This window comes from Prinia subflava, chromosome 4, assembly GCF_021018805.1.
Source record: "Prinia subflava isolate CZ2003 ecotype Zambia chromosome 4, Cam_Psub_1.2, whole genome shotgun sequence".
NCBI lineage: Eukaryota > Metazoa > Chordata > Aves > Passeriformes > Cisticolidae > Prinia > Prinia subflava.
In genome coordinates, this window is record NC_086250.1 from 40521966 (window position 1) to 41098681 (window position 576716).

The following is a 576716-nucleotide window of genomic DNA, read 5'->3' on the forward strand; positions in this document are numbered from 1 at the left end:
ACCTGGAGGTGTTTAAACAGAGTGCCACATCCAGTCTTAGTGCTGTGTTCTAGTTGCCGTGGTGTTATTCAGTTATAGGTTGAACTTGATGGTCTGGGGTCTTTTCCAGCTTAATAAATTCTCTGTGATTTTGCATGTGAAAAATTTTGGAATTACCTGGATGTGTTTGGCTTCTTTCTTTTGGAAAATATAGCTCTTCATATGTATTGCAGTTGAAATTGTCAAACTGTATGCAGAAACGTGCTGTGTACTTGTCAAATGGTTGTGCCAATATGAAGACATGTCGTCCTGGCATTTCTCAGAGCATATGGTGTGTGCTGACCCTTCTGGATTGGCCTTTTGGCCACAGAACCTCATACGAAGGCTTCAGAATCTCCTGGCCTGCCTGTCTCTACCTATCCACACTGGATAACAAAACTCTGGGCTCAGCTTCTGCATACCACGTCAAAAACACAGGAGGCTGGGTTCAAGTTTTGACCTAGCTCTGACTGGCCTTGCACTACCATTGGCAAAAGTGGTCCAGGAGCAAGATCCAACTGCATGAACAACTGTGTGTGTTTCCCCTCACAGTCTGCTCCAGTGAGGATATTGTGGATGTGGCCTGCTAATGTCAAAACTGAAGCTGCTAATTTTGTTATTGAGGAACATTTGCAGAAAAGGAGTTGAGGTAGCTGTGAGGCAGCTATGTGTGAAGATCAAGCCAAGTTTGCTGAGCTAGAGGAGTGGCCAAGGGTCTGTTTGACTGTTGTACTTTATGTGGCACCATTGTGCACAGCCTCTTGTTTCCCTGACAGGAGCTGTTTCACATACTGCAGTATAGTGCATTGGAGGAATGCACAGAACTCCAGCAGTAAGGATGATTACACTCAACATGAGCTCTATCACACTTTAACCCAGTAATGTAAATGTACCTATTCTGTCCTATTTCCCAATGTATACTAGCCAACTGCTATCATAAATAGCATGAAAAATGCTTCTGACATTCCATTCCTCCTCATCAGTGAGAAGCAACCCACAATTTCCTCCAACTAGTTGGGATACGTGTTTGAACATGCCCTGCCACATTCAGTGTCTGCCTCCAGCTGCCTGTGACACCGGCCAAACTTACAGCAGTCAGTCCCAGCCCAGGCACTGTTCTGGCAAGCACCTGCTCGGACACTTTCCTTCTATGAGCAGAAGGTATGCTGTCCAGCAAGAAAGTGAGGATCCTGTCATCCTACTAAGACAATTCATATCTTCTCTCTGTTATAGCAAGGGCATGAGTTACTTTATAAAACTGTTTACTCAGCAGCAGGACTGCAGTAAATACCATAAATTGTTAACAATTAAATAATCTCCTGCAAAACTATAGCATGTAGATACATGGAATAGCTAATTGAGAAGTCTACATACTCCAAATCATTATATAAAATCTGTGTGCCAAAATATTTTGAAATGTTTAAAAAGTATGTCTTCTGGTTGTATTGAAGTAAGGATACTTCCATTACCAATCCAAAATCACCACATTTCTTTCATAGAATATATTAGTATAAATCCTTTATTTTTACCCGTCTCTCCACATAGTCAATTTTTAAGTCAATACTGAAAGTGATTACTTTTCTAAAGGTAAATTTTGACTGCAGGGAGTGTGGAGACTGTTATTCATCAGGAAAAAAGTGGTGGTTGTTCTTTGAAGAGGATGTTTTGGGTTATATTTTCCCTCTCGCCCTTAAAGGACTGGTATTCTAAAGAAACTGTCAGTTCTTCCATTGGGTGAAAAACTGTTCTGGAAGTTAGCAACCATACTTATGCTGATGTCATTAGACTGCTACTTGAAGTTGTATCTTAACATCTCTCATATTTTTCTTTCCTGATTCCAGATTTGTGTAATATTTGTGCTTTTTTTAAAGTTCTTAGAATGTGTGAATGACAGCTGCCTTTCAAATGTTAGCAAGTCTCTCACTGCAACTTCCTCTTCAATTCATGCAGCCCACTCACTATACAAATCACTGTTGCATACCTGAAGCATGTAGAAATCATGAGTCACATCCAAATGAAATATTATCCTCTTGTAAAATTCCCAATATTGTAAATGCTGCTGTATTTCTATTTACCTTTTTCATTTTTGAGCTTTAAGGTATGATGAGATCACATTTTCGTAGGAATGTGATGGTAACGAATGTGAATGTTAATGAAAAGTAGGAATGTGCCTTTCCTGTCTTTTTAAGAAAAGTGGAGATAGTCACACAGTCACAGATCTCCAGAAACTAGTGGAGTTACAGCAGTATGCCTTGGAAGAAATCACTCCACTCTGAAAACAAACTGTTCTGATCTATTTTTAGTCATTTATCCAGTTGTTTCAAATACTACATGATGAAAATTAAATAACCTTTTGCTTATAAAATTGAATTAATTTTTTCCAAGAAAACTTATTTTAAATAATACTGTTGCTGCCACATTTCTAAGTGAAGAGACCCCCCTTGCACATCCTTCTTATAATTTATTGTTTCTCCTCCTTACAACTCCCATGTGAGTTTTTTTTAATGAGAGCAGATCCATCTTTGTTAAAGTTAACAGTGGTGTTATAGTACTAATATGTACTATTTGTTTATGTACTGACCATGCCATTCAGCATGTGAGCCTGTGTATGTTTTTTTCTTTTTCTGTGGGCATCCTATTAATGTTCAAAAGGCTTATGCTGTCTCCTGCTTTTGCATTGCTGCTTTTTTGTGGCTAAGATGTGAGCACGTGCAAAGTATCCTTGCCCACACCTCCCACATGGTGCTGGACCACGCACATATTGCAGCAGCATGAACACAGTGTACTGGATTCCCCACCACTGCAAAGAGGCCGTGTGCTGGCAGATCACAGATCCTTCCTAAATGTCCCACACCAGTTCCACTCCCACAAAGTGTGTGATGACCTGCTGTGACTCTGCACTTCTTGTTGCTAACAGTGAACCATCCTAGTTCACGACTCTGAGACTTCAAAAAGGCAGCAGAATCCCCCTATTCAGTTAATACATCAATATAACTTAAACTGATCCATAGCATATCCTCAATTGGGTGGTCATCCCTGATCAGGTCATAAAATTCCTGCTCACTTTATGATGTCTGTATTCCTGGGCATTGGCCATTTTGATGAAACTGTTGGAGGCATTACTGCTGACTCTGTAAGTTGGAAAAAATAATCCACAAAGCAGAAGTCTAAATCCTAAAGACTGGCTTGAAAACCTGTATTTATTTTTGAAAGGCCAGTTTATTTACATATGAGCTTTTCACTTAAATTCACTTTCTGTATTCAGTTCTCTTCTCAGGAACCGGATAGCTAGGTATATTTATTTTAAAACCTAAACCTGAGCCATTCAATTCCCCCGTAACTGAGCTTAAAGAAGAATGTCAGCTATCAGAAAATGAGAGATTTCATGACAAATTGTGACAAAGAAATAGTAGAATTTAAGAAAATGCCAACAACAGAGACAAGGGCTTTAGGGACAAAACAAAGAAATAATAGTGACTAAAAGCTGATGTTTATTATGATAGTCAATTTTTGCCTTCCAACCTCTTCTTTTCAGAAAGCAAAAATGTGGTTACAGAGGGGCAGATGGATGAAATCATGAATGCAGATGAATTGCTGAGGGGATCATCCTGAAGCTATTCAAAGAGAATTGAATATTCTCATTAGTAGAACAGTATCAAAATTCTCAATCACCTATTGGTCCCTAAAACCTTCTTGCCCTGCTATTTTATGTCTCAGAATAATTGCTAAATTATTAAAGACTAATTGCTAAATTGCTAAAGAATACTACATATTGTAATCAACACTCTAAGAAGGTGGAAATCTATTTCGTTCTCTAAAGTATTGTACAGTTACATGCAGAGCTCCTTGTTTAAATTCGAAAAGGAAGAAGTGAAGCTGATCTTGGTAGTCCGGCAGAGTACTTTATTATTGGTTCACTACTCTTAACATACAGAAACTCTGGCTTTGTGAAGCACATATTTGCCACGTGGAATTGGCAGAAGTACTTCTACATATATAATGATGTCCCAGCACAGTTGTGGCCAAAAGTTGTGGCGATATACTACTCTGGCTTTTGAGCATCTACTTTCCTGTGATTAGGTGTCCCTTGCAAGTGTTTCCAAGATCTAAGGAATGATAAGAACTAGAGTTGCATGCCTAACCACAGAAGAATACTGAGAAGGGATCCTGCCTTTCTGAAATCAACAGAACCCTGAAAACTTGCAGATGCCTGATTCCCTACATTCTTGTACCTTTCTCACGTAAGGAAACACCTGTTAACACCATACAGGATGTAGACATATTAACTACACTTTGTGAGATTTTTTTTCTTGCAATGACCTAAACAACCCTTGATATGGCTGTAAGTGTGGCACTGTAGCCTGAAACCTTGATAGTGTTTGGCAACACAGTGATGAGCAGCATAGATGGAGCCATGAAGAGCTCACCGTTTATAATTACATCCTTGACTTTGATTCAAGGCTAATGTCTTAAAAACTTAGGATTGTTTAATTCATTTAATAATGCTTAAAAGCAGAGCCATCATGCACAGAAAGAAAAAACATTTTACGTTTTCATACAAGGGTAATGGTGTAACGCATTTTCCTGTGCCACAAAATTCTAATTTCAGTTTGTTCAATATCTAAACAGAATATAAATTCACAGAGTTGACAAAAATAACCAAATCCAGAAGTCAGAATACAGCCACCATTCTGTTTTCTGTCCATGTCATTGGACTGCAGCAAAGCACTACATTCAATGTGTTCCAAACAATTACTGGTACCATCTACACCTCTTGAGGACTTGGAGATCTCACTCTTTTGTACCTGGCTCTGTGCAGACACAAGAGAAGACACTCCCTTCCCCTTGCATGCCCACTTGCCTCCATAACCTCTGACCTGAAGTGCAGGCAAGGTACATGAGCAGGAAGCCAGTAGCCCTGAGAAAATTCTGTTTCTAGAGAAAGCACTCCTACATCTCAGCAGTGCAGACTGCCACAAGTCTCTCCATCTCTCTTACTCTCAGCTTCTTACTGAGTATTGAATCAATCCTTTTGTTGTTAGCAAGCAGTGGTGTCATCCTGGCACATTTTAGATTTCCTCAGGCTATGTTATTTCCACTGTTGATAGCTCCACTCACATAGAAAATATCTCACAAAGAGGAAGGAAGAACTTCCATAAGAACTACTCACAGACTGCGGGGAAAAAGTACCGCTGGCTCTAGGACTACCATTTCCTTCTCAAAGTACATGCTGCATTTCTAGAACTTTGTTTTCTCCTGTAAAAATCAAGTACATCTGGGGAACATTAACAACAACCAATGTTTGGCCCAAACAAGTATCTCCATCTAAAACCAGCTTGATCCTGTCCAAACGGAATCTTCTGTATCACACATCGTGGGAGTCTCTAGCACACCCCACACTCTCTGGTTTTCTTAACACATGTGAGTGTCATGATTGCATTGTTTCCTTCCTGTGCTTAGTTCTTTATGGTCCTTACAGGCCAGAAATCTCTCTCTTCTCTTTGATGTCAGACTTCATATGCAGGCTGGATTCTTCATCTCCACAGCATACTGTGTAGCATCCTGTACAAAGGTTTTATTTCTCAGACCAGACACACATCTGACACAATTTGTTATTGTACCAGAAAAAAAAGATGGACTTCACCTTGCTGAACTTGCATTTGAACTGCAGTCCTTTTACTGTAAACTGTTGGAACAGCTCCAATATCACTTCTGAAAAATCCTTACAGCAGCAAAAACCTAGTCCTCTCCCTGCATAGCCAGACATGAGAAATTATTTCTGCCAGTTCTTTCCATGCCTCTAGGATGAGTTGGCCTAGAGTGGAACACCTCCCTTTTCTCATGGAAAAGAAGCATAAAAAGGGAAAAAACCCAAATAGAAAGGAAACAGAGAGACACAGTAGACATAGCAGAAAGGGTATCAAAAAGAAGAAAGTTAAAGGGAACAGAAGAAACAAGAGGGAACAGTGAAAGTACTGAACAAATACTGAACAAATTAAAAGCCAAATACTGAAATGCCTGCTTTGCACCCCATGAGACTTTGTAGGACAGTGAAGAGGTATTTTTACAAGCAAACCTGGAGGAAATATTTGGAGGAGCTCTATGTGCAAATGGGTAGAGCAAGGGAAGAAGTGGTTTTTTCCATTTGTACACACCGTGTAGGGAGCAGTAGGTGGAGGAGTGCGTTCTCCACTCATCCATACCCTGAGTTCGTTGAGAGTGCAACAGTTGTTCTCCAGATGTCTATGAAAAAAGAAAATAGTATTTCCAAATCTGGGGAACTGGGGGCCCATAACACCCAGGTATTGTACCCTTTGAGCAACAGAACAGAGGCTCCTCTAACTCACCATTTTCTATCATCTACTGACACTGGTTTCCCCTGACTAGAATTAGTCTTTGTGAAAACTTTCTGGGCAAAAATAAACACAGCATGCAAAACAAAATATTACCTAATTTAACAGTATGCTGAACAAAAAATTCTCCCTTTCAAAGTACCTGAGAGAAAGGATGAACCATCCCTGTAATAAGTCTGATGTATTAGTGGAAGGTTTTCATCCAACTGTGATCATTGAAAAAACAAGCTTAAATTAAGCATGCACTTCAGTAGTAGGAGAATGAAGGACCCGAAAGGTCTTACCTAAGGTCATAAAGAAGACTGTGGCAGAGCTGTAAACTGAGTTAATGTCATGAGGGCACCAGGCAGGAAATGAAGAGCCTTGTTCTTTGCCCTTGGCTCTGCCACTGACTTGCTGCATGGCAAATTACTTCCTCTTCAGGTGACTCAGTTTCTCCCATAGGCAAACTGAAATAATGATTCATCTTTGTAGAAGTACTTCAAGAATGATGATGGAAAATGTTATAGAAAATCAAAGTAGGAATTCCATTCCAGTGTACTCCCCAGGCTATTGTTTGTCCTCTTGCTGGATTTTTTGAAGAGTGATGTCTTTGTTACTAGGAATGGTATTTGTTAGAGATAATGAAAGTGCAAAATTATATGGTAAAAGCAGAATTAAATGCTGGGTGACTTCTATTGTGTGCTATAAACAAACAGAAGATGTGCTAAAAGGAAGTTATCTGTGTCAGAGTTAGCCAAGCAAAAAATGAAATGCCAATTCAATACTCAGTCTGGAGGAAAAAGCAGTATGTGACTAAGGAATTTTAAAATTTGTCATAACAGAAACAAGGTGGGCTTGTATTATTAGACCATTAAATGTGTCCTGAAACAGACACAGATATAGAAAATTAATGAAAATATGTTAGACCATAAAAGGAAGGTTATAATTTTAAAGTTAACAGCCTTATTTACAGCAAAAAAGGAAAACACGTAGCAGTTAAGGCACAAGAGGAGTACAGGTCTTACCTTGTGGCTGGTACCCAGGAAAACTGAATTAACCTTGCAACAAGCTTCAAGAAGTAAAATGGGAAAGACAGGTAAACCAAAGTTTTCAAATGAGCCTTTTGTAACATGTTCCTTATCATCCAAGTGTCCAAACTGTGTTGTACATAAGACCAGCTTTTAGAAAAGTTAATTATTTACAAATTTAAATGAAATTATTTGGAAAAACTAGAAAAATATAGGAGGGAAATTTTGCCAGCTAAGATTTTTAATAGCTATTGTTATTTACTTGAATGAGAGTTGTCAATATCATACATTTGCACATTTGCAACCAAGTGTACAGCTACCATTTCTTATAAACCATATGATGAAGCCAGCAGTGTCTTCTATTGACAAAGATGGTACCTTTAAATTAATGTTTAAATCTACATTTTACATATGCAACTGAATGTATATAATATAGAAATTGTGGTTTTATTTTATTTGTAAAATATTTTAAACCTTTTGACATCAAGAATATTGTTCAATCTCAGTAAAACCAATATCCAGTAAGTCTTAAACCACAATTTTTATGCTCTTACCAAGGCAAGTTTTTCATGCTCCTTTATCCTGAGCTCTAGGACAACACCATGTCCATTCCTAGATAAGTCTGTACCTATTTTTATCATATGAAAGAATAAAAAGATATGTATGAAGCTGAATTGTTCCATGAAAACACTAACTGCTTTAATGGTTTCCATATATTTTGCGTGATACTATGACATTTATTTTATATCACTGCCTTGTAATTTCATTTTAGCTTTCTTTAATAATATTTATTTGCTTTCCATGGCTTTTTTACTAACTCTTTGGACCATTTCCTACTTAAATTATCATTTACTGAAGCCATGCTTTAGAACCTATTACTCCTTGTTCCTTCCCTGAGGAAACATTTTACTATGCACAGTTCAGCAATTTTTATATCACTTTACATCATTCATCTTGACATTGTGTTGGCTGTACAAGTTCCCTCATTCATTCTGTGAACTGTGGAAGTCAGGACTCTTCTAAATCTATCTGCAGTTGTCATTAGGATTTTCTGAAGGACTTATGCCAGGCAAAATTTTCCAAATACATCTTGTAGATAATATATACATTTTAGCACTCTCATTATCCATCTGTTGCTCTCAGATTTAATGTTTTACTTTCAGCTTTCCCATAAGCTCACATTATTTCTTCTCTTTTTGACAACTGGTAATGCTGTAGTGCTGTAACTTACATAATGAATGGATTGCTGAGGATACATAGAAATTCAGCTACTGCATCACTCCCTCCATTGAATCTCTTCCTTGTATGGGTTTCTGTATTGAATTTGTTTTTATTAGCATACCCACTATGCTTTGCCTGTTTTGTATTCATTGTGGAGTACTCAGTAGTACATGAACTATGCAATTCTGAAATCCAAGTTTCCAGCATTCCAACATTCAAGAATATGCTGTGTTTAAAGGAGTACTTTAACCTATTAATAAAAATGCTACAAGGTGGCTATTCTCACTCTGTTTCAGGTGCTGCCTGTGCAGTTTGGACCTAAAAAGGCTTTTCCTGGTTCTCTCCAATCTACCACTTGTGTGAAAATATTTCTGGTCCTGGCTATTGAGAAAACTCTAATCTCCAGCAATTAATATGATAAAGAGAAATCCCAGTGGTGAGCTCTCTAAGCAGTATATTCCATTTGTATGTCACTATTTGCCATAGACACAATCTCAGAAGTCCTCTGGAATGCCTACTGTTTTCAGTTAAAAAGCAGCCACAAACTTCTGCAGAGATGCAGAAGTCTTATTTTCTCAGAATATCCTATTTTAATTAGATGATTTTCAAACATGTCATTACATAAATATGAAAGTTGTTTATTGCAATTACAAAGGCTCCTAATTATTGTGTTTAATGCCAGACATGTCATATGTCCTTGTTGATTTGATCTTTTCATAGTTTTTGACTTTGCCAGCACCCCATCCTTCTGCATCTGTTACTGCATTTCTTCTCTTAGGTTTCTTCCCTGAGTGCTGGGATTACATCCCTTGGCATTCAGTTCCCCAGTTCCTTTACCTGTCATTAAAAAAGGACTGCCCTCAGTCCAGATGTTTTGATTCTCTGTATCCAGAGTGCCACATGAAGCCTACCTCTCAGTCTGTCTGCCCCATACCAAGACAGCAAAAGATTTTATTGAAAGCTGAAAATCGGCAAATGATTTTATTCCCTAATACTCACATATTCCCTAGGCTTAGAAAGTGTAATAAACACTAACAGAAAGCAAGAAGTACCACTTGAATGACCAGGAAGCAGAGAAATCAAAACTTATGTGGTAAAAAGTAATTTGCTGGGGAAGGAGTATTTCACAATTTGAGACTGTAAAAGACCCTAACTATAAGTTCTTTATTTTCATGGTGTAGTCTTCTGGTGTTTCAGATCACCTCAGTGTGTAAAGTTTCTCCTTTTTTTAGACTTATCACTCAATATACTGCACTTATTTCTAAAGGATGTTATATTACACAGCTCTCTTTGTATTGGGATGTATGTTTATTCCTTTGTGTGCTTTCTGTGTAAGCAGAACTGCCACGTGTCCTATCTTCTGCTAACACATGGATTTTGAATGAAGCCCTTCTTCCAGATTTCCCACGTTTCTCTGGGTGCATTGCAAAGAAAGCAGCAAAACTAAGGAATTCAAGGGGTTTTGCTGCAAGGGGAAAAGTAACTATTACTTTTGCTGTAAAAAAAATGGCCAATAGGCTGTATGTTTGGGAAAAAAAAATGGACAGGAAAAGAAGGGCTGACAAATGATTGGATCCCCACAGTGCCATACTTGCCATATTTCGGACACCATCTAAAATACACATACACAAAATGTGGGGTACAGGTGGTCCAACTCCAGATATGACCCACTCAAGGTCCTATCATATCCCCAGATGCTGTCACAAAAGCTGTGGGGTACAGTGGCAGCAGCAGCCCAGGGTGACACTTCAGCAGCAGCTGCACAGTTGTTCCAGGAAGATGGGGGACTTCAGGATCCATAATGAGACAGGAATTCTGGCTCTGTTAGGTCGATGGCAGTTTTTTCACTGCCTTTATTTAGGTTAGGATGGCATCCTCCTTGCCTGACTCATGTTCTCCCAAAACTGTAGGAACTGAGTATCAGGGTCTGTGCCCTGCCCATCCTTGCTTTTTTGTTTCCTTGCCTGCTCCAGCACAGGGAATGTTTGAAGCCCTTTCTTTAGCACAGTTCAAAGTATTTTATAACTTCTCATACCTGCTCTAGCTAGTGTACAAAGGCAGACGGAGAACATAGTTGAATGGCTGTGCTTCAAAAATTCCATTATTTTTGGATTATTTTGTTCTCCCATGCAGTTTAATGCCAGAGAGGAGCATATGGCTCAAAGTGATTATTTTTCACTTTACAGTTCACATATTCTTTACCATATGTGAGGCATTATTTCATGCTATGGCATGTACAATCACTCCCATGTCTATTCTTCCTTAGGATAGAATGGACAATATACATTTCATCTTTCTGCTCCTGAGGCACTGTCACTCTGATTGTCTTTTTGGACATTGACTATGGTTTTGAAGAATGTTCTTAAAAGATTTTGAGGTGCTTTTTTGTTGCTATTTATGTGATAAAATGCAATGATTTCTTTAGTTTTAACCCCGATTCTGGAAGTGCCTGAGGTTTTCTTGCTAGGCAAGTCACAGACCACTTGCTCAGTTATCAAAGAAGCGTGCATGATCCCATAGTCGCAGAATTTGAGCTTTTAATCTCCAGTGTATGACAAAAGCACCAAAGGCTTTGTGGGCCGCCACATTCAGCAACAAATCATACTGCTGTCATACGTTTCATTCCTTTTCAGTGAGTAATATTTGTACAATCTGTCCAGTATCTCCTCCAATAGATGTCGACATTAAACCCACTGGAGCTGATGCTGCAGGTAAGTAAACTTGATAAAAGAGATTGCTTCATTTGGTATAATATAAAAAAAATGTGAAGGATTAATTGCTTAGATCTGTTACTCATGTTCTCTGTAACTTCTAAGGCAGAAACTTAATTGCATCCACTTTTCTCTCCTTCTATTTTATTTTTTACTTTGCTAAAATCTTCTTTCTCACAACCAGATGCTGGACCCACTGCCTAAGCTAAGGCTGCCTTTTCTGGGTAATGCTACATCCTCACTCAAACAACTCAGGACAAAATAACTTACAGTGTTCTCTTAATTCACTAAAAAGTAATAAAGAAATTCCATGAAGGCAAATAATAAAAGGAAACTTGTAGAAATGGTTTTATATATACACACTTCAATATAAAATTTTCATTTTAATTATTCCTGAGACTATTTCACAACTAAATGCCACAATGAAATCTTGACTAATTAAGGTTTAAATTCCATTGTGAATCTTATGAATAGGAAAGGTAAAATGAATTGTGTTAATACTAACATAATTATTTAATTTAGTATGCTTTTTAGTGTTTTGAAGACATATAATTTACATTGCAAATATCTTTTTCAATGAAAAATTCAACAGTCAGGATTCAAGAGAATGGAAACAAAAATATACATGCATGGAAATTATTTACAGAAAAGCAATAAACAAAACAAGTCTACTTTTCTTTCTTTAAAATTGCTTTAGTCTGATAGTTTAGAAATAAGTATTCACATCTCCCAGTCATACACAAAATCAGATTCAGAAATGGAACTTGCAACCTGAAGCAAAGTTAGAAGTCATGTTACCCGGACAAAGAGAATTACCAGGTGAGAGAGCTGGGAACTGATGCCTTCAGGATAATATCAACTATTAGTTTGGGGATTAAGGAATAAAAATAGTGTGCACTGTTCCTTTTAAAAATCAAATAATTAAGGCCTGACTTGACTACAGTCTACTAAAGTAATGGAAATTACAATAAAATTAATTAAATTAAAGCAGCGCTATTTACTAGTGAAGTTTAAAAGGTTAGATCTACTTTTTCAGAAGCAGGGAAATCTCACAAGATTTATATTAAACAAAAAACCCAAACCACTGAAAATTTAATTATTCAAAAACTTTAAAAAGTTATCCTCTGGGATAACCTATCCAGATTTTGGGATTCTGCAGACAAGACCAAAGATCTGATGTCAGGCATGCTGAAATGAACAACAAAATTGGTGACCAGCTGGGAAAATGAATGAAATAACTTGCCTATTGCCACTCGAGAATATGACAGAAGCAAGAACAAGGACATCGTTCTCTAACTTCTCTAGCAATCAGATAATTGATATTTCTGCAAGCTTTCATTTGCTACACTTTTCAGCTTCAGTAAAGAATGGAGCAATGGCTGTAAAAATAAATGTCTTCTTCAGTACCCAGCTGGGTTTGAAGCCAGACCAACTCCATGTTCTCCAGTGGGTGACCCAGGACTATTGCAGGAAAAAGAAATGAAAGAGATAATGAACTGTATCATAAGTGATAAAAAATAGAAGACTTCTGCCTCTAGAGTGTGTGTTGTTACAACCTTCAGTATTGCTTTGATGTAGTTTTAAAAGCTACAATAAAGAATATGTTCTAAAATAAATAATTGGAAAGTTATAGTCAGAATAATTGAAGGTGGAGCCTTTAGTTTTCCATTTGAAATTTCAGAAACTTCAATTTATTCCAATTTCAGTAAAACTCATTTTTCTAATAAAAACTGATATTTCTAATAGAATTAGTTCTATGGGGTTTTCTCCTGCCAGCTCTTAATAACAGTTGTTTTGGCTTAAGCAGGAAGAATTGAAAGGGATCTAATTCTCAATGCACAAGCTTTGTGTCTGCAGAGACTGGCAGGAATGTTATGATTCACTTCAGTGAATACACCCAGTGAAGGCTGAGCACTTCTGAAAATTCTGCTGCAATTTGGCATCTTCTTGTTTATTTAAATTGTGCAGATGTTAGTTATTATCTACCAGTGTTCACCACATAGAAACAAGCCAATAAATATGTATTAGCTATTTCTCTACACCTGAGGTGAAGCAGCATCTACAACCTTTGGAATGAAAATTGTTGCCTCGGGCCATATTTATGTCCAGTACTGTTATTATTTATGTCTTTTCCTCCCTCTTTTCATATTATTCATAGCTGATGATCAAAGGGCATCAGGCTCTGACTTCCATATCCTTCCCTGGATATGTCATCATTCAAACCATCCATTCATTAATTCATTCCAAGGCTGTCATCAGGGGGATGCTGTCAGTTGCAATGAATGTCAGAGCAGGCCACAAATGCACCATATATGCATTCTTATGAAAGTTAGTGGAACTTGAAGCCATGTTCACAACACAGTTCTGCTTTCATATACGTTTGCCGTTTCATTAAACAAAGAACCACAAAATATTTGCTTTCCCGAACATGTTCCAATCCTCTCTCCATAATGCTCTCAACTCACTTAAAAATAAACTATTCTTCCCAAAAATATGTCATGTAATTTAGGAGAGACATTAAAAGAAAGGATCAAGAACTCTACCAAGCTTATACCTAGATCTCTACACTGAATGCAAGCAGGTAGTATGAGCACAAGTTTAGCAAACCTTACCCTCAGCGAATCTCATTGTGCTACAATACTACAGCAGAGAGCATGTGGAGAACAGGCCCTGCAGCACGACAGGCCAGTCTCAGCATTAGCACAGGACTCACCTAAGCCTTGGCAGGTGCTGGAGGAGAGACACCTGGTTAAAACACCTCCACAGCTGTCTCTGGCCTTGGACAGGCTGTTGGTACAAACACACACCCATCAAACTGTACTTCAGTCACCAGGTACCAGCTAATTTCTGCAGAAAGTAAGCTGATTGTTATTGCATTTTTTACTCAGGAGTGTTTAAATTGTACCAGCACAGTTTCAGAAATTATGTTCCAGTGTTATTACTTGGCAATTAAATTATCTTCCTTTGTTGGATCCTAAGAAAGCCCCTTTACATGATAAATAACAATGTGAATCATTGCACTAGAGTATTAAATATTCTTACCTATCCTGAGGTTCCATTTCAACCTCTTCCTAAAATTTTCGTTTCAAATATTATTTTTTCCCAACTCTATTTCTCTTTTGTCGTACAATTAAAATTTCCTGTGCATTTTCAAGCTAAGGAGATTCATCTGCATTTGAAAGTGAATCTCTGGAACAGAGCCCCAGTGTTCGGGAGCTCCCTGCCAGCCCATGCTGCTGGAGCGGGGCAGAGCAGGGTGGGGCAGGGCTGGGCAGGGCGGGGCAGGGCGGGGCAGGGCAGGGCAGGGCAGGGCGGGGCAGGGCGGGGCAGGGCAGGGCGGGGCAGGGCGGGGCAGGGTGGGGCAGGGCGGGGCGGGGCAGGGTGGGGCAGGGTGGGGCAGGGCGGGGCAGGGCGGGGCAGGGCGGGGCAGGGCGGGGCAGGGCGGGGCAGGGCGGGGCAGGGCGGGGCGGGGCAGGGCAGGGCGGGGCAGGGTGGGGCTGGGCGGGGCAGGGCAGGGCAGGGCAGGGCTGGGCGGGGCAGGGCGGGGCGGGGCAGGGCAGGGCGGGGCAGGGTGGGGCTGGGCGGGGCAGGGCAGGGCAGGGCTGGGCGGGGCGGGGCAGGGCAGGGCGGAGCTGCGGCTGCGACCGGGGCCTGCAGTGGCGGCAGCGGCCGGCAGAGGGCGCGCCCCGCCCTCGAAAGCTCCGCTTGGCGGGAGAGCCGCGGCCGGGCCACCGGGAGGGAACGGGGGGACACCCCGGGCCACCGGGAGGGAACGGGGGACCGGGACACTCTCGGACACCTCATCCACAGCCCTCCTTCCAACCGCACGCAGCCGGAGGGCGGGAGCACCGCAGAATGTGCGAGACTAAAAATTAAAAATTAAAAAAAAAAAAAAAAAAAAAAAAAAAAAAAAAAAAAAAAAAAGTTTTACGCAAAATAAAAGTGCAAAGTCCCATCCATCCTGGTCTCTAACAATTCCAGGAATGGGATATTCACTACTTCTCTGGGTAACCTGTGCCAGTGCCTCAACACCCTCATAGTAAAGAATTTCCTTCTGATCTAAACTGACTCTGATTTTGAAGCTATTCCCCTTTGTCATATCACTATAGGCCCCTGTAGGAATTTCCCCTCCAGCTCTTTTCTAGGCTCCCTATAGGTACTGGAAAGATTCTCTAAGGTCTCTCTGGAGCCTTGACCATGGCGAACAACATCAGCTCTCTCAGCCTGTCTTCATGAGAGGTGCTCCAGCCACCTCATCATCTTCATGGCCCTACTCTGGGCGTGATCCAACAGGTCTGCATCCTTCCTTTGTTGGGGACCTCAGAACTGGAAGCAGTGCTACAAATGGGGTCTCACAAGAGCAGAGTAAATGGTAGAATCACCTCCTTTGACCTGTCACACTACTAAATAACAACAACAACAACAACAAAACAAAACAAAAAAAAAAACCAAAAAAAAAAGCGCAAATAATCATCCCTATCTAACAAGCATATAAAGATGAGGCATTTCTGTTAGAGTACATACACTGACTCCAGTTTTTGGAGCCTAAGATATTTCATCTGGGCAAATTACTAAGGAACACCACTCAATTACATCTACCCGGAAAAGAAAGATGAACTTCATGTTGCTGTCCATTGCATAGAGAATTCCTGTCCCAGCAGATAGTACAGAGCAACTTTAGCAGTCACACCGATGGGATGAGATGGAGGGCCAGCAGAATCCAAAGCAGTAATCACAGGGAGAAAACACCCTCCAACTCCTTCCAGAGCATTACAGACAAACTTGGGGGTTTTACTCAAACTTTATCTGCCATACTAAGTGGATTTTTTTGGTTTCGTTTTTGGGTTTTTTTTTTAATGGGCTTTTCTTTCTTTAATGGAAGAATCCAGAAAATTTGGAAACAATACTTTTTTATATTCCTTTAGAAAGTGTTACTCTGTTTAAATATTTTTTTTAATAGAAAATTCTTTCAAGCTTTACTAAGTTTCTATACTGAGCCAGTTGCAGTTTCTGTGTAAATGGCAGCATGTCGCTGTTTTTCACTCTCCACTGCTCTCGAGACCTTCGGGCAGGAGAAAGCCTTTTCTTCCTTTAGCACATTGCCTCATGCTCTACATCATTCCCTGGTGCTGGGAAGCGTGTCCCCGTGCCACTGATGGCTCGCTTTAGGCCCTGGCCTGTGCAGCTTCGCGGGTCCCCGCTGAAGCCACGGCCGCACAGCAGCCACCTGCTCCCCCCGTCTCTGACTCAGCCCCGCGTGTGCCAGGGGGACGGGCCGCACAAGCTTCTTTTCTTCCCGCAGACACGAGTATCTCCAGGGTCTCATCTGTGACCGTGGGGGTGCCACCTTGACGGCCGGAGCGCCGGGGTGCCCCTGCGGGGAGGGTGAACACAGGGAGGGGCCCGGGGCTCTGGACGGGGCAGTATCCCTGCCGTGTCACGGGTCCCCGGTGACAGAGCGGGTGCGGGTCACGGTCCCGGCTCTCGGCTGCGCTCTTGCGGGAGCGGGCGGCCACCCGCAGCCCCGGAGGGGGAAGGACCGTGCGAGCGCTCCCGGCCGCCCGCGGCGCCGCCCGCCGCCCACCCGTGCCCGCCCCGCCGGGGCCGCCCCGCGGCAGAGGGAGGGAGGGAGGGACGGACGGAGCAGGGCGGGCGCGGCCCGAGCGGCGGCGGAGCGGGGAGCCCCGGCGGGCGGTGAGGGAGCATGGCCCCGGCGGGGCGGCTGTGCTGTGCCGCGCTGCTCTGCTGCGCCCTCAGCCTCTGCAGCCTGCGCGCCGCGCCGCGCCAGCCCGACACCCTGTACCTGTGGATCGACGCGCAGCAGGCGCGGGTGCTCATCGGTAAGTGCGGCCGCTGCCCCGGGACGCGGGCGGGAGCCCGGAGCCCAGCCCGGCCCGGCGGGGCGGCCGCACACTGCCCCCTTTGCCTTCCGCAGGCTTCGAGGAGGATATTCTGATCGTGTCCGAGGGGAAGATGGCCCCGTTCACCCACGACTTTCGGAAAGCCCAGCAGAGGATGCCCGCCATCCCCGTCGGCATCCACGCCATGAACTTCACTTGGCAGGCAACGGGACGGGTGGGTGCCGAGATGGGGCCGCGACGAGGGGCAGGGGAGGCTCTGTAAACCCGGGCAGGTGGTTCGGCCTTGGAATGGTTGAGGAAATCCTCTCTGAAGCGTGCTGGGACAGCCCTGGGTGCGGGAGTCCGAGGCGCGGGCGGGGGTGGGGGGCTCGGGGAGCAGCGAGAAACGCGGTGGGATGGCCGGGAACGCGCGGTGGGATGGATGGCCGGGAACGCGCGGTGGGATGGATGGCCGGGGAAGCGCGGTGGGATGGTGGGGAAAACGCGGTGGGATGGGGCTGAAGGTGGGTGGGAGCGGGGGGCGGCTCGGACGCCAGAGAACCCGCAGGCTGGTGAGGCGTGAGCTCACCAGGAGCACTCCTGTCGCCTGTACTTGCTGTAAAATTTTGTACCGGACCGTAGTTACATGTGTGCAATTTTCTTTCGACTTTCTTTAGCTTGTGGACGTACAGTACAGGCTCTTAACTGATGTCTATGTACTAAACGTGCAGGCTTAATTTGTAGTTGTAGTAAATAACAATTCTCTTTTGTAGACTTAATTTTAGCAAGTTAAATTGTAAAACCACATAAATCTGCAGTTTACTGGATCCTGTTGGATTCTTTTGTTGAAAATGTAAGAATCTGTGACATATTTTTGTGAAGAAACATATGCATGATTTGACACACTGACAACATATGCTGACTTTGCATAAAGCTGGAACTTGTTAGTGTACATTTTCATGGATACAGAAAAAAACATGGTGGCATAAAATCCTGGATAAAATTATTTCATTTTTACAATGCTGAACATTGACTTTATACAATAGAGAACTTGCTAGAGATGAAGCAATATTTACATTTAAATAGTGAGCATTGATTGTATAATTCAGCTAATTGCAGCTTCACAGATTTGGTTGTGGTTTTGGTCATTTGAAAGTACCCTATCTACAGGACTTGCTTGGCTTCAAGGTGTTGTCTGACGCCCTTGCAATTTTTGCTGTCCTCACAAAGCCTTTGGGTCTGGGAAGTGCTTCACTCCCTCCTCCAGAGAGGAAGGTGAATGTGTAGAGACAAAACTTACCCACAAAGGCTAAATGACTTGCTCTAGGTCTTTGGCGTTCCCATCAAGCTTTACAGAGAACACAATTTTGTACACCAAGGGTTGGCATTTAAATACCTAGAAATAATTAGTGTCTTTTGGGGCTGTGTTTCCTGCTCTGTTTCTCTGCCAGCTTTAGTTGCTGTTGATGATAAAGCTAGCTCTTTTTTGAATGGGCGATCAAGATTTTAGACTGAACACTGTCCTTCTTTTGTACTTTCTTCTTGTGCTCTCCTCCCCCTCCTTTGCTGCCGACAGGTAGGTCATTAGGAAAAGGTGATTCCAACACTGCTTTCAGTGAGAAAAGTCACAGGCTTAAAGACAGTATAGAAAAATATTCTGCTTGATGCCACTTGTAAGAAGAAATCCTTTCTGAGCAGCTGCAAAGGTGTTTAACCCATCAGTCCTCCTATTTTCTGGATGACTGAATACTTCTTGGACAAAGCATTCACTTTTAGTAAGTTAAATACCTAAATGGTTAAAAAAATTCTGCATTTCTCCAGAACTTCCAATATTTTGTAAGGGGAAGAAGTGAGTACATTTTTACTTTTTTCCAGTGTTCTATTTTGGGTTTAAGTATACACATTCTGAGAAGTTTCCATTAACACATCCAGGGGAGTGCTAAAAACTTGCTACCTTTATTCTGTAGTTTACTGGGAATTTCCTAATTCAGGGAAGGGAAAATGAGAAGTGGAAGGGAGGAGAAGAGGAAGAGAGAAGAAAAAGGGGAAAGAGAAGCAAGAAGGAAAGACAGGCAAAAAAAAGGAAACTAGTACTTTTTGAAAGAAGAAAGGCATTTGAAAGGCTGAAGTACTAGACTGCTTTCTGCAAAACAGCTGTTAACTAGCACACTGTTGCCTCCCATTTGGTAAAACTGAAATAATTCTTCAGTGAGTCTTGTGCCTTATAGAACTCTTCAGCCTGTATCCCACTCAAAATGTGAAGACATTTTCCGGGACTCCGAGGCTTGGGGGGCTCTCAGTAGTATATGCCTCATCTCCAGGAGTAGCTAGACCCTTTTGGGGTGTACAGATAGAGGCTTCTCCTGAGTAGATGCAGGAGATGCTGTCCATGGCGTGACGTGGTTCCTAGTCCTGATATCAACAAGATGGGGGGTGAGAGAGCAGCTGGGGGGTGTCTGGCAGCCAGACAAGGTCAACCCACCACCCCTGGGATCCCCGACAGGGCACCTTAGCAGGTATAAAGATCCTGTGGGTAGATCCCATCTACCTGCTCCTGGGATAAATGATCGTACAAGTTTGAGGGGAGTATATAATCCAACCCAGGGAGTGGCAATGCTTCTCAGTCCTGCATGGCTGAATAGTCTAACTCAAAAATACCTTGTTGAAAGGCGCATTTTAAGGGCTGGATAATGTCTGTATTCTGTGTGAATAGAAGTGCTCGAAACTCACTACATTTAGGTATTATGCTTCTGATGCAGTGGCCTTTGTGTCCTGAATACACTTTATGTGAAAATGATTTTGTTTGATAAGCAAACAATTAAAATAGTTTTCACTAGAAAGCATTAACCAAAGAAAAATGGTATTTGGTTTTAATTCCTAGTTCATTACTTCTAGTTAATTATTAGGAAATATAAGGGGAAACACCAAATTTAAAGGTCTGAGGGTGCTGAATATATAGGTTTTTGCTAGTGAAATTGAGATGAGCCAAGGGTGACAAGAATGTTAAAGTACTGCAAAACGGGGTTGTTATGTTTTTATCCACTTTATGCTTCTACCTGTAAATTAAAGCATACCGTTACAGATACTATGTTCTCTTTAGAAGAGAAATGTAATCTGTTTAAATTGACAGTTACAAAGGTTGTTCTTTGAATAGAATGGTTTAAAAAAGCAAAAGTCAGTGATACTATGTAGCATGTAGCATGTACATGTAACCACTAGAGCTCACTGGTGTGCTTCTTGGCCTTCATTGCAAAAGAAAATGCAATGGCTTTTAATAGTCTTGTTCTCTGTGGAAGACTGAGCTAAAAACTTCACAGTGAGACCCTATCACACTGATTAATGCTGCAACATGTTTTACTGTGTCCACTAGTGGAAGGTACCAAAGATTTCAGTGATAACAGCATCTCTACAGCATTTAGGAATTTATGACAAGTATTTAATCTCTAAATCTACAAAACTCAGCATGTATTTTTAACTTTCAGTGGGAATTCTGACAGTTGTAAAATTAAGTTCATATCTGGGAGAGTATTGGTGGGAGAGAACCATTAAAAAAAAAAAAAAAAAAAAAAAAAAAAAGTTGATTATTGCCTAGACAGTAAGTGCTCAGTGGCAGAGCAGCAGCTCGGTTGATTTAATAGACAGGAGGTGAAAAAAAGAAACTTAAAAGCAAGTTGGAATTTTTGTTGTGTAGCATTCTCTGGTCTGATCCACAGAGGAATAGTCATTCTGAGCCACAACCTGCCCAGGCTGCTTTCTTCCTTTGAGGTGTGGGAGAAGTATTTGTGGTCAGATGAATTATTGCAGGAGCCCACTTCCCCCACCCCATTGTTATGGGTACCCCATAGCTCCTCTCCTGGTGCATGTCCAGGATGTGACATCTGAAATAAGTCTCAAAGAGTTATTGATAACCTTAAGTAAATCAAAAAGATGCCCACCTCTGAGAAAGAGGGAATGTATATCTTCAGTGCATTTTCTAGCATCATTTCTATACTGTAAAGTGAAGGTCAGGAGGGCTGTATAGTTAACAGCTCCTGGAGCTAGTTCTGATCTCAGCAATGACCATCAGCCCTGAATACCTCAGCTGAGTTCTCTGAAATTGTCTTATATTGCTGAGATGTAGCCTGACCATAAAGATAAAATGGAATATCCAGGTATGCTAGGAGAACATTTGTTTACTTGCTCAGAGGGAAGCCAAAGACCACCAGTTTTAAGGCATTAGTGGTGTAATAAAGTGGTCCAGTCAAACATGGTTATTTCCCTGAATAACTGAAAGAAACCAAAAAGTATTGAATTTCAAAACCTAATTCTTCAAAGGAAATTTTTCTTCAAAGAAACTGCTGATTTTTTGGTAAATATCTTATATATAACCAGTCATTACAGTGATGCTTTTCAGCTTAAAAAATGTCTAGTATGCAAAATTAGGAGATTTTTTTCCCAATAAAAGTATGGTTCTTCTCGAAGTTTGGTCAATATAATTGTTTAAACTCACACTCTTGTGATTTTCAGTGGTACCTCCACTGCACTTTCATGTCACCAAATCGGGGAAATACTTTCTTTTCTGACCTCTGTACCAAAATTTCCATGTGGAATGTGAAGATGTTTACATACTGTGAGCATGGCTTTTAGACAGGGGGTTCTCATATCAAGAGCACAGCTCCAAACCTTTAATATTTAGATTCTGCTCAGCTGTGGTATTTTGCATCTCAGTGTTGTAGACATGCCACCAGGGATCAAAGTAATACTGCAGAGATCCCACTTCTTAGTAAAGCAGGCATGTGCCAGCCATCTGTTCCATCTGCTGATAGAAAACAGCAGTAAAGTTTCTCAAAGTTTTGCCAAGAAGAAAAGGGGGATTTATTGCTCAGCAGAGATGAGTTACAAGGCACCTTGTAGTGTAAGCTGCATCTGGTTTCCATAGTAATTTACATGGCATGTGTGTAAATTACACAATTATTCTTTTTTACACAGCAGTGTAAATCTGTGTTAAGTAAACAGTTCTTCAAGATTTTCATTGTTTATAATTTCTATAAATAATCAATTTTTAACAAAAAAAGCTAAAGTCATAAAATATTTTCACTACTTTTACAGTAGTGAAATGTACAACATTTCTGCAATGGTGCAATGTGCAGCATAACTGTTGAAAAGCACTGGAACTAACAAGGACACCCCAAGCTTCAAGACTATATTTTGTGAAAATGTACAGATTTCACTCCCTGTGTTACTAACAATTTTTCTGAAATAGAAAATCCAGGCTTTTCTCTTGTATGGCTTTCCTCTGTGTTGTTTTCCTGTTTGTGGAAGTGAAAATGTTTTTTGGCAACATCACCTCTTTTAACAGTTTCACAGGTGTGTTCTTAGTGGTCTAAAGTTAATGCCATTAGCAAGTAATGCTATAGAGAAAGAACTAACAAAAATGAGAGATAACTGAACTAATTGGAAGAATTTTTCATATATTTAATATCTTCTCTTGCTTTCACACTTTCCAAAAAGGTTATTTTGGGGTAGCTGCAGCTATCATATACTTGATTCTAGCCAAGTGGAATATGTACATACAAAACAAATGCAAGAAACCACACTCTTCCTAGGGCATGCTGATATGTGAGGAATATGGTGTACCCCAGAGTTTTCAAAACTGATATGTAGTAGATATTTGCATCACGTTGAACAGAATTTTAAGAGCTGAATACCTTAGCTCAGAACAATGATTATTATTTTTAAAGCTTTCAACAAAATACATCTTAAAACCTCTTCTGTTTTGCCTTCCTGTGGGTTTACACTTGCCTTGTTAGGGTTTGTTCTTCTTTTATTTGCCTTTTTCTGTACAAATTCCACCATCTGAAATATTCTACTTTACTTGCACTAGTCTCTTTTACCACGTTGGATTTTTTGTTTTGCTGGGGGGGTTTTGTTTGCTTTTTGATGGTTTATTTGTGGCCAAGCTCTTCACTGCATCAAACTGCAGCCCAGACATGGTGGGCATATCATCCCACCTGGACTGGCTGGCAGGGCTGTGCAGCCCAGGCTTCAGCACTGCCTCCCACCACACTCCAGTGAAGAAGTGAGGAATTGGCATTTGCATAATAAGCAGGGTGCCTTGCTCCAGCTGGAGACATGTTGCTGGTGGTCCACCTCAGAGGCCAGTCCGAGGTCTCATGCTGACAGTGAAGCAGCAGCCCAAAATCTGCCTTAATGAAAGTGATATAAATAAAGCAAAGACACTGATACTGATGTACAGAGGCTCTGGGAGGCTTCACCCAGCTATGATATTTGAAGTCTACCATAGTATGGGGAATCTCAGTCTGTTCCTAGAGCACCTCAGCAATGGCTTGCAAAGGTTTAGCAAGGTTTTTAGGTTTTTTTTCCCAGCCACACAACAAGAAAACCCCTGGAGTTTTTTGCATTTAGAAGGAAAGTTTCCTTTGTTTTCCAACCAGCTGGTGGAGTCCATCTTTTTTGGCCATACAAGGAAAAATGGGCAATTACCTTTGAGCTGCTTCAGCGCTTGCTGTCATCAGCGCTAAATACTTCAATAAATAACTTGAAGACCAAACACCGCTGTCAGAGCTGGTCCCACAAATCCTCTGAAGTTTCCCCTTTGCCTGGATAAAAAGCTGGCTAAACCCAGCTGATCCTAAAGGAAATAAATATGCCTGACATCAAACCTGGCAATCTCCCAGCCTCAGGTTTTGGCCCATCACCAGGCAAAATAAACTCCCCAAACAGCAGCTCACTAATGAGCAGATCTATCAGTGGCTCTGAACACTGAAGCACAGAAACCAGCAGCAAGAGCCAGAGAGCCAGCCCTTGCAATGACAGCTGTCCAGAGAAGCAGAGGGCAGGCTCTTGGACCATCCTGACCATCAGAGAACAGGGCTTTCAGGACTGTGATTATGAACCTATTTTTTCTCAGAACACACAGAAGACATGGACAAATTAGAACTTGTTGATGAACAGAAGTTAAGATCTCCCTGTAACGTTTTCTACTTGCCCTCAGCTTGTAAATGTGTGAATATGAGATGGCCATTAGGAATCTGAGGCTTAAAACCTCATAGGCAAATAATCAAGTCCACTGAACACCTTCAGTAAGGAGAACAAGTACCAACTTCAACCTGTTGCTTTTGAACTGCAGCAAACACTGGTCTCATTTTGCCAAGTTTGAGCCTTAGCCAGTTCTCTTTCTTGCAGAGGCTTTTGGAAATAAATTGAGCTGTTGAAACAGAATCTATTTGAGTAACCAGATTGAAACAAATTTATTTTATATTATTATATTATAGTTATATTAATTAAGAAATACTTTAAAGGACAAGGAATCAGAGAGTTTCCAGGCAGGGGGAAGAGTGACCTAGGGGTAAAAAGCTCACCATCCCTGCAAATTCTCGTAGAATCTCTTGCTTTTCCACCTCTTCTCAAACCCAACAACTCGAACAGAAACTAGGTTTATATATGTATTCCTTCCCCTGACTGCAGAGACTGAAGTAAGTGCAGTGAGGTCTATCCCCGGTCCTGATTTGGAGTGGGTGATGGATCATACCGAGGTTCTTCAGCCAATTCTGTGCCCTGTAGTGATGCAGAGAGCAGACCTGGCTGCTCAACAAGGTTTGTGGTGTGGGACATTGTTTCCCTCTAGTGTTTCTTTTCTTCTGAAAGTACTGTTGGCTCCACTCAGCCCAGTACTGCTAACTTCATTTGTCAATAAAGGCTGCTGTGGGGTATTTGGGGAATCTCCAGCAGCCTATGACTCCAGCAGAAATTAGGGATTGTCAACATATGTGGAATGTATTCAGTGGCAAAAAGGACAATTTGATCCCAGTCTGCAAAGGCAGACCAGATTTACTATAGATATTAATCAAGGAATAAATTAAATCTCTCATCTCAGCAAAACTCTTGGATCTAAAGTGGGACAGTTGTCTTATAGCAGAGTGCAGACTTCTGCTGTCATTAGACTCCTGCTTGTTTTTCACCACAAGTAAATTTGGGCTTGGAGACGCCCACACATTCACACCTGAGGCTGCTGTCCCTCTTGCATTTTCTCTGTTAGGGCCTCTGCAAAAGATTCTTCTGGGGAGCTTTCATCTGCTGGTCCTCCCTGTCAGGATTTAGGCTGACACAGGATAGGTCATGTTATCCAGAAAAAAAAAAAAAAAAAAAAAAAAAAAAAAAAAAAAAAAAAAAAAAACAAACCAAAAAAAAAAAAACCAACACAACAGAAGGATGTATCTTTCCCAAAAGAAACTTCCTGCCTTTCTTAATAGGACTTATTCCTACAAGTGTGTTTAAAAGTTTTATCTGGAATCTCAGCTTGACCCGGTGTCAAGTCAGCAGAGTCCAGGCCTTGTGAAGATGCCTGTGCTGCAGATAGAGTCCACCTGCACCCAGGGAGGGAAAGAAAGGTGGTTCAAGACAGCAGGTAAATCCAATTCTAGCTTGGCTGAACTTCCATCTGTTCTCTAGTCACCAGCAAGTACTGGTCTCTGTCCTTTGGGTGTACAGGAAGTCAAGGATGAGCTGTTTTTAAACAAGATACTTCATTTAAATGCTGGGAAATACACTGGACCTTAGCTCAAAAGACTGGACCTGTGAGGCTGGTACTGTAACCCAGGGATGAAGCTGTGCTGACCCTGCCTATGGAAAACAGTCCAAAAGACACAAAAGCTGTTTGTACAACCTGTTCAGTTTCCCATAAGAAACTGGGGATAGGATTATACTTCCTTGCTTTACTCTGAAGAGAAGTTCATCTTGTTTCGAATAATTCAGGGTATAGTTATGGAGGACAGAACTATGTGGGGGCCTCTATAGTACATGGAAATATGACAGCAATATATGCTCACTTAGCAGAGTCTTCACTCAGTAGAAAAATCAATGTGATTTCAGGTACAACAGCAAACACACAAGTTCCTTTTCAGATACACTTTGCAAACTCTTAGTGGTGAATTTAGATCTTCATTCATGGTAGTATCTAGAATTTGCTTTGATCAATGACACCCTGTGAAACAAGAAAAAAATTACTCTGAATTTTCACAAAAGAAGGAATTTGAAAATTCATGCACTAAGTGTTAAAATAGAACAGTGTTAAGGAAGTTTCTCTTAATGACTAGTCAGAATGGAGTTGAATTTTTGCAACTTTTTGAATTTTAAACACTCGTCTTCCTGTAAAATAAGGCTGAAGACCAGTAACTGCTGAGCAATAAAAAAACTCAGTCAGAGGTGCTGCAAACTTTCTGTCACATGGGTACACAAAAGTGGAGGCATCCCTCTTTGAAGTCCTTGAAGGACTCCAATCTGACAGAAGCTGCTGTGAGATTTTGTAAGTTTTGAGAAAGTTCACTGCTTACATTTTGAAGAGAAATATTCATATTTATTAGACAGGAGTGCCAGTTAAAGCCAAGATTGAAACACATGGACTTAATAAAGGCCAATTATGTGACCTTTGCTGTTTGCCACGCTTTTAACTTGTGTAAGTAATTGATTACGCTTTCATGAGATCATAATCAGAAGGTTGTTCTTTGGTAATGGTGTGCTAGAGAAGCTTTATCCTCAACTTCAAAGCTATTCTGTGAGGCTTAAGAACAAAGGATTGGAAGTTTGAAGCACGGCCAAAATGAATCTGTATGCATTATCCATGTTTACCACCATTCAAGAGGTGGATTAGCTTATTCTTCATCTGTGAGCTTTTCCTCATCACATCAGATGAGCCACCATCTCTAAGGTTTACATTTGTGCTTTTAAAACAATTCTGTTTAACTAAATATAGTGTCTGTTCAGATCACCATCATAACTAACCTAAATACTTGTTAGTGCAATCACTTTCTGAATTGTAAAGGTTTTATTGAAATTATTTTATGTTCTCTGTGAAGTATTCCCAGGGTAATTATTAATTATCAATAAATCTATCCAAAGCCTGAAACTGTAAGCAGATTAAGATGCCCTCCCAGGATCAACTAACCAAGAAACTCACTCACTTTTCAAGCTATGAAGGGTAGAAAATAACCCTGTGGGTTTTTCTCAGTGTAGATAGAGCCACACAGAATTGTTGCAGGTGGCAGTGGCAGACCTACAAACACTTGTTTTCTTAGGAAGAAACCTGATGAGACATTATTTTGTTGGGGTTTTTTTGTCTCTAAGAGCAGTAATCATTTTCTCCTTTTTTATTAGCTTTGGGAAAGGGGTATTTTGAATGTCCATGGTCATGAAATGTCCACCAGAGAGAGCACTAATCTTTTCCTGGGTGAACAAAGAATGAATTAGCCCTTGCTGTGCCAGAACAAGAATTAACTTTTCAGGAGAATAGCCTTTATCAATTTTCAGGATAGCAGAGCAAAATATTGTATTGAAGACTTGAAGATAGCAAAGGTTTGTATGTCTTTTACTTGCTTTAAATCTGAACTCTTTATGATATTTCTCTTTCTGGTATTCTGTTTGCTTCTCTCCCCTTCCCCAAAGCAGAATTATCTAATTTTCATCTGAAAGACGTAAGAGAAAACAATGTAAAGGAAGCTCATGCACCAGGCCTGGTTCAGATTGAGAAATACCATTCCTTGCTAGAAATTTTCAAGATGTAATTAATTGTGCATATTTGTCAAAACCTTTGTGACCTTGTCTTCTTTCAGCTTGATTTTTTTTCAGAAGTGCCACTAATGAGGCTGTTCTAAAATGCATTACAGAAAATGTGTTAAACAAACAAAACAGGCTCAAAATATGGGATGTTGGGCTATTTTGCTTTCTTTGGTTCCAAATAAAGCAAAATAGAGGAGTGAGAAACTCCCGGACTTTCATCATGGAGGAGCTGCAAATTTGTTGTGACTCTTTCAAAAAGAGCGTGCATGCCACTTGCCTTTGTCTCCTGTGCTTGTACTTAACCTGGAGGTTTCTGTGCCTTGTTTGCACATCTGCTGCTTTCCAAGGCTCCAGCCTGCTGGAACAGCCCCACTGTCCCCAGTGCAGGTATCTGCTGCATCAAGGGGTTGTTTCTGATCTAAAGTAAAACCATATTGTCATCAGCAGGCGAGTGATGGAGAGGGATGTGACTCTGCTTTTATTTGTCCCTCTGTCTCAGGAGCCTGCTTTTTTGGTATGAGGATGACTTTCAGAGTTAATGCTCTGCTGGTATACTTGGATTTTTCTTTTTCACCTCTGTTCCTGTCAAACCCCAGTCTTCCTAGCAAGCCCTTCAGCTTTCAGTCTGAGACTGGTTTCAAACGACTGCTTCAAATGCTAGAGTGCCTCCAGAGCCCAGGATCTGGTGAGAGAAAATATTTGCCCAAAATGACTGAGCAGCTGCCCTGTCTCGCATGTCCCCAAAGAACAACTGCCACAAACAAGGCTAAGTATAATCTAAACCTATTATGTTGTGACCCCACCAAGCTTCTTGACAGTGATTTTTTCATATTACTTATCTTACAGAAATTATTTTGTCATTTTGGAGGAAAAGCTGGTATATTCTGTAAAGATTTCAGTCCATCTCCCCGGTACAAAGCATTCTTGGAAGCCTGTAATATCACCTTTCAAAATCTGAGGCTTCTTTTAAAAGCAAACAATAAAATTCACTTTACCAATTTCATAAATCATTCTGTTGGAGGACCTGATCTGCCATCCACAGCTGAATGCCACAGGAGACATTAAGCACCAGTTAGTCATCTTCTGTTGGCAAAATCAGAGAGTTTTATACCATTCTTCTAAAACCATTGAAACCACAAGTAGTTATTGTTGAAAGTTTCATGCAGGGATGCACTCTGTTGTTAAAAGTCTTCCTTCTTGTGCACGGATTTTCTTCAGTCTGCCATGGTTTCCTTAATGTGAGGAAAGCAGGCATAGAAAAGGCTCTACAGATTTGTGAGCATTTCACCACAGCATTGTCTCATTACTACTGTCACATTATGTATTTTTCTTTGAGATTGCCCATTTCTCTGAGTCTTCGTTTGTGTCTTTTTTTTATTTTTTTGAAACACCAAAGATCTCTATTCCTCTTGTGTGTGCATCTCTGTTTTTTTTAACCCTGCTGCTTCAGTCCCTTCCCATACCCTTAGCAGCTGATACTGGAGGACAGTCAGGTCATCCCTTCATCTGTGTAAACTGATTTTCCCAGAGCTGGTTTCAGTATTGCTTCCTGTTGCTGAGCATGGTCCCATTTTAGGTCTACCTATGGGGCTGACAGCAAGTTTCTTAGCGCTACACTGAGGTGTGAAAAATGGTTTACCCACTCTGTGACAGGACCAATTAATGAGTTCTGTCCCTAGCACAAAAATAGGCAGTCTCTAGCAGACACTTTATTATCTGCTTGTCTGAGGAAGCCTCATTAGGTTGCTCATTACAGCAGTGTCTAGACTGCACTGCAGTAACAAAATGTTCACATATATGTACATATTCCTACTCTGGCCAGCCTCCTTCGATAGCCTGAAATGCACAGTACAGATAATCTTTGTTGGAATTCATCTCACTTTGCTTCATGCTTTGTCTTGGAACACAGACCAATTTCTCTGACCTAATGCAGTTAATATCTTGGAGAAGCATTGGTCCATGCTGTAAACACCTAACACATACATTGTCTCACTTTGTGACTTTATTTATGGCATATGCAGCTGTGAGCATCTGCTATGGATAATGCAGGGTAGAATCTTCTAGTATGTGCACAGACAGAAATATTCTGGGATAAAAGAAACTCCTTTGATGTATTTATTTCTTTAAACACAGAATATTGGCATTAAGATATATTTGTCATTTAATTGATAACAGAGCATTCAGCACTGATGTCTTTAAAATAATGAGAATAAAATATAGTTAATTTCCTACATCTACTTCCAAAGCTAACACACATTTTCTTCTTAATTAGAAAGGGTGCAGATTTCATTAGGTTATTGAACTGTGACGTACAACAGTTCAAACTACTCTGCTTTGCTTAAAGTACTACAATTCTATCACGTAAAATGAAGAAAACATAAAGCATATTATCATTAATTCTTTGACTAAATATGAAAGAAAAAACAGGCAGCAACAACATGGCATCTGAATGATAAGAGAATTCAATGCAGTAGATCTTGAATCAAGGAAGGGAGATACGTAGGAATTTTAACGGTGTATCATTTAAAACCAAACTGCTGACAGATGTTTGCTACGATACTGGTTAGAGGGCTTCATTATTTTTATAACCTTTTAAATTCCTCTGATTTATAGAAAACAGCCATTCAAAGTCCATAAAAGTTTATCCTGACCAAGGAATTATTTGCCTAAGGTGAAATTTCCTCTCTCTGCTGAGGGTTTTACCCACATGGGGAACAGTTAAAGGGCAGCTGCTTGGGGTTACCTGCTGCCTGAAAACACCAGCTCTCCAGAGTGTTCACACAAGGTCTGCAGGGGTCCTTCCCTCAGTTTCTGAGGATCTCGAACAAAGATTTTCCACAGAAGTAAAGCATACTCTTCCTCAGGTTCTTCCTGAAGTCACACTGAAAGTCCTTTGTCCATGCAAAGTGTGCAATTGTCAATATCAGCAATTCAATGCAAACCTCATTTTCTTCATCACTTTTGACAACACTGTTCCTCTAAGATTTAGCTTCATTACCAAATTTAGACCTTCACATACCAGAGAGTTCATAGGCTGGTTTAAAAAAAAAATAAAACACAACATGAGAGTGTCTTTATAATAGAAAAGGGATTACAGATTATAGATTTTTTCCATTTTTTCATCTGCCAACAATATCCAAGCAAATTTCATTCTCAGTGTCAGGTGACTCACAATGACCACTTACAGCATAAATTAAAGTAGACACTAGACAATATTTTAATTGCACAGACCTATATCTTCAATTAACCATCATCACTAAATTTCATGGTAGGCCGGAGCATGATAAATATTTGCTGAGAACATGTTGTTTGTTTTTCAGTCATGATGATTAATGCAAGTTAATTTGCAATCAACTCCAATTACAGCGGGACAATACTGGAGATTCCATGTAGGGTTTGTGTCAAGACAGATTTTCTCCAAATAGGTAGGATTTATGGTAGTCAAATCACATTTTAGATTCACAGATTTGAGGAGTTAAACTACTCTGCTTCACTGTGCAACCTCTCTAGACTGGGATTTTTGTACATAAATTTTATGTCAACATTTAACCAACTCAATCCAGCATGCGTGATTTGCAAACATACTCTGCAGCAAGTGACTTTGAAGTTATGCTAGCTGGATCTGCCTGAGGTGTTTGAGCCCTTAGATACTATCATTTCAAGAAGTTCAGTTTCTGTCAAGTCAGCAGACGTACAAACCTTTGCAGAGAAGTGGAGAGAGCAGTTCTCCCTCCCCAGTGCAGCATGTGGCTTTCCTTCTGGGCAGCCTGTTGCTTGTGCAATGTCTCTTCCCATGTTTTTAACGTGCCATCAGAACACACTCCTGCCTCAGGCACTGACCGCTGCTACGCCTCTGCCCTGCTTAGAGGAGTTACTGCCTTGAGCAGCAGTGAGTATTGTGGCTCATGCAGCAATGGTCCCTTTTTCCACAGGGAACTTTCTTTTGTCTTTACCCTTAGGCTCTAGAAAATTAGCTCTGGAAAATGAGATTCCAGTCCTTTTCCTACAAACTGGGAATCTGGCTCACAAGCTGACCTTCTACAACAGTGTGTCTGGAATGGAAATATGGGAGTGGAGGTATTTGGTCTAGTTACCAGTTGTTTACTAGAATAGTAAGAACATGATGTTTTAATATCCCAGGTCATAACTCATTATGACCTGGTTTAGATACAACCAAACATCAAAGGTAACCAATGAGAAACAGACAGTGGAGCCTTGACTCACTCACTGCGCTATTCTATAGATGTGTGGAGACATATAATTATTTTTCTGAATCAAAGTTTTATTTGAAAACAAAAATGTTCACAATCTGACTTTATGGCCTTGTTTTCATATTTTGGCATGGTATATTGTGTTGGAAAAAGAAGTCTTTAATTAAAGGCAGCATTTTGAACATTACCCCAGACTTCATTTTTCATCTCTGGTTTTACTGCTTCTCTCCATGTCCTCTCTCCCTCACACATTTACTCCATGTGTTTAACCCCCACTTAAAACCTTTCATTGTTTCCCTATTGTTTTGCAAGTCCTCCTCTGAGGCCTCTGTGCCTACACAACACCCTCTGAAGATTGTCCATATAGAGTGTAGCCCCTCATGTTACCTCCTCTCTGTTATGGGGTCTCCTTACTGTTCCTACAGAGCAAGCAGATGTGCTGCCAGGGCTGATTAGGAATTTCATAACAAATTTTCCACCCAGGGCATGAGTGCTCTTCTGGTGGCATCAGCAGCTAAAGGGAGATGGTCTCTCACACCCTACCAGGGCTTCTGCTCAAGTTAGCAGAGCATAGAATCACAGAAGGGCGGAGACTGATCTGAGACCACACAGTCTGACCTCAAGATTATCTAGTCCATCGCTCTGTTCAAGCAGTGTCATCTAGAGCCACTTGTTCAGGCCTGCGTTGAGTTGGGGTTTGAACATTTTCACAAAGGGAGGCTCTACTTACTTTGGACAACCTGTGCCAGTGCTCAGTCACCTGCACATTATAAAGTGTTTTCTCAGTTTCCAGCAGAATTTTCGGTGTTGTGCCTATTGTCTCCTGTCCTATCACTGGTTGCCACTGAGCAGAGCCTGGGTACATCTTCTTTGCACCCCCCCATCAGCTGTGTATATACCATGATTAGACCCCCATAAGCCTTCTCCAGACTGAATACCACTCGCTCTCTCAGCCTCCCCATGTGCATCAGACATCCAGTCCCTTGATCATCTTTGTGGTCCTTCACTGGCCTCACTCCACTAAGTGCATGTCCTTCTTGTACTAGGGAGCCAGAATATTGCAGGAGAAAAAGGACCTTGTTCTGACCAAGGACATGCACACACTTCTCATAGACATAGATTAGCTATCATTTATCAGCTCAAATTTTGGCTTTAATCTTTCTTTGCTGCACTGTTTTATCTATAAGGTAGACAGAACAGTACTCTCTACTGTCAGTGAGTAGAGGGAAACAGATTGTTACTAGTGCCCATGCTAAGATCTCAAGCACTTACCTGAGACCAGCAGATAGAATTACCTGTAATCCCTTGTATACCTCATGGTAAGTGAGACACCACAATTTAACATACAAGTTTCATTTCCACTTGCTCTGCACACCAGCAGTTGTGCTATTGATGGCAGTGGAAGCCTCTAGTGACTGGCAAAGGTGCATAAGTCTCAGGTGTACGTGGTGTGTACAGCCACACTGCAGACACGTGATGGCACTTTGCATCGAATGTGAAGAAATCTTGAACAGATGACTCAACAGAGAGGCCAGGCTCCTAAACAAAAGTACCAGAGCCTACAATCTGTGCCAAAATGCAGGTGCTTATCAGGGGTAGGATTAAGGTAATGGAAAGCAGTTTTTAAATCCAGCAGACACTTTCTAGGGATCACCAAAACAAATCATTGTTGTTGCATCTAATGAATGACATTGTTGTTGCATCTAATGAAGCCAGATTGGTAGGAGAGCTCTCGGCTCCATCCTTGGAACAGTGTAATGGACTGGAGTTGAACAAGGCAGTGTCAGAGCTGTAAACAAGATATGTGTCCTGGCATGGTGCTCCAGCAGGGTGGCTATCACTGCCTGGCACTGTTTGCCCAATGCACTGTGCAGATCAACCGAGAGCAAGCCTGGATAATCTCGTGCCACTCTTGTATGTGCCTATGCCCTTTAAACTGCACCCGTGGTACAGGCAGGTCTTCCAGGCTCACCAGTCAGTTCCAGGAGGATTCTGCCCAAAAAACAGCTTTAAGAATGAGCTTAGCATTCAGATATTTTTGTTGTCTGCTAGATGAATGGTGTGGGTTGTAAAAAATGTCTTCTCTGTGTAGCATTGTCCCCTGTATGTATGTCATTTTCCTTGCTGCATCCTGATTACTGTATGGTCACTTGCAATCTATGAAATAGGAGGAAATGATCTGAAAATTTTGTTTAGATGAAGAAGCACTCAGGGAAATTAAAGAAGCTAATCCAGTGAATGGCATCATGAGAAGTGTAGTATTTTTCTGTTGTAGCTTCTATGCTCAATAGTTTGCTTCTGTGAATAGAATTAAAGTGAATATAGATTTTTCATTTGTTTTGTCATAGGCCGAGTACTACTATGAATTCCTGTCTTTGCACTCTTTGGATAAAGGCATAATGGCTGATCCAACTATAAATATCCCCCTGCTTGGAACAGTTCCTCATAAAGCATCAGGTTTGTACTGTTGATGTTATAAATTTTGTTTCTGTAAAAAATATTCTACAGCCAGTAAAGTCTAAATATTTCATTATGAATTGTAGTTCTGAAGTTTATTGCCTATAGCAATGCTTGCCGCAGCTCTTGGCACTGAACAGTTTGTAATTGCCTTGCCTAAGTACAGCAGCATATTTTGTCTGAGCCAAGACACATGAAGCTTTTATGTGTAGATAAATCAGCAGAAACTTGTGCAAAATTGTTGCATAAAATTCATGAATGCTATTACTTAAGTTGTACAACTTTTGGAAAACAAATTCTTTGATCACTATCGGAAAAGTTATCAAATTATTCAGTTTCTCAGAGGTTTCAGTTTGTGGATGTTTTGCTTTCATTTGGGGTCATTAGGCATTCAGCTCAAAGACACAAGTTCTAGTTCAGGATATTATCATTAATCATTTATCCCTTAGTTGTGCATTCTTAATCCTCCACTGGCATTTACACCTCCACAGCAGAGGCTGAGCCCAAGCCAATGCAAGTGCTTCAGAAATACCATGATGCATAGTGAACTGATTGAGTAAAAAAGTTTTCCATGAAAAATTATTGAATCCAGTTAGGTCTGAAGTGCATGAATACCAGCTTATGTGATCTCTTTCAGGGTTCAAACATGATAGCCTCTGGTAGGAGGGCAGAAATGCATATCCTGATTACAGTAGTGTCTTAGTGATCATGGTTTCCTAAATTGCCTTAGCCAACCTGTGGGATAAATGTGGGAAAGAAATGAGTAATAAAACAGGAGGACTGGACTGCAAATGAAGCATTGATATACAACTTTTCATCTTTGATGAGTCTTTATTCCTTCTCTCTTTTTCTGTGGACAAATTCTGAAAGTTTGAGTATAATATTCTCCCTTTTCAGCTTGCAGTAGATTGGCATTGGAGTAAAGTTTAAACACAGCGTTTTGCCTTTACACCTGGAATTTAGCATGAATGATCAGTTTCTCTGTTCAGTGAGGACTGAAGGAGTGGTCTTGAAAATAGATTTGGGTGAAAGATGCTATGATATTTGTACCACGGCTGCTGCAATTGAATTGGTTCCAAGCCAAATTAGAAATAAAGATACTTAAAAGCAACTTAAAACTCATAAAGGCCAAGTTCTTGTTAAGCATTATTTCCATCTCCATATAAAGCAGGTGAGATATATGAAAAGCATTCTCTGCTGCATTCAGCACTTTCTAATATAAGCTAGTTTCTCCTTTAATTTTTAACTAGAAAGGCTAGACCAAAATTACCCCTTTCTGACTGTGTTTAGGAAAACTTAATCTACAAGTGCAGGGGTGCCGCAGATGAGAGCTCACAGTTGCAGCAGAAAGCCTGTTAGTGTCCTCATGATGGGAGAGCTTATTAAAGCCAAAAAGGACTTACTCTGTTGGCAGCACTGATAGCTTAGTTCCAGGACTAATAGGGGCATATCTATGGTGTTCCCTTACATGGATGTTGTTAGGGCACTGCTCTGGATATGTACATAAGCAGTATTTAAGTCCTGTTTGGTGTTCCAGTGCTCAGTACCCACACAGTGTTTGAAGCAGGTACACTGTTAATGGTGTGCACTGCTATGACGGTGGGTTTTTTACACTGCCTGTTAGCTGGCCACAATTAACAAAGTAGTCCTAAGTAAACACATGCTATAAAGGTAGTAGGTTGTTTGTTACTTTGTAGTTAGTGCTATAATTTAATATCATTTATAATTTATAATTAATATAACTTAAATGTTGGCAAAACAGAGTTGACAAATCTAGTCTAGTTTGCCTGGATATACTGCATTACCAAAGCATTTTTCTATGCATACAGATGTCAGAAGAAATTCAACCACAAGCTTGTATTTAGTATCAAAACAACAGCTGGTATTTTTTGAAAAAGTGTTTTAACCCAAAGACAGTTAATTGCCCTTAAAGACAGTTAAGGAGATGTAAGGGGGGAAAGACAACTGTAGTAAACCTGAGCATGGGAAACAAGAATGAGGGTTAACAGCTACCTTATTCAGAGGTAATTGAACCACAGTGGTTTTGTAAGAATCAGTGGACTCTTGACAATTTTTTGAGGATATTTGTATTCAAACAAGGCATATGAATGGCTTTAGTGCTGTAGAGACTCTCTAGCCTGCATTTGCCTTGTGGCCAATGGTGGCCGTAAGAAGACCTGTGGAAGAGCAAAAGGAGGACAAGCATGTGTGATACTTCTGTTTACCCTCTCAGTTTTTACAGTCATCAGCTTGGAGGATTTCCTGTGTCTTAAGTGATTTGTCTACTTTACAAGCCCAGGTGGGTTATAGATCTCTCTTTCAAGTACTTCTCCAGGCTCTCCTTGAGTCCCTATCATCTTCTGTTTTCTCCAATCATCTTGACAAGGAGTTTGCTGCACCCGTTGCATGAAGGTCTCCCTACTGTTGTTCCAAGTCTGGCTGCAACAGCTTCATCAGATGGGCATTAGTCCTTGCACTGGCAGAGACAGTAGTCAATCTATATTGTTCATCCTAGCCATGATTTTGTACACGTCTATTATGTATCCCCTGATTTTTTTTCTCTTTGTCAGACGGAAGAGTTGCAACCTACCTGATTGCTCTTCATTGTCCTTCTCTTAGCTTTCCCTAATTCAGGATATCCTGAGATGAGGTAGCATATTCTTCTTGGATTTAAGTGAGATTTAGATCACCTAGGTTCCTTGGACTTATTTGAAAACCCATTCCCAGAACTGGTACCAGAATCAGTGCTTACAACATGGATATTGTTACACCTAAATGCATGGTAAGATGTTAAGGCTGTGGAAAATGCTTTTCAGTGGGAACTTGAAGAGCTAAGTCTGCTCAGCTTGTCCAGAAGATATTTGGGGAGAGTGTGGATATCTGCCCAATGAGAAGCAGCTGCCTGCTCATTTCTGACTTCAGGAGAAAGCCTATGAAGGTCCAGTGGTTCAATCTGAGGTTAGCAAGTTCAAAACAAAGTGAGTCATTTTTGTGGCAGTGATTAACATCTTGAACACCACACTCAGGGAGGCAAACACAGCTATGGGTCTGTGCCCAGAGGCAATGCAGTGGCCTGTGGCTGAGAAAGAGCTGGTGCCCTAAGTGACCCAAGCTGGCCCCTCCTGTCCCTGTCTGACCCGGGCAGTGCAGAGCCAGGGCAGGCTGGTGTGACCAGGCTGCTGGCACAGCACTGATTCCTGCATTCCATGCAGCCCCCACAGCCCACCAGCCAGGCTTAGGAGACCTCTCCCTGCCCACTGCTGGTGTTGAGACATTAAAATACAGGTGCTGAGCATCCAAGGATGCTGAAAATCTCTCCAAGCTCAGTGGCAGAAATCAGTGTCTTCTCTGAGGGCAGCACTATCTCTGCTCTGTCTGCCATGCTGGTAGAGATTGCCAGTGGGCTGCAGGGCTGTGTATGGGTTCCCACTCCTCTCCAGTCCTTTCATGCTTGCTTCTGTTGAGATTGATCATTCAGAGACGTCCCTGAAGCAGTCCCACCTGACACTAAAGGTGTTTTCTGTTGTTGGCCTTGGCATATTTGATCAGTGGGTAAGGCAATTGCTTGCAAACTTGGAGGGCTTGCAGACATACAAGACTTACTCTCAGCCTGCTTCTACTGAAGACAATTTAAAGAACGTCAGTTTCCTGAGCAGAGGGAAAAGACAAAAGGTATTAAATCGGCACCCTCTGCATCCTAGGAGAGCATTCTAATTACTACTTAAAAATAAATCAGGTTCAAGTCACTACATTTCCGTAGGTTCCTTTTCAAATTAGTTAAACTTTTCTTGTTCCTGTTAGAGCCATCTGCTCTACAGCCCTGATACAGGAGTTCCAGAGGATACAGAAATGTTTATGTGCAGGAGGTTGTTTTCTGGCCTGATGATGGGAAGATGATTAAGAGAAAGAAGTTCATATCTGTGATTCCCTCTCTTTGTTTTTAGCCAGTGATGGACAGATGTGAACTGCATCCTGAATTTGGGAAGCAGGGACCAGAGCTGAGGTTTGCCCTACCGTGCCCAGGTCAGCACTGTGATAGGCCATGGGAGCTCAAGGGACTTCTCTCTGTGCTTTGGTTTGACTGTAGTGTTGTTGGTGGACACTGAGCATTATTTAAACAGGCATAAAAATGCAAAGATTCAGGAATAGCTTAGGGGCTTTATTTCAACTCTGAACCACCACAGAGTTCAGCCAGGATTCAGGTGGGTTTTGCTCACAGGAGGGTCCTTTACTGCACAGCTGTGTGCCTAGCTGTTCAGACACATGGTAAGTCCAAAATTTGGATGCTTCCAGAGTGGGAAGTGCTGGAACAAAAGGTTTATGATCTGTGGCCTTGGAGTCTAGGAATGCCTTGCTGGGCTTTTCCCTAGGCATTTAAACCACAGCCAAATCTCAGGGGAGTTCAGGAGTTTCTACCAACTCAATCCAGATACTGTCTAGTGCTGTCATTACCAGTCTGCCACAGTTCCTCCCCATGGCAATTTGTTCAACTAAATCACATCCCCATCCACACACTGATTTCCTGCACTTATGCTATAAGAAGGTCACAATGTTACTGCTACTAAGATGTTCACAGCACTTAAAATGTATTGTTAAATAAGCAACAGTAAGAGTTTCCTTCTTGCCACGACATTACATGATTTTGGTCTTTTGGTCTTTGGTTGGTGCAAAAGCCCTTTGATTATGTAATTGCTTTTGAATGAGAACTGCAAGGGACCTTTCAGTTTGTAGGGCTTGCCAGAGGCAGAATGTTTCAGCAATAAAATAATCTGTATTTTACCAAGGCACCAAATAACAAAAATGGCCAAATTATGGTTTGCAAAATTTTTATAACAAGCATTCTAAAACAACTCAAATGTAGGATTTTAGCTCTGTATTTCATTCTGAAATCTCAGGCCAGCTTCAGAAGACAGGAATAAACAGTTTCTATTAGTTGGACTTGACTTATAAAGCAGCTAAGAGCCAATGTTGAAGAAAAGAGATAATTTCATCTGAAGATTATTTAAGATCACTTGTGACAATCACAGCAGAGAATTCCATAGTTCTGAGGTACTGGGCTTACTTCATCATTAAAATACTCCAGATTTACTGGCCTTAATTAGTTGCTTAAACCCTTTGTATTTCAAAAGTGTTTAAATACTTTTCCTGGAAAGGCAATGTCCAAATGTCACTACAACTAACTAGTTCTGTCAGTGAGGTGTCTATGTCTTCTCTTTAAAAACTGCACCCATGATCAAACTTATCAAGTGTATATTTTGTCAGCACTTTATGGGGTAAACTTTGGTTAGATCAATATCTTATTTAGATATTAATTTCAATATCCAAACCAGAAAAACTTATTTAAAGTAACTTTTTTCAAAAATATGTATTTTTACAGAAGTCACATGACAGTATAGACTATTTAGACTCAGAAGTGAGCAGTTCAACTCAGAAAATTAAAAGTAGGCTTCCAACTTGTTTTGATATATCCTTAGATACCTCCACATAAGTGATTTCCTCATCTGTAAGAAAAGTATGATTGTGTTAAGATCATTGTCTGTGCTATAGACTCTTGGGGTTATTTCAGCAAATGAGCACAAGCCCTTCTCCTGTGCTGCTGTACTTCTAACCCTGGAGCCACCCATAAATAAAGGGATTTCTGTGTGTCTGTGTTACAAGTTTTCATCAATAACATTCGTCCAAAGCTTAAATACATCCACAATATTTATTTTTTAATATTTCAGCATATGCTTGTATACATATATGTGCATGTCAATGTAAGTATTATTGGTAATATTATCCTTTTAGTTGTTCAGGTTGGATTTCCTTGCCTTGGAAAACAAGATGGTGTTGCTGCATTTGAAGTGAACGTGATCATAATGAATTCAGAAGGCAATATTATTCTCCAGACGCCTCAGAATGCCATCTTCTTTAAAACCTGTCAGCAAGGTAACACTGAAGGAAACCTGCTGGAATGCTGTTATACCAGGTCACCTAACTGTCTTATGTTTCACTTAGGATAAGAGCTGGAGAGGATGGAAATACAGCAGTCACACCAGTGTAGCAATCAGGGTGAATTCCAGGCTTTCTGGCTCTGTGTACATTTGCTGATCATTTACTACATGTTTACTGAGCCTTTTCTTACTGAACGCCCTTAGCAGACTGGGTTGGAGAGGTTTCTCCCCGCTCCTGCTCACTGCTCATCACATGAAGGACATTGATAGAGATGTATCATATGAAAAGCCCCTGCTAGCAAACGATTCAAGGTGCTTGGAGGAGAGCTAGGTGTGTGAAAGCAGGCTGAGGTTAACATTCCAGAAATGGCTCATCATCTGGGGAACTGACCTTCTGGGAACTCTAGTGGGGACACTGGTATCTATTAATGCTGTCAGTGCCCTAGCTCCAGTTTGGTGTCTTGAGTTCTCTAAATCTCAAACCTGCACATCCAAACTAAACACAAAAATCTTAAATCAAAAAAAAAATCCTGCACAACTTGGCTTTACCTTCTCTGTAGCTCAGGTGCAACCTCTTGGTTTTTGATACAGGTAAAATGGTGGAAGTTGGTGTCCAGTACTTCCAGTAATCTGGCAGTAAGCACACAGAGGACATCTTAATAGAAGAGCACCATGAAGTTATTGCAGTGTTTGCTTGGAAAGGAGAGCACTTGTTCAATCAACTGATCTATGGACCATAAGCACTATGTAATAAGACTTTCTGAATTAATTTGATACACCACAAACAACTGTCATTATCACTTTAATCTGAGGCTATGGAAATTGAAAAATCAGTGTCTAAGATGAGATAATTATCCCACATCATGTGCAATTGTATCAAATTAACCCATGACAGGGCTGATGCACAAAGAACAAGACTTTTATTCTTCCATTAAATCTTTGTTCACAGTCCTACATTTTCTTTTCTGCACTGTTTTCTCTGAGATAATTGGCTGTAGTGTGGCTTCAAAGAATGAGCAGTGGGAGCAAGAGCTGTTTAATCTTTGGAACCTCACTATGCCCAAATAGCAAAGCTGCTTGTCTCCTTTGACGCCTTGCTGCTGCCAGTTAGCTCAAGGAAAGTGGAGGAGGGGGAGAAAAAGTGGGCAGAGAAACAGGGAGAAAAATGAAGGCTTAAAGGACACAAAATCAATCAGATCTCATGTATGAATTTGTGTATCTGGTGTAAATACAACACACAACTTTTTCTATCTTTTTATTTTCAGTTCAGCTCAAAGATACTTAATAAAACTTTGAAAATAGCCTTGGGGCATTCTAATAGGGACAGCAGAGTTACAAGTCTGTATTTTGGAAAATAGTGGCTTAAAGAGGAAGGGCTCCAAACTCAGTTTAGTAGTAGCATTCATCCAAGTTATCATTTCTGTGTTATTATTTGTTGTTGCCATTTTTATACAAGTTCTAATAGCTAACAATTTAGTGAAGTACTGCACCATAAGACCTCTCAAGAAACCTGGGGTTCATTATTGTCCTAGCCCTTTGTTCCTGGAGCCAGCTCAGAGACACAAGGAAGACTTTCCAAACTCTAGAGACATGCAGAGGAGGAGCTTTCTCACATCATCTCTTCCAGCCCATACTGAAATAACTCCCATTCCTGCCCTGTGTCTAGTAAGATGGACACAGCAGTGTTTTGGGACAGATGCTGAGAAGGATAAGAATGTCTTTAGAGGTTGGTGTTAGGGTAAATGTGAGTTTCCTTCCTCCTAAAGATACCATGCATGGTGAAGAGCTCCTGTCAGGGCCCTAGTCACTGTTCCCAGTTATTCTTGGCCATGCAGAAAGGCCCCAGCAGAGGAAGTGAGGGGAGAAAGGGAGCAATTTTGTGGATAAGAGAGGATTTGTTGTGGCTAAGAGGTGGTCACAAAGAAAAAATGTATGTTTTCCTATTTTTCTGCTTGAAATGGTATGTATTTAAGCATGCATTTTTTGGTAATGAGTAGCAGCTCTGCATTTGAGTACAAAGAGAGAAGCGTTTCCAGAAAGAGTCCTAGAATACAGTGTTAGAACACAGTAAGATCAAAACCTTTATTACAATTACTATGGCTGCAAACAGCTTTACTTTTAAGGCATATCATTTTACCTCAGAGGTTTTGAACCTTCTCACTTGGAATGTCACACAACAGAGCATCAAGACGAGGAGGTTGTGCCTACCACTGATCCCTACTGATGTTAAGTTTTTCTAATGGGAATAGACAGTCTCTCCTGCCTGCCTTATCCTCTGTGAGGGATCTGGGAAGGTATTTTTGAGTAATTGTTTTTCTAGCCACCAGACCTTTTCATGATGTTCCATAGGGCTTGTTTTAGTTTGCCTTCTTGTTTGATGGTGTTTTGAGGATGGTGATGGCACCCAGAAGTATCTCTTATCCTGTTGCCAAATGCTTTTACGTATTTGATCAATAATTGAGATAAAATGAGAGTTGATGATACAGAACTGTTGTGCAGGAGTGCTTTCATCTCCCTTTCTGGCCTTCTTCCATTTAGCCTTGATGCTCACTCTTTCATATGAGCACAGATTTCATCATTGTCACCTCAGTAGTAATAGATGTGGTCATTAATGCAGTGCAAGTTGCAGCGACGTCTACTTCAGGCTGCAGAAATCGAAACTGGTCCTGCACACTAAGGGTGGGTCTAACCAGCCATGCAAGTTCTGCACTAAGTTGTCTGCTCATTTCCACACAGAAAAGAAGGTACTGGATTGAGCAGAGCACTCACATTGCTCATGCACTTGCAGAGCAGTAGAACAGTGAAAATGCAGAGTCCGTCAACAGGTGCATCACCCATGTGAATATGTGATGGAACATCTGTTTGTAGACTACTAAAAGAGAAACTCATTTATCTTGAAGAAATCTTAGCTGAATTTCCATTTCTTCGGTGTTTGTCTGCCAGCAAATACTTTAACAGTTGTGTCAAAGAAATATATTGATCCTACTAAGATTTGGCTGGCAGCTGAAGTAAACAATATTTTAACTAAGATTGTTGTTGTATTTGTATTTTATAAAGCGGAATGTCCAGGAGGATGCAGAAATGGAGGGGTTTGCAACGAAAGACATGTCTGTGAATGTCCTGATGGATTTTATGGGCCTCACTGTGAGAAAGGTAATTTAATAAAAAATCTCAACTGTCTTTTTACCACAATCTCAAGAAAACTGTAACTCCTGCACTGTAGGCACTCCTAAAGTTAAGAATGGCCTGTTCTGAAGATTTTGTATATTTTGAGTTCAAACATGTAAGAGAATTGTTATTATCATCCATGGTCAAGTAGAAATACAAATTGATTACATGAAAAATATTTTCTCTTTCACAAATTGCTTTTAACAAAAGTTGATGCAATAGTTAAGTGATCCCTAATCACAGGGAATCCATCTGGCAAGAAGACGAGATAAAATTCTTCTGCTAATGAGAACTAGCTGGGAAACAAAGCACAGTGCTTTAGTTGCTCTGCATTTGTTTATTTGCTGACAAGATCAGATTTGCAAGCAGGCTGAAAACAAAAATGGGAAGAGAAGATTCTCTTTCTCTTCCATGAGTGGATAATAGCTCAAACCAGCATTTCCAGGAGCAAAGAACTGGGAAATTGTTGTGACTTGGCAAGGAAACTAGATCTTCCTATCCCTCTCTTCCTTTTCCCAGTGGCAGTCCCTCCTAGGGTGACTGGAGATGCCCATCCCCATGGGCATCCTACTCCAATACAATCATTCACTCCCAGATACTCTGGCAGCATCAAAAATATTAACCACAAAGGATCAAGGACTGTTCCCTGGCATGGAGAGCGACTGGCACAGCTTGCGCTCATATGTTTAATAAACTCTTACCTTCCAACAAACCCATTACAAACTCACTCCTGGGAGGAGCCCGTGGTTACTACTCATCCCAGGACCATGGCCAGGAGGATTTGCTGGTCAGCCAGGACAAAAGCAGAGACACCAACAATTTCACAAGATGATTTCACAAGGCCATTTGGCCCCATGCCTGGGTGCTGTTTAACTCACTAGCATGGACCCAACCTTGCTGCATGTAGCAATTGTGGGCAACCACAAAATGAAGCATTGCCCCCTAACATGCCTCCCTGAAGAGTTTCCTGGGGTGACCACAGAGAGGTCTTGGAAGAGCACAGTGGCTCCAGAGAAGGTTCACTGGGAGCATGCAGGACATTTTGGCTGCACAGCAGGCTTCCCTAGCCAAAATTCCGTAGCCGTGCTTACGCTCAGGTATGCAGGAGTAGGGAAGTTCATTGTAAAGCCTGCCTGGGAACCCCACTGAATTACTGACCCCTCTGAGATAGTCCTGCCTGCACAGCTGAGGAACCAGAATACAGTCATAGAGAGGACTTGTGTGGGGGGATTTTAAATATCCAGAGTATGTAGGTGTATGTGGGTACTTTGCTCTCCCCTGCCTGGTATTAAACTATACAAGAGGCAATTTGTGCTTACACATGGAATCAGATTTAAACTTGAGTTAGGCTATAGTTTTTAGTAGCACTATACAGAAATTGCCAGATACAAACCAAAGATATAATAGATGTAACCCCCTATCAGAGGCACTTTGCAAAGGTGACTTAAAACAATGAACAGAAAGAAAAGTAGCTTAAGGAGTCTATGTGTCATGTATTTAAACACCAGTTTCTATCCTACCAGCAATGCTTTTTCTGTCCTTCCCACTCTTCAGCACTGTGTGTTCCTCGCTGCATGAACGGCGGGCTCTGCATCACACCCGGCCTCTGCATCTGCCCGCCGGGCTTCTACGGCATCAACTGCGACAAAGGTAAAGGCAGCTGAACCCCGGGTGACAAAGGTACAGGCAGCTGAACCCCTGGGTGACAAAGGTAAAGCCACCTGAACCCCCGGGTGACAAAGGTAAAGCCACCTGAACCCCTGGGCTCTGCACGCAGCATGATCTCTTCATCCACTTGCAGCAGTTTCCCTCTAAGAGTGCATTTTGGAAAGTCAGGCAAGCAATAAGTGAGTAAGTTTTAAAGATATTGTGATTCTTAAAATAGATGCTGTAGCACAGCCTGGCAGCTGTTGGAAGAATATAGGGACTGGCAGTATCCATACACCCCAGCTCTGTGAAGGGTGATTTGGATAATCACTTCAGTTGATCCACTGAAAACTGTGGATCTTACCACAAAAATTGCTTATATTTCTGAGGGGAGAAAAAAACCCCCAAAAAACAAACAAACACCCCTGCCCCCGCCCCCCATTTGAGCTCTATTTTACTGTAGTAAAATTAATTTTTACTAATTTTTAGTACATTAATGTGCTGCATCTGGACACATGAAAAAACATACAAGCTGTTCATTTTCTGTTGCTGCATCGGGTCTCATGAAGGGTAAAAACCAACAATCAGTTGTTCAGCACAGTAGTTTGGAATAGTCTAAGCTACCATGTAGAAAAAACCCAAGTAATTTCCTGCAGAAATATAGCTGACCTGCTCATGGCAGAGCAGAACGTCCTGCTGCATTTGTTGTTGCAGGTCTATATGAAGTAAAGACTGAATGCAACGGGTCCTAGAAGACTTTTCAACAATATTGTGGGAACCTCCCTGTTATTTTGCACAAACTGTTGGTGTCAATGCCCTCATGTCTTGTGGGTAGTCTTTGAACAGACTTTTACCACATTTAGAAAATGCTTCAAATGTGTGCGTTAATTAAATGCTCCCCATGTCTTGAAGGATTAATGTAAATCCCAGCTGTTTGGTGAAAAGTCACATCTAACACAATGCAAGTCACTTGGCAGCTGAAAGTCAGAGCATTTGCATCTATGTCACCACACAGAAAAACTCACAGAGGTTTCTTTTTAGTCAAAGGATTACTCAAGAACTGCAGTGAAGTATCCTCTTGTAGAAGTAGCTTCCAGTCCTAGGCTGTGCTCCTTTTATCAGATGCTGGCAGTTTCAATAGCAGTAGTGCCTTAATCCTTCAATGAGCTTTATGTGTGGGGTTGATAAAGATGTAGCTGTCTGTCCTCAGAGAGCTCACTGCTGTGTTGTTCGCTTGTCTCGTTCTACATTGCCTTGTGTGTGTGCCCGTGTAAAGCATTATGTAGGAGTAACTGCATTTCAGGAGTACTTTGTAAATCAGATGAAAAGATGTTAATCCTGCTTTTACAACCTACTCAATGTTTATTTATGATGAACAGCAGAGAACATTAAGTCCCAGTTAGTCCTAGCTCATATTAATGACAGTTCATTCCTCTTTTATTCGTTTCAGCAAACTGTACAACAACATGTTTCAATGGAGGGACGTGTTTCTATCTGGGAAAATGCATTTGTCCTTCAGGCTATGAAGGAGACCAATGTGAAATTAGTGAGTAACATCTCTGTGTGCTTGCTTTCATATACATCAGCTTCTCCAAGTGTCAATGCCTAATGGTAACATGTGACCTGCCTGTGCTGGGCACAGAGCAAGGGTCACACGCAGCAGTTTGGAACCCTCACAGTCAGACACCACACGCCTCCAAACAAGTTTCCTACTTAGAAGTTTGATTCATTGCTGGACCATCTCACACCCTGCCCTGTTCTGTTTTCACTAGTAACCAGGCTTGGTAACAATCCTCAAGCCATAAGTACGCAAGCAGACAGATGTGCTGCCATGCCAAGCCTGGGGTGCATCTATTTTCAAACCTTATGGCAAATCACACTTGGGCACAGCAGATTAAATTTGACCTGACACTTCTGAAAGGGCTACTATAATTTGGGAATGAAAAGGCTTGGGGCAAAAGGAGGACTGACTCTAAGGGCTGAGAGCTTTCGTGTAACATTGTTACATTCACAAGGTAACTTGAGGATGTACAACCAGACTTCATTCTTCCTGGACTTACTTTGAACAGGACAGTGTGCAGGAAAGCTTTCCCTGCTGTAAATAATTCCACTGATATTCCCCAGCACCTTCATAGGAGCATGGAGAGCACTATTTGGCCTAGGATATGTAAATGCTGATTTTTTTAATATACATCAGTAGAAACAAGCTCTTCTCACAATTAGGAAATTTTTATCACTTTGGAAACACATGGAAATAAACTCTTAACTTGCTGTCAGCCAATGTACAACAATAAGTGAATTGCTGTGCAGAGAAAGCACACAGATACAGTAAGATTTTCCTTTTTCCTCAGCCTTTATGTAGATTAACAATAGGTGTATGAAAATGTTTCACCGTGTCTCTATGCATTGCAAGGCATTTTGCAACTCCTTTTTATATCATTAAAAATTTAGTGGAAAAGAAGTAGCAAAGCTTTATTGTTTTGAAGTTAATAAAGATTGCCCATTGATATAAATTCAGATCATATGCCATAAGAACAACAGTGTGGGTTTTCACTGGATTTACCTTTGCTTACATCAAGTTCAAATTTGACTATTTGGCAGAACCCCATTTCTTTCTTCAGTCCCCAAAAAGTCAACATTGTTGACATTTTTCAGATGAAGATTGAAAGTGATTCAAAGAGAGAAGCATGTATTTTATGTTTGGTGGTGGTTTTTTGAGGGTAATTCTTAGAACTGTTATTACAGCATGTATAATTAAGGGCAGTCCATTTAATTGATCTGTCTGAAGAGCTGAAGTGCATATTTGTCTACTGCTGCTTGGGATAAGTGCAACTGGTTTGACTTCCTGGAAAGGTTTATCTGTGAAACTCAAATTAAATTAATTAAAATACGGGCAGTAAATAAGTTTGTGTACAAAAGAAAAAAAAAAACCAACACACAAATTCAGGATCATGGTATGCTAGGACCCAAACTGAGGCAATATCAGTGAGAGCAAGGATAGCTTTGCACTTTCTCTGGCTCTTGTAAAGCCAGGACTGCAATAGTTAGATTGTGAATGACAGCTGTCATCACCTCTGGACACTGCAGCAGCACTAGCACAGCAGTAGAAGATTGCAAGAAATCTGCTCAAGGCTTAGAAACACCAGAGCAGAAACACAACTCAGTCCATTTTCTCAGATCTAGGGACAGCTACATTCAGTCATGGGATTCTTAAAATAACAAGGGGGGAAAACTTTTCAACAGGCAGGAAGCCATCTTCTGAAAATTGCAAGGTTTCATTGTTGGTTTTGTTTTAATATTGGGTATAGGCTTTCAGTGCTTGTGTAATAATTGAATCCCTGTGTAAGGCTCCTGGGAAGTGTACTGAACCCAGTCAACACTAACAAGCATTCAGAGTCTTCCAGATCTTTTTTTCTAGTTATAGGTATGCATTGTCTCTAATTAGTGTTTCACTTTGAATCCAGAGAACTTTATTTTGCTTTGGATTCCTCCCCTACTTATCACCAGCTGTTTTGTTGCTTTTTCCATTTCTCAGTCAACAACAGACAGAGTTATTACTCTTTTCTTCATTCTGTGACAGTATCTTAGGCCAAAGTCAATTGAGCCGTGCTGAGCCAAATGCTTGCCTGTTGCAACTTGGTGGAAGTCGGTGTCACGTCTCTTGACCCATATCGTCTAGATTTACTTAAAGAACTTAAACTTCTTAAAAGAACTTAAAAGGAAAATTCATTGATTTCTTTAGCATTGCTCTTTCCAGTTGTTAATTACTTGGGATGCAAATGTTTGCAGATTACAATGCCTAAAGTTTCCCTCTCCAGAGGCTCCTGCAGAGAAACTGTGCTTTTACCAAAACTCTCCTTAGCAGAGTTTGTTCCATCAGCTGCTTATGGAACTTGTTTCAGGGTTATTAAAATAATAATGTACAATAGGAATGAGTGTTTTCTTTATATTGACAACACACACAATTTCCTTTATATTGACAATACGTTTTGTATCACAAAGGTCTGCAGGGGTTGAAGGCTAAGCAGGTGCTGCCTGTGATGTCAAGCTCCCAAGAGGGCAGTCTGTGATCATGAAATGAGGTTTTCAGCACAGCAAGCCAGTGTTGATGCTTAAATTATGACATGCAGGTCTCAGTTAATACCTTTCTTAAAAAAAAAAAAAGGGAAAGGGAAAGGGAAAGGGAAAGGGAAAGGGAAAGGGAAAGGGAAAGGGAAAGGGAAAGGGAAAGGGAAAGGGAAAGGGAAAGGGAAAGGGAAAGGGAAAGGGAAAGGGAAAGGGAAAGGGAAAGGGAAAGGGAAAGGGAAAGGGAAAGGGAAAGGGAAAGGGAAAGGGAAAGGGAAAGGGAAAGGGAAAGGGAAAGGAAGCCGTTTACTGGCCCAGGTTCCAGTTTTTGTTTGGTCACAGATTCAGGTAGATATTAGTGTTATATCTAGGAAGGATGCCAGTTTTTTTCCTCTTTTCTGAAGAATCTAGGAAGTGTAGTGGCATTAGAAAAGGTAAAAAATGGGTTTGGACAACCATGAGAAAAGCTGCACTGGTACCTATGGGCACCAAGTGGCAGGAAAGTGAGGGTGTGATTCCTGGTGGCCCAAGAGTGCCCAGGGAGGTGACAGTGAGCCTCCCCCAGCCTGGGAGTCACTGAGCTCACTAGGAAGGCACTGTGCTTCCCTTCCTAGAGATGAGTGAAGATTTAATTAGTTCAGTAAGGTGGACAAATTCTAACAAGGTATAGGCATGCATGTTAAGTTTGAGGAAGGTTTCTGGTGTGTCATGGCCAGAATGAAAGAAAGAAATTGAGTGTGGCTCTCCTCCACCAGCATGGGCCTTCTCAGTCCCAGGCAATCAGGGCCAAACAAGACTTCCTACAGACCCAGCCTATGCCTTTGGCAAAGTCTGTAACTGAAAGTAATTTCCAGACCAAGAGCCTGGAAAAATGTCTGCCAGTTCCAATTACTGTTAGCAAAGTTGCTCTGTTCTTTGCAAACAGGAAAGAAGGGCATGTATTTTTAATGAGCCCTTAGTTTCTGAGCTGCCGTGTGGAATATCCCTCACTACACCATCCACAGCACCACGGTGCTCCCCAACTGAGGGGCCCAGCCAATATATTTACTGTCTGCAAGTGGGACCTGTCATTCCCTGAGTGTCTTACTGGTCTCAGATGTCACTTGACCTTTTCTGATGGGGCCCCTCAGGTTTGGATCCTGCTCTTTGGAACTGAATCACCTGGGCAGTGCTGCCTCCCCTGTGAAGGGTGAGGAGAGCAGGAGTCAATGCTGACCAGTCATGTGAGGGATTCTGCAGAGTCAGAGTGGCACAAACCTGGCCAAAAGCTGCATGGTCACACAGGCTTTGGCCATGCCAAACTATTGTCATATTTTCAAAGGAGAAGAACGCTTATAAACTGGAAGCACAGGCTTGCCACAGTCTTTCCTGATGAATCCATAGTGCACACTCTAACATCTGATGAGTTTTTCAGGTACAAGGCAAGCTTGTCAGACATTTGTCCCCAGCAGGCACAGGGACTAAGACCATTGTTTCTGTGTTTTCAATTTCTAGGTAAATGCCATCAACCCTGTCGAAATGGAGGCAAATGCACTGGTAAGAATAAATGCAAGTGCTCCAAAGGCTACCAGGGGGACCTGTGTTCAAAGCGTAAGTACCAAAGCCAGTCTGTCAGGCCTTGTGGGAACATCGAGCTCACTGTGCCATATCTTCCTTCCATAATGTCAGTACTAATTGTTTGTTGTCAAAGTAATTCAAGTTATTTTATTTTCTGGACATACATCATATACCAGACTTAAAGTGAATTACAAAACCAGAAACATTTTTTTACAGAAGTGTCCTCACAGTCTCTTCTGTACTCCTGAGTTTCTATAAAACACCAGTGTGATAGCTCAGCAATAGCAGATTAGTAATAGAGAAATGCTTAATAAAATGTCAATACTTTGCCATGTTGAAATACAATGAGCACACTGTGAGTGGAGTGCTGGGAGCTACTCTCCTCCCGCTGGTTCTGGTGGATGCTCAGCTCTGCTCTACAACCTGATTCTCTGGCAGAGGCTGAGACAGACCTTGCAGGTAAAGAAATGAGTGTAGACTGCTTCAGGGCTCTGCCTGCACTCAGTGCAAAGGCACAGATTTACTTTGAGAGCCCCAGGAGCAACCCATCATGTGAAACAGCAGGGAAAGCAAACATGTGGCTGTCTCTGGATGAAATGCCAGATGTATGTGTTCACTTTTTTACAGCTGTCTGTGAACCCAGCTGTGGCCCGTACGGCACCTGTGTGGAGCCCAACAAATGCCAGTGCAAAGAGGGCTGGCACGGGAGACACTGCAATAAAAGTAAGTGAGAAACAAACCCTGAGATTTGTGTCTGAGCTGTTACACACCCAGTGCTATACAGAAATGACTGCCTCAAAAGCCTTTTCAGCATCATTAATTGCACTGCACTCCTTTTTCTCTAATCTTTAATCCAAGCAGTAAAACAAAGGTTTTCAATACTCCATAATTTTACCTCCTTTAAAAAAAATCATAATAATTTGAAAGTGTTTTCTCTAGATCGTTTTTATATTAGAAATTCCAGAATCTGGTATCCATCAGAGGGGGACCTTACGTGTCTTCCAACCATAGTGTGAAAGGGATCCAATTCCCTCAATACACCTCAGTAATATCAGCTAGTTTTTAAATGCTGAGTAGGTATTTTTAAAAGTAAAACTCTGACAGGTTTTAAAGCTGATTGAAACTTAGAAAAAATAAAATGTCCTTGGGAAATTTGGGGGAAAACTTGAATAGTTATCCAAGATCTGTTCTTAGCAACTTCACAGTTTTCTTCTCCTCTTCCCACCTGTGCACCACAGCATACAAAATACATTGTCCCTAAGCAAAGTTCTCAAAATTAATTTCTGTTACGCTTTTTGATCCATTTACCATCTATTATAGCAACTGTTCATTTCACTGGGCAATGGTACTCTATAATTGTTTGAAATACAATTGGATATCCAGTAAGATCTTCAGATTTAATTTTATGTTTCGTGTGCAACAGTACTATAACAGCAGATCTTCAATATACAATCTTTATACACTCCCAAAAGATACTAATGTTTATCATTGTTGGCTACCAATTTACATGTGTTTTTTGTGTCAATAATAAAAAAAGTTGAAAAATTTTGCAGCTACAAAACCAGTCAGCCATAAGGAATGTGAACCTTACATTGCAGCATCAACTGAACGTTCACTTTTATTAAAACCTGTTGATGCGTATGATTTTTGTCACATCAAAATATATTAGAATAAATATAGTATTTTCATTAAAACCTGAGCATTATCCAACTAAGATGGATTTTGCTGTGAAAATTAGGAGTCCACTTTTTTGTTGTTACCTAATGGATTTGTGTTTAAGTATTCAGGCTATTGTCTGAAGGAGCAATACCATTAATATGTTATGGTTAGAAAAAAGATACAAGGAAATGGACCCATATGAACTACAGTTCATAAGTTCAGTATGAACTTTTTCTTCCTGTCATACTCTTCCTACAAAGAACTCAGATGGCAAATGTAAACAAATACATGCTTCAGGTGACCATCACCAAAGAAGTAATTACCTGTACAACAAAACCAAAATTCATACCTGCCTTGTGATGAGAAGTCAATAGTCCTACATTATTGTAAACTCCAAGGTTTTGTATCCTTCATTACTTGGAGTTTGGGTACAGTTCTGCTGTATTTGGTACTGCAAAACTCTCTTTGTATTCAACAAAGAAACTGTGAAATGGACATTTGGGCAAAATTCACGCCCATTTTAAGTGTCCATTAGTGTGCATGCACTGCAAATCTCTCTTTTCAACTGAAACCAAACATCACTGGATCTTGAGAGGAGATTTATAGCTAACTTGAGAGACTTGTTTCATATTCCATCAAATGAATGTCTCTCTGGTGGAGCTGTTTTCTTAAAAAAGAAGTGGTCAAAAAATTGAACAGAGGACTAGCAGTTCAAAGTCATTTCCATGAGCTTTAAGTAACAAATGGGTAAATGAACCTATAAAGAATTACAACATAATACTTTGGATTCCATTTTTATTGTTCACTTTCATTTTCCACAACAAAGCAGCTCTAGTAAGCCTGCTTCAGACGGCTTTCCCCCCCCAGGTGTTTATGGTCACTGGTGTTCTTTTTCTTTGCCTTCAGCCATAAACCAAAGTCTAACTGAGGTAACTGGTGCAGATTCTCTCCAGGGGAGGGCTTATGCCCCATTCTAGAGCCTTTTGCTGGCAGATCATCATGACTGTAACCCACCCGGTGTGGGGGTACACATGTGAACCCCAGGCTGAGTGACAGCCTGGCTGTGCTGACGTCCCTGGGCTCATCTTTCTGTCCGGCAGGACTTCATTCATCCTGAGGGGTAACAGGGGCATGAGCACTTCTGTAAGGCAAAGCAAAATCCTTTGTTCAAATGGGCAAGACAGTTTCCACTTGAAATATTAGCTGTGGATCGGGAGCCCACTTCTGTGGCTTCTTTTTTCTTGACCTGGCTGATTTTGCAGGGTATGGAGCCAGCGGTGTGAGCGCCCTGAGGCCAGCAGGCAGCAAGCACAGGCAGCACACGCCTTCGCCAAAAAGGGCCGAGGAGAAGCCTGTGCCACCCGAATCCAATTATATCTGGTGAGCTCCAGCATCTGAAATGGTTTGTGTTTCACAAAGTTCACAGCCTTCATTAACCTCTCGTGGATTGAATGTTAAAGTGCTCTTCATTACAGTTAACATTACCGGCTGGAATTTTATTAGCTTCATTATAAACCACCAAGCTGACACTTACTATTCCTTTCAAGTTTTATAAATACTTCTGTTGCATGGTTATATAGGCTTCTTCTCTCAGTGCTTTGGATGGTGTTTTGTACTATACTTCAGTTACATTTAAACTTCTTTTTTTGGGTTATATAGCTGCAAATATTTTCCAAAAAAAAAGTAACAAAATTCAAACAGAAAACCCTGTAGGTGCTAATCCTGAATTATTTCAGTGACTACAGCTGTAATTTGCCTAAGACAAAAGAAAGGTGCATTTTGCAAACTTTTACAAATTGTGTACTTAGACTTTTCCTTAAGAAAAACAAACAAACAAACAAATAAGTTACCTAATTTAAAAACTGAATAACTCAATTCAGTATTATTTTTGGCTTTACAGTTTTGTGTATTACAAAACAAAGGAACTGCAGTGATGCCATTTAACCAACATAATATATTGCAAACAAAGTAGAGCTATAATGTATGAAGTTTCTGCATCAGCTTGAAGCAATATAATATATTGTAAACAGAACAGCTCTTATGTAATAAACCTTTTATACTGACTGTTATGTATAAAATAAAGATGCTGCTTTAGTTTTTTGAGTACTGCTCTGTGTGGCCTCTTGCGGTCTCATCAGTACTGCGTTGGGACGATGGCTTTTCTAGAGCCCCCTCATAAAACAGTGGCACTGTGGGGTTGGTTCTCTCTGCGTCTGCTTTTAGCCCCACAGTTCTTAAAAATATTTCAGAAGAGCAATTTCTTCTTGTGCCTTTGCCAAGGAGGGGATAACACGGAAGGCCGCGTGTTTCACTCGCTGCACTTGTGCTCCACCACGTCCTCCTTTCCCCCAGCACTGCCACTCAGCCAGGTGGGGGTCCAGTTCATGGCACCTCAGGGACTCAGAACATCCTTCTCACAGCTTCTGTCTGAGCAGGTGATGGTCCAGCCCTGGCCATGTTTCCTGTTCAAGGGTGATGGTCCTGTGTTGTGTTGTGGTCAGACTGTAGAAGGTTTGGGTGCTGCTTCTTGCAACAGTTGAGGGTACATGAGTTGCACTTTGGTGTGGCTTGGAAGCAGGAAACGTGGTTTCTGTATGCACTGAAGAACAGAAAATATCCAATGAATATACCCACCCTTGCTGGACTGTATTTCTGGCAATCTTACTATCTGGGAGACAAATAAAAAAGTAAATAACATATAGTTGGAAACATTAGAGCTGGGCTTTTCCCTTTACTGAGGCCAGAAAGAGGAAGTGTGGGCCGGAAAGGTGCTCAGCCTCTGCCCACAGTCAGTGCTGTCCCAAAAGTACGTATTCAGATTTGGAAAAGGTGGAAAAGGGGCAGCCTGAGGCAAAGGATAAAACACTTAGGTGATGAAAACCCAGGGGAAACTGTTCATGAACAAAACGTTTTTTGATATTTTTCTTAAAAGTGATGAAAGGAAGAGATTAATATTAGGTTCAGATTAGATGTGTAGCTGCTCCGTATGTCCAGGGATGCCTCAGGAGCTGTGTGCAAACGCAAATATCACATTTGCCTGCTTTTTGTTCTTTCTGTAGCAAAGATTAAGTGGTTTGTCACACAATACAGTAAAAATCACAGAAAATTATTACTTAAAATTCCTCAGATATTTTGGCTGAGCTTTTTCTGCTCCTGTGAATTTCTTAGAAAGTGCTTCCTTAAAAATAGCAAATGTATTCTTTTATGCAGACCAAATCTTTTGCTGTTTGCTCTAAAGACACTTAATGCTGTTTTGTTTTCAGAGTTTCACCACTGATTTTTGTAAATATCATTAATCCTGAGAAGAATATCAGCAGAAATATTACAAAAGGAAAAAATAGTCCTCGAAGTGCACACTGTACCGCAACTCTCTTTCTTAGAAAACACCAATTGTCTACCCAAAATTTCCATGGCTTTGCCAGTCTGAGCACAAAGTTTCCTATGTAAGAGACAGTCTTTGACATCAGAATTTTAAGTTAAAAGTCTGTGATAACTGAGAATGCTCAAAGAAGACATGAATTTACCAGAAAAAGTCCGGTTGGATGTTGGAAGCAATTTTGCCATTTGAAAATAAAAAACAGAACTTATCACACTCTGTCACTGGACAGGACACACGTGAGGGAAAAAAAAAATGCCAGAGATGAAAATTATTTAAAAATAGGAAAAAAAAAAGAGTCAAAATACCAATCCACTACAATAGGTCAGACAGACACTGCCTTTTCAATATTTGGAAAATTTGTAGTTAGCCAGAGCAAGATGCCCAACATTGCACTTGTGAGCAGCAGCTGTAAGATGATGAAAATGAGTAGAAGAACATAAAATGTTAAATCACTATAGCTCTACCGAATAAATCTCAATTTCAGCAACTGGCAAAATTATAGCTTTACAAAGGGCTTCTAATGGTACTTGATAATTTAGGTATCTAATACTGGCATCCTGCTAAGTCCAGGTGTGCACAACAGTTCAAAGGACAAATACACAAGGCACACAAAGAAAGCAGAAACAGACATCCTAAGGGCAAACTGCCTTTTTTGTACTGCTGCCATTACTGAGCTGATGCATGCGCTTTTGGGGGTTGATTTTTGGGGTTTTTTTTTTTGAATTTGCATTTTAGGTTGGCTCTATGTTGCTGGATTTCAAACATATCCCTTTCAGTGCCTCCTCACATTTCCACCTGATTGTTGAGGAGCTGGAGATAATTGTGGTCTTTTCTTGTTCATGCTGTGCCTGACCTGGCAGCCTGTGCTGGTACACATGCACTGGGTGCTGCTCACGGGCTCTTCCTGACCAGGAGGCAGCTCTGGCTGCTGGGACTCAGCACACCTTCTCCATCTGGTGTGACTGAATGGTCCAGTTGTTCTTCTTCCAGCTTCAGCTGCATTTCAAAGAATATTAAGGAAAAAAAGTTATAAAGAAAAAAAAAAATTAAAATTGTTCCAGATGACTCGCTGCCTGTAGGATTCAAACTCCAAAAGCCAGACTCAAAGCTTTGGCCAGACTTACTGCTATTAATTCAAAAATGTCAGCTTTGTTTCTGCTGGACAGATTTGTTACCTTTCCTTTCCTCTCACTTCTCTACATGACCTGCTCTACTGGGATTGCCTACTGCAGAAAAAATTCCTACTTGCAGTTAGTGAGGGGAAACCTGGCAGCAGCAGAGAGGGAGCTGCCCAAAAAGGCTGAAGTTATGCCAGGCTTGCCCGAGTGCCTGCACTGCCCACAGCATGGCATTGGGGCAGGGGGAATGTGATGGGTGTCGAGGCATCAGTCAGAGGCATGGTTTCATGGAACTCCAGGTCCTGCAGTCATTTCAGGTCTAGCCCAGAGAGGAATTGCTCAGTCAAAAGTGCTCTCATCTATTACAGGGATTAAATCCTATTAAATGCCACAAATCTCCAGTGTGAATACAACTTTGTGTTCAGTGAGGTGGTGAGGTGCTATGATTAGCCAGGACATGGCCAAACCTTAAGACCCTGATTAAACAGTGACACCCTCTCCAGCTCTAAAATGTGCCAGCAAGATTTGCTCATATGACGCTTTAAACAGAAAAGCACCTAGTTAAAAAATCTTAAGGGAAATGTGTCCCAGTTGCTGTTTATTTTTTCTTGCCTCTCTCTGGCAGGATGGCTGCTGAGCCACAGAGCAGTCCCTCAGGGGCTCCCAGCACCCATGGCTGCCTGCACATCCCTTGGTGCTGGCATGGCAGCACACCAGTCCAGCCACGCAAGTTCCCCCACACTCAACAGCAGTGCAAAGCTGAACTGGGCTCAGAACAAACAGGTTAGGAGAACAGCAAGGGAAAGACATGCATGCAAATCTGAGAAGATTTATTTCTTTTCTTTGTGGCTTTCTGACGTTCAATTTAAATGAACCTTCACAATTTTAAGTTAAAAAAAGCCCCACTCTATATTTTCTACTTAGTACACCATATTCTACCATTCATATTACTTATAGAGATTGCATTTTAATCCCTTTCCACACAGCCCATCAGAAGACAGAGCAGCCTCGCTGCAGAAATCTTTCCACGGAAATGTGAATTTTTTCAGAGGATTTAACACACATACCCTGTCTGGCCAAACCACAGCTCAAAAGTAGTTCAGATGCTTAGGAGGGACATCCCCACAAGTGCTTTCTAACACTTTGTTTTCTGGCATATGCTCGAGGGATTTTACGGCTGAGGAGCTGGCACTGGGGCACTGTGCAGGGCTCACAGAGCTAACTGGCTCTGGCTGCTCTGAGTGTTTGACTTTACAACCCTTAATTATACATATCCCTTAATCAGTGTGCTGCATTTGTACTGCATCCCTCCTGCCCAGACATCCCAGTGAGCCTCACTCCCAGGCAGGGACCAGTGGGACTCTACAAATTCTCCAGCAGGCAGTATTTGAAAAGGATGCCCCACAGTGTTAACACCTAGTGCATCAAGTTTCTGTGCTATCCATCATCTCTAACTTGCAGGAGCCTTGCCCAAATGGAGCCTGCTATGACCCTAGGTTGGAATTTTCCCCAGTCCTCTTACTACAAATTGCCAGACTTTGTTGGACAAATTTGGCTACTATAGGAGCTGCTTGTGTGCTGGACTCTGGCTTTCTTCAAATTAGGGTAATCCAGATGAAAGTCTGAGGATTTGATTAAGGTCATGGTTGTTCTCAACATTCAGTTCCAACCTTCAGTGGCCACTGTGGGTATCACCTCTCCCTTGGTCTATCTGGAGAGTGATTGCCAAACAGATACATCTCCCAGATGGTGTCATTGTTAAAAGAGTAAAATGAATGTTCAGCACAATCTACTCAGTGTTTTTAAATCACTTTTTTTGTGTAAAAACATAAAAATTTCTCCCTTTTTATAGTTACAGCAGTAATAAAGGAATTGATTGTACTGCTTCACTGTATTTATCCTGTGTAAGACTGACTCAGTAGTGATAGTTCCACCTCCAAGGCTTATACCTGAAAGGAATCAACTGTGTTTGAAACACAGCTGAAATGTCAACCTAGTTTGACAGTTGAGGGGTCCTGAGTGGTTTAGATGTCACAACTTACAGCAATCCACTTAAAAATGAGACACAAGGGGTTTCTAGGGAGGGGTGAGTTTGGAGTTTCCATTCCTTTCCATGTGCCTTTGTGATCAGTGAGAGTAGGAGCTTCTCCAACACCAGAAGATCCCACTAGCTGGTGTTTGAAAATGGGCAGCAACATCAGGTGAGGTGTGCATCGTCGCCCCTTGGAAGTGCCTCTTCGTTGCCACCAGGGAGCTGAAACAGGGATCACTGAAGGTTTTGGTAGCTGTTCCTGAACCTCTTTACAACATGTGAATTAGTAATGTAGAACCACAGAATGGTTTGGGCTGGAAAGGACCTTAAATATCATCCAGTTCCAGCTCCTCCCTTTCACTAGACATGGTTGTTCAGAGCCCCATCCAGCCTGACCTGGAGCACTTTCAGGGACGGGGCATCTAGAACTTTCTGAGCAACCTGTTCCAGTGTCTCACCACCCTCACAGTCGAAAATTTCTTCCTTATGTCCCCTCTAAACCTACCCTCTTTAATTTTAAAACCACTGTCCCTGTCACTACAGGACCTGGTAAAAAGAATTTCTGTCTTTCTGAGAAGCCCCCTTTATATATGGAAAGGTTTCAATAAGGTCTTCTTGGAATCTTCTCCAAGCTGAATAACGCCAGCTCTCCCAGTCTTTCATTAAATATGTGATTTTGGTTTTTCTTCTCTACTACGCTTCCTTTTTTTTGGTTTGTCTTAAAACAGAGTAACATCAAATAATCAAATGAACAAAAAAATAAATAGACCCCCAGTATCTGAAATCCCCAAGAATTTCATTTGTTTAGGATACACTACTTCTAGTCTTTTTAGAGGAATTTGATGTTGCAGTAACACCACTTTTAACTCTGCACTTGTCCATGGAAGTATGATAGTACTACAATGTTTTTGAGCACCTTGTGGACCATCCACAAGGAAGAGGAGCTGCAACAATATGGCCAGCAGAACGCCTTGGATGTGATATTTTCTTGGGTTTTTAGAGGACAATAAGAAAGAAGTTTGGTGGTTAGTATTTTGACTGAAATAATCACTCAGATGAGTCTATTCTGCTTGAGACACAGCAGTCTTCTCTGAAGCAAATGAGTGACATGAACACTTAGGTTAAAAGTGAGCTGTTTAGTACAGAAAGTACCCAAAAAGTGCCATGAAGGTAGTTAGCTATTTAGGCTCCTGTTCATTTTTTAAGTTTATTATCTGACATTTCATCATGCAACAGCTCTGACTGCACTGCAATGCTCTATTGTCCATAGCAAAGGTTGTTCTGGAAGAGTTTAAGACAGAAGATCTGCTGAACACATCTTGATCAAAAGAGGAATGAAGAATCCTGTGTTTCTTTCTATCTCTGCTTCCTCTCCTAGCAAAACACATTCCTTTTTTATGTGACCCCTTCTGCATTCCAGAAAACAGAGAGGGAATAATTACATGGAAAAAGTGGCTAATTGGGAGGTATTCTTTTTCTGTCATATGCAGCATAACAATTAAGATCTCCAAAAGACAAGACAGTGAGCGTCCCTTTGAAATGGGCAGGGGTGTGGGGGGGAGACTCTTTTAAAAACTTGGCAAGCAATTAACAGTAATTATAACTTCTTTATTACTGCCACCTTCCTATTTATTGTGTAACACTCCACTCAGGTTTCCTCATCTTGTGAACAGATAGTGATACAACACTGCTGTTTCATATCTGTGAGGTTACTAGAAATAAATTATTTTGCTGTGAAACTGGAGTGCAGCTCTGAAGTTGCTGCCCCACTGCTTTGGCTCTGAAAACATGGCTCCATGGCACAAACGTTGCTTGGCTCTTTTATAGGGTGTATTTGGAGCCCAGATATAACTGCTGCTGAATGTGTGGAGGTTTATTTGACTTTCAGGCTGTTCAAGGCCAGTGGTGTTAGCCAAGCCCTGGAAACTGTCCCAGAGTCAGAGCCATGTCAAGCAGTTGGATCCTGCCTGCTTTTCCCAGTTTAGCAGAGCTCTCCCAGCTGAGTTACCCATCTAAGTACAGAGGGGAGCAACAATCAGAAGCTGACAGTGGCTCTCTTGCTTTTCAAACAGTACTGAATCATAGCTCACAGGAAAGGGCAAGAGAGGACCTCACAGTGAAGCTGATGTCATTTTCTGTGACAGAATTAAAGATCTTTTTATTAGAGGTGTGTAGCACTAGTTCCAAGAAAAAAAACAGTCTGTTTCCAGTACCCATATTTCAAGAGATCACAGAAAATTTATGAGAATTCAGAAGTTGCAAGAGCTATTCAGAATCATAAAAAAGTGTGTGACACAGTAAGAGACTTCAAACATGTTTCAGGAGGACTGGTTGGGCTGCCCAAAACACTCACTCTTGCTAGAAGAGTGGTCTTTTCTTCACCCCATACACTATCCTCAACAGAAAACACAAGCAATTTTCTGCTGAATAAGTGAGCTGGACCAGCTGGTAGATCAGCAGAAGGGATGAGATCTTCAAAAGGTATCCCAGCCATTTCAGCTACTTGCAAAACCAACTCCCTTTCGCAAATATGCCTCCTGGACCTAAAAAAAACAATCTAGAGAATTTTCAGACTGGAACCAGGGTACATGCTATTAACAGCGGATTAAGTAAATGTGAGGTTTTACCTGGGACTGCAGCAGATTATTCATCATCTGGTCTTAAAAGCAGGACCTTCTAAAAGATACATTAGTAACTAAGTCGGGCTTCATATAGAAATTACATGTCACGGGTTGGCCCCGGCCAAATGCCAGTGTACCCATGAATATATGTTTTTCTTAACAACTACTATGGGATGTGATCAGGAACAGAGCAAAGCAGGCCTAAAACTTGGAAATAGAAAGAAAATTTTATTAAACTACATAAGAACAGAAATGAAAACTTCCCAGAACATTTCTTCTCCTCCCCCAGTTTCCACCCTTCCACGCTCAGACCTTTAGACTTACACATTTTCTTCCATTTTACTTGCTTAAACAAAACCCTGGGTTCTTAATCAAATTATCACCACTCAAAAAGCCCTAATCTTCAATTCATCCAGGAAGAGAGAGGAGTCTCTCTCGCACCACAGACTCCCCACAGGAAACACAGGTCCACCCTCCCGTGTTCCCATGTCACCCATGGCACCACCCGGAGAATTCTACCAGCGTGACACTCTCCTTTCCATGTCCAGTGCTCTCACCACCATCCATGGACCAAAGATGCATATAGGGCTCTTTTAAGGGCGCTTGGCCAAGTACCAAAAACCAACCATTTTCTCATTTTTGGGACAGCAATCGCCCTCCCATTTTTCCCTGGGGCTGAGTGTTCCAAGAACAGAGATCTTCATCCCTGAAGGCAGAGGGCACCACCACACCCTCTTCCTCTCTTCTCTGTTCGCTCCACTCCTGCACTGGAGAGTCCTTGGCTCAAGCCAACTGCAGCCACCCAAACACAGTCCTTGTATTCAGGAGGATTCAGGTTCAACCTATGGCTAACATTATGTAAGAAAAGTCCAGCCCAAAAGCCACTTCTCTTCATCTCTGCCCACCTGGAATTCCTTTCATCTTCCTTTGACATCTCAGTCCCAGGCTGTCTCTCTCTCTCCTCTCAAACCACCAGCCAAGAGAATCAATGTCTGGAAAAAGTTTTCTTCTGCCAAGAAAGAGTTAAAAGTCTCTGGCTCCTGGCAGGGCCGCAGGCTCAGCAGTCCCCCACACAGCCGGGCACCTTTCACCCCCTCACTCCTTCTCCACTGCTGGCTGCTGCCAATATCAATTCCAAAGCCACAATCTCTCCCTGGGGGGGAAAGGGTGGGGGGAACAGGGACGGAAGGCACCTCCACAGTTCTCCACCCTTCCATCTTGGACGGGTCTATCCCAGCTCCAGTCCCTTTCACTCTCTACTCCCTCCGGGGCACTGGCCTACTTCAGCCCAGCCACATGGTTTCTCCCCCTGCCTGCCCCACCCAGCCCTGAGAGCTGGACAGGGGAGGATGTGTGCTCCTCTGCAACTGGAAACAAAGAGAGCAACACTCTGGAAGTCCTTGCTTTTAAGCCCCTGTGTACTCAGAGGGGTGTCCAACCTCTCAGTGGTCACTCCAGGTGCCAGCATTCAAACCTGACTACTGATTGGTTTGACCACAACTTCCTGGAAAACCCACTTCCCCCTCAAACCAGGACATGACAAAACAAGGTTTTGGTTCCTTCCACTCTGTGGTCACATTAGATTTGGTCTAATAGCTTGGTCTGGTCTTAAACATGTAAAGTGGTGAATAACCCTGAAACTGAAGCCAAATCCTAATGCAGGTATTTCATTTCTGAGTGCAGCTACAATTTCACTCCAGACGTGAAGGAAGCTGAATAATAACTGAAGTCACAGCACATTGCTGTTCACACCCTGATATTTGGTCATATGCCATGACTTCAGCTTGTCAAGGACAAGGCAAGGAACTCAAGACCATGTCAAACCCTAAAATGTATAATTAGAAAAGCGTAGTGGCTTTTTTGTTTCCTTCCTTGCTCCTGAAGTGTATTTTTCACTGTCCCATGGCAACTGTTTCTCCTCAGCCTGTTGCTATGTGAGAATTCGAGTTTTGAGAAATACTTGAAGAATTCACACCTTTTAAAGCACAGGAACAGAGAAGAGTTCATCAGGGCACAGAACTACAGCATGATTGTGATACAAGCCCTCATACAGGCAACTACTCACAAAAGCCCAGCAGCAGAATGAATGTCTCAGTATATTTCAAATGATGAGTTTTCACAGATACAGCCACAGCTGTTATGCCTTCTCTTTTCTGAGTACCAAGTGTGGGTCACAGGGGATTACGTGATTGCTCGTGCATATTTTAGCACACTGGGTTTTGTAGTCCTGGCCCAACTCCACCTTGGACAAGCGTTGCCTTTATTTGCTGGCTGATCATTCAGGGGATCGTTTTGTGCAAGTGACAGCTGAAAGGCATTAAACAGTACAGTAAATCATTTAACTGGAGCCTAGAATGTGTGAACACAGAACCACAAGCTCTGACAGAAGAAAATTTATTTTGTGTTTTGAACAGTCTTAATATTAGTGGCCCAGTTTAACCACATATAAGAGGCATAATCTGTTCAGTTTTCAGCAAGGTCTTTAACCAGATATTGTGTACCCTTGGGGTGGTTTCCTCTAATTATTTGAGGTTTCTTACTTGGGAATTTTGTTGTTTAAATGAACTTTTTCATTTGCCCAACCATCAGAGAGAAAGCCTTGGTTTGAGGGAATATTGGTGTGCTGCAGCCAACCTAGGTCTTGGAAAAATGTGATGGATTGAGGCTGGAGCATCCAGCCACCTATTTACCCTGCAGGCTGGACTTCCCAGGACTTCCTGCAGCAGGGGCAGATGCTGCTCTCAAATGACCTGCGCTACGCACAGGTATCACTTTCTCATGATTACCAGGCTGCCTTTCCTCTGGCCTTTCCCACTTCAATCCTACAATTCTTGGCTGCAGTTTCTGATTAGACAGAGCCCATTCACAGCCACCAGGCTACCGAACCACTGGGCTCAGTGACATTTGGAACCAGCTCCCAACAGCAAACCCCACTGGAACCATGCATCCCCAAGACACCCCCTGAGGAAAGAGTCTCATGGACACAACAGTGACAAGATGACCCTGCTCACTGAATCTTGGCTGTCACCTTCTCCTTCTGCACTTATCACCGCTCATTATCCCAGCGTGGCGAGCAGGGACCGCGGCGCCACACAAACACTCATTCCAGCAGAGCCAGGGCACATGTGTGGCTGTCATTCCTCCCAGCAGCTACCCCCCAACAAGCAGAGAGCCTGTGCCATTGCACTCCCAATGCTCACTGCACCTGCCACCACCCTGCTGGCCTCTCCAGCAGCCCCCACCCCTAGGAAAGATGCTCCAAGGGTGTTGGAGAGCAGGAGAGCAGAAGGATTCTCTGTGTGTGCATCTTTGGTACGACAAGGCACTGCCAAGCTGCCCCACTGCCACTCTGGACTCCCACGATGGTGGAGTTTCAGCCTTTTCAACTTCCAGCAGTTTGGATGCCTCCTGTGTTTGAAGCTGCTGGAACCACATCAAACAATCCCGAGCAAAGAATGCCGTTAAAGGATTTATTCAGCCTGGATATGAGTGCTGCTGATGGGAGAAAAGGGAACAACAAAGATTTCTCAGCCATCATTGTAATCTACCCATTTAAAAATATATTAAAAAGAAAAAAAATAAAAATAAAGATTCCATTTACTATCAACACAATTTGGCTGAGCATTTTACTGCAGACCCTGAGCTACTTCCAAGTCTCTTGGCTTACATAAATACCTCTAGCAACAATGGACCTTTGCAGAAGGAAAATGTTTATAATTGAGTAGTAATTTACAACCATGAGATACATTTTTCAAAAGAGAAGTGTCAGATTTTTGAATTAAAACCCTTTAACTAGAAATATAAATCCCAAAACAATAAGTAGATTAAAACTACTGTAATTAACACTGTAAGAGTAATGCATCTGTGTAGAAAAGATAATAAATTCTAACTTTTTCTGCTCAAGGAAGCTGATTTTGGTAACAATCGTTTTCCTTAGTTCCTCTTCTTTCCATATTTTATTCCAAATGCAGGGAGGAACATCAGTGCAATGTATTTTCTTCTTTATGTTATGTTTAGTGCATTCAAAGGAGAGCAGAAGTCCAGCCCACAAGCATATCTACGTTAACCAAATCCACTGATTTTAAAAATTAGTTTGCAGCAAAGTTTTCCCTTCCCTCTTCCTATCTAACCCCAGATATATCTCTTTAAACTGGGCATTTCCATTGCCTTCTCATGCTGGTCTTTTAGGAGAGGAGCCATCCAGGTGATCTGAGCCCCTCTGTAGGGCTTTCCAGAGTCATTGGTACTGTCCCTGCTTCAGTCGTGTCCATTACCAGGTTTAAGTAACACTCAGATTTTTCCCTTCCTTGCTTTTATTCTTCCTTCTTTGCTGCCATTACGATGGAGGCACCTAAACGGAAGGTATAGGGGAGGGACCATACTCTTCCAGCAATACACAATACAAAAGGAACAGCAGCAATACAAAAAGAAGCAGCAGACATAAACCACAACAGGAGATATTCCAATACAGTCAGAAAGGGGAAAAAGGGATTATCATGGGCACAGTGGAACACTGGATCAAATGTTGGAGGAAGGTATGGAGTCTTGATCCTTGCAGGTATTCACACTTGCTCAGACACAACATCTGTAGCCTGATGCAATTCCCAGTTGGCTCTGCTCTGAGCAGGGGTTTGGACCAGGTCATCTGAGGTGTCTCCCAGCCTGAATTATGATTCTGTAATGACCATTATTGAAGACCACAAAGAGATACATTTGTCTGGGATCTGTAATAAGATCACAGATAGTACCGACTCTGTGATAGTTCCACGTACCACATGGGGATGAGTTTGAGACAACTGAAAAAAACCCCATGTCAGACAAGTCCAACAAGAACAATTCCCTTAGATTCATTTTGTTTTTTTAGAGATACATCTCACTTGAACTCAATCCTTGGGATGCACAAGTATCACCCACAGTGCTCAACCCAAAATGCTTTTTTCTGTAGTTGAGTATGAGGATGTCTAGAGTTTGGAACAATGTAGGCCCTTGAATGTGCATCTCCAGAAGCCATGTTTTATTGGATATCTCTGCATTGATGAAGAGTATTGCAAGTTTAAGGCACAATTGACTGTAATCGTCACACTCTGTAGTACTCTCACTTTTAGTGACCTCATTAATGACCTTCCTCACACACAGCCACACTTCACAAGGCTGTAACCATTGGATCTGCAGTTTCCTCAGGGTCTGTTACCATCTTCCCTACTGTACACTGGGTCAGAGCAGGAAGGAATTACAGTGGATGGAGACCAGACCAAGATGACAGAGTAGAGCCAAAACAATCGCTTATCAAAATGTGTAACATTTAAACTTTTTTTAAAGGACAGGTGAAATGAAAGGTTGCTGTCTTGGCTTTTTTCTCTCCTCAGCTTCAAAACCAATGTCTAAGACTGTCCTTGGAAGGGGAAAAGCAGCAACAAATTAGTGAGAAAACAGACAGGAACCTGAAATACAACCCAAGCCCTCCTGCCTCTTTCTGTGACTCGTTACCACTTATCTCTTATGTCCCCATGTAAGACACAAAGCAAATGTCCTCTCTTAGCCATGCTTTCTATCCTCCTGGTGAGAGGCACAGCTCTGAAGTACCTAAAGTTTCAGTTAGATTTCATGTTAGTTTGGAAATACATCAGGAGATTTTGGGTGTATATCATAAACACTTCCCACTGCAATTAGTCTCTGCTACTGGTAGAGAAACAGACTGCATCAACATTGCTTTTTTTGCTGAAGTGCTGCTGTAGTTTCAGTTCATCCCACAAATGTGGCATTGTCTCCTAAAATTACACTACTAATTGCAGCTAATACACCCAAGCCCAGATGAATGCAACTTTGATCTGAGTAGCACCCCTACGCAATCCCTCTGGCATGCACATGGCAATTACAAAACACAGCTCAAATACAGCTTGAAAGCAAAGATGTAAGGCCAGTTTATTTAGTACCCCTAGACTAAACAAGGTCCTTATTACAGTGCCAGATTATGATTGACTGAGATTTACTCACAAAACATTTCCCACTGAGAGTGTGCGACAAACTGCAATTATTACTAGTGCAGCTGGTTAGAAAAAAGAAAAAAAGAAAAGAAAAGAAAAGAAAAGAAAAGAAAAGAAAAGAAAAGAAAAGAAAAGAAAAGAAAAGAAAAGAAAAGAAAAGAAAAGAAAAGAAAAGAAAAGAAAAGAAAAGAAAAGAAAAGAAAAGAAAAGAAAAGAAAAGAAAAGAAAAGAAAAGAAAAGAAAAGAAAAGAAAAGAAAAGAAAAGAAAAGAGGAAAAGAAAAAAAGAGAGAAAAAAGAGAGAATAAAAAGAAAAAAGAAAAAAGAAAACACACAACCAAAAAAATCCATCCTAACTTCAGTTTTGGCTGAGCTACCTGACAGAAATCAGCTGCCAACTACAGCAGCAGAGCTGGCTGAAGGGAGTAGGTGTGGGGGTACAAAATCCGGAATAATATGGGGGTGTGGCAAGGAACAAGGAAGGAAAGAATGAGAGAGAAGAGAGAGAAGGCAATTGAATGGGACAAAGGAAAAGGAGAAAATAAGAGAGGCTAAAGGAATATGAGGACATACAAAGCATGGAAAAGTAAAAAACAGATGTGGGAAAATTAAGGAAGTTGAGAAAGAAAGAAGAGTAGACGAGTAAAAAAAAAATAAAATAGAAGGACTACCCAAAGATAGTTCACTTGAAAACTTGCCACAGACTAGTTCACTAGGGCAAGAGCTAGACCACATGCTTTCAGCTTTTGGAAGGACTCAGTTTAGACTTCTTGTGCTGCAGTCAAGCACGTGAAATCTTCATTTCTCATATTAAATTGCTACAGGCATGAATTCAAGTGCAGAGCTCTCCTCAGCACAGCTAGAGGAGAAAGTGCTGGCCACGTGGCACCTAGTCCTAGATGCTTTGTGTGTAAGCTCTGACACGAAAATCTGACTGAAAAAAGACTTTGAGGAAAAAAAGAAATGCAAGGCCAGTAATTTAGCAGTACCCTGTGACAACACTAGAGAGCAAGACAGACATACAGATGTGATTAGCAGGTATGTAGCAGACAAAGTCTGTGAAAGGTAAAAAAATACCAAAGGAACTCCTTCATGGCACAAAACCAGAGATAAGCTTTTCTACACACTACAGAGTTACAAGGGAATCACAAGGCAAAACAAAAGGTTCCTTTTTATTGTCAGTGAGGAAAATAAGTCATACCAGAACTTTGGTTGACATATCAAAATAGAATTGAGCTGGATTAGAAAAACTGATATTTAATTGCAAAAAAAGCAGAGGCATCTGAAGCCGTTTAAAAAGTTTAAAAAGTTTGCTCATTTGAAGAGACACCAGAAACAGATTTAGAAGATGAAAAGTGGTCTTGCTTTTTAAAAAGAAAAAAAAAAGGAAAAAAACAAACAAAAAGCCCCCAAAGAAACAAAAAAAACCAACAAAACAAAACAAAACAAAAACCCCAAAAAAACCAAAACCAAAAAAAACCCCCACAAAACAAAACAAAAAAAAACCCCCCAAAACCCCCACCAAACCACAGCAAAATAAATAGTGACTATGTCAGAAAGCTGAAGTGAACAAAATAGACAAATAAATTATTTTTTCTTAGCATAGAGAGTGTTGCAGTGGCAGCAACTTACTATTAACTCTGATTTACTCTCTCTTTTATTTCAAATCTCATTTCTATGACTTAACACCCACATTTAGACACACAAAGATAAAGTCTGCAACTTTCAAACAAAACGCAGCTTTAACCCATGCAAATAGATAGGTTAGTCAAACATTAATTAAAAGGCACCCAAAATTCTCATTTGCAGTAAGAAAAATACTGCTGGTGGCACAAAAATCTTGATTAAATTCAAGGCAAGCAGAAACCATTTCAGTAGCAACTAAATGACATTTTTAAGCAGAAGGCAGGACATAACTTCACAGGAGCATAAAATCCTTCTGATGACTCATCCAAAGCCTACCTATTGAAAGCTTGCATAAATATCTGTGATAATTACTACATAATCACTAAGTCATGCTGGCATGTGGGACTAATTTGTTTTAAGAGAGATGAAAAATGTGAATTGTCTCTTCAAGCAAAAGACCAGGGCAGGAAACCCTAAGGGAAGGAGTTCAGATTCTTGTTTGTGTGCATTATTGTTTTCAAGTTAAATCAAGTCAAGCTCCCAGAGCAGGTCTGACTTGACAATAATCTGTCTCCTCTGAGTGCTTTGGAGGAGTAAGGAAGTTTTCCAGCTATTTCAATCCTCACTCAAAACATCCTTTTCTTATAACTGTGAAAAAAACCACCCCACAAACAAACCAAAACAACAAGCAGGAAACAATACGAATACCTTAATAACAGAATTCCTGCAGTCAAAGTTGTTCTTACATAAACTTACGTCAAATTTCCAAGATCAAAGAAGTTTCTACCTTTAAGCTATAACCTCATAGGACACTTCATAAGCACAATTTGTGCTTTTATTAACTAGTTTTAAAGTATCCTTCACAGACAGAAGGTGGGTACATCAAACTTTGCCAGATGGGTCTAACCTATATAACTGAAATTCCTTCCACTTCCCTTGCTGTTCTAAAAAACTTGCTAAAAAGAAGCAGCATAGGCTTTAAGTTTACTTTTTCCCTTAAATAAGAGAAGATTCACCATTGGAGGTAATGCACTGAACTGAGACCTTTAGAGCAAAATAGAGCAATGTTGTCATAAACGTGTTGACTTTGCCACACACTGAAATTTTGATAAGAACAGGATGACTGTGGTGATGGCACTGAACTGAAGACCACTGGGTTGAGCTCTCTGCTGTCATCAAAACTGGACTAGTGAGCTTGGGCAAGGAAATTGATAAATCTCCATCTGTAAAATGAAGGTAACTATTGACTTAGATTTGTCCTTTCAGTTCTTGAAAGAGCGAATCTCCAAGGACTATGATATCCTATGTGCAGACAGTGACAATGACACTAGGTAGCTGGAAGGTCAGGGTTTGACTGGAAACTGTTTTGAGAAGCATCTCTCTCCTGAAATAAGGCACCCAAGACAGTGGGAATGTAATCTCAGTAATGAGCACTGCATTCTGTGGTTGCATTTCCCTGAGCCAAAAGCAAATGTTTCTCCAAAATATGCAATTAACAAGATGCTAAAATTGTTCTGTGGCTATGAAAGTGCTCAGAAACCTTCATTTTTAGCTCTCAAATTATTTGGGTAGGCTTTTTAAGTGACTGCACAAACACAGTCATTGTCAGCTCCAGATTGGTGTGCCACTTGATTTCTATGCCTAAAAAGCTCCTGGAGCATTCAGGTTCCTTCTCAGCAGCATTGGCAGAGCAGTCAAGCTCTGGTGATCAGCTGCAGCTTTGCAGCTGCCCAGAGCACTCGGATCCAGCCAAAGCACAGGAGTTCTGAAAGGGGCAGAGGAGGGTGGTGGGTGCCCAGGCAGTGCAGGGGTGCTGCAGCACATGGAGCAGGTGCTGGGGGCTGCTCAGTGCCATACAAACAGCCCTGGGACCAGAGATTACAGGACAAGGCTCTCCACTTCAGCTGCTTAGGAGGGACTTCACCAAGCCCCTAAATTCGGCATTAGAAGCGAGATGCATCACAGAATTGGAGCATCGTCTGTGAGGTGAATATGGTGCTTGGCATTCAAGAGTGACAAGGAGCTTGGCCTAATCCTAACTGAGGGGACCCATGAAACTTTATGTATTCCTTCCTAAGCCTAAAACTGATTACCTCACAACATCCAAAAGATGAATGAGATGCTTTACTGAACCCTATGTAAATTATTGGATTGTTTCAATGGACTTTGGCTGCATGCAGCGAGCTCTGAGGCTTGCAGCCACCCCGGCTGCAGAGTTCAGCAGGCAGCACGGGGTGTTCACGCTTTCTGTGGGGCAGCTGGTCTCCAGCTCAATGCTTAACACAGACACCTGGGGATGCTTTCTCCTGTGTCTTTTCTGAGGACTCCTATCCAATAAATGTTTCACATAAAATATGGAATTTGGATTAGAAAAGGTAAGCAAGGCCTAGGACTGTCTCCGCCCAGTGAAGGCCTGGGTCATCAGCCCACACACATTTTTGCTATATCATTTTTTCATGGTATTACTGAAATTACCTCTCTTTGCAGATCTCTAACCATCACATTTTACAATAACAAGGAAAGACAGCAGTAACCATTTATTTGGAAACCACGGGGTTAAGCAGATCTGACATCTCATCTGAAAGAAATGGATTTTTACCCTGTAAGAGTGAAATTACATCTCCAAACCCTAACTAATGAGGAGCCTCATGTTTGCTAGCCAGTATCCTAACTTCTGTAGCTCTTATTCTGAGAGTCCTGGACTTGTTCTTAGATGTTCAGATCAAAGCTTAGCTTTGTTCATGGCTGCAGTCACACCCCCAGAGCTGCCTGGTGCCAGACTGTAACACCCAGCAGGTTCTCAGGGAATGATCTAATGCAAAGTCCTGCTGAGCCACACATAAACTCCCTTTTTTTAAGGAGTTAAAAAACTCAGCTATTTTTCCAGCACATAATTCATCTTTTACCACCCCTTTTTGTGTCTGTCTGGGGACTCCTGAGAATAACGCTTAAGAAAGAGCAGAAGCTCCAAATTTCCCCCAGGTCCCTGGGAATTTCTCCTGTAATTTAGTTCTTCCTCTAGGGTGAGAATTCTCCTCTGCTCATAAGTACATATGATAAACATATGTTTATCCCATCCTCTTAAATCACTTTTTCAGTGATCTTGTAATATAACATAAAGAAAATTATTTTTATCTCCCCTTTTTAAACTCAAATCCAGTAGAACATCATGCAAACTGCAGCTTTGCTAAAAAAACTGGGTGAAAAGGATATCTCTGTGAAGAAAGCTTTGCACATGATGTTTTTATTCCATATCTCCCCTACCCCTTCTAATCTATACCAATTATTCAGCCACAGAAAATACTAGAACTTTTGATTGTCCCTGACTCCTACTTGGTATGGGCTCTGCTTGCTGACAATTGCCTTGCAAAGGGCCACCTGGCCCAGCTGTGGCTAATGCACAACTAACAACCAACCAAAGGAGCCACTGCAGCTTGATGAAAGTTGTTTGTGGCTGCTTTACCCTACAACAGACCCCGTTACAAATGGTAGGGCTGTGCTTCCACCCTGGGCCAGTCAATTCCAGGTGTGCTCGATACCCCTACAGCTGAAAGCAACTGCACTCTGCTGCCAGAGGGATCAAGAAGAGCTCTGTACAACTGGCAGTATAAATGCTTGTGTGTCATTTAGCAGCCTTTGGCTCCAGCTCATTTTGGATTTCCAGCATGTCTGGTGCAGCAGTGCTCACCAGAGTGTGACTTCATTCAGGCCACAATTGTCCACTGTCAGTCTCCACTGTCAGTCTCCGCTGTCTGAGACTTTTGCACTGGCTGTATGGTGAGAAGGCCAAGGGGTGAGCAGGTCCTGCTGATCACTCCTGGGCTCTCCAGTCCCCAGATCAACGTGTGGATGGAAACCAGGGAGTCTCAGCTGGTGCAATGTTGTCGCTGGTGCATTGTCATGGTAGCAATAAGAATCTGCTCTTCTTTCGACATAGCAACCAAACCACAGACAGGTTATCTGGAGACCAGACAAGCTAGACAGCTGTTTAATCTTATCTGTACTCAAGGCATCATACTGTGCAACCACCAGTACCCTCCTGGGCCTTTGAAGTACTCTCTCCTGGAGCAGTCTATGCCAATGATGCACAGAGGCTCCAGACCAGTCAGAGTAGGATGCTCTTACCACTCTTTCCCAGTTAAACTTACCTCAGCCTACAAGCCAGGCAGTTTTTGGGATCTTCCTGTCACTTGAGAACTGCAGATGGATTCTGCCCCTTTATGGTCTGATGGCACTAGGGTACACTGTGTGCAGATGTCCCCTAGAGCTTTATGTTCCTGTGGGGATCATGAGGCCACATGAACCCCACAGTCCAGTAAACCCAATTGTCCCTTTCCTCCACCTGGCCAAAGGCAGGGCCCCTCTACTCCTGGTTGGAGTCTTCATTACTCAATATTTGTAACTGCAAAACAAAGAAGCCTCCTTGTCAGGGTCAAAGGTAGGATCAGCTCTTTTACTCCACTCAACAGACACTGGAGCAGTAATTTTCCTGGATGGATGCTTTTGGACTGTTATTTTCCTTTCAGTTCCTGTATCCAAGTTTCTAGCCTTCAGGTAGGTTTACCATTCCACTTCCTGTGGAAGAACCACAGGATCATACTCAGTGTGCAGCACTGGTGCCCTTTCTCTTGAATAGACCAAGGCTGACTCTTCATAGCTGAGGCCTTGGTAGAAGTGTGAGAGAATGATCCAGCTGTTCCTCAGCTTGCTCAGACATTTTTTTGGTCAGTGTGTCCACGGCTGAGACACAGCCCCATGTGGGAAGCGAGATAATCTTCACACTCTCAGAGCTGTCTGGCCAGTTCTTCTGCAGCTGGTGCCACCATGCCTGTGCAGAGGTTATCACCAGAGTGTGGGTGATGCCACTGGTGCATTTTGTACAACCTTCACCACGTGGGCCACATGCTCCAGATTTCATCAGGGTCTTTGGATGCTGGTCATCATGCAGATTAATATAGATCACCTTCAGCATGGCTAATTCCCTCAGATACTGGATACTTCTCTCAATGCTGGTCCATTTGCTTCAGGAATATGTGAATTCTTCCTTAAAGGGACACCTATCCTTCACACTTGTTTAACCTTTTTGACAGCAATTGTGAGGGGGTTGTCCACCTTAGCAAACCTAACATAGCTTTTTATAGCTGCAACTGCTGATTGAGCACAGTAGCTAAGCATTAGTATCTGGCACAGAGGCACTGGGAAAAGAAAGATGCACCCATTTGGTCTGTTTATTTTTGAAAGCTTCCTCATTATCATTGTTTTTGTGGGTTCAAGCTCTGTAGGCCTGTCAGGAGATAGAGATGCCTTTCCTGGCTGCTCAAGCCAGCCTCCAACATCTGCCCTGTCCAGAGGGAGAGAAAGCTATGTTAAAAGAAGGAAAAAAAGCCACCACAATTGTTAGCTATTTGCTAGTATGTTTAGGCAATGAGATCAGAGCGGTCAAGACGAAGAAAAGTTTGCTCAGTTCTGATTAAGAGAACCAAAAACTTCTGGCACATAGGTTTTCTTCTTACAGTAAATCAAAGGAGCCTCTTATGAACAAAGCCCTTTTCATATTTTACAAACTATAAAACACGCCAGTGGGTGTTTACTTGCAAATGACAAAAGGAATGACATGCAGATTTCACAGTACATTGAAAAACACTGGTCAGAAGTTAGTTTATATTTAAAAGCAGTTATTGTAAACTCGATTGTATAACATGCTGATCTTTAACAGCAAACATCTGCTTATTCCTCCCAGACATTTGTTTTCCCACTTTTCTTCTAACAAAATGCTTTGAATACTGGGGAACAAAAATGTCACCATGTCGTGTTCAATCTACATGCACATGAAGTCAATGTGTGAGCATTTTCCAGGGACATTGCATGAAAATTCGTGTGGTTTTACTACCAACAATCTGCCCCAGAGATGAGAGAGATGTCTGCCACACAGCATAGGTAAACAGAGCTTCATTTTCATGTCTGTGTTTCAAAAGGCTTTTCTTCAAACTATTCCAAGTTGTCTATAACCTTTGGAATATTGTCTAGAAAAATTATGAGAAACATTTGCTCCTAGACCTGTCAATCAACATTGATTTCCAGGAAATGACCAGCCAGGATGTGCACAGGAAGGATTGTCACTGAGCTGCATATCTGAAGACCAAAGGTTTAAATGTCCATATTAACAAATGCTCACGTCACCTTCTATGATGGTGATGGTAGGTTCAAAACTGTAATTAATCTGACAAGCTCCACTGAAACCTGGAAAATAGAGCAAAGCCCAAGTAGGGCTCTTCCTTCCCATAATTAGGTCAAGAACCTGGAGCTATCTATCTGGTGGGTGTAATTGTGGTACCTTTAAATTAGAATCAATCAAGCAAACAAAATACAAACTGTAGGGAAATTGCCCTTTGCAAATTTTACTCAACCCCTTCATTGACCATTCATGATTTCAGTGGGATGTATTAAGACTGGATTAGGATTGATACAATAATTGGGATACAATAATTAGGACACTGTGCAATGCAGAAGAGAAACCTGTAACAGTGAGAGCTGGGAACGTAGGAAAAGGAGCGTGTAGTCATCGAGGGAGGAGAAGGTACCCCGTGTTACTCCAAGGCCATGTGAATGGATGAGTAGATGCCACAGCCAGAGGAGGCCCTTCCAGCCTCCAGCCACAGGAACAGCTGCAGACAGGGCTCTCTGCACCTTGGTGTTCTCTTCCAGGTTGGTTTGGGTACCTCACTGTAACAAGAAAGTAGCTGCATCCCTACTGACTTTTTCCTGGGGAAAGGAAAGGAACAAATGTGGCTGCCATCAGGAGACAGTAGGTCTCATCTCCCTTGTTAGGCAATGAGTTAAATTTGTGCTGGCTGCAACTCTTCCTCTGTCATCAGTGGAGCCTGCAATTGGAGTGACTGCTCTGTTTGGTTGTTGTTTTCCTGTTTAGTATGGGGAGAATCACGCTGTGGAAGTGCCTGTTTCTCTTCTGTAGTTAGAGATAGTGTCTAGCTGACATTCTGTCAGCTACAACCATCTGCACGGGTCAGATGAGATCCTTTTGAAGCAAGTGGTCAGGAAGGACAAGCTCAGAGCATTTGGCTGACTTGGCTGGGAAGCTAACCAGATCTTTCCAGCAGGTATGAATCATGGGGCTGGGGAGGGCTTAAATGTTTCTGGGAAACAACATGGTTTGTTGTCTACTTAACAGAAGAGTCACTAAGCAATGTTGATTCTCTGGTCTGCATCATCAGTGGTGTGTGTTATGTCATTCACCCTGACAATGCCATTTCTAATGGAGTCCAGTGCACTGATGCTGGCTGGATGCCAGGTGCCCCCCAAAGCCACTCTATAACTCCCCTTCCTCAGCTGAGCAAGGGAGAGAAAATATAAGGAAAAGTGGTGGGCTAAGACAAGGACAGGGAGAGATCACTCACCTGTTACCCTCACAGGCAACACAGATTTGACTTCAGTCAAATCAGTTTATTTTATTATCAACCAGATCAGAGCAGGATAATGAGAAATAAAACCAAAGCTTAAAATCACCTTCCCCACATCCTTCTCTTCTTACTGGCCTTGACTTCACTCCCCAATTTTCTACCTCCTCCCAGACAGCACAAGGAGATGGGGAATGGGAGACTGTGGTCTGCTCCTCACATGTTGTCCCTGCCACTCCTTCCACCTCAGGGCCAAGACTCCTCACATCCCTCCCCTGCTCCAGTGCAGGGTGCCTCCCACATGAGTCCTCCATGGGCTCCTCCAAGGTGAGTCCTTCCTACGGGCTGCAGTTCTTTGCAAACTGTTACAGCATGTATCCCTTCCAGAGACTCCAGTCCTTCAGGAACAGACTGTTCCAGCACAGTTCCCCCACAGGGTCACAATTTCTGCCAGGAAACCAGTTCCAGTGTGGGCTCCTGTCTCCACAGCTCCAAAAGTACTGTAAGAGCCCTGCTTCAGCATGAGCTTCTCTTGGGGTCACAGCCTCCTTTAGGAGTCCACCTGCTCTGACCTGGGGTGTTCCACAGCTGCTAGTGGATCTCTGCTTCACCATGGCCTTCCACGGGCTGCAGTGGCACAGCCTGTGTCACCCTGGCTCAGTGGCACAGCCTGTCTCACCCTGGCTGCAGTGGGACAGCCTGTGTCACCCTGGCTCACTGGCACAGCCTGTCTCACCCTGGCTGCAGTGGGACAGCCTGTGTCACCCTGGCTCACTGGCACAGCCTGTGTCACCCTGGCTCAGTGGCACAGCCTGTCTCACCCTGGCTCAGTGGGACAGCCTGTGTCACCATGGCTCAGTGGGACAGCCTGTGTCACCCTGTCTCAGTGGGACAGCCTGTGTCACCATGGCTGCAGTGGCACAGCCTGTGTCACCATGGCTGCAGTGGCACAGCCTGTTTCACCCTGGCTGCAGTGGGACAGCCTGTGTCACCATGGCTCAGTGGCACAGCCTGTGTCACCATGGCTGCAGTGGGACAGCCTGTGTCACCCTGGCTCACTGGCACAGCCTGTGTCACCCTGGCTCAGTGGCACAGCCTGTCTCACCCTGGCTCAGTGGCACAGCCTGTGTCACCATGGCTGCAGTGGGACAGCCTGTGTCACCCTGGCTGCAGTGGGACAGCCTGTGTCACCATGGCTCAGTGGCACAGCCTGTCTCACCCTGGCTGCAGGGGAAGCTCAGCTCCAGAACCAGGAACACCTCCTCCCCCCACCCCACTGGCCTTGCTGTCTGCAGAGCTCTGGCTGCCACATATTCTCACTCTGCTCTTCCCTGTGTGCTCCTGAGCAGAGACTTTCCCCTCTTCCTCAATCTGTTATCCCAGAGATTGTTTCACTATCACTGATGGGCTCAGCCTTGGCCAGTGGCTGAGCAGGCTGGCATTGCCTCTGTGCTTCTGGCAGCTTCTCTCAGAAGCCACCTGTAGTCCCCTGTCTTCCAAATCTTGCCATGCAGACGCAGTACACAGAAATATGGAATGGCACAAATAATGGAAGAAGTGCAAAATTCAGGCAAAGGGACTGATGGGAGGTCAGGCCTGGGGGCTGCTGGTGTGTGTGCTGGCTGAGAAGGCAGAGTGCCTGGAGCAGGGGGCTTCCACTTGATCCCAGCCATTTCTGCTTTCTAGAGAGAACCTCACCCAGAACAATATATAAATTGTCAGTGTTCACTAAAGCTGCACAGGATGAAAACCCTGACATTTCCAGAGCTGTTTCTCAGGGAATTCAATTTCTCCTAGCTCTAACATTGCATCAGAGAGAAATCTACTATCCCAGGGTCTCAGGAGATGCAAACCTCATCTGTATAGATTTTTCAGATATATTTTCTCTGAATAATGTCAGCTGTGGTCTTGCAACTCCAACTCTTATCGACCCACAAGTATTTTTTAAGGCTAAGTGATAATGAAATGTATACAAACTTGAACACTGAAGGGATATTCTTGTTCTAATGGCAGTGCCCACTCGTATCAGTGAAAGTCAGTGCCTGTTAGTCTGAAATGTCACTCTGACCCTGCCATTCACACTGGTGTACTTGTGCCCAAATCCTGTGCAGTCTTGACAGACCAGTATCTGGGCCCACCCAAGGGGATCATTGAGGATGATTTTAAAACACTGGCTGAGACTGAGATTGTGTTAAGTATGTTCAAGCACATAGTCAAAAAAATTGCCATCTGAAGTCCATGGCAGCAAACCTAGTAGAACGTGAAACAGATTTCTTCTAACTCATGCACCCCACAGAAACCACACTATGGAGAAAATTTTACAGCCGAGTCTCATCTTGACACAGCCAGAGGGAGTACCTACCTAAACTGGAGTTAAGAAGGGGTCTACATTCAGCGGTTTACATGGACTAAGAGGATCCCTTCTCAGATGAAGAGATGCTAATCCAAGCAGCCAAGTCGTGTGTCTCTGCAGACCAACCCATTACATGTCCTCCTCCATGAGAATCCAGCTCATCAATCTTATTTTTCTGCTGCATTCTGATGTCGTCTTCTGTCAGCACTCTACTAGTGTGTGATCCTGACTCTCTCCCTCTTTCCACAGCATGCAGGTTCAGGTACAATGTTAAATGTAATTAGATTTCTGTCTTTGTTAAATTATTTTTGCTACTTGTTATGGAAATATGCGATAGCTAAACATAGCTTGAAAGGTTGACAAACAACTTGGTTGTGAATAAAGAGATCTACAAGTATGTAAACAAAGAATGGGAAAAAACATGATCAAAAAAGTTAATTCTAAAAACATTTCTTGCCTGACTTCCTAGATGACCACTAGATTGAGGAGTACATGTTGTAACATTTAGAAAACACACGCTGGGGACAGACAAGGTTTTCCATTTGTTTGTTCTGTCTGTTAAAATTATACTGTGGTTTCTGAATCATAAATCATGAAGCGGAGCTGGAGCTGCATTAGCTGTACTACACAACCTCCCTCCTGCACACAAAGTCAAAATGCAGTCCATTTGTATCCTATGGTGAAGTTAATATGTCCACCTGCGTATCCTTCAGTCGGTAAACACAGAGCAGGTGAAATCAGGAGGAAACTTAAATGAGATCAAAAGATACATTCAAAAGAAGGGCTGAAGCCATCTGGAATCCCTCAGAGCTGCCAGCTACACAATCGAGACCTGCTGGCATCCTAAGTGTAATTTCTTGCTTCTCTTTCTTCTAAAGCTGGAGGAAGTTCAAATGAACTCTGGGAGAGCAGTTGGCACTGTCTTTGTAAGGAGGCTCGTTGTTCAGAGAGGTGAGATCAGACACATGTTTCAAGGACACCCAGATTTGGACCCTGAAACGTTGCTGCTTTTGTTTAGGGAGCTCTTCTACATAGGGGAAAAAAAAAAAAAAAAAAAAAAAAAAAAAAAAAAAAAAAAAAAAAAAAAAAGAGAGAAAAGAAAAACCAAGCCCAGTGTATTAATCTCTGTTTTTCCATTGTTCCATAATACACTTTGATTTGTCCTACATGTTTCTTTAACTGAAGCAGAACAAATCTAGGAAGCCCACAGGAAAATTTGTTTGGCTCTTTGTTTGGAAAGTCTTTTATTTAAAATAAGCAAAATAAACAAAATAAGTCCCAGGACTTTGATTTCAGAGAAACTAGTCTGGCTGCATAGTAAGAAAGCTATGGATTGCCCTGCCATGATTGGAATAGTATGTGTAAATCCATGAGAGAATGAACAGGATTAGAAATCTAAAGTAAATAAATATGCAGCTTTAGTCCTAAAGTCAAAACTACAACTACAGGGAGCCATGTACTTCAAACAGACATCCAACAAAATTTACATATCATGAAGGAATGCTGTGCTCCTCCTCCCCTCAGCCTTCAAAATAGAGTTGGAAAAGGGATGATTAATGCAACATATTTAACACAATTCTGAAGTGGCTTCAGCTTTAAACTTTAGGTGAACGGAGGATCTCAAACTGTATCTTGAACACTCAAGCATTCAGAAAGATGCACCCCTTGGGAACAGGGCTATTCCCCTTGGAAACAGAATGTATCCCAGGGGGCATTTTTTGTTTTGATTAAGGAGCAGGACAGTTCACAGAAATCTTGGGTGGAAGGGTCTTTGGCTGTTCCTGATGGTTTGCCAAAGGATTGAAGTGTGTTTGTCTTTCCATCTAGCTACTGAGACACCCCAAATCTAAGAGAGATCTCAGGTACTTCTATACCTAATTTTGACTGTATGTGAATACGTCTATGTTTGCCCTAAAATTTGCCCCTCTTTCGTTCTGCCTGGATGTGAGACAAACACTCTAACCTACAATATGCATCTTTTAGAGAAAATCCAGACTGACAAATTTCTAGATTATGACCCAAAATGGCATAGCAGGGTCTGTATTTGTTCAGCCTGTGCCTACAAGATCTACCACAGTGCTTGCTGATGGTGGTACATGGCTGACACTGAATCCAAAACTGTGCTCCAAAAGGCACCACAGAACACGGAAGTATCATGAAAGTGTGGGCAGCAGAATAGATCCAAACATATAGGCCTCCAGCCTGTTCCTGTGGAGAGTGTAAATGTAGTCTTCAGTCTGTATTTGCCTTGGTCTCAGGATATATAGGCTGATATTTGGGATATTAGAAAATATTTTATTGTAACAGTGTCTTGAAGTGGAAACCACATTTTGAAAGAATTCATAAAGAAAAGCAACATAAAAAAAAATCTTTCATGTCTTCTTTAGGAGAAGCTAAAGTACATATATTTCTATCAAAACTGAAGCCCACAATAACCTCTGTATGCTGACCAGTGTTTCATAGCCTAGGAAGAAAACAATTTAGAAAGCCAGGAAGACAGTATCAACCCCACAACATCCTAGAAAATGGATGTCTTTCTCTTCAGAAATCATACTATAAATCTGCCGCAGTGTCTCTCAGAGCCACTGGCTCTCACCCCGAGCTAGCCCAGACACCAAGGCAAGGCGCAGTCCAGGGTCAGTCTGCAGGCAGTGCAGGCAGGACTGACTCCTGTGGGCTCTGTGTCCCTGAAGGGGCTTGAGAGGGGATGTCAGTGCAGCGAGGCAGAGGAAAGAAAGGAGGATCCAGCAATGGTGCAGCACAGAAGGTTTATTAGCCTAACTCTGAGCCCAGTTCTGGACCCAGATTCTGGTCTGACACAGGGTTTTAAGGGGAGCTAAAGGGGAGGAGAAGGGGGTGGGGTTGGCCGCCTCCAGCCAATGGTTCACAGTCTCTGGGGAGAACAGGGGAGGGGAAAGGCACTTCGGACCAATTAAAGAGAACTGGGAGGGGAAAACTAAAGGCGGGAAAGATGATTGACAATTAACTGTGCAGTCTAAAAATACCCCTTGTGAGGGAGAAGGAGAGGAACAAAGGAATATTAATTAGGGGGGGTGGGGGTACACAGAACTGAATTTTTACAGATAACCAAACCTTACATAAAACAGCAAATTTAAAAACATACATACACCACCACATAAATCCACATAGACTTTCACAGAGATCTCAAACATGCTTCAGCAGCAGACTTAATTTTAGAAAAACCTTCTCACTGCTTTTAAGTGCCTCCAGTAGTGCAGGAATCTTTCTGGTTTTAAATATGCACCAGTGGCATTCATTTGACTGCTCAGAAATTGTCTTGCTGAAAACAAAGAAATTTCCAGAAAACCAAGTCCTTCATCAAGTTCTCTAGTTCCCACTACTAGAAACATGGATGGTAAAAAGAAGGGACCACATCCTTTGATGTTCTGTAACAGACAAAATAGTAAAAACTCAGAATTAAGGGGGTAATAAGTGGTGTTTGGGTTAATGAGGCAGGATCCCAGGAAGCAGTGGAGTGCCTGCAGCAGGAGCAATCAGCCATACCTGCATGGAAACTGTAGCAGGCAAAATGCACTTGAGCATGGCTGAAGCAAGATGCTGTAGATGAAACCCAAACTGGCATCAGTGGCACATCAATTCTTTAGTGCTCTCTTGCCCACTGAGATGTAACAGTCCTTTCTTTTTGGGATTTTAATGTTTGTAACTTCCATGTTTAATGGTAAGAAGGTTATAAATTTTTTGTTCTCTACATTTTGCTGTGAGAGGAGGAGGTCCACAGGTTGCAGTTCAGATTTCACCTCCAGGAAAAGGATCCTCCCTTCCTGTATTTAGATACATGGCTGTGAGCCCATTAGCCTTGTCCTCTTTGTTGGAATGCTGGAAACTTGTATTTTAGGATTTTTAATGTATAGTAAAGCATATGAGTTAAGATGGAGGATTTTGGGTGTTGTTTTTGTTCTTCTTCACCTTCTTCTTCCTTCTTCTCCACGGGTTTAGGTGGTTTTCTGTAATTGGGTGAAAAAAGTCTGCACTGCGGGCCTTGGGTAGTCATTATTGAGTCAAAAATATAAATAGTATAGGTGTCACCTTGGTGCTGGGTACTTATCACTTAAATAACCTTGGAAAGAGTTAGAAGCTTGCCATTTTACCTCATTTCTCTAACTTACTAGTTGAAGGTCACATCTTGTGAGCCGGTAAATACTCTGAATAGATAAGAAATAATACTCATCCAAGTCTATACTCAAGCTTGAGCTTCCCATGTCTTTCATCCTGACCTTGGCAGAGGAAAAAAGAAACCAGAACCTTTACGTTCTTTAGGCTGGGTTGACTCCAGCCAGTAGCCAAATACCCACATAGCCACTTGCTCACACCCCTCGCCAAGGGATGGGGAGAAAAATCAGAGGCAGACAAGAAGACTCATGGATGGAGAAAAAGACAGTCTAGTAAGTGAAGGACAGGCTGCACGTGCCAGCACAGCAGTAACCTACAGAGTTCAAGCATTACATCCAGGATTTAAGTTTAACCCTCCTGTTTACACAAAGACCATTAGCAGAAGTAGAAGGCAGTGATAGCTTAGGAGCCAGCAGTCATAATTTCATTACCTTTGTTCTATGTGAGCAGACTCCAAGCTGTACACATCCTTGGGGCTTAAAAAGGGCCAGCTTTTGACCAAGCTGAAAACAATTGACCAAAGTCAGCTGGGAGATGACTCTAAAAAGAAAAATGTTAATTAGGAGATATTTAAGAATATTTCACTGGATGCTAAGAAAGACACAGTACCACAATTGGAAAAGAAGGCTGTGATGGTTACAAAATAACATGACTTAGTAGGAGTGCAAAAGAAGCTAAAAGCATAAGCTAAAAAGAGAAAGAAAGAAGACATGAATGAAATGATGAATTGATAACAATTAGTACAGTTTGAGAATAAAAAGCTAATAAGAGAAACAAAAACATAGCTAGAATTTTATGGGTGGCATGTGTAAGAACAAAAAAAAGGACTTTTTTTCAAAAAACAAAGAAGCCCTGATGGTGGTGCTTGTTTATTACTGAAGGAAAGAAATTTTTTCCACAAACACTTGAGCTTGAAAACTTAGACCCTCCCATATCTAGACTTTAATCTTCCTGTATCTTTTCTTGTCTCTTTTTTCCCTTTCTACACTTAACTAATCATGCTTGGCTCTTTTCCACCTGCTACCTCAGCCTCATGTCATAGGTTGCTAAACCTATGGCTTTCCTATAGGAAAGCCAAACACAAGGGTAATTCCTTGCCCTATTCATGCAGCCTCCATGTAACTTTCCTGCCTTTGGAAGGCTCAGCTGAGTTCAGCCAGCACTCTTTTGATAGAAAACTAGCCTTGGCAAGTGTCTTCTAACACCATTTCTTGCTCAGCTTCAACTTGTGCCAGGAGAGCCACTAGAGCTCCACATTTGTGATTTCCCTGAGGGTGTATACCCTGTGCTTTGGAGAAGGTACTGGAACTAATACTGACCCAGACAGGCTAGCAGAAAACAGACCCTGACACCAATTTTTAGATCCCAAGGCTGCAAGACCACTGTGTTGCTCTTGTATTGCAGTTGGTTAAGGTGTCATACCAGTGCCAAGAGAACATGGAGGTGCATAAATGAACTGGAAACTGAATAAATTAGGTAGAAATTAAGGTGGAAACCACTCTCAAATGACTGTCCAGTACTGCAAGGTCCTGTATGCAACCCTGCTCTAATTAAAGGTTTTCAGTGATGACCAAAAGAAGGAAAATGGGAGATGGAGAACCTCAGAAACCACATTGACCAAGGGGCCCCATCTGAGTCCCATGGGCAGTAGCTGGATGTTATCTCCTGTGCAAGTCAGTGTTGTGGGTACTGTTCCTTCCCACAGCACCCCGTAGGAATCTTCCAAATCTCCTAAACCCCAAGTGTCTAATTTCTGTGGCACAACACAATTCACAGAGCAGAGGAGGGGAGAAAAGCCTATTTGGGTGATGAGGCAGGACCTCCCCAGGGCACATTTACAGCCTGGACCTCACACAGAGGCCAGCCACAGAATTTTTCATGCTCCCTTGGCAGAAAGCACAGGTTTGAGAGCAGATCCTTGCACCTCATAAGGTTTTCAGGCTCTCCTGCTGAAACAGTTTCTATTTGCTTACATTATCTAAGTACTTTTCTGGACAGGACTAGAAAAGTGGAGATTCAGAGATGACCTGTGAGAATATAACTAAAGGCTGGTTGCAGTTAGATTAAGGCAGAGAAAGCTGAAATTGTATGTGCATACCTACCTAGGCACTTCTGCTATTGGAAGATGTTTCTCCTCCGAGATACTATCAGGAATTTCCATTTAAATAAATTCAGAAAATAAGGCCTACAATCCTATTAAACATGACAGACATCATCTGAAGGGACTGACCGTGCCTGGAGACCAGGCTTTGCAGAATAACAGGTTTGGGTTTATCTCCCCCTGTGTTCTGCTGTGGTAGGAGGCCTTGTAAGGATGTTAAACAGAGGACCAGACAGGAATATCACATTGGTCTATTCTAGTCTTATCACGTATGGTGGAAAATAACAAGCAATTCACCTAGTGGTACCTTTCACTCAGGTAACCCCCACGGGCTTTTTGACATTTTGTAGATTTTTAGGTTTGCAGGATCCTACCTAGCTTACACTCAGAAATATTCCCAGCTATTTCCAGCTTCTCCAGGCAGGCTCCCTTCCCTCCTCTCTCCAGCTTCTTCACTTGTTGTTCCAAGGAAAATGCATTTCTTTACTAAGGCTTTGAAATTTGGAACAGGCAGATAAAAGAAAAAAATATCCTTGGGTTTGGACTAAACTGAAGAGAAAACTGAGCAGAGCCTTGCCAGGAGTATTGGACAATTTAAACAGATTACCTAGCTGGAGGCTCAGGGTGCCAAAGAAGATAAATAACACGGCTGGCTGTCTCCTTTTCAATTGTCTGAGTTGGACTTATAAATCACCACATGCTAAAGAAAGCGTTTCTGAAATTTTGGAGAAGATGGAAAAGAGAACTATAAAAACTAGCCAATTTTTTACACTTTCACAACAGCAAAGGTGTTCAAAGCAATTAATCTGAATTAAACACCCAAGAGGAATATTGCTTTAAACTCACAAGAACACAGCCCATGGGTGAAGTCCAAATCAGCTGTGCTGTGAATGGGGTGGCAAAACCTCAGGGAATGGTAGTACCATCCCAGAAACAGATGGACTTCATAAACCCTGCTGACATAGAGCAGGGTCCAGGTAAAGACCCTTCTTTGAAAAGGGTCCTCTTGGACTGACAGTCACTAGAGGGTTTTTGGTGGGGGGGGAATGGTTTTTAATGGCATCCCACACTTTTGGCACCTTCACAGCCATTGTTCACTCTAGAGGAAGTTTGCTGTCCTCTGAAATGAAAACTTGGTCTGTTGTTTAAAACCTCAGAGACGGTGTGTAACAGAAATTGGTCAAAAAAACCACATAACTAGGCCTAACTTCCCCTTTTCAGTGACAGATGGACTTACTAATGTGGAAATGCCATGACTGAGTAATGGCCCCAATGTTCACTAACATTCACCAATGAGTAAAGAATACTTTATACCACTGGCATAATTCCATACTCTCAAGGACACTGAAAGCATGAAGCAAAATTCTCTTATAGATTTCATATGGCAGTGAACCCTCCTCATTTCGTATGGCAGTGTACCCTACCCTCAAGTACCCTCCTTTTCTACTGTGCCTGCAACTCTCCTTGAGATCAACAGAGAATACTTACCTCATAAAAGGCCTAATAAAGATCTCAAACCAAAATCTATATCCTCTGTTGGATAATTCACCAGAGATAATGTTGCCCTTAAGTCTTCAAATATCCTGGCTTACTATGTCTACAACAGTTTTATGAGAAGGATCTTCATTTCCTCCAAAGAAAGACCTTCAACTGAATTTTAAAGAAAATGGGGAAAGATTATGAGAAAAAGCACCATGGGGATGAGAAACTGACTAGGGTGAGGGAAATTAGTTAAAGCTAGAAAAGAAATAAACCTGAAACTTTTAATTTTCAGGCCATTCCACAACATGTAGATGTCAAAGGGCAGGGGTTTGAACACCAGATTTGTGCTGGGACATGCTCAGGAGAAGTTTATTCACATAAGATATGGGATCATCCAGATACTGTGGAACGGGAAGATTACAACCAACATGCCAGAAGCATGACTGAATGCAGAACTCTCAGAGGTATGGCACATAATACAATAAAATAACTATGGGTTTCTCAAAAGTAAATAAATATATATAAAATTGATAGTTTCAGCTTTAGTACCCAAGCAATAAAATGTGTAGTTAATCAAATACTGGAAGGAACAAAATCCCACAGCTATTACAAAATTGTAAAAGCATCTGAAAGACAGTGCTGTTTATGGACACTAGAGGTTACTAGCTTGTGACCCAAGAGGAATCTTCTTTTTGTTTTGAATTAGTTGATTTTGAGGAAAATAAGCAATTTTTATGGTTGTGTTTGAGCCTGAAGATGACAGTGAAGGGATTCAACTCTTTGTTTGCTTTGGTTCACTGAGCTGTACTGAGCAAATTATTTAACTTTACTCTGCCAGTGTCTTTTAAATGATGATCATCAGTAACTTCTATCTGTGCAAACATCAGACTGTACTGCAAATCATTTGGTTGCCATTTAAGATCAGTATCAGTCTGGCCATAATGAAATGTCCCCTTTTTTATCCTTCTTGATGCCATACTACTTGTAGCTAAAGAAATAACAGGAAGGATAGCAATCATGGTATACAGAGGTCTGTAGACTCTCCATCTGCCCAATTCATTCTTTCACAAAACAGACAGAAAAATGACCAGTTAATTTTTTTGTCAGTGTTGTTGTTTACCTTCAGAGTAGCTGAGGTGATGCACTGGTGTAGCCATCTCTGAGGCAAGGTGCCGGACAGGGCTCAATAGGCAAAAAAAACAGAAATGTGTTTTTAAAAGATGGAATAATTTGATTTTGGTCTTGCCTTTTTTCTGTTAGTATTCAAGTTTATTTTCTTTCCTTTCTATTCCTTCTTCTGCCACTTTGCAGCAATCTTTCCTCACCTCCCCTACTCCCATGCCAGCCAAGCCTGGGGGTGGTCTTTCTCCTCTCCTGTCCAGGGGAGTGACTGACAGCCTGTTCATTAAGTGGGAACCCTGTGCTGACAAATTCCCTGTTGGTGCCATTGTGAAATACTGAATAACATCAGAAGCTTCTGATGAACTGAGCAAATATCTGGACAAAGTCAGAAAGCTTTCTGTTAAATCCAAGATTCCTGTGAGTGACAAAATTTAAAAAAGAAAAAGGAGACAATGTTTTTTGCTCAAGTCACAGCAAACTGTTAATTGACCTGAGGATTTCCTGCAGAAAGGAAGGGTAAAATCTAATGCAAAGTGAGAGGTATATCCCTATTCTTCTATAACAAAAAGCCACTCCTCCATCTCTTCAGGCCTTCTCTATCCCTTAATGACTTTCTTGTTTACTTAATCTGTGCATTGTAATCTCATTTTACACTCCTCAGAGTATCCTAACCTGGGAGATCATTCCAATTCTTTGTTAGAAAAGCAGCAAACACAAAAAAAGCACTAGTATTTTCTAAAAAGACCAGTATTTGCCTTAGGTTTCAGGTAAATCTGAGTAGCTATTCTGCAAACAACTCAAGTCTCGTTGCATTGAGCCCTTTTCCTCCGGTTAGCAAATGCCAGGAGCCTGCCTGTTCTGTGGGCAGCTTAGTGCTCAGACAAACACATATTGTGTGCCAAAAGGAGGGAAGGACAAACTCCTCTTCCCTTCTTTAACAGTCCAGTTCAGGGTGAAAAGAAAACACTCTCACACTTCTCTCAAAAGTAAAATGCCAGAGGATTGGGGTGTTCCAAGCCAATTGAGGAGGGCTTTTTCAATGATATAGAACATATGATTTGAGTTAGATCTTGTAATGTAAACATTGCAAAAGTAGAAACTGGAAATTACTATGTTTCATTAAAAATGTGAGTATGAAGTATTGTCAACACTGTGATTTTTTTCTTTTTTGCTTTATTTTACTTTCATTAAATCTAGGACATTTAGGACACCCTCTCTCCACAGGCTTTCTTACTGATGGTGGCAGCTCCTGGCTGGACAGATGCCAGTGGGATGCTCCTTCCCCACAAACCCTCCTGCTTTCCCTGTGGTCCTGTTCAGCCCCCTGCAGCCACTGCTGTGCTGTCGAGGTGATGGGTCTAAACCACTGCAGCCAGGGCGGCAGATTTCCTGTAGTTCAGTCTTAAAATCATACTCCCTTGTGAGAATATACAGAAAATGCAGGGAAAGGAAGTGTTTGCCTGCAAGGGCAGCATTACCAGCCTCAAGAGCAGCTCCCCGTTTCCTCCAAAGAAAACAGCAGCAGTGTAGATGGAAGCATCCCACAGACCAGTGCTGGAAACTCAGCTGGATTTAGAGAGACACTATGCCCTGGGAGGATGGGCAAGGGGCGCCTTACTGACATCTCTGCTTCTTTCAGTAGGCCCAAGGACCTTACAAACACTAAGGCAAGGTGGAGTCCATCCTTGCTCAGCTGAGACCACCATTTGAAGGCAGCGAAGGACCTAAGCTGACAACCTCCTCCCATCCTGAGCTGCCTTAACTTCAAGCAAGATCCCATGGTGCAAGCAAACTAAAACTCTGCATCACGGCAACATTGCAAACTTATGACAAGAGCCAAAAAGAGAGCCTGGCAATGCCACCCTGACAAGAGAGTTATATCACAGCACTTTCTCTGAGAGCAGTAACTTCAGGATCAGTGCATACGAGGCATTCTCCACCCCAGCCCTTCTCTGCATGGGAGCAGTGAGCAAAACATGACGAAAAATACATCTCATCTCTAATGATCTGCATGTGTGAATGGCAGAGCTTGAAAATCGCCTGGGCACGTTCTGCCTGACAGAAAAGCAAGCAGGACTCACTCTCTGCTCTGGATAGAGTTCAAAAGATGGTGAATAATCAAGATGCAACTTATCAATCCTTTTTCCAAATAGTCAGTCCATTGTGCAAGAAAAGCAGAAGATAAAACAAGGAGATCCTTTTTGTTTGCTACACATACGTCATGGCTCTTATCATCATCATCATCATCATCATCATCATCAAAGAACCTTCATCAAAGCTTTCCACACTCTCCAACAGAACCTCAGAGTAAAACACACCTCTGAGTGAAAAAATAACTATTTCACTCACCATCCACTGTCAGTTTTGACTGCAGCAAACTCCCAGTGCTTCCATCTTCTCTGAGCAGGAGTGAAACATGCAGACAGTGAGAAATCTTAACCTGCAGCTGGCTCTGTAGTAGTGTCAGCTGTGGAGTAATTCCCTCATAAGACTTATATTTTACTGTAGCGATTCCAGTAAGGCCAAAATATAGTCTCAGATACATTCTTCAGCTGTGTTCTAAGACAGGAAACCAGAGCACAGGTCACTGTACTGGAAAGGAAGGGAAAAGTCATGCCTACCCCAATCCTCTCCAAGTTGGAGCACTGGTTCACTTTGCTTCAAGCTTTTGCTGTTTCTTGTTCATCTCTTACTCTGAGAATGATTGCCTTCTAGACATAGGTCATTTATTTGCTGCTGTTAACCTGAATGGCAACTACTTTCTCAATTTTGAAAGGCAGTAACTTTTTTTGTGTCAGAAGGCTAAGAAATCACACATTACACCTCCAAAATCACCCAGAATCAAAATAGAAATAACAGCTTTGGGACAACTTTTTTCCTTCTGATGTTCAAACTTTGGCAAAAAACCTTCTCAAACACAAGAGAGCTAGAAACAATGTCCTCTTCTGGTTTGGGATTTGGAATGTCCTCTTCTGGTTTGAGGTTTGGGGCGGGGGGTGTTTTTGTTGGTATAGTCTGATGTTAGCAGCTAAGCCTCAAAAAAATTCCACCAACAGAGAAAAACTCCAGTGTTGATATCTAATGGGCAGGGCTTGTAACAGAGAGGAAAGACAAAAAACAAACAAGACAAAACAAAAAAACCACAACAACAACAACAAAAGAAAAACCCCACCCTACAAAACTTTGTGAGGAGAAAACTAGACATGATAAAAATGAAATTTGCAGGTGGTTCATAATTGAACCAAAAATGGCCTTGTTGATCATTAGATACTGCAGTGTACTGGAACAGAGATAAATCATTCCGTTCTTTTTGCCTGGAATTCTAGAGACATATCACAGGTCTTGTGTAAGGAGAAATAAAAGTGAAATGAAAAACTGGATAAATGAAATATTACATGCAGGTCAGGTACCATTGTGGGTATTTTCTGCCTTTTTTTAAATCTGGTCTAGAAAATGCTTTTGATCTTTTCAGGGATAAAAGAGGGATGGAAAAAGGCAGGCAGGGAGACTAGATGAGGCAGGCAGGCAGACATGAGGAAAGAGGGAAGGAGGGAAGGAGGGAAGGAGGGAAGGAAGGGCAGAAGGAAGGGCAGAAGGAAGGGCAGAAGGAAGGGAAGGAAGGGCAGAAGGAAGGGAAGGAAGGAAGGAAGGAAGGAAGGGCAGAAGGAAGGAAGGAAGGGCAGAAGGAAGGGCAGAAGGAAGGGCAGAAGGAAGGGCAGAAGGAAGGAAGGAAGGGCAGAAGGAAGGAAGGAAGGGCAGAAGGAAGGAAGGAAGGAAGGGCAGAAGGAAGGAAGGGCAGAAGGAAGGAAGGGCAGAAGGAAGGGCAGAAGGAAGGGCAGAAGGAAGGAAGGGCAGAAGGAAGGGCAGAAGGAAGGGCAGAAGGAAGGGCAGAAGGAAGGGCAGAAGGAAGGGCAGAAGGAAGGAAGGAAGGGCAGAAGGAAGGAAGGGCAGAAGGAAGGAAGGAAGGAAGGAAGGGCAGAAGGAAGGAAGGAAGGGCAGAAGGAAGGAAGGAAGGAAGGAAGGGCAGAAGGAAGGAAGGGCAGAAGGAAGGGCAGAAGGAAGGAAGGGCAGAAGGAAGGGCAGAAGGAAGGGCAGAAGGAAGGAAGGAAGGGCAGAAGGAAGGAAGGAAGGAAGGAAGGAAGGAAGGAAGGAAGGAAGGAAGGAAGGAAGGAAGGAAGGAAGGAAGGAAGGAAGGAAGGAAGGAAGGAAGGAAGGAAGGAAGGAAGGAAGGAAGGAAGGAAGGAAGGAAGGAAGGAAGGAAGGAAGGAAGGAAGGAAGGAAGGAAGGAAGGAAGGAAGGAAGGAAGGAAGGAAGGAAGGAAGGAAGGAAGGAAGGAAGGAAGGAAGGAAGGAAGGAAGGAAGGAAGGAAGGAAGGAAGGAAGGAAGGAAGGAAGGAAGGAAGGAAGGAAGGAAGGAAGGAAGGAAGGAAGGAAGGAAGGAAGGAAGGAAGGAAGGAAGGAAGGAAGGAAGGAAGGAAGGAAGGAAGGAAGGAAGGAAGGAAGGAAGGAAGGAAGGAAGGAAGGAAGGAAGGAAGGAAGGAAGGAAGGAAGGAAGGAAGGGAGGAAGGAAGGAAGGAAGAGAGGGAGGGAGGGAGGGAGGGAGGGAGGGAGGGAGGGAGGGAGGGAGGGAGGGAGGGAGGGAGGGAGGGAGGGAGGGAGGGAGGGAGGGAGGGAGGGAGGGAGGGAGGGAGGGAGGGAGGGAAATTCTTCAGTCTGCCAGCTTTGACAGTGGTGGCACCAACCTGTGCCATGGAGACACTGCAGGAAGGCATAAGCCAAACCTGGAATGTTTGTTTATGACATAAGTCCTTCCCTGGAGACCAGCAACAGCTTCTGGGACCCATAGTCAGTACCAGCAGCAGTGGCACTGCGGGGTAACCTGCTGGCAGATGAACGTGGTAAAAACCTGCCTGCACAAACTGTGCAGCTGCAGCTTCATTACAGTGAGGATGCTTCCAGCTCACTTTTTCCTGATACTGAACTCCAGCAAATACCAACCTTGCACGTCTTTGTAGTGCTCTGGCCACTCTAACACACCATCAAGGTCTGCGTGTGGCTTCAGAGACCAGAGACCATCATCTTCTCTGCAAGCTGCTGCCTGAGGTGTTGTCACTTTCTAACAGAGAGGGGAATGGTTAGAGCAGGCTTACCATTATTTTAATTTAAAATAGTGCTCACTATGCAGACTGGTAATTTCTGTAACTTAACAATGTAACAGCCTAATGCCTAATGCACTGCGTGTCCTTGACGGAAAAGCAAAACCTGTATATTCGAAATACAGAGCCACTTCAGCTCAAACTACAGGTGATACCTGAGCCAGAGGTGCTCAGGTCTTATTTCTGTACTCACTGGCAAATAGAAGCATGAAAGCAAGTGGAGAATTGACACAGGATATTTATTATGGGTTACCTCTAATATAGATTTTATATTTAAATTACATCATTGGTATATTTCATCATTTTTTTCATTAATCTAAAGAAATAAGCCTCAGGTTGAGGCAATTCCCTGCACTGGGCTCAATCTTCTTTTTACATAATTATTGTATGATGAAAAATCTAACCACACACAGATGGTAGGGTCCAGGTCTCCCTCATCCATATGAGAGGTCAGAACTCTAGGACAGAGCTTTCATACACTTCATGATTTGCAGCCTTTCCAGTGGTTGCACAGACCCATCTACAGCTATTTTTTAAACAAGGCTATTGTCTGCAACTTTAGAAAGGTCAATGCCTTCCTCCCCTTTCACCCTTGTCAAGCCACAGCCCACAGGATTAAACCCATCCATCCTGTGTAGATGGCACAGAGCCATGTTCTTGCATCTGGAACTCAACTTTGCATGAATGGTGTTGCCACTTCAACAGGAGCCACAGAACATGCCCCCAGGTACTCCAAAACGTGGTATACTCAACAGTAAAGACACCTGTTCATCAGGAGGGGAACCACTGGTTAGAAGTGTCCAGACTCAAGGATTCTGGTCATGGGCATCACTGGACATCACACATGGGCTGTACAAGAGAAAAACAAATTCTGAGATAAAAGTAATACCTTTCTTTGAAGTATATCTTGAAATGGAGATTTAAGCAAGTAATTGCTGAACTTCTCCAGACATTGCTGAACTAATCAAATTTGTTCTGATGTAGAAATGACCACAATCTCTTTAGACACATCCTGATTTAATGCCCCAAATCAGTCTGTTTCTGGCTCTGTCCAGACACATCAAGATCTGCTCTGTGCTGAATTTCATTATCAAAAGGCAAGGAGGAGCTCTAGCTGTACCAGACCAATCTCAGAGTTAATCAGAGTCTGTTTTTCAGCTTCATTGGACTGCTGTCATGTGAATTAGCCAAGAGACACAGAGGTGACATAAGCAAAGGCAGAAATCTAGGTGCTCTGGAAGTGCTGAAGCCAAATGGAAATTTCACAGAGCACCAAAGGCCACTGTTGCTGTGCAGTAGCAAGGCAAGGGCTGTGTTTCCTTTTTAAGCATTTCAATAACCTCTTGGTCCTGCTTTAAGAGCCTAAGACCTTTGATGGATATAGGATGCTTGTTTTTCAAGTGATCTTCATTCAGCTGGTGCTTTTTCCTGGCAGTAAATTGTCTGGTGCACATTCAGTGAGGCTGTGTCAAGCCTGTGTGTCGCTGCATGTGTCTGGTCACAATAATTTTCAGAGCAAGCTGCTGAAAAGTTGAATTGCAAATCTAAGGCTCCTCTCATTTTGCACGACATGGGATGCTGACAGTGACTGTGTCTAGATCATGCAGGTACCTGAAAAGCCACCATGTAATCATACAGTGATTTGGGTTGGAAGGGACTGTTAAAGGCCATCTAGTCCAACCCCCTGCAATGAGCAGGGACAACTCCAAATAGGCCAGGTTGCTCAGGGCCCCATCCAGCCTAATCTTGAATATTTCCAGGGCTGGCCATCCACACCTCTCTGGGCAACGTGTGCAGTGTTTTACCATCCTTTTCTAGATTAAATCCATCCCCCTTTTCCTATCACAACAGGCTCTGCTAAAAATGTTGTCCCCATTTTTCTTACAAAGTCCCTTTAGGTACAAGGAGGCTTCTATAAGGCCACCCCACATCTTTCTCCAGGCTGAACAACCCCAAGTCTCTCAGGCTGTTTTCAGAGGAGGATGCTCCAGTCTATCTTTGGGGCCCTGCTCTGGACTTGCTCCAGCAGGTCTTCATCTTTCCTGGAGACCCCAGAGCTGGGTGCAGCCCTGCAGGTGGGGTGTCACCAGAGCAGAGCAGAGGGGCAGAACCACCTCCCTCCCCTGCTGCCCACGCTGCTCTGGATGCAGCCCAGGACACGTTTGGCTCTCTGTGCTGTGAGTGCCCATGGCTGGGTCATGTCCAGCCTCTCCTCCCCGGCACCCCCGAGTCCTTCCCAGCAGGGCTGCTCTCCATCTGTTCATCCCAGCCTGGGCTGATTCCAGGGTTTGCCCCGATCCAGGTGCAGCACCAGCACTTGGCATTGTCAAACCTCATGAGATTGCCATGGGCCCACTTGGAGTCAGTACTGACTGCTGATGACTGGCACGTGAACTTCAAATTCCCATTCTCAGCAAAGGCAAGCAATTCTGCAAGGTGCAAGATCCACATCTGGAGACCTGAATGTGTTTTTTTTCCAAGCTTTGGAAGTTTAAAACATTCATGGGTTGAACAATAAGCTCTCCAAGGCAGGGCAGCAAGCTGGTAAGTATCTGAGAGGAGTTTATCAGTTCAGCTATATTTTTTGGGGATATTTTTTACAAAAGTTTGACCAAAAGATGGGTTTTTTTTCTTTCAGCCTTTGGAACAGCTCAGCTCCAGTATTTATGATAAAATACTTCCACTGTTTTGTGACTGGCAGGAACTGGTTGTCATTGCTGGTGCACTCATAAAACAAGTTTCAACAAGGCTCTCATTGCATCCAGCAAGCTTCCTTCATCTGCCTGCAGCTGGAATTCTGCTTGATGGCTCATTCACCAAAGAGAAAATTTATTATACCTCTGACTGGGAAAGAGCCTTTAGAGCATTTTGGAGTCTTGCTATGGGCACTGTTTCCAAAGACACGCTGTTAGGATGTCTCTGCTTTGGGATCACTGTGCAAGGTTAGCAAGCTTACTAAGAGGAGCCAAATAGAGCAGAGGGGTTGCAATGTGAAATCGAAGGTGAACAGACTGGAAACTGCTTCACATCTGATCGAAAATGAATAAAATTTGGAAACACTGAGCTATGGCTGTATTTCCTTCCCCAGGAATTGCAGCAGCTGTGTTTGCATGGAGCACCAGTGGCATCTAGTGACCATACCTGGATGATCACCTCGAATGGATGAGAACACAGCAAGCCACGGTGCAGACTGAGCCAGAGCACACATCACTGACCTGTGGTGGTGACGGCTGCAAACCTGGCTAACCTCTAGCAGCAGTATTGCATCTCCGTGGCCAGATCCTTTTACAGAAGATGCTATCGTGTCTTGCCAGCGGCAACAGTGAAATCCTCCCCAGCCCTGTCTGACACAGCAGCCTGGAGGTTCAGCAGCAGTGTGGCACGACTGGCCTCTCACACCACGGCAGAAGAAGCGCCCGTTCAGCAACAAGCACTTAGTGGAACAAACACTTCCCAGTCTGGACAGAAACCAGTGACTCAGCCCTGGCTCGTGGGGATAGAGAACGTGTCCAGCAGCACCAAGTCACCTGGCCCTCTGCCAAGCAGACAATAGTCCTTTTGTTCCCTCTGGAAAAGGGCCTCTTCTCCAAGAGCACTGGAGGCCAGACACTGAACAGTATTGTTGCAACTGGGTGAAAAGTTTACTAGTGCAGGGGAAACAGTATAAAAATTATCATACACAGTAATCTGGCGTTCAAAAGGGCACTACGTATGCCTGATGTAAGTGACTAATAGTGTGGGAACAAGCAGAAGATCAGGTCTGTACTTTAGTGCAGATAAAACAGAGCAACAGACCTACATTTATTTAAAAAAAAAAAAAGAAAAAGAAAAGTTAAAAAAAGGACCCCAGTTTCATTAAGAGGTGTCATTAGAAGAGTAAGAGAAGCTGCAATTGTAAGTCACAACTGGGGGGAAAAAAATGTACAATTTCTGACATTCTTTTTGGTGCCTGGAACTACAAGTTCATAGCTTGTAAGGTTCCACTCAGCTCTCCTCTCTGTGAGCACCTGACTGGTTGCTGGTGAGCTGTAAATCTCTGGCTTCTCAAGACTTAACATTGGACTCCTATGCCTGTGCTGGGTGGTTGCTTGAGACGTTTCCTATTTTCCCAGGAATAAAATTACTTCCTTCTTGCTGGCCATACACCTTCCTTCCACAGCTGCCCTCGTGTGCCTGCACAGACTGGCACCTGCCCTTCACTCTGGATCTGTACCCATGTGTCATCTAGAGAAGCCACTGGAGCTGCTGGAAAGGAAAGGAAAGCAAAGTGGAGGAGCCATCATGGACAGTGAGCAGGAGCAGAGCCCCACCACTCTTTGTGCCCAAAAGGGGCTGAAAAACTGGCTGCGAGCTACTGCCCACGAGCCCTTCATCACTGCACAGGCTGTGTGACACGCTGGGTCTGGGGTTTTCAGCCATGTCTGACCCTCTGAGAGCCTGGGAGGCTTTTCAGTCTGTTCCCACCTTTTGCCCCTTTGGAAGATCACTCCAGCTAAGTTCCCTGGCATCTCCCCTGGAAGGGGAGGCCAGTCAGCCTTGAAGGGAGGAATCACCATGAGGCTGGAAGCTCAAGTGAAGCCCACAGAGGCAATCTGGCACCCAGCAGGAACCACCACAACAGCTGCTGCTTGAGGCTCACATTTTGTGTTGTTTATTATTCTTTTCTTTCTTGGCCATCTCTCCATTATTATTATTATTCTTTCCATGTGAAGGAGGACATTTTTCTCATGAGCCTCTGTTTGTGGTCCCTGCTGTGCAGCAGCTGCCCAGATCAGCACACCACTGTGGGCGAGCCACTGGCCCGGCCATCCAGATCACCTCTGCATCGTGTGCTCAGCCCAGACACAATCAGGTGACTGCCCCAGGGGAAGGCAGTCTCTGGATGTGCTGTGTTTCCACAGGACTCAACTCCTGGCCATTTCCATTCATCAGTTGTCAGAGAAAAGACGCTGGGCTAAGCCAACCAGCATGGTTATCCTTATCTTCCTGAAAACTCTCATCAAACACCCAGACAATGAATATGAGCAAGGGTTGGGAGTTCACAGAGGCAAAATACAAGTCAGACAGAGAGGAATAGTTGCAGAACTATTGAGTCCTGAGATGCAGAAAACACCTGTCTTTCCTGATGTACTGTTCAAAAAATGAGGAAAGGATCAAAAAATTGCCCCATGACACCAACAAATACAAAACATCAGAAAACCAACTAGTGAGAACAAAAAGCTATACACATCCATGAGAGAAGGCCCTTTCAGATGGCTCAGTGTGAAGTGAGCACGGTGAACCTCATCAGAGGGCTCTCCACTGGCATCTCCCTTCTGCCAGGGCTGGCTTCTGCCAGGGCAGGAGCAACCACCGGGTTACTGAGAGGGCGGCCAACACCACTGCAGGATGTGCACCCTGCTGCATCAGGCAAGTCCATGTTCAAACACAGGGAGGATGGGCAGGAGGCAGCTCATCATGGATTTATTGTTTACAACTAGAAAACCTAAAAAGTCACACAGGCACCAAGGAGTTTGCTTTCCCTCAAAACTTCTTGTACTTTTTGCCTGGATGAGTTGTCCGTCCTCCCAACCTCTCCATCCACATGTATCACCTCCGGTGCCACCACCATGACTGCCTGCCTATTTGTGGTAAACCAGTGTGGTTTGATACAGTTTTATCAGCAAAAGGCTTGGAAACATCTGTGGTTCCTCTTAAACCTGCGGTGAGCCAGTAAGTGCTGTGGGCTGCTTGTAGGACCAAGCACAGCTGAAATGGCATCCTGCAGGCTGGGGAAGGCTGGGCCTGAGCAGGCTCTGACACTGCAAACAACTTCCAGGCCCTAAACTGTGTCAAATATCTTGTATCACCTGTCAGCTGGTGCAAGCCCTGAGGGCTCCTCAGTGGGAAACGCTGTGCAGAAGCCATCCTTCACACGAGCATTTTCCTGCAGTGTGCTGGATTCACCCCTCTCACAAAGGAGCACACCTTCCCAAGGACTCTGTTAACACAGAGGTGTTCAAAGGTGTCCCAGCAGCCCCTGGCTTCCTGAGAAACCAGTGAGCTCAGCAGCTCCTGCTGGGAATGGCACACAGCCTGAGGCTGCGTGTCTGGCATGACTGCGCATCCCAAATCACTGGCAGGCCTCTATGACAACCCCCTGCCTTGAATCAATCTTTCACCAATAAAAAGCAAGGAAAACCGGAGCAAACAACGTGTTGACTAGGACAAGGATGCATTTGGATGAGTTTTCTATCTCTTCATACTTCAGTGGAGCTGGTGTCAGATGACACTGGCTCCCTGCCACTCCGCCAGATGCTACTGCTGCCCGTGGACGGGCACAAGATAACTCCTTGCAAAGAAGGTCAAGGAAAACCACAGCACAGTGAAACTGTTCACCTTATTTCTCTATGAAAAATTCCACAGGGTTTAAAATAGATGTTGTGAAAGTTTGATACAGATTTTAAATCTTGAATTTTGAAAATGAGCTTTTACCTGAATTGGAAATACCAGTGTAAAGGGCTGCATTTTACTTTTGCATGAAATAATGTTTTGCTGCCTTTCTAGTAACCACTTAGGTTGTTTTGAATGGAGGTATGATTTTTGTGAGGTACACAAACTGAATTTGCACTATATCTGCAGTTGTGGATGAAATCCATTTATGCTGACATCAATTCTGAAAAACTTATCTCTACCATCTGCTATTTTTACCCCCAAAACATAGAGAATTTCAGATAATGTTTGAATAGCTGTGGACCTGTTTCCACTTGCAGAACTGCAAGTGTCCACAAAATGGAATCAAATGCCTGTCCTTTGAGAGTTTTCATTTGATGATGGTGAAACACATGCTCAGAAGTCAACACGATCCTATTAAAATCCTTTCTCAAAAAAGAAAAAAACATAGGAAAAAAAAAAGAAAAACAAAAAAAAAAAAAAAAAGAAAAACAAAGATTCAAGGACTTTTTAAAAACCCCAACAAATAGAAATGCCGTTTGGTCACATGGAAGACAGCATTAGAATAAGAAGGCTGAAGGAGAACAAAATGTTTACAGAGCAGATTGCCACCGTTATACTTCCCAGCACCCTCAGAGCTGCAATGCCACTTTTCCAAGCACAAGAGGAACTGCTTCATCAGTAGACCTCATTTGCTCAAGGGATTCTCTAAGCAAAAATAATGGGAAACTTCTCTGGACCTCATCTTAATGTTCTGTTTAGGTACTCAGCAATTAAGTTGCTTTTGCTGTATGTTCCAACAGTATTTCAGGTAAAGAGTGAATATCCTTTGAGGTTCAGAAATGTACCTTTGAGGTAGCTAACATGACACTCTATTTTTTCATCAAGTACTTTAAGGAAATTTCCTGCAGCAAGCATCAGCAAACTAATGCATTGAGTAGCTGCAGTTCCTTCACCTCAATCCTAACAGTCCAAGACCTGAGTGCACACTTGTAAATTATTATTTGTTCTGAATCATTAGAATGTGTTGTTCTCTTCCTAGACCTATATCCATGCATAATTTACTGATTTCCCACTACTTACTTCATAAAATGTTGAAAATTCATGCACATACTTGAACCATTTTAGCAGGTTTTGCAGACTGACAGTCCTTTTATTTGTATGGGTTCAGCATACAGCCGTGTGATACACTGAAGCTAAGAAAAATTGGGGAAGATGATTCAGAAGAAAATTTTTGAGAAGTCCATTTCTTCTAATTCAGTGCAAAACCAATTCACATACAGTCCATAATCAGTGACTAACTTCTACATTATTTTAAATTTACTTAGTGCTGTAAGTAATCATTAGTGACAATATTACCATCGCCTGGAAATAAGGCAGGGCAAGATCTGATCTACATCTGTTTTATATTTATAGTGTTCATACTTGTATACTATTTTATATTTTATATATACTCATATGAAACAACAGCAAAATAAAACTGTTCCCACAACAATGAACAGAGTATATTGTACAGCTTATAAGTTATGGTATACAGAGAAACTGGTGTCACATATACAGGTTATGGAATACATTCATAAACAATGATATATTAATTTGCAAATTTAACAAAGAATTTTTAAAAGCAAGTAAGATATTACATACAATGGTGCTGATTCATCATTACTGCAGTTTAAAACATTGGCCCTTTCATGCCACAGGAAATTGGAATCAAGGTAAAGAATCACAGTCAGTATATACCATTTGACAGAGCTGCAATCATTTAAGAGCAACCTGAATTTCTCAGTTTGAGTACTTGATTTTGCAATCCTGAAGTTGAGTGATCTATGTTTAGTTTCTCTGTCTGACTGTTATATATATATATAAATACTGTCTTGTGATATTTATCAGCTCTGCTTTTTGATTTGGAAATAAATACTCAGTTTATCATTTTCTTTCACACCAAAGAAGAATCAAGACATGGAAGCCCAGGGGCACATCCCACTAACATAGTGGCTGATGTGTTGGTTTTTAATGGGAAGTGGCACTCTTAAGTATCTAATCACTCTATTTATAGAATTTAAACCCCTAAACTACTTTGGAACATTCATATATTTTACCTACTGCTAAGCTGGCAAATATTATTTAACTACAATTCTAATCTAGATAACAGCTTTTTAAATCCATTGAAGCCAAGATGCATCAGAATAATAATCTTACAACTATACAAATAGTTGTACCTAATTCCTAATTTTACAGTGCTGCAACTCTCCAGCAGTAAATAACAGAAATGTATGTATGTACACATGTAACAGAGAAGGAGCAAACCTGTGTTGTGGATGGAATTATACCTATTGTTCTCATGCTTAATGTTTAGGTTTTATCAAAAATAGTATCAGCAGAGAATTGCTGTGGGAAGAGAAGCAGAAAATGTTGTTCAAGAATATCTGAAGCCAGATGTCACAAACTGACACTTTTGATTGCTAGGGCTGCTTGTGCTTCTGTAAGTCGTGGCTTCTCCAGCTACTCCCAGAGTGTGATGAGGAAGGTTGGATGGGGAAGCTGCTTAACAGTCACAAAAACTGTTCCACCTGTCTGCTGCACTGGGCAATTTGTCCTTCAAGCTCAGAAAGACAGGAGGCAGCCATGGGGGGCTGAGGGGTTAAAGGCAGCTGGTGATTTAATGTCCGAGTTAGACTTTAGGAAACAGTTTGCTTCACATTGCAAATTAATTTTTATTTTACACAGAACCATCGGAATTAACAACAGGGTGCCAGAGTGCATCTTCACTAATCTATCCCATAAGAACACATAAGTACAGTTTTCAAAGACACATATTTATATATCTGGTAACCACTTTTGTCCTTGTTACTTAATTAGCAATTAGAAATGCTTTGGGACACACATACACATGCACACATTAAAAAAAAGGCAATACAAATTCTTTTGTTGCTGTCAGAAACAGTAAGTACCAGGTAGCACATCATCGTTTCCTGGTCCCGCTGTTGCCACTGGCAGATTTATTGAAACTTCTGCTCATTTGTGGGAAGTGTACAGTGGGTGTTCTTTCTGTGGGGCCATACAGCCCTAAATTCCTGGCTGTAGCTGACTTTCGAAGAGGCTTGACGCTGGGAAAAGGATTGAAGACTTGTGGCTTTGGGTTCCCAGGCTGGGGCGATTTAGCCAGGTTTCCACTGTCTCTGGATGAAGTGGAAGACTCTGATAACTGTGGCTGGTTGGACTGATGGGATGCTGGTTCCACATCGGTTTGGGTGTCTGAGGTGAGTTCCAGTGCTTCCAGTTTGAGCTGAACCACGGACACGTTTGTACCGCTGTCCGCAGAGTCCGGCTCAGATGACTGCTGGTCAGCTTTCCGAGTAGTCCTGTCATCCAAGCCGCCTCCTTCTCTTTCTCCAAAGTCAGAGTGTTTGGAGGCCTCCTCCTTTGCACCAGGGCTATTTGTTTTACAGCTCTCACTCTGCTCATCTATGAGTCCTACGGTATCCCCGTAGCCCAGCTGGCCTTTGGCCCTAGCAATGTTCTTCCTGTGAACTCGTATGTGGGTGCGCCACGGAGAGTTCAGCTTTGTTTTAAGATCTTCTTGGGGAATGGGAGACATCTTCCCTGTAGCATGGCTTGGGATGTGGATAACAGCATTTTTGAGAGACTTGTTATTCAATTTCATCTTCTTTCCTAAAAGGAGGTGGTTTATCACCGGGGAATGGTTTACCTGAGAGGGGAGGAGGCTGGTAACTGGCCCCTTGTCTGAAAGAAAGCATTTAAAAGAAACACAGTGTTGTTAAAGAACAAAACAAATTAATGTTCTAAGGATCTACCACCAAATTTGATACCTTTCTTGAGGTATCTACAAAGGTATACAAACAAAGGTTTGTAGGACAGAATATACTTTAAAAAGCCAATCCAAACTTAAAAATCATCACTGAATTTCACTTATGTCTTTGAACACAAAGCAGCACCTTCTACATAAGCATTTTCTGCCCTTCCTCACTGCTTTGCACCTTTGGATAAGTCCTGAGCCAGGAATACCATGAAAATAAATAATTTTTAAAAAATAGCTTCTTGATTTTTGGAATTGTAAAACTGATAGTTTAAAATTAATATTGGTTTCTGATACTTCCCCTCTCCTTCATTTCTCTTCCAACAGCAAGAGGCTATTCAATCTCCATTTGAGGTCAGTCACACAAGCCTCTCCACGAGGCTTATGTGACTGGAAAAAGGAAAATGAATTAAAGTACTTTTAATGCATAAAACTGTGTCTTATTAAGCCCAAGGAGTAGACTCAGAATTAGTGATTAGATGACAGTTTGATTAAATGACAAATCAAGCCCTGTATCATGATTAGTAAGATTAGAAAGATTTGTGTTTGCAAGGTAGGGGTTGGCATCCTTGGGAATCAACATTTTTGCTGTTTGCACTGTTTCTGCTGGCTATAGCCTTTTTTCAAAGCAAACACTTCACTAATATTAAAAAAATCCTTCTAAAATCATGTAAATGAAAAATTGCAGCTCCATGTATTCCAATGCTCCTGCTAGCCCAGCTTTAGACAATCTAGAAGAGAAATAAAAATTCTTCACAGTGTCCCATTTGCATGGTCCAATGGTGAACTTGGAAAGATGAACCTAAGCAGGGAGGAATGAATGGGGTGGGCTGTGCTCAGCTTGTACACCCAGTAAAAGCTTGAGCTGTGCATTTCATGCCAAGCCCTGCACTGCTGAGTTTGACAATTAGGGACACAGACTCCATAACATGGGTTGTTAAATAAGGGACCGATGTCCAGCTCAGGCCTCACAACAGTATCATTATGGCTAGGGAAACTGCCAGCCACAATGGAATATCTAAGCCCGTTCCTTCAGCTGCATAATTTGCCATGCCCAGATAAATTCAGAGGAGTTTGGATAACACAGACCAGCTAGCAATCTACCTGACACATGATCTGAAGCACCCTCATCTCTGCATTCACTTTTTCCAGTGCATCAATATGTCAATCCCAAGAATGCCAAAGACTTAAAGTTTTCAGTCAGAGAGATCAACACAATGCACCCAGACAGCAAAGCCACTTTTAAATACCATTGTTTAGTTGGTCCCTGGGACCTAAGAAAACCCCAGGGTCATCATCTTCAGATCCTGACAAAAGAAGAAAAAATATCACCTTCTTGTTTTCTGTCTGCATGAAGTGGTACACACTTTACTACTAATTTTATATATTTCATCATTCTTTCTTATTTTGTCTATTTGGTTAAATGCCTGACAAAGTTAGTTTGTAATAAATCAGGAAATTAAGCATGTTTTGATGTGTTACCTGCTCTGATATACACATGGTGAACCTGCTGTTGCTGCTTCTTCTTTATCCTGGAATATTGCTTCTTCAGTGCATTAATATCAGTGGTCATACGCTCCATCATCATGCTGTTAAAAGCAGTGTGATAGTCACTTCTGCAGGAGTCTATTGCTCCTGGACTTAATTCTGCAATGTTACTGGAACCAAGACTTTGTTCTTCATTCTGATCTGTAGAAGGAGGGAACAGAGTGGAGGTGAGGGTAAACTGGCAAACTCAAGAGATATACCTGTACTTCTATAGATTATTTCCAAGGAAAGTCTGTGTCTGATTCCTACCATCTTATTTAACTGAAGTCTTTAATTAAAAGTTTATTACAATATGTATATTTAACTAAGCTGTGCTATTTACTGTAAGAAGTATTATAAATAGCACTATTGCTTAAGAATATCAAGGGTTTGAGGGGAGGTTAAAGAGTACAAAAGTCAATTAATATGGCAATGCAAAGTTACAAGCACAGCTCCTCCAATATCCAAAAGTACATCAAGCCACCACAGATCATTAAAGATACTCGGTTGTTGTAGAGGCCAACAATGCAAGTTATAAAATGAATTACAGTTAAGCAGGCATGAGATAAAACAACCAACCTAGTGCTACCAGCAAGAAGCATCGAGAAACAGAACACCACAGGGAGAAAGCTGCTAGTAGCAACAAAAGGGACAGGCACAGAGCAGCTGAGGATCAGACAACTTGAGAGTGTCTCTGATCAACAGCTGCACAGCAACAGCAGCAGGGCAATTTATTTTCACAGCTGTTTCTGATGCACCAACCTGGCACTCTGGGGTCAGGGGGATAATTCTTTTTCAAGGAATGTTTATTTGTCTTTGGCTTAGTGTGCAACAGCAGTTTGATGTTCTGACTAAGTGTTAGTTTGAAGCAGCAGGTAGAGAGTCCCTCAGGAAAGGAAAAACAAAACACCACAGCAATCAAGAGGAAAACTGCAGCTTACAGGTCTCAGCAAAACCCAGACACAAGAATGATGAAGCATGAACAGCAACTGTTACATCAGTCTGGGGTTTTTTTGGGGGTAAGGTGGCAGTGAATTGCGAATAACTAAAAATGGCCTCTCCCAAGATGCTGTGAAATCACTGTTGATCCAGTAACATTTCATAAAGGCTGCTGCAAGTTAACAAATGTTCTTTGCTTTTCCTGTATGGATCAACATTTTATACTGCTTCTAGAGAATTTGCAGTGGTATACACACAATTCTGCCAAGAAATTTTATTTCAGTGCAGAACGATTTGAAAAACAGTGACATTTTGTCAGAACACCCTAAACCATAACCATTTTAAAAAAAAAATGTGAATATATCCAAAACATACAACAATCTGAAGGTTTGGCCAAAAGGGCAGTGAAATCACTTGCAGAATTTACTCACTGCTGACAGGTTCCAGTATTAGCCATGCATATGTTAATAAAGATCAATATCATTTATTGAAGGTACACCTTTCAGAAAATACTGACTACCTAACAGCTGTCTCAGAAATATGCATGGATTTAGGGTGGATTTTGTTTCACATATGCTTCTGCTTTTTGTGTATGGGCAACACTATGGGGTTGTTTTGTTAACCATTACTGTAGCTTAACCCTTAACTCACACCATCATTTACTGAACACCTACAGCCTTCCAACCTGGCCTTGACGACATCTTCATGGAGCACAGAGCAAGTTTTTTGGTACCTGCTGTAACACCTATGTGCATAGAAAACACATTTTCCATAGCAGCTTTCACAGACAGAGCAGCAGACAACTTCTGAAGGTCATTTGGATTTAACTGTGTTTTCCAAAATTGAAAAAGTCACTTTACCTTTCATCTGTTTTTGGTATTTTTGGAGCTCTGGTGCCAAAAATCCACTTAATGGTCCAAGACAACCAATTGCATTAGCAATTGAGTCTTCATCATCTAAGTCATTCTCCTCATCACTGTCTCTGGTTCTGCCTAACCTTCTGTCAAAAGAGAACATAAGAGAAGTAAGGAAGATACATTCTTAAATGTGAGCATTACTGAGCATTTTAATCTTTTTACAAGCATACAAGGGAGGATCCACCTGCCTTTTCATCATCTGCAGAGGGTAAACCATAACTCTATACACCATAAGGAGTGCATTTCAAACTTACCCTGAAAATGAAGTTGATTTTACTGCTGCAGGGAAAGGAGTAATATTGTATGTGTATTTCTCCCTTAATTCTGCCAGTTGTGGGAAAGGAAACTGAGCCATGGTGTAAACAGTCTAGGGGAAAAAAAAAGACAACTTTAAACATCTTGCTTTAATTAACAGTCTCACAAAAGATTTTTGCATGGACAGACTTCCACAGTCTTGCAGGTTTAAAAACTGTACATTCTTGCACATGCACACGCTGTAAGAAAATGGTCTAGTTTTATGATTCAGTCAGTATTTCCTGTACAAAAAATAAAGACTGACTCACTAGAAAAATACACAGTTGAGTTAAAAAAAAAAAAAGAACTGATAATATGAGCTGTAGGATCCTTTACAACTCCTATACTCATTTAATATTTATTGTCAACCCCTTCTTGCCAGCACACTGGAAATCCTCCTCCAATTATGATTTCACTTACATGAATGCATCATTTAGGAATCTTTCCAGAAGACCTAAGCTTTTGCTCAAGAATTCAACGAAGTATTAGCACTAGCACAGATAGGAAGAGGCAGATCCTCATTGATGTGGACTGTTAGCTGATTCATTATTTTACCTGAGAAGCTCAAGAGCTTGTGTGAAGGAAATCATGCCAGCACAAAAATAATAGCTATGAGGATGGATAAAACATTATCCCAGTTTTCTTCCCTCAGTTTCTAGTTTTGATTGCTGGTTGGTTTTGAGGCTAAAGGCAGGGTTTGGCAGGGTAAAGATAGTTGTTTTTCTAAAAGCAGGCCATCCAAAAGCTAATAGATTTTGTTTAGGTCAATACTCAAGAGTTAGAAAAGATACATAGTTGCAAGTACATTTCCTTTCAGCATTATTTTTGCTGTAAGTCACCAGCCAACTTGGCATAAAGATACATCATATTCATTGCAATATCACTGCTGATTTCTTCCTACATACTTCAGTTGCTTTTTTCCTCCCTGCTTTTGTTCACTATTCAGAACTTTCAATAACTGCCAAATAGTTCATTTTGAGTCTCAATGTCAGAAGAATAAAACAAAACCAAATACATAATTTCCCATAGTTTCTCTAAAGTAGGAAAGCTTTTCCACGTCTTGAAAATTAAATATCTTTTGAAAGACAGCAGCACAAAATTTTCTCATTATCTATGACAGTAAATCTTCACTTACATATTTTTTTCCTGTGCTATTAAGTCAGTGACATTTTCATCTGAAGGCAAATGACCTCAATTAAGAAGAAAGGAAATTCTGAACAGTTTCTACATAATCCATTCTTGAACCATGCCTTGTCTATGCTAAATACATTAAGGAAAACTGCAAACATTAATTCAGCATTAGACATTTCCTGACATAAGGAGGGAAAAAAGTTTTGTTAATGGCAATGATGTAAGACTGAGGAGCAGGAAGGACACTCCTGTCTGAGTCAGAGACAGGGCAATAGTGCACCTCAACAGTCTTCTGTGAGGGAATGCTTTTACAGTTCGAGCCATGCACAGACTCTAAGGAAAGGAAGATGCCTTCAAAAATCCAGAGCATGAACTGAAGTTTTGCCACTCCATTGAACTACAATGCTACTGTGAAAGAAAGATATTCTCTAAGGCCTGAACAGTGGTTTCCCATCAGTCTACCAGACAAAGGAATTTTATGATCTGGAGAATGACCTACCTCCAGCCCAACATGTCTGCCTGCTTGTTTGATCTCCACCATACTTTCCTGTTAGGTTTTTTTCCCCATATGTTTCAACTGTCTCCGGAGTTTTGTCTGGAATTTACTCTTTATGTCAATGCCCTTTTCAGGTAACTTGTTCCATATGCTAGTTACCCTTTAAGTGAAACAGTTGACTTCAATTCCTCCATTTACTCCTTACACCTACTGTTTCAGATTATGCTTTTAGCTTTTGCCTGTCTCCAATCTGTGTCTCTCCCACATCTACAATTTCTTTCATTTAGTATACATATTTGTAGCTTAACTATTGTTTTCAGGTTAGAACTGCAGGCCTTGCTCACCATCTGGCCAAGAGATCCACAAAACAAATTTTATGCCAGTGCAAGTTCCACTGGAAATTAAAAAAAAATATTGTCAACCAACACCTCTGATACTCTCCCAGTGACAATTCAGAGTCAAAGCATTCTTTTCTAGTTTTTACACAGCTTTGGATGCCATTTGGTTAATTCTGAGGAACTATCCCAGAGGGAAATATCCTACAAACAAAAGTGTGATGCAGCCAAACTTAGCATCTTATTTACATAAGGGACAGATCCTGGGAACAAGAAAAGAGACAAGGACAAAACCCCTCTATTCTCTCCTTAAATTATTTGACAATCCTTTACTTTACTCTAAAAATGCAAAGCTGTCTACACTCTCAGCAGAACACCATATGGGAGGTGATGAGCTGTGGCTTCCAAAGAGGGCAAGCCATTTTGCAGTCAACTTATCAAACACACTTATCTCCATAGCTTCCCCTCACTGGTTTAATGCTCTTCTTTCTTTTCACTTTGACTAAGAAAATGGAACAAAAAAGCAAAAGCAAAAACAAACCCAAAAGAAGACAGAAAAAGTTCTACTCAAGTAGCTCATTCAACTAACAGTGGATACCATCAAATCAGGGTAACTGCCTAGGGAGATAGTCCAAAATGCTAGAGCAGCACAGAAAGATTAATCCCTGTTCCCCTCTGTTCTAGTAAATACAAATGGATGCCTCTCCTCCAGCTGGCTTCTCATCTCCTCTGTGCTGCAATGTTTCTGGGTATACAAACTGAATTAGTTTCGCTGCATGTAAAAATGCTCACTTTCTGACAAGGCATGAAAGCAGACTCAGTCTAGCACACTCTGTTTAGAATATCTGCAGACACCTGGTGTACAGCCTTCTGTCTCCATACTGGAATCAATACACACCCAGTCTAGAATCTGATGTGAACAGCACTTACCCTTTATTCAACCAAACTGTTCAATCTGAAAAAGGAAGAAACTGTAGGCTGGCTTGCTCCTCCAGTGCCTCCATGGTCTCCTCAGCAAAACATTAAGAACTTTTGCCACACAAAGATCAAATCTGCAAAAGCTTTAAGGCTCCCATCTAAACTATAGGTCTATCTGCATGGGAGGGATAAAACTGCAGCAGCTATATGTGCTGGTGGAGAGAATGAGGACATGAGTCCCCTGTTCTACTTTAGACATCTGCTCTGTCAACACTTCCCTTGAAGGATCAGTTGTATGTCCCTCCTATGACTCCCAAAAGAAACAAGGCTCTTCGAGCACAATTTGTTTCCCAGTGGTTGAGAAGTGTCTGTTACTCTGGTTGAAGTGAGCCTGGACAAGTAGTTTAGATGCAAATACAAATGTTACACGAGTCTAAAGAGAAGTGAGATGATTGCCACCAGTGAGCTCTACTGAAACGTGTAGGGAAGGCAGAGTGGGATATTAATCCTTTCCCCACAGGAGGATACTAATCCTTGAGCAATCTTGTAAAATGTATTAGATGTAAATTCATCATTCTGATTTTTCTTAGGGGAAAAGAAAAAAAAATTGAAAACAAAGCATCTCTGGATGACTCCTCTGAAAAAGCTTAAGGCAGTTTAAAAACCAGCACGTTCAAGCAGCCTGGATCTTTTAATTAACACAATGGTTCGTATTTCTTAATTTTCTTTCTCCAACCAGATACATGGTAGCACTTGTATATCCTGATGGTAAACTCTTGTGATTCCTTATTTTTTCCACATGGGGTAAAGAGTGGAGACCTCAGAGATGGCTACACTGCCAGTGCCTTCCTTTGACTTGAAGAAAGCTAAGCAAACTAGACTGTGGTTTCTTCAACTGAGAGGATACACATAAACCAGATACACTGCTCCTCCATACACAGAACTTTAACCTGCCACATTCTCCATATCAGTGGCAATCCATCCCACCTTAACACTCTTGTCAGTGCCACAAAATACACACACACACTGTGAACACACATATGTATTGTGCCAAATGCCCATTTCTTGCTGAAGCACAAAAGATTGCTAATTTGCTAGTATTTGTAATTGCCAGAGTTAAAAACAAAAAAAATCCTTCCATCCCTCCAACCAGTAAGTTACCCATCCCTTATCTTCTATTATACACAGCAGCAAAGAAAGAAATCCACAGAGTCACAAAAGACCACTCCAGATTTCCCAAAATTATTCTTATTCACAAATGCCACATCTTGATTTTGTACCATAGTGGAGACCAGGAATGAAACACAATGAGAAGATGTTGGCTTGTACTGCCCTCCTTACACATCCTCACTATCTGAACTGTCTTGTGAGGAACTTTAATACATTCCTAAAAAGCATATGAATCCCTCTGATCAGCTGCGTTTACATTTTTGAAGCAAAACAAAGCCCCAGCACTCACTTCTCCCATTTCTAGAGCTTCCTCATCAGACAAAGTACCAATGACCAAAACAGTAAAACTGAAAATAGTGTATTTTAACACAGTCTGCAAACAATAGGTAATAGAAGTCACCTGATAACAACTGTTACTAAACTTGTATAGCTTCATGGACTGCCTTTTTTTCTTTCCCTAAGTCAGGTACAAAGTTTCAGGTGAATTATGGTCTCTGTACTCGCACTGATTTAATCTTGTCTGCTCCAACTCATCAAAAGGAAAGTTCCAGAACTGTAGTACAAAGTCCTTATAAATCATCTAAGTAGAAACCTTAAAAATATCACAAGAATAAGTGTAACAGTAAATAAATAAATTGTATCTGCTATACTATGCCTTCTCCTTTCCCAGAACAATGTGGGTCTTTGTTCTCATACAATGACATATGCTTTAAGAATTCAGAGACTGCAATCATCTTCAAATGTCTTTGTTTACAGTACACTTCTGACTGTTCATGGTGGGGTTTTTTTTAAATCATGAAGGACTTTTATTCCCTTCTCACTTCATAAACTCTTATTTTCCCCAGTGTCTGCAGAATGGAAAGGACACAGTGCAATAAAAAACTGACCAAAACATAAAAATAAGGCAAAAGAAAACCCTAAAAATGGTGACTTCTAAAAGATTCTACATTTGTGTAAATTCCACATTGTCTAAATGCAATTGAACATTATATCACAAAAGACCTACAGCTGTGAACATAGAATCAATTTTTATTAAATGAAGCCTAGTGGTTCTCTATATTTAATAAATAAGATTCTAGCTCTAACAGCATGTCATCTATTTCTTACATTGACACGCTAGCTCAACCCAGTTATCTGAAACTTTTATTTTGGGTAGAATTTAGGTTTCTGCAGTATCTGAACAAAACTGTAATTTGTTAGAAATCAACACCTGAAGAAATCAAACAGAAAACACAAAAAAATGATGTCTCAATTACTCACCTGCATAAGTTCATTGCTGTCAATCAGACTGTCTTCAAGCATCTCCTGGGTCAGCCTGCCCATAGTACTGTAAAACTCATCTGCTGTTTCACAACACTCGATCTGCCTACATCAAAATACATTTTTTATTTTACTTTTACATATAATTCTACATGTTCAAAACAAAACTGATTTTCTTGTCATCATAAAATATGCATTTCTGTTAGACAGCTTAACTTTTACATTTATTTGCAATTCTGACTAGACTTCCAAATAATAAAACTGTGCACAAAACATTAGAAAAGCTACAGCAGTAAAAAGATGCACTGACTCCAGCTTATTGTCCTGAGTCCTCATGACAACAGATTAATGTATCTCCAGACAGGTTATTATCTCTGCCCCTTTAACTTCTACAGCACAAGAATGAACACATTTTGCCTCCTACTAGCACAAGGGAGTTCTCTCATCAGCTCAAAACAGGAGCATAAAGACTTCTAGACTACCTCATCACCCATTCTTCACCATGCACCAAGCAGCTAAATTCACTGTCTAAACTTTCTTTTTGTCAGACAGGAAGATATTCACTGGCCAGAAACCATTCCTCTGGAATAAATTAAGTATAGGTCATTCATACATGTCATTGTGTTAAAAAGGAACTAAGCTAATATAATGCAAAATGAAGGAAAATCCACTCATCAAATTTGTGAATGCTATTTCCAAATTAGGGATGGGAACTCTGTTGGTTTTGGTTGTTTGTTTGCTTTGGTAATATGCTTTTCTTTGTCTTGTTTTGGGGAGGGAGGTTCAATTAGATATTTGTTCTGCACTTGTCTTTAAATTTTTAAAACCGACTCACTCTAAATACAGAGTGTTATCTAGAGGAAGAGAAATATGAGTAATATGCTTTTGTGAGTTTGTGTTCTACATACATTACGGTCAGCTGCTAAACACCTCTCCTGTTGAGCGAAAAGTTTATTTTACTTATATCTCAAGGAACTGTATTGATGGCTACATATTGTAGCCTCTCCTCTAAAACACAGATGCTGGAATGATGAAAAAAAAATACGCTGCCTTTTTTCTTCAGCAATAGAAGCAGCAACCTCCCTCAGTCTTCAGCACCTGTACATAACAACCACTGAGCTACAAAACTCCTACTGAAATCTTAACATAGTTTGGGTAAAATAATGATATATAGCTAAAAAAAAAATTAAATCAGTAGAAACAATGGGCATGTAGCCAATTATCACAAACTTATGGCTTACCTGCCCTGAAACCTTCAGTCTCTCATGACTGCCACATGAGAGACTTTCTCCACTGCACCTATATTTAATTCCCCTGTTCCTTCAGCCTCCCTCAAAGCACAAGTAACGATTGAGCCACCCACATTTTAAAAATGCACTTCTCACCCTATTTTCATTTTGAGAATGAATCTTGAGAAGTATGAAGATCATGAGACTACAAACACTATTTCAGGCCCCACCTCTTTAAATCCCCCCTGTTCTAGTTCTAATGGTGGACAGAGAGAAACAAAAATATCACAGTATTCTCCCAGCCCAATAATAAAGAGAGCCCAATCTTTTACCAGACCTTCTCCCATTCTCCACAAACAACAGATACATGATGTGCAGTATGATCAGCTTATTCTTAAACACATTCTTATATACTTCTTGATTCTGTTCCTTTCAATTTTTAAAAACATTTAATTTTTCTTTAAGCTTTATGGTAAATCTTCAAGGTAGTAACCTTTTTATCATGTTAGGAGTTGTAACATTCACAATTACAACTTTTAAGTGCAGAGAGATCCACTGGAAGAACTTTTTCTCTAAAACACTATGTGACTACATATAGCTTAATCCTATTGCAAATAATTCATGCAAGTTTCATTCATGAACTGAATATAAAAAAAGCTCTCAGGAAATTATTATTCTAATTATTATCCTTCATATTAAATGTACTAAGCAAATCCTCTTACAATGCTGCTGGCCTGCCATGCTGATTTATTCAGAAAGAAAAAGGGAAATCAAACCTCCAAGGACAGAACTGAACATAAATCCCAGAGGCTGAGTTTGAGAGAAAAAAGGAAGATGAGTTTTAATAAGCAACACAAGAAAAAAAATCGATGCAGCTGCTGATGCCAGCTGAAAAATGTCTCCAGCTGAACTAACATCTGCTTGACCTGTCAGAACTCACACCTCCCACTGAAGCCAGTGACAAAACTCATTTCTCTGCGAGCACTGCAAACTCTTTGGAAGGTAAATATTTGCTTTGACAACAGAGGAGTTTAAAGAACTAACCACCTCTTGTGTTCTGGCCATGTGGTGAGTTTGCAAGGCCATAAAGGATTATATTAGAAACTTGGCTCAAATGTGCTTAAAAGCAGAGAATGTCAGGAAAATTAATTTTCAGGCCTTAACAGAAGAGACTTGCATACCACAAGGTCATTCCCTTAGTAACACTGAACTCTTGTACTGGGCAAAGTCAATGGGCTCAAATCCTTAAGTTTCCTTAAGCAAAACTAAGGGAATTAACATCCCCACTTTCATGTACCCAACTAAATTAGTTGGTCACCCTCAAGTCTCTGTGTGTCTTTACAGAGAGTATTTACCAGTTCCTTCAGAGGTTTATGTTCAGGAAAGTCCAACCTTTTAGCACAGCACAAAGACAATAACACAGACAACTCCCACAGCTGGAGACATTTTCTGCAAAAAGGATCAATTAATTATCATGCCCATTCTGACATGATGCCAAAATGACGCGTTTTTAAGAAATCATAAAGGTCCTTTTTGCAGCTTTTTCAAAACAATCATTCTCCTGGAAGACTGCATCTTGTTTAGAATCAAGAAATATTTTCTTAAGGAAAACAAAAGTTAAACAAGGCTCATAGTGAAAAGAAAAATCAGATAAAAATGACCACTTACTCTCCTAGCTTTGCCCAGATAGCCAAAGCTACTCTCAGTATAATTTCAGAGCCTTCAAAGAATACTGAATCCCAGATCTTCAGAACTGTATGGTTAGGCAGACAGGTGGCAAAGAGTGTCAGAAACCACTGCATTGTGAAGACATTTGTAAGTGGGGGTTCATAGCCTCCTGAAGTTAAAAAAACAAACAAGCAAAAACAAGTTATTTGAAGTAACTGCAACTTACTATAATTTTAAAAGGAGTATAAACTACTTAAAATCCACCAGATGTTCTAGCACCTCTTTTATTGCTCAAAACTTACTTAGCCTGCAGCTGTCCAAAGATAAGCTGAGAAGAACAATGGAAAAATTGCATAGTCACCTTCCATTCTGCCGCATTGCAAAAAGCTAAGCAGCATCATTGACTTTGGACTATAAACCCTGGAATACACCACCACACTTTTTCCCCTTATATCAGAAAGACTGTTTCTCCTTCCCTAAAACCATATGAAATAAAAACTTCTGTTAAAAAAAGAGAAAAAACAAACCCACCACCAACTTGCCCACAAAATGCTGTATTTTTTCACAAACTGAAGGTAAAAGTCTTTATCTACATGGTGATAAGGTGAAGATGACTGTCTCTGTAAAGTCATATCTATTATTTTAATATCCTGATGTACTTTTTAAGTTTCAAACAAAATGTATTTTAGCCTGAAACTGCAAAGTTTTACTTTTTTTGTTATGCTCAGAGAACACTTTGTGCATCCCAATATCAACTGATGCACTGAAGGCCATGACTAGAGAGGCCAGCCTGTGAAAACACTTTCAAACAGCAAATATTTCCTTGATACCATTTCTTCACTTTTTATACAGTTTGGGCATAGACACATGGAACATAGTAGCAGATCTTTTCTAAGGTGGAACTCAGTGTGCACTTAGCTTTCCAACTGAAAAAGAAACCAAATCAACTAACAAAAAACCTCCTGCCCTCCCCAGAACATTTCCAAAAAAAAGAGCTGTAAGTCTGGATGGAATGCTATTCCAAAAAAAAAAAAATTCACAGTGCAAAGCCAGTTTTCAAGTAGCAACTCAAGATGTACTTCTGAGTTTTGCACCTGTGTACAGGCAAGGATCCAAGTGAAGAAATACTAAGCAGCCCCCACTGGTTCTCACATGGGAACTCTTTCCAGAATGGCTGTATGAGCCAGCAACTTCAAGTAGGAGGACACCTATCTTGAGCTAAGGTGCTCAAGAAATTACCTTTCCAAGGTAGCCCTTGTACTAAGCTATGTGTTAGTGTTGTCACTCCATGCTTTGTATATTCTTGTCAACACAATTCTGTTTGCAGCTAGTGGTGGGACCAAATTATTTCCCTTTGTTTTTTCCTGGAAGTGGCACCTATTTATGTTGTGAATAGGTTGTGAATAATGGAAACCATCATATTTCATCTTAACAATTTAAAATACATATTCTGAGCAATAAACTCATGTAAACACTTAAACCACTGTCTTTTTAAGTCAGTGCTCAGATGAAACAACAGCAAGACAGAGTTTAATAGCACTTTCTATTGAACATACCTCCACTTTCTCTGTTAGCAGCTCTTTGCAGGGTGTCTAAGTGCTGGGACAGTTCAGGAAGCTTCATTCGTAAAAGATCTCGGAAAACAGCCATATCCACAGAGAGAGCACGGAGATTATTGACAAAGTAGCTATCAGGAAGCACTTTATCAATTAGGTAAATCATGATCTGTGAGAAAAATGAAAGACTATCATGTAGGACTTACAGAACAGTTATTTCCTAGGAATAACAGAAAAAAAAATTCTCTCTTCACTAAAGAATGAATTTGAGCCAGTGGCAACACATGCTTATGGCACCTCCACTTATATGGGCACAAAATATAATCACTTCGAGCATCCTCAGATGCCCTAGGTATCCACAACTATTCAAGATGCAAAGGCCTCTTGAAACTGTCCAGAATTTATGAACCACGAAATTACTGAAATCAATGACTGAATTCAATGTCACAGTAAGCTATGCCCAAGCTGGCAGCATTACCCACATCAAAAGCAATTTTTGACACTTCTGATGTTGGAACTGTTTATGAGATTCTCCACTGCTGGAGAGTCTCAATGTCCCTTCTCTGGTTAATGCCACAACTAGAAGACTGATCTTGCAAATCCCCTATTTTCCCTCTCCAAAAATAAAGGTACTGTTCTTCAAAAAGAGATTCTCCATACATCTTACTGTGATGTGTTACCATGGGCTGCACTCCATCCTGTCACTTTAAAAGGTGCTAAATAAAGCAGTGTGAGACATTTTAAGCTGACATCTGTTTCAAGTGAGACAGCTCAACTACATGGATGGTAATGGATTAAATGGATCCTGTCAAACTTTTGACAATGAACAAATGCAACAAAAAAAAAAAGCAGAAGCTGATGTTTATCATCAGCCTAACCATAGACACTGACCTTCACTTCAGGATTTTTATGATCTCTATGGCCACTCTGCTAACCACATCCAGAGAGCCTGCATGCAGTCATCCCTTCTGCATCTCATCTCCATTTCTCTCATATGAGCATCCTTACTATATTTCATAAAGACCTTAATTCTCAAGAGAAGCACTGCACCTTCATATACAGGAGACAATCCTCCTTCCAATCCCTCTCTGTTCATCAGATGCCCACAGAAATGGCTTCTCAGACACAGGACTACCAAGAGCACCACCTGACATAGTCTTACTGCTTTCTTTTCTTTCCCAGCTGCTTGTGACCACGTACTGCCACTTGTCCTTGCAAGACTTCTTCAGCAATAGCAGTCTTATGTTCTGTGTTTTAAAGCATGTGGATCAGTAGTCAACACAGGCAAATCAACAGCTTCTACATGACAGCCTCGTAATTTTAGATAAGATTTAAATTAAGATGCCTTATCTTACCTTTGCTGAATAGTGGGTTACTTCACTGTCTTGTAAAAATGTTTTATTTTGTTCAGATACATTTCAACCAATGGAAGAGTAGTTTGATATAGCAATATTAACTTACAGCTATTTGTGTTTTCATTAATTCCTTATGACATAAGCTATAAACTCCCATGTTAAATACACCCTTCTACAAAGGCCTTTGCTCCCTTCCCACTGATTAGTATTACTTCATTGATCTCTGATATATGAGAGCACAGAAAACACGAATCTTTTTCAACATTGAAGTTCATTCTGTTTCTCCAACATGTGAATTGCTTTGAGAAGACTTTTTCTAAAAAGCACTTCATGCATTTACCAGTTTGCAGTAGTTACTTTCTTCGTAACACATCTCTACATATTTATATTTAATATTTGATTCTATAGCATTTCCACACAACAATATGCAAGAAAAATTTTTTTGAGTTTCAGTATCCATGAGACTTTATAGTTTCTACCCATGCAACCTGGGATTTTCTTGCTTACCATAATTTCTGTAGGCTAAATTTGAGGCAACTCCAGAGATTTAACTCAACTAGTGAACACTCAAGTATCACTAGCTGGGCGTTCACTGAAGCTACCACATTGGATCCTGTGCTGTTAAAGCCCCTTGGCATCAGTAATACCTGCTGTTTCCTAGCCCCTGGGAGATGCCTCCCAGACACAGAGCTTTTGTTTATAATGTCCTCCCCAGAAATGGGACCTCACTGGCAAGACCTGAGAATGCCTTTGCTCCCTTAACTCCCAGACTCTGCAATAACTCAAACACATCTACCCCATAGCTACAATCCTGAGGGCACCTTTACAGGCCTCTGTAGTTGTTCACTCATGCTAGCTTTAGGTGGCAGTGACTGCAACAAAGCCATCACATGCTAATACCATATTCTTATTTCCTCCCACCCACCCTGTTCCTTTCCTTGCCCTTCCCCTCTTCCCTCACTCTTCTCGGAAAATTCCAACCCTGCAAAGCCCACACACTGAGCTTGGAAAAGAAATTATGTTATTTTCCATTCTTATTTTTGCCAGGTAAGATCAGTTTTGGTGCAAACAGGCTTTTACTTCTCTGGGGCAGTCTGGCTCCATTCCATTGTGTCCTCCACACAAGGAGCCCAACACAACTCACAATAACAAACAACACCTAAGGATGTCCACAGTCCTCATCGTCAGCTTGGACTTCATAACCTTCAAACCTTGGGCAATCATATTTCCACAATGTGTTTGGGGAGCTTCTGGGCAGTATAAGATTGCAATAAAATGTGATAAATTACAGTTGAAAATATTGAGGGAATGTTAAGCAAGAATTATTGAAAGGAAATTTTTCTTTCTGATAGAAAGTTTGTATATTATGATATTTTCTTCCTATTACAGGCAGCTGTCTAGAATGAAGGATTAAATAACAGCTAACTGGACTCTACTGCCACAAGCTTTATATGCTAGGAACTCTGAGTGAATTTAAATATTTACCATATTTAAATCATTGCCTAAGGCAAAACAAATAGCTCAGTATCTTAGGAGTCAGTCATCTTTTACTAATTTGACCCCCAACTCACACATATGAGCAAGTTTATTTAAGGAAATTCCACATGATCTTGCCAAACCTTAAGCCATGTCCTGTAGTAAACTGCATTTCTGTTTTCTGATGTATTATAAATTTCATGAAACTTTCTTTTATTTACAATAAAAATCATCTAAGAAAACAAAACACGGTAAGACTAATACAGCCCAGAAATTAGCTTCAAAGTGACTTACTTTCATTTTGAATATTGAGTGTTCTCCTAGGATTTGCTTTGAAATGTAGCCAATTAATTAACTGCTTCACATGGAGCTGCTACATAAAATGCTGATAATGAAATTTTCACATTTCAGCTACCTTTGGTGTTTGCAAGCAGATTTGGGATTATGGGATACAATATCCTACTGTAAGACGCAGTGTTCTCATTTTTTTCAAAAAAAAAGTTAACAAACATTTAAACTATTCATTTAAGCTCAGTTAGAATAACAAAATAAAAAATCCACCAATATAAATCAGCTAACTCTTCTGAGTCCTGCTTTTTTAGGTTATCTCCAAAATTCACACATTGGTTTATTCTAAAGTTCACTAACTAAAAGAGATCTTTGACACTGAAAAAAAATATTTTACTCACTTTCAGAGCATCCCCTTCATTGCCCTCCATTACTTCCAGAATAAGTGCAGCTAGTATGTTAAATCCTTGACAATAGCCAACAGATTTATTCCACCTGGCATAAGCCAGCAAGACACGTTTTAACACCACTCGATCTTGCTCTGCCTCCTGGCCACAGTAAGAACTGCAGCCAGTTCGGTGAAGGTCCTTTAAAGGAAAAAGAAATAAAAATAAAAATGACAAGACAAGTAGAGAAAAGATGTGTATTTTCTGATCCCAGTTAGGTCTCTTGCCTGTCCCAGTTTTCCTTCCACCTCCACCCTCTGAGTACATACTCCCAAAGTTGATGACATTTCTTTTTTAATCTGTTAAACCTTTAACTTACCCAAAAGAAATAGTTTCTTAAGTAAACAAGTCCCCTAAATGATGTTCATAAGGCATTGCCAAAGAATCTATTAACAGATCTCTGGGTTTCAAACAGGCAAGACACAACAGCTGCTTAATTGAACAAAAAAGAGCAATTGTTTTTATCAAAGTATGAAAAAACTACTAGATAACTGACTTTTCAAAACATACAAGCCAGAAACTGCCCTCGAAATTTATGTGATTTATAAGTGAAAGGAAAAATGTACAAAACAGCTGACTGCTTTAAATATTAAACATTAATCAGCTAAGAAATACAAATATGCAAATGTGTTTCACTCCTGTAAAACAACTGAAAAATGCTCATTTGCTGTATTTTACAGACATGCTTTTACTTGCAGAAAACATTTGTGTTTATTTACAGAGAAGGAAAAAACCCAATCATGTTCCCTTTTTCTTCATTAAACTCCAGTACTTTTTCAAAATAAAAAAAGTAAAACTGAAGGGAAAAAACCCCAGAAATAGCATTTTTCCCAGCTAACACTAACCAAACTAGTGCAAAAGGCCCAAAGCAGCCAAAACAAAACCCCAAACCCCTTAATTCCAAAGGGAATTAATATACAATTTTTGCCAAAGCAGTTCAGAGATGAAAATAGATCCGAATTCAAATGTCAACTCTTCATTAAAAATTAGAAAAGAAATAACAAATTAGCTGGCTACCTTTACTATCTGGATACCCATGGAGTCATCATCAGGATTACTTCTTTCATTGAACGTGAAACGCATGGTTTTGTCCCAGTCAATGGCTATACTGTGTAAGTACTGATCAGCCAGGGTCAACCAAACCTAGAAATACATACGGCAAATTTAATTATTTCTCTGATAAAACATAAAGTTTTCATATATATTGTTAGATGAACCTTATCAGCTTCACCCATATGTGATCTGCTATTAGACCTAAAATGCACAGAAGAGGATTTTAGCTACAACAATTTTTGCACAATTAAATAATACCTTGGTCCCTAAAGGAAGGAAGGAAATGGTCAGCATTAAGCATCCAGATCTGTGGACTGCTTACAAAGATGCAAGTCAGCTGTCAGTGAATTCACAGGGGTCCTTCAAGTTGGAAACACAAGGCAAGGACCCTTTGCCAGTTCAGACCTTGTATTTTGATAACCAACAAAGAGTTTTATAAAAGGATAACACTGCTGCCAGCTTTCCTCAAAATTAACCATGGATACATCTCCTGGAAGCTCACAAAAGAAATCTAGCAGTGCTGGTGCTTCTCTTTATCAGAAGTCTTTTCTGATGACTGCAGAACACATAGCATCTAGTATTCACCATTTGGGACTGATCTGAAAGCATGATTTGGATCAGAACAGCTAACTCTTACAAGAGGGCCTTCTAAAATATTGGTGCTAGAGAGAGTTCTGAAACAAACATTTTCACTACTTTTAAAGCCTAATTGCCAGAACAGATCTATGCATGTGTATCCAAGACAAAGGCTGGAGCTTTATTAAAGATTTGAAAACTTCCTGAACCATGAAAGGCACATGACAGATCACACAATGACAACAAGTAACAATAAAGGACCTTTTTTTTCAGGAAACTGAAAGAAATCATGAAAGCAAACTGGTCAAGTTTTTTATCAGCCATTAATTCACTCAAGTGAGAAAAGCAATTTAGACACTTCCCACAGATTTAAACACTTAGATAGCTGCACGATGAAGGAATTTATAGCCAGGTCCCAGAATCTCATGTTTTCTGCATTTAAATGTCCCCTCCCACACTTTTGCAAAGCCACCCATGTGGAGGAATGCCACTGTTCTGCCTCCCAACAGCCTCAGCACCGCTGACATCCTACTGATGTTATTTGACTGGATTCTTTCTCTCTGCCAGCCCCAGAAACCAAATGTCACATGCCACAACAATAATGTAGATGTCAACCTGCTCCTTTTGTTGACAGCAAAGGAGGCAATCAGCATGCTGCCACAACAAAATACTTCCTCTATTTTGGTGTCTATCTTAAAATCATTGTGAACCCGGGGAATGGCAGTAAAAAGAAACATCTCTTTTCTTACTACTACTTCTTTGGTTAGCATCATGTGGTCACATATGAGCAAACACAGAGATGGGCAGAGTGAAAAGGAAAGACAGATCTGAGTTGGATGACGTGGCAGAGCATTTGCAAGTCTGCTGATTACACAGAACTGGGAGGAGTGGCTGATAAACCCAAGGACACCTTGGCAGGATGGAAAAATGGTCTGACAAGAACCTCATAATGTTCAAGTGCAAAATCCTGCCTCTGGGGAGAAACAAAACCAAGCACCAGTATATGCTGGGGACACCCAGCTGCAAAGCATCTCTCCTAAGCAGGAAGGCTGAGAGAGCTGGGACCATTCAGAATGGAGAAAAGGCAGCTTGGGGGAATCCTACCCATGTGTATAAACACCTGAAAGGAGGGTGCAGGGAGGATGAAGCCAGGCTCTTCTCATCCGTGCCCAGTGACTGCACTGGAGATAACAGGCACAAACTGAAACACAGGAGGTTCTCCTCAAACATCAAGGAACAGATTTTCACTGTGAGGTTGACTGAGCACCGACACAGATTCCCCAGAGAGGATGTGGAATCTCCATCCTTGGAGATATTCAAAAGTCACCAGGACACAGTCCTTGGCAACCAGCTGGGGGTGCCCCTGCTTGGGCAGAGGGGTTGGACCAGATGACCTCCAGAGGTCCCATCCAAACTCAGCCCTTCTGTGATTCTGTGACCTCTGCCACTCACGTACCACAGAAAAGTGGCTGAGACACTTTCTGGAGTGTGGAAAAAGAATATTTCAGGAAAGAAAAAAGGCTGTTAGATGGGTATAATGATTCACTGAAGTTGTAGATTAAAAATAAATTCATCGTGGTGTGAGGAAAACAATGCTACTAAGACTTCTCTTCCTTCTCTCCTGATTTGTAAAGAGGTACTGTTCAGTTTGGAAAGATAGCAAAAACAGGAAAAGGAAATTAAGCCTAGGCATCAGAAATATGTAGAACTACATATATTTTATTAATCTTCAAAAATACTATTTTTATTAAAACTGTGTTTTTAAAGCTGAGATTGTGTGACTCAGTTATAAAGAAAAAAAATAGACATGCCTCCTTTTCTACTAGGGGACTTCAAACATTGAAGAATGCAATAAAATAAAAATAGCAAAATCCCGATGGACCCTTTCCTACAACACTAACTCAGTGCAGTTTCCCGTTAATTGTGTACTCTGCCATTCTACATCACTCCTGACTCTGAACTCCCCTAATTTTGGCAAGCCAAGAACTATTTCTATGAGCATTCTTGTCAGCATTAAGCATCTATCAACTTCACCTTCGTAAGTGTGACAGCCTACACTACAGATATATTCTCCTTTTAGTTATCTTCAGCTGTGGGGACAATTTCACCAGTGCAATTTCTTGAAACTGACAGAATGAAGCAATAACATCTGCACCAGAATAAGTTACCCAAGTCTCAAGCAGAAAGAACCCAACTCCTGAAAACACCATCTTCACCTGTCTCCTCAGCCTTTCCAGCTGCCCTGTGAGGTTGTCACTGAACAATGTAAACAAGGAAAAATCCCCCAGTACAACTTTAAAGATTCAAATATTTGTTATAAACCCCACCAACAGATAATATAGATGTAATTCACCTCTCCTGAGAAACCCACAGACAATATGGCCCACAAGGCACAGAAGTCCTACCTACCTTTCTCCGCCATTCCTTTGGGATGCCTGTCGGCAGCCTGGCCACTGCTTTGAGTGCATCATGCCACTAAAAGCAAAAGCATCCAAAAATGTAAAATATCTAGTATATGTAAAACATCTAAATAATAAAATAATCTAATAATAAAATAATCTATCTAATAATAAAATGTAAAATATCTATCATTAGTTTAATGCTACAGTACAGCAACATTTACTACCTTGCACATTCATTGCATTTTACTGCACACATTTCAGAGTTTAACTGCTTAATCCACTCACAAGGAAGACACAGATGAATTACTTGATGATGTGACAAAAGTGTAATATCCTAGGACACAAGGATTCAGGAAATATCTGAGTAAACAATGAAAGCCTATTCCATTTTCTGGCTATGAATGAAACAGCTCTTGATGCAATTGCAAATAATATGCTGATATTATGATGACAAATGCACTCCTGAACTAGGGCAAGCATTTGACTGCAGAGAACCCGCTCCTACATAAAATCAAGAGAAAAAGAAATCAAATTACCTGCTGAAAACCGTTTTGACCTAAAGATGGCTCAAGAGTGAATTTCAATTTTGTATCAACCCCTAGAAAGAAAAATGGGGAAAAAAATGGTCATTATTTTATTTAGCTCAGAAGACAAAAAGAAGCCACAAAACCCCAAACACAAAGATCCCACAGTTGAAACAAGAACACAAAATTTTATCTTCCTGTTTTAACAACTACATTTGAAAACCAGTTTTGGTGAATTTTGTCTTCACAGTGGATTCCTTCACAAGGAACATATTAAGAAGTACATGGACAAGATGTTTTTAAAATGCAGTAACATGCTCTTTAATGATGTAGTTTGGCACAACTCATTTCACTAATATTCATATAGTTCACTGTTCTACAAACTATATTAGTACACTGCAAACTGTCATATACATCCACAGAAAAACACATGTACAGAGATAATTTCTTTTCATCTATGCCAGCTCCTTGACATTAAGTCAGTCAAAACTCATTTATAACTTTGGTGTGCTAAAATTATTTTACTGTTAAGAATTTTTTTTTAATAATTCCTCAGATCATAAAGCACATTTGGTTAGTATTTTTATTTAAGCTTAGATTTTATTTTGGCATGTGAGCAAACTATTTTACTTGTTACAAAGCAGGCCTACTAATTGTTCATACCATATTACACAAAATACCAGAATCTCAAGTAGATCTCAAAGTGGCACTGGAGTATGCCAGAACATGACCAATAGTAAAATGTTTCATTTGCTTTCCATCCCACAGTTTGAATGTACAAGCCTTTGGTCCTTCAAATGCTGCTGTCCACAACCCCGGTGCTGAACACGGCACCAGATCACATCTCCTCCCTCCCATCTGCTGGCACAAAGAATGAAGCCCTCTTTTATTTTCCCTCCATAATTTAATACAATGGTATTGTTCCATATTTAGTTATGTTATGCATAGCCTCTCACCTTTCCAGAATATGAAGCCAAACATTTTTAATATAGAAATACATATACACACAAACACAGAAAACCCAAACAGATTATAATCCTGCAAGGTTTTCAGTATGTAATATCCATGCTAATCAACTCACCAATAACACCCAGTTTTTGGAGGTCTAAACCTAAAAATCTGACAGAAAACTCAACTGTAGTGGCATTTGCTATTTATGGAATGTAAAATGCCTTTGAGCACTTGTATACTGAAGTGGTGGTAAGTAATTTTTAAGCCTTACTACCTGATAAATATGTATTTAGAGACAAAACCTTATTCTCCATGGCTTTTTTTTTTTTCTTTTTTTGGGGGTAAGTAAATAGAAACCAAGAAAAAAAATCACACAGACTCCAGCACTTTTTTAGAATTTTAGCATTTTAGACTTGCATCACTGAGACATGGGGATTAGTGCTTTTGTTTCCCTGCCTCAGATCTAAAAGACATGCTTGTCAGATCTAGAAAAATAAAAGCTTCAAACCATAATAGATATGTCTTGAAAAAACATTGAAGGATTAACATCTATTCCTGGAAGTAACTGTTTATTAGTATTCCTTCCCACAGCACAGTGGCACTCTGCAGGGACTCCTAATAGATAAATCTTTTCATAATAATTCAAAGCAATGTAACAATGCCAGTAACCTACTAAGATTAAATTGTATCACATTTGCTGAAATTGGAAAATGTGAACTTCAATCTCAATCAAAAAAAGTAAGTACTGTAAAACCCTAATACATACTAAAATACATGACCAAGAACTCCTTTTGTTAAAGTAACAGATGCTGTCACATTACCTAGCACTACCTCGTAGCAAAGAACCAACAGCCTTCCAAAATAACCATGTATTCATTTCCAACCCAGCAGTCAAATATTAATTACTTCACAGTTTTCTAAGACTTAAAAGATCCCAGAAACAACTTTTCTCTCATAGAAGCTTCCTAAGAAAGACACAAGCAGATACTTTCCAGATCTTCAAAAGATCAAGTACAGCAAGATAAAACCTCAGAGCAAGGCAAAATCTATCTATAGTTACATGAACATCATGACCAGGGAGCTTACACTACAGTCAAGGTACATGTCCCTCCTGAGACTGAAATGGGACCCTTCAAACAAGACCCTTGATTAAATGAGACTGAAATTAGATCATCCATCTACAAAAGTTAATTAAATCACAGCAAACAGTTAAGACAGGTGTGAAAATTACTGTAAATGAGAATTACATCACACAGTAACACCAGACTACACAGCACATTCTCTTCAGTATGGTGAGGAACTGCTTGGTCAGGCCATGCATGACAACTTCTTGTACAAGCCATGGAATCTGTGTCCCTTTATTTGTTCTCCATTAGAAGTATTTTCTAAATCAAATGATGTAACAGCTTTGTGGGAGGAGAGGGAAAGGACAATGGGGAATGGACCCCAGGACATATATGAATTGTTCCTCATTCCCATCCATTTTAAAGAATTTATATTTCCTAAGATCAAAAAACTACAACATTGTTTTATAAAAAACCAGCAAGTAAGCATGTAAAAAAAGCTGCAACCATACAGAGAGAGCAAGGAAGGCAACCAGCAAATTAGGAGCAGCCACTCATTGCCTGTTACTTATTTCTCACACAAGAATCATCTTGCTACATGCAGCTTCTACTGAGCTCTGCTCAAGGAATTTGTCCCTGAGCTTTAGAGCTTAAAGGAAATTAATGTCTATCCCTAATTCAACCTCTCTTGGTTTCCTAAACCTTCCTTCCTCCATAATTTCCCATTTTTATTCAGATGTCTTCTTGCCATAAACTAACTTAGATTCCCCAATAGTTTCTTCTCCCCTCAGTACCCCAGTTCCATACAATCCTTCTACATGTCTGCACCATTTTCACTGGATTTTCCCATTTATGACAGTCCTCCATTTTTGGGTCACATTCCTCTCCATTTTATAAACACATGTCTTTTGCAAAGAAGACCCCTTCAGGCCTTAAGAGAACTTTTCTTCCCAGTTCCTCTGCAGGGACAGCCTGGCATAAATGCACCACACACAGAGCAATAGTTCCTACTGTAAGTGTTGTCAGTACAGCTCAGCCCTTTCACATCAAATCAGCCAGGCTATAGTGTCATTTGACATATTAAATATCACCTCCAGTTCATACACTTTCAACTGATTCTTCAGAGCTGAGAAGCACATTAACTCATATCAGCAGGAATATGCTGGGAAAACCCTGGAATTATTAGCTCCACAAATACAAGGACACACAAAGGTACATGCTTGACAACAAATTCCTGAAGGGTAGGGGAATGCCAAAATAAGCTCTGTTCAATGCCCTTCCAAGCCTGTCACTAGAAACCAGCAGGAAAGTTATACCAACAACAACAAAAAACAGGAAACGATACCATCCTCCAAACCACAGTCCTGTCAACTTTCCTATGTAAAACACACAACTCCTGACAAGAAAAGGGTATAAGAGGGAATATTATATCCCTAGGATTCCCAAACCCTAACAGTCCTCCTCTGCATAACCAAAATGTAGCACAGACCCACACAAAGAGTCACAAGAGGGGAGAAAAATACTGTCAGCCAAGTAGCTGGGTGACAGAATCAAATTCCCAGTCCACCCTTAGCAACATTAAACAAAAGGATAGGGCAAAATCTGGGATTTTTTCAGAAATATCAAACCAGAAGAAAGCATAGGAAGATGATGTGTTTTGATGCGCATTTGTGAGCTATAAAGACATAGCTTTAAACTTGCAAATTAGCACTACAGGTTCTTGGCTGTACTTCACAGCTATTGAAACCTCTCCCACAGAATGCAATAAATATTTTATCAAAAATAAACAAGAAAAAAGGCCTAAAGCAGCTTTGTGTGCAGTGGGACTCCATGCTTGAGGAAAGAGAAGTGTCAGTGTAAACTATCACCTTATGTTGCTTGTTGTTTCAAGAAGATTCTTAGCCTTGCAATTTATCTCTAAAAGTAACATTCTGAGTAACTCTGTATGAAACCGCTTCTATCAGGAGCCAAAGCTGGGGATGTATCAAAGCACACCTAAAATCCTTCTCAAAAGAAGTCTTCTCAAAAAACTTCTCAATACAGACAGCTAATAGAGATACTAAGTAAATCTGAAGAATATTTCATCCAGCGTATTTTTTAAGGGCTCATTAAGGGTCCCACACCTACCACTCTACAAAAACATGTATCCTGAACAGGGCTATTGTCTTTACATGTGAACAATATGGAACACCCAAACCAGTGAGATTTTTAGGACTATGGCGTTCACAGTTACACCTCCAATCACATCCCCGGGTCTTTGTGTGAATGTAAATACAAGAATATAATTATCCAGATAACGTCATTACCTGGGATAATGGCAGACTGCTGTTGGAGTAGGAGTCTTTGAGAATTACAAGTCAAGAAATCTCCTTGAAACCCAGTAAATCTGTACCAAAAAGTACCTGAGACCTTATTAATAACAGCTTCTGAAACTCATCTCAAACACAGAGGCAGTGAGCATTGTGTGCTTGATGCACACACAGCTAGTACAATGGGAAACTGATCCTTATTCCCATGTATTGCTCTATGTTTCAGTGGATCTCCAGCTTGCATGCTTTGGAAATGCCTAAAATTAGGTAACAGATCAACAACGTTTTAGCTACAAGTGACAGTTCTAACTGGTAAATTGAATTTAAATTTCTTGACATTTCATTTTTAAAAAATCCAAAATTCTGATGGCAAGCAACTAGAATCTAGCACCTTCTGTTGAGAGCCCACTTCCCTGGAGTAAACACACGCTGTTTGCTGACCATTCAATTCTTAAAAGATTTTGATACTGAAGCAGGATCTAGAAAACATAGCTGCAGAGCTGATGCCTTCCCCTGGGAATAGGCATGGTTGCAAATTTAGACAACACCCTAGCGAAGACAAAGGCTGGGCGGGAGGAGGGGTCTCCGGCACGTCAAGAGTTAGCAGGTTTATCAGGAAAGGGAGGCTGCAAGGAGACTTCGGGGAGAGACTGGCAGAAAGCTGAGTCGCCGAGCCCGGCGGAGAGGAGACGGAGGGAGAAAGGCAGTAGGGACAGACAACACAAAAGCGCTGCGAGGCGGCGACGCCGGGCGGGAGGAGCAAGGAAAGGACCGGGAGATCGGGAGAGCGAGGCCGGGACCCGCGGGCCGGGGGGACACGAGCAGGAGTCCCCCGGGCAGGGGCAGCGCGCTGCCTCCCCACCCGGCCCGGCCGCCCCCGCTCCCGCCTGGGCCCGGCCCCGCTCCCCGCCGGGGCCGCCTCGCACCCGCCGCGGTGCCTCCGCCGCTCCCCAGCCCGGGGCCGGCTCGCAGGCCCCGCTCCCCGCGCCAGGCCGGCGCAGCCCGGGCGGGAGCCCCGCGCTCCGGACACGCCGCCGGCCCCAGGCCGCGGCCGCGGCGCCCCACGCCGGCCGGGCCCCGCCGGGGCTGCCGCAGCGGCGGCCGGAGAGGCGCATCTGCTCCGGGCCGGGGCGCCCCCGGGCGCTGCCCACCGCCCCGCCGCGCCTACCCGCGGCCCTCATCGCCCGCCGGCCGCCTCCTCCTCTCCGGGCCGACCCCGAGGCCCCGACCGCTCCTCCCGCCCCGCTAAGCCGCTTACGGGGCGGCAGCCGCCGCCTCGCCCGGCCGGCGCGGGTACCTGGCTCCAAGGTGCACAGCAGGCGCGGCGCGGTCCGGGAGATGCAGCTGCGCTTCTTGAGCACATTGCTGAGGATGGTGCCCACGCCGCCGCCCGAGCTCTGCCGCTTCAGGCATCGCCCCCCGCGCCGCAGCGAGCCCGTGAGCCTGTCCTGCCGCATGGTGCCCGGGGCTCGCCCTAGGGCGGCGGGGTGCGGGGCATGGCGTGCGGGGACCCGCACTGCAGACAGCCAACTCCGAGTGCCGGAGAGAAGAGGGAGGACAAGGAGAGGAGAAAGACAAAAAGGGGAAAAAAAAAAAAAAAGCTGTTCCCGCCCACAATCCTAGCATCACTGCCTGAATAAACCAGCAGCCTCTCCTCCTCCTCCTCCTCCTCCAGCACCACCTGGAATGCAGCGGGTGAGGGGAGCAGCAGCTCCGGTTAGAAATAAAGGGCGTCCCGGCGGCAGTGGCGGGGCTCAGCTGTGCCCAAGGGCTTCAGGACAGCTGCACACCCCCGGCCCCACGGGACCGCCGGCACGGGCAATGCGGCCACGGCTCGCCTGGTAACAGGCGGCAATACCGACACCTCTGCCGAGAGTGAACCGAGCTGAATATCCGCTAAAGAGGCTTCTCACCTGGTACTGAGCCTACAGCTAGACATATATAGATAGTCCTGCTGCCCTTTCCAAAAAGCTGCCCTGGGAAGGAGTCCGACTAGCATTATGAGACCATGGAGCAGAGGGACAGCAAAGAGTCTTGACAGCATGTGAGTGCCAGGGCAGCCTGGGGTCCCGCTCGGCGACAGCCCCAGCAGCAGCAGCTGTGCAAGCGCTGCTCTTGCAGTTTCTGTTTCTCACTCTCCAGCAAAGAGACCCTGAACATCCTCAGCTAAAATAACAGCCTTCTCTATGAATCTACATTGCAACTGCACTTACAAGTAATACACCATGCACTAAATAGTTAAAAGAAGCTATTCAAAAGCACTTTATTAGATGCATTTTCCAGTGCTATCTGGCCTAAGAGCATGTTAAAAGGGTTTCATAGAGATTCACAAACTAGTGGTTAGATTGACAAGAAGAAAAGCATTTGAAATAATGATAGCTTTTATAACCTAAACCACTCAGCATTTGTGTGATATGAGAGAAAATTTATCACACCACATTAGTCAGGCTCAAAGGCCAAACTACCAGAAGTCTCAGTCTACTTGCCAGCAGCTGTAGCTTTGAAACATTTTGCTCCTTTATTAAAAAGATATGTTTCTCAGTCACACTATGAAGAGAGAAAACTGGCAACAGATAAGCAGTAAAGCTAATTATATAAAAGATACACAATATAAAACACAAAATCAAACCTTTTTTAAAAATGAGTTATAACTATCTTTAGAAGTCACTGTTAAGCTTTCAGAGAAGTGTGATTTTGATCATGCCTCTTTAAATATCTGCTTGGGTTTTGGAGAAAAGTCACTACATTTGAGCTGTTAGCTTGCACTCTGAATAGATAATTAAGTCTGTGTGTTGGTGGTTCTTTTTTTAACAAAGGTGACACTTCCCTGCTGATGTAGATGATGCAAATCACTTTATTTCAGTGCCAGCTGGAGATGATGATTTAGTGGTTAAAGCATCAAATTTGAAATCAATTAGTCTCCCTAGGTGTACAGATTGTACCAATGGGACTATAAGAGCAACATTTAAATACAGAAATAGCCATATTATCTCCGTAATATTATTCTCCTCTTGCCTGAGCACCTTTTGCAAATAGCACTGCATCATTCTTGGATCATTTCAAGACTGACTAATCCAACACCACATTCTGTTGCCCAAAGTCTCGGAAGCCATAACCAAAGTTTCAGAAACCACTCATTATCCAGACAGTGAGAATCAGTCATCCCTCTAAACTGTGTTACCTACAATTTTTAAACAATTAGAGATCGGGTCTAAGAAAGATATCAATATTTAACTGATGAAGATAACCAGCTCTCAAAATGAGAATTCAATATCCCCATTATTGCTATTTCTCCTACTTGTCATCTTGCCTCTACAAGAAAACTGGAAACAGTCAGGACAATCATACTGTAACTGGGCACACAGATCCTTCCAAACATACCATTAAGGAGCTCTCCTGCATGCCAGCCAATTAATACAATGTTATTCTGAAGGAAAAACTGCAAGATCCAACTTCAGGAGAGAAAATTAAGAAGCCAAGCCATACATACCAGTTTGATGACTCACTGGATCATTAGTATAAATGGATTTTGGATGCAAGGATGAGCCTCCCATTAAGCATACATATGCATATCTTAAGGGCTAAGAACCTAGCTTCTAGAAAAGTGGATGGCACTGGGTTTTAATCACTGATCAGGCAAAGCCTCTAATCTGCCTGTGGCAAGACATGTAGACTGTCATGAATCTAGTTGGATCCACCAGTGCATGAAAGTCTGGTCATGTCCACAAGCCCTCATCTGCATTTACTGACAAGACAGATGACATTCAGAAAGGATTCTGAGGAGAAAAAAAATCAAAATGTTTGGCTAGGCAAGCTATTTCAGCTCCAGTATTTTGTAATAATCACCACGAGACTTGGCTTTTTTTCCTCCCTTTGTAGATCATGTATTCCCTCCCACATAACAGAGTCACTTTCTAAAAAACCTTACCTCTTGGTACCCTATTTGGTACCTCTTTACAATATTATCACCATCTGCTACACATGCCATTTTAAGGCCAGAGAACTTCTTAAGAATACTATGCGTATTCTTGGTCCTTTGTTACAATCAGCCTTGGGATGGTCAATCTCAAGATTAACACCAGGTTTTAACCAACTCCATTTACCTTAAAGCTCTCCATTCTTTAGCCCACTTCTGTCTGCACTGGGACAATGAGGTAAAACACTGGCTGCCAGAAAGGGACAATGAGTACAAACAGATGGGGTAGAGGGGAATAGCAGCAGAAATGGGGCCACAGAGCAATCTCACCTTTAGAAAACCTGTTTGTTTGCACAGAGTCCCAAGCCCAGGATTACTAGAAGGCACAATCATCACAGTATTACCACATCTCTTCTGATGTGTGCTAAGAAGACTGAATGTAATTAAAATATTAAGAATGGTAAGATATCTTCAGCTGGTTCACTGTATTTCATGAATTCCACATTCTCCCCTTTATTTCACAGAAAATTGTAGAGACCTCCCTTAATTCTGATTCGCATCACAATATCCCAGTTAAAACAATGTCTGGGAAGAAAGCTTATTTGCCACAATTCTCAACACCAGTGTCAGCAAAAATACTTAGTGACATACCCATGAAAAAATATAGTAAATACATTGTATGATAATACTGTAATATGATTTGGCCATGAGGATTTTGGAAATTACACTTAAACAGCAGCACTACAACAGCTGATGATACAGCAAATATCAGAATGAAATAGATATCAATAGGATGAGGGAGAACATGTATTGCAACCACAAGGGCAAACGTGTTGTATTGACCAAATCATAGGGTCACTGTCTGCTAAGCCCCAGAGCTCCATGTACTACTTTAAAGACCCAAAAAAATGTATTCAGAAAATGTAACCCTATTACCACAGGGTTTCAAGTAGCTCTACAGAAGTTACCAAATAAATCAACGTATGTTTTGACATGGACAGTAGTTCACCATGAGGCTCAAAAGAAAAAAAAAAAACAATCACTTTCAAATGACAGTATACAAGAGAAAAAAAAAGAATGAAATATGTCCACATTAGAGACAAGAAAAGGTATGCCAGTTTGAGATTCTCCCAGAAGGCAAAACTATTGTAAATACATTTAGCCCATTAAACCATCTCTACCACAGGAGCACAAAATTCCTATCCTACCCAGTTGTATGTGTGTTCTATTATTAAACATCCCCTCTGAAAAAACAATCATGCTTCCTTCTGCTTCATCCTAAAAGCCTAAAAACAAGCACATCCCACCTGGAGTTTCACACTCATCCAACGCACAAGATAGAGCCACCTCTGACAGCTTGAAAAGAGGTCTCTGGCTTGTTGGGCAGAGCATGAACACAAAAGTTCCCTTGGACACAAAAGCCTGGGAGGTGGCACAGCCCAGCACTCCTCCACCTCAGGCTGCAAGGGGAGCATCCCCTCCTGCACCGCCCGTGCTGCTCTGCCCACAGCCCCGGTACTGCAGTGCTCCCCCGGGCAGTGCAGGAGCACACCTGAGATCCACCCGCTCCCTGCAGCTGCTGTGTGGAGCAAGCACAGAGCCTGCGGCACTGCTCTGGGTATCTGTTTGCATCACCGCTGCAGGAGCACCTAACAGGGAGCCTAGGGAGAGATTTGTTATGCAGAAGGAGAAACATGATTATGGACTAAGATTCAGTTCTGCCATCAAGCTGGTTTCTGTTGCTGGACAAGTAATCCAGAGTTGTCTTTACTGCACAAAGGACGGCTCCAGAAAAAATAAAAAAACAAATTTTGCTAGTGTATTTGTGCCTAGAGACGCTTAATTCTATGCACTTGTTGAAAGCAGGGCTCAGGAAAATGGTATAGTGTGTTCACACACCAGTCTCATCAACACAGCTGTAATATTTTTCACCTTTTCATTGCATTAGTCATCATTTGTATCACTTTGTACACAAATGTCACAAAAGAGGTCAAGACCTTGCTGTGTCCTATATCGGATATCACAGGCAAAAGCTGCAGAGCCAATCCTTGTCTACAAAGTTATTCAGCACAAATATAACCTACACAATGGACAGGAAACAACATCTATGATTTCCAGGAACAGAGAACAAAATTTACATGATTTAGTCCAAGGAAGCATGCAGCTAGTCAAGTGTTTCCTCTTCCTTTAGATGTCAGGCACATAACCTTATTATTTATTTCCCCCTTGAAAAACTGCAAGCATGGTAATTATACTTTAATACAGCCTTCTTTTTAAGGAAGCCCTAAAACAGCACACTTGCTCTTGGTGAGCTTATGACAGAGGAGCTGGGGAATTCTCTTGTTTACAGGTATGATATCTGAAAAATAATATTGCTTGCATGTTGTTTAGCCATATCTAATGAGGACTAATCTAGAGGCAATCATTAAAATAGTACTGCTTAATATGGTATATATTTTTCAACAGGAAATTAATCTACAAGTCTGTAACTCATGTAAGATGCTCACAACTGTAGATGCACTACATGATCCTTCAGCTATCACAATCAGGATTCAGCCATGAGAACTTCACACTCAAGATTCTTTGTTAGGATCTTTAGTTGAGGGGTTTTGGTTTTGTTTACCAAACTCTTTCCTTTTCCTTCCACGCACATTATCCACTCCTGCCTTCTGTACTACACACTTGCATGCACTAGGACAGGATTGATGAGATTAGAGAAGAAGGTCCCCGCAATAGAGCAAGCATCCCCTGCCCACAAGGGTATGTTGTAATTTATTCTTTTGGAGTGATGGACAGTTACATCTAGTGAGTGCACTTTCAAGTTGAATGATGTTCATAGTCATATTGCTTCTTGAAATTTTTGGCACATACCCCCTGAGAAGTATACCAAAGTTTTCCAGCATTAGTGGAAGCACTTGAAAATATAATACATCTGCAAATCAATTGTGAAAGCAGTTTACAGCACAATGGGATGGAGCTGCAATGACCAGCTTCCCATCTAGGGAGGCACCACATTCCCAGGCAGTGAATCAGTGCAGGTAAGGCTGACTGCATCCCTCAATCCCTTGGTTTTTCATGGAGTAGCACAAGGTGCTTATGCAATTGGATCATGTAGGTGAGCATATGAAAGCCTTCAAAAGCATGGCAGGTTGCTAAAACAGACACAGATGTGCCTGTAATCCCCCTGAACCTACTCATAACCACTTTCCATTTGTAGATATGTAAGTTCAAGTGAATGAGGGATGTCCAGAAAGACTTAACATCTGTATAGTACCAGTACCAAGTAAGAAATTATAAGGATGGGACAACAGAGGAAAAAGTAGGTTGTGAAGAGTTTTGGATATGAAAGCAACAAGAGGAAGACAGACTAGATCTACAATGACCATAAGGAAAGCACACACACTAGCATTCACAAAAACATATGTACTAACACTAAAACAAGTGATTAATCCAACACTGAGGTCCACTGTATGCTTAATTCCTTGTTCATATATATGTTGTCTCCCAAAAGGAGGAAAGTACACCCAACAAAAGGAGCTTGCAAAAGCTTCCAATTGCTGTTTCACAAGCTTCTAATAAGCTTTTAATCGGAGAGAAATACAGATAAGTGGATAGATATCTCCATGTTGTAAAATTGGCTGTGTGTCTGTAATTCAACAACAGCATCTAGGTTTCTTATTGCATTCTTTAAAATTTGGTTCAAATGCATAAATAAACTCTGAAGTTACAATTTCCACTTGAGGAACAGTGATGAAGAAAATAAAAGGAGGAGGGGAATCAATTGATTTTACTCATTGCCTTCATGTACCAACTATAGAAGTAAAGCTATAGCAGATAGCTGCATCTCATGAGCAAGCTAAAAGATGTGTCATGCAAGCACTGTTAAAATGACAATATATTTTAACTGCTGTAGTAACCAGTAGCATAAAGTCTAGAATTAACAACTGGAATAAAAGTCATAGCAGTGCTTACATGGTCGATAAAATATAAAGAGAACACCTCTTACATTAAATACAAAGTAATGAACTGAAATGAGAACAAATGACCTTCTTTTTGTCAAAGAAATTATTTGTGTCTACAAAAGAAATTCAAACCATTGTTTTGGTAAGTCATATATTAAGAAGAAAAATTGTTGAAGAGGCCTATGCAGTAAAAAAAAATAGCTGAAAAGTATGATTATGAAAGTTAAGAAATGTTTCCTAACCTTGCTAAACAATATGAAGTAAATGCATATCTTGGCCAGTACTCACACTCCAGAATCCTGCTTAAATGCTACATGGTAATTTAAAAAACAAGTCACCAACTCAGCAGAAAAACTAATGCAATACATGAAAAAAAGAATTCTGACAGGTATGATTTGTTGTTATACTTAAGATAACATCGCAGAAAAATGGAGGTCATAGCAGGTTCCAGATCTAAAACTGAACTTCTCTTCCTTTATTAGAATCTGATTATTTGCTTAGCACCTAGCATACAAATTGAATTTTATAGTGTGAATCACCAGCTTCATTGATCTGAACTCTATTTCAGAAACAGCAAGATTTTTATCTACCCAACATAATAAAAAAAAGCAAAATGATCCTATATCCCCAAGACAAGATTTATCCACAAATAGAATACTTGGAAAGATTTTAGATTAAAAATTAATTGCCAAAGTTAGAAAAAATATTAATGACGAAAACTCTTAGCTTTGGGCCAGGAATTATGGAAACGGACCATATTTATACTTAGAAGTATTTATACATTGATTCTTACTTATTTGCAGTAATGCTAAGGACATCAGCAAAGACTAGGCTCAGCCCATGGAAGGCTTCCCTTAGCCATGTAGCAAAGAGCCAGTCTGTCCTGCACTGCCCAAGGACAAGAGTCCAGCTTCCAGCAGGATCCTCTCTGCCAGTACACATGGGCTCCACAGGAACAGAAGCATGGCCCTTTCTGGGGCTGGGGAGGGGAATGGTGCTGGCTCCTGGAGAAGCTCATATACACACCACAGAGCTCCTGGAACCACAAACCTTGATCAGTCAAGGCCTGCACCATCACTCCAGTTTTTTGCTCATGTATGCATTGGTTCCCATTTGTAGATGCCACTAGTTTCATAAAGAAAGTTTTGCATGTACATGAAGCTATTGCAGCACCAAGTCCTCCAGACCACCTAATTCTTTTCATCTCCCAAGTGGGCCACAGCTTCACAGAGCATACTCTCCAAGTGATGGAAACAGAAGCAGCTAGCAAAGCAAAAGAACCTCAAACCACCACCTCCACTTCCTGAAAAAATACACACATTAGTCATTTAAGCAAATTTGATGCAGACAGTTTTTTTAATTGAGTTTGTGAGATGAAGAGGAGAAAATATTTTTCAGTTCCAACAACATTACTACTCAAAGATTTTAGACTCAGCAGCTAAATGACAAAACTTCAGTTCATGATCTCCTCTTACAGGGCAAGTTTATTGAACTGGTCGTGTTTAGGATTAATCAAAGGCTCATTTAGTACTGAAGCCTAGAGCCATTAAAATTGATTTTGAGCATATACAACACCACACAAGCACGAGTTTACCTAATAGCAAAGCTCTGACCATTAACTTACTACCACATAGCTTGGGACAACTCACTTTATTTCTTTAAATATGTGCTTCTTCTGCCAGCCTTCAAGTAATCTTGTCTCATTAAGTTTGTTTTTCAAAGTCTCTCATACCATCTATTTGTCCAGTGATGTCTAGTTTGTCCAGATCAGCAGGTACCTGACTTCTAGACCTCTCTAGATATTACTAGAAATATCAGTAATATTTAGCTCTTCACATTAGTATACATTTTTTAAAATATCAGCTCTGTACATTGATTACCTCCCCAGTCTGACTTCCTTTAGTTTCACTGTATAATTATGTTTCCTTCAGGACCTAAGGTCCAATAGCTATTTCTGCCAATGAGCAATGGATAAGACAAAGAATTAGGAATAACACATAGAGGAAAAAAAACCCCGAAACCAACCAAACAACGAAAACCACGCAAACACACACACAAAAGTAAAATGTTAGCTATTAATGATACCTAATCCAGCCCAAGAACCAAAAACTGTTCATGGTCTGTACTTGGCTATATGTATTGTACAGATGGCAAGAAAAACACATTGATCAGGACCAGGTTCTGTGATTTTAGGAAGTTCCTAACAATTTATAGAGAATTAAATTTAGAAGCTGTTTCACTGCTGACAAAACATAGCAAGAAGGTTCCATTTTTTACTAAGAAAAAGATAAATGATAGGCTTGTAAGTAAGATGATCTAATGTGGAGATGGAACACAGACTTGACTTCTCTGGCAAATTTCAAGGGTATGTGAGGAGCACTCATTTACTGCTCAGTAAATCAAATTCAGGTTATTAACAGCTTCAAGGAGAAAAACAGTTTAAAAATCTGAGATTCACATTTAACTCTTCCTTCAGAGCTGCTCCAGTGCAGAATTATAAGCAGGACTATTGATCCAAACAGACTAAGTTCCACAGCCCACTTTTCTAGCATCTTGTTTTTAAACACCAAGCTCTCTCAAAGCTGCAGAAACATAGCTGCTGGCACTGCCTGATGCTCCATAAATCAGTCTATTCCTAGCACTAATTATCCCAAGCAGCTGTTACCCTCCATTTGATCTTCAGTATCCAGGAAATCTTTTCTTCAAAGGCTAATGAGACCAAAGAATGTTTAGCGTGTACCACTTGGAGATAAAACGCATCTGTGTTACTTAAAGGCCATATACCCTGTTGGGTATTTTCACTGAAACACCATTAACCCTCCTACAAGTTCACAATGTTTGGGATTATTTTTTATGGTTTGTTTGTTTGTTTGTGGGGTTTTTTGTTTGTTTGGGATTTTTTGGGGTTTTTTGTTGGTTTTGGGGGGGGGGTTGGGTTTTGGGGTTTTTTTTGTAGGGTTTTTGGTTGTTTGTTTGTTTGGTTGGTTGGTTGGTTTGGTTTGGTTTTTTGGGTGTTTTTTTAGAAAGGAACAATTTTTTCAGTAGGAAAATGAACAGCATTGTGTCTTGTAGAGAAGTGTAACCCCCAGCAGAATAAAAGAGGAAGCAGTGCTCAGCTAGACAAGTGTAAAAGACTATGCATACAATCTAAGAGTACCTTTTCTCTCGGGCTGTTTCCACATCCAAAAGCTTGTCAGAAAAAGATTACAGACTGAAATGACATTATATTACAGTTACACAGCTCACACAGCCACCCCTGCTGTGAGCTTATACATACAAACCTTTACATGTTGATTGTCCAACATTTGCCACAGATGCTGTGGCTCTCACTACTTGCAGGTATCGGGGCAGATCTACCATCAGTTCAGAATTGAAAAGATTTGTGAAATATGAATGCACTCAGGTGCATTTCTTACACATCACTGCTTCCCTTGTGGCCTTTGGCAGCACTGGTTTTAGAGCCAGCCTCCTTGCAAATTGCCAGTTAGTGCAATGGACTCCCAGGTTCCAGCCTGGCTGCTGCTGCCGCCTCGCAGCGAGGCACACGGACACTGCTGCACACAGACTGCAGCTGAGCCCTGTGCTCAGCTGGGCCCTGCACCCACTCCTGCCCCATGGCTAACACTGGCCCTGCCCCAGGGCAGACATGCAGCTGCTGGGCTGCAGCAGGACCAGCTGTTTCACACTCTCCCTGAACCTACATGGAAATTGGCACTTCATCCCATTTAATCACAATAACCCTTGGGTGACTGAATAAAAGCTCTTCCAATTTTTCAGGGAACTATTAGACTAACAAAACTTTACCATTGATCAGGTATCCATCCATCTGAGTAGCTGCAAATGAGCAGAGGGAACAGCAGTGCCTGCCAGTTATTTGTACTGTCAGGACTGACTGACAAGGCCTGTAGACAGAGAACAGGCTGTTCTGACTTCGCTGTCTCCAAACAGCAGCATCCTTCCTCCAGCATGCCTCCTCAGTTGGAGCTCATGAAATCCCACCTTCCAAAGTTACTGCAGCACCAGAGAAATAAGAGACCACTGGTTTGAGAACCACTTTTTGCAGGCAAATTAGTACAGAAATACAACAAATATTGCTTGATAAATAATCCAAAAGACTCCACACACAATAATCTGCTGCATTAATCCCCCTTTCTAATACTAAGGAAGCATTTTATATAACAAGCACTCTCCAATACATCAACTTCTCATAGCACAGCTGTTATGAAAAGTGTAATTCAGTGGAGTCAAAATTCTACATGCATCACAAAGCTAATCCTGTGATGCTAGCTATGACTCTGCAACAGCAACAGGATTACTGTTACACAGAAAAATATAGAGAAGCGGCTAAGCAGTCAGCCTCCCAGATGTATGCACACCCAAAATAAACACAACCTCCAGTGCAGCACTAACTCAACCAATTTCATTGTTGTCACAGCTGCTAGCACACTGACAAAGGATAGTTACAGCATCCTACACCAAATGCTGCAGGACAAGAATTTGATCGTGACTCTGTGATCTGTACATCCCTACACTGAACAATCTGTATTTTCTGTCACAAACCAGGCCTAGATTGAGCAGCCAGATTATTGCTTAAAGGATGATTTACTGAATTTACTGTTCAGTTCCATGATAAACAATGAAATATTTATTCTGCAAAGTATTTTTATGTTGTAACCACATTCAGCTGTTACTATCCCACCAAGTTTCCACATCATTAAAAATACTGCAGAACTATTAATTAGAGAGGAAGGGAGGGAGAAAGGGAAGGAGGAAAGAACTAATTTGTAGTTTAGAAAATCAGTGGCTGATTCTCTCACCACCTCAGGTGGTCATTGCAAGATGCACCTTTCATTTTAGAGGCTGAGGCCAACTACAGAACACACCTACACAACACACTTCAGACAGGCCAATTTAGCCCCCTACATCCTCACCCCAGATGTCTGCCATCTCCCAGGGCCAGCATTCAAAGTGGGGTGAGATGGAAGGCTGCAGGAGCATGGCTCTCCATTTAACAGGGCCCACAGCTTTACAGAAGTGGGACACCACAGCTGGCTGAGCAGGGTCTGTCTCCCAGGTCTCACCACACTGCTGTGGGTGAAGGGCTGGTGTGCCTCAGAGCACCACCTGTTTCTGTGTGAGGCACATTGGGGCCAAGTTTGAAGCTCAACAGGCAGAAGTGAACAGGCAACCGAAGGCACTCTCTTCTCAGAGGCAAGTGTCCTGAGGTCAGCTGCTTCTTTTGCTCAGCTTCCACCTAGCCCTGAACCCCTGGCATCTCCCTTTCGGAGGAAAATCCCACCCCTCCAGACACACAGCAGCTCACTGAAGTGGAAAATCAGTGCCAGCAGTAAGCCAGAAGGCAACACCTTCCTCAAGGACATAGTATCTCTTGGTCAGCAGGCTCTACACTGTCCCCAGGAATTTACCAGCAGCAGTGACCCCAGCTCTGAAAGCAGCCAATTCCCTACTAACAGTAGCAGTAGAATATCACTTTAAAAAGTGCCAGTCAGGTGTAGTCTTACACCCTGTGCTAGTACTGAGCACAGCCCAGAGTCACTTGAAACAGGGCTTTTCACAAAGGCAATCTTCCCTCTGGCTCCTGACGCTAGTCAAAGCAGCCACCAAGAGAGTTTGCTTTGTTAAATCCTGAAGAATACAGCTGAGGGAGCCCCATGATAAAAACCATTTTCAAGAATTGCTCAAATTTTAGTCAATTATGAGATGGTATTTGTTCTGAGGAGGTTGGGAGGTACTTTTGGCAGACATAAGACACTTCAGTGGTGAGTTAGGGACAAAGTAGCTAGGAAAGGATGTGACGCAGAAAAGTAAGGATTCATATAACCCCTACAGACTCAGAAGGGAAACATATGGCTTAGGAATGCATGTGGGCTCCTCAGCTCCCTAACCAGCCTGGCAATCCCAGTGCTGAGCAGCCAGGGAGTGAGCTGCAGAGATGGCTTGCTGAATGTTCCCAGGAAGATCCCAGGAAGTGATATACTTGGTTGAAACCACTGTAATGGAAAGGTCTGACATAAAATATCCATCTGTGGAAAGCACAGTCCTTCACAACAAAATGTCATCTTTGATGAAAACAGATTTCTAAATGCTAAAAGCATGATCTTGACTCTTTTTAGCATTAAACATTTTATCATCTTACTTGAAAATAGCTCGTTACATAATATGAAATGAAAAAGGCATCTGAACAAAGCATTTTAGTTTGAAATGCAAGCTTTCAGAATTTTGCTTCATAAGCAATTGACTTTTGTGAGTGGGTGTTTCATTTCATGCTGAAACAAGATATTTTAGTTGCTGTATCCTTAAAGAAGAATTTTCCTCAAAAGTGAGAATTCCAGGTTCTGCAATGCTCCAAGCACTTAGTTCTTGCCACCTTCTGAATCTGATATTCTGCATATTCTGCAGTGACACAGACCACAAGTTCTCAGTTGATATATGACCAAATTAGACAGCAAATACAGCCTCTTTCTTTCAAGGAAAAAAGAAAGAAAAAAATTATCTTTTCAACACTAGAAAAGTAAAGAAACTGTACTTCACTTTAGGAGTTAAGAAACTGAAATTAGCCTCAAAGTGGCCTCTGAGAGGTACCAAATCTGCACAATTTACCAAGTTTGTAAGGAAATTGACTGCACAGTTTGCCAATTAAGAATTTACATTACAGCTTTGCTTTTACAGCAAGAGAAGATGGCAGTCAGTTTAAATATTTTTAATTAGCCTGACAAGGGCTTCTATTGCCCCACACACCAGTCAGCGTTGTGGGGCTAGCACAGATTATCCTGAAGAGGTGGCTGGAGGCAGCGGGGGCAGTGGGGTGGTCTCTGCCCCTAGGGCTCACCAATGCTATTGCTCATCAAGTGACAAAAGATGTCAAAATCCATTATTTGCAAGATCATACTCTGTGTTCACATCCCATCAGCAGCACAATTCCACTTTAAATCTGGGTACTACATTGACAGTTCTCTAGAATGATATCCTATGACAGGGATGGGACACTGCTACACCAGAACTTTGCTGACCTGCTGCTCTGTTAAACTCCTCCCCAAGTCCCAGCATCTTGGCTGTGCTGCTTAAAGACCAAGACGATATTCTCATCAAAAGAGAGTAACTATGGAATTCACTACCTAAAACTCCTCGGGATTATTCTGTTAGTGATTACTTGTCTGTCTGCTTTCCACACAGCTGTTATTATGTGTGACAACACTCAAACTCTCTCATAGTCTAACAAATACTCAGAATACATAATCTAATTTATATTAGCAAATAGTAAACATGAGACACACCTACTTTTTGAAACATTTCTTCATGCCCTGATGCACAGAAATGAAGGTTGCTGTTTGCAGTCCTTCTCCTCCAAGCCTAATGTTAAAAGAAAAGTAATCCTTCTCAGCCCAGGCTCCACTGCAGTTGAATAAGCATTCAGGTTTTCCAGAATCTTTGCTGGCTGAAGCTGAATGAAGTATGTTAGTCAAATTACATTTAATTTTATATTTATCACTATAGGTGGCTCTTTTGAAGGGCTCTTCAGCAATATTTTCAAAAATTACATGATTTATTAATAATGCTGGGCAACAGTGAACAAGTCAGTTAAGATCACACTTAGATCTAAAGCCATTTTGCCTTGTGCATGCCCATCCCAAGAGACCAGGAGGTGGGCTTCACCTTCCAAAAGAACTGCTGCCCAGTGGCTCAGTGCAGCTGACAGACCAGGCACATAACTACCATCCCCACTGAGCCAAGCTTCAGCATCACTAAATACAGGTTCTCTCCTTTTCTAACTGCTCCACTGTCTCACTCTTAGCAAAACAGCACAGGACACAGAATAAATCAGAAAATCCTTGCTAACCAGAGCCCAGCCCACCTCCACTAAACTGCCTTGGCAGCAATATTCACTGAGTAACTCAAGTCTTCACGAAGAAATTAAAAATTTAAACCAGAGCAATTGGGGTGTTCCAGGTTAAAGCATACTTACACAACTGCAACAGTACATCAACTACTGGGAAGTGAATGAGAAAAGACAGAAAAGCCACTGGCAAAATTTGATATGCATGAATTACTACACATATACATAAGTGCTTGCCCCATGTTGCAAGACAACTGATCCAGAGTGAAATCAATCACCAAATCACAGTCAGGCTGGAAGGGACCTCAAGGATCATCAGCTTTTCTCAGCAAAAGCATGAACTAGACAAGATGGCCCCGCATCCTGTCCAGCAAAATCTTAAAAGCATCCAACACTGAGGAATCCACCACCTTCCTGGGGAAATTATTTCAGTGGCAGATTGTTTTCATTGTGAAAAATTTTCCTTTCTTCCAAGAATCTTCTCAAGTTCAATCACATCAATATTGGCTGTGTCCATACTATATTGTGGTAAAGTTGTTCTTATACCTTTAACCAAACTTTTACTCTATGAACTAAAAATTGTGAATTTCTGGCCTGGTCTTGTAACCATGTTGAGGGAAGAGGAGGGATGGAGAAAATGGACAAGTAGATAATTAGTACATGCAGGAAAAACACAAGGAAGAACATCTGAAGGGAATCAAGGAATAACGTGAAGAAAGCTCAAGGACAGGGAGTAATCTGGGTAGACACTGCAAGATAGACAAGATGCAGGGATGAGGAAAATGGAACAGAGCTGAGAAGTCCAATATTTAAAGACTGGGTCATGTAAGAAAAGCTAACAAAGCATTTGGCAGGAAAAAAAATGATGAGATAGGACACAGAGATGCAGTAGGACTGATGGAAGAAGGGAATAAGGAGACAGAATTTATTAGAAAATAGAAATTTAATCTAGATGTACAAGCACTTTTGCATGTCTAAGCTGCACTTTTCTGGGTACACATGGTAATGCGATCTTGCTCAGTTCTTTCCTAATCAATTTGTGCAAATAATATCAGCCAATGCTTTCCCAGTTTCCTCTGAGTTCCATGCCCTGTAAGAGAAGTTGCTGCTATAGAGACATTCTCATTCTCAGGAATTGAGGAGATTTCATAGCCCAGCCTTCTACCAAGAAACTGTCCATGCTCTGGGGACACGCAGGGGACAAATCTATGCCCAGATGATGCCAGTTCACACTGCCTTTCTGTCCAGTTAAGATACACTCCAAGAGATTGCAAACACCACTAATAAATACAGGCATAACCCTCTGAATTTCTGTACTTGGATTCCAAAACATTCCTTTAGGTTCTGAATAACTTTGACAACCATGTGGGAATTAATGATCTCAGTTATAATTAAAATGCCATTTGTCACTGTTTATCATCTATTTCACATATGGAAACGAATATTTCCTTTGTGAATAACATTTGTTTGACAACTTGATACTAAATCTTTTCATCCAATTCTTGTCTGACCACATTTGCAAAGAACTTCCCTTCATGTTTAAGGAAGGCTGATGGCTTTTGTATCCTTATCAAAACCAGAGATACACCTCTGCACAAAATAAAATATTCTGTCTCCCTCTACTGGCTCTGCATTACATCAAACCAGAAAAAGGAAAATAAAAATGAGAAAGCAAATGTTTATTGTTATCTTAGAGAATTCTGTAAGAAGCAATGCTCACATAACAGAAGATGAATACTTTAACCATAGCTTCTAAACAAGTATTACAAGAAAGAATACTAAGGATCTTTCTGAACATAGCATGAGGCCCATTTAAAGTTATTACAGGTACACAGCACCACCATAGTAACACAGCTATGACTGAGAAATTACTTATATATTTGGGAAATTTTCTACTAAAATTATTTCTTCATTAAAAGTACAAGAGAATATTAATGAACCCTTTGTTTCTGTAATTTCAGCTTATTTTATATTGAATCAGATGTAAGCATTCCTGTTTGTTTCCAGTCAGACTGACTTACAATTAAGTTGGATGCTTTTACTTCTAAATAAATTATAGAGAATACATGGTTTTGGTTTGGGTTCTTTGTTGGTTGTCTTTGGGTTTGTTTTAATTAAAACAAATCAAAATTCGTAATTCAAGGAACTTCTGGTTTGCAATTTGATCAGTCAAAATATATTTAGTAATGAAAGCAAGCTGTCCCTATACAAAATGCAAGAGATGTCTTTCACATACTCTTTAGAGGACAGCTGCAAAAATTCATTGTTTTTTTACTGCATTGATTTTTTTTTTACTGAATTCTGCTTTTCTGAAATGATATAATTAAGTGCATAAAGCACTCTGCTTGTTTCTAATTGGACTTGAAATAGTTCATAGTGCTCCTGAACAAACATATATCTTTTCTTACCCCAAATAAGTCAAAATCACAAAAGTAAGAGAAACAAGTGTCATGTTTGCCATGAGGCTATCACTGTGACTTTTCTCTTACTAATTTTCTTCATTGAAGAATTTTATTTACATTTGGGTAAAAAAAGGCATTATTAAAATGAAGCTCTTCATTCATATATCTTACAAACTAGAAGTACAGCACAGTGTACTGATTTTATCATATATTCTACAGAACAATTTATTACTCCTTTAACAGAGACATGACCATTCATGTGTCCAACCAAAACACATTTCACTCTGCAGTGAATTTTATTTTCTAAGGTCAAGGGTCAGCAGTATAATGAGAAAGACAGTAAGTTATGAAGTTGTCCCTGGCAACTGTTCCTCCACATTTACTCTACCCACTCTGGGGTTCAAGTGCTGCAGGTGCTGTGCTGGCTATCGGTGGCCCTGAAGCACAAGCAAGTCAGATGTGGGCTCCCAAAGCTGCCAGGGGCCAAGAGGAGTGGATGGTTCCCTGTGTGAGCTGCAAAACTCACAGATCCTGAACTTTCAGACACTGAACACAGCTTTGAGCACAGAGTCTTTTAAACAGTACTTGTCATTTTCTCTCTGTAGAAACAGATTAAAGCATGATAGACATTCTGTCAGAAAGTAAGAGATCAAATTTATCAGCCCTGTAATTTCTGAACTAACTGAAATTGCCACTAGGAGTTAATTTGTCAAGCAGTAATCAAAAAGGGTCAGACAGAATTTCCATCCTTTCATGAAACAGTATTGGTTTGCAATTGGTCTGTATAGATTGCTTAAAGGTAGCATTCAAACAGCTGAACTTAAGGTTAATTGAAAACTACAGTTCTATCTCTACACAGAGATGCTACTATGTGGGGAAAAAAGCATTTGGAATTTACAGTCAAATCCTCTAAATATGTAGAAAATTCAAATAGTCTCATTTAAAAGGAGACTATTGCATATGCTTTCACACTAATGGCATGGAGGCCTTGGTTATCAAGCTGAGGTTAAGAAAAGAGTTTTTGAGAAGAAATATGCCTACACAGTAGATGACAGCCAAGAACTTTCATGCCATGTTTAAGTAAAACAAAGGAACACTTTTAAATGCTTAAAAATTAAGTTTCACATTAATAGACAAGTTCTTACCTTGACTACATTAGCACATGCCACTACAGTAAAATTCTTTTAGTAAAGTCTTTACATGCACCTCAAAGCTCCTACAGACATTTTTATGAAAAGACCATGCTTTATTTACTGTACCTGAACATTTCTGTACCTGTCACGCTGCATGTTAATGAAAAAAATAAGACGGAACATTAGGTTATTTTCACAGGTCCTTTCCAAAGGCATAATTTCTATTTATTCTTACGTATGATGTTACATGCAGTTTTACTTTAAAAGAACTATCAAAAAGCACTTCAGTCTATCTTAAGATGACAGCTTTGCCAAGTCAAATAAAAAGGTTTTACTGTGCAGGAAGAAAAGGCTAAACAATTAAAGAACAACATTTCTTCTCTTTCCCACACAGTCTCTCAGAAACCCCCAAAACACTGATGCTGATAAAGGGCTTTGAGGGAAGTAGGTTTGTTTTTACTAATACTCTTCACCTTGGATCAACTTGGTAGAGTTACACAGAACTAACAGCTGAGGCTACAGCAGCTTACCCAGCTGAGCTAGTTGAACTTTGCCTGTTTCCAGGTACTACTGACATCATTAGGAGTCAGTCATATCTAAGGAATAGCATAGCCTGGCCTCTTGACTTTAAATTAAGTGTGAGAGCTTAAATGAAACATTGCCCACATTAATGAAACAAACTATTTACACTAGTACACAGAAAGTACTTACAACGTTTCTGGGAAACTGCCTGTAAACAAGCTGTGACAATGTCGCAGTTCTTCTGGACTTTTTGTACAAGCCTGTCTTTCTGCTTCAGAAGACGGAGCAACTTTGCTGATTGAATGGAAATTCTGTAATTCAGTTCTCGTTTTATGGTTGTTAATTCATCAACATCTGCCAACACGTAGAGAAAACAACTTCAGTACAGGCCAAAACATTCACAAACAGATTATTGTAGTTGACATGCAAAGGTACTTGCCCCACAGACATTTACAAATACAAGCTTTTTATAAATAGCAAGTTCTATTGACTGGGGTAATTCCCAGTTATAAACACTTTCAGAATCTGAGCCAAAGTCTTTAACTTTCTTTTAAACAAAAGTACTTCAATTTATTGCACATAGGATGACTCTTAACAATTATGCTGTTATAAACTCCTAGGAAGGTGACAGATATAGACAGATTACAGCGATAATAGTGCAACCAGGGGATACATTTTAAATACAGTACCTTCCAGAAGCTGCCCATGCATGGACAAGATATACATTTGTAACACACAAGGGAACATGTTCAAGAAGCTGCCTGCAAAGCTATGAATGCAGCTCCAGAATAAGCTCCAAATGGGAAACTCTTTCCACTAAGATGCAACTAGGTGGCTTCAGTCATGGCCTCACTTATCTCCACCGGTTGATTACAGTGCCACCAGACCCCTTCAGTTCATCAAAATATCTCAGCTTACTTCTAATATTCCTGTTATCCCCCCACGAAGTGAGCTTCAAGACCAGAAAAGGGAGTTGTTGGGGAGATGTCTAAAGTCCATTCATTTTTCTGAGTCCTCTGCTCTGTTCTCAGAGGCTCCCCCCACCAGTGAAATCCTAGATCTTGCCTATCACATGTTGACCTCTTCAGCTCCTCTCTGTAACAGCCTGGTACAGCTTGCCACCAGCATCCACACAGCTGCCTGCTCCCTGCAGCTAAGTTTTCAAACTATCACTTTCAATGCAAACCCTGTCCCCTGATGCTGGAAAGAAAATCAATCCAAAAGATCCATTCTCCAGTAACCTGAACTAATGAGAAAAATATGTATGCATCCAGAAAAAGCTGCTATCAATGGGATGGTAAATAGCTGATGTGGCAAAACTTTTGTAGTAATTCTGGAGAGCTTAAAGAAAAGGACACATTAGGCTGAACTGACCATCAGCCAGTGAAAAGTGTAACTGCAAGGACGGGGGAGCCACTGATAAAATAATACTGTAGGTTATAGCCACTACCCTGTTTCAGCACCTGCTGCTCAGATGAAATTCCCAATCACTTGTAACAGGCAAACTAATTTAAAACTAGATCTATGGATATGAAAGAAGGAAGAAAAAAGTTGCATTCATACTAATTTATACAGTCACCCACTGGTGGGTTTTATTCTTTCCGGCTCATGCCAGTTAGTTGTGCCTGTAAAAAACAGTAAGTCAGCAGCAAAACTAATGAGTTGAAATACCACAAAATGTACTTCTGAACAAGAAAATATTCTGTAGAGCCCCAGGTTGCCCAAGGACACACAAAAGAACTTGAGCCACATCCTAGTAACATCAGATGGCGTGTCATCTCATTAAGAAGCCAAACATGGAAGAAGATAGCTGTTTGTACAGCTCTGAAAAACAGGCATATTTAGTCACCTCCTGGGTTTTTCCTCATCAAAAGCAAAAGTGATTAAACATCAGGAGACAAGAGGCCTTTGTTCTCTTTCCCTCTTCATTGGATCAACTTGGAGTTGCAAGTCTGTCTTTCACAAACATGCACTGTTGAGGCTACCTAAATTTAGTAAGAATTCTTTGAAAATTTAATTTAGGTTCTGACTGACTCCAGCATTTACACTTTTCTGACCTCCAATAAGCTTTACAGTTGTGCAGTTTAGCTTATGTCCAGTAGAACCAAAAGGCCCTGAGAAAAACTCTCTCTTATGATACTGTATGTGTAGCATCTCTTCTAGATTCAGCAAATAAGGAGTGAGTGAAACAAAAAAAGGCAAAAGGAAAAAGGAAAGGAAAAAGGAAAGGAAAAAGGAAAGGAAAAAGGAAAGGAAAAAGGAAAGGAAAAAGGAAAGGAAAAAGGGAAAAGGGAAAAGGGAAAGGAAAAGGAAAACTGGACATTTATTCATTGCTGTGAGTGAGGAACAGCAGCAACCTCGCAGAAAGACAAAAGCTTAGGCAGTCTGTCACAGAAACTAGTAGCAGATGACTCTAATTCGGCTCCCGAATGAAACAAAAGAGGGGAGAACAGCACAGGAGGCCCTAGTCTGAAGGAGCTCTCAGCTAACACCACTTGGGAGGCTTCAGGGAGCCACGGCCGTGCAGAACGCTTGGACACGGACACATCTGCACACACGGACACGTGCGCGCAGGCACGGAGGGCTCCTGGGGCAGGGCTCCCTTGCGCGCAAAGAGGCAAAGCGAGGCTGCAGGGCAGGGCAGGCAGGCGGGGCGGGCTGTACCTTTCAGCCGCAGGTACTTGACCTGGCTCGGCCGCTGCTGCAGCTCCCCGAGGGCGCGGGAGCGGGCACTGCCCGAGGGGGCGGCCGCCTCGGCGGCGCTGTACAGCTCGGTGAGCAGCCCGCTCACCAGCGACGAGGTGCGGCTGGACCGGCCGCTGCCGGGACCCGCCTCGTCCTCGTCCTCCTCTTCCTCGGCCAGGCTGTCGGCGCTGCTGCCCGCCCTGCCTGCCGCGCCGGCCTCCGCCGCATCCATCTTCCGCGGCGCCGCCGGGTTCCGGGCTCGGCCCGTTCCACGGTCACACGCCGGGGTGGGGCGGGCAGGGGAAAGGGAAGCGGGCGGGAGAGCCGGGCGGGAGAGCCCAGATAGGAGTGCGCGGCCGGCTCCGCTCCCTCCCCGCGCACCGTGGTAGAGGCCGGGGCGGGGTCGCTGCACCTGCCGAGGGGCGGGGACCTGGCTCCGCCTCGGGGCGGTGACACCGGGCGCGGCGCCCGTGCGCTGTCCGGCTGCCACGGAGGTCACCACCGTCCTGCCGGCCGTCCCGCTCCTGCTCCCCCGCTGGAGGGGCGGCCCGGTTTTGCCAGCAATTCGGTACCTGTGCTGTGGCCGGTCCCCGTGACACCGCCTGCAACCCGGAGCGGACGGCGGGGACCGCACGGCCGCCAGAGCTGGGCGCGCCTGGGCTCTGGCTGCGGCACCGATGGCGGTGCAGGGGGGCCCGGCCACACACGTAACAGCCGCGAGTAATTCAGGTCAGGAATCGACAGAATCACACAATGGGGAAAGCTGAGTGGTCCAACCTCCCTCCTGCTCAGGGGGAGTCATCCCATTGCGCAAGACTGCATCTAGACAGTTCTTGAATATCTGCTGTGAGGGAGACTCCACAGCCTCTCTGGGCAACCTGTTCCAGTGCACAGTCACCAGCACAGTAAAGAAGTCCTTCCTCATGTTCATGTTGCCCTACTGCTTGTTTGAGATGACCATTCTTCTGCCGAGCAGAGCTGGCTCCGTCCTCTCGGCACGCCTCCCGCGGATGCGTACCCACCCCTCGGCAGCCGAGCGCGCAACTCACGCCTGGGGAGCGCCTCCGCGGGCGGCCCGGGGCGTGGGCGGGGCCCGGGGCGTGGGCGGGGCCCGGGGCGTGGGCGGGGCCCGGGGCGTGGGCGGGGCCCGGGGCGTGGGCGGGGCCCGGGGCGTGGGCGGGGCCCGGGGCGGGGGCGGGGCCCGGGGCGGGGGCGGGGCCCGGGGCGGGGGCGGGGCCCGGGGCGGGGGCGGGGCCCGGGGCGGGGGCGGGGCCCGGGGCGGGCCCGCGGCTGCTACCCGGGCCACGTGACTCCTCCCCCCGCGCGCCCGGGTCATATGCCGGGGGCGGGGCCGGCCCGCGCTGCTGCTGCTCCGGCTCCGCGGCCGCTCCGCGCCTGTGGCGGCCCCGACCCGCCCGGCCCCGCCATGTCCCCCGCCGCGCTGCTCCGGGCGCTGCTGCTGGCCGTGCTGCTGCTGCTCGGCCCGGCGCGGGCAGGCCGGCAGGCGCGGAGGCCCAACGTGGTGCTTATCCTCACCGATGACCAGGACGTCTGCCTGGGCGGCATGGTAACCCTGCGGCGGGGGGCGCGGGCTGGCGGCAGCAGGGCGAGGGGGGCTCGTACCTGGCTGTCGGAGGGCGAGCCCGAGCCCGCGGGCGCGGTGTGGGGCGAGGGTCGCTCCGGCCGCGGGGGTGGGCGCGCTGGGCCCAGCCCGCAGCCGGGCAGGGGCTCACTGCGGCCTCAGGCCGGGCAGCCCCGCGAGGGGAGCGGCACGGTGCGGCTTCCGCGGGGGCATGAGCCGCTCTGCGGAGCCGCCGGGGCTCGGCTGGGCCGGCGCTGGGCCCTCTTCAGAGCAGCCTCTGCCGCTGCAGGTACCCCTGGAAAGTCCCCGCACTTGTGCTCGCTTGGGCCGGCTTGTGCAATCGCTGTGGCCACGCCAGGCCCTAGCGAGAAGAAAAGGGCACTCATAATGCCTTGCCGGCGTGGTGCCTAAAAACTGGGGTGTTGTGCCTTTTTCCAGGCAGCCCGCTTCAAGTCCCTGGCTTTACCTGGCATCCTTGCATTTTTAGCTGATACCCTTTTGGTGCTTTCCTTTCAGACCCCCCTAAAGAAGACTAACGCTCTTATTGCCCAGATGGGAATAACCTTCGTAAATGCAGTAAGTGTTTGCATTAACGCTCTGAACTTCTGAGGTGTGTGCAATTATGTATTTTGTATCTTAGGTCATCTGAGGTCTCAAAAAATGGTATCGGTTTTGTGAAACCTGTAGATATGGATGTGGGGTTTTTAAAATTCAATCGCTACCTACTTTCATGTCTTAAAATGAATATAACTTAAAGTCATGTTCAAAATCTGTAAAGTTTCACTTTTTGAAAGCACTTGTGCTCACTTCCTTAATCTGTAAGTAAAACTGCGTAGTCTGAATATTCCTATTGCAAACTGAGAAGCATTAAAAGAAGCTGCTCAAAACTTTTATCAGCTTCATGCACAATGAAAAGTCACTTCACTCTTTTCATATTCTAGTGTATCTCCGTGGCTAGAATAATGGAGTGAGTCAATGATCAAACAGTATTTTAAATATACTAAAACCCATGTCCAATCTGGTGGTGAGAAGTTGAAGGGCATGCGCTGCAGAGGCCTGAAACTGGCTTCATGTGCAGTTTTTGCTAGTGAAAATACTTGGTATATAAATCTGGGTGTCCAGAAAGAAGTAGGTTTTACTGTTGGTGAACATATTAATCAACCTGTTAGCTGATATTTAAAAACTATAAATTTTGACATAAAATTGTTTTACTATCCCTGTCTTAAATCACCTCATTCTGTTTTTCCAGTATGTCCCCAGTGCACTTTGCTGTCCCAGTCGAGCTAGCATTTTAACAGGAAAATATCCACATAATCATCACGTTGTCAATAACACCCTGGAAGGGAACTGTAGCAGCAAGTTATGGCAGAAGATTCAAGAACCATACACCTTCCCAGCGCTGCTCAAAGCTATGTGTGGTTACCAAACGTTCTTTGCTGGAAAATATTTAAATGAGGTATTTGGTGTGCTTTATTTTTTGGGGAGCATGGGGTTGTTTTAAGAGTTAAATAAGAGGCAAATTCCTCAGGAGAACAGATATTTTCAGAGCTCTTTTACAGTGGTTACCCAACACTTCACTATTGAGTCACTTGTATGTGTGTGCTTTAGGGTTTTTGTCTTTTTAACTAGATTATAGTTTCTAGTAGTTCACAGTGAGGTGTAAAATTCAGCACTGAAAGCTGTAAGGCTTTCCTTGTCTCCTTGTGTGATGGAATTGGATTAGGGGTTAGATGAGCTACAGGGTTCTTAACAGCAGGTTTTCTTTGTGTCTCATGGTGGAGAACATTGGTGGTACAATAAAACAATGGAACGTGAATTTTTATAGGCACAAATTTGTGTCTGCTGATGTTTCTGAGGCAGCAAGGGGAAGGGAGACTTAGCTGGCTTCCTCTGAGCATCCCTTGACTCAGCAGAGTCTCTCATGCCTGCAGTTGGGCAGGCCATGTAGATGGGAGAGGGCTGAGAAAACCCGTTGTGTTGCTCTAAGGCACCCTCTGTTTTGAGTTTGGCACTGACTCAGCAGCTGCTTTCCCTATTTGTGTTAAAGGCTAGTTGTTGCAGAGTGTTTGGCAGTGAGATGACAAGAGGCTAGCATCACTCGAAGTTCCTACCCTTGCTGGGGGAGGATGAGGGAAGCTGTTGGTCTGTGTGGAATTCTCTGCAGTATCTTGTGAACTGTTATCACGAAGCCTGCAAGTGTCTTGTCACATGGATGTTTTGATCACCACTCATTATTTGATGATGTACACTTTGTTCTCCAGGATGTCTGCATATTTTCACATGCAGAATGGAGCAGGGAATAATATTTAAATTTTACTGGTGATTGCTAAGCTTTCAGTTACTGTCTAGTTATTGAACCCTGGTTTCTTTAACAGGCCCTACATTTGTTTTTATATGCATATATATGTGGTTTTTCCCCATTCTGAAATTGAATTTGGCTTAACATGGTTTCTGAGTAGTGTTGAATAAGCACATGCATATGAAGCATAATGTCTAGCTTTGATTCATCATAATTGAAACTGTGAGTCATGATGTCTTTTTTTCAGTATGGAGCAGAGGATGCAGGGGGAGTAGGTCACGTCCCTCCTGGATGGAGTTTTTGGTATGCTTTGGTACGTGAATTTTCTTTTTTTTTTTTTAACAACTTAATTTTGGTTGCTGTATAATCCAACTTATGTGCTAACTTTGCTGGTCATGAAAGAGCAGGAAAAGAACATCTAATGATTTAATGCAAATTCCCCCCCCCCCTTTTTCTTAACTGTACATCAGATCTGTGGCTTTTACAAGGGGTACTCCTACTGAGTGCCTGGAGAAAAAAAAAAAACAATTTGTAAAGCCAGAGCAGTGTGAGATAGCAATAAAACCAGTTTTGTTGATGGAGACCACTTCTGAGAATTTTTGCAGTATCCTTATGGCAAATTCTCATAACCTATTTGACAAGTGCTCACAGGCAATTAATTTGGATTATTTCAAGTAATCAAGGTACATGTTGCTTTGCATAAGTATCTGTGTCTCTTTTCTTTTTCACAGGAGAAAAATTCAAAGTACTACAACTATACTCTCTCAGTAAATGGCAAAGCACGACGGCATGGCGAGAACTACAGCGTAGATTATCTGACAGATGTACTGGTAAGAAATTTTTCAATGTGGGGTACAGAAGCTGCTTATGACCAGATAACGCCTCGTGCTGGGGACTTGGGGAAGGGTGAGATAATTTGTTAGGCTCCGTTATTCACAAATGGACAGTTGTACTGTTGTGAGGGTAGGTGGGTGTTTGTCAGCAAAGCAACACTCTGAGTATATTTAGAAATGACAGGTTTATGTTTGAGCTGTGGAAAGGGATTCCAGCTGGGCAGTTGCTAGCCAGGAGCCTCACTGAGGAGTTAATACTGACTGCTGTGCTGCATGAGGAACAGGTAGACAGCAATTTAAATTATTTCATACGAGGATATGTTTCATTATAATATGCAACTTCTGTAACAGATTAACTGGGCCAAGATTTCGGTAGGAAGCACGTAAAAATAAACTTTGCACTATATTTTGTTTCTTAGGTATTATGATGTGTTAGTATCTTGTAGTCTCCAACTCCATTAGTATGATAACTTGTAAATATTAAAGCCTAATCAATCCTTCATAGTATATGAGGACAATGTGTAGCTGATCAGGGGAGGTTTTGACTTCTTTATCCACATGAAATAAAGAAAGGTAACAAAGATGTCAGATTCTTTAAGGAAGGTCGGAAAAGTTACTTCAGCTCTCTTAGGGCTGTGTTTGGCAAGCCGCAGGGGCTATGGGTGAGGGGGAGTGTCCCCATCTGCCAAGCTGGAGTCATAATTTAACATGCTGCTACAGTGTATAGGTTGGTACTGTGTTACAGTATATAGGTTAGCACTCAAAAATTCTTCTCTAGAAATGTCTCCTTGTGTAGTCTTGTAGTGCTTCATTGAGACCCTGAGGAGTTTAATTCCACTGGGAACTCAGAGACAGCTGCTCACTAGCAACAGCACTGATTGATGTTTCTTAGGGTACTGAACAGCTGTCTGATTAAATTTAGATTTACATTGTCTAAAGCTAGATTGGAATTGATAAGCTAGAAGTGAGACTATCCTATTACTGGCACTGTTTTTTGATCCTTCAGCAGCTCGTAAGCATTTTGTCCAGCAGGTCATTGTTGCATAAACTGCTTATTTGTGGTATGTTACCTATTGATACAGCACTGTATCACGATTTTCAGTGTATTGCATTCTACTTTCTTCCTGTAGTTACTAAACATGTATTCAGCATTTCAGAGACAGTGTTTAATTCACTTGCTGGGCAGTGCACAAATAAGCAATTTATTCCTTATGCAAAGTTTCTGTGTTGCTTGATGTGATCGTCAAGCTTTCTTGTCTAAGGACAACTGGCTACTTGAGTCTGGTATTAAGCATCCAAACATGTGAATCTTTGTACTGCGCTTCTCACATGCTGCAGTTTAAGCTCCTAATGAAATCAAAGTTGGCTACCACAATGAGTTTCTGAATGGTTCTTATCTTCCTTGACTCTGCTGTCATATAATTAAAGTTGAGCCCTATTTGCTTAGATACTAAATTTAGAAGGAAGGGGGAATTCCTGGTGTATTGTGGGGTTTTTTTTTCCTAGAGATATCCAAAATGGGGTATACTAATCAGGCAGGAAAAAAATGTTGCAAGATTTGAATACGGAAGAACTCATCTACAAGTAATATCTTTGAAGCTTTAATTCGGAAGGCTGACCTAGGGGAAGTGAAAATGGAACTTGCAATTTCTTCTAGCTTGCTACTTGAAATTGTGTGTAGGCTGCAATGAAAATGAAAGTGCAGTGGTGTGAGTGAGTTCATTTTGGCACTGTTCTTCACCAGACCTTCTGTCTTCACCCTTGTAGTCCTGCAGTTTGCTGTAGAAGGAGCATAGGCTATAAACAGTGGGGCTGAATTTATTTTTTTTCAGAACTATTGCCATTTCTGAAGAAAGTTGTAGTTCTTAAACTGGGGTCTGTCAGATAGGAGATGGCATCTTTAAGTTTCTTGGATTATGTTGACGAAAGCTCTGATTTTACTTGATTAAACCAGAGTAGAGGTGGATTTTGTTGTACTTGGAACAGGCACAAACTTCTAAAGAGTTTTCCAGGTCTAATTAATGCAAGGGTCTGAAGTAGAAAATTGTTTGAAGATGTGGGAAAAATGATTTGTTTAAGATGAGCACTTGGGATTATTTTCATCATGAGCTGCTGCTCTAGACATTTAGATGAGCAAGTAAGTTTTTGAAATAGTTTAAATGTTTGCAGTATTATATACTGAGCTCTAAATAAGTTATGAATGTCTAGTTTGGATTTGTCAAATAGTTGCTGTTTTCCTTTGAGGCATGACTTTTCTTCTCCACCAACACTGCTCACAGGCCAACATGTCATTGGACTTCTTGGAGTACAAATCTAATTTTGAACCCTTCTTTATGATGATTGCAACGCCAGCACCGCACTCCCCTTGGACACCTGCTCCACAGTATACAAAGAGCTTTCAGAATGTCAGTGCACCAAGAAACAGCAATTTTAATATTCATGGCAAGGTAAGCTAACTAGCAAGAACCTGTGTAGGTTATTCTAGTTTGTGAGAGCAGAAGGCTCTGACTTGCATGTTAGATTGGAATAGGCAAGTACTGTGACTACTGATTGTTTAATCATGTTAAACTGGTGTGTGTCAGGGTCAGATAAGTTTATTGTGACTTTGAGATACTTGCACACTAATGGCTTGCAAAGAAAAACAACATAGTGGCAAAAGTGATATGGTAGTACAATGGAATTATGATTGATAAAGATAAAAAGTGAATTCTGTGTCCCATTTCTAGACTCTTCTGAAGCTCTTAAAAATTTCTTATGATTGCTCTCAGTATGTCCAGGGGAACACACAGGTAATGTGCTACTCAAAGACTTGGGTGAAGAGTGGCAAGAGCCCTGTCTTCTTTCACACATCTGCTCATGGATGGGGGCAGTCCATTCCTTGAGCTTGTGGCAAAGTTTCCCCAAGGTGAAAGCATGTCAGACTAATCAGGGGACTCTGGAATCATAAACCATAAGGCCCAGAGTTACTAAGTGGTTCGAGAACTTGCCTTGCATTTGCTAAAATAACCTAATGTTACAAATTCAGACATCCTTGTGACAGGGCAGTACTTTCCACTGCCACCAAATATGGTCAGATTTGGTCTAACTCAGACCAGCAAATCTGCTGCAATTTACTCTGCCAGTAAGTGAGTTTCACAAGCAGTTAATTTGGTGAAAACTTACGGAAGTTTTGTATTTTTGATTCAAGTAATCTAAAATATAGAACCCATCGCTGTTCAGTGTTCAATTATTTCACTTCAAGATTTGCTTCAAATTTGAAGACTGAGATAACATTGCCTAAATGCCTATCAGGAGCCCAGTCATGCTTCAGGTCACTGTGTCTGCTGCAGTCAGAATGAAACTTGTTTTTAGCCAAGGACTGTAGCTTGCAAAATGACCATGTGCCCATCAGTATGATAGCAAAACATGAATAAAAGGACAGAAAAGGGCTGCAGGCAGTAACAAATACTTTAGCCCAATATTTTTAGGTTTCAAACTAGGGAGTAGGAATCAGAATGAGGTTTTTCCTTCCATAAAGGGATTCTACATTTTGTCTTAAGACTCTGTTACTGTAATAGAGCGCTTTTAAAATAGCGATTTAACTTGACCAGTGAAGTCAGCAGCTAGCAAAATATGCACTGTGGAGTTTCCTTATGTGGTGTAAAAGCTCTGCATGTGTCTGTATAACACAGAGCAAAATGCTGGACTTAATATTTGGCAAATAAAATCTGTGGATACAGCAGTTTTACTGGAGGAACAGACTAGAAGGAAGATTGCCTTCCTCCTAGACACAGCTAATGTGCATTTCTGCAGCTGGCAGTGCTTTGGTCTTGAAGCTTAAGCCTTCTTGGAGCTTCAGTGTTTTCTAGAGCTTCTTTACTCTCTATGGCAAGCATGATTCCTGCAACAGCAGTAAACACATGAATAGGCTAAGACCCTCACTGATGTTGTAATACTTGCATGACAGTCTTGGATTGTACAGTCTTGACTCCTAAATAAATGTTGCCTCACTTCCTTATACTGGATGTGGGCAAGGGCTACCAAGAGGAACTATTTAGACAGAATCTCTGCATGAAAAATAGGAATCAAGCTCTTGTGTACGTCACTGGTCAGTCTGAGTTTACCTTCTGCTTTGGATCCTCAGCTATGAATTGTGTGAAATGATCAGCAGCTGTCTGGATTCCCAAGCAGAATTATTAATAGTCCAGATGAGTTTTATCTAAGCTGTTCTAAAAGAGAAGTTGATTAAGGTATCTGTTTGGTATCTCCCTTGCATGCCTTGTTTTTCCTGCAAAATCAGAGCTCAGCTGTGTTCTGATTCTGCTGGCAGTACATTGGATATTGTCTCGATCTCCTAAAATTTCTCCAAGAATGGGGCTTAGGGAGGCAGCAGGATTGGTGGTCTGCTTTGTATGTAAGTGCTGAAAGAGACATGACAGGGAAGCAGATTTGAGAACTCTGAGTCAATGGGGACTTTGTTGAAATCCACAAAGGTGTTTGAGTGCCCTGTGAAGTTTTTGAAACTTCAGAGAAAGGTAAGAAGAAAATACTCAAAGAGGTGGATTCTGCTGCACTAGGTTGCTTACCTGCCTGAGTTGCCCAGTGTGGTTGTGCCTTACAAGGCTCCTCTCCTAAGCACAGCCCTTGTGAAAGGTGGCTGGTGCACTGGTGATGTTGCCAGCTCCTTTGTTCTCTGAAGAACTTCTGCTGAGCTGAAGATAGGATTTGTGCTGTATTTCCTGACTTTTTCCTCTCTGAGCTGAGATAGATTGTGTCTCTACAGAGAATTGTTTTACAACTACTATAAAAGAAACAGCTGAATACAACTGAATTAAAGTAAACTGGACTTAGTATTATGTCTCCATGCCAAAAATCTTTCCTTCAGTAGTCAAGAGCAGAAAACAGGGAAACTGAGTAATTGCAGATGTGAGTCATTTTGTAGTGAGTCCCTAAAACCTGAGTGCTTCAGTCATTTGCTTGTGATAGGAGGAAATTGCCTAGCAAGAGGCTCTACACAGAGGAGTGACCAGCTAAATACAGGCTCAAGCTGAGGGTGACGAGTGGGTCATCTCTGACCTACTAAATGAGAAAACATAAAGCTGCAGTGACATGACCATATTCTTTGTTCTGATTCCCACTAATACTAACCTTCAGGTTGTTCACAGCAGACCTTCCCATGTATTTGTACAGCAGGTGACCCAGCTCACACTGGTCCTTCAGTGTGGGAGTATCACTTTTTCTATGAATACATCATCTCCATTACTTTGGTGATGTAGGTGAGGAAAGAAAGAAAGGGGCTGTTTCTGAAAATTTGGGATGCATCTAGAAGAATCCATGATGCTGCAGCTAAAGAAATGCTCTTGTTTGGAGTCAAAATCTAAACAAAACTGTAATGTTCTGTTCCATTCAGTTGTCACCAGCCCTGATTTCACCTGCCAAGAATCTGATAGTGGCACTGTTACAGATATTTGAATTCACCTGTTTATAACTTAAGTAATTCTAATTGCTTTGTGTGCAGGAGCTTTTGCCTACCTTGCTACCTGTTGGGATACTCACCAATATTAGTCCCAAAAGTACCTCACCAAGTCCAGTCTTACAATGATGCTCAATGCTTTGCATTGTTTTCCTCACATCTGTCTTATGCTATCACACATTTCACCTCTGAGAGAGCCTTCCCTAGATCCTTTCACAGTTTTCTTCCTTGAACTGCTTTGGAAAGATCCACATCTGTTTTCTTCTCATCAAGGGCTGAGCATAATGGAGCTGTTATGTATCCTGCCCTTGAAACTTAGACTTTACATGAACCAGCAGGGAAAACTGAGGTCAGGTCAGTTTGATAGCATTGCCTCACTTTGTCACAGGAATCGTTTTTGTAATTGTTTTTTTTTTTCTTTAGAACAAGCATTGGTTAATTCGACAAGCAAAGACTCCAATGAGCAACTCTTCAATACAGTTTCTTGATGACGCTTATAGAAAACGGTAAGAACTTTTTTGTTGCTTAAGGTTTCTAATCAGAATTTGTAAGGTGTAGATTTTTTTAAAAAGTTGTAGTAAGTCTGACAATCGATGTCAGATTGTTCTCTGGCTCCTCTCTCAGAAAACCTCCTGACTTTGTTTATATTTTGCAAATAAACTTTGGCTTCAGAAGTACCATATTCACAAATGTTGCCATTGTTTGTCACAAAAGAGACCAATCACACTTGGTCTCTCTATTGCTTTTCTTTCAGTGCACAACAGGTTTTCATTTAAGAAAATGGCCTGACTTTCTACTTCACTTAATTCCAGTTTCTTACATGATGTACATCAAATGTAGTTGATCTGTCTGCCAGCTAATCTGATTTATTCATCTTGTCTTTCAGTCTGTACATGGGAATACCTGACTGGCCAGGGAAGGTGCTAGATTCCTTTTTATAAAGGGGATGTGGGGAATAATGTGCAGACATGACTTGTTCCCTTTATTAATAGAGAGCAAGGGTATTTGTTTACACTACAGGTGTGTTTTCTTTAAAAGTTTTCAAACAAACATTACCTTAGGTGTTGATCTTAATTTTGGGCAGTTACCAGACATTATCTTGTCACTTTGGAGGTGGACACCCAAGATTTTTCAGACTTTTGCTTTCTAAAACATAAGGATAAAATTATGCAACAAAATTTTAGGCCAAGGGACAACAGATTCCAAGAATTGAATAGCTGTAATTAATTTGGCATGGTACTGGTCAATAGAGAGAAGTAGAAGCAGTCACTCTTCTCAACAGCAAACTCCATGACAAAGAAAAGAACTTGTAGCTGTTGAAGGCTTTAGATACTCTGAAATAATGCACCCTGACATTACATGAGTGATACAAAACAGCTGGTACAGTTTTCAAACAGAAAGGATCCCAATAAGACAACTAAATTCATGGTTGTTTTGCATTTTAATATTAAACTCCATATAAAGAACTAATAACAAGTGACCTTGCAGGAGATAACTGACTCTGTCACCGTGACGCTTCAAGGTTGATCTTCGCTGTGCCCGGATAAGAAGTAATCAGCATTTTGATGTCTTTCACAGACACTACAGAAATCAACAAGAACTGAGGACAAACAGTCTCTTTCTATCTTTAATTGCAGCCTTAAAAAACCAGTGTGGTAGTCTATGAAGCTTGTTTTTGGAATCTGTAATTCATTTACAGAGCATATACTGCTGCCTGGAATCAGGATATAAATGCCCTACTTGCAGTCAGGGTTATTTTGATTTTTTCCCACTCGAATGCAAAGTACTTTGTTTCTGTATAGGTGGCAAACTCTGCTGTCAGTAGATGACCTGGTAGAGAAACTGGTGAAGAAATTGGAAGTGAATGGAGAGTTAGACAACACTTACATCTTCTACACGTCAGACAATGGCTTCCACACTGGTAAAAATTCCACTGCTTATTTGTAGAAGATCCAGGAATTGCATAACCTTTCACCCTCATGACCACTCCAGAAAATGGGAACAGCAGCTGTGGAAAACTATAGATGTTAGAAGTACTTGTTTGAATTGCAAAACAATCTGGAGTTGCAGTGTGGGGTGTTTGGGATTTTACTGTTGTTTTTTTTTGTTTGGTTAGTTGTGGTTTTCAGCATTAATTTCTACCAGTGTACCCTGTATGCAAAAAATCAGGACAGAAATAAAGGAAGAGTCTCTGTGTTCTATAGGAAGAGTTTGTGTAAGAGGGTTAACCAGTGAAAACCTGTCAAAGACCTGTCTGTATCACATTGTACAACTAAAAGTGCAGTATTTAAGCTGTTAAATTTTGTAAGATACAGCTTATATTTTGAAGTTCTTTCTTCTGTCCTCCAATTGTTAATATGGTTAAGAACCTCCCTTCTTTAAAAATGGAGTGGTGGCAATTATGTGCCCATAGCAGAGGGGGTGGAACCTCGATGATCTTTGTAAGGTCCCTTCCAACCCAAACCACTCTATGGTAGCACAAGGCAGATAATGTAAACAAGGAGCCATTTAACTTTTCCATCTTCTCTCATTTAGGCCAGTTTTCTTTGCCAATAGACAAGCGGCAGCTCTATGAGTTTGATATCAAAGTTCCATTGCTAGTTCGAGGACCAGGGATAAAACCAAATCAGACAAACAAGGTAAGAAAGAAGGGAGATCCCAGTACAAGATTTATTTTTAATGTTGTTTCAGTTACAACTCTAGCTATTAATTTGTTGCCCTGCATATATACGTATCCATTAAATGAAAAAGAGTGGTAGAAAGTGCAGAGACCTCATTATAAAAAGCTGTCTGTTCCTGCTTGAATCAAATTAAGCCATTGCAGGCCACAAAAGCAAATGAATTTTGAACTCACTTTCCAAATTCCCCTACCATTGCTTTTCAATGTTACAGGGTCCATTAGCCCATAAAAATGAAATTAAGTAGTGTTTAGATGCACCTACAAATATGAGTATTCGAAATAGGTTCTGAACTTCTGAAGTTAAGCTCTTCTCATCCTGCAGATGCTTGTTGCAAATATTGATTTGGGTCCCACTATTCTGGATATTGCGGGATATGACTTGAATAAGACCCAGATGGACGGGATGTCACTGTTGCCACTGTTGGTAAGTAGGGACAGGGATAGTAACCACTGATTCTTGCAGGGGTAATTCTTCAAAGTCAATGTTACTTCCTTTGATAGAGTAGGTTGACTCATAACCCAGATTCTTCCTTTGATGTTGTTTCCACATGGGATGCTCATAGCTGAGTGAAAAAGTAGGTATGTTTAAATGCAGTTGTATTTTCATAAGCACTACAACTTCGTGGTCATATCATAATAGAAAGTTATGTCATCCTTTGGATAATTCTCAGATTTGTATTAATTCTTATTTTGAAGCCTGTATTTTGTTTCCACCTTGCATTTTCCTTCCCTTTTTCCTTAACATTTCTCAGCATAGGAATAGGAGAAAAGCAGACTGTTCTTATTAAATCTTTGGTTTGACTCCATTTTCAGTAGAACTAGTGTTTCCTGCCAAACTCTAGAAGACTGCATGTGGTTTTATAAAATAAACTTGACCTTTCTAATAGGTGAGCAGAAGCCTATTTAAATAAAGCTGCTTGCAGGTGATCTGTTTAGTTTTAATTAAATTTAGTCTAAAAATTGAAGGCAGCTTACTTGGAAAGCAAGATTTGGAAGGATCATCCAGACTTAAAATGGTGCTTTGCTCTTAAAACCTTGTATCCAAACTGTAAGCTGTTCTTTAGACAGGTAAAAGGCACGCATTTTAAACTCTGGTGAAATCAAATTTGAAACTCATTGTTTTGCTGTGTATGCCTGTGGTGGTGCTGTATATTAACTGTAAACTTCCATCCTCCTCTGTCCTTTAAAATGCAGCTACAAATAGACCACCTTAAAACCTAATTATTTCTTAAAGCTATTTCTTTTTTTTCTTGGTTGTTTTTTTGCCAAGAGTGTCTTTTTCCAGCTGTTGTGGTAATGTGATACAAATGAAAGGGAAACAGCCTTGTTACAGGGATCTTGTCTGTAGGCTAGTAGTATCTGGCCATGTGGCTCCTACTTGGTATTACTTATATCTTTTATAAACTGAAGATAGTATTTTAAACCCTCACAGGAAGATGTACTAATATTTTTGGAGTTTAATCCTTGTCTTCCAGTTACACAAGACCTTCTAGCCTAAAGCTAATTATTTAAGACTGATATTGCCTAGTAAGCAGTGAGCAGTGTTAGTGTTATTCGAAGCACAGAGAATTTTTTCTGTTTCACAGTACAGTAGATACTAAGTTGTGTTAAATTCTTGTAGAGAGGAGACAAAAATGTCACATGGAGATCAGACTTCTTGGTGGAGTACCAAGGAGAAGGATACAATGGCAGTGATCCCACCTGTCCTGGTCTAGGACCTGGAGTCACAGTAAGTAAGACAAGATCTGTTAATTTTAGGAAATAGCTGCTCAATTAAACCTGTTTGCTGTGTGGGTTAACCTGGTCCTGTATGTAAACTCCCAGTGTGTTGGTAAGTAGGAGCCAGCTCTGTAGGTCCTGTGCAGCATTTGACCATCCAGCCATGTGGAACTGACATGTCCGTATGGCCAGAGAGATCACAAAAACCCTTTTAGAGGGAATCTGTGGAGCCTCAGGGCTGGAGACTGATGCAGGAAGGTGTGGGCTTAAGCCAAGTGTGTGGCAGTGACATAATGTTCTTTCTAAACTTGCAGGAGCCTTATTGCACAATTCTTGTCTGTGGTGATTATTTAAGTCACTAGCTACTCTCAAAATCAAAGCAGGTTTGCATTGCTTTGCTAAAGTAAAGCATCCCATTGGTGCTGCCTTCAGTAGTGCATTGTGCTATTCTCGTTAGTGCACGTACCTTCCCTTCCCAGACAAAATGCACTTAATCATGGTGAGTTAAATAACAACACAGAGCTTTTGCTTAAAATCCCCAGTGGAAATTTGTACGTGTTAACTTAAGATCTGGGTGTTCATCTGTTAGCTGCAGTAAGCATGAGTTGGTACAGACTCTAGGAAAAGTTCATCTTCTGCCCTGAAGTTTGTTTGCTGCTTGCTTCACAGCACTGCTTCCCAGACTGTGTCTGTGAAGATTCCTATAACAACACATATGCTTGTGTAAGGACCCTGTCAGCCTCCTGGGATCTGCAGTACTGTGAATTTGATGACCGGGAGGTAAGTCTGTCTGACTAGCAGATGTCAGCTGTGCACAACTGTGTGCCTGTCTGCACTCTTATCAGCTCTCAAGGTTTCCATGAAGCACTCTGGAGAGCAGACTGGCATTGCTTGCAGGATAAACAGTGAAGTACTTATCGCCTGTTGAGAATGTTTGACCAAAACTGCAGCGAGGTTCTGGGAAGAATGAGGAAAAAAGGGTGTGGGAGGAGAGTGAGGCCTAAACTATGATTATTACCTTCTGGTATCACCTAACAGCCTCACAGGGATCTGTGCTGGACTGGTTTCAGTTCTGTCTCTCAGCCTAATTCCATGTGGCAGTCTCTTTTGAACGAGTATTTTCTGATAACGTAAACAGCGATGGTCCAGTATTCAACTCTTTTACTTGGGAAGTCCTGAAATTCCAGGCTAATAAATGCTCATCTATTATTTGCTTGTTTGTCTGGCAAAAATAGCAGTAAAGTTACAGCTATGAGAAAGGTCTCTGACCTTAGCTTGAGTTGCTTGGGTGTGAGGGACATAATGTCCCTTGTTCAGAGGCTGCTCAGTCTCACCTGGGGAGCACGTGCTGTATGTACAAAAGGTGGTGTGTCATGGGGCTGATCTTTAGTTGTGCTTGTTTGCACACAGCTGCTCCAACAAGGCTCTGAGGCTGTTGGGTCACAGATCCAACAAACTGTGCTGTGAGCAGCTGTGCAGGCACTGCATCAACAGCAGGTATGCCCAGTAATGTGCACCACACAGCATGGTGTATGGTAGTCTACAATGAGCAGCTTAAGCCAGGGGAGGAAATCCCACAAGATGTTTTTGCAGTTAGTGTGAAAAGCTGTACAGGAAACTGAAATACCAATTAGCAGACCGTGCACTTCGGTTTTCCCCTTTCTGAAAAATTATGATCAAATTAAACAAGTCCTGTGAATTTCTCTGTAAAAGCAGATTCCAAAGTTGACTCAATAATACTCTTCACGTCACTTTGGGATTTTTCTACTTAGAAAGTATGGCTGTGGCATTTTTGGGTCACTCTGCGTACCTGAGCTAGCTGAAGTTAAATCAACAACGTGGGGAAGGTGCAACAATGTGGCTTCTATAACCTTGCAGTGACCCTTGTAAGAAAAAGGCCAAAGTCTGTCCAGATATGTCTTTATCAAAGTTAGACACAACTCAGCCAGTTTTTATCAGTATCATCTGCAGTTAGGCCTCCTACTCTGACACAGACAAAACCACAGCTAAATTCTTGAGATACTGTTGACCAGTATTTGTCCCACAGAAGTGTCTAGAGATTTAATGTACCAAAAAAACCAAATTGCCCTTAAATCCTCCAGACAAACCTCAAAGTACATGCACACAGAATTAGCTTTTTCTGTTTGTGGCTGTAGCATACTTGTATTCAGCATATTTTCTACATGAAGTCAAGACACCTGCCTGGGTCTGACAGCCCTTAAGTGTCTGAGTATAGAATGTTGATGTGATGGTCATGAAATTGTTATTTTGAGACCCATTAGTAAAAAGACTGCCAGCTTAGGCAAGGCCTCTTACTGTGGTCTTACAGTCATAAGACAAGTGTTGGAAAAGAATCTGCAGTAGCAGGTGAGTACTTTAGGTGAAAGTAAAAACTTTTCCAACAAAATTGTGCTACTGCAAAACTTTGCTTTGCTTGCACACTGTCCTGTCTTTAACCATGTAGCTGCATGGCTGGACACAGTTTATGTGTGAGGCTGCTGCAGTGGAGTTCAAAATAATATCCTGACTGTGTGCTGTCATAAGGTGTTCTTCTCAAATAATATGACTGTTAATTCGCATTCAGGACGTAATACAGTGCAGGAACTTTCTTCTGCAGGTGTTTGTGGAGGTGTATAACTTGACTGCAGATCCACACCAGATCAATAACATTGCTAAAACAATTGATCAAGAAATTCTAGAAAAGATGAACTATCGACTGATGATGCTGCAGTCCTGCTCAGGGGCAACGTGCCGTACACCAGGCGTCTTTGATCCCGGGTAAACTCAACCACTCATTATTGTAACACTTTCAAATATAACTGTATTTTTAAAATTTGCCTTTTACAGAGTGTATTTGTGATGGAATATATTATTGTCATACATACTGGTTTTTTAATAGATATATTTTCTTGATGCTTTATTTTTTAATGGTTAATCTGTATTTTAACTTACCATGTATAACTTTGATGATATGAATACTGGTACTTCAATGTTGTCAGACACTGTTGACTTAGCACAGCTCTACACTTCAGCTGTTCTGAGTAGTCAAGAGACTGACCTCAGGTTTGCCTGCAAACCAGGAAAAGCTCTGTTAGTTTCTATCAGCAGGCATTTTCCAAGTATGTATGTCCAAGTATCTCTGATTGTTCCTGGAGATGCTGTTCACAAGTGTGTTTCCTGCAGCCTCTGAGTTGTCTGTATTAGCTGTTGGAAGTAAATAGCACTTTGTGCCTCAAAACTCAGTCACTAATAATTTTTACCAAAGCTTTTTAAAGCTATATTTAAAATATCCTTACAGTGTCCTTAAAGTGCTACATAAGTCTGTCATTTTGGACAGCAAAGCTTTGTTAGAATATAGCTCCTGAATGCTTGATGTTACACATGCCCCTATGCTGCCTGTACATTGTAGCTAGGATTTATTTCTTTGGAGACTCAGCTTTCTGGTTGTGTGTTGTTATAGTTTATCTGCTGTAATAGAAATTGTCAGTGCTGTGTACTGCTGAGAAAGCAGCTTCTCACATGGCCTTGCACCAGGGCTCTCCTAGCACCAAGCTCTGTCTGGAAGTGCAGATGGCTGCCAGCCGAGCAGCTCACACTGCCTGTGTTCTCTCTGCAGGTACAGGTTTGACCCGCGGCTCATGTTCAGCAATCACGGCCTGCGGGCTCGGAGGTTTTCTGCACAGTTCTTGTGAGACCCTCAAGGGCCTCTTGCCGTGGGCTCCTAGTGACCAGTTCCTCCAGTGACTGCAGCAGGTCTGTCTCTGTTAACTTTCGCTGATTACAGCTGGAAGACTTTAAATGGGCTTTTCAAACCCTGTTTGGAAGGAAACCCCTTGTCTTTAGCTGGTTGCCTTGTGCAATATATATATTTTACAGCTGAACTCTAACTGTAAATTGTTAGACACAGCTAATCTGTCTTGCTCAGATCATTGATTACCACCTTTGTCTTTCAAGTACCATTTCATATCACAGGCACAGAGGTGAACCTATGCCTATGAAGCTGAACAGTTTATTTTGTTCTAAAAAATAAATAAATGTGTATTTGAGTCAGGTTAGATAGGCAGGTGCTATTGCACAGTAATGCTCACCCATATTCAGTGTCACAGACCTTCTTAAAAGGTATGCTTAATTATAGGTTTCCTGTACTGAGCTCCAGGCTGTTAAGGACAATAGCAAACTAGCCCAAAAGAGAGTAGGAGGGCATTAGTCAAAAGCTAGGATCTGACTAGCAAGTGTCTTGTGCAGAATTAAAACCCACCTGCTAAATAGTCTCTTTCAATGAGACTGCTTTAGATGAGACCAATGAATTTTGTAGGACAGCTTTGGTAGCTTGCAAACAAGAATGTAATTTCAGCCTCCTTCTGTTTTGAAATGCTGGGCTGGGTTACTGTGTACTACTGAAAAACCTCTTAGGGTTTTAGACTGACTTCCTAGTGAGTTAAGAGTCTGTTGAGACTAACAAGTACTCAAGCAAATGTGCCTGTGCTTTGAGCTAAGTCTTCAGTCTGTTTTTAATACACAAACAGAAGTAATACTACAATAAACAAAATCCAACAACCAGGGCACCACAGTAGAGGTGATCTGTCTCTAACCTTCAAATGTCTTGATTTGTCTAACTTCTTATGTTGATTAGATTCTTGAAGATAAATTATTTTGGAAGCAAACTAGGTAAAAATAAATCATAGAATCATTGCTCACTAGACATTAGGCTAAGAGCTATTTTAGGCAGTTTAAATGCTTCATAAAGTGTTGCTTTTTGGTTGAGATCTAACTACTTGGAACCTGCAAAAAGTGGCCTTCACACCAAAGGTCTGCATGTCAGAAGTCATTTGGTTTCCCTCCAAAAGGGTGGTGTCTTTTCAACGTTCTGATTAGGCTTATCTGAAATGCAGCTGTCATGTGCACCCAAACCTAAGTATCTTTCTAAATCTTGAAAAACACACAAACTTGCATTACCATGTAACTTCTGTATAGATTCACTGGCAAAACACCACCTGGAAACACTGCATTGTGGATCTTCTGCAAGACAAGTTTTGTATTGCTTGTGGGTAAATCAACTCTGTTTTCACGCATGATAATCATTCCCTTGTCAAAAAAACCGTAGCAAACTATTTCATATTCAGTTATTTCACATCTCTTACCCCAGCAGAGAGCATGATTATTTCAGCTAATCATTAAGTAGGCAACAAAGTATGACTCAAAACTGTGAAGATGCATACCCCAGTGTGCAGATCCACAAACTGGATACAAGCAGTGCTACAACAAATAAGTTGAACTTTCTTGGCTTTTAATTCTGAGGTACAGAAGTTATCCTTCATGTAGCTTAGAGTTGCAAACTTCTGTGGTGGTCTACAGGTTAGGTTTTTATAGAACTTTCGTTTCAAATCTCTCAGGAGTGACCAAATATTTGGAAGAAAAGAATTAGCTTGAAAGGTAGCTTTTCAGCTGAGGCATCTGTATAAATGCAGAGGGGTTTGGATATTCAGACTCCTTACATGCTTTCAGAAACTCAGGACTTTTTTTTTTCCTCAACTACAACTGTAGCTTTATCCTGCTTTTTGTTTCTCAAGCTTTCGTATTGGCCACCAGTATTGTTTATACACTGTTTTGTCTCTAGAACCCAAACCAAAGTTGTCTTCATGCTCTCAAGGGTTTTCTTACACACTGAGCTCATATAGGTAGTGTTTTGCTTGGAGAATTCTAGCAATTTAGACTTGTTCTTTGTTTAAACTTCATTTTGGTAGCTGTGTGGAGGCTAGTGTGAAATACACTGACTGCTGCACATTAAACCCTCATCAGTCCTATCTGGGTCGGACATCAAGTTTCTGCTTAAGTTTCAGTGCAAGTAGTGTGTATTCTGTTGCTCCTTATTGGAAAAAAAACTTTGTTATGGGTACAGAAATGTAACTCTATTACATTTCTTAATTTCTTAAAGTGATTTTAAGCCCTAACAAGGACACTTTCTTTTGAATGATTTATTTTTTACCTAATTAGTAATATGAAAGTTGACAGAACTGATGCAGATTATTCAGTATGAGTGACCAGATGTTTTACCCAAATTAATACTCTTGCTGTCTGCACATACCTGTAAAGCATTCTGTAACAAGGCTCAGTAATTTAACACACTCACTGTCAGAGAACCACACTATACCTGAAATCTGGCAGAGGTAGTAAATGTGGTATTAAATTGAAATTCAGAATTAATCAGTCCTCACTTCGTGGTTCAGGAGAATATTTGATTCACTCCCACTTTTGATATTAAGAATTGTTAAGCATGTAGTTGAAGGAAGAACAGGAACCAAGAGCTGCCTGCCTTCCATTGCATTTAGAGCAGTTTATCACTTGTGTCTGTTGCCATAAAGCAGTTAATTCTGAGTATTTTTACAGCCTCAAATGAACAGTGTTAGTTCTTATCCTTGATAACTAAGAAAACCACTATGAAGGATCTTTGACTCTTAACCAGATCTAATTCCCAATTAAGTTATTTTAAAATTAAATGGTCTTTCTGGATATTCATTTCATGTGTTATTTGACCATGGCTGCATCTATACCTTGTTACGGAAGGCATTCATGTTAAATGCACAGAGTTTTAAATAAAGGGCCTTACTGGTACAGAGTTGAGTTTAGATAAAATGTGATCATGTTTTTTACTTTTTTAAAATCATTATTATCAAAAGCAGAGCTATGATTTTTTTAATGTTCTGATCTGGTAAAGTAGATACTATACAGGGAGAAATACAACTAATAACTTTGTTATGCTACCCTAAAGCAAACCAACATTCATTATCATCACTTCAGCATGAGTGAATACAGCCAGCCCCTGCTTACCCAGCATGGGCCCAGAAAACTGGGCTTCTTCATTTTGGGGAATGAAGCTGTAGCAGGGACATGTACATGGAAACACACACCCAAAGCGGGTATAATACCTTCTCAATCAAGTGAAATTTGAGACTGATTCATCAAGCTGAATATACTATTTGAACATAATGAAACAGCTGTCATGTGATTCAATTAAAATGGATTTTCATTGTATGACTCTCTCTGTATGTGAGCAGACTTTGCTGTAGCATGTTGTGAGTATATTTCTGCTGTTTTGAACATCTGTTTAGAAAGTGCCCTTCCAGAGGACCCTGTTCACTGCTGCACTTTTGAAGAAAGAAAAAATAAACTGCCTATCAAACTTCCTATGGTTGTTACCGAGCTTGAGTTAAACCTTCCCACAGGAATAAGCTATGGCACATGTCTAACAGCTGAATTCCTATTCTATAAACCTTTAAAAGCCTCTCATTTACTGCCCTCCTGCCTAAGAAGGGCTACTTCCTATGGCCACAGGGAGCCTTAACACCATGTCTAGCAGGACACACCACCTGACCACTTTGCAGCAGGAAGAGGGAACAAACTGAAATGCAGCCTGGACTTGCTTGCATTTCTGTGGAAACTGGTGTAGTTGAACAGATGGAAAACAGCACAATGGAGAAACTGCTGCTCATAATTAAGACCAATATGTGCTGTCTGAGGAAAGAGGAAGAATAAAATCCTATGTGAGGCTTTTTCCAAACTGAGAACTGTGACCAACAATAAACATGACCAACATGTTACTTATTCACCTCAATATCCGAATTTCTTGGACAATTCTGTTTAAAAATACTACATAAATTTCCTGAACTACAGCAGGAGGTGACTTGATGCACCTTTAACCTATTTAAGTCTGAGGCTTTCACAAGCTATTAAAATACGTATTTCTGCATTTTATTTGCATTTCTGCCTAACCACATGGTATCAGTTTCATTTCTCCTTCAGCAAGCAGTGTTCCATGAAGTAGACAAAAGTATTTAATGGCTGCCTGCAACATTGCTTGCTTTCTTTTGATGTTCAGGCTTATGAAAACTATGAAGTTTACTGTAGCACCACAAGAAAGAGCAGCTCTTTATTCCTTATATTAGACATTCCCATCACTGACAGCCCAAGTGACACTCGCATCAGGGTCTTGGAAGCCTGCCACATCTTCTTGTCATTAATTTTTAAGAACAAGCCAGGTTTGTGAAGAAAATTGCTGGTACAAGGCTAAAGCAATCACCTGTTTTAGAAAAAGAAATACACAGCCTTAATAATTCATTCAAGGGATGGGGCAGGGGTATTCTGTGATTAGAAAGAAAGGGCAGTGCTAATATATTGCTTTCCAGATGCTTGTCTAGTCAGATTATGCTGTCAGTATTTTGATAATATTCACCAGACTGTGTTTAAAGCTGTGGACCAGTAATTGCTCACAAATTTCAAAGTAATCTGCTTTCTCAAGGTGTTGAAGTTGTTTGAACTTATTCCAGCTGCCAATAATCCACCTGAAAACAGGAATAAGAGGGACGTGATTGAACTCAACTGAATCACCCACTTCTTCATTTTTCCTGTGCAAGTTCTAGGGAAAAGCCAACTGCATGACTCCAGCTTGGCAAGAATGACTTTGTGGATTCCCGTGGGTTGGCAGCAAAGGCATCAAGGATGAGACTAAAGATTCATGGGAATATTCTCATGCTGTTGATAAGAGTCATGGAAGGCTTCTGCCATGTTATCAGCTAACTAAAACAGGCAGCAGATGAAAGGAAAATATTACAATGATCCAAACCAAGAACATAACCCTTCTCCTACAACATGAAATCCTAAGAAAAAAACCCAGAAAACAAAAAACACGTGTTGGAGCTGTGGTGTTTTAAAATAATACCAAAACCATGTTAAGTCTACAGGACTAACCATGTTTTTTACGGAATACCTGCTTAGTGGTTTTTCTCCTCTGCTTTTGAAGTGTTCAAATTAACAAGGCAAAAACCTCACAAAAGTATTTCAAGTTTCTTTTGAAATTGTACAGTAACTTCAAAAGCTTCTCTGCAGAGTACTGAAGAAAAAACACCAGCAGCAATTAAGCCCCACCTTTAGAAAACAGCATCCTCCTGCCTTTGGGCTGCTCCAGGCTCTGAAGCACCACTATGCACCAATCCTAGACCTACTGTTCAACAAAACACCCCTGTAGTGTAAAGTCTGTTAACTTCCTGAAATGCTCCTCTGATATATCTTTTATTTACATCCATTGAACTGAGGTAGATACTGTGTTCTTTCCATGCAACCTGCATTTTCAAAACTCAGCCTGGTTCACATTTAAAAATGTCACTTGGTAACAGGTGTTAAAAGATACTCTGTACAAGTTATGCTGCCCTCCTGTGCCAGTATTACTAAAAACCCACAAGTTCTGACTCATGAGCACTCACAGACAAACCAGAGCAGATAAAAATACAGAAGTGTCTAACATCTGCTCACTCACATCTATGGAAAAATGTTAGGAGCAAAGAGGGCAGATTCTGAAAGTATCAGCTGCCAAGTCTCGATTAAAAGAACTGTCTAGGATTACTGGCACACAGAAAGCACCTGTCTGTCTGAAGGGAGGGCTTCAGAGCCAGTGTCCTAATACAACTTTGCCTGGGAAAAAAACCAGGAGGCTGAACCTCACTGTCATCAAATATCCTGGCATTCTAATTCCTCCCAAGACATGCTGGAAACAGCTGAAATATCTGCTCACATTCCAGATTCTGTATTTAAAGAGAGAAATCTTAGATTTGTATTGCTATTTTCTCTCCTGCTGTGTGTGAGGCCACAGTGCTATATTTAGGTTTACAGAGTTAGTGAAGGGGGTTTTGCACTCCTCTCATGAGTGTTCACGGTAAAGTGAAGGCAAAACAGAACTACTTTATCTGTAATGTCCTTATTCCTCTGGAGAATGCACTCAAGAAAGACAGAACCAAGTTAGTACCTTATACAGCATGATAAAAAGTTAGATTTGGCAATTGCGGGATTAATCCTTGGATTTAAAAAAAACCTTCAAAATTCCAGTTGTGAACACTGCCCTTTCCAAAAGCTGAAGAGGGAGAGGCAGAGAAGAGAAAGTGCAATAAAACTACAGATTTCAAAAACCGCCTTTGAGGAAAGCAGGAAGGATACAGCTTGGGAAGCCATTTGCTAGTACTGGGTGCCTCAGTGCAGGGTGTTGGGCTGGGTTCCTTTCAGGCCTACGCTGCTACAGCTGAAACCACTTCTAATTTCAGCTTGCACAAGGGCAAACAAGAACACTCCAGAATTACCTCTCACCTTGCTAGCACATAACACAAGAAGGTGCTTTTCAGACAAACATGTCCTGGCCTTTGCAGCAGTTCCTTGAAAAATACCACAAAACGAGTGCCAGCAGCCAGGCTTGGTGTCTGAAGTGCTTGGCTCAAACTGCTCTGAACTGGGCATTGCCTGCTTCTCCACACTGGCTACTGCAGCAATCTCTCATACCCACACATGCATCAAGAGGGAAATAATTCCTCCAGAACAGGTAAGTCCTCAGTTCACAGCACTAAACCTGTGTTCTGAACAGCAGATCCCAGTGTGTCTCCTCTTATCTGCTTGAATTTTCACCACAGTCTCTGCTTCTTGACCAAGCACGTGTAGCAGATGCATAACTTCACACATTCGGAAGTCATCCACTTGCCTTCATCATCAACAGTAAGAGGCTCTGAACCTTTCAGTTGTCCTGTAAGGATCAACTGCAGCTTTTTATTCACCTGATCCAACCAAGGCAGGAGGTGAAATCCCCAAATGGCACCAAATTAATTATAAAGAAGATGTAAGATACAAGACAACATTGGACTGGAAAGTTAGTTGACTTAATACGACCTTATTCCAGAGATACTAGTAACAAGTTATCATCTTTTTTCTTTCCTAAACAACTTGTTAAAACTAGTATTTCAGACTAAATTAAGGATTCTGTGGAGGTTTGAGGCCCAAGGTAAAAGTATACACACTTTTATGAGTTTTTATTTTCTGAAATGAATATAAATACAAAATTGCCATAATCCTAGACAGTTTTATTCCTTATCATTAGCCTGATGTATACTAGCAAATCTCCCTCTATAAATGTATAAATACTGCACTAGTCAGCATTGCTTTGCTCAAAACTCACTTATTTACAAAAAGTGCTTCTATTTTCCAACTTTATAGGAGAAACTATTTCTCCTGCATATGAACTTAAATAGTGTAATTTATATGCTCCTGCAAGATGAAAGGTGTAGAAGTTGAGAAAGCACAGTTACTTCCCAACAAACACAAGCATGCTATTGAACATTAAAATGAAGGAGGAAAACGCACCTGAATGGTTCTACATCAATGGGAGATGGTAAAAAGGGAATGCTAATGAAACTTGCAAGGCCTGCAGCTGGAAATCCCCATGCTGGGAACCTGGAAAGGAGGAGGGCAGGAAGGGAATGGAGTCTGGTGGGTTTTCACAAATGTTCAAAAATTTCAGTGCTGACAATTCGGCCTGCAGGAAGACAAAGCAGACTGACAATCTGTCCATCCCTGCCATGGAGAGGAGGGGCCCAGCTGCTTCCACAGACAGTGCTGCTGTCCTGCTCTGCCTCCACACTGAACTCGTCAGTCTCCAGATGGATGATTCTGCCCCTGATCCAGCCAAAACACACGAGATTTCTTTTGCTGAGTTGTATTTCTGGTAGTACCTAACTGCCACAGGCAGAGCCCTGTGACTTGTGTGGGCAGCAGCTTTGCTGACTCCAGTACCTTTAAGGGTTTTATCCATCCAGCCTGGCTGAGTGCTGAAGTATTTGCAGGCCTTACCAAGTGCACACACAGTTGTAATGGGGTTGTTGCACACACCAAACTGTGAGGTCTCACATAAACCAGCTTCAAGGCACTGGCTGAGCCACTGCCATCTCCTCTGCTGCGGGGCCACGGGGCCCAGGGAAGAGCCACAGAGACAGCAAACAGCTCAGCAGCTCCCTTCTACCAATTCAATCAGGGAGGAATAAACATCTGTGGAACACAGAACAGAATAAACTTCTATGAAACACAGAACAAGGAAATTAAACAGGCATGTTCCTGAAGAAAACCACTAAAAAGCCATTAAAGGTAAGAAGGAGTAAAAAGCATTTCCCAGGGAGGCAGGGCTGGGGTGTCACCTCCAGCCTTGGTGTATTGGCTTCGTTTCTGCAGGTGTTTTTTAACAGAAAGGAAACCACGCCCATGGGCTGTCCCACCCAGCACCACTGCGCTCCCCCTATGGAGGGGTCAGCTCCGTGAGCCCCCCAACCCTCACCCCCTCCCTCTCTCCCAGGCAAACCCTAATTTATGCTGAAGGCAGCTGTGTCTGCCCACAGCACTCGTTGCTGCTTTACAGGGAAATCCATTTGGCCTCAAAGTGATCACAACACCCATCGCCAGGTAAAGGAAAACCCAAACACGTCACGTAACCAAGTATTGCCAACTTCAACTTTAATAATGGAACCATCACTTTTTTGCCATTTCAGTAATAACTTTAAGGGGAATAAAAACTTCCCTACAAAAATAAAACTAAGCTTGTTAAAATTATAAATAGTTTAAATGTTTGTATTTAAAGACATACATTTTAATGTTTCCCTGCATTCCCCCCTCCCTCATCATTTAGTCATTCTGGTACCATCATATAATGACAAGAAAACAGTTTTGCAACAAAAGCTTTGACAGTTCAATTTGATGCTAAAATTAAAAAAGATAAAAACTGACCAGGCAAGACCATTTCTTTTAAATTAAAGCTGCTGTAACTGCCAGTGTGTAGAACAAAAAAGACAAAAATTAACTCCACACATGACATCTTACAATAATTAACTGTGAACTAAGACAAAATTAAAATAAAAGTTTATTTTGGTCCCCCACCCCCTTCCCCTTCATCCCAAATCAAGACTCGTAGTGCATACAACACTGATTGAGGTTTTTGGCTAAAGTAAATGCAGATGTGCCTACTTAAAAAGTCTGATAGTTTAGTTCAAGTAAAACCAAAATTCACATATTTTTATACTCAACTTTAAAACTCAAACAGTGTTTAAATCTGAGCAACAAATGGTTCAATATTGACAGCGATTATGCAATGGTTACATAGCTATGAGCAGAAACATAAATTAAGGTGTTAACAGAATACCCACCAACATGCTGCTGCATTCCGAGAAAAACAAATTGTAACAAAACACAAAAGCATTCCCTGAACCATTATAAAGTGTCTCACTTGAGGATAATGTTACTAACTCACACATGCACTACAATGTTACATGTGATATTAAAAAACCAAACAAGATATGTCTCAGATATATTTTATAGTTAGTCCTACTCTTAATTTCTCTTAACTCTTTAAAACATTATGATTGTCTCATAAGCTTGCAAGTTCTTTTCACCTAAAAAACTTGTGAAGAGTTTTTAAAAGAATCTTATTAAGGAAAGGAAACAAAGGCACAATTACATAAAATTAAGGGGAAGAACAGAAGCATCTTGGAGTTTCACACAGTATCCATTAGATGTCACCAAAGTTTTAACAATTCCTTGAGAATTTAAAATGAACACATTAGGAACAGAGGGGGGGGAAAAAACCCACCACGACTTCTGCTGCTCTTCAATCTTTAGCACTCCTCCACTCCCTCAGCCCCAGTACATAACTCATTTCCTCTCTGGCATGATAATGACTACAGTATCAGTCACTCAAATATGCCTCGTGCTTCCATGCTTCTATTGCACACCCACTTCTTTGGTTTCTTTTGAACATGCTTTTTTTTTTTTTTTTTAGATAAATAACTCTGAAAGAACAACCATATTTACACTAAAGTAAAAAGTTTTCTTGCTACATTTTTCCCACTTTTAAATCAAGTAAATCAGCAGTCTGCAGAATTTTGTAATCAGTTTTTCAATTAAGAGTTTAAAAACTATAAGGAAAAAACCTTTTGAATTATTAAAAGCAAGAGTTACTAAGCTCAGTCACCAACACAGACAATAAATGTTAACGTTCTGCTGGGCTGGAAATGTGAATAAGAAATTCTACTTTCTTTGCTGGACTGAGCCTTTAACAAAGAAAGAAGCAGAAGAAGCTATTTCTGTCTTTCAGATATGGTGATTCAAGATTATCCAGCCTAAAAATGGATCACTGAGCCAGAGGAAAGACCTTACTTACAATAAAGACCAAATGCATCTACAGTTGTCTGCACCCTCGCTAGACAGGTATTTCTCACAGAGTTATCTGAGACATGGACCACTTTTCAGAATTCAAGTAAGCAGCTTTTTAGGTTTGCCACACTTTTCAAACCCTGACTACGCCTTTATGCAATCAGCTTCTCCTAAAGGGACCTGTATGTGCAGCTCCATTTCCATTCTTATTTAGCTTTTGCTTCTCATTCCTTCCCACTAGTTATCTTTATTTCTTTTCCAGTGTGGATTTACGCAGTTAAAAACCATAAAACTTATTCACAATATTATAACATACTAAAACTTTAACCTTGTAGAATTAGTATTACAACTTTCCTCTGTGTAAATACTATTTTCATTTAAAACCTCATCTGTCAGCTATTAGAGTTCTTCTCCCTCAACTCTTACCTTCTTTTCAACTTTCTCTTTACCTTCTACACAAGGACCACTTCAAAGCCTTTCACAAATTTCACAGTACAAACCACAATATCTCCTAAGTCTTCCACCTATAACAGTTCTCTCACAAATTATACAGTAACTATTTGAAAACAGAAAGGTAGTGCAAATCAATTTCATCTCTAAGATAGTGCTCCAACTAATTCTCATCCAAATGGCTTTAATAATATTTTTTAACCCATCAATTTGCACATCCTTACTTGTAAAGATACCATTAACCAAAGAAGAAAAAAAAGGTATTATTTCATAGCATCCTAGGAAATTGTTTACAGTTTCACAGCTTGCTCCAAGATAACTTGGGGAAACTCTCTAGGCACACAGAGGGTTGCAAACTGATGTACAAACATGCAGAATCCCTTACTTGTGGGTGCAAGATGCTAAGTGACCTGGCTTATGGAACTAGAGTCTACCCTGGCATCACAAACAGTCTTCTGAATTAAGAAAACTACTCTCTGCTGCTCTTTGTACGTTGGGTTTGGCATGCTCTATGGACGTTTGGTGGTGCGTTTTCCTGAGTGTCCTTTGGCCCCCTTTTAACCAGGTTTCAGCACCCCCCGAAGGGCTTCTTCAAGTTTGCCCCTGTAAGCGGCGTAGCGGTTCTTCAGGAGCTGCAGTTGGTCGTTTTCCTCTTTGTCCAGTATGCGCAAGAAGTTCTGCAGTTCAGGAATACTAAAAGCTTCCCACTGGAACGACAAAGAGAGCAAAGAATGGGTGAGATGAACAGAAAATTCATAAATACTTTATAGACACAGTATTTCCAAACAAAACCCCAGACACTGTAGGCAAGTTCCAACTGAACCCGTATCAGGCACCTTCCTTGCAAATCTTAGGGCATCTGAAAATATTTTGCTCTTTTGGTCTTCTCTTCTGTAAGTAACAACAGCTCTGTCTAAGCACAAATGAAATGTTTACAATAGGTCCAAAGGAAATCAACAGGGGAGAAGAGCCTGCTTCCAAAAAACGAACTGTCTGGTCAGCACAGCTCCAAGAGAAGCCTACTCATCCATGAAGTTACCCAAACAGGACCCAGAAGATGTGACATACCATGACTTCTCCAGTTTCATGCTCACGTAGAACAAAACTGAGCATTTCTGTTTTGGGGCCTGCCACCAAGCGCAGGTAGAGGGGATGTTCTCTGTCTGACAGCTTGCATGTATAAACTGCAGGAGAAGGAAACCACAGTAATTATCACCTTTACAAACAATGTTTCAGACACTTGGAATGACTAACAATAGCCAATGCTAAAAAACTTCAGAAAGATGCACGTGTAGCCAAAATTTACACACTCTTTATCTATCAGTCTACATACTGGTTTTGAGCAGGGAGAAGCTGAGGAGGTGACTGATGGCAACAATGCAACACTGCATTTGCACAGAAATGAAATAGCCTCCAGCCAACACAGTACATGCAGGGCTGGGGGGGAAAAATAACCCACAAGGACAAAATACAACATACTGTTGCTCTAAGCAGTTATAACATCAGAGCTGTGTATCACTGTTCTGATACCTTCTTCACTTAAAATTTCACACATGAAGTCTAAAAGACAACTCTGCCTGCCTGATAGCCAGAAACGTCTGAACTACTGAAACTGCTCTCAATGTCCGTGGAAGGAAGGTGGGTTTTAAATGCAAGAACACAACATCGGCAAAATGCACCTGTCCCTAAAAAGCCCTTTTCCATCTTCTGATACTTCCATCACAACTTACAACGAACTCCTACCAGCAGCCAGTGCCCAGGGACAGCCACGTGCACTGACACACGTGAGCACAACACGTGTGCCGATGGTTGTCACCTCGAGAGAGGTCTGCCAGTGCCAGCACCTCTTGCATCACAGACACCATGGCTTATCTTTTTAAAAACCTGTCCTGTAACTTAATCTCGCAACTCTGCAGTGTATCAGGCCAGCTGAAATTTAGGGCCTGATAAGGGCATAAAATAAAATAAAAGGGACTGCAAAGCACAGGAGATCTGTGTAATGTTTCAGCAGGTGACTGATTTGGATGAATTATCCTGAAATATCCCAGTCTTTTACTGTCTTACATGCTACTTTAGATAAGGTAAAAAAGACAAGGTAGGAAGATTGTCACTCCCATTTATCTGAGTTCTTCCACCAGGCTTATTTCAAGTATTACTATAGCACAACTCCCTCCCCAACCCCTTCCACTACCAAAATGCCACAAGCTCAGCTTATACCTTGATCTTCCTTGTGACAGCGTTTATAAAGTGCAAACTTTGCAGGGTTGTCAGCCACGAAGAACTTCTTGAGCAAGGCCTCGATGACTTCCCGCACGGTGTTGGTGCTGCTGATGTGCAGGGTGTTCACGCAGCCGTCGGGCAGGTAAAACGCCGTCTCCTGACTGCTGGGAGCACACCTGCCCTGGCTCCGGGAGCACTGCACAGTGATGGGTCTGCAGAGCTCCATCTGCACCTTGATGAAGCCAGTGTAAATCCCGTTCGCGTTCTGCAACCAAGGAAAGGCCTGGACTGTTCAAACGGCCAGCAAGGACCGGCTGTGACACAGCCATGGAGCAGGCACATGAACATGCTCACAGTGAGCACTATTTAAATACCACTGCAACACATGACATCTCACAGGAAAGGCAGTGCTTTGGTAATTCACACAGTTATTACTTCTGGTATATCTTATGAATAATCATTTTTGTTATTAGTAACTACTGTGTATTAATTTTTTCTTAAGAATAATAATTGTTGAATTCTAAGTATATTAGGACCTCATTGAGCAAAAGGTACAACATACCAGAGACATTTTCACTTTAAGAGAGAACTAGGAAGTGAAAAAGACAACTAACACCCACGTTTAGCAACAGATTTAATGCAGAAATACAGAAATTATCTCCCACATTTTAGCTGTCTTATCAACTTAGTCTGACGTATTTAGATGGTCAAACTACGTTGAAAAAAAACACAAAAAAAAAACCCCACAAAAACCCCAAAAAACTCCAGACAAAACCCCAGAATAAATGGCAATCCAATTAACATCTGAAATTGTTTATTTCAGTTGCTTCTGAAAGATAAAATAGCAAAACCAGTCAAACCTTACTGAACTAGAAAACTTTTGACAATCTGGTTTTAGGTATAAGTCTTGAACCACATGCAAACACAAAGATCTTTTTCGTACACAGTCATACTTATATGGTTTAGGATATAATGGAATTTCAAAATCCATATACACTCACAGGAATATGTAATGTATTAGAAATTCTGGACAGCATAACAACTGAATAACAGCTTGCTAAGCAGGTAGATGTCAATTTTCTTAGTATGGTCCTGAGTAGATTGAACTGAATATGAGACCTGGTTCACAATCCTTGGAAATGAGAAATCTTATGTATTTCAGTTTGTATTGTCTATGTTTTTTGGGGGAAGAAAGTCTCTTCATGCTGAAAACCTGTATGACTACTCTGAAAGTAAAGTCTCCTATAATAAATATTGTGTGTTTTAACTTTTATCATTGCTTGAGCATCCTTATCAAAGAAATCTGACAAAAAATTATCTGCAGAAACAAGAAAAATATACCTTCATTTTTACCATCTGAGTGTTTTCAGAATTTGTCCAAAAATTCTGACAAATATACACCTTAGTGTCAGCTGACAGTTTACCTTAAACACATTTCAAATTACATCAGTTTGTTTTTACAACACTTTGTTTTGATCCATGTAGAAGGGTAAAGGGATAGAAAGCATTTCAGACATGAGATTCAATTTGCCAATTTAAGGAAAAGTCTCTTAAAAATCATTAAAACAGAGACAGTTTCATATGTAAGATGCTGAGAATAAAACAATTCACAATGCACTACAAAGTTACAACTCAACTGCTCACATTAAAAATTACAGGAATTTTATGCAAAACTCACCAACGTCATCTTTAATTTATCAGTGACAGATGAATTATAGCTTTGTATCTTCTCTTTAATTTCTTCTTTACTGAGATAAACATGAGGTTCTCTCTCCTTCTGAACATCCTTCAAAAACAAGACAGCAGTTTTAAAATACAAAATAAAATCAATTATTTTATGATTCTGGATACCAACATTCTTGGTCCAAATGGTAATTATTCCACAGAGGCTGAACATCACAGTAATTTGCTGTGCAGCTACACAAAGGATTAACACATTGGGCAAATCAAACAGACCACTGTGGCTGAAGGGAGATGGTTTCATCAACACGCCCAAAGACACCTGCGCCCTTTGGCTCCCAACTGTTTTCCTTCAAATATTTTGCATCAGTATGCAAAACAGCTCAGCTCATTTCATGGCTTGATTTCCTCATGTCAATGCCATGCCATCCTATTAAGAACACTTAAAATTTCCGTTAACTATTACTTGGGACACAATGAGGTATTTCTGAACAAACGAGGAGTACATCTGAAAACAGCAGCATGTCCTAACAAGTAACCCCAACAATCCCAGCGTGTGCCAACAACACGACAGCATCCCTGCATTCCAGTGTGACAGACAGGACGTTACATACAGGGTCACTGCCTACTACATAAACCATCAGAAGTAACTCTCCACATACATAATGTTAGCCCAACTGCATGTTTTTTCCATGGGGAAGGCCCTATTAAGATTTTTCAACTATTGCTTTCACAAGGTTGCTATGGATTTCACGTGCGGCAGTAAAAGAAGACCCTGGAATTGGATTTTTTCCAAACAAACATTTGTTCCCAATCTGTATTCCTGCAGCAAACCAGTGTTATAAATACACTCCAGTTTCTACCACTAGCACAAATGCCATATATAGTATAAAAGAGTTTCAGCTCTCAGCTTTGATGATTAAGGCTTCAATTATAAAAGGGAGACGCTTTGAAGAACCTCGGTGCTTTCAGAGAACACCTGAACACATTCACCCTACAGACAAACCAAGTCACAGTTCCATCTGTCCTCACAAATACATTCCAGTGTAGTGTATCCTGAGAAAGGTCTTCCCTAACTTCAGTGGCCTGTCCTCTATCCCACTCTATTAGACATCACTCAGCACAACTCAGCACACATCTCTGCAGGCACTTCAGTTGGCCAGACATAACCCCAAAGATGAGCACATCTGCTGTGGCACTGTAAGGTTCCACTTGCCAGAAAGAATTTGCTGAACTTTTTCCATCTCCTAATTTAAAATCAAATATTTTTAGCTCTTTTAGGCTTAGTTTTACTTTGCCTATATGGCATTTCACTAAATGACATGCTGGAGCAGACTTTTTTTCCCATAGCTATAAAAAGAAAGGTGTGGTTTGAATGGAGAACTTGAAGGCAGAAACCTTGAATTCTGATCTGGGCTCAGATACTGATTTCCTGCATAACACCGAGAACATACCTTTATTTCAAGATCAGGGAACTGAGGCAAAAAAGAACACCAGTGAAAGACAGCTCTGTCATTAGTTCCTTAAGCACAATTTTAAGACTGTGTAGCATTTTGCAGTCGCCAGACCCCACCTGATGTATTACAAATAACAAATTACTGAATGTTTCCAGAATTCAAGTCTCTATTCTCCCTAGAGAAATGAAGCCTTCTTGCCCTTCTGTATGTCATCTTCCCTCTCCCCCAAACTGCCTAGCTTCATTTAGACTGCCCACTTCATCTCCCCAAAGGCTCTTTCAGCTTTGTAGTGTTCTATCTGGGGGCAAACAAAAACAGGCACAAAGGGAAAAAAAGTGGATACTAAAGGGACAGGAAACAATCTGCAGGCCCATGACATCTATATGACACATATCAAGAGCCCAAGGTTTAACTTGCAGTGTTCCCAGTTAGTGTAAGTGCAGACAAACTCCTTCACATGGATACCAGCCCAGACTCACCACAGAGACAAGCACATTGTGGAATTCATCACTCTCCAATCTACTAACAATATTGATACTGAAATTCCAATACTGGACACCTCAGCTTTAATGCTTATTATTAATTCATTTCTGATAGTTCAAGCAGGTACCTACCCTGTTAGAGCTGTCTATCATCAGGATTACTGAAGTCACCCACAATATCCACTACTATTAAGCAAAAACACTAACTAGGAAAGAGGGAAAAACCTCAACTTTCCTATGTTGAAATACCCACTTTCGTTTAATAAAAAACAATAAAAAGGCAAACAACCACTCCACATTAACTTCCGTGCACCTCAATGTTTAATTCCACTTTAAAAATTACTTTTAATGACTGTGGATGACAAAAAGAACATATAGCCTTTAATGGAAATGGCACAGGGTAAAGTTCACAAGGCTGACAGCTAGGAAATGAACTGTAGGCATTATTAAGTAGAAAAAAAAAGTACAGGGAAAAAAACCTCAGTGTAGTAGGTAGGAACAGATAGCGAGACATTTTCTCCTATTTTCACCTAGGAGAGTTTTCATACACATTTCTGTTCTCCTAAAATGACAGAAATTTGATCTGGTTAGAAAAGACACCACTCCACAAGATCACTAATGCTGGGTATTGCCATGGAAGCAGGCATGACAAGCAAATCCCAGCACCCAGGGCAGCTGATTCCCCACAGACCTGCCCTGGCGAGGCGCTTGCAGCCGGCGTTCCCGGGCAGCTCCGCTATGGGCCACAAGGCATCACTGGGGCAGCTGTCATCCCTCAAATGAGTTAGACATGGTCCCATCCTTGAACACATCTCAGGAATTTCTGCCTTCTTGCACTAGCACTAGAGGCCGGACAATTTTGGCAAAGTTTAATTAAGCCCACAAAAAACAGATCTGTGTGGTTACGCAAAAGCAGGGATTACCTCCTTCTGTAGTGAGCGTTCTGCCAACAAATGGACCTCTAACTCATTTTCTAAACAACCAAAGCCTGTGCCTCAATTAATTCCAACAGCATGTAGTTCATAGCAATTCTCTGAGCTGAATACAACGAGGACTACTGGGATTAAAACAAACAAATGGACCCAAAATCATTCAATAAAAATACTGTACATAATAGGCAGAAATGCTGTTTACTCCAGTCATCATCTTCACCCTACTCCTCCATCTTTCACCATCAAGACCACAGGCAGTGAAAAGTGAAGATGTGTCCCAGAAGAGGAAATAACTTGATGCCACTGAAAACCTAAGACCAAGATCTCCATGAATTAATATGGTGATACCATCCTCCACCCAAACAAAAAGCTCAGAACACTAACTACTCATTCATCAGGGCACAACTCCAACCAAGCAAACAAAACCTCCTCACTAGCTACACACCAGAACTTACAGAAAATCACATTGCTGTCACACAGACTGCAGAGACAGTAAATCCCACATGACTGCTGCCAACAGAAAGCCAACAAAGGAACAACTCACTGCATTTACTATGAAAAAGAAAGCCTCAGCCCACCATGATTCACTGGATCAGCTGCTCACAGATTTGAGGCACCTGTGTCTTTTAATTTTCCTAATTATATTTAGCCAACATGCAAAGAGAAGCTAACAAGACGTCATACAGGGAGTTTTTTCCTGTTTATTTTCCCCAACTTTCCTGGGGCTGAATTGCACTTAGTATACACTGGCACTTAAATTTTGCCATAAAGCTTTGCTAGCCATATTAGAAGTTAAAATAAGTGAGTCTTTTCTGACCAGCATACTTAGGTGGGTTGAGGAAGACTTGAACAACTAATTTCCCACAGGAAACAGCAGGTCCTTCATAACAGGACCCACTAAAAGAAAAGCTGTCCCCTGCTAACTCTGCTTCTGTCTAGCAGATCAAATTCCACTCTGCTATCTCAGCAGGTAAATGTATTATCTGGGAAGACCTTGAGTCATCCAATACAGCAGCAGAACTTCATTCATTTCTACCATGCTTTACAACGTGCTTCTGATATTTTGCTCTTGAAATGGCCACCAAGTGGTTGAAGCCACACCTGCTCAGAGAAAGCAACTGCTCCAAGGTCAGCTGTTTTAAACAAAGGAGCAAGAGGGTTTTGGAGGTGAGATTGGGCTAGGATTCTCAAAGTCAGTCACTGCTGAGGCACAAGGGGAGCACCATTCATCTCCAGGCTGATTCAGGTGCAGCTGATTCATCTCTGACTCCCTACAAGACACCCAGCACACACCTCACAAAGTTTGTATGTGGGGAATTGGGAAACTGCCTTTCTTCAAAAGTCAGGCCTGGTGATGGGTTTCCTAACCACAGATCCTTGCATATGTCACAGCAGCAGAGTAAAATATGGGCAAACCAGCAGAGCAGTTCACACTGTCTTCTTCAATCAGGCAAGACCTAGATGCTGCCAGGCTTAACAATATCACTTCTGGGTGCTAGTGTTCAAAAAATGAACTTTATAAAACAACCAACAAACATTTCCATGCCATGTTTTGTAAAAATTAAATAAAATATATACAATAGAACCTGAGCTAGGTTCTCTTCCATCACTTAGCCAAATGATATTCTCAGTAATGTCTGCCACATCAGCATCCCTTTCTCCTCCTAGCCCAATTAAGTGTGTTCCTCACCAGAGCACCTCGTTTCCTTCCATTCCCTGATGCTAACGTGATGTGCTACTTCCTCAGACCAACACAGAGGGGAAACACAAAAAGTAATCTCAAGGAAACAGTTGAATACGTCAGAACTCATGCTGATGATATATTTGGGTCTAAATCACTAACTTTCTAGTCTGAGCTATTAATTTTTAAGAAAATCATTCTGTCCTTAAGAACGCTTACAGCGCACACTATTGGCAGTCATTTGTATTAAAGCCATTTCTCAGGTCAGCCAAAGCAGCATTTCATTCTCAAACAAAATTCCCAAGCAACAGCTGCCAATAAGAGGGAAATGAGGCAAGTGCTTTCATTTTCCCAAGGGGAATAGCTGGTCTTTCATTAGAGCTCATGATGCAATTCCTCTTCACAGTTGAGCTTCCTCACAAGAAAAAGAGCAGAAAATATTTTTCTTTATCGCCCTCACCCCCCGTGCTCATCTCATTTATTGTAGCACAGATGTTTAGAGAAACAGCACTCTCTGTAACATTTATGCTGAGTGCAAAGTCCTGGCTGATACTAGCTCAGCATGAATCCTCAAGAAACACAACTAAAACTGCACAAATTACAATTAAAGTTAACTGCAAAAATCAAGTTGCAGTCCCGAAGAAGAAGAATCACATCACATCAGGGGCTTTGTGGAAGTCTAAGTCTCACGGTTGCTGCCAAAGTCCTGCATGCAGTAAGAAAGCACTAAAAAACTTAACAGCTGCAGGCTGCTATGGCATGAGGCTGAGAAAAAGTTTCACAAAGAAAACTCCAAAACCATGAAGACTGCATCCTCAGGATCCTTGCCTTGAGTCAAATGCCTGGCTTACCCAAACTGCTACTGTAGCCTTCTATACATGGAGAGACACAAGAAGGTGGCTCTCTTACATCCAACCTGCTATTTTCACAAAACTTCAAGAAATTACCATCTCTTGAAGAATGAGGAACCTAGCTCTTCTTAATATTTCAGCTTGAAAGACAGAGGAAAATATAATGCACAAAAGGTTAAACCTATCCCAGGAACATATATAAAGCACTTTTATGAGAAATCTGAAGAATCAAAGACCTGTGGGAACTCAAGCAATCTAAAACACATCAGTTCCTATCTCAGCTCTCACGTTTCACATTAATCCCGCACATACAGTGACCACGATTCAGTGAGATGAATAAAGATGCCATGATCTTGCTGTAAATTGTGGCTAGAAATAATTTTTGAAGTAAAACACTGAGGGTTTGAAAATGAGAAACCCAGCCTAATCTATGTTAAAAAAAAAAAGTCTTGCTTAGTCATAAAAATTACAGCTAGTGCATCCTACTTACATCACATTTGCATTAAAGAAAGGATTTAACTAATAGTGGTATCATACAACAAAAAAAGCCCAATAGAGCATACAGGAAACAAAATAAAGGGAATTCTAATCTCAGTTGTTACTCCTTCTACAAGCAGGAACACTTTCCTACAGCCTGCCAGCACTCCTACAGGAAAGAAAGAAACTGAAACCTTGCAATTAAACTATTTTGAAACAAGTATCTTACTTCTCCTTCATCCTAACTCTCCTGAGAGCAGAGCAGCTTTCCCAGTGACAGTAATTCCTCCTTCTATCCTGGGGCAAGCCTGAACTCCAGATATGTGCTCGTCCTTCCTATGAAACCCTGAGACTCACCAAGCAGAGACACTGGTCACAGCCAGTCAGAGACACCAGTAGCCAAAAAGGCATGAAGAACCCTGGGGGCAGGGTGGCCAAGAAGAAACATTAACATCCAGGTATCTCCAAGCATTGACCTGACCACATAACTGAGTTTTGAAATGTTTGCATCCTCCTGTACAAGGTAGGTTGTTCTCTGGGTCAGGGAAAGAGGAATTTTTCTGACAGGGTGGATGTAGGCAGAAAAATCTCTGTATCTTCCTGCAATACCTTTTTCTTTCTGCAGTCAGGGAGATCCAATTCTCACAGTGGTACACAGGGCAAAGAAGCAGTCTCATTTTTAGGAAAAGATTTTTTTTTTTAAGCAGGTTTGGCTGACCTGAGTCGTGAACAATTATCCTGACAGTAAGAGAGAGTTTCGAGAACAGCCCACAACTCTGTCCTCCTGACAGAGCAAGAGAAGTGGCACCCTCCCAGGTCAGGTGTACAGGGCATGCAGTCTGATACTCTGCCTTCCACAGCAGCAAAAACAAAGGCTATTTCGAGCAAGCACGTGAGCCTTTTCTGCAGCCTCTCTGCTGGCATCCACAAGTGTGGACGCAGGAATTCAGAGGGCACCTCCCTTCTGACTCTGTTCGGTGTCCATTTATGGGCCTGGAGCCTCTGCAGGCCCATGGGCCCTTTTTGAACCTGCCAACACTGCCTGTCTCTACCCCTCCTGTGGCAGCACGACTGCAGTGTGAAGGGCTACTGCCATCCACTTTGGGCTGATCTTCTATTAATACAGAAGAGAACTTCTGTTAAAAACATTGCAGCCCTTTAATCCTAATATGCAGGACCTGGTAAACTCAAGTTTCACATTCAGTTTATCACCTTTGTGATTTTGTAAATCACAATCACACATACCTTCTTTTTTCCTTCTCCAAAGTGAGGAGCCTTGAACTCCTTTGTCTTTCTAAGGTAGTTGGCTCCATCCTCTCAATCATTTTACAGCAGGGTGACTAACCATAAAAATGGGATGTGGGCACCAGACCTGCATCAGAACGTGTGACATAGGTGCACCAAAATCTTTACTTTTATCCATGATGCAATATGGTCTCTCTTCCAGAGTGGTTAAAGAAATCCCTATGCAACACCACAGTTTATAATTTTATCATAATTTTACAAGGTATGGGCATTACAGTTAATAAATACTTGCTACTTTCTGACTATTTTCAGTTTTTACCAAGTATTGCCATGTGCTTTGGCATGCTAATGAAAGCAGTGAATGACAAAGTAAAACATTATGGCTCCGTCTGCCCCCTCTGATGTAAACACTCAAATGTTTATATGGTGAATATTTATTTTTAAGTAGCAGAGAAACAAAACAAAAGTAACTTCCCTTTATTCCTTTTAACAAATTATTTGCCTTCAAACAGAGGCAATATAAACACAGTTCATATTCAGTTCATTCCTCATATGAAAGGCTAGAAAACTGAACGTATTTGTTAGTGGCATTAACATTGCTGCTTAAGTTTCATTTAAGTTCATCATGACCTCACCTCTGAAAACCCCTAGTTACAAACCCTGTCATACCCTACATGGTTGTACTTTAACTACTGGCATGCAACCCAGTTTCAAAAAAGCAGTCATCTGTTTAAAGTGAAAACCAACTGTACAAATAATAGCAAGTCAGGCTTAACATTAGATTTTGTCCCTAAGGACACAACAGATTTTACAAAGATTTGTACATTTTTCCCTCTCCATACAGGACATGTTTTTAAAGAAATACATTACACGATTTAAATGACATTTAACAGCTGTTTCAGTTTTGCAAATTTCAGTAAAACTAGATGTAAGAATTATCACAGACAGTAAATCATTTCCTTCAGGTGTCCTCTACAGAAAGTATGAGTTTTAACTGCTGGCTATTTAAGCACATAAGGTGTTTAATGAACTAAAATGGATTATGAGCCTCTGCGACCTGTACAACAAAATGAAGCTTTTAAAAGAGCATTAGGAAACAAGCTTATACAGGATATTGTATTGGAAACTACTTAGTGTATCTTGAAGGTTAAGTATGGTCTGAAGCTCAGGGTACTCATACAAGTAGAGATCAAACAACTAAGCAACAATAGGGCTCTGGGTTATTACACCACAGTGTTTGCATATGACCCTACAATGCAAGAATTCAACACGGTCCATCCAACACAAGGAAGGAAGAGGTTGTTTACAATCAAAACCTCCCAGGTCTTCAAATGCAACTATCTGACACTTTACTTTAAAACTGACACTGGAAACCAACCAGCCATTCCTGGGCAAGGGAGCCCCATGCCAGGCCAAGGCACAGTCTCCTCCCTGTGCTTACTGCCAGCACTTCCCAGTCTGAAGCAAGCTCAGCTGTGGGCCTTGCCTCAGCAGAAGTTGGGTCATGTGCCAGCTTTTGCAAAGTGTGTCAAACACCATGGTATCTTTAGAGCAACATTCCCTTCCTGGGTTTGGTTGGGTAGTTCTAAGATTGTGTCACCAAACTACTTTTAAAACCTTCTCACAAAACCTGCCTGTACCAAGAAAAGACAACTTCATAACCAGGTCAAGCCTTAGAAATGGTGAGCCTGCACATGATCACAACAGCCCCACCAACCAAGTAATTTTTGTTTGGATTTATTCCACTTAAAAGAAAAAACACAAACTTGAAAAACACAGACTAACAATTCTGATCTAGGAAACATCACACATTGGCTCTTTGGATATAGAACAGCCCTGAGAGTTTTCCCTTATCATAGATGCTACAGTGAAAAATGTTCCAGAAATAAGAACGGTCTTTTCAAAGAAATGCCAGGGTCATGGGGAGGATGAAGAACATACAGTTCTTCAAATTCAAGAAGTTACTGTTACTGTCTTTATCAACCTGGTGCTGATCTTACATTTGAAACTTTGCTGAAGAGAAAATGCCCTCCTTTAGCACACATGCATCTCAACCCCCCCCCAACCTCCCCCCCAAATTAAGGAAGTACAACTATCTATTTTTCAAATGAAGTCTACTTTTGAAAGGCCTCAAAAGCTTGTAACAATAACCTTGGCTGGGTAGGAGAATGCTCAAACTTTTAAGCAATATAATATAATTCACAGTAATATACACAACCTCTAAGCCAAAGTAGCAGATGTACGTTCTTAGTATGATCTTAAATATGATTACAATAAAACCATCACTTGCATTTACAGCCAACTTATGTAACAGCTGCTTTATATATAAAACAAACAAAGCTAAATATCAGCTCCATCCAAAAACTAATGAAGTTGACACCGACTGTAGATTTACTTCACAACATGTTAGGTTTTCATGAAATAAGTCCCTAGGAAATATTTTTACACCAACACTACCTCTGCCACTGCAATTTGTGCAATTACATCTCTACACAGCTTCCACAGAAATATTAAAAACCAGTCTCTTCAAAGAGATGTCCAAATTAGATACTTCACAGTGCAGACAAAAGGATGCACACCTGCAGCCTGGCCTGCATGAAAAATTTCCTCCTTCTTTCACGCTCCAGAAAATGTGTATCACCTGGCACATTTCATTAACAATTAAAACTTTAATGACTGTAGCCTTCTGTACAGTCTTTATATTACCACATTTTATTAAAAATCAGATAGTATCCAAAAGACATTTCTCAACCAGCATACTATAATCATCAGCTTTATCTACTACTGCCTGAACTGGTCTGACAAAAATTCAAGAAAGAAAAATGGATGGGGGCAAACTAGGTGACCACATACTAGTGTAGAGTAAATTTACATTGACCTTAATGATAGGATTTTACCTCTATTTTGTATCCTCAGCCCTAAGAGGTCAAATGCTGGAAAATAAAAACCAGAACTCCGTAGGCAACTATCTCTAGGCTGCAGCAAACAGTTCTTTTCAGTTCTTTCTCCATCCTCATTCAATTTGAGTGCAATTCCAGTTTGAACTTATCAAGACTTCAGAGCTCAGATTTGATTGCTGTTCCAGTAAGAAGCAAAGTAAAAGGCTTGAACCACTCTTGGACTCTTTGCTCCAGCTCCCCAGTGTAAATTATTCCTCTCATCCTGTGAGATGGATGACGGATGCAGTAGAGCATTCATGGCCTAGCTGAGAACAAACTGGGAAAGGCAGTTGGCTGCTGGACCTGAGCCACCCTCCTGCCCCATGCCACCACCCACTAAAGCCCACGTCCTAGTGACCTCAAGATCACCCTGGTAAGGTGGTGCTCAATCCTCAGATCTCTGCACCGTGAGGAAACCAACCGAGTCACCAAGATTATGCCTTGAATAAACTCATCAGCATGGTAATGATAATCTGCATCTGAGGGGTTTCAAGCTCTTGTTTTTCTACCACCTGGATTTTATCTATCACACACATATTTAAGGCTACCAAGAATTCAGTTGCAAGCAGAGTGAGACTGACAAAAAGACAAGTTTCTTCTTCAAAACTCCTACATTCCCTAAAAAAAAGACAAAACATACTATTACCATTACAAAAACTGAAAACTGCCATCAACTTGTTTCAATCTTTTTGCAAAAATACATTTGTTGCCTAGTTTCAGTATGAATTTGTTTTCCAGAATACACACACACACCACAGTAATTTCTTACAAATTCAACTGCCTCCAATGCTGAGACAATTTAAAAGATGCCACTTTCTCTGCTAGATGCTACCACTGTCTGAGACACCACTGTCAGCTGTGACAGTCCTCATCCAGTAACAGAATCACTACCAGGCTGCAGATGACTTCCACAAATCCAGGAGGCTCCTTTCTTAACTAGGATGAATAAGGTATTTTGTTTCTTTTTACAGGTGAAAAAGAACAGAATAAACAAACTGAAAACAGAAGAACTAGTACGGGAAAGCCAGAGTTTTCTTTTTGTACAGGTTAAAAAGAAGACCACAGATAATATAAACAAGCATTAACCAAGTTTGCAGCACGAGAGAGCTCCAGTGCAATAAACACCTCATGGCACAAGTCCCATGTTACCCAAACACTGTGCTAGCCTGGTGCCGTGTATCAGCAGACAGTTTACACCACTAGCATCTCCAGTGCTTACGTGAGCATGCTGCTCCCTTCTCATCAGCTCACAATTTCTCTGTCTGGGCAGACCATTCTGTAGTAGTGAATCACTTCAGAATTACAGGACAGTTGTTACACTCAGACTTTTTTTTTAATAACATCAACAGAAGAGTAGGGTGATACCAATGCTACTTAGATCAATACTGGCAGGACACAGTGGAGAGAGAACAGAGTAGGAGGCCACAACCAGTAGGCATTCAAGGGAGGTGTGAACAGAAGACTGTAGAACATGGTTAATGAATATCCCACAGGAAAAGCTGGATAAACAAACTCTCCATCTGAGGAAAGGTCAGGAGAACAGCAATTAGGCTGCCCTGGAGAACGGGGCTTGCTTGCTTATAACCTGATGCTATGGCCCGACTCCAAACACAAGTTACTTTGCCATGCTGGAAGATGGCCACCAGGAAACCAGAGAAGGGGGAAAATGATTACATGCTTTGTTCTTAAATGGCAGATGGGGGAATGTGTTGATTTTACAACAGAAAGTTCAAAAAGTTGTTCTTTTTTCCTTTCCAAACAGCTATTTCCCTCCTTTTATGGGCAGGATGTTACAGGCACAAGGAAGCGCTGCTGCTGCTCCACCTTTCCTTAAGCCTGACTTCTGCTTCAGGAAATGTAATTATGAAGCTTACGAAGGTATGAGATCTGCTAGAGCTGATAGGCATTTCAGGTGGAAGCAAAAGAATTTAGCAGAATTTTTCATTTTAAAAAAAAATCCCTGTCAGAGGTAACAAGGATAATCAGTACCATCATACCCTCTGAGAAAACACTCAGAAGACAGAACACATTTGAAAGGACAGGGCACCTTATGGGCAAGCATCAGATAAGCTGATACCAGTACAATCAAAATTTCCACAAAGAAACAATAAATTCTGCAAAGCAAAATCACAATTGCCTTTTAATAAAAGTATCTGAAACATTTTGTTAATATTTCCTGTACTTCAACAGAAAATACTAAGAAGTCATGGGTTTAGCCAATAAAATGAAGCATGCAACTAGATATGAACACCATTTTAAAAGGAGTCAAAATAAAAGTATTAAAAAAGAAATCACCCAACTGGAACACATTTGCCTATGTCTTTAAACATACAGTTCTTAAGTTACATCACTATCTTATCTTACTAGAAGTTTATAGATCATAGGAGCAATTCTTGGCTTACAAATATACACATGCACACTTAAAACTGTACAGTAAAGGGGAGTCTTTTTGAGAACTGGAAAAATTAAGGATACATCTGGAACCTCTGACACAGACAAAAGCTTTAGCCTGTAATCAGACCAGTCAGTTCACATCCACTCTTCCACTGAGCATATGTAACACAGGTCTGCTAACAAGACCTCTCTAATAGCCACATGTGAAGGGTCTCAGCTTTCACACCTCAATCAAACCTTGTAATTAATTAAAGTATTGGTATTTCTTCTGTTCCAAACCTGTACAGGCAATTTTGCCAGAACACTGCAATTCAGCCAAATTTCTACCAGTATATCCTTTGCATGATGTGATAGCAAAAACTTTTCAAATCAATGAACGTTGTGGGTTCACATAAGAAGTTATTCTGTAATGCCTGGTTGCAAAGGGTAGGGAATGGGGAGAGGAACACATGGGTGTTCCCCCTATGCAGTACCCTACAAGCACTACATATTATAAGACAAGGAGCAGAACTGGGAGCTACAGACAACAGAACAATGCAGAGGGTTTTTAAGAGGCATTAATTTAGCATCCAATCACTTCTGTCCCACATTATGAATGTTGAAAGTTACGGCAGCAGAGTAGTAAGTATCACTTTTACACAAAAACTACATAGCACACGGAGTATAAGAAAGTTCTCTCAAAATGGCAGAGCATAATCCTTGATTAGGAAAATTCATCAGGAAATCCTAATGAAATCAGCAGGAGTCTTCATTTATTAATTAGTAAAAATTAACAAAAATCAAAGAAGTTACTTACATAAGTTGACTAAGGTGACACACACTGATGCCAACATATGCACACATGCAGGAATGATAACGTTTCAGAAAAAATGGCACAGCAAGATCAAAGTGTAGAAACAGAAGGAACAAGGAACAAAGGAAGCTTACTACATGCCTTTAACCAAATAGTTTTTATGATGCAAAGTGGGAAGAAGCCAGCCACAGCTTTTCAGCAGTTCAGAAAAACAGCACAGGCGATCTAAACAAGCAAACGACAAAGGAGGTACACGACCCTAAGAAAAGATAAAGCTGTGGGGGTACACAGCTTGAGGCACAACCACACCCTCCAGTTTTGCTTCAGTAAAGCTTCATTTTGTTAGCAGTATCTCAATCTCATGTATCTAACCAATTTATTACATTATTGAAAAATTAACAAGACTCTAAACATCTTATAGGTTTAACCAGACTAGGAAATACCACATTTCTAGTGAGTCAGAAGTCTAGTTGTATCCTAGGAAAGACTGAACAAAACCTGCAACACCTTAATGTTACTGGTAACATAAAGAGAGTGCTCTCCCCTGTCTGTACTCCTAAGCAGTTTCACATGGCCACATAATTATATTAGAAATGAAGCACACCTGCTTCCAGCCCTCCCACACGGACATATGGCAGTAACACAGCCCATACACAGGATAGCCAAAAAGCCTGCTCTGCAATGAGGCTTTCCAAAGCATCCTCGGCACCTGACAGGGGGGCAGACACTGTGCAGACTCTGCACTGTGTTCTCCTGCCACCACAGTCCCAACTCCATGCTCCAAGACATAAAGGATGAAGGTGGGCAGGAAATAATCTACTTTTTCCAACAGAAATAACTCCACTGCTCCTCCTCTCCCGCTTAGCACACCTCAGGAGACCACCAGTCACCACAACTTGTTTTTTCTGCCTACCAGAACACCTGTGGCCAACCTGATCTCAAAATGCTTTGAAGGGAATTTATGTGCATGTAAACTGGCAGATGTCGTGTCACCGGGGGTCAGGCTCATGCTTTAGCTAGTTCAGGTGTAGCCAATGAACAATGTAACAGAATATGTTTCAGCGGAGAAGCAGACTCTTCTATAAATTAATAATAGATGATAGGGAGATGACCAAGTGACTGCTATAGCTGGTGGTGGAGAGAGGCTCCCTGCCGGTATTCACGGGGAATGCCAGCCCTGTGCAGTGCCTTGCCCATTAACGAGGAGTATCAGACATGCTCCTGTGTACTAGGACTGGTCATAACCACACTCCTATTCCCTCTGGGATCTCTTTGCAAACTACTACTGGTTAAAAGAATAATTTGCCAGCACAACTGTACGTTCCTGGGAATATTTTGCAAATGAGCTGTAAACAGTAGGCTTAGCAAACCTTTTCTAAATATTACGCAGAACTAAGCAAACATTATCCTTGCACCCACAACCTCAGCACTCTCATGTTTCAGTTTACACCAAGTCCCACACATCCATTTAACAGGATGTTTTGAAATACAAAGTTATCAGGAATGCTGGCACTAGAGTACTGATTCTCATATTAACTTTTCTAACATTACAAGGTCTTCCAGATCTGACTGCTGCAGTTCACAGAGTTCTCCCACTGAAAGGGCTACTGCCACTCTCCACGACAGCTGTTTGCAGAACATGATCTTAGTTTCTGTCCAAACCCTCACTGATATTTGCTGTCTTGACTCAAGCTGTTTAAGTGACTGCATAGTTTTGAAGAAAAAAAGCAGTGAACAAATCCAGCTGAACAAGATTAAAAACTAAGGATTAACATAAGAAAGAGCAGCCAAAGGAGTACAGCAATGCTTATTTGGATTTATAAATAACAGAACGCAACTCTCCCCATACCCAGACCAACTTAGAAACGCCCAGTATCCAGTCTGCTTATTAGAAACCAGAGATATCAAAATGCTGCCAAGGGACACCTGGCCCCTTAAGAGGCCTCTAATTTACTGTCTCTGCAGCTGGATAATGAGGAAAGTCCATATTTTTCACTCCAGCACTGAAACCAGGAATGAAGAGCCAGTTCAGATTTTGCCATTAATACAAATGTAGTTTTAGGATGAGATTGAATCTATGAGTTTTTAATTGTGTGGCCTTTGGAAGTGAAGTACTGAGCAACTGCAGGCTATAAGCTTTACTATGAACTTGAACACAACCACTAAGTAATGGATTTAAGTATATTTCACTGAAAATAAAGCTAGGGAAAGGTACTAAAAATGCTTTTAGAAGATAAATATAGCAAACATCCAAGTGTGAAATTTGCAACAATAATTTGCAAACAGACTATTTTAAAAGAACACAATCCATTACCTCTGTGGCACACAAGCATGTATTGACTGAAATTGCACAGATGGCAACAACCATTTTTTAGTTGATCACAACTGCAACTAATGTTAAAAAGGTTGAGCCAAGGTTCACATTACGTATGAAGAAGGCATTTTCCCCCCTCTCAAAACCCCAGCCAAACAGCTCCATTGCAGCAGAGGGAGAAGCTACAAGGAAATGGTGGCTTTGACCGTGACAGAAATTCCTTGGAGTGCCCTGGAGCAGCTGCAACTGCAAAGGGAAAGCTGTGGAGTGTAGTAGGATGACAGGGAACCAGTGGGGAAAACAGTAGGTCAAGGACCACGTGCTTAAAGAGATGTATTTAGTAGTTTCAGAACTGTTGCTCAATTCAAGGTCCACCTACTCTTTAAATAAATGCATCCATCTTTTTGAACAGCACCGTTAGACTTGTTGTCATCAACAACTCAACAGAACTATAGAACAAATTAATTCATTTATGGATTACTATATTATTCTCCACGCTACATGTAGCACTATTTTCCTCGTACACCTGCAAACACGAGCTTTTGTAGGTGTTCTGTGGCAATATTTTCATCAATCAACCGTAACTGTGAGATAGGGTCTGTAAGATCCCTTGCTGCAGAAACTGGGAGAAGCCCAGCAAATAAGGAAGGAGCAGCGGGAGGAACCTCTCAAGTGGATTTGGTTTGGCAGGAACAGGTTCTATCCCTGCCCTGAAAAGGAGTTTAAAGTACAAAAATACCCACAGTTGATCGCTATGGCAGGTTCTCTCCTTTTAGGGGAGCTGACTTGAGATAGTTGCTATGATTTGCTGAATCATCAACATTCACATCTGCAAGCAAAGCAAGCATAAGCTGGACGAGTTCTCTGCAATGTGAGATACATGCAGAAGTCTGTCACAGCTGTAGATCTAACCAGATCAGAAGCAGAGGGCAATTCTTACTACACAGAGGAGGAAGCAAAGCGGGGGACAGGACAGGACATGAGACACTGATCTGATCAAAACACCTGAACAATTTAATTCCCATGCCAGGTGATGCAGTAAGACAGAGGAGCCAATTCTACCAGATAAACACAAGTGAGATAGAGTTTATCTACCAGATAAACACAAAAACAATGTGAGAAATGTCCCAGATGCCTGCACTGAGCTGGTAGATATGTCAGAGGTTTAGCTGGATGTCTGCAACCTACCAAGTGGCAACAGGAGACTGAGCAGGATACACATCCAGCAGTACCCAAGACAGTATAAGATACCTCTGGTTTAAGCTGTCCCAAGTCCCAACCTACAGGCTGACTTGGTGTTGAGCTGAATGGCTCTCAGCTGTGCTACCAACATCATCAGTGAGACACTTGCATTCACAGTCCAGAGCTGAATCCTACTCCAGTGACACCAACAAGAGGCAGACTTCAAAAACATAGAAAGACAGAGTGGTTTTTGCAAGTGGATCTGTGGAATTTCCATCACATCACTCTGGGGATGCTACAAGTTTTCATGGGTGCAAAAGCAACCAGTTAACTCCCAGGAAAAAGCAACCCAGCCTACAAATTGAAGAGGTTGGAAGAATGTTCTGTCAGGACATTACTGCGTAACTGCCCCATTTCTCTTACATTTCCCCAGCACATACCAGTAATTAGTAATTGCCAGACATGGCTCTAAGACAGATCTTGCTTTTGACTTCATATGGCTATCCACACATCTCTTATGCTTCAGCTTCCATATGAAACGGGAGAATCACCAGCAATGCGCAAGAGAAGCAGCAGGTCCCAAAGTGAGGCTGGCCAGCCGAGATGACGATCAGATGAGGCACGCACAGAGCCTGGGGTGAAGCAGCTAGGGATCACCCAATTCAACCACAACACAGAACACACTTTGACTTAAAGCCAGAAATATGAGCAGTAGTGTACTTGCAAAAGGGAAGAAGCTGTTGGCAGTATGTTATTATTGGAAGGCATCTCAACAAACATTTGTGAGATATCATAGGAAAAAAAAATCCCTGCTGAGATTATTAATTCTTCTTTTAAAGCAAGCTTTGAGTACCATGCAGGGAATTTATGGCTTTATGCCACATACTCTAAGGAGAAGAAGAGAGACTCATCAAGATTAGCAGCATATATTCTGTGTGCTGGATGAGGCAAAGAGTCTGTGGGAGGGATGCTGGCAAATGATAATGTAATTAAAAGTTGTAGCTTAACCCAGAGAGAGACAAGGGGGAATAACAACACTGGCTTTTCCAAACTTAGTAATCAAGAGTTTTCAAAAATAAACACAGAAACACTTTAATGTGGTCATTTATAAAATAATTATTTTATTACCTAGAAAGCACAATACAGAATTGGAGTACCACAGAGCTAGGATTCATCTTCATCTATGAAAACTATGACAAGACTTTACACTTCAGGACAGTGAGGTGTTTTCAGATGAAACAGTTACACTTAACTTTACAATATTAAGCCTTGACATGCACACACACACACATATATATATATATATATATATATACACGCACATACAGATATACACATACACACTCATACCTCAACAAGAATTCTGCTAAACAACTATTTCTTTCTACAAGATTTATGATAAACTAAAAGATGTGGAAGTTGAACCTGAATGGAAAAAATAAGCTCATGAACATCTGAAATATTTCAAAAAGGAACCATGTTTTCTTGTTTACTTTCTTATTAAAATAGATGGCAGCATAGGTTACTCTTAGACTCTTTTCAAGAGCTCTTCTCATGGGGGAAGAATTTATTTCACTTTTTGTACAAATGGTCTTTGAAACATCTTGCTTTAGATGTTTTAGTCATCACTTACACTGCTGCTTCCAAATGAAACACAGTAATTGCTTTCTCCTTGTTACTAATGCTCTCCTCTGTTCTATCTCAGCACCATGTTAGTGCATTGTCCATCCTGACAACATGAGAGCTACCTCAAGTTCAGCAAGACCATAGCACTCGTCTCTCCCTTGCTCAAGTCGCAGCTTTCGAGCACAAGTCTTGAATATGAAGTTGGTGTTTTAGTATTAAAAACAGCCTCAGCTTACCTTAGAGCTCCATTAGCAGCCCACAGAAAAAGCAGTAGTACAAGTTTCCTGCTGCCATGGAGAAAGTATGGTCAGCCCACCAAATACAGGAGACACAGCAGAAAGTAGCTGTTCAGGTTCTGTACTGAGGGAAAAAAACCTGCCAAAGAAACTTCCACTCTCTCAGAGAAAGCCTGGCATTTTGAACAGCAGGCCAAGCTTTAGGAAACACAGCTCTTGTTTCAACCCACAAGACAGGTATCAGATTGTTACAGATGGCTTTCATTTTGACAGGTCAGAAGTGACCTGCAAATTCTACACACTTAAGGCACATGAGAACTAATCTATCTGGCTAGCACAAAACAAAAAGCAAGAATCACCCCCTCTGCTTACAACCTTTGAGGACAGACAGACATATTTTGTACTATCTGCCTTTCAATTGCAGCAAGAATTAACAGCCTGTTATAAAGGATAAAATTTTTATAAAAAACCAAACTAAAAAAAAGGGCACCATTTCTGCCTGAATATAAGCAAAGAAATAGAAGAAATGGGAAATGAAGTCCATAAAATATATGGCCTAATCTAAGTAGGAATATCAAGTAAAGAGTAACTCAAAAAAAAAAATCATTGAACTACCATCCATCCTGCTGCAAAGAATATTATATGAAACTAAAATTAAAAAACAACCCTCAACAACAACAACAAAACCACTCAAAAGGATAATAAAGAAAAGTTTGAGTAGATAGGGTATCTGGTCAAGAGCTCAACACCACACTCACATTTCACGGAGTAATCAGATACAGTGTGGAAGCCAACGTAACAGGATGCCCTCCCTGAGCAAATGAAAAATTATCAGCTGGAAACTAATAGACCAGCTTCTGTGTTCCTGGGTACTGGGGGGACCAAACCCGGTGTGCCAGGCAACCCTTCAACAAATATGGCATGCACTAAAAATACAGAGAGACACTGTCAAACCCCACCTACACACTTGTTTACATTTCCCTAATCTGAGTAACAGGCAGTGGCACTGGTAGAGGCCAAAGAGCTATGTCTGGCACCACACAAAAAGGAAACTACAGGTCCTACAGTGCAGCTGCAAAACAAAAACCAAAGTCAACCTTCACTTGCTCATTTTCACACCTTTTCCAAAACCTTACACTGATAAGGGATGGGAGGGGGTGGTGGGGAGGGGGGTGGGACAGCTGTTTGAAAGTCATGTTTGAATAGAAGTCCACCTCAAAGAATCCCACCACCATCTGTTGCCGTTTATAGCAGGGGTGTATTTTAAACCATACAATCCCCTGAGGCAATGCTGCTCCTCACACTGGCCTCTTGTACAATTCAGGGAATTCTGCCCTGAGTACCACCAACACACAGCTACAGTATGGGCAATTAGAAGATAAACACAAGTATGTTCTATTTTATCTAAAGTATCTATTTTATCAGGGAGTTTTTCCTCAATACTTTGTAAATTCCACTACTGCCCTGATGTTACAACTTTCTGTCAGAACACCCCTGGGCTGAGGCACGCATGGAGAGGTAACAGAACTTCAAGATTTTGCGAAGTAAAAACCAGACTACATATCAAGGTAGGACTGCTGCAAGCAGCTGCCAGCAGATCAGAACGACAATATATACTACCTGGTGTAAACTGAGAAACCACCCCAGTGAGGGCAGCTAGAGAAGGAAAAGGATGAGGAATTCTGAACACCCCTCCACTCCCAGGGCAGGATGGGAGTGGAAGTCTCTTTGACAGTCTCTCTGCATTAAAGACTTCTCATGCCCCACCTTGTTTTTACCAGCAGACCTCTGAAGGAAAGCTCGCAGCCACCCAGAGTGCAACTGGCTCAGCGCCCACCTGCTCTGAGCACATCTGGGGAAGCCCAAGTGTGGGTGTCTCAGCCTGTGATGTGGCTGCACTGACACAGGGGCTGCAGGCTCCTGCAAATTCATCTGGTTGAAAAAACACAGTGGCCTCCTACACAGAGCTTCTGAAAAGCACAGTCTTGAGGAATGTAAATTAGCTGGTTGTACCAAACACTACAGGGAGTCAGGAAGAAAGTACTGATGATGACCTGACCTGTCTCACAGGGATTAAAACAAACACTGGCATTTGGGGAAGGAAACAGCTAGAGAGAGTAAATACTGAGGGCTGCAAGTACCTGCATGGAGAGCAGGTTAGTAACTTCGGTGTCTGACAAAGCAAAGAAATGGCTCTAGGAGGTACCAGAGATCAAAGGAAAATAAGTAGTAGAGCAGGGAGGAGATTAAAGGCTCGAGTGGCAGACACCAAACCCAGGCTGAGTCAGTGTGACACCTTGGAAAAGAATTGGGACTGAGTACTGAAACTACGATGGAAAAGGGAATCCTGCTGCACCCAGATGTGCAAATAGAAGTCATCACAAGAAGCAAAAAACCCACCTAAGGTAGAGTTGGGGAAGAGGAATCAAAAATAGATAGATGCAGGCCACTAGTGGAAGGCAAACACAGTCACTGTTCCTACATCATGAGCACTTCTCTGCACCCAATGCCTCGGAACCAGGGTGCTCTTTGGACATGGCAATGGTTCACCATGACAAAACTGTCTTCTAGTAAAGTCACACAACCACAGCCTCCATGTCCAGGGAGGAAACACTTGGGAGAAGCAGTTGGGAAGCCATTTATATTGTACCCCAGTATAAATGTCCATTGGTCCAGGACATACAGCTAGTTCTCAGTTCTGGTTAAGGATTTGCTTTAGAAGGCCAGGAAACAGACTGCTACACTTCTGACTTCAGATTTGTGAGTTAAATAGTTCAGCTTCCTTGGTCATACAATAGAGTAAGAAAAAGCAATGGAAGCAGTCTAGATCACAATTTGGTGATCTAGAGGTAACAAAAAGAGGAGCTATGTTGGTTGCTGCTAACTAATAACCAAGATCTCGACCTACTGTGAAAGCCAAGGAAAAAGGAAGGAGCACTTCACATTTCAACAGTTAAAAAAGCTAAAGGGATTTAAAATACACGTTAAAAAGGAAAGGAAAAGACAGCTCTCTTCCTACAGAGGTGCACTTTAATGTACCAAATGTCCTCATGTATCTGGGGGCAGCCATCACTGCACCCACTCCATGTCTCAGAGGAAGCTGCAGGGTGCCACTGACTAACTTCAAATTAAAGCCTAAGCAGAAGGCAAGATTGCTCCTATTGATACAAGTAAAACAAACTTCTAAGAACGCACTGCTGTCAAGTCCTGTTTTTGGGTTTTTTTTCTGTAGAAGTACCTGTCACAACAGCTAAGCCATTTTAGGAAGTGTTTATAAAGAGTAAGCTAAACATAATGCTAAATTTGAGGCTTACAGACCTCCAGGTTTTTTTCAAATTACCTTTCATTTCAATATCACATTTAACAGGTCAGGAAATTGAAAGGCTTTTCTAAACCTCAAGAGTTTGAAGTCTGATTTTCACATGTGTCAAGTGCTTACAGTTGTCATCAACTATTCTGAAGGTGTAGGGTAAAGAGCTGTCAGCTGCATTAAAGAAAAAATCCTTTAATTCTTTCCATATCAAACTTGTAACAACAAAACTTATTTGCACATTAAAGTCCAAAAGAACTATGAACTTAAAGCTTAATGTTTATTATTCTCTTTACATTTAATACCATGGTATTCCTGCAATAACAAAGAAAACAAAACATCCCTCATCACTTGTTGCAAGCTTGATATCACTGCACATTTGGTCTTTCTAAAAAGGCATTTAAGCTAACTTTGGCAGACAGATTCAGTATGTTTACAAATTACTTCTGAATAGAGCAGATTACCTGCCTAAGTATTTTCAAAGTACTAAGCAATAAATGGTTAGACTTCAACAAAAATTAGCTTCCATTTGCAGCAACAAAAGTGAAATATGAATATATGGAAAAAGATTATGTAGTAGTTTCACCTCAGATTTTTTTGCTTTAAAATAAAAGAAAATTTTCTGCCATTTTTGACAGGATGGAGAGCACTTACAAGAGTTGTTTATGAGACGACAAAATACTTCAAAGAACCTATTGTGCACTATAATATCAATTCAGACTAACAATGAAAGGTACTTCTGGAAAAAATGACACTCTTCATTAGATCTCTCCAAAAGACAGAGAACGTCTTCAGACTTGAAGCCAGTGCATCCAATTTTAGTTTTTCCAATAGCAAGCAAGTTAGAATTGTAGCTACCATGTGTTTTCTTAATGCTTAAGACTTATGAGTAGGTAACACTGCATGGTGTTGTGTGTCACTTTAAATCACTATTAAAGAAAGGCATTTATTTAAAAAAAACCACCAACATTATCCAGTCAATCATGTACTGTGGGGAGCTGGGAAAATAATTAGAAGAGAGGCAAGCACAAGCAGTGAATGGTACGATGCAGAAAACCCCCACACAAGCTCTGTGTTCTGTCATGGCTTGTACCAAGCTACTGCCCATAAACTCTGCTGAACCTCAAGCAGCTCCCCCTTAAACACCAAGGCACCCCTGCAGCACACGTCACTGCCAAGAGCTACAGTGCAGGATCCAGTGCATGCATTGCAAAACTCTCCACACCCCAATCAGCCTCCTCGAGTCCCAGGCATCTTGACTGGCAAGGTCAGAGCTCCAGAGAGAGATTCTTTCCTGCTGGCACATGTACTCAAACACCCCCACTCCCTCTTTTTCCCTAGATGAGTCATGGCTGCCTGATCTCACACACTACAGCCCCACCAAAGGCTGTATCAGCTTAAGCAAGGAATAGATGGAACCAATGTTACACTGGGCAACACAGCCATCAGTTCATGTCACACAAGGGTCCTAATAGCTTTCATTTGCTCTAGGGAGCAAACACCACAGCATTATCAGTCAGACTTGGTCAAACATGAGTGTTAGGTTTTCTTAGGCGTGACAAAACCCAGCAAATTGCTGCTCTCAAGGACAAATGGAATATTTCACTTGCCTGTTACTGTGAGGTCTCACCTGTTCCCTGGCTCTCAGCATTTCATCCCACCCTTGGTGAGTGCAAGTCAGCTCACTAATGTGTTGGCAAACTAACTCCAGAAGGGAAACTAAGCTAGCAAAACAAGGTGCACAGGAGGCAATACACGGAGTACCTTAAGATCCTTCTACAGCAGCTTCAAGCTGCTCCACTCAGTCAACAACTTCCTGACCCACTCCCATCATGCATGCCAAATGCTCTACCAATAGGTTTTCTAAGGTTTGGGTTGGTTCCTTTGTAAATGCAAGAAATTAAAGGCATTTCTATGCAAACCTACAGATAACATACCTTAGCCTTTACTGAATTCCTTGTCATTGCTTTACCCTTAAAAGACTCTTCCCTCCTCCACTGGAGAAGCGTTCAAAATGCTCCCTGAGTAAACAGGATAGGCAAAAACTCAGTATGTACAAGCTCCAATCTAAGGTTCTGGACACATCAGATCTAGAAGAAATACAGACTTCAGGAGGATTAACATGGGTTTTGAAAGAAGCTTCACCACTAGTGAAGCTATTTGAAAAAGTGCATCAAAGTAACTACACATGCAAATTTTTTTCCTTCCTATTTTTATTGTATTCTTGATTTTGGAGAGACTGAAGGCCTTAAAGAGCAGATTTAGTATGAAAGTATGCCAGCAAGACTGCAGATGCTTGCCTCAGGAAAACAGCCCAAGAGTCCAAATAATAATGGAAGAGTACATCAACTGCAATAGTCCCTGTGCATGGACAATTCTTGCCCAGAATTTTAAGTGCAAAACTGTAGAAAAAACTTGTAATACTGATGGCTAGAACCATCAGGCACACCTAAGCAGACAACTAACAGTCAGTCTTAGAAATTCACCATGTGCCTTTAAACTTGGCAAGCCCCACATGCCCAGCTGAATTTTTTCACTGGGATCTAATGGACAACCTCACAATTTACCTCTTGTGCCAGAGCAGAGTCAAGCCTGTGTGGATTTGCCCACTCTAGACCGTAATACTGTAATACTTCTTCAGTCAGATGATGCATTTCCTCTGCACCCTGAATGAACTGTCAGCTCTAAAGCAAAGGACAGCTGTGAGGTTTACTAAATAAAGCACCATTCAAATTTTGACTTAGGGCCTGTAGTGAAGAGAATTAGTATGGGAAAATGCTACTTGAAATGACGCAAATCACCACGTGCCCTTTATTATCGATCTTACAGGGTCATCAAGATAAGTTTCATGAATGCCAAAATTTTCACACGCTCACTTAGAAGGATATACATTTAATTAACTTAAATATGAATCTCGTATGCCCAGTAGTTGACTACTAACAACAAAAACAATGGCTACTGCAAACAAATACTGGGAAAAGTTTATCCAGAGACTATTTTAAAATTACAGAACTGCAAATGTCACACTCTCCTGCTCTAGGCATCACTTCCGCATTCAGAAAAAGTGTTTCCTTTATTAATATAGTTCTAATCAGACTTAATGTTGAAAAAGTTTCCTACTGTGCTTCATGATTTCCTTATAAATCACTTGCTTATAATCCATCCTGCAGAAGGAGCCATTCTTCTTCAAAGCATCAAAGTCATGTTATGCAGTTACTGAGATGGGGCAAGGAAGCAAGATATCCTCAGTAGGAAAAGAAGCATCTCTATAAAGGGCAGGCATGGAAAAGATACTGAAATGTAGCACAAACTTGAATATTCTGTTATTTTAGTCAAAACTATTTTCCTGATTTAAGATATTTTTACTGACACTACAAATACTCCAGCTTTCCTCTACAGCCTTTCAGTTTACTGACATCCCAGAGTACAATTTAGAGTAAGGTAAGAATTTAACATGCTTCCGATCAACTTGCTGCTAGGGAAAGGGTCATTTGTGTGTTCTGGCTAAGATATATAATCAGCTGCTTACAATAACGAAGAACTGCAAAGGAATCCCATTTTCCAAAGATGGAAGTGGTAAAAAGCAGGAAAGAGATTAAGAAAACAGCTTCTTCTCCTCTGACACATAATGCCTATCATATATAACTAAATCCTATGTCCTCCATGAACTCCAAAATGAAAACATTTTTTCCCTGTCAAAATACAAAAGATTGTATTAAATGGAAGGACATTTTATTTAGAAACCAGGAAGTTCTCAGCCCTGTCCCTTCTTATATAAACAGTTGGTTAAGGAAAAAAACAAACCCAAAACATCACAAAGTTATTCAGGTCAGAGAATTGCAAAGACTAAAACATGTCCTTCCCTTTGCTTAGTTCTAAAAAACACAGATATGATTAGTATGAAGGCATATTCAATCTGATTTTCCTAATAAAAGATTTTCCATTGTCTGCCTCATCTGGAGGGAACTAGACTGTTGAACAGCCCTTCAGTCTCTGCAATACAACACAGAATAGATCTAGAAGCAGGTTTTTCACACAAGGTATTAAGGTTGTTTAGAGTACCAATGACAAGGTATTAAGGTTGTTTAGAGTACCAATGACAGATTTAAGCTGTTCCAGAAAATTAGCTCTGCAGAAATAAGACACATCACTTCTAAAAATCATTCCTAAATCCCACTCATCATTGGAAATCATCTCCAGTCAATATCTGCAAAAGGTGAGTGTTAGGGTGGACCACATGGGGATTTTCAATTAACCAAGGGAAAACAAAGTACAAAATGCAAAGCCAGATGCCTGCTTTAAAAGAAAGCCAAATCCTTTGTGGTTTATAAATGCATTAAAGATGTATCTGTCCATTTTTATCTGTGTTTCAAGATAAGAATGGTTAGGGGAAAGCACGCATTCATAATCCTGCCAGAATCCAGAACAGGCCTGCTGCTGAGCACGGCTACCTCAGGAGCCTCCCAGCTAACAAAGCCCTCTGAAGGAAGTCTTGCAGCACTTTATTCCAGAAGAGGAAGCACTGAGAGGCAGAACTGGGGGATGGGAAGGATCCTTGAGCATCCACAACTCCAAAGGGAAAGGGAATTATGGGATAACCTCTGTACTGCAACAAATAGACTAAAGTCCAAGGAAAACGTAACACCAAGCCTTCTTCACTGGGAGCGTTCACAGCTCTCCACAGTTTAGAGACAAAAGCAGATTGCCTTCTCTATCTAGGCAACCCCTGGTGCCTTCTCTAGGCAGGCAGCCCCTGGACTGTGTAGGGCACAAGTGAACTATGCCAAATACCATGTAAGAGAATAAACACACTTAAGAGGCTGACGCTTCTCTAGATAAACACATAGAGCTGACAACACAGCCACAGTCAGCAGCAGCAGACACAACCCATTTCCCTTCCCTACACTGAGCACTCACAGAGTTCCAATGCCAGAGGGAGAGCCAGGACAGAAATGGGGAACAAAGCTCCTGCTATACTCCCTGCCATAAAGAGTACAGGCTGCTACAGGCCATACAAACACATTGTTATTTATCAAACTTTTCAAAACGTCCCAGTCACTCCTTTGTTTTAAAAAAGCAAGGCTGTTCTGAAAACATTTTCTGATTCAAATGACCCAAGGTCAGGGGCAGCATCAGTTCCACTCAATACTGAAAATTCTTCCAGTAGTCTCTGAAAAGGCAACAAGAAACCCCCAAGTGGTTTGAATGGAGAGGAACCAAATAAAGCCCCATTTGCCTTGATCTTGCATACAGCTTACTTGAGAACTAAACTACGTGACACTTCCACATAAATGCCTCCAAAGCGGCAAGCTGTGATTCAAGTTGTTCTCTCAACTGTACAGCTTGGCTTTCGAGCTGTTGCCCTGATACTTCAGACGGCATTTGCTGACATTCTGGCTGGAGCACCAGCAGGGTTTGTTCCTCTGCAAATCCTTCATATAGGTTAGCTAAAGATCTGTAGAACCTTCAATACCTGAGTGTTTCCAGACCTTTGTGAGTTCTAGTCAACACATTTCTAAGCTTAGGAGTGGGGATGGAAGTGTCACTCCTGCAGGAAACAGTGCTCAAAACAGATAGCCAGGACAGTTTTGAGATCCTACCACAACCAGCAAGTCAGGAAAGGTTTTGTGTTAAGCTACACCTCTGCCACAGCAACAACTGATTTTGAAACAGCTACGTACTATGTTAAGAGACAGCATAAACCCACTCATATTTCTGCCACTCATGTTTCTACTTGTGCCATGCACAAAGAGCTTTCAGCCTCCCCAGGCACCAGACAGGGGCTCTGCATGAACACCACAGATCTTTTATGCCAACATGACTCTTGAAGCAATGAAAAGGGAGTTCAAGAGTTTCAGAAACACCACTCTCATGGCAGCTTCTTGCAAGAGGCTATTCTTACAACAGTAACATGGATGCAAAAGCATAAATTCTTCATGCATTTATGTTAATTGTGCAACTGTTCAAATAAAAACAGAAAACAACTTGTTTCGCTCAGTAAATTAATTTTTCCTTCAGAGATGAATGTAAGATGACAGGTCACCTTGAAAATAAGCCGTAAGATGAACTAAGAACATTTTCAAACTCAGAGAACAAAAGAGACATCATCAAGGTTCAAGGGAAAAGAACAAAGTGGAACTGAAGAGACCTTTAAAAGCATAGCCTTGGCAGGGCAGGAGGAGAATTTGAAATGGGACATGGAACTATAATTGCATGGGCATTTGCTAAGTAGGTCTGTGTATTCTGTTGTGCAAAAGAAAAGAAAACACTCAAGAGATAAGCACTTCAGCCTGCATAGGGCTTGGATACCTTCCCAGAATTCAGGTCATAAGCAAAGACTCACAAGCAATGAAGGGTGCCAGAGCAAACACTTCCATGCAACTGGTCTGCATTGGCCTGTCTAGCCAAAAATTAAATGATGCAGTTTTTTCTTTTAACTCGCAAACATGTGATACAGAAGTGCAATTAGTGGACAGCAGCTTTACAAATTTCAGTCTCTCACCCACTTTTACTGTCAACACCCAAATTTTAAATATTGTTGTATTTACTATGTACTTCATTTATCTGTTGTGTTAACTCATGAGAAAAAAATTATACTTTCTACATTTACTTCCAAACAAGTTCTCTGAAGAACAGCCAAAGCATCCTGAAGGCTGTTGGAGAAAGTCAGTTCAATTTCCAGCACAGTCATACTCTGACAAAAAGGACTTTCACTTTCAAACTACATCTGAACTGTTAAGGATATCCACCTAATACTGCAAAAGAAATCAATGGACTAATATTAGGCTGTGGTTTCTGGACTTCTGCATGGACATTTAACTACCTGCCTACCATCAGCAACTATACTCAAGCCTCCAAGTAGCAAACAGGAGGAATTTACAGTTAATAATTACCCAGCATACCAATGCTTAGAAACAGGCTTGCTTAAGAGATGTCTGGTAAATGGTAGCGATAAAAATCATCTGAAAAAGCATTTGCATCCAGCCAGGTATTGTTTTATGACCTCTTCAGGCATCACAGCCACCAAGGAAGAGGTTTAAAAGAACACACAAAAGTTAAGGTGATGGTATCAGCATAAAGCTAGTCCAGCCAGTTCTGGCACACAACAAAACAGTCACTGAAAGAAAAGATGACAAAAACACCCTGCACATCTTTCCTCATACATAAGCTGCTCTCATAAACATCACTGTTTGTATAGCACAGACTAGACTCATCATTCCTTTCAGATCAGGTCAGCATCTTCAGAGCTTCCACCAACCCAGCCCCTGTACTGCTGCAACACAGACACCACTTCCACGTGGCCATCTGAAGTCACCCACAGCACCCAGCATGTGTGCAAACCTCCACTCCAGTTGCCAGCAGGTGCTCCCTGAGACATCCTCCTTCCTGTTCAGCTCTCTGGACTTCTCTCTCTTGGGATAAGAGATGCTGGCTCTCCAGCTTCCTGCACTGCTAACTGGAATGAACTGAACACTCAAACTACAGGGCTCACAGTCTCCTCCCAACTCCAGCATCCCTCACCTGCACAGAAGCTCTCCCTTTTCTTCCCCACAGCTTGGTCACCCAGATGCCTCATCCTGTACCCAGGTCATGGCAGAGCTCTCTGGAGAGCAGAAGGGCCTATTCTCCAAGGCCATGGCAAGAACCTCCCATCAAAACCAGCACATTGCACTGATAGGAGGGAAGTGCCCACTGGGAGTGGAGACTCAGCCACAGCCACACTGGTGAGCTGGGGCACTCACAGGGATTCGTACACCTGCTCACATCAGCCCTTTGCCCAGAGGAGATCTAATTCTCCACACAGGCACTACACACAGAGAACCTTTGAGTCAGGGAAGAAGGGACAGAGGCCATGCACTGTCACCTGCTCTCCTCACCCTGACTAGGACACTCCATTCCTCCTGAGGGCTAAACACACACATGCTCTTTGAGTCCAACGGCTCCTTTCTTCAGCTCCCAATAAAATAAAACAGACTTTGCAATTACTTCCTAAAAATAGTATTAACTGGCAGAACCAAAACTGATTATGCACAAATTTCAGTATTTACACAGATTTCTCAATGCTCCAGTGCACTGTATACATCTAAGGGCCGAGTTCAGAGACTATTACAAAATGAGATTGCCTTCAAAAAAACATCAAATGCTTTCAGGTCTTGGCAATGTCAGCCTGGTTTTGGTCCTTCTGCTCCTGCTGGTGCTCTCCAGTCTGCTGGTAGTCATCCATACCTGCTCCTTGTTTGTTTTAACAAAGAACCTGAAGCAGATTCACACATTTGTAAGAGAAAGATCCAAGAGAACAAGGAAGGGAGGGAACATCTTGTGTCTCATACAATAAAAACAACCAAGGTAAAAAAAATAGATCTAATCTGTCATGTAATGAGGTATCATTTTATGTATTTTTTAAACTTCATACTTTTCTTACATTAACCGCATACACAGCTCTGCTATTTACCACGATCCTCACAATACTAGTGCATTATTCATCTGTCCTATTTGTTATCATCAGTCTTGTGGGGAAGAAGAAAAAAAGAAGAAAAAAAAAAAGAGGAAAAAAAAGAACCATGATGTGGCCTTCCAGTTTGCCCAGAAGCTAATCGGGTGATGTTCTTCCTTCTTAAAACACCAAATTAAATTATTAAAGAGTCAGAAGTCAAGATGCTCAAATGTCCCCATTCTGTGATTAAAGAAAGGCAGGTGGGCACAGGACTACCTTTTCTTCCAGTGGTCCACCAGCAGTGCCAGATCTCCTTCTGAGAGCAGCTGCCTCCTCCCCTGCTGTAGCTTCTTCACCTACATTTTTCTGTCTTCCATCCAGCAAAAGAAACTTTCTTCCTCTCAAGCAGTTACATCCAAAAAGCTGCCTATATTTACACTTGTGAAAACAGCACTAAGTGCAGTTCATACCATAACCAGTAAAGTTCAAAACAACAAAACAAAATCATGGCAAAAGGTTGATTACAGCAATCATTACCACAGGCAGACAATTTCAGCTGTGAAACTTTCTATGGAGTGGCATGAATATAGATATTGATGATACATTTGTCAAACATTAATAAATCCCTTCCAGCCCTCCCTCAAAACTGGCAAGCAAGGTAACAAGCAAAAGACTAACACCCAATTTCCATCAATGGGCTCACACTTGCAGTGGAAAAATCTTGTAATAGCTGGAGACTGAAGTTGGTCAAGGCACAGGAAAGAGTGCAGTTACCTTTTGGTATGGCATAACATTTAAAATACATTTCAATATGTTTAAAATAGTACCTTTAACTTTATTCTCTAAATGGATGACAGGCTTGTTAAACCTGTTACAGGGAACAATTAAGGGAGGATTCAAAAGCCATGGAAAATACAAAAAGCTAGAAATACACAAATGGATGTATTTTGAAAAATCAAGAACCTGCAAGTAAATCCAGGGTTTACACTGCAATCCTTTTTGCTGTACTTTTTCCTGACAGATACCAAAGCATAAACCATATTTTGCATTGAAGAAGTTCTAGTGATTTCTTCCTTTCAGAACCATTATTCATTAAAAGAATAAAAACAAACACAGAAAAAAACCAAAAAACAAACAAAAAAAAAAACACCAAAAAACAAAACAAACAAACAAACAAACAAAAAAAACCACAAAAAAAACACCACCACACCACACAAAACCAAAATGCCCAGACTTCTCCACCTACCTGACCTACCTGTATCATGTCTATCCAGTTAAGAAATCTGTGCAAACACTCTATGGCACATCTTCACTGCCCCATCGGCTGGGGCTTTCCCTCCCAAAGCGCAGCTCCACCAGCTAAACCCAGCCTCTTGTGGTCCCACCCTCTCACTCAGTTTCCCCAGCTGCACATTCCCCCATCTGCTCTAGCACCGGGTGTTCCTCTGCAACCACAGAGAGATCTGATTCAAGGCAGGCATCTGAACAAAAACCTGCCTTAATTAAACTGAAGCTTCAGTGGAACCACACCCTCTGCCCAAGCAATGGAGCCACACAGACAGCCTTCAACCTGCAGCATCCACCTTGTAGGCGTGTGGCTGAGATGTGACAGGGCACGAACAACAGAGGTAGGATTAACTGCTCTGTGATGATCCTTTTGTGTTCTACCTTGTGAGACATCACTTGTTCCCCATGGTTCATATGACAAATCTAGGAGAATGGAAACCTAGCAGTAGTTGGCACCCTCCTACTTCAAAATACCCAAAAAACCCAAGTGCTGTGAGTTTCACCAGGCCTGTGTTTTAACCTTTTACATCTTGAAACGATTTACGTTTAACATTTAGTATATCGTGTTTTCACCAAGATGTTTTGCTTCACCAAAAGTGAAGTATGGTGAAGTTATGAACCCAAAACCCCACCCCTACCTAACTATTTATAGACACACTGTGCAGATTAACAATCCAATTACTATTGCAGGTTAGATCTCCTTGTGAGCATGCAGCCATGGAAGTGCACTGAAACCACGAGAACAACAAAGAGGGAACAGAGCAAGCTTTGACCAGGAAAGTTATGTTTGGTGTTACACATCTGAAACAGAACGGGATCCAATTCCAGTTCAGTTTCAGCATGGCATCCCCATCATCTTTCAGACTTTTTCACTTGTCTGGTGGGAACAGCCAGAACAAAGTTTGGATTTCTCTGGAAGGGCAGTATTGAGGTTCGTTTGGAAGCACACAGCAAGGAGATGGGGAAGAATCACAGAATGGGTAATGTTGGAAGGGATCACGGGAGATTATCTAGTCCAACCTCCCCACTCAACCAGGGTCTCCCAGAGCACATTACTCAGGAGTGTGTCCAGAATGAGAAAGGATCTCTGCAAGTACCTAAACAACACAGTTCCTTCCCATAACCAGGGAATGGCACATTTCTAATGACTGCCTGTCTCGGGGTGACAAGACCAAGACACTGTCCTTAGCACACCATAATGCCCATACCTACAACATAAACACCAATGCTAGTTTTAATAATCCTTATAATAAAAAATACTTCTCTCCACTGCCTTTTGTTTTTGACGCAATTGCTACCAAATGTGAAATGCCTTCTGAAAGGTTGGGTTTTTTCCCCTCTATCTTCCAGATAGATCTCTGAAGATGAAAATGTATAGGTTACTACTTGTTAAATCCAGACAAGCAGCATGGAGTTCCCATCCTATATCCTCCACATAACATCTTCACAACCACTTAGTGCAGTAAATCTGTATTACATAATACATGATTTTTTCCAGCATGGGCTATAATGGCTGATTTAAAAATCAAACTCATTTTAAAACAGGATCCTTCATTAGAATTCAAGGAGAAGGAGACAAAGGAAGAAAAAAGTGAAAAAACAAGGGTGGCATGCTAGCATTCCATACCATGCACTTCACCCAGCTGCTTCAGGAGCTAGTTTAAGCTATAAATCACTAAAAAAGAAGTGTATCATGAACTTAAGAGTGCTAGAGGAAAAATCTAGGTTTATGAATTTATCTTTTTTAATACGAGGCTATTTCCACAGTACATGTAATTTTACTGTCTTAGGAGGCAAATACCTACTGCACTAGTAGTCTCTTACCATTGCAACTCAAAGCTTCATCTTTATACGACAGTGGCAAATTAAAAAAAGCCTCAGGGAGGAAATCACCAAATCATTAAATTCAAATATGCTTTGAAGAATATTTGGGGTCTACATTCAAGGGTGGAGAAAGATGTGCCTTTAATTATTTTTTAATTAAATTAACTGCGAGTTTTAAAGTTCAGAGCATTAGAAACCGCTTTGATGTTTCACTTCACATATCAACCTTTTAGCACAATATAAACAGTCGTGTTCCCCCATCCTGAGATAAGCTTCCCACCATGTGAACACATTCACATGAATTCAAAAGCAGCTGTCAGCATAGACAAACCTACAAACTCTAGTCATAAAACAAAACCTGTGATACAACTCTATTAATCACTCTTGTCCGTGACTGGGCAACACAGAAGATCTTTAGAAAGATACTTCTAAATATGTAACTTGTGTTCTATTGGAATAACCTGTAAGTTATTTAAATCCTCCAAGATTTCTATTAAGACATATCAGACCTCAGTCACAGGAACATGTGGAACAATGGGATAACAGTTTGGATACTCAAATTGCCAAATGTTGTGACCACCAAAGCAGAGATTTCTACTGTAAGAGTACGTCGAGCTCTCCTTGCAAGTGGGATGACCCCTCCCAGGGGAGCACAGTAAGAGATGAAAATTCATTCTTCCATAGGATTCAGTTCAGCAGATATAAGACTCCTCCTCTGGATTTAACAAGCTCCCATGCCCACTGCTGCCAGGGGAGGACAGCATAACAGCAACTGGAAAAGCAAGGACACCCAACAGGAGTGAGCCAAACCAAGGAGGTGCTGCCAGTAACTCTGCCACCTGAGAACACACTTCCCAAGTTCATCTCAGGCACAGGGGAGCACAAAGTGGCTTTTTGGTGACAAAACACAGAGTTAAACTCCCAGGAAACTCACTATGATTTGGTGATCATAAAGAAGTCAAATTTGCATTACACAGCCTGCCATGTTTCAAACCAACTTACTTGATCTTCTGATAGCTGGACACTTCTTTGGGGTTACTGTTTTACAGACAGTTCCATTCTTATTCAGAACTTGAGAAAGGTACATATCAGGAATTATTTCTGTATTTTATAACAACCTTCTATCCAACCTTTATAATAACCTTCTATTACAGTATCAAGGCAATTGCAAGTGCCCTATGGTTTAACAAACCAAAAGAGAAACCCTGTTGGAATATGCCTGTTAGCAACAGAGCCACTTTGATTTACAAACCATCACTGGTTCTCCACCTTGCCTAAATACTTGGCACTTTTTTGGGATAGTATTATATAGGCTGGGATCAGGTCAAAGATACAGGAACTGTCTACGCTGTGAAGGGTAGACAGTGGCTGACTAATTGGCATCCAGCCTAATCCAGAATACAAAAATCTCACCGTACTAAGCACAGGAACTGTCTGCTTCATTTTACAGATCAAGAATTCTGACCAGAGCAACAAAAAGCCAGAACCGCAGTTCAATCTACTTCATGAAGTCCTATTGCTCACAGGTTTGAGTTAGCAACAAGAACATTCTCCCAGTTATTATATATACCCTTTGACAACACAATCTACTGAATATTCACTCAAGAAAAAAGTTGTAATTTAGAGCACAGAATTAAAATTCTTACAGAAAATATTTTAACATACTTTTATTAAAACATGGTGGTTTTAGTTAAGCTGAATTTTATTTTCCTAACATTATACTATTTTTAAAGCAGTAAAAATACCTCCTAGGCAAGCAAGGGACCAACGAAAGTTCAGAGTAGTAGATCACATGGTCAGCTGAACACTAATACCATTTTTCAATTTCTATGAAAACAAACTTGTTCCCATGAAGCCTGAATCAGACCCCAAAGCAATACTGTGCAGTTGATATAGAGAATGTTTAGAGAAAGTATTTAGATTTATCAGCAATTCTTGTTATAATTGTTATAAGCAACAGCAGTGAAAATCAGTCTCAGACTTAAAGAAGAAGGGAAAGTAATTAGCACCTAAAGAATAAAACAAGCTCTTACTTGGCTAGGACCTTGAAAAAAAAAAGGGGGGGGGTGCATATAGGAAATTGTTCAGGAACAATTTTTGCTATAGTCATAGAGCCCAAAGAAAAAACTTTAAAAAGACAACTAATCACATAAACTAATTCAATTTTATATTCAATGAGAATAGAAAAATGAAACTTAAAATAATGTTATTATCTGATTCAGAGGTTTATCTGACTGATGTCCAGAAGCTTTGCTGTCTCCTCTGACATTCATATGCATATGCAGTAGTCTCTTACCACTAGTGAATAAAAAGGTAACTAAAGGAATTCAGTATTTTAAGAGTCACTTCTCCAGGGACATAACTAAATTATATTACCAAATACAACAAAAGATATTCCAGTCTTTGAACTCTACAACAGCCACACTCCATAAGACTATCTTAACTAGTTGCTGTGAATCCATTTACCTAGATCCTGAGATCCACTTACTAGGCTGTCTAAAAGCAGCTAAATTATTTTAATTACAGAAGGAATTGATTAAGACTCCTGACATTAGTTATCACCCTGTATCCTATATTCTCGGAAGGCAAAAAAGGCATTCCCTGAATTCAATGAATAAAGCATCCCTGAATATCATGTTAAATACTCCCAGTTCATCTTAAGTTGAGCTGCTAACTCATGTAAAAACTGCAAACTCTCCCTAAGATTAATTTTACATGAGAATTAACCCAAAGATCTGGATAAACTTCTAAATACAGAAACCAGACTTGAGAGTTACAAATTTATGTAGACAGTGCAGTAGGAAAGTAACACTGTGCTAAGTTAGGCTCCATGAAAGCTGTGAGTATCATGACTTTAATTTCTTTCATTAAAGATCAAGTTCCCCTTAATAAAGCAGATTCCTCTTGCACAGATTACAAGGGAGTCTGGTTACTGCTTGCATCAGGTTGCCTGCACAACTGATATTCCCCTGACTCTGCTGTTCCTACACTGCCAGCACTTCTGTGTGGGTACCTAATGGAGCAGCTGCCTCAAGCATGAACTTCTGGTTGTGCAGTTTTCCCCAAACATCGATCCCATGTGCAGAAATATGAACAGGCAATTTTTCAGCCTGCACTTACAACAGGACAGATAGAATAGTTTCTCTTCCTTCTTTCCATCAGAGCTCCTAAAAGACAAGTCACAAATCAACTTCCCATCTCAAATTACTTTTACCATGCCTCACATACATGCAGGATAATTTACTTTTGTTTGCTCTCAGCAGTTGCTAAGTGCTTATATTATCCTTCAAGAGATGGAGCAGGTCTTGCACACAAAGATTCCTTCCTTCTCCTCCCCCTTCACTATCAAATACAAAAGTTATACCTATTTCTAGCTTTCAGCTGCCAAGTCCATGCCACATAGAGAATTAGGGATTTATTTTAGCAGTTTTCAGAAGCACCCCCTTATTGCAGCATTTACTCCAGGCTATATTATAGTCATCACATAGGTCTAATTTTTGTACTCTTGGTGATGGAAATGGGGAGCCTGTATGTGTGACAGGATTAAAAATAACCTTCCTGCTGCTCATATTTCTGTTCCTTGGTCTTCAACTCTTAGGTTCAACTGTCTAACCTGACAGATCTAGAAATGCTTCTTAAGGAACTCTCTCTCTCCACTGCTTTTTGAAGTTAAGGTCACATGCATGGTAACAGAAAGAGCCTGACCTTTAAGTCACCAGTCTGGAAAGCTGAGGGATTAGTTCCTGTAACTGGCTACAGCATATACCTGCTGTGCACTTTAGGCACAGCCTCAGTCACTTGCCACACATCAACTTTTCTACTACTCGCAAGCAAATCAAAGACACAAAAAAAATGGGGTTGGGTTTTTTTTACATGTTTTATCATAAAGGTAACATAAGACACTTTTCTATGCCTATACTACATAATTTTTCCACACATCAATAATATAATAAAAAATTGTAATACAGTAGCTCAAATTACACCTGTTTTGAAAAGCTGCACTAATGCCTATGCTAATCTCAGTAACACTGACACTTGAACTTACTCATTTAAAATATGAGGAGAAACAATGCAGACCAATTCTCTCATTATGCAATACACAACCTTCAAATTCTTAATCTTTCAGGCAGTGCCAAAGAATATGCCAGTTTCTGTACACACAATCACAATGGGTCATGCTGAAATCCCTAGTGCAGTTGCTGGAGTTCATATGGCTTTAGCAGATTCTTCTCATATGAACTATGAGAATATTTTACAATTAAATGAGCAGCTCTGAACAAAAAGACTTCAACAATCTCAGCTTATGTATCGAAGTGAACACATTAAATCAAGGTGCTGGTGGACTGAACAGCAAGATTAGCAGGCTTTGATCTTGAGGAGCCCATTTCTTCAAAAGAGAGGAACCCCCTAAGAGAAAAATAATGCTCTAAATGAAACATCCAAACTAAACTCTTTTAATTTTACAGGCTAGTGTGACCTAGGCACAACTGTACATAAGAAGCTACTGAGAGGAAGTCCTCTACAACAGAGGTTATTAACCATCAGTAAAGGTGTTCAGCTACTTGGGAAGTACTAACAAATTTGTTCTATTACAAACTTTACTTCAAGGCAGACAAGTAAAATCATGGGATTCCTACTTCAGCAGAAATAAAATTAAGCACTTAAATATTTGGCAAACTATCACATTCAGTCAGAGAAGAACTTGATAGTTTTTATTATCACCAATCAGGCTTTAAAGAGACTGTAAACTGTGAGGAAGAGTATAGCATGGTTAGAGGTTAGACTGGGCATCCATGCACTTGACCACACCTTGGATCAGTGAGGAAACAGATCACAATATAGGCAGTCCTAATTATGGACAACAGGGATATCTATAAAAGATTAGAGACAACTGCCTTTGTAATTTGCCCCCAGTACATTATTTAGTATAATTTATAAAAAAAACCACGTGCAAACAGTATTTTCCACAATTACTTAGTGGGTAAAGAGCGAGACAGAGAAGCTGACAACTGACACACCAAGTACTCCTACACACCCAACATCAACATTTGATGCACCCTCAGAGGCAGATGAAACACTGCTGCTTTTACTATTATTTTCAGCACAGCACAGATTCCTCTGCATACAGGAACACAAATTCCTCTCCAGCACACACACGGATGAGTAACTAGAAAGCATTCTTAATTGCTACATAAATCACATGTGGCTACTTAGCATAGCCAAATACATGTCTGCATGGGAAGCACTCTCCTCAAAACTGTCTGCAGTATTTCAGCAACCTCACAGAACAGCAAGCATGCCAAAAGTAAAGCAGCAATTACTCACCCCAAGTCAATTCATACCTGTCTACAGAAACGTGTGGGCTTTGATACAGGCACCTGAACCCATCAAAAGCCTGACAATACAGTAGTCAGGTAAGAGCTGCACTGAAACTGAGGGGATGACAGCATGCTGGGCTGGCTTCTGCCCCATCAAGGCACACCTCTATCATCTGTGGGACTGTGGATCTGATGCTTTTAAGACCTTTCCTGAATGTTGGTCTCAAAAGGCACAAATCCATATGTGTGCATGTCAGATTTATATATATAAATCTAAATATGTTGTGTGTGTATATATAGCTACCATACTATTTTTTTTAAATGTGAGCATGCATTCATAACAGCCCTACTATTTCTACCTAAGAACAATGTGCAGGATATACTGAATAGCCTGGCCCAATGTGCTGCCTGCACATTGCCCTTATCTGCCTATCCATGAGGAGAGCTGACCAAGAGACCTGTCATTCTCACGTCTCTCTTCACGAAGCTCACATTGCTTGTCTTGACTCACCGGTATAGTGTCACAGGGAAATGCTGCATTACATACTGAGCACTTAATCCAAAATTCTCTGTTAATCAGTTTATTTAGAATCATAGAATATTCCGAGTTGAAAGGGACCCACAAGGATCACCAAAGTCCAACTCTTGACCCTACATAAGACACCCTAAGAATCACACCATGTGCCAGAGAGCATTGTCCAAACATTTCTTGAACTCGGTCAAGCTGGTGATGTGACCACTTCCCTGGGGAGCCTGCTACTGGGCCTGTCCACCCTCTGGGTGAAGAACCTTTTACTGACATGTAGCCTCCTCCTGACACACTTTCAGGCCATACCCTTGAGTTCTGTCACTGGTGACAAGAGTGATCAGTACCTGCCCCTCCATTTTCCCTCATGAGGAAGTTCCAGATGGCAATGAGCTCTCCCCTCAATCTCCTGTTCTCCAGGTTGAACAGACCAAGTGACCTCAGGCACTCCTCATACAGCTTCCCCTCAAGACCTTTCAACACCTTCATTGCCCCCCTTCAGACACTCTCCAATAGCTTAACATCTTCCTACACTATGGCCATTCCTTACATTTTCAGGCAATATCTTCCTTACATTGCCCAGAACTGCCCCCAGCACTCAAGGTGAGGCCAGCCCAGGGCAGAGCAGAGCAGGACAATCCCCTCCCTTGCCCAGCTGTGATGCTGTGCCTGCCCAGGACAGGGCTGGCCCTCCTGGCTGCCAGAGCACTGCTGGCTCAGATTCAACTTTCCCTTGAGCAGGACCCCCAGGTCCCTTTCCACAGTGCTGCTGTCCAGCCTCTCATTCCCCAGTCTGTCCATATATCCAGCGTTGCCCCATCCCAGGAGCAAAATCTGTCACTTGCCCTTGGTAAACTTCATACAGTTGGTGACTGCCCATCTCTCTAATTTATCAGTGTTTCTCTGCCTTTGAGAGACTCAACAGTTCCTCTCAATTTAGTGTTATTGGCAAATTTACTTTGTATTCCTTCCAGTCCTGCATCCAAGCCATTAATGAAGACATGGATAAGCTCTGGGCCAAGGATGGAGCCCTGCAGAACTCCATGAGGGCCCAGCTGCCAGCCTGTGACGTTACCCCCTTCACTCTGACCCTTTGTGCCCAACCCATGAGCCAGCAGTGTTTGCAACTGTTAATTCAGTACTGGTGCCAATGACTTTTTACACAAGAGACAAACTGTAGCATCAGTTTCTACTTCAGTTTTTCTTCATAATTTTGCTCTTGCAGTAGCTAGATGTTAATCAGCAAAATCCTCTTCCAAAATGGTCATTCTGATACTATTCTTACACACTGATCTACAGCTGAAATAACAGATCATGAAAACGAGGTATCAAATTTTCTCACTAAGCAACTTCTTATTGTTTTGGTTTTTTTGTTTGTTGTTTTTTTAATCTCTTTGGTGTATTCAGATGACCTTGAGCTCTGTTGCTCTGCAGAGCACTTTCCTGGATTCACTACCCTTCAGTTAAAAGAAAACTCCTTGTGTCTGCATGTCTTTTCACATGCGTCTAAGCCTAAGCCTAAACATTTTGGACTATAAAGCTATAGGTGCCCAATACTTTCTGACTTAGCAAAACTCCACAACTCTGCCCTTCTGCTTTGCACTTAAACCTTCACAATTATCCCAAATCAACTACATCACTTAATTCCCAAAATACCCACACTTTCTACGTGCTCCTGATCTAACTGTGAAGCCTAGCTATTGCACCCCAAGACTCCGGTAAGTGAATCAGTCTTTTTTTATCCAACTAAAGGAAAAGATAAATAATCAGTGTTTCTCTGGTGATATTTAAATAAATGTCAGTAAAAAAGGAAATAACACATTGTTTGTGCTCTCAAAATTTATAGAGAAGTAACTGCCCGAGATGCACTTAATATAGTATTAATTTAATAGACTAAAGAAAACAGTGGAAAGGTTGAGTTACTCAGCTAGTTTCAATACTGCCTGCCCCTGGTGCTGCACTCATGACATTTAAATTGCTGAATCTAACAGCACTCATCACATGGTGTACTGATGAGTTATTTGAACTCTGATTAGGACAGTATGTTAATCCATCTCTCCTAAACCTGCTTCTTAAATTTTTGTGTGTGCTAGTAGTTACCATTTCATATAGTTAAGTCCTCAAAATTTAAACTGACAATTCCCAGAACCAACTGTGACGATAAACCAGCGTACAGCAATCAGCATCCTCTGCATAAATCTCATCTCACCTCCAGAGGCTGTCAGACACCAGCAGGGGACTTAAGAGTTCACCACAAAATGGCCCCTCCAAGTTACTGACGCACATATGCCTCATCAAGGGCTCCAAGAGCGAGGAAAAACACAAAATAAGGACCACTGGTTTACTGTCACAGTGACGTGGGCTTAAAATAGACACAGTCTCTACCCTACTCATTCCTTCAGCTCTTAACTTTCAAGGATTTCACTTGTGACAATGTTTATCCCATAATATTCACTGACTGCCAAATGGATTAAAAAAAAAAGAACAAAACATTACTGGATATTTTTAGTTGCCTTTTTAAAAAAGTTTCACGACTACATGTCAAACACAAATCTAAACTTTTTGGCTCCAAAGCAAGCCTATAATTAGAAACCTCATTTTTTCTGCTAGTCAGGAGAGGCGTTTTCCCTAGGGAATGTTACTAAAAGGAAACCCAGGAAGAGTCGTAATGGCCAAAAAACGTGAGACATTAATAACGGACACTGGTAACACAAAGACATCCTAACCAAGCTTGAGCTGCTACAGATTGCATTTTACTGCTAGAAACTGTTTTCTTCCCAAATCAAATGCTTTTTTTTATGGTCTCTCTTCCTCTCAATTATATGCCTCAACCTACTGTGCAAATTCATGTGGAAGAAACCTAAAAAAAAAAGGTGTCTGTGCCCAGAAGCTTGTCATACTTCTTCCCATTTTCACCAGCTCACCCACTAAAAAAACCTGCTGTATTCTTCCGTTCAAACCTCTTTCTCCAACACGAAATGAGAGATTGCTGATTAACTTGGCAGGACTAGTTAGGGATGAGACTCAGCCTCTGCCTTTTGCCTTTCCTCTTTACACCTCCTCCGCTCTTACCTATGCTTTCCATTTCCAGGTTTTTTATGAATTTCCTTTCCCATCACCATTACCACAGTTGCAAATCCCACTGACAGGCAGAAAAGACAGTCACAAAGTCAATGTCACGGCAGGGGGCAGCGGGTGAAGGTGCAGGGGAAGGAACTTAGTGGGTCTGGAAGCCATGAAGACCAAGACCAGCAAGGGGAAGAGAGAGGGAGAAATCAGACCTCAGACAGGGAAGGACCAGTGCTGACAGTGAGGCAATAAGGACATTCTTGGGTGCAGAAGGAACACGTGCATTTTTGGAAACTGCCAACAGAAGAGATTACATTTTTCTTGCAAACACTTTTACAGGGGCCTGTACAAAATGGTAGAAAAGCAGAGTGCACAGCAGCCTTTTGGTGTTTTTTTCCAAAGAACAGAGCAGCATCCAAGTGTCAGACTTACTATATCAAGCCATTTTGCATGAGACATCAACCAGAATTCTCTCACATTTTGTGTGCAAACTATTCACAATTCTGATGCTGAACAGAACCTGCAGGACTGGCCCTCTTCTAGCTGGCATCCATGACCTTCATGGCACTGCCAGCTTCCCAAGCAAGGTTTCCCAAAGCACAGTAATGTCCTGTCTCACAGATTCCTCACACTAAGGGCAGAGAGAAAGCTTGACTACAGCCTCTTCTCACCTTTCAAACCTTTACAGTTACAGGGAAAGGGGCCCTCAAACACAGAGCAGGCAGAACCAAGTACAGGGATGTCCTCAGGCTTTTGCAGCCATCCTGGTAGACGACATGAGCTCAGCATGGCTTGGAACTAACCACCTACGATGCTTGAAAGGCCACTGTCCATTGAGACCCCTGAGAAAGGAAAAGTATTGCAAGGGTTTACATCGACCCTGCTCAGAGTGGGATAACTCAGGGAAGCAGCACGTGGAAGGAAAGTGCAGAAAACACACACAGGAAGATGCGCATCCCTCCAGCATATGGTGGGGCTTGCTGCAGCAGGCATGACTGTTTTCAGTTTTCCTGAAGGATGGGGGTGGGTGGGAGGAAATGGGGAGAGAAAGGGGTCAGTTTTGAAAAGTTTGCCAAACATCTTATTTTGGTATTTTCTCTACAGGGAATGGACAATTTCCAAAGGTTTGATCATACAGAAGCACCAGACTGATCTTGCAAAAGCCTATGCACATGGATAACTTTACCTCACATGAGTAGTCAGACTGGCAGGACAAAAATATTTACAGTTCTGCCTTTTTCATTTATTAGATGACTCATTGCAGACATGAAGCAGGGCCACACTGAGCTTAATCTAGTCTCTGACACTCAAATTTTACAAGAGACACAGATGTTAAGAATCCTTAAATAAAGCTAAACTTTCAGGAGCAATAGAACAGCAAAAAGCAACCTGTACTTTTATTCACACTGCCCTCAGACTGAAGTATTTCCTGCTTAAGAAATAACTTTGGGGCTACTGCTGAACCCTAAAACACCCTACGGCCTATTATATGCTGCAATGGGTTTATGCTGCAATTTTCTTTTATTAGTAGTAGAGAGAGAGGAAGAGGTGTCTAAATCTTTAACCATTCTAGAGATTAGGAATCCTAAGCAAAGACCAAAAGTACTATCACAAAATTTTTACCCCAGAACTGCAGTCATTTCATTAAAACAAAGCTAAACACTAGTACTAAGTTGTTCTGCAGGCACAGCTGCAAAACAAATGCTCTAAACCATTTCATCCCTGCAAGAAAAGGGGCAGAGTGAGCTAAGAAAGAGAAACGTAACTGCCAGCACTTAAGTCTTCTGCAAGAAGAGAAAGCCACACTGTAAAACTTAATATTTGTGTAGTTGAGAAAGACACAGAAACAATAACTATCAGCTCCCCTCTTTTCTCTTCGCTCAAGGGGACATAGTATGCATTTTTTAACTAAACCTCAAATACAAACCAAAAGTAACATCCTCATCCCTACAAAGAGGCTTATTATGACTGTTATTGCTGGAAGGGGAAACTCACTGGCCACATGACTGTTGAAATCTACATTCAGCATTGTTTGGAGATTTTTTTTTCCTCTTCTCTATAAATCATCAATTGAGAGCAACTGGTAGTAACTTTATGACTAGAAATACTAGCTGAGTATTTCTGATGCTGCAGAGTCAGCAATAGAGATGAATTTGTTCCAGTCCAGTAAATTCATACTTAAATATGTACCCTGCAACACCTCACTGCAGTATTCTTTTGGGAAGCATTACTAGAGCAGAATATAGAATTTTAGTTATAAGGGGGGGGTTTGGTTTTTTTCCAGTCCCTCTTGCTTGGGAAAGTTAACACTACACATAACAATTTACACATCTGCAGAATTTACTACTTATACAGCTATATTTAGCTCATACACAACTAATACAATAGCATTAGAAAGATGTATGTTTTTAGGATCTGAATTAAGACATGGGCCCTCTGACACGTCACGATACAGTAGCTACACAGAGACAGACTGCAGTTAGGTATCTATCCACACAATACTGTCACACCAGGATCCTCCTCTCTAAGGACCAGGTCGCAGCCAGTGCTGGACAAATGGGTTACAGATGAAGTTCAAGGACACTCCACAGCACTCAGCAGCTTCCAGAGCACCCGAGGTTAGTGAGAGGCTGAAACTCAAAACTGATGAGACAAAAACAAACGCTGAGGAGAGGTGTCAAGAGAAGAATCCTGGAGAAGGAGGGAGAAGCAGCCATGACCTGATACACAGCTGGTCCCAACCTATTTGCTCCAAGTGCCCAAGCTCAGGTGTAGGAAAAGGGTGTGTCCAGGCTCCCTGCCAGACTTTGCAAAGGAAATTAAAGCTCAGGAGAGCTCTTGCACTTCCTCAAAGGGGAGCAGGAGTTTCCTGAGGGGCAGCTAGAGGGTTTCAGTTTTAAACAAATCACAAATGGAACGTAACCTCGGAGAAACAGAAACCAAGATTGGCTTTCTGCAGCAGAATACAGCCTACAGGAATAGCTGTGGGCAACAAATTATGTTTTTTGACAAGTCCCACAGGTGGACCAGAGGGCAGCTGACATATCCAGGCTTTCAAAAGCAAGTTTATAACCAGGTCCCCACAGCAGCATTAATACTAACACTGAAATCCAGTGGGGAAAACTACAAAGAGTGTGTAGAAGAAACAGACACTGAAGAGAAAGAAAGCACTGATGCGGGTGGAGCAGATGAAGTAGCATAAACAAAACCAGCTTACTAGCCTATAGTTTCCAAAGACACCAGCCATTTCTACAATGAGATCCTGTGCTTTGAAGAGAGAGAAATGAGGGAGGGAAAAAAAAGTGTGACGTTTACCCTGTATGGTTTAATGACTGCTGTGGGTCGGACAGGTCCTCCACTGAATTTCAACGTTGCCCACACAAGGGGTTGGTTCGGAGTTTTTGCTTTGTATTTAATCAGTTCTTCACCTCAAAGCCCCACTTACCTGAGCCTGAATGCGTAAACCAAGCCACTTAAACACTTCAGAGGCCCTTTCCCTGCCAACAAACCAGCTGAAGAGGCTGTCATTCACGTCGGAATGAGCTCCGAAAGAGCGAGGAGACAGACCCCGCCGTGCCCCGCAGAGGCGGAGCGGGGCCGACAGCGCGGTCACTCAGCGCACACACAAGCGCCTTCTGCTCACATCCCTGCCCCGGGCAGTGAGGGGCAGGGAGCGGCGCTCGGCCCGGCCGCCGAGAGGGGCACGCCGGCGGGGCCCTCCAGTGACCGCCGGCCGCACGGCAGCCCCGCTGGAAGCCCGCCGAGGGAAGCCCTTCCCGGCCGCCTCCTCCCCGCTCCGTCCCGGCGTCCGGGCGGCTCCGCGGGTCCTTCCCCGTGGGGGAGGGGGCGGCGGACACGTGGAGGCCGAGCCGGAGGGAGGGGAGCCGGAGGGAGCCGGCCTGGCCCGGCGGCAGCCGCCCCGCTTGCCCGGCGCCCGGCACTTACTTGTGGGGCGGCGCGGCTCTTGCCCGGCGGCCTCCTGAAGAAGGAGGTGCGAGCGGTGAAGAAGAACTCCTCGGACTCTTCCTCCTCCAGGCTGCTGTACCCGCTGCTCATGCTGCTGGTCCAGGTCATCGGCGGCGGCGGGGGCTGCTGGTGGTGCTGGGGCCGGGCGGCGGAGAGCGCCGTCCCGGCCGCCGCATGGGGCCCCGCCGCTGCCGCTCCTCGCCCAGCCCGCGGGGTCCGGGCACAGGAGGAGGAGGAGCCGCGGCTGTGGCGGCCCCGCTCCCGCCCTCGCTCCGCTCCCTTCCTGCCGCGAGTTCCCGGGCGGCACCGCCCCCGCCCGCCCGGGCAGCAGGTGAGGGCTGGGGGCGGCTTCTTCGCGGCCCCGCTCCCGGCGGTGTCCGGCCCGGCCGAGTGCTGGTCCCTGCCAGTCTGGTGCCGGCGCCTCCGCACCTCCATGCTCATTTCCAGCAACGAGGCAGCTGAGCGGGGCCTTGCTGAAGTAAGTAGTTCCCAAACTTTTCCCTAGCAATTGCCCAATTTCACTCTTCTATGCACTGTAAGAATAGTCATTAAAAAGAATGTCCGACGGCAGAATAATGGGGAGAGCTTTTCCCTAACAGTTCTCCCAGAGATCCATGAATTCCGGCTTCGCGACCGCGCTGAGCAGTCACAGCCTCCGGTTCCGCCACCGCGGCGGTGCCCGGACTGTCGAGTCCATGGAATTCATCGCCCCGGGATGCAGCGAGGAGGGAGGCTTGCGAAGACTCACCAGGGATTAGATATGCGTGCAGATAGCAAGAATATCCAGCTCTGCAACTGGAAAACATATTTAAAGCGCAAAAGTCCTGATAAGACACAGGGGAAACATCAGACTCATCACTAACTGGAGGAAATGACAGGCAATGCTTGAAGGCCAGATCACTCCGTAATTACCTGCCTGGGAGTCTCTTGTCTTCCCTTGATTTATCTAAGGCTGGTCACTGTCACCGACAGGATACTGGGTTTAAGGTACGGCTTCCTAAAGCTGTGCAGCTGCCCGTAAAAGCAGATTTGCCTTTCCTGCACTCCCTTAGCCCGGTGTTCCTGCTGTCCTCTGTCCCATGGGGGGAAGTGAGTCACACCAGCCACTCGCTGCCGGAGCAAAGCCCCGAGACACGGGGATCAGAAAGACCGTACATTTCAGCAACCCCACAGCCTCAGATCAAATGTATTTGAAGTTGCACGTTCACACATGAGTTCCCGTGGTCTCAGTACTCAGATACAGATGTAATCTGGGACGCTATTAACTAACATCTCCTGTCCCCCTTCCTGATGCCCATTTCGCTGGTCCCTCACACACTCATCTGCTGTGCGTGGCTGTTCCTATCCCGAGCAGTGACTGGGTCTGTTTCTGCCAGTAGGTGCTCTTCCTGGACCGGGTGCGTCTTACATATCGATAAAGTCACCTCAAAACCGGCCGAACAACTCACACTGAGAACTAAAACCGGTCAGTCAGTTTGGGAAGTGTTAATCCTTACTTCCCCATCAACTCTGATTCTTCCAGATTTTTGTATGGAGTTTGGCATCTGGGAGATTAAAAGGTTGCACAGCTTTTAAAAACAAATAATTGAGTCTAACAGTGTAGATGCAGATGTGTCAGCTCTTGAGCCTACTTGTGGGCACTGTAAAGCCTGTGGTATGCAAGATAGCTTTAAGTTGAATGCCAAGTTACTTGAATGCGACTAAAACATATTAAAATGCTTGCTGTAGACAAACAAGCTTTGTGTTACCTGGCTTGCTGAGCCCAGACTCATGCCAAAAGGAAGTCACACCAGACATCTGCTGGGCATGCCTCTGAACCTGTCCAAGACCCAGAAACTCCAGTTTACAAAATTTTTGGGAAAAAAACCCCTGTCTGTGATCACAGATAAGGTGAAGGATTTTAAGTGGCTCTGGTGTCATTAAAAATGGCATTTATGTTTTCAAACTACAAGGTATTTTTTATATTATCTGCTGGCACACTTGATGGACTCCCCAGCAACAAGAGGCACTGTGTGTGTAGCTTGTTTGCCTGGCTGCAGTCTCAAACCCGATAGTGTGTGGGTGGAACCTTAAGCTGGCAAAGAGGATCATCCAGACAATAAGCGGCTGCAACAGAGCTCAAGTTCATCCGTGCAAGATCAGTTGCAAGTCCTGGGCTCAAGTTTATATATTCCCTGGCAGCAAGGCATGGCATTCACCTCATCTGTAAAGCATCATTTATTTTGATAACACCAAATTCCCAGTATCATTTCCCTGCATTACTCCTGCAACAAAGAATGATGAGGAAAACGTCTAAGTTTACTGTGATATATCTTCCTATTATGAGTTCACTCCTCCATCCACTATAGCTCAGTTTTTAAGTCTACTAATTTTGACAAGAGATTTTTCACTTTAATTTTTTTCAGACATGGCACTGAACCAAACAATTCATATGAAGGTACAAACAGATGTGATGCCTTTCAGTGTTGATTTGTTTGGTGCTTGCAAGTAACATACCCCAAACCATTTTTCAAGGCTGATACTTAAAGATTAATTCATTGTTTCCTGGGTACTCTCTGCCCATATTTTTAAGGTCTCTATCCCCTGACAAATACTCTTCCACGTTCTCAAATTGATTTTTTAATCTTCCCTAGGTAAGATTTGTTAGGTGCTTCACTGAAGCCTCCACACTAAATACTTGCACTACTTTTGATTTATTCTGGCAGGCCTCTTCAAGAGTCAACAAAGAAAGCCCAAACAGCACGTCATAATGAAAATAAAAATAGCCACATCTCAAGATAAAGGTAGTAATAATCTTTCTGAAAGCATACTTGTTCTTAAGGAGAATTATGGAAGAATGATTAGGTAAAAAAAAAAAAAAAAACAAAAAAAAAAAAAAAAAAAAAAAAAACAAAAAACACCACCACAACCAAAAAAAAACACCCCACACCTTAAAAGCCAAGGAATATGGCACAGGAGTGAGATCCGAAACATAGAGCATTACGAGGCTCTCAATCAGTCCTCCTGAGAAATAATTCAATCCCATTAGAAATTAAGCTGTCAATCAGTTATCATAGGATCACACAGGCAGTTAGCAAGAAGAGAAGAGATGCTTTTTTTAGACGAGTCATTAAGTTCAAGTAGCAAGTAGTGCTACAGATGCACCTATGAAGAAAAGGAGAATGAATTTTTTAATTAAAGCTTGATGACATAGAATTTCACATTATTTTTAAACTGTAGCCACAGTTAAAAGTGGTGGCTCAAGTAACACAACCTAAAATAGTAGTAGACACTTTATTTCAAAGCAAGAATCTCATGAATAAAATATGAATAAAAAGTAATGTGTGGCATAGAGTTATTTGTTGTGTAGGGGGAAAACAAAAATTTAAATCACTGTTACTTTCTGGGAAAGAAATTCAGTTTTAAGTCAGTGGTTTTGGAGAGTCAGCTGAGAGAAATGAAATATCAAGCATAGCTTCCAGAGAAGTGAAAGCTGACTTCCTAAATGGCAAAACAGGTGTGAATAGTTTAATGAATCGGGCAAGAATTAGGGCTTTGAACTGCCATAACTGAAATAACCCTTAGAATCAGACATCAAATTGCATAGAGGTGGATTGCTTTACAAGGTTCTGCAGCTTCATTGTTTTATTTGCATCAAAATATCATTTTGTTGAAGTGATCACAATACCACAGGAAAGTATGGTTGAATAGGATTACATGGATTATTAGTTCAGTCAATTCATCTCCTGCTCTGAAGAAGAACCAAATACTTTACACCATCCCTAACAGTCCTGTAGCTAAACCAGTTCTTAAAAATGCAGTGTGGTGCTATAGCACCTCCCCTGTAGGCCATCCCTTCCAGTGTTTATTTATTGAGGTAGAAAGTTTTTATTAACATCTCATTTTGAATCTTTAACTTTGCCCATTTGTTTCTGAACAGAAGAAACAGAGGTAGAACAGTTCATTGCTGCTTTTTTAGAGAAGCCTTTTGGGTATTTGAGTACTCTTTTTGTTCCTCCCATTCTTCTGCTTCCCAGACTAAACAAAAGGACAACTGATAAAATATCCTATAGAGTTTACATTAACTCCATTACCAACTGCATGATGTTTACATGTTTCTAAAACATCCCCTCAGCCCTCTGACAGAGAAACTGGGAAGACTCATTGAAATGGGAAAGCCACAAAACATTCACTTGGCCAGTAATTCTGCTTTGAGGCTCGGATCAAGATGCTCACTTCTGCACATGAGCCTTGGTCTTCTCTGCAGGCTTGTGCCAGACTACATCAAAAGGCATTGGGTTGAAGGAGCAGGAGAGGAAAAAGCAAGCTAGGGCACGGGTTGGAGGGTCCTGTAGCATTTAAGGCTAAATTTCTATTATAATTTAAAAAGTAATGTGGAGATCTCAAGAGAGGAATTCCTCCTTTTCTACTTTCCCTTTTCAGTCTCCCCTGGCTGAAGTCCTGTGAGGGTGCTTGCATGCTCTGCCAAGCAGGACCTGTGGTGGCCTTGCAGCTGTGGGCAGCAGCTCCTGTGGGGTGGGAGCAGTGAAGGGAAGCAGGACACGGGCTGGAGGAAGGACAGATCATCACAGGGACTAAACTTCCTTATGCCCTCTAAATCTGCTTTAGTACCCCTCCAGTTTCACCAGTGCTTTGCAGGAAGAGTCTCATTAGTGACCCTAGCAGTATTTCATTCTAGCTGCTATGAATTTGCCAGATGTCCCTAGCCCCTGGCTGTTTCAGAAACCCTTTTGGTCATTTCTGGAGTGCTGTGAGTCTCTCTCTCCCCCCCTCTCATTTTCTGCCCTCACATGTCTTTGCAAACCCTGTCCCTACACCAATAGTTTATTAATGATTAGTCCCTATCGGACATATTAAATCTTAAGATATGCTTAGGATTGAAATCCAAGGGGGTTACTGCCAAATAGCACAGTGGATTTGGCTTCTTTGTAAAACACATTTAACTGGCAAATTATTCCATTATGTTAGTTATTTAAATTATGCCCATATAACAAAAACATGTCCTAAAAACGAGTTGCAGAGGAAGAAAGTTTGTAACAGACTGTGCCTTTAAAATCTGAATAAATAGTTAATTGTGTGGGCTTAGCCTTTTCTACATTCCAGCTGAAAACAGTAGTAATTTCAAATGATCAAAGGAAAACAATAAAATTGAAATACAACCAACATAGAACATCCACTCAGGCCTGTAGTTCCCTTACACCAGTAAACTTTCTGTTTACTCATTTCTGCCATTTGTCTTGAATTAATAGCTAAGGTCTGTTTAGTACCACTGGCAGCAGTGACAATTATCCTTTGATTCATACCCCAGCAACTTGTTAATTCAAACAAGGTCATTCCAGCCACACAGACACATGAGTGCAGACTGAAAACAAACAGGAGCCAGGTAAACATCTCCTGCTAAAGAAATGCTATGGGGACAGGTACTTATTATGGCAGTCACAACCTTAGACAGCATCATCAGCAATCCTTTTCTGGCTCTTAAAATTCTTGATTCTGCCCAAAGCTTAAGCCCCTTAGGTGCAACTTTTCATTCAAAATCCTCAAAAAGAAAGGGTAACTGGAAATTCAGAATAACGCGTGTAATCGCTTTCTTGCATGTTTGCACATTGTCACTCACCAGATCTCTGTTCTTCATCTGCCATACTTGGACTGGTCAGAAGATAACAGAAGTCAGAGTAAGTTCACCTTTCCCACCCCAAGGGTTGTGCTCAGACCTACACTGTTTTGAAGAGGGAGAGAAAGTGGATGGAGCAAGAAGATTCTGCTTGTCTCCTTCCTCGGGATCCTGCAAACAGATGGCCACCCACCTAAATGCACAGTTTGACTGAAATCAGTGCAGCTACTCATCATTTCAAACATGCACACAGTTTGGAAGATTCTACATCTTGTTGCTACCTAAAGCTGTAAAAATAAAATTGTAGCTTTCTGACAGTTTTGGAATTAACAACATCCTTGTCACAGAATCACAGAATCACAGAATAATAAGGTTGGAAGAGACCTCTAAGATCATCAAGTCCAACCTATGCCTTAACACCTCAACTAGACTATAGCACTAAGTGCCATGTCCAGTCTTTTTTTAAACACTTTTTTGTGTTAGACTCTGACAGCTTTCCAGAATATTCTATCCTCTTTTCTCTCGAACAGATATGTCATCAATTCCACTTAGCAAGATGACTCAAGGTTGGCTGGGAGGAGACTACAAGTCCAACCCTCTCCAAGGGAGTATTTCTGCAGTTCAAAGGCTCTGACGTGGAGCCTGACTTCATCATGTGCTATCAGCAGTCACCTCCCCACATCCTGCCCTGCCCTAAAATCCACTGGGACCAACTGAAAGATTCCCATTGCCTTGGAAAGGATCTTGATAAAGCTGATAAAGCAGTCCTTTGCTGTACTGGTGTGCATTTTCCTATCAGTGTTTTTGCATCCCAGTTAGGCAGAAGTGCTCTCCAAAACAGACAGGTTTGTTAGCAGTTTTCCTTTCTTCCTCTTCTGTTGATTATAGACTGCATGATTAAACAGGTACTTTCTTGTCAAAGATCAAAAAAGGTAGATTTTATGATACAAATTATGAAAAAATATTTCATATGTCTGACCTATGTTTAATCAGAAGGCTTCAGAGAGCTGTGCAAATGTATTGAAGTGAGACTTGCCCAGCTTTTCACTCTCATTTCCAAGGCTGGGTCAGGGATATGTCAGTACTAGTAAGAATTCAAAGGTGAAATGTTCCATCTGGCAATCCATTCTCTGCAGCAATAGCCTTTTTAGCTTATGCTGTAGCCAGCCCCAACAATGAAAGATAAAGAGTGTCAGGATTCAGATGTAGCCCAGAAACTCCAACTCAATAAAGAGGTAAATAAACATCCTTACTCACACAGTCCCATTGATGTGAATAGTCAGACATAAGGATAAGCAAAGGTTGGCATAAGGGAGGCTCACAGACCTGGGAGTGCTGTCATGCAATTCTCTGCAAGCACCCACGCCTTGCCAGAATAAGCAGTAGAACTACTGCACAAGAGAATATAATCTTAAGGAAATATTCTATAACAAAGTGTACAGAAAACAGACATTCTCCTACTTTTAATTCAGTTCCTAATTGCTAACAGTGTATAAAAATACTCGCAGCAGTAAAATTAACTAGGACCTTCTGTTTTAAGTATAGAAACCACAACTGTGGAAGCTCAGCATGCTTTGTGGATACCATGAAAATGTGAGCCCTAATGTGCTGTAGCTGCAATCTGATTCCCAGCATCTGTCCTCAAACTGGTGGACTGGTGGGGGAAGGGGCCTTCTGGTCTGGGAATCACATCTCAATTGTCATTTCCTAGAAAAAGAATGAGAAATTGTCTTGTCATACTGTGTATGAGATGACATTTAGCTCTGTTTAATAAGTCTGACTGCAACAGATCATAGAAACTCCCTAGAAGCTGCCCGCACAAGTTTAGGACTTTCTAGTAAACATCTCAACAGCAGTCCGTGGAGACAACCATCCCAGAAAAACAGTGCTGTTTGACAGGACAACAGATCGGCACCTTGTTGGCTGAAGTGCCTGCCTAGTCTATCCAGTCCACCCTTAGCTGGAAATATCTGAAATAAACCACCTTGAAGAGCAGTGCCCTGTGCCTTGCGGAGCCAGCCTGGCCCGCTGCAAGGCTGGGGCTGCAGCAGGGCAGCCCCCTGCCTGCTCTGCCTGCCCGCTCCCTCCGCAGCTGGAAAGCCCAGCGGGCAATGCAGGGAGCTGCCAGCTGCTAGTGCAAGGTAATTGGGGTTTGGCCTCTGCGCTTCTGCAGCGCTCTGCAAGATCAACTTTTTGCACATTTTCAGCAGGATGTGACCACCTTTGAAAATTTTGCCCTGAATCAAGCTTTCTCTTAGCTAAATCTCACTAACTCCTTTCATATTTGGTCTGTGTCCCATTCACTGGCCTAAGACCTTCTTGATTCCCATCTTTGCTATCATGCTCTTCCTCCCTCACTTAGAGAGCACTGCTGCAGGGGGAGAAAAAAGTAAGACAGTTTGAAGAGACAGGAGAGCAGGAAGTGGAAAAAGTCCGAAGTGAGAAATAGGCAAGTCAGCAAAGTAAAATCCAAATTAAAAAGGTAATACTTTAGAATAGAAATAAGTTTTCCTCCCCAGAATTCCATAAAATTCCAAAACAAATGTCTATGGAGATTTCTGGGTGGAAGAAGAGCACATGTTCAGGAAAGCTGAGATATACATTTCTAATTTTGAAAGAAGATTTAGAGGAAAAAAACATACTGAAAAAATTAGAAATTAAAATAATGAAAAAAGTAATCTGTGTGAAAAGGCAGCTAAGGAAAGATATGTATCAGGGCTGAGAAGATACTGGAGAACTAGCAAAGAGAAAACAGAACAGGAAAATATGGTGTTTCTATTTTTCTTTCAAAATTATGGAATGATGTGCACACAGCATTGGAAATCCTCAGTTTAGGAGATTTAACATATGGAGGGAAGAGAAAGGGAGCGAGTGGATGCTTTACATCAGTGAGAAGTGCAGCAGAGCTGCAGATCACACGGAGCTGTAGCCTTGCCGGATGCGCCCTGGTTCAGTACAGTGCTTGCTCTCCTCTGCCTACCTTGTTATCAATCAGACAGAACTCTGGGGGAAAAAAAGAGGTGACCAGAGGGAAAAAACCCAGCATATGCACTTAAATGCAGTAAGAGCATCATTCCCACCCTGAGGGAAAGAAGCCATTTCTGCTCCCAGAGACTGCCACGTCTGGTCCTGCAGTGGGTGAGGAGGTCAGAACCTGAGCCCTGGGCTGATGCAGGGAAGCTCACTTGCTTATTTTTATCTGTTTCATTAACAGAACTCCCATGATGTTATAAAAAATAAACACAGAGGGGATATATTTGGGTCTCAAAGGCATATACTTGTAGGGTGGGAAATGCCTCTTTCATGGCTGACTGCCTCAGCTAAACATATTGCTGCAAACCCTTCATGCAGGGCATGACCAAGGCCCTCATTACTTCTCTGGCCGTCAGCAGAGGTCAGACATGGGTCAGTACTCAGGTCACAAAGGAAACTATAAATCTAGCAATTGATATACTTTTGTCTATTTGTTATAGGTAGTCTCTTACACATAACATGTACATGACCTAGAATTTAGAGGACTTCAACCAACACTGCCAATAATTCCCCTTCCCAGCTCAGTCCCATGGACTGGTGTTCTGAAAATCTTACTTCATGTATTAATTCATTTGTGGGCCCTCTTTTACAGCAAATCAATACATTTCCTTGAAAACAAACCCCAGAGATTCTTCCAAGGGTAGTCAGCACCCGAAATCACATCATCATGGCAGTGTGGAGTCCCCCAGTCTTTTTCTGCATTTCACCATCCTCTTACATTGTCCCAGCCAGTGCCTCCCCACTCAGCCCCCCTCACGTTTTCCAGGCACTTTGAACTGATCAAACATGCATGCATATCCAGAGTCTACACATACAGACGTGGAAGACACAGCCTGCCCTGAGAAATCTGGACCTGAGGTACTTTATGGGACCTGGCCAGATGCCAGAGGTCACTAGGCTGGGAGTCTTTGGCCACAGAGACAAATAATCATGGCTGGCTCAGAAGCAGTGCTGCATCTACTCATTATTTTTCAGACTTAAATTTAAAAGCAAAATATTTAATTATTTTAATTTTACAGTCTTATGTTTACATGGCTTATGTTTACATTGTCTAGAATGTTAATCTAAATGAATGTTTTCTAAAATTGAGTGTCTTTTTTCCAGAAAAAACCCTATTCGTACAAAATAAAATTGTTTTCTTATTTTACTGAGCTTACATGGTTACTCTTTCCTGTGATCTGAAGAAGGAAGATCTCAGGTTTTAGTGTTGTTGTCATGGCTTATGTCTGGATGGACATAAATGGTGGAAGAATGTGTTAAAAAGAGGTTTTATAGTGCAGAGATTTGAATATGAAACTTTGCCAGTTGTGGAACACAGTAAATTGTACAGCAATCCTACAGAAGCAACATCTCTGGTATTTTCCCACCACAGCAACATCCAAACTCTGATGCCATGGCTGTAGATTGATTTTTTATGGCTTTGAAGACTGTAAACTCTGAACTTCTGGAAACTAAAGTAGTTGAAAAATGAATAAAATTTTTATAAAATCATGTGTAATTGCTATCCAAGGCTTTCACTTCAGACACAGCCCAGACTCAGCACACTGAGGTACTGCTCTTGCAGAAGCAGGGGTTTCAGTTTAGCACATGCAGAGGAGCAGTCTGTATTTAACCACTGCCTCTCCAGCATGAGCTGTGCTTCATGACAGCTTGGTACATCTGAAGAAGCTGGGGGAAGGGAAGCAAAGCAGCAAAGCAGATGTGTCTAACTCAGGCTGTCTTACAAGCTATGACTCCAGCATTTGGTACCAAGCATATGCTGTATTTTCTACTTGAAAGCTGCCTGGCACTTCAAATGAAAATGGTTTTGTATGTGCCACACCATAAAATTACACAGACACAGAGGGCCACTCTAACTAGTTGTTTACCTCTGTGCTTCTACCACAGCACAAAAGTTATAATTGGAGGAAGGAAACTCCTAGGAGATGTGAAGGCTTTAATTGTTTCAGCATGCAGATGGTTTGCATTACAGCGAATCGACACAGCTCAAGGTCAATTCATAGTTCAGCAATAGCTGTTTCAGCAAGTGAGCTTAGTTTATTTTCACCTCTTCTGGGAAAGTTTTAACTGCTATGTTACTTATTTCATAGATATTTCTATCTAGGAACCCTTGCAACAGGTGAAACTGGAGGAGTGTAGGTTGCCACAGCCATTTCCTTCATGTCTGATGCCTAGCAATTTTTAGAGCAGCTAAATATAGCCTTTTTTCCTACAACATTTGAACAGCATGTTTCATCATGTTCTCTTGTCTGTCACAGACATAGAAATGCTCTGTTACAGGCTCACAAAGACATCTCCCACAGCTCCAATTTCCTTTGCTGTATTGAGATGTGCCACACAACCTGTGCACCTAGAGACTGATGTATGACACAAGTAGTTGCTCCTGCCCTTAACTATCAATCTGAGCTGCCTCTGTCGGAGAAGTTTCTGTTCCTTCTGCACAGCCAGCTCAGCTGTTCCTGAGGCAGCTGCTGAACCACCTCAATTTAGGGCTTAAATGATTAGGATAAACTGGAACCAATTTTTTTTTTCTTTCTTTCTTTTTTTTTTTTTTCTTAATAGCACCAGGCTGAACTCTGCCACAGCAGAACAGCTGCCTCATCAGCTGGGCCATCCCTCCAGGCAAAATGGAGCTTTCCAAGAGGAAAACAAGCTGGGGACTGGGCAGTGGGGGACTACCACAGCAATACCAAGGTAAGATGTCACTGGAAAGCTCCATGTAAGAGAGGAACACAAAGTACCCTGGGGCACAAAGCACCACGCTGCACGAGCCACAAGCTCTTCCTTTTATGACATTTACAAACTGGATCCCAGATCTGTCTGGGTAGCTGCCATTACAAAGGCAATGCCACCGATGCCAGCTGTGAAAGGAGTGCATCTGGCATGAACAGTGCACGACTCTTGTTTGAAAAAAGATGGTCTTTGTTCCTCACACCTCAAGTTCGGCTGGTCAGTGCTTATTCTCCTCAGCCATACGCTGTCTTCATCATTCACCCTCTACCCCTTGTCCCACAGGAGCAGTGCCAGACCCCACATAATCACGGGGCACCGCCACATCTTCATGCCTACAGTGTCGGGAGTGCCAGACCTGGAGAGCAAAGCACAGCAACGCATTGTGCAGAGAGGTTATAGTCCTGTGGCTCGACAGATGTACAGATGTGTGTCCATATGTGCAGGAAACTTAACACTGTGGGGGCTCCTCCCCTCCTCTGACATGTGACCACATTAGCAGAGTCACAGGATAATTGAGAGGTGGGCTGTACTTCAAAGTTAGTGAGTGGTAAATGAGCTTGCAGTCTTACACGCAGACCTCAAAACATGTCAGAAACATCACTTATGATAGCAGCAGAACAATGCTAAAAATCTCATGGTCTTTGCTGGCTATCTGCCTTCATTTTCTTTCGGTCTGAAAGTCTTCCCAAAACCTCTTTGTTTCAAGGATCTGTTTTTAAATTAACTTACAAGCAGTCTGCAAAACTTAAAAAAATATTTTTGTGGCAGAGGTGTGAGGATTTGAAACAGAGAGACAAACCAACCCTGCAAGCCATACCTAAGAATTTCACATCTGGTCCTGGAAGCAATCTCCTGCCACAACCCCACCACGCTGCACTCAGTGGTCCTTGGTGTGGCCTTAACATCAGCTTCAGCATCTGCTCTTTCAGAGGACCTGCCCCTGTGTGCTTCTGCTCTCAAAGGCCTCCTGTGATTGCTCAGGGTGGCTGGCAGCCCTCACCACTGCTCTGTGGCTGTGCAGATACCCTTACAAGGCAAGGCTCGGCAGGGCTCCGGCAGCCACATCCACCACTGTGCATCCCTGATCCAGCTTCACTGGGTCCATTTAAAACAACTTTGGGAGGCAAAAGGCAGCCCAAGCTTTAGGTCTAATTCTTCACATAGATGATAAGCTGAGGTGTGCTTACAGGACAGTGAACAGAGTCTGTCTAGCTCCTAACTTGGACAAGAGACTGCAGGCATCTGGGCCAGAAAGCATGCAGCTGCCAAAATTCAGCAGGCAGCTGGAATCAGAGCAAACTGCTCTAGCAGCCCTGCCAACAGATTCTGCAGGTCAGCTATTGAAATTATTTGCACATCAGCATATTTCAAATTTTGAATGCAGCCTTTTGTGAAAGATCACAGTGAGAGCATTTGTAAAGAAGGGGTTGTTTTCAGACAAAAACAATTTCCTAAAGAATTCATTTCCTTGACCGGACATCAAAAAGGTGGAAGGTTTTCTTAAAACTGGCACCAAGAGCATATCTGTGACATGGAGATAATTACTGGAAGTAACCAGTGAGACTGCCAAATCTGACTACAGTAAAACTGCCAGGTTTTTTTTCCTTCTTAACTGAAGCCAAAACACACAGGTGACTTAAAAGAAATGAAAGTGTGGAGAAGAGTGTAAAATAAGACTGCTCTTATGCACAGTGCTTTAGCACAGTCTAGAGGACTTGTCTATGAAATGCTGCCAGCTGTTGGACCATGGCCAACTCATCTTAAAATTCAGATAGCGTGAGGGTGGGTGGGATGGAGGCACACATACTTGCCTCATATCAGAGGCCCCATGGCTCAGGGACATGTACTGACTCCCCATCAGGCAATCTCAGTTCAAATAAGGCTCAAAACTGCAAGCTGAGGATACTTTAAAGAAAAAAAGACAAGGGATGTTTGCAAACTGTTAGTGAAACTGGATCTGTTGCAGCAAAACTGCTTTTACTGACTCTGCTAGACCCTACATCTCCTTTTACGCTGTCTAACCTAATGCCATGATTCTCAAGAATCCCCAAGAGTGGGGCTGCTCTGGGAGGTCCAGACAGCTTGATGGGACACAGCGGGAATCAAGAATGAAAGATCCAGATGGCTCATGTCAGCCCCTCTTGTCCCTCTTCTGACTCTCTCCTTCCCTGGCAGTGGGTCCTCTCTCTGGCCCCACATGGGGGTGTACACATCTGCCAGGCTGCACTGTGTGGAAGGACCTGGCAGCAAAGGGGTGAGCCCAGCAGCCTGGGCTGTGGGTTGAGGCAGGGGAAGTTGTGGGAGCTGTGCAGCATAGCTAGAAGGTTCCTGCTGGGAGATGGAGCATGGGATCTCAGAAAGATGGTTCAGCCAAAGGAGAGGACTCCTGACCTATCCACAAAGGGTAATGTTAAGGACACTTCTCAGACAGACAGCAGCTGCCAAATGACAACTGAAAATATGGATCCTAGGTATTTTCAAAACACTTTTTTCTTGTACTCATTCACTCCAATATATTATTCCTGTCTTTAGTTATGTCTGCTGATTGTGGGGAAAGTAATATAAAGAACTCAGTAAAATCATAGTTCACAATCACAAATGCCAAGGATTTTATTCCTTCCACTCCCTCATACTGAGTTAACTCTGAATTTACCTTCATCTGTAAACCTCAGCTTCAAGAAATCAACCTTGCTTTCCTTCCCCAAATAATGGATTATTTAACAAATTCAGGAATATTCATAGAATTTACAAGTAAAGCATAAAAGAAGAAACAATCATGTTCTCAGAACTCATAACTTTGTGCCACCTAGTGCATTCATTCACCCATAATATTTTGCAGGAAAGAGTTCACCCTCATTGTGGTGATAGGCAAGGAACAGTACTCACAACCATTTCTAAAACCAAGTTCTACTTCTGACTGCCCAGACTGAGACATATTCTGAGGTAAAACTAAATAGCAGGTTTGCATGCTGTGGGCAACTCCCTCCCCACAAAACAATCAAGAAAAAAAAGCTGGAGGTGAAAGGCTAAGAATTAAATCATCACATCTGAAAACCGAGGCCAAATTGACTTGCTGAAGGCCATATCTAATCAGTCATTAGTAGAGTGAGGACTGCATATCTGGTTTCCTCGGCCCCTGTTTCATGCTCTAATTCCCACCTCCAACAAACTGCTTTATAATAATCATAAGACCTAAGTGATTAGTCATATATGCAGATAAGGAAATCTCTCTTCAAGGTTACTGTAAAGGGAAATATTACTCAGGATGGCAAAAGGAAGGTCGGGGGAAGAGAACAATGCAAATGGAAAATAGTGGAATGTATACCAAGCAGTGTTCCTCTGAACCAAAGTTCAGGAGTACTGGGAAATACAAAAGTAGTGTTCAGCCTTGTGATACACTGTCTTCCTTCCCTGGAGAATAATATTGCAGAATTTTGTGATAAGAAATTGTGACAGAAAAGCCTAGTGAAATTAAGACAATGTAATTAATTAAGACAATGTAATTTTATCCTGAAATCAACTAAGTGAGGTCAGCCCTGGGCAGGATGCGTGGTACTGACCTCATCCTGCTGCCCCATGAAAACCATCATCATTGCTTTGTTCTCACCTAGGATTGTAAAGAAAAATAATCAATGATGGTATTTATCTTCCTGTAAACAAACACTCTGTCAGAAAAAAATCTTAAAAGGGGATTTACCATGGGTACAATACACACTTGCAAGCATCAGCAGAGAAAGAGATAGAGAAGTATAGGATATGATTTAGGCAAATCAAGTAATCATATCCAGTTGTCCATCTTACTGCAACACATCAGCTGGCAAAATACCTGAAACAGGCATCTGCAGCTTTCCATGGGTTCACAAGACAAGTTGTAATACACGTGTCTGAAGATCTCTTGGGATCCCATGATGAAAGTTTTCTTCTCAAATGTAAAGGGGAGGTAATTTTTCCATTTTTCTCTAGGGGTTATCCCAACAAAAAACGAAAACAAACGAACAAAAACCAAACCAACAAACCAACCCAACAAAAAAACAATGACAACTGATCATCAGTATATTATTTGTAGAACAAACCAGATCTGAAACATATGTAGGAGTATACATTTTGTATCTGTGCCTCTGTGTTCCCAAGAAACTATACAACAGCCTTTTGTGTGCAGGCAGATTTTTTCACTTGGCAGTAAAGTATCATAAGGTCTTGGGAAGCAGAGGTGTGGAATCCCCAGTGGACCTGTGCTGCAGGAACAGAGGTTTACAATAGCTCAAATAAAAAGGCAGGAGGGAACACAACAAACTGGCTATTGCTTGAGATCTCCTGCAAGTGCTAAGAGAACCCAGCATGTTTGATCTGGGGAAGCCAGCTACTTCTTCATGCTTTGGGTAGAAACAAGAAGACTACTCCCCAGAAGGTTAACTAGTAGGACTTCATTGTTGTTGCATTTAAATGGCGTGTAACTGGTCACAGTTTCCCCTTTCCCAGTAAGGGTACTGAAGCATTAACACTACATCACTGATTTTTTACACACTTATACAAACAAATTGCAGAGTAAATGGCAAAGGTTTAAGTTCTTATCCCCAGTTCCTGTGGAGCACACTGATATGAGACAACACATACAAGAATGGAGCTTCACTGTAGAATGAGATCCCTTGGAGAAGGGGAACACAGAGTGTAGCACATGCACATAGCTGGGGAGAAACTGAACTCCCATGAACAAGCGGGCTCTTCTGCACTGAGGAAGGCTTTTAGGGCAGCTTTTAGGCAGTGTCACCAGTTAGAGGAAGCCATGAATCACTATGAAAAAATGCTACCTGCTGTCATTTGATTTCTGCTCTCTGAGAAACAAGACTTTTTGTTTCTGTAAGAAAAACAAACAGAACAACATTGTCTACCTGTTTTCTGACAGCTGTCTTTGTTACTGCTGGTTGGCATGCTACTTGGATCAAAGACTGGGAACAAATATTTTCCTATCTTCACCCAGCAATGTTATCATTAAAAATAATCAAAAACCACTCCCCACCTTCCTTCCCCACCAGGGAAGGTTTTGCATCATGCCCTTCCTGCACTGAGTCAAAAGGCAGCAGTAATCTCTTCTGTGTATATTTCCAACAGCTGCTAATGCCATAAGTCAAACAAAAAGGCTGAAACTCTATTAAAAAAACTCCAGATAACGTGAAGCTGGAAGAGTATTTGAGAATATGAGATGTGAGTTTCCCAACAGTTTTGACTTTCTTTTGTAATTGATTCTCACTGCCATCTCATTATTTGCTCAGAGAAGGTCTGCGTGGGATGAATTAAGTAGTCTGCATCATATCACAAGCCCAGCTACCTTCCTGAATAGTCAAACTCAAAATAAAATCAGTCTCTTCAGTAGGTGCCCTAGAAAGTGTCTGATATTAAATATCTCTTCAACCCTTGTCACACTTGAAAACCAGTCATCCCTGTACCCGTGTGGATTAATAGATTAGGACAAACCTGACATGGCTGCTAGTAATTCTAGTTAGACTGAGGTGTTTAATGGATATGATAAATATAATCAGGCCATGAAGGATAGAATAAAAGCCACTGTCACTCTGTTTGCCAGCCTGTCTCTAACTGAAAGGCAAAGTTCAGTACTCCATCTGTCATCTACAGCATATGGACTTTTGAGAAAAATCAGTGTTAGTACTTCACTGAGACAGAGATTTGCAGGCCCCAGCATTTACACCCCATTTAACAATTTCCCTACCGTGCTCATTTTCTTGGCATGTTTTGAGCGTTCAGTAAGGCACTCAGGACACTATCAGGGTCAGTGATCTATCACCCAGCAACTGTGCAGCTTCCATGCACAATCTAATCAGCAACATAAAACGGCAAAATACACATCTTCAAGCACACAAGTTTTGATGCAACACCTTTTGCCTTCATATGCTGCACCAAAACCAACTGTCCTAGTGGTTGCTGTCCTGATCTACATGTCGAAACATCTACCCTGGAGATAAGACAGAAATGTTCTCTGATCCCTCTGCTGCAAACAAACCATCACAAGCCCAACCCTCAGGCTCCACATAGAACTTAACGTTTTAGAGGATCAGTTCTCCTTGAACTTCTTCTCCAACATGATTAAGAAATGCTATTTGAATGTTGGAGAACCACCTGGAACATACAGGACCTGCAAGCATGTATTACCTGTATTAAACTAGCAATGTGATCATCTGTGCTCTGCTGAGCCTGCTGAGATACTGGGAAGATATTAATAACTTTGAATTAGGAAGAAAACTGGCACAATAAAAAAATACGGTAGTTATTTTACATCCTACACCTGGCACTACACTGACAGCAGTGGAGAAGATTGTGAAAAAATGTCTGTGTTAGAAATAAATAGGGGGAAAAGAACATTGATCTTACAGTGACACCTGACAAAGTGGTAGGTTGAGGCTGGGTACATTTTTCAGGAAACATATTTTCTAGGAAGACAATGCAAACCTCTTGAATATGAAAACACCTAACTGTGCAAAAAAATCAAAAGTGCATTTTAAATGTTCCTCTTGTCTATTAGGAGAATTTTTGTGTAGTTTGAAGCCTTGTCTGCTTCTTCAATGGAACTAGAAAACCAGAGCTGTTTTGCTATATTGATCTGGTTGCTAAGCAACTGATAATTGATCTTCCTAGGTTTCAGTAATGTGTGCTTTAAGCAGTGAGCTTGTTACCTTTCTGTTTGAACTGAATATTAACCAAGTGCTTAAAATGGAATTAAAAAAACAACAAGCCCAAGTTAAGAAAAAAGTTTAAAGAAATATTTACTGATCAAAATGTGTGAGTTTTTTTTTTTTTAAGTTTAAAAACATAATGGCATACAAACACAATCCAGATTGCTTCTGTGGGCTGAAAATTTCCACCTGAAGCTGAAGTTCATTCTGTTAAAAATATCAGTTCTAGTATTAACTCTATTTGATGGGATGATTTACAAGTCCCCTCACCACATGCCTCATCCAATCTTTACTTACCGGGCTCTGAGTCTACTCTGAGTTCTAAAACCGTCTCCTTGTTTAAATGTGTTAAATGTTAACTACTGCCTCCGTCACCATCAACCCGAGCGTTTGTTCAGAGTGCTCAGGAGAATCCATTAGATTATTCCATGATGTCTGTGCCAGAGAGTACTGAAGAAGTCCAAATATCTGATAGTGTAAATTCAACTTTATAAAATGTTACAATTTATGATTTAAAGAGTTGAAGTTAGTATTGTGCAAAGTCTATTTCCCTAATATTCCTGTGAGGGAGGGTTGCAAAGGCCAGTGCCCCAGGAACTTTTGCAGATACTCTCAAATTATTTTTTGAAAGTTTGGAACTAATTTCTAGTTTATAATTGACCAAGCTTCTTATTTTTGCCAAATATATTTTCCTAAGAGTAACCTGAGCAATACACACAATTAGAACTGAAATCAGCTTCAGTTTTGGTTTAAAACCTTTCACAGTTACTGTAAAAATTTAAATCTCGCTTTGTCTGCCAAAACAAACATAATTCAGCTTTCATCTTTTCCTTTCAACTCCTACCAAGCAGAACCAGGTTTAACACAGATTTGAAATATGTGAGCTGTAAACTCCATGCCCATTGTACAGAGCACACACCACTACCAGGAGTTAGTAGAGGAAAGCAATCAATAGCTCAAAGGTAGCTTTCATTATTAATCAAGAACTGCACACACCTACATTAGGCTATTCTCCTCTGTGTTGTCAGTTTTTTCTCCATGGGTTATTTTTGAAGAAACATTCAACTACCATAACTTTTAAGGGGAGGAACTAAAACCCCTTTCAGTTTCAGATACATTTACCTGACAACCTCAGTGCCCTTCCATGTCCATAAGTTTTTGTATCAGCACTGTGAGATCCTCTCATTCTTCTCCATTCATACAGTTTGAACCAATCTGGGGGATGTTTATGTTATACAAGTCATTTGCAACATCCTGTATCTCTTTCTATACTTTACCAAGTGCCTTAGGTCTTGTACAAACTTCAACTCTGAGGGCCTTCTGTCTTTGAGAAAATTTGAGCGTAGTGAGACCTCTTTGGGAAGGCTTGTCAACTTGAAGAAGAAAAGAAATTCTATCTCTGACTTATGCATAAAAATTGTAACTTTTTGATTCATCTAGGATGATAGAAAACCAGGAAAATATTAAAATCCACATAATGGCTTTGGTATTCCTTAGACTTTTGAGAAGGCCTTGGCATGTCAGCCAGGGGTGTTGTGCCTGTTAATTGGCAATGTGGTAGCACAGGAGAGAATTGCTGGAAAGGAGATTTATTCATCCTCCTCTGCTTGTTCATGGAAGAAATTGGCAACTCTTTCCCCAGCTTTTTCTGAGTGCTCTGTTACAAGACCACAGAGAACCTAGATACATCATTTCCTCTTTAATCTCTGTCTGTTCAGGACAGAAACATCTAGGGTCACACAGTTTTCATCTGAGCCATATATTTCTGCCATCGGGTACTTTTAATATGTTTGACATTTTGAGTTTTCACCTGAGCCTTAGTGTTCTATAAGAACAGCTTCATCATGGAATTTCCTAGAACTTTTTATAATGAAATATTTGTGTGTGTATAGATACACACTCAGAGAAAGAAGCTCAAAAATTAGGCCTTTTGAGCTCAAACGACTTGTTAAAAAAGTCAAGCTGTGTGACCATGTTCCAGGTTCTGAGACTGTTTGACCACTCACATGTGCACCCAAGTGCTCTGGTTTCTGGCAGAATTGCACAGGAGGGAAATCCCCTGGAAATCTGTTGACTCTCTTTGCAAAATCAGCAGTTGAGAGCCTGTAAGGAATTTCTCTTTCCCGTAATGGAAATCTTAGGCCTAGATTCTCAAACGGTGGCTCAGCAAGACATTTGTTCGGGGTTATTTGGAGTTTAGGCTGTTCCAGGCACATCATAACACCCACCCCTGTTGTGCTGACAGCACTGTTCACAAGCTGTGTTGAGAACCAAAGAGCTGATTGGGCTTTGCAAGGACAAACATTAGAAGTTACAATATTTTCTTGATCCTTTGTAAAAGAGCATTGTCCAAAACCAGCAGTCCTGGTGACACTGGGAGCTGAAGAGCAAGGGGAACACGGAAAAGTGTATGGGCATGAGCAAGCATTCAGGACCAGAACTGCAGCTGGGCACCAAGCTCTGCTGCACTCAGGGCACCATCAGGGCACTGCAGCAGAATGAGGTGCAGTTTGTATCACCTGTATCAAGCAGGAGATATATTCACATTGAATGACCAATCTGAAATGGTGTTAGGTCACAGAGAGTTAGAGTTCAAAGCATTGTCTGCCATCATCACAAAGTGATAATCTCCCTGTGTGAAGGAACTTATGCAAATACCAGAGGTGACTCTACAAGAAAAGATCTAACCTGTACCAGCATGAGAGTGCCAATATAATGACTTCAAAATAGTGCTTTAGCGTTTAAAAAAATGCACTTCAAAACCAAACAGTTATCCCAGGAGGAAGATAAGACAGAAAGCCCAGGACTATGGTCTGTTACCAAGTCATCCTTCTCCATAAATACCAAAAAGTTTGAGCATTCCTGCAAAATCCTTTCACAGTTTAAACTGATGTTCACTGTATGGGTGAGACACTCCCAAATACATGTGTGATCTTTGCAACTCTTCATTTGACTAGCATAGCTCATGCAAAATTGACTGGTTTTGCATGCCATGTGATTTTCAAAGTCATGATATAGATAAAGCAAAAGCAGGCATCACTGGGGAAAATTCTGTGCCAAGAATCTAATGCCTATTTTAGCAAATAATGTAGGGCAACACACAGCTCTGTAAAAGACAGCAAGTGGTGCTGAGAATCCAAAGTCCTCAATATAAACCCTTCATACTATCTGCTTAAGGAAATCTCTGCTTTGATCCAGTGGACTGAGTGTGTTTGGTTGGCTCTTGGAGTGCCTCTTCTCAAAGGCTCCAGGAAGCAGCTTAGTTTCCACCTGAAGTGGAATTGATTTTATGTGTCCTATGACTACTCCCTGATATCAACCAAAACAAGGGAAGTGAAGACAATTGGAAGATTTGCTTCAAAAGCACAGTCTCGCATCTAAGTAAAACCCTGCAGACTAGACACCACCCACAGAATATGAATGTGAGGGTAATTTTGTAAAGTAGATAGGTTCAGTCTTTTTCCCATCCTCTGACCCCTTCATGATCTTATACTAAACACCTGTTCAGTTTTATACATGAGATGCAGGTTCAAACTTTAAAGAGAAAGTTAAAAATCACCTTAAGGTTGATAAGGTCCAGAAAGTTTTAGCATGGAAGGAAATAGTAATTTTGATAAGGCAGCTGAGCTGGGAGTTGTGTTTAATTACATAGTAACCTTATGCCAGCTTTTGCAACAGTGTTCCTATTCAGAGATATTAAAATAATTTTTTAAAATTCTAATTCCTTTTTTATCTACAAGAGAAGTAGACAAGTCCTAGAAAGACAAAGTGGTTTGAGCAGGTGAGTAGCAGAAGAAGGAGTGATTTCAAACCTTGCAGATTCCCGTGGTAGCTCCGTCCGCACTGTGCATGCAGCACAGCTGTGCATAAAGAAAATGACCCAACAGGAAACATTCCAGGTTTTCTGCATGTAAATGATTGCTGCCTCAAAACCAGTGGATGATGAACGCTGAAAATAGCATTTGAATCCTCATCTTTCGTGTATCAGTTATCAGGCACACACGACCCAAACAGCTAGTGAGGAAAGAGATTAGCAACAACTGTCACCCACTGCGAGCAGCCAAAGTGTGACTTCTTCCAAAGGAAGGAAATCTCTAGGAAAAAACAGTACCTCTTTGATGTGATCTTGTTGCACACAAACAAATGCACATGAAATTTGGCTGCCCTAAGTACTGTAAGGCTCAAAGAGCAAGAAACAGTTTCCTTGCTCAGTATTCATACCCAGGACAGCACTAGCTCTTTTTAGATCTCTCACAGGTAAACTGTACATGTCTTTTTTAGTAAAAATTATTTTTAATGCCCTTCTCTCTCTGCTCTGTCATATTTTCTTGCTGACAGTCACCCACACTTCCAAAACCTGTGTTGCCATGTACTTCCTCCCCTCCAGCCCTGCATACCTGCCTTTTAGTATCTGAGTTATTCCCTTTCACTCTTCCCAAGCCAGATACACAGAGCTCACAAGAGACACTATGTCCTCAGTCACAGTTTGGGTGGCTGGAGCAGCATCTCTTCTACAAAGTAAAATGTTGTACTTGCAGGGAAAATTTAGTGATGATCTGGAGGACACACAGCAAGCTCAGCAAGGGTACTCAGAAATTTTAGACTCATAGAATCATTAAGGTTGGAAAAGCCCTCCAAGATCATCAAGCTCAACCTTCAACCAAATACCACTAAAGCCACAAACCCATATTGTGAGGAGTCACATCTACTCATTTTTGAACACTTCCACGGATGGTGACTTCACCCCTTCCCTGGGCAGCCTGTTCCAGGACTATGCAGAACAATCACTCTGGTCATTAGAAGTCATTACACATCTTTGTGTAACCAAATATTGGTTTTACTTATCTGGATTGCTTTTCTTTTTAGTAGAATTATTATTTCATAAAAATTTGTTTTGACATAAGCCTGTAGCAAGTTTCATTTTTTTTCCTGCTAAAAATATAAAATTATAAAAATGCTCCCTGGAATCTGTCTGACATGTCTATGGCAAGGACTGAGGATAAAGTCTAGCTCTGTCCATCACAAATATTTCCCAGCTAGATTTTAGGCCTTCTGTATATTCTGTAAGAATTTTGCTTAACAGAAATCTGGAAAGGAAAAGTGCTGCACTATTTTTTTATTCAGAATCCTATGAGAAAATACTTCTTTTGGTTGATTCACTGGTGAGTAAGGGATGATCACAGAGAAATGTAAGCATGGGGTTTTATCTCAACTATATTTTAATATTTCTTACTGCTTTTTCCACCAAGTTAAGCCTGCTTTGCTTTGTGTATCCTCAGACTATTTCACTGAAATGACAGTGCATCATCTTTAGTTAATGATTGTGTTGCTGGACTTCAGAGCTGACTCAGAATGAATTTTTGCAATCCTCAATGAGGAGTCCCTTGCCCTCCTCAGTATTGTTTAGTATCTGCCTTTAAATAGGACTATGGCTACAATCACCTGTGACTGCATATCCCACAATTGGTAAATAAAAGTAGGAAAATATGACTTTGAAGACAGGTGGCATCTGTTTGATTCCTTAGACCAGACTGATTTCAGGAAAGAGAAATTAAAAGCAGAAGTTGCAGTCGAAAAGAGGTATCTGCTGTAGTGTGTTAAAATATTTGTGGAGCAATCTTTCAGGTACATAATTGGGCAGCTTCTGAGGGCAGTTACAGGGCCTCCACTATATATAATGGACAATACCACATGAAAAAATACCCAAGAATTCTAGTTTCTTGCCATATAAAATAGTCTTTTAAGACCTTAGCATAACTATTTTAAGATACCAAAATATGCTTAACCTAAATTAAAGATGTTTATTCTGTACAACATTATTGAAAAAAACCCAACCCAACTCAGACCCAAACAACCTATCCCATAAATCTGCTACCATGATATCCCTTGGGTAGGAAAAGTGACACAGGGTGTACAACTGTGTGTGTCAGAACATTAGTTTTATGCATTTATGCATCTTATGGTGGGGCAGAAGGAAGGGAAGATGAGACCTCAGAGAGAGAAGTATTTTGGGTGGGCACAAATTTAACAGCTGGTAGCTTGTAGCATGGTGCAGCCTGTGCTTGGCAGTTCTGGGGATAATGAAAGCCAGGGTAGGTCTGACTGTTCCATGACTCTCTCTTGAGTCTTACAGTGAAAAACATAAATTCTTACAGTGAATAAAATGAGCATGACCAATGATAGCTACGTCTGGGATTGTTTGGGTTTTATCCCTGTCCCCCAATAAGGATATTTCTTCAGTATGAGTTCTAAAGATCGTAAAAGGGTTAAACAGACCACTGTGGATATGCATATACCAATTTGTTTTCACTAATTATGTTTTGAATAACACTTTTCAGGTAAACAAGTAACACTTCAAGTTTAGACCAGACCTGCATTAATGAAGGGTGTTTCTGGTACTTAAATAAAAGGCTTGAAAAAAGGAACTTACACACAAACAACTTGCCACAATTCTTCATCCTCCCTCCCCCCTAAAAATAAAACCAAGAGTGTCTGTATGTTGTCACAGCTGACATCTCAGAGGTTTCTACTGATGAGATATAAATGACCCCACAGTGGCCAAAACCAACAGGAAAAACAGTTTTGTGGGATTACTTTTCAGTCAGTTTAGCTGAATGCTAACTGGGGCAGGAGTGACCCAGCTGGCAGCCGCCCGTCGCACCTCGACCTGGCTGTGCCGTAAAATCGCAGCACTGGGTGGGAAATCCAGCTGTGCTGGCCATGCCTGAGTGAGACATCCTTCCCCAGCAGCCAGACAAGGCAGGCAGACCACACTTCATGACAGAGCTGACAGGAGAAGGCATCAGTTACCTGAGCACGAGGACCCTTACCTGGATGGCTCTGTAAGATGACTCTAAGGTGTCATGCGGAGCGAGGCAGTCCATTAATTTTCCATTCCGCCGGCAGCCCAGGTGCACCAGGTCTCGGCAGTGAGCATGGCAGGTGTACCTGCAATCTTCAAACCCACACACAGACACCAGGAAAAGAAAAGGAAAAAAATTTAAAAAAAAATTAAAAAAAAAAAAATTGAAAAAAAGAAAAAAAAAAGAAGGGAAAAAAATTAAAATTATATTTAGAAATTAGGTTTCTGTAGGCAGAACATAGGAGTGAGAAACATCCTCATTTGCTACATGACCTCAGAGAAATAACCACCTCTCAAGCGAATTTCCCCACTCGTACCAAAGATAATAATAGCTCCACAGTGCTGGAGATGTAAATTCACTGGAGTGAAGGTGACAGTGCAGCACACCTCCCAGTGTCACTGACAGGCCTGCACTCCAGCAGGGCTTCAGTTCCATCAGGGCTGCCTCAGTGACACCGCCTTGCAAAAGGTCCGTGCCACAAATGAGGTATTAGCTGTGGCAATGTAAGCACAAAAGGGGCAGTTCTCAGAAAAGACACATTTTTGACTTACAGACAAAAAATTCTGCCCACATAGAATTACTGCTACATGGTGTTTCATGTTTTAAGCTCTAGTTAGTCATAAGAATATGCACATGAATATTGAAAGCAGTATAAGTGGCTTATCTGAAGCTTAATTATGCTGATAAATCACATAGTTGCTTTCAGTAACAATTCAGAAATTTCACTTGCTGGCTATCAAAGTCAACTAAGGTGGCTATTAGAAATGTAAATTCATTGTAACAGGCAGATGGCCCTATCTCTAGTAAGAAATAGATGAGTCATGCTCCCTCTATCTCAAAGGAAGAATCACTTTAAGAGTATTTGCAAAAACAACTTGTATTTGCTTTGAAGCCCTGTTGTGTTTGCTGGTTTTCTGTGTAAGCTGGGCAGAGTTCACGATGCCACCTTTGTCTAGTACTGAATGTCACTCTCTATTTTTAGGTTTTAAATTACTTATAATTTTGCCAAAGAGCAACCACTTGTACTTCAAGTTTCCATGCCGGGGAACATCATGCTGTTTGTTTTAGAATGTTTCAGCTAAAACAATTCACCCTTTTCCAAGAATGACTTTTGGAGGAAATGCTTTCATTTTCTCTAACTAAACTACACTTACTTCTTTTTTTTCATTGTTGTTACAAAGCTTTACTCTTTCAAGATTTATAGCAAAAGATGAATTCTGGATGGGCTCTTTTCTTCTCTTATCAGCCTCTCAAAAATTTCAGTTTCCCTTATGTTTAATCAGATGTCCATTGCAAAAAATAAGTTCTTGAGCTTTCCCACTGCAAATCCATACTCATCATGGTGTTACGGGGCAGGACAGCAGAGTGTTCCCTGAAATCACGTTCCTCTTGGCTAGGGACAGGATCTTTAATGTAAGACCCCTGTACCATCAGGCCATTCAAAAGTAAAACTTATAATGTGGATAAAGTGTAAACCTGCAACTACATCCCTGTGCCTGATGCAGAATTTGTTACACTTGCATTAAGGCAAGATTAATTGTATTTCTTTGGCACCAAGTCAGTCTGTCAAAACTTTTTCAACACCAGCACCCCAGCACAGTGAGTCCATCCTGGATCAGCACTCCGAGGCAGATAATTGGGATGCTTCTGATCATAAAGCAGCATCATGAGCCTGACTACGTCACAACAACTATATCACAATAATATCACTGTATCTCAAGTCACACTCCTCTTGAGACACCAGCAAATAGCTTCCAGCTAATTATAGGTTACAAAGGACCCTGTTGCAGTATAAATCAAAGCACTGAAAAGGACTCAAACTCTCTAAAACAGTCACTGTATTTAATGCAGAATTTGAAAAAGGTGAAGCAAAACAGGCAGAAGAGACAAATAAAAAGAATGGTTAAAGCATCTGTAGGGTGACCAGGAGAAATGATAGCTGTCCCTACATCCTTGTGTGATGCTGGCAAGCCATGTCAGGCTTGCTGCAGTTGCTGCCTAATTTCTCCTGGGTTCTGCATTTGAGTTCCTTTATCCAATTTTTAGTGAACATGGAGTATTCCCAACTGCAGCTGAAGTCGGGGAGAACTGTGCTTTTGACCTAAATGAGTTTTTTCCAGGACTCTGTTTTATGCTTATGGAGCTGGGATTATTTTTGATGATTCATGCACCTCATGAAATTCTGGAGGAGACAGAACATTCATTTTCGTGGATGCCTTGAGAAGAGAAGGATTTTGTCTTTGGGAAAGGAATGGAAATGGAAAAGTCAACAGGAATAAATAAAATTTGGAGCCATTGTTCATCAGGTAAGGGAACAGGGCGTCTCCATGAGAAAAACCAGGATGGGAGAACTTAAGTAGAAATTACTTTACACTGCATAAGCAAAAGAAGATCAAATGAAAGTAGTATTTGAATTTCTTCCTTTTTTCTTTAATTTCTATGTTTTTTACTTTGCAAGTTCAGTTATCTTTTTAGAAAAAATGCTTAGAGATTGCACTGATTGCACCTTTCAATTCTCCCCCTGTAGTTCTGACTGAGCTGACCATTTCAACTGCAAATCATCTAAAAGCTAATTAAGTTTTATGAAAATTATCTCTTGGCTGAAGGAGGGAGACCCAAACTAACACCCACACTCAGGGCAAAGCTGGCAAAATTCAGCCATTATGCCATTGCCTGACAATGTCTGGACAACCAGCTACTGCACATCACCTGTGTGGTGAGGAGGTGATGGGGAATGTCCTACAAATCTGTAGGACCCCAGGGTTCACTGATTTCCCAACTTCCCATGGCTGCGCAAATGTATGCACTGAGCATGCACCAATTCACAAATAATATCAGGGAAAAATCTGTTCTCTCAACAGTGTTCTGAAACAGGATTACTTATTCAGTTAGGAAACATTAACTCTCAATGCTATTTTGTTTGTCATTTATATTCATTTTAATTTGGGAGTCCGTAATGTCATTTGCAAGACAAGCCCATAATTTCCAACTGGCTGTTATAGGCATAATTACAAAAAATGTAAAAGCTTCATCTCTAAAAAAAGCTCCATCTCTAGAATTGTTTCAGTCTTAAGATAGATTTTAACATACTGTTTTTAAGTTTAATAAGCAAGATTACAAAAAGGATTTTTTTCCCTAAAACAGTGGATCTATGTATGATCTTTTTTTCACATGTGTTTTAGCTTTAAATATATATTATTTCGTTCCAATTGTGGCGTACAATGTTCCACAAAGGTTCAGACAGCATCAAATTTTAAAAATACCTTTTTCTGGTAAGCCTTTACTGGAGCACTCCCAAAATTTCCATGAGTTCAAAAGGTAGCTATAATTCTGGCAAGACTGTTTTGGTCATCAGATCATGGATTGCCATATCATTTGTGCTTGGAAAGCAATCAGAATCAGGTGCTTTCCTGATGTGGTCTGAAGTGAATCCTGTTCTTTGAAATCAGAGCTCTGGGGACTTTAACTTAGCACATTTGACAAAAGCATTCACTGACAACTAGAAAAGCTAATAGTTTTATTTTACTGATGTTCAGACTGTCATGTATACTGAATTTACTTATGAAAATGATGCATCAATGCATATTAATTACAAAAATTGTCCTGAATTATTAGGAAATGCAAAGTAAGTATCTATTTATTAAACATATAAGCATTATGCTTTAAAAGTTTCATTGTCAACTACTGAGACATAATGAAGCACCTTATGATTTATTATTCTATCACAACAATAGCTTGACTAGAGTCATAGAAAAAAAATCTTATTGTTAGAAATGAACACCACTCCTATTCTGCCCTAGGTAGGGGTGAACTGTAAGGCTTCAATATGTTGATTTTACATGAATGGACCCTACCTGATGTTCAGGTTTTCTTCGCCCAAAACTTGATTTTGCCTGATAGCTTGTAAATAGCTGTTCCCATAACCAATTTGCTCCAGGGCAGTGCAGCAGAAAGCAAGCAAAGGAACAGGCAGGAACCCAACAGATGCTCCAGCATCAGACCCTAGTATCTAAGTATTACTAAATCAGGCAGAGGCAGGCAGAGGCTCAATAGCAAAGTCTCTCTATCCTGCTCTGGTCTCCCCCAGCTAGGAAATGTGTGATTTCATTTTTGTGATGGCCCAGACAAATTTAACTTCCAAATGGACATGCAAAATATATGTTGTGCCTAAACAACTGAAGCACATGGAAAGTTCAATTTGAATTCCCTTGGCATTATTTATCAACCACAGAAAAATGCCTTTATTAGAAAGTGAGAGGAGGATATACAACTTGCTGCTACTGTGTTGGGAAGTTAGCAAGCAAAATCATGAGAACCTGTGGCTTACTTCCCAGCAGTCAGAAGAGAGTTTTATTGGTGTGCTTGCTCTACAGAAAGTATGCCTGTAAAGTTTCTTGGAAAAATTATTCAAACTGTGTGAGGTGTTTAGTGCTTTAATTTTTAGTCCATTTCCAGCCAGCAGGTAACAAAAGGAAGGAAAATGAAGTTCAGCTATACTTCTCCTGCAAGATAGAATTGAACTGTGTTATTCCTACAATACATTGGTATCAGCATGTTACATTTCAGTTTATGCTTAATATATGTTGTGTTGGTCTCTTTTTCGCTGATGCTCAAATGTCTACATTCTAGTTTGATGCTAAAGTTGCTACAAAAGTCTTTTTTAACAGTTTCACTCAAATCTGTAATGGAATGAGAAATCTATTGGCAATAAACAGCCTCCAGAAAGCTCTAAGCACAGCTACTAGGAGGTGGAGATCTGCTGTAACATCATTTTTATCTCTATGAAATACTCTTTATTTCTGCTTGTTTGTTAGTCACACAGCATCAGTCTGAGATTAAAATAAAGTTCTAACCATATTTCCCAGTTAGTGATTTTTAAGGGATCACTATTATTACAGATAAGAAAGGATTCCTGCAGTTCTTATCGCCATCCTTTCCCTCGAGGGATATTTCTGTGTATTTTGTGCTCCTTCCCCATTGTGGAGCTACACAAGGCTTAGATCAGATTGAAGTCCAGCAAAGCCCACATCTTCCAAACTCCTGTAAAGCTGTGACTATCCACAAGGACCACTTAAGGTCTTCTGCTGTGTCTCTGTAGGCTCTGCTCTCAACAGGCACAGTGGCCGTTCATGGCCACAAGTCCTAAGGCCCTTTTTGGGATACACTCTTCCCATAGGGAGGATCCTCTGTCATTCTCCCAAGAACAGAAAGACCAGAGAACTGGCTTAACTTGCTGTCTAGGGAAATCCTCCAAGAAGCACTTGAACTGCAGCCCTATCTGTAAGTGCCACAGCTCCATTCAGGGTCAGGAACCCTGCCCTGGAAACAGGATAAGCTTCTCTAACAGTCTCTATTAAGAGCTACTCGTGGTGATTGAGATAAAATTAACCAGAGTGCCTATGGCACTGCAAAATCTGCAAAATCATGAGTTGCATATATTTGGACCTCAGAGGAAGACAAGTGCTTTGTCAAACACTCCAGGTTCCAACAGAAATGCTTGAGGTGTTTTTGTTTGCCAAGTGTCTTACCCAGCTGGAGTTTGGTACTGCACAAAAAAATTTGCCATATTACTCAGTTTCAGATTCAGAGTTTTTAGATAACAGATTATCTGTCATCTAGGCAGGCAACAACCTGACTCTGCCACATGCAAAGGACATTACATCTGTAAAGCAGGAGGGACTGATCAGCCTTTTGGTAAGAAGAGAAGAAAACACTTCCCTGAGTGAATCACTGAGAACTCCAAGGGAGGCCCAAAGGAGACAAGGAGGTATAAAAATCAACAACCTGCATGAACCTGGGAGTGTTTGATGTCCTTGCTGCCTGGGAACTCAGGGATCATATTTATGATTTCATGCACCGCATAGCAATAATCAGTTAATACATAAATTCAGCTTCCCAACTGCAAAGCAGGAAAGAACAACAGGCATTTTAGAGTAAACAACCTAAACTGGATTTTTTTTCAGTTTCTGCTGCTGGTCCCTCTGTAAACCTCATTTTAGAGCCTTTAAATACTTTTTTTTTTTTGTATGATCAAATGTTAACCTCGTTTGTGCCAGATGGTTTGCTAGATAACCGGTAAACACCAGGACACATGTCCTGTGTCATGGTCATCCTTGGCTGAGGGGAGGTGATGAGGCAGGCTAGCCAGGACTGGCATCCCAGGGCAGCTCACCAGCCTGTCTGAGAAGTGGAAGGTGGCATTGCCATCTAGCTGTGCATTGAAAAATTGGGAGGTAGGTGTTATCATGGATGAATCGTCTCCAAGAGACCACTGTTAGCCAGGTAAGGTTGCTGGCAGCTGCCACAGGGAAGGCCCCAGACTGAGGGAGGATTCTTCACTCTTGGTGCCAGTGACTGTAAAAACCACGAGAAGGGTCAACGATCCAGCTCCTGAAATCTACACTGGTTCTCAGATGATCAAATGTCTCTGAGCACCTGGCCCTAAGTGATGTAAGAGTATAAATCCCATTGATTTGCTCTGGAGTATTAAAAAATTAAAATCAATATAGTTGGTTGATAAAGCTTGTTTGTATATTTATCAATGTGACAACAATCAAGTCGTCTCCCTCCTTCCAACAGGATCCAGTGAAGACTTGTCACAGGAGACTCTTGCACAAACGTGGGATCCTACATAACCAGCCTATAAAGAGGCTTCTGCTCCTGAAAACTATTACACTTCTTTTGGCCAGATACTGCTCTGCCTACAGGCCTGTTTACAGTCACCACTCCCACAGAAACAGAACACCCAGTGTTTGTCAGGCCACCCTAAAATAATCACAAAATCTGTTTACAAACAAGGCTGAGAATATTCACTTTGTTCAGTCGAGGTATGGGTTAAAACCTAAATTTGCAATAGTGGAACTACTTTAAAAGCAAAAACTCAAAGAAGAAAAATCAAGTTTAGGTTATGTTTACTTCTCACAATCTCCTTTATCTGTTTCAGCATCACACCTAGCTGGAGTGCTGGACCACATCCCTGCCTTCAGGCTATACCATAGCTATTATGATTTTGGGAGCTCTGAGTATGCCAGTTTGTGGGAGGCAGACTGAGAGGTGTGCACGGCTGATCTCTCCCTCCCCAGGAAGCCTGAAATGCTTCCTCCCTGTGAGGGCTCCCCTGGAGGTACTGGGGCACAGAAACACGGTGCAATAATGCCAGGGTGTGAAGGAAAGGAGAGGCCTCGTTTCTCCTTTAGTTCTCTTCATATACACACATCTATGGCATTCTTCAGTTTTTTTAACTTCCAGACTACAGGCTAAGAAACAACTTCCTTGGGCTGATGATTGCATTGCTTTTGCCCTGAGCTTTGAGACTCCTCTTTCTCCATACCAGACAGGGACTGGGAGGCCAAGTTCCTCTGTGCAGTGACTCCAAATGATGAATTAGAGACAAAACTTGACAGATACCTTGATGAGTCACCATGTCTATCCTTTCATGACAAACTTCAGAGAGTGCTTGTTGTACACTTGACCCAGTGAACCACACATCCCTCCCACATAGGCTCACAGGCTCCAGAGAATCTGATGGACCTGGATAGTGCCAGGCTTTACTGACCACAGGTGCCAGTGACAAAACCAGGGTAGCACATAGGAACTGTATCTCTTCTTGAGCTCAGCAACAAAGAGATTTCATTTCTGGAACAGAAAACCAATCTTGTTCTTCATTTCTGAACTGCAGTGAAGTTATGCTGCACCCAAAAAAAAATGCCCTGTAGGTAAAATCCTAGATTTGACCTGCCCTAGAAATCAGCTTACAGTAATTCACTTACATTTTATTTCCTGAAGAACTATTGATTTTAAGCTTACTTGTGCAAGAGTGCAGTAGCTGTTAGGTGTCTCTACACATCATTAAGCAGCACGGGGGAAAAGCAGAGGGCTGAGCTCGCAGCCTTGTGCTGTGCCACACGCAGCCAGCCCCGAGTCAGGCTGGAGGGACAGATACCAGCAGCCCAAGGAGTTCTGGCTGCTCCACCCTTTCCCACCTGCTCCACAAGGCCAAGCAGCAGAGGGGTGTCTTGGCATTGCCCTGAGCTACGCTTGCAGCAGCAACGTGGCAGCAGAGGGGCTAGGGCAGTAACATGGCAGCTGTGGCCTCTCTCCTCTGACAAACCTGTCTGAATCCCAGCTACCAACCTAACCCACCAGATCCAGTAAATTCTACCAGTAGTCTAAAAGCAGGTTGTCTTTAAATTAAACTGAGCTTTCATATGGAAACCACAAAATGCAGCAGCCCAGAGCACACGCTGAATTCCTAACTTGTGAGGGAACAGAGCCTGAACAAGAATGGGGATGTGGGGATCTCATATTTTCCTTTTGTAGTGGCTTTGTAAAACGCATTTGAAATCCACCTTTGACAGAAACAAAGGCTTCAAATATTACATTTAATACACACCTGGCTCAGGAACATATTGCTGCATACACTTCTGAACTGCAAATGTGATGGAAAGAAATAGCAGAATTTCTGTTTAAAAAGTCAAAAATTGGTCCAAAGTATTTATGCAGTTCCACTACATATCATGCTGGTATCTTGGGATTTCCACTTGCTTTGACTGTTATCCTCTTTCCAACACTGAGAACCTAAACAAATGGGTAGAATATCCCTTCCACATAAAAAATCAAAAACTTTCACCTTTGTATGCAAATCCTACAATAAAAATACTGCTTTTTGAAAGCTTTTACTCTAGTGCCCTCTATTGCTGTATACCCAAAATAGCCCGTATTACAGATACTCACAAAGTAGCACTTCATTTTGATTGCCCTTTAGGAGAAACACAATGAAAACACAACAGGAAAGAAAAGTATAGTTAAGGTCTCTCTATCTGTAGACTTCCAGAACTGTGGGTTCCTTACCAGATCTGAGCTAACAAACTCCCTCTTCTTGCTAGAATTAGTCACAAACAAGAATTCCAAATTCACAGAGGAGATGGATCATAGAAAAACAGTCCTGAGAGCTCAGAAGAGCTCCCTGCTCTACCTGGCCACAACACCCAGCTTGGGAGTTCATTCTGAGCAGCTGCTGAAGGATCAATGCTCACTCCATTAGAGGAGTTAAACAGCAGCTATGTCCTAGCAGGACAGAAGCCAGACCTTTAACTGACAGATCACATGAAGTTTAAATCTTGGACTTTCTGCCAAACAAACCTGCAGTCTCTTCTGTTTAAATGTGAGATGAGAAAAATATTGACATAAACCCATCAAATTAAATGAAGTTTAGTATAAAAATAGCTGCACTTGTGCAGATCACGTCTCATGCTGGGTGCAGCTCAATTCTAAACCTGCTCTTGCATGCATGCAAGCTTGGTTTACCTATCAAGTTCTAATATTACACTTTCTCTTTAAAACAGGTAATTCCACACTACTAATTTATTAATGTTACTCTTCATAAATGACCAATTCACAGCTTTTATTTCAGATGTTATGGGTCATCGTGCCAGCCCTGACAGTGAATCTTGAAGCAGCTGTACTGGAGAGGTGCTTAGTTTAATGCACAACAGTTGGTCATTGTCTTTTCTTCTGCTCGTCTTCCTACCAGAGCTGAGGGCAGCAGAGAGGTGCAGTGCAGATAAACAGCATGTTCCAACTGCTTTTGCTTGACACTGGCAAAAGAAACAAGAACGTAGCAGAAGTAAAATGAAATCTTCTGAAATACTTCAGAAGAAGAAGCCTGCAATGGACACAGAGGGTATTAGCAACTAACTCCAGGTGATACTGACATTCTGCATGTGTTATGTTCATTTTGGTAACCTTCATCCATGCAGCAATTGAGTCCATGAGATGTAATTCACTCTCTGAACAGACTTTTTTCCTTATATTTATCAGAGATTTGTGAAAATTCTTAATAACTTTACAGGTGCAAATCAGGATTTTCCTTTGGATGGAAGGCAGATTAGACAAAGAGATGTCTTGTCTAATTTAAAACTGGTAAAGCCAAGAAAAATGAAATTTACTGGGATGATGTGGCATTCATCTCATCTAATTATCTGAGAAATGGGATAAAACAACACATGATGTAATTTTCAAAAGCCACATGACTGGCTATGAATGGAAACCACTATAAAGAAAAACATGCTGTGAACTATTGGACACAAACAGAATGCACCTCCCCTGGAAAAATTCAGACTCACAAATAACAGAAAAACTAAACAGTTATTTAATGGGTGGAAAATTACACAGCAATTAACAACAGCAAGAGAGGCATTCATATTCCCTAGGTTTCATTGATATTGCACTTGAAGAATGCAAGAACAGATGGACTGAGTTAGATCAAAGATCTGCCTAGGCCTGTAGCCTGTCTTGGGAAAAACCTGTCAGATGATGATTAGAGAACACGTATGCAAGAAAAAAGCGTGAGTTGGGAGCGACATTTCCCTCTTATGCCTTTTCTATTATCTGTAATCTGCAATTTAAAACAAATAAACAAACCAGGGGCTGTATTTGCACCTTTTTATTTAATATCCCTTGATGGCTCTTTCTTCCATGAATTTATCTAATCTTTTCTTTAACAAATATATAAGTCTTCTAGTTTCCTAAACATCCTGTGCCAGTCACTTCCACTACTGAGTTACATACTTGCATGTGTACATGAAAGAGTCACTCCTTTGGCCGTTTCATGATGTGGCCTTGACTTTTACACTATGAGAAACAGTAAATAACTCCTCTATTTGCAATTATCCACACTTCTTTTACTAGTACAAAAATATATTCTATTAAAGCTGCCTCTTACCAAGGGAAGAAGGCCTGTGGGAGTTTACTAGCCTCTTTGATAATTCAAAATGTTTGCTTTTATCTTCAAATAGTATTATACCCATTTTAAGAGGCAGGATGACCAGACTGCTTTATATGATGTGCAAGAACAGCACTGTTTTCTGGGGTTTTATTTTAGTTTTTGAACAAAGAGATGAGTCTCTTCAGAGAGCTGTCCACTTGATTAACTCTGTTTTCTGGGTGATAAGAACTAAACTAGAAGCCACTGCTCTACATGTGCAATAAGCATTTTCCCCAAATGGTTTAGTTCATATTCATCCACACTGAGCTATGTTTTACTGCCCAGTCACTCAGTATGATTTCTTCTATTGCATTTTACAATTAACTTTAAGTCATCTTGATGACCTGGCAACATTGACATCCCACGTGTTTCTTCTTAATTTTGTTAAAAGATGTTTTTATATTACCGATGCCAGCACAGCTTATTTTGTAACTATGTAAGAGGCCTTTGAAGCAAATCGTACAAGGAAAATTACATATATATAATTAAAATGAAAAGAGATAGGAAAAGCACATAGATGCATGTAAGATGCTCTTAAAAAGGAGACTAGAAACTAAAATCATACTTTCACAACACAGAGGATCTCTATATAGCATACTTTCATCAATAATCTACATATTCTTAAATGAACATTGGGCATAGGTTCTTAAATGATAATGAAGAACACTGAAATTAAATGGGCTGAAATGTCTGAAGTAGATGAACAAACATGAACTGAAAGGTCTGCACCCTGATGGTATGATGGTAAAATACCATCATCTCCTGTCTGCTTCCAGCAATCTGCAGTATCCTACCCATCTCCAGCACGATGTAAATTATGAAATAGATGTTTGGGGACCAAACAGGTACAGCAGTCTGAAGAAGTTAGATCTGAAGTCCTGGTTACCCACCCCAGAAGGTCTCAGCAAGATGAGACTTTCCATTGCTGGGTCCATGCTCCAGAGGAGCCAGCTGCAGTCATAACCTCACTCTGTCTGCTACTGCATTAAGTTTAAACATAGCTGATTTATATCCAAGCTGGCTTCCACTGAGTGTCCTTCTGCTCCCTCTTCCAAACACAGCTAATTAAGCCTTCAAATTATATTCCCTTGGGGGCAACCATCTTGTCTGCACATCTGAGCTTGAATGCTTCAGAGCTACAGTTCCCAAATGTCTCTGCACTCTATTTATCATCTGTGTTAGGACAAAACTCTCCCCATCATTGCCAGAGATGGCCACTCTCCTTCTGAGTACTCTGCAAGCCTGGCCTGCAAGGGCTGCACCAAACCCAGACACTGCCAGGCTTCAGTGAACTGCGGGGATGACCAGGTGAATCACTTCTTCAGCTAAGCAAGAAACATGACACAGAAACACCCACCTCAGACCAAATTGATTTCTGTAGTCACTTATGTATTGTAGTGGCTGCAGAACAAGTAGAGTTTGCCACTGGTGCAGATTTGCAAAGTAAAAACCAAAAAAAAGTCAGCAAGCATTGTGCTTTTTATGTTTTCCACAGGATGTTATGGGATTCTTTTCTGAGCAGGTCTAAAATCTGGTTTTACTATATAAGCTTGAAAAATATCATAAGGGTTCAAATCAGTGCAGATCATAAAATAATCTCTTCTGGGGGGTGCATTAATTCCTTAAGGAGAAACTACAGGAAACAGTAACATTTGTGAGATCTGAGCCACAAAAGTATCTCAGACTAATACTTAATTGTTAAAAACTATCTTCAACGCTGAAGCAAGAAGATTTATGTGTATTTCAAAGCTTTTATTGTAGCTTCAATTATCATAATATTGAATATTCTTATTTTTCCAGACCCTCTTTAAATCTTGTTACATTCCTGACCTCAGCAGCATCCTCTGGTAATGAGATCTACAATTTAATTACATGCTGAATTAAAAATAATTTTGAAAAATCCTTTTATCTGCTCTATATTTGTCACCCCTCACCTTATTCCTGGGCTATAAGACAGGGAAAACAGGAGTTACTTCTCTATTTTGAATTTCTGCATCATTCTATAGTCTTATCATGGCCCTCCATGATATTTTTTCTAATTCCTTTGTCTTTCAATTTCTCTCCCTGCACATATGTACTTTATCATGATAAAACTTCTAGTCACATGATGTGCCAACATAAATACTCCTAAGATGTTGTAGGAAAATATTCAAACAAATTTCAAAGAAATGAAGCTTTCAGAACCCTAAACACTATATCCGTCAGTTTAAGCCTCTTATAAAACGTTATATATGATTGATTAAACTAAATGCAGTTAAAAGATTATCAGCTACATTTCGTATATTCTGAACCATGTCTAAAATATTTTTTTAATCCTTCGAGTAAGTATTTTATTCAAAATCAGCTACTGAAGAGCACCCGCAAATTTTCTTCCTTCTTTTAGAGCCTTGCAAGGAGTATATTAGCTGTAGGCAAAAGTCTGTGGTCAACAATCCCAAAGTATCCATCCAAGGACAGGCTGAAAAGGTAAGAATTTTTAGGAACAGCAACCTCATTATGCTTTGACAGCTCTTTCTAAAATTGTGTCAAATGCACCTTTCTGAACACAGTGACCTACAACAGTACAAAATTCATTGTTATACTTAAAAACTAATTCTGTGCTTTGGCAGGGTTGTATCTGGGTCAAGCAGAGAGGACAAGGCATCCTGAGACATGGAGTGATAGAAGCATGACAAAGGCAATGAGTGTGGGGGTGCTGTGCAGAGGCACAATGCCCATCTCATGGTTAACATGATGAATGACATCACACAAAATCTATGACAAAGCATAATGGAGAACATGATCTCTGATCTTCCTAACATGTCCAAATCATGAAATTTTCTCTTTTGCTGTTGTTAAAATGTTAATTTATCTATTAAAGCACGAGTGGCTTAAAACTATCAGTAAGTATTACTGAAAGCTTTAATTGCCAGCTGGGTTATTCATCTGTGGAACAAGCCAAGTGACACAGAATTGTTCTGCTGGGTCATCCTGGGTCCTAGTTAATCCTGAATAAAAAAATTCTGTTAGTGCCAGTCCTGGAGTAGAAGCCATCAGAAAGACAGCAAAAAGATGGATTCTAGTATGCTGGAAGCAAAGGTAAATCTCCATCTACCAAAGGATAGTAGTCAATACTGCTCAGGGTAAATTGTCAATACTGCTCAGGGTAGGCTTTTGTGTTGAACAACTCTCTCAGAAGGACAGAAGAGCATCTTGGTAAAGAATTACCAAAACCTGGTGTTCCAGAATTGAGAAAGTTCAGGAAGTGGGTAATTTTGTAATTCATCAAAACTAAAGGGAAATTCTGGACACTGAAGAAGAAGGCAGAAATATTTGTGGACTTCAAGGGTAGCTAAGCTTTTGTGTAGCTAAGCTTGTTGTCTTTGTACACACTAAAGAGCAATCAGGAGCTGTCTCTCCTCCCCTGTGAGAGGAGCACCAGGACTTCAGCTTCCAGTTTATGATACTGGCTTCTGTAAACTTACAAGAAATTTGAGCTGAATTGTCACACTGAGATTTTCTGCTTGGACTCAACCTTCTGCTAAAATGACACATTTCCATCAAATCCACAATTTCGTGACAAATATCTCAATATACATGTAGCAAAGGAATTAGAGGGCACTTCAGACACTATTTACAAATTCAGTTTGAAAGAGATGCTACAACATACACTAAAATTAAAGTAAAAAGGCAAGTCTTATTCAAACCCCTTGATGTAGAGGGCAAATGAAGGCAACAAAATCATTCTTTTTAAAGCACTCAGAGTTCACATAGTTTCTTGTTACAGGTCATGGTTGGAATTATTTTTTTGCAATACCGGGGGAAAAGATAACTGGCATGCAAATGTTTTCACAGGGGTGTAACCCAGCTAGCAATTAAAGCTCTCAATAACATTTATTGATAGTTTTTACAGTAATAAAAGAGATACAGGAGTGAGCTGATGTGTTATGAGGACTCAGGATGATTTGATGTATTAGGAGGACTTGAGATTACCTGTATTCAAAGAGAAGTTAATCAAAACTCTAGGTTCATCAAGAAAAATTTCATAGACTTCAGTGTGCTGGGATTTTCTTCTGAATATTTGAAATCTGAGGACTCCTTCAGGAAGAAGTCATGTGTCATTTAGACATGGGGCCTAACAACGTTTCTGTGACGGATTTCAGATGGCACATCCCCTTTCAAGAGGCACAGATCTGTTATCTCAAGTACAACACTAAACTGCTCAGCTGTGGAAATGACCCAAATTCTACTCCATGCAAATACAAACTTGCTATTAATGTTGCAGGATGGACAAGTTCACCATTCTGTTCCAAAGGGTCCTTGCACCATTGGTCCCTTAAGAAGAACAGAAGGAACTTGGCTTCCCACGCTGTGGCAGTGCACGTTCTTCCAAGCTCCTGAGAACACCCTCAGCCCCAGCCTTCACAGACCACGCCTAAGGGACAAAACTGTACTTGGGCTTTAAGGGTGTTTATGAGAATGTTAATCTGGGAGATGCAAACAGTGCATCTGCCAGGCCTGGACAAGGATCAGAGCACTGAGTGGTTGTGAGGAGCAGCGCCTTTTACTAACTGGTGAGCTGAGCTGCACTGCATTTCAGCAGATAAAATGGAAGAGAAGGCAATTACTGCTGAACACAAGCCTCTCTAAGCTGCCCATCACTTTGTGTGAACACTGCTACAATGAGTTAAAGTCTTTAGTCAGTTCAGTCTTTGCGCAGCCTTCTAGATCAATTAACAGCTAAAGGCAATTCCAAACAATTTTCAGGCAATTATTTGAGTCAAACTAGAGCTCCTAAATACATACCTAAGGGAGAAACACGGCACAAACAAGATACCAAATATCAGTAACGCAAATAAATTATGCAGCTGCAAGGGAACTCTTTGTCTGAACAAGCCTGATGAACCTTCTATTGCATTTCTAGAATATTTTTACAGTTTTGCCTAATGAGCTTCCAAGAAAAAAAATGCAAACTATTCTGGCCTGGAAAATTAACCAGTTCAATGGAAACAGATTTTTTTAAAAAAAATTAAATTTGTTTATTTAGCAGGAAAAAAAGTCTGGGGAAACATAGCAGCAGACTTACCAGGAGATTTCCAGAGAAGTTTTACTGTCCTTCTCCTCGAACTGCTCAGTGATTTAGGAAACCAGTAAAAAAACCGCGCTATCCTCCTGATGGTTTTGCTGAGATCGTTTCTCACTGCCATGGCTGGAAGGGCTCCACAGCTACACCAGGAGCAAGAGGCACATGTACAGAGGGGAGAGGAGAGCCCCCCACACCCGCAGCGAGCGCGCTGCTCTGCGCTCAGCGGCAGCCAGCGCGGCTCAGGACCACCTGTTAGCCCTAAATCCCCTCCCTCTCCGCCGCTGCGCTCACAGCCCTCCAGACCTCCCTCTTCATTACCAGAAGCAGCTATATTAATAGATGCTTCAGCTAAAGAAAGACCAATGCTTCGCAGTCTTAACCTGTTACTGTGTTTCCAATGATGTTAAGACATGTTTTCTGCAGAAAGGCTTTGAAAGGCTACTTTGTTCATCTCGAGCTACCTTCTCCGGGCTGAAAACAAATAAACACCAAAACTGATAGTGACAAGTCCGCTTTCAGAATCCCTTAATGTAAATCAACAGAATTTTCTCTAGAGAGTGTCTCTCAAAGACTTTCTTCTGAAAGTTCTGAGCAGCAAATTTAACAGAGATTTCTGTGGATACACATGTTCAAATGAACTTTCCTCTTAATGCATTTTAAGGCAAATGTAAGAGTCAAATCATTCACTGCCAGAATTTACTTAAGAATTGAGCATCTATCAACATATCACTATCCAAAGAAGCTAACAGCATCTCAGTACATAGCCTACACATGCTCCACTCATGGTACAGATTAAATTGTAAATCCAGAGATGCTATTTACTAATGCCTGCTGCAACACTTATCACTTTTAAACAGCAAGTCTACATAACCATTTCCCAAGGATAGTATGATTTCCTTGACTATGTGTCCAGCTTCTCACATTTGATTTGATATTTTTTCTTCTGCTACATCTGAGTGGCAGAAATCCCTGGAAAATCAAGACTAATGTCATTACAAAACAAAGGTCCTTTTGTATGAACATTTAAACTACAGAAAGTAAGGGCTTTGTTACACCAGCTATGTTCACAGCATACAGTTAATAAATCTTCCAGAATTCACAATGTATTTTTCTACACTAAAATATGTGAAGTATTTAACCCCACTTTATACTTCTGACTTTTTAAACATACTGCTGCTTCTCAGAACTGAGCTACTGGTTTCTGATTGCATTTCCTGTTGTCAGTATGTCTCTAAAAACAAACATTTCCATTTATATGTACCTCTCATAATTCTTTAGCCAGTGTCAATGAAAAGAGCAGAAGGCAGGACACAGACCACTGGATTCTGTCTCTTGTTTGAGCTCCACCCTGTCATACCAGAAGGAATTTAGCAGCAAAGTGACGGGTTTAGCACAAGCAGGAGTTCTGTCACCCAATTCAGAACAGGCAAGGAGCAGAGTTAAAGGCCCAGCAGACAACTTGCCTCTCTCAGGAAATAGCAGGGGTCTCAATGTGTGTTGGCATCTGCCAAATATAAGATCAAACAATTACTTCTTTTTTTTCTGAAATTTATATATATAAAATTTAATGAAAATCAAAGTGGCATAAAAAACCCTTTACTCTTTCACACCATAAGTAAATATGTGATGAATTGACTAGTTTTGCAATTTGTCAAAGAATTCATGTAGATATGTATGTCCTTTAGCAGGATATAAAGGGCACAGGATTTTTTTTTCACTTTACAGAAAATGCTGATACAGTATCTTTATAGTGGTATTTTATGAGGCTTAAAAATACTCAGTAAAACATATCCAGCTGGAACAATATAAGGGGATAAACTGACTTTGCTAATGAGAATGACAAGCCTGTGGTTTGTACCTTACAATGTTTAGCAAAACAAAAATAGTCAAGAGCATAAAATGCTGTGTATTATTCCAAAGCAAACAGAACTTACTCTATACAAAGAAAAGTCATTGGCATGAAACTGACAGTTATACTAAACAATAAACCAGGTAATACAGATGAGAACACAGATCTGAATTCAAGCTAAACTAAACAGCAGTGCTAGTTAAAATCCAATAATTTCACAGCTTCTCCATTGCTTTACATTTTTAGGCCATAGTTAGGCCAAAATGTAAAGCTCATGAACAACAGCCTGTCTCCCACAGCTTAGGGATCAGGGATGTGTGATGATGACTGGTGTTCCTTCCAACCTGAACTGCGAGCTTTAGAGTATGAGCCACTGTGCTCTGCACAGGAATGCACTGCTCTAAGCTGGACTTAGGAAAGTCCACAGAGCTCCTCCTAAGACAACTCTGATTCCTCACATTACACCCATGCATTACTAAAGAATTCACTGTATCAGAAAGGTACTACACAGGGCTGCATATGTACTTTTCAATCTATTCTGACAGAGAGACTGCACAGAGATACTTTCCAAGGAGGACAAAAGGATCTGAAATGTGAGCAGACTCAGGCTCTTGATCCCTGCCTCCCTTTAGGGAAAAAAGCCATGTAAGGCTTTTTCCTGCAACAGACTTCAACCCCCAGGTCATACTCTGCTCCTCTAAGCAGTGTGTGAAGGAGGGGAGGGAATGACTGCTGCCTTCCTTGCTGTCCCACCTGCCTGGGCAGGGAGGTGAGCAGCTGTCCCCTCTGCTCTGCAGGCAGCCTCTGACCTCCCACCTCCCCACAACAGCGCAGAGGTCAGAGCCCAGCAGGCCCTGGGCAGGGCAGAAATGCCCCCAGATCCTGCATGTGTGTGGTGCCTGGGGTGCATGGCAATTCACCACCTTGGCAGGGGAGCTGGGCCCACCACTCTGCTCTCAACATCTGCCTCCCAACCCCTTTCTGCATGGCAACCCGGGCACACCAGCTGGAAAGCAAAGGGGTGCTCATGCAACATCCAGCAGTTTCGACATGTCCCTGTCTACCCTGACTTGAGAGCTCAACAGAGGAGTTCTGAACAGAGGGGGATACACAGTGACCTGGTGGCTGCCTTACTGCAGCCCTCCCATGCCCACTGACAGAGCTGGAAGAACTAAAAATACCCCAAACAAACCTTCATTGCTACAATAAAATACTCTAAAATGAACTATAAACAACCAGCAGTACTTGACTGGAAATATTCTCTTGGGGTGTGCTGAGTTTATATATTTTAAAAGCAAAATCTTTGCTAACAAGCATTTTTTAGAGAAATGCAGCAGTGCTGAGATACCATAAAAATGAAGTCTAATGATCAGGAGGAGCACACACAGTGGTGCCAGATGTGAGGCAGATGCAGAACTCTCTGCTCTGGAGCAGAAAAACACTTTTCCTCAGTGAGAACTTACTGCCATTTCCACTACCCCGAGTTCTTAGGTAGCAAATGGCTGGGATAAGTAAAGGATTTCATTTGCTTTGACTTCAACTGGAACTTCTCCATTTAATCTGGTTTTACGAACAAAGATCCTCACACACCTGTTCACAGTAAGATCTGTGTGTAGGAAAAGCTGAGTGTATTAAGGAACATCTGCTTGTCTGCACTGGCAAATTTCCCTTTTAACTAGGCTCAAAATGAGGTTTTGCTTTCTTTGTAGACAATAATATATTTGTAAAACGAGGTGGTGTCTTTCCAACTTCTCCCAATGTGGATGTATGTCACTATGCTATATGTCACACACAGCCACAGTTCAGTACAGAGAAGTACTCACAAGCCAGCCCTCACAAGGATATATTCCATATTGATGGACCTTGAACTTCCAGAGAAGAAAGAAGAGACTTCCAGACCTCCATAAACTCTTTCCTTTTTTTATTCTTCTTTTTATTTTTTTCCCCCTGAGATCCGAAACAGACTACAAGATTTTTGCAATCAAGAACTGGGTTATGCGGAGAAACTGTGTACCCATGCACTGAAACGATGGAATGTGGGAAACACATTTACCTAGAAATTATAAACAAAAGCTGGAACCTTCCTTACATTCTGTTCAACTATATGCCAGAGTAAATTTTAACCAACTATCAAAAAAAGAGCCCTGCCTAACTAGTCCCTGGGCTTCAGCATTAGTGCATTACCATGACACTGTCAAGACACAGCATCATTGATTTCATATCAAAACATAATTTGTAACACCATGGTGTGTGACAAGGCTGTGCAGTTGCTAGGAAGTTTGTAAAGAACACAAATACTGAAAGAAAAGAAACAAAAACCTGCTGCATTTGACTTTAAATCAGCACAACTAGCACAATCCTTCCAATTTCCAGCTCAGCTGTTCATAACTCTCTAATCCAAATAAGTGGCTATATTTGTGAGCTTTCTAAAAAAACTTTTGATTCTCAGCAGCTGCACGTACACAAAAAGAAAGGACTAAAAAATAAACAGTGATTGGCAATCTGCAGCTTCCAAAACCTTGCCTCCTTTTGAAAGGTAGTAATTGAAGAACTGTAGTATTCAAACTGATGCGAAACACATCTGTTATCAGATTTAATGATCTATTAATGACCTTTTTTGGAGAATAATTTGATTTCTCCCCTTAAAATGTAAGGAGTAGGAAGGTTTCTTCTTAGCAATGGCTCCAATGAAACATATCTTGGGTTTTGAGGAGGAAAATCACCGTTCCAAGGCACATTAGTTCATATCTGGTTAGTTCTTGTTTAACGCTACGTGTTACACAGTAAATAAATGTCTTACTGCATTGTTACATGGAAAAGAATGTATCTTGGTGTATTTGAGCAATATTTCTTCTTGGTCCTTTTCACTGCCATCCATTGTACTGTACAATGCCATTCCCTGTTTTATTTCAAATACTTCAATCAGTAAATCAGTTGGAGTTCTCTTTCTGTTCTTTCGCAGTGCTGGGATGTGCAGAGGCAGGCAGGAGCAGCAGTGCTGTGTGCAGGTGTGTGAGGGAGGGCGCTGCTGCACTGGTGCAGCTGGGCAGTGGGAAGGTCATGCAGGATTTCCTGCACACTGCTGCTGGTACCGCGCGCTGCACGCGTTCCTTTTTAACACCGCTGGTTACAGGTTTACTGTATGTCTGTGGGTTTGTGCTTCAAAACTAAAGCTGAATGTAAGATTAAAAAGCCAGACAAAGAGAACAGAAGTGTAATGTGAAAATAACAGATTCATGTTGATTTTAGCTTTGCAGTAGGTATTATATTAGTAGTGGCAAATTCAGGGAAATTATTGAACAGTCTTTAGGAAAACCTGTCTTTTGCATATAAACAGCTACATTGTATAGTAGAGGAAAAATAGAACTCAAGGCTAAAACTGGAGAGAAGATACTGAGTTGCCTTGCAACATCGTTTGACACTTAGGATTTGACTCATCATGACAGACCAACCTGCCTGTGGGCTTCGGGTGACTTTGTGCCAAAATTAGTAGAGTTCTCCGTGAGAGCTTGCAGGGAGCCATCATTAAGAGAAAACTGATTGGAGCAGAAAAACAGAAACGTGTTAAACTTTTCTAAAACAGTAAGTTTGTTAATCCTACTCTGGTCTGCTTAAAACCTGATCATTTTTAGGGTGCAAGCAAGCTGTGACCATCTTCTTTTAGATATCTGCATTGCAGTAGGAGTGATTACATGCTGTTTGTACTTGAGATTAACAGGGTGCACCTTGTACATTTCTCCTCTCTTAGAATAGTAGAATGTTCCTTACTTTAGCCATAGCAGCTACTAGATAATAAGTGAATGCTTAGAACAGGAGTATAAGCAAAAAATACAATACAGGAGGACTTTCACAGTAGCTCTTCGTACTTCCTTCCAAGCTCCTACACTCACTGTCACCTATGGCACCCAAGCCTCTGCACACAAAGCACTCTTCCTTTACTGTGCAAAATAAAAAAGGCATTCCTCAATACTCAGTACAGTGTGGAGAGACCAAGCATGTCCAGCAGCTCCTAAAGCCACCCCGCCAGCACACTGCTGACCTGCATTTCACTGTCTGGATAAAGAAATCCTTCCAAGAAGGCTGGAGATTTCTAGTCAATACCACTTAACAGCAGAAGGAGATGACCACAGCCCCTGGACAAGATCTGAACTCTAGTGGTGGTTTCACCAGTGACCTCACGGGTAACCTTGAAAATGTTACTTAATATATCAGTGCTTCCATCTCTGCTTGGCTCATAGCAATTCAGTGTGGGGACTGCTTCTTCCTGTCCAAGCATACTCTCTATTAAGGACTTGCAGTGGCCAAACAGCTCCTATTGCTAGCCCTAAACACAAAAAACCCCAAACCATAATATGACTTTTTATTAGTCATTTAACAAAAACACATATTATCCAATAAAACCTTCTGTTTCCCCTTTTTCTCCAGTGTGTTAAAATCACAGATACTAGCAATATGTACATAGCATACAGGCACAATATAATTTAAAAGGCACCTGTATCATTGCATCCCACAGTGACCCAAACTCCTGCCCAAGTAGTGCTAATCCACTGAACTTTGAATATGGTATAAATGTATAAAACTGGCATCGAGTCACAGGAAGCTCTTCAAAGCTTTCCCATGACAAAATCAAGTTTCTCCTTGGTTCCCCAAGACTTTTGCCAAGCAGACAATCAGGAGTTATCACAATTACAAGAAATGCCAATATTTTTATTACTAAGGTCTTTGCTTTTCTAAACACATCATTGCTTCGGTGTTTTATTACACATCTTGAATACATCCAAGGTTAGGAACACTGCCTACAGATAAAACACCTGTTTTATCACATTTTTATTAGCAGACCCCTTTCTACTCCTGTATCATCTCTCAAATATTGCTGTGTTTGAAACTAAGCCTGTGGGATCCTTTCCCCTGTGTATGAAACACAGAGTACCTCACATCAAGATGCCCTGGGCAGAGGAGGCTCCAGCCCATGTAAAAATCCTCTGCAGGAGCTCCCAGAGCAGCTCCAAACCTTGTGAGGAAGACAAGTGGGAAAACCACAGAGCATTTTCAGAGCATTTCATTTCAGTGATGGCATATCAGTGTAACAGGGTGATTTCAAAAATTTTTCTCTTCACTGCTATGCAGCCTCAGAACAACTTCTTGTATTCTCTCTAGTCTCTTAGTTTGCATCTAAGACACCCAGACTCTGAAGAGCACCTTAATTAATAATTAACCATTTATTCACGAGATGGTGAAAACAAGAACAAAGAAAGGTGCTCAGAAATAGGTGAAAGTTTCTACCTGGGACAGGGTATGGCTCAGGAGTGGAAGATGGGGCTCACAGAAGAAAGGAAATGTCAGAGCCTGAGAAAACAGGATCCACCGTAACCAAGGAACTCGGTGAGGAGTTACCACTCCCTGCAAACAGCAGGGGAAAGAACTCAGCTTTGAACAGTGAGAATCTTGTGGCTATGAGACCGCAGAAATGTCCCAGGAGGCAGGGAGGCACTGGGGAAGACAGCAAGCATTACTCCTGAAGAGCAAGCTCCACCAAAGCTGCTTCCTCTTTCCATCCCCACGCCTCTGCCTTTCACCCTGTGCCAGGCACAGCCCCAGTGCAGGACACAGTGCCTCCTGCACTGCACAGGGACTCACCTTTCCTCCTGCTCTACCAGCCCTGCAAGCTCTGGCAAACACCCCGTTGGGGGCAGCAGCAGACCACCTACACTCCTTCAAATCCAACAAGGAAGAAAAGAGGGCTCTCACTGAGCTGAGATCCAGCAGGAACCCCAAACCCTGTCACCTCCTGCTGCTCCAGCCTCTAGAGATTCTGAGAACATGTGGTAATTTTGGATTTAAAAGAAAGTATAAAGCACTGGGGGAACTGTGCATCATTAAACTACTCATTCCCAGAAAGAATGAGAATGGGAAGCAGACTCCCATCATCATTATTTCTAATCTGATGCCCAGTGCTCACTCTAAAGATAAAGCTTTCAGAGACTCCTTCAACTCAGAACAGCTTTGGTAATTCAAGTAGTAACTCTTGTCCTTTTAGCAACTTAACCCTCTCATTACATGCAATTAAATATGAATGTAGTCCTACTGAAGAGATAATGGACAATGTCTATTCTCTCACTCAAAAACAATAAAACATGTTACACAAATTCGTGGTCAAAGAAGTATCTTTCTGAAGGAAAAACCCCACTAATCTCTGTGTTTGCTCCTTTCCTCTGTATTTCACTGTCTACAGGGGAATCTATTTCTTTGCTACTCCTGACAATTAGTAGTATTTAGATAATCTACCCTATTTTTTTCTAAGGTTTTTGTTTCGTTGTTTGCTTTTACAGATATTTAAAAATTCTTTTAGTAGGAGAGCTATACCACATATTAAAACATAACACCTCATGTCTTCAACTGCACTAAAGCAGGAGTCTGCTACTGAATATTCAGAGCCGGTATAAAAACATGTTAGAAATTGAACAAGGCTCCCACCAAAATACCCATTTCAACAGACTAAAACCAAAGAGAAGGCCCCAACAGAATATTTGCTATACACTTCACAGGGAATGCTTGGTCAAAAAACAAAGTCTGAAAATTTGGTTAAAAAAAGGACATAGAGAAGAGATTGTGTCCCATCACTAAATTCAGGAAAGAGCAACCTGGTTTTCATAGTACCTTGAAAGCATCTGCTTAAATATCTTTAGAAAGTTTGAAGTGAAAGTCATGTAGGACCTGTAATTTCTCCATATTCTTTTAAGTGAAGAATAAAACTTATTAAAAGGTTTCACATGGTTTCATCTGGTTCAGTGGAAAAGTGTAAAATGCAAGGAAAAAGAAAAGTTACAGAAATTAACTATGAAGTCCAGAGCAAGAGGTCCACAAAGTAATTCCTTTCACACTCCCACCACCAATGTACACCTAAGTCTGTTCTCCAGACTATGAGGAAAGTAAAACTGCTCAGAAATTGTATTTCATAGCCTGGCAGTAGAGACTTTCATCCAAAACCATGATAAATGCCTCATTTTTTAAATGCCAAAAGACATGTTGATAAAATGCAACTTCTTACACCACATAATGTTACACACTCTCAGTAAGATATAAGAAACTGAGAATTTTCACTGCAGACTACTTTTCAGATTGAGAGAAAAACCAAATGCTAGAAAACAAACCCCACTCTTTACTGTACACCATTCCATGATATGAACTGGAATAATCCCAACCACTTCTGTTCCAAACAACTTTGTGCAGGGAAGTCAGGCCAGGCAATGGAAATCTGCATCTGCACCAGGTTTTTACTCCAAATAATAGAGGTGAAAAGGTGGATAGCAGAGCAAACCTGCACTGCTAAACCAATTAAGCCCGTCTTGAAAAGGAATCCAAAACAACAGGAAGAAGTGGGATCCTACAATGTATCCTTTTCAGAGGTAGTTCATTACACTTGGCTTTCTTCCTGGGCTGGGGTCCAGGAATATCAGAACTGCCTTATTCTTTTCAAAAAATAAGTTGCTTGAATAACGTGTACCTTGTGCACTGCATTGAAATAGACAATCATTAATCTTGACTTTTTTGTTCTGTTCTGATCTCTCTTCCCTGAATAAAATGAAAATACTTTTTCAATTTTTATAAGAAGTGTGAAAACTTGTGGATTCCAGACAAAAATCTCACAAAAGGCAGAAAGACATTTTCTTGGGAGTTCAGGGATTCCACCCCATTTTATGAGGTATGCCAAAGAGTGTACAAAAACCCTAAGACAACCACAGACCCACTGGAAAATGATAAGAGTAAAGCCTAACCGCTACTGAAGCTCAGCTGGGGATTTTTTCATATACGCTGTAGGGAAGGCAGGACAGAGATACTCAAAGAAATCCCCATTCCAGCAGAGTTTCTTTCAGAAAAAAATTCTGTATCTGAATACTTTAAAATTACTCCTTTGATGTGCCCTTTGACTGCTTCCCTATCCCAGAGAAAATTTCTCATGCCTTTTTATCCTTGTCACTACATTGACTTTGATCATGTCTAATGGCAATGATTTGGTGAGAACTGACTTCAACCAATACAGAGAGAGGATAATTTAAATAAATACAGTATTTATGTCTTTGTGACTCAGAATCATGAGAATTTAGTAGGTAGATCCCTCTGTATTAGCAGAGGCCCATCTGGAAGATGCTGTTTTATTTGGCTTTTTAGACAGCATTAAGTGGCTTCTGGAAAACACAGATTTATCTGGGAAACTTTCAGCACTGTCACACCTTGCTAGGCAGACAAAAATCTTTGAAAGGTGCTTCTAACCTCTGCTGCAATCTCTGCTTTGCAAGGGAACCTAAAGCAGACCATGGCATTTTCAAGAGACCACCACAGAGGCCACAAATTTGGCTGTAGCCCTGGGTGCATCCAATTCAGCTTTCAAGGCCAGTCCAGACAGACTTTAGCTGTTGAGCACAGCCTGTCTGCTGCCTTCCCAAAGCAGGGGACATCTCTCTCTCCTGCCTTCACTTGCTCCCAGAAGAGCCTGTGGCTCCGAGTGTAGACTGATGCCTGGCCAGAGTGGATTTAGTGGCTCTGAGCCAGGAGGGCAGCTGGTCACACACTCCTTCGGGTTCTCTGAGCTGTCCTGACCCCGTTTTGTTGCCCTCAGCCACTTTCTCAGCCAGATCTGTTCAGCAGCCTGGCTCACTGAGTGTTCCTGCCAAGTGGGCAAGAACAGAGGTTCTCACAGCAACCCTTGTGCGCTGCAGCCGGTGCCTCCTTTCATCTCCATAGCACTTTACAGCTTCTAAATATTATATTCATGCTAGATCATAAAAGTTGAATGTTTCCTCTGCTACTTAAACAGCAATTTAAGAGAGCAGTTTGAAGTACTATGCCTCACAAAAATTGAGCTTGTCACAGAGGAGAAGGAGAAACATTGTAAGCTGTAATCCTTCTGAGAAAATGTTGCTGGAAGATACATAATCCAATGCGACATTTGAAGTTCTTGTCATGGAGCATTTGATCATTAAAAAAAAAATATTTCCAAGGTCTATTTTTCACATCAGTGCACTACACATCCTGTCAGTACAAACAGTGCACTAATGCAAATGATAAATAAAAGGTATTTTATTTTCACAGCCAAAGTATTTCCATTCCAAGAATAACTGTAAAAATAGAGCTACTGAAAGTGAGTGTTACTGTGAGAACAGTGTGTCATAACATAAATTACATTTATCAGCAGAGGACAGTATGAGGTTTTTTCATCCCCTTAAGACAGAAAAAAAGACAGAAAATATTGACCTGTGTTTCTCACCTTGTGTTTCAAATATCAGCTGTTAAACAAAGGCTCAGTGATGTAAATCAAAAGCAAACCACACCCCTGAACATGTCACACCACTGGGGATAGAAGTAGATTGTCCTACAGAGTGCAGCAGCACCGCAGCCCTGGGCGAGGAGCAGCCTAGTGAACAAGCCCAGAGAGCTCTATGCTGAAATCACCCTCGAGGTTACCACGAAGCCCAACAATGTGCCATCCCATCAATCAAGGGATGGCAAAAGAGGACTCTTCACCAGCACTAGATTATGTATGTTGTTCTACTGTAAAGGACGGTAGCTAGAAGGTGAATGAAATGGGGTGCAAAGGAGGAAAGTTGTTTTCTATGCAGGAAAAGGAAAACACGCCTCTGCCTACTAAGCACCGGAGCCCAGAGAGCGAAAGGACCTGTATGTAGGTGCTGCGTCCATGGGACACGCGGCACACTAACACAGCCTGGCCTCGGGCTTGGCCCTGCGGCCAGGGAGCGGAGCACACGGCTTTTGGCAGGGCTGGGAGCACACCCCAACCCCCGGGGCAGCGCTCCCCGCACCCTGTGACACGCGTTACCTTCCTGTGGGTGGGGACGGGGCACTTTTACCCGGATCGCACCGCATCCACCCCCGTGCCAGGCCCTCGTCCCGGCAATCCAGCTCCCGCTCGGCAGCCGTCGTGCTCCAGCGCTTCACATGGCGAAAGCCTGGCTGCCGCCGGGGCTGGGCCAGGAGCGCGTTTCGCTTCCCTGCGCGGACCGGAGATGCCTGACCTGGCCCCGCGCCCCTCGGTTCTGAGGATCTCCCGTGCCCCGGCCCCGCCGCTCCCGGCCGCGCTCCCTCCGGAGCCGCTCACCCGCGCAGCGCAGGCCCTGCGAGAGCACGAAGCGGCAGCACAGGTCGCACCACGCTCCCGCCGCCGCCGGCCCGAAGCGGTGCGGGGGCTCCGGCGGCGGCGGCGCCTCGAAGATGGTGCGGACGTGGCGGGGCCGCGGCGGCGCCGGGCGGCAGCGGCCGCCGAGCGCGGGGCCCGGGACGGCGGCGGGCGCGTCCGGCTGCGGGAGCGGCGGGGGCCCCGCCCGGCCCCGCCGAGGCTTCTCCCGCCGGTGCCGCGCCGCCGCCGCCATGCGGAGCGGGGAGCGCCGGCCGCCGCCGCCCGCCTCACGCACACGGCACCCGCGGCCAGGGGAGCGCGGGGGCGGCGGGGGCGAAGGAGGCGCTGCGCCGCGTCCGCGTCCTCCCCACGACCTCCGAGTCCTGGCGCCGGTCTGCCGGCCCGGCAGGCGCAAACTCCGCATCTTTGGGCACAAACGTACTCCGGGATGCCGCAGCAGCCCCGGGCACGGGGGGAGCTGACCAGAGCTGGTGCCGCGCTTCAGTAGGCTCCCGTTAAAATGATCTGCCTCAGCTCCTTAAAGCAGCTACTGAGGGAAGTATTTCCCAGGGCCGGGTAGAACTGCTATAACCCACAGCTGGACGGGGAGGCTGTGGCGGCCGGAGCCGTCAGGGCGCTCATTCAACACTTTGTGAGTGTCCAGGAGCACAACTTCGAAGAACCGCTTCGAAGAGCCTTGTAGCACGGCAGCAGCTCAACCTGCCGCTGCCGGCCGTGCATGCAGCGGAGAAAAGTTCTCCAAAAGATGTGCACTACAACTACTGCTGCCTGACCAGCAAATTCCACTGAGGAATACTACCCCACCATAATTATTTGGTGACAGGTGAAGAAATAAAGCTGTTTAGGGCACAGAAAAATAGAAGGTCGTGAAGCCTTGCCAATGGCAGAATCAGTCACAAGAGTTCCTGCCAGTTAACCTGTTCCTATAAACCCTCTTCAAACGGTATTGCTATTCCCAGGACAATCTGTCCTGGCATCTGCCTCTCTTTACCATTAGAAAGGTTTCTTCAAAGTTGTAGGCTGGTTTTTTTTTTTTGTTTCAACTATAGTTTATATTAATAATCTATAACCCTTTCACCACAGACACAGTGAATGCTGATCTTCTGGACCAGCCTGGAGACTATCAGGGACTTTTACTTCCCCCTTCTTCCGATACTCCTTTCTTTCACCCAACATCTCCTTTTTTCCCCAATTCTGCTCAGGACCAACCAGAACTGTTCTACAATCACTGCTTCTATAGTGACATTAGAACTGATTGAGTTCTACCAGTGGACAATTTCATACTGAGCAGAGATTAGGAATTTTACCACCATTAAAAAGACTAGCGTAGTTCAGAACACGTCAAGCAAGTAGAAAAAACCTGGAAGGATTAGTGGCTCTCTCATATTGCCTATGCTAGTGATTCAGTTGTTCAGGGCACATTTTCTGAACAGCTGGATAATGCAAACTGAGCTGCAATTTGTAACTTCATGTTTCAGGCTTTCTATTGTGTTACAAGGAAATAAACCTTGTAAGGAAATCCTGAAATTAACAGAAAATTAAATTATCAAAAGGCAGAAGTACACACTGTACAATAAGTGGTTGATGATGTATTTATGCCATTACGCTGTTCACTCATGCATTTTCACAATTCATATGAAGACAGGCTCGTTTAAGTAACAGATAATTAATATATTCAGCTAAACCCCCCAAACCAGTAAACCAGCTTCAGGAAGAAGAACCATATATTACTTTCTATTACTTATTTTGGCAAATTAATAGCACAATTCATAGCATCAGGACACTTAGTTTGAGCAAAAAGTTGATGGTAACGTATACTATGCTTTGACTTGAAAAATTATTTGCTTCATAATAACATAATCAGATTATGAACTGATTACTTCAAGTTCCTTAGCTACTGCTTTGTTAAAATTGCTTTAGAAAAAGAAATTTTAACATCATTAAGATTACTGATGTACTGAGCAAGACTAAAGCCAGCAATGTTTAAAACTAACATAAAATATAACAAAAGATTTCAAACATGTAAAAGAATGCTGCACATATGTCAACATACAGACTAGTACTACAATTAACTTTCTTTTTCAGACTGCTTCAGTATAAGGAAGATGAAAATTATATATTCCACCTAGCATTTGACTTCTTTCAAGATTAAGAGCTTTGAAACAATGATGTGTTATAATGTTGGAAACAAAATACAGTATATGCACATCTAGAAAGCCCAATTCTTTTAACATTTATTTTTGTGTTTTACTGATACTCAGTGAGACTGTGGATGTGAATGAACAAATGTACAAGCAGGCATTAAAACATTCCAGTTAGACATAATTCCAGTATTTTAAAACTGTTAAGAATGCCAAGGAAAGATGTGTGACAAACTATTGCACTCCTTTTGCATAGCTAGATTTCTTGGGTGACAAAGACAGAAGCTGCTCACATGAGTGTAAAAATGTTTGAATTCCCTTTTTTGATTCTCACCAAGAACACTGGAATGCAGGTTTTGGACAACAAGGCAAGTGAATTTCCTTTTCTTTTAAAATTAAATACTAATTTATACTTTTATTTAAGTTTCTCTCCAAATATTTTCTAAAAAGGAAATGAAAATGCTTTGTGTTCTGACCTGGACAGATAAGCAGGGAATAAGCATCACAAAACTACCAGAAGCTATCACTGGTCAATGTTGCTTAGTTTACACCTAAATGTTCCACCAGTAATTATGGAAAATTCTGAATATGGTTGGTCCAGCTCTTACAGGTGTAATGCCACAATGAGAAGTGCTATAGGACACCTTTGAACATCCATGGCCAGGTTTCCACAAGGAAGGAACGAGTCCTGTAATATCTGCATGCTCATCTGAAACAAGTATGTACATCAGTAGTATCCAAAGGGATGTTTCCAGAATTTTTGTTTTCCTCTTCTCTTTCTCCTATGTATTTTCGAGCAGAATGTTTCACTCTGCATCCCAATCATGCAGAACTGAATGTAGTAACTATTGATGCTGGAAAATAAATATACAGTCTTCCTAAATTTTCCATCACAGTTTGGTATGTCAGTTGTAAGGCAGCAGTGGGAGTGACCCCTTTTCAAGATCTAGACTGGTACCTTATTTTCCAGTATTCAGTTACTACTGAGTCATGATACTATCCAGTCTGCTGACCCACAAATTCTTCTCATACCAAATTTTTAACCTTTTTTAAAAAATTAGACCTGCAAATATGATTAAGAAGAAGCTGTTTTAAGCACCCACTGTTGTGGTGAGCAACAAGATTTCAGGGAAAGTCTGAAAATGCTGTACTCCAAAAAATGAATTTTTACATTCATTCTGACAAGCTGGAGTGCAAAACAAAACTTCCATATACTAAGCAGTCAAATGATTACAGACAACATAATATTTGGCACCAAATACTTAGAGAACTTAAAAAAATATTGTGAATTTGCTTTCTCAAGTACAAGTGAACTAACAGTTTGGATGTGAAGGAAAGAGAAATGCATTTCTGTTCTGTCCTATATCTGCACTCTTAGTCCCTATTCACACTCATTTAAAAACATCTCATTTAAAACATTCATCATGTTCTGTGATGATCAAAGTCATTCAGCTAGACTCCTACATAATAGTGGTTATTGAAGGAAATCCAAAATACCCTTTATACAAGGGTGCTTTGGAGTACTGCAAGTCCTCTCACAATGAAGACTTCATTGCATTCTGAAAAAAATAAGGGCAATATTCAAAGTAGACAAATGTCAATTTCATCAACAATACTTCTCCCTTTAGGACTCCTCAGAGATCCTCCAAGGGGCTCAATTCCCTGCCAGAAGTTATTCTATCCTAAAAGTGACCAAGAAAAGATATATATTTCTTTCCTATTTACATATTATACATATTTACATTTTCGTTAATATTACAGTTGTTGAAGAAAAAAAAATCCTGGATACAGATTTATTATCTGTTTTTAACTGTCCCAACAGCATTTTTTTCCCTTTGGAAAAATGTACAAGTCCTCTTCAGGTCTTTTGGAAGCTAGATGCAGTCCACGTTCCGCAGGCCACCATCCATGGTCAAAGCACCAAATCTAAACCAAACAAACAGTATATTTTTAGGTGGTTAAGTAGATAATAGAATCGATCTTAAATTTATTTATGGGGTTTTCCTTTCCCTTGCCATGTGCCAACAGAGGCAATTGTATCTAGCTCTTGTATCTGCAAAGAAGATGGAAGAGTGGAAGCTTTGCTGCAAGTATGGGACTGGGAGTGGGGAACAAAGCAAAACTAATTTAGCTTGAAGCTAAACTCCACTCTACCGGCAATTTACCCTGGAACTTTCAGGAGATATTTATTTTTATATATTTTCTTATCTTCATAGGAAAAAAAATCAAAATCAGTCTGTATGTGATAATAACAATACCCTCTCAGGATTGTAAGACACATGATTGCCTCTTCACTTTATTTAAGCAATTTGAAAACTGCAAAATCATTAATTCAGATTGGTGTAGTTCCACAGTTGTCAAAAATAACATCTAAAAAGGAGGAATTAAAAGACATTTCATTGCTGCAACAGTATTGTGTTTAAATTCAGAATTGATCTCTGTGTGCAACAGGAATTTTTATTAGCTAAACCAAAGTAACATGAAACAAAAATGCCACAAAAATGGCTGTGTCAGAATGATTTTACAGTAATGTTCAAAAGTTTTGAGTAATTATTTTTCTGTTATACTTCATTTGAACAGCTCAAAATATATTTACAGTTAAAGACACTATAGAATTGTTCCCTTAGTTTAAATTCTGGATCTATAAAACGTACCAAATTAAGCCTGCCCCTAGTTTCAGCCCCAAAAGGGAAAACAATTGCTTGCCTTTCCAAAATGTGATTGTTTTCAGCCAGCTCTTTAACAACACCTTCCATTTCCTCCTTTAGCTTCTTCATCCTGTAGTAATCAGAAGCAAAAGATAGATTAGAGTTTTGATTCAGATAGTTACCTGCTCTGATCACTCACCACCACAGGTTCCAGCAACTTGCCATTACATACAAAATAAGGGACAGGTAAGTTGTTTATTTACAAAGGGACAGATGATACATTAGTGCTGTCCCCCACTCACTTCCAAATCTGTGCCACCACTACAGCAATGTAAAATTCTTGATGTGAATACAGCACTCACTAGGTCAATTAATTGTTTTTCAGTTTCACTGTATAGCAAGCAGACAGTATTACATCAATCCCATTACAAAATTCTCACCCTAGAGTCATTTCTACTAATGTGTTTGAGCTTGGATAGACAGTGTTCATTGTATGTTTCATCCCACTGGAGGCTGCAAACATTTTCTGTGGCAGGGTATCTTGTAACTGTAACAGACAAAAAGAAAATTTAAGTTACAACAGAAATTGTCCTGTATATCTTGATGGCCACCTGAAAATCCTTTTTTAAATTGACCATTGCTGTGATATCTCAAATTCATTACAGTACTAAGGTGGCTGATATGCTCCAAGATGAGATCATCACAGCAAGTTTTGTATTGACATGACCTATAATTCCCTGATTGCTCCATCTTCTTATCTAATACTTTCATAATAAACTCTGGAAAGGAAGAATTATCTATTTGTAATGTCTGTAGACATCCTAGGGCAACAGGATCCTAATCAATGGATTGGTGGTGCTACTAAAATACAAATAACAAGTCAAATGCTGCTGTCCACCATTCCTAAATCAATTTTACAGTTAGCAAGGGCTTTTCGTTCATTTATCTTTCTTTGCTAAAAAATAATTTTACTACATGAAAATGCTCTTATTCTCTCAATCTTGAGGTAATTCTGATCAGTTTGCATGCTGCAGTCACTGTCCAAATGATTAGTTTAACATCCTTAAGTATGTATTCCATAATGTTGACTATGGAAGTCACATTTTATACTTCATAAGAGAATTAAGATAATCCTCTAGGTCCTCTGAAAATATTATTGTAACAGTTGCACAGAACATTTCTCAATGAACCCACATCCATCTACACTGATTTTTTTGAGAGGGAAATGCTAATGTTACAAAAAAAAAAAAAACAAAACCAAAAAAACAAAACAACAAACCCAAATCCACAACCTCCAAAACATTCAAACCCAAAAACCCCACCCAAAACCCCACCCAAAAAAAAAACCACACCACCCCAAACCAAATTAACCCCACCAAATTCCAAATTCAAGTCACAATTCACAAAATCACATTATTCCATTATTCAAGAAGTAACACCATTCTGTAGTCCACACTGACAAAGCAATGACGCTACTGTAGACCACATCCTGCACCCACAATGCAAGTGTATTTTAATCCAATTGCACTAATGTAAGACTCACTATAAACAACACTATTGATATGAAAATATCAATATGATATGCCAGTCTTTTAACTATGCAAATGCTTCACATAATTTTGAAGGATTCTACCTCATTTATATAATCCTGGTATTTGGACACCTCTTCTTCAATACCAAAACACTGGTTGGTGAGAGCCAGCAATTGCTTCCTTGTGTGAAGCATTTTCCTAAAAGAAAAAGAGTTTTCTTTTTAGAGTTGCTTATATAAAAGTGGTGCAATGAAAATTACCAAATACTAAAGAAATCAATAGCTTGCCTTGTCCAGTCCTCAGCTTTGTCCAAAAACGTATCATACTTGCTGACACATTCATCTTTGAAAAGAGCTATGGCTTTCGTAGCATGCAAATACAGCTTCTGCCTGCAACACAGAAACAACCAGAACAGTGTCATACTGCTTTCAAAATCCCATTCCTCTAACTTTCTGAAATTTGGAGAAAGGTTTGCGGACTGAAAATCTGTGCAGCCACCTTTATTCAAGCTGTTGTAATACACAAGAACTCAACATTCTACAGGAATTGACAATTTATGTCTCAAAAAAATTCCCTAGCAGAGAGGAAAAAAATTATTTGAAGCATTTAGTTTGTATTTGTATTATTCATATGTATATATGAATAAATGGTCAAATGTCTTCTTTGAGTCAGCTGGTATATTTAAGGATTCTAAATGGAAAGGACAAAAGTCCTAATTATTTAGTGTTTGCCTACTGCAGATACTTGGAACTTCCAGCATAGATGAATAATCCTTTGCACTGAGTAACATACATGCAAGAAAAAGAACAGGAGTTTTGTGTCAGCCTAGTTTTATGACAAGAGGAAAAAGAAACAAGCAGAAAAGGAGAAGAGAGGAAAACAAAACCCAGTTCTTGTTAGTGTGGCAGACAATAGTTCCAGTGCAATTGCCTCGTCAGGCTATGCACCAGTAAGCGTAAGGGATACTGGAACACTACAGACCAACACCTACTTCTGGTATTTCATTAAGTCTTGCATAATACATACTGTTTAATTAAATTATAGCTAGAGTGTAGCTGGACTGTCATCAGGAATGTATACCTATCATTCAGCCAGAAAAATAAAATTCAAATTGAGTGCTGCTCCCTTCTCTGCCTAGAGATAAATATTAAAAAGGCCAGCCTCTGCTGATAATAGCACAGAGCCCTTAACAAAAGCCACTGCCATTTCCCTGCGGGGTGAATCAAGCATAAAAAAGATGGACTTAGGATCTCAAACCTGTACAGTCCCAGGGAGATACTTGTGGTAGAAAATATATTCGTTTTCAAACCATGAAAATGAAGCATACGTATTTGAAGTTTATCATATACTAATGCAAGGACATGGTTTTAGTAGTAGAAAACCCTCTCTGCTTGGCAGTTACCCAGTTTAGCTTTCATTATGGGAAAATCAACTGGCAAGGTTGTGCCCTCTGCATGACAGCTTTCTATTTGCAACTGTCAGTAAAGCCACACTCATGGTAGCAGGACGAAGACTTTTTAAAAAAATATGTAAGTGGTGTCTAAATTCATGCAGCATTTAGCAAACGTCTAGGGAACCAGGCAACTGAGCAGCCACTACAAGAATAATTTATTAACTTAAACATAAGCATCTAGCATCACTTGAGATAGAATCTTATAATGGTTTGGGTTGGAAGGGACTATAAAAATTATCTCGTTTCAACCCCTCCTGTTGCAAACCACTGCCAGGGATGGGGTAGCTGCAACTTCTCTGGGCAACCTGTTCCAGCATCTCATGGCCTTCACAAAGGAGAACTTCTTCAATATATCCAACCTAAATTTCCCCTCTTTCAGTCTGAAGCCATTACTCCTTGTCCTGTCACTGCAGTTCCTGATGAAGAGTCGCTCTCTGGCTTCCTTGCAGGCCCCCCCATTCAGCTCCTGGATGTCTGCTGGGAGCACTCCATGCAGCCTTCTCTTCTCCAGCAAAGACATCCTGCCCTGCTTCTGACCACCTGTCCACAAAGGTGTAGGTCTCCCATTTGACTGGTGTCCTACCTCCCAGTCTCAGAGCATGTCTCAGATACCTCAGGATAAATTAAATGGCATTAGCTGTCTGCACATGAGGAATTGAATAAAACCTGTACCTGTAGTAAAGCAAGTATAGAATCCACTCCCAGTGGAGACTCTGGGAGTTTGGAGATCCAAGTTACACCCAGATACTTAATGTGGACACCTTGCATGAGTGACAATTTTAAACAAGCATGGGAAATGGCATTAAAATTAACTCTGTGTGCTATATTTCCTGTAAAACAGTTACTATAGTATATACTTCCTATAAAACAGTTATGCCCAGATAAGAAACAGGTATTTTGCCTTTAGAACGCCTACCAGTGAAAGAACTCTACAGCCAGAAAGAACCTCATTATCATACCCTAGTATCCCTATGTACTTAAGATATTTAGAAGATATTTTTTACAAAGCAATCCTAAAGAGGTTATGATTTACAATAAAATTAACAGAACGGGTTATTGGCAAAAGCACCTGGAGGACCTGAAAGCAATCATGGTAGTTCCCAAAGCTAACTTCAAAACTTACTTGTCAAACTTGTGTATTTGTTCTTCGTTATAAGGAAGCCCTAGGATCAGAGCAGATAACAAACATTAACAATCTAACTCTGTTAGTTGTATTCATGCAAAACTCTACTAAGTTTACCCATTTCCTACAGTTTTCTTCTTTTTACAGGTCAGAATGCTTTTTTCCTCCTCTCCAGTCTCGCAATTCAAATTTCTGCTATTAACAGTGGTGTTTCAGTTATATGGGCTTTAGCATGGTATCACACTAAAGACCCACAGACATATGCACTGTGGCTAACTCTCCATACCTACCACTAATACCCTAGTCAAACTAAGACTGACCTGTCCCTTGCATTACATTTTATGTTAAAAGTGAATCAAATCAATTACTTACTTCGTTCTGCTTTGTCTTTTTTGAACTGATAGTAGATGTCTGTGATGGAAGACAGCAGTGCCTGCAGCCTCTCTGGACTAGAGTGACAAATGGAAGAAAATGAGATGTTTTATACATAAACTCAAGTACCTATTAATGAGCTTTATGAACTACAACTCGATGCAGAATTCAATACATATTAGAACAGTAAGTACAGTTATTTACTCACTTTCTGTCTTTTGGATGCATGCCCTCTTGATTTGCCCACGTGTCAGCCAGTAAGCCACCAGGAGAAAGTTTGGTTTTGATGTCTTGCAGACTAGTTTCTATGGTGCCCTGAGAGCTGGAGAGCTACATAAGAGCAAGAAAGTTCAATCTTATCACTAGATAAAGTGAAAAATTACTTGATTGTTACTTGAGCACGTTAATACCACAAACCTGTTTGTTTCACTGATCTCCATAAAGAAAAATGTCCAATTATCTGCCTAGGCTTTGCTAGAAGCAAGTAAAGCAAGGTATTATTAAAGAAAGAATCACATTTGACACTGGTATTTCTGTTAGTTAAAACTGTTTTTCTTTCAGTAATAATTTCCAACCCTTCAGAAATCCCTTACTTCTACCCTTATTCTTTTGGTTTATTAAGAATTCATATAATAACTATCCACATAATTCATACTTTCCTTTCTCTGCAGTTCATACAACCCTCAAAATAAAACTGCACTAGTAATTTTTTGCTTTTAGAATGGAGAATTTTATATCTGCTCCCAGTGTATCAAGTTATTTTCAATTTTTCCTTACATGTCTGGAAACATGATGCATATTTCAAAGCAGATCACTCTGAAATGTATTTGTGAATGTAACATTTTAGAATGACAACAAAGTAGTCAATAATTCCTTAAAGAAAGGAAAAAATGGAAAAGGAAAAATAGCAAAGTAAAATATATTTCAGGGTTATAATTCTTGAGTATTTTAGAAAATAGGAATGTATTTTCAGGAACTTATTTGCACTACACTGAGCTAATATAAAAGGATCTGCTCTGTTTTCAGAAAGATATTCACATTAGCATGGACATTTTAACAACTGGCAATCTAGAAACTACACTGAAAATTCAGAGTTGTTATACCCAGAAGCTTGTGTTATGGTATATTTGGCCTTTTCTGTAGAAACACCGTTTTCAGAATGACAGGGTTTGCCAGACACTTACGCGCAAGAGTTTTGTGTGTATCTCTGAAATTTCATCCACTTCTGATGCTTCCAAGTTGATCTGCATCAAATTCTCATATCTGACCAGCAAAAATAAGCAGTTTAAAAAAATAAACAAGCAGTGAATACACTCAAAGTATTTCTTGAATCCAGATCATAACAGTAACTGCCATTTCTTGGATATGAAATGCAGTCTCTATCAAGCAACAACCATGAAACTGGCAAATTTAATTGGCCATTAACAATGGAAACATTTTAGATTTAAAAAAACATTCCTTGATTTTTTCCTACATTGGAACTGTTAAAGTAAAGTTTGAAACTTCCATTCCTGAATTCTTTATTCTAGTCTTATTACTTGTACTTGACAGGCAGTGGAAGACTATTTCCTTTCATCAAATGATTTTTAAAATCTTACCAAACTAAAGGTACTTAAAGTAGTCATTAACAAACTAATACTTCAGTGCACCAAAATGCTTTTCTGAGAAAACTCACTGGATTACATGTTTGAAGGCTGGGACAGTAACACCATCTGTTCATACTGATACTTTCCATATGACCACAGCTCAAGTGCCAAATAAATTATTCAGGACAATATTTTTCCTGTTGAGTCGTTTGTACGTTTGTACGTTTTAGTTTTAAAAACACCATCACAAACAGCTCAACCACTTTTAAAGAAGACATGCTTTGCTCAAGTTCAATGCTTTATTTACCTTTTCAAATAAGACTTTGCTAATTGTCGTGCTTTGAAGCACAGCCTTGAAAAGGAAGGACAAACAAGAGGTCGTGTCCTTCAGAAGACTTTTATGGAGTTAGCAAAGTCAACCTGAAAATCCTGCCCCTTTGTAAGAGGCTAAAAGACCATGTGCAAACACATAGAAAATTTCTGTTGGCACGAGAACTACTCCAGTTACCAAATGAATAATTTTTTTTCAATGAGTAATTTTTTTTCAAACTGCTGCTGAGACACTCCTGCGCACACCAGAGTCACAAACCAGAACTGGCAGTGGTTTCTTCTGAGTGGCATCCTTCTGGCAGAATGCAGGGAGAAACTATCTGAACCAAACACATGGCTAAAGTGAGTAATTACCATTTTTGTTCATTTACGACTGAACAAGACCTAGTCCCACCAACTGGTGCAAATGGGCTTGAACAGGAGTTTGGGTTCCTGCCCTGATGATTTGTATCTAGGCTGCACAGGTATAGCGTTATCTTGCAAGTTACCAACTTCACTGTTTCACTGTTGTGGTCTTGCAGTGTTTTTGAAGCCAATACAAACAGACACACCTGGGTTTTAAGGTAGGATTGGCACACACACAGCAAATCTATGAAACTCTTGGGTATCCACAATTACTGCATACAAGGTGTTCAATTTGCACAGGCACAGCAGCTCCCACAGGTTTAAGTCTAATTCTTAAGTCTACTCTGCAAACCCAGAGGTTTGGTTCTATGTGTGTGTATTAATCCTCCTGTGGGTATCTGCATTTCCAGAGCAGCCTGGTGAGAAGTTCAGAGAATGCCACGACTAAGACAGCATTTGGGGAAGACTCCCAGCAGGCTGAACAGGACAACTACCACCCACAGGAGAATGCTAAGAAGAGATGCTATTTGAAGTTCCTATCACACTGCACAAGAATAACACCTTTCTGGGACAGGAGTGAGGGGAGCTGGGCTTGGTTGTTTGGGGTTTTTTTTGCAGCTGCTCTATGTTATATTTGAACAATAAAATTCCTTCCACACAGAAAATGCTAGTGTGTAAGGGGCTGTATTTGAAGTCAAATGCAACCAAATGCAGTGGCAAAAGCACTAATGAAAGCAAAGCTACTTGATCCTTTGTCCAAACTTTACTACAGCTTCTAGAGTCAGTAAGAGCAAGTGAGCTGAGTCAGAGAAGAAAGGAGAAAAAGAACACACACAGTTACTACTAAGTAGCAATTACTTGTTCTTATGACATTAAGCAGCAAAACTAACGCTCTAATTTCAGTAACATATATGACTAAATCTGTTTAAGTCAGTGCCATCAGAAAAATCCATGCTGACTCAAATTCCAATTTTTATATGCAAAAACACTGCAAATAATCATAACTTAAAATACTATTGTCACCAAAAACGATAATGAAGAATTAACGTGTATGGTGTAGTGTTTCTACTCACATTTTCTCAGCTTTCTCAATGTTTCTGCTGCAGAAATCCAGCCTGATGACAATCTCTGCCTTTTTATGAACGATTTCATTGTAATCATCCTTGATTATTTCACTAAAAAAGTGAAGCATTAGTCTATAACAAAAGTATTCAACTGCCAGCCTACCAGCAATCAGTAACACAGTAATATAGCTGGAGCAATAATTGCCAGGAGGAATTGTTTTCAGTTAGAGATGCATTAGCATAATCCTCATATAAAAATACCTTGTGCAAGCAGTTCAATTGCATCTGCATGTTACCAGAGGTTAGACTTAAATTATATACAGAAGAAAATAAATTTGCAAACACGTTAACTTTTAGTATTTAAAAAAAAAAAAAGAAGAAAAAAGTTTAGTTAATGACAGGAAAAAGGGAAAAATTCAGCCTGTCCTTACTCAAGCGTAAACAAAACCTCCCAAGATATCAAGTAATTTTAGAATTATGTATTGATAATCAAGGCATGTCTCAATTACTGAAGAAGAAAAGCATAATGAAATGCAATCAATTGCTTACATTAGCCAGCGAATTCCTTTTCGCATCAGCTCCTGGTAAAGCAGCAAAGAACTGGCAACTCTACAGGCATAACATACAATACCTGTCACTGCCTGAAGGGAAAAAACAGCGTAAGTACTGGCCTGGCATTCTCTTGACAATTACTTCAAGACAATAAATCACAATAAAGCAATACATTAATAAAAGAAAGCAATGGGAAGATGGTAGTTTAAAATGCATAACTTGGCCTCAGCTTTACTCAAGCAACAGCCAAACAGCCATTATGAAGGCAGAGCTAAACATGGATTTTCCAGTTCTGCTGAAGCACCTGTTAGGGATGAAAACAAATCTCACAAACAAAAATGACACAACTTACTATTTCTGTCAAAGTCACAAGTACATTTCTTCAATATTTTAGGCATCAAGCACATACATTAAAAAGGAATTTGTAAAAACTGACCCTTTTTCAAATTCTAAGGCTAGAGATTCTCTTCATTTACACAATTCCACTTACAAGACTGCTGTATTATTTAGAATTGAGAATAAAGTTTCAGATATTGTAATTTACAAAACTTTAAATAATTTGTCTCAACTGATGCTTTTCTATTTACTAATTTTCCAGATTACTGGTATTTGAAGGGGCATACATTTCCAGGACTACTATGTCTGAATAAAAGGCTCCTCAGCAGTATTTCACATGTATAAGTGGTTGTCACAACGTCAAGCACGGCTCTGCATACATTCAGTGGTTTTAGAAAAACAACAAAAAGAATTCAGCATCCTTTACTTGTCTCCCACAGAATCTGAAAGTTTTTAACAGGCAACAGAAATTCCACCCTTCTGCAGAGTCCTAGAGACTCCTCTCTGTTGAGCGAGAGTTATTTTTCTAATGTTAAATTTTTCACCATTAGAAGTTCTGAAGCTTCTAACTAACTTCAGGACTACACATGTCAGGCTCCATTCCCCCCCAGCAGATCCTTTGTTAATAAATATATTTCTATCAATCAGAATCCTCATTAGCATACTAAAATAGTTTTATTAACATTATTAATTTGAAAATTAAGTAGCTTTCATTTCAGTATCATTATCAAAGACAGGTACATAATCAAAAAATGGTAATTACTCACTTTAGCCATACTGGCATCCCCATCCAAATCGTAACGTTGATGTACTTTAGGAAGTAAAACTGAAACATAAAACAAGTATCTGTATTTTATTATTTTTGAGAAGAGACTTCAAAAGTTCAGATTGTTTTCCCTTCCCACCCTGTATACCGCTTTTATGCCTTTTAATATCATGTGGTTCTCATGCACACCTTTAAAACCAGCCTTTGCCTTAATTGTTTGAAATAACTTGGTACCTTCAAAAAATTGTCCTTCCTTTTCCAGATTCATTTCTGAACATGCTGCACAACACAGAATTCATGCAGATCTCCACTTGCAATCTCTCTCTGTTGAGTGACCCAACTGTTTCTCTCTTTTTAGCCCCATGTTTGCTCACACAGGAAACTGTTCCCTTTTTATCACATGGCTGCTTATTTTCATTGAGGCTCTTAAGGGTAGCACTTCACCAAAGAGCTTTTCTAAACCTCAGGTAGCCCCTGTCACCAGAGTTCTCTTTGTTCCCATGCTCACTGGCTCTTTCAGAAAGCTCTGTGACACAATATAAAGGCCCTGCTGATCCTTCTACAAACAGCTCACCTACCACACTGTGTGACTGCCAGCTGCCACAGCAGTCAGCATTTAGGCCATACTGACAAAAGCAACACTGACCTCTTAACTGCAGCCATGTCCTCAGCTCATCATTTCTTATAAAAGGGCTCTGGCATAGGCCCCTCTAAAAGACTCTCAGTGATAAATGGAAATTCAAAACCTTCATTTCTTTTTTCTTTTCCCCTGTTATGGTATTACCTTATCATCTGAGCAAATGTACATTGTAAAGACCTCCTCTGTTAACTGAAAGGCTAACCACATTAATGACAATTAAAAAAACCCTTGACTTTCCACTTGGTGAATAATGGAACAAAGAACCATTTTTTCTTTGAGTTACTTTCTATAACGTTTCTTTCTACTTGTTTAAAATGTCATGCTTCAAAGAAGTTCGTAACTTCATAAGCACCACTAGATCTTAGCACACAAATGTTCAGGTTCAAGGGACTTGGAACATTACAAGCACCTACTGTTCCTGTAAAAGTGTTCCAGATACTCAGCAGTTTTGAAAAACATTGGGCTGCATATTTAGAACTTCAGATATCATCAAAAGGAAATTTCCAACACTATTTCTAAGATGTAACAGACATAAAACAATTACATTAAGTAACCCAAAGCTGTGAGAAAAGGGAAACTACTTTTGTATACCTTCTTCATAGATTAATCCAACAATGTTCACAGCCTCCCTGCTTACTACAAAGATAGGATTCTCCTCAGTCGTTCTGGGGAAGAGCTGTGCCACTCTGCCAGGCTCTAGTATTAAGCGCCGACCTTCATATATCAGTTCTTGATTTTGAGATGGTATTTTTGTCTGTTTGTAGACCAACTCATGAAATACAGCAGCTCTATAATACAAACAATATAATCAGTAGCATTTAGACTAACTAGAATAGTTCAACATTCAGATTTTGTATTATTTATATAAAAATTGCTTTTATTTCTGATTAATTAAGAACTGGGTTTACACATGAGGTACTTGACTTTTACTTAAAAAAGAAATAGCATGCTCTCTGAGACTCCAGGTTGCTGTGCTACAAAAATAAATGCTATTTCCTGCAAAATATCAAACTTCCTTTCTACCTCTGATTATCTGCCAAAGCATGTCTGTAGAAACAAAATTGCTCTGATCTGAAAGTCAGTAAAAACAGGCAACACCAGATGAGGGGAAGAAAGCATACTTAAGTTTTCTAAGGTACACCCTTTTCTTCAAAGGAGATGGGTGGTTTCTCCAAAAGAAAAGTCTGGTGTTTTACACTTCAAAAAATTGAATTCAGCCTGTAAGCTAACAGATAGCCAGATTATTCCCTAAAACAGCAGTGATAAAGAAGAGCAAAGACAGTTTGGATTTTTTTTACAGCAATCAACAGATACAAGGATAAGAACTTACAATACCACCATACCTATCCTCCAAGAAAACCCCTCGACAAAAACCTACTACCACAACAGCAACCAAAATCTAAACCAAGCAAAACTAGCAAAACCTCCCACAAAGAAGAAAAACCTTCAGCACACTAACAGGAAGGACTGGTTTGCCTCCTGTGTGACACTAATACACTACTGCTTCTTAATACTACAGCTGGTTCATAAATAATCATACATATAAATAATAATAAAAAATAGAAGCAAGATTTCTCTGCAAAAATAGTATTTGGGCTCTCTCAAAATAAAAGTGATGGAATAGAAAATTGAAGTGGACACGACTGGATTTACACATTTGATGAAATAACAGTTATGTATCCCTGTATTAGAAATTAACACATGCTCTGTATTATCTGTAATGCATGTAATGAGAAAATGCATTTATGTTTGTACATCTTACAGTTTTTAACATGAGCACTTTATCGTCACCAAGTGAACCCCATATAAATCAGAATCCTGAACTGTACCAATTACCACTTCAGAACTCCTGTGAGAGTGTTATATCAGAGACAATGTGTGCATTTTGTATGCTTGAAGACAAGATGAGCAAGAGACAAATACAGTCTCTAAAAAACTACTCTGTAATTAAGGAACGTACATAAATGTGCGATGAGTTGGCCTCTGTTGTAAAAACAGACATTGTTAACACATCACAGATTAAGTCTGTGTTCTGTCACTAAAAAAGACTAAAATCAGTTGATTTGACCTTCAATGGCTGTATTTTTATTTTTGGTCAACATGTTTCTATACGCGCTACGACTATGCAGGAGAATTGCACCCTTTCACTTCCTCAGATAAACTGCCAAGAAAAGGTTGCTGAATTTGTAACACTGGTGACATGAGGTCACAGTGCTGTTAGCCTGAACAAGCACAAAGTAATGAAAATAGAGAGAGAGAACACTTACGTATTACAGTTGTGAATATAAACTTTGTGCAAGGTCATCTGCTGTAATGAAAAGATGTGGATTATTATTCGGTGCAGCATGTCACTCGTCTCTGCAAAAAACTGGTCAAATCCCCAGCATTTTTCCTGGTCTGCTTCAAGAATATTCGCAAGGACAGGTGTGAGCAGTACTTGCAGACCCCTAGAGGACACCAGGAAGAGATGAGACAACTTGGTTCTACTTGGAACGTTTTACCTTGCAATCAATTGCAATAATTATTTGACTTGTCTCGCATATACACACCTATTATCCCTTAAAGAATATGTCAGTGCCTTTTTTCCTACACTGCGCGACAAAATGGTCAGTGGCAACATCCATTGATTTTTTGTTAATACATGTACTTTAAATCTTCCATTTTTAGGCTTAACTGTCAAGGGATTTTTTGGTATTTGAGAAATTTCACTCACACTGCTTAGTAAATAAAATTTACTAAGTTGCAGAGCTGAGGCCACTTTCTACCACCCTAGTAGAATTTGACCCAGTTCATCCCACACATCACAGTGTATCACTTTGAAGGAAGCTACTGCCATTTAGGATTTGCTGGTGGTGATGCTTGTGTGAGCACACTATGTTGCTTTCAATCACAATCAGCTGCATTAGCAAAGACTTATTATTTAAATTGCCAACACTAAGAATTCATCCTGATTGAGATGGGGCTAAATAAGTACTCTGCACGTGCAGCCTGAATGCCGCAAAAAACCCTGTGCTACCCATTGCCTTACAGTTGTTATTACTCTAGGAGAAAGGTCAGCTTAAATTCCTTGCATTTCTACCTTGCCATCTGAATGGCAAGGAAGTTTATGGATTCCACTTGTGCATTACCATGAACAACTTCTCCAAAATTTTAACATTATGTACACATCAAGCCAGAATCCAGCAGAACTGGTAACATTCTGAAGCAAGCTGCAGTGGCTTGCAAGCACACTGCTGACCCCATCAGAGATCAGCAGATGCTGTGTTCAAACTCACTTTAGTACTAAACTTATAACACTACACTCCGAATGCTACTTAAAAGTATTACTGTGAACAGATGTTTAATGAGAAGAAAATCTGGTTCCTTTATAACTTCAAGCAGTTCAATGGTATAATAAATTAAAAACCAGACTTTGACTCTACACCCCTTAAGGATGTACATATTTGGCTTTCAGAAAAGTTTGCTTCTACAGTCTCTTTGTAGAACAATTCATTTCCTCCTTTACCATGAAAGATTAGTAACTTTAAAGTATGGAAGAAGTCTCAGGAAGAAAAATGGGTAAATGGGTTATAGGAGGTGTTTTCAAACTCATACCAAAATTAGGTCTTCCATGGCTCCTCCTACTGAATATTATGGACATATGAAGCAAAAATATTATGATAAAACTGAAAGGATATGAGTATGTGTTAAAATGTGCTGATGTGACCTTTTTCCTAGCAAAAAGGAAGCCTCTGAATTGTCTTTGCTTATAATTTCCTTCCTACTGCTAATTCTTATCATGTCTGAAGTCACATTCTTGCAAGAAATGAGGGCCATCAAAGTTATTGATTCTTCATTCCTGAGGGTGGAAAAAATGCAGTAATAGTATTTCTGCTCCAACCACATCAGATGTGCTCATTTGTAAGTTAGCAATCATGAAACTATTTGGACAGATGGGAAGAAAAAAACCACTTGATAACCAAATATCAGACTGTACTGATGTATGGAAGAGTTAAAAAAGACAACCGTGTCAGATCTTTGCTCCAAAGACACAATCTCAGAAATAAACTGGAAAAGCTCAATCAAGTGGCACTGAAACATTTTGTGAACATTTGTAAGTTCAAACTTACTTTGATAGGCTACAGGAAATAGGCATCTCCCAACTCCATTCAATAGGTCCGTTTTCTGCTTTCTGTATTCCAGAAATAGCACCAGAAGGCTTTCCAGTGATTATTTTATACCTGCAATACATTATAAAATAATGGAAACATCAACTACTACCTCTTATACATACATAGGTCTAGTAACTAATCCTCAAAGGGGCAGCAAAAATGCAAATTTAAATGATAGGTTGTAGATGGTGCAATATTTAGAAAGCCTCACTTACAAGCTGACAGAGCAGTGCTAAAAGAATAAAGAACAAAAAGCTATGCTGCAGAAGCATAGTTCAACTTCTACCTGAACCTTGGGGAAAAGTTCAGGAGATATTTCCAGCATACTGAAGGAAACCAAAGGTTTTGCCAAGAGTTAATTAATCAATTTAGTTCAATTTACACATTAACATGCTAACTTCTAGCATGTTCCACAGCAACAGACAACATATAGCCACCACAAAGTGGCTTGGGCCCACCACAAAGTGGCTTGGGCCCACCACAAAGTGGCTTGGGCATAGAGAAGGAACATCCAGAAATCTGGACACAATTCAGCATTGTTTAACTTCGTATTGCACAGGCACGTATTTCTCAAATTTTTCATGACACAAATGAGGATCAACAGACTTTGTGCAATAGAATATTTCAGTTATGCTTTCTCTTTCTGGAGGACAAGGTGCATACAAAACATCTCTCAAGCAGCTACAACAAGAATTCTTATGGGAAAAAAATCACAAGATGGACAATTTCTTCAGCTAAGAAAACTGGAGTCAGTTCCTTACAGGGTACCAAAACAGACATGTTATTGATGTGTTACAGGTCCCAAGTACCACCTTGCTTTATTCTTAAAATGCAGCACACAAAAAACCAAAATAGACCCAGACTAGGATGAAACAGGAATCGAATACAATCACCACATCATAGACATATCTTCTGTTTTCCATTCAGGAGCCACCCTGCTATTTTCAGCTGCAGTCCACAACTATACTACTCAAACGTCAGTCTCATTGGTAGTGCACCCATTTCAAAACTGCTGGGTAAGACCACCATTTAAAGGACAACAGAAATTTCCAGCACTGAAACCCCATTTCAGAATACGATATTTTTGCCTGAGTATCCAAGTTATATAAACAGCACTGCAACAGACCAGCCTAGAGCCATGCTGAAAGAAAGATGAGTGGAAAAACATCAGTACTTTGGGGGAGCTCAATAGATCTTTCTCAGTTTAAATGCTTAATTCAGATCCACACAGTACAGTCCTTGCTGAAGCAGAGTGTTTCTACTGATTTTGGCTAGAATAGAGTTAAGTTCCTCCATAGAAGTGTATGGTACCATATTTTGGATTTGTGACCAGAACGGTGTTACTAACCCAGGCGCATTTAACCATTGCTGAGCAGCGCTTACACAGCATCACGGCCTCTTCTACTTTTCCACTGCCACATCAGCAAGTAGGCTGGGGGCAGGCAAGAAGCTGGAAGGGGATAGAGGAGGACAGCTGACCCAAGGGATATTCCATACCATGTTGCTCAGCAACAGAAGAAGCTAAGGAGGAGGTGGGGAAGAGTGTGCCAGGTGGCATTTGGTCAGGGACTGACAGCGCATCAGTTGGCTGCTCATCAGCAACTAGAGATTCTTCTGCATAAATTGTTTCACTTGGTTTAGTTTTCCATTGGGTTTAAGTGGCAAAAGCTGCTGTTTGCTGTGTTTTTGTTGGTTTTTTTTTTTACTTATTAAACTGTCTTCAACTCAACCTATGACTTTTTGCACTTTCACCCTTACAATTCTCTTCCCCATCCTACTACAGAGGAATGAGTGAAGAGCTGTGTGATGTTCAGCAGCCTGCTAGGGCTATATCACAACAAAAGAGCATTTTTCCTTAAATATTTTCATTGTTTCAAAGTTTACTATATGTGTGTAAGATTCCTTGGTAAAAAATCATTTCAAGGGCTGATTTAATTTACCAACAGATAAAATTTTCCTTCTAAATTACCTACATCACTTCCTTGTTTCTACGAGGTCCTTCAAAAGGTCGGAAAGGCAAACTCCCTGTTGCAGCATGGTAAAAGGTCACCCCTATGCTCCACAGATCAACTGTTGCTCCGTATTTTTTCTGATGCTCTTTTCTCAAAACTGCTCGCTCATACATGTCAGGATGCTAAAGAGAAAAAAAAAAAGTTAGAATTGCTTCATGAAGGTTTATGAAGAAAAAAAACTAATCTGTTCACAGCAAGGTAATTTGTCAGTCTAAACATTCAGTTCTTTAAAAAAAGAAAAGCTTGCTTGTATCATAGAAGTTGCTTAAGCTATTCTGACAAACATCACTAAATTCCTTGGTATGACTGTCACTTCTAAATAAAAGTTTGCAAAAAAAAATTTAAAATTCAGCTGAAGAGTGACTACTACTATAAAAGACCACTAAAAAAGAGAAGAAATTCAGTATTCCTCCAGATGATTTTGAAACAACAGAAATCAAATGGAAAAAAGATCCACAGCAGAGGAGAGCTGTCAGTTATAATGCACATGTGGGAAAACATGGCAGGAAGAAAATCATACTAAGGTGCTTGTCTTGATACTTCTCTACCTGCCTCTTTTTGGTTAGCCAAGGTTTCACGTGAATCTTAACTATACCCAATGCCATCCAAGTAGCTCAAACACAAACTAAAACACATCTACAGAGATAAAGGCAAATATATTCGTAACTAAAATATTGTTGTTCCTCCTTTCACACAAGGCAACAATTGAAGCTGGACCTGGAAATTATTTCAAGGCTGATGTATTTACATCAGCAGAAGATGGCATGACCCAAAGTGGAAAAGTCCAGTAGAAAGTTATAAAAACAATTGTAATACAAAGGTTTAAATACTAATTCCCAACAACCTGACCTTCACCTATTCAACTATAATCAAGAACGGCCTCAGGCTTCAAACATTTCTTCAACAGAAAATTAAATCATATAAGCTTACTAAATACTCTTCTGTGCCATAGAGCGAAACGAATTGTTCATCATCTTCAAGTTCTCTTGCTGCACCAAAATCTGTCAGTTTGTACACAGACTGCCCATCTTCACCAATAACACGCATTATGTTGCCTGGCTTGATGTCACGGTGCACTATTCCATTCTCACGGAGGTGATTCATTCCAGCCACTTCAATTGAAAAAATACACAGAGTTCATGCACACACTGTGACCCCGACTGTGCAAACAGTGAATTGTAACTGATGCTAGAAGACATGCTTATGTTCTCATTGGGAAATGGGAACGAGAAGGGACACTCAATTAACAAAAAGACCATGACCACAGATTGCTTTTCTTTTCTTCCAAACAGCTGAATTACAGCATTTCTTGCTCTCAGTAACATCTTTCTCATAAAGTAATTTTTGTAGCAGGTAAATTAGGAGGGGAATTTTATAGCAAGTAAACACAGGTAAACCATATTACTTTTCTAATTAACTCTTCTGTTATCACTAGAAGTCTATTCAATATGTGAAAAGTCATCTTGAAATAAAGAAAAACAATTACATCAATACTTTACAGAGAAATGGCTTCTTAGTGCGGCTACTTATACCAACAGACATAAATGTGTGATTCCATAGGACCATATTAATTTATTCAGTCAGTTGACAGTCATTTCAATTCGTCTCTTGCTGTTTCAAGATAAACAAAACAAGTGTGAGTTTGTTTCAGTCAAGAAATTAGACCAAAGAGCAAAGTCTACATACCCACATCTCTTAAGACAATTAAGAACTCAGACTCGGGCAAACCAAAGGCATTAGACGGCTCCTCTAGAACTGTGTACAAACTTCCACATGGACAAAATTCCATAACTAGCACTTTGTGTCTAGTGGTTGTCTGAAAAAAAGTCAAAAAGAGATTAAGAATCTGACTATTGTGACACCAATGTCAGAAATTACCTATAACCACAAGATCTTACTTTCAAAAAAGAAATGAAAAGTAAAACCTATAGTTATATCATAAACTTCATTCTGGTGATCCTCAAAACAAGTGCAGGTGATTGTTTCATATATTCCAGCTTGGAGAGGGGAAAATAACTAAGAAAGCCTCAAGTTCTAGGCACTAGCAGGTTGACAGCAATATTGACAGGTGGACAAGTGAGAAACTACACATCATAAGTGCTGAGAACACCAACTGTCCTTCTGTACTCTTTACTCATCTCATCATCTGGGTCACTTCAACTGATTTGTCTCAGTTTCAGTTCAGCTGCTCCAATTTATAGTATTATACTACTGTATAATAGTATCCTATGTCATCATTTTAGTTGGTTGCAAAGGAAAAACATAAAATTGTCAGGATTACCAAAGCAGCTTCAATAATAAACAGTTCCCTTATTCAACTATTAAATATTAATACATGCAGATACCTCAAAAATTGTAATTCAAGACAAAATTTAGGACAGTGGCTTCTCAAGATGAAGAATCGTAATCTGAGCCTACACACTGAAGGTGTTTCACCTACTGAAAGTCTCAGGGTTGTTGTTTCCCTGAGATCCTCCTTGGGGTTGCTGGCCTCCAAGGTAATAAGGGTTCCCCCAAGGTTGCTGTTCCCTGGGAGTTTCCCCTGGGTTGCTGTTCCCAGGGGTAATAAGGTTTTCAGTCTTCTCTTCGCCCTGGGTGTTTCACACCGAAGCCAGAGACGACAAGTTGAGTCCAGTAGTTTGTGTTATCAAGCTGTTTATTCTTAATTATCTATCAGTTCTTGTCCAGCTTTGCAAGGCGTCCCCAGCAAAGCAAGACACGCGGCTGGACTGGGGCGGATCAGAGAGCCCCGCACCTTAAGTACGGTATCTTTGACCCAACCACTGTCCGAGATGTATTTTTTATTTACAAAATTTTACCAATACCTATTACCTATACTAACATGTCAGTTCTACTCTAAGCCAATCTCTAAAACCCAACTCAGCACAAGATGGGGGACGAGAGCAAGAACAAGGAGGACAAGGGCCACTCCTCATTCCTCCATCTTGCCTCTTCAGCCCCATATACTAAGAATCCTAATTTCTATATTTATATTCTATAATAAACCATCCACTACTTATTCTAAATTCTTAGGATTCGTGATTCTTCCTGCATGTGAGTGTTCACTCCCAGGGACAGGAATCAGAGTCAGTGTCCTCCTGGGATGTGTGTGGGTCTAACTGACCCCCATGTTCAGATCTCAGACCCTCCTGTACAGTCTTCAAATCCTCCAGGGCGGCCAGAGGAATATCCTGGACTCCAACATGAAAGCAAGCATATTCCTTCAACAGCAACAACAAGGAAGAACGAAAACTAATATATGGTGGTGGTTGGTGGGAGTATTTGTATTATCATATATGTTACTATTCTTTAAAAATGTAACTATATACTCTATAGTTATGGATAAAACAAAAAACCAGTTACTGCAGTTACTTCCATGCATCTCAGATCACAACAACAACAACAATTCATTACCTCTTCCTCAATGGCAAACAATTTGACGATGTTCTTATGATTCAGTTTTTTTAATACTTCAAACTCTCGCATCTGAACATCCACAGGACGAAGGAAACTTATACTGTTAAATACTTTGACAGCATATAAATCCCCAGTTTTCTGTTGAAAACAAACAAACTACTCATCAAACAGAAGCAAAAGATTGTAAATGTACACACGGACATTATCCAAGCATTTTGAGATTTTCTACTCTACACATTAGTATAACCAGACTAGAAATATTTCAAAATACTACTCTGTGCTAAGGTGGAAATAAAGATTCTGCTAAAAAAATTAAATTGCATTAGTTCAATATAGATTAGAAGCAAATGGACTAGCAGAATGGAAACTCATTAGGTCACAAAACCTAAGTGTTTTTTAAAAAGAACAGTTAGTATAAGAAATGCTACACATTTAAGAATTAATAATTTAGCTGAAAAATATTATTCCAGCAAGAGTTACTTGGACTAATCAATGAGGGGCATGCACATACTTGGTTTGCTTAAGTTAAAAGACAATTTCTGGTAGCTGAATCCTGGCCCCTCTTTCTTTGCTGCTCTGTTTATACTGATAAACCAGTATTTTGTTTATTCAAAGGCAGTTTCGAGCACTACATGACGCTCATGTAAAATTTTGAAGCAGTTCAAACCCACATAGTAAGTGTCAGGAGCCCAATCATGAACTTCATCCGACTTGAGTTCTCCAGTGGGAGTAAGCCCCAGCAGGCAACAACAGCACCAGCTGGAAGCACAACTCCGGTCCCTGCCAGGGCAAAGCATCTTCCTCTAGGACTAAGCTTGCACTAGCAGTTTGTGACACATTTTATTTCTAGGAACACAGCCTTCCTGTGCTTTAACAAGGTGTACTTTGCAGCACACTCACATGAACTACTGGTGCGCAGGTAAAAGCTTTCTCCCACTGACAGTGAGCTGCAGGTCACTGGCTCAACTAGTGAGGGTGATGACAGGTGTAACCATGGTTTAATTGTGCTGAAATTCACTTACTCACAAAAGCACATTAAGTGCTAAATTATTGCTTAATGCTGTTGCACACCTAAATGTGGAACACAGGAACACTGTATCTTAAAAACCGCTTTGTACTGATTTCACACAGACTATTATTACTGTAAGGGAACTTTCACAACCACACTTATCTTCACTTTGTGAGACACACTGTGAAATTCACAGGAACAGAATGACCTACACAAGTAAGGTCATCGTAGCCCCTCACTCAGGCTTCAACACACACATCAGTGTATCATTTACATGACAAAAAAATCACTATTTTGCACTGATTACCCAAAGCGTGTCACCAAGAAGACATTTAAAAAGCATTGACTTATAGACAACCGCTAACAACACCTTCATCCATTACAATAGGAATATTTTATGTACAAAAATCATAGAAATCATCAAAACAGGTTTTAAAAGAACAGATAAAAAACAATGAAATGACAGTTTAACAAAGACATAAACTATAGGATCATGTGATAAAAACTGGTAGGTCATTTGTTTCTATTCAAATTCTTAATTAAGGTTTACTTTTTTCCGTAAAACTGAAGAAAAAGGAATGAAGAACTACTAGCAGTTAATATTTTACAAGGAAAAACAATACAACATTAAGAACAAATCCTTAGACATCTAACTACGTAACTCTAATTCAATGGACAAATATTAAAAATTAAAATTTTAATTAAAAATTAAATTTATTAAAATATTAATGATTAACTCGTTATTATTAAATTAATTAATTAATTAAAAATAAGCATGAATAATTACACAGACATATTTGCTTTAGGCCTAAATCTTGAACTTTTTTTGTTGATTTCAAGAAGCTACTTGCATACGAAAATTTCTCACCAACCTTCTGTCGCCCCCGGAAAACATTCGCAGTTGCTCCCTGTCCTAGAATGTCAGACAACAGCCAGAGGTAATTTGAAGTGCTCTGCATCTTTGCTCTTTGATCAGACAGCTTTCTTTTTCACCTTAAAAACAGAAAGTTCAATACACTGAATTATAATTTAGCAAAATACATGAAAGGGACTTACTTATATTAGAAGGAAATATCCAAATCCCAACCATAACTCCAAAGACATGGAGAATTAAGAACGACCAAGCAGGGGAATAAGAGGTGAAACATGGAAACAAAAATAACCCAAACAATCAAAACTAATGCCATTGACACAACTCTCTATATTTAAGGTCTGTATTCCCCAAAATTTGTTTGAAAAAATCAACTGGAAAGGTGAAAATCTTATACTCTCTTTAATGTTGTACATGGTGTTGAAATAATCAAGTAACAAAATGTTTAGAAAAGAGTCAAAAAACATGTGCACAACATCTTCTAAAGAAAACCAAGACCTGTAATTGAATTCCATTGTTCTGTACATATGCCAAAGAACAAACATTAGAGATGGTGGCAGATATGTATACAGATATTTTCTATCCCTTTTATTGAGTATGTCACATCTACAGAGGCAGCCTGCCTTCCCCACCCTTCCTGAAATATGAACTGTCAAATATTCGGGTCTTCGCAGATTCAAAAGAAAGAGGAAAAAAAGTTTGATTAAATTAGCGTTATTAACATAAAATAAAACATTAGAACTGCCAGATTTTCCTGTTTGCCAAAACAGCAGGAGCTGCAGGTGAATACCCTTAACTTTTTGGTTTAATTAACACACTGATTTTGCCATTAAACCTAGCAAAAAGCTCTAAAATCAAAGATGGAGCTTCTTAACCCTAAAGAATCTCAAGAGCCAAATGGCAACTGGACCAGGGAAGCTCCTACAGCAGAGGCCTTTGCTCAGTTTGGCAGGGGACACTGCACGTTCCTTGCATGTGATGCTTGACAGGAAACTGCTGACTGAAACACAAAGAAAGAAGCCTTTCCTATAACTACTGAAGAAGAGGCACGACAGAACTTCCTGTATCTGTTAGCAGAAGGTGGCTGGCACTTTCTGAGAGCTCCCTGGTGCACAGGTGACACGGGAGCCTCAGTGTGTGCGCCGCAGGAGAATGGGGAAAGCCGCACGGCAGCCACCACTCGCTGGAGCACATGCGAATGCAGTGCTCCTCACCCTATGCTGCAGACACACACACGCTTCTCTGTCTGTAGTGCCTGCAGACTGCACACCTCCGTTTAGCTGTTCGCTCATGTGAGATGTGAAGCTTCTTGCAAACCTCTCCCAAACATCCGAGCAATGACATGCAGCACACAGAATGCAAAGACACAATGCAAAGACCTGACACTACTCTTCAGTTAATTTAGAGTCATGCAGCAGTGCTATTTGCAAAATCTAGATAAAGTTCTAGTCCCTGCCTCTGGAAGAGACAAAAGGTTTTATGTCAAATCTAGAAAACAAAATAAAAACCCCTGACACCACATCCCCAACCCTTACAACTCTTGGTTGACTCTGACAAGACAATTTGCAACACTCCAGTAAGATGACTTCTCCCATAGGGCAATAATTACTGTAGATGCCAACGAGCTATCTACAATGCAGACACAGAGGGGATGGAAGAGAGGATGAAATAATGCACAGCCTGATCTGTAAACCATCTGTACAATCTTCAAGTTAAAACATTCCTCTCCTAATTAAACCCCTGCTTGTAACAGGCCAGCTGGCACATTACCAGTAAGCATATATTTTGTGATTTACTTCAAAACAACATTCACTGGACTCATACCAAGACACAGAAACACAACGAATCCTTTCCAATCAGACAGAAAATGCACAGAAATTCTTCACTGAAGTAAATTCAAACAGAAACAAAAATCAACAGTCCATTAAGAGATTGAATTATTACATTTCCCAAAGTAATAAAGATGAGGTAGCTTGTGTACAAGATCAGCTCTTTTTCTTTACCTTCTTATTTGATAATTAAATATGCACAAAGGTCAATGGATGAAAAAACAAAAGGACATTACTGCAACAAATGATCTTCAGTATCACTCAGGATATTAAGAAAAAACCGAGAAGAGAAAGTCATTTAATGGATTCTCAAGGTCTGGGTTTTTTCCACTCTTAAAACTAAATATAGATATAAATAGATCAATATTAATCCCAGGGATATTAAGTGGCAGAATAAAGTCAGTATTGCACAATTACCCTTTTTTTGTTAAAAGAGTACAGTCTTTTTGGCAGCCTTCGCTCTTAAGGTATAAAGTCTCATTTAGCTTTAACCTTCAAATTATAATTAGACTGAATAACATGTTAGGCCTCCTTCAATACTTTGAGTTCTCTGACAAAGTCATAACTGATCCTTGCTAAATATTCAGCATCTCAAGTTTTCATTTAATTTCTTCCACAATATTCCTAAATTAAGTTACTAAGTGTTTCCCATTAAAATTAAATTACATTTTAAAAAAAGCTCTAACTGTATGATTGATCCTGTCACTAGACTTGATGCTGAACTTGCTGAACTTTCTATTTCTTCACATCTCACTTATGGTCATTAAGCCTGCTATTAGATGAATCAAAAGCTCCTCACATACACCTAAAGAAATCTCTCCAGCTAGCAGTTTGATTTATTGGCCCCCATGACTCATTAGCATTTCAGGGACTTGGGGACTGCTTTTTAGGTGGCTTTTATTGAAGATTTTTCTGCTTCTGGTCATGCTACTACGCTTTTAATTTATCCGCAGAAAGGTTTGTAATAAAAAAAAGACTGCATTGCTAATGCAAGTTTTTTTTAAACTCCCGATGCTTTGAAGCAGGAATACTGACTGCTTCTAATGAATAGGAAGGGATTTTCTGCTACCTCAGGCACACGGGATAAGCACACAAAGCAGGTATGGCTCCCCTGTTGGCAGCTGCAGGATACAACTTCACCAGACAAGCACGGACAAGAGATGAAGTTAAAGCGATGGCTCTTTCTGTTTACAGGCGAGATCCTCTGCACTACCAAAGCAAATAGGCAAGGTGCTGAGCTTCCAAATAAATGTTATTTACAATCTGGTAACTATCAACGTTTTATAATTCCCTGTATGCCCACTCTCAAGCTTTAGAAAATAAAGCTGCTCCCCCTAAAGCGCCTGCTTCCTACCCTTGCTTTCTTCAGCTATAACCTCCTCACGGGAGTTTCCAGTCCAACAGTTGGCATCCGAGTCATGGAAATACCCTGCCCTTGGCCACACAAGCTGCTGCCTGACCCCTAAGATTCTTCCGAAGCCACACAAAACGAGCGGCAAGCCCGGCTCCAGTGCTGCTCATCACCCCTGCTCCAGGCACATCCAGTCCGTACAGCAGGTGGAGGACCCGGCCTGGCTGGGACTGCAGCTCCTGGAAACCAAGGCAGGGGGGGGCCACAGCACCGGGGCTCAGCCCCACAGCAGGAAGAGACTCCCGAGGTAAAACTTTAACAACTACAGCCACGAAGGCGACGCCACTTCCTGAGGCACATTGACGGGGATAGAAGTCACCGACACGGGAGAAGGGCCGGGCCCCGGGCACGCCGCAGAGGCCACGGAGGCGCCTCGCCCCTCCAGACTGCACGGCCCGGCCCGCCGCTACCTCGGGGCGCGCCGCCGCCGCCCGCAGCTCCCGGGAAGGCCCCGCCGCCGCCCCGGGACACTGAAACCATCGCGCCCGCCGGCAGCCGCCTCCCCGCGGCACCAGCGCGGTGGCGGCGAGGACACGCGGCCGGCGCAGCCCTCCGCGGCCACCCGAGCCCGCCCCGCCCGGCAGCCCCACGCACCAGCCGCCCGCCGCCGGCCTGCGCAGCGCCCCGGCCGCTTCCGGCTTCCTGCCGCGGCGCGGGGGGCGGGCCCGGCACCGCCCGGGCGGCGCAGCCGCCGCGCCCGCCCCGCCCGGCGGGGCCGTGCGGGCGCCCCGCGCGGCGGGGCCGAGGCTGCGGTGCCTGCTGCCGGGGCGGTGGGCCGCCAGGCAGGGAGATAGCTGGGAAACACGGGAGAGTGGGAGTCGGGTGATGGGTAAAAGTGGCCATTCCGGTGCTTTCGCTGGCGCGATGTTCCCAAGGGGCTCGGAGCGGTTCCGGGGAGGGCTCCGCGGTGATTTTTTTGCTGCGTAATCGGTCCCGCGGAGGTTTCGCTTCCTCGGCTCTCCAGACAGCGCTGCCTCTGCCCCCGCCCCGGCCACTGAGCCAGCGCTGTGGGACCCCCGCCTCCCCACGGCGGCCTCAAGGGATGTGTTTGCCTGGGAGAAATGTTTTCCCGCCCCGTGTAATTTCTGTTTCACTTTGTTAAAAGCTCACGAAATCGTGGCAGTTTTCACATCCCTGCTCCCGCTCAGTTGTTCCTGTTCCGTTTTAAACCAAAGTTCCCGGCTGATTTATGCTTTGCTATGTGTTTTTTGTCTGTCCAGTAATGTTGCTGTTCCAGTAGGTGTTCTGTATAATGAAAAATATTGATAACTTTATAATTTATGCATAATGTAATCTGATCATAATTATAGTGGGAAAATAGTGAAAAGATTTTTTTCCTTCCAAGGCAGTCCCTCTTTTGCTGCTCTGTATTTCCTGTTTGGAGTTGCCATCTTCCCAAATCTTGGAAGCCTATTCTCTTGAGGAACTGACAGCAGCCTCTTGCTCACACGCTTTGTTTATTATTACCTTACCTTTCATAAGTTTTATCACAAGTTCAGACTTTCTCTGTGTCACTTGTTACAGTGCACCAAGGTTTTTCCCAAGTTCCTCATGGTGAAACTGATAAATTCACTTTGATGCATTTACGGTCTTAATATGTATGTTGAATTCGTGTTCCCCATTTGTTGGCATCTGAACTTTGCTTTATAATGCTATATTGTAGAGGGGATAGTTCCCGATTATATTTGCATTCTGTCCTTGCATCTTTCAAAACACTGCAGAGGTCCTCAGAAGTTACATGGTTTATTTCTGTTACCCCTTACCCATCTTTGCAAGCCCTATTTTTTTTTTTTTTGTCAGGTGGATACCCATGAGCCAGCTTTGTCTTCTTCAGAAATGTTAATCAGATTGTTAATATGGATTTTAGTGAGGGCCCCCACAAAATCAGGAAAACACCTGTGAACTTTGTGAATATATATTTGCTTCCACTTTTGAATAAAATGAAACTGTTCGTTAAGGATGATGATGCTTTATAGAACTGGATGTCTTAAATCAGTCTCATTCAGGATGGATGAGGTCTCTGGTCCAGTCACCTGCTCAAAGCAGTGTCAGTGCTGACTTCAGACCAGTTTCCTCAGGACTTTGTTTATTTGAGATCTAGAATATCTCAGATGCAGTGTCACCCAGCCCCTGGGTCACCCACTGAGTGCTCTCACTGCAGTTACCATCCATGTGCTTTCCCCTCTTCCTGAAGCAATTGAAAAAGATTCATGGGGTTTGCATGATCCAAATGGTTCATTTTTTTGGGTATGTCTGCAACATATTCAGTGATCCTTATTGCACAGAAGATCTCTAACCTTTAAATGTTTCACAGCATGAATCAGAGGAAAACATTATGCCTAATTTAAGAACAGGAGAAAATACACAAAAAAGGAAAGTGCCATTGCAGTTTCATTCTAGATTTTTTTTTACTTTGCTTGCTTCCATTTCTTTTTAACATATAAGTAAAACTTTTCGTATTCCTTGCCTCTCTTGTATTTAGATTCTCATTCACGTTCACAAATTCAGCAGTCTGTAGCTGTATACTGTTGGAACTCTACATCCTAACAATATGGCTATGGGAACTGCAGCTAAAGCTGGCATGTTGCACACAGTCTTCATTCACACTTGTAGCTGTGAATGCCAGAACTCAGAAAAAATGCTAGGAAAACAAATAAAACAAACAAACAAAAGTCAAGCTGAACATAGTCAATCAGAGCTGAAGGCACTGAAACAGGCAAAACATATGTTCTTCTAATCTTTTTCTTGGGACCCTCTGGGTAACCTAGCAAAAATACGGTAGCAAGAGAAGAGTGGAAATCACACTAGATATTTGCCAAGAAAGAATGAACATCAAATTGAATTAGTTAACTTTTAAAAATTTTGAGTGAGAAATTGCACTTTACCAACCTTACCAAAATGAAAACCACTAACTTTACCATTAAGTTGTGAGAACAATAACACTTGAAATTCATAAGTTGTTTTTCCTGTATCACAAACAAATTCTCTAAAAAAAATCACAGCTTTTGAGCTATTTACTCTTGTAATTTATTTGCTTTCTATATTTAACTACTTAAAGATTCATCACAACTGAAGCAGAATAGGCAAAGCTGTTCAGCAGCCAGCTTCACTTCTGCTGGAACTGCCTTTCATAGTTCCATGTTACTTAAGCCATTTTCTTCTGTAGTTTTGCAGAGGGAAGAGATACAATCCCATGACGTAAGGCAGCTCTTTCCAACTTGCCACCAGAGAATATATTCCAAAGTTGTTTACAACATGTTCCCAGCAAATCTCATACTAATTATACTCTTCCTCTTGTTGCATGGATACAAAGCCATCTAGGAGAATTCAGTGGAATAGTCACTTCTATTGACAGTAAAAAAAACATTCTTAGATAAAAAAAACCCTCTTGCTCTAGAGCCTGGTATCTCCTGCTTTTCTGAAAAGCCTGGGATATTGAACAACCATCATATGCAGGATGAAACAGAAAGTGAGCGGTAAAAGCCTTCATGCTTGAACAACAATTGCAAAATGTATCCACCAACAGTCTTCACAATCACCAGGACAAGAGGAAATGGCCTGAAGTTGCTCCAGGGGAGATTTAGATTGGATATGAGGAAAATTCTCTTTGCCAAAAGGGTGGTCAAGCAGTGGGACAGGCTGCCCAGGAAAGTGGTCGTGTCTCCATCCCTAGAAGAAAGTATTTAACATGTTTGTTGGATGTGGCACTTGGGGTCACAGTTGCATGGTGGGCTTGGCAGTGCTGGGTGAGTGGTTGGACTTGATGGTCTTAGAAGTCTTTTCCAATCTAAATGGGTCTGTGATTATCATACTGTATGTCTGTATAACTGGTGTAACTCACATCCCCCACAGGTCATAGTAAGTCAGAAGCACTGTGTACGACACCCCAAGACAAATTACAGACAAATACAAGTGCCGATGCATTGTCACATGAATGTGAGCAACCAGAGCAACTGGAGAACAGGAAGACCCACTAGACTAAGAAAACATTTCTCAACAAACCATCACTGTGCCTCTAACTTCCCACTTCTGCTGTTACCAGGGACCACATGACTCTTGACCTAGGCAGAAATACATTTTTTGGCATGTTCCAATTTTTCCTATGTGCCACCTTTTGCCACCACCATGTTTCACAGAGAGATAACTGCCCTTCCTGTTTCTGGCCGCCCCGTCCAATTTTTGTCACTTATTGTCACCTCTTCCACCAATTCCTGTTGTTTCACTTGTGCTCATCCTTCCCAGCAGTCCTAGTGTACTTAACTGGTTAAAACTTGTTTACTATTTTCCTTCACTCTCTTTTCTTTGGTTTCTTGTTGGCTTAACAATACTGAAATGTCACAAATCCAGTGACCATATGGCTACAGAGTGACACTACAGCCTAAAAGGTGCAATGGCCAACTGCTGCTAAAAGGGGCTTGCTCCCTCCCCACCTACCCTTTAGTGGCACCTGCTGTAGCACTTATTTCACCCCACAGTGAGAAAATTCCAGCCAAAAACCTGTCTCCAGGACAGGATGGGGAACTTTCTACATAGCAATGACTTTATTTCTTAAGAGCAGAGATTTTGAAAAAGCTGAAAATTATTTTGCAATACTAAGGCTTACCACCATAAATCATCTTGATTTGGAATCAGACAACTGGCTGTGCTGACAAGAGGAGGGAAAAGGGCAGATTGCCTCTTTGGACAGCAATTAGTTGCTAAAATGTCTTCTCTGCATTGGGTAAGCTATTTGCCTCAAACCTGTCCCCCCATCAGCTTGCATGAAACTCATTGCACTTCACACCAGGAAAAGTGTTTGAAGGCCTGAAAGCTTATCAGTCTTCAGCCATTATGGTAGCTTGTAAATAAAAGGTACCATCTCTCTAGAGAAGGTGACTTATCTTTAATTATAAGTTGCAGTTGTGTTTCCCATTTAAACACTCTTTACAAGAAATTTGCCTTATTCACTAGAGGTGTTACCACCATGATCATGATTTTAAACATCTTCAGTCTAGATACAGGGCATTTTTACCACAACAGCGTTAGGTCATACAGGAAAGCTCCAGGTGGTTGTGTTTGGTGCAACCTTTAAATGAGATCATTAACATTTGCCTGGAAAAGGATAAATTGTGATTGTCAATCTAATCTCTCTGTGGAATACTTTCATTTATCTCTTATCTTCCATTTCTACCCCACAGGAAATATCACAAGCATCAGAGAATATGCTGAGTTGGAAGGGACCTACCAAGGATCACTGAGTTGCAGCTTCTGGCTCTGCACCAGACCATCCCTGAGAGTCACACCCTGTGCTTAAGTAGTTTCCATATTATGTTCAAAGTATCTAAACACTGCCTGAAGAATCTAGTTCACACTCTTGGTTTTGAGGCACATCACTAGATTTCTCTTTGGGGGTAGGTAGTGAACTTCTCGGTCCAGATGTTAAAAAAACCCATGCACAGCAGGAATCCACTTCTTCAAAGTAAAGATGTAGAAAGCCAGCAATTGCCTTTCTAAACCTTGATTCTTTGCAAAGAATGTTACTAGGCCCTGCATACCCACCACAAACCCAACTGTGAAACAGCACCTGCAGACCTGCTGACTGCACCACTGAAGGATATTATAAAAATGGCTTGTAGCCAGAACCAGCAATTACATGTTAAGCTTAAGATACAGAAACCACCCCACAGGTGCTGCTTTACAGCTGACATTGCATAAGCCCCAACAGGACAGCATGCTGATTGAGAGTCACAGCATACAAAAGTAAACAATCCTTTTTTAATTCTTCAGACTGAACCAACTTACATTCCCTGAAGATCCAGACTACTCATGCTACAGGATACTCGTTCAGTGATGGATGGGAGGGCAGGGTACAAGTTTAGAATAGAGGCACACCCACATAAGGGTGCCACACGCAGCTCACTCCTACGCTCAGCTTTATATCCGTTCTCACCTGCCACCACCAGAGCGGGCAACACACTGTGAGGGGGAAGTGTTTCTGCTGCTTCAGCTTCCTGGATAGCTCATTACGGGCACAGATGAGCTCCAGATTTGGCACAAAGGGAGCTGTAGGAGGGGTGAAGGATGGTGGGGTTGAGGAAGGAAGAGTCTCTTTTGGCAGAGGCCAGTTTGAAGACTTTCCTCATGAGGGTCTAATTTGATAGCAGCTAAATCATCCTCTTAGCAGTACTGCCCTTACTTGAGAAGGCAAAACCCTAATTCATATATAAAAACTTGCATGAAACTCATTGCTAAAGATGGAAGCTTTACTGTTTACTTCATAAATCTGCCTAGTGAAAGCTCTCACCTCAGTGTGGTAAAGTTTCTGTAACTGTGGGGAAGGAGGCCAAGACAGAAGACTGACAGCAAATGCTCAGCCATAACTGCAGCCCTCATGCTGCGGAGGTGCAGGACAACAGCAACACCTGGAAACTCCATGGCAGAGAGGGAAGGCTTCTAGTGCTATGGGAGAAAATGAAATGGAGCATTCGTGTTGCAGCAAAGGCAGGGAAACAGTACTGTGAAACTAGGAAATGTGAAAAGTACCACAAGCACTCATTCTGTGATAGATCAAATCAATTAACAAGAAACTTCTGATTAAACACATATCAATCAGGAACAAAATCTGACAGGAGTGATATACTGTCCTATTGAAGGTAGCAAAGGTACTTTATTTCATAAGTGAAAAAGGAAAATGGCAGTATGCTCAAAACATCACCACACTTGGATCCTGGATGCTGCTTCTGACCCACCTTCCCATTTATTTTTCAGTTAAAGTGAATGAAGAACACAGTCTAGGAAAAATGCTCATCTGATCATACTAGAGGTAAGTCAGCTTTTTACTGGACATTAGTTCATGAGGCAAGTATTATAAATCCCATGCATGGCAAGACTTGAACTTTCCCCTGCCCCTGTCATGTTACAGAATTACAAAAATAAAAGTAGTAGCATTCTACTAAAAATCACTGTATAGACCATCGATCCTACTGAAATATTGCAGTGAACAAAATTCTTTCTTTCTGGCAGCATCTTCCACACACAAGGCAGCAATTTATTTATTAATAAGTAGTAATACCATTTATTACCTAAGCACCAGAAAAATTGCCAGGTTCCACTCAGATGTAACAGCCAGAAGACTCAAGAATGCTGTAGCTTCTAAAGATTCAGCTAAAATGATTCACAGAGACTTAGACATTTCAATGGATCAAATTTTATTGTTTTCATAAAAAAAAGATAGAACCAGATGCTACTTTTAAGTGAAATCATTTATTACACCAATCTGTTTTATAGGAGGTATATATATATTTTATCATTAAGACAACTTCAATAAAATGACTATCTACAAGAAGGACTTTGATTGTTTTATTTTCATGTCACCATACATGAACAAATGAATTTTATGTCTTATTAAAACATTTTACTCCGTATCAAAAATGTACACATTTTAATAACCATTGCTATGGTCTGAAGGTATTTTACATTTAATTCATTTAATTTAAAAAATATTCATTGCTGTATGTGTTACAGTGTAAGCTTAAATCATCCTATACATAATAAAAGTTTGTGTATACAGAATTTTTCATGTTGTCACATACCTTCATGTCTGAGACACAGGTGAGGAATTCGCATTTCTTTTTTGCAGAAGGTTAAAGTACATACTGATGTGAGCACAAAGCAACATTTTTTAAAAACAAAACCAGTTTGAATGGCACAAGAGTTAGCATTTTTATAAATTAACAATGCAGAGTTCTGCATTATGGAAACAGGTACATGAGATTCCAGTACTTTCCTTACGGCTTGGCTCGCTGGAAGAAAACCTGTGAAAATTTATTTTAAAAAATTAAAACAAAGGCAATGTAAGACATGGAATGCTTGAGGTATAAGGGAATTTGTTTGACAGAGCTCATTTTTGTGTTCAACATACTGGTTAACACATTAAGGGTGTGACTTGTGCTATTTGATTACACTCACCCTCTCAAAAATGATGCGTTCTGACATTCTCTGCAATTATAGCATCACATTTTTGCTTTTTCAGCTATTAAACGAAAGCCAAATACGAAACTACTGAGATGGAAGGTGCTAAGAATGAGCGACAATTTTATAGATGTAGGTTTGTTGTTTGCTCTGTCTTTCCAATTAACTGCTTTACTACTTGGAGATTCCCTACAGCTAAAAACCACTGAATAATTCAGTATTTTACTTCAAGTCACTACTATGACTGAATTTTATGGTAAAGTTCAAATAGAACTAAAAGCTATTGAAAGAAACATCTTTATACCTTTAAGTAGTTTTTAAAAACTTTAGCATCAGGCTGCTGAAGTGCTTGACAGAATTCCTGTAAGAGAGAACAAAGAAATAACTAAGTAGTAACTAAATGAAGCAACAAAACAACCTGAGATACATTAATATGTAAACCCACTGATATCCACTTGTATTTTCCCTAATGTACAACTAAAGAAAAACACGTTATGGATAAAAACTTGGAAAAGATGATAGTCCAAATGCATTTGAGGGTGAAAAACTATTTGTTTGGTTGGTTTTTTTTTTCCAAATACAGGATATTTGATTCACTTTTGGATGAGGAAACAGAAACGGGACTATCTACAAGGATATCTTCAAGTTAAAATTTGAATTAAAGTAGGAAGATTGTTTAGACAGTTACATGCACAGGACTTTGTTTGTTTGTTTTGCAAGGTACCTTTGCAGTATCTTTACTCCTTATGATTAAATTAATCCTATTCTCATACGCAATAACTGAGTAAATTTTACTGTGGGATGAAAGAAGGTTAGCTTTGCAAATAACCATTTCTCCCCATTTAATATTTATGCTTGTAAAGAGTTTTCCAAATATTCTTTTAGGAACTCCTACCTGGATTATCTCAGGAGCTACTTGCAAAGAAGGCAAATACTCTTGCTGAAGATACTGAATGCACTCAGGACCCTAAAGAAAAGCAGTATACTTTTTTTCATGCATATTTTTTTACACATGGAAAATCATAGCCCTATACTATATGGTGGTCTACCTCACCACCACTACTCTATTTTACAGAAAAGGAATGCTTTTCAAATGTTTAAGTTATTCACAGGTGTTATAAAAAAAGATTTCTCAATCTCAGCATTACAGGTTCTACTGCAATTTGATATCTTTTGTTACACAGAAGAAAAATGCTCTAAAAATTGCACTGAAGTAAGAACTACAATAGAGCCAAACAGTGTTACATGTCAACTGTAAGAGACAGGTAATTATGGAGGCAGCTCTATCTGACATTTGGAAGAAATAAAATTATTTGTTATTGGCATCTGCCTACTGCTTTACCATACTGCTCCTATTGCAAAATTCAGTAGCCAAGTGCAGATGAACACAGTATTTCACCTCTTTTAACATTAACTATGTAATCTGCAGTGAACTAAGCAGTGATAAAATGGAATGACTAAACACCTTTGAGCAAAACAAACCTTTTAATTAACACTTCAGTTTTTGTTTTCTTTACCTATTATTTATTTACTTTCAGCACAGGAGGGATTACTGCACAAGATGACAGAATACAAACATAACCCAGTAGATCTACCAAGGGAAAGTTATCAGCTTTACTAATTCACATAAGTTACCCTTGAACTAAAACAGCAACAAAGTGAGCAGATTTTTCTCCTTAATGAAGAGTCAGTATTTTGCATTAATTAATCAAGAGGTAGAACTACTGGATCCTGTATCCATGCACAGCATTATGACCATCCTGTTATTTTATATAACAGTACAGTAGGAATTCATCTTAGTACCTTTTAGAAATTGATAAAACCACTAGCAAGAAACCTGTGACAGTTATTCCCTGTGAAGTATGATGAAGCTTACCCTTTTGAGATGAATTGTTTTTAACGTCACTGCACATTCTGATAAAGCCTGAAATGTAATACAGAGCATTAGACTGTTGCATTGGTCTACTGGTTCACTATTCAAAGCTACAGAATCTAATGAGGCCAAAACAAGGGCTAGTTCATGCCATTATCCCTTCATTTTCCCCTCGCACAATGCCAAGTCTTGACCTTCCAGGTTTTGTTCTACTCTAATCAGAAGAACTTCTGCACAGCTGAATCCAAAATGAGCTAGAGAACAGCCAACTCTATGTGTTCATTTCACTGAACATTAGTTAATAAGTAATGCAGGTCAATGTTGAATACTTGGATCTCCAGCTGATTTTGAGCCTAAGTAAACTACAGGATACACTACCATAATATTCAATAATTAATCATACAGATACCTAAATGTGGAAAAAATCCTACAAATACTAGGGGATTTTATTTCTGAGATGACAATCTTTAATACCCCATGGCTATTGTAGGTTTGTTAGCTTCCATCTGCCCCACAGGCATGAATGCAAAAAACCCATCCATAATACACACCAGTACTGTCTGGGCATCTGCTAAGTCAAACGTTTGCTTCAAAGGTGCTAAGAAACATGCAGGAACAATGTGCTTGTAGACAAAGTCTGCAAAACCTACTGGTCCATCTTTACCTCCTAAAAAGAAAAATAATATTTCAAGTTCTATTATTGCTTCATGGGTAGTAGCAGACGGAAAGGAATTCTGGAAAAAGATTCTTACCCCAGAGCTCTACCAACTTAGAAAGAATAATAAAACAAGTCTTCTGTGCAATAGGATCTGGGTAATCCACTGCTCCTTGAATGACAGTGAACAACACGCGTTCCACATTCTCTGCACCTTAAACACATTAAAATGAACTTGTCACTTCAAATTGCAGCCTAAAATGTTTTGGTACTCATACACTATTTTATATAAATACTGACCTGGAAGACATGCTTCAACTTCAAAATAGCTCTTTTTTGCACAAATATTTTTGGGAAGTTTCCCCTACGATGCAAGATAACTCTTATTTAGGTTATAAATTTTTTTTTTTAAGTCTGGCCTTTAACACGCACAAAGGTGAGGACAGTACTTTGACCTGTTTACAAATAGAAATTTTGTCCTCTCTACTTAAACTTGGAAGAGTTAATTAAAACTCAGCAACGCTAAAGTAGTTAGCTTATCTTGCAATAAGATAAGACAAGATATTTTTCACACATTTAAAATTTCTGTGCTGCATCTATGCTTATTTGTTTGATTCCTTTCAAAATTTCTTGGCCCATTGCAACTACCAAGTGCCTCTTTCAAGAAAGCTCTCACTACTTAATGCTACTTTTCCCTTTCCCAGCAGTATTACCACCATTTTAGGACAGGGGAAAGGAATTCTGAGCTTCACTTACTAGATGAGTCACTTAAAACTTTCTGAAGCCCCTAGCCATTTTGATGGAATTCAAATAGAAAGAATCACTTAAAATATTCAAGCAACTAGATGTCTGACTTCAAATTCCCACCATGAAAAAGAACTCATTTGCATCTGGCCAGTAAAGGTGAGGAAAATCTGGTAACTACATATATACTAGTCACATGATGCCTTCTATCATAGATAAAAAGATCAGGCAACAGTAATAAAAGTTTACAGGATTTACTGAAGTGTCCTTCCATAAACAGACACAATGAATAGTGGCAGCTGTGAGTGGCCTTGCCCAGCAGTCTGAACACTGCTATACTTTGGTATATATGTATGATCTCCGATTCACCAGACAAGTACAATGTTACATAAAGATGGATACACTGTTCTTGTCCTAACAGGCACAGTGATCACATTAAACTGAAAAGATAAGTAGGAAGAATATGCCTATAATAGCTGGATTTCACAACCCCAAATTCCTGTACAACAGGTAATTTGAATTAGGCAAGTTGAACACAGTATTTCCATTAATCCATTCTACTGTAAGATAGTTAATAGTACTTGCCAGGAACTAGGCTAATAATTTACCTAGATCAAATGTAAGTGAGAAAAACCATAGTACTATCCTTTGAGAAACTGAATTCCTTACCTTGATTAGCTATGACTTCGCTCATTCCACTGCCAGTTACTGTCTGCAGAAAAGCAAAGTAACTCCTCCTTAACATTTGTTTTTCTAGAGCAGCAGACTGGTCATTTTCTTCTGCTGGAAGGAGCAACACCTCAAAAATAGCACGAAGTAGTGGCATAAACATCTGTTGCAGAAAAGGTGAAACCTGTGTCTGAAGATCAAAAGAGACTGTCAGCTCAAAAAAAACCCTGAACATTTAGAAGTTAAAACTTGAAGGCTCATTAGAGGTCTTAGCTTAGATCCACTTCTAATATAATTACAACACAGCAAGTTGCACCAGGGTCACCAGGAACATTACTGCACCTTTACTTACACACCACCTATTTTAAGCCTTTTGCACAAAAATAACTAGTCCTGTCTAGCCTCACTTTGTGCAGGAAAAGATTTTTCAGGATTTTTCATCCTTCTCTTCAGACAGACCATTTCAAATTTCCTGAAATTTGAATCTGTAAGACTGGCAACAGGCAAGCCTTTATAGAACTTTTCTTTAAGGATTACTAAAGCAAGTTTTCTTACTGACATTACAGAATAAACTCGCCACTTAAAACACTTCTAGTGAAATACATATAAGGGCACTAATTATGAACTGAAAAACTGAAAGTGTGTGCTATTCAGTCACATTAGAATTCCACAAAGAGGCAGCTCATATTCATACAACTCATATAAGTTCATTTCTTAATGCTTAAGCAAGATTTTATCTTTTATCTTCTCTTTACTATGCCTTTTAAGTATTCACAGTGAAGACTATAGAAGCTAGGATCTTTATTTTACCATGTTATAATAAGAATAGAACTGTATCATACAAACTTAAACATTACACCTGAACATGGTATTTGTCCCATCTTGTTCCTGTGACTTTTTTCTTTTATGTTCCTCAACTTTCACAGTCATCCCGAATAGAAATCTATATTCTTCCTTATACACTTATTTGATATTTCTGTAGCCCTATCTTCTGGAAATCTAATTATGAAAGATGAGAAATCACTTCAAAGCTTGTGTATTTGGAAGCTAATTTCTAACATTAGCTTAAAACTTCAGTGGAGGGCATGAAGTTAATTGTGTCAATAAAAAAATTTGTGCTGCCAGTAGTATTTTAAAATATGAAATCCAAAAAATTAAACATGTTATAAACATTTAGGACTAATCAAAGAAAAAAATCAGTCATTTAATCACTGTGAGTCCAGCAATGTATGACTGTGATCAATGACAATGTTTCCCAATAGCAGCCTACAAAACACATTTATTAATTTTTAGGGAGAGTTCTAACGCATAACTGTTTTTCTGGAACTAGAAAAGATGATCTCTCAGCAACACTTCGACCCTGAAAGGCTTATGCAGTATCATACCTTAAACTTAGCTGTTATTTGGTTTATAAGAGGAATGAATTCTTGAAGATCTTTTGCTTCACAATCTTTAAGCATGTGTTCAGAGGCAGAAGGAATAAATGGAAGAACTTCCTCCTCTAGGCAAATAATCATGCGGTGAAGGAAGGTGCGGACACCACCTCTCAGAACTTCCTTTTGTAAGGGACAACTGAGAGCTGGCAGAAACGTCTGTAAGCAGTCCAGATAAACCTCTGAGCATCCACACTGTTTTACAGTTTGCTTATTGCTGAAAGCCTTGCTGGTTCGGCTGTAAAGGCACACATCAAGCATTACATAAGCTCACGTTCCAGTACACTGAAGAAGCAGTAACACTGAACAAATGCTTTCCAATCCAGGCGCTAAACTACCATACTGCATTTCATGAAACAGGAGCCACACAGTGAAGTAATGAACACAGTATTTTCATATGAAGTAGCATCACTTTGGCAGTTTATGAGAATGAAATTCTAACCATTTACCAAGAACATATGATTAGGTTAGCTCCATACAATTCTTTGAGCAAAGAAAGAGAGCCGATTCATTATGAACTTGCTCAACATTCTCTGTATATACATCCAAAGCAGATTCTTCTAAGGGGACTCATTCTCTCAGCTATCAAAAGAAATTTTACAACCACTGATGATTTTCTAGGTCAATAAAGTAGAAAAGTCATTCCCTCCTCCCAGTCAATCCTTTGTATTTCCCTTTTGCTCAAACCAGAGACATACAGTGTTACTGTGCTGTATGTACCTACCTAGCAAACCCAACAGCATGATTGAGGCAGTCAGCCAGGGCCATCTGTCTGTCCTCATCTTGTGCCATCATCAGTTTTTCTAACAATACTTTGAACTTCTCCATCAGCGGAGTCAACAAATTCCTCATCAGAACCTGTTTTCTTTCTGCAGAGTATTCGCTGTTAACTATTAACACTCCAGCTGTTTCATAAATGAAAAGTTGGTCATCACTGCTTAACAGAGCTTGGTAGCCATTTTCCTAAAATGGAAGATAACAGGCATAATTCACCAAGTGTCCTCTATCAAGGTTGTCTTCTCAAAGTTTATAGTCTTCTATATATACACCCATCTCTACCCTACACTCCCAGAAACCCACATAAGCAGGAATATTACAATTAGGTACAAAAGTAAGGTGTGCAAGTGATCTCACACAAAAAAAGCAGGATAATTATTTGTGCTTAAATGTCTGCATGCTAAGCTTACAACTCAGCAAGTACTCAGGAACACTGATAAGTGCAAGCCTCCCTCATTACAAAAATCTACTGCAAATACTCACAGGAGGAGAAAGTTCCATGAGATCTTGTATTCTGTTCAGAACATCTTCAATAAAGGGATTCATTTGCTTACTGAAGTAAAACAAGTACATAACACTACTTAGAAGCATATTCATTTTTACAGGTTTCAAAATATTTTTTAAACTGAGAAGTTAGATGCTAAACTGCCTTATCCTTATAGGAATCCTCTTTAAATATCAAAGCACTGCTGCAGAAAAATCTGGCTTATGGGTATGATAGTAGTGGTAGGCCAAACAAATACATGGCATAGTGAGAAATAACCATTTCTTCCTTTCTCTAATTTTTAAAAATATGTATCATTTAAGTGAAATATTTTGAACAGCTGAAAAAAAAAGCATGCTGAAATCTGAGCCATCTCTGAGCTTCTTCTGCCTCTAAATAAATACATACCTGTGAAATAAGACCAACAGGACAGGACTGTTCAAAGGACTCATACACTGAGTAAACTTCATCAGTATAAATTCTAAAAATATTCATAATTTAGTTAGGGACAGGGAAGAGTTACTCTTGAAAGTCTCCACATCCACTCACACTCAGCTCTGCTTACTGAGCAAAAGTAGAAAAGGAATTTATACTGTTGATCAGCTTTAATGTCTGATCAAAATAAACTGGGCATGTGTGTTCCACTTCTCAGTTCTGTGACAAATATTTCCACTGCTCCCTTAGTAATACACAGTAGAACAATCCTGCTAGAGCACGGTTTTGGTGTTTTACTTCACTGCAGTCTATCTGAAGCCCAGCCTGTTCCGATGACAACTGGGACACACAGAAGTGTTGTGTGTAGTAAACTCTGTGCCATTTGTACACATCCATTTACTCACTTAAGAGACTTGACGAATCTGGAAAAGAGGTAAGCTGTCCGGCTCCGTACTTTGGGACTTGTATGACGAAGACCACGGTGATCTAAAAATGCCATCTGCAATCAATAAAGCATCTCAGTCTTAGAATGCCTAAACAAGGCAAGGGGGGAAATCTAATGATCCAACAAGTTAAGAAACCCAGCCTCCTTAGGGACCTTCAGAGAATAAGAAAATTTCCTAAGTCTAAAAGAACTTATCTAGTCTCACCTAGTTAAAAATGTAAATGAGATGAAACTTACTAGTACAGTTGGAATGTGCTGAGGTTCAACAGCAAAGAATTTTTCATATCTAACCACTGTTTCAAAAAATTCCAGGGTCACTGATGTGTGTTGATAGGCACTAACACCAGAAGTCACCAACTACAAATAAAAAAGCATTAGCAAGTTAGTATTTTAGCTGTTTATAAAACCCAACTGCAACATAAGTGACATGCTGGCAACTGAGATGAGCCATTCGAACTGGCACATTCCAGTCTTCAGTGGTACTTTCAAACAGCTCCCAAGACATCCTTACCGTTCTCATCATGTCTTGTAAAGCTGTAGCTTTAGTAACATCACCAGAGAAGTGAGCACCATGAGATACAGGAAGAGCCTCGGCCAACATATACAGCAGCCTTATTGCCACTTCTACTTCCATAAATCGTGTAGTCTGCCAGTTCCTAGAGAAAGAGTGTGTAGATCATGTTAGTCTTTAGCACCTAATGAAATAATCACAATTATACCATGTTAATGTTTTCTTTTGAGCCTTCTTCGGATGCACAGCATAAAAGGAACAGATTTAAACTAAGGAAAACACTGGAATGCCCAGGCAGTTAATTCAGGATGGTTCTGGGAGACTGTACCCTCTAAAATACCACCTCCTCATCAGATCACCACGGACTGCTTTTGCCAGTTTCAGCTTGAAAGTGAAAGATTTCTATTGAGTTTATTTAGATACAAACCCACCTAACTATGACACAGGACAAGCCATTCACCTTCCCATAAGAAGAGGATCCTTTAAGGTTCAAGGTAGCCACAAACAATACTGAATTTCTGTTTGTATACACATAACTCTCCTCCCAACCAGGGCACTAGTAATGTTTCTTTACTTGTGTGTAGGATTAGATCTACTATTTTTTTTTTTTTACAAAAACACTTCACTTAGATTTCTTCCCCCCATCCAACCTTGTTTTTCAGATAAAAGTAATGCATAATATTTACACCTCAAGGAAACTCTTATGAGATGTGGCAAAGTGAACACCTCTCAAAACAGCTGGTGCTGTGTAGATAAGTGACAAAGATCAAGAAACATCTATAGGAAAGAAAAGCTGCCATTTAAGGTTACAAAAAGAAAGCTTTTCCTTTCTAAGGAGCTGAGTAACAGACTATACAAAGTCATATTTGTCATGAAGTTGTAATGAGCTCATTCTACCAACTGACTTCACCTTGCTGCATCACACATTTCATTACAAAATGATGGTTTACAAAAGGAAAATAAAAACCAAACCCCAAAAAGACACCATACAAAACAAGTTATAATCCTCAACTTACTGAAGTGTAGTGTTAAAAACTCTGCGGACAGATGCCAACAGTAATTCTGGTGAAACCTGAGCAAGTCTGTCCAGCAGCAATTTCAACTGTTTTCTGTACTCCACAAACATTGCTTCATCTTCACCCTACCAAAAAAAAATTCACATCAGTAAAGTCCTTATTTTTATGTTTAAATTAATTCACAACCATTTTAGACAATTACACTTAAAGCAAAAAAAAAAAAAAAAAAAAAGTACAAACAAAACCAGTACAGCACACTCGTAAGTTTCTTCCAGTGCTCTTGCAACATAACAGCAGGCTCCTTTTATGGCTGGATATAATATGTTGAGATCCACTGCATTCAGTCCAGAAACACACTAAAAAGGCTTTCCAAAATGAAAACCAGCCAAAAGTACAGGAAAGAAAATGCTCTTGGCAAAGCCTTATTGACCCAATTCTTAAAAACTGACTCACTCCTCACAGACATTCCTTCTTAGCTTCTAACTTAGTTTTAAAATTGGATTGACAATATTTTTGATGGACTGAATACAGTTTAAGTTAACCCTTTCAAGACTATAGCTCCTAAACAGCCTGGAACAAAGTAAGTCTGTCTCACATACTCAATCATTACTGTTGGCTGACAGATGTTAAGCATGGAACAAAAATGCTATCAAAGACCTTATCCCCATCTTTAGCTCATTTTTGCAGAGGTTTGACCATCTCCAGTAGCTCAGGCAGCGTGTCTTTTGAGAGTTTCATTATGCAATATTTCTCAAGTATTTTTGCAAGACAGAAGTGACATGAAGAAGCATGCAAATTTGCACTAAACAAGCCACCTCAACAGCTATGTTTAGTTATCAGCACAGCTGTATTTGACTAGGAAGAGCTCTGTACAAACACAGCCACAAATATTGTCAACTCAGCTGCCTTGGATATACCTCTATTATGTTATTTTGTCCTATGCAGACATGCCTAGAAGCTTCCCATATAGGAAAAAACCTCAGCCTACAGACCCTTGCTTCCTACATTTAAATCTTTAGTCTATAAAAAACACAGATTTTAAGTGTGAGCAAGTTTTACTACATATAATTAAGTTGCATGTGTTTGTTTATTCCTACAACACAGTACCTCATTTTCAAAATTATATTCTTCATCATATGTCAACTTCTTCATAACAGCCAACATGATTCCCTAGGATAAAAACAGAACAGTAAGTAAAGAAGCAGACAAGTTATAAGAAACAACCATTAAAAATACTACAGTAAAGAAAACATTGAAGCTAGTGTTATGTGTTTACAAATATTTTTAATCCCTTTTGAACCATTATTTTCAGAGGTTTAGCAGAAGTTAACAGTCCAAATTAAAACAGATGGATTATATCTAAAGAATACACAGATGCTCTTCCAGACAGACAACACAGACGTTATGGAGCTCTCAGTCTCTGACAGTACAATTTAACTTTATTTCCTGCTTGTAATTTGTGCTGTTCAGTTCACATTGAAAACAATCAACATGACTGAACTAGACAGAGGAGACTGGAAAGAGGAAACCAACAGAGGTTGTCCAAGATACTATTTTAAAGGGATAAGTGGGCTTAGCTATAACATCAACTTCTCTGAGTTCATAGTAATTGGTGTGCATAACATCAGTCTCTATTCAATAATTGTTTTGCCATCTTTAATACTGCTGTTTCAACACTGCTTCAAGAAACAACGTGCTATACTGTAGTACACGTAACTACTATCCATTGCATGTAAGAAATACTTCTGATTCAAATATTTTAGTCTAATCATTATCATCATCAATTAGATAATTTATATATTTGATTTGCCATCCTAAATCCTGCAGAACAAAGTTGAAAAAGCTTCAATTACACCTACACAATCCTTTATACATAAACCACTAAGTCTGGGAGAAAGACTGGATCCAGCTGCACCTAGACTCCTCTCTGAGAAGTTTAGAAAGCAAGGGGCCCTTTCTGCACCTTGCCACTCAAAGGGAGGGTCTGTCTACACCTTGCAGCAGCAAGTTGTCGGATCAATTAGAGCAATGAAGTGCAATATAGTCTTAGTAGAGACTGTTGGTACATCCTAAGGCAGCTATAAAGGCTTGACCTTAGCTCTACTTAAGTCTGAATGAAACCAAATGAAACAAAACAAATTTTGACAAATAAACCATGATTACTGTTCTTCATTTTAACTGCAAAACCTGAAATTCATCAACACCAAAACGGACCAAAAAATTAAACCTAGATTACTGAGGTGAAATTCTTGGTCATCTTGCAGAAATAGATACTTTGACACCAAGTGTCACCATGACCTGTGAGAAGTGTCTGCTTCCCTGTAAGTGATAATCAAGAATTACAACAATTGCAAAATATTAATGCAATACACTTGTAGCCAAAAATGTTTAGAAAGACCTGTCATTCTAAGAATTAAAAATGTGATCCTGCTGATAAGAAAAAACTTTGGAACTTCAGAGGCACAAGAAACAAGCCCCCTTCTTTTCCTATTCAAATAACGAACAAGTTAAAAGTGTAAGCTTTGAAATGCAAAACTTTAAAGGAATGCTGCTAAGCACAAAATTTAAAGTTTAAGACAAACAACAATAAGATTTAGACTATTTCCCATTACTTTCTTATTATGAGTTGGATGAAAGAAAAAAAAAACCTGTTTCTCAGTTTAACACAAATTCTCAAGAACTGCTCAGTAAAATTAAGAAATATTTGCAGCATGAAAATCTCCAGTATGAAAGCAACTTAAACCAACATATTTCAGGACAGTAACATATTCCAACTTTTAGTGTTAAGTGTACTGCAGTAGTAACATCATTCGATCTAGCTGTAACAACAAAAGACAGTAACAAAAATAAAAAGATTCAGTGTTATAATCAAAGTTCTCATTTTGTGTTACCTAATCCAATGTAAACAGACATTAGACAAAAGCAGATCAAGATACTCTACACCACAGTTATCTAAATTCAAGTTTTCATGTTAGAACAGGACCAGAATTCAGTTTTCTTTGTAAAGAAAAGGAATCACACCTGTTAATTGTGTGAACTTACGAAATAACTGCACCAATCTAACCAGTTCAACATCTAAATCAGTACACCTACATTGGTGCAGACTGGGCTGAAAAATCCATGTATGTTTACTACTTCCAAAACTGGACAAACTTTATGTTAGATATATAAACTTATGATTATTTACTTGAGCTTAATGTGTATTTGATGAAATGTTTAACACATAACTGCTTATGATTACAACTTATCTCTTAATTGTGCCTTCTTTCTTAAGTTTAACTTATTAAGAGTTACATTTACGACAATCCTTCATAGATTTCTTCCAGTCCTTTGCAATTAGGGAAGGTTCTAATAAAATATAAAAACTTCAAGGAAATAACTCTTCCATATTGATTTAAGAATATTCTTTGAACAGTACAGTCTGCAGACAAGTATGCCAGTGTATGCTTAAGGGTTATTTGGGAAGACCAGCTCTAAAATAGCTTTCATCTTCATACACAATTCAATTTAAGTTTACTATTTAAAGAAGCAACTGTAGTTACTAAGCAAAAGATGAAACTGTCCTTACTTTTAAGTCAGGACAGGACACTGTCTTCCTTTTAAGTCCTCACTCTTAATTACTGCCACATACACATTGAGGCATAAAAATGAAATATGATTTGTTTCAGCAAAATGAAATATTCTGAACTCATGTCATTGAAGCATAGAATCTAGTAAAAAAACCTACCTCTACATTGGCTTTCTGTTGGTCTGAAAGTGCAGAAAGCTGGAAAATAAAATTCAAGTGTTATTCTTTTGTATTCCAACTCCTTCATTACTATCTAAGAGAAAGACTTGCTTTTTTAACAGCCATATGATCTGCCTTTCCCCTTATCACAAGATTTAACTCAACTCCTTCAGATTTCTAAACACTACAGAAACAGCATGATCACAGGCATTAAAGAAACTGAATGCTAATCAAAAAACCTATTTTGCAAGTCAGTTTGCACAAAGTATGAGACATTCACACAAAAAACTAATGAAATCATGTCAGAATTGGTGTTATATTGAAGCCAGACATATTTACTTGTTTCAGGATGTGAAGGTAGTCGTAACAAAAGCCAATGATGTTAGAAGAGATGTCATCATCTTCATGAATTAGAAGTTGCAACATCAGGGCCACTTTTGCTTCAATAGCTTGTAGAGTGTCTTGAGCACTCTTCATATCACCATTTTTTATCAGTTTAGTCCAACTAGCTATTAATGCTTGCCCCATCCCATTGACCAGCTTAGAAAATCTGGCCAGAAAATCCACATCATCCTCCTGCAAGAAAAGACACCTAATTAAAAATACTAACAGAGCTTATGTTTAAATTATGTGAGACTACAGACTGTACTAGCCCTGTCTAGTATGTAGAATTAAACCAACACTTGTCTCCTAGCTGGAAACTACCAGTTGCCTACAATTGGTTCTTTTCCCCCTGGGAATGGAGAGAGAAAAAAGTTAAAGCAATGCCAGATTTGGCTGTTCTCCATTACACAACAGTAGCTTGCTTCATCTCTTCAGATTTGTTTGTTTCTCTCTTTACAGCAATAAGCAGGTTCAAAATAAAAGCAGCAGCACATGCCCACCATAAATTTAAGGCTGTGTAAGGGGAAAATCTTTTAATGGAAAATCTTCAAAGAATTACCAGCTGCAGCTCACTTCTGAAATACTGGTAACAAGTACCTTTCAGTATTGCCTGTAAGGGTGAGTTAATATTAAATACTTCTGGCTTGCTTTGCAGAAAAATATTGATCAGAGAATACCCCTAAAGCAGCCACCTCAAAGAAGCATTTTGGTCTCTACCATAACCATACAAAAGTGAAAGAACAACAACTCTACCTAAGAGAGATTGAGGTAAGATTTTTATTAGTAGGAATACAAATTTGACAAAGGTTTCAAAAATAAGAGGCCAAAGCCTTGCAATCTAAGAACTACAGCTTCATAAGGACTGGTTGCTCTTTCTCCACAGCAGGTAGTGAACAGCTGTTCCTTTAACACAGCCACTGCCAGGCAATGTGTGTTTAGTTAGGTGGAATACTTTCCCAGCTTACAGATAAGCATTTTAAGCCTCACGTTTGATGGTGCACACACATGCAAAACAGCACACATGGCTTTAAGAAAGCTCTTTCCCCTACCTAATTGTGCATAGAATTTTTTAGGGTGAGACATTAAATCAGCTCTCTTGGCCACAATACCTATTACAGAATCATTCAGGAGGGAAGATTCAAGGAAACACAGAGGCAGTGTTAATAGTAAGTACAACGTGCTTTAAGAGACAAACGGAGGAGTTACATAATACCTTGCTTCTAGAATGAAACCCTGTGTGTTCAAATAATGAACATCAAAAACAAGCTCTTGAATTCAAGTATGAGAAAACAGTAAGAAGTGTTCAGCTTCGATGCAGAAGCAAAAGTACTTCCCTCTAATCTATGGACTGTTTTATAATTTGCTGTGCATCTGCTTATTTAAGAACTGTCAGAAACCTATGACTTATTGTTAAAAATCAACACACAAACCTGATCAATACTGAAGAGGCCAGCAGACTGCAATACTTGACATAAAGACTCAACCAGTTTTGTTTTATCAATTGGGTCCATTCCCTTATTTACAATTTCAAACAAACAATCACAGGCTTCTTCTCGGAGAACTTCCACAGACATGTGACCTAGCAGCATATTTATAAACCTTCAGAGAAAAAAAAGTTTAGCTTTATATGTGCAAAGTAACATTGTATAGAAGCTTAATCTTATTTGTGTGCGTATTTACAATGATTTCTTTTTACAATTCTTTTTTATTGTACTGACAAAACTCAATGTTTAATACATTTTAAAGAGAACACACCAAACTGAGTAGTGTTTAATTTGGCCATTATATCAGCTTGGCTTGCAAAAACAATCACTTTCCTAAAATTACCAAAACCCCAAAGATAGAATTAAAAATCATCTTTAAAGGACCTATGTTTTGTTCTATACAGTCAACACACTACCAAGGTGATTTCTGCAAACCCTTTCCATCAAAATCTTACCTTTCATTGGCTATCAGGCTCAAATCTATCCAGGATACATAAGCTCCAACTACTTCAAGGCACTGGCATGTCAACTCTGAGTTATTGTATTGATAATTTTGTAAGATTTGGTACCACGATTCCACCAAACTTGGAATGCACTGTTCCCTCATAGTATCTTTTAATAAAGTGTTCCTACGAGCCTCCTGTTGATACAGAAAAAGGATAAAATCAGTCTTATCACAGCTAGCATCTTGTCAAATTAGTAGCATTTTTGTATCCACTGCCAGACATCATCTGTCAGAGCAAGATAAATCAGAAACCCCAAGAGAAAGTTTTTTCCTTTCCAACAAATAAAAGCAAAACATCCTAAGTTTTGCCTTTTATTATCCTCAATGGCCAAACACTGAAAAAAAGGCAGAAAAATAAGAGCAGTTCACTAAATCATTAAATAGACTTTTGATGTTAGGACCCCTTAAAACATGCACTAGAAAAAACTAACATTTTAAAATGAGTCAGTCTAGCAGTACATTGGCAAACTTGGTTGATTAATTTTTGTTTGCAAGCTTTCAAGCAAAAAAAAAATAGCTGAAAAGCATAAAATCATAAGAAGCATTAAACAACAAAGCTAAACATAGTACTTTGAATTTAAACACCTCGTGTCTAAAGCAGAGCTGCCACAGGAAAAAAGCATATCTAAAAACCTTCTGCTCTAATTAAAGTAAGAAAACTTCTTAAAATTTTAAAACAAGTGTTAATGCAAAATAATAACTTGCCTCTGATGTATGAACAACATCCCGGTCCACCAGCTCAGCATCGACAGCCATCAGGATCCTGAGGTACATATCCACACCTCGTGGATTAAGGTCAACTACTGACAGGATGTCAAAAAAAAACTTGGGCCATTTTGTGAGATATTCAGTAACAAAAAGCAATGCGAAGACTTGTGCTGCTTTGTTGCGAATAAAAGTCTTCTCCGGCTGGGGATTCAGCATCTGGCAGAAACAAGACATGTCATCTGTATATTCTTAATAAATTAGAGAAAAATCGGATGGGTTTGTTGATCTCTCTGGAGTAGTTGATATACTACCTCTCTTCCTGCCTGAGACCAACAAATAAACCCTTACATTTCCAAGGAATTTGAAGACAAACTGCCTAAATTGTCATATAATAGAGAAAATGTTCTCTATGGGTGATACAGTCCTAAGCTTTTCAGTCAGTACCAAGGCATTAAGTGTCTCAAAGACTAAAAGGTCATTTGTCAGTTTGCGGAAAGTTACAGTTGTCCTGTAGTTAGCTTGTGCCTGGGTTAGATGTTAGTGCTAAGAATAGTACGGGAAGTTCCTAAATCTAAGGGGAAAAAAATCAAAAAATCTGTCACTACCAATCTCTCCTCTTCTCTCCTTTCCCTTTTATAAACTCCTAAATGGAACAGTTTGCCACAAAGAGAAAAGCAATTTAATCCACTTTATAATGATCTGTTCTTTTAGAAGTTGTGTTCTATTCCACTTCCTACTGTTAATTTTTGACACAGTAACTGTTACTCCTCAGAGCAGAAGTGGAGTGACAGCCATGCAATGGCAGGTATGGGCAGGCCGGTGATGTTCTGCTGACTGCACACTCCTGGGTGGGGCTCACACTACAAGTTCGGCTACAGTAACTCATTCCACAAGGAAGAATCGCCCATACTGGCGGTGGTACCAACAGAGGAGTGAGAAACCTCTGCCAGCATTCTAAGCAGCCAGGATTTCACTAAGTAGGGTCTTAGAAAAAGAATTAGCATGCCTGCTCCCCCTCCAGACACCCAGGACCATCAGGAATCTGTATTATACCTCTCTAAAGGGGAACTTTTAATACACCTTATGTCACACATAATTGATTAAATCACAATCATTATCTGATGCAAGAGTTATATATTCAGTAATAAGTTCAGGCATGGACTTCTTTACAACACTTGATTTAAAAAATTTCTCACAAACCTTTAACAATCAGATACCAAATATCTTCAGGAAGCCATCTTTAAACTCCAACACCAGATTAAACATTTAGTCCACACTCAATGTCCTCTGTTAGGCCCTAAAAGTCTAAAATGTAAGACTGCTGTAAGGACATACGTACCTGTGCTTGCAGCCATGTTATGAGTGTTTCCCTAATTAGCTGCTGCTGGACTTCAGTAAGTTCAGAGTATCTGAAATGAAAAATATTGAGGTCAAAACACAACTGTGCTTCATGATAAGCACCAATACTCCTAGCAAAACTCCTTTATATGGTATATAATGCTCCACATTAAAGTAAATTAAAAGTTTCTAGGACAGCATTTTACAAAGCCATTTGCATGTTAAAATTTTGACTCAAAGGCAAAAATAATAAATATTTTACCCATAGCAATGAATCACACTTTGAGGCATTACTGCCTCCTAGAAGTAGAAGCTTGAAATTTTGCAGGAAGGCTGCTCTATCAGGGACTTATGACCCTGATAAAAATACACATTTGACCATAGGCCAAGGGGAGAAGGAAGAGACATTGGTATATACTTGGACGTTTCCTACATATGAAGATTATCACCGTTGAGTACAAGCCCTTCACTGATCTGACCTAGGCTACCTTTACTATCAGACTTACGCCAGATGTCACACATGCAGTCCTGGCAAACTGTGACATTATATCCAGTCCAGGTCAAACACTAGCCATACTTCTGCCAGGACCAGTGAAGCTGAGAATACTCTGTTGCAAAGAGAGTTAGCTATAGGCTTGTAGAGTCCTTAATAGAAATGACTGCTGCATGGGACTCCAGTGATCCTGTCACAGCCAACCATTCATTGAAGAGATAAAAAAAAACCATCCCACTGAAAATGTTTAAAGAAAAAAGGCAGCAGGAAACAAGAGAAAACATACTGCAGGAAGCAGGTAACAGGAATTAAAACAAGCAGAGAAAAGTGGACAGTGAGGTAAAACTGGGCAAATAAAAAAAAATCTTTAACAATTGCACTCATACCAAACTGTAAAGACCAATCACAAAATATATCTCATTACTATACAAAGTCCTGACCTGTTCAGTGACAAGCAGTCACAATGATATTCAAAGATTCCATAATGCTCAATTCCAGAGCAGGGGAGCCCAAAGTGAGAAAAAAATATAGTTCTCTGCAATGACATTCATATAATTAAAAAGCATTTTGCCCTAGAATTACGGTTCTATGAAACCACTAGTGAGTGAAAAGACTGCTTTCTCAACATCTCTGCCATGGTTATTGAATGAATGGGGCTCTGTCTGAAGCCCAGGACTCTGTACAGAGCACGGCTGCAAAAATCAGTGAGCACAGAGTAAGGCCTGAATCTCCAGACAGGAACAACTAAGCTTTAAGCAGTCCTTGCTAACTGGGTCTGTGCTGGGCCATCCACAGCTGCTAGACTAGCTGAGAGCAGAGCATGCTGCCCAAAACCTCTCCAAGGAAAAGGTAAAGAAACACAAGACTATCTGCACCAGACTACAGACACCTCATCAACCACAACCAGGCAACAGATACCATCTTAAGTTTATTTGCAAGCAGAATTAAAAGGGAAAATTAAATGGATGTATATGGATAGTGTCAACAAAAATGACTCACTTGAACTTAACTTGATGTTCCAGAACTTGAAAGCAGAAGAACTTGATGTGATCATCACTGGAAAAGAAAATTCTGTTACTGGAAGCAATATGGTACACATTTCTGTGAAGAAAAAAATGCCTCAAATATTACAATCAGATTGCCCCTTTGGAACCAGAAAAAAACAAATCTGCTGCTACTGTTACTTCAAAGCAAAAATGACAAATAATTGAGCAGTTAATCTGGTAGAAATGAGCAACTGTTAAACTAATATTTATGTTTGATATTAGCCTTTTTTTCTATAGCCACCTATGTGCTATGGTTTGATTTCAGTATCAAACAAACCAAACTAGAGTACCTACTGTATCCTGCGTACCTACTGTATCCTGCCCTTACAAAAACATGTCAGGCTTCAATAGTATGCTTGAGGCCCACTACTACACTAAGCGCAAGTTGTACTCTGCATCTTAAAAATCAAAGGTAAAGACAAACTGAACTATAGATTAAGCACAGACATTCCATACGCTCTTATCCACACCGCTTTTTCATCTTATTATCTACAACTTGCAACAACCATAATGTATTTTTTAAAGATTGTAATTTCTAATCTGAAGTGGTTTTAATTACTGCACATTCTGACAGAGTCAGTAGTCTTGATAAATCATTTACAAAATAGCATTCACCCTAAATTACTGGTGTTCTTCAGGAGATATGCACTCCTCAACTTCCTTCCAAATGGAATTATTCTGTAAAACAGTGACAACCTAGTATTTTTGATGTAAATACACAACTATGTGCAAAAATAGTGGTGATTACACACTCTGCACTTGAACAATGGGATGGCCTATTCCATAGAACAGGGGCAAGGAACTACCTATGAGATCACTGCATATAAAATCTATAGTCTCACAATGGGCAATTCTCTGCCACTTCTTTTCCCCTGGATTTCAAAAACCAGCAGTCTTTAGGCTACTAAATTAATACGGAGTTTAATTTATACATTGCTTTTCCTTGAAAGGCATTATACAAAGGCCACAGATCAACTATGGTACTAAAAATAGTATGAAGACCGCATTAACTTTAAACAATTTAGTTTGCCTATTATGCTGCACAGCAGAATTAGATCCACACATTACTAATGAAAATAAGAAATTAGTAGTTATATTACCTGTATATACTCTGAGCTAATGCTTCTGCACAGACTTGCCAAGCATCCTGAGATATCTTGAGCTGCTCAAAGTAGGACAGTGCCTGCAAAAATCAAGGTAGGTTTCACTTTAAAAAGAAAAACGCAGGTAGCAACATACCTCATTCACATCTGCCTTTGTATTTAAACAGCTCTTCTTCAAAAACCCAACACTATTTGGATACATTCCAGCAGCTCCCTAATCACCTTAACACTGAGTGGGTTTTTTTTCTAAATGCTAATATCGCAGGAACCCATTTCCACTTCATAGTCAATACAAAGATTTTTGTCACTTGAACACACAAGTCATAGAATCAGAAGTGTTGAGGTTAGATGGAGCCTCCAGAGACACAGCTGATTAGAGCAGCATGCTCAAGGCCTTTCCATATCAGTGGTAGTTCACATCCAAGTTAAAATTCCTTCCATAAGTTCTAAAGACGTGGTAATTTAGATTTTTCACTTGAAACAACCCATTATTTTTGTTGCACCACTTTACTTGTATTCAACACTCCAAGCTCAAAAAACATTCAAACACTGACCATCTGGACAACTGTCAGTTTATTAATCTTCTACAGAAATCAAGAAAACACCTACCAAATTTTAAATAATCCTATTACTTATCAGGAGTTCTAAACAGCTTTTGACAACAGTTAATTTGATTTAATTGCTTTAAGGCTCAGTATGGCCTGTAATACAAAACAGTAAAGCAAGTTTTGAAGCAGAGATTAGATTAACAACATTATTTCAATTCTATGAATGCATGTATTTCAAGGGGGAGGTTTTGCTGTTGGATATTTTTAGGGGCTGCTTTTTGCATTAGTTCATAAAGGTTTCCATTTACCAAAGTCATCTCCCGAAGTAATTATTCAGAACTAAGTTCTAAAATAAGAATTCACTTCCTGTAGTTAGTCCTAGTGATACTTAGTGATACTTTTCTTATACTTAATATATCATCTTACTAGAAATGGTTTGATACTTCCCTTATGTTACATCTTACATGATAGTGGAAAAGGTACATCCCCTTCTGCTATGACATATTTCAAAACTAGGCAGACTGCATAGTTCAAAGGTCAAATCTAAAAGCATCCGATTTTATTGATATTCTATTGACAGATCACTAAAGATTAACTATATCTATCCTTTTAAAAAGGACAATTACTCAGAACCAACATATTTAACAGGCTACTTAGGAAATTAAACCACATTTGTAACTGTTTTAAACATTCCAGGATTTGTTTTACAAACATAAAACCATGTTATTAACATCCTCACTCCTGAAAGATTTTACTAGAAGTTATCTTGCAGACAGTTAAATCAACATAGTAGTCAGTTAGCAGAGATAGTTACTCAATAAACTAGTTATATAAAACTGAATGAACTTAAACAGTCAGAGCCCAGAAAAATAAATTCTATGCTTGTTAAGTGCAATTGAACTGAAGTGTAACAGAATTGATAATACACACTCCTCAGCTTACATGTTTGCAACATGACTCTGTTTTGTACTTGCCACCACAAACCCCATGCACTGGCTCACAAAACAAACTCAGCAAATCCCCCCAGCCCATAAAAATATGATATTTTTGCACTGCAATACTACCTCCAGTTATTAGAGAGAAGAGGAAATTAATTACATACTCTTTGTCTGAAGTCTGCATCAGCATTTGGGTTGAGCCCTAAAAGGGCTTGCTCATCCATCTCTATTGCTATATTCGTTGTTTCCTGTTCCTATCTGCTTTGCCCACTTCTTCTAGAGGAGAAAATACGATCATCTGCAAATAGAGAAAGAGAAATTTTATTTGCTCAGTAGAACAAGAAAAATTAAACCCAGGACAGCAACAATGACACAAGTTGGCCCACAAATCCCAAAAAACATACTCCAACTAAACACGAATGCACACACTTCCAATACAGATACCGGAATTCTAAGTCCTTTAATCAACTTTTCACAGTACTGTATTTGTACTGAATAAGGAAACTTTAAAGTCTCCATATATTTCAGTTCTCTTGAAAGGAGAACTTAGTTAACAGAAAGAGAGCATTATGTATAGCATTCAGCTGAAAGGCTTAAATTCCAATTTCAAGCAAGCAGAAGTTTCAGCAAGATATGACAAAAGCATAAATCTACCCCTTAAAATGAAAGGCAATTTTTTTTTTGGCACCACAAACTTAACTACCAAAAAAAAAAAAAAAAAAAAAAAAAAAAAAAAAAAAAAAAAAAAAAAAAAAAAAAAAAAATCTCTACTCAGCTCCAAAGTAGATAAGATGCTTCATGTACTCACTTATGAACTATGGTGGGGGTAAAGTCATTTAGGAGGTCTTTCTTCTGAAGCAAGCACAAACAAGTGTCTTCAAAATTAACCACAAAATATACCACACTGAGTTGTTAACAAAAGTTTTCCACCGATGGGTGCTGATTTACTAGCAGCTATTTTTATTTAGAAAATTCATTGTAAAATCAACAAGTGAGCTAGACAAATGTTCTAAAGATGGCTTGCCGCTACAGGTTGTTCGACAATGCTCCAGCAAAACACACAAAATTAAAAAAAAAAAACCCAAAAAAACCAACCAACCAAAAAAAACACTTCTCTGTCAAATATTAGGATGCTGTTAAATAACAAGAAGGGACAAAAATCCATCTATCCTTCAGATCTCTGCCCTGCCTCCCCCCCCCCGCATAGTAACATAGTTAATTAGGCCTGAAATCAGGCCTTGTTATGTAAGTATGTAGGAGGTAGGGGAAAGGAAGAGACAAGAGGAAGCAATGAAATACAAAGGAGCTGTGGTTTGAAGCTGCCTACATACCCATAGGTAGAACTTCTAATTTCTTAGTATTGTGTCTTGTGCATGCTCTACTGTTCACCCTCTCCCACAGGAGGAAAGGTAGCACAGTGACAAGCAACAGCAAGCAGAACTGAAAAGGAGAGCCCAAAATTTAACGTGGTAACAGACTTCTATTGAAAAGTCAAGACAGAATACACTATGCCAAAGTGCATAATGAAAAGCAATTTAATAAGTAAAATTGAGTTCATTGAAAAAAAATTGCAGGTTTCGGCAGTATAGAAACCAGAAAGTCTGGAACAAAGTGATGACTCCTGGCAAAAGAAGCCTCACAGACTGCCTTAGTCACAATGATTCCCCTCGGGGGCAGAATCTTTAGGGATTAAAATTGCCGTGCTGAGTCTTCTCCCTCTGCATCCCCAGCCCCCAATCTGCTTTCCCCATAATCAACATCCAGAAGAGCCAGATTAAAAATGGTAAAATGGTCCACAGAAAATGATTTTTTTTTAATTGCATCTTTTGATGAAGGGTCTGGTCCAGAGTTAAACAACTCTTGGGAGGGTTTTATTGTATTTAATACACAGAGGCTTTTTTTCTCTGCATATTTACCTGCTGACATCAGTACAGTATCTTTTGGGCAGATGATTTATACCTATGTGACAAATTTTGCTAATAAAAATAACATGACTCAAACATGTATTCTCTTTACTTATTGCTAACAGCAATGCCTATCACATCTACTAATTTTCTAAATGCCGCATGAGTGCATTTAAAATTTTAACTTCTATCATGTAGTCTTTTCTCAGTTTCATCTTGACTAGCCAACTCTAAAAGACAATTAATGAGATCAAATATTTGAATGAGCCTCTTGAGAAAACTAACAAAATAGCTTTTCATGCCTCATGGATTTACTTAAGCAGGTAGCTTTTCTACTACAAATCTATTTAACCAGCCAGTTACACTTCAAAAGCAAAACTGAATGGTGAATAGTACAAATAATTCACAAAATCCACTGCAAAATGCACTTGGCTATAACATCAAGTATGTCATTAAAGCAAGTTATATTTATAAAAACAATTGATAACGTTAATAGTTAATATGCAGCTGTGCAGAAAATATTGTCTTATTTACTTAGAGATTATTTTTTTGTTAAGCAGTACACGATGTCAGGTGTCAAAGTCATCTTATAGTAATTAGAAAGATACAGTTCCTTACCAGTGAAGTCATGCACGTATGTCTCATCAAAATAATTTACTCCCTTTCCTCTACTAAATACTTAAAAATGCGTTCAATAATAAAGATTATTTTCATAGTGGAAAGGAGGAAGGAAAAAAGTCAACCCACTTCAAGTGGAGAAGACTACCCAATTAACAATACAAACGTGGTCGAAGTGTGTTAACTTCGATCCAGATATACCCCAATAATGAAAACATTCAGGGCATTTTAACTACAGATGCTAACCACCGGAACAATCAGCATTTATAAAAAGCGTCATGTTCAGCAGTCATTTTAAAAATTTACTAGATGTGTTAACACAGGGGGAGCCAGTGGTGTGCCTCATTTGAATTTCCTCAAGTTTTCTCTCTAATAAAACAAAGACATTAAAATTAATCTTTTACAGTCTTTTTTGCGGTTTTGCTTGCTGCAAATCTTGGGCTTATTTAGAGCCTCTTTGGGCTCTAGACCCTTAACACTAACCTAACACGCGGTTCCAGCCAACAGCTGTGTAATACCGCTACTTCGACAACTTTTCAACCGGACTAGAAAAGTTTTTCTTTCTGGAAGTGACATCAGGTCTTAGTTTCAGGCACAATTTTACTGGCAGGAATTGCCGATAAGGAGTAAGGCCTCCTTGCCCCTACCCCAGGCTCGCTCAGAGCCCGGTCTCCTGTGGCTCCGAAGAGCCAACACGGCCCGGCAGCGCAGGCGGCCCGGGCGCTCGGGAGCTCACAGGGGCCGTGCCCAGCCCCGCGGCACAGCCGCCGCTTGCTCCTGAAACCTCCGCAGCGCCGGCCCGGGCCGCTGGGAGCCACCCAGCCCCACCATCCGCGGCGGGAACCATCGCTCCCACCACGCCGCGACCGCCGGAACATGGAGGTGCGGGGAGGTCCCTCCCTCCCCCGTGGCTGCCGTCCTACGATTTCTTCCTCCCCCCACCGGAACCATAGCGGATGGACAGCCACCCAGGCGGCAGCTCCCGCGAACACAACCGCACCGCAGACTACAGCGTGTATTGGCAGAGAAACACACAGATATTTTTCGTGGCACCCGCAGGGCGGGACCGGTGGGGCCCGGCTGGCTGCAGCCCTCGCTGTTCCCCAGCAGCGGGGCCAGGCGAACGCGGCGGTGCCTCCCCCCCTTCCCGGAGCCTCTCGGCTGCTGGGGAGGCGGCCCCGGGTTGAGGAAACCGGCCGGGGGACTCGCGGGAGCCCACAGGCGCCGCCAGCTCAGCCCACACAGCCCCTACCCCCCCGGGCTGAGTCACCCGCCCCGCGTGTCGCGTCCTGCCCGCCACCCCCCCTCCACCGCCGGTACCTTCCCGGTCAGTGCTCCATCGCCGCCGGCTCCCGCCCACCCCCACGGCTTCGCAGCCGCCACGAGCACAGGCAGCGGGCTGGGCCGGGCCGCCTCGGCTGGCGGCGGGAGGAGGAGGAGGAGGAGAAGCAGCACCGCCCCTCTCTGCCAAGCCGGCCAGCCGCGGGGCACGCCGGGATACGCCCCGGCCGCGGGGCAGCCTGGGAGCCGTAGTCCCGACCCCGCCTCGGTACCGCTGGCACCGCTGTGAAACCCACCGCGCCGCGGAAAAACCAGGGCTGTCCCGGCCCGCCCCTGAACTGCCTCCAGCGTTTGGAAATCGTGCTGTGTCAGTGGCGGCGGGGCGGGGCTGGGCCGCCCCTGCGAGATCTGCAGTAGCGGCCGGAGCGACCTGCTTGGGGACGTGCACAGGGCAGGGCCCAGGTTTGCGAGGGCTTGTCCGTGAGGAGTGATCCAGCTCTGTCTGCACATGTGACACGAGGCAGAGGGCTCTGCAACGCAGCGCCGTGTACGGGGATTGGCGTCACCACACGCCCGCGTGGCCTTCGGACCAGACTTAAAACCCACCTAAATGCGAGCAACTGTCTTGCAAACCCGTCCCAGCCGCGCTGCTGTTACAGTATCTTTCAAGGCAAAACCCACTCCCGTGCCTACGACAGCGCAGCTCTCAAAAGACGTGAGGCGCCCAAAGCTCCAGAGAGACTTGCTTGTCCTGCCAGCAGAGCTGTGCCCGCTCACGGTGCACGGGGGAACAAGCGCCCGGTGGGACGTGCCGCAAAAGAGAGGCATCCCACGGAACTGAGTGCGTGCGGGGATCCACAGGGGCTGTAGCCAGTGGCCTCGCTCTCCTAGAGGACAACGAGTGAGACAGGTTCCCCCCACAGCCCTCCGCTCCCGGCTACCGCCATGAGGGGATTGCGGTGCCAACGCCTCGAGCCTCCCTGCCACGTCCTTCGTGCCGACGCCAGCAGGGCGGGCGGGGGACGGAGTCACGCACAGCGAGGTCTCCTTCTGTCGGGACCACGCAGGTGCACGGCCTCGCTGATGGGAACAGGGTCCCGGGCTGCCTGCGGGGCACGGGGCACCACGGGCGCCGCTCGGGCCGGGCCACGCGGCGCCGCCAGCCCGGAAGCCAGGGCCGCGCGCGGAGACTGACAGCTGCGTGCTCCAATCGCGCTCCGCTCGCAGCCAATCGCCGCGCGCGCCGCCGGGGGCGGGGCTGGGTGATGACGTCAGGCTGCGGCGCACGCGGCCGTCCCTTTCCTTTCCTGCGGGCCGCGGCGGAGGAGCGCCATGAAGGCGTCGGGCACCGTGAGTAGGGCCGGGGCCCGGCGGGCGCAGCCGGGGCCGGCAGTGCGGCCGAGGCGGCCGTCGGGAGGGAGGCGGTGGCGGGTTGTAGCGCTCCGGAGTGGCCCGTGCGTGCCCGAACGGCGCCGCCTGGCCCGTGAGGCGGCGAGCGGCCAATATGGCGGCGGCGCCGCTCCCGCCCGGTGCGGGCCCAGATCTGGGAGTGGTACCGCGGGGAGATGGACCCGCGCGGCGCAAGGGGCTCTTTCTGCGTCCGGATTGAGCTCCGCTCGTGGCATTGTTCCTTTGAGGAGCCGCGGGTTCGGCGCGGGGCGGGCGCGCCGGTGGCTCCGCGGCTCACTCGGTCTGCGGGCCGCCTCTTTTTCCTGTCCCTTCAGCTGCGGGAGTACAAGGTGGTCGGGCGCTGCCTGCCCACGCCGAAATGCACGACCCCTCCTCTGTACCGCATGCGGATCTTCGCTCCGAACCATGTCGTCGCCAAGTCCCGATTCTGGTATTTCGTTTCTCAGCTGAAGAAGATGAAGAAGTCTTCTGGAGAGATCGTGTATTGTGGCCAGGTGAAGGATTAAAAACCTAAAAACGTGGGAGTTTCTTACGGAATTCCTGCAGGTGTATGTGGAAGGATTGTATAGGAATCGCAGTTAAGGGGTGTGAGGTTGAAATCCATTAATCTTTCAGTTGCTGTGAAAAGGAGTGACAAGTTTGGTATATGTCTTGTAAAGTAAGTTAAAAGTTACTGCTTTATAGTTATGAGCCATGTGTTGCTCAGAGTTGCTCTGTCATTCTTAGACATAGTGCAGTATACCTTTTAAGAGGCATCTGGACATTTATATCCCTGGGAAAGTGGATGTTTGTATGCTTACACTCCTCTACTGTGATAACATCAAATACATTCTTCAGAGCTGAGATCTTGTGTTTTTCTTTAAATTACTAAAGCTTTCTACTCTTAATTAAGAGATAAATCCAGCTACGTTGGTAAGGGGAAAGAGAGCAAACAGTTGTTTTTTGACAGCAAGACTTGAAACAGTGGTTTCATTAGAAGTCCGAAATATTTATTCGTAACATCCTCAAATGGTGATAGTACATCATCTCTAACTGCTCCATGTTCTTGTGTAATTGCAGGTGTATGAGAAGTCTCCTCTGCGGGTAAAAAACTTTGGTATCTGGTTGCGCTATGATTCTCGTAGTGGGACCCACAACATGTACAGGGAGTACAGAGACTTGACCACTGCGGGTGCTGTCACCCAGTGCTGTAAGTATAGGAAACTGTTGTAAGTGTAGGACAGTGGGATCAGTGCGCAAGCAGAAGATTAAATCTGAAACTGGACATAAAGCATGCTGACTTAATCCATGGTAAAGTAAGTGGAACACTGGAAAATTAAAGGAAGGGGTTACGAGATATTCCATAGATGTTTACCTGTTATACGTGTTGTATCTGACTTGTTACCTTTCTTTAAACAGTTTCTCTTCTCACTTCTTTTTGGTGTGTCTTTCTACAATTTTAGTAATGAGTTTTGCTATACAAACTGAGAATTTAATGACTTTTCAGGTGCTGTGTGTATATCCTGCACTGTGCTATTTTAAGCTAATACCTTCCCATGTCTTGTGAAGAGAATATTTCAGAGATCATGTGGAATATACTGGCATCTGTCCTTCATTGAGCAAGGGGAAAAAAAAAAGAAAAAAAAAATCACAGGGAGAAAACCCCCTATTGTTACTCCAAGAGCTCATTGCCTCGTGTTAGGGACAATTAATGGTTGTCCTGCTTTCAGTCTGTTTTGTGAAGTACTTAAGGGATGAACCATTTGTATAGCTGATGCTGTTGATGCTTGACCCCAAGTGTTACAAGCACTACGGATTGCACATAAAAACCCAAAGAATATTGTTCTTAATAATGATATTCTTGTCATGTGTGCAAATATTAAATGTATCTTGTCGCCTTTCAAAAGCTGAAGTGCTGTTGAAAGTGAAATTTAAGGTTCTACATTAATGTACGATAATCCCTGTTAATGAACATTCCGAGGGATTGCCTAAGAGACCCAGGAATCTCATTTTATTTTTCATATACAGTGCCATGACTGGTACTTTTATGTCCAAGAATAGTTGGGACAGGTAAGTTTTTAATAGATGTGTTGGATCTTCATGGGAAACACAGTAGTATTTCAGCAGGCATACCTTGTGGAACTAGCTATGGATGTGATTGAAGCCAGTGGTTTGCACTGCTGATTAGAGGAATTTTCAGGTAGGCAAAGTACGGATGCTTCCTTCTATTCAGAAAGCCTGTTTCTCTGGGATGAACATCAATTCATGGTTCTATTGCTGGTCAGTTTCAGTAAAAGTAAAGCTATCCTCAGGTCCTACTTTTACTTGCACCTTCCTTTCAGAAGGGAAAGTGTTTTGAAGTTCGCGTGTCTTTCCAGTAATGATATTTCAGTGTTGATTCTGAATCAGGATTTTTTTTCTCTTGCAAGAGAATAAGTAGTCTATTATTAGTCTATTATAGTAGGTATATTATTTGTGCCCATGTGTACTTTCTTGAAGTAGGACAAGAAGAGTAAGATGGCTCTTCCTGTTGAGGAGCTTACTTAAAACTTACAGGAAGAATTTACTGCTGCTTGTTGGTTTTGTGATATTTGTGCCATCACTTTACGTAATAGAAACAGTGATTTTAATGACAACTGATCAGAAGTTTTAAAAGTTGTAGATGGCACTGTGACTATTTCTTGAACAAAAGGCTGTAAGATTCTTGAACTGAAAATGTCAAAAAATGTATTTTTAATGAGTTCTGTTGTTGCAGACCGTGATATGGGAGCCCGTCACCGTGCCCGTGCTCACTCCATCCAGATCATGAAGGTTGAGGAGATTGCTGCCAGCAAGTGCCGCAGACCCGCGGTCAAGCAGTTCCATGTGAGTGAGCCAGCCCTGCAGTGCCAGTGGTCCTGGTCTAAGGTTGGGCTGGAAGAGAGGGTCTCTCTTTTGTGGTGCAAGTTTGCTTTGCAGCCAGAAATAGGGCAGGAACCAAACTTGGGTGCATATGTTCACGATTGTGCTATATTATGATCAAGATTTCTACTGCTACAAGTATTTGGAAGAAAGTCAGAATAAAGCAGATACATGTTATGGTGCAGAAAACATGCCTCTGACTGGCATTACTTCGAAAAAAGTAGTGCAAAATTAAATAATTTGTTAAATCCTGTGAAGTGTATCTTCACAGGATAGATCACTTTTCTAAGCATAGGTTAGTCACTGAGTACAGCTTGGCTGTTTATTCCAAACTATTTTCTGAACTGAAATAGATGAACTATTGTTCATCTGGTACCTCAATTAACATAGAAACATTTTTTCTTGCAGGATTCTAAAATCAAGTTCCCACTGCCACACAGGGTTCTGCGTCGCCAGCACAAACCACGTTTCACCACCAAGAGACCAAATACTTTCTATTAAATTCAAAAACATGTTGTCAACTCTGTGTTGCAATAAAGGTCTTATTGGAATCTTTCACTCCCAGTTGTGTTTTCGACACTGTTAGCTAGGAGTCCCCCATCTTTTATTTTCCGTAAACCGTTGGCAGCCTACTACTCACAGCTGTGATTGCATTGAACAGGTGAGTGTTTCAGGTGCTGACTTAAATTACTGAAATATCCCATCAATAAATCAAGTTTTAATAAATCAACTTTCCAGGTCAGAGAAGTGTTGTTGAGCAGCTGTAAAATTCTACGTCTGTTTTGTCCCTTTGGCATATTAAGTGAACAGTTGAGTCCAGGAAGAAGGCAGCTTCTGGTGCATGCAGAGCTCAGACATGTCAGCTGTGAGAATAAAGACCTCATAACTGCAGTTAAGCTGCTTCACATTTTAAGCATTTGAAGCCAAAAGTTTAGTTCTAACCAGAACCTTTTCAGGGATGTTACCACTCTGAATAAGCTGAAGGATGTGTACGGAGGTGTCTCTGCTTAGAAAAGTGATGAAGGGCTTGGCAGATTTATTCTTTTATATTAGACCGATGAATTAAAATTACAACAATTTTTATATCCAAACTCAAATCCTTAGGCTACTTTGTTTACAGTAAGAAGCTTGCAGGCAGTGTGTAGTTGAGGTTTATTTAAAAGGCTGCTTCATCCCTAAAGGTGGTGTTTGTGGAACTGGGATCAGTCTGCAGCCACAGCCAGATCCCCTGCAGCCCGGGCCAGTGGCTCAGCCTTGTGTTCCTCATCGCCTGCACGGAGAATTCGTTCAGGCACCTCCTCTGAAACGTGAACAGAAGAAGATGGGATTGATGTGGGCAATCCACAATCTCCCCACTCACAAGGGACGAGAAACTATAGACCTCAAGTAGCTGTAAGGGCCTGTGGAGTGGAAGAGGTGGGAATAAGGGCGTCAGAAAGACCGTGAGGTTTAGAACTTTTTTAACTGAAAGAAAATTTGGCAGGAAAGAGCGCAGGGCGGGCCCGGGGCCCGGCACGGGAATGCGCGGGCGGGCGGACCCGGGGCCCGGCGCTGCCGCGCGCCTCCGCTGCCCCTCCCGCCAGCGGCGCGAGCCCCGGCCCGTCACGTGACCCGGGCCGGCCGCTCCCCGCCCGCAGTCACGTGCTCCCTCGCGCGGGCGGGCGGGCGCCGGACCCGGAAGTCGCGGCGTCTGCGGAGGCGCCGGGCGGGATGGGGGAGTCGATCCCGCTGGGAGCGCCCGTGCCGGTGGAGCAGGCCGTGCTGGAGACCTTCTTCTCCCACCTGGGCATCTTCTCCTACGACAAGGCCAAGGACAATGTGGAGAAGGAGCGGGAGGCCAACAAGAGCGCGGGGTCCAGCTGGCTGGCGCTGCTGGCCGGGCTGGCGCACCTGGCGGCGGCCGAGAAGGCCTATCACAGCATGACCTTCCTGGGACAGAAGCTAGGTACCGCTCCGGGGACAGGGGGAGCGGCTCTCCCAGCCGCGCTGCGCCGCCTCAGCCGGGGCCCTGCCCCGCGTTGGGCTCCGCGGGCGCGGAGCGGGCGGCGGGGCGGTCACCTGGCCGCCGGTGTCCGCACAGAGCCCCGCAGCCCAGCTCCGGGCCCGGCCTCGGCGGTGCATGTGCCTGAAGGACGGGTGCTGGGTTAGTGAGTGTCCGTGCGCCCGCTGGGAGAGCGGCTGTGCGCTGGTGCTGCCCCTAAAGAATGAACGAGAGGACAGGCGCTGTGCGGGTGGCACGCTGGCTGCTGTGCCAATCCATGTATCTGCACTTACACCGGCAGGGTACATACCCGTCCTTCCCAAAATTAGCTAGAGGTGTTTCTGTGTTGAGATGCTCCAGCTGAGATATAGGCAAACATGGAGGGGCGACCAAAGCGTTAAAGCTTTTCCACCTTGTGTTAGAGGTGTATATGTGTAAGTACTCGGAGCTGGAGATAGCATCTAGAAGTTGTTACCCATGCAGATACTGCAGGATCTCAGGAAGCTTTGGCCATCATCTCAGCTGCCTCGTGTTTTATCAGTACTTGAATAGAGAAATCCCAAACTGGCACAGGACGAGCTTTCATGATGCTACCCTCTGGGCAAAGCTGTTTATTTTCTTTTTGAACTGCAGATGGGTATGGGAAATGGATCAAAGGATAGGAGTCTGATGTATAGTGCATTAAACCATCAAGAAAATTCAGCTGTGTTGTTTTAAGTGATGACTTGAAAGTATTTATAAGATCTTTACAGCCAAAACTGTCTATAAGCTGACTTTTAAAAAGAGTGAATTTGGTGCTTGCAGAAAGGGTAAAGGTGACAACAGGAGGGGCAAAGTTTTGTTTATTTATTTACTTAATGAACAACTGCAATAGATGATTCTTCCTCCTGCATGTGTCTGGGGGGCTGCTCACGTGTTACAATAGCAGCTGTTTCACTAAGATAGATAGCAAATTCTCTACCTTTCTACCTCAAATGTCAGTGGTCACCCTTGAACATTGTATGTGTAAAAGGAATGTGGAAAGATTGTAATGCTGTCCAGCATTACAAGATTTATAAGCAGTTCCAAAGTGGCACCTAAGTTTGGAATCTTTAAAAGATTCAGACTCAATCCCCGTGGCCTTTGCTCTGCTGCAACTGTTGACTGCCAGAATGGCACATTAGGTCTTCTGTAAATACAAACTGTGAAATAAGGTTACTACATTTGTACAGTCCTTTTGTAATGTCAGAGTTAAGTATCTTTTACTTTGACCCCTTACTCCTGTCTTATTTTCTTTTTAAAATTCCTTATAGTGTTGAGCAGGTAGAAAGGAGCACAGGTGACCTCTTTTTCTCCCTCCCGCCCTCCAAGTTTTAGTTATGGATTAACCTGCACTATGATTTCACTGGGATAAAGTGTGGTTGTTTTCCCTGTGAATTCTGGTTTATACTGAGACTGTATAGGGACTGGAAACATTTGATTGGTACACACAGATGTTCCCATTTAAAGATCACTACGTGAATTTGAGTGCTTCATGATTGAAGAGGGATTGTTAAGGGAATTCTCTGGAAAACATTTAGAATTATTAATAGAAGTGAAGACTATTAAAATTTGATCAGTCAAGTTATGATGACTTAATTCTTCTGACTTCTATAGATAACAGTATTTCCAGGTCATGTGTCATAGTAGCAAATTTACCTGAACCCTGGGTTTCTTAAAAGTCATGTCATAACCGAGGCAGCTGTGAGGGAGTTACTGTTTTGCAGCAGCCATTGGCTGCTGAGACATGAAACAAGTGTAGCTTGCATGTAATCACATGAAGTGCTACTGAGCATGTGCTCTGTAATTCAATTACTTGCAGAATGAAACACTGAATTTTGTTTCTTTTTTAAAAGAAGTACTGTAATCAAACAATACTTACAAACAACTAGATATATAATTACAAGAACTGTCCAGTGTTGCTGTCTGTCTTTGCTGTCCCTGGATTTTGGTAATACCTCCATATTTATCTGAACAGGTGGTCAGTCATTCTTCAGCCGAAAGGACTCCATCCGGACCATCTACACATCCCTGCACAATGAGCTGAAGAAGGTGGTGGCGACGGGTCACAATGCACTAGGAGGAACAGCTCCTCACTTGGAAGAGCTGCTTTCTCACCTGTCTGAACAGCTCTGTTTTTTTGTTCAGGCTCGGATGGAAATTGCTGACTTCTATGAAAAAATGTACACGCTCAGCACCCAAAAGTTCATTAACTCTGAGGAACTGGTAAACATTTTGGAATCCATCTTAAAGAAATACAGTTCAAGGTCAGTGCTTCTTTGCTGGCAGTATGTACTCAGACACAGGATCTGTAATAGCTGGTGTTGAAGTTCAAAGCAAACCTAAAGACTTTGCTGTTCTTTGACTGCTGAACAGCACAGTCTCTTCACAAATTCATGTGTGAAGTCTGTGTTGGCCAGCAGCATCAGATGCATGAAGTGTCTTCAAAAGAAGAAAAATGACAAAGGGAGTCTGCTCATGGTGCACTAGGAGCCTTCTTCCCTATGCCTTAATTAATGCTCATCATGTTCATTTTCAGGAGAAAGGAAGGGTGATTTTCTTTTATAAGGCTTCTTGAACTTTTTCTTTGGCAGGGGAGAGGAAACAAGCCTTAATTTCATGTGGATGGCAGTAAAGGGGACATAAATAAAGCAAATACTTTGACTGTGACAATCTTACTCTTTAGGCTAGAATATATGTCTGCTTGGATCTAAAAGCTACAGCACAACTATCTGGCCTAGATGGGAGGGCTTTATGGTCCTCTGTTACCACTTTTCTCCAGAGGTCATGGAGCCAGTAGGAGGAACACCTCTGAAACTTTGGTCCTTGCCAATAGGGTTTCTTGAAGTTAAAATTTAATAGTTCCTGTTACAAAAATCCTGGGTTGTTTCTGAATGAGGGTAGGATGGGTATTTCACATCTAACTTATGTGCCTTGAAAGTGATGGCAGTTTAAAAGAATTTTTGAATGCTTGTCAACACACTCGATTCTGTCTCTTCATTTTAAACCAAAAAAGGTAGCCATTGTAGGAAGTTAACTGTCAGATGTGGTTGAATCTCTTTAAATCGTTGTTAGTGAAGTAGTGTCTAAGAAGACTTTGGAGAGAATATTCATGGCTCTTACTTTTTTCAGTTATGATTCTTACAGTGTTCACCTAGGAAAAATGAAAATAATTCTGTGCTGCTTTCTGATATTCCAAATTGAAGCACTGCAGCTGATTCTCTTATTTTTTTAGGGACATCTTTGGCAAATTGCTAGGTAATTTTGCAATTTGAAAATCAAAACTAGTGTATATGATCTTAGTAGTGACATTTTGCAATTCTTGGCTTGTGATCACTTAAAATATCAGGGCTGTTAGTCCAATAAAATCCTGAAACTTAGATATATTTTCCTTGGTGTGATAAACTTTAGGGAGAAAAGGGAAGTAAGTTTAAGGGTTTGGGTATTTTTGTTGTTGGCATTTTTTTGGGGTTTTTTAAAGCAAATTTCTCTTGTACATTAAAACTGCCATCTGTTCTGAGCATGTGCTGAATCAACAGCACTGCTAAAAATCTGAGAACCGAAATTCTTACTTTGATGAAGTGATTGGAGGCTATACCTGCATGCAAAATGTTTTACTGTGCTGATTAAATACATTTCAAGGATACATTGTAAGGCATTATATGTTATATAATATGTTTGTATAATATATATTATATAACTATATGTATATATTATTGCATCTTAATTAAAAAAATAAGTAATATCTCCCTGGAAAAAATACTGATGATCTTGCTTTGGGTTAACAAGCAGTTTTTAAGATGGAGACAATCTAAGATGCTGTCAGAGCTATGTCAGTAGCTGCAGTGTGCTCCTATCCAGTGATATACAGAATTATTTCTGAAAAAAGTGGGTATAATGATATATTCCTTTAGTCCTTCCTTTTAGTTTCCTCGTATCTCACATCAGTTTCTGTGGTGTGTTCTGTTGATATGCGCTGGCTGCAAGGCATTTCTGCTTTATAGGTGAAAGATCAGATAAAACTCATCATTACCCAGCCTCTTCCCTCTGTCAGTGTATTCGTCACATGTAGTTGAGGATGTGTGCCATTATTCCAGCCAGCTGTGCTAGGGCTAGACAGGATGTGTGTTTTTTAGATAGGTTCTGGCCTTGGCTTCTTTCCTTTATGTGTGAAAATAGCTGGTCAGATAATGTAGAGGAAATACCCGGTTGAACAGCAGAACTGACGGTTAACAAGACATTGTTTGTATCTGAAATATCATTAATTCTTCAACAGTTTAGAGCTATTTTGATACTATTTTATTACTACTTATTGCTGACTTGTGCTTGACTAGTAAGTCAACATTTTCTTTTTCATTTTTCTCTGGAATACATCTGGAGAAGTAACTTCTGAAATTTTTAACTGTTGGTTTGGGTGGGATCTTAAATAATTAAAGCAGCATCAGAAGCAGGATCCTTTAAAAGCTTAGTATAAAATGCATAAGTAAGTATAACACCTATTTTGATGTAATCATTTTTAAATGTTTAATGTTTTTTGTCTAGTCAGCATTGTGTAATATGTGCTTGAATGTGTGAATTCTGGAAGTAAATAAAAAGAAAATGTGGCTTCTTCACAGTCTGCAAAACAAAACTACCATCCCTCTGCTTTCAGGAATGATTAGGATAAAAAAATCAATTTTCCAATGTGTCTTTAAGTTTTTGACACTCTGACTTATGAAATATTGTAAAATGTAATAACTTGTCTGTTTTACATGAGGTCAGTTGGATGCTTCTATGTTATAAAACTCAATTCAGCAGATATACTTAATATGTAACTCATCAGTTTATTCTGCAACCATATCAAGCTTCTCAGCTGTGGCTGAGGTGTGTATTTTTGGATTAAAACAGTTTAGCAAATCCTGCTGTACAGTGAAACATTAAGAAAGCAAAGTAGAAGTGGGAAGCTGTACATCAGAATGTTAATCCAGGAGACTTTGGCAGTGCTGCCTTAATAAGGATTTTTAAATTGATTTTAAGATTGAAGAAAACTTTCTTGATCTGACTGCAGATATGTTTAAACCACTGCTGTGTGTCATTTGATGGGACTGCAACAAATAATAATAACCCTCTTAAAATACACAGCAACAAAACTGTTTTTCAGGTGAATACCAAAACAATTGGATATATTGAATGTTGACTGTTAGAAATTATTTTTTGTTGATTCTTGTTTGTACTCTTGTTTGTTCAAAGAAATGTAAATACGCTCTGGACTTCTCAGCCCACCAGAGTGGCCAGTAAATACTGGATCTCTGCTGTGGCAGGTCAGCCTGAGGATTGCTGGCATGTGCTGTGTGCAGAAGGTCCCTGGTCACCCAGCCAGGCTGTTTTGCCCAATGCTGTGCATCTGCTGGTTTATGATATTCTTAATTTCATTTTCTTCAAATAAATTTGGACTTGCATCTTAGTAACAAATCCTTGCAAGATAGAAATTGTGGCTTCCAAAGGAAAAAAGAGATCAGTAATAAAATAGCCAGACGTTTTTCACAAGCAAAGGAAAAGTAGTGGAGAGGGGATGAAAAGCCTGACATGATCATTCTCTCTTCTGGTCTACAGCAAAGTGAAGTGTTTTGGTCTCAAACCAACTATTTCCAAAACGAGTTGTATTTGTTGTGTCCTAGAAGCTGAGAGGAATAATGACATTGCTTTACTTTTAAAAGTTGGGAAAATTCTGTATAAACTTTACTGTTTTAAACCAATAACAAGACCCAAGATACTTTTCTGATGTGAGAAGATAAATCCGTCTTTACTTAAATGGAAACCTTATCAAGTCTTGCCTTTGAATGGTTCATTGTTCTTTATTAGACACTTCTTTGAATCCTAAATGCCAATGAGAGAACATATTTACTAAAAAGGCCACTTCTTTCTCAAGTTATATATTTCACATTACAGTTTTTCACTGTTTCAATTAAGTGTTATTGATGATGTTATAAATTTGCAAATAATTAGAGTATGATTGGAAGAGAGGTAGACTACATCTCTATTTTTTCCAAATGTCAGGAAAAAAAAGTGAGAAGAGAATGAGTTAATTGGAGTTCCAAAAAGCAAAACCAAGCTCAGGTTGGCTTCCTCATAGCTCCCCTGTGTGAACTACAGGAATTAGAACATAATTCCTTTGATTTAACATAATGTCTTACTGCTATTCCAGAACCATCAAGACATATATTACTGCAATTTAAAAAGGAACGGTGTTATAGTAGTTCATGGATTAAGATAAACTGTGATTGTTCTTGAACTGATGAAATATAACTCCCTTGCTTTGGCAGAGAAATGTCTGACAGGTGTTTTTTTTGTCACATGTCAGATGTGAAGTGCTGTTTGTTCATTTGCCCTAATTATGTAAAAAGAACTGTTCTTTAAATTAAGAATAATGTTTTTTGTTTGCACTTTGTTCTGTTTTGATGTTTGATCTTTTGTCTGTTAACTGGCAAATACTGCCTGATTATTTTACCCTTGTGTACAGCAGTTCTCATGTCTTGACTACTGTTATGTTTTCTAGATTTCATCATCCAATCCTCAGTCCTCTTGAAAGCAGTTTCCAGCTGGAGGTGGATGTGCTTGCACACCTCTTAAAGGCTCAGGCTCAGATCTCAGAGTGGAAGTTCCTTCCATCCCTGGTCAACTTGCACAGTGCTCACACAAAGCTGCAGACTTGGGGCCAAATTTTTGAGAAACAGCGGGAGACCAAGAAGCACCTGTTTGGAGGGCAGTCTCAGAAGGCTGTGCAACCTCCACACCTCTTCCTCTGGCTGATGAAGCTCAAAAACATTCTCCTTGCCAAGTTTAGCTTTTACTTTCATGAGGCCCTTAGTCGACAGACAACAGCATCTGAAATGAAAACTTTGACTGCTAAAACAAATCCTGATTACTTTGGGAAAATTTCCAGCTTCATCCGGAAGTACGATGCTGTCAACGTTTCCTTAATTTTTGACAATCGTGGATCAGAGAGCTTTCAGGGACATGGTTATCATCATCCCCATTCCTACAGAGAAGCCCCCAAAGGAGTGGATCAGTATCCTGCAGTGGTGTCTCTGCCCAGTGACAGGCCTGTTATGCACTGGCCCAACGTGATCATGATTATGACTGATAGAACCTCTGACCTCAACAGTTTGGAGAAGGTTGTTCACTTCTACGATGACAAAGTCCAAAGCACCTACTTTCTGACTCGGCCCGAACCTCACTTTACCATTGTAGTTATTTTTGAGTCCAAGAAGTCAGAAAGGGACTACCATTTTATTTCTTTTCTCAATGAAATTTCACATTCCCTTAAGAATTCCAAAGCTTTTGCAAGCTTGAAGCCTGGATCCAAAGGGTGAAGTACAAACTACTTAAAAGTTGTCAAGGCACTATGCCAGCCTTGAGGGAGCTGTAGCTTTCAAAGTTACATAAATTTGTGTCTCTCAGAGTCCAATTGAAAAGGAACCATTTTTAAAAATAAGGTTGGGGTTTTTTTTCTAAGCTAACAGACACTTGAAGAAAAGTATTTTTGGGCAGTACTCAGTGGGGCAACTTAATTGTGGGGTGGTAAAGGGCCACTGTGGGGGGTTTTTTGGTGTGGTTTTCAATTTCCAGTATGATTTATTTTTTTAGTCCATGGTTTTGTTGCCTGTATCAGAAAGGAATATATGCACTTTATCATAGTCTGATCATTGACTGTCTTCTACAGAGTTTATTGAAAATGTGATGAGGATTGAAGATACTATCTTTTCAGAAAACTGCATTGCCTGACAGGAATGATTTCTGGGAACTAAATACTGATGCAAGGGAATATTAAAAAAAGTGAACCTGCAAAGACACATTTTAAATAAAAAAGATGAGAATCAGAAAAGTCACTTTTGTTAATTATAATTTAGTTTCCAAATAGTTTAAAATATAATTGAGGTCTCTCACACTCTGTTAAAACACTAATAATCTGTTCTAAAGGCCCTGTGTTGTAAAGTTTGGTCATTGCTCCTGGACTTGTGCTGGGGCAAGAAAAGCTGCAGCATGGTCTGGAGGGCTGATATTCTCTGGAGTGCTGTGGCAGTGTGGGCCCAGTCTTGGCTCAGACTAACTGAAGCAGACAAGCTGAATTAGAGCAGGTGTTCTAGAAGGAACAGCTCCATGGAAAAAGCACCACGGCTCTGTTCAATTTGTGCTTTTTGTCTGGCTAACTAAAAAAAGGAAAAAAAAGGGAGTAGAAAATGCCCTTTTTAAATGATTTATTGTCTAGTATGCTGTTACTGTTAATCTAGATTTGTTTTCAGGTTTTTATAACTATTTTTTTTCTCTCTTTTCAGTTTTAAATAATTTCATAATTAAGCCAAAACACTTTGGGGATTTGGATTTAAATATATAGCCTATGCAGTATGTTTACCTCATTCTTTCACCACTTCTAGGCTGCAGGGTTGGAAAAAGTATGTTTTCTAGTTACCCTGAAAGTGGTTTAATTTGGAAATCAGGGTTTCCAAATACAGTAAAGGGGTCAATTTGGCTGTGCCTCTAGCCTTAACGTTGCAGGATTCTTCTGACTGTTAGCTATGCAGTTGTGCACGCACTTTCATGGGGGTTCAGGAGAACTGGTGTATATAAGTAGTAAAGTAAGGTCGTTAGTTGAAACTGTGTAATGTATAATAACATTGTCAGGTTGGTTGTAAAAGGGAGTTTAAGTCAAAATATTTCTGTTAAAAGGTTTCTGTTAGGATTGAACTATAAAAGATACTTTTGTGAATGTGTCTTCTTATGATTCCCTTTCTCTTCCACAGAAGGTTTTGGTAACTTGTCTTGCCTCTCTGCAAATGCTGACTTTTTACAATCGTATAAGCACGTTCTGTTTTTGAGGTACAAGCTCTGACTTTCCACTCTGTGCCAAATGGAACCTTCCTTGCTTCGCTCTAACTGTGTGTAGCCTGTTTTGAATATCAGTGCTACTGCCTTTTACCTGAAGGCTTGGTCTGACTGCAGCACCACTTGAAAAAACTCAGTCTGCTCTTTCCCACTAGAAAATAACAGAGGTTGCAAATATACCTCCAGCAGCTGGAGGGCACCTGTTTTTTGTAAGTGTTACCCTTTGCAGCTTGAATTGCATTTTAACAGGACAAAGTTGCAGTACTCAGAGAGTTTGTGTGTGCTTCCCTCTGTGGGACAGTGACCTTGTAATAACCTGTAGTTTTGACTTCCTCAGCCTGAGTAACACAAAAAAAAACTGTTGCCAGAACTGATTCCCAGTCTTCAGCAGTGTAAATAAAGTGTTGTACAAAATCTGTCTGCCTGTACAGTGCTTCCCTGTCATAGTATCTGTGGGAAAGGGGAGAGAAAACTGGAGGAAGAAACTGTGATACAGACATGTTCATTTCTGAGTTGCAAGGGAGGAGCTGGAAGAGGTGGAAGGGAAATCTGCTGCCCTTTGAAGCAGACCAGCAACTTTTACCTGTTGCTGGAATGGCCAGAGGCTGTTCCCAGTGGTTTTTACAGGGAGGGGAAAAGGAGGTGACTGTTCAGCAGACTTGGTAGCTCACATCACACTCCTGTCCTTGGCAAATAATGTCTCAGAAGGGAAGGGATGCTGGGTGTTGTTTCTGTGCAGCAGGAGTTGGTTTGCTGCAGTTTTTTCTTCAGAGTATCTTGGGGAAGCAATCACAGGAGCGTTGTGACTCATTTCTGAATATTTCAGTTGTTGAAGAACCAAAGGGAGCCATAACCATTAGTGGTGTGTGAAGGGAGGGAATGGGAGAGATTTGCAGGCAAAGGGTAGAAAGAATTTCATGCTGGAGAAACCTGTGAGGCTGTCTCTGAGTCCTGTCCCTGTGGCTCTCCTTGTAAGGTCTCAGCATTAAATTAATATAACACGGGGAGCAGAAAACTCAGGCTGTAGGAAGTGGCTTGGATGAAGACAGGTGAAGGTGAAGAGAGGTGATATAGAATCAATATGAAACAGTGTTGCAGAGCTGAGGTGTGCTGTGACCAAAAACAAGGTGTGGGGAGTGTGAGCATGTGGAATGAAAGAATGTTTATAGCTTTGTCAGATCCATGAATACTCACAGCAGTTTCTTATTGATGCTTTTATGGAGTTTATGTTTTAAATTACAAATGAGGTAATGGGGAGACTGCATTGGGTTCAAACTGGAAGATTAGATATGTGGAAGAAATTCTTTGCTACGAGCATGGTGAGACATTGGAACAGGTTTTCCAGAGAAGCTGTGGTTGCCCCATCCCTGGCCAGGTTGGATGGGGCTTGGAGCAACCTGGTCTAGTGTAGAGTATCTCCAGCCATGGCAGGGACTTGAATGTAGATGGTCTTTAAGAACCCTGGCAGCCCCAAACATTCTGTAATTCTGTATCTATGGTGTAGAACTGGCTAGGCCAAAAATGAAAACCTGCATAATTAGGCAAGGGGGGGGAACATATCTGTGGAGTAAGTAAAGAAACTCAGTAACTGGAAAAAATATATTCATTTACTAACTCCAGTACTGGAAAGATTGATCAGTGTCTTTACTATAAGAACAGGAAAACAAATAGACTTTTTTTCCTCTACACCAATTTAGCTAAGATTAAATGTGCTAGTGTACTTGGAAAGTCATGTATAAAAGACTGCTTTAAATGCAAGATGTAAAGATACTTATGACAGCATACTGAAAGCCATTGCTTCCAGACATATTTAAACATTTTTAAAGCAGGTACTGAGATTTGATATTCCTAGTGCCATTCAGATTGCTTAGAATAGCAGTGTTGAAGCTTATCTTGTAGCAAATTTCATGCACCTCATCATTTGCTTGAGTCCATGAGGATACTGGGTGAATATTTAATCTAGTATCCTTCACCTGCAGTGTGATTTTCACAGCAAATGTATTCTAAGAATAGTCTTAGATATTTTATATTTATGTCTTGTAAGCTGTTTTCTTTTGCAGGTGGTATTCAGGTTTTTTCTAGAATAAGACATTCTTTTATTTCTCCTTCCTTTGCATAAAGACAGTGCAGGGAATGGAAACGAATGTATTTTTTATTGTGCTGCGAAGGACTGCAACATATGCATAATGCACATAATATTCAGGCTTTAATGATCTAAAAGTAACAGAAGCTCCTGGTATCTGTTTGAATGCTAACACCTAGCATTCAATCCATCCACATCCTATCTAATCCACTTTTAAAAAATATATTTTCACTATAGCAGAAAGTAATTTTATGGCACTCACACAGATAATCACTGCTGTGGTCCACTATTCCTCATATACAAGCATTTTTAGACATTGGTGATCATTCTAGTGGTAGTTCTTTGACATAATTTATCTGAGGCTTCTTTGTGTATGTGCTTCAGGTCAGCCTGCTGCTGCCTTAGACTGCACTGGGTCCCAGTCTTCTCATAACCAAGTTTTGCTTGAGGAAACCAGCAGAGTGCTGTACTTTGTTCCCCAAGTCCTGTTTTCTGGCCCACTGCCCCCAACTCCTCGTCTTGCAGAAAGCAGGACGTCACACAGCATGGCTGGTCCTGGGCTTCTGGGGAGCTCTGGTTGCTTCCAGAAGTGCTGGCACTAAGCTGATGTAGTTGGCTGAAAATTTTGGTGTTTGTGCCCTGTTTGCTCCAGCAGTGCTGCTTTCAGACTCGCAGAGATGTAAGGCAGCCGTGCCCGGGTGGATGCAGAGGCCAGGCACTGCTCGTTTGCCGGGGCTCTGCCTCAGCCTCACAGCAGCAGTCAGGGTTGTGCCCACGGGAGCAGCTGGTGGGTGGCCCAGCAGGGATGGCCTTTGGGCTCCAATCGTGCAAAGGTGGGAGCTGTTTATTGGGAAAAGCAGAAGAGGCCCTGGAAATGAGAATGCTGACTAAGTACAGCAATAATGTAATGCTTTGCAGACCTGGCAAAAACAATATACAAGTCAAATGCAAGATGGAACTGGACTCTGATTTCATATTAGCAAAGGACTCATTTAAATATGAAGTGCTCTTTGGAGGATAGAGGTAACATTTTTGCCATGAAATTGCTTTTCTCCAGCAACTGCTTATTTCCCTCTCTGGTGCATGAATGCACTCAACACATGGCCTGACTTATTTTGATCATTGATATGGAGCTTTTCTGGGGGAGTTTGCCTGTTTGAGTACAGTTCTCTCTTAACTTTTAACCTGGTGTTGCAGCCACTGGGTTTGTGGTAGGGTAACAGAGTTACACAGGGCAGTGGCAAGAAGAGCAAAATGCAGAAGGGGAGACAAGTCACTACAAGAATGGCTTGGACAGATGACAGCTCTGGGAAAGACAGGCAGGGAGGAAACAGACGTAGAAGGGCTGCATTGCAGATGGACCATGAGCAGAAGATTTTTGTTGGCCTCTCTGCATTGCTGGCCTAATTTCACAGGAATCTATATAAATTTTATGTACTAGACCCCACCTGTAGTTTCAGCTTCTTGTTTGATGCGACTACTTTAAAATAACTATACCCTTTCTAGGGTGGTGTTCCATCTTTTTGTACCAGCAGTCTTGGCAAAGCAGCTGGTTTTGGGCAGATGATTAAGACAAGCTTTGTGGTGTCCTGTTATTAGCTGGGATATGCTGCTACAATGCTACAAGCTAACATCTGAAGCTTCAGAGCAGTGAAATGCTGTGCTTCATTTGTGCAGCTCACTGCTGATAAGGTAAAATATTTAGCAGTACTAAGTTTCTGGCTCTGATGTATGCCTCATTTGCAGTAAAGGTATTGAGAAGCTTTTTAGTGTGTGCAAGTTGAATTCCTCACATCAGAGCCATAAGGAGCCAATGTCACCATGGTCCTGTACTGGGATGCACAACCTTGAATCAAGAATTGTAAGGTTCCTGTGGGAAGGATGATGTGATCCTTGGCAAAATGAGGGCCAGTTAGAGATGCTGAGCTTAGGCTGGAGGTGTCCATGTCCCTATTAAAGTGAATTCCCAGCCTTTGATTTTGTCTTTGAGTTAGTTCTCTGAGTGAACCCAGGCAGAGGGAATTGCCTCCAACAGTATGGAATGGTCTCCTAAACATTTATTTAGTAAAATGTCATACCAAATATAACGTTGGCTTTGACCAGGGGAATCCAAGTCAACCTCTCCCTCTTCTGTGTGGTTATGCAGATGTTCAGCAGAGCCTCCAGGTATTTCCTCTGCTTTCTCAGGTGAGGAATAAGATTCCTCTCCCTGGCCCTGGATAATTCTCTTGGCAAAGGGGGCAGGAGAGGTTAAATTGTCTGAAGAGGAGAAGCTCATCGGCTTTCTGGCTGGGTGTGGCCCATTCAAGTCATCACTGTGAGCAGTGAGGAGCAGCCCAAGGGCCAGGCTGCTTTCAGCAGGTCTGTGGTGGCTGCTGCAGCCTGAAGCCACAGCTTCTCCCAGTGCCATTGCTGGGTCTGGTTCCTCAGGGTCTGGGAGTGATGCTTCACCAAGGACTGCCTATGACTGCCTGAGACCTCCATGTCATCTAGAGGTAAAACTCTAGGAAGACATCACTTAGAGAGTGAAAACCTGGGTTGTAATACCATGCCTTTCATGTGAGGGTTCCGCATTAGACTTGCAATGGAAGAGCTGAGGCTGCTTTGCCTCCAGCAGTACAGCTGGCTCCTGTCCTCAGTCTGAGAGATGCCAGCACTTGTCAGGGGGATGGGGTGAGAGACTGGGAGTACTAACAGGTTTAGCTTTCTGCTTTTAATCCCATGATGCAAATCTGCCCAAACTGTTTTGAAAAGTTGACAGATTAAGTCCCATTCTAGGTGTAGAGATCATCTCTAAGTAAAGTGCCTGGAGCTCTGCTGAAAGCAAGATGTGTAAGCCAAATAAAAGCTGCCTTTGCTTTCTTGTCATGCATCCCTGTCTGTAAAGAGCAAAAGAAAGGTACTTTCAAGTGTCATTGGATAAGAGCTTTTTGGGAAAAACCTGATCCTCATTTATGGTTACAGAAGCAGGGAATTAGTGCAATGAATCAAGTCTCCACCTCACCCTTCTATGGCAATTTATCTACAATTTTGCCTGCAAATGCAGTAGAACTGGATGTAGCTGATCAGCCACCTCCACGATGAAGTTACACTGTGTGCTCAGGCTGGCTTTGCTTGGAGGACTTCCAAATGTTGTATGCTGAATTTTCCCAGCACAGGAAAGCTGGCTGACCTGCTGACTGTAGCTTGCAGGGAGAAAAGCAACAGGCAAATTTCTGAAGCTGTGTGTTTCTATCAAGTGTAAAAATAAATGGATATAAAACTTGCTCCAACCTAGTGGGATTTGTGGCACTATCTAATTCTTCTTGCGATCTCTGTAGACTGAAACAATATCCCAAATTCTTATCCCAGAAAATGTAAGGCTCTCAATATCTAAATATGCAGTGGGTGCCTCGGGCTCACCTCTGCTTAGGACTGAGTTGTTAAAATAATGGCCTCTAAGTTAGGAATGGCTCATTCTAGTTGTTTCTATCTGAAATTGCTAGAGAGTGGTTAAAAATCTCATCACCACCTTATTGATGAATGTTTAGTATGTTCAAAAACGAAGTGCAAGTCAAGAGATGGAACAGGCACAAGCTCTTGCTACATCTACCTTTAAAGCTGTCAAGGAAAATATCTTCAGGGGGCTAAGGTAATAATATGTTGAAACTATAAGGCTCATACTTCAGACTGTAATTTATTCTGCAAACACTGAGGAATTCATCTGTCTGGAATGTTATTCTGCAAATATGCATTAAAGGGCCTTATTTTTTTTATGCTTTTCATGGTAGCATTTTCTTAAGCACTTATTTTTATATGCTATGTTTGAAATGAGCCAGATACAGCTTTTTCCAAAGCTGCAGAGATTCAGAGACTGCAGTGTGTGGGCTTGAAATTCGGTGCAGGTCAACAGATTCCTATTTACAGTTTTTGTATCATTTCTTAATGCATATGATTGATGTGTTAAACCACTGTTTTGCTTCAGCAAAGCAGAAAAGTGCCGCTAGGGGGTAGTATTATTACAAAAAGAAAAAAGTAATTAGGAATCTCTTTCCAGAATGAAATAATTTATACTCTCCTCGTACACATTTATAAACATGGGATAGATTTTACTGCTCTAGTCAGATTTGTTTGAGTCTTGCTGGCTCTTTTCTCTATAGAGTGATTTGTAGTTCTGCTTTAGCTGTAAACAGCAATAGCAGGTATCTAGTTTCATACCTTAATGTATATATGAATAACAAAATGATGTTGTTTCATCTTCTCTGGAAGAAACTTTTTTATTGATTGCCAAAAAAAGTCTGTAAAAGAGCTTTTGTGATTTTTTTTTCCTCTTGAAAACTACCCATTCACTTAAACTTGGACTCCAGTTCAGAAAACATTAAGTGTTTTTTTTTTCTTTCCTTTTATTTTCTTCTTAAACAGTCAGAAAATGAAAAAAAATTATTGTTTACCAAGGCTGACCTGTTATGACCTGTTAAAGGCCTCATAGGGAGCATCAGGCTGGAGTTTAAGCCTAATGCAAAGTAATAGGATTTTGATAGTCTTCTGTGGGAAGAGCTACTGTGGTATATAAGTATAAATATATATAGCATAACAGTGTGTGTGTGTATGTGTATGGAGTCTGGTATAATCACGTTTCTGCGTGGTATCACCACATGCATCTGATAAATGGTTGTACTGTAGCAGCTGAGGTATGGCCAGAGCACTGGGCAGTGCAGGGGCTGGGTGGCTCAGGCCTGGGGCCAATATTGTCCTTGTGCTGCTTTGGGTTGATGTAGAACCACAGAGTGGTTTGGGATTTTGGGTTGGGAGGGATATTAAAGATCATCTCATTCCAAGCCCCTTCTATGGGCAGAGACACCTTTCACAAGTGCCACAAGATGCTGCTGGGTTTGTGCTGGGGCTCGAGAGCTGCAGGAAGGTGCCTGTGCCACCCCACTGCTGCCCTTGGCATGGAGGGTGGAGGAGTTTTGCCAGTGCTACAGCCCACACCAACCCCAAAGAGAACCTGCAGGAGGAAGAGGAGGAGGGAAAGTGGAAGGAACACAAAGGTCAAAGGAGAAGCCAGCAGGACCCTCTCTTCTCCCGTCTGTCCTCCAAGAGGAGTGCAAGCCAATTTCGTGGCACTTTCAGCATGGTTGATACACCTGCAGCACCTGAGGGTGCAGGCTTGCTGTGCTCAGGGGTCAGGTGGGAATGCTGTTCCCAGACAGTGAAAAGCTCCTCCCAACCTGTTGCATCCTTTTGTGATGACAGCCAAGCTTGTGCTTCACCGTCTGCCCCCAGCCTGGGTCAAACCCTGGTAATAATCATATTTATTTTTCCCTCTTTGGTGTTGGAAGGCAGCTGGATGTAAGACATTGTCTGGCCACAGCCTTTTGGGCTTTGATGTGATCTGAGAAGCATTAGTGTGTGTTTCCCTGCTGCTGTTTTACACCACTGCACACGACTCTGCTGCCAGGGGCAGTGTTGCAGCCTGAGCTGGAGGATTAAAATGATGATCACATGAGGTTTGGTGGTGCACAGACAATGCATTCCTGCACCATGACAATGCTGAAATCCTGGCTCTTCAGGGGACTTCAGGGTGCCTTTGAACTGCTACTGCGACTGCGTGCGTAGGATGCAAGTGCAGCCTGCAAAGCCACCCTGTGGTGAGGTGGATTAATAGAACAGATTTCCAATGAATCATTAGGAAGATGAAATTTTCTCCTTGCATTTAATCTTAGCTTGATAAATCACTCAGGGGGAAAAACACCCCACAAACCCAACAGTAAAATACGTGCAATTAGTGCTCTGATGATGAGACAGACTTGGGTTTGGAGAGCTGACAGTGGTGGGGAGCTTGGCTGACAGTGTGGGGCTGGGGGAACATGGAAGGACCTTGGATTACACTGCAAAAAGGCAGCCTGGGGTGGGAGCAGCAGCAGCAGGGCACAGCTAAGCGCCCTGGTGGCTCCTCCTCATTTGCAAGCTGGCCATTGAGTGTATGGTTAAAAACTAATAATGTTCAGCCAGTTACTATAGCAATGGTGTGGCACGAGTTGTCATGGTGATGGAGCAGAATGTTTCCTCACGTTCCTTCAGGAGGGTGATGGGTGCCATTCTGGGAGGCTCTGAACCTTTTGCCTCACATGTACAGAAACACTGGCAACTGCTGCAGTCAGGGAACATGCCCTGCCAGCATCATTACGTGGTTTTCCATGTCCTGATGCTAAATTTTTCTTTCACATTTATAAAGATAAGAATACTCTGATAAGCCATAAATTGCTAAGTCAAACCTAATTATGTGCACTATTATCATACAAGGTGTGTTAATAAAACAGTTCTGGCACTGGGACTGTTCCCAACCACTTTGTGTGTGCTCTTCACCTCTGTATCTGCCAATGACACAACTCAATGGGGCCCGTTTGAAAAAAGTCATTTTAAGCTGCTTTGCTTCAAATACTTCCATTTAACCCGGAAAAAAAAAATAGTATGTTCTGCATTGGAAATGCATATTTTTTGCAGTTTTATTTAAATTGCCTTTGCTTTATCTTGCTCCTTGGGCTTTAAGAACAATACACTGTCTTTTTCCCTTACTCATGAGCTAGACATGAATTCCTTGTTGTCAGGGCGTTTTTCTTACCGGTGGTCAACAGGACCTGTGCACTGTATGTAAATGATATTGCTTTCAGTGGTTCTTTCTTTAGGAGATTGGGTGTGATGCCTATTTGTAGCAACCAAGAGCATTCTTATTGATTATATTTCTGCAGTTGTACAAGAAAGCAGCCTCCTAGACTGCAGAGCACATCCAGCAATTTGGTTTTGTAAGGATAAAAATGCATTCAACTTTACTCAGGGTGATGGCTATTTTAAAAGGACATAATATTCTGTCCATCAGCTACTTTTAAAAATCCCTAAACCCTTCACCCCATGTAAATTTCTGTGCTAAACCATGCACTTCAAAATGAAGCCTAATAAATGGCAGTAGTGGTGTTTCACATCAGGTCTCACATGTTGCTTTCATAACCAATGCTTTGCAGGCACCAGGAAGCCCAGGAAAGGGAAAATCTGAACTTAGGGTGTACAGCCTAACAGCACCAATATTTCATAAGTGTCTCAAATTTAATTTTGTCCTGTGCTTTGTTGCAGGTAAGTGTTGGGTGTGCCAGTAGAACTGTATTAGCTGCCAGGGAGCACAGGAACAATTTTGGCTCAGAAGCATCCTGGGAGCTGGGCCTGTGTAGTGCTGGGTAGGAATCCAGGCTGTGCTGGAGGCTGTGTCACTTTGGATTTAGGAAAGTAATCACAGATATGTTTTAAGTCCTTTTTTCTTTTAAAAGCTCTGATTACTGTGTGCTTCAGCATTCTACTGACATGAGGAGAACCACTGGCTACGTGTCCTGGAGTACTTGTTCCAGTTCCTTTAAGCAAATTCCAGCTCTTATAGCACTACTGTTGACATCTACAGAAACCAGGGTTGTTTTTTTTTTTCTTTTACTTTTCCCCTCGTTTGGAGGTTTATAATTACTCCAGTAAAGGATGTTAAACTCCTTAACCCAAAGAACTAAGTTTTCAGAAATTCACTGAGCTGTGTGGTTTCATGTACTAATTTAGGGGAAGGGAAAAAAAAGAAAAAAGTGAGGCATCTGGGCAAGGTACAGGTTACTGAGCTACCACTGCATGGTGGTTCTGGTTTTCCAAAATACACCCTGGATATATCTAAGAGCCCTTTTTAGTGATTAGGTACAGAGCTACATGGACCTGTGCTCAAACCTGGTGCAGCCCTCCTTGATTGACTTCTTAGGCTTCTCAGAGCCATTAGTTTTACAAGGAGCTGTGTAAAATATTGGGAAAATATTGTTCCATCCCTTTAATATCTGGCAAGTGTGCTCTGTTGTATCATCTCATTGTACAACCACTTGTTTGCTTTTCATACACAATATTCCAAGCTTTTGCTTGCTTGAATCTTACAAGTGCTGGACTTAAATCCAGTCTGTTCTTGGGTTGTCCTTTGACACTAAAAAATAATCACAAAGTGGGGGGCTTGTGCAGTGCCCATCTTATTCTTCTGAGGTTGCATCAGCCCTGGAAGCCTTTCAAAGCCTCTCCAGACAGTCCTGCTCTCTCTAGGATCTGCTCAGTTTACTTTTGTTTGGGTTAATGCATGTCTGTGGTCATGGGGAAATTATTAATAAATGAAGTATGAAAGACTTCATAGGATCTTTATTTGGATATCTAGTCAGACATAAACTGTGATGTCAGTGCAGCTGTGTCCCAGATCGGGTGACGCCAGTGCATAAAGATTCGTAAACTGTGCTATTGCTCTGCAGGTATAATATTGTATATGAATTTTGGCAAGAGACTTCAAGAAATCTCATACTAAGGGGATTTGTTTCCTACCTTATCAGTCTTTCTGATGATAAAAGAAAACTGGCTTTTGAAGTCATGAATGGCTCTTGCATTACACTGGTACAGCTTAGAAGATTTATGCCCAGACCTTTTGAGTACTCCCACCCCTCTTTCTCCCAAGTAAAAGACATTGCTTCTGTCACTGTATTTTGAGAGAGGTGGATTTAACTGTGTTCAGCTGGTGAAAAGATTTGAAGCTCAATGAGGTGAGCTACTGTTGGAACTCACACAACTAACTTCTTACAGCAGAGACTGCTCACAAGATTAGAGGACGTGCAAGTCCACTAATAAGGAAATTTGGGTTTTATGAGATCTGAGAAAACTTTTCAGTGATGTTAAACTAACTCTACTAGATACTGTTAAACCCCTTGTCTTTGGGGAAAGTGTTTATTTACAGGGAAGGCCTTAGTTCAGAAATTTGTTCTTTTGCTAGAAGGAATATTGCTGCAAATATTTTAATAGGAAGTTCTGGTGAGGGAATGTTTGTTTTAGAGATTTTTCCAAGATGTTCAACAAACCACTGCCATTAGTAAGTTAGAAGAGACAATTTTTAACAGAAGTGAAACTCCCCTGATATGTACATCAGCTGCTACTTTACATGGCAAGGAGTGTTAATGAGACTTTGCAGCATGCCAGAAGGAACTACCAAAAGAAACTGGCCCAGTGTGGCCCACCCTTTTTCCTTCTGTGAACAAAGTCAAGCAAGAGATGACAGGCTCTCAATGCTGTGCCATGAATGGGCTGCAGAACACTGCTTGTTAAAATGCAAAGTCCAGGAGGGAGAAGTTGGTATCCACATGAAGGAAACAGGGATGCCCATTAATGGACTTTTATGGTGGAAAACACATGCACTGCATCAAAGATGATTTCAACATGGGATATTGTCCCCCTTAGTCTTCCTAAATATGGAAATACATGTATATTCATAAAACACTTGAGGAATGTTATCCCTGTTTGGTGGGTCTGATGGCTTAGGAAAGATATTAGGGAAATTTCCAAAATCCTTGGGAGTGGGAAACATCCTTCAGGTTTGGGGTAAGGGTGTGAAACCTGTTTGCATGTGTGTGTTCATCTGTGTGGGTAATGGAGACTGGAAACAGAAACCAAGAGATATTGATTTTGTACTTGCAGAGATCCAGAAGTAGTTGCACAATAAATGGGAGAAGTGAAAAATGATGCTGTAGCAGTTTAATCAAGTGGCTTCTAAAAAAATAAATATGGGGATTATTTCTCTATAAAACACTCTAAGATCTCACCAAGGGACACTTGATGTTATCAGATACATATAAAAGGAAGAGGTCTCAAAATAGTAATGTTTCTGAAAAGTCAGTGGCTTCAGGGTATTTGCAAACCATAAATGATTAACAGATGGAATTTAAAAGGCAGCGAATTTCCATCCCTTCCAATGATGCTCACAACTGAAGGAAATAGGAAAACATAGGAAGGAAATTTAGGTAAGCAAGAGATGAGACTCATGAGTATGGGGAAAGACTTGCCACTAATAAGAGAGTTAGGAAAACCTCAAATTATACGACTTATACTCCTCCTTGGGGTCCTGCTAAGCCATGGGCAGCTTGGGCTGCTGGAGGGAGGAAGAGCAGTAGGGTTTCAGTGTCCTCAGATTGCTGAGCTGAACTCCTTAAATAAAACACTAGGCTGCTAAATTTTTCATCTGTATCTCTCAAATAGAAGTTCTTAGTCTGACAGCTTTTCCTTTGCATTCTTAAGTATTACTATTTTAATAGCAATATTTGGTCCCCAGCGCCCTGACTTGTACTTGGGTTTTCTCCGTGTGCCCTTGAGGCTTTCTCTGCTGAGGGAGCTGAGACATCCCAAAGCTGTTAGCCAGAGCTGACCTGTAATTTTCCAGTAAGTTCATCGTGCCATCAGGAAATGCCACTTTGTGAAGCTCAGGATATTTCCTGAAGACATACTTCACAGCAATGTTTCATTCTAAAAAGAGCAGAACAAACAAACAAAAAAGCATTTTTCTTATGTTGAAGCAGAGTTGTTTTATATAAGATTTTACAATGAAATGCATTTATCCTATAAGCATGAAAAATGCAGCAAAGCATTTCAATAAAATATTTCTTTAGGAACAAGTTACAGAGGTTCTTTTGTCCATTTTTATTATGGAAAATATATTTAAGCTTGCAGAACCTGCTGTGAAAGGGAAAATCCTATTAAAGCCAGCTTTGTTTTCTCTCTCTGTGCTGCTTTGCTTTGGTTTATGTCTTGTATTAACGGGGTGTTTAGCTGTGCAAGAAATAATGTTTTTCTCACTTTGTGGTTGACTTCTTGATTGCTTAAACTTATTTGCTGTGTGGTATCTTTACAGCCCAAGCTTTTGTAATTCATAACTTAGATGTACAATACTTCACAAAGATCCAGTGTAGAGTGGATATCCTATATATGGAATGAGAGACGCAGTTGAATTTAACTTTTGAATCTCTTAAAAGATGGCAGGACTTGTTTGGTGTTTGAATCTGGAAGAGAGCATGTCACTTGTAAAATAGTTAGATTTAAACAGAAGCTACTCAAGGGCTATTGGACAGTTTGGTTTAGGCCTCTTGGAGGATTTTTCATTAAAAAATTCAGACAGTATATTTTGTAGTACAAGCCAATAGAATAAGTCTTATGTCCCTGTATAGGTTAACTTGCTGGGGACTGGTATTATGCTCGAGGCCAAATGCCAGTGCTTCCACCATGAAATGTGCATTCAGCTCCCCTTAAAAGGTAAACCCCATGGAAAACCCACACGAATTATGAGAAACTGTTATGAACTGAACCATAAATTTTTAATATTCAGTTACCCTGAGGTACAAGCTAGAGCTTAAAATAAATTGTTTTATATTTCATACTCTGAGTAGTGCATGCAACAATACGTGAAGGGAAATGAAGTTTCCAAAGGACTCCTTGCTTTGGGTTAAACAGGACAGTTTTACAAACAGTCATTCTGGAGACAGAATTGTACCAGATCCGTGTGTGGGCACAAAATCTGGTGGTGCCTTTCATTGCCTGTCTATGTCTAGTGTCTCCTGCATGACCCAGGCTCCTTGCACAGCCTCAGTGGCCAGCTCAGCATGGGCTGCCACTCCTGCCCTCAACAACATTGCAGAGGTCACAAAATCACTTGTGGTGGATAGGAAACTTGACAGGAATTCAAGCATCACTTTTCACCTGAATTACAATGACCTTTTTTTTCCTCCCTGGTCTTCTAAGTGTTGAAACATCTGCAACTTCCCCCAGGCCCTGCTGCTTCCTTCCCCTGCACACCCAGTCCTGGCAGCAGGGATACTCTGCGGCAAAACGTCTCCCACCACTTGGGTACATAAGATAAGCTGGACCCAGCTCATTGCCTCTTTGGCTGAATCTTTTGTCCCTTATTTTTGCCACTCGATATCAGAATCATCTCCTGCCCGGTTTAATAGCATCCTGCACTCAGGTCCTTCCCCTGTCAAACTCTCCCTGCAGTGGAGTGGGACACCAGAGGTGCTGGGCAGCATTTCCAGAGACAGGAGTGAATTACAAAAGCCCTGGAGAGAAGAGCACCAGTCCCACTTCAGCACTATCTCAACAGAAGTTATGAACAAACCTGATTATCCCTCACTCTTCCTCAGACTACTGCAATAAATGCTGGAAAATATTCCTGCACATAAGCATAACCTCAAAGTGGTTTGTATTTTCTTTTGCAGAATTGCAGCACCTGATTCTACAAGCACTTCTGCCACATACAAATGTGTTTTTTTCCCTGCTTGTTGTGTTTTATTTGGTATTGGAATCTTTCCTTTAGTCAGATGAGGCACGATTGTTGCCAGTGCTTTGTAAAGTGGATGCAGTGGGAAACTGAGCCACTGAGGCACTGGGGATGTTTGTGTTGGCTCTAGCAAAGAGGGCAGGGAGCCTCAGGGATGATGTGTGACACTCAGTAGCCTTGTAGGGATGGCACAGGTGACACATTTCCTTCAGTCGCCCTCCAAAGGAGCAAGGTGTGGACTGTCTCCTGCTGCATTTGAATGCTGCTTTGCTTTGACCACGACACTTGGATTCAGAGTGTATTAGAGGAGTTGTATAGATTTGAATGCTCTCAGTCATGTCAGCAGAGGGGAACGTGTCCCTGTGGTGTTGTGGTCACCAGGGCTGAGCCCTGGAGGTGGCAGTGCAGGGACCAGGGTAGTGCTGCTACCCTGCACGGGCACCCTCAAAAGGGGCTCCTTCCAGAGCTCATATCTGGGGCAGATGATGGTAAATCTGTAAGGCCTGAACAAAACTCTTTGTGTTTTTTCACCAAGAAAAGGAAACATTGGGAAAAGTCAAATTATCTTCAGGAACTGCCTTCCCATCAATTTTATTAACTAAGAATGAAAAGGACACTAGGCATAACTGAATTATTCTATGACTACTGTTACTAATAGATCTCCAAAAAAATTGAGTTAGCTTTGAGGTAATAATAATTGTACCCGGTACTGGAGACAGAACTGTAGTGGACACAGAAATCACATTGAAATGCTGGAGCCTGCTGGTATGCCTATAAAGCAGGAAAAAAGTTAAAACATGGAAATGGAAAACACACAAACTGATGGCATGTAAACAGAATACCAAGTTATTTCTGTAGAGCCCAAACCAGAGACCCAACTTTGACTTAATCATAAAATAAGCCTTGTGATGTGTATGACAAATTTAAAAATTATCTTCATACTAGGTCTGAAATTAAATTTTGACATATTCTTGTAGTAGCTTTCAGGAAAAAGAAAAAGTAAATAGTTGAGAAAACTATCCAGGTGAAATTCAGCTTAAACTTGTATTGATGGATAACTCTGGTGTACTCACCTTGATGCTGTTTGCTGGGGGTGCTGGAGTGCTACTGTAACATCTGTCTGAGAAAAGATTGTAGTCAGGAAAAAAACCAATTAAAGTATGTGTTGCAGTGAGTTAAGATACTCAGTAGTTCTAGGCTGAAGTCATGAAGGATTTTAGGCATTTTCCACCATTAACACATTTAAATTCTCTAGACATGGCTCTGGTACTAACATCAATGTTAATGCCATTTATTTGCAATCAAAACCTCACTGCCAGAAGCCTGACCATTTAAATGAGTGTCTCGTTCACCTCCAGAGGAGTGCCTGGCTCAGTGATTTGTCCCTCCCAGAGTGTAATTCATTCAAATAAATGTAAATCACTATTTTATGTTGTTTGGTCAGGGTTTATAGATGTCAGTGTACACTACTGAAAAGGCACATGGCAGATATTAAGGGAGGAATCGATGTGCATCACAGGGATGAGAACAGGCAGGGTTTGGTTTTGGTTTATCCACGGTGCTGCACTCAGTACAGCTATTATTGATTTTGATCCCACAAGTGTTTGACCTCCTTTGTACAGCACAACTTGTCTATATTTTAGAGCTGATTTTTTTTTTTTTTTGCCTCATACTTCATGTTCATATTCCATTAGTATGCTACTTGAAAAAAATAAATCGATGCAGTTTGTTAATTAAAAAAGGGAAATCCTCAACCTCCGACCCTGAATCCCTAAGCTGCTCTCCTGTGTCTGCGGTGCCCAGCGTGGCCTGACCCTGCTGGTGGATGGCAGTGACACAACTGGGCATTACAGAATCCTGGAACCATTGATGTTGGAAAAGACCTTTCAGATTATCGAGTCCAGCTGTCAATCCAGCACTGCCATGTCCACCCCAAACCGTGTCCCCAAGTGCCACATCTATATGGCTTTTAAGCACCTCCAGGAATGGTGACTCAGCCACTTCCCTGGGCAGCCTTTTCCTGTGCTTGACAGCCTTTTCACTGAAGAATTGTTTCCTAATAACCAATCTAAACCTCCTGTGATTCAGCTTGAGGCCATTTCCTCTTGGTTTATCACTTGTAACAGACAGAGACAGACATGGGCACACTACTTGTGCAGCCATGGGGCAGAGGCTCAGCTGACTGCAGAGTTACAGTAAGAAGTATATTCCTGAATTTATAACTTGCATATATATATTGAGAAAGGTGAGATAAAACCTGCTGACCTGTCCAATTCAGCCAGACCCAGATCATGTCATTTAAGTCCATTTAATCCCTCAGTCAGCATCAAATTGTGCATGTCTGCTTCCAGCCCTTGGGCCTGCCAAGCTCTCACAGTCCCCACTGTGTAAGAGGGTGAGGGAATACAGAGCTCTTCTCTCCCTTGATTTCACCTTAGTGCCACTGCACAAGTTTTGTTCTCGTCTCTGGTGGGGACTGTGCATCAGGCAGGCTGCTCTGAGGCCTGCCAGGTTCTGCTTTCCTTTCCACTGGTTTTAGCCGTGCTGGTCAGTGGGATGGCTGGAGGAGAGGAACTCAAACACTGCGCTGGGGCTACTGCCAGGGAAGGCCTGAGGGGTGCAGGACCTGGGGCTGCGGCCAAGGCTGCTGCAGTGCAGTGCAGTGCAGTGCAGTGCAGTGCAGTGCAGTGCAGTGCAGGTGAGCTGCGGCGCTGCGGCGGAGGGTGAGTGACACCTCCGGGCCAGAAGGGCTCCCCGGCAGGAAAACTTGCTCTGTCTGGGTCTGCTGGAGCCAGTGCTGGCAGAGACTGGTGCTGCCAGCTGTGTGATCTGCAAATGCCCTTGTGGAAAAGGCAGAGACAGGGAGAAGCTGCAGGAGCAGGGACATGTCTGAATGAGTGGTTGGTTTGTTTTTTAAACAGTAATTGAACTGGTTCGGCTAACTGGGGTTTAGGACGCTAAATTGTTGATCTGTTTATGCTTCATTATATTATAGTAGGAGTATTTTTCGCTCAAGAGGCAAGATCATGGAAAAAGCAATATTCCTATGTACAAGAATGGTACCTTCATCTTGTACCATTTCAGTTGCTCCCCATGTATCAGCTCCATCCAGACTAAGGTCAAGGCTTGTTCCACAGGGTAGCAGTGACTGAACAGAGCAACTGTGGATCCTTCTGGTCAGGGTCAGTCCACGTGAGCCACAGAGTAAGAAACAAACTGTGTATCTCTGCCAAGGAGAATTTGGGTGGATCCTCTGTGGTTTCCTTATGCTGTCTGAGGAGGTGTTTGGGCAGGCTAGGGCAGTGCCACATCCTGGAGCTGCATGTGGCTTGAAACAATGATCTGCAGCAGTGGCCTGAGAGCTAAACACTCTGCTGCCACTGCTACTCTTTTTCTGTTCAGCCAATACACTTTTCTCAGCAAAACATCTCATCACCCTTTTGCTTTTCAAGCACCAGTACAGTCAGCAGTTCCTCCACCACCTGCCAAAAGCTTTGGCTGTCTCTGTGAGAGCTGGGCTTCTTTCCACTACAAAAACTGGAAGGAAGTTAGGAAGTCAGCACCGTGCAACACTGAAACTTGTATTATAAAACAGGAGGAGACTCCTCTTTGTTTTCTTACTTATTTTAAAACAGAATAAAAGCCACGACATAAGCCCCTCCCCTCACCAGTGAGTGACCTGACTGTGGAAATTGGGTTATGCATCCTCTGGGCTGTGTAGGACCTTGAATGAGGAATGACCTTTGCTGTCCCCTCCTGTGTGTCTTAGTCAGCTTTTGTGCAGTAGGGGACAAGAAGAAATGCCCAAAGTAGGTCGCTGGACACTGCGGTGCAAAGGTCGCTGCCACGGGCTGATGGATGAGCAGCCACATCACGGCAGCTTTCTCAGCAAGAGGAGTGACAGCCCTGCTCCCAGCCAGGGTGGCTGCTGAGCCCCTTCCCCCAGCCATCGCACACTGCATACCATAGAATCATAGCATGGTTTGGGCTGGAAGGCACCTTAAAAATCATCCAGCTCCAACCCCCTACCACAGGCAGGCACACCCCACCTCAAGACTGGATTGCTTGAAGCTCCATCCAGCCTGGCCTGGAACACTTCCAGGAATGGGGCATTTGTCTTCTTCAGGCACATGGTGGTCCTCAACAACCACCAGGGATGACTGGTTTGGGGTATATTTAGCAGGGATTGAGAATGCATTTCCAAAGAGCTCTTCTGCCCCTAAACATCTAAGTCGGGCAGCATGGCAAGCCTATTTGGGCAGCTGTAATTCGAGCCCAGGAATTGTTCTTGATAGGATCTGATCCACTATGGCAGAACATCTCTCTGCAGCTATCAGCCTGACAATCAGAGACCCCCTGGCTCCTGAACCCAGCTGGGAGGGTGTGTATTGCCACCATTTCTCAGACATAAGGTCACTAAAGATAACCCTTAACTGTGGCACCCCCTACTCCCTCCCAGCCTGACCGCATCTCTTCTTTTGTTCCAAGAAATATCCACATTTTAACAAATGTCCCTCTTTAAATTCTTTTCACTCTATTTCTAAAATATGCAAGCTGGGGTGTTTTTTTCACCCCATTTTTCCCACGGGGAGCAGGAGGTGGCAGGGTATTTGGCCAAGTGGGCAGTGGGGGCTTCCTCAGCCAGTGTGAGCATGATTGACTACTCTTGATGGGTGCCCAGGTGGAACTATGTGAAATTGGTGGCTCTTTGTGAGGGGTATTCAGGTACAGAGGGACTTTCAAGCTAGGCAAGGAATTTTCCAGGAACAAGTGCTTCTTCAGGCCAAGAGGGTGATGATAGCTCTTTATGCAGTGTGGGGTGTGGGTAGCTGGGGGAATCCGGTGTGCTGGATGCTCCCTTATGTGGGAGGTAGATCATCAATCCGTGTTGGAAGATACGGTGATTTCCTCAGCAAAACTACACACACAGACAGAACTATCTTCTTTATTATAAAGATACACTATGAGGAACAAACTTGAATGTATACTGAAGCTTGTAATGGTACATGCCAAAAATGTACAGTACTATACATAAAAGTGCATTGTCACAACAGATTAACAGCACATTTCTCTTCCAGAACTGTGGATTTTCCATGTTTTTATTTGATCTTCAAGAGTGGAAGGAATGCAATGGGAATGCAGCCATACACAAACAGGAAAGGATGCAATGGAAATGCAACAGTACAAGAGCAAAGCTAAAGCTCCTCTAAAATTTAAAGGCACTTTCACATGTACATACTACAGATGTACATTGACACAAGTAGGTAACAGTCAACAAGCAGGAAGCTACCAGTACTGCAATTCATCAAACTTGACAGTAAAGGACAATACTGATTGGATTAGGTGTGCAGGAGTTACCCTTTAGTACGCCTGTAGATGTAGCAGTCTTTCCTGTTACATATCCACTTACTATGCTTTAAAGTATCTATAATAACCATCAAACTACACATTAACTGTGTGAATGCACCAAGTGGACGCATTCACTAAATGCACTGTTTCTAATATTTTCTTTTGCTAAACAATTTCTAATATAAGCATTATGGAGTCCAGTACAGTTATTTAAACATACAAAATTCCCTACGCAATTTAAAGATACAGGTATCCATCTCAATTGTGCCAGGTGGGTTAATTTAAAAATGCTAGACAAAAACTGGATGTAAATGAATGCAGAAAATTCCAGTTTTGTTCCACTGAGCCTAGTAACCTGGGGAACTACTTGAAAATATCTCTGGTCCCAAACAAGTGAGCAGACCCTACAGACCAGCACTGGTCTGCAGCTGGGGCTGGCCTGCCTTAGGTGCTGGCCCTGGCATTAGGACCAGGCAGTACAGTTGACAAGGGTGGAGGTTTGCTGACCCATGCTGCACAGCCCACTGTGATGGATTAAGCCTTTGCCTCTAACCTAGATGTGTGTGAAGTCTGTGACTGGATTGGAAAGTGCTTGCAAATACCAGCAATAGTTTGGGGCTCAGAGCAGTTCATGGGGTACTTCTCACACCTGGGGCTTCACATTGCATCACCTCACATCAAGAAGGTGTAAACCAGAGTAGGAATAAATTGCTCCTAAATAACAACAGGAAATTACTCCTGCCATCTCAGCAATTATGTCTATCAAATTTTGTAACTGCTTTTCTCATCCCAAACTCAATCGTTTACATATACTGAATTGTACAATTTCAAGCTTTCCAAAAGTGAGATCTTACAGAATATGTGGAAAGACAGATCCTAATTACAGCCAGTGGTACTTCTGTAGGTGGACCACAAGTGATTTTTTTCCCCATTTTATTAATTGAAACTTCTTTTATGGATTGGATGTTTGAAAATATGTTCATAGAAATAATATTATGGCTTACTGCTGCAATGTGCAAAACAGCTGTAGGTTTAGCTCATACCTAACAAAGGTTAACAACAGAGCACCAAGCAAAGTTGAGAGTTGCCACTCGCACAGACATAAGAAAGGTACTGATTTCTTTTCATTACAGAAAAGGGGAAGTGGAGGGGGAAAGGGTTACGGAAAACTTTAGTCAGCTTGAATCTAGGCAGTAGAAGCTCAGCTGCCTGTCCTGTGAGTGACCCCTGCACCACTGGCAGGGGGTAGTCCCTTTCCAGAGTCCCTGTCTTGCTGCTGTCAGCACAACTGAACGATTGCGCTGTGCAAGGCAATCAGCACGGCTGGGTCAGCTCAAACTCAGACTATTGCAGCCCAAATCACGTCCTTAATTGGACACTGAGCAATAAAGTCAAGGGGATACTTTTCTGAATTACTGTGTAGTTGATCCCTTTAATAGCCCCTCATGCTCCCTAATGGACCAACAGGTTCACGCACTCCCCAGAGCCTGGCTTCTGAGAACTTCAAACAAATCTAGCTTCTGTAAAAAATGTGGTATCAGGGAATGGAGGTCTAGCTTCATGGGAAAGGTACACTACTACAGAGGGCAGTAAAGGAGTTTCTAGTTACTATCCTGGAGATGTGCTTTAGCTGTGTCCTGCAATGCTGCTTCGTATCAGTGAGAGCAATGTGATCTCCAGCTCCATCCAGCGCTTGCCTCTAGTGAGACTGCCGACAAGAAAGCTAAAACTTGGTGCCAATTATGAGTTGTGAGGGTTTGGTGATTTTTCTTTTTTTGTGTCTTAAATAAGAAATGTGGCCTGAGATGACTTAGACATTCCACACAGACACTTAATCCTCACATGCTAGATTTCAGTTCTTACTAACCTGCTTGAGATTTGGTTTAGTGACCCAGAAATGAGAGGCTCCACATCCCCTGAACTCCCTCCCACCCCATAGTTTTGTGCAGGATCTGTTATTATATAGCTACAGTAAGAGTGTGAAGTATGGTACAACGTGGCAAGCTGTTTGTGATGTGTGTTGGTTTTATTACAAATGGTGCAGCATCAAGTTTTCAAGTAAGTCTATGTTTGTTTTTTAAAACTATGCACAATTGTCCAGTTTTTAGTTTAATCGAAACCATACAAAATACAAATGCCCATGTTAATGTAGCTACTTTCAGACAATACATTCAAAAACACTGAAAAACAAAGCCTCTCCAGTCACAAACATGAACAAATGCTGTTACAGAGCCCTGACTTCTATTGTTAATCCATCCCTTTCCCTAGCACACCCCAGCTGGGCACCGTGGGTGGCTGAGCTGCCTACATTGTGCAAGATTTGTCGGCTGGACCCTGGGAAGGAGGAGAAGGCCCTATGCTAGGATTTGTTTTTGGAAGAACAATAGGTTTTGGCCTAAGAGCAGGAGGTTTCAGCTGCACACCCATTCTAGGGGCCACCATGGGCTTGAAAGTACTCATGGTGTCACTGGAAGAACTAGTGCTACGGCGGATCTGAGGCTCGGAGCTCCTTAAAACAACGCTGTGGAGAGGGCTGAGCGACTCTGTCGAGGTGGCAGGGGTGGGGGTGTTCTTCATTTGCTCCAAGGTGTCCAACACGACATCAGGGGCATGTTTGGCGGAGCTCTGCCGCTCCAGCTCACGGAGCTCGTTCAGTGCGGTGTTCATCGTCTCCTCAATGTCCTGGGTCAGAGCACAAGAGAGCAGCACGTCATTTGTGTTGCTACTGAAGGCCAGAGGAGCAAGGGAAGGGGGAAGGAAATGCATTAACTAATTCACCAACCATCCTCTAACAGTTATCATAGAGCAAAAATCAATTTCCACCAGATTTATTTGAAAGACACTACGACTGACAACATGGCAGCTTTGGGTGGACATTACAAACATTTAACCTTGCTCATATGAGAAAAACAAAAAAAGGTGTTACACCAAAATATGCAAGCTGTTTATGAAGTGATTGTCAGGACAACTGATGTTTGCTTAGCAGGTTTTAGTGGTCAAGATTTCTGTCATCTCTTGGGTACTGACAACTGTAAAGATTTTAGTCCATTTGCTCACTCTTAGCTAACTGCTCTGCTCATCTAAAGCCTCGGGTGTTCAGGGTCTGTATTCCCTCACATGGATTATAAAACCTAGTTTTCTAATGAAATAAAGTCTGTATGCCTATCAGCTCTTCTCATTTCACTGAATTAAATCTTAAACAGGAAAAAACTGTAAGATATTGGTCAGTATGCATATCTAAGAAAAACTATTTTCTTCATCAGGATTTCAGGTCTGAAGGTTAAAACAATGCACCAAGATACTAGTTTACTGCTTTTCAGTGGTATTGAGACACAACTAAGCTTAAAATATTGTGTTCCCTGCCTGCTCATACTGACTTTCACATAGTTTAATCAAAGTTTGGGTTCTCTCACTGCCAAGTGATCACCAGTCTAGGCATAAAAAAAAAGATATCTTAAGCCAAACATTGCTGTTCCAGGAAAGTGAATGAGTATCAGAATAAAATAAAACAATAAAAACACTTGCACATTCTAACCCTAATACGTGGGTTCTGACCTAAGCATGCCAGTCTCTTCTATTCCTCACTGGAGGCAGTTTAAAAGCAAGCATTATCAGTACATTAAATTTTAAAGCGTGAGTGCCAGTGTTATTGTAAAATGCATTTGCAATCATAGAGCACCCTCAGGGTGCTCCTAGTAATCACGTTATCCTACCTAGACAAAATGTGAGTTCTGAGGACAGAGGTATCTGTTTGCTCAAGAGCTGTTACCAGCTCAGTAAAACAGACCAATTTGATGATCAGGGTGCTCCCTACTCCATTCTCTTCACCTCTTCACTGCCAGGAACAAGACTGGTGACTGTTCACACAGGTGTAAGAGGGCCCACAATTCATGCAGCTGCAACATCTTGCACATCAGGTTCTACTACACACACCAAATCAACACATAGTAGGAACTGTATGAAAACTATAATAGCCACAAGATCATGGACTGTAAATCTGCTTTGAATAGCAATGGTTGCTACTAGCCAGTCAGAGCACTTTTCTCTTTACCACAATACTGAGACATAATTGAACACTACTTACATGCAAGTCAGAATAGGCCAGCCTTCAACAGAGCATAGCAATCTATGTAGCTTTTCTAATACTATCCTAGTGTTCTGTATGGCAGAGGCAATTTCATTACAGTGTAATGGGAAATAATTTCTTTTTGTTGCTTCTGCAATATTTACTCCCCTTTGTGCTTCTTCTATTCAGGATTGTTTAATGCATCTTCCTTCACACACACTCTGGAAAGCCAAGTAGGATATTCCCCTGCACACACCTTCCCACCAGTGCACGTGCTGGTCAATGAGATTTGCTGCTCAGAAAATCAGACAGTGCCATAAATAAAAGACACAAACCTGAGCTATTGACTCTGGGTCCAGCGGTTTATGGTCATTGAAACCCGTGTACTGCCCAGAAGAGGTGGACCTTCTGATGGGAGGGCTATCGATCTTCTTCAGCGAGTCGTGCCTGCTGATGTTGGTGAGGCTGCCGTGGCCCGGCCTGCGCCGCCGCTCGGGGCTGTCGGCGTTGAGGCTGCGGTTCTGAAGGAGGGCTCTGGGGCTGCAGTGCGTGGCCAGGCTGGGGGAGCCCAGCTCCACGGCCGAGTTGGAGAGAGGGTGGGGTGGGTGCACCGGGCAGTGCCCGTCACTGCTCCTGCCCGGGCGCCTTAGGGGAGGCGGAGGTTCCGATCTCTTTCTTTGCCTGCACCGATGGAGAAGTGGTAATAGAACAAGTTGTAGTGACCCAGCCTGAGCATGTGGAGGAGTCTTTACTGTGTTAGCTGAGCTGTGAGCAGGACTACTGAAAACACGTTATGCTGAAGCTTACCTTCCTGAATACACATCTGAGTGACGGTCAGTGGGAGAGTTCATATCCTTTGACGATGACTTGTCCTCAGTTATGGGTCCGCTGCTGGCCTCACTGTCTGCTTTTTGGCTCAGTGTATCTGAGAAAGTATCATCCCTGAACAGAACACAGGTGGTGAGACCAGAAGTTAGTGAATGAAATGTGACAGAGCACCTTGGCACTCTCAGATTTTCATCCCCTTATGAAAAGCAGGCATGTTATAAACGTACTGCAGCCTTTGCACATCTCCCAGAATTGTTTATAATCCTTCTGTTTACTGAGCTCTTTACAATTTGAGTGTATGTAACCTTTCTGTAAAGAACTTTGTCATCCTTGGCAAAACACACGCCTAAGAGTTCAGGGCTGCAGTTCCCCAGCTCTTGCTATTCTGAAGTTAGAAGTCAGCAACTGCTACAAGGAGATAGTCAAGTTAAAATAGGTGCAGCAGTATCTGTCTCCGAATGTACTGGGAATGTATCCATAGAAATAGCTTAGCCTAATAGTAGTTTTTGATGGAGCTTTCAATTCAGGGCAGTAAAGACAGGTATCCTGCATAGAAGGCACATGTTTGATCTATCTGACCCTTCAAACCACTGACCCATTTAGGAAATACTGCTAAGTGCTTTAGACTTTACACCCTGCCAACAACCCCGTCACACCAGACACTGCTTACATATCCTGCACCACTATGTACTGGTGAGGGACAAGGCCATCAATTCCGTTGTGCCTTCCTTCCCACCAGTCCTCAGATGCTCGGTGATAGAGCAGCAGGGAAGCTCCTTTCTTGAAAGAGAGTTCTCGGGCAGATCTTCCAACATAGTCAAACTTGGCAATAGCTTCTATGGGCTCGCACTCTGGGTGGGAAGAACAACAAATATCAGATTCTGTATCACTCATTTTGGTTTCATAACCCCATTTTTTGCATTTTCTCAGTGCTCATTCTGACAGAGATCAGCTGAAGGAAGGCAGACTTCAGGCAGTGGTTACAATGTGCCCCTTACAAAGAAACATAATCGATCTCTGTCCCAGGTGTGGAAACATCTGGGTTGCTTCAGGAGCTGCAGAAAACAGCAGCATACTCAAATGTTACAACTGCCTTTGGGAGAGAGGCCTCTGCCTCCTGCTGGAAGGGCTCCTGCATGGCTGGAGAGTGGGACGGAGGCCAGGCAATAAAGACTTCTGAAAATAAAAAGAACCAACTCGGATGAATAATCAAAGGGCCAAGGAACTAGCGTGATAAGGGAAAAGTAAATAGGAGTGCTTTTACCATCTATAGTGGGAAAGAAAGGAAGACAAGATTAGCCTCTGCATGAGGGATACCCTGCCTAACTGGGTCACAGAATTTCTGTCTTTTACTCAACGAGCATGCAGACCTACTGAAACCTGGTGTTTTACACAGCACCAACGCCTCCTGCTTTAATCCACTTCCTTAATGCCCTCTTGGAGTGAGACAAGACGGCTCCAGACCACAGGGACAGTCCCTATGTGGCCTCAAGTTGCTTAAAGCAGCTCTGCCTGCTCCAAAATCCCAAGCTGCCCTGGTTTCTGCAGGGGAGGCTGGTGTTTTCTGAAGCCAAACACTGGCTACAGCAGTCCTGGCTAATCCTCTGTGAGGATGCTGGTTCAGCCTTAGGCTGGAAATGGGCTCTGTCCTGTAACCTGTGCTGGGATGGAGACCTGCTGATGTCAGCAAAGGGGCCCTGAAGGTCTGGCCAGAGCTGTGCCCAGGCATCCAGCTACAGCTGTGATTTTAACAAGCTCTTATTTCATCTGCATAAAACCAAAAGCACCTGAGCTGTAACAGATTAAATTTTGTCATCAAAGTCTCAAAACATAAAGAAAAACCTGCAAAATACAGGTCTAAGAATCACACACTCTGATGATTCTAGTAACTCAAGAGTCCCTGAAAAGACTAATCTCTTTACATAATTAGAGCAATATTTAGATGGAAATTAACATCTGGGCTAATGACTAGCATAGCAACTTTCTGTCTGATGCAAATTAAAATTGCTGAGGTTGTAATTCCCCAAAGAACCAGACTGGTAATGAAAGCCACTGTCCCTTTATGACATCATTTTGCACAGGAATGTCTTTTTAAAATTAACTTCACTCTACAGTGCGAAAACATAATGACAGCACCTTTATTGAGGTTATAGTTTGCAGCTCATTTTTTTAATAACTTGCCCAGTCTGTAGAAGACTGTCTTGAGGTTTGCTGCTTCTGCAGTCACGTTAAGCATTCCTGTCTATGACAAACTGCAGTGTGTTTAGAAGTTACTAGCTCAGAAACTTTACTGAGATGGAATACAGTGATAAGAGGAATTCACTGTTACAAACATGAAAATAATGTATGGTGGCAGAAATTATTTCAACTATATAAATACAAATAAGAACCTAACAATAACAGTATTCATTCCTGAAAATGCATCCTTACTGGATGGCTGTAGAGGACCATATTCTCTTTTTTGTTGTCTTTTTCCTCTCTTTCTCTCTTTTGCTTTCTTTGTCTCACAGCCCCCACTCTGGACCTCTGACACGGCAGCAACAATGTGGGATCTAATCACTGATGTCATTTTTTCTTTTCTTTTTTCTTTTCTTTTTTCCCTTGCCTTGCCTAGGCAAAGCACAACTATCATATTCTACCCCGTACTCTGCCTTGAAGTTTGTTGTGGAAGAAAAGAGCTTGTGAGCCAGCACCTTTGAATATCAAATGTACTGTGACTTGTGAGTCAGCACCTTTGGTTGTGTGTTGTGGGAGTTGAGCACTTACTGAAGTGTACTGTACAAAATTAAGGGCTTGTTCACCTCCACTCTTGTGGAAGCCTGTTGGAAGAAATTTAAGGGCATGTTAGCCAATGCCTTTTGAGTCTAAATATTCATCTGGTGGCCGAAGTTATGGTGACTGTGCAATAAAATGTAAGAGTTCCCCAATACATATTCAATGTCTTTGTTCAGCCTGATGAGGATTCGTAACAAGCACCACGTCCTTGTCATGGGTTGGCACTGGCCAGATGTTAATGCACCCATGAATATATGTTTTTTCTCTAACAACTCCTGTGGGATGTGATCAGGAACAGAGCAGAGCAGGCTTAAATCTTGAAAACAAAAAAAAACCACTAAAACTTTATTACATTACATAAGAACAGCGACAGAAAAAAACTCTTAAACACACACACAGACAGAAATAAAAACTTCCCAAGACATTTTTTCTCTTCTCCCAGTTTCTATCTCCCACACATTACTCTTCACAGACCAAACCTTTGGGTTTTAGATCAAACAATCACCACTCAAAAAAAAACCAAACTAATCTTCAGTTCAGCAAGGGAGAGAGGAGTCTCTCTCGCACTACAGACTGTTCTCCAGAACACACAAGTCTACTCTTTATGTGTTCCCATGTCACCCGTGGCACTGCCCAGAGAAGTCTGCCAGGGTGACTCTCTCTTTTTCCTATGTCCAGTGCTCTCACCGCTGTCCATAGGCTGAAGCTGCATACAGGGCTTTTTAAGGATGCTGCATGCCGAGCTCTCCCCTTTTTACCCAGGGGCCGGGGTTCCAGGAGCAGGTCTGCCCTGAGGGCAGAGGGCACCACCTCACCCTCCCCCTCTCTTCTCTGCTCGCTCCACTCTTCAAGTGCCAGTCACTGTAGCAAAAGCAGGGCAGCTGCATCTACCCAAAATGCAGTTTATGTTCAAAAGAGACTTAAGTTCAGTCTATAGCTGACATTGTGCAAGAAAAGTCTAGCTCCGAAGGCTACTCCTCTCATTCTTTGCCTATCAGGTTCTTTCTAATCGTGCTTTATCACCTCGGTCTCAGGCCACTTCTTTCTCCTTTTTTCCAAAATCACCAGTCATGAGAATCAATGTCTAAGAAAAGTTTTTTTCTGCCAAGCAAGGGTTAACAGCTTCTATCTCCCAGCAGGGTGCAGACACAGGCACTCCCAGGCTCCACAACTCCCACGTGGCTGGGCACCTTCTCCCGGAGTTTGGGGGGGGAAGAGGGGGTGAGCACACACAGAAGGCACTTCCACAGTTTTCCACCCCTCCATCCTGGACGGGGCAGCTCAGTTCCAGTCCTGTCCCCTCTCTTCTCCCCCCCGGGGCTCCGGCTTACCTGAGCCGACCACGTGTTTCCCCTCCCCCACCCAGCCTCGTGGCTGGGCAGGGAAAGGAGGCCTGAGACGTCTCTCTGCTGAAACTGGGATCTGAAAAGAGGCCAAACCCCCTTGGGGTCCTGCTTTTAACTCTTTGTGTCCTCAGAGGCGTGTCCAAACCTCTGAGTGACCAATCTAGGTGCCAGCAGAAAAGCTGATTACTGATTGGACTGCCCACATCTCCCTGGAAAAATTCACCTCTCCTGCAACCACGACAGTCCTCTACAAATGTCTTGCTCACTGGCATTCCTCAGTGGGTGGGGCGGAAGGGTTTCTTGGTTTTATGTTTTTAAGCAAAGAAAATATAAAGTTGACACAAAAAGAAATTCTGGAAAACCGGGAAATCTCTGATGGTGGGATGATATTATGATGTGCTACCCTGTTGTTATTGCTGCAGTCGCTCTCTAACAGAAAAGGCAGATGACACAAAGCAACTCTAAGGCATAGAAAATGAAAAGAGGTAAAACCAAACATGCCTGTTTATCTTGCATCATCTTTAAGAGGGCAATATGAAATGGCAATAATGTAACACTGACAAAACAACACAGTTCTTCTCCTATCATGTGCATTGCTCCTGGAATTTGTTATAAGGAAATATTGCAATCAGGTAGGATTGAAAAGGAGCAGACATTTGTATGAATACTCTGTTTTCAGATTACAGCTAAATTATGGGTTATGGTTGAGTTGGTCAAGAATTCAGAAATAAAATCTCCCAGGCTTTGTTGAGCCAGTCATTCACTAATAGGCAATACTTTAAAATGTACAAAAAATATTAGGTCAACCAAACAAAAAAGTTTTACAGTAAGTCACAAAATCCCAAATTTCCTGCACATATTTTCCTTAGACAATCTCTAAAATTAACTGGCAATGCTCATGAGTACTGGATTGATGGACAAGCGCCTAAACTGATTAACTATCAAATTTCCTGTTTCTCTGCTGACTTCAACAGACCATACAATATCCCACAACTGAGTACACAGGTCTTTTTATTTACAAATTAGTGGACTAAACTAGAAATAGTTTGATCTTATTCAGTGAAATTATGTGCATCTATGTGTGGTGCACAATAAGAATCCTGTTTACTGAATCCTTCTACCACCTACAAGACTCACATACTTTCCCAGAGGTCTGAATGATACTGTCCCACTGGAAGCAGCTGTATGAATTGTTAACGTACCCATAATTGATATGACTTTTGAGATATGCACCTCAGATTGCCTGGGTAACAAATCCCACCTTCTCAGGGAGGAGTGCCCAGTAGATTTCACACAGATTTCATGACGATAACAAAAATTTAGTTCAGACAGGTTTTCCTGCTTTGAAAGGTGTGTTTTCATTTCTTTATACACAGAGATAACTCTCCTATAGCAAACAGTAGTGAAACTGCACTTAAATAGTAATTCACCTTGTTACAGGTCAAGCTTTAATAGTGAAAACCAAAGTACCATGACAGTTACTCCTAGACATAAATGCATTTTGGAAAGTTAAGCCACTTAATATCAAGGTCACTGAATGACAGATGAGTATTTCCCAAAAGCTAAGGCAATGAAAGCTAAATTTGGGACCTGTTACTCAAATTCTGTGTGGTACTGAATGTCTAACAGTAAAACTGACAGCTCAGAGGGAAGTGTAATTGCACTGCCCTGTCCACACCTGTGGGCATTTACCTAAAACAGCAAGAAGGATTTGATGACATACAGGACCTCACCAGCTATCATCTCTAGTGAATCAGGCAAAGCTATGGAAACGAAAAATAGGACAAACTGAAGAACTGTACGAAAACTTCTGCTGCTTGGGAGAGCAGAAAGGGCAGAAGAAACTGAAGTGTTGGTTTTAGTTTTGGGATTGGAGTGCCAGATGTAGACCTAACCTCCCTACAGAGGTGATGGCACTGAATTGGCCCTGGGCTGTCCTCTGTGTCTCAGGGCACATGGAGTTGAGGAAAGGAGGGGACACTACCCCCTGCACTTTTTCTAGAGGAGTTGCTGTTCCTTTGCTCTGTACTTCCTCAGTTCTCCCAAGTGTACCCTGTCTGTTGGGAATAAATTATATCCTTGAACTTCCCAGGAAGATGCTATCTCCCTCTTTCGTTATCTTCAGAGAATAGAGTGGTTTTGCAATTTCAAAGTCCTGTTGTCAGGACAGCAGTTCTCTGACTGTGAAGAGCAAAAGCAACAAAGTGTTGAAGGTGTTGACAAAACAGAATTTGGCAAAGTGTTGATCACAGCATGCACTACTGAAGAGCAAGAAAATGATTATGTGTTGGGAACACAACAACAACTTACAGTCTGAAATGTCCCTGTAAGTTTTTTTTTCAGCAGAAATACCATCTAAAGTTTTATCCTAAGTTTATGAGATATCTATGAAGAGTATGGTATTAATTTTATGTATGTTTTCCTAGGAGAAGTCCATCTGCCTAACTTCTTCAGGAAATGTTTACTTCCTTGCCAAACAGATCTAGTCACTCTTTACCATAAGACTCCAACAAGAATAAAAAATCTCCATCAATTTGAAGGTAAAGGAAATATGCTAACAGCTGATTCAGTAAAACATGAAAAATGTCCTTTGAATCTTCACTGCAGAGACATTTTCAGGTAAAGGTTCCTCTGCAGCAAAATTACAGATAGATTTTTTTGTGTCTTAGCTTGAGTACAAATGTTATGAACTTCACAAATTAAATTTCATTTCCAGATTTAGGAGAAAGTAAAAACTTGTATGTTTTTCTTACCAGGATACTTTCTGCATATCTAAAAAAGCCTGAAAACACCACAGTAAAAAGCAGTTCCTTTTCTTTCCTGCTTCCCTTTCCAGTGATCAACCGAAATACATGAACATCAGTAAACTTAGGGGAAAAAACCCACAACAATTTATATGCTTAAAATATAGCAGTTATTAAGTATTTATATGCTCATTTATATGTGCTAGTCCTTCCCCCCCCCTGAAGTCTACTGCATTTTACCTCTGTGGACATAATTTAATTTTCAATTTCTAAAGTCTTGGGTTTTTCTGAATTATAATGAACATTTCTAGCACTATTGACAGCCCCTACAGATGGATTTTTTTCTAGTAGGAACAGAGAGAGCCACTTGCAGTTTAACTTATTGCAACAGTAAGTAAAATAAATCCTTTTGGTTTTGATCATAACCTTTGGATTATGTTTTAATGACCCCGTAATTCCTGTGGGGTAGGCTGCTTGGTCTTACGTATGTATACAACATTTTAGCATAAAATTAATCAGACTTTCAACATGAATAAAACCCCCTTAGCCTTTAGAATCTGCTTCTTCCATGTCCTAACAGAGGGAACCATGTAAGTGCCATGTGTCTGATCAATACAGCAGCAAAGTGATACCTCCCTTTCTCTCTCCACATCCAGCTGGCAGTGATGCATCCAGCTGATAATCAATGAATCAATCACATTAAACCCCCAAAATACTCCAGACCCTTTAGCAGAAGGGTTTTTAAATCCACTGTGTGTCAATCACAACTCTCATGAAGTTCAATAAGCAAAATGAAAAATTCTCACCTCTTCTCATATGTGGTGTAAGTGATATTTTTTAAAAGGAACTGTCCTGAGCACAAACACATGAATGTATGTGCAAAGACAGAGTGAGTGCATTTAATTTAAAGTCTGTAACCTACATTAGAAAAATGTGCTATTACAACAGAAAGCCATATTAACAGAAAAAAATGGTTCAGAGCTTGCAGATTGGAAATCCAAGACCAACAGGTTTTGTGTGCGACCCAGGCTTGTTAATCTTCAGCTTTGCAGCAGTATTTACCTAGCTTACAAATATTTTTGTGTTAAGAATTATTTCTCTGTAAACACAAACATCCTCTTCCTTTCGGCACTGAATTTATTAAAAAGGCGTGATGAAGCAACTAGAATTAAACTGCTGCGTGATCTGGTGAACAAAACCATGTCTTGAGCAGTTAAATCTTTAAATCTTGAGCAGTTAAATCTTTGTCCTGTTGACAGCTATTCTCTTCAGGGTTTGTCCTCCCCAGTGACACAGTCACAACACAAATAATACTACAACAGGAATGTAAGACTGGTGTACCAAAGCAGTGGTGGGGTAGGGCCCATGATGATGGAGGCACAAATGATGCATCATGCAACGCCACAGTCCTGCTCCTCTGGATCCTGCTGATGTTTCCCAGGCATGGCTTTGAAGTAACTGCTTTTGATGGCTGCCGAAAAACTGCACTTCTTCTCCATGTCCACTGTGCCTTTGTCTCTCTGTTTGGTCACAGGACCCTGAAGTTGGCCCCAATATATTCAACTGGTGTGTCATCTACACTTCACTTGTGCTCTAAATGAGAGACAGGCAGACTTCCTCAGCTTCCACTCTTGCTTCATACTTCCAGTGGAAGAAGGGGTTCTTCTAAAGTATAGCTATACTGTCTTGGAAAAACAAGGTGCAATTATGAGTTTGCTCACACTGCTCAGAAGAGATGTGTTGTAGAAAGATGGTGGGTTTAGTTGTACCAGGCTGGTCAGGAGGAACCCATGCATAGCCTGTCTTGTAGGCCTGTTGGTTCTCCCTGCTTCACAGGCATGGCTATACCAAGGCAGAAGACCAAGATTTCTCTCCTCCTCTCAGTTCTCTCCCCTTCTGTAATGTCTGCCGACCCAAATGTCCCTCCTCTCCCAACAGCTGCACTGACAGACTCTGCCTGCCCCTCCTCACCTTGGCAAAGGGGAAGAGACAGACAATCTGTCACTGACAGCTTGTGTACGTGACAGACAGACGGGTACAGCTGGAGTGGAACTATTGTTTACTCTGCTCTGTGTGCAGTGGGACCAGTGTAGCCAGGCTTCCTATACATACACCTTCCGGTTCCCTCCTCTACAGCAATTGTCCCAGCTCCTAAACAGTATCCCTTATGACATTATTAAAAAAAAAAATCCTTTTCTGCTGTAGCTCTTTTCCTCCCCTTTCCTCTGCTCTGTCTTTTCCTCTTCCTTCCTCCACACATCCTCTGAAAGGGACAAGGGGAAGCTTTTGTTTCTCCTGCTGCTAAGTGCACGTGTGCTGGTTGCTCTGTCTTGGGTTGCCTGCTGCTCTTCTCTACATGGAGTGTTATTCTGAATCCTTTACCTCTAACAGGCTACTAATTCTCGCAACAATAAAGGCCATTTTGAGAGTCCTTTTCTATCTGTTAAATTTGCTTGAAACTTGGCAGAAGTTACTGTGAGGGACATCTGAAGGATGGTCAAACTGTCACAGTTGAATACACGTTTATGACCTAGATGTAAAGAATTAATATAATAGAGTTGCATTGATTTTTTCATGGATACCTCTCATATCCAGAAGTATATGTGACTGATATTTACAGATAATTATTACTGTTCAAAAGTTTCACTGTGGGGGGTACATACATGTTTTTCAGTTGTTCTAAATACTTTGGAGAGAGCAGCTTTGAAATTCATATAAAAATAGAGCCCGAATGGCAAATATCCTCTAGCTGCAATATTTAACTTCTGGAAAGTTTAGTTTCTGTAGACAAAAGAGTCACTAAAAATGTACATTATGTCAGAAAATAATATGTGCTGACTGAAATAGTTTCTTTCTTGCCCTTCCTGTGACTGGGCAAATCAGGAGAGAACAAGGAAACAGCTGGTCAAACACAGATGAATCAAGAGTGCAAAAGCACCCAAACAGAGATTAAAGATTTGCCCCAGAACACCAGGACTGAAATTTCCTTCTTTCAAACAAGACACAGTTAGGAAAGGAAGAAGGTGTCCTGCCTGGAACACCTGTGGAACTCGCTCCCATCAAAGGCACAGTGATGTGACAGACTCACCATCTTCACTGGTGTGGGGCTCTGTACTGGCATCCTGGTCCACCTCCTCTAATGTACCATGTTCACTGTATGGGCTGTCACTGGAGGCAAGAAGAAGGTTGAGCAGAGAGAGGAACCACATACATCAAAAATATGCCACCTCCATGAGATTATTGAAAATTATTCATATAATGTTACAAAGTTACTATTAACCTAGTGTGCTATGAATACACGATTAATAAATAAGCCTAGGTTTCCTTCAGACATTAAGAAGCTCTCAGAACATTTGATTCCTTTATAAATAAAAAGTGTGTGCATTTGCTGTCAAGGGTGTGTCCTGATTTTGGCTGAGATAGAGTTAAATTTTCATCCAAGTAGCTGGTACAGTGCTGTGTTTTGTATTTAGGATGAGAATAATGTTGCTAACACACTGATCTTTTAGTTGCCCCTGAGCAGTGTTTACACTGAACACCCTACCCCACCTGCCAGTGGACTGGGGGACACAAGAAGCTGGAAGGAGACACAGCCAGGACATTTGACCCCAAACACCCAAATGGATATTCTGGACCACGTGGAGTCATTCTCAGTGTATAAACTTGGGACAAAGCTGCTGCTCAGGCACTGGCCAGGCACCCATCAATGATGAGGAGCAACTGCATTGTGCATTACTTGTTTTGCATATCATAATTGTTGTTATTTGCCCTTTCTTCTCTGTCCTATTAAACTGTCTTTATTTCAATACATGAATTTTACTTTTTTTTCCCCAAATGTCTTCCCCATCCCACTGTGGGGGGAGTGAGTGAGTGGCTGTGTGGTGTTTAGCTACCTGCCCAGTTAGAGCACAACAAAGAAAACAACCAGGTATCATAAGCTCAAATTTGGTAAGGTGGTTCACAGTCAACGAAACAATTTCCTACTTGTCTGTGTGTTCTGTACACCCAGAATTCTACCTGTCTGGCTGAACACAAAGCAGCTTCCTCCACAAAATGTTGTAGGAAACCTCATCATAATTGCCTTTGCTTCACTTTTTTATACTTAACACTTTACTGTGCAGACCTAAATGCTCTTCTCATTTATCTTCATACTTCTATTAGAAAAGGAATTCTGTATCACAGTAGTTTTCCAGATAACCAGCCTAATGATTTTGTTTAGGAGACAGAAGGATAATATTCTGACTTACCAATAGTCATCTCCAGCCATGCATTTTTCATACACTGGTCCATCAAGTTCTTTCACATCTGGAAAAATAGCCTCATGATGGATGATGATGGTTTTGATTATCTCATTCACATGTGCCTGACAAGACACCTGGTCTTGTATGTCTGGAACAGGCATCAGGGTTGGCCCAAAACAAATGGCCAAGTTGTATGGATCCATCATGTTTTCATCACTGTACTGTGAAAGGCTGTTATAACAGAAAAATCAATAAAAATTGACTTTTCCACTGTGACTAACCTTATTGTGAGAGCTGTAGAAAACTTTTTTCAATCACAACTTAGAGATTTCCTGCTGTCATTGAGAATCCCACATAAACTAACGGAACAAAAAACCAAGATTTCTTCAATAGGTTATATACACTATAAAGTGAGTTTATACTACATCTATATTTATGTATATGTATGTGTTCTCACGCTACCACGTTGAGTGTACACTGATTTAATGGGCTAACATCAGCTGCTGCTGCTTCTATCTCATCAGTGCTCCAAGTGAACTGGATGCAAAGTGGTATACAATTCTCATTGGACCTTGGTGCATCTCTTTCAATAGCTGGCTACACAATTTAGAATTGTCTTCTGAAGGCAACGAAGTTCTTGGATCTTGCAAGGGCTCTTGTGACTTTTGGTTTCTGTTTTTTCCACACAGCCTAAAATTCCTAAGCACCTTGCCTTCTGCCCACAAACTCCCACAACAGTTTCAGTATGGAAGTGTCCAAAAAAAAGGCTTTCATTGTTCTTATTAATCAGCTTTTGCAAGCTCTCCTTTCTTCCTGAAAATGCAACGTTCCCAGCTTTCAATTTGGAATGAGAAATTGCTATCTATTCCCCTGTTTAAAAGCATTGGCATTTTTACTGGAAAAGGTGGCTTTTGAATGATTCTATGTGGGGCCAGTCAAGCAGAACCTGAAGATCTGGGATGCCCTATACTATGTTGTCCTGTACTCTGAAGCAGCATAGCAATTCTGGTTGGTTGTGTTCAAATGCAACACTATGTTCCCTCTAGAAAGGAAATTTTAGAGAGTGTTTTCCACATATGAACAAGACATGCATGAGGCAAACCTGCTAAATGACTACCCTCATAACTTGTTTTTAAAATTAACCATGTTCGCCCCTTTCTTATGCCATGATTTACTATCCTGTCCCATGTGTTAATTTGAGACATCTTGTTCTTCTGATTTATCAGATGGTTCAGACTTTATACATGTAAAACTATAAAAAAAGATTGTAACTATCATCGTGAAATGTGAAGTTCTGCTGATGGCTGTTAAAATGCAGTGCTCCTCAGGGCTCAACAGCAAGGCTGGTACTGTTCAGCATCTCCATGAACAACGTGGACAGGGGGATGGAGAGCATACTCAGCCAACCTACAGATGATGCCATGCTGGGAAGGGGGCAGTAAATGTGCCAAAGGGCACACACAGGACTACCATTTAGAAGGACCTTGACAAGACGGAGGAATGGAGAAATGGGAATTCAATCACGTTCAAGAAGGATGAACACCAAGTCCTGCCCATGGAATGGAAGTCATTCCACAGCATTTGTGGCTGTATTAGGAAGAGAAAAGCCAGCAGGTAAGGGAATTAATTATTCCTTTTCCAACTAGTGCTAGTGAAGTTGCACATGAGGTTCTGTGCCTAGTTTTGAGAGACTGACAAACTGGTACAAGCCCAGAAAAAGACTATTATGGAGATGTCTGGGGAGCTGAAGCATATGAATTATAATCCAAAGCAGAGACAACTGGGTTTGTTCAGCCTTTAGAAGAGAAGGTTATTGGAGAATTTAGCTGCAATCTCCTACTATATACAAGATCATAAACAAGAGCAAGACAGACACAGGTGCAAAGAGATGTGAGGTACAGCAAGGGATACTCCAATGAAAGTAGGAAAAAATTTCTTTACTCTAAGAGTGACCAAGTACTGGGTCTGACTGCCTGGAGAGGCTGTGGAGTTGCTGCTGTTTGAGGTTCTCAGCTGGCCAAAGCCTTGAGCAACTTGGTCTAACTTTGGAGCTTTGAGCAGGAGGCTACACCAGGTTAGGTCTGCCATGAGACCTGATGATTTCATGTGGCCAAGGAGGCATAACTGCATATGCAAAAATCATAATGAGATTTGCAGGAAGTCAAATAATTAGAATATTTTTCCTGTGGATGCACCCGGAGCAATTTGGAGGCAGTAAGGCATTTAGTTTCTTTCCAAACTGTATTCCTGTGGAGAGCACAGATGTAGCTAACATGACCACATAATAAGTACAACCCCATACAGCTCTGCTTGATCTGTACGTCTCTGCAGAGGAGAAGCTGTGATGTAAGCTTTTAGGGCATTTACATGGTGTCATTTCTGGGGGGGTGGATTCAGTTTCAAAAGAATGGTTATTTTCATAAAACTTTAGATCTCTGTCCCTCTCACGTACTGCTTGAATGGGGTTCAGAAATTGCTAGAAGAAAGGAAACAGGAACAGCTGTGACTACAGGCATGAACAAATAACCTGGCTCCAAAAGACCCTGTTTCTATAGGAACAGACAGGCTGGATGAAATGGGGAAGGTCACAAAGACAGAATGAATCAGCAAAGGGTAAATTTAAGAAAAAAGAAGAAAAAGGTGATATGAAAACAGATATAACAGGAAACAGACAAATTGACAGTAGAAAGAGAAAAGTTAGAATCAGGGCAAAGTGCACATAAGCAGAATTTTCTGTGAAACCATTTAGGTCAGCAGTACCAGAGGGGGCCATGAAGGACAACAGGGAGAAACACAGTTCAACTGCCCAACCTGTCTTTATCTTCTCTTACAGAAAGTTGTTTTTTCTGGGCTGATGAAGACATGAACACCACCTTACCTCTCCCACAACCCTCCTTCCAGCCTGTGTTTTGCAATGTGAGAACCAAGCTACTCTACATCAAAGCATACACAGGGGATGTGTGTTCTCTATACTCATACTCCTGTTATCAGAAAACAAGCAGCAAGACAAAGTCTCACCCTGGCAGTGCCTAGCATCAAACAGGTAGCTTGTAGTGCCTGTGTTACTTGAATATACTGGGGTTTTTTCCCATCAGGAGAAATCAGCTTGAGATAAGGAAAAGAAATGCATTTTTAAATTGCACAGACTAGTTTTAATGTAGCTACAGCTTGTATTTGTTATTTTTCTTATTGGCTTATTTTGTTGCCAGCTGTAGACTGCACTCCCCATTTCAGACAACACTTTAATCTGTCTTGTTCAATTTTAGACAAATGGAATTTTAATTTGAATGGAATCCAGTGTTTTCATTCTATTTTCACTGCCAGTTAGAAGATCATCTTTTGTGTTAAATGTAGCTTAAATGTGAATTCTACATCGAGTCTGAGTAAACCCAAAGAACTTCAACAGCAGCAAAGACAGGTGGATAAAGATGCAGTACCTGGGGTGAGTACTTACTGATTGAGGAAGGCAAAGAGGTATCTCATCACTATCAGGACCGACCTGGGCAAAGTAAGGAGGAGTTTGCGGATGTGAAGAGCCCTCTCATAGAGATTGTCTATTCCTGCAAACAGAAGAAAAGTATTTTATGTTCCCTTGTATATGATTGTTCAGTCAATTTACTCAATATACTTTGACTCTTTATCATCACATGCCTCTAGTCTAATCTGTCTAATTTTGGTTTAGTAGAAAAATGAGATCTGGAAGTTATTCTCTCATTAAAACCACACAGCTTAAAAGTACCAGTTTTTACAGAAGATACAAATCTGTCTAAGTCAAATGCTGGCCACCTGCTGCACTTAACAGCTCACAAAACCACAGAATCAGTACATAAATAACCTGAAGGATCCAAAGAAAGATGTTGGCCATTCCTTTCAAATAGAGATGCATTCTTTTTTTCTGAATGTTCACATCAGATATATAATCCAACCACTGAGTCTCTCTAGCAAGTTTTCTTAATCAGATGTCCACCTATAACTCTCTTAGAGGCAAAATAGGAGAAAGGCCTTATTTTTTTGCTATGGAGCCAAGAAATGAAAAGATTGAATTTTTCTCAAATGATTTCATGATTTTAGCAGTCCATGGAAATTCTTCTGAAGTGGGAAAAATCATCTGATAAAAGTATCAGTTCCTAATGTCTTGTAACAAGGATGCACTATCGTCTATGTTGGTCAGAAAGACTATGTGGCTGCAAGTGGGGCAATGGGATAAAAGCTTGGACTGTTTTTCAAAATAAGCAGTTTTCAAAATATCTCAGTTTTTAACTCAGTGTGTTTTTTGAGTCCACAGTAAATTACACTGTTGGAAACAACCTCAAATTTCAGTAATGCTTTTTATGTGAGCCAAGAAAGTATGCTGCAATTAACAACAACTAGGGGAAATCTTAGCAGACTAAGATGAGAAATTCTGTCCAGTGGCACTAAAGTGGATATTCAAAAATTTGGAAATCAGAAACAGGACCTGATTCCAATAGCTGAAAAGTCAATTGCACCACAAAATGTGGTATTTAGGAGTCCAGAATTACTGGTGTATATTACTTATGTGCTCTTTGGTATGGCTATTTCAGGATTTATTTGAAGATGCAAAATGTGTGTTGACTTACATTTCTTGGAAGAAAACCGGTATCTAGTAATTGTTATTTCGGTATTAAAAACTAAGCATTAGAAGAGCACGTTGGCAGCAAGACTTTTGGTTGCCACCTAGAAGTGTTATAGTTCAGTAGGAAATGCCAGTGCAGCAAAAGGGTGAGAGATCTGATCCCACCCGAGTATTCACAGGAGATTCCCTGGCTCAGCACCACTAGTGTGCTGGGAACAAAAGATTCTGGGATGGGGTCAAACGGGCCTCCATCAGAATTTCTGCAGGACAACAGCCTACCATTATTTGCATGAAGAAAGTCCAATTGGATTGTGGTATCTACTTGAGGAGCAGAATAGCAGAACTCTGGCAGGAAGTAAAAACCTATTCCCCAGCAGAGAGCCTGCAGACTGGACAATGTCCCTGGTGAGCTGCTGCAGAGCTGGTAGGAAAAAGGACTGCTGACAAGCTGTATAATTTATAACCTAATGAGTCACTCTCAACCCAAACACTAGCTGGAAATCAGTTCAAACCATCTCAAGTGGAGCATGGGACCTGAAATTTATTTTTATGTTTCTTGTAAACATGGACTGCATGAGTCAAGAAGTATTTCTGGTTACTGGTTAAGAACTGGTGTCCACGGCAGGGACACGCTAAGTCTGGGAGCTGCCTGCACGAGGATCCTCAGAGCAACTACAGCTCTCCTTTCCCAACTGATGCATCTTTCAACACTCCTGCTTCAGCAGCACCGTGTGCTGCATGTGGGAAGCTGGAGGGCAGTTTTGACGCAACACCAGGACTTGCCTTCTGCATTACAGCCGTTCCTGGCTAATGCCTTGTGCTGCAGTCCTGCCTCCTCCACACAACTCTGGAGACTGGCTGTGGGCCAGGTTCAGTCATTGCTGAATTCAAATCAGACCTGGGAAATGCACCAGGATGGGACCCAAGATGGGTTCAAAAGCTCCTTCCAGCAGTCTGCTGCCTGTATGGCTGCAATAGCTCTGTGTAAACTAGTGAGCTAAACCAGGATGGGGCACACAGGCAGGCAACTACCACTCAGAAGTTATCACACTCTCCAGTGTGCTTGTGGTCCCTGCCGACTACAATTCTTCCGAGCAATCCCTAGACAAGTTTGGCAGTGCAAAGATGGCAGTGTAGGTACAGAGATTCTGGCTGTGTAGTCATGTGTTGAACTATCTCAGCCGTCCTACCAGGAGATGATCAGTACTAGGTACTAGAAGTGACCCGAACTCCATGCTGAAGCAGTAACAAGCCACACGTGCTTGAATGAGATGCGTGTGCTTCCAGTACTTTCCTGGTAACCCAGACCCAGTTTCTATGAAAGTCCTTTATTGAAAATCCAAACTACTGTCAGGTGGTAAATTTATATGCTTTTCCCATTATTTCAAGAGCTTTTATTTCCCAGCACTGATTTAAAAGAGCTGGGTAATGATGTATTCGCATGCTGCTTTTTAAATGTGGAGCTGAATTTCATCGCTGCTTGAGAATATGCAGCACCTGAGTGTTTGGGTACTTAGGAAAGATGGAATGAATACAGAGCAATCTTCTTACATGCAGGCAGAAAGGATTTGCAGCTCTGCTGCTTCCCATGCAGAGGAAAGCTAAAGCATTGCTCTGCCTCCACTGGCTTTGTCGAAGAGAGCCCCAGGGCAGAATGGCCATCCAAACTATAAGCTGGTTGCTGCAAGGGAATACTGGCAACCTCAATGCTGGAGAAAGCTGGATATGCCTCCCCTCTCACAGTACTTCTGTTGGAGGCACTCTTCTCATTAGTCTTTTTTTACCTGAGTGCTTGGTGAAGTATTACCCATTTCTCAGCTAAGAAAACAGAAGTGCTTGATATGACGTGATTTGCCCTAGTAAGGCAATTTAACTGCTGAGCTGAAATAGAAATCAGGGGATTTGAAAAGTGGTTCATTACTCTAATGATATGATGAGACTCATATTCCCAAAGACAAGCAAGAGGACAAGCCTGCGGCAAGGCCAAACACACTGAGAATTAATGTATTTTTTTCTGACTGTGGAGAGAGACAGGGAAGAGAGATCTCTATGAAGGACACAGGAATATCAACTACAAATCAAGACTAATGTCAGTAAATATCACACAGTAAATGGTTATTATTTTCTAGTTCTCAGAGCAAAGCAAAACTTCTGGAGCTCTGGTCTGACACATCTGCCTTCCAGAGCCATTTCTGCCATAGGGGTCAAACCTGCAAGCAGGAGAGCATCCTGTCAGCAAAATGAGAAGCTGTTTGGTGTGGGAACACCATGCTTCTGTCAAAGCAGAGCACAGGAGATACTTGTAGGGTGAAACTAGAGGAGGGGAAGGAGTCATCTTCTGGGGTTTCATGACTATAGCACTTCGTGGAAGAGCCAGGTACCTGAGCCCAGAACTATTAATGTATTTTCATCAGACAAGAGTGGAACAATGTACCCTAATAATGTAAGGAATTTTATTTTCTGTGTATCCATAACATTATCAAGACATCTAAGTTTCTGAGGTACTTTGGATCTAAGAAGCTTCCACCACTCACTGCAAAAAATGAAAAACAGAGAGCTCAGAGGTCATTTAAGTCTACAATCTTAGCCTCTGACTTCACTTTAATCCCCTTTGAGAGATGTCTGTTCAATTTGTTCATAAAATCCTCCAAAAAAGGCAGATCACAAGCTCCACAAGAAAATCTGTTGAGGTGCAATCCTGCATTGCTCTTGGAAAAGATTTTGTTTACCAATCTCACATCAGATCTCACACCTTCCTCTGCAAAGGCTCCATGTCCTTGATCTGGATGAAGGAATCCAGATGAGGTTAATGTCATTGCATATATTTATCAGCTAGCTGCCTCTCTGTCAGCCACAGGCTAAGGACTGGTTCTCCATCACATGAGATAGACATAAATCCTAGGCACTCAAGCCTTGAAATGTGTGATCTTCAGTCTCCAAGAACCTCTTCTGGAGAGGCACTGTCACCTTCACTTACTGTAGAAACATACAGAAACAATGAATCTCTACCCTTCTCTTCCAGGAGAAATAACAGTTTTAACCACCTGGTCACTCACAATGAGGTTTTTGCAAAGGTAACTCTAAAGTGAAACAGATCAGAAGTGAACAATCTACCACAGAAGAGTAAACAAATCCTGAGAGCAGAGAAAACACAGTTGCTAACAGAAGCCCCCAAACACACACACACACACACAAACAAAACTAGATTAGAAATGAAAACAGGGGTACATTAATCCCAAGTAACATCAGGAAAAAGTAAATTAAAGGTTAATTAAACAATAACTCTGAGGTACTGGAGCATGTAAAAGGCAACATACTCAAATACATAGATGCAGTGATGCAGAATACAAGCCTTTTGCAAGATAGCAATTGCTGGTGGTTTCAGAGCATTTGGGACTCACTGGACAGCTGGATACTATATTTTTTTTAATTTAAAGAAGCAAAGGAAGCATTGTACTTGGCTGTACACGTGGCCTCTCCTGCTGGAGGTGAGACTCGGTTATCCAGGTGAGAAGGTTCAGCCTGGGAGCAGGCAGAGCTCAGAAACCTCAGGTCTGGACTGCGAATGTTTGACCAGATTTTCTCAACAGCCAGGCTCCATGGGCCAATCTCAGCATGAACAACAGGACTGCAAACGTTTGGCAAAGGGAAGTGAGTATGGATCAAAACATATGGAAGGGAAACCTGGTGTCAGCAACGAATGAATTGTGTTACAACTAACATCCAGTGCTGTGCAGCGTAAGCATATTTCACAGCAACGGCAGCACAAAGGAGGAAGCAAACAATGATAATGAAGATTTCTCTCTACTCTAGGACCACGGCTTTGAAGGATAAAATCCAGTGTCATATCTCTTTGTGGGGGTTACTTGCTATTTCCACTTGGTGTGCTGCCTACTAGTAACAGAGTGAATGCCTAATGCATATTTTACACACCCTGTGAATGTCAAATGGGACTGAGTTACACTTGCAGATGTAATTTTTATGGTCAATTTGCAGCTGACAAGTTATCTACATGAATATGTATTAGTGCTGAAGTTAACAATTTGTGCCTCTTTTCATTTTGGTAGATGAGTCCAATCCAGCTCAAAGATCTGTACATATTAACTCAGCAATGCCACTTACAACTCTTTCAGATCTATTTAAGAAGGCTTTACAGGAGAACAAACCCAGCAGTCTCCACTGTCACCTAGGGAGGAAAACACTTCTATTTTGTTGAAACTTATTCATGGAGAGTTGACCGTTCAGAATAGGTTTTTTAATGTTTTAAGTAATGGGCAATAGTCTGGAAAAGCAGTGAAATAATTTTCTTTCGTAACATTTATCTCTCTAGGTAAATAGGCACTGCTGGTGGCAAGGAAGTAAAATGGTAAAAATCAGAAGAAAAAAAATGTAAGTTTTCATTCATCTTGCCATTTTTGTCTATGAAATTTAAGGCAAGGGGAATGAAACCATGAGAACTGTAATGCTCCGTGCAGATGTTAAGCAGTCTGAATAGCTGAGGTGTGTCTGCAATCTATGTAAATGTGCACTTAAGTAAGCCATGTGTGTAAGAGCTCACATCAGGAGAGAAACTGCAGTCCCCCAGCAGTGAAGTGAATTACAGCCAGCCCTACTGAGCTCAGCTTCTGCACCTTCTGCCTCCACATAGCTCCTGTTACAAACACTTGTCTTGTCTTTGGCCCAATCTGTTCCTACAAAGGGGCGGAAAGAAGTGCACTGCGACTTTCCTCCTTCCCACTCCAACCCTGGATTGTCCTCTGGATTACAGAATGCTGCTGGGACCAAGAGCAGCCACTCCTTAAGAAGAGAATAAACAATTATGGCCCATAATCAGATGGATTCTTTATGCCCTGTTCTACCTTTCATGCTTGCTCTGGCCTAGAGCATGTAACTTGACCCAAATTTTATCTAAATTAGATCATAAGGCCAAACAGAATAATACTGTTCTCATGAGTGTAATTAATACAAATTGCCACAAAAATCACAGTAATTTCACATTGTTTCCACTGTATTTACAAAATGGAAAGTATCAACTCACAATGCTCTATTTCATTTAGAAATATATGCATAAATGTAAAGGAATTTCTTGGAGGCTGTACTGAGGAAAAGTTCCTTTTGCAGCTGTAGCCTCAATTATGCCTGACATCCATAACTGAGTACTTCAGTTTCAAGGAGTTTTTCACTGGCAACATTACATTTCCATATAAAATGTGTGACATTCTGCCCTTTTACGGTTTTATGTGAACATTAACTTTACAAATTTGCCTTCTCCCTCTCCCTTTCTGTAACAATTCCTGCCAACGATTAAGAAACCACATAGACATTTATTTTGAAAAACTATTTGAAAAGAATGTTTATTCCTTTCCTCACTGTTTTTCAGATCATGAATGCAATATGAATTAAGAGTATTAAAAAAAAAGCTTAATTAAACATGTGAAAGTTTTCTGGAATTTATATATCAATTGTGATCTAAAAAAGTTACAGTAACCTATGTTCTCACAGAAAAAGGGAGTATGGTCCTGCTCCCATTAGCAGGAAGATCAAGATATATATATATATATATATATATATATAATATGTGAGGCCACATAAGCACAGAAGAAAACCTAATACAACTATGACTGATTCAAAGTCTGAAATGCAGGAGAAATCTTGCCTAGACAATTCTCCTTTCTGCAAGACATCCAGTGTTAAGGTTAAAATATAGCAATGGAAATGGTGTTCTAGGCCCTCAGTTTATGGCAGTATGTACCATGTAGGTGCTACATAGTGAATTTCCAAATGTTGATTTGTTTTGGTTTTCTTTCCCAACAAAACATTTTTATTCCTTGGAAGTGGTGCACCATTCAACAAAGCACATAGAATAGTACACAGCTGTAAAAATACTCCACCTCAGGCTCCTCAGATAACCAGAAGATGCAGCCACACAGCCCCTTGATCTCAGCATATGGTTCTGGGGCTGGCTCTGGGTGCAAGGCACAAGAGCTGTTTCTTTTCTCATACTTCACTGAAACTCCCCCCACTGTGACAATACAAAGTAAACTCAGCCCAGTGTGCTCAAGAGAAACCCCCCTTTGTCCCACCTCGGTCCACACCTAACTCTCCTCCCTGTGCTGAAGGCATTGAGCTGCCATTTCACGGCACCCCTAATGATAATCTCATGAAAACCAAGCCAAACAACAAAATCATCCCCGCCATGCTTCTCCCAAAACCTGTAAGAAAACAGATCTAGGACTCTTACAACACATTATCAGACTAAAATCCTTTGCTTTCTTGTGCAACAGCAATAGCAGAAGTCAAAGCTAGGAGAACTACTCAGTCATTACACCTTGTCTTGACAAACTGTCATAGAGATGACAATTCAGATTTATGACACCATCAGAGAACACTCAGTCTAAACCAGGATCAGATGGCAACACCTCTTTCTCAATAAACATTTTAAAATGTTGTTGTGAAAAGCAGTGACTTTGTTCCAGGCTATTGTTGTTACTGATTTCAGTTCTGCTGCATGGTACTATTATTTAAATAAAAGGTGTGCAACTCTTTCACAAGAAAACAATTCAATGCTGACTAGGAATATGCAATAGTCGGACATTTCCTATGGAAAACAAGATCTAGCACTAGGGATCTAGTATCCACAGCCATTTTTCTTGAAGTTCTTAACAATAAAATAAATACTTATTTCAGGATAACTGAACTGGAACCTCTCAGACAGTGTTGCTCTGAAAGTCTGGTGAATCTCTCCTGCCTGTGCAGGTGCCACATACATCTATCTGCTCAGTCCATTGAACTTCTACCCCTCCTTCCAAATACCCCATTCCCTCTCCAGCATCTTCAATGGTGAATGAGAACTCTGAAATCATCCAGGCTCCTCTTCTTGGAACATATTTAAAAGGCTGTTTTGGGCAAGTACCTTTGTATCTCCTGAGCATTCACTTGTGTAATCTCTGTAAATTGAACACTCATTCATAGTATTTTACAATTTAGTTTACAATTGTATTTAAAGCTCTTCAACACAGCAGGCTGCAGTCACATCTTCACACATAAGAACAACCATTTATATTTTTTTCACTGTTTAAGTCAAAATAATGAAGACTTTCTAAAGAGATCAAATGGGCAGAATCTGACAGCAGAAACTTTGAGAAAGAAATCTGGTACAAATGTTTCATGATGAAAGTGATTATTCATTTGAACAATTTATCCAAGAACGTGGTAGATTTTCTATCAACCAAAGCCACTAAATCAACATTTTTTTCCAGCAGATATGCTTTAATTCACCCAGAAGTTATGGAAACTGGCACAGGATTACTAGGTAAAGTTCTATCATCCCTGTGATGCAGAAAATCACTCAGTCAAAATGATCCTTTTTTAGATTTCAATTTCTATGACTTGCAGAGATTTTCTGGGCTGTGGCACCACAGTCAGTTAGAGCTGAACTGAAGCAGAACCAGGATTATGCTTCCTAAAAAGACAGTGTCCCCCTCAGCATCAGGGATCAGACTGCTAAACTGTGGGTTTCAGGTCTTTAGGACTCCTCAGTGCCATCAAGTCTGTAAATAGCAGCAGCTGCAGAAAACCCTGCAAAGAAAATGAAACACAAAACACCACACATAGATGTGGTCACAGTGATTCATGGATTCGTAGCCTCCTGGAGGAATTACTGCAATCCTCCCCATGTGGGAAGTGAACTACACACACTGTGTCCCTCAAGTTGGGACCCAAAAACCACACCTGATTGCCAGCCTGGGACACTGTGCACCTATCTCTTGGTGGCTCTGTCTGCTGGGCTGAGACCTCTGCCAAAATAACAGTTTGGAGAGCTTGACCTAATTAATATCCCAAAGGACTGGCTCTCATCACCTGTGAAACTGTCTCTTCCTCCATTAGGCTGAAGAAAGCAAGTTATAAAGAAAGGGTAGAAAGGAAATTCTTCCTCAAAGCTCCTCTGACCACTGTGCCCACAGAGAACAGCAACTTTGCTGCTGGCTGGCTTGGTCTGACCCCTCGACACCTGCAGGGGTCAGTGAACTGGAAGAGGTTTTGTGCATGTCACAGCAATGCACTCATCCACTGACAACTTCCCAAGTGACTCCAACCTCTCTGTGTCTGCTGTGAGCACCAGGAGTGCACAGATCATGTGATGCTCGTCCAAGGCATCCCATTACAACTCGTGTGTGGCAAGGCACACCAGGCTCTCTCGCAGACACCACGCAGCTGTTCCCCTCCATCCCTGCACTGAAGGGTTTTCTGGGCTGGATCGGTGGTTTTCAGCTGAGCACAACAAAGGTCCAGAATCACACAATGTTGAGCAGTTAGTTACTTATTCACCAGTGCTGACCCCAAGCTGTGGGCAATGAAAACCTTGGAAAGTAACACAATCTGTTTGCATGTTCATGACTTCATGCACTTCTGTCTGCCTCGGTGCACAGAGGAAAATAATAATGTGTTTAAATTTAACTATCCCTTGTACACCAAAAGATATTCTTCCTGCCCTATTAAACAAAGAATTGTACTGTACATTAATCCCACTGGAAAAAGGGAACAATCACAGCTGTGAGTATGACTAACAACTGAGCCAGACTGCTACATATGGCAAACAATCTCAGGAAAATTTGTGAAGTTAGTTCTTTTTTCAGGCTACTATTGTGTATCTGAAAGTAAATTTCTATCGAGAAAAACCAGAAATTTCTACTTACTGATACAAGAAATAAGATCATTAAATCTTTCCTTAGGAAAGACGGGATTTTCCAGCCCTCGGAAATAGAGCTTCAGTACTCCAGCAACTGAGTTAATGTCATGGTTGCTTTGGTCATCTGCCAAAGGATTTTCACCTTAAAAAGTAAATAAAGTGAATGAATGAACACACATGCAGAAGCATGGAACATTTTTATAAGTGAGTGACATTTTGGGCGGGTTTTGTTTTTAGTGTGTGGGAGGTGGCAATGCAAGCACTCAAGTAAGATAATAAACACTGATTTAGAAATCCCAGGCTATGATTAAACTAAAAAAAGGCAGCCTAAGTAAAGCTTCCTTAAAATTACATAACCTAGTGATCTCTTAGGTCCTGAACTTCCAGTTAAGTATTTATGGACATACTGTGATTTACAGTTGGTAAAATAAAAGTGCCAAATGCTCTTAATTGAATAGAGTTTTATTTGCAGACTTTTATTTGGAGCCCTACATAAAACAAATGGAGTTAGATCACTCATAAAAGGAAAATGTTTCTTCATTCTAAAAAGTTAAAACATCAGGAATTCATGCAGCCATTTTGTTAAAAACCTAACTGAAACCTCAGCCACGACTGCACTATTTTACGTAATTTTAAAGGACTAATCTTTATTTTGAAACACTTTAAAATGTAAGGATCTTCAAGGATAACACTACCCAGGAGGAGGAGTTAAGAATAAGCAGATTTAAAAGCTGCAGAATGGAGGGATGTGGCTTCACTGAGCAAGTGAAAACAGCTGCTTTATGTAACTTGTCAAGGAAAATATCAGGTTTTACAAGATATATATATAACTGATACTGTGGAGCAAAATACTTTTATTCACAAGCCTTCTTGCTCCAAGGGTTTTGTCATTAGCAGATGATCTGCAAAAGTTTTAATTTTCCCTAGAAATTAAAACAACCCAGCTTTTAAGACTCAAGAAAAAAAAGAATGCAGGATTTAAAAAAAATGTAACAAGTATTGCTTTAACACAGCTGGAGGATGGCTGGATCCTGGTTTCCCTAGCAGAGCAATCCTAGGCTGGGTGTTGCAAGTCACTGATATTGAAAACGCTGGTTTTACTTCCTGGCATTTTTCATGTAATTCCTCCTCTGGGGGTGAAGTTTCCTTTGGAAATGAAAAATAGAATGACCCTTTTTTTTTACCCCCTATCTTCCTGGATTGTGATGCAACTTTGGCAGAGGGACCAGAAAGCTGAGCACTTGTATTCCAGAAGATCAAGCAATGGGACTTTCAAATTTCATTAAGTAGTCTCTTGAATCAAATTAAACCCATTACCTTTTTTTAATGAGGATCTTTACAATAAAATACAGAAACTATTATTTGAAGTTTACTATTAACAAAAAACTAATGTTTACAGTTGATTGAAGAGTCATATGTTTTGTCTAAAAATTAGAAAAACCTTCAAGCTCCTGGGACATAATGGGGCAAAAACATGCCAATGCCAACACTGTACTTCATGTTTAAGCATGTGAGGGTGCAAAGTTTCAGGTGCAGTACACACAGTACAGACAATCTGTCTAAATAGCAAAGAAAGTAATTACAATTTAAAAGATTTTTAAATGTCAGATATTAAGGTGTTCAAAATAAATAAAATCTAATTACCTCTCTCAAATGAATTTTTAATATCATTGACTTCCACCTGGGAACCAGACACTCTAAAAATTCCCTGATGCTGAAGACCTGCAGAGAAGATGGGAGATAGTGGTGAAAATTAATTTAATTTTTAATATACTTTAAATATGTATTTTAGAAACAAAGCTGTGGTGTTAAATGAGTAATGTAAAAGATATACAAAATGTCAGGGCCATAATGAAATGATATAGGTTTTTTTTTCAGAGCTTACCATATAAATTTATAAATCTGATGCAGCTTTCCACAATAAGAGGAATGACTTGCCCAGAATCCTGCAAAAACAAGAGCAGAATGAGTGAGCTGCAGATCAGAAAGAGGAAACCTCCCTGCTATAGCCTCAACATGAAAATGCACTTTCTTGGTCAATCTAGATGGACATACAGTGCTGGCAAAAAAACACCCAAGAAAAAATATCACTTCTAACAGAGTTTTCTTCCCATTTAGGGAGGGAAGAAGAGGAACAGGTGAAGAAAAGGATTATGGTTCTTAAAATCATTTAGTTGGGAAATTCAGTTCTCTACTTCTGTCACTGTAGCTGGCTAACACTGTATGTGACATCTAAGCTCGTGCATGCATTTTAGATTTTTGAAGCAAAATGAGTTAGAGCAGCAAATTTGCCTTTTAAAAGATTAAGAACAATAATTCATGATGAAGATGATTCCTCTGCATCCATTTAACTGACCCTTCCTTTCCTGGTGAAGAAAATCCCACATGGACCTAATTACACAGGACCCAATTCCTCAGTGTGGGGGTTACTTTGTTGTTTGGTAGGGGATTTTTTGTTTTGTTTTGTAAAAATAAGTTTATCACAAACCATTTCTAAGGCTTTTCTGGATTTGCTGGACTGTTAGAAGCATTCTTGGAGCAGAGGCACCAAATGACATTGCATGGGGTACCACAATGCCTCCCTCCTGGCTGGGAGCCCTGCTGAGGGCTCTGCTGGATTGTGTGCCCTCCCACGGGGCCCATGCTGGCCTGGCAGGCTGTTTCTGGCTGCTCTCAGTGGCTGCTGATCCCCGGGTGCTGAACTGCAGCACTCTGAGCTGAGCGTGTTCAGCTGCTTTTCTCCACACAAGGTTACTGCAAAGGGAGGTGACAGCCGGGATGTCCCCACCTGCCGCTGGCACAGCTCAGCAATCACAGCTCCTCATCTCAGCAGTGACACAGCACTAGGTTTGCAGCTACATTTTCATACACAAAAATGTTTTAAAAATGGAGAAAAAGCATTTGTGATGGGAGGGGGAGAAGATGACTATACACTAATTTTCAGTGAGTTACTTGTCTTTTCTGTTAAACTGCTCATTTTCCAAAAGAACCATCAGAAACTTTTTGTTTTGGCACTTTAAAAAGTGGATCTTTTAATCCAGGCATACTAGTGACCACAAGTTATCAAATATAGATTAAAGACATAAATAATAGGATTAAAAAATTATTTGGAAAAGTTGGTGCTTATGCTGCAGAAATTACTGTTTCATAAATAATCTTAGAATTTCTTGTCTTGGAAGCTGTAATCTTTCTTTCCAAATGAATTTCCAATATGTAAGTGCTCAGAGAATTGACTAATTGATTTGGAAGTTTAGTATAAAATCAGTCTGAATTATAAAATCAGTAATTAAAAACCACCTTGTAACTCAGAATACACATTTCCTCTTACAAATTAGTACTTCATTTTCATGCTAAACTACACTAATGGGAAGTCTATGAATTAAGCTCAAGCAGAAAAAACAACTAAGAAGTTTGAAAAATAACACACAGTAAAGCAATGAAACATTGCACTTCCTGAGGTAACCTAACCCCCCTAATCTTACATGTACTCTGTGCTGTTTTAGTGGGGCTACAAAAGACTATTATCACTAACTATGCTATTTAAATTGTGGCTTGTTTGTCTTTTAAGTGAAAACCTAGCAAAGACTGGCTAGGCAAGAATCAGCAATGGTTGGATTAGCACTTCCTCTTTGACTTGTGCCATGGTTCAGTAACAGCTAAATAAAAAACCCCTTGGAATACGTTAGTTGTTAAATCCAGGAACACCATCATCTTCACCAACACTGAGCAGCCTGCCTCTCCAGAAAACCCGAGTATTAGAAAAAATGCACCACATGCACCCACACCTCACCTCCTGTTAGTACACTGGATCATGCAAAGAATGTAAAGCCCAGGAAAGGATAGTGTTTGCAGTAAGAAATTACAAAACAACCCAAACCCCAAATCACTTTCATACTTGGTTTTGGAGAATCTATTCAGAACCACACAAAACCTAATACTTAAGTAATACCCTGAAATAATCTAAACTAACAGCTTTGCCTTTTGGATCTAATCAAAGTAAAATAATTTGAAGTAACAATCTGTGTTGGTGAGTGTCAAGAACAGTGACCCTACTGCTACTGTGAATTTAATCTGATGTGTGTAGTCAGTGAATGTATGCTTGTGACTAGGTGTAATTTCTTATGATGCGAAACTCTAACAAAAAGCAGTTTGGCGTGACACTGTATTTCACTGGCTGTGCCTGTCAAAATGACTCATCCCTATCAGGAATGACATGGTCTTTGGGCAGAGATGCTGCCCTAAGGTAGCTTCCACATTGGCAAATTTGTCATAAGGCTACCAGCTTTTTTGACCTCTCTCCTTTTGAAAGACTAATTCTGTAGGACTCCCCACCTGCAAGTAAGCCCTGGCAGCCACACTGCCATAACCCTCGTCTCTGTGAGGTAAAATGATGGGGTAGCATTTCTCCTGATTTGCTTTGTCCTTCTGTAGTCTAGAGGCTTTCATTGTGAGAATTTCTGCTTCCTTGCTTACTTTCACCCTTAAGCAAGAAACTGTTCATGATGTTCATCTATTTCATCATGTCAGGATTTCTCAATCTTTGCATTTCATGGCACCTCCTGTGCAACAACAATAATAACATAAAATAACAATTGTTTTCCCTTTAGTTGTACTGAGGATGACTGAAAGTTTGATTCAAAGACAGCTAAATCCCTACAGTGCCACTGAACACAGAATTTGTTCTGCAAAATGTTTGCCACTAGCTATATTGAACAAGAAGAAATCCCTGTAACATTCAAACCCTATTCACAGAGCCTTCAGTCAAGATTTTATTCACTGTATTTATAAATGTATTTTTATCATTTTAAAAAGATTTCTTTCCTGTAGCTGTGTCAGCTAGCATCCAGAGGCACAAACTGTGATGGGCGGATCCTCAAAAATGAGTAAGGAAATATCCATCGTTTAAGACTACAATCCCTCCAGAGATCTGCTCTGGTTTAGTTTTGCCTGCTATATTTGTACACTCATTTCTTAATGCAAACTTCTCCCTCCAGGTCTTTGAAAGAACTTATTCTGAGCCAGGCAGGAAAGCAACCCGAGAGCGAGGCAGAGCCGGTTCTCTTGTCACCAGAACTATACCTGATGTCTCGTGTGAGAGTTCCTTCGGCCTCGGCTAGAAGCATTATTAGAAATAAAAGTATGAGAAAGAAGATAGTAAATACAGAAAAGATACAAGATCCAGAATAGCGGTGATCACAATTTCACACAATATAATAAATTCCTAAAGTCATAGGAAATCAAAATCTGGATATCAAACCCAGGGGAATACTGCTTCTCCACAGACTTTGAACACTGGATGTTATGAAAACAGCAAGCAGGAAATTGTGGTAAGTTGTGGGATGCACCACTACATCCTATCTTCTACATGAAGCTCAGTTTCCTATTAAAAACAGGCTGACAATACTATTCCTACTTGATTAACAAAACTGTAGGGAGGCTAATGTGAGAAACGAATCCCTCTCTTTCCCTTTGACTTCAGGAAGTATTATATTGATCAACTGGGAAAGAAGAGCCCCAGGACAGACTTGAACATAATGATCTGCCTCAGCATTTGTGAGGTGGTGACCATTATAGTAAGAAGTGTTGAGATCAGCCACTGGGGTGGCTGGTGCCAGTACCTTGATGAACGACTCCAAATCACCATTAAACAACTTAGCACTATACTGTGATCGGGGTCTGGGCTTCCTGTGTTTCTGGGGCTTAGGGGGAAGATTTGGAGGCCTAAGGGAAGGGAATATGATTACTGAGCAAGGTAGAATTAAGTCACGCGATAAAATGAAATGTCTGTAAGCTCATGGCAAAACAACAGAACATTGTAAAGGGAGCATTAAACACAGTACTTATCAAATAAAGACTTTCCATCACATTTAAGTGTAATACATTAAAGAGTAGAGTACTCCCCCATTAAAAAGTACTCCCCCATTACTTATGGATAAATAATGACATTCTTTATGATTCCCTGTTTTGCAGTTTTACCACATGAATTTATTCCAAACATTGCACAATCGAAATGGCCTTTTTTGTTGTGGTCATGCATAAAATGTGCAGCAACCACTGGAATTCATCCTGCCAGCCACGGCAGAACACTCAAAGCACCACTTATCAATCAGGAAAGTTGCTTCATGCTGGAGAAACTTCAAATGCAAATTAAGGCTGCTCAGCACACTCCTAAGATGCTTCAAAACCAAACTCTGCATTTTCAGATAGAGCTAGGAAGGTTAAACAGCCTTAGCCTTGCACATCCAGCCATCAACAACTCCACACACTAGAAGAAACACCTTGTTAATTAGCTAACAAATTAAAAGTACATCAACTTGAACAAATAAATAAAACCAGCATAACACATAAAGAAGTAAAGGAAAAACACACAAAACTCTGGTCTACAAAAGTTTACCTAGTGTGTTACACGTGTGGTGACTACAACTGAAAGCCATTACAGGAAATAAATACTGTTCTCTAGGTCACAAACTACTTTGTGAATGTCATGCCAATAGCTACATGCCAACAGCTTCCTTAGTTCCCACGCACCAGCAGCTTCTACAGGTTTTTCTGGACTTAGCAAAAAATCAAATGTTTTTGGGGGATCAATGAGAAACAATAAGGCCTAGAGCATTCAACAGTGGGACTTTATTTTGTTTGAGTACTATCTGCTGTTTTAAACTCATCTTTAAATATATCCTCTTCTCTTCTATAATTTAACTTTGACCTTGGAGAACATTTCTGTTTGCATGTCTCACAGTCCAGAAACATAACTGAACCTTGGGGCAACAGGCAGTGCCCAACCAAAGCCCAGGAGCTGAGGAACAGATGGGCAGGCCCTACTCCTCAGAGTATCTTTCCCCACTTTACTAAGGTAAAATCATTGCCTAAATCCACCATCTCCTTTCAGCTGTTTACACAGCAGGGAACTTAGGATGAAGTGAGCCTGATGAGTCGCCTGCATTGGAGTTAAGAAAGGAGGTTTTTCTCATTAGACATAAACTTGTTGATTTCCATGCATTCCCAGAATGGTAGCACCTGGAGGCAGAGTTAAAGGTACGGTTGTCAGAATTGATGTCAGAAATTGGGAAGAATGCTTTGATTTGTAACTGCCTTTCAACTGAGATCATGTAAGGAAAGTAGTTGAGTAACTCCAGCTTTACAGAGCTGGGAAAGAACATGGAGCAGTGGGATAAAATCTGATGTAAAGTCTGTAGAGATGTCCTGGGAACACTGGAACCAGGAAAGATGGTTTGGGCATTGAATGAAGGCATTGGGCAAGGATGTATTGCATGGAAAGGGAAGGGAGGAGTGAGACCAAGCAAGCTGGGCTGGATGTTCCTGCTTTAGCAGGGCACACTGCCTGTAGCAGTGATACGTACAAGTGGCAGCTGCAAATGCAAGCAGTTGCCATTGCCCCCTCCTAGTCTCTGGGGGCTCCAGAGCTCATCTGGGTTTATAGCTGGAGGCAGCTTCAAAGGTGTGGCATTACACAAGTGAAAACGTCCGTGCAGCCCAAAGCTGGGAGATCTAACACCGAACCCCTTCTCTTCTGTGGATATACAGAGCCATTTAAGTATGGGACACATGGCTGCTGGGGGAGGCAGGTATTTGTGTCCAGAGCTAGGTTATCAAAGACACAGCCCATTGCCCAAATTTATCTTCCTATAAGGTTCTTTCAAACTCTGTATCCTGACCAGGTGAATTACAAATATGAGAGGCAAGGTATCTCTGACAATTGAAAAGTATTTCTTTTTGAGCACTAAAGTGCCCCCTTCAACTTCCAAATTTGATGTGTGATTCACAAATATTTTTAAGGATCTCCCAGCTTGTCCCACCCCTGACACTGGCCAAAGCAGCTCACAAAAATGAGGAAGATGAATGGTCTGATCCTTTACTCATCAGCACGCTGAAACACAAATGCTGAATGTTAAAACACACAGGGTCTGTACACAATTTATGTAACAATGGCAACAAGCCTTACAAAGTTGTTCTAAAATTTGTAAATTCTAAAATTCTACCAATTTTTTAACTCTAAACCAAGTCAGATAAAAGATCTTACCTTGTTGTCATGTATTCAGCCCTGTGACCTAGAAAGTTCAATGAAGAGAAAACAATGATTTCTAGGTTTTAGGTTGAAATTCTTGGATCTAAACTATATTTAGCAAATTATTTTTAGCCCTAACTTTCATACTACCAGCAAAAGATATACTATACAATGAACAGGGCACTGTAGTTACCTGCTATGTCCACAGTTCCACTTAAAATACAAACACAACCCACATTATGGAACGACTTTTAAGAAGCCTGCTCAAAGATATAGAACCACTTGACACTGTAAATAATTTCAAGTAAAATTCCAAACAATGTCTATTGTTGGTGCTCATATGTTTCAGTGGCTAAATCAGTATGGAAATAGAGCTGTGCCAAGATTAGGTTACATCTCCCCCTGTGTCTTGTGCCTAAACCTGTTCAGCGCTGAAAATGCAGAGCTCTAGACACAAGTAGTTATTGAAAGACTCCCTACTCTCTTTTCTCTGTATATTGCAGGAAAAAAGTACACTATCACTGAGAAACACCAGAGAGAACTGCAGGAAATTGTAAAGAAGAAAGTATCATATTCCAGAAAGGCTCCTTTGCAGACCAACAGACCAGTAAATCAGGCATGACTGACTCATCATAATGAAAAGGAAAATAATGAAACAGGACAAAGATCATGGTATGATAAGTTTCAATGGGCCCAGCAGTGCCAAAGGGAGATTGTGCCCTATTAATTTATTAAAAGTCTTTGAACATGTCAGTAAAACACTGGATAACAAAGAATCAGTTCAATTAATTTACTTAAGCTTTCAAAGGCCACTGGTAACTTTCTTCACAGGAGGTGACTAAAGAAACTAAACAGCCATGGATAGAGTGGCAAAATATTCTCACTGATCAAAAACTGGTGAAGAAATGGGAAACCCAGTAGACTTACATTGGTCTTTTTCTGTCATGGCAAAAAATGTAATAGCCATTTACTCAAGCCTTCCCATTAGGACCATTTATGCAATCCATAAGGCATTTATTAGTATCTTGAGAGATCACAGCAGCTAAGGAGGCAGAGCACTGTGCAGATGACTGAAATACTTTTGTATCAAATCCTGACAAAACTATGAAGCCCTTTAAAGGGGTTACGTGACACACAGTGCAAACAAAATTCACCATTAACAGGTTCAAGTAAGGTATTAGGGAAGAATTAATCACCTGTGCCAGGGAACAGAACTATGGATATGACCTTTGAAAATCACTCTGAGCTTCACTTGGGCTAGGTCTAAGTACACTTCCCAATTTGAAAGTGACACCAAACCAGCTTTTCAGACTCCGGGAAGAATGAATAACAGTGATATGAAAAACATAGTATTATGTGCCAGATGCATGCAAAGTACAGCACAGTACTGAAGACCCTAGTCTGAAAATATATTTTGCAGTAGTAGAAGAGTGTGGATCCCTTCAAAGTGACACAAAGAGAAGGCTCTGGGAATAATTTCAGACAGTAAGATGTGACTCTTGTTGGCATCTATTTTAGATAGGTGAAAAAGAGAGATCAAAGTAGAGTATGAATAATAACAGAAAAAGAGTAAGCTAGGGATTTCTCCCTAGTCAGGTTACTAAGGGAAATTCACTGAGACTAAGAATCCAAATAATAAATGTTAGTAAAACAGAAGATGTTACAAATGCTGTGCCTGGAGGATTTTAAACACATCTTTGATATTTAAGGGCAAAAGGTGTCTGGGCCTTAGGGGCAATTTCTTCTATAACTCCTTGTTTTCTTTCATGTATTTCCCTTTGCTTTATTAATTTCTTCTTTCAATAGATGAGCCTTTGGATCAGGACTAATATGAGCATCAGCGTGCTTCCTACGTTTAGTATAAATTTCATTTGAGCATTTCTTATTTACTTTCCAAGTCTGTAGACTTGGGAAGTAAATAAAATGCAGATTCAGCACAGAGCACTTCATCTATCTTCCCTGTGCAGATCATGAATATATATCTGCTGTGTTCATAAACAGCAAGACTGTAGTAGGCAGGTGATGAACCAGAACAGAAGCCAAATGCTGTCAACATTGTGGACACCAGATGGGAACCTGGACCTATGCAGCCTACATCCTTACACTGAATAGTTTTGAATAAAAGCAAGAAAGGTGCCAAAGGAAAACCTGCAGTTGAAACAATCCTCTCCTTCTCCCTAGCTTTACTTAACACAGCTCACTGTGTTATTTGTCTGCAGTCTTGCTGACATGAAAGTTTCCAGAAAAGGCAGTTTGAGGGAAGCAAGGGAGCCATTCATGTCCTACAAATTCATTTCTGTATTAGCTACAGCAATAACATTCATAATTCCACTGTAATTTGATCCTTTCAATCCTCCCCATTCAAGAAACTTTCAGAATCATTGTCCTCCATCCCAGCCATGGGCATTTTAACACAGGACATGCCTTAACTGAAGTGGGTACTAGAACTTTTTAACCTGTAAAAATGATGGCTTTCCCTCCAAATATCAGCTTTGAATGCAGATGTGTGTGTTTGAGGTACTATTTGTACGTGCCATGCTATGGTGTTGGGACAACAAACATGTGCAAAACTCCTGTGGGCAGCACAGATTAACTATGTGGGGGCTACAGATGGTGTGTAGAAGGGAACTCTTCAAACAGAACAGTCCAAGCATGCCTCAGCACGGCACAATGGCCCAGAGCCTAATGCAATTTATCACTTAGGTCACCCTGTTGGGAAGTTTTCCTTTAGGTTTCCTTTCAAACAATTCTTTCCTCACTTTTTTCCAACATGGTTTATGCAGCAGATTCTGTTGCCTTTTTTCTCTCTCCCTTTCACTGTATTTTTCCAAATACATTTTTCAATGAGCTTCCAGAAGAAAACTCTCTTTTTTTAACTAAAGTCAGCTGCACACTGTTTTGTGTGAATGAACTGCTCATCACACACATTCAAAATAAAAATAATAAAAATATATTAAATGAAAGCTTTCATGAGAAAGAAGATAACATAGGTAGCTGTCTAAAACCAGCTATCATCTCCTACAGTTCAGTTTTGAAAGAGAATGCTGCTTTTATCCTATGCCCAACCTCAGTCACTCCCTGGATAGGGGCTTTGTTTGGGTTACAGCCACTGAACTGCTAATAGCTGTTCAGGCATCTCCACGGGATTTGGGGATCTGGGCTTTTGTACTAAAAGTAAGAAAAGATGTGATTAACAACATATACTTGGCAGTAAAAAGAAAATAAGTCAACACATCATCTAGAGTCATTATTTGGGCAAACACGTTTCCTTTCTTGAGTCTAAACTTTAAATCACAGTCTTTAACTTCCAGGAGAGGATTTTTATTCTTTGTGGTGTAATCTCACTTCCTCTCCAGTCTTTTCCACTCTGTGTGTCCAGTCCAGGTTTGTACTGCAATTCCCCTTTTCCCTTTGGTGCATAAGGAAGCGTCTGTTGGAGGGCTGGTAAGAGATAGGCTGGAGCTGTGCATGGTGTGTGATTCATTACTGCCTTAATTCAGCTTTACTTCATTTGATCTTTACTTCTGCTGACTTGTAGATTTTAAGATGTACTTTTTAAAAACTGTGGAGAGTGTTCAGGACAATGGATAATTCTCTTCTACTGTAATTTATAATGGAGTAGTTTTATGTGCAACAATGATAATCAACAGGTATAGAGCTATTAATGAAGTTTTCACTCACTTAAGCTTACAATATGCAAATACTTTGTATAAAACAACACTAAATTAAGTCTGTAAGAAACTCACTACTGACATTAGTGAGGTCAGAATTTCCTTTTACCTTTTACCTTTGATAAATGCTCCACTGAGTTCTTAGGCTGCAGGAAGGATATTAGTGCTCATGTGTCAGAAATGCTGTACTAGTGAGTCCATTGTATGAGATGCATCCTGGATAATTCTGTATGTTAAAAAGATCACTCTCCCCCAAGTCTTAAAAACCCCTCAAGTCAACAGAAAATTGGTAGGATGGAGAAGCAGTACATTTGTCACTGCTCCTAAACCAACCTGCACTGACTATGTTGCTCTCCTTTGAGACGTGAGATTTTTCATTCAATAGTTCTGTTGCCAAATAGAGTAATTTGTTTAAACATCTGTGCAGTGGCAATCAGTATGTGCTGAAGAAATAAAAATAATTGATTGTTTGTACTCTTACCACTGCACTAAAACTGACTAGTAAAAACAAAATCTATGTTTATTTGACAATCAAGTTTAAAGTTTTGTATTTTTTTTTCCCTGTGTATCTTTGGCATTTCAGTAGGTTCACTGTATAGATTGGAATCACTTTTCATTTTATTGTATGATATTTACCTTCTCCGAGCGTCCTCTGCAGCAAGTCATGTTTTGCTTGAAGTTTTGTGATGAGATTACTACCTTCCAGATATTCTCTGAATTTCTGTAGAGATGCAGATGAATCTATTACTATGCGTGACACATAAATTCCAGGAACTTCTGGATAATGTTTACTTCAGGTGCTTGGTCTGCATCACATGAATGAGGAAGCAACCAACATACCATGAAATAGAATTGCTCTGTTTCCTGCTGGTTAGCTCTTCTTTTTGCAATGCTAGGCTTACTCAAGTATGTCTCAGAGACTGTTGACTTCACAGACTCCGTTGAGCGACTGTGCTGGAAACACTCTGATACATCATAATCTTCAATGGTGACCATATCTTGTATTGTCTGCAGGGTAGCCTCTGTTGTTTTCTTAACCTGGTATTAAAAAGCAGAGTTTGCCAAATGCCAGATAAATATGTATAGGAACAGCTTAGAAGGGAAGCTCATTACTTACAGTAACTCTCTGGCACACTCCCCCAAACAAACTGGTGTGTAAATCTGAAAAGTTAGGTGTGCTATAACAAATATCTATGTAACATCTAGTCATCCTATCTATTAACATTAACAGATGTAACATCTAGGTATCCTATCTAGTTCTCTACTTTACATGGTCTAACTGACAAAAACAGATGTACTCTTGTGTTGCCTTTGTTGTGCACTCAAGCATTTGTCTGAAATTGGAATTGAAATGTGATGTGATTTGATTAAGGTCCCTAATCTGGGAAGCAACAGACAATGATTTTGGAGAGTCAGCTCTCCTAAATGTGGTCAGTGTGGTATATTGAACATGTACATCCAGGGATCTGGATCTGGCCAGAACAATGAGATCTTCCAAGAATAAAATCTGTGACCCTGTACTGTGCAGTGCTAGCATGAGGGCACAGTGATGCTTAGACTGCAGAAATGGACTACATCGCTGACAGAGAGGGCTTGAGAAAGAAAAATTTACACCAGGCTCCCAGCCCTTCCAATGACCCATGGAGCACCACTGCTCAGAGTGGAAACCCAGGCATGGATGCTGTGGACAAGGGATGAAGTTTCCACAGTGCAATAAAGTAACTGGGAAGATTCACAAGGATGTGATTTACTTCCCAATTTTGCTTCAGATAGAGTCTCTAGTAGAGTCAACCAAATCACAGACACTTCTACACACAACTCCAATATAGGCAAATATCCTTTCCATGCCTGTCAAATGTGATTTCTCTCCCTATGCCCTTGCACTTCATTTCACTGAAAGAAATAATCTTTCTCCTCCTGTGTTTTGAACCTTAGACTTCCTGAATGCAAGTGTTTTAGCTTTTTTTAATATTACTGTATATGTCTCATGGACATTAATACTTTGGTCTAGACATTCAACATACAAACTAGAACAAGAAAAACTGGCATCCTGAAAACTTATCAGTAAAGTACATGAAGAAATCAAATTATTTCTATGCTTTCCTTTAGGAACAAATTCTCATTTAAACTAAAAAGATTTTAACATTGCCTTAACTTTGATAAAAGTGCATTTTATTTCCACTGCCAAAGCAGAGGAAGGAGAACAGCATGCATTTTATTTTGCAAGGTGAACTGTTGCCTTCATAGGCATTCATTAGTCATGTTTATAAATAGCTGTAGCTGAGAGCATAAGAGATCCTGACTCAGTTATCACAAAAGACAGTTCAAATTCCTTTGTACTACAGAAGTAACAAGTTAAGGACTGGACAGAGGGTGGTCACAGAAAACAATAACTGTTCTCAGTGGCTTTCTGTCACAAGACTTTAAAAATGTGTGCTCTAACAAGTTTACACTGAAGCATCTGCAGAAGGTGGAACTCCATAATGTGAATGTATGGACAGGTAAAAGACGAAGCATTTCCAAACCTCTGTAAAGCAGGTGAGGATCTACCTTAGCATATGTGCCAGTATTTGATTTTTAAAATTAAAGCCACTTATACAGATTGGAGCCACTTCAGGGTCGTTTACATGCTTTTGGCAGGTAGAAAACACTGCACTTTCCTGAAAATTATGTTCAATGCTTAGCCCTTGTAGACATAGGTCTTACCTCCTCATTTTCAATTTTGAGTGTAGCCAATCGTGACTGTAGTTGTTGATACCTAAGCATAAGCTCTGCTTGCACAGGTTGCTGGGCAGTGACCTGGCAAACCTAATAAAGAATCAAGAAAAAGCTGTAAGATGCAAGTAATTTAAAAAACCAGTCAATAGTCTTTGGCTGTTCTTCTCAAAACTAGGTGAATTCCTACCAAAACTATTAAAACTTAATAAAGCAGATAATAAAATGTGCCCATCTAAATTTAAAGTATTTATGTGTTATAAGGTGTGGAAGTATGTGCTACAGCTTATGAATAAAGAGCACAGCCTTTTTGTATGTCTGCTTTTTGTTGCTTTTGTATCACACAGAAATGCAAACACTGGAGTTACCTTCAGAAAAAAAGATGTACATGTGTGATTTTGAATTCTGCTTTACTACTGGTCTTTGGTGTAGCAGAACAGGGCACACCTGGGGTACCCAGGATGCTTGAAATCTCCAGATGATAAAATGGGGGAAGAAGTGGAAAAGGCTGCACTGCAGCATCAATAATTTGGAGCTGCTCTGTAGCTGCTCTCAAATAGCATCCACAAACTCTGAGTGATGCAGGCAGTAAAGACATAAAGTCACTGCTTACACTGGTGTTGGGCTGAGCACAGGCCAGCAAATTTATAGCAATGTCATTATTAGTGATACAGAATATAGTAACACTTAAAGTTTTTCCATGAGAACTTTGAAACAACAGACAGTGCTGCAAGTTTTGCAAAATGTTATTGGTTATCCACTGACTTTTGGGTAGCTTTTATCAAACTCTTTGTAAAACCATTTGGTAAATTATATATTCTCTATCCTGGTATACAGAAACAGTCACTGTGGGGATACTTGTCAGTGTACAGACCTCATCACCCATATGAGACTGGAACTCAAATTTCATTGGTGGACAAAAAGCAGTGGGGTACATTTCCATGAATCTCTGCTTGTCACTGCGTGGCTCCAAGCTGTCAACTGCATTTTCAATGATGTCTAATCCCTCATGCCTGGAAGTTTCAAGGTTATACTCTGCAGAAAGGTATGTTCTTAGGGCTCTGTTCAGACTAGCATGGTATCCAAGATCACAACACTAAAAAAACAACAAAGGGAAAAGAAAACAAATTTAAACGGAAGAATGTAATTCTAATATCACAATCCTGAAACTGTCACTAAAATTTTCTGTCCTGAAATTTTTCCATCTTTGAAGTATTTAACACAGTATGTTCTAAATTAAAATACACTGCTGGGGTTAAGATAGCAAGTATTTAGAATCCTCAATCTGTTGCAAAGATTAATGGACAGTTTTAGAAGAGATCAAGTGTACATGTGTGACAGTCTGCTTACCAGATACAGAAGTGCAGGCACTGTATTTATATCAATAAAGACTGGGACTCGACACACAAGTGAGCTTTTCAGTATCAATAGCATCTGTAAGCCCTGAATCACCTATTTAAACACACCCTAACATAACTATCATATAAGTTAATGACAGCAGCAAAGTGAACTTGAAGCAATTCCTATTTACCATGTCTGTGCCCAAACAAAAACCTCCACAAACACCTTGAGCATAAGGAATCCATCTAAAATACTTTTTGATACAAAACCAAGGGTTTAACATCTTTTCCCCTGATCATGAAAATGTATTTAATGTAAACACCTTGTTTACTATGCTCATACAGAGCCAGCAATGTACATCACGTTACTAAATGCAGAAAGTTCATAATTTATGTCTTTTTCTTTCTACAAAAGGGAATGCAATTGAAACCTAATTGGTAAAACATAAAGTTGTGTTTGTTCTTGAATTTTAAACATCCTCAGTTTGCATTATTCATGTTTTGTTAATATTTTAGAGAACAGCTGAATATACTTGAAAAGTGGCACAGCAGTAGCGTATCAACTGATTGTTTCCCTACACTGTACAGTAAATACCCTCAGTCTCTGGTCAGTGAGCCTCCAGGTAAGGGGAGATGTCCCCTCAACAGTGGCACATCAGTTCGCTCACGGCTGCATACAGAGCAGTGCTCCTTATCCAAAGCGGGGAGATCTGCCCAGGCAGAGGCTAAGGCCTGGCCAGAGCAGTCAGGGCACTCTGCTCTAGGGCACCCCTCAGTCCCCAGGCACTCCTCCTTGCCACCCACGCACAGCCCAAAGTCACCCAGCCCTGCAGGACTCACAGGGTAACTCTGGGGCCGGGTAAAGAAGCAATCTGAATTCAGTCCACTGTACCCTACACGCATACATGCACTGTTTATATGAGTACCTCCCTACAGCTATTACAAACCCCACAGGACTCAAGGGATCACATCCCCCTCCCTTTCCTCTCACTTATTTGAAAAAGGAGAGAAATAGATGGAGAGGGAGACGGACATACAGTTGTAACCACTATACAGGAAAGAGCTTTCAACCTATTTACCATACCAAAACCTGTGTGTAGAAGGGAATGGAACACTTCACTGATGAATAAAAGGGAATGAAACACTTCACACCTTGACTTAGGTCAGGCAATGAGTTGTGATGAAGCTGCTCTCTGAAATCTAACAGAGTGCTGTTTTATGCAGAACAAAGCTTCCAGAAAGACTGTTACCACTCCTGGCAAGTACTCCAGATAGTGACTGCAGATGGGACAGGGGCTCTCTGAAAAACCAGATGCTGAACCATTCAAAGAAAATGAAAAAGATGTCATGTTCAATCAGACACCCATATGTTAACCTCTCTCTTTTGCATTTATAAAATGGAAATTTGTGTTACACTTTCAAAAACAGCCCCTCAACTTTTATACTAAAGTGCATCCATATTGCAAAGAACACCAGCCTCAAAAATACTGTTTCTAAAAGGAAAAGTCTCTTAGTGTTTTTCTCTTGTTCTATGTCAAATCAGATCTCATATTTAATTCACTATCTTGGATGAAAAAGACAGACTAAAAGTCCTGATAAGAAAGTGAATTGGGACAGCTGTTTTATTTCATGTGCATTAGTTTCAGAGAGACCTCATGGAAGATTAAACTGAAAAGGAATTAGAAATAGAGGGCAATGCCAGGTTTAGCATTGCCAACTACCCATGTGTTATAAAACTACAGCCTGAATTTTGGCTCTAGTGGATTAATCCGAGTATTACTAGAAAGCTTATTGATTTACAGTTAGAGCTGTGCGGGTTTCTGATGCAGCTTTTTGCAAACTGGAATGTAAGATTGCAGCCTTTATGCTGTGACACAACTTCATTGTTTAACCCTTAATCTACTCAGTCACTATCACCATGACCATCTTTGGCAAGTGATGACAGCTGAACAAGGCAACAAATACAACCTCTCAGACAAGAAGAGGATTTTTCAAGTGAAGCAGAGTATCCTGCCAGGCTAAGGCATTTTCTTGCAATGCCAATGCCAGCAGGGAGAACAAAAATTAAATTCAGATCCTGAACTAATGCTTTATCACAAGTGTCTCTTTGAATGGAACTAAAAACATCTGAATTTGAAATTTTGCTTCAATTACTTACGTAAAAATAGAATTTGTATGAGGGAAGTTGTTTTTTTTAAAGCAAAACTAAACACTCAGACATCACAACTCTTAGTTGTGCCAGGCCATAGCCCACTTTCCCCAGAATCTGAAGACACAGATCATAACTGGGAAACAGCTCTGTCATAGTATCTTGGTTACCTAGAAAGAAATGTACTGTTTTCATCTGCTGGAAAGATGGTTCAGAAAAGAGTTGTCTATACACACACACATGCACACAGATTTGCCTGATTTTCAGGAAAAATCTGTGTGGAAATCTGTGTGGATTTGCGGAAAGACTTCTAGTCTTCCAGAAGATGTCTAGTCCTCAAGACAAGTTCAAGTGAGCAACCACACTGTTAGCCAAAATAAGCACGAGCCTCAGAGGTTCACCAGTCAGCACAGCAAGGGTCCAGCCAGGCTGGATATCCACCTACAGATTCTGCTCCCTGTCTGTGGGCTAGAGAGATGAGATGTCCCTTGGTGCAGTAAGACAAGAAGATGAAAAAGAAGAGAATGAGGTTGTTTGAATAAGACTATGGGGTTGTTTGCATTCCTGGATTCATAAAGTCTTTTGGTTGGGCAAAGTGAAGGGGGATGAGGGATGCATTTGAGATATGTGTGAAAAATTAATTTTGTAATTTGCATTTTATTCTTATTTGAAATTAAATCTGAAGGAGTCTCAAGAGCATTTACTGCTTTTATTGTACCCCAGAGTATATTTAGGCTTGAATAAAACAAACTGCAGTGCTTAGCACAGAGTTTCAACCAAACCAAGCTGCTCTTATTTAATTCAATTTTGTTTCAGGAATAGTAATAAAATTCTAATGTCAATGGAGAGAGGAATTCATAAAAAAAGCCTTCATCTCTTGAGTAAGTCACTTTCTAAGTATTCTGTTACACAGACATCCACGTTCAAAGCAAAGGGATCTAAGTGTACATAACATATTTATGAGGACTTATGTAATAAAGATTGTGAGCTGCACACACTTTACCTTAGTTTTAAACTTGGTTTTATGAATGATTAATAAAGAACCTTTACAGAATAAATTAAGTTCATAATAGCTAAATGTTCCTTAACTTTTTTACGATCCAAAGCATGCATACCGCAATTAGAGATTCAGAAACTCCACTTTAGGAAAGACCAACACATTAATATTTTATTTATTTCAGCAGCAGAACTACAGTAAAGTTGTTTTGATCATTATTTCCTAGTAGTTATCTTCAGATCATAAAAATGTACGGTGAATCTGAAAAAAGGTCCTTACCTTCCTCTTATACCGAGACAAATTTAATGAATGTAAATGAGTAAAAGTATGTGCCATATGGACAGATGCTGGCACTAACAGTCAGATTAGCAGCAGTGTATAGTCTGTTGTTCCTCTGAAAATCAGAATCTTCAAAAAATTCTAGATACTAGGTAAAGTGTATTTAATTCAGCTAATCTTTACTGGTTTTTTACAGGTACAAATAAAGAAAAAACCTACATCTTTCCTGCACTTGAACTAGATCCCACTGTAGTCAGCAGAGAAGAAATGTTTAACAGAAAATTCAAATTCCTCTAATACAATATGCAGAGGACAGAAATATACTGTGCATATCAAATCCTGTTTATCTCTCTGCTTCTTTGCAAATGTTGGTCTCATCCCTCAGCTCACTAAATGCATTAAATCATCCAGCTAAGACTCCAGCAAAATTTTTATATTGCTTTTATCACAAGAGCTTAAAACGAGCAACACATCAAAATTTTAAGTCAGAAGCCCTGAGCTCTGTTAATGAAATGACAGAGTTGAACAGTTCAGACTGAGTTCAGATGCGGAATAGTAATGTAGGATTTTACATATAAGCCTCATATATGGAAAATGCAGTGGAATCCAAATGAAAAATAGGTGTGGTTTTGGTGGGTTTTTTTTGTTTGTTTGTTTTGGGGTTTGTTTGTTTGTTTGTTTGGGGTTTTGGTGGTTTGTTGTTGGGGTTTTTTTTGGTAAAAATGTGTAGTTCCACTATCTTCCCCAACCTTGTTAAAAAAATTATGGAGCAGTTGACTACATTATGGCATGTATTTGTCCCGTTTTCATTAGATATATTTTTCACTAACATAGGAAAACATTCCATTTCATTTATGGGCAACACCAACAGCTTGGGGAGATCTAAATTCTTCCATGTTAGCAGGAATTCAGGCACAGAGGAGAGGTAATACCCTTCTGTACATGCAATGAGTGAGAGTTCAGGGAAGCACACATAGGCAAGCAAAGTGGGACAAAATAGAGAGGGCAAAGAATGAAATGGACACCACTGCTCTGAAAACTCCAAATTGTACCATGACATTAACAGATTTACAGAATGAGATAGTCTGTACTGTTGCAACATATGGCCACTGGGAATCATGTCTCACATTCCAATGATATAACTCCAAAACCTTGCCAAGATGCTTGCATTTACAAAAAAGAGTTTCCTTTGTCAAGTGGCAAATACTCTGTCTAAATACCAATGCTTTCACAGCATACTCTGATTAAATACAAATGTCTAAAAGACACTTCATTTAAACAAGTTCACAATTGATTTAAATTAGCTCTGAAGCAAATTCTGGTTGCACATGTTTACAGCTGACTCTTAGAAAACAGTGATGCAAAGGGCAGCTAGACTTTCCATTTAAATTCCTTAGAGAAGAGTAATTTCTCAAGCCATTTTGCCAAAAGAATGTTATTGTGGACATTGGTCCACAGCTTTCAAAAGGACAGGCAGAGTAGATACAGTTTTTCTGCATTATTAAATATTATAGAATGTATATTTTTATTAAAGACTAGCAGTTAGGAAGCTCTAGTCTTCATGGTTGTGTAAATACCTTTACATACACTAACTCCAATGAGTGTTGGCTCTGTGTGTGTATGGACAGAAAAGCTTCACTTCTCCCCTCACAATTCTTTGTAAAGCTCCAGGCTTGTGGTTCCTCCCTTCAGTTTTCACTGCTACAGAAACCTCTGTGGGATCACTGAAGTGGATAAGAATCAGATGCATTTTCCAATCTGATAAAGTTTTGAAGTAGAAACACACACTGGAGACATTCTCTTAAAAATGTTAACTCTGAATGAGAAGGCAGCAGAGGTGACCAAATGAGCATCTATCCAGCTTCTGAAGGGGTGAGGGTGCTGGAAACAAAATGAAAGGGACCTTTCCTTCCTTCCAGAATCCAAGAAGAACTCTTGAAGTTCATATGTATGAGACATGCCCTTACTCCTGACCAAAAACCCATCATCCTTTAAGCAGTAACAGGAAAATCATCCGCTAGCTAGGGTCAGCTTCACACTTGGGGGCTACCCCAGCAGGTAAACAGCTCCTTTGCTTTCTAACCATCCACCTATAGGTCCTGGTATTTCATTGCCTGGTCAGCCTGGATGGGTGGAGCAGGTTGTACAAGTGCATGGATACAGATTAGACAAGCACAGGCCACAGAATAAAACACAAGAAATCAGGAGTAAACACGCAGTAGCAACTAGGAAAGGAATAAAAGAGATGTTGAAATAGAGACAGAAAAAATACTGAAAACACAAAAAAGATTCATTGCCATCTTTTATAGGAAAGAAAGAAAGCAATGAAGCAAAACCATTTGAAAGGGAAAAGTTGTAACAAATCAGGCAAGATTTTATAAATTATAGAAAAACTAGAAATTACAAAGAAAACTGACTATCAATATTTATATGACATATAATAAAACACATATATGAAGCTATTTTAGTGCGTTAATCTCAAGAAGCCATTTTTCCCTTTCTCTGTGAAGCTTTGCTTCTTGAGTCAGTAGAAATGAGACACTTCTTGACAAATTCTGTATTAATTTATTCTATATGAGAAACCAGAGCTGTATAAGGATGTTGTTTACTATTGTAAGTGACATATGTTACTGCTGCATTAGCAAGCATATTCAAATACCTAGAATTTTAAATGGACCACAGAGGTGGACCCACTAAGCTATTTAACCCCACATTGGTAGTGAATGAATGTTCTGGGGCTTATGTTTGCTGTCTCTGTATTTTCTCTATCACATAAAAAGTCAGCTTACAAATGGGGGGGGATGTGGTAAGGGTGCAGGATGCTCCCTCTGCATCATGTCAAAATGTCAGTAACACAGGAGATTAAATGCTGGCACACGTCAACATTAGTGTATAACCTCATTCTTCTAGGATGTTCTCATACAACTTACTGAAAATAAGTAACAAGTGTGCTGACAATATGGAGTACAGGATTGATTGCTTCTACTCTTCAAACTGCATGAAGTAAGAGTAAGAAGCCACTGTATGTATGATTCCATGACTAAATGAATTAAACTAAAGAATTTTGAAAACATGGAAGAAATTGCTTCTTTTGAATTAAATACCATTAGATGACCATTTAAGCTTATCTTGTAAAAATATTTAGATCCCAGAGATCGTACATAATGGAAACGTCGTATTTTCTACTGACACATGGGGAGCAAACACAATGTTAGAACTTTAAAGGAATGGGTTCAGCATCTTACTGCCACTTTATTTTGTGGAAATCAGGGAAGAACTTCTGATTGTATCATACATTATAAATAGCAAGAGTACGGTAGGCAATCCATATGATTAATACAGTCCCTTTAAAACTGAAAAAAAGTGTTACTACTGAACAGAATAAACATAAATACAGATGTGCCGATACTTACATCGATTAAATCCGAAAGGTCGTGAATATAATACTTGAAAACAGAAGCATTAGTTGCTTCAAGGGTGAGCAGGTATTCGTTACGGGCCTTAATAGATTTCAGCTTGTTTTCAGAATATTTGGCTTGACGCTAGGAAAGACATTGCATATTAACGTATTTTAATTACTTCATTTTCGGTATGCAGTAGAAATGGTAACAATTCAAGCACACAATCCTAGTAACAAGGAAGAATCTTAATTTCCAGCCTGTTATACATACAACAAATATAATACAAAGTGAAAATTTAGTATTTTGTTTCAAATGTGACAAACTTTGTATTAAGAATTATACTGGGAATGAAGCATTCCCCTCTCTGAACTGAAATTATGTCAAGTTATCTATAACCCACTGCTAATTTATTATGTGTACCTTGCTTAATTTTATTTCCCAGCTGGACTTCTCTGTCTAATATCATGCAAAGAATGTTAGAAATGCACTGAATTTATTTCAGATTAAGCTAAATAAAAGGACTATTTACTTTTTCCTTCATTTTTTCAATCTTTTTCACAGAGCTCCGTCTCTGGTGCCTTTCTTCTAGTCGAATATGAAAAACAGGGTCTCCTGACCTCCCAATCTGTTTTTCTTCTTGCTTCTCTGCCTCCTTCAGTTTGCTTTCTGCACTGATGCTCTCTGCATGATACATGTGGTATGTTTTCATGACCTGCAAAAGTCAAGAGTCAAGGGAGAATTGGAGAAAATGAAAATATAAAGGTATCCACAGAAAAATCACAGAGTCTTTGAGCAGAAGGTTGACTTAAAAACATGGATCTTACGTTTCTTTGCCAGCAGAGACTGAGGTTGCATTTTTCTTTTCTGATTTATTTAACAGTATTCCAAATAGGGAATATTTGGAATATATAAAAAAAACATTCTTACTAACTTTCAGGATTCTTGTCTTCAAGTGAAAATCTAAAATAATGAACAACAAAACTAAATCTGTGTCAAATCTATATAATTATCTTCTGGGCTAAGTCCAACAGCTTGGCTGTGACACTGAATGTTTGAAAGCAAAAGGATCCCTTCAGCACTGAGGAAAGGGGAAGGAAGGAGAGGGAATGGGAAGCCTTGGCCTAGGAGCAAATGCCCGGATTGCTGGATGGCTGTCCTGGCCTGTAAAGAAGTGTCTGCCCACTGCACAGCCATCAGACTGGGCCCAGTGTAAAATCAGGTGACAACTGAAGGAGCTGCCTGACATGTAAGTTGTGAAAATGTTTTCCCCATAGACCCAAAGGCATCTTTCCTCTACACACGTGCTGGGTCTGCAGATGAGAGAGCCTGGGTTGCCAGTATGCAAATACATGCTTGCACAGGCCACAAAGAGGAAAAGGGACTGGTTTAGCCCAGTACTCCTCTCTTTCTTCTTCAAGCAAGAAAATCCTCAGCCTAAATGCTGCCTAGTGGACAGCAATCAATCACCAACCCTCCACCTCTGGTGGGTAGGGCTGTCTCTGCCCACTTCCACCAAGGGAAGCATCTCTCTGCCTTTCCCTGTCTTTTGTTGTTGTTTGTTTCTTTGTTGTCTTAAGTTTAGATCACTGAACAAAGTAGGAAGGCATCCTCAGGCAGCCAGAGGCCTCTCCTCTTCTTCTAAAGGGTGCCAGAGCTCTCACCAGCGGATGTTATCCTTGGGTGGAGGCCATGCAAACCATTCACATCTGGAAGGGCACACAGGCAGGGAGGAACCAAACCAGCTGCTTGTGTGACCCATGGAGCAGACACACAGTTTTGGGAAACTGCCTTGAAATATTCCCTTGGGAGTGTGTACTTTTTGTAACTGAGTAGTTAGGCCAGCCTAAGGAGCATCCATAGAGTGGCAAAACAGAGAACACTACAGCTAGATATTGCAAACCCACTACAGCACATCTTAGCTTGGAGCAACTCAAACCAACTGCACACCATCCCAGTGGGTGGCTGAACTGATGCTTACTTCAAGTCTTGCACAACAGAAAGACAGGCACTTTCATAGAGATTCAATTTTGCATAACAATGTATAACAATGTTATATACCATAACTGTGTATGCCACTACTTAAGAGTGATGCCACTGGTATCAAAAATGAAACAAGCAACTCTTCACCAGCTTCCTGTAGTAAGGTAAAACAGTTGGAGACAAGCACTAAAAAGTGGCCCTGTTTTTAAGAAACATATGCTTCCAGCTGTGTGGTGAAAAAAACCAAGGTGCCTGGAGCAGGACTTAGTGTTACTGCTGCTGCTCCCCTATAGCACCCTGTGCTCCAAGGCCTGAGCAGAGTGCAGAGCTCCCTTCCAAACATCACCTACACTCACTAGGAACAGCTGCTGCCCCACCACTTCACATCTGCACAGATGAGGCAGAAAAAAACCCCAGAGATGGACAAAGATGGGTTAGGAAGAGAAGGCAAGCCCACAGGGCTGGGGTATAGTTATAAAGTTCCCAGTTTAACCAAATAGCATGTTCAGTGTCCTATATCCTGGACTATTCCAAAAGCACTCTTAAAGTTATCGATAATCAGTACCCAGGGAGCTTAACTCACCCAGCCACATGGAAACAAAAAAATTACTGCAAAGAGAAGAAATGGACTTTTAAAAGAAATGGTTTATATAATAAAACAGAGAAGCACAGAAAGTGATACGGCTCTTATTAAAAATGACAGGGAAAGGAAATTAAAAGCAAGGTTGTGTCATTTTCTTTTGGCCTTTCTATTCAAATATTTTAAGTGTTTCTTTAAAGCTAGAGGTGTTTGCTTTTGTTTTTAATCTTTTCTTCTGTGTCATCTCTAGAGACTTTGTTGGTGGACAAGACTAACTCGTGTCTTAACACCTAGAGAAGTTATTTTCTTTTGTACTCTGCCTGCAGTGGGAGCTGTGGGCCCTGATGGAATTAACTGAAGAGTTGTCCAAGAGCTGGCTGATGACATCACAAAACCTCATTCTCAGTTTTTGAGTCGTCTTGGGAATTGGCGAAGTCCAGGCTGACTGGGAGCTGGCAAATGTTGCCCCAATTTCCAAGAAAGGCAAGGAGGAAGACCGTGAAAACTACAGGTCTGTCAATCTCACTTCAGTGCCTGGTAAAGCTATGAAGATTACTCTGGGAGGTATTGAATAATACCTGAAAGACCACACAGTCACTGGTCAGAGCCAGGCACAGCTTCGTGAGAGGGAAGTCCTGTTGATCAAACTTGATTTCCTTTTATGGCAAGGTAACCCACCTAGCTGACCAAGTGAAGCCAGTTGATGTAAACTTGGATTTCAGTAGATCTTTCAATACTGTCTCTCAGAGTATACTTCTGGATAAAATGTCCAGCACACAGCTGGATAAACACGTCATGTGACAGGTGAGCAACTGGCCCAGTGGTTGGGCACAGTGACAGTAAATGGAGTAACATCAGACTGGTGATCTGTCACTAGTGTGATTCTGCAGGGCTATCTTAGGTCCTGTGGTCTTCAACATCTTCATTAATGACCTGGATGCATGACTAGAAGGGATACTAAGCAAGTTCACAGGTGATACAAGGGAGGAGCTGCTGACTCCCTCCAAAGCAGGGAGGCACTGCAGAGAGACCTTGACAAATTAAGAGAATTGGGCAATCACCAACCTCCTGAAGTCCATCAAAGGAAAAGTGTTGGGACTCTGCACCCGGGATGGGGCAACCCTGGATGTATGGACAGGCTGGGAAATCAGAGGCTGGACAGCAGCACTGTGGAAAGGGACCTGGGGGTCCTGCTCTAGGGAAAGTTGAATCTGAGCCAGCAGTGCCCTGGCAGCCAGGAGGGCCAGCCCTGTCGTGGGGGGCATCAGGCACAGCATCACAGCTGGGCAAGGGAGGGGACAGCCTCACCTTGAGTGCTGTGTGCAGTTTTGGGAGCCACAATAGAAAATGGATATAAAGCTAATGGTGAGTGCCCAAAGGAGGGCATAAAAGATGGCGAAGGGCCTTGAGGAGAAGCTGTATGAGGAGTGGCTGAGGTCACTTGGTTTGTTCAGCCTGAAGAAAAGGAGATTGAGGGGAGAGATCATTGCTGGCTGCAACTTCTTCATGAGGGGCAGACACTGATTCCTTCTCTGTGGTGACCAGTGTCAGGTCACAAGGGGAATGGCCTGAAGTTGTCAGGGGAAGTTAAAGTTGGATATTAGAAAAGGGTTCTTCACCCTGTGGGTGGCTGGGCCTTGAACAGACTCCCCAGAGAAGTGGTCACAACACCAAGCCTGCCTGTGTTCAAGAAGTGTTTGGACAACACTCTTGGGCACACGACATCACTCTTGGGGATGGTCTTTTGCAGGGCCAGGAGCTGGATTCAATGATCCTTGTGGGTCCATTCCAACTCAGCATCTTCTGTGATTCTGTGTCAAATATATCTCAGAGTTTTCTGACTGCATCTCAAAGCGCCTAAGTGGTGAAACAAGGATTTGTTCTGCTTGCCAAAAGCAGTAAGCATTGGAGTTTTTAAACAGACTAGCAGACTAGGCCTAAGTGTCCTTCTGCAGTGGCTGACACTTCAGCTTGCCTTTGAAAGAGGCACTCCTTGAAGGAGTACAAATGTAGCACTGTTCTCACCAATGTCTCCACACTGACTCCACTAGCTTCACATCACCAAGGAGTACTTCTTCCTCTCACTGCTTGCTTACAGCACATGCTACCAAACACAGAGTGCCTCAGTCTGCACTGACTGAAAGTCAGGTTTTGTGGGAGAACTACATGGAACTCATAGCCTTCATGGGGAACCAAGACATCTACTTGAAATCCACGTTCTCACAACAAACTCTGCACAAGTTCTTGGTACAAATGGTTTCCTGAGTAAGTAAAATTTAAAAAGAAGCTCTCTCTCTGTATTCACAGGGCTGGACATCAGTCAGAATCAGTCGTACCCAAGCCTCACTGGCTTAGGAATCAATACAGACTCTGTAAAGAGCAGCGATCAGCCTATGCACACTGATTCCTGTCCAGTTTGTTATGTTGACAGCAGTGCTTATCTCATGCACTAGTGACATCATTATTTTGTAAGCCTTTGGGGAAAACCTTGTCATGATTTTGCTTTCAGCCTTTTTCATCATGTGTCATTGCTTTTTTAAAGAGCTGATATTGCAGCAACTGAACTTAATTTGAGAAAGCATTACAGAGACACGTATAGAAAAATAAATGGGAACAAGCTATGCAGTTGGCTTCCAAGTATTTCAGTGCATACTTCCTCAACAAATTAGCTTAGAATTTGCAGGCCAAGTTGCATATATGATTCTTTCCCTTAACACTATGTCATCTTTTTGCCTTGGAGTTTTTAAGACTGCTAGACATTGTTAAAAACAGTAACAGGTTTTCCTAAATAGACTTTATTGCATAAAAAGTTCTGAGATTTGTAGGCCTCTGATCTGTGAACATGCAACAGATTCACAGATCTGTTACTCAAACTATGAATAATCTCATGAAACAAGTAATAATGCTTCTCAAATGTCCACCAAACTGTTGAACTGACAGACCATCCTGTGAGAGTATCCATCACTGAACCGACTTTAGTTAATCTCCAAAGTGCTTATTGATCAGCCATCAAATATGCACTGAAAAAAGAGAGCAAGGCTGTAATTTTGCAGATGCTGAACTGCCATCATGATATTTGCCACATTTGTCATGAACTAGCATTGTTAAATGCATACTAGTACCTAAAATGAAATATTGAGTTTATCTCCTATTAATTTAGCAGGTTTATTCTGCTGATCCAGTGATGTAAAAGATATATTTTTGTCAGATGACTGTGTCAGACTACAAGCAGATGAAAAAGATTATGCTACCCTAACTATGTACTCTCACATTTGTAGGTGACAGACTGTTCACTTAGTAGTATAAACATCTCAATTTGTGTGCCAAAGTTTCAGCATCATTCGTAAGAGCTCAGAAAATAGGCTCAAGGCAGAAGATAGTATTTATCATGAGGAATGGCACACTAGAGTACATCCTTAGATAATTATTTTATTTAACCCCACAGTTGTTATCTAGGCAAATCCATCAACAAGACAGTAATTAGTGCTATGGGCTATAAGTGAAGAATGTTCCCATAGCAGGGGACTGGCTTTCCTTCTCTACACGCATACTTCTTCTCTAGAAAACTCAAACCAAGACTGAAAACTCTGGAGTTAAAATAGATTGAAATTACTGTGTTAACATGTATTATTTTTATAATAAAACTGCATAGTTAAGAGCTTTTTCATAGTGTTTGTCAGGAAATAGGAATTTCCTGGAACAGTAGCCCATCCCCAATGCATTTATCATGTTTGAAGTGTTTTAGAATTGTCTCTGCTAAGCTGTGAGTTCTTCTCAGAAGGTGGAGTTGCAAGGGTTTCATTAAACTGGGTTAGTTAGTGCTTTGAACAAGAAATAAGTAAACCTTATGCCAATTTTACCACACCAGTGGCCTCTAGCAGTTAAGCAGGCTCAGTATGAGCTATTGTTAGCATCCTGTTCCCTCACTTCCAAGTTGAACTCTGATGTGGTTTTAGGATTTGTTACTTATATATCACTATCAATACAGGATTACTGATTTCACCTTCTCAGATCTCTAATGTGCCACAGTAAACTGAGATTAACTTTTTAAAGAGAATTCAGATTCTGTGTTATTTCAGCAAATAAAAGAAGAAAATCTGAAAGCAACTAGCTTGAGAAATTAAACAGTCAAGATTTTTAAAGAGTAAGATAAATCAATGGAAAATGCAAGTGGCATAGCAGCCTTGTCTTTTTTAACATCCAAGTTGCTTTGGACTGTCCCTACTTTTTCATTTTTTTGACAGCTTTACATTTGCATTGCTTGTGAAATGTGTGATGCCAGTAGGATTAATTTGGAAACATGAAGATACACTTTCATGATGTGCATCAGTTTTCTCCATTTGCCCTCAGCCTTATTACTTGAACAGCTCTGTATTTTTAGCAAACTTGTGACCTTCCTAATGTCTTTAGAGGACATTTATGAATATGTCCTGACCCCTAAATAAGTCCAGTGAAGACCTCTCTCCAATACAAGAGTCTGCCTACCTTCTGTTTCCTCTCATTCCCCATCACTCAGATAATACTGCAATATACCAGTACTTGATCTCACAAGGCAAGGTATTTTAGCTTCCCAGAGAAATAGGAGTTTGACTGAGGAGTTTTCTATGTTGCAAAGATGATTTATTGCAATAAGTATTGCAATAAATTTATTGTAATAATCTGTTGTCTCTTGAAGTCAACGTGTAAGAAGATTTCTAAATCATTCAGTTCACAAAAAAATTCAACCAAACTTCTTCCAAGCTTTCAGTTTGAGCAACTTTTCTTCCTGTAAATGCCAGGAAAAACTCCTATCTGTGACCCCACACAAATAACTGAGCTCCCCTCTCCCCATCTTCCCTCACTCAAAAGGTACACCCCATTGTAGTTGCTATAGCTAATATTTTTATCTAAAACATGGGACTGATTCTTGGCCTGCACTGGCTGAAAGTGTGGTAAGAAGAGGAGTAAGAGAACAGTGCAGCTGCTGGCACACTGCAGAGCTGAAAATACCAATTGTCTGGCACAGCCACAGAGAAACCAGCATAGTTAAAAGTACTTGCCAGTCATAATTTACTGAACTCGCAAAGATACAAAATGAAGCTTCTTCAATTGTTTTTAGAATGATGTTTTCAGTCCTAATTTTAAAATCCATCCACAAAATACTGAAAATTGAAAATACAGAGCTTTAAAGTGCATTTTTATTAGTCGTAAAACATGTAGAAAAACTATGTAATGTAACATTTAAAAAAACCTTTATATAGAAGAGATGGAAAACTAGAAACTAAGGTTTCCCTTACAAAATTCTGATTATTCCAGCAAAATAAGCCTATTTAGTTCTGAGAACATCTTCTGAAGTTGTGGTTCACTTGCCTCTGTTCTTATTTTTTCGACAATCCTGTACATGCTGTGTAGTTTGAATGAGGACAGCACAAGCCAAAGGCCTTAATATACAGACCTTTGTTGTAAGATAAGGCATGATGATAAGAAATAACCAGATTATTAAACCTTCTTCATACACATTAAAAGCTCCAATATTTGTCCTTACTCAAAGAGTTTAGAGATATTTAAGTTCCAATATGACATCATATTTTAAGTTACACTTCATGAAGGCACCTTTCCTTTCAAAGAAACAGAACTAAGTACTAGGGAGAGACTTCACTGTTAGTATATTATTCACAGATCTGAAATTAATTTGCTTTTTTTTTGATTAAATGATTTACCTCACAATAGTAAGACTGGTTTTTTTTTCACTTTTCCCCCCTCTATAAATAACGGGACAAACAAGAAGATGACATCTTTTTGTGACTGAGAAATGTTGCTGCTGGGGATTAAAACTGTCAATACTTGTTCTGATAAGGTCACTATGATCTTATTCTGTACACAGTAAATGTCATAAAGAATTAAAAACCTGTGCATGAGGTCCCCATCTGTCTAGATACTGGTCTATCTTTGTGCATAAGAGCAGATATAATACACAGATATGATGATGACCTTTCTAAACATGCAAGAAATGAAACAGGTGCTACTCTGCACCATATTGTCACTTTATTATGTGTGGGCTTTATTTATCTAAATGTGAATATGTACAGCTGACCAAACCCTTTGCAATCAAAGAAAAGCTGGACAATGAAGTTAACAGTACAGGTTACTTAATCTGAAGCAGATTCCTGCATCTGATTAAAGGGGTCTCATCTGCCCATGCTAGATATCCAGGGACTTTAACTGGAACCCAGATAGCATGCTAAGATATTTTTATCTACACTGCAGATGTCTGAAAATCAGGTGAAGTAAATTCCATCCCAAGAAAGCATCTTGCAGCAGTAGCCTGATTCAAATTGTGGACAAATTCAGAATTTTTATAACATAAAAATTATTCCCACTTAAAAAAATAAATCTTAAATTCTGAGAAAGGAATTAGCACGCACTGGAAACCATAATATGGAAGTTAATACCTGATTACATCTGACGGTAATCAGTGTGAAGACATAGCACTAGTGTGAAGAAAAAGAGTGAAAATACCAAAGTCTGCTCCTGCAGATTTTCACTGGTACTTCAGAAAAGTACTTCAGCACATGCTTCACTATTCCCCTACCCTGGGAGCACAGGCACTTATCCCAAGCCTTGCCAGACACTGGAGTTAAGCAACTGTTTAATTGAAACAAGCCTGAGCTTCAGGGCTTACTCAGCACTGAAGTCCCACTTGTGCCATGGCTCCTGCAGCTGCCGATCCCCTGCAGCTGTGTGAACTGTCTGTGGCTATCGCTGCTTTGCAGAAGCTGATCCCAGAACACTCCACGGACTACAGGCCTCAGGCAAGAAGGCTTTGCACTATCACACCCTACAAAATCATGCTGGTTTCAGGAAAAAAAAAATCCCAAAGAAAAAATAAATAAAAAAAAAGTGGTTGTTCAGGAAGGCTTTGGGAATCTGTGTCCATAACAATTCAAAAGAACTCATGGCAAAAAGACAAGACTAATTTTCTTTGAATCTCCTTTTTGCCACCTAAGTTGTTCTTGAGTTCAAATGTTCTTCAACCCATTCACTGATGGCTGCACAATTTTCCCTAGGTCAAAAGAAAAATCATCAAGATGCACAAAAGTAATGTTTGAGCTCTGCCTGTGGAGAAGTGATCACTGATAGCTTCCTAAACTTCCTAAATTTCACAAATGTTTATTGATATCAATATCATAAGGGTTTTTTTATGGTCATCCAAATCTTGAGGATGGGGAACAGAGCTGTCTAGAGATTGTAATGCAGGGTACTGGAGCATATATGTTTCAGTTCTTCAGACAAAAAATGAGAATTTAAATGTACAACTTCCTTAACAAGCAGGAATCAACAGGCTTTTATAAAAGATGCATATCACCAATTCCTCTTAATTCTACAGCTGTGTTTTTAAAAAAGGGTAATTATTGCTTCTTTTCTTTTTCATAACATATCCCCTCAGAAAATAGCTGGGGAAATAGTTATCAGGTAGATGAGACATTGTTTTGCAGTAAGAAGTTGTGTAAATGGGTTTCAAACAAGAAAACAGGTTCAGACCTAAGTTCTCTCAGATTTTCCTAGGGATTAGCAGGAGCTTGCAGAATGTTCACGGTGGTTATTTTTCTTGACCCCTCTAAATGGTACAGAAAGTCAACATAATCCTCTGTTTTTCTTTTCATTATTTATCCCAGTCATGGATGGGGAAGGGCACATAAGTAACACTCAGAGAGCACAGCACTGGATCTGCAAACACCTATGATTTTTTACTGAGTGTAGTCCACAAGTCGAACTAAGCACATAGCAGCATGGACAAAAACAAGGTGGAAAAGATAGAAGTTTGCTCTGGTAAGCTCTGAGTAGAAATGTCTCATTAATGAACAACAAAACTTATAATAAACTGGCTTTTTTCTGGGGGAAAAAAGAGGTTGAAAGTAAAGAATAATCCTGTAAGCATTAGCATTTGTATTTTAAACAAGTGAGTAATCTTCAAAAAATATTGTTTAGGCTTGTGTAAAAGACAAAATAAGTAACTCCACTGGGGGTAACTTAGTCGATAAAAGTCCCCTTACAGCTTACAGAAGTAGTCTGATATGGAATTTGTATAAGATAAGCTAAGTAAGTAACTGTACTTACTGTGTAAAGCTCGTTAAGTACTTTCATTAAGTCTTCATGAAGCTGAAATGAAATCTCTTTACTCTGTAATTAAAAGAAAAAAAATTAGAAAAGGGTATGTAAAAACTGCACCATACATTTGTTTCTTGCTATTTATACTCATTGTTCATCCTAGACAGTGAATGCAATGTTGCTCACAAAAACCATTCTGAATTACAGTGCACTAAAAAGAGTGATTCAGGGATGCAGAGGCAGACGGATAACATCTGGACAGAAGACTTCTAAAAAGAAACCCAGAAGTAATTTAAGATATTTTTCCCATAAAACATCAGGAAATTAGGTGCCAACAGAAAGGGTAAAGTTCAAGACTAATGTTTTCAATAGAACAAACTGTGTACTGTTTTAAAATTGCTATGATATATACAAAAACTAAACCATGCAAAATGTGATATTCTAGAGGGACATCCTGCCCAATTTTACTTCTAGGATAGTCTTTGTTTCTCAGCACATGCAACTATCTAAATATTTATGCAAGAAATAATTGCTGTTCCTCTTTGAAACAGATACCCAACTGCACAATATTCCACAGTGTGGGCTGCTGAACCAGCTTTGTTTAGCTTTTCTGGACTGTGACTTTACTTTCATTCTGACCCAGGAAAAAAAGAAATGCTTAGCAATAGCTATTATCAAAACAAGTATGTCAAAACAAGAGTATTAATTGGAGTCTCGCTGAAATATATTCCTTTGTTAGTTTTCCACAGCAGTTCAATCTGATGAAAATGGTGGTGACTGTGCAAGAGTTGGAAGGCATTTGTATCACAGCCTTGGAAAACAGCTACAGAATACAGAGCTACAGGACTTGGCAAGCAGCCTGCCTGCATTTCTTCTGTGATGCTCAGCATTCTAACATCCATGCTGGAAATGTGAGGGTTTTTTCTGTGAATAAATTGATAATTAGTCTGGCTTCTAAAAACTCCAACTGCATGATAGATAATGGCCTCAGCTATGAGAAGTACTTTGTATTTGTATGGAAGCCAAAGGGAAATCCTCAGGGACAACTCATCTCCAAAGCTGCTAACACATACTTGGCCATCACTAAAACACCTGAATGAATAATGGTTTCTAAATGAGAATTTGGAGCACAACACCCACATATTAGGAGAAATCACATCACACATCCCACCCACTGTGTCTTCCAGGAGGATGAAACACTTTAACTCTGGGCAGTATTTTAAAGCATCTGTCATATCACTTATCAGTATTCCCTCCAATCCTTATATGCAAGATGGTTTTACACTCACAAGAAGCTAGGAATGTAAATTAAAAAAACACTTCAGTGAAATTCTTGTATTCCCAAGGGCATTAGCTGTAGTAGCTAAGGCACAGTAAGACAGCTGCTCTGAAGCTGAGGTACACAGAATTACTATGAAACTTTGCTTACTGCTTATACTTTTCAGAGACTGGGATTTTCATGAGGTATGCATTAGTTCTGAAGTATCTAGAACATAAGGCTTACTACTTCCATTTCTTTGCAAATACAGATTATTTTCATCTAATACAAAGGACAAAATTTCATACATGTAACAGTATGCGGAGTGCATATGAAGAATTGGAAAAGGGCTGCAGATCTGCAAGCTGCTGTGGGGAAATGCTGTATAATCTTTAGCAAAAATTCTGAGTTGCTTTTCATTGCTTTACATTGACATCCTGGCTTTAAAAGTCAGCAGCTTTAAAAGTGGCTCTAAAAGTGGCTTTAAAAGTGCAGCTTTAGCACAGCTTACATACCTCCTCAAAGCTCCAAGAGGAGGCCACCTGCTTATTCTTGGATAGCTGCTTCTATAGTGCTGATTATGAGTGTTTTTTAAAATTACTTTAGCAGAAAGAAGGGCAAAACATACAAATAAGATGTCTGACATTAGGATGAGAGCATACCCATGTGGGAGGAAACTCTAGGTGAACTCCAGCTTCAAGCAATTTATCCCTTTCAACTGTTGCTCACAGCCATCTGGAGGCTGATGAGAAGTCAAGCCCTAAACACAGCAACAGCAATTCTAACGCAGGATGCCTTAACCTGATACTGCAAAAGTTTGTTTGAGAAGGTGAGACAGAAAACCCCAAACCAATTTTCTCTTTACTCGTTGAGATTTTACTGTAAGCAAAGCACACAGCAGTTCATTGAAGGATCCACCCTTCTTTTCTCTTAACGCAATCCCACCTCAATGCAAACAGACACCAGATGAGCTGAGGATTTAGTGAATGATCACTAGCAGGACCCATTTCTTCCCTTTGCTCCTTTCCAGCTCTATCCAGCACTGAAACACAAGCAGTCCAGCCCTCAGGATTTACTGGGTAACATGCATATGTGATCTTTTCCAGGGCAAAATAGCAATCAATGGTAAATTTGAAAGTGAATGGAAGAGATCACAATAGAGAAAGATGGTTTTGTAAAAGGACAATAAACTTTAAAACAGAAAGCAAAAAGAGAAGTAGGGAGGTGATCAGCAGAGTGAAAGTTGGGAAGTGACCACCAAGTAATGGCACACAATCACAAAGGAGTCATCCTTCCACCACTTCATCTGTGACTCTAACTTGCAGAGGATGCCTGCAGTGATGGCTAACATTTCAATTGATTTCAATTCTGATGAAAGATTTTGTAGGAATTGTCAAAAAAAAAGATCAAGAAATTTGGTTAAACTTAGCAGTATAAAAGGGATTTATTTTTCAAGAACCAACACCAACGATTTTTCATTACCATTTAAGATCAATAAATACTGACTTGAGTGGCAAGCGATATGACTTTTAGTGTGTAATATATGACATGTTAAGCACCAATTAAGAAGTGAATTTATTTTCAGTGGTTAATTGCTTTCTCATTTCTTGTTTATGCTACCTATTCCCTGCAGCATGTGTGAATGGTGTGCTCCTCTAGGAGCCTGTCCTCAGGGTACCCAAACAACAGAATGTAAGATGCAGCACACATTTTCCTGGCACTGAATTGACAGCTCTAATCAGGCTACTAAACCTGACAAATAACCACTGAAGATACTGATTTATTCACTGTGTCCCAGAGAAATGCACTAGTACCTATTAACCAAAAGAACTAAGAGTATAATAAAAATGTTAGAGCACATGCAAATTCATGCTAAAAATATTATGTATGTTACTAATCTGGTTCAAGGCATTAAGAGACCGTAGTGTATTTTTTTCACCTGATAGCAGTATAGATCATACCAACGCAACAGATAAGCAAATGTACCCAAACCCTCCTTTCACTATGTGCTCAACTTTCAACACATCAGTGGTCGAACTGATGTTATCAAAATTCGTATTTCTGGATTAAAGTCTGAGAAAGTTAAGATTTTATTCCATGTTAATGCATTTTCATTGAAGTCTGTTACAATTTTTCCATCCATTTCTGTTAAAGCATAATTTGGCACTCCAGCTTTACTCTTGCTTACTTTAACTGAAATTTAAGGGTCAGTCCAGATCTTCCTGGAACTCCTTAGTGTCTGTATTTAGCATACACAGTGCTACTCAGCTACATCATTTAAGGAGAATATTCTGTGCCTATTGCTTTTAAATGAGTCTGCTGCTGGTCCCTGTGGGAAGTGAAGTGCAAACCCTTCTTTTATGGAGGTTTCATGAGCTGTGTGACACTAACATAGCCAACTCAGCAAAATTTTGTCCCAGACTTGCCAGTCTATAGCAACAAACAGCTTTGCTATCCTTTTAAACATTTAAATGCTTAAGAAAATGATGCAAAAAAAATCTGTGTGCAACAATCTGTGAAACACCAAACAGATTCAGTAGGTAGTCATATTCCTTGTTAATAGCCAGATTAAGGAACTAAAATATTTATTGTGCTTGGTTTCTCCAGCATCTTTTACTGTAAACATTGGAAGATATGTTCATCTTGGCTTATGTAGATTTCTGTCCAAGGAAAATACATGTTTATAAATTATAAATATACAAATCTGCTTAAGGATTTTGTGAGTATGTGTTTATATAGTTGATTATTACTGCTGGGGTAACCAGAATCACTGCATTAAATATTCTGCATAATACTTTTCCCTTCTGCTTGACATTTCTCCTTATTACTTTATTCTTTAATTGTCCCCATGAGGCCAGCTACCCCATCTGCCTGAAGAAACATGCAAGCATGTAAGGTTTGAACTCCACTACTTTATTTTTGTAATTTTATGTGCAACACGAAGGCCAGGCATCAGCAGCAATCTTACTGCTTTCATATGCCAGCAACTAAAAAGAAGAGATTAGGGGCCTATCTGAAAGTATGAGGCCTGACATAATGTTTTCCAATAAATGCTATGAAATCTCTGAGCTAGATCCTATCTTTGTCCTGCATTTAGTACATTTAAACAGATGCCAGTTCCTGATCCCTGGAAAAAAAGAATGACAAATAGCTCCTGGGAGAACAAAATTAATTAATATCCACATGTTAAGGAGGCCAGACTAGACAGCAAAGCCATGTACAATCAGGTACCTGAATACGACACATCCTGTCCCATCAGATCATGCAAGGTAGAGCCAACAGAGATCATTTCCCTAAGGAGCATTTCCCAAAGACTACGGAGCACAGACACCCCTACATTTTACCAGATCATCATTGGCTATTGCACACACCTTTTACAGAACAAGCAGGAAAAGAGATTGCTACAAACTTATGGCTTGTACTATATCCCACACAGGAGGGGCAATAAAACAATACTCCAGTGGTAAGCATGGCCAGGAAATGAGGAAATTACTTGATCTTTGCTGCAATTCAAGCTGGAGTCAATCTTAAGATACAAATTCAAGCCACACTCCTCCAGAAAATGTTGGACTCACTTCACAGAAAAGTTTCATTTGAGAACCAACATCCCACCAGCAAGATGGAAAAAGTCAGTAATGTCTACCAGTGAGAAGCAGAATGGGAAGTCCCATCCTCTTGGAAGGAGAAAGGGGTAGAAAAAATGGGGGAGTAGAAAGAGTCAAGAAGTTCAGAGTGATTACGACTTTGCTCTTGTCTCCCCTTATCTTGCTTGTGGGCTATAGGGCAATCCACTCTGAGACACTTTCCATTTCTGGAGCAGACAGATTGTGGTTTCAGAGCAGCACAGTGAAGATCTGTTCTGGCCATGGACTTGGTGTATGTACTTACTCTCCAGACTTGGCAATGGAGTAAAGTACCTTGCTGCTGCAAGACTGAGGAGAATTAAAACAAGGTAAAAGTAGTAATGTGCAACACCATTAGATTAATAAGCTGTAAGGTATCTGAAAGATTTAATAATTGAATATAGAGAGGCTTGACTAACTGGTATTTGTAAATTACAGAATCATAGAATTGCAGACATTACATGCTCTTGTGTGCAATACAAGAGAGCCAACAGAGCACAGATATTTCCTGCCTTGACCGTGGACTGCAGTAAGACACTAAGCATGCATTTGTTAGTCTATTTTTAAAATCTTCATATTACTGCTTTTCTTGGTATTTATATTTATTACTTAGAGAGACAGTACACATTTCATAGAATAGTATGATCAGATTCCATAGTACAAGTATCTGCAGGAGATGGTTAGTCTCCACTTTAATCCAAAATCTGTGAACAGTGAACAAATTCCATATGCTTCCATAGGGATATGACATGTACTGAGACTGATTATACTTTTCTCTGACACTATTTTAATCTAAATACATTTTTTTCAAAAGTAATCTGCAGAACCACAGAAACTGACAGAAATTGCTTAAATACGCTGTTTGATGTTTAAAAATCTCCAAGAAAATCAATGCCATTTTCCTCAGGAAGAATACAATTTTGATGGAGGACACTGTTGGCTGTTACCTTTCTCACTCTAAGTGCACCTTCTCTTTGCCCCTATGACGTCTGTCCTGCAAAGAGAACTGTAGCACAGGATGTGTTTTGCACCTGATCTTTTTGTTGCCCAGTAAAAGTTAGACTGCTCATTCTCACACGACAGAATTATCACAGGATCATGGAAGGGTTTGGGTGGGAAGAGCTCCATCATCAGTTCTGTACCTGGGAACTAACAGTAAATAAATCACCAGTACTCTGCAGCAAGCACCATAGTAAGAATTGTGCACACTGGGGCTATCAACCTTCTGCAACAAACACTGAGCCTGACAGAATATCTTAAAAATGTGTGCTCAGAATTGATACTGGTGAACAAGCACTGCCACATCCAGTCCACGTGCCCATGAAGCTCACGTATACCATGCTGAGGTGCTGCATGTCTTCCTGCCACCATTTCCCTAACATTATGGGACTGGCTCAGATCCCTGCACACAGACTGTGCTTAGCTCACTCTGCCCACGCTCCACCTCAGCTAACAGCTGCTTGACATGACACTCTCAGCTGAGTGTCAGCTGGCAAACCCTGATGAAAGGTAGGAAAGGGCTGCTGAGGATCTGGGCTCTACCAGTGTGAGATTTAGCAGGTTATACATGTCAGGACCACCTCAACTTCCCTGCTCTTCTTTTCCCTTTAGAGAATCGAAGTTAGGAATAAAAAAGCAACGGCAGCTGCTTGCTCTTCTTCAAGAAGCTATGCTAGAAAGAGAAAATTTCAAATGTTGCACCTGCGTGGATAAAACATGGGGAACAGAGACAAGTTTATCAGGGAGAAGGGACAGGATCCATCCTGGGATCCTAGGATTTCAGTGTGTTAACAGGATATGCCTCCTGTTAACAAACTGAAAACATCCCTGTATTTTCCCCCTTTTGAGAGAGAAGCTGCAGCAACCTCCATTAATAAATTATGAGTGAATATAAAAGGACACACACTTCTCCACAGAAAACTTTAACAATATACCATCATACAGTTCACCTAGACAGAAGGGAAGGAAAAGGCAAATTTCTAGTGCCAAAGAACTGAACTATGCTGAAAGCAAACAGGCTTGTTTAATAATGCACACCTATTGAAGAAGATACTTCTGAGATAAGACATAAACAACTGGCAAACTATTCCAGATTCAATTAAAAATTTTCCACTGGTTTGCAACTCTGAGATATCCACACATAGACAGTATTGCAACCTGTTCAAGTCACTTCTCTTATTATTGGATCAACTTCTATAACTATCTTCCATATTACTAAATTGAGTGGTTGGTAGATTACAGGTGTACATATCAGACATATCAGATGAACAACCCATTACCGACTGAGAAACTATAAACTTCAACTCTGTTCAAGTTTGATATAAGTTTTTACTTTTATTTCCTCCAAGTACAACCTGTGTGCTCCCTAAATGATTCTTCTCCCCACCCCAGAGCTATCTGGAATTATCGTCGGGTATATGTGAAACACGTTCCCTGTTTTGAAAACAGTAACTTGGGTATCATTGCTATAATTTTGTCACACAACTTACATCTTTTAACCTTTACTCTTCTTGAGCTCTTTTCTATGCCAGTTGTCTACCAGCATTTCACTGTGACTAACAAATATGCATTTATAACCTATTTATCTTTTGGAACATTTTAACACCAATGACTGCAAACACATTATGTAGATCTTGAGCTAAGGTTGCCTAGAGTGTTTGCCAGGTACAATTTACACATTGCATGAGTTATGAAAATATGTAACAGTCATGGACAAGAACAAACATGTGCAGAGACAACACTTAAAGGATCTAACAGAAATACATTATCAAAAGTGTACGTTCATATTTAATATTAGGAAGAAAAGGAAACACTTTTAGGAGAACTGCAGCATATGCTACCAACTTTATGTCAAAGAACTACAAACCAAACCCTTGCTTTGTCTTCTGTTTCATTCACAATGAAATTCTTTTTTACAAATAATTCATTAATACAGCATTACTATTTTGGGAGTCCTAAGAGAAAACTGTTTCCTTTCTGCATGGGTGGACAAGTGTGCTTTTTAGAGAAGGACAGGCTTTTTCCCCTGCTTTTTGGATGTTTGTGATTCAGCTCTTAAGGTCACCAGCATACACAGCAGGATCCCAGGCATTTCAGCACTAAGTATTTGATTCAAGAGAACAGTCATGAAGAATTTATATGTATGCTAAAACAGATTTTATGCTGTGTGTGCCGAATCTTCTCCTCACATGCTATCTACTAGGACACTTTTGCCTCCCTCATGCATCTTATAAGCCCGGATGGAGGACTGCAGGAGAGGCATTACCTTCTTGAACATTCTGGTGGAGTCCTCACTTATCTGCATGAACCGCATGATCACATTGTTCAGGTAGATCTCACTCAGCGTTGCGTGGTCTTTGCTTTCTCTTCTCACTTGGTTCAGGAGTAAGTACCAGCAATTCACTGGTGACAAGAGGTTCTGGTCTTTCCTGAGGAAGGAGATACACACATGTATAACGTAGAGAAATGAAAAGGTTATGTTATTAACTGAAACATCTCACTGACATTTACAGTCATAACCTGTTATGTAAAAATAGCTGCTTTCAAACAGTCTATCCATTCTTGGAATAACTCAGGTTAGGCAAGACTCAGATGACTTTCAAGACACATTCAAGTCTCACCAGACATGGATACTCTGCAAGCCACCTGAAAGTATAAAAATATCTTGCCACAAAGCTTAGAGACTGAGTACATGTAAATGTTCAAAATCAATAAAGGTCACTCCTAGAAGAGTAACAGTAATTCATTTTTGACATTAGAAATAAACAAGCACTGGAAGTACAACCCAAATCCTTCATGAGCAAAATTGCAGGTGTAGCTGCTTCACTGCAATGGATTTGTGTAACTGATGAAGTAGAAGAAAATGTCTCAAGCATCCATATTCTGTGAGCAATGCTCATAAATTCACAGCATTCATAAATACACTGCTGTTGCTAGTCCTAGATGTGTCAATTACAAGACAAAGAGCAGGACTGGACTTTTTTCCAGTGATGCAATTCTGAATTCCCATGACAGACTTTTGCAATGTAGGCCCACTCACAGCTTTAATGTAGCAAAAAGTGAAATCAAAGATGACTTCTCATTTCTTTGACACAAGGCAAAATAAAAATATACGTAGTCCAGCAACTATCTCACAGACAACAGAAACTTATTTATAAAATTTCTCTTATTATTTTATTGACATTTTAGTATAAAGTTTGCCTTTCAACTAACTGCTCCAGAAACTTGCTGCTCTATTTTTTTTTCTCTTTTACCACGATTCTCCTTTAGTTAAAAGGATAAAGCACATGAGGATAAAACAGGCAGAAGTGGTGATGAATTGAGGGAGAAACTCCTCCAACCCTTGGCAAACTCTTCTAATAATTAGCTATTCTCATTGTTAGAAATATGGCCTTTAATTCCCATCTAATTGTCCACTTTTAGCTATCACCCTCAGAATCAAAGCAACAAGGAATGATTAACAGACAAAAGTATTTTCTTAATCATCAGTGCTCTGCGTTGCTGTGCTATGAATCAGGAGTTAAGAAAACTTCCTCCATTTGTTTCAGATAGACATCTTAACAGTGTTACTTTACAGCAAGGGGTTTTATTAGCCCCATCAGACAACATGAGCACTCCTGAATGGCCATGCTGACTACTTGGTCTTCACTGCTTCTGCATGTCCCAAAGCTGATTCCACACACTTTCCTGATTGTTCTGGGAGCAATGGTGGGAACAGCTAAAGGGACCAACAACTACAGCCCCTTGTGCTATAACCTCTTCTCAAAGCAAAGAACTGCAAGAACAAAGCCAAAGGCAGAACTCAAGTCATAACCCCCATGCACAGATGCCAGTCTGGATTTAACATGTTTAAGAACAAGGAAGGATGTTTGTACACGCAAGGAAAAAAAGATTTTGCCACAGGCAGAATAAAAGCCAGAGCTCTCTCTGAAGTGGTGACACATGCACAAGTTGGGTGTTTCAGAGAATTATTGAGTCACTAAAACAAATTTGAAGAAATATATATTAATGTAATCTTTGAATTGCAAGCTGTATTTGATTAACCTTTCCTTTGCTAGATGTATTTGGAGAAGACTTTTGTCCTGAAACAACAGTTTTAGCTGTGTATCTCTAGCACAGCACTGAGTGAACAGTAGGAAATCTATTTTTTAAAAACACAAAATACTTTTCGTTCTAAATCCCTAAGCATAACAGGGCCAAACACATGCATCCATTGATCAGCTCAAGTCAGGAAAATAACCACATGAGACTGTGTCAGCAAGTGATGCACATGAAGCATTTCAGAAAACCCACTGCATATGTTACGCCAGATACTACCTGACCACTTGTTTTGCACAACAGATACCATGCCATCAAAGGGATATATTAAATTGTAAAGAATGCATAATGTTCACATCATCTTTATTCCCAGGAATCAGAGGGATAAAGATGCAGCAAAGTTCACATGCAACAACAAATCAAAATAGTTTTATTTCTTAATGTCTTTTTAGGCCAAACTTGTCTTTTGTTGTTGTAATGTTGACTGACCTTCATGCAGCAACTTCAAAATCCTATCAACTCCACTAGAAATGAGCACACAGATTTGGGGCTCTGCATCTCTTCTAGATACTGGCTAGACGTATTTTGGATAGTTTAAAATCCATATGGTACGTTAGGGATAATAATTGTGCAACTTACATTTTAGGAAACTACTTGTCAGAAGCTGACATGAGTAACTGCATAGAGCTACATCAACACTAGTACTTAGGCACTCATCTACCTTCAGCTGCAATGAGAACCACTACACGGCTTAGCCGGGGTGGAAATTTTAAACAGGCCTTTGAGCCAGCAACAAGTACAACATGGGGGTGATGGGCAAGCAGGTTTCTCTTACTTGTACTGCTGATGATCCTTTGTACTTCTTGTTTTTGCCATGAACCTCTCTGCCAGTTTTTCCAGGTTTCGGGAATACTCCATCTCTATCTCTGACTTCTTGCGGAAGAAATCCTGCAGGTCCTGAAGAAGCTGCACTCTCATTTCAGTCTGCTGCTCCAGGCATTTCTGTTGCTCAACGAGTTGAGCTCGGATCTCTAATGAGAGAAACACATATCCACTCAGGTCAGTGAAAGCAAATTAATTGAGTGTTCCCAACCAAAATTAGAAACACTCCAGTGTACTTCAGCCTCGCAGCTACACCAGCTGGAGCTGGATTTCAGGTCCTGTGGTGGGACACAGCAGTGGCAACTCTCACTTCTGCCACCACACACCCAGCATCCTCCCGACTGCTGTGTGTCTCACAAACAGCTGTGGCAGGGGCTCAGGACTCTGCCCAGCTCAGGTGAGCCTCCACCTTCCTCTCTCATCCTCTTTCTGGCCTCTGGCACTAGCACAGCGTTCAGCTCGGAGTGATCTCCTTGCAGCACCCTCTGGGTCAGGATCAGCCTGCAGACTGTCAGGTGTTCTATCATCACGTACACCACAGAAACAACCTTGTGATAAACCCTGGAGGCATTATCCACAGTAGCTGTGCACAGGTGAGCTTCCACATCTGCCCTACCTCTGCCAGGAAGGGAACCAGTGTACTACACACGCATCCAACAGTGGTGTACAGCAAATATAGAGGAAAACATGTACCTATATTTGGAGAAAACTATTTGAAAATTTGCACAAGGTTCCAGAGACTATAGTATATTTTTAGTATTAAAAAAAATCAGCTTAGAAGAATCTCAGTCTAGAAGAGAATATAGACTCACAGTTCTCTTCTAGAGTAAAAGGGAAAAGCCTCCAGATTTCCTACCACTTTTTGCTATATGCAAAATTACACATAACAGGGTTTTTATTTTAGAGATTTCTGGGGGGTTTGATTTTTTTTTTAATTTTGGTTGGCAATTTTTTAGCACTTTTATTTCCCGAGTGCTAACCAGTTAGACACATTCTGAGAACATTTAGTCTAGAAAGATCTCTCTGGTTCTTTAGAGTTCATTACACTTTTGTCAGCTGTCCAGGCACAGTGTACTTCCCAATACTGTGGAGCAAAATGAGGAGTAAACACTTTCTGACAATAATATATGTGTATATTTTTTACACAGTTTAATGTTGTAACCAGGATTTATCAATAGGAAAACACTCAGAAGCAATGTCCATGTAAATGCAAAATTATTGTGAAATTTTACTTGATTCTTAATGATGGAACCATGCTGTAGGCAAAAAGATCCCAGAAATCCTCAAAGCCCACAGCATAGTTTGAAATAGAAGAGCATTCTAGAAGTCATGCTAAGATCACATGAAACTGCAAACCACTAAGTAATAATAGCACTGCAAAACATTATCTGATGCAAACTAGGATCTAATGCATCCTTACTGATCTCAGAGCAGGTATGAAGGCAGAGATCCACCCTGCTGGGATTCAAATGTGAATACTGAAATAAGGTAGTATGAGCACAGAAAACTGTTAAGCCAATATACCTGCTGGAAGAGGGAGACACTGCAGTATTTTCTTCCAGCCCTCCTATGAGCTACCAGCTGCTGTGTTAATCATTAATGAGACCATCCATTTTTACAGTCTGGGAGGTGAACCAAAGAATTCATGGTTTGGTTTTCACTTCATTTCAAATCAGTTTGTTGGAAAAGAAACCATGCCTCCAGCAAGGATGAGCTACTGTAATACAACACTGTATCAATGACATTCATGTACACAGAGGAGAAAATCACATTTGAGCTGGAAGGTTAACATCAGAAACAGATACCTAAGATCACTTTTTTGGGTGTTTACCACTGTTAATATTGCTGTCATGGAAAATTCCTTTGTATGGGAAACTGGTTGTACAGATTCACTGGTCAGAAGCAGCAATTTTGGCTGTAAGCTGGAGTTTTCACTAAATGCAGATCTATGTACACAGTCCCTATACTTTGGCCATCTCTCTTTCCCACTCAAGATTTTCTAGCAGTTACTTTGAAAGCAGTGTTTTGTATGGAGGAACTATGTTCTGATTATTTTGTAGGTCAGTGTATCGTGCTGCTATAATTCTTCTTTTTCAGCAGGCTTTTACCATAGCAACAGGAATGAGAAAGATTTTAGAAACAGGAATATATGAATCAAAATGCAAGAAACAATGAACAAGGGACAACAGATAAAATATGAGAAACTGCCTTAGCTTCTTGATGCTGTCTGGATTTCCAGTGGACAATAGTGGCTTCCTTTAAACTTTTATTTTAGAAAACAAAATTGAAGCATGATCTAGGAAAGTTGATGGAGATGTACCAGCTCTGAGTAAGGCTGGTAAAATTAGGGGTTCAGGGGGCTGCAGCTTTATGAAGGAAGATTTGTAGTTTCTGGTTATTTGAATCTCAGTAAAGAGAAAGAACATGTTGACTTCAAAAGCCTGTGGCCTCCTGCTGGAGGAGAAAAAGGGGAAATATACATCCCACTCATGCTATGACCACAGTCAGTCCAGAAGTGACTTCAATAGCAGTTCTCCTTCCAGTCCTTCATGTCATTCTGCTCCTCCATTCTTTAATTCTTCTTTTACTGAGAACATGTGTAATACCATACTGGCAGGCTGAGGAGATGGCAAAGAATAATGTTGTAAATGTTGTAATTTCCATCTTCTGATGAGAGCAGTGGATTAAAAAAAAAAAAAAAAAAAAAAAAAAAAAAAAAAAAAAAAAAAAAAAAAAAAAAGAGAGAGAGAAACAAAAAAAAAAACAAGTACTAAAACAAGTACTGGCAAAACAGGCAGCCAGCCTGAGCAGCTGTGAATGACAAAATTACAATTGTCCAGGTACTATTAACTATAATAGACTACCCATTACCTACTCCTACAGAAAAATGCACCAAGGCAATGCTATTTTCTTTAACCAGTTCAGATGTGTGATTTCCCTAGGGCTAGAAAGAGTGGTATGGAAAATTGATGCACTGTATTCAGAGAAACAAAATCAGTATAGTCCAAACTCCATTGATACAGAGACAGGTGCAGCAAGTAAGAGAAGGATGCCTGTCCTTACTCTTATTTTGCTGGCACATTTAAATTTGAAGTCAAATCGGTACCAGTTGTAATGGACAATGACATTATCCTATTCTGCTCTGCTGAGTGGCTGATGTCAAATTGCCAGGCTATTTTGTGCCAGGAAAAGACCCATTTAAACCCTGGATGAGTTAACACCTTCTCCTTCTTTCTCTTGGCAGCTTTGAGACATGCTCACTGGTTTTCTGGCCAGCGGCTGGCTCAAAAGGAATCCCATCCATTTATTCTGCAGCTTGAACAGACCAAGATCACATCAACTGGAAAAAAAATTAAATCCACCCTACACTTTGTCCAAGATTTGTACATACAATCAAAGTGAGGAAGCAGTTAATGTGACTGCAATTAAATCAATAAACTGAATAAAGTTTTATTTCTAAAGATTTTCATGTTGAAAATTATTTTAGTTATGCCCTCACAGACACCATCCACTAGAATTACCGCATTAAGTATAAAATTAGATTTTGCTTATGCCAGTTTTGAAGATATAACTCTAACCTTTCAACAAATCTTGATTTCCTTGACAAGTGGTTAAATCTGTCCACCATGAAAAGTAAAGAAACAAGACTACACTTGTTTTGAAAGTTAAGTCAGAGAGGATGAAGCTGAACTACTGACATCACGCAAATCACAATCAGAAATAACTCATCCCGGTTACTTCTTTGCACACAGTACAGTATTACAAATAGTGACGTATACAGCACTGCAGTAATACACTGTACTGCCCTGAAGAACACATATGTAACCAGTGATAGGCCTGTGCCCCGCCTGAAGGAACCTGTGGAGATACACTACAATGTGACACAATCATAATGCTGGCTACACTCCAGCATGGAACGAAGTCCTTCACCTTCACTTCTACACAGCAAAGCACCAGGCTCCATCAGACATCCAAAAAAGTCACAGGAAACCCCCTCCTGACTTCATTAGCTCACAACTTGTAAACACATGGTATTAACCAAATTAACCCATGGACAGACACACTGCTGCCCTGCTACAGAACTCCCCCCTGCAATGCCCCTCCCCATCCCTGCCCTGCAGTACTGCAGTGCTCCAGACATGCTGCACTATCCTACCATGCTAGGCTATGCCTAGCCTGTCAGGCCTTGGGGATCTTCCACACCACCACAAACTCTCTTACCAACTCTTGAGCAAAGCAACTCTAAAGAATGCTTCATGGTGCTATCAACACACCTGCTTCAAGATGCTTCCTGACTGAGCCACTCCAAAAGCTGTTGCAGCCTGCCACTCCTAGCTCCCATTTCAGTGCTTGAAAGCAGCCCTGACATGGGCTTGGGTGTTTCCTGGAAAATGCCACAGAGCAGGACATGTCTGCCCAGCCACCCCCTTGGTTGCACTGCAAACCTCCCACCTGCTGCCTCCCCCTGCCTGGCAAGGAGCTATATTTAAGTCATGATTCCCACAGACAAACTATGCAGACATATTAATCCAGTGGTATTACTGGATAGTTGTACCAACAGCCTCAGGGCCTCACTCTTCAAAAGATCACAAAAACAAGTAACTCAACAGAACTCTTTGAGAGTACAGAGGCTCTCACAAGATGTAGTTATATTTGCAGGTTTTATCTCTTGGGTAACCACACAAAGCCACATCACCTCCCATCTTCCTCCAAATGTCTCCATCACAAAAAGAAAAAGAAAATTAGATTACTTCTAAAACATTCAAAAAGGTCTCATCAAATGCACTAAAACCAATACATGGTATCTTAGACTTTGCATTTCTAAACCATTACACTTAGTCATTTTTTTCACCCCAGTGAGCTATCAACACACATATTCCTCATTGTCATGCCAGTGATATCCAGATCATATTTCACAGGAAAAGATTCAGACCTTACATTCAGCCTAGATATAATCTGGCGACCAACATGCATTTGTAATTAAGCAGCTATTGCAGCATTAATCATCTTGCAGTTCCTCCTTGAAGACACTTGAGTTTTATATGCCTCTCATTGTGCCCCCGTTATTTAGCAGGAAGAATTGCTCATGTCTACTCCTGCTGCTAGAAGCTGGGATGCTGCATGAGGGGACTGATCATTTCAGTTTCCTGCCAGCCATTGCCTTTGTAAGGCCATGGTTTTGGCTTCTTTGTCAAGATGAGCAGAGCTTTGCTCCAGCTGCATGCAGCTGGCCAACATCTGCAGTTTAGGTTTTGTTTGAGGAAAGCACTTATCTCCAGCCCATCGAAGATGCTGCCAGCAGAGAAACTGCAGCAGGAATCGCTGAGAGGGGCCTGGAGGTGTCCCTGTGCACATCTAGTAGTCCTTAATGCCATGTCCCATCAGTAGCTTCCACACTTCCCAGGGACATTATTGTTTCTCTCAACAGACAAGAAGATAAAGATGATAAAGAGGTATCAGATCCATGGTGGGTGCTCATAACCCTGCTGCCAATACCTGTCTCTAAGATACACAGCCTAAAGATGCTAGTGATGCAAAGTTTTTATTTCTGAGAGACTTGGCTAGAAAGCTATTCAAGTATTTCTATGACAAATGGCGAGGGAAGCTCTGTGGTCAGCAGGGAGTCTGGCTCACACTCTCTCTCAGGTCCTTGTTGCCATTTTCTTTGACCACAAGCAGGAAAATCCACTTCAAAAGTCAGGAAATTCCACCAGACTGACAGCTAATGAGAGATGCTGGGCTAAAGATCTCAAAGGATGCTGCAGAAATGCCTTTAAATAGATCATGAGCCTGTACCACAACATTAACCTTCTATGACAGACTAGGGGAAATCACTTCCCTGTGTTGAGCACGTTAGAAGTGCAAGACAGTGATGCCCTTGAGCTTCCATAGGCAGGGCTTTTGAGGACTTTGTTCTACCCTGACCCCCACTGAGTTCACTTAATATATCGAGCATACAGCTTTATTCATGTTACCACTTTAAAGTGTGACCTCTGCCATGCAAACCCCAGCATGAAACTTAATGTTTGACTTTGTGCTATCTTCCACAGAATTAATTTCAGATTTTTTGTTTGTTTGGGGATTCTGGGGGATGTGGTTGAGGTTGCCTGTGACAGATCACGTCTTCAGGCTGTAGCATAGAAATGGATGGGAAGTGAGAATCACTCTGCATTCTGAAGGGCTGTACAGAGTCAGCAATCTGAAGCCCCTGTTGACATCTGTCAATCTCTTTAAGAAACTGTAAATCACATTCATTCAAACACTTTGGCATCCTTAAAGATAAAAACCAATCCTTGTGCAGCCATTAGCAGGAAAGCTGGAGTAAAAGCCATTTGCAGGATGCAGACAATTGTTTATAGGTCACTTCAGTTGTCCTCCTCGACAAAGGGAGCAGAGAAACAATGAATCCTCTCCTTGAAGCTGCAAATGTCATTCTATATATTCAAGCAAACACACTCCTGTCTACTGCAGTCACAAACTGGGCAACAACATGTGGCTTTGCAGAATCCTGTAACTGGGGGATCCCAGTGGACAGGATTCCAAAAGGGCAGCTGCATTAGGGCACCTTCCACCTTCCAGATCCTTCTGAAATGAGAAGACATGTCTGGAAGAGCCAAGAAAATCTCTAGATGTAGAAGAAGCTTTTCTTCTTGTTGTTCTTGGACTAATGCCCTCCTGCTATTCACAGCCACAGCTGCTGGTCACTTGGCTGCCTACAGTCCGAGTCTAAATGGAGGGCAGAATGCCAGCTCATGACTTGGCAGGACACTTTTGCCACAGTGCTGCTGCCAAGTGACCATGAATTTAAGCAGGCACTCTGCCTGTACCACATTTTGAGTGCCACTGCTTTTGTGGCAACTGCTCCTCTGAACGCATAACTAAGTGCTGGCACTATGTCCTACCAAACCTTGAGCCTGGCATACTCTGTCCTTGTAGTCACAGGAACTGGGACTGAGGACAAAAAATTCTGTCCCTCAGAAGAGAAGGAACTTTATTTTTCTCAACAGTAAAAGCTCATCTCATCTCAATACACTGCCAACCAGAAGAGTAGAGCAAAGGGCAAGATGCCTGCTCTGTATCAACAGTCTGATTCAAGGTCTTTTACCAGTCACCAGCCCTTATCTCCCCCTGTGGGAGCAGATACTCTCCAAAAATCCAACTGCCCCATCTCTAGATGAGCAAATCAGCTCTGTAAAGAAAGATGGAGAGAGTGAAAGGCAGAGGGAGGGAGAAAGACAGAGAGGAAAAGAGTCTGTGCAATTGTCTGCCAAGCAGACAGGTGATCATAAAGCAGGTGTCTAAAAACCCATTTAGGGTATCTAAACTGTCAAGATCTACGGGAAAACGTATTCTGAAGCTTTTTAAGGGCTTAAATCATCCTTTTTTATGCTTGTTAAACATACCATGAGCCTTTCCTCGCAGTCTTAAATTTTGGGCACATGAGAAAATTAAAAGGAAATCAATATGCCCATATCTTTCTTATCTTCTCACCAATGATGTATCTGCCAATAGAACAGAAAAAATGACTCATGGGTCTCCTCGGAAATGATTTGTGCACAATGTCTGGAAGGTCTGATTGGCATTAGCACTCTATGAGACAAAAATCCACACAAACCAGGGGGTCCAGTAGGAAAGAAAACCCAGTTTGTCACAATCCGAACAGTAATGAAAATCTAATACTCTTAATTAGCTTCCTTACTTGTAAACTGGGTGAACTCAGGCTGAATTCCTGCCTTAGCTGCTGCAAGGCAGAGGATGGAGCTGCCTCTAGATAGTGCAGCCGTATCCCCTCTGCAGCAGACACTGCATCACTTGTCCACCAACACTACCCTGAAATTACTCCAGTCTTAATACGGGCACATATCCTTTACCTCCAGAGAAGCAGAAACCTCCTGACCATTCAGACGTGAGTACAGATTCCACCCAGACCAGCACCATTTAATTTCATTAAGCTCTACTTATTTGTCACAATAAAACCCTTCCTTCCTTCTTAATATCTCAGGTGGAGAGCTGACAAGTGAAAACATCTCAAGGCTTCTTTGAGAAATGAGATGTTGAGACCTATGCCTTTTCTTGACAAAAAATTAATTATTCTGAACCTCTGGCAGGTTCAGAACTCTTAAGAGGAGAGTTATGGTGGTAGAAGTGCAGGCCAGGAACTCCTGAGCAGCAGGATAAGCAAGAAGCATGAAATCTGCACATCAATCAAATACAGCATCTCCTGTACCTTGGTAACTATCACTGTGATAAGATGCAGAAATTAATAACTAGAGAAAATTCCCTCCCTACATCCTGTGAAAATGACTCTCCATGCATGGCACATCTTTAGGAGGTCAATAAAACACTTTTAGGATGATACACACCCTGCTGCATGTCATAAATAAGAGCATGCATTTGACCCAGCCATGACTTCCAGTGACAGCTCTTTAGTCCCAAGGTGAAGTAACAGAGCAGTCAAGCACAAAAAGGAAACAGTAATCTGTGCTGTGTGCCAGCATTTTACCCACATCACTTTTCAGTCTAACCTAAAGTAAAATACTTTCCCTGTTGCTCATTTAGCTTTGATACATTTAACTCCAACTGCCCAACTTAATACATTGAGCACCTTTGTGTTTTTCTTCTAAAATAAATATGTAGGGTTTTTTTTCTGCAACAGATCCATGATGCTTCTGTTCTCCAGTGAGATAAACAGCTATGCCACTGAGATGCCTCCAATACAAGTTTAAAAACTTTATGCACATATCCCATGCTAATTACTCATCTGAGTACCTTCTTGTAGTAACTTAAGGCCCTTTGTAGCCCAGCCAACCAAGTGGGGCAAAGAAACTGTTTTGGGCAACATGCCAGAGCTGCAGAGCCTGCTTTGGGTGCTGGCTCACTTCTCAGCAGAGCATTGGCCTCTCTCCATGAGCCCCCTGCTCACCTGCAGCACAGACCAGGGATGGCCCTGCACTGGTGAGGCAGCAGTGGGGGACCAGAGCTCCTCAATCACCCACTCAGTGCTGAGGGAAGGATGGTGCCTACCACCCAGCCAATCTTTGAATGAAATTCTATCACCATGCTTCATACTTCTTGGGCAGATTCAACTCTAACAGTGCAAGTCTGGCTAAGGAATATGTCTGGTCAGACCAGGTGGACTTTGATCTGCAATTTTTTTTAGTAGAGACTTGGCTAAAGTCTGCAAAACCAAAGCCCCAGTGAGGGATTACTGGTCTTCTGAGCATGACTACATTACCCAAAAGTAAATTTCAGTGTCTTGTCTCATTTTCACATAGCAAATAATACTGAATTTGACTCAATAGAGGATTTAAGAAACAGGACATCATGTTCTGGGAATGGAAAAAAAAGTTCTGTTCGCCAAACTTGCACAGAAAATTTGTATTTTTACTAATTGAACAAAACAATAACCCCTATCATGTTAAAATTACTTATTCTGTCTGTAGGATTACTAATAAATGTAAAATAGATAATCAGATAATCACCATGAGGGTTGATTAAACTATTATACGAGTAGTATACATTTGTCTATGTACTACTCTGATTTGGTAGAAGGTGTAACGCCTAAGTGAGAAAATAAAATGCCTACCTCAAAGGATGGCTTCGAACCCTATCACATAGAGCCTCAAATTCCACTAACAGCAGCTGGGAAAAAACAAATCCTTCAGTGTCACAGAGAAGATTCTTCCTGCTACAGGGAAGTATAAATTGGATTGTGGACCACATTTAATTAAATTTATCTTCAGTCATTACAGTAGCAGGAGAAAAAAGCCCCCACCACCTGAGGTTCCTGCTAATGGGAATAGAAAAAACAAATCCCGTGAGACTGCAGGTAACTGTTGTTTACTCATTCAACAGTAAAATGAAGAACAGTATCTGCTAGTCAATGAACTTCGGGCTAAAATAATTTGCATATTTCCAGGTCCCCTGGAAACAGTCTTCAATCTGTTAGAAGTTAAGAAAAAAAAAAGACAAATATCACTCCTGTTTTTTTAATGCAATGAAATATCAGAACAAATAAAATCTAAAGTCGATGATTTGTATCTGCATTAATTCACTGCTGTGTGTATTCTGCAAATGTTTCTCTCCAACAGATATATGGGTGATTAGGGTTTCCAGCAGGGCTCTGATGATGCTCTGTGGAAAGAAAGACACCAAAAACAGCTGTAGGAAATAGATGTGTCACTTAGGGCACCTTCACTGAGTGGCCAAGGGATGAATGCTTCACGTGCTTAGTTCAGAATTCCTTTATAAAAAAGGCTATAAACCCCCTATTACAGCCTATGTTTCCAGCCTATCCCCATTTGGAAATAGACATTCTGGTACCAAAAGCTTCATTGGAGTGAGTAAAGGACAAGAATTGCAATGGGCAGGGCAGTAGCTGTAGCTCCTAGGCTCTTTCCCTGCTAAACTGAAATTGGATCTCGATGTTTTGTAAGCATAAAGTTCCAGCTCTGAGAAGCACATTAGAGCCATAGCACCTGGGTGGCAAAATGGTAACCTGCAAAAATAGTTAAGTCTTTATTTTGGGAAAAAAAACACTGTTTGGTAATTCACCTTCTGTGAATTACTGCACAAAACTTAATGAAGAAATGAAAGATGTGACATTTACAATGGAGAAATCTCCATCCTGTAAGATCAACATCCAACCATAAGCAAACTACTAGGGAAACTTTTTTTGAAATAATAAATGCTGTAAACACAGATACCAATTGGGAAAAAAGCAAGGATAGCTGGAAGGACAAATCAGACGTGACAGCAAGCAATATGAGTCTCATAGGCTTCTGACAATTTGCCCAAGGAGGCTTTATCCTGGGTTAAGTTTCTTTAATCAGGAATACTCTGAATATTCCTGATACTGGTTTTACAACAGTGCTAAATTTCCAAATGTTTACCTTAGGGCCACTTAAAAAAAAAAAAACAAAAACAAAACAAAACAAAACAACAACCACCAAAAAACCAAAAAAACCCAAAAAACCAAAAAAACAAAGATTAGTTAGAGTCAGTCAGGAGTACTGGGAAAAGAGTTGAAACAGAAGGATTAAGTAAAGACCAAAAAGTCATAAAGTGTGGCAGAGCACATCTACTTAGGCCAGATGAACCCAGGATTGCAATGGCCAAACTGCTGACAAGAATCTGTCCTCTTTGTCTGAAAGTGGCTGCTGTGACCAAAGGGCTAGAGAGCATCTCCTGGAAAGGGCAGGGGGAGCAGAGAGAGATAGCAGTGTGTTCTAGGCAAGCAAATTGCTACTCCTGCATGAAATAAGTTACTGAAATTCTCATCAGAAATATTTATAGAACAAAGACAGGTAGAGAGATAAGGAGAAACCAGGTCAGCTCCTGGAAAAGAAAACTACGGTGGCAAGCCATTGGAGTTACTTAAGCTTATCAACAGATAGTGGATAACTTAAACCCAGCTGACCTTCAGTTTCAAGTTACCTGCAATCCTTCGCCTCAAGTTACCTGCAGTCCTTTGCCTCAAATTGTTCTATTCCTGTTCCATTTAAAATCTACCAACAAACCTTAAAGGGCACAAAAATACAGATAAAGCAGTTGAAAAGCATTTCTTTCTTCCAGTTTTGGCAAAACATGCATTTTCACTGCAGTTTCCTTTCTGCACCTAGTCTGTCAAAGTACAGTGACAGTGCTTACTGAAGCATCAGTCCTGTACTCTGCCTGCATAAATATCTTCATCTTAGTGCTAATCTACTGCTTTATCTCTTGGGTGATAATCTGTCATAATCCTGTCATGTAAAAATCACAAAGAAAAGAAGACTACCTTTGCATGAAGTTTAAGTCATCCCACTTGACTCAAATTGTAGATGACTCATGTCCAAGCTGGGTAGTATCTAAAAGACCTCGTCTGCAGCTTCTCCGTACAAAAACGATCATTTCACAACTGGCTGCACCTTCCTCAGGACAGTCATCTATAACCCAGCTCCTACATCCAACTTCCAGCACGCCTGCTCAGTGCTGAACAGTGCCAAGCTCAGGTGGGACTGCAGGCGACACACGTCCAACGCTAATGGGGAAACCACGGCGGTCTGCGGGTGACTCCTCACTCTACGGGTGCCATGGCCTGTTTGTGGGCATGTCCACAAATACTTCTCACAAACGAACAAGACTCTGACTAGAAATTTCATTCCACCTTCGCACAGGGCTGCAAACTGTATGATCCTGGTGTCCCATGCTGTACTTCTAAACACACCCTTACTACAAACAGCAAGGTCCAAATGATGGGAGTCCAAAGGCAAGTTACAAATTCTAAACAAGTGGTGTCATTAAAAAGCTTGGAGATGTATTATTACTTGTTTGCACAAACTTTTAGGTTATGAAGAACAAGAATAACACAGCCAGCAAGAATAAGATAGCCCCTGTGAAAGGGGTTGGAGCAACAACTACTTTTGTATACTTTGAAGGAACAAAATGGTGATAGAAGGGGAAAAAAGAACTCTACCTAGAATGGAAAGCAAAGACAGTAAGTGCTCAGTATTTAAGCGTTCTGCAAGTTAAGCCTTTCTGATGCACAGTTCCAGGTAATGGTTCTTCCTTTGTCTGTAAAACCCAGTTTTATTGCAAATTAGCATTGGCTTTAACCAATGAGGTCAAAATTTGAGAAAATAAAGAACTTCAAGCATGAAGAAAGGCTTGTCAGAAGACTCAACAGAACGGTAACACCCAGATGAATCCAGCTAAACTTAGCAGGAATTCCCTCTTCCAACTTCCAAACAAAAGGAATTTGCTTGGAGAACAAACAATCCTGCCCAAAACTGTGCCAATCACTTGGGAATTGCTTGCAAATATAGAAGTCTACCAAGGAGTTACAACCAGACTTATTTTTCTCCCCTAGAGCTTTATTTACAAAATTGCTTTAGAGAAAGGAGTAGGCAAAAGCCTCCCTTGGTCTGGAAGATCACTACACATGCCACCCAGCCAGGCTGCTGAGCTCAGCCTCCTTCTCCCAAGGAGCCAAGCAAGCTTTTCCTACTTTCCATAGAGAGAGTCCTCTAGCCATACAGGCATATGGCACTCTCTAAGGAGAGATTCAGATCAGAAAAGCCAATAGCCTGAATAGAAAAAGCTGCTTGTAAGCCAGCTCGCTAGGAAAAAGTTTTCCAGCAGACCTACAAGCAGTTCATACTCAAGCCAAACAAGCTGCTTGAGCTCCTCAGAGTGGGTGGAAAAGCCATCCAGAATTAGTGTAGCCTCTGACTGACGCAACCTGATTACATGGTAACTGAAGACCTATCTCACGTCCTTTCCGTGAGAAGCACATCTGCAACATTTTAACTCTGCTGAATAATTAGTTGTGTCTTGAATCATCACTAAGGTTAGACATAAAAACGGCATTTTGATAGAAATGGACCAGAGTTCTATTTCAGTGTAGGACACCTAGAACTTTCAAAAAAATCCCTCCTCTCTAAGCACCTCCTCATTGCCATTGTGTATCAAGGGTGTCTAGGTGTCAGCTTGACCTCCCTCTGTCCCTCAGGTGTTTTGTTGGGAACACCAAGCTGGAGAGCCTGCCTCTCCTGCGCATTTCCTGCACTCACTCCTGCAGGAGGTACCATTGCCAGTGCTGCAGATCCACCAGCGTCCTGGAGGAAAAGGAAAGATACTTTCACAGCATATCTTCACCCATAAGGATGCAAGCACCGGGCAGGCAGAGGTGATTTAAAATAAAAAAAATGAAATCAGGAAAGCCCTTAAGCATTCTGATTTAACAAAGAAGAACAAACATTCAAATTTTAAAACAACTAATGATTTTAATTAAAAACCTCTTGCCTCTGCAAAGTTTCAGTCTTTTAATTTATAAAAAGCTTATAATTAAGATGTAAACAAAAGTTTTGTAAGCAAAAGTTTATAAAAGTTCCAAACCTTGCCATTTCCTGTGCTAAGGAAATTCTGATTTTTTTTAATATGTCATTAGTTGGTTTGATTTAGACAGAAATTTTATCATTTAAATCTCCAAGTAAAAAAGATCTAAACAACTGCTGCTGAAGGAAATTTAAGGCAAGAAATAAAAGCTTTCAGTGAAGAAACAACAGTGGATCCAGGAGAATAAGCAGCCTTGCAGAGACTGCATCTGGCAGGGGAATACTTGACAAGACTGTCAGCATTCTCCTGAGTGCCAGACTTCTTCCAATTTGCACCTTCAGACCTATGCATTTGTTCACATATTGTATCTCAATACAATAAGAGAAAGTGCTGTCCTTGTTCCTTGTGCTGCTGTACAGTGAATACTCCATCAGCTCAGTGCAGTGACGTGTCTCAGACACTTGGTCTTATTAGAAAACTTCTCTCATTAGCTATGAAAGAGAACACAGTGTCTGGCCAGCCAGTGCTCCTGTAATGCCAAATACATCTGCCTCTGATCTGGGCTGGATTCACCACCACCTGCATTCTTCCTCTGGATGTCTCTGTGCATGGGTGACCTTAGCATAGTGCCCCCAAGCAAATGAATCCAAAATTACCTTCATAACAGTTTCAGGTCTCCTTTCAAAAATGGGGTTTCGGATGCCTTCACTGTATTCCCGCTGCCCCATACGGACATCCTGATAAATGCTGCTGTTGCTCAAGAACCTCTGTGGATGTTCTCTGAATGAAGGGGGGGAGGGCTAGCAAGAACCTTAATAGTTTGGGAGTGAAACAAAATAATTCCAGTACCTTTTTATGCAGACACCAGACAGCCAAGTACAACACACTGTGGTTTGAGGATGCTCCTCTCTATTTACCAGGATGTTTTACTTTGCAGGCATATGCTCCCTCTGTATTCCCCATATGTTTTGGGGTTTTTAAAAAATAAATTTGGACGAGCAGAATCATTTGCTCCATTGCAGGCAGATTACACAGCAAACATTTGGATGAACATCAGATGACAGAAGAATCTGCTCTGATGAATAAATGAGATTTTGAACTGAAAGATTGAAAAACTCTTTTGTACAAACACAGAGCAAGATTTTGTGACACTAATGACATTCCTTATTAAAGACTGTAGACAAACATCTCAACACAGGTGTGCTACTTCAGAAGAAATATAGTAAAGCCCAGGTCAGCTCAGAAAACTGTACCTTTTCTGCATAAAAATATGGAATACTGCACCATCTTCAATATGAGACATCCATTGTTAAGGTCTAGTCTAGAAAGCCATTTACAGCTCACAACAGCAGCAGTATTGATCAAATGAATGGATGCGCAGTCGTGCTCATTCTTGTGCAGCACAGAATGGTGACATTTCTATCAAACATGTCCATCTAAATCTCAAACCTCTGTTTGACAAATGCTGCACATAGAGGAACAATGTGGGGTTTGTGTGGCATTAAGCATCCCATGCCGAACTAGTGCAGCAAAGACAGAAGCTGCCTGGGTGAGGGTGAAGACAGTACAAACATAACATCTGGGAAAGAGGGACTTCATTCTCAGTTTCCACTAGATTCTCGTGTGATCTGAAATGTCTTACCTTCTTCTGTGATGAAGTTCAATAAGGCCCCATAATTTATTCCCCAGAATGTTTTTGTACTGTATATTTTTTAAACTTCCTTAGAAGAGGAGCAAAGAAGCGGGTTGCTTGGTGTTTTTTAGTAAATGACATTCCAGTAAGAAGTTACAGAGTACCTAAAGTACTTTTTTTAGAAAGCACTTTTCAATGAAGGAGTATTATCTCAATATGAAGCTGTCTAAGAGTGGTGGCTGTGAATTGAAGTGGTTTCTCTATCATGGGCCACTTCTCACTGCCTAAAATCCAGCTGACCTCAGACAACAGCAGGGAGGCAAACCCAAGCTCTGACACTCAGATAAAGCAGTGAAGGGGGAGGATGAATGCATCTTTGTGTTCTGGAAGCAAGACCTATGTAGTTCTTTGAGGGAAAAAGGAAATGCAGCAAAACAAAACCCCAACAGGAATCCTATCTATTACAGGCATTATCAAAATTAGAATTGTTATTAATATTATAGCCAATTTGGTGTTATGAGAGAGCAGAAACATTACTGCCTATCTCTGCACTTGCTGTTAAAGTCTCCATCTGACCGTCCTTTGCACACTGCAGAGGTGCAACCTAAGCTGACCTAAGCTGGATCGAGAGCAGTGCATCTGTGTTAACATGTGTTATGAGTGCTTAGGGTGTTGATCTCGCTAAAAATTAACAAGGTAAAAAAGATTATCCCTCATATCAGCTCTCACTGCAACTACATCACTGCTACTGTGAGAGTAGGAAAGCAACATATGATGGGGGCTAAGAAGGCTACTGCAAACCAGAAGAGTCATGCGACCTAAAGTGCAGATAGACTGAAGCTTTGGCTGATCTCTCTTAGCTGATTAACTGCGGGCTGTTAAGGAATTATATGGGCCCACCTTCCCTCGTCTCCCTGGTTGCTCCTTCTAGACCCTCCAGAGATAAGATACATGAGGCTGCATGATCTGTCAGACTGAGGCCTGAATCCAACCAGAAAAAAAAAAAAATCAGATGAATTGTGGGTAAGGATTGTTTTCCACCCTTGCAGGGTCCCTTATAACAAGGTTACATTATCACTCTGGCCTAGGAGAGTTCATCTTCCACCCTGCTCCTCTTTCAGCCACTGACTCAGAGCCAAGAGCCACACAGTCCAGTCTGCTTCTGGGAGAGCTGCTACTCTCTCTATTACTGACAGAGGGAAACCAGAGAAACCACCCCCTTTCCAGAAAGGTTTGATAACTCTAAACCATTAGTTTCCATATAATCCACTTTTTACAGTGGAATGCAGCTCTCTAGCATCTCACGTAGGAATCACCAGCCCTCCCATATCAGGAGGCAGCGAGGAGCAGAAAGAACAACTGCACTGTGGCACAGTGGCATATACATGAAAAATCACCTAAGTCAGTCAGGTATGTAGTCACACATGAAAGGAAAAAAAGAGTAAGAAAAGTCCCATTTTCCCTGCATGATAAACTGTCATCTGATTATGTGCTCTGCCATTTCTCACAGTGCCAGGCACAGGCACTGTCTTATCTGTCAGCTCTGCATTAGACACCCTGGTGAAATACTTGCAAGGATACATTTCCCTAGAAGTGACACTCTGATGCCTTGGCAAGAATAATGGCATTAATGCTGAGGGCTTGCTGTCTTCCAGTCCAAATCCTACAGCACAGGAGCAACTTCTATTACTGTCAGCCATAAAGTACAGTGGATATTGTCAAGCAAGCACTTGAGTGGAAATGCATGTAAAGCATTAACAAGAAGGATGATACAGCTTCCTCTTTGATAAATGACTCTCTTGCCTAAAGCCTGCAGAAGGAAAAACCACACATTTCACCATATTTCCTGTGGAAGAATTTCCTTTTGGTTTTGCGGATCAGACCATCATTTAACACATCCACCTCACTGTTGGATTTGCAGTGGTATAGAGCAGCAACCCACAGGATTCTATGCCTCTGAAGGCAAGCAACCATATTAAGTAACTAAGATACAGGAGTACCTAGTTCAGGAACACAATATTTCTCATGCAGCCAACCACGAAAGAAATCCTTCTCCAGGGAATTCAGAGCAGGTACAACTCCCAGACTGAATACCCTGTCCACCATCTTTGTGCAGGTTGTTAGTCCTGAGTGTCCTGGGACACCTGTGACAAGGGACAGATCAGCCAGTGCTGAGAGAACATGGGAATGTGAAGTAATTTAATACTGGAGAAAGCGGGGGAGGAAACCGTCTGTCATATAATTGTTTCTTCATGTGTGCATTCAGCCTGAGGCATGGAGGTGTCAGGATGTTATTCACTGTGAGGAAAAGGAAATAACTTATCCTGTAGGTCTGGTTATTTTTATGGAGAGGGAGAAGAGACTCCCATGACATGAGCTGGCTCTCTGAAACAGCTAGTCCCAGGGAGGTAGGACATCGATCCATGGCATTGCTTGGGGCTTCTCCCTTTAGTGAAAGGTTGGATACAACATTAGCCCATGCATCAATGCATGAAAGGGATGGATTTGTCAAGCAGGAGCCTGGCCAGGTCACCAGCTGGCTACTAGAGATATGCTAGACAGGGACACATACTGCTGTTTTCTGAAGAAGTAGAAACATGCCTCCTTGCTGTGCACCAGATCAGACTGACTTGAGACAACCTCTCCTGTACCAGCGGGATACCTTTTATGACTACAGCAACACATCCCTTATTGCTACTGGTCTTTCCAACTCGTTTTTTTTTCTGTTAGGGATAGAATGCAATATATTTGACATTCGAAGTCAACAGCTTAAGAGCTCCATGGAAGATGATAGCCAGCACTTAGTTGAGTTGGAATGCCAAGTGCAGATGTTGGAACGCTAACACAAAAGAAGCTAGGAATGCCTACAAACATACTAGTCAGGAAAGAGTGTAATTATGGTAATTAAATAAAGCACAAAACCAAGTATCTCCTTTGTTTAAAAGGACTTAAAACTATAAAACAAATATATCAGAAAGGAAATGTTGTGGCAAAAAAAGCATTCATAAGAACAAAACAAGGGGTTGTCTCTGGAAAAAGGAATTATAATTAATGTCACATCAAATGCAATAGATAACTTACTTCCACAAATACATTTGAAGGGATTCTACAAGGAACTGAATCCTGCGTTAATGCTTTACAGGTGTAAGATGATAGCTAGAAAACCACAGTAATGACAAGCTCATAGCTATGGCAGAATGAGAAGCTCTAATGGGGTGATAATCTTCCCAGAATTGCCTCTCCGCAGAGCTCAGCTGGCCTGGCTTGATTTCCTCTATCATTTTCAATCTTAAAGAAACACCACCAAATTCAACTCAGTCAATCTTCACACTCTCAGAGGGAAACACCCTGTGACTTGAACTTTATGGGTTTTGGAGGGTTTTGTTGACATGTTAAAAACATATTCCCAACAAAAGATGAAAACCCCAGGGGAATCAATGCTGTAAATGAAAAGAGAAAACTAACAAGGAGTGAAATGCACAGGGATCAAAAGCTGAGAGACCGAAAAGCATTTCACCCTCTAATCTTTTGAGCTAAGTGTTTTTCTCAAGGATTCACTGCTGTTGTTTCCAGGTGACTGTCATGACCTCACACTAGCTGCTGGTCATCAAAGTGGAGCATGTGCTGGACCCCAGCTCAGATCTACCATATTCCAAACAGCCAAGTGCCAGTGTTACACTGTCGATCCTATCTCAGTGTTATTCTTCCTATCCCTCATGTCCTCTCCTTTTTGTGCTACAAAGACACAGTTGTCTATCTTGGAAGCTCACTTTTCAGTCTCTTATCCTCCCTCTCATTTTTTCCTCCTTGGCTTTTCTCAGGCTACTGAACATGGTGAGAACTGGGGACAAGGCTTAGACATATCTCATCCTGCTTGCCTGCTGCCAGGGAGTGAAAAAGATGGCAAGATCGCTCTCCTCTTGCTGCCATCATATACTGTAGAAGAAAAAGTGGTTTTGTCACTCCAAACACACTGCAGCAGGAAAGAAAAGATGTTGAGATGATCCGAATACCGTTTTTTTTTCCCCGCTGACCTTAAGGAAGTCAGGCAAAAGGGACCTAAGGGATACAGAGATCATGGTACATCTCCATGTCAGAGCTCACAATCAATCCCCCTTCCTGATGCTGCTCCCACCATCAGGACTCCATTCTAGTCTCCCGTGGTTAACAAGAGCCTCCAAGCTACAGGTGCTCGCCTGCCGCGGCTCACAGAGAACGCTCTTATAAAAACAACATACAATTAATACCACAGTGAACTTCTACACTGTCTTTAAGAAAGCACCGTATGAAATGAGGCAGCTACTGGTATGCTGGTGCAGTGCCTGGGGAACTAAGGCAGGCAGGGGAGGAGGGCTTGTCTGAGGTCCCACCAGAGGAATCGAGGGCACAGCACTTAAAAAACAACCAAGTAGCAACATAACAAGCTGTGAGAGCTGTTCTGACACACAGATCCTCCTGCAAGCTATAGGCTTGACCCCATAGTATAATGACAGACACAACGCCTGGCTTTGATGGCAAAAGAAATACAGGAGGAGTGAACAATTTGATTAGAGAGGAAACAGGAGACATGTTTACCTGCATATGAGTAGTACTTTTGAAACATTTAAAAACTCTGCTGTGAGTCTGCATACTAATAACTTCCTCCTGCTCCTTAAGAAAAACATTTTGTTCTGGGTGTCAAGATTTCTACAATTTCTACAATTCAAATATGCAGACATCTGTAGGATAAAGAGAGGAAATTGTGTGCAATGCTGCCTTCAGTGTCCAAACCAAACATCTGCGTTAGTCACTGGCAATTTATTGTCCAAGTTCAAAAGCAGGAGAACCCTACAGCTTTCTCCATCTACTTCCAGCAGCTGGGCCAGGGGAGGAAGTAAGTGCTACTGTTGAGCACAGTGCAAGAGGTTCCATTACAGATGGCAAATAGTCTGAAAAAAAAATGCAGGCAGGGAGGCAGGCAGGGAGGCAGGAAGGACACAACTAGACAACAGCCATGTAAAAATATCTGAATTAAACTGTGAGGCAGTATTTCAACCCATCTATATTTACAGTATGATTTGCTTGTTTGTAACTTTACTCATCTTTGAAGGCTCCAAAGTGAAGTTGTAGCTGTTCTGTATTATCTTGGCTGCAAGTCTAAAATTCTAACTAGAAATTTAAATGACACTTTTGAAGAGTAAGTAGTTGCCTTAGCATTTTCTGCTTTCTGTCTGAAAAATGCTGTCTGATCTGGAAAAGAGTTGGTGCATATATGTGTGACATGAAAAGCAGAAGTTAAGGACAATTCTGATTTACAAATAAGATTTATTATTAAACTGTCCCCCTGAAACTTTTCAACTTGTCTGGAGAAACTCAGCAAGGTGATTGTATTTTTCAGAGTGGAGAAAGTATTGTGGAAAATTCCTAAGTTGAAGTTCAAATCCTCAGACTCACAGAAATAAAGCCCTCTGTGACTCTCAATTTAAAAGGATCTCTAAAATCTAAGGTGCTACTCTCATTGCCTTCCATAGAGGAAAAGCATATTTACTTCAAAAATAAAGGGCCATTTTTGTGATTACAAGCCTGTCTGGTGACTTGCACTTTAGTAGGCAGTAGAGCTGCAGGGTTATCTCCTACGTCATTGTGCCGTCGTACAAATAAGCTGTCTGTTCACTCACTTCCAAGTCCATTGCATCTTTATATCCTAAAACTCATAAGTATTTTTTACAACAATCGGGGTATTTAATATGAACTGTTACCATAAAAGCACAATTCTATTTTAGAATTCTGATCTACGTCAAGAGATCCAGAACTAAGGTGAATCAAAGCTGAGCAGGAGCATCAGAACAACAGACAAAAGTGAAACTGGTTGAAAGGACATTGAGATACAAATTTTCTCTTAGAAAATCTTCACCTCACTAAAGGTAACACATGAGAAGACTGATTCAATCAGACCTTTTAAAAAGACATTATCAAGATACTCTATTCTGATTTTAGATCTTTCAGATATTATGCTGAATTTTGACTGTACATGGATTTTGTTCACTATCCTAAAAGGTAGAATTGCCTGAACTTCCTGTAGTGTGGATATTCATTTCTACAGATGCTGGCACAATGAACAAGAAAGCAAAACCATCCAGGATCCCAGATTCTGGATTTGTAATAAAACTCTGAAAACATCCAGACTTGTAGTAAAACTAGGATCTCAATTTTTAGAGGCATCACGCGGTATAAATTCAACATCTTTTAAGACTTACATCATCTACAGCTGGATGTGAAATTCAAATCTATTAGTCTTGCACATCATTATGGGCACAAATGCCTTAATATAAACCTAGAAAGGCAGCACTGCTCTAGATCTTGATAATTTCAAATAGAGAACAGTCATGTTCATTCCAACTCCTCATAAAGGAAGTTGACCTGAATTTTCAGAAAGAGAATAAATCAGACAAATACCTTTCCCCTATGGCCTAGACGCAAGGCCATGAAGATTTACCTATAAATTTCCTCTTCTGAAACTAATAACGTTGTTCAGTGAAAGCTATTATATTGTGCTCTGACACATATCTTCAGGAAAAATAAAGCCAGAAAGCATTAGCAATATGCTTTGATATTTATGCTTATGTTTCATATGGAATCATCTGAGTTTTATGGATTTACAGTGTAAAAAACTAAATGCTTTATTGTCTTTAGCCAACAGCACTCTGTATAGTAGGTATATGTTCATATACCTACTATACAGAGTGCTGAAAGCAAAAGAGGTAAGACTCTTAACACGGAATACGGATTCTGATTTAGCTCATTATCATACAGCACTTCGTAGGAGGTCAGCTATGGAGAAAGTGGGATGGAAACATCTCTAATGAAGAGCCTGAAGAAAACTTATTTAGGTATCAGTCATCTGGGAAGAATTAAATGGCTAACACTATCAGAAAAGAGGTGATAATGGATGGCACAAGTGCTTTCCAGATAAGCTTGAGAGCAGTACTTTGGTGCTTAAACTTCTGTCACCTTCCCAGTGTACAGCAGGTCTGGCTGGAAACCCTGAGGTGCAAAAGAAGGTAGGTTTTTTTTTTTTTTTTTTATGAATTCTGTTTCTTTGGTTTTGAAATACTTAAATCGCACAGATGAAACTTCAGAAGGTGATTGCTGCTGTAATGCAAACTGGAACCATCTAAACTTAAAATGTCACCTCCAGATTTCTTTTCAACTCTAATAGAAATCTTGGGGGCAGCAAGGCCACCCAGTAATGACTTCTACAGCTAGGCCAAATGTCCTGGGTGCCTGGTTACCCATGGGCACTTCTAGAACTTCAGTGAAGTGCTGTGGGCTAGGCTGTAGTGTGACAAGCCAGTTTTAGGTGTTTTTTTTCAGGAAGTAGATGCTACGGAAGACATCTGACAACCCTCAGAAGCAGAGCCAGGATTTAAATTAAAAACCTTTGGGCCTTTCACCCTGGAAGAGTCCAAACTCTGCGTCATCAGCATTTTACTAATAGCATTTCCACTGGAGGATGAACAAATCCTGTTGGTGGAACAATGCAATTAACCTGAATGTAAAAGAGTAAAATCTACTCTTAAGGACAAGAAAAGCAGGAATTGGTAAACGCAAACTTGATGAAAGCCACCCATTTGGCGTGGGATGTTTGCTGGTATGTGACCTATGTTTTACAATAATTCACCTACAAAAATCAAGATCTATTTTCATGCTGCTACTCTTGCAACCAGACTATAGGAACTACATCAGAACATGGTTTAGCAAAGAAGAGAACTAAGCTACCACACTTCCTAGAAATCATTAAATATTCATATGCAAGTTAATATATTGCACCTGGCAATAACAATGTCAGCCCCAACCTAGAATAAAATTCCATTTTTCCCAGTCAAGTGAAAATAATGTACACTCACTGCTACAGTAACAGGTCTAATCATTTCCTTAGGCTGTCTCCATTCTCCGTATGTTGGCTGTGCATAATTCATAGGATTTGCCATATGTTGTCTGAAGTAAGTGTCCCTATAAGTGTTTGTGGTTCTACTCGAAGGCATGTCTTCATAAATTACACTGTGATATATTTGACATTAAAAAAAAAATCCCGAACAGGGAAAACAATTCAGGAAACATAATCTGCTTAAAGTTTACCACTTAGCCATGTGTTGAACATTCAAGCAATTAGCTCCCCAAAGTACAACCTTTTTCTCAGTGTGTGCCGTCTGCTTCTGCTGGAAGCAGTTTCAAAGGCAAGAAACAGTTTATCTTTCTCTCAAAATATTATTGTTCAGCAATCTTTACAAACACAGGTAGCCTCTGCTGGCTTCTGAGAGCCTGTGCATACAAACTGGGATTAGTTACTTGAGTAAAGGATGGCAGGATTAGACTTTTCACCGGCAGCAGCCTTGCAGCAGAGAACCCCCACAGTATAACCTGGGTTTCCTGTTTCCTGCCAGACCTCACAGCTTCAATGACTTTTCTGACTCCCAGCTGGTTTCTCTGCAGCATCTTCAATAATTTTAAGGCAAGCAAAGTTCAAAAGATAAGCAGCTGTGCAGCAAAGACAGAGTATTGGTCAAAACAACAGGATGACAAACAACAGGATCTCCCAAGAGAGTGGCATTGTTCAGAGAGGGGAAACAAATGGCAAAAAGTATAGGCAAGGGCAGAGGAAAGGGAAAAATAAAAGCAGAAGTGATGTAACTTGTTTGATTCTCTCTCCTGATAGCAAATGAAAGATGAGCTAATTAGTACACCCCTCAGCTGAAACAGGAATAAACCCTCCTTTCTACAGACAGCTACGCATATTGCAAAGGCTCTCGGGGGCATCCTGTCTCTCAGACTGCTGACCCCCTGACCCGTGTGGCTGAGATCTGCCCCCAGCTGAAAAGGTGCTTGAGAGAAGGGGGCAGGCAGCCGAACAGACAGACACAGCAGGATCTCGTGGTACATCTTTGCTTAGGAAAACAGGATAAAAAATTGAAGGATAAAGAAATACAAACATGGAAGTTCCTTTAAAGCTGAGAGAAAACAAATCATCATCTGAAGCTTTTAGTAGGAAAATGGGAACTGGGTTGAAGAAAGGCAAATGGGAATGCTAATGGGTAGCTTTGCATATGTAAGAACTTCAAATTTTGAGAACTTCTTACTATGTCAGCATAATTGTGTTTGTAGAATTCCACTATATTGAGGAAGTCAGAAAAGCAAACATGAACTTCAGTGCAAAAGTGATGCCCACTTTCTAAACTGTAATTTATTTTTGATGCTCATAGCAGTGGTGCCATCAAATTTCACTGACAGTTACCACAACAAAAACTTCCACAATATAAAACAATATAAAAATTTCTTATGCAGCCATGACACCATGAAGAGACATTTATTTCCAACATGAATAATACAGTTACACTGGAGCTACAGGCTACAGGCACTTCCAGTGCAAAATGCGCTCACTCTTCAGTTGGTCAATGACTTAAGGAAGACTGACCCTCACAAAAGGGGAAAGGCCATGCTCCCCAAATCCAGTTCAAGAAGAGGGGGCTCCAGACTGCAAACAGAAATATTTGGGTTTTAACAGAGCTATGTGTCAGAGTGATGCAATGCGAGAAAAGAGCCAGATTTGCATGTGTCCCAGGCAGCACTATGTTGACATTCTCGTATTAAAAAAATACACTACATAAACGCAGAATAATTAAAATGGTAATGGTTTCTTTTGTTGAAAGTTTACTTTTAGGAAGAGGAAATTTTTTCATCTGTTGGGATTTAGTTAATTTCACAAGAGATCACCTAAGCATCTCAGTTTTCATGCAGAAACACCTTAAGATCCAAGACAAGCAATTCAGAGACAAAACAGGTCTTGCAAAAGGCACCACTGACAGTCCAGTACAAATCCAGTGCACAATTCTTTCAACATTTCAAAGCTGATTACAGTTCTCACTATGTTTTTCTGTTTGGGTTTTTCAAACAGCTCTATGAATTATTATTAAAACATTTAAGTTCAGAAAATAATGAAAACTAAAGCCAAGACAAACATGTAAGAATGAAGAGACTACTATTCACTTAAGATCCAATTTTGCATCAATGAAACCAAAGCAAGTTCTACTGACACCTTTGCCGAAGGAGATTAAGTCTCACTTGTGGTTCTTTACCTTCACACCTGGTAGAGAAACAAGTTCAATTTCATAAGGTCTAGTAACACCGAGAACTAGGTCTTGCCTCTTGCCATCAACACCACAATCATCATTACCTTTCTTTTTCCTAGGCAAAATGTGATAAGAAAGGAGATTGAGAATCACAGATGTGAACACATCAGTTACTATCAACCAACAGTTTGCTCTTTGGAACTTGCTAAAGCAGAATACACTTAATACCTGAACATGCACTGTCAACAAACCCAAGTTATTACCTCAAGTATGAGGAAGTAGCATAGCCACAGGCACCTCAGGAACAATTGCTGAATACAATCAGACATTAAAAGTGGAAGAAGAGAGAGTCTCAAATAGCTTCTACACCTCTCAATGATTTTTACCAGCTAGGAGCTGATTTTCTGCAGGAAACACCACAAAGGTTTCAAAGGGTTCGGCTATAACTGGAGAATCATGAAACCTATCACAGAAGCTCCAAGTATTGTGTTAGGTAAAAGCACAGTAGTTTCCAATTCTAATGTTGTGGTAGGCCACACAGCCTTTAATAGGGGGAAGGAGTAGAACTGGTGGTCTCCACCGTACATGAAACTTGGTCATTCATGTATCTGCAGAACATGCCAACTTTATGGCCATTCCCTGTGAGCACTGGAGTTAAAGGGCACACACGACTCTGAGCACAAGTACATGCTTCTACCATTAAATCCTAACTCCTTCCTGTTCGAGGTTGGAGAGCTCCAGGAGGGAGTTTGGGCATAAACAGCCTACTGCCAACAGAGTATTTTGTGTAGCTGCCTCCCAGTGACTATTTTTCCTGAGTGCCCTGCAGTTATGAGCAGTTTCCATGGAAATGTGTTTCCCTTCACCTTCTTTCCTGAGGTGTGGTTCCTTTCCCTTCTGTACTATCAGAACATTAGAGGATGTTCAGGTTGGGTATTAGGAACAAGTTCTGCACTCAGAGGGTGGTCAAGCACTGTAAAAAGCTCTTCAAGGAAATGGTCATGGCCCCAAGTCTGCCAGAGTCAAGAAGCATTTGGACAATGCACTTACGACATATGGTTTAACTTTTAGGTTGCCTTGTGTGCTATCTTGGGTCCCTTACAATTCAGGGTATTCTGTGAGTCTGTAAATGGCAATTATGCACGAGGACTGTCTTTATTTCTGTAACATGATGGAGATGAGCTGGTTGTTTTCATCAGAGGAGCTAATCCAACCTGCACTACACTCCTACGATGACTCTGAAAAACTAGGTAGAAGAGAATATACCACAGTGATCTCATAAAGGAGATACACGACTACTATATTTTGCAACACACCAGCTTGATATCCTATTATTACAGAGAGGAAGAACTGGGGTTTCTTAATGCAAATCAGCAAGAGGCTTTCTCTAGAAAATGTTGATACTTACAAGAGAAGCTTTGATTTCATTCTAATCCCCTTGAAGACTTCTACTGCACTCTGTAATTAAAAAGTTTTGCCTAGTTCTGTCAATTGGAAAAAAACTATAGCTCACCTGATTAGTCAGTGTCCCCTGCAAAGAACATCTTTGATGTGAATACTCTGGGAGTGCACCGACACTGACAGCATCTTGATGCTATTTTTTCAATGAGATTAATGAATATCACTTAATTGCCTAACTCTTTCCACATTAGAGGACTAAAAACCCTTTCTCTTTCAAAGCAGGTTTTGAGTATAAAAGATTTGGTGGGATATTTCCATTCAAGGCTAACGTTCTTTAGTACCAAGTGTATATTTAAATACAAAGGCTAAGTGTATTCAGTTTATTTCCATGGCACAAGAAAACTTAGCTGTCATCTTCATTTTTTGAAGATGTGCATGGTTTAATAACTGAAGTAGATAAAAATATTTTATTCTTTAAGCACAAAAGCCCCCAGAAACCCCATCTGAGAAGAAACCCCAGTGTGCTAAATGATGTGCAAATACAGAGTAACACACAACATTCTCCCGAAGTTTACCATCAGCAGAATCACAAAGAAAGTACCATCCCTACTTTACATTGTTCAAATCATGCAGCTGAGCTGAGAAAGAAATCCAGATCTGCAGAGACCTGATGCAACAGATTTAACCACAACCGTCAGCCATGGCAGGATGACACTGACGTCTTTGCAAGTGCTTTATTAACTCTTGCAAGGTATGATCTCCTTAGCTTCTTTCTTTCCCTTGTGTAGTCAGCTTGCCAACCTACTTTCGTTCTCCTCCTCCACCTTTTTAATATTTTTTTTAATTGTAGCTCACTAATGAGTCCTTTGTCAGTTTGGAGTCACCAACAGTTTAACCCGAAGTGGTCAAGTGCCTCATTAAATTCTTCCCTACTTAACATCAGCATATCATACATTTCACTGTGATTTCATTTCATGTTCTGTTCTAGCTGCAAGTGTTTAAACTTTTGTTATGAGTGGCTCCTTTCAATGGTCATTAATGCCCTTTTTATTGGAGATGATGGAAGCAGTTTATCAGTAGATACAGGTCTCAAAAAATTCCAGTAGATGCAAAGATCACTCGGTTTCTACAAAGACCGAAGTATCACATATTTTGCAAAGAGTTATAAAGAAAAATACATTGTGCTGTTTGAGTGCAGCACAGTTAATAGAAATGCCATAATAGGATCGTATTCTGCCCCTGGAGTAACAAATATCAATATATCAGCCATAATTCAAAAGATGGATAATAAAAGCTGTGAAACAGAAATGATACATAATAAAGCTATGAATAATAAGAAGGCTGCTATGCAAAAAAATAGGTAAGGCACTGCAGCTAAGCCAGCTGTTGAGACTCCCTAACTCAGCATTGTCTAATAGAGCGGTTATTGTATGCCTTAAAGCTGAAATTCAGTGGGGCTGTGGGAAGAGCAAACATGGAAATACAATGGGCCAAGCTGTTAGTCTCAAGGAATTAATTTTCTCTATCTCCAATTAGGTGCAATGTTGTCTTACACAAGCTGGCACAAGCAGACCAAAGGCTTACCTGACAGGATAAACAAGGCACTGCTGCAAAGGGTGGAGGAGTTGCCAGAGGTTCCCAAGTGTCAGCACTCCAAGAAATGCAGCAAAGTGGGAAGCTCCAAAGAGGGATCTGAGATCATCCAGTGCTGGCTAAACCTTTAGTAAACATGCACTGCATTTAAACCATTTTACCGTTTCAAAGCCAAAGCTTACATAGTGCACGTTTTGTTCTAAATCCAGAGTGGTTTTGCTCCAAAAAGACCAAAATTACACCGTCTAGAGAATAAATTAGGCATGGTGAGGAAACCACAACCTATCATTGGAGGACTGAAACTCGGGGTCCCGCCTAGGAGTGGGAGAGTTTCAAGCTTTCTTCCAGAGATGGAGAGGATTCAAGATCTCATGCTCAGACAAGAGCATAACTGCAGATGCCAGGAAGGCACAGGCAGACTGCTGCCCACCCAGCAATCAGGATTTTTCAGGATGTGCACTTTGTGACAGTCACTGAACTGTAACACCACCATTTGAAGGCAGAAAAATGAGCATGCAACCAGAATAAAGTCTGCTATAAATAAATGTGGAGGTGAACTAACTACCAGGACTTCAGTGTAAACCAATGTAAGAAGAAGAATGCTTGAGCTTCAGCTTGCAAATCTGAACAAAAGCAATCTTCTAAAGTCAAAACTATCCCTGCTGCCATCAGAACTGGGAACATATAAATAATCTATGCAATTAATTCAGTAATTTGTAATGTTTATAAATTAATCAATAAGGTGACACTGACAGCCCAGTACTTTTTAACTGCAGAATTACCATGTTCTCCCCATTAAGAATCAAGGCAGGAAAAAAAATCAAATACTTAAAAGGCAGAATTAACCATCCAACCCAGTTCTTTTCATCTTAAGATTCCCTGAATCTCATAACCCTGCCAAGTAAGATGTCCTATGAGGAAGTTAGTGAAATGAAAGATTTGTTTTCCTTTGTTGGATGAGAAGACTGTCATCTCACAGAACATACTTCCACCATCACTACTGGTAAAATAAAGTATGTCTATTGACACAAGCATTTCCTCTTATTATTGAGAGCAACCAACATATTGTTATGCAACTCTGCATTCTTTTCATGAGTATTTTGTTATATAGCTAAAATATTAAATGGTACAAGATGTATTTCTCAGCAAACATCATGCTATTTATTTGCTTAGACTGGGCAGGGGTATCATTATAAAAGGCATATTAGAGGCATTTATAGAAGTCTCATGAAAAGCTATCTCCTATTCTTGTGTTTTGCAGTTCTACTATGAATGCCCAGGGCAAGCCAAACAATCCATTCCTATCAGCCAAACCCCAAAGTTCTGCAAATGACATAGAAGGTACGGAAAATTCAGATTTTTTTTTCAGTTTTACATAAATTAAAAATTAGGGTCAAGTCAGTTTGTTCTTTCTCACAGCATTAAAGTTCAGCATTAAGAACATCTAGATTTCTAAAAAAAAATCAATTCTTTCCTTGACAATTTTCCAATTGTTTATTAGGCTTGAATTAAGGTGGTATAGATTTAAGAGCATCATTAACTTCAGTGAGAAGTTTCAGCCTTGTTCTAAGCTGAAACCAAGATCAGCACAAAGGCAGCTAGGGATATCACACAACACAATTATGATGCTGCCAGCAGCATTTGAAAGGCACCTAATTATGTGTTTTAAGGCAATATTTAAAATATTAGGGATACTTTGCTGATTTAAAACTAAGACATCACTTGTAGATATTAACAGCTCTGAACTACACTTATTTTTTTGGTATAGCGAAACTGCATAATTTAGATGTATAAGCATGAAATCTAGTGGAAAATTACAAAAATCCTTCAGTATTAACCCTGCAACCATGGGCATAAAAATGTCTCTAGCATTACACCTCATCCTGACCCTAGGGAAGTGATACAAGACTCAGACATTTGATCTGGTCCATTCTGTAAGAAGGCATTCTGCTTTCCTATTATGTTTTCTTCTTATAACTGCCATCCCAAGGAAAGCAGATGTATCCCAGCCCTCTGGGAACAGCACTAGTTGTCACCTGTCCGTACACAGACCTTCAGCCCCTCTGCCATCCTCTTGCCAGCCTCGCTGCTGCTCCTGCCTTGGGCTGGCCTCACCCGGACAGAGGGCCCCTGTACAAAGCACCATGTCCCCGCTGCAGCCCTGTGTTCAGCGTCTGCCATGGGCTCAGCAGGGCTGCAGCCAGCAGAGCCGCTCGGTAACTGCTCCCCGAAACAGTAAAACCCTGTCAGCTTGGCAGGGCATCAGGAAGGCTGCAGCAGCAGAAATGCATCAGCATTAACCATTCAAACAGCATGGTCTGCAACCTCTTGAAGATTCTCTCAGCAGACACTTAAATACAGCAGTCACTACAGTGAGATCTCATTTGTTTCTGAATGTAAAGGACACTCCCGCCACAGAACAAACCCCAGTGACTTTTCTACCCGTTTGTTTTACACAGAGCTCATCAGGCCACAGACCCCAGCAGCCAGTGACAACACTAACAGCTGCCACGTCTTTCCACTACTGCTAAGTTTCATCAATACACGCCAGACCGACTGATCCAGGCTGCAGCCCAAAGAGACTCATTTGGCAAGGTTATGTAAGAAATGAGCTGCTGGACCGGCTGCTTCGTTTTTGTTTATCCACACAAATTAAAAAGTGTGGTCATGCGTAAGTTAATCAATAGCAGAAAACAGCTATCCCCACTTCATATGCCAGTTGGCCTAGTTAATGCTCTCAGTTTAAAAAGCAGCAATAAAAAGGGCACAAAACAGAAGATGTGTCAGATGAATGGAGAACGGTGACTGGCTGGAGAGTGAGCCAGGGTGTCACGTCCATCGTTACGCATTTCCCAGAACCCAAGTAAAAAAACTGGCAGAAGTTACAGATAAATCTCAAGCCAGCAATATACATTAAGATTTATTGTAATGAAATAGAATGAAGCCCTGGACAAAGCAATATAAACTTGAAAAAAAGAAGGCAACTAAGAGACATTAATTAGATGCAAAGGCACTCTCTCTGAAGAAAGCACCAAAAGAAAATAAAAACAAATGTACAATATCCAGCTACTACTGGTAGTTCAAAGCTTCTCTTTGAATACCATACCCACTATTTAACTGCTTATAAACCAAAAAGGCTTTTGGATCCAGCATGGATCATGTAAAAAATTGTTCTAGGATTTACCAATTACACATTTTGAATTTCTAACATATTTTCTTTCTTAATATTCATGAAAGTTTTGTGAAATACCTCCTCTCAATTTGTAAGCTAAGAATGAAACAAACACAAACAACACATTCTTTGGCATATCTCCAGGCTTTGCTTTTAACAACTCATGGTACCCAAAACAGAGATTTGCCAATGTTACTTAAAATTTTCCATTAAGGGTGTTTTTTGTTTGTTTGTTTGTTTTAACTCCAGAAGGTGGCCATTATACATTACAGAAGTAAAGACGCTGCAGGCTGTTAGACTGCGGACTCATGCCTAATATGCATTAACTACGTCCATTACAGCTAATTTTTACAGCCATTTGGTATCCTGGCAGCTTACTCTAAGGTTTGCCATTATTACAATGACAACCCCATGCTTGCCTTATGTAATACTGTGTAACTTTTTTCAGCAATACAGAATTACTTTATTCTAAGGCCCAATATTCTTCAACTATTTTAAAAAAACCACTGAAATGGGGGGAAAGGGATTGTTTGGTTCAAAGCCCAGTTAATCAAGATGGAATGTCTCCTGGTGCTCACATCTGACCTTCGGGTTTTTCAGGATTTCAATGGTCTCCCTGGTGATAGTTGCTATGAGCACTTTTAGTATGTGTCATGAGAAATACTTGAAAAGAAATTTTCACTGCTTTCACACAGTCCTTCTAACCTTAGCTGTATTAACTTTTATCAATGTTGTTTGCCCATAAAAATAAGTCAAAAATTCTTCTAATTTTTCTTTTCATTCCTTGCGGGGAATCCAAGCACTGGATAGAGTTTGCCTTCTTCTGCCACAATGATCCACTTTGAAACCTTTCAAGATGAAAAGATTTTTTCAAAACTTGCCCTCCAGGGAATGAGCTTGTGAAGATGAAGGTGTCTTGTCCTTTTAAAAGGCTCAAACCAGGTAAAACACATCTAGGTATGATGCAAAGTGAATTATAGCCATGGAGTCATGTTCATCAGCCTCAAACACCGGGACCTAAGAATCTCATTTTATTTCATATGAACAAGTTGTGTTTCACTGTTTGAGAGGCTACAATAAATTGTATTCCTTTTTCCTTCTTAATTGGTTGAAAATACCAGTATTCTGGATGTTTTAAATAATGTAATCCTCCAACCAACAAACAAAATGCTTCTTTATAAACCTTAGAAGATAAAACCATCTTGTTTAATGTGTGCTCTGTAATACCAACGTAGTAGGGTCTTGTTGTCAAAAGTACTGCAGTGTGTGTACTTATGCATGGTAGGTTTTGAGCAGTTAAGCCTGTTTGCATTGATTTGACAGAACCAAACACTGCAGTTCAACAAAACAATTTCTCCTGCCTTTTTGTTTTGCCTTATCTTCTGGATATTCCAAAGAAAGTTCAAGTTTAATACTTGAAAAGCACAGGGAAACTACACTCATGTATACTTTCTGGTATAGTAGTAAATAAAAATTAGCTGGTTTTTATAAAAAGTCAACAACTGAAAGTCAACAACAAATCAAGATTAGTTGCAACATCAAAAACTGACACAACTTAGACTACACAAAAGGTGAACTTTTAGAAGGTCTGGGAAACCATGATTAAGGCAAGCATTTCCAAAAAACACTAGGGTACAATTCCTTTGGCAGCAGCAGAAACACATTCAGCTATATTAAGATGCATGAAAAGCTTTCTGGCAAACTTAACTGAAAACCAAATTTTATATTGAACGGCAAAGCTCAAGTTTTTCCTACAAGAGACTGCTTTACACACATGAGATTCTGACACGTTGTTGGAAGAGAGACTGAAAAAATCCTCACACTTTGAGTTGAAAATATCTGGATTTAAAATGGAACTGTGATTCTCAGAGTAATTCAAGTGCTTTATACTTTCCACTACTGTCTAATTGACTTCAACTGGCCTACATTTACTTTTAAAAGAGAGGAAAAACTTCCTATAATTAGAATATTCAGCTGACGTAGAACTTTTGAGGCAAAAGACTTTCACGTTACAATTCCCACAGGAAAAGAAAATGGCAACTTGAATGTTTTTTCACTTTTAACTGTGGAGTAAAACACATGTGACGACACCAGTGCTGGACTCAGCTGCCTAATGGGAAGGCATATATATACAGAAGGCAGACCATGGTATTCCCAGAGATCCAGAGTGATGGTGGGAGAACCAGCAGACACAAACTGCATGACAGAAATTTCTGATTAGCTGCAAGGAAAAGGTCTTCTCTGAGATGGCAGAAAACAAGGGAACAGGTTGTCTTGAGAGAGTTAGTGAAATCTCCATTCTTGGATATATGCAAAGCTCAAGTGCAAACAGCCTTGAGCAACCTCATCTAAGGGGCTGCTTGGAACAGGCTGGACTAAATTGCCTTCAGACATGCCTCCCAACCTAAATTATACCATGACTGTATACAGGGACTGAAAAGATAAACTGCACATTCATGAGCAAAATGAACATACAACTTCTTCACATACACCCGCTTCTCAATAAATTTTACTTCACAATTACAACTAAAGAAAACTCAGATGAACTCTTCCTTGGACTGCAGACAGTCCTCTAAACAAAGAATTCTGTTCAACTGAATAATATACTAACTCATTTGGAAATAAGAGAAATAATTCTTCAAATAAAAATACTGAGTGCTGTTGTGCACACAATTTGCCTGTATCAGGAAGACATCTAGAAGTCCCTGAGAGAATACAGAGTTCTTTAAAGGCAATGATTGTTAACTATGCTTATTTGATGTGCACTGGGGCAGATTAAAAGCTCTTTCAAACATTTTTAATATGACAAGGTTGATAGCCATGGATTCATGTTGCTATACGCATTACCTTTAAGAAGAAGTGTCATCCAAAAACATAACCATGATCAGATCAGCCTAGCAATACTCAGGGTAAAAATCTTTACCTCTGTTCCTGAAAAATGTCTGTGCAGGAATGTAATACAGTTTCAGGCTTTAGGAAGGAAAATCTTCAGGAATAAAAATATGTATTCATTTTAAGTAATGCGTGTTCTAAATTTTACTATTCTGGTATGCAACCAATATACTGCAAATAGCAGCAAAATTACTCCACAGAGGCAAGTTTAAGGGAAAAAAAAAAGGTTAAAAGGAAAGCTCAGCTATTTCCTGAAGATCTGTCCTAAAGAGGACCAGAAACAGCTCCTTTCCATCTCTATTATAAAGCAGTGTTTTCAGGCAATTTGGTGAAATACTAACAACTACCACGAAAACTCAATTTAAGAAACATGTCTAGCGAGTGACCTTACCAAAGTACAGAAAGACTGAGAAAACATGCTTTCTTCAAAAAAAGAAGATTAAGCTTTTGAATAGGTGACATTTTTCACAGTACAAGGCTTTCCAGCTTTAAATACTTGCTCTTATCCTTGAATATTCTCTTCTTAGTAAGGAATTAAAACACAGCAAGTCAGAATTAGGCACACATGTTTTTTTCAACTGGCAGCCAAAAATCTTGCAGGTTGGCAGATGCTTTCCAGGTTATAGATCACCGCCTCTCACACCGGACACTTCCAACAAACACTAACAATTGTCTAATTCCCTCCCAATCCTATGCATGCTCCAGGAAGAATGTGTTCCAGAATGTTGCCATTTCAGTCATTCCTAGTCATCTTTTCCATGATCTTAATTATTTTTTTGACTTCAGCAACACATAATTTCCCATCTCCCTCCCCAGCCATTTGTTCCCAGGTCATCTGGAATCACCTCTGCACCCAAGTGGTTCCATGTATCCTGTACATTTTTAAGAATGTCACCTTTAAGATAGAGACACTATAATTATATACGGTGTTTAATAAATTCTGCACCATGGTTTTATATAGCAAACACTGTCTGATATGTAGCATACTATTAACCTAGAACACTTACAAAGAACACATTAAACTGGAGTCATAGTTTAATAGCTTAATCCATGGTTTAATCCATAGTCTATTATGTATTCTACCCTTTCTGCTGCTCCTTTTAATATGCATTGGATTGTTTCCTCATTTTTATCTACTTCCTTTCTGAAAAGTTATAATGGGAAGTAAGGTTTTTTTGGGATGCCTTTTCATTTAATGAGAAAACTGAATGAAAACGCATCATCCGTTACAATTCTTCAGCATATAAATTGTGAATGAAGACCCAGTACGAAATTAGAACTTTTTTTGTGGGTTCTTCAACAAACTCATTTGCACTTGACCATTATTTCCACATCATACCCTTTATGACTTCTCCCTTTCATATAGAGAAGTAACTAAATGTTTTGGACATTATTGTTTTCTGACATCACAACAATCCTCATCTTCCTCTATATTCTGCATCATTATCATCCTTCTATGTTACAACTGTTGGTATATTTCCAGGATAATAGCTGTATATTCACTCATTCTCTGTCCACCTGGACTGAGGCACCTGTTAATACATTTGACTTATTAATGCCATCCAGTTTCACTGTTCTTAAAGCACAAAGCTATTACTCCAAAGGTGTAATCTGCTTCTATTCTGACATATAAACCAATATTCAACTCTGGAATAGTCACTGTTAAGGCATCCTAACTAAAAATCAGACATTCCAATTAATTTGTGTTAGCTTGTAAGAGTCTGACATTTGTATAGAAGCACTTGCAGACTGAGTGTTGGTTTGATTATCTGTTTTAATGTGCTCTGTTTAAATAAGACTGTCAGCTTGTTTCTTGATAAAACCTGATAATACTTCTGTTCTTCCCAGACAGTTTTTGACATTTTCCACCATGGAAGAGACAACATTCAAAAGTACACATTTGTTCACATTCATTTAGTTTTCTTTAGGTTGAGAGATGACGGGGTAGAGAATCAAGAGTTACTTGCTCCAACAGAGTATCATGCAAATACAATTATGGTGCTTCCTGACTCTGCAATGATGATTTTTGCCTTTCACTGCAACAGGACAATAGCCCACCAAGGTACTTGGCAGGCTGTATCTGAGGCTTAGAAACAGCTCCTTGCATTGAGATATATATGGCAGGTGTTCACTTTGAGAGAGGATTCAAATTTTTAACTCTTCCTTAACAGAGGCAGACAAAACAAGATGATATTCAAAAGCCTGTTGGGAAGTCTATTCACCAAGCATGACACAGACTAGGTTGAAATTCTTCTGTCTGAAAGAACTGAATCAGTCTGTCCCAAAAACTATACTGAGAAGCCTCACTTCATGCTGCCTGAGTTCAGAGGCTCATTGTTTCACGGTATCAGGAGAAAAAGCTCTCCGTGATCACAGTCTGATGGTCAAGCCTAGTCTTTGGCAAAAAAAAAAGTATGAGTAGGGTCTTTTTTTATCACTAAAGAGCTTGCAGAAAAACTCCCACTGAACAGTGATAGCTTCTACCACTAAAAAGAAGTTGCCCTCCCTTTAGTTCAGACACTTTAACAATTATGAGGAATACACGGAAAACTAAGTACAGACAGAAATAAGGCAGAGAGGAGGCTCTCACCGCAACAGGCTTTTTTTCTGATGATGAAGATATTCTCATCAGGTAAGGGAATATGAGACTGCATCTCTTCAGCTGGAGACAACAATAACCAGGCCCACATGTGCTACATTGATAATTACACACTTACTGCACTTGTGAACTAAAAAAAAAACCCAACAAACCAAAACCAAAAACAAAACCACCAAAAGGCCCACCAAAAAAACAAACAGAAAACTTGGAGAACTTTCATGAACTTTTGTAATACATAGAATGAATAAAATAATATACCAAAGAGAAGTTTCTTCTCAAGTACAAAAACCATGGATTTATATCCCATGATCTGATTCACAAAGCAAAAACCAGGTATTTTGAAGAATTATGGTCATTATGGTTTTAGTCCTCATCAAAAAATGGAGAATACACTTCACATCCTATCTTTAACAAGTTAAATACAATAGTATGCAATGGTATTTTCCTGTCACGAGTTCAGATAAAATTCAAAGTTCAGTAGGTCCTCTTCACCTTTCTGATCTGTTCCTAGCACTACCTTGTTTGGGTTTCTCCCCGCCCCCCCTGTCCTTAATCCTGATTCTGTTTCTTCCGGAGACTGTAACTGGTACCTTAATAATTTTAGAGAAACTAGACAAGACTCTAAAGGACACATAAACAGAATTCAAGGCTAGAAGACATTAAAAGTCTGCTACAGGTCAATATATGACCTACATATATAAATTAATATATGAATATATGAAATATATGTGATTTCTGTTCTTCGAAGTTTCTTAAAAATTTATATAGCTCAAAATAATGCATAATGAAAGAAAATGAACAGTTGAATAGCATTTTTATAGCATTATTAAGGTTGGAAAACACCTCAAGATCCTCAAGTCCAACCATTAATACAGCATTGCCATCTTCACCACTAAACCATGTCCTCAAGTGTCACATCTACACATTTTTTGGTGGAATACTTCCAAGGATGGAAATTTCATCACTACCCTGGGATGCCTGCTCCAATGGTTGAAAACCCTTTTGGTGGAGAGATGTGGAGAATTTTTTCCTGATAACCAATCTAAACCTCCCCTCATGCAACTTGAAGCAGCTTCCTCTTGTACTATTGCTTGTAACTTGAGAGACTGACCTTTTGCTACATCCTCCTCTCAGGTAGTTGTAGAGAGAAGTATCCCTGAGTGATGTTTTCTCCAGGCTAAAAAACCCCAGATCCCTCAGTGCTCTTCACAAGACTTGTGCTCCAGACCCTGCACCACCTCTGTGCCCTCCTCTGGACTTGCTCCAGTACCAAAATGTCCTTCTTGTAGCAAAGAGCCCAGAACTAAACAAAGGATTCAAGATGCAGACTCACCAGTGCCAAGCAGAGGAGGAAAATCACTGTCCTAGTCCTGCTGGCCATGCTATTTCTGACATATACACAGGTTTCCAGGATACCTCCAACTTTTTGCCTACAGTAGTGGTGCTCTGTATACTCTTCCAGTAGAGAAAACATTCTGAAGAAACAAGTGTTAAGTTCCATAGCTTGTAGGCATTCCTGTATCCAGATACACAACGAGCGTGGCAAGAGGCACAGCTGGGCACACGGCTGTGATCACCATCTGCCCAACGCAGGCGCCCCGCACATGTATCTGCCTGTGTGATGAGACGTGTGTTCAGCATAGGATGGGAGAGCCTCAGCAGTCTGGTGGCAGCCAAGGAGAAGCAAGTCCCCTGGGACCAAAGGAACCACAGCGGAATCTGTGATGACTCCTTGTGGTCTGCATCCAACCCTCCTGCCTGGTCCAAAACAGAAGGTGAACGGCACAAGCTGTGGGCTCTGAGAATTGCTTTGGTAAAACAACTGCTCTTAAACCAGAGCACTTCTAGAAGGAAGTTTTGCATCTCTTAAATAAGCAATCTACCAGAAGATGCTGTCCTCCCTGAATGTAATTAAAATTTTCTCTTCTCCAGTGAGTCCACCTGCACGTTCTGACTCCAGCTTGCCAAAGTGGTTTTGGCACCTCACAGACATCAGCTCCCTGAAGATGCACAGGGAACACTTCATTTCATGTCATGGCTTCAACACAACATCATCAATCTGACCAGACAGCCAAATCTGGTAACATCTGTGACCAACTGCACCTGCCATTTGTTATTTATCAAAGTGTGTGTGGGTTTAGGACCTTGCAGAATTGATGGGGGCATCCAGTGGTGAAAATGGAAACAGATATAAGATGGTGATCCTAGTCTACCTAAACAAATCAAAACTATTGACTGTCTAGACAGATCAGCAATTGTTTTCATTGACAGTAGTAATAACAACTCAGTAAAAATGCAAAGAAAATACAGGACACAGTATTAGCCCAAAGAAGTAATTAAATCCTTATCACATGCTCCTATATCAAAGATTCCCTGTTCAGTAATACAACTTTTCCTATTCTGCACGGGCATAAGACATACATCACAGCACATATACAGAGACTTCTCTTTTCTTATTTCATTTATTATTCAAAAAATATTCTCCAGTTTTAATTTTGGCAGTATGTCCTTACTAATCCCTACATGCTACTGGCTTCCATTAATCATCTGTAAATACCTGCATAGATGCAGTTGCTAATAAACCAACATGTTTATTGTTGAATGTTTCTGTTTACAAGCAACAGGAAACAACCATTGCTACTACAAGTAAAAGCAGTGATTTTATATTTTCAAACTGAAAAGGCTTAGAATTAAATTTAAAATATTTACTATCTTCTTTCCACTGTGTCTATTCCATAGCATTGACAAGTGTTTCTTTCCTGTGCAGATAACTATGCTAGTGTACCTCTCCCAGATGGGCAACAGTGATAAACTGTTTAACAAGCAAGAAGATGAGTAACTACCAGATTGGTGTCTTGGGCTTTGACCAAAATTTCTTTTGTCTTCAAACAAGTGCAGAAAAACACAAAGAAAGGTGAGCTGGAATAACATTCAGTTCAGACTTGCCCCTCAGTATCTTCACAGTAAGCATTAAACATGTTCACCCAGTAACAGCCTGTCTGATACCAAGAAAGGGCAGCACACGTCCCAGCTCACCCTTCACAGCCTTCAGGGACACAGTCCTCAGCAGGCACGCACAAATAATGTCAAGAAAATGCTGATGCAGCAGGCTTGCCATCCCAAGTACACTAGATTATTTTTCTAACTGGTTTTCTGGGTTACCACAAACATAGTAAAAGATGACCATATGTTTAAAATGCCACCCTCACACTACAAATCTCAGATCTATATCTATATCTATATCTGATCCTACACACAAAGGAATGCATGTACTTAAATTAAGTATCAAAGGGAATTGTGGATAGTGTCTCTGAGCAACCAAATGCCATACACAGTAAGGAAGGCCACCATAGTAATATGCAATCCAATGTTTCATTCACAACCTGCAGATGCAAAGACATTCTTCACAACTCATTCACTCATTCACTGAAAGGAAGGCCAGTGACCAGAGTAAAAAGGACTGATGTTCTGCATAAATTTAGTGCATGTGGTAAGCAATATATAGCAAAATTTCCCTCTAATTCACAAAGCAAACCCAGATATTTTGTATGACACACACAGGTTTACACACACTGTGTAATTTCAGATATCTCCCTTTAGGTTTTATCAACTCTGAGACGTTATCTCATTGTTGCTAATGGCAAATTATCACTTTAAAACTACTTTCACTTCCTTAAAGGCAGGTACCGAGCACAATTATCATACTATCTTAGTACAGAGTCACAAAACTTTACACGAAGGCCAAATTATAACTCAGATAGAAGCAAAGCCAAGTTGTACCTGGCATTGCTTGCAGAACTTCAAAACAGAAGCCAAGAAGCCAATAAATTGAAACATGGGCTACTCATACCTTCTTAGCACAGCTAAGTTTTACTAAAACAGAAAGGTTCAAAAAATACAGCAGAAATGCACAAGGTGCTATCCTACAGACCAGGTAAAACCTATTACTGAAGTTTAGCTGTGTTATTATAGGTGACTAGCAAGTAAAAGAAATTATAGCCTGAAGACCAGTGCACAGCAGACCCATAAATACTGCATTTTAGTTTCAGTTTTGCTGTGCAAAACTATAAATATCATTCAGAGGAGGTTATTCACGTGCTGAAAGGACATGTGGAGACCAAAGAAACAGGATGCATGGAAATGGTGCCCAAAGTAGTAAGACCCTTGGAAGGGTTGAGAAAACTTTATTCCTATCAATGAAGTACCTCTAGGACCTACCCTAAGTTGCCAGACTATTCCTGCTGGGCCAATACACCTATTATCTTGTTGAACAGTGTATGCAGTATGATATGAAAACCAAATGTGAAAAATGCTCTTGCTGTAAAGTTGAAAAACTACTCAATTCCCAAATATGCTGCAAGATAGATATTATTTTTAGGTTGCTGTGACTCTAAAAGCCTTTGATACCTTGTGTTTCGAGTAAAATATATTTTGGAAACCTCTGCTACCTTTCCTGTACGCAACCTCTATGCAACTCCAAATATCTGCATATATGTGTGTATATATATATATATATATATCTATGTTACAATGAAGTCTAAAGATATCAAATTCCCTCTTTACCCAACTTCAGTAGTAAGTAGAACGTTTATTCCAATAATTATCCAGGGAGAATCTGGAGACTGTGGTAAAAGAGAGGAAAAAACACATTGCATTTTGTTTAGAAGTGCCTTTAAACTCTGCCTTATTTAACAGATCATCCAGCTGAGTGGAAACATTCTGATCTATAAGTTTTATTTGCTTCTGCAAACTGTTTAAATACCCATCTGTCTGCAGAATAGAACAGTACTCTGGAGTTGCTTTCAACCTAAGTACACAATCAAAATATATGTAAAGTAGCACAGAAAGAAGTCTTCATGTAAAACTTATACAAAAATTCCTTAATAGTTTGCCTCTTGTGAGTTTGCTTTGATATCAAAATATTCAGTTAATCGAGACATACAAGATCCAAGTATCCCCTCAATAACATACAAATGTAAATTCCTTGAAGCCTGAACTGCAGAGACATCACATAGAAACAGCTGAAGTTCTGTGTTGATATGTGTAATAGGAAGGATGGCAAACAGGACTGTGCTTTAAAGCAGGTTGAGTCCATTCATGGGGGCCTCTCACACATACCTCTTGTTGGCTCTCATGACACTGAGGCCCTGCAGTAGCAGGCTATCAATACTGTGGAAGAAAATAAAGAAGTACAGAGACTCTACCAAGCAGAAGGAGCTCTTTAAGCTAACATGTCTCTGAACTGCTAGAGAGAAGAAAAACCACTCCAGGTGTAAAAAACCATTCTGCTTCTTAGACAAAAAAAAAAAAAAAAAAAAAAAAAAAAAAAAAAAAAAAAGCATGGACATGGGGGCCAACCAAATCTGCATGATATTAAAGCAATACAAATAAGGCTACTGAGTAAAAGTGAAAACTGTAGAGGAATTAATCTGTCTCCAATGTGAATGCTGTAGTTGGGGAGAAGATGTGCACAGTGTCACAACAAGCAATAGGAGTCAGTAAACACACTCTTACCCACACTCCATGATGACAGCAGACCACTGTTTGGACTAAAGGAAGAATAAAATTATCTGAACAACTTGAAAGCACTGAACTCAAGCCAAAAGGTACCAGGAAAGGTCTGGGTTCACCATTAACACAGCAAAGTCAGGAGGCTGCTTGGTCAGCTTGGCTCTGGAGCAAAGTGAGCTTGCATGGTACCATGACACAGTGTGAGCACATCTGGATGACTTGCTTAGATTAAGCACAGGACATTAGCTCATTCTCTGAAGATCTACCGCAAACAGGGTGATTATATTTTAAATAGGATTAAAAATATATGCACTCTATCCTATCAAAACCCATTGCATAACTCCAGCCTTGCCTGTGGTTGTTGCAGGAAGCTCTGATTTTACCATTCAAACCCAATGAGACCTCCCAGAAAGATAATGCTGCAAATGAGCAACAGACAGGAAAAACCCTGGGAATTTTGTTAAATAAAAGTAGTATAAAATGAAGTTTAATTTAAGGAAAAATAAACATTTTCTATGTTTCCAGAGGCAAAATCCAACTGTTGTTCTGTGTCTTTCCCAATTCATCAATAGCTTAATTAATTCTGAATAGAGCAAAGAGTCTACTACCAAAAGACACTAAAGTCTAATGCAATACATGCATTTTTTTTTTGCACCTTCACTGAGATGGAACTTTTAAGTGCACAACTCTTATTTTATGAGAGTTTAAAAGTGTAATCAGGATATGTACAGGCCTTAATATGACAAAGGGAAAAAAATTTGCCTTGCAGTCCTCTTGGCATCACAATGCATCCATTGGCAGTTGCTGATTTTAGCTTTTAACAGTGACCATAGCCATATCAACTCATGACGCTGACCTCTGTTTTTCTGAATGAATTAAGAGGAAAAGAAAAACGTGGCTTCCACTAAACTTCCATTCCAGCACAGGAAATCCTGTGTGGTTAGATACAGTATGTGTCGTGCTCAGAGATTTCATTCTACTCCCCTCTGAAAAGCCAACACGAGCAGCATGTCACAGGAAATTCTTCCTTATTTTCAGTAGTTCTCAGGACAAGGCTTCTTTGGAAACAAGGTCAGCATGAATAGAGCATTGCTTCCTTATCACTGCTAAGCAGCTGCATTGAGGATGCGAGACACAACGCTGCACCCTGTCCCTGAATACCTCTTTTCATAAACTTTAAGCATATGCAGCAAGCAGTTAAAAGTTCCCTTGTGCTTTTTTATTTTGAGATTTTTATATCACACACTTTCAAAAAATATTTTTTTTAAATGTACTGAGCAACTGTAAGGTTAAACTCCACCTTAAAAAAACCCAAAAAAACCTCAAGTTTCAACTACTTTTAAACAGACAGCACCACACAGCAAGGCTGTCAAAATTAAAGCACGGAGTTTTGGCTGACTCTTCAGGAAGCGTGGGGCCCAATTCCAGCTACCTCTGCAATGTAGCACTTTCAAGGTGCAATGTACTGCAAGTTATTTCAATTTACTGCAAGTAACTTTCAAGTTATTATTTTAAGTCTTTTACTCTCTGCAACTCCTCAGTTTTATATAAAGCTCCAGCTGTAATTAATCATTTAAATTAATAAGCAATTTATGCAGGAGTTATATGCTTAAAGAGTCAAAAGCAAATTCCAGTTTTTCCCAACATAAACCACTTAAAAAACCCACAAACAGTTACCCCCATACCCCATGCCAGTGAGATTACTGTCAAGTACACTGATGAATAAGGTGTTGCTAATTTCCCTCAAGAGAATGTCTTGAAAGGTTTGCATTGATAACAACAGCAGTACGCAAAATATTTGCATTTATTTTTTGCATATTTTTGAAAAGAAGTTAAGGGATGGAGGGAAAGGAGCTTTAAAAGTAGCAGCAATTTGTCTAACTGGTGGAAACACCAGCTACCCCAAAACAACAGGAAGGCATTTAAAACTAAGACACTTAACCCCTGTGTCTCACTGTGCCAGAGAGACAGAGCGGGCAAGGTCCATCCACCACAGAAAGACAAACATATCAATTCAGTGCTCTTGGCAGAGAAGATGCAGAGGCAGTACGCTTCTTCTCTTGCTGCAGACTCTTTGATTAAGAATTTAGGTGGAAGAGCTCAGAGGAGAGACTGCCAGCATTCCTCAGGCAAAAGGGTAGCAACAGCCACCTTTGAGACACAGAAAGCAAGAGTAGCCAACATAAAAGAAGGGAAGCACTAAAGACCAGTGAAAAATGGCCCTAGCAGTTAAAATAAATTGTAGGCTGAGGCTTACAGTGATACGCAGTACCCTGGCTGCACCACATTTCAATCCCATTTGAGGTGAGCAACTCTGCAAGTATTTTCCAGAAGAGATATCTAAACAACAAATATAAACCTGTTATCTACAGGTTTGTCTTCCTAGGAGCTTGTAGGCTCCTGGCTAGGCTGGAATGCTAAAACATCCCTCAGGCTTGTAGACAGTATGGAAATCATATGGGTATTACCTGGGGTAGAAACTCTCCTTCTCTTCTGAAGAAAACCCATAATGCAGGATAGGTTATTAGAAATTGGTGTCATGAAGGAAATGGCAATGGTAATAACCAAGAAATAGAACACTTGCCAGATGTTATAATTCTGTCATAAAACTTGATACCTTTCTAAAGGTCATGCAGATGCACACTTTCAGCTATATTATCAGGTAAGGTAAAAAATCCTATACTGTTCTGGGGTTCATGAACATCTAGAAGCAATTTTACAATCTACAAAATAGTTACAGTAGAGTCTGCTATGTTGGAATCGCATACTTGATCTTACAAGCATCTTCTAAAAGAAAGGGCATCAGATAAGAAACATTTTAAACCACTAGTAAGGAAGTGCGATTCTGAGCATTTAAGTGGATAATTGGTATAATATTTCTATGACACTGGCACAATGTAAATGTTTTTAACTTTGCAGTGTAAACACTGGCTTTTCCCTGAAGTGCACAGTAGTAATTCCTCACAAAGGAGGAAGAGTTTCCTTCAAGCATCCAAACCTTAATCCTCTCCATTTTTTCAGGATATTGCTGTTATCTTAAACCCCAATATAACTTATACACCCAGTACAATTTATTGAATACCTTAATACCACTGGGATAACTAACAGGATAGATCTTCCTTTAATTGCAATGTAAGACTAAAAAGAAAACCCCTCAAAACACCTGACCCCTTAGATCTTTTAACAGTTTATTGGGATTTGCTGCTTGATCCAGCTTACAGCTGCATTGGAAACCAGACTAAGAAGGTGCAATTGGTCCAGACGTACCAGGAACTACTCCCTCAGCAGAGTACACTGTACTTGAAAATTTTTCCCTCTACCTTTATTCTTAGAAATTTGACTCTGTGTGCAAAGCCAGAAAACAATGTCTTGAAATGAAACACAGCAAGTACTTGTGTTTGCACTACTCATGGTCCTGCCTTTAAGATCCCCTCCTTGACTCTAGTGCATTTGTCAGGGCAAGATCTTGATTTTTTTCTGGATGTGAAGATAAATGGAAGCTGAAAAGGGAGGATGAAGTGCTACTCCTGTTCTGACAGTGACTATGGAAAATCCAAACCAGTGCTTTTTCAGTGTAATTCAAACTAGTAATTAATTAAACCTGACCAGTTCACTGACAGGTTGTTTGTCCATAGCTGGCAGGGTCCCAGAACCAACCACAGTCAGAAAAGCCCTTCTGTGTATCATGTAGGTGCAGGAGGTGCCAGGACTGGCTGGCACAGGGGCCGCTGAAGCAGCTATGGCTGGTTCCACCTTGCACTGGAGAAGCCAGGCTATGGGATCACACCAACTGAGTGACATCCCCACCACTCTCTGGCTCCAGTGGGAGAGGCTGACTGTTTTTGCATAAGGCTTTCAATTTGTGAAACTTGTACTGCTTGGCTCAAGCACATTTATTGCTTATTCTACCAAGCACCTGGTACATCAGGAAGAACAGGGAAAAGCTTCTGCCTGGGAAATACACAGCATAAGTTACACTGACATCATAATAAACACAGACTAGCTATGAGACAGGAAACTACAAGCCTAGAAACCACCCCTCAAACAGGACACAGCTTCCAGGAAATCACTACTGAGAAATTCTAATGATTTACATCATGTTTGTTTAAGGACTTATTTTCATGTAGTATACTGTAAAGCAGAAATGGGAAAATAATATCAGAGCTGAGACCAAGCAAGGCAGCAGACAGCATGATCACAGAAGCAAGAACACATTAACTGAAGTCATTAAGAAGCACTACTTACACAAGTGACTCAGCTTTAGGTCAGTGTCAAATTCCTTTCAGTTCTTGCAAAATCTGAAAATCATCAATATTCATCATTTTCCTGGCAGAAAGTCTCATTCTTTAGATTCCCTTGTTAACAGAATTATCAAGCCTGAAGGAAGTTGGAAGTTTCTTTCTGTGTCAGTCAAATCCATCCCTCTGCAAGTGATTTTCATTTTATCAGAAAAATATTCCTTTTTTCAGTTCCATCTTTGGCACAGAAGTATTTCATTCTCGTGACTGCAAATTTAAGTATGTTACCAGTTTCCCTACCTCTCACATGTAGAAATGTATTATTCTATAACTTATACCTAAGACATTTAATGTAGCTACAGACTGACAGTCCAGATGAAGAAACAAAACAAACAAACATTCCTGTACTCAGAGAGCTATGAAGGGCAAAAGGCAAGTCAGAAATTACTCAGAGCCTTAGTGGGCTAAAAACCTCTACTGCAGCACAGGATGGACAAACCAATGGACAGCTTTGGTGAAATAAGGGGTGTGGCAAACTAACCCCCAAATCTCCAAACTACAATAATTAAAGTATGATTTCTAAACTGTATCCGTTATTACTCTGGACTTCGTTATGGGTGAATCATTCAAATGATCTCCACAGAAGCTTGATATTTCTCACCCAGGAACAAGCATCCAGTTCACTGCTGTGGTCACTTGAATTTTAAAGGTTCCTTTGCCACTGGTAAAAGGATCTATCACAGGCCACAAGGGATCCCATACAATAGGAATCAGCTTTATTGCTTTTTGTTGTTCTTTCAGGCAAGAACTGTTTTAATCTCACAAAAATTTTCTCCACTCTGTTAACAAACAGGCAGGACATCTGTACAGAGGCTTTCACCCCACCCTGACAAGGAAGAAAAGGTACTTGGAAAATGGCAGTAGGGAAATGGGAAAAGCAGTTCTGTATAAAGACAAACAAAACAAAAAGCACATTCACACTTCCAATAAGAAAGACTTGGAAGATTTATTTACTAGCTCCAAACCTATCCATTTTGATAGCATGAAACCCAAGATATTTGGTACTTGGTTAACCAAGTTACCTAACTCTAAGAGACAGCTGTCCAAGCTCCTTCAATGTATGTAAGGACACTAACATTTGAGGATGAAACACAGAAAGGAAGCAATTAAGGCTTCCAATGTTTTTAACAGTGTAGTCAAAGAGATTTTCTTCTAACAAGTTAGAAAGTTACAAAAGAGTTAGAAAAAGTTACAAAACAGAAACATGCCTACTTTAGGAAGCTCACATTTACTGCTGTAAGTATTAGACTTCTCAGTACTACCATCATCCAAATAATGAAAATGGTTTGCAAAATGCCACTCTGCTATTAGCAGTTACTTAACCAAGGAAAGATCTCTAAGTTTAGGAATAAGAGTAGCATTTTTCAGCACGGAAACTGGTTTGTCAACAACTATTCTTCCCCTGCACAAAACCTCTGACAATGCCAGCTCACAGCAACACTAGGTTCATTTATTGGCGGGAAAAAAGGCGTCCCTTTGTACCATCAGTTTTGTGCCCTTTCAATAGCAGCTCCAGCAGTAGATTGCTGTGGACAACCGCAGTGACCATCTGTGACTACCAGACAGTTTGATAGCTGCAAGACTAACGTAGGTTCAGCATCGCCACATCTTGCCCTGCTGAGTCTTTCATACAGCTTTAAAAAACCTAATGAAAATGGATACATTCAAAGCTGAATAAAAAGAGGTCTCAACAGGCTTGACCCTAAACCTAAACAATGAAAGTGTAATGCTAGCACCATTGTATCAACACGACAGATGTAGGTCGTGCTAGCTTTCATCTATAGCTGTGACTGATAGCTTGCGATTTGCTGACAAGACATCTAGCTTCCATTTTCATTTGGTTTGTAGGCACAAATTTCGAGGGTCCAATTAGGATGGAAGATGCATTTTTTTGTGGTTGTTCACAGAAAAAAATCTTGCAAAGACTATAGTCAGAATATGTCACTAACCTACGACATTCTTGTACTAAATTCACCCTACAGAACTTATTCTAAAATTACTCAGTACAAGATTGGTTTAAAAAGTTTATAGAGGCATATTAGTGCTTAACCAAAAAGTTAATTCACAAAGAGCTGTAGTATTAGTGCAGTATATGGCTTTAATAGCTATATAGTAGTATTTTCCTGGTTGATTTAATTATGAAATCTAAGTTGTAAGAAATTTTGTTAATAAGCTCCATAAATCCATCCATCCATAAGCACACATTCACTGCTAGTACAACCTCACCATGTGATCTGTCCCATTTGGATCAAGGATATTGGAGCTTGGGAAAATTTGGATATTGGAGCTAGGTAAAAACAACCAATCAACAAAAGCTCCTAATTGGCACAGGTTACAGTCACAGGAAGTTTTATAAACAACACATTATTCTCTTTTCTTCCTGGATAGTGCAGTTTCAGAAATTACCCAATAGTGGCGGGGACAGCTCATGTTAGAACTGCTCTGCTTTGTCAAAATGTATCCAGAAGAGCAGCACAGAAAGCCCTGACAGCAACCAATTCCTGATTATCCCGAATTAGCCACCTCCTTTCTCTGTATCACCTTATGAGTCTGAGTGGGTGAGCAGGTAGAAAGTTAGCAGACCGTAAATCAAGTAATACAGAGGCGCACCAGGAAAGCTTCCTGGAGCTTTCCCCTGTAGGCAGAATAAACAATGCAAGAAAACTTGTTTTTTTGCAAGAAACCTTGTCCAGGCTGAAGGCACACAGACATGAGTGACATGTGATGTCCCTCACGGTTCCATACTTGGACCAGTGTTACTTGACACTTACATTAATGACAGAGACAAAAGGATCAAGTGCACTCTCAGCACATTTGCAGATGACACTGAGCTGGGTGCTGCAGGTGACACACCTGAAGCACAGGACACCATCCAGAGGGACCTGGACAGGCCTGAGAACTGGGCCCATGGCAATCTCATGAGGTTTGACAAGGCCAAGTGCTGGTGCTGCACCTGGATCGGGATAAACCCTGGAATCAGCCCAGGTGGGATGAACAGATGGAGAGCAGCCCTCCTGGGAAGGACTCGGGGGTGCCGGGGAGGAGAGGCTGGACATGACCCAGCCATGGGCACTCGCAGCACAGAGAGCCAAACGTGTCCTGGGCTGCATCCAGAGCAGCGTGGGCAGCAGGGGAGGGAGGTGGTTCTGCCCCTCTGCTCTGCTCTGGTGACACCCCACCTGCAGGGCTGCACCCAGCTCTGGGGTCCCCAGCACAGAAAGGACATGGACCTGTTGGACAGAGTCCAGAGGAGGCCACCAAGATGATCAGAGGGATGGAGCACCTCTCCTGTGAGGCAAAGCTGAGAGAGTTGGGGTTGTTTAGCCTGAAAAACAGAAGGTTTTGGGTAACCTAATTGTTGCCTTCCAGTACCTGAAGGAAGCCAGCAAGAAAGATGGAGAGGCTTTTTAAAAGGCCTTAGTGACAGGAGAAGAGGAAATGGCTCCAAACTGAAAGCAGCTTTAGATTAGATATAAGAAAGAAATTCTTCACTGTGAGGGAGGTGAAACACGAGAACAGGGAGCTCAGAGAAGTTGTGGCTGCCCCATCCTTGAAAGTGTTCAAGTCTAGTGGACAGTGTCTCTGCCCATGGTAGGGAGATTAAAATTAGATGATCATTTAAGGTCCCTTCCAAAACCATTTTGTGATTCTGTCATAATGCCACCATCACATAATAAGAGTCTCTGTATCCAAATCCCATGTAAAACAGTGGAAAAATTATCTCTGACCAATGTTGTGAGGCGAGCTTTTGAATTGAAATGATGGGGGGAAGAAAACTACAGTCCAGTGAGGAAATAGGAGAACAGGACGACAAACAAAGGCCAGCCTAATGTGGAGGAGACCTTTAATCAATGAAAGAGGGTTGAAGGGAACCACCTCAAGTGTATGGATAGAAATAAGAAAGGAATGGTATCTGGGGAAGCTCATACCTACTCTGTGAAATCAGCATGACTGGGATACTTCTGACACGCCTGTACACTAACTTTGGGAGAGTGGTAAACAGGGGAATTAAAAATTTGACTACAGGGCTACAAATCTCATCAGGACCACAGAGATGTAGCAGGATGGTTCACACAACTGTACTGCTATAACAGATAAAGGTTCTTTGGGGAATGACAGGCCAGGACAGAGAGGAGAGTGAGTTTCCTTTTACATGAGAAAAGGGATGGGAATGCATGAAACTCTGTCTTGGAATGGGCAACAAGTCAGGTGGGACCTTACAGCTCAGTACGAGTGTGCAGACCAACATACACAGCACTGTGATGGATGTCCACTACAGACCACTCAGTCATGAGGAAGTAAAACACAGAGGTCTTCTCCACACCTGGAAGAAGCCTCATGTTTGCACACTGCAGTTGTCACTGTAGAATTTAACCATCCAGGCAACTGCTGGAAGGGCAAGCACAAGCAATCCAGGAGGCCTCTGGAGCACCTTGATAATAACCTCCTGACATGGGTGATCAAGGAGCCAATAAGGAAAGATGCTCTGTTCAATCTCACACTTACAAACCAAACAAAAAAAAAATGGCCAGGAATGTTAAGGCTGGAGCAGTCATGGCTGCAATGACCATGAGATGATGGAATTCAGGATGGTATGAGGAAGGAATGAAACAAATAGCAGGACAACAGACCTGGACCTCAGGAGAGCAGACTCTAGCCTGTTCAGGGCTAGCAGCAGGACAACTGGTTGGTTTTCAAGGATCACCTCCTCCAAGTTCAAGAATGGTCTGCCCTGGTGAGCAGAACATCAAGCAAGAGTGGCAGGAAGGCTAAATAGATGAACAAGGAGCTCTTCACAAAGCCCCAGGAGAGGAAGCCCATAGGAATACAAAGACACTATCCAAGAATGTGAGGTGAAAATTAGGAAAGCCAAAGCCTGTCTGATATTGCATCTAGCTAGGGACATGAAGGACAACAAGAAGGGCTTCTGCAAGTACATCAACAACAAAAGGAAGATGAGGGAAAAATGTGGGGCCACTGCTGAATGAAGCAGACAACACGGTGGCTAATGACAGAGAAAATGCAGAGATGTTCAATGGCACCTTCGCTTTGGACTTGAGTGGCAAGATTTGGCTTTGGTACTATTTGGCTCCTGAAACTTATGGGAAAGTCAGGAACAAGGATGACTTACTTTTGATACAAGTGAATTAGTCTAGCAAACACACAAATTGGACATACCTAAGTCCACTAGACCTGATGGAATATATCCATGAATGCTGAGAGTTGATAGTGGCATTACAAGACAATTCTGGAATATCTTCACAAGGTCGTAACTATCTGGAGAGATTCCTCAGGATAAGAGAAAAGCAAAGGCAACTCTTATACTCAAGAGATAAAGGAAGAAAGATCCAGAAACTAAAGTTCAGCCAATTTCAGCAGGATGCAAGGGACGGTGAAAGAGAAAGTAATTCTGGAAATACTTTCCAAACACGTTAAGGACAAGAAGATGATTTCAAATAGTCAGGATGCAATTATGAAAGAAAATCAGGATTGACTAACCTGATAACCTTCCACAATTAGATGATTCCCCTGGCAGAGGAGAGAAGAACACAGTATTGTCTATCTTGATTTTAGTAAGGCTTTCAGAACTGTTCCCCTATGATATCTTCATGGAAAAACTGATAGAAGTATGAGCTAGATGAACAAACACTGGGGTGGACTGAAAGCTGACTGAACTGTCAATCTCAAAGATTTACAATTAGCAACAATGAAGTCCAGCCGGCTGCCAGTCATTAGTGACATACCCCATGGGTTGATATTGGTGCCACTACTCTTTTAACATCCTCATTAATAACCTAGATGATTGGTCAGAGGACATCCTCAGCAAGCCCACAAAAAATAAAAACTGAGAAGAACAAGTTGATACAGCGTATGGCTGAATCAACTTCCATTCAAAGGGACCTCAACAGGCTGGACAAATGGAGATGTGAACCTTGTAACATTTACCAAAGGGAAGTTCAAAGTTCTGCACCTGCAGGCACCAGTACACAGTAGAGGCTGGGAAGCAGCTTGACAGAAAAAGTCTTTGATGAACATGAAGTTAAACATAAGTCCACAATGGGTCCTTGCGGCAAAGAAAGCTAGCAACCTCCTAGGTTGCACTAGGAAGGCATCACCAGCAGGTAGCAGAAGACTTTTTGTTTCTACTCAAAAATTGGTAAGATCTCATCTGCACTGCTGTGTCTAGTTCTGGGCTCTCCAGTCCAATGGGAGTACTAGACTGAGTTCAGCAAACAACCACAAAAATAATTAGAGCACTAGAGCAATCCTCATCCTGAAAAAGAAAAGGTTCAAGGTGGATCTTAATGATGAATAAAAATATTTAATGGGGGACAGGGGCAGGAAGAGAAAAGATGGAGCCAGACTCTTCTCAGCAATGTCCATTGAAAGGACAAGAGGTAACAGGAACTATTTGATATTCAGGGGGAAAAAAAGACCTCTCAGGTTACTAATACCCATCTCCCTTACATAAAGTTACTGTACTGATCCTTGTGACAAACAAGAACCAGTCATGATCAAGTCAGGCAACAGGAAGAGCCATTTAGTAGCACATTCTATAAATGCAACACAATGTCCCTGTCTCTCCTTCCCGGTAAAGAATCCCATGCGCCAGTTGAGGTTGTTCCAAGGGGAGGGAGTACAATAGCTTTATTTGGCAAATAAACTATTCATATAGGATTCACGAAAGAGGATGTAAGATAAGGGTAAGGGCAGGAGGTTTCAATAAGTTTGAAGTATACTGCTACTATTAATTATTCTTTGTACCTCCACAACTGAGATGCTGCTCTGCACTTTAAGTGGAGTTTACCATTCACTCAGTAAAACTCGAACATTTTTCTAGAACATTCCACCAAACAAAATTTTGAGCAAAGAAGATCACATCAGTTATTTAACATAAAGGGCTCCATCCTTCCTTTCCTAAATTCCAATGAATTCAACAGCTCCTTTCTTCAGAATTTAGCAAATTTGGTCAGGCCCTTCAAAGTGACAAGAATTTTACTCTGGAAAATGTTCTCCTGGTAAGACTGAGCAGTAGGCTGTAAAATACCTGAAGAGATAGGTAATTAGGGAAATGGACAACCTTGAGCCATGTCTGAGAGCTCTGCTACCCAAACAAGGAGTAGAATCAATTGTTTCCCAGACAATGGCAGTCTTTTGTCATTGCTGGATTTGGCATTTGAACTGCAGAGGACAGGTATAGGATAGATGACCAAATTTACCATCACCATCTTTTTGAGTTTTTCCTTTAGAAAACTCATTTAAGACAGATTATTCCATTGCCTTATCATAATAAGCCAGTAAACTTAAAATAAACCAGTGAAAAAGAAAGCCAGCTTCAAACCTGCTAGGCTTCCTCTTACCAGTGTCTGATGGAAAGAGTAGACTAGCTTGTATTTTTGCCAGAGGTAATTTCAGAAACGAATTAAGAAACCCTTGAAGCTATTAGGTATCATTCCTTAAAAGGGCCAGTTTCATAATTTACTGCCCACTGGCAACTTGCTGAGGCTGTAAAGAAGGTTACTGACTTCAAGACCTCAATAATACAAAGAAATGTACACCCCAGACCACAGCAGACAAATTCATTATCATTCTTTATGTTTAAAGAAAATACTGCATTGTATTTAGGTCACAAAAAGTAAGTACAAAGTTAAGTAAGGGAAGAATGCAATCACAAGGCATGTATCAACCTAACCCAACATATCAGAACCATGTCAACATTGCTATTAATTTTACATTGCAATAAAGATATCTCATGGATGAAAAATGAAAAACAGCAAAAAATCCCCCAACCACTGAATAAGCTGAAAAACACCTCCTTAAAGTATCTTGACTCGGATGCTTAGGGACTGGGAGAAGGCAAATCATATTTTAAGAGTTTCCCAAATGAAAACTACTGGTTTATTGTAAACTTGGTACTTAACTTTGTAAATAGATCTGCTTCTTCCAAATTTCCTTCACCCCTCCATTGTCTTATTTATCTGATGTAACGCAAGTTTTTCTTACACAAAGCAAAAAAGAATACAATTGAAACTCCTGTCCTAATTAAAGATTTTCTTGTTCTATTATGAACCTTACTTGACTGCTCAATACTATTGCTCAGAAGAACAATACATATTTAAATGTCTAATCCCCAAAGGGAAGAAAGTCCATGTGGAGTTCTGCAGTAACTATAACAACCTTGCTTGGGGATAAAATACTGTTAAAAAATGTGTTACTCTAAATTTACTTCCTGATTCTAAACACTCCACACCCTGTAACGACTGATCTTTATATTTTTAAGAATTTGTACATTTACAGTCATGTGCAGCTGCCTCCTGTACCAGTTCATGAGGTTTGAACTGTGGAGAGGGTGAAGTACAGACCATTGTGAGTCAGAGTTACTCGGAGTTAGGTATAGTGTCACAACACACCACAAGATTTGCACTACACTCGTGAGACCTTTAGAAACAAAAGGGACCTACTTCCACAAACACCCACATCTCTCAAACTCCAGCAATCAGTAGGAAGACATTTAGGACAGCAGCTTTTAGACAGGCTATAGATTTTGCACTCAAAGATAAAAGTGACCAAGAACTTCATCTCACTCAGATGCAAAACTTCGTTTTCCACTTTGGATTTTTGTAGACAACCTGCAAATATGAGCCTGCAGCTGAGCTTTTTAGCCTGCAGGATGGTAAAGAACCACAATACCAATGTCACCTGTAAACTCCATCAGTGTGAGGCACTTGCTGAACACACCTTCTTGTTAGAAATTTGCAGATGATTACTGAAATGGTGATGTTCAGCTCTGTTTGGGGACATAATATAACCCAAGAGGCTCCCAAGGAAAATGACTTACAGCTCCTCCTTCATCTTCTGACCAAGCATATTACCATCCTTGACGTCATTCCAAGTACAATCATGATAGAGGCAAGTGTGCATTCAATAATGGAACAGTATCTGCAGCCAGTCCCCAGATATGTAATACGGTGTACACATACCCTAATTATGTGAAATGCATTTCAGGTCATGAGACAACAGTACAGCTAGTCACAACAGAGGGAGGGCATATATGTTTGTGAGGAAGTGCAGCAGAAAGATTTTGGTTACCAAAAAAACCACAACCAACCAACAAATAAAAACCCAACCACCCACACAAACCCCTTGTAGTAGTAACTAGGCCCACAGCTTGCCCCAGAATCCTACCTGGAGATGCTCTCTGAGGGAGGTGATTCTGATAGCCTGGATCTGATCTAGGTTGGTAGTGTTTATTCAAGGCCAAGAGTATCATCACAATGGATTCAAGGACTTGCATTGTAAGTAACAAAAGTCATCACTTTCTGGTTAGTGCTCTGTATTTTATATACACACAGATGCCTCATGTTCAGCAACGCAATTCTGTCACCAAGATACTTTTCTTATAACAATGTTTAGAGAAATGCACCATTTAGGGAATAAATAATATATACCTGTAAAGCAATTCAGTAAACTTATATGAAATAGGAACTCAAAACTTTTTAATATTAACACAGCTTTTGTTCATGAGGCAAAAAAAATCATTCTTGTTGTTCAATATTCTATGGAGCCTTCATTCCTTCAATATTGCAATTTCAATGCTAAACATATTAATAGGGTCATAAAGATTCAGATTATGTAATAAAGACAGTGAAAGCAGATGATAAAATGCTGTTAACATTCATTTACAGCAGCTGGGAAGGCCCTGCCAAATGTCGCTTTACATAACAGGTCGTGACGCTCTGACTGCATTAAGCTTTCTGATCACTCTTCCTTTATCTGCTATGATTGTGAACACAATACGAGAGAGCACAGACTAACCAATGGATTTAGAAGCCCTTTCAAGCACACCACCATTTCAAAGGTTTAAAAGATTAAATCATCAGAAAGAGCCTTGTGGTTACTATGTTTGTGCTTTTGCATTTTATAAGGCAGACATGAAAGTGACATTCACATCACTCTCCATTACCTCCACAATTCAGTACCTCCAATAAATTTTAGAAGTGACTATTTTATTGTGCTATGATTTAGTTAAGCTATTTGCAAAAGAGGAAGTAACAGTAACTTGAAAACATCACTGCTACAGTTTTCACAAGGCATCTTGAGTACTACTGAAACATTCTGTAATGTATGTATAATCCTGTTTACAACCTATCTTAAATTTTATTTTTGTAATTGCATCATAATCAAGTGACAGTTCTTGCGTTGCTTCAGTATATTCCGCATTATATTTCCTTTGTTTCAGAACAGTCTCTCCTACACTTAAGAAGTCAGGATTCCGAAAGCATGGATCAGATCCTGCAAGTTCTCAGGCAAGTATCAGCCAGAAGCATTGACTGTGGGACTAGGTCTGAATGTCCTATTACAAAAATGATGACTCATAGTTGGATTCATTTGTTTGGCACATTCCCATGCCAAAATTAAGCCAAAGCCTTCAGACATTATGGAGATTAGTAGCCCTAGAAAGGTTAAGAGCTCTAGTGAGGTCAACAAATTGATGTGTGTGAAGTAAGCGAGGCTGTCCTAACAGGACATAGTAACCATTCTGCTTGTAAAAGCAGTACCACTTCATTCATTCCTCCAACCCTGCATTAGTTAGCAACTATTCAGTGCACTGGATGCATTCAAAGCCTGTTCCACTAACTGACTGAAATTTTACTGCAGTGGGTTTTAAGCCTTGCCCGTAGCCAAGGCACATTAGAGAGCCCTGATATGTCTTTGCACAACTTAGAAGTTTCCTCAGCACCTACCAGTGCCAGCTCCACCCCACTCACTGCTTCAGCAAAGCCCACCTCATTGCTTAGGAAATCACCTGAATAGCAGACCTGGGCAAAAATCTTATTCATTACAGGAAAAATAAATTCCTGAAGAGGAACACCAGTTTCATCAATACTCATTTACTGTTGTGAACAAGGAACTTGGTACTTCATTTTTGATTCATGTACATCTACCTTTACTACACTTAAGGAGACGCTTGTCAGTCCACTCAGTCACCTGGAATTAAGATGTCGCCCCACTTTAAATTTAGTCCTCTTGCTTAAATTAGAGCAGAGTCTTGGCCCTGATGCAGGAGAGGCTGAAAGTTTTTTTTTTTACTAAGCCAGGTTTGTTTGCACAAGAGCTATACAAGAGGTATGTCTTCTCAAAATCAGACCCTTCAAATGAGATTCAAAGGGGTAATTCCAAGGTTATAAATATGCTGTAATAGGAATAATGGCCTGTATGATCCTAGTAACAGGTCTGAATCCCCACTGCACTACACACGGTCTAAGTTATTAAGAAGCTCTTTCCCAGAGCATCTTGCTACAGACCTACAAGTAAGATGGAGCTTTCAGTGATCACAGCTAATCCCCTGACCTCCCACACTACTGACCCTTTACAAACTGAGAAAAAAAGTAATTGCAGAGATGGAAGCAAAAAACCCAATTAAATTAAATTTATTTTCAAATACCCTAACAAAAACAATGCTAAGCAAAAACAAAGCCACATAATGTCAACAGCATGTGCTTTCCAAGTCAGATATTACAATTAAAAAAACACACACTAGATATAAATAGTTAGGGAACTAAAATTTCTACTAAGTCTTGGCATATATGCTATCTCCTTATTTACAGTATCTTCAATACACTTATAAGCATACTCTTACTCAGCAGGAACTGCTACTGATTCATGATGCATTAGCTATTCATTAAACCTAACAGTCAATTACAACTTAAAAAAAAAATCATCACATAGTTACATAAATTATCAGGAAATTGAATGGAGTGCAGAACAGAACTAAGAATCCTTTCCAATGCAAAACATGCCAGTGCACACGTTCAGAAGCATAGCTGGAGGGTCATCTTAAATGCACTTTTAAACTAAGTGTAAAAGAATTCAGACATTTTCATCTTCTTGCCTGATTCTCAGCTATGGCACTTTGCATAGAGCTGTTCCAAGAACCTGACCTCACCACATATAGCTGCAGCAGTAAAAGTAAAGAACAACCCCACTAATACATCAAAATAAAGCTTCAATCAGTAACAAGCAGCTTGGCTTCTTGAAGGACTGACTGCTGCCCTACAAAGCAGCTCTGCAAAGGAAGCAACCTGATCAGCTGTCATGACTGATAAAGAGTTCATTTTTCCTCCTTACAGCTATATTAATGCACAGTAATCATTCACCTCTAGTCACTAAACCCCAAAACATTCACTGTTATTTGACTAAAAACTGCAGGTTTGCCATGGTAATATTTGCAGACCAACTGTCCTTCTTTCCTCCTTAAACATCAGTTGAAGTAATTTTTCTGCCCTCCAAAAAACCTCAAACCCTACTCTTCACAGATATTAAATAAGTTAGGAATATATGCTGACTAAGTTTCTGGTGGTTGCGAAAAGAAAAGCTGTTTGTGAATCTGCAACTCAGGCACCTGGGGACCAGAACTGCCATGGGACAGACTGCCTATGCTGTATGGAGGGAGTGCTGCAGAAAGAGTCACTGAAGCAAAAGTTCAAGCAAACAGACATTCATCTCTGAACCTTTCCAATAACTCTGAGCAAACATTTCTTTCACAGATTATCTGCAATACTAGAGACAATCTGCCAAAAATTGGTGCAAATCCTAGAAGGACTTTAAAAATCATTACAAAGGAAAGAGCTGTGTTTTTTTCTCTGTACTGTGATAAACAAATAAGGTATCCTCTGAACACTCCCCCCTCCAGATTAATAAAGTAAGTATTCTTAATTTAGAATGGTCACATAATTATCTCAGTCCTACAGTCGTCCTCCTTTTCCATTCCTTTAAAAAAGCAGAGCAGGAACACACTCTTGCTGAAATTCATAGAGAATCCTAGCTCTCTGGTGCCTGCTCTAACTACCAGGGAATGGATTCATAATCATCTTGTAAATAATTAAATATTCATTAAGTCTGAAAAAGAGCTTGAGAGCTTGAACAAACAAGAAAACAGGGAGACTTGTCCAAGAATACTAAGTTCCTTAGTTCTCGGAGCAATCATTTGCAAGATGGGAGACCTGTACTCAACACTCAATTTTGAGCATGATAAAGGTAGCAAAATATGGAACTGAACTCCTCACATAAACCCTAGGAAGGATGCACTGATCAGATTCCAGATGCCACAATTTCATACATATTCTCACGTGGCTCAGCAGAAAAAGCAACATTTTTAGGTCTACTCTGGTGGCAGCTCAGATGACATCATCACAGATGAGGCTGGCACTTGGTCACTGCCAGCTGGAGGCAAGGCAGTTTCTGGTCTATAAACATTAGAGATGCTGCATTTCAAAGTATACTACAGAATAAACATGTAGGCCAGTATGTGCAGTCATACAAACATACCAACACCTCACAACACCTCAGAAGTGAGGCAGCAACAAAAGCAGAACTAAATGTGGCATCTGAAAGGCAAACACAAGAGCTAGAGTTCTTTTATTAATTTAATCCCATAGGATACTTTATACCCTTAAGCCTCTTTGAGCCCTTATTGAAGACTGAAAACTGCTAGTGTAGCCTGAAAGTCAGTACTCTTAGGCCTGAGCACAGACCCCATCTCCCCTCTGTCCCCCCCCAGTGACAGAGGTCATCCTGGAATCACCAGGGAACAACACAGAGCTATACTGAACTGCCAAATAGGCCACTACCAAAGCATGTGCATGCCATCTCATTGAACAGATCCTCTGAACACCATCCTCTCACCAGCAACCCCCTAGTCTGTGTGTCAGGGAATATATATTGGAGGAATTACACTTTGGCTCTTACTTTCATTGGGTTTTTTCCCTTTTGATATGCAAAAGAGGGTTTTTCTTGCTCAATATTATGGTTGTCCAGAAAGGTTTCCCAGATGTGTGGGACCCTCCTCAGTGCTCAGGCAGACCATGCAGCAGATCCTCCTGGAAATTATGCTAAGGCAGGTGGAAAACACTGTGACTGGCCAACATGACTTCATAAGGGCAAACTGTGCCTGCAAAACTTGGTGGTCTTCTGTAATGCAGGTTACAGCACTAGTAGATTACTTGTGTAGAGCACTTGATGCTATCCCACATGAGGTCCTTGTCTCTAACCTGGAGCCACATGGACCTGAGAGATGGACCACTTGGTCAATAATGACTTGGCTGGACAGTCTCACTCAAAGAGTTGTGATCAATGGCTCGACATCTAAATGTAAATGAGTGGTCTTGAGTGGTGTTCCTCAGGTACTGGGACCAGAGCTTTTTGACATCTTTACTGGTGTCACAGACAATGGGATTGAATGCACTCTCAGCAAGTTTGCAAATGACGCCGAACAGTGTGCTGCGGTTAACATGCTAGAAGGAAGTGATGGCAGCTAGAGGCACCTAGATTGGCTTGAAAGGTGAGGCCTTGCAAACCTCATGAAGTTCAACAAGACCAAGTGCAAGGTCCTACATGTAGGTCAGGATAATCCCAAGGACAAATACAGGCTGAGTAGAAAATGGATTGAGAGCAGCACTGAGAAGGACTTGGGCACAATGGCGGACAAGAAGCTCAACATGATCTGGCAATGTGTGTTTGCAGCCCAGAACACCAAATACATCCTGGGCTGCATCAAAAAGAAACATGGCCAGTGGTCCACAAGAGGTGATTCTTCCCCTCTACTCTGCTCTGGTGAGACTCCACCTGAAGGGCTGCATCCTGCTCTGAGCCCACCAACATAAGAAGGAGAGGGACCTGCTGAAGCAAGTCCAGAGCAGGGCTATGAATATGATCAGAGGTCTGGAGTACCTCGCCTGTGAGGACAGACTGAGAGAGCTGGTGCTGTTCAGCCTGGAGAAGGCTCAGGGGAGACCTCAGAGCAGCCTTTCAGTACCTAAAGGGAACATGAGAGCTGGACAGGGAATTTTTACAAAGGCATGTAGTAGTCACAGGAGAAAGGGTAATGGCTTTGAACTGAAAGAAATTAGCTTTAGATTAGGTTTAAGGAAGAAAATCTTTACTGTAAGACTGGTGAGGCTTTTTTTCTCATTAAGACCACACAATCAAGTTCACAAGGCATCATCTATTGCACCATCCCACAGGTAAAGTGGGAATACTGCTTAAGAAGCACAGGATTTGACCCACAACTACAATATCATGGTATCAGAAGTGGCTGGCAATTAAAGGATTACAATACAGTCCACAATAATCCGATGAGCTCGGCTGCAGAGGCACATAAACTGCTCATCACAGGCTGCCGGGGAGGAAGTGATGCCGGGCATGGACGACGGCACTTGTTGCCACCAGCCTCCTCCACAGCATCCTGGGAGGACAGGAGCACCTGGCAGGTGGGGACTTGCTACCTGCACTGGGCTCCCTCATCTCTTCTGCACAGGGGAACCTTCTCCCACTCTGCACATGGCCGTGATTTAATGCTAAAGTATCTGAGCAGATTAGCACTTTGATTCTATTTTCTGTCATTACATTAGGAACCTCACTAATTTTATGCACTATTACTTGGAAATTAGGAAGGCACTAATGAAGACAGCCCCCCAAAAAAGGTACATAATACAAACAACCCTATTACATTGGTCTTAACCTCAAGTAGTCTGCCAGGCAGCAAGCACAACATAGTTGTCAAGTTCTTAAACACAAAGTTATCCATATGCACAACACACACAAAAGCTACATTTCTGCTACACAGTTGGTTCCTCAAAGAACTAGTATTATTTAAGCCAAGAATGCACACACTAATTTGTAAAATACATGAGGCACCTATGGACAAGAACTTACACACTTTCATTTCTACTCATCGGCAGATCAGTAATTTGCAAGAGGCAGAGCTTGCTGTGCTGTCTTACCAGCATAGCAACCTTGGGGTAGTAAGAATCCTATGATAAGGGTTAAGAACTTTTTTCTTTTTAGCCTGCCTTTTGAATGCCTGCATAAATGCTCTCAAAGAAATAAAAGTAACTTTATGTCTAGCAACTTAGTCACAGAGACCAGTATTGAAATCTATGACAAAAGAAGAAAGTCTTTTTGGGGTGGTTTTTCTTTGTTTTAGTAGAACAAGCACAATAACAAGATCATCCTGATCTATATTTTAACAATTCAATTAAGTAACTTACAATCATTTAAATTTCTCCATTATGGTGTAAAACAGTGACTTAATTGTTGAGTTAGAAAGTTTCAGTTGATATGCCTGCTCATCTCGGCACTGAATGAACACTTATTTTATCTTGCCTCTGACCTGATGCTTTGGATTGTTTATCCTCTCTCTGCTTAAAAAAGAATCAGAGGGGAAAACCAGAGAACAGCAAGGTTTGAAAAAAGACAGGTTGTCGAAAGAACAGAGTCATACAAGAGCTATCACTGAATCTTATTAGACTTCTGGTGTACTCTGTACTTTGTAAACATGAACAGATTCCCCTGATTTTCAGGAAACAGATACTGTGGAACTGGTTAAAACAGTAGAGACCGCTTTCTTTTCCCATACAAAAGAATGTGCACTGCAAAGTGAAAGGGGATCAGCTTGTCTCCTTATTTAGTTTTACATGCAGAGTGAAGCCAAAAGTGTGCACCACTCCATTTGTGACACCCTGGAAGAAACAAGCAGCATCTCTAAGACTCCACACAAAAGACAGCACCAACAAACCGCTCAGAGATTTTACATGCAGAGTAATTCAGATGAGTAAGCACTGAGTCAGTTAAGGAGTCTGCATGGTTTACATGAATCTCTAGTCAGTTTTGTTTCCCACAACAGCTAATTATGTAAAGGGTTACAATCATTACTTCCTGGAAGTCGTCATGCAGTAAGCCAGCTGCATTTGCTTTTTATTCCCAATATAGCTAACAAGAAATACTGCACCGTAAGTGATCTAATTATACTTTTTGTAACTTCCATTTTACAATAAAAAACCCACTTAAGTCTAGTATATTTCAAGAATATTTTGGTTAATATGCTAATACAGCTCCCTTGCCTGCTTGTCAGCACTTCTGCATCTATAAAGGAAAGTCTCAGGAGGTCACAACCAAAACTAAAGCATGTTTTATTGGTCAATAATAGATAACATAACAAAGTTAACAGAAATAGTCTAACTGATGAATCCATGATCACACTTCTAAGCAAGTTCTACTGAATCTTTTTTGAAAAAAACAGACAAAGAAAAACTATTTTTCCCTTCTTACCATGTTAATTAAAAGTAACTCCTTAGATGCTATGATCAACATAAACATACAGATAAAGAACCAACACACCTCAGGAGAGACTTCATTAAAGACAGATCAACAGCACTGTCCTGCACTGGATAGAGTTTGGAGTAAATAACACAGGCCATCTTTAATTTATTTCACAGACAGGATTATTAAAGAGTCAAATCACAAAGCATACACTTTCTCCACAATATTTTCTTTGAGCATTTAGTGGATTTTCCCTTCCTACCTGCAACACCTACCTCATTAAAATGCATCTAAAGCTGGGACTATTTTATTGTGCCAACTGTGAACTAAACCAAGGATTTACACCTTCTAGAAAAGATAGGAAAATAAAATGTAGTCATGACAATGCCTACATACAAGCCAGTTCTTGGAAACAAAACATCAGATTTGCTTGGTGTTATTTCCAAAATGCTCTTCATTTTTCATAATGACATTACATCTCAAGCTCAGGATTTCCCAGCGACCCTCCTAGAAAAATTCAAGTTTGTACAATGCAAGACTGAATATTGCATCTTGCTATTCATACAGGTATATATGCCTGAGAAACAGTGACAGAGGGAAAAAAAACAAGAGGGAAGGAGTTCTTAAAGACATCTTCCTTGATCAGTTACAAAACTGAAATTAACTGAAAAGGGCTTGAGAATGTGAGTGCTTTGCCTGGACAAGATGGATTAGTGGGCAGAGCATAGGTAAAACACCTTTAGCCTACCAGGTGGCTGTAACTCACTAGTGACACACTTCAGTGTCTACCAGAAGATGACTTCCACAAGCTGCAGAAAACAGTAGATTCCGGAGGAAGTAGTGCCTCAGGATTACGGCTCCATTACAACAGATCAAAGTGAATTGTTTGTCTTAGAGCACTCCCACAGGACCAAGCCACCACACAAACTGCCAGAACAGCCTGCAGTTGTTTAAGTCTTGGAAACAAAGGAAAAAGCAGCGATAACCAACTCCTTTAGTTTGGTGCCAGATACAGCCTTGGTAAAAGATACACAGCGAGCAGTCTTCCTGTGCAGACAGCTCTGTCTCTTACCCAAGAGATGGACCCATGCTCTCAGCAATGGCCCTCTGTGCTTCATCCCAAGTATCTGCTGCTGCACAGCCCACCAGCCTCATCTCTGCTATTGGCACACAAGCAGTGATGCCAGTCATTCAACCTCTGCCTCCAATTTTCAGCTGTTGCTCTTCTGCCACATGTATGTATCTATACACACAACCCCACAATCTCTTGAACCTCAGGGTGTGTGGCACAGTGCCCAAGAGACAAAAAGTAGGGAAAGAAAAGATGAAATAACTTCAGGAACAAGAGGCCATTCATGACTCACAGCTCCCAGACCGACCAGCACAGTGCAAGGTCAGCCAGCCTTTCCTCAGAGATGGCCAGCACTCGATCACGTCCACCCAGACAGCTCACAGCAGCCAGTACAGGGCAGATCCTGGAAGGCTCGGGTCCGTACATGACAAGGAGGGAGAAGCCACTCACAGAGGAAACGCTGCCATAAGATAAACCCTGCAGGAAGCAAAGGCGGCAGCACCCCGAGCACAGGCAGCCCAGCTACACACAGAGCCTAATCGCTCAAACACAAACAAACCCCCACACTCCAAAGCCTATTTTGCCCTGTGAAAGCTGAGCAGTAAGAGTAGATTAGACCCTAATAGGGATTAATACAAGTTAAGGTAGCAGCAATTTCCACTAGCGAGACCAGAAAGGTTAGACGTGGACTAGCATGACAGGGAGATGTAGAAAGGGTTGGGAAAAAAAGAGGTAAAAGGAAGAACAAGTAGCACAGGAGCTTGTGTTGACACCTGCCCGGCTCCAGTTGTGCTCTCCCTCATGTCCATCCCTGTCCAAAGCAGAGATCAGACACACTGCACTGTCAAGTCATGGTCAGTGATTTCTAACAGGCTGTGTAATGGTCAGGAGGGGATTTCTTATCCAATCTCAACAGCACTGACCCACTTTTTTCCAGCACTACCATCCATCACCTCTGACTGACAAGGAGGCCAGTTTCCACAGAAGGCAAAACCTAACACAAGCAGAAAATGGAAAGAAATTTGGATCCTGTTCTGTCTTACTGAAGCCGCTTCAAAGCTATGTTTAATTTTATTAGCAACTAGAACTCCAGTTCATTAAAAAGTGACCAATAAAAGATAATGGCAGGAAATTAAATGACCTTAGTATGATTTAGAGCATAGCTCTGCAACAGCAAAACTGCACAGAAAGTATGCTTGGAAAGGAAAAAAAATCCCCAAAGAAATGATCATAAAAAGTTTCCAAATGGCTTCAGAGTCAGAGGCAAGTTAGAACTTTATGTTAGAGACTAACAAAAATGTGTTTCTACAAAACACATGCATTAAATATGCATTATGATTGCCATACTCTCAGAAAGAAACACTGTTCAGACAATCCATTCACCACCTACCTTTCATGTGTGCTGTAGTAATCAAGACTTTATTCACCTTTAAATTCAAGTAAAATAATAAATGTAGCTTCACTGTGGTGCAGGAACATGGTAGCTACAGTGTGCGGTCAAACCAAGAAAGAAGAAAAAGTGTACTTTCCTGACTCTTGGACACATTTTCAAAAAGGCATGAAGAAAAGGTGCCTTTTTTCTTTAACTATATAGAAAGACTAAGCCAAAGCCTCTGAAGTTCCTCAGTCATGACCTTAGGGAAGCAGGCATTTTGCAGGGCTCCCCCATGCCCCAAATACTTTGATACATAGCATAGTGATAAACCAAGTCCCTTGGTTTTCATTCCAATTAAGCTGTGGAAGAATAAGAGTCCTGAATATGCTGGTTAACAAAAAAAAAAACCAAAACAGAACAAGACAAAATCCCAAACCAACCAAATTCAAAACCAACCAAAAAACTGTTCAGTTTATGACTGAACCATCAGAATCTGCAGATACCCCTTTCAGCTGCACAGTCAACTACAAACTCATTAATCTGGACAACTGGAGTTTGTACTCTGAAAGGAAGGATCGGAGAGCTGGGAGAAAATGGTGGGGGAAAAGATAAGGAACTTCATTATACAACATAACTCCAACTAGAAAATAGCATGGAGAACAATATCCTTTCTGTATCAGACAAAGTTGTGTGTGTGGTCAAGTTCTTTGACCAGAAAAATTTCTGCTAAACCACACTTGATAAACTTGAACTTTGAAAACTGGCATCTATTCAACATATTTTTTTAAAAATAAACCTCAAGAATTCTGGCATCATCCAAGGTACCAAACGTTTCATTACAAAGACTTTATTCAAAATAGCTATCAGTTTACTAAAACAACAGCCCAATTTGTACTTCAGAACTCAGCCTTTTCTCAAAGAGGCTTCTGTTGTTGTTTTAACGTGAAGTTGAAATTCAGTTTCACAATTCAGAATTTTCATTTTCCATAAAAATTAGGCAGTGTAATACAGACTGCTACCAAGTTCTTTCTGATGAAAAATAGTATTTTGTTCTGAAGAAGGCCACATAAATATTGATCTTGGGGAAGTGTCTTCCTCCGCAAACTGTTTTTGGGCTTGCATTTCCACTAGGTCATTTCCAAGTGAAAAATTAAGGTGGAAAAAGGAGGGATCTAAGCAGCTCTTCCCTCAGCCCTTTTCAGTTGGAGATGCAGTTGTGAAAGAAGGCTGAGACTTCAGTGATTCTCAACACCATACAGAGGATCTCTCTGAAGAGACACACTTGATAATTAGTCAATACAATGCTCACCTAGTCAAAGCACATTTCTTGTGTGCATGGGAGGCCAGTTACAACTCCTAAAAGGCAAACGAGCCAGTTTAACATGAATGACCAGAGAGCTCCAGGCCAGTATATCCCTAATCCTCTTTCTACTACAAGAGATTTACTTTTCAGAAGGATAAATTTCCAAAGGGAGCCAGGTATTCAAGATGTCACCAGCTCACCCTTTACCATACTCAAAACACCTACTTACAGACATCAGAGGATGCTCCAGTATTTCTTCACTACTGTGAATTGCTCTGTAACTTTATCAATAGACACTACTTGACATTATCAGCAGCACCAAGGAGCAGTAGGTCCTCAGAATACAAAAAGTAAGATAGGCTACTATAGTCAACTGAGCCTTGAGTTAAGGCATGCTGTCTATAAATCTAATAGGGTCATACAGCACTTGGCTCATAACTATACCACCAGTCTGTGCTAATCTAAAAAGTATTCCCTCCACTTTCTAGCTCTAGTTGTATCCCCTTGCCCCAGCTGCAAGGTTGGTAAAACTACCTCTAATGACTTCCAAGTGCAAACAAAATTACCATACTCTTCAGAAAAACACAGATACAACTGATACTGTGGATGACCAGGAGTATTTTATTAGTTATGTTACTTTCCAGGTGCCTTTATGTCTACAAAATCAGGTACCCATGCCATCACAATACTCTTACATCTCCCAAAACAATAGGTATAGGTATCCAACTAGACAGAACTAACTTCAGTATTAAAATATTCTTAAGAAATATTCTTCTGCTTTCTATATGATGTGCAGGGAAGTAAACACACTTACCTTATTGATTCAATTGGTCCAGTTCTTCACAGAAGGTAGAATGAAGAACAAGGACGTTGCAAAAAAAGGTGCAAGAAAATGCTCTGCCCAACAAGTCAGAAGTACCTTGTTTACTTCAGCTTGACAAACATGTAACATTTACAGACTTTCTGCTGTTCCTGTATGACCTCTACTAAAGCAATAGCCAATCTAGTGACACTGCTAAGAATCCAAGAAGATGTCAGTTTACACCACTCAGGAACCAGGCACGACAATTAACACCTGTTACTGCTTCCTATTTGAGGAGTTCAGAGCAGAAAAGCTATGTGAAGAATGGCACTACCAAATCCTCATTTCCAAATATGGCACCACATACATACCCTACAGGGCATGTACGCTGCAGGCCCCTCTACCTTCAGTATTAATGTTCAGACATCTTAGGGCAGGATTTATAAAGGCACATGCACCAACCCTGATGCTCAGCAAGCTGGCCTCAATGCGATCTCACAAGGTATGGGAGCACTCCTGTGCCTGTCCAGAGGACCTCAAATGGCCAGCCTGCTGCCCAGTTGTCCACATCCTTATGAAACTAAACACAGCAGCAGTGAGAACTCAGCTAGCCATTGCAATCACCAGAAATCACAGGCAGCAAAAGCAATTTGGCCACACCCTTTCTCCTAACCTAATATAAGAAATTCCAAGCAATATATAGGGACCTAACTTTCCCAAATTTACATTCCTTTAAAGCTACCTTGATGGATAATTAGGACTAATTCCTTAGGCCTTGAAGCCTCAATATCAAAAAGATTTTCAAGGTATCACACTGAGGTATCACTGATTCTTTTATACTATCACTGAGCTGGTGTCAAAATGAATTATATCTTAGCACAGACAGTTCTTGCCACCTGAAATACAATGGTAGTGATGCAGGTTAAAGAAAAAGCATCTCTGACTACAATTGCTAGCACAGCATACTTTTCAAACAGATACTAATCAACAATAAAAACAAGACTGCTGGGTGGGACCAGACTGCACACACTCCAGACCACCACAAGGAAGCAAAGCAAGTTAAAATTCCTATTAAGCTATATTTACAAATGCCACCTCCCTCTGCAATTATGATGGGAGACCATTACACCAAAGGAGAGCCAGGTTATCAACAGTACTTTATGCTTTCATATTTGGTGTCTTTTGAAATGATACAATTCATGCAGCTGAAGGGCATGGCATTTTTTCTTCATTATTCAAAAGAAAAGACTGGCACATACAGCAACTGGGTGCAGATTATAAAGGCTGAGCCTTTAACAATCATGTTAGGAGGAGGCAAGGAACAGTCCGCGCACTGTGCAATGAGCTTAAGATCTCAAACATTTTTTATGCTCAGTGACCAAGACAAATCTGCACCATGTCCACAGAGAGGCTAAAGCGCCAACGCTTCAAGGGCTCAATGGCAGTGAATACACCAGCTATGTGAGAACTGTCTGGGCCCTGCCCATGTCAGACACACACCTAAAGAGTGGCTTACCTGCCAGCTCGGACCCTCACTGCCCACCTGTCTGGCAGATGTCTTATTTTAAGCATAGATCCTTTCCTGGACACAAAAAGGCTTCCAATAGTGGCAGGTATTTTTCACAAAAAGTTAAGCTTAGGAAGAAAAAACCTGAAAAAACTACCTCTTTACTTTTAAGAGGAAAAATCCCAGCAAAACTACAAGCATTGTCTTAAAAAACTGATGTCATAGAATCAAGTGAGAGGAAAATATATTGTGCAAGTACACAAAGTCAGTAAATCTTTCAACAGCTGAGGAGTGGTCCCTCCCACCCTGTTCCAGATGCCTCAGAAGGTCCCCAGCCCTTGCCTGCGTGGAGCAGGAAGGCTGTTCCTGAAGCCCAAGGACCTGCATGAGGACATGCTCCATCTCTGCACATCGCAGACTATGGGCAGCATCAAGGAGGGAACACTCCACCTATGTAAGAAGCACACCAGCATCATTTTTAAAAGCACAGTTCAGGTGTTGCATAGCTTTTTAAATGCCGTGTTTCAGGTTTGCATCCACCTCTGGATTTATTACAATTTATACATTATGCAATATTTTCCCCGAGAGCACCCAGAAGGATGCACACCACAAGACCCACACCCCACTGCCATGTCGCTACTTTCCCAGTCTCTGTTCCACCCAAGACACTGGCAGAGGGGAAACGCTAGGCGAAGAAACTCGAGGGTCTGGAAGCGCCGGTGGCTCAAGCCAGGATCTGCCGGCGCTGTCCTTGGCACAATAGTTGGATGCGATACAGCCGGGCGATGCGAGGCTGAAATACTTCCTGGGATGGCTGAATGGGCTCATTCAGTAGTCAAGGGCAATTCTTTATTAGCCATCTTCTACAGCCCAGCACAGAAACCACAGCCCTGAGAGGAGGGTGGGAGCCACCAGCCATGTGCCTCAAGAAAGGGGTATGGCTTAGCATTGTCTCTCGCCTCAGTAATTGACAAGCTTTTTTTTTTTTTGTCTTCGCTTTCCCCTTCCCTCCCCCCACTCCGGGCGTTACCGAAGTCGGTGGAGGAAGGGAAGGTGCTCGGCCGGGGCCGGGCTGTGGAACAGCCGCCGCAGCTGCCGTCCGGCCCCGGCCCTCGGACCCACCGGCGCCGCTCGGAGCGCTGGGGGCCGGGGGGAAGCCTCCTCTGCCGCCCTCCCGCCGCTCCCTCCCGCCCCGAAGTTCGGGCAACTGGGACCGGCCGCCCCGCCGGCGGTGGCGGCTCGGCCGGCAGCCGGGGGAAGGGGCGGCAGGACGCCCGGCCCCCGCGGCGGCTTTCCCGCTGCCTCCCCGCACTTACCTTTCACTTGACTTTCATACTCCGCTATAATCTCTTTGTCCTTTTTGAATCTGCTCGGGGTTGACATTATCCACTCGCTTCTTCCGCTTCTCCGCCTTGTTCTAAATTATTATCACTAATTATTCTTGTTTTTCTGGAGGAGCTTCCAAGTTGTGTCAGGCGGCCGCAAGCCCGAGCGAGCGCGGCGGCCGGGGAGGCGGCGGGCGCTGGCCCCGCGGGAGCGCCGCCGGCACCGGAGGCGGCGAGGCGGGGAGCGGCGATCAGACTAACCCCGGCGCAGGCACCATCGCCTCCCGGCACCGCCGCCGGCAGCAACGCGGTCCGCGGCCCGGGGCCGCCGCAGGGCGGGGCGGCGGAGCAGCGGCCGCGGGGCACTCGCTTCCACTAGGCGAGGGCGGGGGCCCGGCGGCTGCGCCCCACCATTGTTATCTCTCCTCACGCACCCGGGAGAGGGGAAGGGAAGCAGGGAGAGAGCGGTGGGCGGGAGGCAGGCGGCCGTGCTCGCTCCTTACGCCGGAGACCCTGGTTACTGCTGCCGCCGCGATCGCCTGGGTGGGAACTAGGGGCCGGCGCCCCGCCGTGACTAACCCCGGGCGGCAGCGCCGCGGCGCATGTCCCAACCTCGCGGGGCGAGCAGTCGCCGGCTCGGGGCGGCTCCCCCGCCGCGCCCTGGAGAGGTGTCTCCGGGAATAAACTTCTCCCCGCCCTCCCGCCGCTGTCTCCTCCCTTCCTGCCTGCCCGCCCGCCTCCGGTCCTCGTTCGCCTTGTCCGCCCGCTCGGGCGCCCCGCCGGCAGCCGCTCACCGGCCCGGGCCGGAGCCGTGGGTGCAGCGCCAGCCCGCCCCGGCCGGCCCGCAGCCGGAGGCCCAGCACGCCTGGGGGGCTTCGGCTCGGGCGGCGGTGAGGGTGGGAGGAGGGAGATCACCGCCCCGGCGCCCCCATCGAGCACACGGTGGCCGGATGCCCTCGGGGGACGGCGGTGTGAGGCCGCGGCACGGTTACAGAAGGACCTTGATCCAGCGGGGAAAGTTAAAGCCCTGTGCTGCCGTCGGCGTCAAGCCGCCCGGGGAGGGGGAAGCCGGAGGGCACAAGTGGCCTTTGGGGACCCCACGTGCCTCCCCAGTGTCTCCGGAGGCAGGGAGGGACAGAACATGACAGCACCCAAGGGGAGAGCTGCACCCTCAGCACAGCAGGTCTTGCTTCCCCCGCTACTGTCCGCCCGGTGCCCGTGGGGATGCAGCTTGTTCTCCAGGGCAGAAGTGCCAGCATGCCTGTGTGGGGCATTCCCCACATCTCCTGCGGAAAACAAGCAAAGTTGAGCAGGAAGCCACTCAAAATGCTGCTCCCTTGAGTTGCTGTGCACAGCATGCATCTGGGCTGGCCCTGTCTAACAGTCACGTTCAATGAATCCCAGTCCAGCAAGCAGTGCACAGCTCTTCCCGCAAATCTGGGGCTGGGAAAAGGGGAAGAAGATCATGCAGAAGGGCAGGAATAGCTGGAACTTGGAGCATGGAGCAAGTTGTCAAAAGGGCGTAAGTGACCTTGGCATGCCCTTGGTCCTCCAGCTTGGTCCTTGCCCTGGTGCCTCCAGCTGTGGTGCAGGCTCCTCTGCCTGAAGAGCTGGAACCTGGTTCACCCTTTGAGGGCTGTGGAGGGTGAGAGCTGGCTGCCAGCTCTGCAGTGACACCATGCCTGCCGGGAGTCAAGTACAGTGGCTCACAGAGCTGGTAGCCACTCCTCTCCAAAGTCCCTGGCTGTAAGGCTGGGAATGCAGAATGGCTCAGGTGTGGCTCAGATTGTACAACCCATTTTTCTTCTTCCCCCAGCTGCTCTGAAACTTTGCTTTTGCCAGAGAAGAGCTTTCTGAAAAGAAAAAAAAAAATTGAAAAAACAGAATGATGGGCACTGCTGCCTTGTGATGAACAAAGAATGTGGCTATCATTCATGGGATAAAGCCAAAAGTCAAACCAAGGCACAGCTTCAGACTTTGAGCTGCAGGGAGGTCAGCTCTGAGGAGGCTGAAAACAGGTAGGGGGCATTCTGGAGACGGAGAGCTCCATTGATGTCTGATATGTCCAGGAGTGATTAAGCAAAGATGCACGCATTTTACCATGAATTTCCAAAGGTGGTGGCTATCTAATTTGTGTGGTGGAAGTTCCCAAAGATCCTGTCCTGGACAGCTAGCTCTGATGCTGCCAGGACCTGACTCTTTGGGACAAACAAGTGAATTGTGGGATCATCTGCAATTGGGAAGGTTCAATGTTCATCTACTCACTAATTTGGCTGGAGTGCTATGAGGACCTGGTGCTCAGAGAGCAGTGGCACAGTTAACTGTACTCATGCAGACATTCTTGCTGGTGTTTATATTTAATTCCTATAAGCACCTTGCCTTGGTGTTACAGTTGCTCACTCCCACACTTCTGCATTTCAGAAGTAAGTATACATCTGTCCTTTGCAGTTCATCTTTCATTAAGTACCGTGCTCTTCCTGCTAGGGGATCAGGGTAACAGGATTCCTGTTCCCTTCTCCATCTTGATGTTTTGTTCTCTGTAATTATATTACGTTTCTTCCTCTTGCCCTCCCAGTGCAATCTTTTTCAACTCTGATCCCAATCCAGATCACCTAACACTGTCTTAATACAGGAGGTTATTGTCTAAAAACAATTTAAAATTTAGGTTGGATAGTCAAATTACATCCCTTGAATAAGAACCCAGCCTTAAAAGAGCAGTCATCTCTGTAATCTCAACCACTTTGATTTTCATCTCAACCTTTGATGTCAACATCTTGCCTCCTGGCTGTTCAAGTCCATCTGTTTGGCTGGGGACTGGCTGATTTACAAGACAGTGGACTGTGTTCCCTGGAAACATGAGGCACTAGGTGGAGATTAGCTGTAAGTCTTGTCTGGTCTTTCAGAGCACTGTGTTTTTGCAAACAGGACAGGGAACATTGCTCAAGTCCCATTGTGCCCTGTGTGAGGTTGTGCAGGCTGGCACCTCTAGCCAGGCCAGTCCCTTTCTCCCTTAGCTAGGACTTGGGCATACAAACCATGTCCAAATGTGGTTGAAGGTGTAGAAATGTTCTGTGTGTCATCTCCTGAGTCCTGAAGGATGCAGCCCTCTCTTACCACTGAGCCTGTGCTGGAAAGACTGTAGAGAGAAGGGTACAAAGATAGGCTGAATGCCCATGCCTACACCATCCATTCCCTGTGCACTAGATCCTGCATCCAGAGGATCAGCCTGGTTCCACAGAGCCAAAACAGAAGCTGCAGACAGATTATATTACTGCTTGAGAAGATCAAGAAACCACCTTTGGCTCTGGAAACTCACCTACCTGTATTCAGCCCTCAGCTCAGGGCTGTGTGTCCGTGGCAAGACCACTGAGGAAGGATGGGCCAGGGACTCGGCAGGCTTGAGTGTGCCAGGCTCAGAGCTGCACAGATTCTGGATCCCTGAGTTAGGCTTGGAAGCCAGGACAACCAGGATTGAGCTTGCTGAGAAATCTGATTCTGGCGCCCTGTCCCTGTTCTCCCCCTGCTTTCCAACCCCCCCTGCCCCCCCGGCCCCCGCTCTTCTTTAGAGATTGGCAAAGGATTGTGTGTTATTACATGGGTGTAATCTTCTTTTAAGATGTTCATGGCAGCTCAAGTCTCCGGACTCAATTCTGCACTGATTTACACAGCCTGCAATCCCATTGTGAGGATGGTGATTGCACAGGAACAGACTCTGCCTGGGCTCTGCAATGCCACGTTTGAGGTGACTTACAGAACACAGAAGATTATTACAGAAATGCCTGTCATTTGAGACCTGTTCCCAAAGATCCCCACAGAGTTCCCATGAATTTTGAGAGCAGCAAGTGCTGGAGCTGTGGAATAGTCTTGTTATATAAATCCCTGGGCACTCATGAATGATGCTTGAGAAGTCATGTTTATCCACTCCTCTGTGAACTCTTACTGCTTGTAGAGCACATCCAGGTCTTGGCAGGGAGGATGTTACAGACATTTAAAAAGTATTAGGATAAAGCTGATTGAGGGCACATACGTTGTTGCAAGAGACAGAGTTGTATCAATAATGCAGTGTAGTACAGTACTGTTGTGGTACAGTTCTGGTGCGGGGTTTGTGCACTGTACCTCGGTGTATGGAGTTAGATAATCTACTCCACTGGGGAATTGGAAAACCTGAATTATGTATGATAGAACAGAGACGTGTTTATACAGAGAGCAGTTCCTGCAATACTTCATACACTTAGTGCAAAAAGGGAGTAATACGGGCATGCTTGATTCTGCTTGCTTGAGAACTTCATTATTGCATTTCATTTACACAGCCTGATGAGCTGTGCAGTATTTTCTTTCTTCTGCTGCTAATAAAAATAGTTCATATAACTGGTTGCTGGAGTATCATTGAGCTATTCTCTGTGAGTACATAATAAAACACATTGACCCCTTTAAACAATAAAACCCTACACTAATTTTCTTTAGTCTGAAGAGAAGACAAATAGTTCATCTTGCTTTATAATTGCAATCAATCAGTCATTTTACAATTGGACAGTAAGTCTCTAAGTGAAAGACCAAGCTTTAATTGAAACAATGAAACATTTGATTGTTATTGAAAAATCAGTAAGAGGCACTATTCAAAGAGTTTGTTCAAATGTTTGTCACTGATAAGACGCATATTTCTAAAGAATCAAATCTATTTGCTTTGGAAGGAGATTATTTTAGCAAATACAGTTCCTTATCTAAGATGTAAAACCAGTGAGGCTTTTTTTCTCTCCCCTGCCCCCAACCACTGCAGTGCTTAATGCTGCTCCATGCTTATAAACTCCTGAAACATGGAGATGAAGTCAGGGCTTATGGGGTTTGTCAAAGGCTGCAGAAGAGCCAGGACTTCACCCTAGCTGACCTGAAACTGGCTCCAAAGCATTCAGCAGGACGCTCACAACAATGAAATGAAGACTGCGAGCTGCCCAAGCTTCAGTAGTTCAGGAGAGATGTTTCCCTTAGCTGAGTTTTTCTGTGAGCCTAAACTGTCATTCACCTTTTCTTGCCAGGAACAGTACTCTGACCATTGGCATGGGTATATTGATTGTAAGGACAAGTGTACACAATTTCTTCCATAAGCAGAAAGAAAAGGCATTCCTGTTCTACAGTAAGAGTGTCTGCAGTGGAGTATGTAGAATTGGTAACATGCTGTAAGTTCATGTCATAACAGGGTCCATGACCATTTTCAAGCCCTAGGCTTTACTGCTTACCCCCTCAGGTTACTTTTTTTGTCCATTATGCTGAGTTTCTGTAGAATACAATATCTGAATGTCCATTTTGTGAGCTTCACACACCCGAGTTTAGGCAACTGAAGTCATATGCCCAATTCAAATGAGGGCTCCTTAGTATGAAAGAGACATAGAGGTCCATAGAGTCCAGTGGAGGACTACAAAGATGATTAAGACATCTCTCTTATGAGGACAGGCTGACAGGGTTGGGCCTGTTCAGCCTCAAGAAGAGATGACTGAGGCTGAACCTCATCGATGTCTTTAAATATCTGAAGGGAATATATCAAGAGAATGGAGCTAGACTCTTAGTGGTGCTGAGCAATAGGACAAGAGCCAACAGGCAGAAACTGATGCTCAGGATGTTCCACCTGAACATGGTGTGTTCTTCTGTCATTTCTTTTGTGTCACTTCTTTTACTGTGAGGGTAACTGAATCGTGGAACAGATTGCCCAGAGAGATTGTGGAGTCTCCTTCTCTGGGGATATTCAAAAGCTATCAGGACACAATCCTCAGTAACACATTCTAGGGACCCTGTCTGAAAAGGGAGGTGGGACTAGATGCCCTCCAGTGGGCTCTTGCAACTGTACCCATTCTGTGATTCTGTAATTTGTCCAAGTCATTTAACCTCCTTCAAAAGTCAATCAAGAGAGGTAGCAATCTGAATTTTACTCATTTTAGACACTTAATTTAGTATAGATTTTGTTCCCATTTTCCTTAGTATCATAACCAGAGGTCATATAAGACAGTAATTATATCCTCTTCATAAAACCCGAAAGTGATATGCTGAATCTTAACAACAATTAGGAATATTTATCATCCTTTGCTGCTGAATAAAATGCACAGCTAAGGATATGCAGACTGCATTTGTTCATTTACTAATTACAGTCACATTGGAAAGTAATCCTGCTGGCCGGTCATCTGAAGGAGGATTCTGGAAAACAACCACTAGGTAACCTTTTCTATATATGTGTGTGCATGCATGTGTGTGTACAGCCAATTTACCATGTTTGAATGCGTGCAATAGCTCTCTCAGCATGAAATACATCTGAATCCAGTGGAGAATTGTTTGCATTGCAGGAAAAGAAAAATCTTCCAAGTGAAATCACTGACTTGAAATGTTAAGAGATCCTTCTGGTTCAATAAGGTAAGATTTCAGTCCTGGAGGACTGAGAGGGTCTGGGACCTGAACAAGCATTGTGTTTCTTCTAAATCAAAAAGAAAAGCACCAAATCCGAACCTCCCCACATTGGTTTCATTGCTATTTTGTCTGAAGAAATTAATGAGACTTAAAGAAGTGATTGATACATTAATATTTAGCCCTTTGATTTTACAATTCTGAAGTGTATTCTAATGTTTCCTTGTTAATTTGTTCATTTTGAGCAGTGCTAATAGGACTAATGAGATAACTAACATATAGAAAGTCATGAGGCTACTTAATGCCTTTTACTGTTGTTAAGAATATTATCCTTTTATATGTGGTATTGCTATTCACTTCCCAATTAGTAATTACAAGGAGGAATGAATTCCAAGTAATAACTTTCTCCCTTAATGAGAAGAGACTGAGGCAGTCTTGCCATTTGGAAGAAGAAATATAGAAGTAATTGCATCCTCACTACAGGGTTTGTGCTCTCTGTGGGACTACCTTTGTTCTGTTGGTAGCCTTTGAGACACTAGTATTCTGCTTCTGAACATAATGAGCTGAATGCCAAATTTGTAAGCTTTACACACCTTATATCTGCCACCTTACATGCACTAGCATAATTCTGTATCTTTATCTTCTTAATTTTAAGAGTATATTGTTCAGAGGTAAGCAGAAAGGTTGTTTTTGGTTTGGCTTTTCTTTCCAAGCCTGGTAAGGGAACACCAGTGTATTTTGAAAGAACTCTTCCAAGTGAGCCTAAGATGTGTTAGTGGTATTTGAAGTCTTTTATGAGCAGATAATTGCAACTCTGATAAACAGCTTTTGGGTTTAAATTTTCTACTTGCATTGTTTGTGTTTGTTCTATCCATTCTCATCTAAAAATGAAATACTTCTGCTACTTTATTACTCCTGACCTTCTCATACTAATGGTTTTGAGTCGAGAACATTAGAAGCTGGGTTATGTTTAAAAGGAGAGGGAACTTCTTGAAGCAACATCAGATAATTAAGAACATCGTATTTTAAAATATCAGTCCTATGTACTTCATCATGCTGCTGTTATCTGACTTTAACTGGAATGCTTCTATGAATAAGGCTGCTGGATTGTACCCTCAGGACTTAGATAGGAGAACACAACTGCCAGTCTTGCTATCCTTATATGGCCTTCATGGGCCATCCAGATTTCCCATCCAGGTATCTCAGCTTTCTGGGCTGTTTCCATGCCAGTAGTTTAAAGGTTGCAAATCACCTTCATTTATCTCAAAAGGGCATTTATTTTGAAGCCCAACAATGACAATTCAAATGTCAGCCTTGGTCATTTTCTCAGAAGCATCCAGCTAGTCTACTTATTCATTAAAGGTGGCTAAATGGGTGGGAACAGCTGCAGTTTATCTGGATTTAAAAGTGCCTGGCTATTAATGGTCTACACAGCATGCTGTCATTTCTCTGATAAAGCCCCTTGGTCTATCCTCTGGCTGAGCCCTTGCCTAAGAGAAAGGTGTATGTGGAGAGAAGCAAGAGTGGAAAAAGAAAGGCTGTCTCTGTAGCATCTTCTCTTTTGATTATTGATAGCATGGTGCTGCTTTCCTGAAGTTTTTTCCCCTTAGCTACTTTTGCCTTCACAGCTGGAAAAAGACAAACCAGACTCATGCAGGACGGGGTCAGATGGCTAAAGATGGTGATACCTGGGACTTGATGATCCTTGTGGGTCCCTTCCAGCTCAAAATATTCTGTGATCCTATATGGAAATGCTAATGCCAACATAACTGAATCTTAGGCTGTGAAACAGGGGTAGGAAGGGGTACAGCTCTAAGCTGGGTCTGAGGAGACCACTATTTCTACATTTTGCTTAATACCACTTTAACTTCACTCAAAACCCCAGCTGCTAGCATGGCCGGAGAGCACTGCAGGATGAGCTGTATGATGTCAGTTGGAATAGTTTCAGGCTGCAGAAGGAATTGGATCCAGACCTGCTTCTAGGGCTGCTGTCCGCCTGTATTGAGACATCAGGATGTCCCTCTTCTGCCACTGGATTTTAAAAGACAAGGATTAACCTGAAAATTGTTCTTTTAAATATTTGATACTAGTGTGACTTTGTACAGGGAAGGTGCTCCTTCCTGCAGTCTCCCTCTCTGGGTGAATTTTGAGGTGCCAGTGATTCCTCAGGCAATGCCCAGGTCCCTGCTGCAGAAGCATGGAATCGCTGGCTGCCTGCAGGTACTCATGTTCTTTGTTAAACCTGGCGTTCTGTCATATCCTCAGGCTGCAGCTGACCCTCTCTGCACACCCTCTGCTGGCTCTCATCAGCAGGAGACACACAGTACCTCAAAGGTAAAATATAATGATCTTAGCTTCACAACTGTACCTTCAAAGTAAAGCTTTCATGCCAGTATCCAAGAAGATGCATCCCACATGGAAGAAAATCAGTGAGGAGTTCAGGAGCATTTTTTTCCTTTCATTTTTGACATGTGATTGAACATTTCTTAGTCATAGTTCCCTTTCGTTATTTCTGTTTGGCCACCCAATGGCACAATAATTGGGTGTGCAAATATTGCAAACTGTACACAGGCAATTGTCTCAAATGAAGTTATTTTTATACAGTCTGTTTCTCAGACACATATAACCAAAAGCTTTCTATTAACATCCATTGCTTCAAAAATTAATTTTGACCAAAGATAATATTTGTTTAAGATGCTTCATAGTTTTCAAAAGTTCATAAGACTAAAGATGTGTAGAAAATCCTTCCTGGGGACCTCCAGGGCAGTTTCCAGCCGAGACTGTTGATGTATTTGAGATGTCACAGCTCCCTCCAGCGGGCTGTTTCAAGGAGGAGGATTCTGCAGGCACCAACCCAAAGCTTCAAAACCTCAAACAGAAATTATTCAAACCATTTTTTTAAAAACATTTTTCCCCTGAATGTAGTAGTCGGTTTTCCCTTCTCACAATATAATAATAATTGAAGCAAAGACTTGTATAAAATCTGAGAAAATTAACATATGTGAACCAGATTTTCATGCAGACTCAAACCAATTATTTCCTGTTGACTGCCATGTAAATATAGTTTTTTGTTTGGACTAGGATGGCGTGGTCTATGAAACCACAACATCTGAGATGTAGTAGGATAAGGAAGGTTCCCTATGTTTACATTCTCCAACATCAAACTACTGTGACAAGTCCAACACAAATGACATGCCATTCATCCAAACATATGAGACTCCATGTAGGTTTGTTCTCATAACGTGGTTTACTGGTACTTATGAACCTTCGCAGGAGCTGATGCCTTCTTTTATGGGTTTAACTGGGGCAGTGGATGAAGCCATGTCCATGGCAATGATAAAGTCTAGTCCAGGCTAAATAATGGATCCAGACATGAAATGTGTTCTTTCTTTCCAAGAACCTGAAAACACAGAAAAAGCATTTTGGGAGATTTCAAATAACTTTAATTGTGAGTGTCATTTTTTGTACAATTTTCATATCGTATAAATCTACCTTCTTGGGAGATGATATCTGGTGACATAAGCATTTTTATAAATCTTTTAATTTTCACAAATACAGTAAATGCCAACATCTATATTAATAATTTTTATATTGATTATTTAATATGATTAGATTGATTATTTGATATTAAAAGAAAAGTAATGAAAGGACTTTAAGGCAGTTCATTGCTATTCCTTTCCAATCAACTTCTGTTCACATTACTGACTCTTCAGTAGTGATTCAAGCTGTAGGTTTAAAAATGGGCTTGCAGCTGATGGATAGTGCTGGCAAACTAAGGAATAGATTTAGCATGATGGTTATAAGATAGGTGGTGGCTGAGCCTATAAGAATCTGCATTAGATGCAATAGTATCAGCATCTGGAGGCACAACAACAGCACTGCATAAATCATGTGCAGTGTTATATGTTCTCAAGTACATAATATGTTGCCTGGCAACTACATGTCTCTCAGCTGGGAAAAGTAACTGGTTTCAATTATGTCCTCGTGATACTGTATGACCACAGAATTAAAAACACTGAATCTGTCTGATTGCCTTAAAAATAACATTTATTAAAAAATTAAGCTTCTTTTTTGAATCATCAATATGCCTTGCCTCAGTCAAGCATTCTGTGCTTCTGGTGTTTTTCCTAAGCATATACCACAGTGTTGTACTCCAAGGATAATTATGCAGAACCTGTTTTCTTTTCCCTGAATAGTTCAGGATTTATAGAATTTATAAGGCATCCTTCATGTAATCAGGGCCTACTGCCTTTTCTTTTTTTTCTCAGTCAGAATGTGCTTACATCTCTCAGCTCACAGAGACAAGAAATTTGGGCTGTTTTGCCCTCCTGTAGCTTGGACTTTATCTTGTGTAAAGAAAGGCACTAATATGCAGACCATCTCGGCATATGTCAGTAGTTTACAACATCCTTCAGCTGTATTTAGGTAAGCTAAGTACATCTGAAAAGCTAGATTCCATATATATACTATATTCCCAGATTTCTGTAAACTGTAATTCCTGCACTATATTTCAAAAAGACTAAGAGTGGACCACATTAGTAAACATGTGGTCTTTAATTTAATTTAACATTTAAGCTCCATGATTTTGCAAAGTCATGAAAGTAATGCACTGTCTAATCCACACTCTTCAGTGTACTATCCTCTGTGAAGAACATACCTAGAGAAGAAACTGTAAATATTACCCATCTTTGCAGGTCCAGCCTCAGCAGTAAAGGAGTAAATAATCCCCTGAAGCACGCTGCCTGGGACTCCCTGCGATGGGAGTCACCTCTCTCTTCAAACCCTCTTTGCTGAAGTGGATAAGGAATAGCTCTTCTATTATAGGGGTGAGTACTCCAGCCAGAAGGTGGGTTATAGAAAAGGACACAATTTCACAGCTCTGTTTTGTGGACTCCTTCATATATGAGGGTCTTAAACTCTGAGACAGCTGTTTGGACTGGACCTCTTAAGAGATTTAAAGAGATGCTTGGTTGCTCGTAGGCAATAAATGCCATATGCATGGGAAAATTGAGCTACACCAAACAAATATTTTCAAGTGGCATGGAGAAATTTCTAGTGAGTCAGGGTGCCTGCAGCATTACTAACCAGCTGCTGCAGAGTTCTTTGAATTGAATTCTTGTACATAGGTATTCAGTTCTACCTTATTTGTATATTTTATCAAGCCCCAATTTCATTTTATTGATTTATTTTTATATATACCCAAGTCCCTATTGAGACTGTGCTCTTTTCATGTTTTAACACCTAATTGTCCATTAAGAAACCTTCAAGAAATAACTGAGTACTAGATGACTCCTTGTAAGAAAATAGCCCTAGCAGATCATCAAAGAGAGGATGGCATTATGAGTAGTCCCTGATATCATACTCAGTTCTGTACTGCTTTTTCACTGTATGGTTACATAGGAAAAAAGATTTCCTCAGGTATTATTGCTTGATACTCAGAAAATTGGACATTAATTTCACATTACACTTTCTGTTTTTTCTTCTGTGCATGGAGTCCTTCCCTAATTTTATAAAATGTAAGAAATGCACTAAACTTATATTAACATATACTTTATTAAACTCAGCACTGGCACAGGCTGCCCAGGGAGGTTGTGGAGTCCCCATCCTCAGAGATAATAAGAAGATACTTGAACATGGTCCCAGGCAACCAGCTACAGGTGGCCCTGCTTGAGCAGGGGGGTTGGACCAGATGACTTCCAGAGATCCCTTACAACCTCAGCAATTCTATGAAACATACAGTGAAGAGAGTCTGTTTAGAAGACCCAATTATTATCTGTCTCTTCCTTTCCCTCCCCCTAGACCTTCTCAGCTACCTACAGAGAAAAAACATCACTCTCAAAACCCAAATCCATGGCAGTAGGACATGACTCAGAATTTGGCAAGTTCAGCCTGTGGAGCAGAATGAAAAAGCTCATCCTTAAATCCAGAGCCTGATGGGCGGTTTCCAAGCAGTCACACTGAGCTGGGGGCCCAGCAGCTGATGTATCCCACCTGGACAGTCAGGACAGAGCAAAATAGAGCCATCTAGCAAAAGGTTTTTTTTCTTGTTGTTGGAGAGTTTATTGCTTTGGTTTGAAATTTTATAGGACTGGGAGGACTTTATCTTGCTTTTCGTAAAGGAAAATGTGAATACATACAAGATTATCAGTGCACTTCTGAGGTTGTCTTTTGTATTTTTCAGATAGGTCTGATGTAAGATTTTAGTCCCTACAACTCAGGCACTGCAGTGCCTAATGCCAAATGCAGTCCTCACTGCCCACTTCCCATTCAGAGTGTGGGGGGAGAAGCGACTGCCCAGGAAATCCAGGGGGTGTGTGGGAGCTGCCTTGTGTGGGCCAGAGGACACGGCAATGGGAATAAGCCTGGGATCCCTCCTCAGCTCTGCAGTGTGTGAGTGGGTGTCTTGGAGAAAGCACACCTGCCACAGCCTGGGGAACTCACAGCCACATCTCGTAGTGCCCAAGAAGGTAACTAGAAACACCAGAGCCTAGGCTACAGCCAGCCAGGGAAGTAGTCTCTGCCCCAGTCAGTAAACTTGTGTGGCTGCTCAGACAGGATAGTAAGAGTTACTGAAGAAAAACAGGCAGGATCTCGAGAGAAAATGAAAGCAAGTCTTCCTCTGCAGCAAGACTGGTGAGGAATGAGGTGGGAGAGTCACATCTGCTTTATAGATGTAATGTGGAGATGAAGTAGAGAAGAGATTCTCTGATTAAAACTGTCTTCAGTGCGTTTTTTATACCTTTAACTTTTTTGCAACAGCAGCAGCTAAAGGGAAGCTTGAAGTTACAGATGAGCTTTATGTTATTTAGTAGAAGTAAAAACACAGGCTCTTATCATCCAGGCTTGACTGAACTGCTCAGTTCCTGAAAATAGGTCACAGAGAGAATCTGCACTAATTAGGAAAAGTTGGCAAAAACAATCATTGCAAGTTAAAAATGTGTGTCAGATCCATTTTATTTGCATAGTTGATCTGGAGGTGATGTAATGAACAGGTTTTGTACCAAAGCAGGATATACTGAAGAGGATTACTCAGTTCTGAGAGCCACAGGGAACAAGTCAAATCAGGTTCACTTTGCAGAGCAGCAGCTTTTGACGACTGCTCAAGAACATCAAGCAGCTGCAGCTGCACCTTCCCCAAAGGCTCCGTAGCATATTGACATCTATCCACACAGTTAAAATTTTCCTTTTCTTCTTAAGTCCAGTTTTCTGTTTGATGGATTTAAACTGCTACTTCCCTTGGCATAATTCAAGAGAGGACTTGAGTGCTGCTCAGTCAGATAATGTACTGGCCTTGAAGTACTTGGGATGCAAAACAGTCCCAAGGCTTGTGACAGGCGTCTCCCAAGTTTGTACAAACTCAGGTAAGAGGCTGTGCTGTACCTGTGGAGAATGAATTATATCAGGCTGGAGAGCTGTAAAACTGATGTGTGAGCAGGCCAACATTATAGTGGTCAGTAGGAAGTGGGATACCAGACCAACTCTGGGTATTCCATATGAAGCTGTACGAGGCTCCTGGACTTTGGGGCCCAGACATCCAACATAAATCCCTGCAGTGCATAAATTTGAGATCATTGTGTAAATTGTAAACATTAAACCCTATGTTTCCTCTTCCTTCTCTGAGTATGCAGCTTCTGTTTTCTGGACAGGTTTAATTACAGGCCCACACCACTCACATACAGAAGCAGGAATGGAGGGGACTATCAAGCAGACAAGTGTGTATGCAGCAAGGTTAGATGCCTGGCCAATGGTTTAGTCCTTTTCTAGGGCAGGCCTATGTCCAGATTGGTATTTAGAGCTAGATTCTGTCTTTTCCTGCATTTTCATTACTTTACTAATGAAATGAAGGAGTGATTAATTTATTTTTAGTGTTAAATAAGTATTTTGCTTACCTTCTGCTAGAACAATGCCCTGGATAAGTAATCATGCAAAGCAGGTACCAACATGGAAGGAGAATTTGAATTGGTGTTTATGTATGTGTTCCAAACTGCTGAACTCATTTGATATAATATTACTGACTTCAAGAGGTGTGTAGGATTCTGTATCTTGGAGAGTATCTGGATGATAGGAGAAGCTGTGTTTCTTTTATTAACTTCCAGCCTTATTTCACTATGTGAATCATTTCAGTATGCAAAGCTGTCAGGAAAATTTGCAAGCCTAGGCTCACAGTCCTACTCACCCTATGTTTACTATGATGAAAAAAAATCACACATCAAAAAACTGATTACCTCAGGCAAACAGAATCTCAGCCAGCTTGTTTTCCATTAGCTCTTTTTAAAAAGCAGAGACAGTGAAAAAATCTTGTGTCACTTTTCAGCAGTCTCTATGTTAACTTATCTTGAGTCAACCCAGGAACTCACTGAAGGTGTGGCTACAACTTATCTTGAACTGGGAAGAAAGGGCTTGATATTCCTATTTAGAAAGGAATACATTAAGTCTACATGTTTAGGAAGCATTTTATCTAGATGTTTCTCTCAGTGCCAGAAATCTCATTAACCTTTTATAACATGGCAACTAAAATAATAATGTGAGTATGAAATAACTATTCTGAAAATGAACATTTCAGAGTTCCTGTATTGCACAACTCAAACTGGAGATGTTTGTTGTGGTTAATTTTGCCAAGGCAGTATGAAGCTGATGCCTTTTACAGAAAGCAGGCTCTCGAAAGAGAGAAAATTCAGCTCTGGTGAGAACAGTTCTCTATTTGTCAATATTCTGTATTTTTTTTGCTAAGAAAAGCATATTTCCCCTCTTCAGCTGTGGCATCAGTAGCTCATTCACTAAGATATTAAACCAGACAATAATAAATGGTATCACAGCATCCGAGCCAAAGCTTATTTTCAGAACAGAGCACTGAAACTGCTGTGCCTCTGTGAAGTGTCTTTGGATCAGGGCCCTTGTTTCATTTAACTTCAGTTAGCTGAGACCTCACCTCGTTCTCAATCACTGTGTCCTGCCACAATACTGAAATTTTCATATTGCTCTTCATAATTGTTCAAATATTTTCAAAGTCTTACCCCTATGTACAGCCAGAAAATATATTTTCTTTCATCCTAAATCAGACTAAGCAGTAAGCCTTTTTAATTCTTGTTTTGCAAGATGACTTTCTGGTGAGTGAAACAAAGGAAGAAGAGTGACATAGGTTCAGTTCTGCCCAGCACCACACTTCCTCACTGGAGATAAAGCTGTGTAGCTCCTGGGCTGGCCAGGAAGAGAAGGCAGGAGGCAGCTCTTGTAACTCTGGTCCATCTCCCTTCCTTCCCCCCAACACCACCCCATTGAGGAGCAGAGCCCAGGAGTGGTATTTCCACCACTCTTGGTTGTAGCATTCTGGCCCATGGACAGAAAGTGCTCCATGGCCACTTTACTGCACCTCTGCAAATGTCACCCTACCCTTAAACCCTCCTGTCACACCGTGCCCCAAGAAATTACCCCAACATCAAGCCAGAGTCAATCTTGCCATCCTTCTGGATTCCTGCCTGTAGCTTGGACCTGTCACACTGACACAAGATATCCACAGACCACTCCTCCCTCAGATCAGCCAGAACAGGGGTCCTGCATGTTTGGGAGCTGGAAAAGCAAAGGGCTGGATGCCAAGTGGCTGCATTCCAGCTGGGGACTTCAGGAATTTCCATTGCCTGAGCAGCCACCTCATGGGTAAGATTGAAGGAGATGGTTTTGGTAGTAGGCATGTCAAAGAAGCCCAGTTCAAAATGTTGTCTTGTCTAAAATGTTGCAGTGCCATGAAAAGTGGCTTAGATGATGAAAATTTAAAGTCCTTCATTACAGTAAGTAGTAAAAAAGCTAGAAAACCAGAATCTGTAATTTTGTTCCTTTTTTTAGTCCTCAAAAAGAAGAAACTAGAGCTGACTTTGAGAGGAAAGCAAAGAATTAAAGTTGTACTGCTCAGACACTTGGACTGAACCCAACCAGGCAGGTGAGGCATTAAATGAAAAGTCACATTTAAAAAAATCTATTCTGCATGATATATGACAAAAAAAGGAGATGTGATCCAGCAGGGCTACTAACTTTGATGAAGAAGACAACATATATGCTTTAAAGAAGAAATTTCTCAAGGTATAAAAATAATTGAAGAGAGTCAGTTCACCCATAGTCCTATGGCAAAGTTTTTAAGGCTTATTGCATATCATATTCAGTCCACTGTACCCTGTAATGTTCTCAAGATGAAAGTTGTCTGATGATAAAAACATGAACTTGATGAGGAACAAGGTCTTGCAATTCAATTTAGAGAGAGCCATGACTGTTTCTGAGTTCTTGATATTTTTGGCTTTATGTACAGACACACAGCAAAGCCTCCAGTATGATTTCCGTAAGTCTGCTGAGAGTCTTCATGCACAAGTATTAACTGAACTTTTGGAAATGAATATTCATTATGTTTTTGCTTCTCCATGATCCTTGGGGAGCTTGTAATGAAGGAGCACATAGGAGAGAAAGGTAACTTTATTCTCTCTCTGCAAGACCCTCATAAATGGCTTCAAAGCTAGATGAAAATGCTTTGTGCTCAGTCACCGATAAGTTTAGCGTCACTTTGTTCAAAGGGATCCTTCTGCAAGTTAAACTTCAGCTCACAGAGGGGTAAAAGTCTCATTCTATGTGGGTGTCATTAATTATGGAAAACACATGCTATCATCTCCTTTTTTGTTGGTGACTCATACTTTGAGGATAAATAAGATAATTTTCCTCACAGTACTAGGAGAGAAGAAGAGACTGCAGTGCCTTAGCTAAAAGTTCATTAGGGTACTGGTGTAGATTTTTAAAATGGAGCATACAGTGATGTATATGCTTTATTCTGGCATCTTTTCATGTTTTAATAACTTCCTTCTGGAGTGTGAGGAATTAAAGAGAAAAAACCCTTTGAGGAGAGGCTGCAGCATTAAATGAATAACAGTTCCCCTTTGTCCTGAGAATCTGCTTCCCTTTTCTCCTGCGCTGCCCTCCCTTCTGTGTATTTTCCCTTTTGCAAGGTATTTGCACCTCCACAGCCACTCACCTGCCATTTGACCTCTCCAGGTAAGTGATAAGCCCAAGTCACGAGGTCTGTAAATCAGTTCAATCCCTCTTCTGACCCTTTCTGGCCATATCTGCCCCACCACACACCTACGCTGTCCTCTTCATTCACTGTGTGTTACAAAGGACCATCCTCCCCTGGGAGGAAAGGAAATGTTCCACTTTCTAGAGGTAAATGAGGTTTCCTGCTAATTGCACAAAGTTGTATCCATCAGTGCAGCAGCTGCCATTCTTGCCTCAACAGTGCAGGAGCTGTGAGTAGGGCAGCATGTCTGTGCTGCATTGCTGGCCTGGCTCTGGTGCTCTGGTGTGCAGAGGCTCCAGCTCTGCCAGGTAAGGAATCAGCAGAACCAGAGCATTCACCAACCCAGGGTGTTGGATACACCTGTGGGCCAGTGTCACTCTCTGCTGGGCTACCTTAGCTGCAGGGAGGGTCACAGCAGCTGCCTTTCTCTGGTCTATCACTCAGAGCAAGGCACAGCATGAGAGGGAGCAGGGAGTTTTGGCTGACTGCAGGCTGATGCTCTGAGTTAGGGTGACAATGCAGATGTACGCAAAGTGTCCTCCAAGTGTCTGCCTAGGAATTACAAGCATTGAGGCAGAGTGGCACAGGCTTTGTTTATCAAAGGACAGGGCAGGGACACATGGCCTTCTGTCTTTATTGAGAAGTGATGGCACTTACCAAGTGATTAATGCAAACTTCACATTTGAGAAACAGTTCAGAGGATGCAACAGACCTTTGAACATAAGGAGCAATGGAGATACTTTTTGTCAGTGGTATTTACACTGCCCTAACCAAAGCACCTCCTGAGCTTCTGCAGCTCTTTAAGTGGTGGTCCTTGCTGAGGCCCAGGAACCTGAAATTCTTCAATGCTCCATTTAGGAATAGCAGTCAGAGGCATGGAAGTCCTGTCTTGAGTTTTAGTCAGTGCTTTGCCCTCAGGAGGACACTAAGCTGTCACTGTGTGCTTTCTGCCAAGGGCCTGTCAGCCTGGCTGTGTCATATTTGTTGTTCTGAAATCTAAACACGTGTCAAATGATTTACTGGCCTGCACTGTACCTGGCACAGCTGGGGCTGGCTGAATTCACACTGCATGAGGATACCCCTGTCCTGTGCTGCTGTTCTGTGTTTCCTTCCTGACAAGCTTGGAGGGAGGCTGTATCAGAGTCACATTGCATGCTCACATGTGAATAATGGCTTTGTTTACATGTGTGCAGTCTAACCCGCACTTCAGTTTCAAAATATATCAGAACATGTGTCTGCATGTGGTCACTTCTAGCTTGTTTTGTGGACCTTGAACTCCTGGAAAGAAATTAAGCTATTGCTTATGATGAACAACCTGCACTGGGCTGTACAGGAGTGGTGCTAAGAAGAAGCATCACCCAGCCACTCAGTGGTTATCTGAAATGCAGAGTTGGAAGCCAGGATTTGGTAAGCAAAATGTTACACCAGTTCTACCTTCCCAGCTTCTAAATGTTGCAGACCTTGTTTCCAGTGGCTTTCCAGAGCTCCACTGATTGCCACCTACTATCTTCTGGTTTCTGTCATCCAAGAGGGATCATGAACTTGGAAATGTTATCCTCTTTCAAAATCTCCTTCCCATGGATGGACTTGTAAGTTCTCTAATGATACACAGCAGCTCAGCATTAATTTTTGTGATACAAGAAAGAAAATTCATTGAGGAGGAACAGGAAGAACAGGAAAGCTTACTCTCACCTCTTGGGTCACCCAGAACACCTTGCTCTCCAGTGGTCTCACCTTGCCCATGATCTTGAGGAAGGCAATATAATCATAATCTAGCAGATGTAAGAGGAACAGAAAGGAAGGATACATTTTACATCAGCTTCAGAACTAATTGTCTGAAATAGTTAGGAAAACTGGCCCATGCTTTGAATTGTTTTTTCCTTTCTTCTTGGCAGGGCTTGTTTTGATCATCTTTCCTGAGCAAAGAACTGCATACATTAATTAGGAACAAAATGTCATCTCACTAGAAAACCACCTGCCATGTGGAAAGTTGTGCTGTGGAACAATATCTATAACGTAAATGCAGATTTATCTGTCTTGATGACAGAAGCTGAGAAAGAGCTGGCACAATTGAGCAGGCTTGGATTAGTAGTACAGCTGTACTCAGTGTAAATTATGGAGATCCTTTGGCAGAACCCCAAACTGTCGCCAAATCTGGGTCTCTCTCCATCATCCCAGTCTTCCCCACAAACGGCTACAAGACTCTGTGCTTAATTTGACCTTGTTTGTGAAACAAAAAAGTCTCCATTGCCAAAAGGCTTAAACTTCTGCAAACACTGATTAAGGCTGGAGCTTTGCCTTCCACTTCAGTGGAGGCAGGTTTGGCCTTTCAAGCAGTGAGCTGTGAGGGAGTGAACAGGATAATCTAGGAGAAACATGCTTGGTCCTTGATATGGACAGGGCTGAAGGCCAAACACTTTTAAGCATAGAAGTGTGTCCCTGGTAGATTGCACATATCCTGTCATAATTTACAGAGGGTTTAGAGCATTAATCTCCAAAGAATATACAGCATGAGGAATATTTGTAAAATGAGGAAATCTACTGAATTTCTCTGTTTAGACATTTATGTCATATAAATAAAACTTTTTTTAAAAATCATCCCATACAACTGAAAAATAGTAAAGATAAACTGACTTTTCAGCCAGCTTTTCCTCTATAGAGATACAACAGCAAGGTACTGTGATGCTTTCTTAGTGGCTGAGAGCACCACGGCTGGGCCGGAGATGCTAAGGCAAGCCGCCTTTTCCTCCAGCTGTCTATACACAGTCTGAGATCATCCATTAAGCCCAGTTAGTAAATCAGCAGAAAACAAGATTAAAAATAAAACTACATTTTAAAAAATCAGTGCACTGTTAAAGATACTGTTGCTAAGATACAAGAAATGCCTCTGAAAAGTTTCTCCGAGAAAGGACATAATCTTTTTTCTTCCATTTCAGGCTGACTTGACTTTTCCTCCCATGAATGTCATTTAAGAGACCCTGCTGAGTAAAAACTGAATCTGAATACAAAAGCTTAAAGCTCACTTTCTTTATACCATTACCAACATGGCCCTGCTTCAAACAGCTCAAACTGATTGTTTCATAGAAAATTTTATTTTTATTTTTTTCCTGTGACTGGATTAAGATAAAAATGCCTCAGGAAGTAGAATTGATGAGAAATATAGGTGTTTGCACAAGAGTCCAGGCAGTATTTCTGAATGCACTGAGTAGCACAATAGTATCTTCTAAAACAATGATTTAAAAGTTACAGACAAATAAAAAAGCATTTGGAGTTTTGACTACCTGACCTGGTTGATTGATAGACACAGGAACCTCTCTTGCCAGCAGAACAGAACCACCAACTCTATTAACATTTCAAGCTCCTTTTGATATTCACCTATAACAGTAAAGATCACATGTTGTTGATTTAATTTTATTGTATAAAACCCAGACATCTCAGTGCCTGACCAGGATGATAACTAGTTCATCATCACAATGCTGAACTACAGTGTCAGACTAAAGTTGTTTATTTTTTTTAACAGAGCACATAGTTTCTAAATGTTTGCTGAAATCTCTGGGGACATGACATTCTGTCTTGATCAGGAATAAAAGAATTAAAGCTGTCAAAAGAAGACATGAAATGAAAAAAAAGCAACAGATGAGTATAGGTTCTAGAGTGGCTTAACACTGTGCCAGTTCCTCCTTTATTTTTTGTGAATATGCTGGCTCATTGTTCCTGGATTGCTTGTCAACGGAATATTGACTCCCTGCATAATTCCTTTCTTTAGTCTTGATTATATGAAAACAATTATCTTTTTTTTTTCCATGACATGTCACATCATCTGGGTGTTAGAAAAGATTGCTCTTCTCTAAGTAAAATGAAGCATACACAAAATGTAAACGGAGCACCTTCTACTAGAGGCAAATGTACATAAAGAATTTCAACCATTACAATTAAACTGCATTTCTGAAGTTCAGCTTATAGTGTTTCCACTGAGAACCTCAAGTTCTTGGGCATATGGCATCACCATTAAATTATGATACTTGCCTACATTAATTGTCATAGTTATTAAGTCTGAGTTACCAAGAAGTCACCATGGATCTCCTCAGCTGATCTGCTGCATTATACAGAGAAGAGATTTCAGGAATGGCTGCTTCAGGTCTCACAGTTCAAATTGAAACAGAATGTGTTTTTTAGAAAAAGGTCCAATCTTGATTTAAATACTTGCAGTGCTAGAACCCCCCCAAACCCAGACAGTTTTTTTTAGAGGCAGTCGCCAAGGTCTGCGGAGCTCACTGAGATTCTGCTCCACAGCAAACAGGCTGTTTATGGCCAAAGCAGTCAGTATAACCTAAACAACTATTGCTTTTTTATTGCACAGACTTTTCTCTTCTCTTTTGCAAGATAAAGTTTTGACAAGACTACCATACTGCATGCAGTATTTTGCTAGTGAGCAAATTATCATTTACTAGCAAATCATCATTTACAATCCTGAAGAATTTCAAGGATATTTCATTCTGGGTTTATGAGTCTTTTGTTTAAGTTACTGACGTTGAAATCCCTCACAGTGATCCTGATTTTTCTCTCTGCATGTTACCAACAGCTGTTTATGTACTGGTGGTCATGTTTACCCAAGTGATATACTGATCTATGGCAAATATCAACATGCAAGGCTCTTTCTGCCTTCGCAGAGCAGATGTAAACATGGATATTTATTTTCAAGCTCTTAGTGACTTGGACAGAAATGGTCCAAGGCTCTCAGGCACATGGTGTGACTCTTGAGGATGTTCTGTGCAGGGTTAAGAGTTGGACTTGATCACCCCACGGGTCGCTTCCAACCCAGCATATCCTGTGGTTCTGCGATTTGATGTTTGACACAGAGACCTACACAATTTTCCTTTTTGCCTTCTCTGTATTTCTTCAGCAGGCTGTGACACACTGTTAGTCTAACTATCCAAATCATCCTACAGTTCTGAAAAACACAAAGGAGCTAGAATTTTTGTTCTTAAAGTTTTAATTCCTCTTGCAAATTATTTCTTTGTTTCCTTTATATTCCTTGGCATCTGGGTCAGTTCTTGTTCTTGACATCCTGAGTTCAGGTGAAATTGGTGTTGATTTTTACTTTTTTGCCAGGATGCAATGGAAAGTGGGTCAGGGGAGTAAAGAGTCAGGAGTGTCCTCACCACTGGCTGTGCCGCACCAACAATTTACATCCCACGGAGACTGACTGTGAATGGGTTTAATCTTTCTCTGATTACAGAGGCACAGAGGAAACTTAAAAGTGGTCTCAATTTTCCCCTGCTTCCCACACCCCTCTGAGGGCATAGGCTGTTCACATGGCCTGTGGCACACAGCCACCAGCACAGCCTCTCTTTCTCAGCTCAAAATACATTCAGCCCTGCCTCAGCCAGCCCTGGGAACCCCTGAGCACCCTTCTGCTATCTGCTCACCTCATGTGGGATGGTTTGCTTTGCTCTTTACAGCAGAACACACACCCCAGGAGAGCTCTCCTGCCTCACTGGCAGCAGTCCTCAGTCCAGCCCCACACAGAGTGTCCAGCCCCACTACCTGTGCTGGGCTCCCTGTGTGCACCTGCCAAGGCAGAGGCTCTGCTCTCCTCTCCCCAGAGCTGACTGTGCCCCATCTCACGAGCACCCCTGGTCAGCAGTACAGCCAGTGCTCAGCCTTACTCCTGTTCAGTTTCATTGAACTGCTTAGTTTTCAGATAGGAAGGTTAATGTCAGGCCTTATTGAGCAGAGCCATCAGATCTGCTACATTTGATCTGGTCAGGTCTTTTTATTCCACTGTATGGATGAGTTAATATCTGCAAAAGCCTTCTGAAATAAAAGACTTGAATTTATTATGTAAATATGTATTAGACAAACAAGGTTTACACCAAAATATGCACGGAGAGAGGCTTTCCAGAAAAAGACACACAAAAGATTCCCTTTGAAAAGCACCTTAAAGTGCTATTTCCCTCTGGTGAAGAGGTGCTATATGAAAACTGGCCTGGCTACATTCCTTTTTTCCTAAATATTCATTGTGGAAACACTCTATTTGAAAATCTAAAAAGAAACTCAGATCAGCTTCAATATTACTAGTCAATACCCGTTTGTAACCACTCAAAATATTTCTTTCCTACTCATCCCATGTGGAAAAAACCTGTAATCCAATATCCTAGCAGTTATGGGCATTCCCAGAAGGACAAGATTAGTACAAAAAAATATTTCTCTCCTGATGTGTATTTTTAACTTTTTATGTCTTATTCATAAAATAGTTCTAAAGATACTCTTCATGAGCTAGAGTGGTTCCAGCAATCAGCCTCTCTTTATCCTCTCTGACCCAGCTGGCAGGGCTGGCGTGTGTTTGTGTTCCTTAAAAGCATGAAGACTGAGAACGCACCTCCCAGCATTTGCGGAGTGCTTTTGATACCATGGGCGTGTGTCTCATCAGCTGCCCAGGAGCTAAACAGTAGTAAATGATCATCAGAGGAAAATTAAAACCTGACTAAATGGTTCCAGCCACCTGCTGCTTTGAGGAAGGCATTGTGCTTAGCAAAAAGAGACAAATTCAATTCTCTTTTAGGACAAAACAGCATTTAAGGACACATAATGCTGCTTCAGTTGTTACCTGTCTGTGCATAATCTTCACTGAGCATAATACTGCTCTGACTAGTTGCAGCTGCTCAGGACATCTTAGGGGAACATCTTAGGGAATTTCTGGACAAAGCAGGACACAAATGCTTTTCTGCATGTCCCTTCCCATTCCTATTCACAGGCAAGTGGCTGTGGAGGAAAGATCATGGACCTGAGATAGAGAATATGGTACCAGTGAGAAGACAGAGGACACCTTGCTGTGTAGAAGAAACTCATACATATATGGCCTGAGGGTTAAGGAGCTGAAGAGAGCTGAGCAAAAGAGGGCTTGAGAGATAGTCCTGTAACTACACAGAATAGTAGTCCAGAATTGCCAAGTGGCCTTTACAATAGTCCTCTACAGTGCTGCAATTTATTATCTGGCATGGCTAACTTACTGGGATGGGGTGGTGACAGGGAGTAGATACTACCAAGCAGGCAAGGCTAGCTCCACATCTTCTGAGAATACTCCTGTGTAAAAATGCCCACATGCATTTCTCAGGGGCACAAAGAGGGGACTGAGAAGCCAACTCTAACTGCACTTCCTAAAATGGAGAACTCTGCTATTTTCAGGAGATAATAGTTGTACTGTGAGTTAAATAAGATATATTTCCCTGATTGTTCCTGTCTTGACAAATGTAGCTCTTCTTGCAATAAAAAGGGTTCTACCAGATCATTAAACCACATAGTTGTCTCAACTTGCTTTAATTAAGGATTGCAGTATTGCTTTTTTATTGCTTAAATAAAAAATAGTTCCAGCTCTGCTCTCTGCAGTTTATTTTTATTCTATTTCTCCAGCAAAGTAGTTTTTTCTGTGAAATCTCAGCAGGGGAGGGCAAGAAAGGGTAAGCAGTTCATCTACTTTCAATGGAAGAAATTAAATGTGATTTTAAACAAGAAACCTCTAAAGAACTTTTCCTTATTTCTGATTCCACTTTTATCAATTTACCAGAATTAGCAGCTGTAAGTATAACAGGAACATGAAGCTTGGATGATGAACAGGCAATGCATGTAGGAGCACAGCTGGCATCTTCTTTGAGGTTACACTGCTCCCTCAGAGAGCTGCTGTGAAGGACATACAAACCTGTGGTGTCCACAGAGCTGTCCATGTGACAAACTGTCTGTTCAATGTACTGACAGATAATCTGGACTGATTAGTCCACAAAGATCTCATGTTGTGAAATGTCTAACTTTTCCTTTGTTGTTCCAAGTGTAGTTTGACCATCTTGTGCCTACCAGGGATGTTTAAATTGTAACAGATCTGCTACTGTGGGAACTTCATGAATTGATTTAAAAGCTCTTGCACATAGGGTGTTATGATAAGTTAGTGATGGCTTTTCTGGATCACTGGCTTTCTTTAAATGCCATTACGTTCACTGCAGCCTCAGTGGCTTCAGCTTTCACTGAACAGCAAGGGATGAGGTGGTAAGACTAGTCTTTTGCTACTTTGATGCAGAGAAACTCTTTCAGAATGATTCCAGTATGGTTTTTTCCCCTGAATCTCTTGGAAATCACATCTGGCAGAGGTGAAATTCACATAATAATTGAAACAAATTGTATTGAAACAAATGCTCTTCAACTTTCTCTGCCTGAAATTACATGAATAGCAATCAGCCATGGAAAGCAACCACTGGCCATTAGAGGAAAGGAGGATGCCTGGGGAAGGTAGACAGCACAAGATGTACTGGCTGTGGCTGGGATAGAGTAAATGTTTGACAGAGCAGCCCCCGTGATGTGGTTTTGACTAAAACAGTTGACACTGCCAATATGATGTCCATTAACGAGCAGTGCTTGCACAGTATTGTTGCTGTTTCTCTTTCCCACTCTGCTCCCTTCCCCCCAGTGACTTGGGTGGGGGTGGGTAAAAAATCTGACCCCGTGCCTGTCCCAAACTGGCCATAAGGGTATTTCCTGTGACATGCCATGCTCAGCACTGAAAAATGGGGGGGATTTCTTCCAAATCAGTTGTTGCCCTGAGACTACCTTGGCATTGCTCTCTTGTAGGAGGTGGTGAATGAATGCTGTCACGTTACTTGTTTTTTCCTCCTTCCTTCACTTATTAAACTGCTCTCATCTCAGCTTCTGAGAGTTCTTGCTTTTATTCTTCCTGTTCTCTCTCTTGTCCTGATGAGAGGATGTGTGGGTGCTTAGCTGCAGGCCATGGTCATCACACAGTAACTGTTTCTGTGGTTCTCTTAGGCAGATGTATCAGGGAGTGCTGTGAGTGCTTGCCTGAGACATGGTTTGGCCTTTAGATGGTTGCAGAGCTCCCTTCAGAGCCTATGTACCCAGCTTTCAGTCAGCACAACAGGGAGGTGAAGCATGTCTGGGACAAACCCAGGTAAAATCTACTCAAACCATGTCTTTTGTCTCTAGCAAGAGTGCATCTACCCCACATTACTGAGTCACGTCACAGGTGACTGCTGAAACAATGCTCTCCAGGAAATACACTTAATGGGGGTAGTACAAGTGTCACATGCTGAGTTTCTTACAGCAGGGAGTGAAGCTACTGCCTTGGGCAGTGCTTGAAGATGTTTGAAGCAGAGTGCTACTGCTATCCTCAGACCTCATTTCTCCCATGCTGTTGCAGCCTCAGGTTTCTGTCCTTCTTCGCTGCTTCAGTCTTGTTCCTTTGACCCATCCATGTGAAATGCAAGCTACAAAACTCTATGAAAAGAGTCACCAAACTCAGACTGCTGATTGTGGGTGACTTAAAAACTTCATATTTAATTTGCTGCAGTATTTACTTCTTAGCAATTTATATCTTTGTCAAGTGTAGTTGCAAGTTCATATAACATTGAGTGCTCCTCTGTCTCCTGAACTGTTTTAAGTCAGCCATTTAGCACACACTTCACATGAATGTCATGTTACTCTTGCTACATTAAACAGCTGACAAATTGTTACAAAGTTTTTGAAAGATTCACAGAATCACAGAATCACAGAATAATGAGGTTGGAAGAGACCTCTACGATCATCAAGTCCAACCTATGCCTTAACACCTCAACTAGACTATAGCACTAAGTGCCATGTCCAGTCTTTTTTTAAACACATCCAGAGATGGTGACTCCACCACCTCCCTGGGAAGACAATTCCAGTCCTTTATTATTCTTTCAGTGAAAATTTTTTCCTAATATCTAACCTGTACCTTCCCTGACGTAGCTTGAGACTGTGTCCCCTTGTTCTGTCAGTTGCTGCCCGGTGGAAGAGACCGACCCCCACCTGTCTACAACCTCCCTTCAGGAAGTTGTAGAGAGCAATAAGGTCACCTCTAAGCCTCCTCTTCTCCAGGCTAAACAACCCCAGCTCCCTCAAACGTTCCTCATTCCTACTTCTCATATTGAGACTAGGTATATTACATGATGGGTGGTAATTCCAAGATGTCAGATTGTAACCAAATCATCTCTCTGTCCAGGATCATCTGTAACCTCTATTTGTAGCAGAAGGCAGCAGAAGGATAGCCATGATGATGAGTAGTCTTGCAGTCTGAGGAACCAAAGTTAGTCAAAGCTTGAAGGAGAAGAGCCGGCTCTAAACAAAATATCAGAGCAATCAAGATGATAGAGGGAGGTGGTGTTACCGGTAGTTGTGACTTCAAGAGAGAAGCTTTGCTCCTTTGATAAAACAATTTAATGTCCAAAGGAGTTTCAGTTAATAACTGAAATACTCCCATTAAAGTCAACAGGAAGACAGAGGGTGATTGGTAGTTGCTATATACAGTAGAAATGTCTTGTTGATTATAGACTCAGAAGTAGGTTAAGTGCTTGATTTAAGTATTACACAATAAAGTATTATATGCAGTTGTCAGCTGTTTAAGAAAAAAATATTTTAAAGGCTTTTGTAAACAATATATAAAATCACAATCAGAAAATATTAACCAAGTGTACAAATTGCTGAGATAGTGAGAGCAAAGCACACTCAAACTCCCCAAGTTCCAAAATGTATAGCTGTCCAGCACAAGAGTGGGGAATTTCTTGTTTACCTGCATGTGAGGAATATGCATTTGCAATTGAGAAACAAAAAAAGCGACAGTTTTAAGGACTACTTTGTGGTGTTTCACAGCTCACCAGCAGGCCAAGCACCACAGGCTGTCTAGCAGCAGTTGAAAGCACTGAAGCTGTCCTTTGGACAGTCAATCTAAGCAGAATTTCCCTGCCCTAGACTTTACCCTGGATAAGAATATCCTCTGGTGGATTTGGCCCTTGGTAATTTATGTTGTGGGGAACTGAATTCAGATTCCACAAGTCATGGGCCAATGTCAAACACCATAAGCTGTGTTCAGGTATCTATAGTTGCATATGAAGTTTCATTCAGGGAATGAGGAGCATTCCTTGCTGTAAGATGAAAAACAAAGACATGTTTGAAGTTAGTCCTCTTTTTTCTCCTACAAACATAATCCTTTTTACCAAACTCTTAATACAGACAGTCAAAAAATCTTAAACAAAAGACTAAATGTTTAAGAAACAAGCACTCAGAAGACATCCTATGGAGAGATATTTTGGCAGCACACTGTGAAATAGCATGAGTTTTGCTACGGTAGGAATTCAACAAAGCCTAATTACATCTACTCTGAGACTGGGTACCCAGTGAAATTCTCCATGGGTTCAAGGAAATTATATCCCTAACCAGACAGAAAGCAATTTTCTCTAATCTGAAAATAACAATGTAAAAAGAGGGTCAGCAAAGAAAAGAGACAGAAGAAACAGCCAGAGTCTGATTAGAGAGGGGAAGGAAACAAAATTGGTACAACGTGGCATAAAGTACAGATCCCTGCTTGTGTGCTCATCAGATGGCATATTGTCTTCAATTTTAGCATTAGTAAGATTATTTAGTTTTCACTGTTAAACAGTCATGATACTCCACAATCACTAGCAAAGGGCTGCATTGTCAGAGATTGAAAAAACACTAATAAATTAATAAATTGAACCCTCCAGCAAAAAGGGGTATGCAATTAAAGACTGCATACCAGAAAACACATATCATTGGCTGTCTTAAAGCTATGCTAGCATTTGAAGTGTGAAGCACCATTAAATTCCTACAGCAATTAATCAGTACACTCCATTTCCCCTCAGGGGAAACAGAGCTGCCCTTAATTCTCCATTTCTATATTCAGTGAGAATGAGGGTAAGTACCCCAGGAGCCTACTACCATCCCATCCCAGCCTTCCTCAGCCTTCTGTCAAAAGCAGGAGCAATGAGATTCAACACAGAAATTCCCTGTGGCTGGGTTTCTGAAATAGCAGCTGGGCAGTGGCAGTGTCCAGGCTGGATGGAAAGCCTGAACCAAAGTTATTTCACATCCCAGAGAAGTCTGTGCAATAAGATATAGCACCATGGTAGCCCCATTGCTGAAAAGGATTGTCACAAATACAAAAATGTATTAAATAAGCAGCCACAGAGAAAGATGTTTCAGCATCTGCTATGAAAATATGACTTAAAGTGGATCTCCACTCATGACCACAGACTACCTTTATTCATCAGAAAAGAACTCCATTGCAGAGGAAAAAACATGAAAATAATCCCTTACTCTGGACCTTGAACAAAATCCCTTTGATACTTTTGAAACTCAAAACACAAAATTTTACACTTTGGTGCTGTCTGAATAACTTAATCTGAAAGCATCAGGCTAATTTCACTCATTCAGAGATTTTCCTTCATTTGGGGCCACCTGCACAACTTGCTGTCTTTCAATGGGTTGTCTTCATCTGGATCTTAGTGAATGACTCATTTCTGTTTGATGCATTTGCTTTGCATCTCATATCTTCTGAAAGCATGTATTTAATGAAACTGTGTAACACTTCAGTTCTGTTTATTTTAAAATGCAGCCCAACCTACAAATGATATATTTCTGAAGATGAAAAAATTAAGACTGTAGGAATGGTGAATGAAAGACAGAAAATTTGCATTGTTAAACAGGGCTGCTGAATATAGGAAGCAATTTGAGGATTCTCACCTCAAGCTATCCTTGTGTGATTAAGCTGGGGCAAGAGTAGCTAAGAAAATGAGTCATGTTATTTCATGGCATGCTTGACAAAACACATCTGTGTTGTGCGACACTGGATCAGAAATATCTTGCATTCTACTCTAGCAGCATTCATGGACTCAGCCCTCAGGATTCGAGTGTTCAGGGAAGGAAATGTGAATACCAATGCCAGGGCACTCAACAAAATTAGGAGGAAAGGGATGGTACTGTACCACCACCTGGCCAGCTTCTCAACACCAGGCACTGGCTTTTGGGTACTGAACTACACAATTTGAAGAGGTTCATGGTTCTCAACACGTATAGCAGTTTCCTCTGATGAGGACTCTTTATGAGACCTTGAATTCAGGCACTTAAAACAGTAGCCGAATTGAACCACCAGACCCTGGGGAGCTAACAGTACACAGCCATAGAAAATCTTTGCTTCACCATTTTACTGCCATGTAGTTTCAGTCTAAGGTGGATTTTCTCTTTAAACCCTTGAATTAAATATATAGGTATTAACTTTTTTCTCTTTAGCATTCCTCTTGGTCTCAGATTTTACCTTTTCAGCTTTTACATCCTTCAAAACTAGAGTGATGTGGAGAAATTTTAACATTCAAAGCAGTTCTCCATGCTCAGATTAGTAGTAAAATTTCCACTGGTAAGATAAATTGAAAACCATTTTCTTGTTTTTGTTGTTCAGGAGACACTGAAGAAATCCTGAAATTTGACCCACGCAAATAGTTTAAATATTCACTGCTCATGTGACCTTTTGCAGTTGTTTCTTTATCAAGAGGATTATCAGTTATGATTCATGGACTGATGAGGAGTAAGAATTCTTTGCAACTGCATGAACTGCTGCAATGAGATTTTAAATCCACTGACACTTCTGCTGCACAGCATGGTTTTTATAGCATCACCTTAGAGTGATGCCTGAAGGATTTATAGTACAAACTATTTAACTTCGTGGACTCAGAAAGCAAAAAAACCCCCAACCAACATGGAGTCCTGGGATACAATGAAAACTGCACATCATCATTTCAGGCACATTTTCATCAGGTCAGCTCTTCTTTTTGCGTTATTCATCGAACCCTTTGTGTAGGATTTGCAGCACTACATAAACATGAAAACTCTTCTAAGCTATTGGGAAATGGCAGTCCTAACATGCCTTATGCTAGCAGTTTTCTTGGAAGCAACAGCTTCCTACAGCACAGTTGGAACTGCATTTGAAATCTTTTGCCTATCCTGACATCAGTTTTTATGTACAGGCCAAAATAAGCATAATCTTGTTCAATCATCCTTCATTTTTCTGATCACAGTAGGAAGAATTCTTGGAAGTATTTTAGGACTCAGTAGCATGGAAGCTGCTTCTGAGTTTGCCCAGTTCCTTGTGGCTATTACTAACATGCAGCATTTGCCAAGAAGCAACAGGATTTTATTTCTGTGGTTTTGCAAGTGTTTTGGTGGGGGCAGTAAGCCAAGAAAGAAACTGGTGATTTCAGCACACAGTGATCCTAATTCAGACTTAGTAACTGCTGTGAGAAAGGCTTCTAGAAAACTCTCCATTGTATCACTCCTAGTGTAAATTTTCAGCCACGGAAAAATGGTAAATGTAACAATTGAAATACACTATTACAGCTTAAATATCCAAGAATAGTAAGTAAATGGCAGATGGGTCCTTTGCAAGCCATGTCCTTATCTATAGAATTACAAACAGTTATGAAGACTGGTTGTTTCTTTAGAATCATATTGCTCTCTAGAAGCTCATCTCTTAAACTGTTTATGCCATATGTTCACAGCCACTCAATGGGCTCGGAATAATGCAGGAGTTACACTAAGGTTGGGAGAAGTTGGATCTGTTTCTTCTTATATAGCAATGCAATTCAGCCTAATTTGTAAAGTCTTCATGAGTAAGAAACGCTTCTGAAAACTGGTAGAGTTATATATTCCACACACCAGTCTAAGCAGGATGTAAAACACCACATAATTAGCAATCTGTCTAACATCTGGAGCTACAGTTGGCTTTCTGACTCCAGACAGGCTCAGTTCTGTGCAGCTCTCCAAGAAGCACCAGGCACAGTTACAAGAGGCATTGTTCTGTGCCTGGAAAGCAATGTTTCGTGATACCAGTCTCAAACCTGAGGGCTAAGCACAAATTCAGAGCATGCATTCTCCTCTCAGTATTAAACAACTGAGTTGATTCATCTTCTCACTGACAGTAGGTACTATCTACTCCTACATGGATGTGGCATGCCATCTTTTTTTGCCAGTGGCTTAACCACTTCTCTTGTTTTAAACAGTTTCCTCTACCACTGTAAGACATCCTCTCTGATTTCTTGCAATCCTCACTGTCTTTCCTCCCTCAGTTTCATCCTTTCTTTACCAAGGTCCCTTTGTGGTCTTGCTTAGCTCTGGATCTAAAAAGAGCAGAGTTGACAATTTCTTCCATAAGTTGGACAGTGGAATGAGAGAACAATTAAAACACTAGCAACCTGCCTAATGTGTTAGGAACCCTCCCTCGACTTCAAGATGTTTTGCTCCATTAGCACTAGAAATAAAACAGGAAAAAACTCTTGGTGCCAATTCCTGCTGGACTGAAAAAGGTGAAGTGCCAAGAATTGGTCCAATAGACAAAATAATTCCATTTGAACTCCCAAAGCAGGCAAGCATCTGTAAAGTGAAACTCTACTAAAATTTTGGTACATGTCTCAGCCTCCCTTAACATACAATTGGCATGAGTTTGGAGAAACTCACAAGTTTACTTAGAAATGAGCACATCAATAGCAGCATCTTTCCTTTGATGATGACCTTAGTAACACCCAACTGTTTTTCAGACTTCAACCTGCACACCGCTACATTTTTTGGGAGCTGCAGCCTCTTTTGTAATAACCTCAGTTGACTGGTAAAGACATTCTGAGTTGTTTTCTGCAGTTTCTTGAAATCCTGCAGTAGTGCCAAGGGATCTCCTGTTGACAAGTTGAGAAATACTGCTCTAAATGACTGTTCTGCAGTTTTGTAGCTTGTGTAGAAATAAAGAGCATACTAGAGGAAAAATACAGCACTGAGATTACATTATTACAGTGATGAGACATGGAAACAGGTTGCCCAGAAAAGGTGGACCTCATCCCTGGAATCCATCCAAGGCCAGGCTGGATGGGGCTCTGAGCAGCCTGGAATAGTGGGAGGTGTCCCTGCCCATGGCAGGGGGGTTCATGATCTTTCCAACCCAAAGCGTTTCATGACTCTATGATTATGGCAGATAGTCAAGCTTGCTCTAACCCTTGGGTGCTGTGTACTACTGATGGGCTTCAGATCCTAAGCGTGGACAGTAGTTGTGAATTTGGTCTAACAAGGTCCAGCTGCAAGTTCATCAGCTCACTGCTGTACTTCCAGTCTCAGCTGAATGGAGTATGTCTGCATTGTACTGCACCTGCAGGACACTTCAGGTGAAACGGGTGGATGATAAGTCACAGAAGTTTGTGTTAGACAGACAATTCAGATTACCCACAGAAGTGCCCTTGTGTGACATATACTCCAGAACTAGACAGTATCAGTACACAATGAGTACTAAGCTGTACAGTTGCACTGGCCTTTTAATTCCTGCATGAGAATGACCCCACGTGCCATGCTGTGGTCAGACAGAAGCGGTTACTACAGCCCTTTGGCATGGCAGTAGTGTGAGTGCAGTCCTACAGCTCAGCAGAACACACTGGAGGGACTGCACACACTCAAGAACAGGGACTTAGCTTCATTTAACAAAAAAGCATTGAAACTGTTCATGGTACACCTAGTACCATAAACATGCAGTATTACACTTCTGCCATCTTTTGGCACTGACAAGTTTCAGCAGATTTTGAGGAATCAGATAAGCTACGGGCAGTTTCACAGCTAAGGCCCGGTATTCTGAATGTGCAGCTGTAACTAGAGGTAATGAAAGAGCAGAAATGCAGAAAGGTATGGCCCAAGACTAAAAAGAAATGAAAAAAATGTAATTTTGATGTCTGAAGTTAAAGATGAAATATATTGCTATCAAGTATTTTCAAGAAAGAGTTCTCTATTTTTACCTTGAAATACACATTTTTATTCCACAGTCGTTAGCTTTATGGTCACTTCGTTGAAAATGAAATGAAACCAAGTAAACAGTTCACATTTTCAAAAGAAGCACTTACCAGAATATGCTAAATCTGGCAATTTTGTCAGAATACTTTTCCTTTTTAGTCTCCCTAATAAATTACCCTGTACCATACAGCCTCCATTCTCTTCTCTTCAAACACAACTGATTTTCTTATGTTGGACTTTACCAAATTCACATGCTTGAAGATATTATCCTTAAAAAATTTTATCAGGTCACACAGCAACATAGAAATTGTGAAAATAGTAACAAAATAGTTGTCATCCTTGTACCATCCTATTATGTCAACAACCTCTGAAAATCATTAAGGATGGAGGGCCAAATGTAGCTCTTGGCCAAGTTTAGAGCAATTCCATTGACTTTAAAACGAATGCATCTGTCCTGTGAGGTTAAGCTTTTAAGTAAAAACTGCCTCAGGTTAATGGAAATTAAGCTGTTATCTGTTCTAGATTTTCAAAAGGGACAATTTATCCTTTATCATTGGGCAAAAATGAATTTTCCAAAGTATTAATGAATTTTTGTCTCATCCACGCTTTGAAGTTTCGATACCATTCTAAAAGCTTTTTTCTCCTTTGAATCTTTTCTTGTAAGCTCATTTTTTTTTCTTTCTCTAGAATAGCAGGAAGCTCTTTCCAGTTTTTAATAAAGATAAACGGAGCCCCCATGGTTTTTAATAATTGCAATGGAGCACTGTGGTACATTGATGAGTTTCCACAATCACCCGGCGTCATTACATCTTCTATAACGGGCAGGGATCCATACGAACAAGCTTCATAAATTCTGTAACATTCTGTATTTATTCCCACTGGGCACAATGTCAAATCACTCTGCAGCAAGGCATCTTGATAGTTTTTCAAACTTGCATTTGTTTCTTGAGGCTGCCACCTAGGAAAGTAAAAGGGGTGAAAATTAATATTTTCCTCACAGACACTGCAATGAAAAAATAAAGATAAGATTTAATTTCTATTATTTATTTATAAAACTGAAAATGCTATCAGTGTAAAAATTTTGTATTACACACACACTCAATTGACTTTTACTTATAATCTTAACTGCTCTTAAAAGTCTTCTAAAAATTTATTGAAAATGTCACTGTTAAAAATAGATTGTAATATGTGGCCCTTTTTGGAAATTATTAATAGTTGGAAGTGTAAGAAACAAATTGAAATGCCACTTCAAATCTTCTGCATGACTTGGATGATGCATAAGTCAATTTACTTCACAGCACAGTTTAGAAACAGACAAAGGGAGACACTCAATGGACTTTTTAATGACTTTTTTTGGCCTCAAAAGAGGTTTTCTCTTCAAAAGGTAGGACACAGAGCAATTTGTTTAACCTGAATTCATTTACTTCACATGCCTCAGCACATCTGGGAGGCAAGAGTTTACGTGACAGATACAATCCACCTCCTGAGACTCTCCATCAGAGCAGCTAAGGTCTACCTAAGCACCACTGTGCCTGCTGTCCAACATTTTATAGGTGTTGCTTTGCAAAGTTAAGAAATACAATCAGAACCCTACTCTTGTTAGTCCACAATAACTGTGCTGGACAGATTAAATCCACTTTCATGTGGAACACAAAATACAGCTGTCTTCTTTCTTCTACTAAAGACATTAAATTCCACAAAATACAGGACAAGTGATTCTTCTCATAATCAAATATTTATAAGAAAAAAACCAGATGGTCTTTGATGGTTATATATATAGGAGACTTTCCTATACTAGATTTAAAAATATGCCTTTTGAAAGATATAACAGAAAGGCTATTGTGTTATGATGACCTAAACAGTCTCTGCATTATTCCCTGACTTAATGACTGATTACCTTTATTTGTACTACTTTTTAACACTCAAGAAAAGATTGGTAATAATGAACCAGGCAATAAACTCTGAATATTTTCATGAAGTAAATTGAAGTCTTACTGTTCTCTGGCTGCAATCCAGCAAAGTTTCTCAAGTCCATCTTGTTTCAGAATTTCAATTAGGGTTTCTCTAGAAGAATTCTTATAAACTGTTCCTAAGAAATTACATAGATATGATCTTGGATCATGTAGCATTGACCAGCTGGGTTCCACAACTGGAAAACTTCTGTAGCTGTAAAAACAATGTGTAAGTTAGATAACTATACCAAAGGAAAACATTTTAAAACATTTCATTTTCAGTGCATCCTATTTTAAGACTAAAACATTGTTGCCAATCCACATCTATACAGCCAGACCCACAAGTAAACCAATTCAAGTCCTGTCCTAAAGTATGTCTTTATTCCCTTTGCCCCCATCAGTCCCTTCACAAAGTTTCCAGAATAGTTACATCTTCTTTCAATATCAGAAATATTGTATGTGCATATAACAGAATGTCCTTGACTAACATGCTTTTCCAAAGAAGCTGTTCTTGATGCACCCACAAGTTTTGACTGAAATGGCCAGTTTAACAGTAACCATGGCACATATGTCTCACCTACCTTAATCTCTGGATATGCTTATCTACAGAAAACACCACTGATAACCTCTCAAAGCAAAATCTCACTTTGATCTGAGTGAACTTCAATAATCTTTTGGCTCTAAAGAGCTTGTTGTATATTATCTGATGGGGCAGTCCTTTCCTCATTCTCCTCCTGCATGATGAATGTTAATTCACTTAGTTTCTAATAACCATTTGTCCCTTCATGACAAGTATATTTATATCATTTTACATCTTCATTTTCTCTCCTTAGTTGGAAAATCTGGCACATTTTCATGTCTTTAACCCCATTTTTTACAGCCATTGTATGCAAGGGCTGGAAACCCCATTTTGATCCAGCTTTGCATCCTAGTTTATTGTTGGAAATGTTGTTGCATTCTCCTTACTGTCACCTTAATCTCTGCATCTCAAAACTCAACATCTTTACACTTAGGAACTTCCAATGCCATCAATTCTTTGACACAATCAAGAGTCCAAATTTAGTGTAGTTCAGAGACACTGAACAAGTTCAAGCTTCATATAAAAGGCTCTATACAATTTTCCTATTTGTTGAGCCAACTGGATCAATACAGGATATTGAATTCAAATTCAACACAAGATATGAAAATAATGTATTCCTTTCAGCTTCTATTACCCTGGTAAGTAGCTAAACTACTATCAACTCTGTTAATAAGAAGTAAAAATGTATCTAGCTGAACCACTTTATTTAGACCACATAAATAGTTTGAGCACTTAAGTATAACAAAAATGGTGTTTTTAAACAAGCAGTTAAGCCAGCTTACACTGCTGTGATACTGGAGTGTAACAACTCCAAACAGAAGTCTTTTGAGCCATAATGGAGGTTAAAAAAAATGTACTCTTTCCTCTCCTGAAAAAACAGTACCTGCAATTAATAAAAGATATTTAGATACATAAATGTCTTTTGAATCTCCATGTAACTGGCACATATTACTTCAGCAGTTATGGTAAATCTCAAGAGCAAATCAACTGAAGAAAGAATAAACAGACAACCTCAGGAGACACAAGTTCATTTTCCTAAAGTTTCCTAAATATTAGTATTCTTTTCCTGTTATAATTTTTATTGCTAAGTGCAACTTTCAAAGACTCCAATGCCCAATTTAGAAAATGACTGATAGGATCATGTTCTGCAATTTACTTATTATAACTGTTTCAGACATTAGCAGTAACACTCAGTCATATTTTCCATACCTCATGCACAACAATTAATTAATCAATTGCAACTTGTGCCTATAGCACTTACGTAGCTACTCCTAAAGGCCACTGGAAAATATCTTCTTCATTTACTGAGGCATAGTCGTATGTAACGAAGAGCAGGCTCACAAATCCCCCGTTTCTCCTGAGGTACGGCTGTATCCAGGCGTTGTGGCACCGCTCGTTCCCCAGCAGCACCACTGCCACGTGCCGGATCTTGCGGCTCTCCAGCAGGCTCTGCGCGTAGCGCAGCCACTGCGCGGCGTAGGCGGCCTTCGCCGCCTCCCTCCCGTTCAGCACCAGCACCACGTGCTCCGCACCCACCGAGAAGTACCCGGGAACCACCGACGGGCCAGTGAGGAAGCTGGGAAAAACAAAATACAGCACTAATGCACGAAGACTTTCTAAGACAAATGATACACCTCAATCCTCTAGCTAGTCTTACTACACAGTATGTACTTCAGAGATGATCTTTTCTTCAATAAAGTAAATGCAATATACTGCAAAGTTACTGTGCAACTTCTGTTGTTAGTATCTACTGCTTAGCACAGGAGTAAAGTGCTTTCATTTTTATTCAGGAAAAAGGCGATTGACTTAAATAAGGTATTTTGTCAATAAATCAGAACTAGTACCATACTCAGACCTCAAAGTTTGTGTAAATCACCTGCCTTTCAAAAAAAGGTGCAGTTGATGTTCACTAATGGTTAAACATTTTATTACTTCTTTATTTCAATGAATGTTGTATTAGAACAAGAGAGAGACCCTCCCAAAAACCTGAAGACTATACTAAATCTGGTATCATTAAGTGTGACAGTTAGCTAGTCTTGCATCTACTTTTCTCAGTATTTTGGTTGTTTCTATTGAATAGAATTGATAACACAAGAAGCATCTATCTGAATGTAAACTTAGGTTGGTTGTGTGACCCAGGTCAAACTTGAGGCTCTGATATAAGGTAGTATGCACAAACATTTTAGTTATAAAATGACACTTCTTGATCTTGCACAATGTATTTAACAGAAGAATTTCAGTCACCTAGCAAAATCATGACATCTTTAATAATTTGCAATTACCTGACAAAAGCCATTTATGAAATGAAACAAATCAGTATTTGCCAGCTCCTGCTCTTCAGTTACCTGGTGTGTTAACAGATAACTGACTGAATGTGAAGAGGTAGAAGTTACACAGCTTGGGAAAAAGTGAAGGGGAGAAAACAGTATTTTTTTTCTAGGAGTCAATTAAGTGCTAGTTTTCTAGGTCTGCTGCATCACTAGTTTTTCAGCTACCAGAAAATCTTAATTTAGAGTGAGCATGAGTTTTAACTCATGAAGTGCTGAGACTAACAGCTAGTTTCAGTTCAAATATTCTTACTGAGGGTAAAAATCTCTCTCAACAAAAGATGTAAAAACTACTCCAGTGAGGTTATCTCAAGCAGACTGACCTTAGACAAGTGTATTTTAAACCTGAGTTAAGCTGACATGTTGCTGCCTTGGTGGGAGGGATGTATTTTGGAGCCAGGATTCATACAACTCATGACCTGGCATCAAGACTTCTAATACATTAAATGTTAAGTCAGATCAAGACTTAAATCCAAAGTTTAACAGACAATGAGAACAGCATCACTGGGATTCCTAATAGAGAATATCTTGCTTTGGAATGGCTAAGCTAGGGACTAAGTGCAAGGTTCAGTGATCACCTTGCAAAGAGGTTTGGGGAGAAAGGTTTTTTCCTATGACACAGCACTTCGAGGGTAACAGCTTTACAGCAATAACCAGACGTACAGGTTAGGAAGCAATGACCTGTGTGTAGAAATACATGAAGTTGGACAGCGTAAAATTAATGTGGGGAAAAAAGTAACATGGTGCAAGTCTCATAAATCCTGTACTTTAACACTTAAAACACCGTGCTAGGTTGCACTATTAACTCCCAATCAGAAAACAATTGGATTTGAGAAATGAAAGAGAGATTTAAGAAACTGCAATATTAAGGTAGTAGTCCCAACAGTACTAACTACTTATATGAAGGCTAGATCAAAGATAATACGGGAAGGTGACATTTTTTGGACTAATTACACGACTTGCTTTCTACAAAGTCCTCGTTTTCCCTTACTAGTCACAGACAGTCATACAAAAGGATGCTATTTTAGACTGAGTCTTACAGTGCCCATTCTGAAGGTGTTAGACAGCCATTCTGTAACAGCAATGACTAAATTTAACACTTGCAGCAGGAGGGATAGTAATCTAGATCCAGCACAGACATATTCCATATGAAATAAAGGAATTACATAAAAATGAGAAAATCAAGAAAAGAACTTGGAAGGAAGCAGTCCAAATCACAAGGAGCTTTTAAGGACTTTGCAGTCCCTTCAAGGACAGTTCAAAAATTAGATATAAGAAGCCTAGCACACTGTCTGCTTCAATCCAAAAATTAAATACAGACCCACCCAATCCCATATGGCTTAAAAGAAAAGGGAGATTCCACACCTAACTTGTTCGCTTCAGCAAGAAATAAAAGGTTGAACACCAGAAATACTATATCAAATGGAAGATATGCATGGAACCTGCATGGCATTCACTCAAGAGCTTTGAAGGAACACAAACACAGAATTGCAAACTGCTGGCAGAGGCATGCAGCTGTCATTATGAAAAGACACTATGCTTGATAAGTGGTTCACCATCTTTTGTAGACTCCCATCTACAAAACTAACTTGAGAGGACTCTGGAGAGCAGTCAGTATTAACTCCCTCTCTAGAAGAATCTGTAATAAACAGTAAGATCACTGAATCTTATCAATAGGATCATTGATCACATAAGCACTGCTGGAAATGAGTTACCATCACTAATTTGGTGATCTATGAGCATGTCAATGAGAACACAGATAAAGAGGATCCAGTGGATATAGTGTTTTTGGATTTTCAAAAACCTTAATTAAGGTTTTATTAAAACTAAATTTTCAGAAGCTATCCCAGGTGGAATCCTTTGATAGATGGAAATATCTCCTGGTTGACTGAAGTAAAGCAGCACTGAATGTTTATAAAATAGAGAGGGTGTGACTTGGGGCAATAGAAATTTAGGAAAGCTCCTACCAAATAAGAGGTTTGGCACTCTGTGCTCTACATCTTCTTAGATGACAGGAGAAAAGGGTATGAATTGCTGCAAGCCAGAGAAAGTGTTAAATCTTGCTCTCTTGTTTTTTGTACAAATGGGTCAAGAGGTTTCTAAAATCCACAGCTGTGAAGTTCCTTCTCCACTCCTGTTTTTAAATAAACATCCCTGCATTTTATGGAGAAGCTGATACTTTATGTATTTTTCAGGCAACTTCTTTGGTGAAAATACCAAAAAACCCATCAAAATCTGTAAATAGAGATGTGTATTCTCCATCATAAATATACAAAATGGGCTTATTCATGCAACTGTGTTCAGTGATATTTTGGCATTTTTGTGTCTTTAGATTTGGTATTCTTTCAAAACATTCACTAGAGGTCTATTTTTTCACAATCAGTAGACTTACCACAGAAAACTGCAGAGCAGCACATATTCTCCAAATGTCACCTCAGCTAGTTCCCTCTAGCCTCATCTAGTAATCAAATGGAGATAATTCACCTCAGCCAGGCAGTAAACAATTCTAGAAGATCTTATAACCAGTGAGAATCCCAAATCACATAATTCTTCTCCACACCATAAACTAGTATTTCCAAATAGAGTAAAAAGTAGCTATTTCAGAAGCCTAGTTGTTAAAATAACAGTTATATTGCATATTTTCTATATTTTGCACAAGTTTCTACTAGCCTGTCAAAAGTTAACCTTTGTTATGTTGGTACTAAACTTAAGCTTTGTATTTTTATAGGATCTAGCACCCGAGTTGAAATTAAAATAGCGATTTGATTATCCCTGGCTCATCTAGACATAGCAGGAAGATATTTAAATGCAAGTATAGAAGTCTTTCTTTGAGACATGTATACCCTAAGGAAATATGTGAGGTTATTAATCATCTGAAACAGGCACACTAGAAAGAAAATAACCATAATCAGTCAAGTGACAGACTCATTAAGTAGAGCAAATTATTTTCATGTTATAAATGTGGAAAGCAAGAGTTTGAAGAAATTCTCATGTCAATACCAGGAAGATAACCTATCATGGCAGAGTATCATGGATTTCTACAGCTTCTAAGACTTTAACTGTGGAAACAACAAAGTCTTTTGCCACTAAGACTGCACTGTAGGCACTGGTCCAATATTCAAAGAAAGGACTGTATTCTTTCTCTATATTTGTGAATTGAAAGCTCTATTGCTCTGTCAAGGAGACTACCAAGATGCAGTAGCATCATTCATAGTTGACTTTCTAAACTTGTAGGATCATCTTTTATTTGCAGACAAGGAATATAGCTTTTTCTGTTAAAGAGTATATAAATTCATCTATTTCTTCTGAAAAGACTCTATGGCCTATACCATATTCACTGTTAGATACTTTGGTAAACTATTCAAAATCATTTTTAAAAGTTTTGTGATCACTTAAGACCTCCTTTCAATTCACAATCACATGTGTACTTCAAACATTACCTTCAAATATTTCCACTAGAACCACATCTTGTACCAGGAAAAAATAGCCTTCTGAAGCTACACATGTGTCAGAAGTTAAACTCACTTAACTGTGTAATTTATGTATGAAAGGAAAACTTTTTTAACAGGTGCGTCCTGGTGCAAGTGACTAAATGTTGCCGTAGATCTGCTTCTGCAGACTGGCTAATTAGACAAAAATCCTTCAGCTTTCACTCTATCTTTGCAGAAAACATTAAAATGGTATTAAACAGGGACTCAGAGAAAAGCTCTGTATCATTCACTGAATAATATAAAACATTTGACAACAGCCTTAAAACATACATGATGACAGATCAAACACCACTGTTAAAGCAAACAATGTATTAAGTGTAATCTTCCCTTCCATACCAAATATTGGTTTGCAAATCAAGTAGCTAACCAGAAGCTAGGTCTCACAGATAGTCTTTGTTACAAAGAGAAACAAATTATGGTTTTGACACATTTATGAACGAATGAGCCAAGTCCCTGTTCCCTGAACACAGCAGAAACCAAACAGCAGGAGACATCTTCCTGCCTCATACATGCATGCTTGATTCCATCAACTATGAGCCCCAAGGCCCAGTTCCTCACACTGTTCTCGGGGTTGTATCCTGACTCTGCCACTGAGGTCTCTTGGCTGCTCTTCCTCTCACCATTGGTAAGTTTTTCCATACTGTTTTTAATAACACAAACCATCATAAATCAGATTAAATCGCTCCCTAGTTTGATAACTTTTAACAGTGATGTGTTTGGTCTAGAATTGGTTTATCAAGCATGTGTTTCTGTGTATAAATTATAATTTTGAATGAGAAGCTGTGTGCATATTCCACAGTTATCAATACATTACAAAATTTAAGTATTTGCAACTGTATTAAAATAACCACAACCCTGAGACAGGCAAAATAACACCTGAGTGGGGCACCATTTAATTTAACTTTCCAATGCATTATTTGTTAAAGTTTACACAATTGAAATCAACATCATGAACAATACCTGAAGTATGTTTTTCCTGCTTTTTGGCTTCCTTCTCTCCACTGTGCTGTCACATCACCTGGCTCAAGGTGCCCTCCAAAAATATGTTCCCAAAGGTAAAGACCTACATAAATGAAGACACGATGGAGAATTTGAATGTACAGATCTTGCCTACTCTATGCTCCTAAAAGAATTATTTCTGGAAAATGAAAAAGCATCACAACATAAGAACTAGGGAAAGAAATGTCAGGCTTCTTGCATAATATGACTTGGAATTAGTTAAAAAGAATTTTTCCCACATTGGCATTTAAAAACATTCTTCAGCTGACAAAATATCAGCAGATGAAGGCATACACTACTGCTTCTGTTAGCAACTCTTTCCACTACACATACCACTAAATATGAACAAGCATTAATTGGCATTTTACGGACAATCATACTTCTCTTAAGCTTTTGTGTGAAATGCACCAATTTTTATGATGGTAATGTACCAGGTAATATACCTGTGTGCTCTACAACGTGACATTAAAGTCAACTGTAAGCCTGGCATTTACAAAAGAGCTAAAGTAAGAACAGTGGCAAGTTTTCAGCAGTAGTTAAAGACCTTGAGAGGATCTTGGCTCCCAGTTTGTGTAGAGGGGAAACTCAGCATCCTCCACAACAATTTCCAAGTTCATCAGTAGCAGCAGTACTACAGTACACTGCAATACAGAAAATGCTTTATTTCTGACTGTGATGCTTTATTTCACAAAGTGTAAACGTGCCAAAAAGAAATAATCTGGTTAGGCAAGTAAGAGGCCTCTCCTTGTGTCACACTGTAAATTAGACTAGATCAAAAAGTAACTGTGTTTCTTTGCCCTTTGAGACATTTTCCTTGACAGATGTAGAAAAACAGCCTTGAAAGGAACTGATACAAAGAAACTGGAGTTCAACTGCTCTTACATTGCTATGAATTCGAATAACAGCTAGCATTTCCTTAATGCTCCTCATGTACAGATATACATACTATTGAATCATATACGTAAATTTTAGTCGTCAGGAAACAGAGAAAAGTGCTATACCAGAAAGGGTAAATAACAAACAAACATTGACTACATCTGCTTACCAATTGCTGCTTTACCCCAGATCTGTACTCTAAGACTGGTCTGTTCTAGGTGAGACCTCGCATATTTTATTATTTTAAGATTAGCTTCGTATCTCTGCTGAGAAGCAGCCAGCTCGTTTTTCTCGTCCACCTCCCATGGATTCCATTCTTCATTTCCCAAGGCAACATGATCTGTGAAACCTAAACGCGTGATTTACATAATAATAATAATAATAAAAAAGAAAAAATAAAAAAAAAATCAAATTCACAGCTCAGGGAAAACTGATGCATTTTCTCAAATTCGTAATTTCACGCAGCACCTGACAACCATCCTTCAGCCCTAGGGCTGGGCCCACCGCCATGGCCATGGCCATCACCACCATCACCATCACCATCACCGCCGCCGCCGCCGCTCCCCCCGGGCCGCGCGGTGCCCCAGGCGCTGCGGCACGGCCGCGGCCGGCGCGGCGCAGCGGGGAGCGGGGAGCGGTGGGGCGCCGGGCCCGCTCTCCCTCAGAGGCCGCCCGCAGGCCCCGCCCGCCGGGCCGGCCCCGCACCGAACCCGCCGCCTCTGCCCCGCCGGCCGCGAACGGGCCGGGCAGGGCGGCTCGGAGCGGCCCCGGCGCCGCGCTCACCTCGCGGGCCGCGGCGGTCCCGGTGCGGGCGAGGGGCGGCCGGGCGGCGCGGCCGCAGGAACACGCTGTAGGCCGCGTAGAGGGAGAAGAGGCCGTACGCGACGATCAGGGCGGAGCAGAGCCGCCTGCGAGCGCCCCGCATCCCGCCCGGCGTGGGCGGAAGGCCCGGCGGGGGCCGCCGGGAGGCGGCGGCGGGAGCAGACTCCGCCCGCCGGCCCGGGCCGCGTCCGCCGCCCAGGGGCCTCGGAGCCGCCGGGGCCATGGCCTGGCCCTGGCCGCAGCCCCCCGAGATGGGTAACCAGGTTGTGAACGGAGAGATGAACACACGGTCGGGTTATGGGAATTATATTATAATAGGGAAAGCTTGGCTAGATCAGAGCGACTCACGTTCCACAGAACGACTATCCACGAGTCCTTCTTAAGGCTAGGTGCTACAGCTTCTGCAAAGCCTCTACCAGCCTGTAGACAAACACCGTGACCCTAATTGTAGCCAAAAGCACCGTGACCTTCACCTACCCAAAGGACAGAGTCTGGAACAGCATAGATTGTAATGCACTGCACAACCTTACAGCCTCCTCTAGGTCTGAGTGGGTTTTTTCTTGATCAATTTTTTACCCTTATGAACACTATACCTTGTTCTGACCGTGACCTAAATTAAATAAATGCACCACTGCTTGTTTCCAAATGAAATGTAACTACATGTCTTAGCAAGCATTCTGAAATAGGCTTACAGTCAGCCTACTGTCAAATCTACCCATTAAAACCCCCACATATAATGCAAATAACACTTGTCAATATTACTGGTAATCTGTTACAAAACTGCAGGTCAATACCCTTATTTCCTGTTAGGCATCATGCCCACTTCACCTTGGCTATAGCACGTAGGCTATATAATTTATAATTCTAGGAAAGAAGTGCACCTCATAAATGCTTTCAAAATGAAGGCTGAGCTTCTCTTGCCTTTCTAGCTTGGTGCATCTGTGTGAATGCACAATGAAGTGGTGCAGAACTTTCCAAACTTTTGAAAGACCAGCAATATATCTGCAGTGGTCAATATTAAAAATAAACTATTACCAATTTTAACTGCAGTCTGTTTTCTAGACTGTATCAGTGTGCTGAATTGCTAAAATGTAAGGAAAATCTTTGTATGAATACTTTAAAACAGAATATGATAATGAAAGTATGATAAGCATAGAACCAAAGGGAAACAAGACGGTAGTAGAAATAAATTGCAAAGGACAAAGAAGAATTAAAAATGATTGATCATTTGGAAACATAGGCTGCCTAATGCATAACTTCAGTGCTTTGGACAATGGTTAGAAAGTTCTCCTCACACAGATGCAGTTTATTTCTTATAAAAATGACAGAAAGGATTTGAAAAGGTCAAGGAGGATTAATCTGAGAAGAGTTCAGATTATAGATAATCTCAAAAATAGTGTCTGAAAAGTCTGCATTTGATTGTGTGCATTTCAGTAAGAAATGAAAAAGTTAATGTGATTTGGAATAGCAGTGATTATTGCTGAGCAGGTCTTTCACAGTACTGATGATAATGCAGTCTTATCTATAGCACAGAAGAAATGTATACTAATCAACGTGAGGTAAACAGGCAATACCAATCAAAGTCTTTGAACAACTGTAGTAGATGGCAATGCCTGATCATTTGGAAAGAAATCCAAATCCAGAACTAAAATGTGTGAGAAGGAAGAGCATACACTTTCGAGCATAGCCTCTTAATCTTATATTTCCTACTCTTACTAATTCATCGTACACTTTGCAAGCTGCATTGGCTCATTTCATGGCCAAACCATGATGTAAAAACTATACATCATGTAAAAAAGGATATTAATTTTATAAAAAATTATATTCTTTTCCAGCCAGTTCAGGAGAGACTCACATCAATGGTTTTCCTGTAAAGCAAACTCAAATCGTATAGAAACTAGTGGGAATTAAGAATATAATGTTAAGAATGTACTAAAGGGGAGCATGTGTATCTGTAAGGGGCTGGACTTAACAAAATGCCTACACGAATTAAGATCATGGAGTAGGAGCTTTGTCTAGGGACTATGGGAGTAAAACTTACAGAAACATTAAATTGGAAGAACACCTTAGCCATGGTAATCCCTGAGATCGTGGGAAAATGTGCAGCAGATACCAAATTCAAGAAATGCCTGAATTTCATGCACACTGCCTGTAGGGGTCTGCAAAGCCCAGCAAGTACTCCTTCCTAGCACTCCATGACAAAGAAGACTAAAAGCCAAGTGTTATGTCACAAGAAGGAGGGAGAGATCAAAAGGATCGGTGATGTCTTGGACCTCTGTCAAAGACAAGATCATTATATGTCTAGATGGCATTAAGAAGCAGACGTGCCCTGCAGCATAGGAAAGGGTGAAAAGTCCAACAGCCACAGCTAATTAGATTTGTAAAAATCCTAAACCCAGATCTGATAAATCGGAGGCTTGCAGTCTTTCTTAGCTCTGACAGCTTGCTGTATGATCTCCTGGCAGATTATCTTGTCTCATGGGGCTCCAACTGGCCCCTTGTAACATGTACAAAACTAAGCTTCTTGGACTGTTAGAAATCCTAGCCGATATAAAATAATTCAAGTTTTCTTTGAAATTAAGTTACTTAATAAAGACAGAAAGAATTCTAACAAACAAGGAGAGTCTATTTAATAACAAGGATTTTGAGCAGTAAACAATTAAGCTGTACAAGTTCTTTTCAGTATAAGGCATCATAAATTAGGGGACAGTTTAAAAATGTACCATGAGGTTCAGTAACTGTTTAGAGACATGAAAAAATAAACAAGAACACAGAAGTGTCAAGTACCTTCAGCAAATGTCTATTCTGTTCAAGAATTCTTTACAACAACTAAAAAATAACCTGGAGTTTCAAAACTAGGACTGAGGGCAGCTGAAAGCCTAAATCAAAATACATTCTGCTGTACATCAGGTAGTTTGAGTAAGCAAATGAGAAAATAAGTTTTTTTTCTTGTGAAAAGTATTCTTTTTCTGTACATATTGTGATAAAAGCAGAATCCTGATACTTGTTTTTACTACTCATGACTGCCTACAATAAATTATTCTTCAGTCTCTGTTTTTTCCAACAAAATTCTTGCAGAACTGCTTGTCTTTTGGTCACTGCATATTGACAATTGGGTTAGAATTGCAGATGTCATTGGGAAATTTTAAAAAGCTGTCTTGATGAACATGTGACATCTGAGCAAGGTGTTAAAGCAGTGCTAGGAACAAAAGCAAGCACCACTTAGACATCTAAGTAGAACAGGGAATGAAGACAGCTGTTGCCAGAATCCCTGCAGAAAGGTGTTGAGCTTCAGTTACTGCTCTATTGGTCCTGGCCTTGTTAATTAAGAAGTTTGCAGGGTTTTCTTCTGCCACCTGCAGAGTGTTGTAGGCAGCCACTGTTACTATTTGTCTACAAAAGCCTGACTCTCCTCTTAAGGCTGCACCATACAAGGCTCAATGAAAGTTAGAAGTCTGCAGTGCACAATAAAAACTGGGAAGCTGGAGAGGCCCTGCTCCTTTAACATTTCTTTGGATGTTCCCACCCAGATAAAAATTTTATGGCTCATTTGCTATTTCAATAGGCTAAATATACCCCTTTAAAAACCATTGTTTTCACAATCTTTTACAATCTCATATACAAATTCAAGACAGATAAATGTGTTAAACATTTATAAACCCAATATTGTTACATTGGCCTTTTGCATAGATCTTCAATATTTTCATGGTATATATGATTTCATTGTGGATAGATAAGATTATAGTATCTCCTCACTCCATTCTTACTGAGTAACATAAAGACATATTTGTATGTCAATGTCATCTAGCAGACTCAAAAGGAAAATTTATTCTTACAGGCAATAGGTTTTATACTAGCAGGAATTTTGGCTATATTTTAAAATGAAACTATATTAGCATATCACACTGTGGTGTGAGTCATCTGAAATTTCTGTGTCATGGGGAAGAAAGGATCATTTAAAATCTGCAGTGCTAATTGAAGTGTTTACAGTGCCATTTAATAATCACTTGACACTGAAATTCTTTAAAACAGAATTTCTGGAAGGCAAGCAGCATAACTTCTCATGGGAGAATTCTAGAGCTGTCATTTTTGGTTCCCTCTGGTATAGGAACAGCTCTACTTCTGCACTTGATCAGACTAATTTCTCTGATACTTGGGTATAGGCCTAATTTAAATGGCAGTTACATGGGTGGTAAGAGAAAGAAGGCACTTGGCAAAATGCAACAATGAGTGACTGTCTGAACAGTTCATGTGAGCTGCAGTTCATTTGCTGCCTCTGTCTGGGGATTTATCAGTAGACAAAGCAGGTATGTGTGAAAGTTGTTCAGGCTCAACGGTTTATAGGCCAGGTATCATGGTGTTGGGTTTTTTGTGTTTGGGAGTTTTTTTATCTGTAGTGATAAAACAGAAGGAAATGCTCTGAGATGAACCAAAAGAAGCTTCTGTTCTTCTTTACGCATGGTATCTTCACTCCATGCCTCACTGGGCTAGTTATCAAGAAGAGTATGGTCACAGCTCTGTTTGGGTTTCATGTTAGTGGTTAGCCTGAAGGCACTTTAAGATATTCCAGGTTATTTCCAACTGTCTAAGTCTCAAAAAGACATACAAAATCAGTTACTTACTGCTTTCTTAGCTGAGAAGCAGCTAATTTCAGCAAAGACAATTCTTTGAAACACTAACACATCTTTTTTGTGTGTGTGTGATTATGAGCATTTCTCTCAACTATTTATACCAGAATTACTTAAGAAAATGCAGCTGTGCCCTTCTTATGTATGCAGTCTCAATCAAATTCTTTGTGTCTACTTTATCTTCCTAATTTTGGGGAAATTTTTTCCTACAATACATGGAAAATAATGGAAGCCCCAGGCTTTCTGAATATATCCCAGTAGGAAATGAGTTGAGAGAACTGAAAAAAGAAGCTAATCATTAAATCTGTAGCAAGTAGTATGATTTTATGTTTAGAAGCCACCTTCTAATTTTTGAGCATATGATTTTCCTGTCTAGCTCTTTCATCCCACTGAAAGATTTTATTTATATGTCAAATTCTTTTAGAGTCTTGATAGAAGTGGAAGTCTATTAAAAATGCTTTTAGCTTCACAACTTCTACTGTTCTGAAATTAATTTGCTCTTATTTTCAGAGATTCATGTGATTCTCTCATTATTGGCCATTTACATGGCCTGCCATTGACTGTTGCTTCTAAAGTGGCTTATGTGGCCTTCAAGGCATTGGGCCATGTGTTGAACTGAGAAATTGTGTGAATTGTGCTTTGAAAGCCTGCTTGCAGCAGGGTAATTTATTACTTGTTAGGATGGAATTTCAAGATATGTTATCTTTGCTTATCATCCTTTCAGATGTACTCTGCCACAAGGGAACAAATAAAGTGACTCCACCATTTATATTCTAAATTGCATCTATTTATTCAATCTCACAGTTCCCTAATGATTAAGTGAAGCTATTTAAATCAGAACAGAATGTTTCTCTTTTAATATGGGAGCTCTGCCTGTCCATCAGGTGGTCATACTCTAACAGAAGAACAAATCTATTCTCCCACTGAAGCTATTTAGATGTCCTGGCATGATAAAGGTAGTGATCTTTTAACACTGCATCTTTTGTACTGGCCAGAGGTACCAGGATCTCTTTCCTCAAGGGTGCTGCTGTGAGACTTGTCACTCAAGCTTCATTGACAAGATCTGATTGAATGAAGTCAAGCTACCACATTTCTAGCAGTTTGAAGGGAAGTTTTTGCTACATCTTAATGAGTGCATCTTTACAGGCTTCAGGAAGGAGTTAAATTGCAAGTATCCACACATGAATGATTTCAGTTTTCCTAAAGCTGAAGTCCAGTT

The 576716-nt window shown here is 41.0% G+C and overlaps 10 protein-coding genes and 1 non-coding gene across 25 annotated transcripts; 5 read left to right on the forward strand and 6 right to left on the reverse strand.

The window, feature by feature from the left end:
• Positions 1-16927: 16927 nt before the first annotated feature.
• On the forward strand, positions 16928-54510 carry WIF1 (WNT inhibitory factor 1). The gene is made up of 10 exons (XM_063396538.1): positions 16928-17153; positions 17249-17388; positions 34267-34375; positions 40163-40303; positions 43366-43461; positions 45031-45126; positions 46574-46669; positions 50683-50778; positions 51373-51468; positions 53667-54510. Exons 1-10 carry the CDS (start codon positions 17018-17020, stop codon positions 53786-53788), a joined length of 1128 nt encoding a protein of 375 aa, XP_063252608.1. The 5' UTR covers positions 16928-17017; the 3' UTR covers positions 53789-54510.
• Positions 54511-100476: 45966 nt separating this feature from the next.
• On the reverse strand, positions 100477-152470 carry TBC1D30 (TBC1 domain family member 30). Of its 4 annotated transcripts, XM_063396539.1 has the most exons (14): positions 151530-152470; positions 149055-149219; positions 124764-124825; positions 124235-124300; positions 121214-121339; positions 120152-120337; positions 116632-116800; positions 115076-115244; positions 112179-112284; positions 106829-106941; positions 106518-106657; positions 104674-104880; positions 104442-104498; positions 100477-103118 (listed from the first exon to the last, which is right to left on the reverse strand). In XM_063396539.1, exons 1-14 carry the CDS (start codon positions 151780-151782, stop codon positions 102337-102339), a joined length of 2601 nt encoding a protein of 866 aa, XP_063252609.1. In that variant the 5' UTR covers positions 151783-152470; the 3' UTR covers positions 100477-102336. The 4 variants fall into 4 exon arrangements, with proteins under 4 accessions (XP_063252609.1, XP_063252610.1, XP_063252612.1 ...); XM_063396540.1 differs by lacking the exon at positions 104442-104498; XM_063396542.1 differs by lacking the exons at positions 149055-149219; positions 151530-152470 and adding an exon at positions 130373-131152.
• Positions 152471-152871: 401 nt separating this feature from the next.
• Positions 152872-179753, forward strand: GNS (glucosamine (N-acetyl)-6-sulfatase). 3 transcript variants are annotated; one of them, XR_010080262.1, is made up of 15 exons: positions 152872-153117; positions 153649-153708; positions 154382-154588; positions 155679-155744; positions 156163-156261; positions 158544-158711; positions 162140-162222; positions 163519-163637; positions 164252-164355; positions 164719-164820; positions 166018-166125; positions 166785-166895; positions 168733-168893; positions 169732-169868; positions 174527-179753. XR_010080262.1 is itself a non-coding variant. In XM_063396544.1 (14 exons), exons 1-14 carry the CDS (start codon positions 152887-152889, stop codon positions 169805-169807), a joined length of 1695 nt encoding a protein of 564 aa, XP_063252614.1. In that variant the 5' UTR covers positions 152872-152886; the 3' UTR covers positions 169808-173300. The 3 variants fall into 3 exon arrangements, 1 of the variants encoding a protein (XP_063252614.1); XR_010080261.1 differs by lacking the exon at positions 174527-179753 and adding an exon at positions 173225-173300; XM_063396544.1 differs by lacking the exon at positions 174527-179753 and having other exon boundaries at positions 169732-173300.
• RASSF3 (Ras association domain family member 3) lies at positions 178403-283991 on the reverse strand. Of its 3 annotated transcripts, XM_063396545.1 has the most exons (6): positions 283535-283991; positions 255709-255833; positions 184468-184575; positions 182787-183054; positions 181638-181753; positions 178403-181276 (listed from the first exon to the last, which is right to left on the reverse strand). In XM_063396545.1, the coding sequence occupies exons 1-6, from the start codon at positions 283974-283976 to the stop codon at positions 181127-181129; spliced, it is 1209 nt and encodes a 402-aa protein (XP_063252615.1). In that variant the 5' UTR covers positions 283977-283991; the 3' UTR covers positions 178403-181126. The 3 variants fall into 3 exon arrangements, with proteins under 3 accessions (XP_063252615.1, XP_063252617.1, XP_063252616.1); XM_063396547.1 differs by lacking the exons at positions 255709-255833; positions 283535-283991 and adding an exon at positions 252691-252744; XM_063396546.1 differs by lacking the exons at positions 255709-255833; positions 283535-283991 and adding an exon at positions 230792-231253.
• Positions 283992-285142: 1151 nt separating this feature from the next.
• On the reverse strand, positions 285143-313856 carry TBK1 (TANK binding kinase 1). Its single transcript, XM_063396553.1, has 21 exons — positions 313756-313856; positions 309923-310043; positions 308039-308179; positions 306311-306440; positions 305555-305736; positions 304586-304746; positions 302571-302681; positions 300729-300908; positions 299053-299249; positions 297823-297881; positions 296717-296808; positions 296177-296278; positions 294027-294105; positions 293051-293172; positions 292843-292919; positions 292471-292510; positions 290182-290283; positions 289996-290092; positions 288803-288909; positions 288421-288492; positions 285143-287640 (listed from the first exon to the last, which is right to left on the reverse strand). Exons 2-21 carry the CDS (start codon positions 310007-310009, stop codon positions 287589-287591), a joined length of 2190 nt encoding a protein of 729 aa, XP_063252623.1. The 5' UTR covers positions 310010-310043; positions 313756-313856; the 3' UTR covers positions 285143-287588.
• A 6468-nt stretch (positions 313857-320324) lies between these two features.
• Positions 320325-347405, reverse strand: XPOT (exportin for tRNA). 4 transcript variants are annotated; one of them, XM_063396551.1, is made up of 25 exons: positions 347267-347405; positions 342592-342725; positions 340939-341021; positions 339792-339848; positions 338301-338370; positions 336959-337177; positions 336204-336388; positions 335695-335863; positions 334220-334456; positions 333881-333919; positions 331261-331323; positions 330154-330278; positions 329138-329282; positions 328864-328983; positions 328586-328680; positions 327746-327815; positions 327210-327448; positions 326438-326723; positions 325053-325242; positions 323737-323853; positions 323536-323651; positions 322988-323035; positions 322007-322078; positions 321416-321472; positions 320325-320954 (listed from the first exon to the last, which is right to left on the reverse strand). In XM_063396551.1, the coding sequence occupies exons 2-25, from the start codon at positions 342649-342651 to the stop codon at positions 320928-320930; spliced, it is 2889 nt and encodes a 962-aa protein (XP_063252621.1). In that variant the 5' UTR covers positions 342652-342725; positions 347267-347405; the 3' UTR covers positions 320325-320927. The 4 variants fall into 4 exon arrangements, with proteins under 4 accessions (XP_063252621.1, XP_063252620.1, XP_063252618.1 ...); XM_063396550.1 differs by lacking the exon at positions 347267-347405 and adding an exon at positions 346837-347248; XM_063396548.1 differs by lacking the exon at positions 347267-347405 and adding an exon at positions 346270-346411.
• Positions 347406-347434: 29 nt separating this feature from the next.
• RPL18A (ribosomal protein L18a) lies at positions 347435-351078 on the forward strand. The gene is made up of 5 exons (XM_063396554.1): positions 347435-347580; positions 347955-348134; positions 348700-348829; positions 350375-350484; positions 350929-351078. Exons 1-5 carry the CDS (start codon positions 347563-347565, stop codon positions 351019-351021), a joined length of 531 nt encoding a protein of 176 aa, XP_063252624.1. The 5' UTR covers positions 347435-347562; the 3' UTR covers positions 351022-351078.
• On the forward strand, positions 349435-349566 carry LOC134550503 (small nucleolar RNA SNORA68). Its single transcript, XR_010080345.1, has one exon. It is a non-coding gene; the product is annotated as a small nucleolar RNA SNORA68 (small nucleolar RNA).
• A 1076-nt stretch (positions 351079-352154) lies between the features above and the next one.
• Positions 352155-361807, forward strand: KICS2 (KICSTOR subunit 2). Of its 2 annotated transcripts, XM_063396556.1 has the most exons (4): positions 352156-352465; positions 354498-354571; positions 354650-354786; positions 359055-361807. In XM_063396556.1, the coding sequence occupies exons 1-4, from the start codon at positions 352231-352233 to the stop codon at positions 359869-359871; spliced, it is 1263 nt and encodes a 420-aa protein (XP_063252626.1). In that variant the 5' UTR covers positions 352156-352230; the 3' UTR covers positions 359872-361807. The 2 variants fall into 2 exon arrangements, with proteins under 2 accessions (XP_063252625.1, XP_063252626.1); XM_063396555.1 differs by having other exon boundaries at positions 352155-352465; positions 354498-354786.
• An 18713-nt stretch (positions 361808-380520) lies between these two features.
• SRGAP1 (SLIT-ROBO Rho GTPase activating protein 1) lies at positions 380521-526442 on the reverse strand. 3 transcript variants are annotated; one of them, XM_063396558.1, is made up of 22 exons: positions 525745-526442; positions 454203-454398; positions 451596-451758; positions 443459-443521; positions 433331-433513; positions 432814-432942; positions 425510-425731; positions 424627-424728; positions 422761-422958; positions 422557-422641; positions 418265-418292; positions 415303-415336; positions 412109-412169; positions 411868-411945; positions 410231-410365; positions 400395-400500; positions 396947-397171; positions 395788-395867; positions 386505-386685; positions 385814-385948; positions 385342-385687; positions 380521-383622 (listed from the first exon to the last, which is right to left on the reverse strand). In XM_063396558.1, the coding sequence occupies exons 1-22, from the start codon at positions 525809-525811 to the stop codon at positions 383245-383247; spliced, it is 3195 nt and encodes a 1064-aa protein (XP_063252628.1). In that variant the 5' UTR covers positions 525812-526442; the 3' UTR covers positions 380521-383244. The 3 variants fall into 3 exon arrangements, with proteins under 3 accessions (XP_063252628.1, XP_063252627.1, XP_063252629.1); XM_063396557.1 differs by lacking the exon at positions 415303-415336 and adding an exon at positions 415842-415944; XM_063396559.1 differs by lacking the exons at positions 415303-415336; positions 424627-424728; positions 425510-425731 and adding an exon at positions 415842-415944.
• A 33361-nt stretch (positions 526443-559803) lies between these two features.
• RXYLT1 (ribitol xylosyltransferase 1) lies at positions 559804-571119 on the reverse strand. 2 transcript variants are annotated; one of them, XM_063396561.1, is made up of 6 exons: positions 570831-571119; positions 570217-570387; positions 569133-569235; positions 563616-563930; positions 561818-561988; positions 559804-560780 (listed from the first exon to the last, which is right to left on the reverse strand). In XM_063396561.1, exons 1-6 carry the CDS (start codon positions 571090-571092, stop codon positions 560363-560365), a joined length of 1440 nt encoding a protein of 479 aa, XP_063252631.1. In that variant the 5' UTR covers positions 571093-571119; the 3' UTR covers positions 559804-560362. The 2 variants fall into 2 exon arrangements, with proteins under 2 accessions (XP_063252631.1, XP_063252630.1); XM_063396560.1 differs by having other exon boundaries at positions 559805-560780; positions 570217-570396; positions 570831-571113.
• Between the last annotated feature and the right edge of the window lie 5597 nt (positions 571120-576716).

Coding starts and splice junctions, on each gene's coding strand:
- WIF1 (XM_063396538.1), top strand. CDS start 17,018: ATGGCCCCGGCGGGGCGGCTGTGCTGTGCCGCGCTGCTCTGCTGCGCC. Junction 45,127..46,573: donor CGGCATCAACTGCGACAAAG/GTAAAGGCAGCT, acceptor TATTCGTTTCAG/CAAACTGTACAACAACATGT. Junction 50,779..51,372: donor GGGGGACCTGTGTTCAAAGC/GTAAGTACCAAA, acceptor ACTTTTTTACAG/CTGTCTGTGAACCCAGCTGT.
- TBC1D30 (XM_063396539.1), bottom strand. CDS start 151,782: ATGGATGCGGCGGAGGCCGGCGCGGCAGGCAGGGCGGGCAGCAGCGCC. Junction 112,285..115,075: donor ATCTGGGCAAAGCTAGGAGA/GTAAGTGGTCAT, acceptor ATTTTGATGTAG/GCAGATCGAGTGTTGTGAAA. Junction 106,942..112,178: donor ACAGCAATGAACTTATGCAG/GTGAGTAATTGA, acceptor TTTTTCCCCTAG/ACTGTTTACACCATGGCTCA.
- GNS (XM_063396544.1), top strand. CDS start 152,887: ATGCCGGGGGCGGGGCCGGCCCGCGCTGCTGCTGCTCCGGCTCCGCGG. Junction 156,262..158,543: donor ATTATCTGACAGATGTACTG/GTAAGAAATTTT, acceptor CACTGCTCACAG/GCCAACATGTCATTGGACTT. Junction 166,126..166,784: donor GTCTAGGACCTGGAGTCACA/GTAAGTAAGACA, acceptor CTTGCTTCACAG/CACTGCTTCCCAGACTGTGT.
- RASSF3 (XM_063396545.1), bottom strand. CDS start 283,976: ATGCGGAGTTTGCGCCTGCCGGGCCGGCAGACCGGCGCCAGGACTCGG. Junction 183,055..184,467: donor ATAAATTAAAGATGACGTTG/GTGAGTTTTGCA, acceptor CCTTGGTTGCAG/AACGCGAACGGGATTTACAC. Junction 181,754..182,786: donor CTGTCACAAGGAAGATCAAG/GTATAAGCTGAG, acceptor CTTCTCCTGCAG/TTTATACATGCAAGCTGTCA.
- TBK1 (XM_063396553.1), bottom strand. CDS start 310,009: ATGCAGAGCACTTCAAATTACCTCTGGCTGTTGTCTGACATTCTAGGA. Junction 292,511..292,842: donor AAAAGACAAAGCAGAACGAA/GTAAGTAATTGA, acceptor CTCTGATCCTAG/GGCTTCCTTATAACGAAGAA. Junction 290,284..292,470: donor CAAATACACAAGTTTGACAA/GTAAGTTTTGAA, acceptor TCTGTGTTGCAG/GCAGAAGCTGTATTTGCATG.
- XPOT (XM_063396551.1), bottom strand. CDS start 342,651: ATGGATGAGCAAGCCCTTTTAGGGCTCAACCCAAATGCTGATGCAGAC. Junction 326,724..327,209: donor CATGCTGTTGGGTTTGCTAG/GTAGGTACATAC, acceptor GTGCCTTTACAG/CCGAACCAGCAAGGCTTTCA. Junction 322,079..322,987: donor AAACAATTCATCTCAAAAGG/GTAAGCTTCATC, acceptor GCTTTTCTTTAG/GGTCCTGAGTGCATTCAGTA.
- RPL18A (XM_063396554.1), top strand. Junction 348,135..348,699: donor AGATCGTGTATTGTGGCCAG/GTGAAGGATTAA, acceptor GTGTAATTGCAG/GTGTATGAGAAGTCTCCTCT. Junction 348,830..350,374: donor GGGTGCTGTCACCCAGTGCT/GTAAGTATAGGA, acceptor CTGTTGTTGCAG/ACCGTGATATGGGAGCCCGT.
- KICS2 (XM_063396555.1), top strand. CDS start 352,231: ATGGGGGAGTCGATCCCGCTGGGAGCGCCCGTGCCGGTGGAGCAGGCC. Junction 352,466..354,497: donor CTTCCTGGGACAGAAGCTAG/GTACCGCTCCGG, acceptor TTATCTGAACAG/GTGGTCAGTCATTCTTCAGC. Junction 354,787..359,054: donor TTAAAGAAATACAGTTCAAG/GTCAGTGCTTCT, acceptor TATGTTTTCTAG/ATTTCATCATCCAATCCTCA.
- SRGAP1 (XM_063396557.1), bottom strand. CDS start 525,811: ATGTCAACCCCGAGCAGATTCAAAAAGGACAAAGAGATTATAGCGGAG. Junction 400,501..410,230: donor TGATCTTATTTCTTGTATCA/GTAAGTAGAAAT, acceptor TTCTGTTTGCAG/GAATAGACAATCTCTATGAG. Junction 397,172..400,394: donor CTCTTTGCCTTCCTCAATCA/GTAAGTACTCAC, acceptor CTGTTATAACAG/CCTTTCACAGTACAGTGATG.
- RXYLT1 (XM_063396560.1), bottom strand. CDS start 571,092: ATGGCCCCGGCGGCTCCGAGGCCCCTGGGCGGCGGACGCGGCCCGGGC. Junction 561,989..563,615: donor TGGCCTTTAGGAGTAGCTAC/GTAAGTGCTATA, acceptor TTGTTTTTACAG/CTACAGAAGTTTTCCAGTTG. Junction 560,781..561,817: donor TGGATTGCAGCCAGAGAACA/GTAAGACTTCAA, acceptor TTACTTTCCTAG/GTGGCAGCCTCAAGAAACAA.